The 545,250-nt window shown below is 36.2% G+C and overlaps 5 protein-coding genes and 4 long non-coding RNA genes across 41 annotated transcripts; 4 read left to right on the plus strand and 5 right to left on the minus strand.

The window, feature by feature from the left end:
* Positions 1–18,392: 18,392 nt before the first annotated feature.
* LOC122818519 (uncharacterized) lies at positions 18,393–30,786 on the minus strand. Of its 4 annotated transcripts, none has more exons than XR_007763702.1 (4): positions 19,895–19,909; positions 19,678–19,820; positions 18,664–19,012; positions 18,393–18,596 (listed from the first exon to the last, which is right to left on the minus strand). XR_007763702.1 is itself a non-coding variant. In XM_044092692.2 (4 exons), the coding sequence occupies exons 1-3, from the start codon at positions 30,769–30,771 to the stop codon at positions 18,747–18,749; spliced, it is 426 nt and encodes a 141-aa protein (XP_043948627.1). In that variant the 5' UTR covers positions 30,772–30,786; the 3' UTR covers positions 18,393–18,596; positions 18,664–18,746. The 4 variants fall into 4 exon arrangements, 1 of the variants encoding a protein (XP_043948627.1); XM_044092692.2 differs by lacking the exons at positions 19,678–19,820; positions 19,895–19,909 and adding exons at positions 22,289–22,436; positions 30,760–30,786; XR_007763703.1 differs by lacking the exons at positions 19,678–19,820; positions 19,895–19,909 and adding an exon at positions 20,036–20,050.
* Positions 18,931–262,752, plus strand: LOC108028850 (calcium/calmodulin-dependent protein kinase kinase 2). 27 transcript variants are annotated; one of them, XR_007763694.1, is made up of 10 exons: positions 49,859–50,745; positions 120,857–121,211; positions 163,604–163,791; positions 163,855–164,088; positions 164,144–164,433; positions 164,487–164,542; positions 169,326–169,412; positions 169,476–169,834; positions 169,895–170,614; positions 170,674–170,811. XR_007763694.1 is itself a non-coding variant. In XM_050886209.1 (9 exons), the coding sequence occupies exons 3-8, from the start codon at positions 49,870–49,872 to the stop codon at positions 164,530–164,532; spliced, it is 1,989 nt and encodes a 662-aa protein (XP_050742166.1). In that variant the 5' UTR covers positions 20,223–20,396; positions 20,526–20,579; positions 49,859–49,869; the 3' UTR covers positions 164,533–164,542; positions 262,575–262,752. The 27 variants fall into 27 exon arrangements, 17 of the variants coding, with proteins under 17 accessions (XP_050742163.1, XP_050742162.1, XP_050742166.1 ...); XR_007763695.1 differs by having other exon boundaries at positions 169,895–169,950; positions 170,431–170,811; XR_007763697.1 differs by having other exon boundaries at positions 169,895–169,950.
* LOC127010863 (uncharacterized) lies at positions 140,306–142,133 on the minus strand. Its single transcript, XR_007763712.1, has 2 exons — positions 141,974–142,133; positions 140,306–140,758 (listed from the first exon to the last, which is right to left on the minus strand). It is a non-coding gene; the product is annotated as an uncharacterized LOC127010863 (long non-coding RNA).
* On the plus strand, positions 218,151–237,082 carry LOC127010859 (uncharacterized). The gene is made up of 2 exons (XM_050886218.1): positions 218,151–218,208; positions 230,077–237,082. The coding sequence occupies exon 2, from the start codon at positions 232,623–232,625 to the stop codon at positions 233,823–233,825; it is 1,203 nt and encodes a 400-aa protein (XP_050742175.1). The 5' UTR covers positions 218,151–218,208; positions 230,077–232,622; the 3' UTR covers positions 233,826–237,082.
* A 3,029-nt stretch (positions 262,753–265,781) lies between the features above and the next one.
* LOC108036824 (uncharacterized) lies at positions 265,782–274,221 on the minus strand. 4 transcript variants are annotated; one of them, XR_007763707.1, is made up of 5 exons: positions 274,118–274,221; positions 273,164–273,346; positions 272,141–272,181; positions 271,178–271,365; positions 265,782–265,940 (listed from the first exon to the last, which is right to left on the minus strand). It is a non-coding gene; the product is annotated as an uncharacterized LOC108036824 (long non-coding RNA). The 4 variants fall into 4 exon arrangements; XR_007763706.1 differs by lacking the exon at positions 274,118–274,221 and adding an exon at positions 274,046–274,116; XR_007763705.1 differs by lacking the exon at positions 274,118–274,221 and adding an exon at positions 273,576–274,033.
* A 2,734-nt stretch (positions 274,222–276,955) lies between these two features.
* On the minus strand, positions 276,956–279,951 carry LOC108036823 (uncharacterized). The gene is made up of 2 exons (XR_001768860.2): positions 278,880–279,951; positions 276,956–277,133 (listed from the first exon to the last, which is right to left on the minus strand). It is a non-coding gene; the product is annotated as an uncharacterized LOC108036823 (long non-coding RNA).
* Positions 277,578–278,250, plus strand: LOC127010864 (uncharacterized). Its single transcript, XR_007763713.1, has 2 exons — positions 277,578–278,053; positions 278,111–278,250. It is a non-coding gene; the product is annotated as an uncharacterized LOC127010864 (long non-coding RNA).
* Positions 279,952–293,889: 13,938 nt separating the features above from the next.
* LOC127010904 (uncharacterized) lies at positions 293,890–297,055 on the plus strand. The gene is made up of 4 exons (XM_050886524.1): positions 293,890–294,043; positions 294,085–294,161; positions 294,207–294,658; positions 294,712–297,055. Exons 1-4 carry the CDS (start codon positions 293,890–293,892, stop codon positions 294,905–294,907), a joined length of 879 nt encoding a protein of 292 aa, XP_050742481.1. The 3' UTR covers positions 294,908–297,055.
* A 211,026-nt stretch (positions 297,056–508,081) lies between these two features.
* Positions 508,082–527,143, minus strand: LOC108025566 (ubiquitin-conjugating enzyme E2 G1). Its single transcript, XM_017096095.3, has 3 exons — positions 526,915–527,143; positions 516,247–516,349; positions 508,082–508,512 (listed from the first exon to the last, which is right to left on the minus strand). The coding sequence occupies exons 1-3, from the start codon at positions 526,958–526,960 to the stop codon at positions 508,155–508,157; spliced, it is 507 nt and encodes a 168-aa protein (XP_016951584.1). The 5' UTR covers positions 526,961–527,143; the 3' UTR covers positions 508,082–508,154.
* Positions 527,144–545,250: the final 18,107 nt, after the last annotated feature.

The raw sequence follows: 545,250 nt of genomic DNA on the forward strand, positions 1-545,250 counted from the left end.
GTTATCTGGATCGTTGTTTGCTGGAGTGAACGCGTTTGTCAAGACAAGAGGCACAGCTAAGTCGTTTGTGGGGCTGCTTATTAAGAGAGGGTTCAGCTACAGCGAAGCGCGGCCGCATTGGAGAGTGGCAGACACGCCAGAATAGCACGTCTTGCATGATCGAGGGGAAAACTAGCGGTGGAAAGGTGACCCAACGTTGGTCCAACCGGACTTTGGCTACCAGAGACTTGGTTATCTCCTTGCGTAAGCCTTCCGCCAGGCTGACATGAGGGTGTAACGCCACGTTATGTGGCGTCCCTACACGTTGAACAACTCGTTCGCTCACGAAGCTTCTGCTAACTCCGGTGTCTATAGTAGCGTTAAACTCCTGACCCTCGATTTGCACCTGCGCAATAATTCCGATCGACTGAACCTGTAAGATTTCTCCCTATTCCGGGGATTCCTGTAAGCAGTCTCCATCCGCTCCCCGAGGGGCCGAAGACTCCTCTCGTTTCCCGGCTGGGTACGACGGAAACATTCGAGAGTGCGTACTCCTCTGCGACCACAATCCCAACAAAAGAGGACTGTGGTATTGCGACATGTAGCTGACCGGTGACCCTCTGATTTTAGGTTATGTATTTTGCTCTGCTTAGAAATAAATGTATGTGTGTCTGCGTGTGTTAGAAATTTCCCGCTGTGTGTGGGTATACTTTTATATAACTTCTGCCGAATGTGCCATGTGCTCTGCTTAAATTCTAAGCTTTTCTTTTCTGAGGTTATGTTCGATGCGCTGGTATATTTTATAAATATATATATATATATATTTGCCTGTTTTCTGTCCTAGAATTTTTTTTTTTGTGTCCCTCGATATATATCCTTACGTTCCGACTTAAAAATTTCGCCTCTAAGTGACTGAACCAAAAATTTTCAAACTCCCTGTACCCAGATGGGTCTTTAGGCCATATTTAGGTCGTCTTAAAACTCCATGACCCTGTTCGGGCGCCATTCTGTAAAGAAGTCTCGTAGGCTGGGGTATACTCAGTCCCGCCAGGGTCTCTTTACCGAAAATATTTGTAAAGATCTGGGACACAAAAAAAGGTCTAAAGGAAAGCTTAGCTTAAGAAAATTCTTGGGTACTAATATAACTACAAATCTTACAATTATTGGTTAGTTAAGTGAACTGTACAAATTTTGTACAAAGTTATGCGCAAGGTTTTTGTTTTGTTGTTAGCTGCTGTTGTTGTTGCCGCTGGTGATGTTGTAGCTGCTGGCTTCTGTTGTCGTTGTCGACGCTGGCTACTGATGTTGTTGGCGACGCTGGCTGCTGTCGTTGGCGCTGGCTGGCGATGTTGTTGGCGCTGGCTGGCATTGGCTGGCTGGTATTAGTGCTTTGTTTTAACGATTACTAACTGGGCTTTAATTTTTAGTTAGTAATCATGGGGAAAAAAAGGTTCGCTACAGTGCCATTGAGTTCCCCTTAGGGAAGTGGAACGTTTGGAAGGCGCACCCTTCAGCAAGTGGCCCCACTGACTCAAACATAAGCTCCTGTCGCAGTGTTCCTGGTTGGCTTTCGCCTCGGCCAGATCGAGCGTCACTCGCCGGCTTATTTGTGGCAAGTTCGTTGCTATTGTACCGTCTTTGTACGGACTACTGGCGCTCCTGCTGCGCTACTATCTTCGTGTATGCTTCCGCCGTCTGCGGGTATCCTTGGATGCTTCTCTGCTGCTCTCGTCTTGATGTGTACTTTTCTTCGTGTATGCTTCTCCGTTGCTTCCGCCTTGATGCGGGTATCCTTGGTTTCTGTATCTCTGCTGTTGCTGTTGCTCTGCTACGGGGTTTTTTTTTTTAACGTCAGTCGATCGCTAAACCTGCTCCGCCATCTGAATGTCTTCGTTGTCGTCCAGTCGTCTGGGTACCAGATCCTGGGTTTCTGGCGCGTTAACTGCTTCCTTCAAATCTCTAAGGGATGCCGTTCTGCGTTGCCTGCTCTGGGTATGTTGCAAGCGCACTATGGTGGGAGAAAAGAACTTAATTACTTTGTACGGGCCTTCGTACTTGGGTGCTAGCTTAGCGACAAAGTTATCCGCTGCCCTGGACAAATGGTGCTGTTTTACGAAGACCAGCGATCCTATGGTCGGTCTCCACGCACGTCGCCTGAGATCGTAATGCGTCGTTTGCTTGTCCTCGATATACTGGGCGACCATTGTTTTAATGGTGCTATCGGCCCTTTCTGTCGGGTTCTGCTGCGGAGTATAAGGTGTTGTATGTTGGATCTCCATTCCCGCCTGCTTGCAGAAGCCTTTGAATGAACGACTCGTATATTGTGTCCCATTATCCCAGATAAATGTTCGGGGAATACCAAAGTGATTCAAAATCCTCTCCCGAAAGGATTTTTCGAGATGTGCCGAAGTAGTTTTTCTCAAGGAGACCAACTCAATCTATTTCCAAAAGGCGTCGAAGTATACGAGCAGCATCGTATTCCCACTCTTGGATCGCGAAAGGGGCCCAATAAAATCGGCGCAGACAGTATCGAACGGCTCGTTAATCTTTCTGGTGAACATTTTACCCGCAGGTTTGTTTTGGCTTACTTTGAACCGTTGGCAAGTGTCACACTTGTGGACATAGCTGGCAATATCGCGGAAAAGACCTGGCCAGTAATATCTGTGGGCGATCCGGGTGGTTGTCTTCCTGATTCCGAGATGTCCTGCCGTGGGCTGGTCATGGCATTCCGACAGTACTCGCTGTCGGTGTTCCTTGGCCACGCACAGTTTCCAGGTCACGGAGTCTTCGTCGTCAGGTCGGGATCCGATATGCCGATATAGCTGTTTGTTCTCGTACGCGTAGTCCGGGTAATCATCAAGCCTGACCTGAACAAGTTTCAGCATCCGCTGGTACCATGTCCATCCCGGCTTATCCTCTTGGATCATCTGAAGGACTTCCAAAGGCTGTCGAGAAAGTGCATCTGCAACAATGTTCTGGCTCCCGCGTCGATAGGTGACGTCAAACTGGTTCTGCTGCAGTTCCAACGCCCAGCGCGCTATGCGGCTATGCGGGATTATCAATCTAGTTGAGCCACTTCAAGGCGAGGTGGTCCGTTATCACGTCGAATCGGTAACCTTCCAAGTAGCATCTGAGTTTCCTGATGGCCCATATGATAGCCAGACACTCCTTTTCTGTGGCGGAGTAGTTCTCCTCGGCTGCGATGAGGCGTCTGCTGGCGAATGCGATGACTCGTTTTTCTCCCTGGATTTTATGCGTTAAAACTGCTCCTAGGCCGATGTCGCTGGCGTCTGTTTGCAACACGAACTTCTGGTTGAAGTCGGGGCAGGCGAGAACCGGCGCCTCCGTGAGTTTTCTTTTGAGTTCCTCGAACGCATCTTGCTGCTCCTGCACCCATTGCCATTTCTTTCCTTTCTTGAGTAGCAAAGACATGGGCTGCACTACGCTGGCAAAGTTGGGTACAAATCTCCTGTACCATGACGCGATCCCTAGACATCTCCTCAACTCCTTGCATGTGGTGGGCGGACTCAGTTGCCGTACTGCCTAAGTCTTGTGGGGATCCGTGTGAATTCCCTCCTCAATGATGACGTGTCCCAAGTACACCAGGCTGCGCTTACAGAAACTGCATTTCTTCGCGTTGAGACGAAGGTTCGCCTTTCGAAGCCGTCGGAAAACTTCTCGTAGATGCTGCACATTTTCCTCCAGAGTGCTGCCGATGATGATGATATAATCCAAATATGCAAACGCTTTGGGCTCCATGTCCGGTCCTATGACGCAGTCGACCGCCCGCTGGAATGTGGCTGGAGCCCAACAGAATCACTTTCCAGTGGTACAAGCCCCTCCCGGGGACTGTAAATGCTGTGCACTCGCGGCTGGACTCGGCTACAGGAATTTGCCAATATCCGCTCTTCAAATCGAGCGTCGATATGTACTTGGCATGGCACAGACGCTCCAAGATGGAATAGAATGGGCATTTAGTTGTCGAAAATCTACACAGTCGCATTTCTCCGGATTTCTTGCCCACGAGTACAATAGGGGAGCTGTGGGGGCTCCGTGAAGGCTCTATATAGTCGTTGCATAGCAGTTCGTCGATCTGCTCATCAATAATCCTCTGCATCGCGGGATTCTTAAGAAAATACCTCATCTCGCATCGTTATCGTATGCTCAACGATATTTGACACTCCCGTCAATCCTTCGAATTTGGCCCATTCCTCCTGTAGGAATTTGTTTACCCAGGGTTTTCCCGGTTTTATCCGGTGTTTGCTGTGATTACAGCTAGTGCTCCTCCAGCGTCAGGTGTGTAACCTGGTCTGGCTGGGGAAGGCGCTTCCTCCACTGGCACAGCGTTGTCGTCTCGAGGCCCTAAAATACTGCTGGTCGGGGTGGCTTGCACCTCGTTATCTGGATCGTTGTTTGCTGGAGTGAACGCGTTTGTCAAGACAAAAGGCACAGAAAAAAAAAAGGTCTAAAGGAAAGCTTAGCTTAAGATAATTCTTGGGTACTAATATAACTACAAATCTTACAATTATTGGTTAAGCTTACATATTAAGTGAACTGTCATTACTTCCAATAATTTAAATTATGTCAAAATCACCGAAACTATAATTTATTTCATATTATTTTCCCACCAACTTTCCGATCGTTTAATGACAGGTATATGATATAGTCGACCGATTTTGATAAAAATTAATTTGAAATAAAAAAAATGTTATTTTTAAGCGTTGGGAACGCCAAAGATAACATTTTCATATTATTTTTCTGTGGCAGATAACTGATATAGTCGTTCGATTTTGATATAATTTAATTCGAAATTCAGAAGTATTTTAAAAATGTTATTTCCAAGCGTAGGAGGTTATATGATAAAAAACACCAAAAATATAATTCTTTCATATTTTCCGACTAATTTTCCGTTCGTTTCTATGGCAGCTATATGATAGCTATATGATATAGTCATCCGATTTTCATAAAATTTAATTCGAAATTCAAAACCATATAAAAAATATTATTTCCAAGCAAAGATATAATTTTTTCATATTATTTTAGAACTCATTTTCCCATTGTTCCTATGGAAGCTAGATGATAAGTCGTCCGATTTTGTTTAAATTTAATGCAAAATAAAAAACCAATTAAAAAATGTTATTTCAATGCGTACGCGGTTATATTCTAAAAAACACCAAATTTATACTTTTTTGTGATTTGTTCCCCGATAGTTCCTATGGGAGCTATAGGATATAGTTGACCGATCCGGCTGGTTCCGACTTATGTACTACCTTCACTGCGTTGCAAACTTCTGACCCTCTGCAAGGGTATACAAATTATGTCATTAATTCCAATACAGGTATATGATATAGTTAAAGAATGTTATTTTCAAGCGTTGGGAACACCAAAGATATAACTTTTTCATATTACTTTCCTGTGATAGCTAATTGATATAGTTGTTCGATTTTGATATAATTTAATTCGAAATTCAGAACTATTTTAAAAATGTTATTCCCAAGCGTAGGAGGTTATATGTTAAAAAACACCAAAGATACAAAGGTAAAAAAATTTCCGACCAGGTTGGTTCCGAGTTATAGTACCTGAGAAAGAAGACTTTTGGGAAAGTTTCAGCCCGATACCTTAAAAGTAAAAATGTATTTAAACAAGTGATTACTAAAAATAAATAAGTGTAGCGCTCAGTTATAAATTAATATAATTAATTTATTATTTGTTCACGTCTTTAAAATGTGACATCAAAGTTAAAACTCCCAAAATTTTTTCAATTTCTTGATAATAAAAAATAAAAATTTTATGAAAAAATGTTATTTCTCTTTAATTCGATTTAATTGTTGTATTCTTAGCTCTAGCTGTTGGAAAAAAGCTCGCATTGGATTTTTACTCAGCAGGATCAAAATGTTATTGAAAACTAGAAATGGTTAATGGTAAATTTTGGCTGTGTACCGGTGTAATAACCCTTCAATTCCGCATGTCCGAACGCAAAAAGCTTTTTTTTTTTCTGCCTAAAACTGTATGCTGCTGTCGACCTCAGCAGAGAATTCGGAGCAGCGTAGAATACTTCCATGAAAGCAGTTCGGTAAAAATAATATAATGTGTCTTATAATCTGCCTGCCGCGGCTCTCAGAGAGAAACCTTCGGCCGGTCCCTTTTTTTGCGTCTCTCCGTTATTTTCAGAAAGAAACCAAAAGAAGAAGAAGCCCTGGTACATTCTGTTTAAGTTTAAAAAGAGAAGCCGCGGATGTTTAAATTGTGCGCTGCGACTCATTTTAATTTATTAATAAAAGTGATATTTTTGATTCTTTAAGTTGAAGATGTTGTGCGTCGATCCACGTTTAAAGAACGCCTCATATAGATTTTATAACATAATCCAGAAGGTTCTGGTTCCGTTACTCGAAAGTGGCGTGATGAAATTCCTCAACGGGTTTTACACAGTTTGAAAAGGTAAATATACAAGTATACAAGTAAAAACCATTGTTTTAAACACACATTATTTTTTTCGGGAGCGTTGGTCAGGGATTCCAAGGACCCGACAAATGTTTAATAAAAGCTTTGAAGAACATTAAAAAAAATTATCTAAAAAAAGATAGATTTATATAATACAATTAAATAAAGTATAGTGAAAAGTAATTTAATGTGTATATATTTTAAATTCAAATAGAAAGATGAAAACTTCATGAAAAAATCGAGAATTTTCGAAAAGATTTCCTTGGGACCAGTCCCTTGGAATTACCCGTCCGAGACGACATGTTCCCTTGGAATCCCGGGGCCTTTCCCTGGGAACTGAAGGGAAACGATTTTATTCAAAGCTTACTAAGCTTGCTCTTCAGGTGCCTTCTCTTCCTGCAAGTAGTAATACCAGGTTAAATTTTGTAAGGATTATTTCCAGCTTCAGTGATATTAAAAAAGAATATGTTTTATTATTTCTCTGACTGTTTCTTTGGCAGCTATATGTAAGATTTGTATAAAATTTCATTTGAAATTTCTAAAAATATAAAATATGATATTCCCAATATATAAGATGTCAAAAAACACCAAAGCTATATTTTGTTTCATATTATTTTACAATCAATTTTCCAATTGTTCCTATGACAGCTACATGATGTTGCCGTCGGATTTTGATAAAATTAAACTCCGAACTATTTAAAAAATGCTATTTCCAATGGTAGGAGGTTATACATTAAAAAACATTGAAAGATAAAATTATACCCGTTACTCGTAGAGTAAAAGGGTATACTAGATTCGTCGGAAAGTATGTAACAGGTAGAAGGGAGCGTTTCCGACCCCATAAAGTATATATATTTGGTTAGAATCACTAGCCGAGTCGATCTAGCCATGTCCGTCTGTCCGTCCGTCCGCTGAGATCACGGAAACTATAATAGCTAGAATATTCATAATTGACATGCAGATTCCTGGGCTTCCTACGCAGCGTAAGTTTGTTTCAGAGGGTGCCATGCTCACTTCCACAATCCCCGAAAATTTGTAGCGCCTACAGTTTTTATTATAGAACCAAAATTTTAACTAAAATTTATTTGGCTCATCAATACATATCGATTCACCAAAAAAAATGGTGCCACACCCACTCTAACGCCCTCAATTGACCTACTGAAATAGCAGGTAGGTGGCGCCCCAAAATAGTCAAGGCACTCGACTCTACCGTTCTTCCTTGTTTCTCATATTATTTTTCCGATTGTTCCTATGATATGGTCGTCCAATTTTGATGAGGGAATAAGGGAATAAGATAAATCGATCAGATTTCTTCTTTCTTTCTTTCTTTTCTTTTTGAACTTTAGAACTTCAATTTATGTAAAGATTGAAAGATTAAGATGAAACTGTCGCATCTCATTGTAAAACTCAAATATGCTGACCGACGCAATTTGATGAGAGCATGAAAGCAAAAGGCGCAATTGATTATACTTCGAACGGAAGCTGATGTCTACCTTAATTTTGATTTGTTTAACTAAGGTGGAAATCAAAATCGGACCTCAAAGCCAAGGGCAAAGCCAACGGCAAAGGCAGAGTTTAAAAATATTGTATATGAAAGCCATAAGTGGCTTGGCTTCCAGGGTTGGATAACTTGGATACTTCTGATCCCTTATGCTAAATTACTTGATATACAGATATAATAATATAATGCTTACATCAGTTTTCTGCTTACTCTATCGTACAGGGGGTGTCGTAACAATTTATTATACCTCATGTCGCACAGTCGGCCACGCAAGTACACTGCTCGGCAAAAGTATTTTGACGAAACGAAAGTAAAAACAAGAAAGGGAATTAACTTCGGCAAGCCGTAGTTCGTATACCCTTGCAAGTTTAAGAAATAATCAACGTTAGTAATTGATTGATATAAAAAAGAAATATTTTCCCAACAATTTTCCGATTGTTCCAAATGCAGATATATGATATAGTCGTTCGATTTTGATAATTTTTAATTCGAAATTCAAAAATGTATTATATGTTAAAAAGCACCAAAGATAGACAACAAATTTTTTTTTGTTGTTTTCTATGGTACCTATAAGATATAGTTGTCCTACTCGGCTTGTTCCGAATTATATACTACCTTAAAAGAAAGAAGACTTTTGGGAAAGTTTAAGCCCGATAGATTTAAAACTGAAGGACTAGACAGACGAACGGACGGATAGACAGGCGGACGGACATACGGACGGACAGACGGACGGACAGACGGACGGACAGACGTACGGACGGACTCGTCTAATGAGCTGATCAAGAATGTATATACTTTTTGGGTCGGAAACGTCTCCTTCACTGCGTTCAAACTTCTGACTGAAATCATTATACCCTCTGCAAGGGTGAATTACATTACAAACAATCTACCGCACTAATACAAAACAATTAGAATTGCAACTCAAATTTATAATGAAATTAAGATTTCTTAAAAATTAATATGAATTAATTGATTATTTAAAATAATAAGTGAGGGGCTAAGACTTAAATTAATATAGTTATTAAATTAATTGTTCACGTCTTTAAAATCTGAAGTCAAAGCTAAAGCGTCCAAAAACTTTACAATTTCTCTTATATAGTACCGCATTTAAAAAATAAAAATGATAGCTTCCTGCAAGTAGTGCAGCCGCCGAAAAAACATATCCTTTTCCAGGAAATTTTGTCCCTGAAAATAGAAGCAGGTTATATTTTGACATTCACATACATTTCTTTTAGTAAAGTGTAAGTAAGATGAAGTTCCTTGAGTTACATTATTTATCTATACTTAATCATTTTTATTTTACTAATCTGTGAACAACAATGTACAAGTATATAGCTTAGATTCGTCAGAAAGTAAGTAACAGGTAAGGGGAAGCGTTTCCGACCCCAAAACGTACATATATATTCTTGATTAGGATCACTAGCCGAGTCGATCTAGCCATGTCCGTCCGTCCGTATAAACGCTTAGATCTCGGAAACTATAATTCAGACTTGTCATGCAGATTCCTGGGCTTCCTGCGCAGCGCTGGTTTGATTTAGCGGGGAGCCACGCCCACTCTAACGCAAAGGTCTGTAGCGCCTACAGTTTTTGTAATAGAAAAAAATATGTTAACTGATATGTATTTGTCTCATCACAAATAAAAAAAAAAAAGTTTCGCGCCCACTCTAACGCCCACCAACCGCCCAAAAATGTGGCCACAATTGTCATGGTATAATATTTTTTTTGATAAAACGTATTTGTCTCATAAATACCTATTGATAGACCAAAAAAAATTTCCACGCCCACTCGAACGCCCACAAGCCGCAAAGAACTGTGGTGGCCATAGTTGTCATGCTAGAAATATTTTTTTTGGTGATATGTATTTGTCTCATCAATACCTATCGATAGATAGGTAACGCCCAAACGGATAAAACGCTTAAAACTGTCTGCCGCACACATAACATATACCAAAATAGCCGGCAGTTGGCGCCTTATAATATTTCTTTGCTGCTTATATATTCCATTTTTACGCACAAAGTACAAAGTAAATGAGTAAAAAAGAAAGAAAAGAAAGAAATAATGTTTATGGGATGGCCATTTCCCGCGCTCCTTTACTGAAATGGGCTGATCTGTGTGTACATGAAAGCAAGAAATAATCCATTTAAAAGTGAATTAAAAAAAAGAGGTGGACCAAATTATTAAAAAAAAAATACAAGAACACAAAATAAAAACAAACAACGTAAAAAGGCTTTAAAACAAACGAGAACCAACAACAACTAAAAAAAACAAGCAGAAACTAGCAAACCAAAGAAAGGAGGAATGGCATTCTTTAGGCCATCAATCTACGCTGAAGAATATTTTTTCGCTGACAAGGAAGATCAACCCACAACCTCTCAGAAGGAAGACCCCTTCGGGACAGTATCGTGAGGAATTAAAGTTTAATTATATAAAATTAAAAATAATAATTTAAAATCAGGGTAAAGAAAAGAAATAATACAAGATTTAAAAAATTGATAAAAAAAACAAGCAACAATCTGGAGAATTTAATAAATAGCTTTAACTATAAAATGCGATACAACACTTGAAGTGGTAAAATCTTTAAAAATTCACAGTGGAACCAACACAATATGTCGGTTGGAGGGAAGCTGCTGAAACAGTAATGAGTCTTTATAAAATTCAGAATCAACAATATTTTATCGCCCTAACAATTTTACAAAAAAAAATAATGGGAGCTGCTCATGATGCCCTTACCAATCATAGCACCGTTTCAAACTTTCAAGCAATCTTATCTAGATTGGACTTTATACATAACGATAAACGACCAATACATTTTCTAGAGTCGGAACTAAGTATCCTCAGGCAGGGACGAAGTTAATAAAAAAATTACTTTACTAATAAACAAAACATTATGACAATAATAATAGGCCACAAAGGGGAAATTTTTGGCAAAACAATAATCAAAATAATAATCAAAAATAACAAGCTGTCGGCCAATGGATGTTGATCCATCGATTCAATTCCAGAATAAACCTAATAATAATCGGCAGGCGAATAATAATCGAGGAAGATATAAATTACTATTAACAAATCAAAATAAAGACCAAACTCAAGCTCAAAAAAGGGAATCGGATGGAACAGTAAATCAGCCAGCCAATAAAGTAACCAGATTGAATAATATCAATGAAAATCATTTTTTAGATCAGACCCCTACAGGGGAATGCATTATTTAAATAGGGTAGACAGAAAATCCAAAAAGCAGTTAAAGATTTTAATAGATACAGGAGCCACTGCTTGTTATATAAAAAAGGAAATTTGTTACGAAATCGAAGGATTAGAATCTGATCTTCTAATTGGATTTAATTTATTAAGAAACATTGGAGCTAAATTAAATACAGAAAAGGGGGTCTTAAAATATAAAAGGGAAGACAAAAAAGTTAAAATATTATGATAATGAGGAAAAAAAGAAATAAGTTTAATTGAAGAAAATAATATTCTTCCGTTAAAAGAATTTATTATAATGAAATATTTTGATGATTAAAGTAGCGAAAACACAGATTCATTATTTGTGGAAAATAGTGAGAAAAGCTTGGGATTCCAAAATCCTGAGAACGCCGAAGTAGAAATATCCGTCAATAAAAATACAAATATCTTAGGAATTAAAAATCCTGAGAACGCCGACGTAGAAATATCCGTCAATAAAAATACAAATATCTTGGGAATTAAAAATCCTGAGAGTGCCGACGAAGAAAATACCATCAAAAATCGAATAAGTAAAAATCGTTTGAAATGTCATAATTTCAAGCCCGACGTTGTTGAGTCATTCGATAAACAACAGATAAATAATATAGGTACTGGTCAATTAAAAGGACTAAAGGAAAAAATATATATATATTGAAAAAGAGCATTCAAAGATAAATATGCAAATTCTACAGAACAGACATAAAAGGGGAAATAAATCTAATTCACGATAGGGAAACAATAACCGTATCCTTTATCTGTCACCGACTTTGTAAATAGCGACATCAGTAGTATGCTATCAGAAGAAATTATAACACCAAGCCGAAGCACCTACAATTCACTAGCTGTGGTAGTTCCAAAGAAAGGAGAAAATAGAGACGGAAGCCGTAAATTAAGACTCGTTATTGACTATAAAAAATTAAATGAAAGTACGATAACTGACAGGTACCCAATGCAAGACCCGTCAGTAATTTTATCTATCTTGGGAAAAGTAAGATATTTTTCAACAATAGATTTAGAATCAGGCTTTCATCAGATATTAATGAAAGAATCTGATGTCGAAAAAACATCTTTTTCTATAAATAATAGAAAATACAGATTTTTAAGAATGCCAATCGGACTAAGAACTGCACCAAGAATTTTTCAGCGAGCAATAGACGACATCCTAAGAGAACAAGTAGGAAAAACATGCCATGTTTACATGGACGACATTATAATATTCTCAAGTTCGATTGAATAACTTATGTAGACTTAATCAAAATTATAAATATATTATTAAGGGGTAACAAGAAAATCTCTTTAGAAAAATCAAAGTTTTTTAAACGCGAAACCAGTTTTCTAGGATACATCGTATCTTACAACGTCATCAAGACAGACCCAGAAAAAATTGGTACCATTATTAAATATCCACCTCCAACAAATATTCGGGAACTAAGAAGTTTCCTAGGCCTTACGGGCTATTATAGAAAATTTGTTTTAAATTACGCTTTTATAGCCAAACCTCTAACAAAATATCTAGGAGGTCATAATGGCAAAATTTCAAAAAGAATGTCAACAAAAACGTTAATTCAGCTGGATGACCCAGCTATTAAAGCTTTTAACTAGCTAAAAGAAAATCTCATTGCTCAAGTAGACCGGACTATAATAAAAAATGTACCCCAACCACCGACGCTTCTGACGTCTCAATTGGTGCAGTATTATCTCAAGAAGGTAAACCAATTACTTTTATATCAAAAAATTTGACTACTACAGAACAAGTTTATGTACCCAATAAAAAAGAACTTTTAGCCATAGTATGGGCTCTAAAACATATGAGAAATTACTTATACGGAGTGATTGGAATTGAAATTCAAACCGATCATCAACCATTATCTTTCGCAATCTCTGATAAAAATAATAATATCGAAATGAAACGCTGGTACTCCTTCATAGAAAGTTTTACTCCAAAAGTCATTTATAAGCCAGGTACAACTAATATAGTTGCGACACCTTATCAAGAATTCAGATAAATAATATTACAGCGTTATAGAACAAACAGACCAGTCAGACTCAGATCAAAACACACAGTATTTAACTGAAAGTAGTTTTGAAAATGTAATACAAGAGACCCGAAAACCGTTAAACCAGTTTAAACAACAACTGTTATTAACAACGGGGAGGTATACAATACATGAGTCCCTGGAAATCTTTGGCAGGACACGACACTTAATTGAATATGACACACCAGAAAATTTAATTTATATTAAGAGAGTATCTTCCACCTAACATTACGGTAGGAATTCATTGTACCTTAGAGGACTTATTTCATATTCAATTACCTTTAAAAAATAATTTTACTAACACCTTCTTTTTTACAAGAATTTTTCTAAGAGACGTAGAAAACGAAGAAGATAAAGCTATAATAATAAGAGAAACACACAGTCGAGCTCATAGAGGATTAGAAGAAAATTACAAACAGATCAGTAAGTTATATTATTGGCCGAAATTTTTTAAAAAATTGAAAGAATATATTAAAAATTGAACAATAGAATGCGACATATTCATTATGAGCTTTTATTTCAAACAAAAAGAAACTTCTTGAAGCTCCAGAGAAGCTTCTGGCCGATGCTCTTTGGATTAGATTTCAGATTGGATCTTCAGTCTTCTTTAGATGAAGACCGCGAACGGTTCATAATTCGAAGAAAATAAAAGTGTCTTGTATTATTTGAATTTTAAATAATGGTTTAACACTAAAGATATAAAAGAAAAAATGTTATATTTTTTTTAATCCCCATACAATCACAAAATTAACTTGAACACCGTTTAAGACTTTCATACTTCACATAAGCAAACAGCGTGTCGCCTGTCTTATTTCTCCCTCCTTTACCACTGCACTTGCCTCTATTCTTGCTTACTATTCCCGTCAAATCGTCGACACTGGACCCGCTGCTACGTCGGTCTTCACGATACACTTTAGCATTACCATGGTAGAGATTCGCAGCTCTAAGCCACGTGTGACCAGTACAGTACTCGTTTTCGGACAGATCAGCCAAAAATAAGAAAAAAAGAATAAACATTACTAAAAACAAGAAAGGAAGTTAACTTCGACAAGCTGAAGTTTGTATACCCTCGCAGTTTAAAGAAATAATCAACCTTATAACAACATATGAAATTTTTAATGATTTTTGCTGATTTCAATCATTTATAAAAAAAATTTTTAAATTTTTTTTATCACTTTTTTGACATCTAGATGTTGTTAGAGTAGTCCGATTACTAATGATTAATGAATTCGAAATCTTAAAAATACAAAAAATAATATTCCCAATATTATAAGATAATATGTCAAAAAGCTTACAAGGCTATATGTTGAAAAGCACCGAAGATATAATTTTTTTTATATTATTTTGCGACTTATTTTCCGATTAATTCTATGGCAGCAATATGCTATAGTCGTCCGATTTTGATAAATCGTTATCATTTACTTTTCAATATTTCCGATATATGTCCCATAGGTTCCCACCGAATACAAAGATCACAGACATTTTTGCAAGAAATAAACAAAATGTCAAATAATGCGCTTTTAATTGTTTGATAAACACAACTGTAAATATATTACTGATAATGACTGATGATGATTAGATCTCAGAAACTAAAAATGCTATAAATTATGTGTAGAAGGTAGGTCTTTGAGCTTCTTGTGCAGCGAAAGTTTCTTTCAGCAGGATGCCACGCCCACTTATGCCAACAAACGAACTTAAAACTACAACCACAAGCCCAAAGTCTTAAATATTTATTCCCTTGCGGAAGGTATTATGATTTCAGTCAGAAGCTTGCATCGCAGTGAGGGAGACGTTTCCGACCCCATAAAGTATATAATTTTTTGCTCAGCATCACTAGACCTGTCGATCTAGCGTTGTTTTTGCCGTTTGACATGTCACAGTAAGACTACTGCGGACTGACCCTTTCCCAAAGGGAAATCGGACTATTCATTCATGATTTATCTTAAAACCAAGATAAGTTCTGCATTTAGGTTAAATACAGAACTGGGATTCTTAGTTTTTAGTGATGCCAGATGGCGGAAATCATGATCGCCACATACATATTTAAAATTTATAACCAAATCTGATCTATATTTTGCTGTCAATTGAGTTTTCGTGTTCATGCAGAAACTCAGTTCTTCTCACTTATACACTACCAAGGCGCAAGCTTGCGCGTTTGGTAAGGCATAATATTTTGGTTTTAGTGATCATATGTGCAAGGATAGATCGATTTTGAAATGTAAGTAACATCAAATTTTAGTGGAATTTTACTATCGAAACATACGCGTTTTATTTTCTGATAAATAAAGGAATTCTGTTTCAAAATCACTGTGGATGGCAGTCCACGTAGTGACGAAGCGCACGGTAAGGGTGTGCGAAGGCGACTACTATATTTACACGAAGAAATTAAAATCTACAGTAATCGTCCGATTGTTTCGATGTATCCATCAATCACTGTGGATGGCAGTCCACGTAGTGACGAAGCGCACGGTAAGGGTGTGCGAAGGCGACTACTATATTTACACGAAGAAATTAAAATCTACAGTAATCGTCCGATTGTTTCGATGTATCCATCAATCGAAAGGTATAGCAAAAACTAAAAGGATTACATACCAAGACCTAAAATTAATTGGTTTGGGAGAAAAAGTAGTCAAAGTTGGCCGGTGGTGGTAATTACCAACGGCTATCCACCTAGTTGTATTCTTAATTAAAATAAATTACACCTGCCAAAATCGGACGCCTCGTTCAAAAATAATAAGAAAAACAATGTCAATATATATAACATTGTTTTTTATTTCCATCACTTTTCGAAAAACTTTCTAGTTTGGCGAGAAAACAGCTATAAATAGCTCAATTTTGTATATCCGTTGTAAAGTACTGAAGCTACAGGCTTGTGCTGTACGTCGTTAGAAAGGTATTTCGAAATACTATGTACGCATTTTAAACACGATTTGTCTAAATTACACCGTTTAAAAATTATGATCCAAAGTATTTTTTTATTTATATACTATTTAGACTTTTTTCTTATTTCTCAAAAACTGCTTTAACGATTTCAAATCAAATTTTAAGGTGTATAGCCCTTGAGAGTCCTCATCTTTTTGCATACGACTCATTCTTGTAAAAATAGCCGTTTCAAAGTTACAAATGATGGACGTTGATGCACTTCAAACAGTAAAAATAAGAGGCCCAACGACACCAAGCACGTGCTTGTTTCGCGAGGGACCCTATTATCAATTTGGGCAAAAAATGTGAGGTCGCGAGTTTTTAATACTGGAATAGTAGTTTAAGTGCAAATTAAATGATAAAGGTTGTTATATACAGCCTGAAAGCCGAAATTTGTGGTGCGCAACCAACTTAAAGCTATGCAGACCAGGTGGCAACACTCTTAGGCTCTTGCATTAGTGGCCAAAAAGCATTCAGTAACTTTGGAAAAATCCGGTTCTTATTTTCCGATTGTAAATGAAAAATTGTAGTTTATCCATCGCGTTGTATGGTTTGTTTACATTTTGTAAAAGTGTGACCTGACTGAAATACAAAATTTTACACGTCTGGCACCTCTACTGAAAGCAAATCACGAAATGATATGTGTCGTATAAACAGTGGTTATTTCTATATCGCGCTTTTAAAAAAACGTGATTCCTATCGTATTTAGAGGATAATAATTTTGTGTTAGTCTGACAGGAACATTGAATGTTAGGTGGTTTACAAGTTCTGCAGAATCAATATCACCTCTTATAAGATTTTGTATAAAATAAGGGCCCAGCATTGTTTTACGATTTACAAGTATAAGTAAATTAAGCAATTGTATACTGGAAGGTAGCCTTACGTTTTGATCCCAGTTCAAACTACGAAGCACAAAAAAGAAAGATAAGACATTTGTTTTGTACCCACTTACTACGGTTGATGTGCACTTGATATTGTGGACTCCAAACCGACGAGCAATATTCCGAAATAGGACGGTAAATAATAATTTGTTCGTATAAGGGTCATCAAAGTTTTTTATAAAAGTCCCGTTTTAAGATATTTTCATCAAAAGTGGCTACATGGACTGGTTCAGAATCTATAATACTGCCTGAGAGTTTATCTTTCTTTTGCGTATTAATACGGTTTATTAGGTGTTCGTTCCACATAAGAAATTTGAATACTATTTGTTTTAGGAAAGTAGATGAATTATGGATTGATTTTTAACAAAACAACTATTGATATCAAACAAAAACACGTCTGAACGAGGTAAAAATCTAGTGACGCTCTTGTCTAAAGCAAACAAAAGTTCTGATATCAACTTTTTTTATATTTTATATTATTATATTTATATTATTATTATTATTATATATATTATATTTATATTTTATATTATTATACGAACTCCTGAACAAATACATTTTCTTAATTTTTGTACTGTATTTTTGTTTAAAAAAATAAAGTTTTTATAAATTTGAAAAATAATATTCCCAATACTATAATAGTCCAAAAAAGACCGAAGCTACAATTTATTTTATATTATTTTCTCACCAACTTTCCGATCATTTCTATGACAGTCGTCTGATTTTGGTCAAATTAAATTCGAAATTCTGAATTAATTAAAAAATATTACTTCCAAGGTAGAAGGTTATATGTTGAAAAACACTGATGATATCATTTTTAAAATTTAGCTTTGGAAGCTATAAGATATAATTGACCGATCCGGCAGGATCCGACCTATATACTACCTGCAAAGGAAAGAAAACTTTCGGAAAAGTTTCAGCCAAATAGGCTTAAAGCTGAGAGACAAGCTGCGTAGACGGCCAGACGGACATGGCTAGATTGACTCCTCTAGTGATACTGATTTAAAATACATATACTCTATATGGTCTCCTTCACTGCATTGCCAACTTTTGACAGAAATCATTATACCCCCTTCAAGGGTATAATAAAACCTATGCAACTAAAGCAATAACACTTGCTTGCATAATTTAACTGTTTTCAAACATACTAAACACGCTAAACGCATTAGAAAAAATTCAAACGAACTGTTTGAAAAATATTCTTTTAAAGTCAACATTTGTTTTAAGTTTCAGTTCAACGTGAAATATATTGGTAACCGTCGGTTCGAAAGTGATTTTAATGTAGAGGAAGAGAACTATCGGTAGTGGCCGCCATCGATATTCAATTATGGTAAATTTATGAAACATCGATTGTGCCGATAGTGCTATCGATAGTCGAAAATACTATCGCCTAAAAACTGTATTGTTGAGGTGTATCAAAAATATTCGTTTACTTTATTCAAAAGTTTTGGTTTACAATAAAAGAGTATTTATATTTTTCTCTATTACCCGGGTTCGTCTCTCTGAAACAATTTGGCCCTCCTTGCCGAATGCTCATTCTGATTCAACAAACGTAGCGGGAATGCAATGTTATTTGCAAAAGAGGCTTATTATTGGCGGAGAGTCAAGTTCATTCACCTGAAATAATATATATATATATATTATATAGATTATTATTAGATTATATATCGTTTTTCAGACATACCTTAATCCTTAACAGAGGGTCGATACCTTAACAGGCAGTTGCTATCTCCAGATATCGCCTCTTAGTAAAAATTACATCAGAACCTACGTTTGTTTATTTGTTTTCCGATTGTTTATCCTCACTGCATTCGCAGCCGAAAATTGCGTGCCGCTGTCGCCGCTAGCAGATAAGCCGGCACAGCGTAGAAAAGGAGACAACAAGGAGAGGCAGATCTTCGGAGTTTCCTTCTGTGCCTTATAATCTGCCTGCCCGCGGCTGTCAGAGAGACAACCTTCGGCCGCTCTTTTTTTTCGCAAACCACACCAAAAGAAGACCTGGTGCAGGCTCTTTAAATTGTGCGCTGCGACAGCTTTTTATATTAATAAAAGTGATATTTTTAGAAAATAATAAATTCAGGTCAGTGCTACCTTAAGTGCAAGATGTGCGTTAACCTAATCTTAAAGTACGTCCCTTTTTAAGATGTTTTATAGGTTTTACAGCATAACCTTACAAATTCTGGTTCCGATACCCAAAGGTGGCGCGATAGAATGTTTTGTGACAGTAAAAATCCCGCAAATGGTTTTATAAAGATCGAAAAGGTACAAATACAAGTTTACAAGTAAAACACATTTTTTTAAACATATACCCTTATTTGCGTTGGACATGGATTCGGAGAAGCCGGGCAATGTTTAAGAAAGGCGATGACAAGTTAACAAAACAAAAAACTAGATTTACAAACAATTACTGTAAATCAACAGAAAAATTAAATAATACAATTTAAATAAAATGATTCAAAATGTTAGTAAATATGAATGTATTTTAAATTTAATATTTGAATAGGTTAAAATTCATGGGAAAAATTCCGAATTTCCCAAATTATTTCACTTGAGACGTTTCACGTGCAAGGAATTTTACAAGTGAAAACTCGTTGGAAAAATTCACAATTTCCAAAGCTATTTCACTTGGGACGCTTTTCTTGCAGGTGACAGGCCATACAACAAAGTAGTATAAGGAACAATTGAAATCCGCTGTTACTTCGTAAAAGTTTCCTTTGAATTTTTACTTGTGAAAAGCGTCACTTATTCTTCACTCGTGTAAGCTGACATATCATTCCGGATTCACATGTGAATTTTTTTTTTTTCGGAACTGAAGCACAGTCGAACATCGTTAAGCTGCGCCTATCAAAAGAATAACACAAATAAAAGACGAAATGTCATTGTATTTCGTGCCGACGTCTGTTTTACAGCTAAACCTGTTAACTATGTGACAGCATTCTTCCATTGGTTTTTGTTTAGATATGGACACAAAAAGAGTAAAAAAATTTGATTTGCCTTTATAACTCTGGTCTTTAACTTTTATATAGAGATTGATCGATTTATTAAAAAAAACAAACTTGTCCCATCTATGAATTTGCGACGCTGTGGGGTACACACAAATGTGCATATGTTTATTAGCGCTTGTTATTTTACATTCCATAAGGCTTTTCTTCTGCTTAAAGCTTTAAAAGCTAACATTGCAAACTTTGAATCCAACTTATGTATATTTAAAGCTCAGCAAATAATGAACATATGTATGTATGTTATGTGCGTTTTTGGTTTAGCTGAACTACTAGTTTTGTAATAATCGGCGAACAACAATAATATTATGTAACAAAATCAACATAGCGCATGTGTTAAAGTGAATAAGTGCTACATAGTTATATAATTGTAAGACTTTATTTACTTTTAATGCATATTGGAAAAATGTTGGATTCGGTTAGTATTGCAATTTATTCCTGCACCTATATACATATGTGCATAAGTATATGTGTATGTTTGTGTATGTCATTAAAGCGCATTGTTCGTTACTTCATCTTAAGTGCTAATAAACAGTTATTATAATAGAGCAATTTTTACGATTGTGCCATCTTACGAATTAAATTGTGCAGAAACTGCAAGGTATGTATTATATGTACAATGTACATTGTATATATCTACATAAATATGGGTACGGAAATGACTGAGCTTTTACAATATTCTAGCACTCCCAAAAAATGTATGAAGTAAATTGTTGAAATCCATTTTGTTTCGTCGAAAGCAATGGTACATATGTACATATATATGTATTATACTGGTGGAACTGAAATCCTGACAATCATATAGAGGAAACGAAATTTTAAGAGGACTGAAATATGCCGTAAAAACATATAATCTAAAGCGGCTTTTGAACCCTAACAGAGTCCGAATCTGCGGTAGTGATTCAGAACCAATACATACATACATATTTGAAGTCAAAGGATAAAGTTGTAAAAGTATGAGTATAAGGAACAAAGGAAATCCTGGGGGACTTCGAAAAAAAATTCCTATACATTTTCCCCTTGGAAAAAACGGACATCCAATATATATTCATGATCACGTATGAACAGATCTCGGAAACTACAAAAGCTAGAAAATTTAAGCAGGGTGGCACGCCCACTGTAAGGCCCACAATCCGCAAATTATGTAAGAAATTTTTTTTTTAACTAATTGTATTTTTCGCATTAATATATATATATGGAACATTTTAGAAAGTGAATTTATGTTCTCGAATTTACATATGTATGTACATTATTTATTCCAAAAGCCGAAATCAAAACTTATTTATTTTGGTGGTCCGTGTTCGCCACTACCCATTACCACGTTAAGAGGTGATTTTGTTTGATTGGCACTTATCGTAAAATAATAATATTTTTTTTAGATATAACCGTTTCTTGTTTGATTAATTTAGGATACTAAAACGATTTTATGGTACTAATTAAGAAATATATCACCTAACTTGTAGCAAAAAAGAAACGGAATCGGTTAAGTTTAACAAAACAGTTACTAAAATCACAAGTGTGCCAAGACCTTCGTTTCGAATTAAGTTTAAACAAGAAAAGAAGTTAACTTCGGCAAGCCGAAGTCAGATTTTAATAAAATTTAATTCGAAGTTCAGAACTAATTAAAAAATGTTATTTTCAAGCTTATAAGGTTATATGTTAAAAAACACAAAAGATATAATTTTTATTTCATGTTTTACTACTAATTTTCCGATCGTTCTTATGGCAGCTATATGATATAGTCGTCCGATTTTGATAAAATTTATTTTGAAATTCAGAACTAATTTAAAAATGTTATATCCAAGCTTAGAAATTATATTTTTATTTTTTTATATTTTATTTTTATATTTTTAAATGTTTTCCCCGATAGTTCCTATGGTACGTATAAGATATTGTTGTCCGATCCGGCTGGTTCCGACTTATATACTACCTGCAATAGAAAGAAGGCTTTTGGGAAAGTTTTAACTGAGAGACTAGTTTGCGTAGAAACGGACGGACAAACGGGCGGAAAGACGGACATGGCTAGATCGACTCGCTTTGTGATATACTTTATAGGGTATATATACGTAATAGCTTCATAATAACTTCTGACTGAAATAATTATACCCTCTGCAAAGGTATAAAAATGAGTAAAATTAAATGAGTAAATTAATAAAATAAAATGAATTTGATTTTAAATATATATCGCTTCATGTTTAAAATGTTAGATTTTTAAAACGTGTAGTAAAGGACGAAAAAAAGTGTAAATGCTAAGTGTGCCAACACATTAATGCATGACTGAATGTATGTATGGAGAGCCCACAATATCACCTTCAGTTCCGAGAACCACTTTTTTTACGGGAATCGTTGGTGACACGTCAGATGTCATGCATGAAACTCCATATATAAATTTATATGGGATCTCCGTTCTTGTACTCGTGACACGCATGCCTAATACGTCTTTGTCGTAAGTAATCACCTAAAAAAATAAGAACAAAAGATGTTTATTACCATTAATGTTTATTTATGTTGACCTATATTTGTTTTAATTGTGTTTTCCATTAATGTTGAATTATTTTTAGTAAGACTTGTTGATTGCTTATTTTTAAGCTTTGACATTGGCATCTTTAAACATTTTTACGGGTCCTCTGAATAATATAAAGAAATATGTAAAAAACATATTTTTTACTTTTAAAACACAAAACATTTAATTTTGCTACTTTCGGATTTAAATTGAGAGACCAGTTTGCGTAGAAACGAACAGTCGGACTTGGCTAGATCGACTCGTGGGGTAGGCTGATTTAAAATTTACATTTTATACGGCTAAGTCATCCTATATGTTAGCTTTAAAATTGAAAGACTAGTTTGAGTAGAAACGGACGGACAGGCGGATGTAGCTAGATCGACTCGTATAGTAATGCTAATCAAGAATATATATACATTATGGGGTCAGGATCACTAGCCGTGTCGATCTAGCCATGTCGTATGAACGCTGAGATTTTGGAAACTATAAAAGCTAGAACCGTCAGAATTGGCATGCAGATTCCTGGGGCTTCTGCGCAGCGCAAGTTTGTTTCAGAGAGGTGCCACGCTTACTTTATCGCCCACAATCCTTGAAAATCTGTAGAGCCTAGAGTTTTTATGGTAGAACAAAAATTTTAAATGAAATGTATTTGTCTGATCAATACATATCGATTGACCCAAAAAATGTGCCACGCCCACTCTAACGACCTCAAGCCGCCCAAAACTGTGGTGGCAAAAGTTGTCATGCTACAAATTTTTTTTGCCAAAATGTATTTGCTCATTAAAACCTTTCGATTGACCTAAAAATGGCAAAGACACTTAAAACTGTCTGCCGCCCGCATAACATATACCAAAATAGCTGGTAGGTGGCGCTATAGAATATTTCTATGCTCTTATATATCTCCATTTTTATTTTTCTCCCTCAAGCTGAGTAACGGGTATCTGATCTTGTTTTCCGACGTTTCTATGACAGCTGTTAATAAAGTCGTCCGATTTTGATAAAATTTAATTTAATTTTTAGCAAGGGTTTAATAATTGAATTTTAAATAAAAACAGGGCAGAACGCTATAGTCGAGTGCCTCGACTAGCAGATACCCGTTACTCAGCTTAAGGGAGTAAAAGGATAATGAAGATATATAAGCAGAAAAGCTATATTTTAAGGCACCACCTACCTAGGGTACCACCTAACTGTAGGAGCTACAGATTTTCTCGAATTGTGGGCGTTAGAGTGGGCGTGGCAAACAAACTGATCTGCATGCCAAGTATGATCTAGATCTTATAGTTTCCGAGATCTCAGCGCTCATGCGGACGGACGGAAAGACGGACATGGCTAGATCGATTTGGGTAGTGATCCTAATCAAGAATATATGTACTTTATGGGGTTGGAAACGCTTCCTTCTACGTGTTACTTTCCGACGAATCTAGTATACCCTTTAATTTGAATTTATGCAGTCGATTAATAATACTAAAAATAAATATATGATCTTAATATATTTCAGTTAAATATTATAAAAACTGTAAATGAAAAATGTACATATTTAAATTAATTAATCATAATTTTAATTAGAAGGATGCGTCTTTGGCCCCGTAAAGTATACGAGGTGTGTTCAAAAAGTAAGGTGACTTATAAAATTTCGCGGGCAACATATTTTCGATTATCGATTTTTTTGTTTTGTTATGTTGGTACACTCATCCCTAACATCTGTACCAAGTTTCAATTGAATCCCCTTTTTTTTTAGTTGTGAGAGGCGTAAAGGTAACAAGTTGTTTTGCGTGCTCAGCGATTTTTTGCTATCGAAAAATATGGATCAAAGGATTTGCATCAAATTTTGTGTAAAAAATAAAATTAAGTGCTCCGAAATGGATTTGGCCCCATGTGACTTTTTCTTGTTCCCAAAACTAAAGAGACCTATGAAAGGACGGATTTTTGCAACGATTGAAGAGATAAAGACTGCATCGCTGGAAGAGCTCAAGGCTATACCGAAAAGTGCTTATGGGAAGTGCTTTGAGGATTGGAAAAACCGTTGGCATAAGTGTATTGTATCTGAGGGGGATTACTTTGAAGGGGACAACATTAATATTGATAAATAAATTAATAGTTTTTCTTGAAAATACAAAGTCACCTTACTCTTTGAACACACCTCGTATATATTTTCGATCATCACTAGCCGAGTCAAGCAGACCATGTTCCTCTGTCCTTGGGAACGGTTTGATCCCAGAAACCATGCGCTCTACTTATATATAGGGAAGGTATAAGATTAGATTAAACACAAATTCATTATACTGAACTTTAAGTTTCGGAATGAGCAATATCTGGTCTAACAGACATTTTAATTAGCTTGTAACATATCCCCTTTTGCTTACTCCCCAATTTTTTCTGCGAGTGGTCTGACGTGGTCACAGAAGTATGTTTAATGCAGCGTATCAGCGAGGGAATCTGGTAGTGGTTTTAAAAAAAATCGCCTGAAAACTGTTACTTGTAATACCATGCTGAGTTTAATGTTACAAAAATACTCATGTTTTTAGATTTCTGTGATTATATATGTACATTGTTCCCAAAAAAACGACATCCATGGGTATAAAAATTTCAGCTAGCCATAGTAATCTTTCCTTTTCCTTTCTTTTTATACCCTTGCAGAGGGTCAGTCAGTTTCCGACCCCATAAAGTATATATATTCTTGATCAGCGTCACTAGACGAGTCGATCTAGTCATGTACCTTTGTCCGTCCGTCTGTCTGTCCGTTTCTACTCAAACCTGTCCCTCAGTTTTAAAGCTAACGGGCTGAAACTTTCCCAAAAGTCTTCTTTCTATTACAGGTAGTAGCCGGATCGGACAACTATATCATATAGCTCCCATGGGAAAAAATTAAAAAAATGGATATCTTTAGTGCTTTTTAACATATAACCCCCAACGCTTGGAAATAATATTTTTTAATTAGTTCTGAATTTCGAACTAATTTTTATCGATATCGGACGACTATAGCATATAGCTGCCATACGAACGATCGGCAAATTGGTGGGAAAATAATATGGAAAATTATATTTTTGGTGTATTTTTTTTCTTAATTTCGAATTTAATTTTTTTTCAAAATCGGTCGACTATTTCACCTAGCTGCCATAGGAAATATCAGAAAATGGGTGGGAAAATAATATAAATCAAATTAAAGCTTCGGTGTTTTTGACATATTATTCTACAATATTGGTAAGATACTTTTTTATATTTTTAAGAATTTCGAATTAAAATAATAAAATTCGGACGACTCTAACATTTAGCTGTCAAAGAAACGGTCAGAGAAATTATAACATAATTTTTTTTAATATCACTGATTCTTTCTTATAACTGCAACTTCGTCTTGCCGAAGCTAACTTCCTTTCTTGTTTAGCATTATTTTAAAATCTAAAAATCCATTCAGCTAAGACAAAAAAATTTAAAGGGGCGCGAACACTTGGGGGCAGCGCGGTGTGGTTTTTACCGCCTAGAGATGTTTGAATGTATTTAAATAAAAACCAGCACGCTAATGCTTCGCGTTTCGGAGCGATGCAGCGCGTAACCGTAATGCTGGACGATGCATTCCAATGCTTACTCTCGAAATCTTTATAACAAAGAACAGCTAAAAAAGACTTCGTCGTCTGATGAGCTGGATATTTTTTAATTGTAGTGTTCACACAGTAGAATGAAATTGACAGTTAGTGTTTGACGATTCTAATAAAGCAATATAAAAAATTTGTTTCAAGAATTCGCCTCGACGACTTCGCTTGAGTGTGCGTTTCTCAAGTGGCGTCGAGCCCCATGTAACGCATGGGCGCACTTTAATATGTCAGAAAAGAACCACGTTATGTATATATATACCCATTACCCGTAAAGTAAAAGACTATACTAGATTCATCAAATAGTATATAATAGGCAGAAAGAAGCGTTTTCGACCCATAATTTATATATATTCTTGATCAGAATCACAAGCCGAGTAGATCTAGCCATGTCCGTCTGTCGTAGAACGCTGAAATCTCGGAAACTATAAGAGCTAGAATATTCGGAATTGGCGTGAAGATTGATGGGCTTTCTGTGCCACACCCACTCTAACGCCCACGATCCACGAAAATCTGTAGTGCATTCTTGTTCTTGCTATAGGATATTGTTGACCAATCCGGCTTGTTCCGGCTTAAATAATACCTGTAATAGACAGAAATTTTATGTGAAGGTTTTATACCGATCACTTTAAAACTAAATGACTAAACGTATATAAAGTCCGCTCTGGTGGGCTGGTGTCAATACAAACCTTTCTCTGGACATTACGGCCTTTATCCGTACCAAAAACTCAGTGATAGGTCACACAATTTAAATTTCCATAAAAAAATTACTTTTTTTTGTAAGGGTAAGGCCTTTAGTATATAAGTATACGTCTAATAAGCATATTTGCTTACATTGTTTTGAGTCCTAACCTGTGGTATTTTTTAAATCGCTGTTGAAAAAAATAACATTAAATGTTTTATTAAGGATTTTATTGAGAGCTTATAATGAAGTTTATTTTTACACGAATTGCTAAGATGCCTTTCTACAGATTTGCATTTAAGGTTTCATCATATCTTGAGCTCGCTTGATCATGGTGCACAATGGTCCGCCTTCCCTTGTTACTTTTTCGACCTATCTCCACATGACCAATTTTATCCATGATTTTTGAAAAAACGAATTTGTTTGTTGTATTTGGCTCTTTTTTTTTAAGACACGAAATATTGCTGTTTTAGTCTCTTTAGCATACATATATTTGTCATTCGGCACCTGTGACTATGTTATAAACATCATTTGTAACTCCGCAATTGTATATTAAATTTTTTTTGCAGCGGTTTACACGATCCTTTGTTTTTTATTTTTTACGGCCAAGTGCTTAAACAATTCTATCTAGAACAATGACTGCTTTTGGCATTTTTTTTGGACATTCGCCTTTGACCGAGCGTCGGGCACGATTAAATTTATTAATACAGTTTTTCACAGTTTATTTGTCGATAAAAGTTCAAACCTTTTGATCACATTTTTTGGTAATTGTGAAGTAATGAAAGCATGCTTTATACTAAAGTGAAAGCCGCGATGATCAAAAATAACAAAGCCTTTAGCTTTTATTTTTCTTATTTTCCCATTATTTATCCGACCGTTCTAATAGCATTTTTATGATGTAACTGACCTTTATATTCAAATTTAATTCGGAATTCTTAAACTCTATCTTGTTAGTGAGTATACTTTTGTGCGCTCTGACTGGATTTGGTGGCTTGTGGTCGAGGAGGATATGGGCCTTTATTGTATAAAAACATCTGTTGCCTTTTCCAGTATATCAGGAGCCAGCGATTTATTCTCGTAAAAAAATTAAGATCCTTTGTGTTAGTCATCAGAGCTCAAATCTCTCGATACTATGAAAACCCGCTGCGAAGGATACCTGTTTTAATTTTCAGTTTATTAAACTGAACCTGTTATGAAATATCAGTATCTATCGGATTGTCAAGCACTGTTTAAATCAAACCGCTTGTAATAATTAAAACTTGTTAGCTGAGTAAATAGAATGTGTAAGTTCCCCGATATTATTTGTATCTTTTTAGGTGTTCCAGATGAAAAATAAATCAAAAAGAGACAAACTCTTAACATTTTCTTAAGCTTCGCTACGCTTTGAGTGCTGCTGGTGCTAACGGAAGAGCTTCGATCTTTGCTGGTGGCAGTTGGTGTCAGGCTGTTAGTACAAGACTTGCGAAATCTTGAATTTTTTAATTGTTAAATAAACATTGGCCGTTCTTGCAGTATTGCAATTTGAGAAGAGAAATACTTTACAAGAGAAATACAAGAGAAATACTTTACAAACTGTTTTTAAGTATGCCTCCTAAATAGTTCAAAGTTAAATATTCACAAACCCTAAGAAAATTGAATTTGTTAGGAAAAATTATTTTTTCTATTTTTGTGACCCGTGTTTATGTTCTACCTGGATAAAACTTCACAAATTATAAGCATTATTTGTCCGAAGTAAAATATTTTCTATCTTATCTTTTCGACTATCTTAAAAACGGTAGTATTCCTCCAATGTTAAAAAGGCCTCTTTGGTTTACCAATGTACTAAAAATTCTTAAAAACCCTTAAACAAACATTTAATATATAACACCTTTTTCACTTAATTGGTTTTTTCAAATTGAATTTTGCGCTCATTGTTGTAATTATAACACCCTATATCACATAATTTGTTCATTAAATAATTTGTAGTTATTTCAAAAATTATAATTACATATGATAAATGTTCCTGGCACAAAAACCACATAACTTAAACTAGGATCAATGTGGATCAAACGTCAGACTGACATCTCATTAGAAGAGTGCAGTACAAGCAATTCACTATGGGCAAAATTTCGATTTTTTGGCATCAATTCTAATTTTGAAGATAGAGTCTTGAAACTTTGCAGATATGTCTTAAATATTATGCCTGAATTTCGGTTTTTTTTTGCAGTTTGACCACGCTTTCCGTTCCGCCCCTTAAAGCTATGGGCAAATGTCTTTGATTTTTAGGCATAAAGTCTGATTCCAAGAATATTTATAATAGACGATTAAAACTTTCAACATTTAATTGTAATTGAATTTCATATATAATTTTATGTTAGTTTGACCACGCCTTTTTTAACGCCCCTTTCAAGATATTTTAAATAAATTTAAATAGTCCTCAATAGTACTTAGAACAATACTAATTTCGTACCATGTTTTAAATAGTTGTACAGTTATATTAAAAAATTTACTTTTGTCCGTTTTTTTTTTCGTCATACATGGAAAACAGTCAATTATCCGGAAAATCCCACAATTCTTTCTCCAATACAACTCCATTTAATCCAATGATTTCCATCTCGTCATCACCAGCTTCTTCTTCATTGTTGTTCTCGTCTTCGCATAGCTGAACATCAGGACATTATAAAGATCTACAACGTCTTTTGGCAGTTTTTTTTATGGTCCAAGCGTTCTCGTTCCTTTATGTTAAGAGTAGACAAAAGTAGGTCTGATGCATCTAATGACCTGTTAAAGACATCAGACATCGTTTCGTAGCAAAAGTGCACTATCGATTAGTTTGGTTTTTTTGCCGAGACTGAAGCCGCATGCAAAAATAATGGCACCGAATTTTCGTTTTCTTTGGTTAGTTCAGATGCTAATTTACGTTTCACTCTTGGTCCTGGTTTTCGACCACGTTTATCATGGGTCACGTCCTTTTCCATTACACCAATTTTTAAACTTGACGCGAGCCACTGTGAATTTTTTGATTCGAAGCGATCTATTTTTTCTGTTGCATTTCGCCAATTTCGGATTAAGAAAACCAGCTTAAGTTTTATCGTTTAAATCGATTTCGCCCATATTTTCCATTATAAAGTTATATACTGGAGCTTGTTGCCGATTATTGTCATTCCATACATCAAGCAACGTTGAATGGCAAAAGTCAAGTGCAACTGCATCATATCAAATTATTGGCTAATGGAACAAAAAGGAGCAAAAGAGCTTTATGTTATTGTTAAGTTTCAACTTCCACCTTACGTTAACCCTCGTCAACTTGTTAGTTCATTCCACGAAACACACATCTACATTTTTTAGTTGTGACATAAAAGCACAGCAACAACACATTATTATATTGGACAACACAACACATATAACAAAATTTTCGAGCTTATAACTTTTTTGACTTACCATGACCTTTTAATTCCATATTCAACTGATTTTATTTGATTCACAATTGTTAAGTTATGAAACTGCAAAGATCGACAACTTTTGCGCGCTTTTAATTTAAGGTGTGACCAGATCTCAACCTTTCGACTTCGTTAAAAAAAAGTACTAAAAAAACATTTACAAATGTTTAAAAATTATATTTGGAATCCTGATGGTTTTCTTAATCATGTGAAATACTTTTTTTAAATACAAAACAACCAAAAAATTGTAAAATGGACAAAATTTCGGACTTTTTGCCTATAGTTCAATGAGAGAAAAGCTACAATGCAACCTCACTCAACTTATTTTATGGAAGGAACTGAAATAACTGTATGAGAACGTTCAGCAAAGCACAAATTGGCACTGTGATACTTTATTTTTCTTTATGCGGGTACTTGCGGATGCCATCTTATAAATGGGATTTCCCTTTTCTAATTAGAAACATGTGTAAGCGTGTACTAGGAGACTTATACTTTAGCCTGCGTTTACTATTTTCCAATTTTGTATGAAATGTTCGATAGTAGGGTCAATCGCCTCGTTCACCCGGGAACTGGTGAAATAGTGTACTTACATAGAGATCCATGTAAGGGACGATAAAAAGAGTACTCATGCAAGGTCAGTAATTGAGAATGAGAAATTACTAATTGTATACCCTTGCAGTTACCTTGCCAAATAGATTCACTAGAAACTATATTCCGCTAGTATTAAATCATTGTATCTCCAATTATGCAATGTATGCACCTTTTAGAGTACTTTGCAAAGACTATATCACCTAATATCTCATACCGACCCACTGCCTATCCTTAAATCAATAATACTATCCTATTTAGCAACTAATTAGTTTTACTTTATGTATCTTGTCTATGCGTATTTTGACCCGTATTTTGAATTGTCTGTAGTTATATTGTCTTTTTATTTGTCCGCGTTTTTATTTACTCGCCCTAAACTGTGATTGGGCTCAGCACGTAACAAGCATTGCTTGGTGTCGAAGGGTCACTTGGGTGTACTAACCATAATACTAATATCATTATGAACGCCTCGGTATTTAAATGGCTATGTCTTCTTTTCTTTATAACTACGAATACAGAAATGCAAAAATTTTATTACATTATTTAAAATAATTATAAAGCTCGAAAAAAAGAGTGTCACTTTTCATAAGTTTTGACGAAATATCAAACCAAGAATACGTTCGCCTGTAATTGCTCATTGGTTATATTGGTAGCATACTACTATTGTTATTACCAATGTACATATCCACAAGCTCACGACTGTATACCACATCCAATTGTAAGCAAGTCAATAAGAATTTACCATCGTTAAAAAGGTAAGTTAAAGGAAAATAAGGAATAACGCTGTAGTCGGGTGCTTTAACTATACGACCTGAAGCTGAAGGGAGCAAAAAGGAAATGAAGATATATGTATAAGCAGAAATGCGATATTGTAAGCGCCACCTACCCTTTATTTTAATATATGTTATGTGGGCGGCAGACCGAATTAAGCGTTTTGGACGTTTGTTGGCAAACTTTTTTTTATTCTAGCTGTAAAACTGTAGGCACCACAGATTTTCGCGGATTGTGGGCGTAAGAATCTGAATCAAACATGCGCTGAGCAGGAAGCCTAGGAATCTGCAAGCCAAGTCCAAATCTTCTAGCTTTTATAGTTTCCGAGATCTCGGGCTAGACCAACTTGGCTAGTGATCCTGATCAAGAATATATATACTTTATGGGGTCGGAAACTCTGATTTTTACCTGTTACATCCTTTCCGTCGAATCTAGTATACCCTTTACTCTATGAGTAACAGGTATAATTACCATGAAACTAAAAACCACAGACTATAGACTACACCCGAAGTTTGATCGTAAATAAAGTACTAGTTAGAGAGGTATATCAGTTTAGGACTTGAATCGGTTAATGAATAAAATTAAACAAAGTAATTATGTCGTAAATAAAGTACTAGTTAGAGAGGTATATCAGTTTAAGACTTGAATCGGTTTATGAATAAAATTAAATAAAGTTATTACATTATTAAACTAATAGTGCAATATTGTAGTTGGCGCAGCCAGTAGGATTCCAAAGTAATTTTTTTAAATCGGTTTTAAGCGGTCATGTCAGTTAACAAAATCATTTTACATCACAAACTAAAAATCCAATATGGTCGATAAACCACGGTATGGAACATAATTTTGACGAGTAGAATATTTCTTAAAATTATACCCTACACAAGACAGTTACACTCAATTGAGCAGTTCAGACGACCATTTTCTCATTTTAAAAGAAAAGAATTTTAGAGGAAAATACGATGAACTGGATCTCCACAAAATCGACACTAATGATAGAATGTAAGGAAATTAAATCATTTATAAAGGCAGTATCATAAAGCTAGTATAAGTATTGAGGGGAAAATGTGCAAAAATTGTATTGAAACAAGAAAGGAAGTTAACTTCGGCAAGCCGAAGTTTGTATATCCTTGAAGTTATAATAAATAATCAATAATTTTATTAAATTGAATTCGAAATTCTTAAAAATATTAAAATTTATATTCCCAATATTATAGGATAATATGTCTTATTATATGATAATATGCCCCAAAGCTATAATTTGTTTCACATTACTTCCCACCAATCCGATCGTTCCTATGACAGCTATATGATATAGTCCATAACCAAATAAAAAATGTTATTTCCAAGGGAAGGATATAAGTTAAAAAACACCGAAGATATAATTTTTCAATATTATTTTACCTCTAATTTTCCGATTGTTTAATACGAAATTCAGAACTAATTTAAGAATGTTATATCCAAGTTTGGAAAGGTATAAGATATAGTTAAGGTAAGATATAGTTGTCCGATCCGGCTGGTTCCGACTTATATACTACCTGCAATAGAAAGAAGACTTTTGGGTAAGCCCCATAGCTTTAAAACTGAGAGACTAGTTTGCGTAGAAACGGACGGACAGACAGACTGACGGACAGACTGACGGACAGACGATCATGGATAAATCTCGTCTTGTGACGCTGATCAAGAATATATATACTTTATGGGGTCGGAAACGTCTCCTTCACTGCGTTCCAAACTTCTGACTGAAACGGCATTGACAGTGCCATCATCGGTATGTCTATACTCAATGGAGGCATCGACGGATTCTGAAATTGCTAATTTATTTGCTGAGTTTTTCCAAACTACTTATAGTTCGACAGCTTAGTCAAATTCTAACTACCCTAATCCCTTAAATAGGCAAATTGTATTTTTTCCCCTGCAATCACCGAAAGCTCTCTCTAAAGAGATTTAGCAACAACAACGCCAACTTATTTCCCCGGTCCAGATGGACTTCCTGGATGTGTGCTTAAGTTTTGTGCGTCAACCATTTGTAAACCGATTCTTAAACTTTTTTTTTTTGTCTATTTCATCATCAGTTTTTCTTTCTATCTGGAAGGACTCTATTATTATCTGCGAAGGCAGATGCGCAAAATTACAGAGATATTTCTAAATTGTCGGCAATTCCTATAGCATTTGAACGTATTATCACTTCTCATTTGCAACATTTATGTTCCTCGCTTATATCACCGTGTCAGCATGGATTTGTTAAGCGAAGATCGACCACCACCAACCTTCTTGAATTGTCATCTATTGTAAAAAATGGGCTTATGAAAAAATGCAAATGTATATACTGATATTAGTAAGGCCTCTGACTCCGTTAACCACTCACTTCTTTTATTTAAATTAGATCAGATTGGGTTTCCTGGTAATCTATTATCTTGGATTTCATGATACTTGAATGGTAGTAGTCAGATGGTTATAGTCAAGAATGCTTTTTCAAAATTGATCTACGTGACATCTGGAGTGCCTCAGGGTAGTCATTTGGGCCCTTTGCTGTTTACTTTTTTTTATTAACGATCTTGCCTCAATCATAACACATTCTCGTATACTTATGTATGCTGATGATGTTGAGCTTTGTTTATCATATAGTGATATAGCGTGATTGATTGTTTTCATGGATGGTGTGAGTACAACCTTTTAAATTTGAACGGCCTTAAATGCAACGTTATGACATTTTATAGGGGTACTCCTATGTTTATCAGTTACTTTCTTAAAAGTACGCCACTTGGCCGTATATATTCAGTTAACGATTTAGGTGTTCTTCTTGACCCACTGTTAACAAAGCCATGAGTGTTCTTGGGTTTATAAAGCGTTGGTCAAAAGAATTTGTTGACCCTTATACGACCAAATTATTATTTACCTCCCTTGTCCGTCCTATTTTGGAATATTGTTCGTCGGTTTGGAGTCCACAATATCGAGTGCACATCGACCGTATTGAGTCGGTACAAAAAAATTTCTCTTATTTGTCCTGCGTAGTTTGAACTGGAATCAAAACGTAAGGCTTCCTTCCTACGAGAGTAGATTACAATTGCTTAATTTACCTACACTTGTAAGTCGTAGAACAATGCTTGGTACTATTTTTATACAAAATCTTATAAGAGGTGACATTGATTCTGCAGATCTTTTAAACCGCCTAAGATTCAACGTTCCTGTTAGACTAACACAAATTTATTATCCTTCGCGTTCTATATAATAACTATAATAAACGTTGGCATTTAATTTGCATTTCAACATCTATTAAAAACTAATATTATTAAAAACTAATATTATTAAAAACTGTAACGAACTGATTTCTTTGGTTTCTGCTCGCTACGGTATTTGTGCGGCTAGCTCAGTAGATTGTGTGTGTTCGTTTCACCAAATTTATATAAACGTGACCGCCCAGTAGTTCAGTGAAAAAAGCACAGAATTCTCGGGTTCGGAGTGGGTTTATTGCGGGTATAACTACAGACGTCTTTATAACTTGCTTGTCTCGCTGTCTCCGACGGTGTGGGTTGTCTTGTCGCTCCTCGAAGATCCTTGACCGCTGATTGCTCCTGACGTGACTGCTCGGCCACGATTATGACTCGCTATGGGGTCAGCTGTGCGGGCTTAGGGAAGCGTCACCGTTCTCAGACTAGGGTGAACAGACTGACGAGCTCTCCAGGATCACTCCTCTCGATACCCGACATCCTGTCCCTTGCTCTGTCCCGGATGGTCCCACGGGCTTCCGCTCAGATCGTGCGGACAGTCAAGGCAGAACGCCAGGAAGCTGCCTCGCTTTTCACTTCGCTTCTGTGCCTCGTGTAAACGAACGTTCCACCCTAGCCTCACCCTTCCGCGTACTGTCCGTGCCGTTCCTGCGGCCTCGATCCTCCTTGCGTGGCCGTTGCGGTGTGGTGTCCTGCTTGCTGGTGGCGATATCCTGCGAACTGCTCCTGACAGGTGGCTGTAGGTCTTGACTTCTGTGCTGGGTTCGAGGGCATACGCCGATCCGGGACTTCTCTCCCTTCTGGCTCGTGACTCTCAGGGTTCTGTTGCGCCGCTCCGGGACTTCTCTCCCTTCTGGCTCGCTACTCTAGGGGTTCTGTTGCGCCGTTCCGGGACTAGAGTCCCTTCTGGCTCGCTACTCTAGGGGTTCCGTTGCGCCGCTCCGGGACTTCTCTCCCTTCTGGCTCGCTATTCTAGGGGTTCCGTTGCGCCGCTCCGGGACTTCTCTCCCTTCTGGCTCGCTACTCTAGGGGTTCTGTCACGCCGCTCCGGGACTTCTCTTCCTTCTGGCTTGCTACTCTCGATTTCAAATCTAAGTCTAGTAGACCCTCCAGGCGTAACGCCAGGACTTTGTCGGCAGGACAGAACAGAACTTAGCCGTGTGGTGCCTCCTTAGACCGACATGGCTAAATCGAGTCGTGTAGAGATACTGAATATATATACTTTATAACGTATCTGAATACGTTTCCTTCACTGCGTTGTAAACTTCTGACTGACTAACTGTCTACCTTTTCAATGCTATGGTAGACACAGGGTCATCCATTAATAAATTGCATGAACACTTTGGGAACTTTAAAGTAAGCAACGAAAATGAAAAGGTATAAACAATTAACGGATCATTAAAATTATACAGAAATGTAATATTAGAACCAAAAGTTTGTCTAATAGAACGCAAATTTTATTTGCATACATTTTTAGATAAATAAAATTATGTAGTGGGAAGTTTTTTAAATGGTTGTGAAGCTAAAATAATAAAGTGCCTTCATATAACCCAATCAATAAATTAAAAAGGATAAGACCGAAATGCTCCATCGTCTTCTAGGGTTCAATCATTTAATTCCGCTATCGACAATGGATTAAGAATATGTAATGAATTCAGACTAGAACATTTAAATGAAGAAGTAAAAGAAAGTTTGAAAAAAGTTTTTTTACAATTTAATATAGAAGGCAATAATTTGACTTTCACAAGAACAAGCTAAACATCAGGATGAATTTAAAAGAATTGGCAAAAAAAGAAATAATTAATTCGTAAATTGAAATCTCCAATTAAGGTGGTTCCAAAGAAATCTAATGCCTCAAAAAATTTACAGTAGTAATAGGCTACAGAAATTAAAACAAAATAAAATAATAGAGCGATGTTAATATTTCAATATACAATAAAATTGATTTAGCAAAAGGATTTACTTAAATTCGATGGGTTCTAAATCAATTGCTAAAACAGCACTCCCAACAAATAGTTGTCATTATGATTATACACGAATACCATTCGAACTCAAGAATATGCTCACTACTTTCCAAAAGTGTGTCACATACATCCCAATACTTAGGCGTTGTAAAGGGGAATGTGTGAGTTGCTACTGGTTTGTCAGGAATAAGGCGAATAGATAGCGCGACTTACGGTGAATAATTACACTAACTCGTGTTATTAGTTATAGTATTTTAATGATAAACAAATGGATTACAAAATATGAATAGATATATCGGCTTATGAAAATTGTACGTTGCGATGTGTCGTTCTCGCGGAGCTGACGTTGCTCGTGTCGATCTCGTTCCACAATTACTCGCCAACTGGCTTCGGAGTTTTCACACAGTTGCTGTTCAAGGCTTCCCCATCGGAACTGGATCGTGACAAGTGTATGAACAATATATAGAAAAATTAATTCATCAAAATTGTATAGTTTATTTAGATGATATAATAATTAATATAAAAATGGGTTTAAAAACTACGAGAAGAGAAGCTGAATTTCAAGATCATGTAGTTGTCACCACAACAGGTCAACAGACCATATCCGAAAAAAAAAGCGCCATTTTAAATTTTCTTATACCAAAGTCTCAAGAAAAAATAAAACCATTTTATACCCAACTTCGAAAATGTAGCCAATGACTTTAAAATAAAGAAAATGTGCTAATATAAATACTAAATAAAAATTATACATAAAATCATTTCAAAATATGAAGGTCCCAATCACTTTGGACTCTAACTCTCTGAATAAACATGAAATAAATATTGGCAGAATAGAACAAGAATTATAAGCTTTGTAGTAAGGGCTAAAAAATATTTTCGTTTATATCTGTTTACTAGACCATAAAAGAACCAAATGTGAAATTAAAACAAGTGAGGCATGCCGAAGTTTGTATACCCTTGTAGTTATAAGAACTAATCTATGTTAGTAACACCATGTTAAATGCTTATAGATTCTTGCCAGCTTCAGTGATATTAAACTACAAAGCATAATTTTTTTTTAATAATGTTATAGTCGTCCGATTTTTATTAAATTTAATTCTTAAAAAAAAATTAAAAACACAAAATATATAATTTAAAAAGCAACTTTTTTGCGAATATTCGTTTTAGAGCCGTAAGATATAGTTGTCCGATCGCGCTGGTTTCGACCTATGTACTACATGCAAAAGAAAAAAGACTTTTGGGAAAGGAAACGGACGGACAGACGGACAAGGCTACATCGACTCGTCTAGTGACGCTGATCAGAAATATATACGAGGTGTGTTCAAAAAGTAAGGTGACCTTTCAAATTTCGCGGGCAACATATTTTCGATTATCGATTTTTTTATTTTGTTATGTTGGTACACTCTTCCCTAACATCTGTACCAAGTTTCAATTGAATCCCCTTTTTTGTTTAGTTGTGGAGGCGTAAAAGTAAAAAGTTGTTTTGCGTGCTCAGCGATTTTTTGCTATCAAAAAATATGGATGAAAGGATTTGCATCAAATTTTGTGTAAAAAATAAAATTAAGTGCTCCGAAACACTTGAAATGTTGACAGTGGCATACGGTGAAACTGTTCTGAGTAAAATAAATGTTTACAAGTGGTACAAACTCTTCCAAGATGGCCGGGAAGATGCCAATGACGAGCCTCGCTCTGGACGCCCAAGCACGTCAACAACTGATGAAAACGTTCAAGCAGTGAAGAAAATTGTTTTGGAAAATCGTCGAATCACTATCAGAGAAGTTGCTGAAGATCTCGGTATATCGCTTGGCTCGTGCCATGAAATTTTTTCAAACGTTTTCGGCATGAGTCGTGTGTCAGCGAAGTTTGTTCCAAAATTGCTGAATTTTGACCAAAAGAACCGTCGCATGAGCATCGCTCAAGAGCTGTTGGATGACGTCAACGACGACCCAGATTTACTCAAAAGGGTCATAACTGCTGACGAATCATGGGTATATGATTATGATATCGAAACAAAAGCCCAATCGTCACAATGGAAGAGCCCAGGTTCGCCAAGTTCGATCAAATGTCAAAGTTTTGATCACTGTATTCTTCGATTGCCATAAAGTGGTGCATCAGGAGTTCTTACCATATGGTCGTACGGTCAATAAACAGTATTATCTGGAAGTTATGCGCCGTTTGCGAGAAGCAATACGAAAGAAACGTCCAGAATTGTGGAAAAACAATTCATGGCTTTTGCATCACGAAAATGGCCCTGCTCACTCATCTTTGCTTGTGAGAGATTTTTTGGCCAAAAACAACACCACAATAATGCCTCAGCCCTCATATTCACCGGATTTGGCCCCATGTGACGTTTTCTTGTTCCCAAAACTAAAGAGACCTATGAAAGGACGGAGTTTTGCAACGATTGAAGAGATAAAGACTGCATCGCTGGAAGAGCTCAAGGTTATACCGAAAAGTGCTTATGGGAAGTGCTTTGAGGATTGGAAAAACCGTTGGCATAAGTGTATTGTATCTGAGGGGGATTACTTTGAAGGGGACAACATTAATATTGATAAATAAATTAATAGTTTTTCTTACAAATACAAAGGCACTATACTTTTTGAACACACCTCGTATAACTTATGGGGTCGAAAACGTCACCTTCACAAAAAACTTCTGACTGAAAACCCTCGGCAAGGATATAATAACGGCAAGATCTATTTATTATTTTTTCGACAAATCCAACTAAAAAATGGAAAACAAGACATCAGGTAATACCTTACTTTCGTAAACTAAAAGAAAAAAACTTTCAAAGAAATGAAAGATGTTTTTGCAAAAGACATAATTAATAAATTTTAACAAATCATCTGACAGAAATAAGAAGACATTCACACGTATGCAAAGTATGAAGAAAGGACATTTATAAGGCTTAAACAATTATTATACCGAGGAACTGAAAAGTCAATCTATTGGCTTAAAGAAAAATTTCATTTACAGATTACTAGAAATTAACACACGAATGCATTTCTATCTTTCAAATTTACCCCAGAAATACAAAATATAAGAGAAAATTATTAATAAATTTTTGGGTGGTAGAAAATTAACAGTTTTTGTAATGCATGGACATATATTCAAAGTTTCCCACTCTTGTAGAAATAAGAGGCCATATCTAATTGTAAGCAAGCCAGTGGAAAATTATCATTCTTATATAAGCAATTCAATCTATTAGATTTTAGTTTAACCGGAATTTCGTCGCCCACAGATGAAAAACTTCACTGAAGGTTTCCTTCACATACCCTTGCCTCAAGTTAACTACATTAAAAAATTCACCTCTGTGTTTCTGTCTAAAGTAGGACCTCTCACTTAACCCGAAATTCCATATCATCATGCTTTCGAGATCTTAATCGACACTGGTCAGCGAGAACTAAGCGATTACATGATTTTGCAAGGATGACTTTTGGAGGCTTAGTTTTTTATAAACGGCTTTGGTTATATCTGTACTTATCCCAAAATTGACGATGCTATAAATATTTTCTATAGTGCAGTAAATTCGTTTTTCAATTCTTGCGTTCCTTTTACTATTCGTCAGTCTTCAACAAGCCACTTAGGTATAGTAAAAAGCTGATACCTAAAAAAAAATTTAGAAATTCAGCGGTACCGGTTCTCAATCCATTTATTCTAGATACTTAAGAGCTTGGCCTAGTTTTAGTGCTTAACTCTCTGTGTTACAAGAACTGTTTGAATCTCTCTCTCTATCTTTTGAAAATATTTTGCCAAACACTGATCAAGCGATCGCCAAGCTTTTTTAAACGACATATTTTCTTCACAGCCTTATTCTTGTACTGTATCCAAGTCGAATTTAACATTTTATCCCACCTTAAATGAAAGCTCCTTGCTTGTTAATTTTCAACATTTCAAGGCCGTATACTTGCCTGGTCCCGATGGAATCCCTTTCTGCGTGCTTAGATGGTGCCCGGAGACCTTATGCAAGCCCTTTCTCAAATTATTTACCATATCTTTACAATTTTTCAATATGTGGCTCCTACTGTGCGTAAACATATCGAAAAACTGCTGAAAAACTGAACGAAATAAAAGCTGAAAAAAAACAGTTAAATGCGGGGAAAGTAGTAATAGAAACAATTAAAGCCGAGAAAAATCTAAACAGTTAAACAAATCGACTCTCAGATTTGTGTGTTCGAGGAGTTTAAACTATTAGTTTTGGCTGACAATGAGGACGGCGATGCTGATGAGGATGGTGCGAGTGTTAGTAGTTCTTTCAACTACCAAGAAGCAGTTCGACCTGGTAGCTATTATGAACAGTGTTTCATCATTTTCAGGCTCCGAGCAAGTAGACGTCAATCACTGGCTGTTTGAATTCGAAGATGTTGCAATTACCGTGGGTTGGCAGAAGTTGCAGAAATTTATTTTTGTCAAGCAACTTATGATTGGAGCAGCCAAGCTTTATATCAAAAGCTGAAAAACGCGCTGCATGAAAAATTCGGTAAAACAAAAACACCAAAAGAGACATGAATCGAATATCAGCAAACCGATAAATTTTGATAAGGAAAGTCTAGTATCGTACTTCGTAGTTGGCATCCTAGATAGCAAGATCAACAAGGTAGGGTTGTATCGAGCGAAATCCATTAGGGAACTTAAAGACGAAGTATTCATTTACGGAAAAATGAAGTGTAAGGGAAATTCTTAAGACAATTTCAACTGGGAATAAACAAGTAGGCAGACTCTGAATTTTTAAATTTTTTTATTGTTAGAAAAACTGGAAAAGCAAGCAGCAGTTTTCGGCAATCCTTGCCGCATAGTTACTGACAAGTGCACCGCTTTTACTTTAAGAATATTTATTTAGTACTGCAACCGTGAAGGAATTCAGCTTCTACACATCACTACAGGCGTACCCAGAGGTAGAGGCCAAGTGGAAAGATTTCACAAAATTGTCAGAAGCAACGCAATCAGAAGGTACCGCCTTTCATTAAAAATTACGCCCTATATATTTAAGCAAGTCAGTTGGTGTGGACATTTTATCAGAGGAAATCGTGTCATACAGAGAGCGCGAAAATTGTGGAGTTTAAATAAAAAACCTCTGTTTCCTTAATGTACTTAACTATACCCGAAATAAACATTTTAATTATACCCTACATTATTACTTCTCACTTGCAGTACCTCTATAGGTCAATTATATCTCCGTGTTACCACGGATTTTATGATAAAGGGAATTAATAACATCTTCAAAAAAGAAATGAAGTTAACTTCGGCAAGCCGAAGTTTGTATACCCTTGCAGCTATAAAAAATAATCAATAAATTTATTAAATTGATTTCAAAATTTTTAAATATGTATATACAAATAATATGTCAAAAAGCCCCAAAGCTATAGTTTGTTTCATATTATTTCCCACCAATTATCCGATCGTTCCTATATAGTCGTCCGATTTTAATAAAATTTAATTCGAAATTCAAAACCAAATAAAAAATGTTATTTCCAAGCGTAGGAGGTTATAAGTTAAAATACACCGAAGATATAATTTTGCAATATTATTTTACCATTAATTTTCCTATTGTTCCTATGGGAGCTATATTATATAGTCCTCTGATTTTGATCAAATTTAATACGAAATTCAGAACTAATTTAAAAATGTTATATCCAAGCTTAGAAAGGTATATGTTAAAAAACACCAAAGATATATATTTTTTTTTAATTTTTGTCCCCGATAATTCCTATGGGAGCTATAAGATATAGTTGTCCGATCCGGCTGGTTCCGACTTATATACTACCTGCAATAGAAGGAAGACTTTTGAGTAAGTTTCAGCCCGATAGCTTTAAAACTGAGAGACTAGTTTGCGTAGAAACGGACGGACAGACGGACGGACAGACGGACGTGGCTAGATCGTCTTGTAACGCTGATCAAGAATATATATACTTTATGGGGTCGGAAACGTCTCCTTCACTGCGTTGCAAACTTCTGACTGAAATTATTATACCCCCTGCAAAGGTATAAAATGAAGATCTGACATTTCAAAGGACAAAGTAAAAAGTTTGTGCAATGGTCTAAAAAAAGTCTCAGCGCAATACCTTATCCCGGAGAGTAGACTGGTTTGACCTTTTGCAATGTAAAAGAAGTGAGCTTTAACATAGAAGACTGATGTGACGGACTTGATGTTGAATAGGTTGTTTGGAAAAACTGTGGAAGAAGATCGGCTATGGACTGATCAATGTTTGCGGCAGAATTTTAAAATTTAAGTGTTGATGGGTAACTTAAAGAATTACGCTTTGTGATGACAAAATTATAAAGTTGTTTTGGATCCAGTGTAAACTGTGTCTTGCAACGAGCTAAAAAGTTTTGTAACACTGAGCGTTAAGCACTGTCAAATCCTACCGAGCACTTAAGTATCGGGAAAAGGCAGCTTGTGATCCGGAAGCTCTAAACTTTTTGTAGAGTCTACACATCACATTTTGTGCACATTTTTGCAGCTTGTTATCAGGAAGCTCTAAACTTGTTGTAGAGTCTTCACTTCACATTTTTAAGTCGTGACAGTTCTTAGAAAACCACGGAGATTGGTTAGAAATTTTATGAAAATACGTAGGAACGCATGTATCAAAAGCTGCGTTTAGTACGTTATAAAATATATTAACGGCTTTAGCCATATTAGTGCATAAGTACAAATTAGACCAATCCGAGCAAGCGATAAGGCTATTAATAAGTGCAAATTTTGCTCTATGAAAGCAGGGGATGCTTTAGCTGACTTTTCAGATATTTCATTTAATTTTGTACCCGTGCCAATAGTCAGCTCCAGCGTTGGAAGATATATTCGATGTTTCAACTGTGGACCATATCGCCCTAGGTATATTAAGGTCACCGAAAACTATTAATGATCCCTATCTGATAGTTTACTTGAAATAAACTGGATAGCAGACAAATGATTTGCATATATTGACAATTCAGATGACGGCGGTATAAAAGAACATATCATGTATATAGAAATACCCAGAAGGGATAGTTTTATACACAGAAATTCAATGTCCACGTTATTTCCTCAGACGTTAATTCTGAATCAACAGCAATAAAAACTCCACCTCCACGTCGGGAGGGATGATCAAGCCTGTAAATTGTGTACTTATTTGAAAAGATTTCGTAACTAAGAATTTCCGACTCTAAGCTTTTTTTAAGCTTTAAGCTTTTCTGTAAAGACATTAACATGGGAATGAAAGGAAAAACTATCAGTATATAATCTGGTCAGTTTACTTTGTAAAGTTATTGTATTCTGATAGGAAAGCAGAACGAAAGAATCTAGTTTTTTGAAATAGATGAAGATGTAGATGTGGATGGCTCTTTAAAGGGATTTCCAACTTCTTTTCAACGAATTTTCTTTCTTTAGTTTCGTACTCTCTAACAAAAATGCCTACAGGCCAAAAATTGGCTGAGCATATAGGGAGCACAGGAAACACCGATATTAAATTTTGATACTTCCGGAGCATATATAAAATAAATTGTTTAACCAGGGATAGAAAGTCAGGACTCAGCCGACATATAAATATTTGATTCCGCTGCGGTACACAGCTGACTGTTTTAGGTAAAGTGCTTTTTATAATACGCATTTGCATGAAAAATATTCTCGCACGAATGGCACGGATTGCTGTTGTCCAGCCGACATCCACAACTTGCATTTCTTTAAATAACATATAGACATTTTCACTATATCTCGAACCATAGTGCAAAGAGAATAATGCTAAGCAAGTAAAAGAGAGGGTTAGAATGCGGGAGAGAGTAAGCGGTGGTGAATAAGATGTCATTTTGACTCTGATAATAAGCTCGAAAGGTGTTAATGTTTCTCGAAAAAGTAGAGTTTATGTATCGAGGAAACAAACCATTTTCGCTTTGTGAACAAAAAACTTCAATCGGTCTGTCGGTGTTGCGTTTGGCTTGTATGTTTGACCGCTACATCACTTTAAAGCCAGTTTTTAAAGATGAGACCAACATTTTTACATAAAAACGCTTAATCTCTTTATTATTGTAACTCTTAAAATTATGTCACTTTGCACCACAATTATAAAAAACGGATTACAATGGTACGAAGTACAACAATATGTTGTTCAACATAATGCCCCTGCTCACATCGAATGGCTAGCATTAAAATATAAAGATTGCATGAAGAAACAAAATACATAAGTTTATCATAATTAGTGTCGTAAAAGCTATGAAATGTAAGACATATCACAGTTCACAATATGTGCCACACAGAACCCGAAAGTATCGTCAAGCTTTGTTGTGAACTCTCTCAAGGAAAGTTTTTTAAACACACGGTATGAAATACAATGATAGATAACTACATAAGAAGAGTCAGTAAAAGTCACGTCGGTTCGATTATGTGCCAAAAAATCTTTTTATTAAAGAAGTGAATTCAAATAAGTTTGAAGTACTAGAGCGACATTTAGCGAAGCCATGTTGTCAAGGTGAAATCATTGACTTACAGTTATTCTGTAACTTACCGGTAACAATTTTTTCGAAAAGAAGCTGAGTTTTAAATACCAAGATAGTTTAATATATACTTCCTCTTCCCTTTTATTTTTAAATGAGACAATAGTGAATTCCATGTGTATGAACGAAAATAACATTGATTAGGAGACAGATTAAAGAACAATGTTAAGGGGCTGGCACTGAAAAGTGTATTACTAATTTAAAAATTGTATTTAAGTCATAAGAAGAAATGTTGTTATGAAAACTGTAGGAATTATACTTGATATTACCTGCCTTTTGCTGTACTATATTTGCAAAATTTTTATGTAAGCCCGATGTCTTTCACCGTTTTTAAAGTCTAATAGTCTGGCATGGCTAGAAATAGGATACTAGGACACTAATTAATGTAAACGACATATGTGGACACATTTTTAATCTTAAAGATAGTGCTTAAAATGAGAACGATTTTTTAACTTATTTAGGACTAGCTGACCCGGCGAACTTTGTTCCGATGCACCACAAAACTCGTAAACAACGTCCATTTGCCCAATGCAAACGCTAGGATGCAATCTGTAATCATTGCTGCAATCGTATCGAAACGCAGCTCGATTCAAATCAGCTAAATATCTTGTTCTGCGTCACAAATTATCTATTTGTTGACTTCTGTTGTTCGCTCGACGATTCTGCATTGCCAACCGAGCTGTTTCACGGGCTGCTTCACTTTGCTCTCGTGATTGAGAAGCACGAAGTCGAGCCATACTATTGCGGCGCTGTTCACGTGCAATTTCTTGTTCTTCTTCAGTCCTTTCATTTGCAGTATTTTGTATTCCTCTTGCATTACGGCTTTGTCGGGAAAGATTCGATCGTCTTGGTCGCGGCATTATTAATTAAACTTCACTTCACTTCAATCCACTTGTTAATTATTTATTTAATAGAAATAGTTTTAATATTGATTTCTTACAAATATCAAATTGTCATCCATACGTCATTACATAGCTGTCATTTTACGTCAATTACATAGCTGTCATTTGCGTTTTGTTATTCCAAGCCTGATTCTTTTTTGTTATACCACGTTTTATAGTGACTGGCGTTTCATGTCAAGTAACAGAGGAACGCTGTCGAACGGGATAAAAAGTATCCTATGTCCGTCTCCTGGCTCTAAGCTACCTCCCTACCAATTTTCAGCCAAATCTGTTCTGCCGTTCTTGAGTTATAAGTGGTGTAACTAACACGACTTTCTTTTATATATATAGATTTAAAATTTAAAATGATCTACACAGTATGCCGGCTGATGCTACATAGTTGAACCTGTTTTCAGTTGACAATGGCGATCGGATGGTCGCAAATTTCACACACGGATAAGGAGAAGGTTCAATATTTTACGTAAATTATTTGTCATTCCTTGACTAATATTAGCAGTCGGGATGACATAATTCTTTAAATTAAGCAGCATCTTTACTCCCTTTAAGTAACGATGTTTGAATTTTATCAGTTTTACGGATATGTAAATTATATGGATATTTCTGTACAGGTCGAATTATTGTTAATACTACAAGAGTTTCGGATTTACCGAGCTGTTTTCGCAAAAGATATTGAAGCAATGAACCTGTAAACCATGTTTTTGCCGGAGATCCTCGGCCGTCAACATCCGATATTTTCGACTAAACTAAGAGAAATATGAATGTCTTAGCGCCTAACGTTTTACAAAATTTGGGCCCTAGCATAATAACAGAATTTCTACGTGGAATATTATGCGCCCGGCGCAGACACAGCCAAATAGCAGCAAGATTAGGTTCGTAAAATGCTGGGATCTGCAAATAAAGCTTAAAAAATGGTGAGCAAGAGAACAATTGCATATTTTTACTGATGCGTTAAAAACACCATAAGGAGCAACCACAAACACAAACTTTTCCCAGACTTTAACTATGTGCTGCTCTGTTGGGTGCTCAGCTATCCAACAAAATACAAATGGAAATACAGGACTCGATACAGGACTAGCTCCATAATCTTTTTAGCGCAAATAAGCGCCGCGTCTTTGGCTTACGGAAACTATTAGCCAACAGCCGACATGGTCTTTTAAAAATCAAGGGAAAACCAGACTGCTAGATTGGACGTTTACGATCAGTGCCGTGGATTACTATCTACCACCCTGAGCTTACTATAACGTCTACCGACATTAGAAGAATTAGAAATTATCAAAGTTCACACATAACTGACATTTCTTTAGGCGGCACTACCGCCAGGACCCTGATAGGATAACCACTAACCAAACGGCGTCACTTCAAATTCAAGAAAAAAGGTACGATCAGGCCTGGTCACACGTTAGGAAGAAATTCACAAGGTCAGACAACATTTCAAAAGATACAAGTGAAAAAGAGGAGGCTTAATCATCATAAACCAAGAAATCTGGAAACGAACAAATTTAACTATTCGTCCGATATGGATTATTTCTTGATTGCGGCTTTATCTTCGGCCCTCAAGATTAAGTTTATTTTCTTACCCGTTTCACCTAGATTATATTTACCTTTTATATTTTCGTTTGAAAAATAATGTATCCAAGTATAAAGAATCCGACCGCATATTCTTGATCAGGATAACTATAGCCATGTCCGAATATTCGTATGAAGCCACACTGAAATATATTGCTCTCTCCACTACCTAAATATTTGCCAAGAAAATTTTGATATGTTTTAAAGTTAAAGTTTTGCTGCTATGTACATACATCTCACTTGCGCTCCCTTTAGTTGAAGAACGCTTATCATTTATGCAGAAGCTCTACATAGATCCAAAAAGGCGAGAGAAAATGGAACGACAGCGGCACAACAAAATACGAAACGGATTTGCTTTTGTCTCTTTTTCCCAAATGACGATAGAAGTGGTAGCGCTGTAATGAAAGGATATGGGTAGTTTAATTTTAAAATATTTGTATACCTGTTATCCCTAGCTAAATAGGAGAACTAGATTCGTCGAAAAGTATGTTTCAAGTAGAAAGAAAAGTTTCAGACCCTGTAAAGTATTTATACTCTTGATCAGGCACACCAGTTGAGTCGATCTAAGCATATCCGCCTGTCTTTTTGTTTGACTGTCTGTTTGTCCTTATAAACGCTGAGAGAAATTAAGTTATAAAGTAAACAAAAATACATACACATATGTTTTAATATGTTGTTTTGCTTTTGTTGGTCGGAAATAATCAAAAAATGTGAGTGTGTAAAATCTAAATAGGCCTGCAATCTGGTTACATAAAAATTAATAAATCGGGTAGTTAATTAATATTGTATTATAAAATATTATTGTTAAAGTGTAATAGATTAACCCTCAATACTTCAATACGAATGGAATAATAATTTTGGAGAAGTCTTTAAAAGTTATGTTTATGTTGAAAGTTTATGTTTTGTCACATGAACTGCACCATAAAAGCTACTGCTGAACGAACAGGTAGAACAAATTAGTTTTTAATTTTTATAAATGGTAAATTGAATTCGGGGAGAATATCATAACATCAACACTTGCCGGTCTAGCCAAGGCACTCAACTATAGATAAAAGTAACAAGGAAGAATGCTATAAAGGAGTACCTTGACTATTAGATACCCGTTGCTTAGCTTAAGGGAGCAAAAGGGAAATGGAGATATAAGAACAGCAAGCGATATTTTAGGGCGCCAACTACCGGCTATTTCAGTAGATGTTATGTGGGCGGCAGATAGATTTAAGAGTGCCACATTTTTATAAGCAGCAGAGCGATATTTTAGGACGCCACCTACCGGCTACCGGTTATTTCAGTAGATGTTATGTGGGCGGCAAACAGACTTAACCGTTTATGGGCATTAGAGTGGACGTGAAACAAACGTGCGATGCGCAGGAAACCCAGGAATATGCATGCCACGTTTGACTGTTCTAGCTTTTATAGTTTCCGAGATAACAGCGTTCATAACGATAGACGGAAAGTCGGGCATGGCTAGATAGACTCGGCTAGTGATCCTGCTCACGATTATATATACTTTATGGGTTCGGAAACGCTTCCTTCTACCTGTGATATATTTTCGACGAATGTAGTATACCCTTTTACCCTACGGGTAACGGGTATAAAAACCACAACAATATTAAACGAAATTTATTTTTTTTTTCGGTTTTTGATTCAAATTATAATTATTTCCGGGTTCCTTTAAGATTAAGACTTTAAGATACATTAGCATACACAATTTAAATTATAATTGTACCCGTAACTGGTTCAATAAAAGGTTGAACTAGACTCGTCGGAAAATATGTAACAGGTAAAGAAATTATTTTGAACCCCACAAAGTATATCAAAATCGCTAGCCGAGTAATGTCCATCTGTCTGTCAGTCCTTATAAATTCTGAGATCTCGAAAGCTAGGATTTATTTTGGGATATTTGAAATGTGGTTTCTTATTTTACTATCCAAAATTATTTTTACAATTTAACAAAAATTACTCAGAAACCATTGTTGCGTAAAAATCCTTACAGACGTGTTTCACAGAAGGTTCGATTCTGCTTATTAAGCATCTCACTACAAAAACAAAAAGAAGCGCTTTAGTTGAGTTTGAGACTATTAGAGACCCGTGACTCTGTTTAAATAAAAAAATATATACTTGGCACGCAAAAAATATTTAAAAAAAAGGAAATAAAAACAAATAATGACAAAATAATAATACCCGTGATGCATTTTGTATTTACAGTGAAACTAAAAATGGATCACATAGAATTGCCAATTAAATCGAATGCCGGAAATATAAGTAAGGACGTTGAAATTGAAGTCAAAACTAACAATGATAATTTCGGATTATTGACTGAGCAAACAAGAGGTTGTGATAACGAAAGACTTGAGAAAATAAAATGTGAATTCAATGATTTAAAGCCATTTGACTTTCAATGTAAAACAAAAACTTCAAAAACCATCAAAAACGGAGGGCTCAGAGATGAAAAGAGAATTTTAGACGAAGATAATTTTACTCAAAATCATAAGATTAATGATTTTAAAGTACCGCAGGCCTTATCAAAACTAGGCAATTGTTCAAAAACTTTAATTACCGACAAAAGTTTGTATAAAAACCAGGTTGTCAATCCGTATAAAACAATTATTGCAAATCCTGTGCAAATAAGTACATTGGATGAACAGGATAGGTTTATTAAATCTCAGTCCTTGGAATTCTACCATGAGCAAAGGTCTGCGACTAGTATCTACCGGATTCCAGACTATCGTTTCCCAACAAAAGTACAAAAGAAGTGTTGCACAGATGATTCAGAGTTTGCAGAAATGTTGGAATGTGTTCCAAAGACTTTGAAAGCAATTGACTATTGCTCGTGTTTGGGTACCGAAAGCCTTAAAAAGTGCCCTACCAAAACTTCTTCTGCGACCCTACAACATAATACGGCAATAAAACCTCAATCAATTGAAAGTCGTCCTATCTATCCAAATGTGCCATATAGCCCATATAGTAGTCCTTTTGGAAGTCCACATTGCAGTCGAAGACGTCCTTTCAGAGAATGTAGGAGAATATCAATAGAAAAGTCTGGAAGTTTTCTTCAACTAAACCAATATAAATTGATGGAACAAATTGGACAGGTAATATATACTTTTATTTATGGAGTGTTTCACTCTAAAATCCATCCACTCGCCCAAACTGTTAGTAAGAATAAAAATAAAGTCGAAAATAACAGAAATATGGGCAACAAAAACTTTGAAGGGGATATGGAAGATTAAACCAATTTTTTTTAATTTACTAAAAAAAAATAAAAATTATTTACCCATAGTTATAGTTAATTCAGTCGGCCATTTCCTTGGTTGTGTGCTCCTGCCCTATATTATCCTATGACACCCCTTGACTACTCTGATATCAGCTAAAGAGTTTTTGGGGGTCAGTTAGAGCCATTGCCTGAAAAATTTGCGGTCGGACAAAATGGATACATCTGGATAAAAAAAAACATCCATCTGGACTGAATCCGTAATATTACTAAAATTAAAGGAAAAACAAAGAAGAACGGCTTAGACGAATGTCTTGACTATCAAATTCCTGTTATTCAGTTTAAGGGAGCAAAAGGAAAATGAAGGCACATAAGCAGCAAAACAACATTGTCAAGCGCAACCTACCCGCTATCGCAATATACTCGTATATCATTTTTAAAGAGCCCATGGAGCTTCGGTGACAATAGGTTATAACGTTATACCTCATCAAGCGCGATCTGGGCGTACAAACACGAACCGCTTTTACCTTCTATTCAATTTAAACATCGTCTACAACTTTTCCTGCTTTAGCTGGATCGCATAATAGGGTTGGTGCTCTTAGCAGTGAGATCATTCTCCCCTAAAATTGTATTTTCATATTTTTATACCCTTGCAGAGGGTATAATAATTTCAGTCAGAAGTTTGCAACGCAGTGAAGGAGACATTTCCGACCCCATAAAGTATATATATTCATGACCAGCGTCACAAGACAAGTCGATCTAGCCATGTCCGTCTGTCCGACCGTTTCTACGCAAACTAGTCTCTCAGTTTTTAAGCTATCGGGCTGAAACGTACACAAAAGTCTTCCTTCTATTACAGGTAGTATATAGGTCGGAACCAGCCGGATCGGGCAACTATATCTTATAGCTCCCATAGGAACTATTGGGGACAAAAATTAAAAAAAAATATATATCTTTGGTGTTTTTTAACATATACCTTTCTAAGCTTGGATAAAACATTTTTAAATAAAACATAAAACATTTTTAATTTCGAATTAAATTTTATCATAATCGGACGACTATGTCATATATCCCCCATAGGATATAATCGGAAAATTAGTGGTAAAATAATATTGAAAAATTATATCTTCCGTGTTTTTTAACTTATAACCTCCTACGCTTGGAAATAACATTTTTTATTTGGTTTTGAATTTCGAATTAAATTTTTTTAAAATCGGACGACTATATCATATAGCTGTCATAGGAACGATCGGATAATTGATGGGAAATAATATGAAATGAATTATAGCTTTGGGGCTTTTTGACATATTATCTTATAATGTTGGGAATATAAATTTGTATATTTTTAAAAATTTCGAATTCAATTTAATAAAATTATTGAAGATTTTTTTAACTGCAAGGTTATACAAATTTCGGCTTGCCGAAGTTAACTTCATTTCTTTTTTATATATATTTCTGTAGTCTTTAGGTCTTTATTCAGTCAGAAGCTTGCAAATCAGAGAAGGAGACGTTTCCGAGCCAAAAGAATATATATTCTTGACCAGTATCACTAAACTAGTCGATTTAGCCATGTCCATCTGTCGGTCCGTCCGTTTCTACGCAAACTAGTCTCAAAAAATAGCATTAGGTAATGGGACATCGCCATACGAGAGATAGCCACAGACTAATAAAAAACTAAATGATATATTCTGTAAAGTTATTGCAAGTCAATACTACGGGTACGAAGTTTCGGTCCTTTAACTGCCTTTTAGTGCTTTTCAACTTTGCACTATGGGGTAAATGACCACTTTAACTGTCATTTGGGCATTTTTTAGAAATCACTAATTGTATGTATTAACAAAACAATAAACTATTATGAGTCTAACTCGAAAATGTTAAAACTTAACAGTTTTATGTTAGCGTAACAGCTATATAGTTATATGTTGTCTCCGAAAGCACGAACACGCATCAACTTCTGAATTTGGATTTGACAGTCTAGCACTGTATTTTTAATGTAATTATCTGCTTAAATTGTGTTGTGTGTTTATACTTAAATTTCTAAATTTTATAAAGGCATCGGTCCTTTGCACATACATTTTGATATTCAAATTTCACCTATGGCCTTATCGATTCTGAACCCATAGCTGTTAGTCCTATTTTTTTTCCTGGACGTTGATGCACTATGGTTAGTACAAACAAGTGGCCCTTACGACACCAAGCAATGCTTGTTAAGCGAGGAGCTTTACACCGTTTTCGGCGAATAAACGAAATCGCGGACAAAGGAGGAAAAAGACAATTTCACAATAGACAATTAAAAAATACATGCAGGTCAAAATACGAATAGTCAAGACACATAAAGTAAAACTAATTAGTTGCTAAGTAGGATAGTATTATTGATTTAAAGATAAGCAGTGAATCGGTAAAAGATATTAGGTGATATGGTCTATTATAGTACTCTAAAAGGTGCATGCATTGCATAATCAGTGATACAATGATTTAAAACTAGGGGAATATAATTTCTTGTGAATCTATTTGGCACATTAAAATGCAGGCGACCCAGTAAATCGGTATTTTCGACATCACCATGAATAGGATTCCTAGTAAACGTAATACCAAGCATAGTTCTTCGGTTAACTAATGATGGTAAGTTAATTGGAAGTAGTCTACTAGAGTAGGATGGCAGTATAAGGCTTGTATCCCAGTTAAACACCCGTAAGGCAAATATTGAACAAAAATTTTTGCACAAACTCAATCCGGTCTATATGCATCCTATATTGGGGACTCCAATCTGGAGCGCAGTACTCAAGAATTAGTCGGACTAATAAAATAAACAAGGTCTTTGTGATATAGGGATCATCCAATTACCACCTTTTGATATATGCAAGCACGCCCCTGACTTTACTTACCATGGTAGTAATGTGATCAGAAAATTTAAGTTTAGGATCCATATAGACTCCAAGGTCGTCAGCATGCGTTATTCTATCTAACACACAACCGCTCAAAGTATAAGTTGAAAAGTGAGGGCTGACTCGAAAAGTTTAAGTTTACACTTAGAACCATTTAAATTTGAGATGAGGATTGTAAAGCTAAACTTTGTGAGGGATCATTAAATTGCAGGCATCTGTACATAAGTACACGTGAGTTAGGACTAGAGGAAGGTCATTTATAAATAATGTAAGCAGGAGCGGACCAAGATGAGTTCCTTGAGGTACACCGGACGTAACTCGGATTAGGGACGATAAAGAGTTTTTAAAAATATATAGAAATACCCAGGAGGAATAGTTTTATACACAAAAATTCAATGTCCACGTCATTTCCTCAGACGTTAATTCTGAATATATTGCAATTAAAACTCCACCTTCACGTCGAGAGGGATGATAAAGCCTGTAAATTGTGTACTTATTTGAAAAGATTTTGAAACTACGAATTTCCGGTTCTAGGCAGGTTTCTTTAAAGACAATAACATGGGAAGGAAAGGAAAAACTATCATTCATGTCGCAAAATCTCACGTGCTTTACATTCGGAATCCGAATCTTGTTTAGCCTTTGACCTCAGTACCATAGTACGGAGAGAGTTATGCCAGCGACTATCGTGGGTTGTCTATCGACCGCGATCTTTTTACGCTTAGGAGAATCGGGCTCAGGCAGCTTACGGCTAGTGAGCTGCGACTCAAGCGCCAGAAGCAGATCCGTATTTCTACGACTGTTTCGAATTAATTCCGTTACAGTGCTTTTTGTGAGCCGTCTTTTAGAGATGGCCTGGGTTTCATAAGCAATACATTCTTCACAATAGCAAGCAAAAAGAACAAAAATACGGAGTTTAAGACAAAAACACGACCGTTCACTGAAAGAGCGAAAGTTTTTATGTGCACTTTTCTGCACTTTTTAGCACTATTGATGGAAATTAAATTTTTCTCAGGTAAGCTTTAACTTTCTAACATTGATTTGTTTCCTGTATGTAAAAGCAATTTGTGAATTTGATTCCAGTCAATTTTGTCATTAAAAAAAAATATATGAAAACAAATAAAAAAATAATTTTTGCTATCAACACAAAAATTGAAACTAATTTTCAATTTTCAAAATAAATAATATTCTTGGCCCATATTGGTGGCTAAATTTAACATTTCTAATTTTAAAAATGTCTGTAATATTCTACTTTTTTCGTTTAGGAGTATGGGGCCAGACACGCCCACTTCCTTATGATAGTTTCCTTAGGTCTATAGTATCATAAAACAAAAAACGGCATTAAAAAATCTCTTTTGGCTTACTGGTTTTATTAAATGACAATGCATTGGAATAATCGGAAAATTGGTGGGAAAATAATATGAACAAATGATATCTTTGGTGTTTTTTGACATATTATTCCCAATATTATTTTGATATTTTTAAGAATGTCGAATTAAATTTAATAAAAATTGGACTACTCTTACATAGCAAGGGTATACAAACTTCGGCTTGCCGAAGTTAACTTCCGTTCTTGTTTTTGCTATTTATGTGAACAAAATTTTAAAATCTACCGTTAAATGTAAGCTCCAACATTGGACAACGATTCGTTAATAAGCGAATCTAGCACATTTAGAGATTTCGTAGCCAAGAACGATTTTTCCATAATTGGCTCAATTATAAACAGGTTTTGTTATTCCTGCCGATCAGGATTTTAAATATTGTTTCAGTTATTCTATGTGCATAGTTATTTTAGCTTTTTGGTATTTTTTGAAATTTTCGTATGTACTCAGTAATAACTCGAGTCATAACTTTCCAAAAATAATGTCTTTTGACCTTGGCCAAGGATTTTGCGATGTCTTTATGACCGTTTTGTATTGGACCGGCATAAGATTTATGCAGTATAGCTTCTTTCTCATCTTATTTTTCTATAAGGGTCACTGGGCTTAGTAGCGCTACCCTTAATGTATTCAATATCTTATTGCCCATTTGTTTCAAATTATCTATTGAAACATGTTCAAAGATATTTTCCCACGGCGTCATTTTGAGTTGTCTTATTTTGTATATACCGGTTTATATTTAGATACAGATGGTTTAACAATCCTGTCGGTGATAAATTTTCCGATTTTTTCCTGTATTTCGTTCACCTGACCACCAATCATTATATACTTTGTGGGAATAAGTTTTTTTTAAGTTAAGATAATACTGATTTTTCTCTATTTTCAAATCAAACCGAATTATTTGTACTGACTACTTGATCTTTATTTGTTGTTTTGAGTAGTCTTATGAAAGCGTTTTTACATGTTGCTATGGTACTTGCTATGTAATTTCCTGATTTGGAATCAACACACTGTCTTCTTCTTAATTTAGTTGAATTGTTCTAATAACTTGGGATCTTGGAAACAGAAGTACTGAGTTGTTGCCAAAACTGTATGTCAATAAAAGCTATCTCCATAATTTCCACTCCCGCGGTTTCCGCCGCGCTGTGGATATTTTTTTAAAATAGGACAGTTGTTCGGTTCTTCTGTGCAACTATTTACAGCATCATTCATAGTTTTGAAGGTACCAGCTTGCATGATAAGTTTTATCCATTGTCTACAGTTTCGCCTTTGACATTGGTTTTTAGTCTGGAAGTGACTTCAGTTACTGCTGCTTTATTTCCGATTAGATTTCGTGTTCACCTTTTATCGCTTCTATTATTTGTATTGCAGCAATAAAACTTATTAAGTTTTCATCTTTACCATCGAAAATTGGTATAAGCTTGGATAATGTATCAATAAAATCAATATTAGATTGCGCCATTGTGATATTTTTGATAAATTTGTTTCTTTATTATTCTTGAACTATTATTAGATTTAAATAAACGTACACTTCTTTTTCAGGGTTTGTCTTGCCAGTTTTTTCTGTTGATTCCAGTTCATCACCTGTTTCAGTTGTTAGAGAAGTGTTAAGTGTGGTCGGTACCGATATATCTAAATTGAACTTTAGTTTAATTGATATTAAATAGGATCGTAGTCTGAAGAAAAATTTTGATACTTGGGACCAATGACCCCGATTTAATTTTTTCCTCTGTTCATTTATTACTATACGTGCTTTATTAAAGCATTTTACTAGTTTTCTAGTATTTTCTTTCTTTATAATTCTTATTCTTTGTGTAAGTGAATGTAGCTGAATGTAAAAATGTAGAAAGTGTAATTATTTAGTAGATCGTAACAGAACTTTTGTTTGTTGATGCTGCCATCGTCACTATATTGAGTTGAGAGGTGTTTATGTTTGATATCAGAAGTTTTAGATTTATATTTAAACATATCAAGCGTACACATTTTAAAATACCTTTCTAATGACATGTAGCCTAAGTAGTTCATAAGTTATTTGTGTGCAAAATTGAGCTATTTATAGATTTTTTCCCTCCAAACTAGCTAGTTTTTCCAAAAGTTTTAGATTCAAAGTTTCTTATATGGAGCTGTTTAACATTATCTTAAATTGTTAGGACTTTCAAATAGAGTTTGGATTCGCACAAAAAAAAGGGAAATGCTCGGGCACTGTAAGATGTTCTGAACTGGCAAATGTGGGTATTTTTGTTGATTAATAACTTTAAAACGGACCAAATACTGAGGAAGGGCTATATCCCATAAAATTTTATTTGAAATCGTTAGAGTAGTTCTTGAGATATCTGAAAAACATAGAAAAAATTTAAATATCAAAAAACTTTGGACCACATTTTTTAAACGGTGGTATTTAGACAAATCGTGTTTAAAAGTCGTACATAGTATTTCGAAATACTTTTCTAACACAAGCCTGTAATTTCAGTACTTCAGAAATGACGGGTACGCAAATTGTATCTATTTATAGCTGTTTTTTCGCTAAACTAGCTAGTTTTTCCAAAAGTGGTAGAAATATTGTTTCGTATATTGAGCTTTTCAACATCGTCTAGAATTTACAGGACTCTAAAATAAGGTTTTGGTACAAACTGACAATCCAAAAAACTGAAAAACTGACAAACAAAATAAAATTTTCAATTTGAGAGGACCACGAAAATCTTGTTTTGCGTAATACTTTTGAACGGAAAGTCCGAATTTGACAGTTAAGGTGTCGCGTAATTATTAGATACGCATAATAGAATAGAACACAACTAGGTTCATAGCGTTAGGGGTAATTATCCCACCGGCCCCAACAGATCAAATTTTCTAAATTTTAACTTTCAAACTTGCTAAGCAATTTTTTAGTTTTTGCGATACCTTTCGATGTTTGATGTATCACTCGAAACAATCGGACGATTACTGTAGATTTTTATTTCTTTGTGTATATGTAGTCGCCTTCGTCATTTCGTCACTACGTGGACTGCAGTCTACAGTAATAGTTTATACAAAAATTTGCACACATTATAACAACCTATATTATAAACAGTGTGTGTATTAATTCTAAATCATTATTATTTGACTCTTCTTTATTAATGACATTAGCAGTGAAGTTCACTGACTACGCCTACTACGAGGGTGGTCCGATAAATAAGCCTCCAAATTTTGAAAAGTGACGTTTTATTTCAACATAATCTCCTTTTAGATCGCTGCATCCAGCGATGGTCCAACTTCTTGAATCCTTCTGAGAAATACGTTTTCTCGAGGCCTCTGTGGCGGCGACGACCTCCTCATTCGACGCAAAGTTCTATCCAGTGAGTGAATTCTTCAAGTTTGTAAACAAAAATAAGTCACACGGTGCCAAACCTGGAGATAATGGTAAATAGGCAAGCAGTTTGTAGCCCTATTCGTCTAATTTGGCCTTGGCGAGGGCGGAAGTGTGAGCCGGTGCGTTGTTATGCTGGAAGAGCACTTTTTTCTTCGCCAAATGGGGCCGTATTTTCTCTATTCTATTCTATTCTATTCGCTGGCGAATCGGTCCAATAAAAAAAATATAAAAATAGATAACTCCTTTTGAATTCCAAAAAAAAAATTCCATGACCTTTCCGGCCGACGGGACAGTATTCGCCTTCTTTGGAGCAGGCTCGCCGGCACTCATCGCACAGCTTTCTCACCGACGCTGTCTTTTGAAAATACGAGATCGTGCATTTTTGTCACGTTATCCTCCGTGCTAGCCGCTTCCGGGGCACCTGGGCGTGGCTCATCAAAAACTTAGGTGCCACCACGTCGAAACTCGATAAACCAATTTTTGACGGTCGTAATCGAAAGAGAAGATTCACCGTACACAGCATCCAAGCGGACTTTAAGTTCGCTGCGCGTTTCCCTTCCAAAAAAACAAGAAACGAAACACAGACGATATCGCTCTTTTTTTCTAAAATCTACTCGCAGTCAAAGCAAAACAAGGAAGAACGCTATACTCGAATGCGAATAGTCGGTGCCTCAGATACCCGTTAATCAGCTTGAGGGAGAAAAATAAAAATAGAGATATATAAAGAGTAAAAAAATATTCTAAAGCGCCACCTACCGGCTATTTTGTTATATGTAATGGCAGCAGACAGTTTTAAGCTTTTTAAAATTTGTAGCATTACAACTGTGGCCACCACAGTTTTGGTCGGTTACATTTGGGCACATTTCTTTTGGGTCAATCGACAAGTATTGATAAGACAAATAATTCAGTTAAAATTTGTATTTATCACAAAAACTGTAGGCTCTAGCTTTAATAGTTCCCGTGATCTCAGCGTTTATACGGACAGACAGACAGACAGACTAGATCGACTCGGATCTTGATCAAGAATATACATATATACTTTATAGGGTCGGAAACGCTTTCTTCTACCTGTTACATACTTTTCGACGAATCTAGTATACCCTTTTACTCCACGAGTAACGGGTATAAATACGAGTCCGATTCGGCTGAAATTTCGACAGTAGCCGTCTACGAGAATGTACTACACGAGTACTAAACCGCCTTTGGGCGGTGAGGCTTAGTTCTTATCGGACTGCCCTCGTATTGCAAATTTGAATGTATATATATTGAAATTATAATTATAACTATTTGTTGTTTCCTCAGAAAATTAGCTTATTAAGTAATTTTGCAATACCGTTTACAGTTTCTCTATCTATTGCTTTGTATAGTTTTTCGGGCTATACTTCTAATTAAGCGGAGATGATTCCGCACAATTTTACAATTTTTATAAATTATTTGCATATTAAAATTTTTTCGGGCAGACGTCAAGTTTTTTGGCGAAGGCTTTGGAGAATGTGGTTTGTAAATAAGTCTCTCATTTATAACTTTAATATTTGCTGAGTAAATTGCGCTATTTGGCATTTGTAGCTGGAGTCTTTTTTCAGAAAATTGAGTTCAGCAGTCAATTTTACCGCTTTTGCCCATGTGGGCGGCGTATTTGTGTATACGAGTATTAGCCACTTAATGTGTGCTATTATTTTATTGATTTGGTTTTTCTGGCCTTCGCGCTTACCCATTACTGAGACTCTTTTTTTGTTTTTCCATCCTATCTGCCGGTTTCCCACGTTGAAGTAAAAGACGGATTAAATATCATAGTTTTTTAATATTTTGAGTTTTATTCCAGCGCTGGTAGAAGTAAAGACGTCCTGTCACGGTTCGTCCTGGACGAATAATATTTTATTATATTTGGAGCATAAGTGCCGCTATCAAAGTTCAGTTAATAGTTGGACAAAAGAGAGACGGTTCACTTGAGCTGGATCGCTAGCGCGTATGCGTATACTTGAGTTGGGTTAAGCGGCCTGCGCGTGCAACCGAATGCTGACACTTGCAGTTTCTGTGAGCGCACCGATCGACTCATGTTGCGGCCACTAAGATTTATGACCGGGAGTTTGTTTATGGTCACACTGCAGCAAAGTGTGTACACTACACTACTTAATTTCCATTGCCAGAATATTTTTGTGATAGGGGTCATTGTGTCAATTATGATAATATTTTGTAGGGGTGACAGTGACAGAGTTAGTTGAACTTCCATGAGTGATACCGCTTTCGATAAGTCACCAGGCGGATGAGGATGCCAGCAGATGCTGCCTTGCTGTGTGCAGATATATCTGCAAAAACTGCACTATCTCTAGGGCTGGGTTCCATCCGCTTTCTCCCTGATCGGACCCGTTCGGGTCGTGCCCTGTGTGCATAACTTTAGGCTTTTGGTGAGCTCGTAATCAGTTGCCACGTACCCTGTATGGGTGTCCTCCTGTTGTTTCATCTCGCTTCTCGGGGTTTTTTAAGATACGCAGGCAGCCAGGTTGTCTGCCACTCGTTTGTGCGATTCATAGATGCGGAGATGCTGGTCATTGTGGGCTTCCGGGGCTGGTCGGATGCGTTGTTCGCTGGCATTGGTAGGTGTTGACGTCGCATGAACTTGAGCCTTCGGAGCAGTACTCTTGCTTTTCTGATCGTCGCTGGTTGCAACTTCCTACTTTTTATGAGTGCCGAACTCAAAATTTGGTGAGTTATTTATTTTTGCGTTCTCCATTTTTTACAATTATTTTTTCCATTGCCACAAAAACATAAAAATATAAGCAAAATGATTTTTGAAAAATTCTTTGTGCAGCTGCTATTATTTTTTTTTTCAATAAGTACTAAGTACGTTTCAATAGGTACTGAATGGGTTAAGAAAAGTATTATATCATTTAAACGGAATTTAAATTGCCTCTCTATTAATGCCAAAAATTAAAAACGGTATGTTCAAACTATGACTATATTTAGCTTTTGTTTCGTTAAAATACTTATGCCGACCAGTTTATCTTTATATATATTATCGTTTTTGCTTGACGCGTGCTATTTATTTGTTTTTTCTTTGGTGTCACTTTGCGTTCCCATTTTGTTAGCCACTCCATCACATTGTCACACACAAAACAATTTGCATTTTATTAAATTTACCCGTTACTAGTAGAGTAAAAGGTTATGCTAGATTTGTTGGAAAGTATGTAACTTAATCAGGATCACAAGCCGAGTCGATCTAGCCATGTCCGTCTGTCCGTCCGTTCGTCTGTCCGTATGACTGGGCATGCAGATTCCTGAGCTTCATGCGCAAGTTTGTTTCAAGGGGTTTCCACGCCCACTTTAACTCCCACAATCCGCGAAAATCTGCAGCGCTTACAGTTGTTATAATAAAAACAACATTTTACCCGAAATGTATTTGTCTCATCAATACCTACCTGCTGACCTAAAACAATGTGCCATGCCCAGTCTAACGCCCACAAACCGCCCAAAATCTGTGGTGTCCACAGTTTTCATGCTAGAACATTTTTTTGCTAAATAGTATTAGTATCGATTGACCTAAAAAAAGTTTACCACGCCCACTTTAACTCCCACAAATCGCCAAAACGCTTAAATTTGTCTGCTACCCATATTACCATATATTGGAATATGAAGCCAAATTAGGTACCCACTGGTGCGTACACGTTTTTATTTTATATTTGTTAATATTTGTTTTCTATTTTTCACGTTATAGTTATCATATCATCAATCATTAATTTTATATTTTATTAAAACCAAAAAATAATTAATTAATAAGTTAAGGTTATATTGACTAAACTTGGACACAAGAAATCATAGACATTTTTGAAATCCATCGTTATTTAGGCAATATATAGTCTAAAATATAGTAAATAATATGAAAAACCTCTCTTGCTCAGGATTTAAACCTTTGGTATAAACCAGGGAACTGGAAAAAGCCCTTCACCCATTGCGTAAGAAGACACACATTACAAAGATTCATACTTAAGATTCAAAAATAAAATAAAATATAAAGAAAAAATGTTCACAGAAAGTTTGCAACGCAGTAAACGAGACGTTTCCGATCCCATAAAGTATATATATTCGGGATTAGTCTGTCCGTCCGTTTCTACGCAAGCTAATATCTCAGTTCTAAAGTTATCGGGCTGAAGCTTTTTAGTTTTCGGATCCCTTCGAAATAACATTTTTTAATAACTTCTGAATTTCGAACAAAATTTTTATTGAATCGGACGACTATATCATATAGCTGCCATAGGAACGATCGCAAAATTAGTGGGAAAATAATATGAAAAATAATATCTCTGGTGTTTTTTAACAAACAACCTCCTACGCTTGGAAAAAACATTTTTTAATTTGTTCTAAATTTTAAATTTAATTTATAGCTCACAATAGGTAAAGTTAATTAGTAACACTCTATAGGGAAACACCATTATTATTCATGGGACACTAACAAAATGTTATTTTGCAAGCTGGTGTAATTAAAACAAAATTGTTCAAAAATTTTTGAAAATGTGGGTGCTATGGGCCTTTGTGGGGGTTAGAGTTGGGGGACCCCCCAGAAACAAAAAAGCGCTGCGAAAGAGACTTAAGAATTTAAAAGACAAAAACCAACTTTCCGAGATCTCAGTGTTCTTACGGATGTCCAAAACAGACAAAATGACACGCTTGATCGACACGTAATAATGAAATTGTTTGTCTGAGCTTGCTATGTAATTTTAACGTACCATTATATGTATATAGCCTGCCAATGGTCGTTGCAACATAGTTTTGCCAAGTAAGTGTTTGGGTTAATTGTATGCCAAGAAAAATTCCCATTTTAATTGCTATTGTGGCGAGGTCCAAGTACAGAGTAATAGGAAGATTGTTATTGTTATTGTTATTATTATTAAATAATTAATTATTTGCTTGAGCTTTGTGTTTAATATTCGTGACAAACTCTCCTTTTTCTGTACTTACTTGATTTGATTTGGTTAAAAGGGCTGTAACGCTTGGCGCTTTAAGTCTAGAAATACCTTAGTCGTCAATCCTATCTTTTGAGCTAATAAACATTTTGCCACGCCTACTCTAACGTCCACAAACCGCCCAAAACTGTGGCGGCCACAGCTTTCATGCTAGAAATAGCCAAAACGCTTAAATCTGTCTGCCGCTCACATTACCATATATGGAAATAGTGGGCAGGTGGCGCTATACACTATCGCTTTGGTTTATATACCTCCAATTCCCTTTAACTCCCTTAAGCTGAGTAATGGGTATCTTATAGTCGAGGCACTCAACTATAGCGTTCTTTCGTGTTAATATTTTAAATTCTTATATTATCGTTATCTCCTATACCAATTACTATATATGGTCCCATATAATTTTCTTCTAATTGGTGACCTGCTTAAATTTTTAATAAAACTAGATCTTTTTTATTTTTATACCCGTTTCTCGTAGAGTTAAAAAATATCTGCCACGCCCATTCTCACGCCCCCAGATGGCTAAAACTAACTAAACTGTCTGCCGCCCACAAAACATATATCAAAATAGCCAGTAGGTGGTGCTTTACCATTCATCTCTGCTGCTTGTATATCTCCATTTCTATTTTGGTCCCTCAAGCTGAGTAACGGGTATCTGATAGTCGGGGCACACGTCTATAGCGTTCTTCCTTGTTCTCTTTTTAATTCAAAATATAGTCATTATTTGAAATAATGACAGTTTTGTTTTCTAATATTTGATTCTAGTATGAACCGGCTTCTTTTGAAAGCTGGTTCTAATCTACTCTTTGTTTGCTTTGCATAATCATTTATATTATAAATATGTTCTATTCTATCTAAGCTATTAAAATGTTGTGGTAAATTCGAAGTCCTACCTAATACTTACTGATGTGGATAAAGAAAAGGTCCTCTGACTTAGGCTCACAGTTCCGACAGTCTGATGATGGTGTGCTGTCGATGTTATATGTTTAATATATAGGTTGTTGCATAAGTGTTTTATTGTATAATTTTTGTATTCTGTTCCCAAGTCCGTAATGAACGTCTTAATTGGATAGTACTTTAAAACCAACCAACATCGAAAATAGCCTTAGCTCTTTTTTGTGCATTTTTATTTTGTACTTGTATGGCAACAAGGTATTTTGACAGATCACATTATTAAAGTGACTGCATATGCATATCTCTAGGGAAATCAGTCTATAAGTTTATCTATAAGTTTATTTTATATATATTGGAATGAAGTCAAGCATTCTTTTTATATAATCTATTTGTGTGCCGTAAATAACGTTTATAATAATTGCAAAATGCTATAAATCGTCTAGTGCTATATGAATGATGTCGGTATGGATAGTTTCTTTACATTACATTAATTTCTTGTTATCCGAAAAGACTCCTTTGTCTGTGCATTTATGAACAAGAAAAGTCACAAAGTTAACATTTTTGTAGATGTAGTTTAAAATTGTGTTTCTTGCATATTTCAAAAATATTTCTTAATTTCTAGGGATAACAACCGGAACAAACAATGGCTCTTAAGTCATCCATATAAAAGAATGCTTAAGAAGCTTCAAGTCCAGTCAAATTTAATATTTATCAGTCTCAGAAATGAATTTGGTGTTATTTTTAAACCGTAAGGTAATCATGTAAAACGATATAAACCATTGCTCGTTAAAACCGACGATATATTTCGTTAATTTTTTAGTTTAATTTGAAGGAAACCTGACATTAAATCAAGTGTTTTTAATTACATATTAATTAAAAATTGGTTCACATTATAAAGTTTGTATATTAATTAATAAATTGGTACTGGTTATTTTGAGTAATCGGACAAATGTATTCTGTTCTGAAGTAGGAGAGTGGCAACGTAATTGATTTTTCAAACTCTGAGATCTGGCTGGTAAAAGTATTGGGTTATTAAAGAAGTTATTAAACCCCTGCAGAGGGTATAACGATTTCAGTCAGAAGTTTGCAACGCAGTGAAGGAGACGTTTCCGACCCCATAAACTATATATATTCGTGATTAGTCTGTCCGTCCGTTTCAAACTAATCTCTTTGTTCTAAAGCTATCGGGCTGAATTTTTCCCAAAAGTCTTCTTTCTATTGCAGGTAGTAGTCGGATCCCTTCGAAATAACATTTGTTAATAAGTTCTGATTTTCGAACGATCGCAAAATTGGTGGGAAAACAATATGAAAAATGATATCTTTGGTGTTTTTTAACATACAACCTCCTAAGCCTACGAGGAGCAAGATCGTCACGTCGAGGCGTTCGGGATTGGGATTACTAGGAATCTCCGAACTGAGACACAGGTGGCTGAGGTCGAAGGAGGCTAAGTTCTGTTCTGTCCTGCCGACGAAGTCCGGGCGTTACGCCTGGAGGGTCTACTAGACTTAGATTTGAAATCGAGAGTAGCAAGCCAGAAGGAAGAGAAGTCCCGGAGCGGCGTGACAGAACCCCTAGAGTAGCAAGCCAGAAGGGAGAGAAGTCCCGGAGCGGCGCAACGGAACCCCTAGAGTAGCGAGCTAGAAGGGAGAGAAGTCCCGGAGCGGCGCAACAGAACCCTGAGAGTCACGAGCCAGAAGGGAGAGAAGTCCCGGATCGGCGTATGCCCTCGAACCCAGCACAGAAGTCAAGACCTACAGCCACCTGTCAAGAGCAGTTCGCAGGATATCGCCACCAGCAAGCATTACACCACACCGCAACGGCCACGCAAGGAGGATCGAGGCCGCAGGAACGGCACGGACAGTACGCGGAAGGGTGAGGCTAGGGTGGAACGTTCGTTTACACGAGGCACAGAAGCGAAGTGAAAAGCGAGACAGCTTCCTGGCGTTCTGCCTTGACTGTCCGCACGATCTGAGCGGAAGCCCGTGGGACCATCCGGGACAGAGCAAGGGACAGGAGATCGGGTATCGAGAGGAGTGATCCTGGAGAGCTCGTCAGTCTGTTCACCCTAGTCTGAGAACGGTGACGCTTCCCTAAGCCCGCACAGCTGACCCCATAGCGAGTCATAATCGTGGCCGAGCAGTCACCGAGCCAGCCACGTCAGGAGCAATCAGCGGTCAAGGATCTTCGAGGAGCGACACGACAACCCACACCGTCGGAGACAGCGAGACAAGCAAGTTATAAAGACGTCTGTAGTTATACCCGCAATAAACCCACTCCGATCCCGAGAATTCTGTGCTTTTTTCACTGAACTACTGGGCGGTAACGTTTATTTAAATTTGGTGGGACGAACACACACAATCTACTGAGCTAGCCGCACAAATACCGTAGCGAGCAGAAACCAAAGAAATCAGTTCGTTACAGTTTTTAATAATATTAGTTTTTAATAATATTAGTTTTTAATAGATGTTGAAATGCAAATTAAATGCCAACGTTTATTATAGTTATTATATAGAACGCGAAGGATAATAAATTTGTGTTAGTCTAACAGGAACGTTGAATCTTAGGCGGTTTAAAAGATCTGCAGAATCAATGTCACCTCTTATAAGATTTTGTATAAAAATAGTACCAAGCATTGTTCTACGATTTACAAGTGTAGGTAAATTAAGCAATTGTAATCAACTCTCGTAGGAAGGAAGCGACTCAATACGGTCGATGTGCACTCGATATCGTGGACTCCAAACCGACGAACAATATTCCAAAATAGGACGGACAAGGGAGGTAAATAATAATTTGGTCGTATAAGGGTCATCAAATTCTTTTGACCAACGCTTTATAAACCCAAGAACACTCATGGCTTTGTTAACAGTGGACATAATGTGGCAGTCAAATTTAAGTTTAGGGTCAAGAAGAACACCTAAATCGTTAACTGAATATATACGGCCAAGTGGCGTACTTTTAGGAAAGTAACTGATAAACATAGGAGTACCCCTATAAAATGTCATAACGTTGCATTTAAGGCCGTTCAAATTTAAAAGGTTGTACTCACACCATCCATGAAAACAATCAATATCCGACTGTAAGTTAAATCCCGACGCTATATCACTATATGATAAACAAAGCTTAACATCATCAGCATACATAAGTATAAGAGATATGTTATGATTGAGGCAAGATCGTTAATATCTGCCTTCGCAGATAATAATAGAGTCCTTCCAGATAGAAAGAAAAACTGATGATGAAATAGACAAAAAAAAAAGTTTAAGAATCGGTTTACAAATGGTTGACGCACAAAACTTAAGCAGGAAGTCCATCTGGACCGGGGAAATAAGTTGGCGTTGTAGTTGCTAAATCTCTTTAGAGAGAGATTTCGGTGATTGCAGGGGAAAAAATACAATTTGATCTATTTAAGGGATTAGGGTAGTTAGAGTTTGACTAAGCTGTCGAACTATAAGTAGTTTGGAAAAACTCAGCAAATAAATTAGCAATTTCAGAATCCGTCGATGCCTCCATTGAGTTTAGACATACCGATGATGGCAATGTCAATGCCGTTTCAGTCAGAAGTTTGGAACGCAGTGAAGGAGACGTTTCCGACCCCATAAAGTATATATATTCTTGATCAGCGTCACAAGACGAGATTTATCCATGATCGTCTGTCCGTCAGTCTGTCCGTCAGTCTGTCTGTCCGTCTGTCCGTCCGTTTCTACGCAAACTAGTCTCTCAGTTTTAAAGTCGGAACCAGCCGGATCGGACAACTATATCTTATAGCTCCCATTGGAACCATCGGGGAAAAAATTAAAAAAAAATTATATCTTTCGTGTTTTTTAACATATACCTTTCTAAACTTGGTTATAACATTCTTAAATTAGTTCTGAATTTCGTATTAAACAATCGGAAAATTAGAGGTAAAATAATATTGAAAAATTATATCTTCGGTGTTTTTTAACTTATATCCTTCCCTTGGAAATAACATTTTTTATTTGGTTATGGACTATATCATATAGCTGTCATAGGAACGATCGGATTGGTGGGAAGTAATGTGAAACAAATTATAGCTTTGGGGCATTTTGACATATTATCTTATAATATTGGGAATATAAATTTTTATTTTTTTAAGAATTTCGAATTCAATTTAATAAAATGATTGATTATTTTTTATAACTGCAACGGTATGCAAACTTCGGCTTGCCGAAGTTAACTTCCTTTCTTGTTGCTAATGTAATTGTGTCCATTAAATTCATAATATCGTAAGTCAGCAAACGAAGGCGGTAATTTCTGAGTAGAATTTCTTGACCTTGTAAGGCAGTTTTAAAGTTGTCAGATAGAGTTTTTATTTCTTTAAATATTTTGGAATGAATAAAGAATTGATCGGTATTGTTTTTATCAAATCATCAATTTTATTTTGAACTGTTATGAAAACAGCATGATCTGGTATCCATTTCCAGATTGCGCCTAATTCATTAATGCCTCTTTTTGACCTAGTGAGTAATACTTGAGAAATAAGCATTTTTATAATTTCTAAATCGTTGGTTATTTCTCATTTTGAATTCTGAACGTTATGACTGTTTAAAAATTCTGTTTCAAAAGTAATAATATCTATATAAAAACTTAAATTAGTTATATGAAATAAATCCGCGTATGATTCATAAATGAGGACTTCTTTGGTATCCTTGTAAAGAAAGAAATCGTGGTTTGTGTAATCCATAAAGCTACCAGCAATTATAAGTACATTATTGAATTCATTATCTAGAATTTTAGATAAGTAAATTTGTTTAAAATTTAATATTATCTTTATGAATCGTACGGTTTCTGTTATTAATAATAACTTTATTAGGATGATTTTCCCTAACTACCTTTTTTATATCTAGTTTATTTACTTCTCCTTCGGTATAGTCCTTTCCTTTTCTGTCTTTATTATGAAAAGGTAACATTTTATCCTGTGCTTGCTTTAACAATTGGAGAGTTTTATCGTGTTTGATTTTATTAAATAATATAGCATACGGTCGTTGATTGGTTACAGAGTGAATTGATAAGTTATATTTATGTGCTGCTCTAATTACAATTTCGGAATAATCAACTAAGTTAAGTTCATCTTTAATGCAACGTGAAATTTCTGTTAAAGTAGAGGGTATCTTTTCAATTTGTTCGTTGGAAGTTCTATGTCGAGGATCTGCATAAAATAAAGATATCCCATTTCTTTGTGCAAAAGATTTAAATTGGGATGAAGAAAAACTTGGTTCTTTATCTATCATCAAGGTTTTGGCTAATGGGAATTGTTGCAGAATATCTGAAACTTTGTTTTCTATATTTAATTTATTTGATTTCTTTTCGATTTCTTTTACGACTAACAATGTTGAATATGAATCTATACAAGTGATGAATATAAGATTTTCACTTTCACATTCTCTATCTGGAATAGGTGCCTGACTAATTTTCATCAAGCCCCCTGTATGCTCGACAATGCGTTTATGTTATTATAAGAGATCTGTCTTCAGCGTTTTCTACGTCTTAATTAATTTCTTGTTATCCGAAAAGACTCCTTTGTCTGTGCATTTATGAGCAAGAAAAGTCACAAAATTAACATTTTTGTAGATGTAGCTTAAAATTGTGTTTCTTGCATATTTCGAAAATATTTCTTAATTTCTAGGGATAACAACCGGAACAAACAATGGCTCTTAAGTCATCCATATAAAAGAATGCTTAAGAAGCTTCAAGTCCAGAAACTTTAATATTCATCAGTCTCAGAAATGAATTTGGTGTTATTTTTAAACCGTAAGGTAATCATGTAAAACGATATAAACCATTGCTCGTTAAAACCGACGATATATTTCGTTAATTTTTTAGTTTAATTTGAAGGAAACCTGACATTAAATCAAGTGTTTTTAATTACATATTAATTAAAAATTGGTTCACATTATAAAGTTTGTATACTAATTAATAAATTGGTACTGGTTATTTTGAGTAATCGGACAAATGTATTCTGTTCTGAAGTAGGAGAGTGGCAACGTAATTGATTTTTCAAACTCTGAGATCTGGCTGGTAAAAGTATTGGGTTATTAACAAAGTTATTATACCCCTGCAGAGGGTATAACGATTTCAGTCAGAAGTTTTCAACGCAGTGAAGGAGACGTTTCCGACCCCATAAACTATATATATTCGTGATTAGTCTGTCCGTCCGTTTCAAACTAATCTCTCAGTTCTAAAGCTATCGGGCTGAATTTTTGGGAAAAGTCTTCTTTCTATTGCAGGTAGTAGTCGGATCCCTTCGAAATAACATTTGTTAATAAGTTCTGAATTTCCAACAATCGCAAAATTGGTGGGAAAACAATATGAAAAATGATATCTTTGGTGTTTTTTAACATACAACCTCCTAAGCTTGGAAATAACATTTTTTAATTTGTTCTAAATTTCGAATTTAATTTTATCAAAATCGGGCGACTATTTCACCTAGCTGTCATAGGAAATATCCGAAAATGGGTGGGAAAATATTATAATTAAAATTATAGCTTCGGTGTTTTTTGCCAAAGAAACGGTTAAAGAAATAATGAAGCCAGCAACAATCCTTAAAAATTTCACATAATGTTACTAACGTTGATTATTTCTTATAATTGCAAGGGTACATAAACTTCGGCTTGCCGAAGCTAACTTCCTTTCTTGTTTTTCTGTTAAACTTTTGTGTTTAGAAGCCTCATATTGTGAATATTTTACAAGATTTTTTGCCAAGTATATATGGCAATTTATTATTTGGAATTAGTTTTGTTTTGTTGTCCTGTACTCAGCTATTGTGAGGGGGTTTGGTCCACCGTTTGGATACACCTATAGAGCCTCTTGTAGGCTCGGTGTATCTCTAGCAGTCGTCTTTAGGTCTCATTAGGTTTTTCTCGTAGGTGTAGGGGATTTGCCATGTCTCCCGCCGTTTTATTTCTGCTGCAGCTGTTCTTGGCCTGTGGGCACAGGCTTAGTGAATTTTGTATATATATAGACGTTGATGCACTTCGAACATTACAAACAAGTGGCCCAACGACACCAAGCACGTGCTTGTTACGCGCGGGGCCCTTTTATAAATTTGGGCAAAAAATGCGAGATCGCGAGGAAGATACATACATAAAACAAATAGAAACGGGACACAAATAAAAATAAAAGGCACAACTAAGAATTAAGCAAATGAGTTAAAATATTAGTTTTGTTAGGAGTTGAATAACTCCCCACAAATCCCAGCTGCAGATGGCCGGCCGCTCATCAGGTACGCGGCGAATTCGCGTAGTGGCGGCGCGGTAGATCGAGGACGGAGAACGAGAGAGTTTGGTGATCGAGGACGGAGAACGTGAGAGTTTGGAGAGGAAGAGAGTTTGGAGACAAGAGTTTGGAGAGCGAGAGAGTTTGGAGAGCAAGAGGGTTCGGAGACCAAGAGAGTTTGGAGACCAACAATGAAGAAGGAGAGAGCGGAGACTTGGCGGGCGGAGCGAGAGTGCCGTGTGCAAAAAGGAGTAGCGGGACGCCGCCGGACTTTGGACTTTGGAAAGAAGGTGCCACATCTCAGCAGCGGTGCGGCACACAAACATGTCGCATGCGTCTCCGGGATCAGCGGGACGGCAGCATCAGGCTGAACGGCGGCGGGAAGCAGTGCGTCAGGGACAAGAGAGTTTTGGCGGGCCGTGTGCTAAAAAGGAAAATAACGGTTCCCAGAGGCCCTATATAAAACCGCAGGGCGCTGGCAGCGGGATCAATCATTCAGTCGAGATCAGTCAGTCAAGAGCGAGCAGTCAGTCGAGAGCAAGGAGTCGAATGAAATCCAATCAAGCAAGCTACGAGGGAGCCACACCAGGGCGAGTCGTCGGAAGCAGCGCCGTGGGAGCCTACGAGGAGCAAGATCGTCACGTCGAGACGTTCGGGATTGGGATTACTAGGAATCTCCGAACTGAGACACAGGTGGCTGAGGTCTAAGGAGGCACCACACGGCTAAGTTCTGTTCTGTCCTGCCGACGAAAACCTGGCGTTACGCCTGGAGGGTCTACTAGACTTAGATTTGAAATCGAGAGTAGCAAGCCAGAAGGAAGAGAAGTCCCGGAGCGGCGTGACAGAACCCCTAGAGTAGCAAGCCAGAAGGGAGAGAAGTCCCGGAGCGGCGCAACGGAACCCCTAGAGTAGCGAGCTAGAAGGGAGAGAAGTCCCGGAGCGGCGCAACAGAACCCTGAGAGTCACGAGCCAGAAGGGAGAGAAGTCCCGGATCGGCGTATGCCCTCGAACCCAGCACAGAAGTCAAGACCTACAGCCACCTGTCAAGAGCAGTTCGCAGGATATCGCCACCAGCAAGCAGGACACCACACCGCAACGGGCACGCAAGGAGGATCGAGGCCGCAGGAACGGCACGGACAGTACGCGGAAGGGTGAGGCTAGTTTGGAACGTTCGTTTACACGAGGCACAGAAGCGAAGTGAAAAGCGAGACAGCTTCCTGGCGTTCTGCCTTGACTGTCCGCACGATCTGAGCGGAAGCCCGTGGGACCATCCGGGACAGAGCAAGGGACAGGAGATCGGGTATCGAGAGGAGTGATCCTGGAGAGCTCGTCAGTCTGTTCACCCTAGTCTGAGAACGGTGACGCTTCCCTAAGCCCGCACAGCTGACCCCATAGCGAGTCATAATCGTGGCCGAGCAGTCACCGAGCCAGCCACGTCAGGAGCAATCAGCGGTCAAGGATCTTCGAGGAGCGACAAGACAACCCACACCGTCGGAGACAGCGAGACAAGCAAGTTATAAAGACGTCTGTAGTTATACCCGCAATAAACCCACTCCGAACCCGAGAATTCTGTGCTTTTTTCACTGAACTACTGGGCGGTCACGTTTATATAAATTTGGTGAAACGAACACACACGATCTACTGAGCTAGCCGCACAAATACCGTAGCGAGCAGAAACCAAAGAAATCAGTTCGTTACAGTTTTTAATAATATTAGTTTTTAATAATATTAGTTTTTAATAGATGTTGAAATGCAAATTAAATGCCAACGTTTATTATAGTTATTATATAGAACGCGAAGGATAATAAATTTGTGTTAGTCTAACAGGAACGTTGAATCTTAGGCGGTTTAAAAGATCTGCAGAATCAATGTCACCTCTTATAAGATTTTGTATAAAAATAGTACCAAGCATTGTTCTACGATTTACAAGTGTAGGTAAATTAAGCAATTGTAATCTACTCTCGTAGGAAGGAAGCCTTACGTTTTGATCCCAGTTCAAACTACGCAGGGCAAATAAGAGAAATTTTTTTTGTACCGACTCAATACGGTCGATGTGCACTCGATATCGTGGACTCCAAACCGACGAACAATATTCCAAAATAGGACTGACAAGGGAGGTAAATAATAATTTGGTCGTATAAGGGTCATCAAATTCTTTTGACCAACGCTTTATAAACCCAAGAACACTCATGGCTTTGTTAACAGTGGACATAATGTGGCAGTCAAATTTAAGTTTAGGGTCAAGAAGAACACCTAAATCGTTAACTGAATATATACGGCCAAGTGGCGTACTTTTAAGAAAGTAACTGATAAACATAGGAGTACCCCTATAAAATGTCATAACGTTGCATTTAAGGCCGTTCAAATTTAAAAGGTTGTACTCACACCATCCATGAAAACAATCAATATCCGACTGTAAGTTAAATCCCGACGCTATATCACTATATGATAAACAAAGCTTAACATCATCAGCATACATAAGTATACGAGATATGTTATGATTGAGGCAAGATCGTTAATATCTGCCTTCGCAGATAATAATAGAGTCCTTCCAGATAGAAAGAAAAACTGATGATGAAATAGACAAAAAAAAAAGTTTAAGAATCGGTTTACAAATGGTTGACGCACAAAACTGAAGCACACATCCAGGAAGTCCATCTGGACCGGGGAAATAAGTTGGCGTTGTAGTTGCTAAATCTCTTTAGAGAGAGCTTTCGGTGATTGCAGGGGAAAAAATACAATTTGATCTATTTAAGGGATTAGGGTAGTTAGAATTTGACTAAGCTGTCGAACTATAAGTAGTTTGGAAAAACTCAGCAAATAAATTAGCAATTTCAGAATCCGTCGATGCCTCCATTGAGTTTAGACATACCGATGATGGCAATGTCAATGCCGTTTCAGTCAGAAGTTTGGAACGCAGTGAAGGAGACGTTTCCGACCCCATAAAGTATATATATTCTTGATCAGCGTCACAAGACGAGATTTATCCATGATCGTCTGTCCGTCAGTCTGTCCGTCAGTCTGTCTGTCCGTCTGTCCGTCCGTTTCTACGCAAACTAGTCTCTCTGTTTTAAAGTCGGAACCAACTATATCTTATAGCTCCCATTGGAACTATCGGGGAAAAAATTAAAAAAAAAATTATATCTTTCGTGTTTTTTAACATATACCTTTCTAAACTTGGATATAACATTCTTAAATTAGTTCTGAATTTCGTATTAAACAATCGGAAAATTAGAGGTAAAATAATATTGAAAAATTATATCTTCGGTGTTTTTTAACTTATATCCTTCCCTTGGAAATAACATTTTTTATTTGGTTATGGACTATATCATATAGCTGTCATAGGAACGATCGGATTGGTGGGAAGTAATGTGAAACAAATTATAGCTTTGGGGCATATTATCATATAATATGACATATTATCTTATAATATTGGGAATATATGATTATTTTTTATAACTGCAAGGGTATACAAACTTCGGCTTGCCGAAGTTAACTTCCTTTCTTGTTGCTAATGTAATTGTGTCCATTAAATTCATAATATCGTAAGTCAACAAACGAAGGCGGTAATTTCTGAGTGGAATTTCTTGACCTTTAAAGGCAGTTTTAAAGTTGTCAGATAGAGTTTTTATTTCTTTAAATATTTTGGAATGAATAAAGAATTGATCGGTATTGTTTTTTATCAAATCATCAATTTTATTTTGAACTGTTATGAAAACAGCATGATCTGGTGTTCCTGGTATCCATTTCCATATTGCGCCTAATTCATTAATGCCTCTTTTTGACCTAGTGAGTAATACTTGAGAAATAAGCATTTTTATAATTTCTAAATCGTTGGTTATTTCCCATTTTGAATTCTGAACGTTATGACTGTTTAAAAATTCTGTTTCAAAAGTAATAATATCTATATAAAAACTTAAATTAGTTATATGAAATAAATCCGCGTATGATTCATAAATGAGGACTTCTTTGATATCCTTGTAAAGAAAGAAATCGTGGTTTGTGTAATCCATAAAGCTACCAGCAATAATAAGTACATTATTGAATTCATTATCTAGAATTTAAGATAAGTAAATTTTCTGTTATTAATAATAACTTTATAAGGATGATTTTCCCTAACTACCTTTTTTATATCTAGAGTTAAGTTTATTTCTTTCCCCGTGTTTCTTTTCGTAAATTACTTCTCCTTCGTGATAGTCCTTTTCTTTTCTGTCTTTATTATGAAAAGGTAACATTTTATCCTGTGCTTGCTTTAACAATTGGGGAGTTTTATCGTGTTTGATTTTATTAAATAATATAGCATACGGTCGTTGATTGGTTACAGAGTGAATTGATAAGTTATATTTATGTGCTGCTCTAAATACAATTTCGGAATAATCAACTAAGTTAAGTTCATCTTTAATGCAACGTGAAATTTCTCTTAAAGTAGAGGGTATCTTTTCAATTTGTTCGTTGGAAGTTCTATGTCGAGGATCTGCATAAAATAAAGACATCCCATTTCTTTGTGCAAAAGATTTAAATTGGGATGAAGAAAAACTTGGTTCTTTATCTATCATCAAGGTTTTGGCTACTTTCACTTTCTCTATCCGGAATAGGTGCATGACTAATTTTCATCAAGCCCCCTGTATGCTCGACAATGCGTTTATGTTATTATAAGAGATCTGTCTTCAGCGTTTTCTACGTCTTAATTAATTTCATGTTATCCGAAAAAACTCCTTTGTCTGTGCATTTATGAGCAAGAAAAGTCACAAAATTAACATTTTTGTAGATGTAGTTTAAAATTGTGTTTCTTGCATATTTCAAAAATATTTCTTAATTTCTAGGGATAACAACCGGAACAAACAATGGCTCTTAAGTCATCCATATAAAAGAATGCTTAAGAAGCTTCAAGTCCAGAAACTTTAATATTCATCAGTCTCAGAAATGAATTTGGTGTTATTTTTAAACCGTAAGGTAATCATGTAAAACGATATAAATCATTGCTCGTTAAAACCGACGATATATTTCGTTAATTTTTTAGTTTAATTTGAAGGAAACCTGACATTAAATCAAGTGTTTTTAATTACATATTAATTAAGAATTGGTTCACATTATAAAGTTTGTATACTAATTAATAAATTGGTACTGGTTATTTTGAGTAATCGGACAAATGTATTCTGTTCTGAAATAGGAGAGTGGCAACGTAATTGATTTTTTAAACTCTGAGATCTGGCTGGTAAAAGTATTGGGTTATTAACAAAGTTATTATACCCCTGCAGAGGGTACAACGATTTCAGTCAGAAGTTTGCAACGCAGTGAAGGAGACGTTTCCGACCCCATAAACTATATATATTCGTGATTAGTCTGTCCGTCCGTTTCAAACTAATCTCTCAGTTCTAAAGCTATCGGGCTGAATTTTTGCGAAAAGTCTTCTTTCTATTGCAGGTAGTAGTCGGATCCCTTCGAAATAACATTTGTTAATAAGTTCTGATTTTCGAACGATCGCAAAATTGGTGGGAAAACAATATGAAAAATGATATCTTTGGTGTTTTTTAACATACAACCTCCTAAGCTTGGAAATAACATTTTTTAATTTGTTCTAAATTTCGAATTTAATTTTATCAAAATCGGACGACTATTTCACCTAGCTGTCATAGGAAATATCCGAAAATGGGTGGGAAAATATTATAATTAAAATTATAGCTTCGGTGTTTTTTGCCAAAGAAACGGTTAAAGAAATAATGAAGCCAGCAACAATCCTTAAAAATTTCACATAATGTTACTAACGTTGATTATTTCTTATAATTGCAAGGGTACATAAACTTCGGCTTGCCGAAGCTAACTTCCTTTCTTGTTTTTCTGTTAAACTTTTGTGTTTAGAAGCCTCATATTGTGAATATTTTACAAGATTTTTTATTTTATGCCAAGTATATATGGCGATTTATTATTTGGAATTAGTTTTGTTTTGTTGTCCTGTGAGGGGGTTTGGTCCACCGTTTGGATACACCTATAGAGCCTCTTGTAGGCTCGGTGTATCTCTAGCAGTCGTCTTTAGGTCTCATTAGGTTTTTCTCATAGGTGTAGGGGATTTGCCATGTCTCCCGCCGTTTTATTTCTGCTGCAGCTGTTCTTGGCCTGTGGGCACAGGCTTAGTGAATTTTGTATATATATAGACGTTGATGCACTTCGAACATTACAAACAAGTGGCCCAACGACACCAAGCACGTGCTTGTTACGCGCGGGGCCCTTTTATAAATTTGGGCAAAAAATGCGAGATCGCGAGGAAGATACATACATAAAACAAATAGAAACGGGACACAAATAAAAATAAAAGGCACAACTAAGAATTAAGCAAATGAGTTAAAATATTAGTTTTGTTAGGAGTTGAATAACTCCCCACAAATCCCAGCTGCAGATGGCCGGCCGCTCATCAGGTACGCGGCGAATTCGCGTAGTGGCGGCGCGGTGAAGAGCGAGGACGTAGAACGAGAGAGTTTGAAGATCGAGGACGGAGAACGAGAGAGTTTGGAGATCGAGGACGGAGAAAGAGAGAGTTTGGAGATCGAGGACGGAGAACGTGAGAGTTTGGAGAGGAAGAGAGTTTGGAGACAAGAGTTTGGAGAGCGAGAGAGTTTGGAGAGCAAGAGGGTTCGGAGACCAAGAGAGTTTGGAGACAAACAATGAAGAAGGAGAGAGCGGAGACTTGGCGGGCGGAGCGAGAGTGCCGTGTGCAAAAAGGAGTAGCGGGACGCCGCCGGACTTTGGACTTTGGAAAGAAGGTGCCACATCTCAGCAGCGGTGCGGCACACAAACATGTCGCATGCGTCTCCGGGATCAGCGGGACGGCAGCATCAGGCTGAACGGCGGCGGGAAGCAGTGCGTCAGGGACAAGAGGGTCAAACAGGAACCATGGACTTTGGAAACGATGTGGAGAGTTTTGGCGGGCCGTGTGCAAAAGGGAAATAACGGTTCCCAGAGGCCCTATATAAAACCGCAGGGCGCTGGCAGCGGGATCAATCATTCAGTCGAGATCAGTCAGTCAAGAGCGAGCAGTCAGTCGAGAGCAAGGAGTCGAATGAAATCCAATCAAGCAAGCTACGAGGGAGCCACACCAGGGCGAGTCGTCGGAAGCAGCGCCGTGGGAGCCTACGAGGAGCAAGATCGTCACGTCGAGACGTTCGGGATTGGGATTACTAGGAATCTCCGAACTGAGACACAGGTGGCTGAGGTCTAAGGAGGCACCACACGGCTAAGTTCTGTTCTGTCCTGCCGACGAAAACCTGGCGTTACGCCTGGAGGGTCTACTAGACTTAGATTTGAAATCGAGAGTAGCAAGCCAGAAGGAAGAGAAGTCCCGGAGCGGCGTGACAGAACCCCTAGAGTAGCAAGCCAGAAGGGAGAGAAGTCCCGGAGCGGCGCAACGGAACCCCTAGAGTAGCGAGCTTGAAGGGAGAGAAGTCCCGGAGCGGCGCAACAGAACCCTGAGAGTCACGAGCCAGAAGGGAGAGAAGTCCCGGATCGGCGTATGCCCTCGAACCCAGCACAGAAGTCAAGACCTACAGCCACCTGTCAAGAGCAGTTCGCAGGATATCGCCACCAGCAAGCAGGACACCACACCGCAACGGGCACGCAAGGAGGATCGAGGCCGCAGGAACGGCACGGACAGTACGCGGAAGGGTGAGGCTAGGGTGGAACGTTCGTTTACACGAGGCACAGAAGCGAAGTGAAAAGCGAGACAGCTTCCTGGCGTTCTGCCTTGACTGTCCGCACGATCTGAGCGGAAGCCCGTGGGACCATCCGGGACAGAGCAAGGGACAGGAGATCGGGTATCGAGAGGAGTGATCCTGGAGAGCTCGTCAGTCTGTTCACCCTAGTCTGAGAACGGTGACGCTTCCCTAAGCCCGCACAGCTGACCCCATAGCGAGTCATAATCGTGTCCGAGCAGTCACCGAGCCAGCCACGTCAGGAGCAATCAGCGGTCAAGGATCTTCGAGGAGCGACAAGACAACCCACACCGTCGGAGACAGCGAGACAAGCAAGTTATAAAGACGTCTGTAGTTATACCCGCAATAAACCCACTCCGAACCCGAGAATTCTGTGCTTTTTTCACTGAACTACTGGGCGGTAACGTTTATATAAATTTGGTGGGACGAACACACACAATCTACTGAGCTAGCCGCACAAATACCGTAGCGAGCAGAAACCAAAGAAATCAGTTCGTTACAGTTTTTAATAATATTAGTTTTTAATAATATTAGTTTTTAATAGATGTTGAAATGCAAATTAAATGCCAACGTTTATTATAGTTATTATATAGAACGCGAAGGATAATAAATTTGTGTTAGTCTAACAGGAACGTTGAATCTTAGGCGGTTTAAAAGATCTGCAGAATCAATGTCACCTCTTATAAGATTTTGTATAAAAATAGTACCAAGCATTGTTCTACGATTTACAAGTGTAGGTAAATTAAGCAATTGTAATCTACTCTCGTAGGAAGGAAGCCTTACGTTTTGATCCCAGTTCAAACTACGCAGGGCAAATAAGAGAAATTTTTTTTGTACCGACTCAATACGGTCGATGTGCACTCGATATCGTGGACTCCAAACCGACGAACAATATTCCAAAATAGGACGGACAAGGGAGGTAAATAATAATTTGGTCGTATAAGGGTCATCAAATTCTTTTGACCAACGCTTTATAAACCCAAGAACACTCATGGCTTTGTTAACAGTGGACATAATGTGGCAGTCAAATTTAAGTTTAGGGTCAAGAAGAACACCTAAATCGTTAACTGAATATATACGGCCAAGTGGCGTACTTTTAAGAAAGTAACTGATAAACATAGGAGTACCCCTATAAAATGTCATAACGTTGCATTTAAGGCCGTTCAAATTTAAAAGGTTGTACTCACACCATCCATGAAAACAATCAATATCCGACTGTAAGTTAAATCCCGACGCTATATCACTATATGATAAACAAAGCTTAACATCATCAGCATACATAAGTATACGAGATATGTTATGATTGAGGCAAGATCGTTAATATCTGCCTTCGCAGATAATAATAGAGTCCTTCCAGATAGAAAGAAAAACTGATGATGAAATAGACAAAAAAAAAAGTTTAAGAATCGGTTTACAAATGGTTGACGCACAAAACTGAAGCACACATCCAGGAAGTCCATCTGGACCGGGGAAATAAGTTGGCGTTGTAGTTGCTAAATCTCTTTAGAGAGAGCTTTCGGTGATTGCAGGGGAAAAAATACAATTTGATCTATTTAAGGGATTAGGGTAGTTAGAATTTGACTAAGCTGTCGAACTATAAGTAGTTTGGAAAAACTCAGCAAATAAATTAGCAATTTCAGAATCCGTCGATGCCTCCATTGAGTTTAGACATACCGATGATGGCAATGTCAATGCCGTTTCAGTCAGAAGTTTGGAACGCAGTGAAGGAGACGTTTCCGACCCCATAAAGTATATATATTCTTGATCAGCGTCACAAGACGAGATTTATCCATGATCGTCTGTCCGTCAGTCTGTCTGTCCGTCTGTCCGTCCGTTTCTGTTCTCTCTGTTTTAAAGTCGGAACCAACTATATCTTATAGCTCCCATTGGAACTATCGGGGAAAAAATTAAAAAAAAAATTATATCTTTCGTGTTTTTTAACATATACCTTTCTAAACTTGGATATAACATTCTTAAATTAGTTCTGAATTTCGTATTAAACAATCGGAAAATTAGAGGTAAAATAATATTGAAAAATTATAACTTCGGTGTTTTTTAACTTATATCCTTCCCTTGGAAATAACATTTTTTATTTGGTTATGGACTATATCATATAGCTGTCATAGGAACGATCGGATTGGTGGGAAGTAATGTGAAACAAATTATAGCTTTGGGGCATTTTGACATATTATCTTATAATATTGGGAATATAAATTTTTATTTTTTTAAGAATTTCGAATTCAATTTAATAAAATGATTGATTATTTTTTATAACTGCAACGGTATACAAACTTCGGCTTGCCGAAGTTAACTTCCTTTCTTGTTGCTAATGTAATTGTGTCCATTAAATTCATAATATCGTAAGTCAGCAAACGAAGGCGGTAATTTGTGAGTAGAATTTCTTGACCTTTAAAGGCAGTTTTAAAGTTGTCAGATAGAGTTTTTATTTCTTTAAATATTTTGGAATGAATAAAGAATTGATCGGTATTGTTTTTTATCAAATCATCAATTTTATTTTGAACTGTTATGAAAACAGCATGATCTGGTGTTCCTGGTATCCATTTCCATATTGCGCCTAATTCATTAATGCCTCTTTTTGACCTAGTGAGTAATACTTGAGAAATAAGCATTTTTATAATTTCTAAATCGTTGGTTATTTCCCATTTTGAATTCTGAACGTTATGACTGTTTAAAAATTCTGTTTCAAAAGTAATAATATCTATATAAAAACTTAAATTAGTTATATGAAATAAATCCGCGTATGATTCATAAATGAGGACTTCTTTGATATCCTTGTAAAGAAAGAAATCGTGGTTTGTGTAATCCATAAAGCTACCAGCAATAATAAGTACATTATTGAATTCATTATCTAGAATTTAAGATAAGTAAATTTTCTGTTATTAATAATAACTTTATAAGGATGATTTTCCCTAACTACCTTTTTTATATCTAGAGTTAAGTTTATTTCTTTCCCCGTGTTTCTTTTCGTAAATTACTTCTCCTTCGTGATAGTCCTTTTCTTTTCTGTCTTTATTATGAAAAGGTAACATTTTATCCTGTGCTTGCTTTAACAATTGGGGAGTTTTATCGTGTTTGATTTTATTAAATAATATAGCATACGGTCGTTGATTGGTTACAGAGTGAATTGATAAGTTATATTTATGTGCTGCTCTAAATACAATTTCGGAATAATCAACTAAGTTAAGTTCATCTTTAATGCAACGTGAAATTTCTCTTAAAGTAGAGGGTATCTTTTCAATTTGTTCGTTGGAAGTTCTATGTCGAGGATCTGCATAAAATAAAGACATCCCATTTCTTTGTGCAAAAGATTTAAATTGGGATGAAGAAAAACTTGGTTCTTTATCTATCATCAAGGTTTTGGCTACTTTCACTTTCTCTATCCGGAATAGGTGCATGACTAATTTTCATCAAGCCCCCTGTATGCTCGACAATGCGTTTATGTTATTATAAGAGATCTGTCTTCAGCGTTTTCTACGTCTTAATTAATTTCATGTTATCCGAAAAAACTCCTTTGTCTGTGCATTTATGAGCAAGAAAAGTCACAAAATTAACATTTTTGTAGATGTAGTTTAAAATTGTGTTTCTTGCATATTTCAAAAATATTTCTTAATTTCTAGGGATAACAACCGGAACAAACAATGGCTCTTAAGTCATCCATATAAAAGAATGCTTAAGAAGCTTCAAGTCCAGAAACTTTAATATTCATCAGTCTCAGAAATGAATTTGGTGTTATTTTTAAACCGTAAGGTAATCATGTAAAACGATATAAATCATTGCTCGTTAAAACCGACGATATATTTCGTTAATTTTTTAGTTTAATTTGAAGGAAACCTGACATTAAATCAAGTGTTTTTAATTACATATTAATTAAGAATTGGTTCACATTATAAAGTTTGTATACTAATTAATAAATTGGTACTGGTTATTTTGAGTAATCGGACAAATGTATTCTGTTCTGAAATAGGAGAGTGGCAACGTAATTGATTTTTTAAACTCTGAGATCTGGCTGGTAAAAGTATTGGGTTATTAACAAAGTTATTATACCCCTGCAGAGGGTACAACGATTTCAGTCAGAAGTTTGCAACGCAGTGAAGGAGACGTTTCCGACCCCATAAACTATATATATTCGTGATTAGTCTGTCCGTCCGTTTCAAACTAATCTCTCAGTTCTAAAGCTATCGGGCTGAATTTTTTTTTTGTTTGGTGGGAAAACAATATGAAAAATGATATCTTTGGTGTTTTTTAACATACAACCTCCTAAGCTTGGAAATAACATTTTTTAATTTGTTCTAAATTTCGAATTTAATTTTATCAAAATCGGACGACTATTTCACCTAGCTGTCATAGGAAATATCCGAAAATGGGTGGGAAAATATTATAATTAAAATTATAGCTTCGGTGTTTTTTGCCAAAGAAACGGTTAAAGAAATAATGAAGCCAGCAACAATCCTTAAAAATTTCACATAATGTTACTAACGTTGATTATTTCTTATAATTGCAAGGGTACATAAACTTCGGCTTGCCGAAGCTAACTTCCTTTCTTGTTTTTCTGTTAAACTTTTGTGTTTAGAAGCCTCATATTGTGAATATTTTACAAGATTTTTTATTTTATGCCAAGTATATATGGCGATTTATTATTTGGAATTAGTTTTGTTTTGTTGTCCTGTGAGGGGGTTTGGTCCACCGTTTGGATACACCTATAGAGCCTCTTGTAGGCTCGGTGTATCTCTAGCAGTCGTCTTTAGGTCTCATTAGGTTTTTCTCATAGGTGTAGGGGATTTGCCATGTCTCCCGCCGTTTTATTTCTGCTGCAGCTGTTCTTGGCCTGTGGGCACAGGCTTAGTGAATTTTGTATATATATAGACGTTGATGCACTTCGAACATTACAAACAAGTGGCCCAACGACACCAAGCACGTGCTTGTTACGCGCGGGGCCCTTTTATAAATTTGGGCAAAAAATGCGAGATCGCGAGGAAGATACATACATAAAACAAATAGAAACGGGACACAAATAAAAATAAAAGGCACAACTAAGAATTAAGCAAATGAGTTAAAATATTAGTTTTGTTAGGAGTTGAATAACTCCCCACAAATCCCAGCTGCAGATGGCCGGCCGCTCATCAGGTACGCGGCGAATTCGCGTAGTGGCGGCGCGGTGAAGAGCGAGGACGTAGAACGAGAGAGTTTGAAGATCGAGGACGGAGAACGAGAGAGTTTGGAGATCGAGGACGGAGAAAGAGAGAGTTTGGAGATCGAGGACGGAGAACGTGAGAGTTTGGAGAGGAAGAGAGTTTGGAGACAAGAGTTTGGAGAGCGAGAGAGTTTGGAGAGCAAGAGGGTTCGGAGACCAAGAGAGTTTGGAGACAAACAATGAAGAAGGAGAGAGCGGAGACTTGGCGGGCGGAGCGAGAGTGCCGTGTGCAAAAAGGAGTAGCGGGACGCCGCCGGACTTTGGACTTTGGAAAGAAGGTGCCACATCTCAGCAGCGGTGCGGCACACAAACATGTCGCATGCGTCTCCGGGATCAGCGGGACGGCAGCATCAGGCTGAACGGCGGCGGGAAGCAGTGCGTCAGGGACAAGAGGGTCAAACAGGAACCATGGACTTTGGAAACGATGTGGAGAGTTTTGGCGGGCCGTGTGCAAAAGGGAAATAACGGTTCCCAGAGGCCCTATATAAAACCGCAGGGCGCTGGCAGCGGGATCAATCATTCAGTCGAGATCAGTCAGTCAAGAGCGAGCAGTCAGTCGAGAGCAAGGAGTCGAATGAAATCCAATCAAGCAAGCTACGAGGGAGCCACACCAGGGCGAGTCGTCGGAAGCAGCGCCGTGGGAGCCTACGAGGAGCAAGATCGTCACGTCGAGACGTTCGGGATTGGGATTACTAGGAATCTCCGAACTGAGACACAGGTGGCTGAGGTCTAAGGAGGCACCACACGGCTAAGTTCTGTTCTGTCCTGCCGACGAAAACCTGGCGTTACGCCTGGAGGGTCTACTAGACTTAGATTTGAAATCGAGAGTAGCAAGCCAGAAGGAAGAGAAGTCCCGGAGCGGCGTGACAGAACCCCTAGAGTAGCAAGCCAGAAGGGAGAGAAGTCCCGGAGCGGCGCAACGGAACCCCTAGAGTAGCGAGCTTGAAGGGAGAGAAGTCCCGGAGCGGCGCAACAGAACCCTGAGAGTCACGAGCCAGAAGGGAGAGAAGTCCCGGATCGGCGTATGCCCTCGAACCCAGCACAGAAGTCAAGACCTACAGCCACCTGTCAAGAGCAGTTCGCAGGATATCGCCACCAGCAAGCAGGACACCACACCGCAACGGGCACGCAAGGAGGATCGAGGCCGCAGGAACGGCACGGACAGTACGCGGAAGGGTGAGGCTAGGGTGGAACGTTCGTTTACACGAGGCACAGAAGCGAAGTGAAAAGCGAGACAGCTTCCTGGCGTTCTGCCTTGACTGTCCGCACGATCTGAGCGGAAGCCCGTGGGACCATCCGGGACAGAGCAAGGGACAGGAGATCGGGTATCGAGAGGAGTGATCCTGGAGAGCTCGTCAGTCTGTTCACCCTAGTCTGAGAACGGTGACGCTTCCCTAAGCCCGCACAGCTGACCCCATAGCGAGTCATAATCGTGTCCGAGCAGTCACCGAGCCAGCCACGTCAGGAGCAATCAGCGGTCAAGGATCTTCGAGGAGCGACAAGACAACCCACACCGTCGGAGACAGCGAGACAAGCAAGTTATAAAGACGTCTGTAGTTATACCCGCAATAAACCCACTCCGAACCCGAGAATTCTGTGCTTTTTTCACTGAACTACTGGGCGGTAACGTTTATATAAATTTGGTGAAACGAACACACACGATCTACTGAGCTAGCCGCACAAATACCGTAGCGAGCAGAAACCAAAGAAATCAGTTCGTTACAGTTTTTAATAATATTAGTTTTTAATAATATTAGTTTTTAATAGATGTTGAAATGCAAATTAAATGCCAACGTTTATTATAGTTATTATATAGAACGCGAAGGATAATAAATTTGTGTTAGTCTAACAGGAACGTTGAATCTTAGGCGGTTTAAAAGATCTGCAGAATCAATGTCACCTCTTATAAGATTTTGTATAAAAATAGTACCAAGCATTGTTCTACGATTTACAAGTGTAGGTAAATTAAGCAATTGTAATCTACTCTCGTAGGAAGGAAGCCTTACGTTTTGATCCCAGTTCAAACTACGCAGGGCAAATAAGAGAAATTTTTTTTGTACCGACTCAATACGGTCGATGTGCACTCGATATCGTGGACTCCAAACCGACGAACAATATTCCAAAATAGGACGGACAAGGGAGGTAAATAATAATTTGGTCGTATAAGGGTCATCAAATTCTTTTGACCAACGCTTTATAAACCCAAGAACACTCATGGCTTTGTTAACAGTGGACATAATGTGGCAGTCAAATTTAAGTTTAGGGTCAAGAAGAACACCTAAATCGTTAACTGAATATATACGGCCAAGTGGCGTACTTTTAAGAAAGTAACTGATAAACATAGGAGTACCCCTATAAAATGTCATAACGTTGCATTTAAGGCCGTTCAAATTTAAAAGGTTGTACTCACACCATCCATGAAAACAATCAATATCCGACTGTAAGTTAAATCCCGACGCTATATCACTATATGATAAACAAAGCTTAACATCATCAGCATACATAAGTATACGAGATATGTTATGATTGAGGCAAGATCGTTAATATCTGCCTTCGCAGATAATAATAGAGTCCTTCCAGATAGAAAGAAAAGATGATGAAATAGACAAAAAAAAAAGTTTAAGAATCGGTTTACAAATGGTTGACGCACAAAACTGAAGCACACATCCAGGAAGTCCATCTGGACCGGGGAAATAAGTTGGCGTTGTAGTTGCTAAATCTCTTTAGAGAGAGCTTTCGGTGATGGCAGGGGAAAAAATACATTTTGCCCTATTTAAGGGATTAGGGTAGTTAGAATTTGACTAAGCTGTCGAACTATAAGTAAAATTGGAAAAACTCAGAAAATAAATTAGCAATTTCAGAATCCGTCGATGCCTCCATTGAGTTTAGACATACCGATGATGGCAATGTCAATGCCGTTTCAGTCAGAAGTTTGGAACGCAGTGAAGGAGACGTTTCCGACCCCATAAAGTATATATATTCTTGATCAGCGTCACAAGACGAGATTTATCCATGATCGTCTGTCCGTCAGTCTGTCCGTCAGTCTGTCTGTCCGTCTGTCCGTCCGTTTCTACGCAAACTAGTCTCTCAGTTTTAAAGTCGGAACCAGCCGGATCGGACAACTATATCTTATAGCTCCCATTGGAACTATCGGGGAAAAAATTAAAAAAAAAATTATATCTTTCGTGTTTTTTAACATATACCTTTCTAAACTTGGATATAACATTCTTAAATTAGTTCTGAATTTCGTATTAAACAATCGGAAAATTAGAGGTAAAATAATATTGAAAAATTATAACTTCGGTGTTTTTTAACTTATATCCTTCCCTTGGAAATAACATTTTTTATTTGGTTATGGACTATATCATATAGCTGTCATAGGAACGATCGGATTGGTGGGAAGTAATGTGAAACAAATTATAGCTTTGGGGCATTTTGACATATTATCTTATAATATTGGGAATATAAATTTTTATTTTTTTAAGAATTTCGAATTCAATTTAATAAAATGATTGATTATTTTTTATAACTGCAACGGTATACAAACTTCGGCTTGCCGAAGTTAACTTCCTTTCTTGTTGCTAATGTAATTGTGTCCATTAAATTCATAATATCGTAAGTCAGCAAACGAAGGCGGTAATTTGTGAGTAGAATTTCTTGACCTTTAAAGGCAGTTTTAAAGTTGTCAGATAGAGTTTTTATTTCTTTAAATATTTTGGAATGAATAAAGAATTGATCGGTATTGTTTTTTATCAAATCATCAATTTTATTTCGAACTGTTATGAAAACAGCATGATCTGGTGTTCCTGGTATCCATTTCCAGATTGCGCCTAATTCATTAATGCCTCTTTTTGACCTAGTGAGTAATACTTGAGAAATAAGCATTTTTATAATTTCTAAATCGTTGGTTATTTCCCATTTTGAATTCTGAACGTTATGACTGTTTAAAAATTCTGTTTCAAAAGTAATAATATCTATATAAAAACTTAAATTAGTTATATGAAATAAATCCGCGTATGATTCATAAATGAGGACTTCTTTGGTATCCTTGTAAAGAAAGAAATCGTGGTTTGTGTAATCCATAAAGCTACCAGCAATAATAAGTACATTATTGAATTCATTATCTAGAATTTAAGATAAGTAAATTTGTTTAAAATTTAATATTATCTTTATGAATCGTACGGTTTCTGTTATTAATAATAACTTTATTAGGATGATTTTCCCTAACTACCTTTTTTATATCTAGTTTATTTACTTCTCCTTCGGTATAGTCCTTTCCTTTTCTGTCTTTATTATGAAAAGGTAACATTTTATCCTGTGCTTGCTTTAACAATTGGAGAGTTTTATCGTATTTGATTTTATTAAATAATATAGCATACGGTCGTTGATTGGTTACAGAGTGAATTGATAAGTTATATTTATGTGCTGCTCTAATTACAATTTCGGAATAATCAACTAAGTTAAGTTTATCTTTAATGCAACGTGCAATTTCTGTTAAAGTAGAGTGTATCTTTTCAATTTGTTCGTTGGAAGTTCTATGTCGAGGATCTGCATAAAATAAAGATATCCCATTTCTTTGTGCAAAAGATTTAAATTTGGATGAAGAAAAACTTGGTTCTTTATCTATCATCAAGGTTTTGGCTAATGGGAATTGTTGCAGAATATCTGAAACTTTGTTTTCTATATTTAATTTATTTGATTTCTTTTCGATTTCTTTTACGACTAACAATGTTGAATATGAATCTATACAAGTGATGAATATAAGATTTTGGGCGTAATAAATGTCAATATGCGAACTTTCACTTTCTCTATCCGGAATAGGTGCCTGACTAATTTTCATCAAGCCTCCTGTATGCTCGACAATGCGTTTATGTTATTATATAAGATCTGTCTTCAGCGTTTTCTACGTCTTAACTAATTCTTGTTATCCGAAAAGACTCCTTTGTCTGTGCATTTATGAGCAAGAAAAGTCACAAAATTAACATTTTTGTAGATGTAGTTTAAAATTGTGTTTCTTGCATATTTCAAAAATATTTCTTAATTTCTAGGGATAACAACCGGAACAAACAATGGCTCTTAAGTCATCCATATAAAAGAATGCTTAAGAAGCTTCAAGTCCAGAAACTTTAATATTCATCAGTCTCAGAAATGAATTTGGTGTTATTTTTAAACCGTAAGGTAATCATGGGTATAACGAGGGTATAACGATTTCAGTCAGAAGTTTGCAACGCAGTGAAGAAGACGTTTCCGATCACATAAACTATATATATTCGTGATTAGTCTGTCCGTCCGTTTCAAACTAATCTTTCACTTCTAAAGCTATCGGGCTGAATTTTTCCGAAAAGACTTCTTTCTATTGCAGGTAGTAGTCGGATCCCTTCGAAATAATATTTGTTAATAAGTTCTGAATTTCGAACGATCGCAAAATTGGTGGGAAAACAATATGAAAAATGTTATCTTTGGTGTTTTTTAACATACAACCTCCTAAGCTAGGAAATAACATTTTTTAATTTGTTCTAAATTTCGAATTTAATTTTATCAAAATCGGACCACTATTTCACCTAGCTGTCATAGGAAATATCCGAAAATGGGTGGAAAAATATTATAATTAAAATTATAGCTTCGGTGTTTTTTGCCAAAGAAACGGTTAAAGAAATAATGAAGCCAGCAACAATCCTTAAAAATTTCACATAATGTTACTAACGTTGATTATTTCTTATAATTGCAAGGGTACATAAACTTCGGCTTGCCGAAGCTAACTTCCTTTCTTGTTTTTCTGTTAAACTTTTGTGCTTAGAAGCCTCATATTGTGAATATTTTACAAGATTTTTTATTTTATGCCAAGTATATATGGCGATTTATTATTTGGAATTAGTTTTGTTTTGTTGTCCTGTGAGGGGGTTTGGTCCACCGTTTGGATACACCTATAGAGCCTCTTGTAGGCTCGGTGTATCTCTAGCAGTCGTCTTTAGGTCTCATTAGGTTTTTCTCATAGGTGTAGGGGATTTGCCATGTCTCCCGCCGTTTTATTTCTGCTGCAGCTGTTCTTGGCCTGTGGGCACAGGCTTAGTGAATTTTGTATATATATAGACGTTGATGCACTTCGAACATTACAAACAAGTGGCCCAACGACACCAAGCACGTGCTTGTTACGCGCCCTTTTATAAATTTGGGCAAAAAATGCGAGATCGCGAGGAAGATACATACATAAAACAAATAGAAACGGGACACAAATAAAAATAAAAGGCACAACTAAGAATTAAGCAAATGAGTTAAAATATTAGTTTTGTTAGGAGTTGAATAACTCCCCACAAATCCCAGCTGCAGATGGCCGGCCGCTCATCAGGTACGCGGCGAATTCGCGTAGTGGCGGCGCGGTGAAGAGCGAGGACGTAGAACGAGAGAGTTTGAAGATCGAGGACGGAGAACGAGAGAGTTTGGAGATCGAGGACGGAGAATGAGAGAGTTTGGAGATCGAGGACGGAGAACGTGAGAGTTTGGAGAGGAAGAGAGTTTGGAGACAAGAGTTTGGAGAGCGAGAGAGTTTGGAGAGCAAGAGGGTTCGGAGACCAAGAGAGTTTGGAGACCAACAATGAAGAAGGAGAGAGCGGAGACTTGGCGGGCGGAGCGAGAGTGCCGTGTGCAAAAAGGAGTAGCGGGACGCCGCCGGACTTTGGACTTTGGAAAGAAGGTGCCACATCTCAGCAGCGGTGCGGCACACAAACATGTCGCATGCGTCTCCGGGATCAGCGGGACGGCAGCATCAGGCTGAACGGCGGCGGGAAGCAGTGCGTCAGGGACAAGAGGGTCAAACAGGAACCATGGACTTTGGACCCGATGTGGAGAGTTTTGGCGGGCCGTGTGCAAAAGGGAAATAACGGTTCCCAGAGGCCCTATATAAAACCGCAGGGCGCTGGCAGCGGGATCAATCATTCAGTCGAGATCAGTCAGTCAAGAGCGAGCAGTCAGTCGAGAGCAAGGAGTCGAATGAAATCCAATCAAGCAAGCTACGAGGGAGCCACACCAGGGCGAGTCGTCGGAAGCAGCGCCGTGGGAGCCTACGAGAAGCAAGATCGTCACGTCGAGGCGTTCGGGATTGGGATTACTAGGAATCTCCGAACTGAGACACAGGTGGCTGAGGTCGAAGGAGGCTAAGTTCTGTTCTGTCCTGCCGACGAAGTCCGGGCGTTACGCCTGGAGGGTCTACTAGACTTAGATTTGAAATCGAGAGTAGCAAGCCAGAAGGAAGAGAAGTCCCGGAGCGGCGTGACAGAACCCCTAGAGTAGCAAGCCAGAAGGGAGAGAAGTCCCGGAGCGGCGCAACGGAACCCCTAGAGTAGCGAGCTAGAAGGGAGAGAAGTCCCGGAGCGGCGCAACAGAACCCTGAGAGTCACGAGCCAGAAGGGAGAGAAGTCCCGGATCGGCGTATGCCCTCGAACCCAGCACAGAAGTCAAGACCTACAGCCACCTGTCAAGAGCAGTTCGCAGGATATCGCCACCAGCAAGCATTACACCACACCGCAACGGCCACGCAAGGAGGATCGAGGCCGCAGGAACGGCACGGACAGTACGCGGAAGGGTGAGGCTAGGGTGGAACGTTCGTTTACACGAGGCACAGAAGCGAAGTGAAAAGCGAGACAGCTTCCTGGCGTTCTGCCTTGACTGTCCGCACGATCTGAGCGGAAGCCCGTGGGACCATCCGGGACAGAGCAAGGGACAGGAGATCGGGTATCGAGAGGAGTGATCCTGGAGAGCTCGTCAGTCTGTTCACCCTAGTCTGAGAACGGTGACGCTTCCCTAAGCCCGCACAGCTGACCCCATAGCGAGTCATAATCGTGGCCGAGCAGTCACCGAGCCAGCCACGTCAGGAGCAATCAGCGGTCAAGGATCTTCGAGGAGCGACACGACAACCCACACCGTCGGAGACAGCGAGACAAGCAAGTTATAAAGACGTCTGTAGTTATACCCGCAATAAACCCACTCCGATCCCGAGAATTCTGTGCTTTTTTCACTGAACTACTGGGCGGTAACGTTTATTTAAATTTGGTGGGACGAACACACACAATCTACTGAGCTAGCCGCACAAATACCGTAGCGAGCAGAAACCAAAGAAATCAGTTCGTTACAGTTTTTAATAATATTAGTTTTTAATAATATTAGTTTTTAATAGATGTTGAAATGCAAATTAAATGCCAACGTTTATAATAGTTATTATATAGAACGCGAAGGATAATAAATTTGTGTTAGTCTAACAGGAACGTTGAATCTTAGGCGGTTTAAAAGATCTGCAGAATCAATGTCACCTCTTATAAGATTTTGTATAAAAATAGTACCAAGCATTGTTCTACGATTTACAAGTGTAGGTAAATTAAGCAATTGTAATCAACTCTCGTAGGAAGGAAGCGACTCAATACGGTCGATGTGCACTCGATATCGTGGACTCCAAACCGACGAACAATATTCCAAAATAGGACGGACAAGGGAGGTAAATAATAATTTGGTCGTATAAGGGTCATCAAATTCTTTTGACCAACGCTTTATAAACCCAAGAACACTCATGGCTTTGTTAACAGTGGACATAATGTGGCAGTCAAATTTAAGTTTAGGGTCAAGAAGAACACCTAAATCGTTAACTGAATATATACGGCCAAGTGGCGTACTTTTAGGAAAGTAACTGATAAACATAGGAGTACCCCTATAAAATGTCATAACGTTGCATTTAAGGCCGTTCAAATTTAAAAGGTTGTACTCACACCATCCATGAAAACAATCAATATCCGACTGTAAGTTAAATCCCGACGCTATATCACTATATGATAAACAAAGCTTAACATCATCAGCATACATAAGTATAAGAGATATGTTATGATTGAGGCAAGATCGTTAATATCTGCCTTCGCAGATAATAATAGAGTCCTTCCAGATAGAAAGAAAAACTGATGATGAAATAGACAAAAAAAAAAGTTTAAGAATCGGTTTACAAATGGTTGACGCACAAAACTTAAGCAGGAAGTCCATCTGGACCGGGGAAATAAGTTGGCGTTGTAGTTGCTAAATCTCTTTAGAGAGAGATTTCGGTGATTGCAGGGGAAAAAATACAATTTGATCTATTTAAGGGATTAGGGTAGTTAGAGTTTGACTAAGCTGTCGAACTATAAGTAGTTTGGAAAAACTCAGCAAATAAATTAGCAATTTCAGAATCCGTCGATGCCTCCATTGAGTTTAGACATACCGATGATGGCAATGTCAATGCCGTTTCAGTCAGAAGTTTGGAACGCAGTGAAGGAGACGTTTCCGACCCCATAAAGTATATATATTCTTGATCAGCGTCACAAGACGAGATTTATCCATGATCGTCTGTCCGTCAGTCTGTCTGTCCGTCTGTCCGTCCGTTTCTACGCAAACTAGTCTCTCAGTTTTAAAGTCGGAACCAGCCGGATCGGACAACTATATCTTATAGCTCCCATTGGAACTATCGGGGAAAAAATTAAAAAAAAAATTATATCTTTCGTGTTTTTTAACATATACCTTTCTAAACTTGGTTATAACATTCTTAAATTAGTTCTGAATTTCGTATTAAACAATCGGAAAATTAGAGGTAAAATAATATTGAAAAATTATATCTTCGGTGTTTTTTAACTTATATCCTTCCCTTGGAAATAACATTTTTTATTTGGTTATGGACTATATCATATAGCTGTCATATGAACGATCGGATTGGTGGGAAGTAATGTGAAACAAATTATAGCTTTGGGGCATTTTGACATATTATCTTATAATATTGGGAATATAAATTTTTATATTTTTAAGAATTTCGAATTCAATTTAATAAAATGATTGATTATTTTTTATAACTGCAAGGGTATACAAACTTCGGCTTGCCGAAGTTAACTTCCTTTCTTGTTGCTAATGTAATTGTGTCCATTAAATTCATAATATTGTAAGTCAGCAAACGAAGGCGGTAATTTGTGAGTAGAATTTCTTGACCTTTAAAGGCAGTTTTAAAGTTGTCAGATAGTTTTTATTTCTTTAAATATTTTGGAATGAATAAAGAATTGATCGGTATTGTTTTTTATCAAATCATCAATTTTATTTCGAACTGTTATGAAAACAGCATGATCTGGTGTTCCTGGTATCCATTTCCAGATTGCGCCTAATTCATTAATGCCTCTTTTTGACCTAGTGAGTAATACTTGAGAAATAAGCATTTTTATAATTTCTAAATCGTTATTTGCCATTTTGAATTCTGAACGTTATGACTGTTTAAAAATTCTGTTTTAAAAGTAATAATATCTATATAAAAACTTAAATTAGTTATATGAAATAAATTCATAAATGAGGACTTCTTTGGTATCCTTGTAAAGAAAGAAATCGTGGTTTGTGTAATCCATAAAGCTACCAGCAATAATAAGTACATTATTGAATTCATTATCTAGAATTTAAGATAAGTAAATTTGTTTAAAATTTAATATTATCTTTATGAATCGTACGGTTTCTGTTATTAATAATAACTTTATTAGGATGATTTTCCCTAACTACCTTTTTTATATGTAGTTTATTTACTTCTCCTTCGGTATAGTCCTTTTCTTTTCTGTCTTTATTATGAAAAGGTAACATTTTATCCTGTGCTTGCTTTAACAATTGGAGAGTTTTATCGTGTTTGATTTTATTAAATAATATAGCATACGGTCGTTGATTGGTTACAGAGTGAATTGATAAGTTATATTTATGTGCTGCTCTAATTACAATTTCGGAATAATCAACTAAGTTAAGTTTATCTTTAATGCAACGTGCAATTTCTGTTAAAGTAGAGTGTATCTTTTCAATTTGTTCGTTGGAAGTTCTATGTCGAGGATCTGCATAAAATAAAGATATCCCATTTCTTTGTGCAAAAGATTTAAATTTGGATGAAGAAAAACTTGGTTCTTTATCTATCATCAAGGTTTTGGCTAATGGGAATTGTTGCAGAATATCTGAAACTTTGTTTTCTATATTTAATTTATTTGATTTCTTTTCGATTTCTTTTACGACTAACAATGTTGAATATGAATCTATACAAGTGATGAATATAAGATTTTGGGCGTAATAAATGTCAATATGCGAACTTTCACTTTCTCTATCCGGAATAGGTGCCTGAATAATTTTCATCAAGCCCCCTGTATGCTCGACAATGCGTTTATGTTATTATAAAAGATCTGTCTTCAGCGTTTTCTACGTCTTAATTAATTCTTGTTATCCGAAAAGACTCCTTTGTCTGTGCATTTATGAGCAAGAAAAGTCACAAAATTAACATTTTTGTAGATGTAGTTTTAAATTGTGTTTCTTGCATATTTCAAAAATATTTCTTAATTTCTAGGGATAACAACCGGAACAAACAATGGCTCTTAAGTCATCCATATAAAAGAATGCTTAAGAAGCTTCAAGTCCAGAAACTTTAATATTCATCAGTCTCAGAAATGAATTTGGTGTTATTTTTAAACCGTAAGGTAATCATGTAAAACGATATAAACCATTGCTCGTTAAAACCGACGATATATTTCGTTAATTTTTTAGTTTAATTTGAAGGAAACCTGACATTAAATCAAGTGTTTTTAATTACATATTAATTAAAAATTGGTTCACATTATAAAGTTTGTATACTAATTAATAAATTGGTACTGGTTATTTTGAGTAATCGGACAAATGTATTCTGTTCTGAAGTAGGAGAGTGGCAACGTAATTGATTTTTCAAACTCTGAGATCTGGCTGGTAAAAGTATTGGGTTATTAACAAAGTTATTATACCCCTGCAGAGGGTATAACGATTTCAGTCAGAAGTTTGCAACGCAGTGAAGGAGACGTTTCCGATCACATAAACTATATATATTCGTGATTAGTCTGTCCGTCCGTTTCAAACTAATCTTTCACTTCTAAAGCTATCGGGCTGAATTTTTCCGAAAAGACTTCTTTCTATTGCAGGTAGTAGTCGGATCCCTTCGAAATAATATTTGTTAATAAGTTCTGAATTTCGAACGATCGCAAAATTGGTGGGAAAACAATATGAAAAATGTTATCTTTGGTGTTTTTTAACATACAACCTCCTAAGCTAGGAAATAACATTTTTTAATTTGTTCTAAATTTCGAATTTAATTTTATCAAAATCGGACCACTATTTCACCTAGCTGTCATAGGAAATATCCGAAAATGGGTGGAAAAATATTATAATTAAAATTATAGCTTCGGTGTTTTTTGCCAAAGAAACGGTTAAAGAAATAATGAAGCCAGCAACAATCCTTAAAAATTTCACATAATGTTACTAACGTTGATTATTTCTTATAATTGCAAGGGTACATAAACTTCGGCTTGCCGAAGCTAACTTCCTTTCTTGTTTTTCTGTTAAACTTTTGTGTTTAGAAGCCTCATATTGTGAATATTTTACAAGATTTTTTATTTTATGCCAAGTATATATGGCGATTTATTATTTGGAATTAGTTTTGTTTTGTTGTCCTGTGAGGGGGTTTGGTCCACCGTTTGGATACACCTATAGAGCCTCTTGTAGGCTCGGTGTATCTCTAGCAGTCGTCTTTAGGTCTCATTAGGTTTTTCTCATAGGTGTAGGGGATTTGCCATGTCTCCCGCCGTTTTATTTCTGCTGCAGCTGTTCTTGGCCTGTGGGCACAGGCTTAGTGAATTTTGTATATATATAGACGTTGATGCACTTCGAACATTACAAACAAGTGGCCCAACGACACCAAGCACGTGCTTGTTACGCGCGGGGCCCTTTTATAAATTTGGGCAAAAAATGCGAGATCGCGAGGAAGATACATACATAAAACAAATAGAAACGGGACACAAATAAAAATAAAAGGCACAACTAAGAATTAAGCAAATGAGTTAAAATATTAGTTTTGTTAGGAGTTGAATAACTCCCCACAAATCCCAGCTGAAGATGGCCGGCCGCTCATCAGGTACGCGGCGAATTCGCGTAGTGGCGGCGCGGTGAAGAGCGAGGACGTAGAACGAGAGAGTTTGAAGATCGAGGACGGAGAACGAGAGAGTTTGGAGATCGAGGACGGAGAATGAGAGAGTTTGGAGATCGAGGACGGACAACGTGAGAGTTTGGAGAGGAAGAGAGTTTGGAGACAAGAGTTTGGAGAGCGAGAGAGTTTGGAGAGCAAGAGGGTTCGGAGACCAAGAGAGTTTGGAGACCAACAATGAAGAAGGAGAGAGCGGAGACTTGGCGGGCGGAGCGAGAGTGCCGTGTGCAAAAAGGAGTAGCGGGACGCCGCCGGACTTTGGACTTTGGAAAGAAGGTGCCACATCTCAGCAGCGGTGCGGCACACAAACATGTCGCATGCGTCTCCGGGATCAGCGGGACGGCAGCATCAGGCTGAACGGCGGCGGGAAGCAGTGCGTCAGGGACAAGAGGGTCAAACAGGAACCATGGACTTTGGACCCGATGTGGAGAGTTTTGGCGGGCCGTGTGCAAAAGGGAAATAACGGTTCCCAGAGGCCCTATATAAAACCGCAGGGTGCTGGCAGCGGGATCAATCATTCAGTCGAGATCAGTCAGTCAAGAGCGAGCAGTCAGTCGAGAGCAAGGAGTCGAATGAAATCCAATCAAGCAAGCTACGAGTGAGCCACACCAGGGCGAGTCGTCGGAAGCAGCGCCGTGGGAGCCTACGAGGAGCAAGATCGTCACGTCGAGGCGTTCGGGATTGGGATTACTAGGAATCTCCGAACTGAGACACAGGTGGCTGAGGTCGAAGGAGGCTAAGTTCTGTTCTGTCCTGCCGACGAAGTCCGGGCGTTACGCCTGGAGGGTCTACTAGACTTAGATTTGAAATCGAGAGTAGCAAGCCAGAAGGAAGAGAAGTCCCGGAGCGGCGTGACAGAACCCCTAGAGTAGCAAGCCAGAAGGGAGAGAAGTCCCGGAGCGGCGCAACGGAACCCCTAGAGTAGCGAGCTAGAAGGGAGAGAAGTCCCGGAGCGGCGCAACAGAACCCTGAGAGTCACGAGCCAGAAGGGAGAGAAGTCCCGGATCGGCGTATGCCCTCGAACCCAGCACAGAAGTCAAGACCTACAGCCACCTGTCAAGAGCAGTTCGCAGGATATCGCCACCAGCAAGCAGGACACCACACCGCAACGGGCACGCAAGGAGGATCGAGGCCGCAGGAACGGCACGGACAGTACGCGGAAGGGTGAGGCTAGGGTGGAACGTTCGTTTACACGAGGCACAGAAGCGAAGTGAAAAGCGAGACAGCTTCCTGGCGTTCTGCCTTGACTGTCCGCACGATCTGAGCGGAAGCCCGTGGGACCATCCGGGACAGAGCAAGGGACAGGAGATCGGGTATCGAGAGGAGTGATCCTGGAGAGCTCGTCAGTCTGTTCACCCTAGTCTGAGAACGGTGACGCTTCCCTAAGCCCGCACAGCTGACCCCATAGCGAGTCATATTCGTGGCCGAGCAGTCACCGAGCCAGCCACGTCAGGAGCAATCAGCGGTCAAGGATCTTCGAGGAGCGACACGACAACCCACACCGTCGGAGACAGCGAGACAAGCAAGTTATAAAGACGTCTGTAGTTATACCCGCAATAAACCCACTCCGATCCCGAGAATTCTGTGCTTTTTTCACTGAACTACTGGGCGGTAACGTTTATTTAAATTTGGTGGGACGAACACACACAATCTACTGAGCTAGCCGCACAAATACCGTAGCGAGCAGAAACCAAAGAAATCAGTTCGTTACAGTTTTTAATAATATTAGTTTTTAATAATATTAGTTTTTAATAGATGTTGAAATGCAAATTAAATGCCAACGTTTATTATAGTTATTATATAGAACGCGAAGGATAATAAATTTGTGTTAGTCTAACAGGAACGTTGAATCTTAGGCGGTTTAAAAGATCTGCAGAATCAATGTCACCTCTTATAAGATTTTGTATAAAAATAGTACCAAGCATTGTTCTACGATTTACAAGTGTAGGTAAATTAAGCAATTGTAATCAACTCTCGTAGGAAGGAAGCGACTCAATACGGTCGATGTGCACTCGATATCGTGGACTCCAAACCGACGAACAATATTCCAAAATAGGACGGACAAGGGAGGTAAATAATAATTTGGTCGTATAAGGGTCATGAAATTCTTTTGACCAACGCTTTATAAACCCAAGAACACTCATGGCTTTGTTAACAGTGGACATAATGTGGCAGTCAAATTTAAGTTTAGGGTCAAGAAGAACACCTAAATCGTTAACTGAATATATACGGCCAAGTGGCGTACTTTTAGGAAAGTAACTGATAAACATAGGAGTACCCCTATAAAATGTCATAACGTTGCATTTAAGGCCGTTCAAATTTAAAAGGTTGTACTCACACCATCCATGAAAACAATCAATATCCGACTGTAAGTTAAATCCCGACGCTATATCACTATATGATAAACAAAGCTTAACATCATCAGCATACATAAGTATAAGAGATATGTTATGATTGAGGCAAGATCGTTAATATCTGCCTTCGCAGATAATAATAGAGTCCTTCCAGATAGAAAGAAAAACTGATGATGAAATAGACAAAAAAAAAAGTTTAAGAATCGGTTTACAAATGGTTGACGCACAAAACTTAAGCAGGAAGTCCATCTGGACCGGGGAAATAAGTTGGCGTTGTAGTTGCTAAATCTCTTTAGAGAGAGATTTCGGTGATTGCAGGGGAAAAAATACAATTTGATCTATTTAAGGGATTAGGGTAGTTAGAGTTTGACTAAGCTGTCGAACTATAAGTAGTTTGGAAAAACTCAGCAAATAAATTAGCAATTTCAGAATCCGTCGATGCCTCCATTGAGTTTAGACATACCGATGATGGCAATGTCAATGCCGTTTCAGTCAGAAGTTTGGAACGCAGTGAAGGAGACGTTTCCGACCCCATAAAGTATATATATTCTTGATCAGCGTCACAAGACGAGATTTATCCATGATCGTCTGTCCGTCAGTCTGTCCGTCAGTCTGTCTGTCCGTCTGTCCGTCCGTTTCTACGCAAACTAGTCTCTCAGTTTTAAAGTCGGAACCAGCCGGATCGGACAACTATATCTTATAGCTCCCATTGGAACTATCGGGGAAAAAATTAAAAAAAAATTATATCTTTCGTGTTTTTTAACATATACCTTTCTAAACTTGGTTATAACATTCTTAAATTAGTTCTGAATTTCGTATTAAACAATCGGAAAATTAGAGGTAAAATAATATTGAAAAATTATATCTTCGGTGTTTTTTAACTTATATCCTCCCCTTGGAAATAACATTTTTTATTTGGTTATGGACTATATCATATAGCTGTCATAGGAACGATCGGATTGGTGGGAAGTAATGTGAAACAAATTATAGCTTTGGGGCATTTTGACATATTATCTTATAATATTGGGAATATAAATTTTTATATTTTTAAGAATTTCGAATTCAATTTAATAAAATGATTGATTATTTTTTATAACTGCAAGGGTATACAAACTTCGGCTTGCCGAAGTTAACTTCCTTTCTTGTTGCTAATGTAATTGTGTCCATTAAATTCATAATATCGTAAGTCAGCAAACGAAGGCGGTAATTTGTGAGTAGAATTTCTTGACCTTTAAAGGCAGTTTTAAAGTTGTCAGATAGTTTTTATTTCTTTAAATATTTTGGAATGAATAAAGAATTGATCGGTATTGTTTTTTATCAAATCATCAATTTTATTTCGAACTGTTATGAAAACAGCATGATCTGGTGTTCCTGGTATCCATTTCCAGATTGCGCCTAATTCATTAATGCCTCTTTTTGACCTAGTGAGTAATACTTGAGAAATAAGCATTTTTATAATTTCTAAATCGTTATTTGCCATTTTGAATTCTGAACGTTATGACTGTTTAAAAATTCTGTTTTAAAAGTAATAATATCTATATAAAAACTTAAATTAGTTATATGAAATAAATCCGCGTATGATTCATAAATGAGGACTTCTTTGGTATCCTTGTAAAGAAAGAAATCGTGGTTTGTGTAATCCATAAAGCTACCAGCAATAATAAGTACATTATTGAATTCATTATCTAGAATTTAAGATAAGTAAATTTGTTTAAAATTTAATATTATCTTTATGAATCGTACGGTTTCTGTTATTAATAATAACTTTATTAGGATGATTTTCCCTAACTACCTTTTTTATATGTAGTTTATTTACTTCTCCTTCGGTATAGTCCTTTTCTTTTCTGTCTTTATTATGAAAAGGTAACATTTTATCCTGTGCTTGCTTTAACAATTGGAGAGTTTTATCGTGTTTGATTTTATTAAATAATATAGCATACGGTCGTTGATTGGTTACAGAGTGAATTGATAAGTTATATTTATGTGCTGCTCTAATTACAATTTCGGAATAATCAACTAAGTTAAGTTTATCTTTAATGCAACGTGCAATTTCTGTTAAAGTAGAGTGTATCTTTTCAATTTGTTCGTTGGAAGTTCTATGTCGAGGATCTGCATAAAATAAAGATATCCCATTTCTTTGTGCAAAAGATTTAAATTTGGATGAAGAAAAACTTGGTTCTTTATCTATCATCAAGGTTTTGGCTAATGGGAATTGTTGCAGAATATCTGAAACTTTGTTTTCTATATTTAATTTATTTGATTTCTTTTCGATTTCTTTTACGACTAACAATGTTGAATATGAATCTATACAAGTGATGAATATAAGATTTTGGGCGTAATAAATGTCAATATGCGAACTTTCACTTTCTCTATCCGGAATAGGTGCCTGAATAATTTTCATCAAGCCCCCTGTATGCTCGACAATGCGTTTATGTTATTATAAAAGATCTGTCTTCAGCGTTTTCTACGTCTTAATTAATTCTTGTTATCCGAAAAGACTCCTTTGTCTGTGCATTTATGAGCAAGAAAAGTCACAAAATTAACATTTTTGTAGATGTAGTTTAAAATTGTGTTTCTTGCATATTTCAAAAATATTTCTTAATTTCTAGGGTTAACAACCGGAACAAACAATGGCTCTTAAGTCATCCATATAAAAGAATGCTTAAGAAGCTTCAAGTCCAGAAACTTTAATATTCATCAGTCTCAGAAATGAATTTGGTGTTATTTTTAAACCGTAAGGTAATCATGTAAAACGATATAAACCATTGCTCGTTAAAACCGACGATATATTTCGTTAATTTTTTAGTTTAATTTGAAGGAAACCTGACATTAAATCAAGTGTTTTTAATTACATATTAATTAAAAATTGGTTCACATTATAAAGTTTGTATACTAATTAATAAATTGGTACTGGTTATTTTGAGTAATCGGACAAATGTATTCTGTTCTGAAGTAGGAGAGTGGCAACGTAATTGATTTTTCAAACTCTGAGATCTGGCTGGTAAAAGTATTGGGTTATTAACAAAGTTATTATACCCCTGCAGAGGGTATAACGATTTCAGTCAGAAGTTTGCAACGCAGTGAAGGAGACGTTTCCGATCACATAAACTATATATATTCGTGATTAGTCTGTCCGTCCGTTTCAAACTAATCTTTCACTTCTAAAGCTATTGGGCTGAATTTTTCCGAAAAGACTTCTTTCTATTGCAGGTAGTAGTCGGATCCCTTCGAAATAACATTTGTTAATAAGTTCTGAATTTCGAACGATCGCAAAATTGGTGGGAAAACAATATGAAAAATGATATCTTTGGTGTTTTTTAACATACAACCTCCTAAGCTAGGAAATAACATTTTTTAATTTGTTTTAAATTTCGAATTTAATTTTATCAAAATCGGACCACTATTTCACCTAGCTGTCATAGGAAATATCCGAAAATGGGTGGAAAAATATTATAATTAAAATTATAGCTTCGGTGTTTTTTGCCAAAGAAACGGTTAAAGAAATAATGAAGCCAGCAACAATCCTTAAAAATTTCACATAATGTTACTAACGTTGATTATTTCTTATAATTGCAAGGGTACATAAACTTCGGCTTGCCGAAGCTAACTTCCTTTCTTGTTTTTCTGTTAAACTTTTGTGTTTAGAAGCCTCATATTGTGAATATTTTACAAGATTTATTTATTTTAATTATTTGGAATTAGTTTTGTTTTGTTGTCCTGTGAGGGGGTTTGGTCCACCGTTTGGATACACCTATAAAGCCTCTTGTAGGCTCGGTGTATCTCTAGCAGTCGTCTTAAGGTCTCATTAGGTTTTTCTCGTAGGTGTAGGGGATTTGCCATGTCTCCCGCCGTTTTATTTCTGCTGCAGCTGTTCTTGGCCGGTGGGCACAGGCTTAGTGAATTTTGTATATATATAGACGTTGATGCACTTCGAACATTACAAACAAGTGGCCCAACGACACCAAGCACGTGCTTGTTACGCGCGGGGCCCTTTTATAAATTTGGGCAAAAAATGCGAGATCGCGAGGAAGATACATACATAAAACAAATAGAAACGGGACACAAATAAAAATAAAAGGCACAACTAAGAATTAAGCAAATGAGTTAAAATATTAGTTTTGTGAGGAGTTGAATAACTCCCCACAAATCCCAGCTGCAGATGGCCGGCCGCTCATCAGGTACGCGGCGAATTCGCGTAGTGGCGGCGCGGTAGATCGAGGACGGAGAACGAGAGAGTTTGGTGATCGAGGACGGAGAACGTGACAGTTTGGAGAGGAAGAGAGTTTGGAGACAAGAGTTTGGAGAGCGAGAGAGTTTGGAGAGCAAGAGGGTTCGGAGACCAAGAGAGTTTGGAGACCAACAATGAAGAAGGAGAGAGCGGAGACTTGGCGGGCGGAGCGAGAGTGCCGTGTGCAAAAAGGAGTAGCGGGACGCCGCCGGACTTTGGACTTTGGAAAGAAGGTGCCACATCTCAGCAGCGGTGCGGCACACAAACATGTCGCATGCGTCTCCGGGATCAGCGGGACGGCAGCATCAGGCTGAACGGCGGCGGGAAGCAGTGCGTTAGGGACAAGAGGGTCAAACAGGAACCATGGACTTTGGACCCGATGTGGAGAGTTTTGGCGGGCCGTGTGCAAAAGGGAAATAACGGTTCCCAGAGGCCCTATATAAAACCGCAGGGCGCTGGCAGCGGGATCAATCATTCAGTCGAGATCAGTCAGTCAAGAGCGAGCAGTCAGTCGAGAGCAAGGAGTCGAATGAAATCCAATCAAGCAAGCTACGAGGGAGCCACACCAGGGCGAGTCGTCGGAAGCAGCGCCGTGGGAGCCTACGAGGAGCAAGATCGTCACGTCGAGGCGTTCGGGATTGGGATTACTAGGAATCTCCGAACTGAGACACAGGTGGCTGAGGTCTAAGGAGGCACCACACGGCTAAGTTCTGTTCTGTCCTGCCGACGAAAACCTGGCGTTACGCCTGGAGGGTCTACTAGACTTAGATTTGAAATCGAGAGTAGCAAGCTAGAAGGAATAGAAGTCCCGGAGCGTCGTGACAGAACCCCTAGAGTAGCAAGCCAGAAGGGAGAGAAGTCCCGGAGCGGCGCAACGGAACCCCTAGAGTAGCGAGCCAGAAGGGAGAGAAGTCCCGGAGCGGCGCAACAGAACCCTGAGAGTCACGAGCCAGAAGGGAGAGAAGTCCCGGATCGGCGTATGCCCTCGAACCCAGCACAGAAGTCAAGACCTACAGCCACCTGTCAAGAGCAGTTCGCAGGATATCGCCACCAGCAAGCAGGACACCACACCGCAACGGCCACGCAAGGAGGATCGAGGCCGCAGGAACGGCACGGACAGTACGCGGAAGGGTGAGGCTAGGGTGGAACGTTTGTTTACACGAGGCACAGAAGCGAAGTGAAAAGCGAGACAGCTTCCTGGCGTTCTGCCTTGACTGTCCGCACGATCTGAGCGGAAGCCCGTGGGACCATCCGGGACAGAGCAAGGGACAGGAGGTCGGGTATCGAGAGGAGTGATCCTGGAGAGCTCGTCAGTCTGTTCACCCTAGTCTGAGAACGGTGACGCTTCCCTAAGCCCGCACGGCTGACCCCATAGCGAAACTGAATCGTGGCCGAGCAGTCACCGAGCCAGCCACGTCAGGAGCAATCAGCGGTCAAGGATCTTCGAGGAGCGACAAGACAACCCACACCGTCAGAGACAGCGAGACAAGAAAGTTATAAAGACGTCTGTAGTTATACCCGCAATAAACCCACTCCGAACCCGAGAATTCTGTGCTTTTTTCACTGAACTACTGGGCGGTAACGTTTATATAAATTTTGGTGGGACGAACACACACAATCTACTGAGCTAGCCGCACAAATACCGTAGCGAGCAGAAACCAAAAGATTAGTTCGTTACAGTTTTTAATAATATTAGTTTTTAATAATATTAGTTTTTAATAGATGTTGAAATGCAAATGCAACTCCTAATAAAGATATCCCATTTCTTTGTGCAAAAGATTTAAATTGGGATGAAGAAAAACTTGGTTCTTTATCTATCATCAAAGTTTTGGCTAATGGGAATTGTTGCAGAATATCTGAAACTTTGTTTTCTATATTTAATTTATTTGATTTCTTTTCGATTTCTTTTACGACTAACAATGTTGAATATGAATCTATACAAGTGATGAATATAAGATTTTGGGCGTAATAAATGTCAATATGCGAACTTTCACTTTCTCTATCCGGAATAGGTGCCTGATTAATTTTCATCAAGCCCCCTGTATGCTCGACAATGCGTTTATGTTATTATAAGAGATCTGTCTTCAGCGTTTTCTACGTCTTAATTAATTCTTGTTATCCGAAAAGACTCCTTTGTCTGTGCATTTATGAGCAAGAAAAGTCACAAAATTAACATTTTTGTAGATGTAGTTTAAAATTGTGTTTCTTGCATATTTCAAAAATATTTCTTAATTTCTAGGGATAACAACCGGAACAAACAATGGCTCTTAAGTCATCCATATAAAAGAATGCTTAAGAAGCTTCAAGTCCAGAAACTTTAATATTCATCAGTCTCAGAAATGAATTTGGTGTTATTTTTAAACCGTAAGGTAATCATGTAAAACGATATAAACCATTGCTCGTTAAAACCGACGATATATTTCGTTAATTTTTTAGTTTAATTTGAAGGAAACCTGACATTAAATCAAGTGTTTTTAATTACATATTAATTAAAAATTGGTTCACATTATAAAGTTTGTATACTAATTAATAAATTGGTACTGGTTATTTTGAGTAATCGGACAAATGTATTCTGTTCTGAAGTAGGAGAGTGGCAACGTAATTGATTTTTCAAACTCTGAGATCTGGCTGGTAAAAGTATTGGGTTATTAACAAAGTTATTATACCCCTGCAGAGGGTATAACGATTTCAGTCAGAAGTTTGCAACGCAGTGAAGAAGACGTTTCCGATCACATAAACTATATATATTCGTGATTAGTCTGTCCGTCCGTTTCAAACTAATCTTTCACTTCTAAAGCTATTGGGCTGAATTTTTCCGAAAAGACTTCTTTCTATTGCAGGTAGTAGTCGGATCCCTTCGAAATAACATTTGTTAATAAGTTCTGAATTTCGAACGATCGCAAAATTGGTGGGAAAACAATATGAAAAATGATATCTTTGGTGTTTTTTAACATACAACCTCCTAAGCTAGGAAATAACATTTTTTAATTTGTTTTAAATTTCGAATTTAATTTTATCAAAATCGGACCACTATTTCACCTAGCTGTCATAGGAAATATCCGAAAATGGGTGGAAAAATATTATAATTAAAATTATAGCTTCGGTGTTTTTTGCCAAAGAAACGGTTAAAGAAATAATGAAGCCAGCAACAATCCTTAAAAATTTCACATAATGTTACTAACGTTGACTATTTTTTATAATTGCAAGGGTACATAAACTTCGGCTTGCTGAAGCTAACTTCCATTCTTGTTTTTCTGTTAAACTTTTGTGTTTAGAAGCCTCATATTGTGAATATTTTACAAGATTTATTTATTTTAATTATTTGGAATTAGTTTTGTTTTGTTGTCCTGTGAGGGGGTTTGGTCCACCGTTTGGATACACCTATAAAGCCTCTTGTAGGCTCGGTGTATCTCTAGCAGTCGTCTTTAGGTCTCATTAGGTTTTTCTCGTAGGTGTAGGGGATTTGCCATGTCTCCCGCCGTTTTATTTCTGCTGCAGCTGTTCTTGGCCGGTGGGCACAAGCTTAGTGAATTTTGTATATATATAGACGTTGATGCACTTCGAACATTACAAACAAGTGGCCCAACGACACCAAGCACGTGCTTGTTACGCGCGGGGCCCTTTTATAAATTTGGGCAAAAAATGCGAGATCGCGAGGAAGATACATACATAAAACAAATAGAAACGGGACACAAATAAAAATAAAAGGTACAACTAAGAATTAAGCAAATGAGTTAAAATATTAGTTTTGTGAGGAGTTGAATAACTCCCCACAAATCCCAGCTGCAGATGGCCGGCCGCTCATCAGGTACGCGGCGAATTCGCGTAGTGGCGGCGCGGTAGATCGAGGACGGAGAACGAGAGAGTTTGGTGATCGAGGACGGAGAACGTGAGAGTTTGGAGAGAAAGAGAGTTTGGAGACAAGAGTTTGGAGAGCGAGAGAGTTTGGAGAGCAAGAGGGTTCGGAGACCAAGAGAGTTTGGAGACCAACAATGAAGAAGGAGAGAGCGGAGACTTGGCGGGCGGAGCGAGAGTGCCGTGTGCAAAAAGGAGTAGCGGGACGCCGCCGGACTTTGGACTTTGGAAAGAAGGTGCCACATCTCAGCAGCGGTGCGGCACACAAACATGTCGCATGCGTCTCCGGGATCAGCGGGACGGCAGCATCAGGCTGAACGGCGGCGGGAAGCAGTGCGTCAGGGACAAGAGGGTCAAACAGGAACCATGGACTTTGGACCCGATGTGGAGAGTTTTGGCGGGCCGTGTGCAAAAGGGAAATAACGGTTCCCAGAGGCCCCATATAAAACCGCAGGGCGCTGGCAGCGGGATCAATCATTCAGTCGAGATCAGTCAGTCAAGAGCGAGCAGTCAGTCGAGAGCAAGGAGTCGAATGAAATCCAATCAAGCAAGCTACGAGGGAGCCACACCAGGGCGAGTCGTCGGAAGAAGCGCCGTGGGAGCCTACGAGGAGCAAGATCGTCACGTCGAGGCGTTCGGGATTGGGATTACTAGGAATCTCCGAACTGAGACACAGGTGGCTGAGGTCGAAGGAGGCTAAGTTCTGTTCTGTCCTGCCGACGAAGTCCGGGCGTTACGCCTGGAGGGTCTACTAGACTTAGATTTGAAATCGAGAGTAGCAAGCCAGAAGGAAGAGAAGTCCCGGAGCGGCGTGACAGAACCCCTAGAGTAGCAAGCCAGAAGGGAGAGAAGTCCCGGAGCGGCGCAACGGAACCCCTAGAGTAGCGAGCTAGAAGGGAGAGAAGTCCCGGAGCGGCGCAACAGAACCCTGAGAGTCACGAGCCAGAAGGGAGAGAAGTCCCGGATCGGCGTATGCCCTCGAACCCAGCACAGAAGTCAAGACCTACAGCCACCTGTCAAGAGCAGTTCGCAGGATATCGCCACCAGCAAGCAGGACACCACACCGCAACGGCCACGCAAGGAGGATCGAGGCCGCAGGAACGGCACGGACAGTACGCGGAAGGGTGAGGCTAGGGTGGAACGTTCGTTTACACGAGGCACAGAAGCGAAGTGAAAAGCGAGGCAGCTTCCTGGCGTTCTGCCTTGACTGTCCGCACGATCTGAGCGGAAGCCCGTGGGACCATCCGGGACAGAGCAAGGGACAGGAGGTCGGGTATCGAGAGTAGTGATCCTGGAGAGCTCGTCAGTCTATTCACCCTAGTCTGAGAACGGTGACGCTTCCCTAAGCCCGCACGGCTGACCCCATAGCGAGTCTGAATCGTGGCCGAGCAGTCACCGAGCCAGCCACGTCAGGAGCAATCAGCGGTCAAGGATCTTTGAGGAGCGACAAGACAACCCACACCGTCAGAGACAGCGAGACAAGAAAGTTATAAAGACGTCTGTAGTTATACCCGCAATAAACCCACTCCGAACCCGAGAATTCTGTGCTTTTTTCACTGAACTACTGGGCGGTAACGTTTATATAAATTTTGGTGGGACGAACACACACAATCTACTGAGCTAGCCGCACAAATACCGTAGCGAGCAGAAACCAAAAGATTAGTTCGTTACAGTTTTTAATAATATTAGTTTTTAATAATATTAGTTTTTAATAGATGTTGAAATGCAAATGCAACTCCTAATAAAGATATCCCATTTCTTTGTGCAAAAGATTTAAATTGGGATGAAGAAAAACTTGGTTCTTTATCTATCATCAAGGTTTTGGCTAATGGGAATTGTTGCAGAATATCTGAAACTTTGTTTTCTATATTTAATTTATTTGATTTCTTTTCGATTTCTTTTACGACTAACAATGTTGAATATGAATCTATACAAGTGATGAATATAAGATTTTGGGCGTAATAAATGTCAATATGCGAACTTTCACTTTCTCTATCCGGAATAGGTGCCTGAATAATTTTCATCAAGCCCCCTGTATGCTCGACAATGCGTTTATGTTATTATAAGAGATCTGTTTTCAGCGTTTTCTACGTCTTAATTAATTCTTGTTATCCGAAAAGACTCCTTTGTCTGTGCATTTATGAGCAAGAAAAGTCACAAAATTAACATTTTTGTAGATGTAGTTTAAAATTGTGTTTCTTGCATATTTCAAAAATATTTCTTAATTTCTAGGGATAAGAACCGGAACAAACAATGGCTCTTAAGTCATCCATATAAAAGAATGCTTAAGAAACTTCAAGTCCAGAAACTTTAATATTCATCAGTCTCAGAAATGAATTTGGTGTTATTTTTAAACCGTTCTGTTTAAATTTTTTAGTTTAATTTGAAGGAAACCTGACATTAAATCAATTGTTTTTAATTACATATTAATTAAAAATTGGTTCACATTATAAAGTTTGTATACTAATTAATAAATTGGTACTGGTTATTTTGAGTAATCGGACAAATGTATTCTGTTCTGAAGTAGGAGAGTGGCAACGTAATTGATTTTTCAAACTCTGAGATCTGGCTGTTAAAAGTATTGGGTTATTAACAAAGTTATTATACCCCTGCAGAGGGTATAACGATTTCAGTCAGAAGTTTGCAACGCAGTGAAGGAGACGTTTCCGACGCCATAAACTATATATATTCGTGATTAGTCTGTCCGTCCGTTTCAAACTAATCTCTCAGTTTTAAAGCTATCGGGCTGAATTTTTCCGAAAAGTCTTCTTTCTATTCCCTTCGAAATAACATTTGTTAATAAGTTCTGAATTTCGAACGATCGCAAAATTGGTGGGAAAACAATATGAAAAATGATATCTTTGGTGTTTTTTAACATACAACCTCCTAAGCTAGGAAATAACATTTTTTAATTTGTTCTAAATTTCGAATTTAATTTTATCAAAATCGGACGACTATTTCACCTAGCTGTCATAGGAAATATCCGAAAATGGGTGGGAAAATATTATAATTAAAATTATAGCTTCGGTGTTTTTTGCCAAAGAAACGGTTAAAGAAATAATGAAGCCAGCAACAATCCTTAAAAATTTCATATAATGTTACTAACGTTGATTATTTCTTATAATTGCAAGGGTACATAAACTTCGGCTTGCCGAAGCTAACTTCCTTTCTTGTTTTTCTGTTAAACTTTTGTGTTTAGAAGCCTCATATTGTGAATATTTTACAAGATTTTTTATTTTATGCCAAGTATATATGGCAATTTATTATTTGGAATTGGTTTTGTTTTGTTGTCCTGTACTCAGCTGTTGTGAGGGGGTTTGGTCCACCGTTAGGATACACCTATAGAGCCTCTTGTAGGCTCGGTGTATCTCTAGCAGTCGTCTTGAGGTCTCATTAGGTTTTTCTCGTAGGTGTAGGGGATTTGCCATGTCTCCCGCCGTTTTATTTCTGCTGCAGCTGTTCTTGGCCTGTGGGCACAGGCTTAGTGAATTTTGTATATATATAGACGTTGATGCACTTCGAACATTACAAACAAGTGGCCCAACGACACCAAGCACGTGCTTGTTACGCGCGGGGCCCTTTTATAAATTTGGGCAAAAAATGCGAGATCGCGAGGAAGATACATACATAAAACAAATAGAAACGGGACACAAATAAAAATAAAAGGCACAACTAAGAATTAAGCAAATGAGTTAAAATATTAGTTTTGTTAGGAGTTGAATAACTCCCCACAAATCCCAGCTGCAGATGGCCGGCCGCTCATCAGGTACGCGGCGAATTCGCGTAGTGGCGGCGCGGTAGATCGAGGACGGAGAACGAGAGAGTTTGGTGATCGAGGACGGAGAACGTGAGAGTTTGGAGAGGAAGAGAGTTTGGAGACAAGAGTTTGGAGAGCGAGAGAGTTTGGAGAGCAAGAGGGTTCGGAGACCAAGAGAGTTTGGAGACCAACAATGAAGAAGGAGAGAGCGGAGACTTGGCGGGCGGAGCGAGAGTGCCGTGTGCAAAAAGGAGTAGCGGGACGCCGCCGGACTTTGGACTTTGGAAAGAAGGTGCCACATCTCAGTAGCGGTGCGGCACACAAACATGTCGCATGCGTCTCCGGGATCAGCGGGACGGCAGCATCAGGCTGAACGGCGGCGGGAAGCAGTGCGTCAGGGACAAGAGGGTCAAACAGGAACCATGGACTTTGGACCCGATGTGGAGAGTTTTGGCGGGCCGTGTGCAAAAGGGAAATAACGGTTCCCAGAGGCCCTATATAAAACCGCAGTGCGCTGGCAGCGGGATCAATCAAGATCGTCACGTCGAGACGTTCGGGATTGGGATTACTAGGAATCTCCGAACTGAGACACAGGTGGCTGAGGTCTAAGGAGGCACCACACGGCTAAGTTCTGTTCTGTCCTGCCGACGAAAACCTGGCGTTACGCCTGGAGGGTCTACTAGACTTAGATTTGAAATCGAGAGTAGCAAGCCAGAAGGAAGAGAAGTCCCGGAGCGGCGTGACAGAACCCCTAGAGTAGCGAGCCAGAAGGGAGAGAAGTCCCGGAGCGGCGCAACGGAACCCCTAGAGTAGCGAGCCAGAAGGGACTGAAGTCCCGGAACGGCGCAACAGAACCCCTAGACTAGCGAGCCAGAAGGGAGAGAAGTCCCGGATCGGCGTATGCCCTCGAACCCAGCACAGAAGTCAAGACCTACAGCCACCTGTCAGGACCAGTTCGCAGGATATCGCCACCAGCAAGCAGGACACCACACCGCAACGGCCACGCAAGGAGGATCGAGGCCGCAGGAACGGCACGGACAGTACGCGGAAGGGTGAGGCTAGGGTGGAACGTTCGTTTACACGAGGCACAGAAGCGAAGTGAAAAGCGAGGCAGCTTCCTGGCGTTCTGCCTTGACTGTCCGCACGATCTGAGCGGAAGCCCGTGGGACCATCCGGGACAGAGCAAGGGACAGGAGGTCGGGTATCGAGAGTAGTGATCCTGGAGAGCTCGTCAGTCTATTCACCCTAGTCTGAGAACGGTGACGCTTCCCTAAGCCCACACGGCTGACCCCATAGCGAGTCTGAATCGTGGCCGAGCAGTCACCGAGCCAGCCACGTAAGGAGCAATCAGCGGTCAAGGATCTTCGAGGAGCGACATGACAACCCACACCGTCGGAGACAGCGAGACAAGAAAGTTATAAAGACGTCTGTAGTTATACCCGCAATAAACCCTCTCCGAACCCGAGAATTCTGTGCTTTTTTCACTGAACTACTGGGCGGTAACGTTTATATAAATTTGGTGGGACGAACACACACAATCTACTGAGCTAGCCGCACAAATACCGTAGCGAGCAAAAACCAAAGAAATCAGTTCGTTACAGTTTTTAATAATATTAGTTTTTAATAATATTATTTATTTTATTTATTTATTATAGATATTATATAGAACGCGAAAGATAATAAATTTGTGTTAGTCTAACAGGAACTTTGAATCTTAGGCGATTTAAAAGATCTGCAGAGTCAATGTCACCTCTTATAAGATTTTGTATAAAAATAGTACCAAGCATTGTTCTACGATTTACAAGTGTAGGTAAATTAAGCAATTGTAATCTACTCTCGTAGGAAGGAAGCCTTACGTTTTGATCCCAGTTCAAACTACGCAAGGCAAATAAGAGAAATTTTTTTTGTACCGACTCAATACGGTCGATGTGCACTCGATATTGTGGACTCAAAACCGTGGCGTACTTTTAAGAAAGTAACTGATAAACATAGGAGTACCCCTATAAAATGTCATAACGTTGCATTTAAGGCCGTTCAAATTTAAAAGGCTGTACTCACACCATCCATGAAAACAATCAATATCCGACTGTAAGTTAAATCCCGACGCTATATCACTATTTGATTTCTTTTCGATTTCTTTTACGACTAAAAATGTTGAATATGAATCTATACAAGTGATGAATATAAGATTTTGGGCGTAATAAATGTCAATATGCGAACTTTCACATTCTCTATCCGGAATAGGTGCCTGACTAATTTTCATCAAGCCCCCTGTATGCTCGACAATGCGTTTATGTTATTATAAAAGATCTGTCTTCAGCGTTTTCTACGTCTTGGTCAAATATTCTGGTAAATAAACATTTATTTATAAAATTATCTTTTAGTGGTTTTTTATTTATATAAAGGTCTTCCAAGCTACAATGAATTCCGGTTGTTATATTAAGTGGAATGTACTCCTTTAGGAGAGTTATTAAAATTTCCGGAGTGTCAAACTCTATTATATGTCCAGTATTTCCGAACATCGACTCATGTATTGTATACCTCCCCGTTGCTATTACCAATTGTTGCTTAAACTGGTTTAAGGGTTTTCGGGTTTCTTGTATAACATTCTCAAAACTTCATAACATTCAGCAGAGGTCTGAGTGTTTTGATCTGAGACCGATTCGATACTTTCTGTTAAGTCATTACTATTATTATTTGTATCCTAGATAATGCATCTGCAACAACATTTGTTGCTCCTGGCTTATAAATAATTTTTGTATAATAACTTTCAATGAAAGAATACCATCTTTTCATTTCAATATTAGGGTTCTTTTGAGAACTGAATGAAAGGAGTTGATGATCTGTGTAGATTTCAATGTTGTTAATCCCATATAAATAATTTCGTAAATTTTTAAAAGGCCAGGTTATAGCTAAAAGTTCCTTCTTATTAGTAGCATATAATTGTTCAGTTTTTGTGAGAGTTTTTGATATAAAAGTAATTGGTTTTCCTTCTTGAGAAAGAACCGCACCATTAGCCAAATCTGACGCATCGGTGGTTAAAGTAAATTTTTATTATAATCTGGTTGAACTAACTCTACTTGTGCGATTAAATTATTTTCGAGCTCATTGAAAGCTCTTATAGCTGGCTCATCCAACTGTATAGAAGTTTTACGGGATGCCATTTTTGATACTTTGCCATGTTGGCCTTCTAAATATTTCGTTAACGGTTTATCAATTTTGGCGTAATTTTGAACAAATTTTCTGTAGTATCCTTTAAGGCCTAGGAAGCTTCTAGGCTCTCGAATATTTTTAGGGATTGGATATTTTAAGGTTGTGGAATTTTTTTCGGGATCGGTTTTGATCACATTGTGAGAAACAACGTAACCGAGAAAGTTTGTTTTCAATTTGAAGAACTTTGATTTTTCAACCGAAATTTTCATATTTGCGTTCAGCAAAATTTTAATTATTACAATTAAATCTTTATAATGCTAATCAATTGTTTTTGAGAAAATAATAAAGTCATCCATATAGACATGACACGTTTTTCCAACTTGTTCTCTCAAAATATCATCCATCGCTCTTTGCAATATTCTAGGGGCGTTTGTTAACCCAAATGGCATCGCAGGAATTCGTTTTTTCCATTATTTATTGAGAATGAGGTTTTTTGAGTGTCGTTTTCATTCATGAGATTTTGGTGTTTTGTTGGTCATTATTAAATCTTCCCTGATTCCAGGTATTGTTTCTATTTTGATTAAAATTGTTATAATTAATTCTGTTTTTATTATTTGCTTGATTAAACCTTAAGTTATTAGTATATCTTTGATTATTATTATTATTGTTTTGGTTTGTTATTTGAGTTTTGTTGCCCATATAAGTTTGACTCATTAGTCTTGCGTTGTGATGATATAAAATTGTTCGCGAATTGGGCCCTCTAATTGTTGCTATCAAGTTCTTGTACTATTACCATTGCGTTCGGTAAATCGGGTGGATTCATTGAAAATACTTCATCTGAGATATGGCCGTTAAGGCCAGTTATGATGTCTTTTTATGTTTTTCATTAAGTTCAGATGTAATAGGCTTATTCCTCCGATGTGTCATATTGGTTTTGTTAATCAAGAGAATTAATTTTTTATTTACCAAATTATAAAATTCCATATTCGAGAATTTCCCCTTAACACTTACTTAAGTCCTGTTCTAAAATATGTATAGGTCGCTTGTCACTAAAAACAAAATCTAGTCTTGACATTATGGCGTCAAAATTCAATACGGTTTCATTATGAGCTAAAGCATAATTGGCAATGCCTGTAATTTTATTTCCGAAAGGTATTTTTCACTTCCACTTTTATATTGTCCCATTGCTATTTCCGCCGATTTTCTCCAGCTAACAAACCTATCTTCTTCGCCTTTATCGAATCGACTTAATGATTTCATGAGAAGTATCGCACCTTACGTTTGGATCAACAGCTTCCACCTTGAATTCCTCAACCTTCTTTATATTGTGATTTAATTGTGTCTTTAAACTCGCGATTCCATTCCTCAAATGACTCAATTTATTATTAACTATTTGTGTTATTAAATCGCTTACATTAACCATCTGCTGCTAGAAGCCACTGCAGGTAAGGGTGGAGTCATGGTGATTAACTCTTTCACCTTGTTTGTTTTTATTTACAATTTTTTTTGAACTAAATTCTTATATATATAAAACTTTAATTAAACAGCTCACTAATTCTTCTCCTTAGTTTCCTTGGATATGGGATGTCTTCTTTTTGCCTGATGATCCTGTTTGGGGTCTTCTTATAGCGAGGGATGGCCCTCAGCTCTTCCTTCAATTTATTACCGTGTAGCGAGGGATGGCCCTTAGCTCTTCCTTCAATTTATTTCTCGACTCTTCCTTGTTTTGTTAAATTTGTAGTTGATTTTTAGTTAATTTTTTTATTTATCCGTTTGATTTTTAAATATCTGTTTTTTTCTTTATTTTTGTTTAATATTTGTTTTTGAGATTAATAGTTTTTTTGAGCAGTGTGTTTTTTGTCACGGTCACTAATTAAAAGATTGTTGTAAACAAAGGCGGTTTATTGCATTTATTGTTTTCCTTCTTTAGCTATTTTTACGATGTAAACACTTTTTAATATGCCATAGGTTAGGTTTTTGAGCAGCGCGAATTCTCTTTTTGTTTTCGAGAACTGTTTTGTTTTAAAATTTTTTTCAGGAATTTTTAGAATAGCACCGCTCCACGTTGGGCGCCAATTAAATTATTGCCTAGTGAATTTTTTAAAAAAAATATACTTTTTTATTGTTAATTCTTATTTACTAAATTACACAATTTTTATTAGTACCGAACTTAATTTTCACTGCTCGCGATATTCAAATTGTCGACCGATCAATACGGATTCAAAAACGGACTGCCTGACTTTGGTTCAATAATCCATAATTAAACCTCGGCTTAAGAGATTTATCTCAAAAATCTGATTATGAGAATCACCCAAGAGAGTCGAAAAGTAGGATGATGAAATTTGTCAATTATACTTGAAATTGAAATTTTGCAGAATTGACATTCTGCCGGAAATCGATGTTTACGTTAGCGGTCATGGGGCTCCCTTTTTGGGGCTCTGGTGTTTACAATATCGGCTTGGATGATCTGGGTGGGAATCGATTGGAGGCTTTGTTTAAAGAATGGAAAAAAGCTCTTTGCTCAAAGTTGTTTATAAATTGGGAAAGGGCCCCTAAGTAATGTGTTATATAACTTGCATGCATTGTATGTATTTGCAATGATGCTATGGGAATATGCTGACACTAGCACTTCCCATAAGTTGGGCACTGTGTTGGCCACACGGGTTTAACGGCCGGTACTTTGTTATTTGTTTAAGTACACTGCACTATGGGAAATTTTACCACTTTTTTTGGCCACAACCCATTTTTTAAAAGTGGTTTGAAATCGATTTTGACTATCAGAATAGATTAAGATAACATCAATCTCCAATGTTACTAACAGAAAAGATAAATAGATTGCTTCACTGTTAAGTTATCAGCTGTTAAATTCTGTTTTTATTTCAACGAGGTGGCAGCTCTAGTAAACCACCAAGTTAAAATGGTTAAAAAGTGTAAGACTAAGCAAAGGAATGCCGTTTTTGAAATGCCCTTTAAACAGAGAGGCTTGTAACTTGTGTATTTGAACTTAATGTTGTATACACGACAACAGAGTTAGGTAGGTATGGTTGCAGATTAGACTGCTAATCCCCCTACATAGGCCACATAGGCCATGTAATTTCTGTTCGGATCCTTTTCTATAGCTAATGGATTTCCCGATCCAGTTTCTCTATTAAGAAAACATGAGTTTGGGATTGCTTACGCCCTGATGGACGCAAGGTTTGAAAGTGTGTGTAGTATCTCCCCAAGGTTTGAATATGCAGAAGCAGAGGGTGTGTTCAATGCTCCTCAATCTGCTTACAGCTGCGGCAGTAGTCGTTTTTGCTGAGTCCCAGCCAAAGCGCGTGAGTCTATTTAAAAGAGTGGAAATGTCTCCCCTGTGGCTTTTTTGGCCACATTAGCCTGGAATTATGGCGTGTTTAGGTTGTGTTGTTGGAGAGGATATACAATCTGCGCCTGAGCAGGAGCTTACAAGGCTTAAGTAAAGTACGGCAGCAAACGCAGTTATGGTGGAGTCTGTTAATGTAATTGAATATCAGACATCTTAACGAAGGTAAATTCGTCGGTTCCGGAATCCCACTACATACCGGCAGGTTGGTTTTTTAATAGGTATAGGGTTTCCGCTGGCAAATTCGAAATCCGGCCTCTCTTCTCAAAGCCTCCTCTTTAGTGTATGGCCCTTCACACATTGATTAGTCATCTCTTCTTTTGAGTCGCTAACAAGTACTAAAATTTCGGGAATGCGGAGCTTTACAATCTCATCTTCCTTTTTATCTGATAGTCGAGGCACTCGAATATAGCGCTTTTCCTTGTAATAATAAAAAAGACATCTGCCAAGTATGAATATTCGAGCTCTTATAGATTCCGAGATCTCGGCGTTCATACGGACGGTCGGACGGTCGGACGGACAGACTGACGACTCGGCTAGTGATCCTGATCAAGAATATATTTATGTAATATACTTATATAATACTTTATGGGGTCGGAAAAGCTTCCTTTTACCTGTTAAATACTTTCTGACGAATCTAGTATACCCTTTTTTTCTACAAGTAACGGGTATAACAAGGAAGAACGCTATAGTCTCGAATATAGCTCTCTTCCTTGTTAAAAAAAAAACCGTTTTATACTAAGAACAAGGAAGAACGCTATACCTGTTACTTAGCTCAAGAGAGCCAAAGTGAATTTGAGATGTATAAGCAGAAAACCTATATTTTAGGGGGCCACCTACCGGCTAAGCGCTTTAAACCGTTTGTGGACATTAGAGTGGGCGTGGGCCATTTTTTTATATCAGTCGATAGGCTTTGATGAGACAAACACATTCCAGGTAAAATGTTTTTTCTATCATAAAAACTGTAGAATCTGAAACAAACCTGCGCTGCGCAGGAAGCTTAGGAATGTGCAAGTCAAGGCAGAATCTTCTAGCGACTATAGTTTTCAGCATCTTATGGCAAGATCGACTTGGTTAGTGATCCTGATCAAAAATATATATATTTTATGGGGTCGGAAACCCTGCCCTTTACACACTTTCCGTCGAATCTAGTATATCCTTTCCTCTACAAGCAACAGGTATAATTACCATGAAACTAAAAACTACTACACAACTAGATCAAGCCGCTGTTCTGACTATCGGTGCGTTCCCGAGGTTTCATCGTAAATGGTGTACTACTTAGAGAGGTATATCAGTTTAAGACTTGTATGGGTTTATGAATAAAATTAAACAATGATCTTTTTATGTTAAACTTATAGTGCAATATTGTAATTGGCCAAGCCAGTAGTATTCCGAAGTATTTTCTTAAATCGGTTTGGAACTGCTCATATGGGTTAATAATAACTGAATCGTTCATAATTATTTTACATCACAAACTAAAAAAAAAAATACAATTTGGTTGATAAACCGATAAACTTATTGAAAAAGAAAATAACAAAATGGCAAAACCCACTCCAACTATCTGAAATCCATACAAATAAATTAATTGGTCAGATAAAGAAACTATGGCAGTTTCTTTTTTTATGACTTGAGTCGAATATCTCGTACACTTATACCCTACACATGACAGACACACTTAATTGAGCCATTTGGACGGCCATCGTCTCATTTTAGAGGAAAAGGCGATGAACTGGATCTGGCAGTATCATAAAGCTTGTATAAGTATTGAAGAGAAGATCTGCAAAAATTGTATTGGAAAAATTTCCGATAGGTTATATAATGCAATAAGGGATATTTCCACATCAGAATTATTATTTTCAGAAAGCCAAATATCATTATTACGATTATAACAATTCTAGTTCAAATGTAAACAGCTTAGAAATTCCTTAGAGCTCAGTATATAATATTCGTATTTTCTCAGCAAATCAGGCAAATTTTTATGAATTTAAAAACTTTTTAGCTTAAGTTTTGTTTTCCTTGTGTCAGAGTAAAGATAAATAAGAAAGAAAGTTAGTTTTGGCAATCAGAAGTTTGTATACACTCGCAGTTATATGAAATAACCAACGTTAGTAACACCATGTTAAATTTTTTAAGGATTGTTGCTAACTTCAATAATATCACTATTATCTTAAACGTTTTATTTGACAGCTATAAAATATAGGGGTCCAATTTTTATTAAATTTAAGATGAAATTCAAAACCCATTAAAAAATGTTACTTCCAAGCGTAGGATAATATATGTTAAAAAGCATTCTGATCATTTTTATAGGAGTTGTAAGATATAGATGTCCAATCTAGCTGGTTCCTACTTATATACTACCTAAAAAAGAAAGAAGTCTTTTGGGAAAGTTTCAGACAAATACCTTTACAACTGGGAGACTAATTTTCTTAGAAACGGACGGCTAGATCGACTCGTCTAGTGATGCTGATCAAGAATGTAAATACTTTATTGGTTCGGAAACGTCTCCTTCACTGCCTTGCAAACTTCCGACTGAAATCGTACAAAAAATATTTTGCCTACAAAACGTATAAGATAAGTTATAAGCGGCTTTATATCTCGTTGTCCCTAAAACTCTAGTAAAATTGAAGTAAGCTTTAAAATATTTATTAAATTTCTTACTTATAGGGCTCCTACGGACTCGTCAAATTGGCATACTCCGAAGAAGACTCAACACATTATGCTATGAAAATTCTGTCCAAGAAGCGTCTTGTAAGACAAGCTGGACTTATGCGCCGGGGACCTAGAAAAACCACATCACCACTTGATCGAGTTTACAGAGAAATAGCAGTTTTAAAAAAACTTGATCATCCTAATGTAGTAAAGTTGGTAGAAGTCTTAGATGACCCACAGGAAGATTCATTATATATGGTTTTTGAGTTGGTACAGCAAGGCGAAGTTCTAAGAATTCCAACAGATAAGCCATTGTCTGAGGAAAAAGCCTGGAGTATTTTTCGGGAGGCTTTACTTGGATTAGAATATTGTAAGTAAATCGCTTAGTTTTAGTTAGAAGCTTATAACAAATGCCTGTAAATTCAATAATGCTTAAAAAAGCTAACAACAACAACTGTATTACGGCTGCGGAATTACAAATTTGCTAAGAAGGTCCGATCCTTCGGGGTGGTACACTAATCAAAAGGAAGAACTGAAGGGTTGTATACCAATACTTTAAAAAAGTCAATTGGCTTGGGAGATAACTGTGAAAGAACAGAAGTGAAAAAGTAAATTGTTGGGGCCGGTGGGGGAGCATAGGCCCATCAATGGCCATTTATTTTGTTAATACCAATCGATTGCTCGCCATCCCAGGCTGCTTCCTTGGCACTCGGGATTTGGGTCAGTTGCCGTTCTGTCCCGACAGTAGTTGCTCAACTACCAGTCGACGGGCCGGGCGCCCGCCGTGACACGCAAGGGTAGGGTACAGGCGAGGCACTCAGAGAGTCTCGGCTCTTCGTTGCTGGACTTCATGTTTGTCTATGACGGACCTGTCAGGTTACATACCAGATTCTCGTCGTGACAGGAGTAGAAACAAATCGAAACAAACATAGCCGTGTGTCAGCTACCTATGTCTCAGTTCCGAGATTCTTAATGTCCCAATCCCGATCCTTCTAAGCTCTCTACGGCGCTTCATACGAAGGCTTGCTATTGTTAATGTTCGCACCCAAGGGTTGCTCAACATTAATAGCACACAACAAATCAATATCAGGCGCTCTGCGTCACCCACTGGTTACGAGAATTTCTGTTCAGCATATAATACTTAATGTCAATGGATGACTTAACATCTCCCTAACCGGCCCGTTAAAGCGGTCAACGAAAACCTCTGACCTACTCTAGAATGTAACTCATGTCAGTTAACTTCTGTGTTCTAAGAAGTATATAACCGACACAAAATATTTAACTTGTTGTCTACTTGGTACAAGTTATCTGCTTTCTTGATATCTGCTGTTGATGAATTGAATCTTTGTTATCGATTAATCCAGTGGAAAGCGCTTGGTATAATTATATATGGCTTCTTTGAACCGCTGTTTACATTTTTTGTTACCCACCAGCTCTAACAATTTATATTTAATCTTCAAATTACATAGCTCTCGAGATTCCTCAAGATTTCAAAGGTTTAAAAGTAATTTACTCAAAATGCAATTTAATTGTTTTATTTACGTGTTTATTCGATTATTTTATACCACCTAAAATATCTATGTTTATTGTAGTCGTAAAAGACTCCTTAGATTGCAGCTTAACGCAGGATCATTCCATTTGCCGTTCAGCAGAGAAGTCTGCGTTGCGTCGAAGACTACTGACGAAAATTGTTGGAAAAGAAAAAGAAGCCGATATTCCTAGTTTGCCTTTTTTTCTTTCACTTTAAATGTTTTCTTTTTCTCTTATCTGCGCTCGCAGAGTCGGAACTCTATTATTTCCGTTACTCTCTCTTTTTGCTTATACGACATAAAATAGCAAAATAAAACAAAAAATGTGCAAACGGAATATGTTGACGGGAAAAAAATAACAATGTTTTAAAAAGTTGTCGGCAATTTTAAGTTTTCAAGTGGGTTTATAAGTTTAGTATTGAAAAGTGAAAGTAAAATAATAAATAATTATTTACATTTAATAAAATTATGCTCATCAAATGATTCCGAGAATAGCAGTTCGGTGACCACTCGGACCTGTGTGTTCTGACTCGGGTGACCTTCTTGGGTATGACCAAGGATTTATTTTGAAGGAGACAAGCTGGGCTCCTTAAGCATAGCAAAAGTGCCAACTTTCAGATTGATGGTCCCCTTATGCCACTTATCGCGTGACTGTAAGAAAGTCGCGTGTTCGTTGTGTCCTTCTTTCCGAAATTCCACCGCTCTAGTAGATTGATGTGCAGGTCCAGGAACAAAGGCTCAGGCACCGCTGTGTACGGCTGCTTAACCAATAAGTGAGTGGGCGTTAGTGGATTGATGGTGTGGTTACTAAGGTGGGTTAGTGGTAGGGATAGCTTTGATAACATAAACGGTATAACATAAATGGTATAAAAACACCTAGCCAGAGGAGATACTTTTCAAACGATTATCTGTACGTCCACCGATGCGTAACAATCCGGATTCAGTACAGTGTCTCTGCCATAGAGTATACAGCAATGTTGAGAAACTTCCGAATGGAAGTTACCCGAGTTTTGGCTGGGATTAAGGTGACAATTGTTTCCGTCAATAAGTCTGTCAAAAAATCGAGAGATTTCGGCATTGCGAAATGGAGTAAAAACTCGTTTGCTAAGGCACTACACCGCCTGGCTTTGCTTTTTTTCAAGAGTTTATTCCAGCGTAGGGATCATAACTTATATTCTTAGAATAGAATTTTAATCAGAACGGTAGATGGCGATTATATACGCAAGGGAACATAAATGTTTGAGAGTTCTGAGAGTATGGCCCGCTTGGTGGGCATTTGATAAATCTTGGAAATGTAAAAACATGATCAGAATCGGGATCGAAGCTACCGATGAGCTGCGATCGTTACGATCGTACCTGACTTGACTGAATGGTATCCATTTCCATTAATGCCTTATCGCCTTGTCCAAATCAACCTATGAATGATGCGCTTGTTTTGGTTTCCCAGCTGCTTGAAGAATGTGCTAAATTACACAACCAAAGAACGTGTTAAAAGCAAAGGCATTACGTTTACTAACCTTTTTTCGTTCGCCCGTAAAGAAACTATAACTATTTCGATTTATTAATTACATTAAAGGTTTGGCTATTGGGGGATCGGCTTTACTCAATCCTTATAGATCTCCAAAAGTTTGTTTGTGTAACCTCTCCAATGGTATAAAAACATGAACTCATCAGAACCTTTATTTCATAGCCGTTTTTCGAAACTCGTTTGCAGTTGAATTTTGGCACACCTTAGAGTTGTACCGACGGCATGAAAAAATAGATCAATTACTGAAAACCTCGCATGTGTACAAAGATCTGTGGATCTCGCGTAGTACTTGGATTCGTTTCCATGAAACGGTGAAGATGGTGTTCTAAAGTGACGAACGCTGTTACTGTTTACAAAAATGTTGAGGCATGACCTTGTGCTTATGTGATTTGCACCATTGCAGAACATAAGGTGCTGATTTATTGTTTCCAGCGACATGTATGTATGAGAAAAAGACACTAAGGTGTTAAGTTTACGGACGAGAATTTTTCACGAATACAATCCGGCACAAAGGATAGACATGTTAGTGCATTGTAACGAACTGATTTGTTTGCTTTCTGCTCGCTACAAGATTCGTGCGGCTGGCTTAGTAGATTGTGTGTGTTCGTCCCACCAAATTTGTATAAACGTGACCGCCCGAATTCACGGGTGCGTAGTGGGTTTATTGCGGGTATAACTGCAGTCGGCTTTATAAATTGCTATTCTCGCTGTCTCCGACGGTTCGGGTTGTCTTGATATTCGCCTCGTTGACACGGTGTTCCAGTTTTGTAGCTCTCTGAAGATTCTTGTCCGCTGCTTGTTCCTGACGCGTTGGCTCGGTGACTGCCCGGCCACGATTCTGACTCTCTATGGGGTCAGCCGTGCGGGTTCTGGGAAGCGTCATCCTTCCCAGACTTCACTTTGCTTCTCCGCCTTGCGTAAACGAACGTTCCACCCTAGCCTCACCCTTTCGCTTACTGTCCTTGCCGTTCCTACGGTCTCGATTCACCTTGCGTGGCTATTGCGGTGTGGTGTCCTGCTTATTGATGGCGGTGTCCTGCGAACTGCTCCTGATTGGGTGGCTGTACGTAGCGTGACCTCTGTGTTGGGTTCGTGGGCATACGCCGATCCGGGACTCCTCTTCCTTCTGGCTCGTTACTCTCGGGGTTCTGTCGCGCCGCTCCGGGACTTCTCTCCCTTCTGGTTCGTTACTCTCGGGGTTCGGTCGCGCCGCTCTGCGACTTCTCTCCCTTCTGGCTGATCGCGCCAGGACCTGCTCAACTCCACTTGGCGCACGGGGCTCACGCCGGGACACGCCAAAGTAATGCTTGGGGCGAGGTACACTGGGGTTCGACAGGCTTACCCCCGAGCTCACGATTTCTAGTCGCCGGCCTTTACTGCTCCAAGTCTGCTAGACCCTCCCGGCGTAACGACAGGACTTCGTTGACAGAAATAAGCAGACCGCCTTGACTTAGCCGTGTCTCAGTTCGGAGATTCCTCGCAATCCCAATCCCGAACGTCTCGACGTAACAACGCCGACGTCCGGCCGGATGCTGACGTCCCGCTGATTTCAGTGATGCTTATGGCATGCTTGTGTGCCGCTCTGCTGCCGGCGGAGTCCCGTTACTTCATTTTGCACACGGCACTCTCGCACTCTTTAAACTCTCTTACTCTCCAAACTTCCACGTTCTCCAAACTCTCACGATGTTCATCATCCCCGATATTTCCAAGTAAAGATGTGGACGGTGTTTAATTTTTTGATAAGGCCAATAAAATACTCCAAAGTTTCAGCCTTTAACCTCACTTGTAATTATTCTATGTGTGTTGTAAGGATCAGCAATAGGGATACATTGGTAACTTCGCGATAGAGTCTAGTTAGCTATCGATATATTTAATATAGAAAATACATATAAAAAACATTCTATGCTATATAAATTAGAATACAGAATGGTTACACCACCATAAAGGATGGATTTTTTGATGGACTCGGCATTGATAGGATGTAATACCTCGGAAACGTCTTGCATCCGAAACGGAATATAAACTTCAATATCAGATAAACTACTTACAAGAGGAGCTTTTTGTACTTGGTATAGAGCGGATAACTTGGAAGGCTCATGTGCTCTAAAACTTGCTGTAAAGCGAACGTTTTTATCTGCGGAACTATGGTTCATAATGGCCTTAAAAGGTCGACTGGAATCGGCATAATTGTATAACGTTTCAATGCAGTTGATGCCGCTCATGACGAGTGAAACCACTAGAGATTGAAATTAACTGAGATAATTTTTCAACGGGCTTTAGACTCGGTATAGAAGTTGGTATAAGTGGAATGTATAAGAAGTACTATATTTATTTAAATACGTACACGTAGCTGGAACAAATTTACTTGGAGTTAAAGCAATGGAAAACGCTATAGTCAATGCTAAAAACAATGGAAAACGCTATAGTCGACAGCATCGCCTATTAGCTGCACGGTAATCAGCCAAAAAAAAAAAGGGGGAAGAAAAATATATGCTTACATCTCCCACCAAGCCAAGCAGCAGCTACATGCATGTGTTCTACAATCTCCATTAACATTGCAAAACATTGACCATATTTGGCTGTAACTTTTTGCATGCAACTGGAATTGTTTGAAACTCGCAATGGTGGGAAATATAAGTTGAAATATTTACTCGCACATACAAATTAATTGAAATATATTTATTAAGTGGCGTTTCATCGGATTAATCACTTTTGGATTTAGACAATATATGAAACAGAAAGTAAGTGGAAATGCAACGAAAAACTGGCTATTAAGCTGGCAAATATAATAATAAGGGGAATTTATCTGATGCGGTTCGAGCAACCGTTTCTGAAGTACAAAAATTATGAAATCCGGTTTGGGAGACCAACAATAGTGGTGTGGGTGTGTCTTGATCGCTGAAACACCAGAAAAATAGGGATACGCAAAACACGATAGTATTTTAAGGTTTTGGCTTTTTATTTGGACACCTAAAATAGAAACTGCATAAGACTAGCTTAACTAAAGCGCCCTAGAGCTGAACAGAGAGTTAGGGGAGAGTTGAAAAGGGAATGGAAGAGCAGAGTTCGAGCGAGCAAGAGCATGTCTACATTGTAGACGTAAGGAGGAAATAAACGCCATTTTTGCGTGCACAAAATGTCTACAATTAAAAAGTGCACAGTTTAACAACTCTGATTCGTGATGCATTCTATTTATTGAATTGTAAAACATTAAATTAAATTTTCTAGGTTATGTTGTAAAACTTATAAAACATCTTAAAAAGGGACGTACTTTAAATATTGATATATCAACGCACAGCAACTAGGTTATGCTGTAAAACTTATAAATCATCTTAAAAAGGGATGTACTTTAAATATTGATATATCAACGCACAGCAACTTAAAATATCACATATATTAATATATCAATCAAAATGTTTCGCAGCGCACAATTTAAACAGTATGCTTCTGCCGTCTGCTTCGTCCACGACGAAGGCGTGGTTGGTTGCTCATCCTTGTTAGACCTCTTGCCAGGTGGTTAGGGTGCAACAGTTGCTTTTTTTTGCGTATATTTTCGTTGCGAATGTACCACGGGGGCACGGTGATTGTTCTCAATATCTTCGTCTGACCTCGCTGGACAGTATCAATATTGCTGTTGTTGGCGTTCCCCCATAACAAGTAGCCGTACATCCATAAAGGTTTTAAAACCGAGTTATACAGCAGGACTTTATATTCAAGGCTAACGGGAGACCGAACACTGACAAGCCAATATGGCGGCTGGCTCTTAACTTTAGGAATGTTATTTTGGTTTCAACGTGCCAGCGTAGTGTACTCTGGAGATTAGAGTGTTATTTAACGTAAGTGGCGGGCAGTTTTGCCTGCTCAGGGTGAACGTACGTACTTGCATTTTTGTTCGTGCACATTAATTCGTCAATCTGATAGCCATTTTAAACATCGACCAGATGAAGAGCTAGCTGCGCAGTTGCTTGCATCGAGCATTTTGAGCGGCTAGGAACGGGTGTATCATCAGCAAAAATAGATGTAAAGCTAAGACTCTAAAAGCATTGTCTTGATATTGTACTTTAAAAATATGGAATTACAGTATTCTCATTTTTTGAACGCGTTTCGAAAATCTGATGTTATCGGGTGACCTGCTCAATTGTTCCGTAATTTTCACGAAACCCTTCTGGAGAGTTTAGATAAGCATGAAAGTAGGCTTATAAGTCTATCCAACGTGGGGTTAGTGTGGTCCTTTCCCGGGTTTGCTATCACTATTATTATAAACTTTTTCCATCTCACTGAATAGTGGCCAAGTTTTGCGATGGCATTGAAAAGCTGAATGATAGTGCAAACGGCGCAAAATGGGAGCTTAGCGATCATTTTGGGAGTTATGTGGTCGCAGCCCGGCGATTTTTTCGAATTCAGTTGATTTTTTATGATGTTAACGATTTCGTTTGGGCGAAATCTAATTGGCTCATGTTGAAGTTGAGGCTCATATGGTAAACGCACTAGTGGCACTTGGTTGAAAGACATTTTTAAAGTGGTTTGCAAACTTGCTGTCTTCGTCTGCATCGCTGCGCGAGCTATGGTATCTGCCAGGTCGGTGGTGATTCCAAATATTAAGAATGTCTTCGTCGATTGAAGTGAATTTCTAGACTGAATTTTGTCCAATAAGGTAGCTCTAAGAGATTTGGCCGAAGGCTTGTTGCCTACCTACTGGTTGGTAACTCGCGCTCAGCCGCCTGTGGGATTTCTAATAGGTATTACGGTTTCTTTCGGAGTGCTCAGAGCTGAGTGAGCTCTCCATAGTGAGTGTTTTGTATTAGAGGTTGACATGTGGCCTATGTAGTGGTGGTGGACATATGCTTCTTCTTGCTGTCGACCTTTAGTGAGTTGACGTGAAGCATGTCTTAAGCTTTGCTTAGCAGATGGCGATTGGTGGTAATGCCACTCTCGACGTGAACGTCGCTTTCTCGAAGACGAGATGATTGATTTGTAGATTTGTCTTCTTTTGATTACATTGTGTATTAATAATTTCAGGTGTTAAAGCTCGAGCTGCAGAGTCGAGTACAGACTCCAGTGAATTAACAAGGATGTCTAGTTCGGATGTATCGTTGTAATGAGGACTTAGCTCAATGTGTGAGCTTATATACTTTCTATACTTAAGCCAATTGGTTTTCTAAGACGTCAATTTTAATAATTGTTTTAATGTTTCTGGATGTCGGACTAGAACAAACAGGTCAGGCAAGTGATCAGATGATAGATCGGTAATGCATTATCAGATTTTAGGAATGTTTTTGGTTATCGCCACTATTAAACCGGGTAGGTTCTTTTAGTCTGCTGGCTAGTATGTTGATGTGCCAAAGGAAATATAGTCGAGCCTTTTCTTGGCTTTGATAACTGCATTATAGATCTACTTTCTATTGGAGTCACGAGTTGGGATCCCCAGTGTGTGGGATTGGCATTGTAGTCTCCTGCTGCTATAAAGTGGTCTCCTAGTGAGTTGAAAAACTGCATAAACTCATCTGCAGCTATAGTGAAGCGAGGGGGACAGTGTACGGCGGCTGGTAACATCTGTGACGACAAAGAGACGCCACTGAAGAGATGGGCCATTATGTAAACATAACGACTAAGCTGTCGCGCATGCCAGTCATGCCGACTCAGCACTATCCAAATCCCAAAAAGTTTCTCAATATGACCACAGTTGAGAGAAATGTGCCTTGGGACTTGCATTTGTATTTAAACCTTATTGAAGTACGCATACGATGTGTGAACATACTTTATTTCCCTCCTTTAGAAAATTAACTTAATTATATTATATTATAAAATATATTATATGATGTATACATCCTCATTAAATATATTTACTCTTTTAAAATCTGTTATTTTATAGTATTTAGTATATAACGCATCTAGTATTTTGTAGTGTTTTTATTGTGATTTAGTATGATTTAATATATTCCTGAGTTTATTTTATGCAATATAATTTGCAATTTTTATGCAATATAATGACGGGACCAGTTTCCGATCTTGGGGGCAAAACAGGAGGCGTTGGGCCTATCTGAAAGTGAGCTGCGGAGTGAAGTCCCAAAAACTGCTGAAACAGAGAATAATCAAGGAGGATGTGGGGTTCTTGAACAGTTTTAAGTGAATAGATTTAGTGGCTTATAATAAAACAGTGCGTGCGTTGAACAACCAAATTGTCTGCTTAAGCAATCCGAATAACGGGCGTGGTTCTGAGTCCAAATTTGCGTAGTAAAGATGCTCAATGTATAATTGAACAAAACAATTTCCTTTGGACATTAATATCGGAAATTTGGCACTGGGTCTTAAATCCGAGTGAGGTAGTTGACTGACCACTCACACCAAGAGTACTGTACGATTTTCGAAATCTTTATTGCTGATAAGTTTGTTGAAACAGTCTACTAACGATTATAGAACCTCGAGTTCTGCAGCTGATAAATCGTGATCGTTCCATAGTTTCTAGGTCCTGAAGTATACGAAAAGAAATATGAGTGTTGTTATTCTCACGACTTATTTTGAGATTTTGCACTGTACCATACATAACGTTGCTTAGACGAATATTTGTAAGGAGTCTTGCGAGGCCTTACAACGGATAAACAACTGAACCTTTTTTTGCGCAGTACTTAATAATACATGCGTGGTTTTGTTGAAGTTTATTAGGATATTTAATTTTAGTTTAAAAGAATTTTTTTGAGGCTCTGAAATATATGTCTAGAGTTTTATTGATTCGCAAACGTCGTTGCCCTCGTTTGTTGCTTTGTCTTCGGCTTTCTTTATAAAAATCTGTGACTTTTCCATTGCCAATGGATATCGATGCCTTGACAATTTTTTGCAATTTGGTTTTAGTTTCAGAAAAGTACCGAATTGCGTTCGTTTAATGAATATGTTCGTCTTGGCTTTGTCCTGATTTAATGGCAAAAGTGACGTTGTTTTTCTTTATTGTCATGACTGGTTGACGACTTAGACGATGAAAAACTGTGCAGATTTACTTGCAAGTGCCATTACGTGGCGACTGATTATTTCATTAAAGTTCTTCTTTTGCTTGTTTTGTCCACAGTCTGAAAAAATTTTAAAGAATTTTCCCGAATGATAATCCGAAATTTAAAGACACCTTTTACATCTTCCGGAGATTTCTGTATCAGAACTGTGCGAGTCTGTCCTGAGAAGCTTATGTATGAGCTTTTGTCTCTTAATATTGATTATAAATATTTAGAACTGGACTCTCAATCAACTTTTTTTTTTAAGGAATCAATCGCCACATGTACTTCTATTCTGTTCTATTAATAAATGTATAAGTGGAATAAGGCAGGAAAACACTGAATGCAAGTAAACTAAAACTTATAAAAATTCCCAAATTAATTATATTGAACGCAATATTTTATTGACATAGAAAAAACAAAAAAACTTATAAAAATATAAAAATAAATATACAATTTCAAAAACGTGTGATTTGACTTTTTCCAAAGGAATATGGAAAATAATCAAAATATTATTTGCGTCTGTTTTAAGCCAAGTGGAAGTTTTGATTTTCAACATTTTCCTAGGGTTTATATTTTTGAAGTTAACGTGCTTTAATAATAAATAACCATCTTGTCGTTTGCATTCCTAACTCCATATTCCGTAAAGATTGGTAAAATAAATATTAAAACGCAGAATTGTTGTTTTTTTTCTCCTTTTTCTTTTAATTTGTTTATTATTTTAATTTCACTATTTATAATTATATTTAAATTAGTGGTTTTGAACACTATATCTACCAAGTTAATGATTTTCTGTTCCATTTCATCTTTATCATCATGATCATAAGTTCCGAATAGATATTTCTTTTTAACTGGTTATACGACATTGTATAGACCTCTTTAACTACGTTTTGCTATTGTAATTCCATTGATTTAGCCCTTAAAGTTGTTCTACTTAATATCGGTAAATTCTATATTATTTTCAAACGTTTATATACGGGATATCCATTTTTAGCCTAAATGGGAGAAAATTATTGTTTTCACTGACTTCTTCCTGAGTCGGTTAATTTTCATCATATTTACTTTTATAAATTTTCTTCTTCTATTTGAACTTCGATTTCTTTTCATTAAAATGTTTTTAATCTATTTTATTCTTTTTTAATGGATCTGTGATCTTGGATTTTACTAAAGATACTTGTTTGTATTTTGAATCTACTGGTGTTTGATTTGAAGCCTTCTGTTTTGCTTTGTTATTGTAAATGTGAAGAAATAACTTATGCTTAGTATATCTCTTTTCATGGCCTAATTCGCTTTCTATAATTCTTAATTGTTCACTGTTATATGTAACCTTTCTCATTGAATACTTTTATAATAGCTCTTTTGGTTTTAACCAAACTGTACCTGTGACTTCAACGAGAGTAGCAAATATACGACGATACATAATAAATTCGATTCTGGAGTAAATTCAAATGTCAGTTTAATTTATTTTGAATTAAATTTTGACAATCGAGGAAACAATATTTTCCGTAAACCATTTAGTATGTAGTTTGTCCTTTCAAAATGTTTTCTTTGAAGGTCTGTATATGTCAATATATGTCCGTCCGTTTCTACGTAAACTAGTCTCTTAGCTTTAAGGATATCGGTCTGAAACTTTCCCAATGGTCTTCTTTCTATAAGAGGTAGTAGTAAGTCGGAACCAGTCGGATCGGAGGAAATAAACGCCATTTTTGCGTGCACAAAATGTCTACAATTAAAAAGTGCACAGTTTAACAACTCTGATTCGTGATGCATTCTATTTATTGAATTGTAAAACATTAAATTAAATTTTCTAGGTTATGTTGTAAAACTTATAAAACATCTTAAAAAGGGACGTACTTTAAATATTGATATATCAACGCACAGCAACTAGGTTATGCTGTAAAACTTATAAATCATCTTAAAAAGGGACGTACTTTAAATATTGATATATCAACGCACAGCAACTTAAAATATCACATATATTAATATATCAATCAAAATGTTTTGCAGCGCACAATTTAAACAGTATGCTTCTGCCGTCTGCTTCGTCCACGACGAAGGCGTGGTTGGTTGCTCATCCTTGTTAGACCTCTTGCCAGGTGGTTAGGGTGCAACAGTTGCTTTTTTTTGCGTATATTTTCGTTGCGAATGTACCACGGGGGCACGGTGATTGTTCTCAATATCTTCGTCTGACCTCGCTGGACAGTATCAATATTGCTGTTGTTGGCGTTCCCCCATAACAAGTTGCCGTACATCCATAAAGGTTTTATAACCGAGTTATACAGCAGGACTTTATATTCAAGGCTAACGGGAGACCGAACACTGACAAGCCAATATGGCGGCTGGCTCTTAACTTTAGGAATGTTATTTTGGTTTCAACGTGCCAGCGTAGTGTACTCTGGAGATTAGAGTGTTATTTAACGTAAGTGGCGGGCAGTTTTGCCTGCTCAGGGTGAACGTAACGTACTTGCATTTTTGTTCGTGCACATTAATTCGTCAATCTGATAGCCATTTTAAACATCGACCAGATGAAGAGCTAGCTGCGCAGTTGCTTGCATCGAGCATTTTGAGCGGCTAGGAACGGGTGTATCATCAGCAAAAATAGATGTAAAGCTAAGACTCTAAAAGCATTGTCTTGATATTGTACTTTAAAAATATGGAATTACAGTATTCTCATTTTTTGAACGCGTTTCGAAAATCTGATGTTATCGGGTGACCTGCTCAATTGTTCCGTAATTTTCACGAAACCCTTCTGGAGAGTTTAGATAAGCATGAAAGTAGGCTTATAAGTCTATCCAACGTGGGGTTAGTGTGGTCCTTTCCCGGGTTTGCTATCACTATTATTATAAACTTTTTCCATCTCACTGAATAGTGGCCAAGTTTTGCGATGGCATTGAAAAGCTGAATGATAGTGCAAACGGCGCAAAATGGGAGCTTAGCGATCATTTTGGGAGTTATGTGGTCGCAGCCCGGCGATTTTTTCGAATTCAGTTGATTTTTTATGATGTTAACGATTTCGTTTGGGCGAAATCTAATTGGCTCATGTTGAAGTTGAGGCTCATATGGTAAACGCACTAGTGGCACTTGGTTGAAAGACATTTTTAAAGTGGTTTGCAAACTTGCTGTCTTCGTCTGCATCGCTGCGCGAGCTATGGTATCTGCCAGGTCGGTGGTGATTCCAAATATTAAGAATGTCTTCGTCGATTGAAGTGAATTTCTAGACTGAATTTTGTCCAATAAGGTAGCTCTAAGAGATTTGGCCGAAGGCTTGTTGCCTACCTACTGGTTGGTAACTCGCGCTCAGCCGCCTGTGGGATTTCTAATAGGTATTACGGTTTCTTTCGGAGTGCTCAGAGCTGAGTGAGCTCTCCATAGTGAGTGTTTTGTATTAGAGGTTGACATGTGGCCTATGTAGTGGTGGTGGACATATGCTTCTTCTTGCTGTCGACCTTTAGTGAGTTGACGTGAAGCATGTCTTAAGCTTTGCTTAGCAGATGGCGATTGGTGGTAATGCCACTCTCGACGTGAACGTCGCTTTCTCGAAGACGAGATGATTGATTTGTAGATTTGTCTTCTTTTGATTACATTGTGTATTAATAATTTCAGGTGTTAAAGCTCGAGCTGCAGAGTCGAGTACAGACTCCAGTGAATTAACAAGGATGTCTAGTTCGGATGTATCGTTGTAATGAGGACTTAGCTCAATGTGTGAGCTTATATACTTTCTATACTTAAGCCAATTGGTTTTCTAAGACGTCAATTTTAATAATTGTTTTAATGTTTCTGGATGTCGGACTAGAACAAACAGGTCAGGCAAGTGATCAGATGATGGATCGGTAATGCATTATCAGATTTTAGGAATGTTTTTGGTTATCGCCACTATTAAACCGGGTAGGTTCTTTTAGTCTGCTGGCTAGTATGTTGATGTGCCAAAGGAAATATAGTCGAGCCTTTTCTTGGCTTTGATAACTGCATTATAGATCTACTTTCTATTGGAGTCACGAGTTGGGATCCCCAGTGTGTGGGATTGGCATTGTAGTCTCCTGCTGCTATAAAGTGGTCTCCTAGTGAGTTGAAAAACTGCATAAACTCATCTGCAGCTATAGTGAAGCGAGGGGGACAGTGTACGGCGGCTGGTAACATCTGTGACGACAAAGAGACGCCACTGAAGAGATGGGCCATTATGTAAACATAACGACTAAGCTGTCGCGCATGCCAGTCATGCCGACTCAGCACTATCCAAATCCCAAAAAGTTTCTCAATATGACCACAGTTGAGAGAAATGTGCCTTGGGACTTGCATTTGTATTTAAACCTTATTGAAGTACGCATACGATGTGTGAACATACTTTATTTCCCTCCTTTAGAAAATTAACTTAATTATATTATATTATAAAATATATTATATGATGTATACATCCTCATTAAATATATTTACTCTTTTAAAATCTGTTATTTTATAGTATTTAGTATATAACGCATCTAGTATTTTGTAGTGTTTTTATTGTGATTTAGTATGATTTAATATATTCCTGAGTTTATTTTATGCAATATAATTTGCAATTTTTATGCAATATAATGACGGGACCAGTTTCCGATCTTGGGGGCAAAACAGGAGGCGTTGGGCCTATCTGAAAGTGAGCTGCGGAGTGAAGTCCCAAAAACTGCTGAAACAGAGAATAATCAAGGAGGATGTGGGGTTCTTGAACAGTTTTAAGTGAATAGATTTAGTGGCTTATAATAAAACAGTGCGTGCGTTGAACAACCAAATTGTCTGCTTAAGCAATCCGAATAACGGGCGTGGTTCTGAGTCCAAATTTGCGTAGTAAAGATGCTCAATGTATAATTGAACAAAACAATTTCCTTTGGACATTAATATCGGAAATTTGGCACTGGGTCTTAAATCCGAGTGAGGTAGTTGACTGACCACTCACACCAAGAGTACTGTACGATTTTCGAAATCTTTATTGCTGATAAGTTTGTTGAAACAGTCTACTAACGATTATAGAACCTCGAGTTCTGCAGCTGATAAATCGTGATCGTTCCATAGTTTCTAGGTCCTGAAGTATACGAAAAGAAATATGAGTGTTGTTATTCTCACGACTTATTTTGAGATTTTGCACTGTACCATACATAACGTTGCTTAGACGAATATTTGTAAGGAGTCTTGCGAGGCCTTACAACGGATAAACAACTGAACCTTTTTTTGCGCAGTACTTAATAATACATGCGTGGTTTTGTTGAAGTTTATTAGGATATTTAATTTTAGTTTAAAAGAATTTTTTTGAGGCTCTGAAATATATGTCTAGAGTTTTATTGATTCGCAAACGTCGTTGCCCTCGTTTGTTGCTTTGTCTTCGGCTTTCTTTATAAAAATCTGTGACTTTTCCATTGCCAATGGATATCGATGCCTTGACAATTTTTTGCAATTTGGTTTTAGTTTCAGAAAAGTACCGAATTGCGTTCGTTTAATGAATATGTTCGTCTTGGCTTTGTCCTGATTTAATGGCAAAAGTGACGTTGTTTTTCTTTATTGTCATGACTGGTTGACGACTTAGACGATGAAAAACTGTGCAGATTTACTTGCAAGTGCCATTACGTGGCGACTGATTATTTCATTAAAGTTCTTCTTTTGCTTGTTTTGTCCACAGTCTGAAAAAATTTTAAAGAATTTTCCCGAATGATAATCCGAAATTTAAAGACACCTTTTACATCTTCCGGAGATTTCTGTATCAGAACTGTGCGAGTCTGTCCTGAGAAGCTTATGTATGAGCTTTTGTCTCTTAATATTGATTATAAATATTTAGAACTGGACTCTCAATCAACTTTTTTTTTTAAGGAATCAATCGCCACATGTACTTCTATTCTGTTCTATTAATAAATGTATAAGTGGAATAAGACAGGAAAACACTGAATGCAAGTAAACTAAAACTTATAAAAATTCCCAAATTAATTATATTGAACGCAATATTTTATTGACATAGAAAAAACAAAAAAACTTATAAAAATATAAAAATAAATATACAATTTCAAAAACGGGTGATTTGACTTTTTCCAAAGGAATATGGAAAATAATCAAAATATTATTTGCGTCTGTTTTAAGCCAAGTGGAAGTTTTGATTTTCAACATTTTCCTAGGGTTTATATTTTTGAAGTTAACGTGCTTTAATAATAAATAACCATCTTGTCGTTTGCATTCCTAACTCCATATTCCGTAAAGATTGGTAAAATAAATATTAAAACGCAGAATTGTTGTTTTTTTTCTCCTTTTTCTTTTAATTTGTTTATTATTTTAATTTCACTATTTATAATTATATTTAAATTAGTGGTTTTGAACACTATATCTACCAAGTTAATGATTTTCTGTTCCATTTCATCTTTATCATCATGATCATAAGTTCCGAATAGATATTTCTTTTTAACTGGTTATACGACATTGTATAGACCTCTTTAACTACGTTTTGCTATTGTAATTCCATTGATTTAGCCCTTAAAGTTGTTCTACTTAATATCGGTAAATTCTATATTATTTTCAAACGTTTATATACGGGATATCCATTTTTAGCCTAAATGGGAGAAAATTATTGTTTTCACTGACTTCTTCCTGAGTCGGTTAATTTATATCATATTTACTTTTATAAATTTTCTTCTTCTATTTGAACTTCGATTTCTTTTCATTAAAATGTTTTTAATCTATTTTATTCTTTTTTAATGGATCTGTGATCTTGGATTTTACTAAAGATACTTGTTTGTATTTTGAATCTACTGGTGTTTGATTTGAAGCCTTCTGTTTTGCTTTGTTATTGTAAATGTGAAGAAATAACTTATGCTTAGTATATCTCTTTTCATGGCCTAATTCGCTTTCTATAATTCTTAATTGTTCACTGTTATATGTAACCTTTCTCATTGAATACTTTTATAATAGCTCTTTTGGTTTTAACCAATCTGTACCTGTGACTTCAACGAGAGTAGCAAATATACGACGATACATAATAAATTCGATTCTGGAGTAAATTCAAATTTCAGTTTAATTTATTTAATTTATTTTGAATTAAATTTTGACAATCGAGGAAACATTATTTTCCGTAAACCATTTAGTATGTAGTTTGTCCATTCAAAATGTTTTCTTTGAAGGTCTGTATATGTCAATATATGTCCGTCCGTTTCTACGTAAACTAGTCTCTTAGCTTTAAGGATATCGGTCTGAAACTTTCCCAATGGTCTTCTTTCTATAACAGGTAGTAGTAAGTCGGAACCAGTCGGATCGGACTATATGTTAGAGCTCCCATAGAAATTATCGGAAAAAAATTTAACAAAAATGTATCTTTGGTGTTTTTTAACATATAACCTCCAAGGCTTGGTAAAAACAATTTTTAATTAGTTGTGCATTTCGAATTAATTTTTATCAAAATCGGACGACTGTATCATATAGCTGCCATACGATCGGAAAATCGGTGGGAAAATATTATGAATAAATTATATCTTTGGTGTTTTTTAACATATAGCCTTTTAAGCTTGAAAACAACATTTTTTCAATTAGTTCTGAATTTCGAATTAAATTTTATCGAAATCGGACGACTATATCTTATAGCTGTTATACGAACGATCGAAAAGTTGGTGGGAAAATAATATGAAACAAATTATAGCTTTTGGTGCTTTTTGATATATATATTTTTTTTTTGAATTAAATTTTATTAACATTGGACGACTATATCATAAAGCTGATATAGGAACGATCGGAAAATTGGTGGGAAAAGAAATATGAAACAAATTATAGCCCCATAAACTATATTCTTGAGAGTCACTAGACGAGTCGATCTAGTCATGTCCGTCTGTCTTACTTCCCTTTATCAAACTCGGACGACTATATCATATAAAATAGCTAACAATCGGAAAATTAGTCGGAAAATATGAAAAAATTATATCTTTGGTGTTTTTCACATATAACCTTCTAAGCTTGGAAATACCATTTTTTATATTTTTTAGAATTTTGAGTTCAATTTAATAAAAATCGGACGACTCTAACATATAGATGTCAAAAAATGGTCTAAAAAAAAAGAATGACATTTTTTTATTATCACTGATGATCCTTAAAAATTTTACATTGTGTTACTAAAGTTGATTATTTCTGATAACTGCAAGGCTTGCCGAAGTTAATTTCCTTTCATGTTGAGCTTGAGTTAGCTCTCTTTTTGATTTTGATTTGGGCGATAGAAATTTGAACGACTATTATTTAATAATAATTATTATTATATCTTTCTCGGTTAATATTTTCCTGCCAATTATTATTTGGAGTTGAATAAATGGATTGTTATTTTGATGATTGTTTTTGCCAAAAATTTCCATTTTGTGTTCATTTTATTAGTATTATTATTCTGTTGTATTTGATCAAATCGTAAGTTGTTTCCCTGATAATCCATTAAACCTTCTTGAAAATTGAGCACGGAAATTGTTTAATTCTAATTCTTGGACGAGAATAGAGTTTGTAAGATAGATCCATTTAGATATAATATTCGTAGAGCATTGCTCCTTATTGTTATGTTTGTTTCCTTGTTAATTACGTGTCCTTTCCGTATGTCAAAATGGTTTTGCGGCCCCCATACTTTTATTTCGTAAAGGCGATAAAATGTTTTTCACTCTGAATAATATAAAGACTCATTAAAGTTTCTGCAGCACCCCTTCAACCTACATATTGTGTTGGTTCCCCGGTGAATTTTTGTAAAGATTTTACCACTTCAAGTGTTGCATCGCATTTTATAGTTGGGTCGATTGTTTGTATTTTATTATCCTCATAACTTTTCTTCGAACCTTCCATTTTCCTGCTCACTTCATTCAATTGAACTTATATCAATCTATTTATAAATTCCACTACTAAGCCGCCGGTTATGGCTATACTACCTGCAGTAAAATTTTTTGCGCAACCTCCATTGTTAAATTTAAATCTCAAAAGCTATTTATCAACTCTTCCAGGTTGTTTCTTGAGATTATTTATAAAGTCGCGAATCAATCTTACTTTTTATCAATGTTCTTATATTATTTTTCTCAAATTCCCTGATCTTAAATTATAATCTTTAATTAGTTTATTGTAAATTAATTCCTCACGAGCCTGTCCCGATGGGGTCTTCTTTCAGTGAGGTTTTGGGTTGATCTTCCTTCCCGGATTCAGCGAAGATTAATGATGAGAGAAGGTGTTGTTTTTTTTTTTGTTATTCACTTTTATTAGTTTTTGTTAGTGTAATGCGTTTAAATGGGCTCAATGGCTTAAAATAATTTACTTCGTTTTTTTTTAATTTTATTTATTTATTTTGTGCGACGTTTCAGTTAATTTGTCTTCCACTAAGAAGGTTGAGTTGTTCATTAAAGAATTTTTTGATGTTTTTTTTTTGACGCGGCCCCCACGTTGAGCGCCATTTAAATACGTTGGTTGAAGATGATTAAAAAATATGTATTTTAAAAGTCGTAAACATTTATTCTAAATACACAATTAATACAAGGTAGTTTTTATAATTGCGAACCGAAAGCAGTGTCGGACAAAATACGACTGAAGCCTCATTTTCTAATCTGATCCAATGAACCAGGCGCTTTTCTTTTTTAACTTTAGAACTTTAAAACATGTTTAGATTAAAAGCTTAAGATGAAACTGTCGGATCTCATTGTGAAATTCAATTTTGCTGACCGATGCAGTTTGGTGGAAATTTGAAACGCAAAAGGCGCAATTGATTGTGCTTCGTTTAACTTTGCTGGCAACTAAGATCGGACCTTAAAGCCAAAGAGCTTGAGTTTGAAATATAAAAGCCATAAGCGGCCTAATTTCACTGGTTGGAAAACGTTCACTGTTGCATCTGCATTACTAGCTGTTTCTTCTTGCATGCGTCTTTCAAAATTATCTGTAGAGAGATAGAAAGATTTCTTTTATTTTGGTTCTGGATAATGCGTCGAGGCAAATATTTAATCTAATAATCATATTCGTTTAGTTTTATTTTCCATTTTTGTAGTTTGATATTTGGTTCTTTAATGTTGATTAGCTAAAATAAAGGTTTGTGATCGCTTTTTTTTCAAAAGATCTGCCGAACAAATATGATCTAAAATATTTATTTAATATTTATTAAGGGTTCCGCTGACAAAATACTGCTGTGTGCTTTATACCTGTAGTAGTTATTATGTGGACTAGGAACTCTGTTTCTCTTTTCATAAACTAACACTTATCTAATTGTAGCTTTAAATTCGCATTTCGTGATATTTGGAAAACTTTTTTCAATGATAAAATATGTACTTCCAATAAGGTGCAAAAATTAGAATATCATTAAGATTTGCCAAACAATCTTTATAAGAAAAGTAGCGGGCGCATTTTTAAGAACGAATGGCATTCGGGTATATTCTTAATGACCATGTTTTGTAGAGAATGCTGTTTTAGCTAATGATTCTGGTTCCATTTGCATTTGATGGAATACTTTTACTAAATCAATACACATAAAAAATTGATATAAAATGATGGTCAATTTGATAGAATCCAGTATCAAATCGGCCCTGATACGTCACATATCAATTTGATATGATCAAAAATGTTAAAAACGATATTTCGGAAATAAAATTTTTAGGTTATAGCCGTATCACTTTTTTCTAGAAAAAAACTTTTGTCAACGCTTTTTTGTCACTATTAAGCATTGGCTCAGAGGGCTAGCGCTTCGTTTTTGATGCACAGGCCTGAGGGTTAGTGGTTCGAGTCTTCCCCGTGACAAATTTATTTGTATTTTTTTTTATTGAAATCTGAAATTATTTAAATGCAGCTTTGTTGTAACACTTATTATGACATTTTAGATATTATTCTTAAATACTTAAAGCATACTCTGCCTTGGGGCGGACTTGAACCTGGGACCTTTAGTGTCAGAAAAAAAAGCCATGAAAACCATGCAAGTGCAAGGGAGACAACATGTTTGAAGTAAGTCAAGTCAAATTTCGAATAGGTCTATTTTGCTTTTACTCACGTAATTGACTTCGCCATATTGCTCTATCCTCTCTTTTTCGATATCAAGAAATATTCGAAAAGAGAGAAAATTGAATTTTTGGTAAAAATGATAATTGTCGAAAAAACACAAACTTACCATGCTCATATCAAATTGATCTTCACTCGTTTTTTTTTGTGTAGTATGTGTATGTAATATTCACATCTTTCCATTTTATATTCGGGGTATCGTCAATTTTGTCCAGTTGACAGTAATATCGTTTAAATTTCAGCAGTCTACTATTAGTCTAAATTTCGGTTTCCTTATGCAGCGTTTTTTTTTTTTTGGTAAGCAATAGCGAGATTTTTATTTACGAATTATTTCCTATTCAACCATTTCATTTATTGGCTTGTTAATTTATTCTTTCGAAAGTTTGAGGGTATTTTTATGGTTTCCAGATCCAGTATATAGGATCTTCATGTTTGGTTTGTATTGAATGTTTAATAGTACATGTAAAAGTAAAAATTTCACCTTCTTTGTACTGAATATAATCAATTCAAATAAAACCTTCTTTAATTTTTCTTTTTGTTCCTCATTCAAATTCTAACCTGTATTAATAATATTTTTTTAATTCATTATTTATGGCAAAATTATATGATTGGTCCTTTGACAAGGGCGGATGAAGGCATTCTAATGCAGTCTTATGCTCTTCAATCTTTTTCTCAAATGATTGTGGACTAAGGCATTTTACTGCGGTCTTATCCTTTCCTATATAATTTCCTCCATACTTTATATAAATTAACGTGTCTCCTAACATCACTGTTCCCACTTCGTAATTTATTTTTGCCTTACTTTTTTTTAAATAATCTCTGCCCATTAAAATATCATAATCGTCAGCAAATTTATGTAAATAGAATTTTTGTTTAGTTGGATAAATTTTACATAATTCTAATGTTATACTTTTATTTAATTCTATTGATCCATTTGTTGTTTACACTTTTATCTTATCTTCCTATTCTTTATTTTTTTCAAAATTAAATTCATAGATGACTCTGCATCTATCTCTGTCTTTCAACAGGTGCATAAGGAGAATTATTTGAAGTTGATTTGAAGGGTTTTGTGTCCTACATTGGTCTAGATTTTTTTAAACTTATGATAATAACCTTGATTTCTAGTAGGAATTTGTTTTCTGTTTGCTGAACCATGAGGATTTGTTAAATTGTTTGGATTATTATTATCTCTTGAATTGTTATTATACCCGTTATTCGTAGAGTAAAAGGGTATACTAGATTTGTCGGAAAGTATGTAACAGGTAGAATGAAGAGTTTTCGACCCCATAAAGTATATATACTCTTGATCAGGATCACTAGCCGAGTCGATCTAGCCATGTCTGTCTGTCCGTCAGTATGAACACTGAGATCTCGGAAACTATAAGAGCTAAAATATTTATTCCTGGGCTTCCTACGCAGCGCAAGTTTGTTTCAGCGGGGTGCCACGCCCACTCTAACGCCCACTATCCGCGAAAATCTATAGGGCCTACAGTTTTTATGATAGAACCAAAATTTTAACTGAAATATATTTGTCTCTTTAATACCTATCGACTCACCAAAATGTGCCACGTCCACTCTAACGCTCACAAATGGCCAAAACGCTTACATCTGTCTGCCGGCCACATAACATCTACTGAAATAGCTGGTAGGTGGCGCCCTAAAATATCGCTTTGCTGCTTATAAAAATGCGCAACTCCCACTCTAACGCCCACAAACGGCTTAAACGCTTAAATCTGTCTGCCGCCCACATAACATCTACCGAAATAGCCGGTAGGTGCTTATATATCTTCATTATCCTTATGCTCCGCTATGCTTCTTTTAAATTGGTAAGTGTTGTGATATCTTTTTTGGATAAAAAGTTATACAATCTATCAGGAAGTTTTCTTTCGATACAATTCCTTATTTTGATATATTAACTTTGTTTTAAGGTTTTTCCTCGTACAATGGTAGTCTTATTTAGCTTCTTGAAGGCATCCATGCTATGCCGGCAGAGCTGCGGTCGACGCTTATGCGTAAATGCTTAAGGTTGGCGGAGGGTCGCCGCGGAAGAGAGAGGTAGTATGTTCACTTGGTAATAGAGCGTGCGCGCATAGCAATTATGCTGACTCTGCAATGTCCAGTGTCAATGCACTCAAGAGTAGTCATATAACCGTGCATTTGGGTCATAGTTTTGTATGTAATTATTGTGCTACAATGTGTTTGTACTTATGTTAATGCATAACACTGAGTACAGTATGCATTGGATATGTTAACATGCTACATCTCCCTCCTTTTGAAAAATAAAGTTATCTAAGGAGTTTTTTTCTTAGTATATGTATATGCATTTATATAAATGAACATTTTATTTTATTTTTCTATTTTTTTTGTTTTATATAATTTTTTTTTTTTTTGGTCGAATTAGAAAGTATAATTTTGTATCGAAAATTAATACTAAATTACTATGTTATCCGTTCCTTCTTCACTTTCAACCTTATAGGGTCCAGTATATTTAAAGTCTAGCTTATGTCCTGTTTAATTTTCAATAAAACCTGATGTCCTATTTTTAAATCAAAATATATATAATATATAGTTATTTTGTTGTTTCCGCTTATAAGATTCTGGATAGCTCATTGGCTACATAATTATCTTTTCCTTTTATGTACTCCAGCGTAAAATTATATTCTTCCAATTCAAGTCGCACTCGTGTTAGTTTAGAACTGAGGCTTACCATTGAAAATAAGTAGGTAAGTGCTCTGTGATCTGTTTTGACAGTGATATGTCTACCATGAATTTATGGTCTGAAATGTGTTATTGCCCAATGAAAAGCTGATAGTTCTTGTTCTTGTTGTGCCCTTGTCGTTTTCGCCTTTTGTAAAAGATCTTAAAGCATAAGCGACTGTATTCCACTTTTGTTCTGAGTTAGGACTGCTCCACAGGCGTGTTTGCTAGCATTTGTAATTATGTAAAATTCTTTGCTAAAATTTGGATATTGTAAAAGAGTTGGGTTTATTAACGCCCATTTCAGATGTTCGAAGGCGTTTTCGCATTTATTTGTCCATTCTTATTCAATATTTTTCTTACATAATCTTGTTATGTGACGAGAACAGTTTTTTATAAACCGTCTGTAATAATTACAAGTGAATCTTCTAGCGCTGTCCGCATCATGTGGAACTGGATTATTTTAAATGTCGTCGTATTTTTGTCGTCGGGCATGATTCCTTTATGTGTGCATTTTTGTCCTAGAAACGTGTCTTTATGTGTGCATTTTTTTCCTAGAAACGTGTCTTCATGCATAAAAAATAAACATTTTTCGGAATGTAACTTTAGGTTATGTTGCCTACATTTCTCAAAATACATCAGTTAAGATCTTGAGCATATATTTTTCGGAACAACTAATGACTATTAGATCATCCATATAAAGAAATGCTTGCGAAAGTTATAATCCAGAGAAAGCTATAGTCATCATTCTCTGAAAAGAATTTGGACCTATTTTTAAGCCGATTGGTAATTTCGTGAAGCGATATGAGCCATTGCTTAATATATCTCGTGAACTTTTTTTTCGAGAAAGTTTTTAGAAAGTTGGGTTAATACAGCTTCGTAAACTACACAGTAGTTTGAATGTGATTAATGTTGTATGTGATTTATCAATATCATAGGATCTGCATTTGTTATATTTAGTAGTCTTATGAATGCATTTAGAACTCTTGGTTTGGTATTTCTGAATTTCTTGATTCGAAATAAATAAACTGTCTTCTGTAGAATTTATTTACATTTTTCGGACAACTTCGGAACTTGCCGGCATTATTATGGAGTTTAAAACTTTATGCTATTGGAACATAAATTGGATATTTGAGGTTTTTTGGTCTAATTATAGGCCAGTCTTCAGATGGCTTGAAATCTAATTGGCAGTTGTATTTTTTAATAAAATCGATTTCCCATATTCCATTACAAGGAATAGCGAATTGTAAATTTACTATATAAAAATCATGTTTAGAAGTTTATATTTCAATAGAAGTTAGCCGTTTTGATACGGTAGCTTCTTGACTTATTCCCTGTATATTTATTATATTTTTATTTTGGATACATTTAAATAATGAACATTAGTAAAATCATGTGATATTTTTAAGGATTGCTGCTGACTTCAGTGATATTAAAAAAAATAGGTTCATTATTTTTTAAGACCATTTTTTTGACATCTATATGTTAGAGTAGTTTGATTTTTATTAAATTGAATTCGAAATTCTTAAAAACATAAAAAACTATATTCCCAATATTATAGAATAATACTTGTATATCATAAAGCCAGGGCCGTAGCTAGAGCCTCGGGGGCCCTGGGGCAACAAGTAAGTTTGGGGCTGGTACGCTTAGGGTTGTCTATGTGTGGAACGTTTGAATTTCCCGCGCGTATAGTGGTCGCGAATACTGTTCGATACCTCGATTGACGCGAATCAGCTGCTCAATTGAGGTGCTATTGACAAACAATAGTATCAGACAATTGTATAATTATTCTGCGTACAATTATATAATTGTTAACTTGCGCGATGAAACGTATCTATCGCAGTGGAGCGAAAAAAAGAGAGGCAAAACGAAAGAAAGAGAATGAAGCAAAAAAGATTTCCAGGAAATTCGTTAATTGGTTATCATCCACGCCTGCATCGTCTCTTGAATTCCCGAATTGTTCAAGGTATGTGAAGGCGTGCAAACATTTTTTTTCAAATACTTTCAACAATTTGATGAACCCTTCGCATAATAAAAAAGACTCATCAAATATAGGTTACATAAGTGTGAGGTAGAAAAAAAAGAGAACATTTTATTGATATATAAATAAAAAAAATTGAGACAGTGAAATAATCAATAAAATTTTTGAAACTGTTACATCTTTCACTGAAGTAAGAGATCAATCTGCTGACAAGGCTACGACGGCGCAGCCGTTATGAGTGGACGTTTAGGAGGCGTTCAAAAAAAAATCACTAAAGTAGCACCTCATGCTTTGTTCGTTCATTGCGCCGCTCACAATTTGAATCTTATGTTAAAAGATGCTGTTCGCGAAAATTCAGAAATCGCTCGTTTCTATGATATTGTACAAGATATTTACAATTTTTTCGGTAACAGTATTGTACGATGGCAAGATTGGCAAACACCTAGAGTAGAAAAATATGTCTCCAAAACAACCATAAAAACATTGAATCCAACACGTTTTTCAGGAACTCATGACTCGATTTACGCGGTGAAGAAAAGATTGCCTGATATTAGGAACAATTTGTCACGTATTGTTTTGACTAGTAAAAAGTCTAGCGAAAGAAACGAAGCGTTTGGACTTCAAAAACGTGTTGAATCACTGGATTTTGTTTGTTGCTTGGTTATTTTGTGCAAAGTTTTGGAAATAAATAATATTGTGTCAAAAGCTCTTCAAACAGAAACGACAGATTTGATGAAAGCACACGAGTTATTGGAAAATGCACACATTGAAGTTTGTAAAGGAAGCATGCGATTTATGTTCAAAACTTGGCATCCCTTTACAGTTTTCAGAGAAAAAAGTGCACAGAAAACGGAAAAAACATTTTGATGAACTATGTGTAGACTTTCAAATTCTAAGGAAAACTTTGCAGTGACTGTTTTTTATCCTTTGGTTGATATAAATTTGTTTCCAATTGAAGTACCCATTTGAAGGTATGAAATCTGTTCTGGATGTCTACAAAATTGTTCAACCAAAATTCATAATCAATGCCACTGACGAGAAAATTTCGTTAGAAGCCGAAAAATTCATGAAAAATTTCCGTGATCACATTTCTTCCACATTTCCATCGCAATTACTCTCGTTGCGTTCAGCGTTCAGAAAAAAAATCGGTCTGATTGATAGTGTGAAACAACTTGCCGAAATGATCATAATTGAAAACAGTTCCTTAACGTCAAGTTACTCTGATGTATTCACTGCTTGTATCGTGTTTCTGGCACTTCCTGTCACAGTTGCAACGGCGGAAAAATCTTTTTCGAAATTGAAATTGATTAAAAACTATTTGAGAAGCTCTATTGGGAAAGAGCGATTGTGTGGATTGGCATTATTATCGATTGAAAATGAGCGAGCAAGAATGATCGATTTCAGCCAAGCGATCGACGAATTTGCGGCTTGCAAAGCGAGAAAGCGGCGTTTTTAATGGTATTTACGAAATGAGATACTGAGATATGTTGAAATAAAGCGAAAACATGTTGTTTTGTACATTATCTAATAAAACTGTAAAAAATGCAGAATTTTTTTATTTTGTTAGACTATTGTGATCCATTTAAAGCACATTCAGAAAGTCCCAAAGCCATGGTAAAACTTTTTCAGAACTAAAAAAGTGGTCCATAAGAAGGGGCCCCGGCGGGGCCCCTTCCCTTCGGGGGCCCTAGGGCACCGCCCCACCTGCCCCATGCTAGCTATTTGTTTCATATTATTTTCCCACCAATTTACCGATCGTTCCTATGACAGCTATATGATATAGTCCTCCGATTTTGATAATATTTGATTCGAAATTCAGAACTAATTCAAAATGGTTATTTCCAAGCTTAGAAGGTTATATATTAAAAAACACCGAAGATATAGTTTTTTCATATTATTTTACCACTTAATCTCCGAACGTCCCTTTGGCAGCTATATGATAAAGTCCTCCGATTTAAAAAAATGTAACTTGAAATTTAGAACTAATGAAAAATTTTTATTTCCAAGCTTAGAAGATTATATGTTAGAAACAACGGAAAATATAATTTTTTTTACATTTTTACCCGATAGTTCCTATGGGAGCTATAAGATATAGTTGTCCGATCCGGCTGGTTAGGTTACATACTACCTGCCATAGAATGAAAGTTTTTGTGAAAATTTCAAACCGATAGCTTTAAAACTGAGGGACAAGTTTGCGTAGAAACGGAAGGACAGACGACTAGACGGACAGACGGACGGACAGACGGACGTGGCTAGATCGACTCGTCTAGTGACTCTGACCATGAATATATATACTTTCTGGGGTCGGATACGTGTTCTTTATTGTGTTGCAAACTTCTGACTGAAATCATTATACCCTCTGCAGGGGTATAACAACTAATTTCCCGTTGCTACATGTATAAAAGTGACGAAAGTGCTTTGGTTGAGATTGATGGTGTTAATTTTAGAGGGGACTTTGGGTTTGGGAGTTTCTCGAAGCGTTTTGGGCTACTCTAACATGGTTGTTGTTATTATTATTATAGCCTCCATTTTGGTGATTAATTCCTCCCCGCGATCATTTCCTTTACCGCTATAATTATTTTACCGCGATAGTTGCTTCCTCTCTGTGAGTAAAATATTAAGTTGGCGTTACCTGTTACATAGGTATTACATTGTATGTACTAAGTCACGGCTAGCCATTGTGGTGATAGCTTCCTTTATGCTGAATTTGTCAGTATGTTTGGCTGGTAGGCCTTCATCAATGTACGAAGCTTCTAGGAGTTTTCGTAAATTGTCTATTTCTGTTTTAAATTTCTCGGCTGTTTTCCTTTCTGGCTTGTTTTCGCCATTTTAGCTTTGACTACGACGGATGTTTCACCGACTATAGTGTCTTAAAATTTTTTAATTATATATTTTATTGTTGGCTCATTCTGCAACTTGGATTATGTAGATGCTATAATTTTTGATTTTATGACTTCTACAGCCACACCTTCGAATATACCTTTAGTCAAGTTAACCAACTTCAAAGCTGTTACAAATCTTTGAAAGTGTATCTTTTGTCCGTTAAATTCCGGAATGGCGTCCGAGATATCTTTTATATATGCTCTTGGATCTGCCAATATGTTTTCTTTTATATCTATACTGTACTGTTATAAATGCAGGAATTGTTAAATTGTGTTGATCTTTATCTTATATTTAAATTCCTTCGCTCGAATCGGATTTTGATTTTCAGTTAAATTTATTTCTTGATCTATTGTCAAATCGCTATGTTTAAATTATAACTATCTTTAAAAGTTATTAAAATTTTTTGTAACTTGATAAATAATACAGATAATTTTGATGTATTCGCATTATTTAATGCTGTCCTATTTTCGTGTACTAATTTTTTTGCCTTATTGAAAGAAGAGAGTTTACTACTCCCATTCCATATTAGAATTTTATTCATTTTTGTTATACCCTTGTAGAGGGTATAATGATTTCAGTCAGAAGTTTGCAACGCAGTGAAGGAGGCATTTCCGACCCCATAAAGTATATTCTTGATCAGAGTCACTAGATGAATCGATCTAGCCATGTCCGTCTGTCTTACTTCCTTTTATCGAACTCGGACGACTATATCATATAAAATAGCTAACAATCGGAAAATTAGTCAGAAAATATGAAAAAATTATATCTTTGGTGTTTTTCACATATAACCTTTTAAGCTTGGAAATAACATTTTTTATATTTTTTAGAATTTTGAGTTCAATTTAATAAAAATCGGACTACTCTAAGATAAAGATGTCAAAAAATTGGGCCAAACAAAATACTAATAAATAATTTTTTTCATATCACTAAAGTCAGGAACAATCCTTAAAAATTTCATACGGTGTTACTAAAGTTGACTATTTCTTTTAACTGCAAGGGTATACAAACTTCGGCTTGCCATAACTTCATTTTATTTTTTGTATTAAGTATACATATCTGTTGGCACATATATGTGCCCTAACACTTTACAGTTTCTTACGGTAGACAGTACTCTTGCTTTTTGCGTGCCACTGCAATGAATGAGCGGGCAAAATGCTCAGTCATACCTATTCATATACTTATTTCCAAATTCTAAAATTGATAGAGGCTCTGCTCTGTTTCTAAGTATACCTAAACCCTATTCTTAAAATTTGGCAATTGTAATTCTAATGCAATCTTTGTATTAATTTTTTTAAAATAATTTGTATTCTTTTTTTTTTAATTAAAATTTTTTTTTAAATTAAAATTAGTATATTGCTACATATATGTATAAATATTGTATTTTCCTTTTTTTGAAATATATTTTTATAATAATTGTTTTCATTTTATTAATTTAGATTTTATCCAAGTCATTAGCCTGGCTTCTATTTCTATCTATTCTATTTCTATACACACTTATTGTGGTACACATAGGCCTTATACAAAGGGTATGCACTCATAGTCTTCAATAGTACTTGGAATTTTACTAATTTCGTACCCCTGTAAAACTAAAATAAACCTTAATTACACCTTAAAATCCTTTTTTTAACGTCATACCTGGAAAACCGGTCAATTATCCGGAAAATCCCGCATTTCTTCCTCCAATACTACTCCATTTAATCCAATGGTTTCCATCTCGTCATCACCAGCTTCTTCTTCATTGTTGTTTTCGTCTTCGCATAGCTGAACATCAGGACACTCTAAAAGATCTACAACGTCTTTTGGCAGTTTTTTTATGGGACAAGCGTTGTCGTTCCTTTATGTTAAGAGTAGACAAAAGTGGGTCTGATGAATCTAATGACCTGTTAAAGACATCAGACATTGAATCCAAACGGCTGCATTTCCTTGCATGGGATAGCCTATCTCGCTTGTACAATTTATTTCGCGCTTCTGACACATTTTCACCAAGAACTCTTAGAGGAAGTACGGAACATTCGACTATTTTGTGTCCATGTACCAAAACCTTGTGGACAGTAGGAGACATTGGATACCACTCATATTTTTCAATGTATAAATTGAATGTGCCTGCACACAAGTTTATACATTTTTTTGGGCATACTCTGAATTTGGAGGATATGGCAATTAAAAATGTAGAAAAGTTTTTCAATATGTTGACTTCAATATTTAAAACTTTGGATAATGTTTCAACATTTGCGAAAGCTCTTCTCTTGTTTGGGATTGTCTACGTTAAGACCCATTTCGTCCCATAATCTCTGTTTAATGAACTGCTTATTTCCACGCATGCAAAGGGCTCACTCCATTTTTCAGATTTTCTGAAACAACTTCAAAGTTCTTTGAGTTGAAATCTCTTGTTTTCAAAAGGCCGGCGGACTGCCACTTACACAGGTATTCTTTTCTTCTGTGCTGGCTGCACAGGGTATTTTAATTTCCCACGTATATGCACTCACACATTACTTCTTTTTCTCCTTCTTTTTCTTCTGCTCTGGCCGCACAGGGTATTTTTAATTTCCCTCGTAGATGCAAGGGGTGGACTGCCACGTGCACATGTCTTATTTTTTTATTTTGTTTTTACCTTTGGTCATTTATTTTTTCCACTTTTGCTTTCAGGCACTTTTGGTTTTTTTTTCCCACTTTTGATTGCAGGTGCTTTTTGGTCATCTATTTAGTCTACTTTTGACGGCAAGTTCTAATCATTCAAGCCATTTAGTAGCTTCATGCACGGTCTCTTTTTGTTGCCATTTGAATTCATCCACTTTTGTTTTGTTCATTGAAAAAACACTTTTAGTTTGGTTGCTTTGTGTTGGAGGCGAAGCGACTTGATCGCCCCCTCCCAACTTTTTTATTTAATCTATTTTCTTTGTCTTAGGGTATTTTCTCATACAATGAGAAAATTCTCTTATTTAGCTACTTGAAGGAGGCCATCGCAGCTCAGGGTTTAGACTTGAATATTCTTTGATGTGTGTAAATGTTTAAGGCTGACGGAGGGTCGCCGCGGAAGAGAGAGGTAACAGAGCGGCGCGCATGGTATTTATGCTCACTCTGCAATATCCAGTCCCAGTGCACTCAAGAGTGGTCATATAACCATGCACTTGGAGAACTACATGGGTCGTAGTTTTGTATGTAAGTATTGTGGCCGAGTGCTACAATGTGTATGTACTTATATTATTGAATAACACTGAGTGCAGTGTGCATTTGATTTGTGAATATTCTTTAGTATGTGGTCTTCGAATGGCCTGTGGTTTTGAAAGCTTTGATAAAGGCTTTTTTGGTTACCCATGCATTAGACTTCATTTTCTTCGATGTCTGTTTGGGCTTAGTCGTCGATGATGATTATCGTTATGCATAAACCAAGAGTTGTTGGCCCATAATTCGTCTTTTTCGACGAATTGGTTCTTCCATCGAGGCATAACGCTATTAACAGTTTGGCCAGGTGAAAGGAATTGATAGTGCACCACACCACAAAAATCGAAAAAAACTGTCACATAACCTTTGCTTGATTGGTCTGTTGTTTCAGGGTCGTAAGCATAAATCCAAGTCTAGTCGCCCGCTTGTCCTGAAAGTCAGAAAGCGTTGTTTCACACACATAAACACGATGACTTTTTTGCATGAAATTGAGTGCTTTCGGTACCAAACGAGATTTGACTTTTCTTAGGCCCAAATGGTCTTTAAAAATGGTTTTTACAGATCCTTCTAACGTTCCGATCATATCAGTGAGGTCTCTAAGAATCAACAAACGATTTTTGAGCACTAATTCCTTCACTTTATTGACGTGTTGGTCATCTGTTGACGTCCATGGTCGTCCGGAGCGCTCCGAGTCATCAACACCTCCCCGACATTTTTTAAAGTCTTTCTACCACTTATAAGCATTTTTCTGGGACATGGTAGAATCACCAAAGACCTTCCGCAACATCCTCAACGTTTCCGCAGTCGAAATTTTATTCGGCAAACAAAATTTAATGGCACTTCTCTGACATTGACGTGAAATTACCGCCAGATGTCATCAAGAGTCCTGCCAACTCAAAAAAAAGAACTAGTCCGCCATCTTTTTCCCACAGTAGTATTGAGCTGTTTAGCACCATCTACAATTTAAAGGACCTTGAAAGAAAGCTTTGATTCGCACAAAAAGTGTTCAATGCATAGGGAATGTTTTTGAGGAATCCAAGAAATTATTCGCCTTTTGGTGTAATTCGCAATCGTTAAATTTTCTTTTGAGCAATAAAAAAAGTGAAAAAAACGAAAAAAATAAATAAAATATTAAGAAAAAAAATTTTAAAAGTTAAAAATATTTTTCCAACAACATAGAACACACCCATGTAGCTTTGGTTGCTTACAAGTTATGAGCTTAAGCTATTTATAGGTTACAGGCATATATTTAAAGTTTCTTATATTAAGATGAATAACATCGTCTAGAATTTGCAAGACCCTAAAACAACGTTTTGGAACAATCGGACAAACAAAATATGATTTTCAATTTGAGAAGCCCCCAAAATCTGATTTTTCTGACTACTTTTCAACGAAGAAACCGATTTTAACAAATGGGGTTTTTGGGGTTTTTTAAGGTCATAGTATAAATTCCCTACACATGAGACTTTAATTTCTTTATGTATATATAGCAGTCTCCTTCGCGTGCGCTTTTCTTGCGTCCCTCAAATCAATATATTCAAAAATAGCTTTTACTTAGTATATAAATGGTAACTAAGTCCTATTTTGGTGGTGGACAGTTATAAATCGCTAACATCATATCTTGCATCACTAAAAACTTATTTTTGTTTAATGTAAAAAAATCTCATTTTGTACATGGGCTACTACTTTTCGTACTTTGTCATTGTTAAAGACTTCATAAGCGTTAGGATTCGACGTATTTTTAAAGGTTTCCCAGACAATTCTATTTAATTTTCATCATCGTAGGACTTTTATTTTGATTAAACAAAATTAACATTTTTATTTCCTATATTTCTTCAAAACATCAGTTATCTTTTATACCCTTGCAGAGGGTATAATGATTTCAGTCAGATGTTTCCAATGCAGTGAAGGAGACGTTTTCCCGTAAAATATATATTCCGGATCAGCATCATTTGACGAGTCGATCTAGCAATGTCCGTCTGTCCTTCTGTCGGTCCATTTCTACGGAAACTAGTCTATCAGTTTTAAAACTATCGGGCTTCCAAAAAGTTTTCTTTCTTTTGTAGATAGTATATAAGTCGTCACTAGCCAAATCGGAGAACTATCCGGAAAAATTTTATAAAATTATATCTTTGGGGTTTTTTAACATACGAGTATAACACCTCTCTACTACGAGGAGGTGATTTGCTAGCTGTGTTGTGGCTCGGCTTGGACACCTAGAGCGACTTAATATTGCCGTGTCGTCAGCGAACGTACATGTTTTTAGCTGCTCGTTCCGCTGTGTATAGCATGAACAGAGTAGGACCTTGTACCTTACTGCGACGGTTCTGTTGTAGAGATATGACTCAAGTAGCTTGTGAGTGTAATCGGGAAAATGTGTTTTGATTTTGTGCAAGAGGCCATCTAGCCATACTCAAACAAATGCTTGAGATACGTCGAGGAATATTGCTCTGCAGCTCAAAGGCTGTGCACGTTTCTGATGTTATTCTGTTAACTTATTCGATTCTTCAATGGTTTTAACGAAAGCCAAGTTAATGAGCATGGATAACATTGTGTGCTTTTAGATGTGGTATTATGCGAGTTGAAAGGCATTTTTCGAACTACTTAGACAGACACGACAATAAACTAATTGGTCTGTAGAATAACGGAATTGTGGGGTCATAATGATAAAAGGTTTTTCCCATTGAAGAGCTTACACATAAAATGGAAGTTCAATTAAAATTGTTGGTGTTATTTGGTCAAATGGAAGTTCAATTAAAATTGTTAGTGTTATTTGGTCACCGCTAGGGGCAATTTTAGGTTTCAGTTCCCAAATGTTGTTCGTAATCTGCTTTGGCTGAAACAATGTTGCAAAAAGTTTCGTCTCTGTCTTCGTAGTTGCGGACCCAGCTGCCTGATGACTTTCTTATCGGAGACACTGTTTCAGAATTGGGTAACCCCTCCACAGAGGATATTTTGTACTGGCTGGCAAATATTTTTAATATAACGCAGCTGTACATTTTTTTCTAGGACTACCCTTTTAATTACGGATTAGTTTTAATGTGGCTGGCTTGCACGTTTGTGCCTTGTGGTATTGAGATAGTGGCTGCCCCACCGAATACTTTTATAACACCAACGGTAGAGTAGTCGATGTTAAACTGAGGTTTAATTTGATGTTTGCGCTGATATTCTTTTTATGTTTTAACAAGTTAATTCTGTGCGTCGTCAGCCTGTGGGGGTGATCTGTAGTTTGTGGGCTTTGAAGAAGGGTTATTAGCACTGGCGAATGGTTTTATGACAGGTTGGAAAACGGTTTGGCGCTTATTATATTTCGTAGAAAGTTTTTTGTCACCGCAATGTCTATTAGGTCTGAAACTTTCCTAAGGTCTGTTGGTCAGTATGTGGGGCTGCCGGGGAACACATAGTCCTATTTGTTGTTCAGTTTTATGATTGCATTGCATAATTGTCTTCCTTTGAGAGTCGCAAGGCGTGATGCCCAGTGTGTGTGTTTGGCACTATAGTTCCCTGCAGCTATAAATCGATCTTCAAGTTATTTGTAAAAGTCCTAGAATTGTTCTTTAGAAAATGTAAAGCGAGGTGCGCAGTAGACAGCGGCCTTGGATGGGTTTCCGTTACCTGACTGCATTTCGATGCCCCGTCTACTATTGCAAATAATTAGTTGCAAACCTCTAGTAAAAGAGGTGATTTATGATTTCCCTGATTAAGCTGAAGGTTCTTATATTTGTTCATTAAGAAAATGTGTTACTTAAAGTTTGTGCCGTGAAACGCCATTAGCGTTCCACATTGTAATTCGTAGATTTGCCATCTGTTATTTGGACTGCTTAGCTGCAAGCAGCAGTAAGACATGTTCTGGTTCTGGTTTTATTACATTATCAAATCTGTGGGGAAACTTGTGTTTAAGCTCTTAAATTATATGCTTTAGCTGATAAAATACACTTTTTGGAAAAGATAATGTTATTAATCTAAATAGTAGGGTACAAATGATATTAAAATAATTCCACTTATTATTCTTTAAGTATTGACTGAATCAAGAGTGATTTGTTCTTTCGGTGTAATAAAGTTCTATAGAAAATGAAAGTTGATTTCCAATTGAACAAGGTCGATGAGATCTGACGATCATGCGACTACGAGGGTTGCTATATAAATTTGTGAATATGTATAATCAAATATGGGTCAATTTTTTAAAAATAAAAATGAGCAACCAATTATTTTGCAAGGTTTTTCGGTGCCAAGTTGATGGTATGCCTAGATCTGATTATATGTTACTTGACGATATTGTATTTTTAGTTCACGCACGCTTGTTTATAAACGAACTTCGTCTTAATTGACCCAATGCTGTCGAGTTAAGTTTTTGATTTGGCATGAATAGACATTTAGAATTTAAGTATCAGGTCTCGTACTTTTTAATTTGGTTGCTATAAACTTGAATTACATGATCCTCATCGAAGCTCTTTATTTTATTTAATTATAATTATGTCATTTTATATTTTTTGGTTCGTAGAATAATTTCTCTCAGGAAGGCAGTTTGAAGATTGAGAATTTGGAGAGGAAAATTAGAGAACGAGAAAAGAAAAAAGAAAAGAGTTTGAAAGAAAATAAATAGGGACTTGGGAACAGGGCGAGGTTGCCGTGGAAAAAGGAATTATTGAACCGGCATCCGAATATGAACTCTGTCGAGAATTTTGGAGCAGGAATATAGCCGCCAGATATCACGCCGCACACAACAAAGTCAATCCATCAAGATAAGTCATTTTATCAAAGTAAAAGATTCGGTCAGCGAAAATATCAAAGTCTGTAATGGGGGGCGTGGGTGTTGAGTTCTAGCAGGTTTTTTCTTAAAGGTAGTAATGCAGGCAACAGGCAGCTTTTCTTCTTGATCTCAGATCTATTAGAATTCGATCTATATCAAAATTTAAAAGCTTTCGGTATTTGTCTTAGGGCTAGCAGTCAGTATCACACTAATGTATTACAGAGCCCCCCTTCAATAAGCTTTTACATTTGATTGTAACTTTTTTCAACTAAATAAATATGTTACTAAGGTGTGGTGTGTGTCTACATTTTTTAAAAGCACTCTCTGCTCTTATTAAGGGGCTGGCTTTTTACCCTCTTTATTTTACTTTCAGCCGAGTTGCACGTTTCCCCTGAAGACAAACGTTACCGAATTGTCATAACCAATGTTTCCCGCTGTGTGTAAAACTAAATAGTTCAATGTTCACTAAAAAGTTTATAGTCTAACATACTTTTCAGAATTTTTGAAAAAAGGCAAGCAATAAAATCTATTTTCTTAACTGAATACATAACCTCCATAACCTGTAAGCCTAGAATTATATATCTAGTTTCCGTGTCATGAAATCGGTCAAATAGTTTTAAACCTTTGGATATAAGAAATTGAGATTCCACGACTTTTGCGAGCCAAGACCTTTTATATGATTGGTTCTTTAACAAAAAATATTCAAATACGAGTATAAAGAAAATGATCGCACCTTAATAACAAATTTAGTGCTTAAATATGCTTATAAATTCGACAACACAAATACCCCCGCCATAAATATAACTGTAGACCCAAAGCTCGATTTGCTTTTAAGACGATAGCGATTCAAGTAGCCATCTAAAAAATCCATCGATGAGCACAAATCAGAAGGTACTGAAAATAATATAACGGTATCAAACCTCGTCTCATAAAAACATTTTCTTAATAATTTATTTATTTCATTGAAGTGAGCAAATAACTGCCAACATAAACAAAGTTCCCATCTCACATCAAGTGAGGTGGCTAAGATTTTAGCTACATTCAGATTTACAGATCATTCATTGAAAATTAAAAAGTAAAATTCATTACATTGGGAACATATTACGCGAAATTGATCATGTAATTCAAAATTCGTTTTACAAATAGTAAAAGTACTGGTTCGATAAGGTCCAGACTTATTGAGGTGACCAACCCCACTACACCTGTTCCAGGATTGAACGAACGAACGAACCAAGGATGTATAAATGTTTTGTGGTAAAGGGGTATTAAATTCCTTTGATAAAAAAAAAAACCCTTTTGCTTTACTAATTATGAGCCAATGTGATCCGTGAAGTAGCGGAATTTATGAGTTCAAGATCAGTAGACCCACTAAAATATCTTGTGAGAAAGAGATTCTTCCAATAAAAGGACATAAAGTTACATTTAGAGTGGTTTAAGAACAGCAAATTCTGGATGCACCACGAATCAAAATTGTTCAAATCGGCTTGCAGAAGGGCTTGGGAATCAGTATTCGTTAACGGCATACGACGTTTTACATCTTCAGTGTACGTCAGAATTTGAGAGGAGAGAACTACTTGAGGCAGTCATTGCCGAACAGCAGAGGTCAGGTGGACAAGGTTAGAGATTGAGCTTTTAAAGGCTACTTTCTGAGTCCGGTTCGATAAATATGTTGAGATCCACTTAATCAATGTGATTGTGAATCCTATTAGATAAGTTTAAGTTTTTTTTAATAATAACTGATGATACATGGAATCGAAAGCCTTACTGAAGTCTGTAAAAATTACACCAGTTTCATAATTGTCTTTAAAAGCGTTTCTGATGATTTAAGTGAATTCTAGAATGTTCGTGCCATGATAAGACGGGGACAAAACTGAACTGCACTAGTGCTGTAGCTAAGTGGTAATTAGCTGTTAAAAAAACATTGGAATCGCACTCAGCTTTGCAATACCACAGTAGTTTTTATATCCGATTTACTCCCTTTTTTATGAAATGGAATGATAAAAGATTCATTCCAAATTTTAGGGATGTAAGAATGTAGAAGGGAAAAGTTAAAATAATGGTTTGACCAACGCATCAGCAGATTTTTTTATAACACAGTTCGGTACAAGATAAGGCCCGAAGAGAAATACAGCTTGTCCGGGCTGTTGACGTGTGCTGTTGAGGGAATGAGAACATTTGGATCAGTTGAGGGCATCCAAGAAATGGCAGAAAGGTTAAAATCGCCCAAAACGATAAGATGATCGTTATTGCCTGTCAACATTTTCTAATCTTCGAAACATGGCAATGGTCCCTTTTTAGTATAGCCATCAGAGCCCTCTACGATTTAATATATAAATTAACAGTTATGATTATGCTTTACTACTTGATAATTAGTTGAATATATTATGACTCTAAAAATACAAAAGGAATTATAAAAATTGTAACTGTCAAATGAATACTCGGTATTTGAGCCAAATGATGAAGGTAGAGACTAGAATCAGACCGATGGATAATATACGAGCAGGATATAAAAACAGAATAATCGTGAACCTGAATCCGAACAGCAACAAACTCTAATGTACTGTCCGTACCAAGAAGCATCAGGATTATGGCGGTAGACGAAAATTACCTTTTTTTGTGCAATGCCCGATAAGGACATAGGTTTTCTTTGAGAAACTCTAGATAAGGTTGACGGCGATGATCCCTTGTTGGCGTTTAATGGCTATTCGCAACAGAACGCGACGTACAAGCCTGCTTCTTGCTGACGGGCTGCAGATCAAGGGGTAGGACAGGACCAGGTAGTCTAAAATAGGCAGCGGCTGGTAAAGGTCCAAAGGAAATGACTGCTTTGGAGCCGTCTACTTCAACCGAAGAGGGCTTACTGGTAGTAAAACGATGTGTCCCAAGGGTTGAGTCATAAGCAGAGCCAAGAGCAGCAGCGCACAGTCCGATAAGGACTGGTATTTCAGTGCAATTTGCCTTATGAAAGCCATAATACTGACCTTGATATGATGGCAACTGGGGCACGTCCAATCCAGCTCCATATTTGATCGGTCTGCAATAAGGCCAGTGCTGTGTCCAAGGTCGGCACATTTGGGGTGCGCAAGGTTGTCACATAGCCAGCAACAAATTGTGAGTGTCGAGTGGTGATTTTGACATTTAAAAGGCAAGGTTGGATGCAGCAGGCATATGTATATAGTATGTTGTTTCTATAAGCGTCAGTTATCAATTGATCAATTGCGACCAACAACAACACACTGTAGAGGCTTGCGGTAAACTCAAGAATAAAGTAGGGCGACAAAGCAAAAACACAATCACATTTGATGATAATCTTGTAATTATGCTAATTACGTATGAAGCCACTGCCTTTCGCTATATAACTTTTCGGTATAATAGAATCACCAAAAACTCCTTCAGGGTCGTTCTTTTTATTTTCTCAGACTTGTTTCGAGATAGACGAATCGTTTTTGGGAGCGATTAAAAATCTCTTAAAGCATCTTCAACATACATATGCTCTTATATCAAATTTGATGTCTTTAAAAGGTTTATGCTTAAGCATTTAGATGCCCCCTATTTTCTTGTCATCCGTAACACTGACCTGGTGTAAATTTCAGGACGAAAATTCTAAAAAATGTAATAATACACCTTTAAATTCTTGGATATTGATTCGCAACACTGACCTGGGGCATATCAGGCAAGTATCCATGGAAACCCATCACTGCGGACATAAATAAACGTGCTATTTGTTGGAAATTTATGAACAGCGTAAAACGGAGCGGACTAACAACTTGATCTCCTTCACTCTGAAAATTGTAATATAAATTCTTAATTATAAATCAGTGTTGGAATGTTGCAAATGGAATGTAATATTATTTTCAAAGAGGTTCAGTATATCTGATATCGTAGAAATGCCTCTCTCTTATATGCTTCCCATTTTAAGAAGTTCAATAACTAGAAAAAAGTAGCTTTAACTTATACGTGAAAAAAAGGTTTGATTTAAAGAAATCATATGAATGAGTCAGATCTTGAAGACTAGGAAAATGTATTGTAGTGCATTGCTACTAGCGGTTAACAAGCCTGTTCAAATTTCACAGGTTTAATTAACTTAATTGTTACAAAAGTGAGTTGGTATCACTACAAGGGTTCTTTGACTATGTTGATTTTTATGTCTGTCGTGTGTAAAACACCTAAAAAAAAAAAGAGAAACATTCGTAATAATAACCAACCGCTTGCTTTAGTTTTAAAGCTTCCAATTTTATGAAGTTTAATAGCAAACGACTCCTTTTAATTAGAAGAAGTGGTCTTTAACTTATAAGCGAATAATATATGTGTAAGTCATGGGTAACATATGGGTAAGTCAGATCTTGTGGACTATATAAAAAAGAGGTTTAAAAAAACGGCTCAAAAAGATGGGCTATTGCCTAATCTGTATCGCAGACCAATTTAAATAATTGAGATTTTAAAACTGTTATAATCACCATATTTCGTAGAACAAAAAGTCATCTAAAAATGGCTTTTAAAAATAGAAAATCGCACTTCAAATTTTAAAAATGTTGGCCTAGCGGTCTAATGCGTTGATCTTTCAAGCTCATCTAAAAGACATAAGTTCAATCTTACAAAAAGTAAACTTTTTTTAAGTTTTTAGACTTTGATTTTAAAAAATTGTGTGTTAAAACATAAAAAAAAATTATTAAGAACACGTTAAAATAATAATCAAAACAAATATTGTTAGTACATTAAAATATCAGTTTTCAATGTTTTTAGTCTGTTTTGGTAAAATAAAATATAATTTGTTTCCATTCGTGAGAATATTCGGGTCCTTCGGGGCTCTAAAAAACTGCTTCCGTCAAACTCAGGATACCTTCGAGCTTTAAAACCGTCTTGTAAACTTCCTCTTCATTCGGACAAAGAAGCCTCCGCTCTCAGACCAGGGAAATTTCCCCCGGAACAGTGCTGCTCCCGGCTCACGCTCGTCCCCAGAACACCGGAAAATTGAATTTTAATCCGTCCGTGTGTCATCCCCCACCCACAGTTAAAGCTTAAATCTTTTTTTTACCTGGCACCACGAACAAACTCAGCCAAAGCATAACCGAATGTCATTTTACAATGCCAGTTTATGTTCCGAAACGAACTGGTCGCGCAGCGAAAATGGTAAAATTCCATTTAGTGAATGCGGACGTGCTTAGACAACAAAACACGATCAGGTAAATTTTTACCTCAGCGAATGCCTTTGTATATTTGTTAACGAGGCAGATGCTCCTGCACAACTTGCGCGATAGAGTTGCGAAAAGTGTAGAGCAATTGGTATTCAATTGCGAAAGATTTGTTTGGAGCCAAAACTAGATAAATGCCCTTGTGCCACCACCACACGTGACGATTTTCAGCAACTAAGCGCAACTACCCGGATGAAAAAGAGAAGTACGACTATAAGTGGGTGCTGCCTTAGCTCTTCCGTATAATATGGTATTGCTGTTAGCGGTTGACAAACTTTCCCATGCCTTAACATACTGATTCTGGGACCTATTCAAATATCACAGTTTTAATTTACTTAGTTGTTAGAAAAGTAAGTATTAGGAAATAGCTGATTTGCTTCATTTGGTGTGCAACCTCAATTAACTTTGTAAAATATAGATTATGTTTCGCTCTAACTTTAAAATGAATCGTCCTATTTCAATAATTTTTGGCATATATGAGGGTATGGATAGTAAGAACACAATCTCAGTTACATTTTTTTTAAATACTCTTAAATGTGGGAGATAGTGTTATTGTTTTTAAGGGCTTTGGAGTGAGCGTGGCACCCTGCTGAAACAAACTTTTGCTGCGCAAAAAGCTCAAGATAATTTACAAGATTTTAGCGTTCATACGGACGGACAGACAGTCGGACATGGCTAGATTGACTCGGCTAGTGATCTTGATCAAGAATATACTATATATACTGTATGGGTTCGGAAATTCTGCCTTTTAGCTGTTACCTAATTTCCGAAGATTCTAGTAAAACTCTTTTTCTACGAGTTTTTTTAAAAATATAGTTATATTAAAAGTACATTGTAACAGGGTTATTATTTATTATTATAATATTCAAAACGTAAATCTTTGTAAAAATAGCATAAATGCAATAAAACAGCTTAAAGTCCCCATAGTGCAGTATCTGTTGGTATGCAATGCGTTGCAAATTGCAAAAACAAATTATAATACCAGCTGCAGATTTAACTTTTATACTGTTAAAGATAACCGTCTATTTATACATAGAAACAATAAATTTACATAAATATTTTTTATCCATACAGTACACCATCAAAAAATTATTCATGCCGACATAAAGCCTGGGAATTTATTATTAACTGAAAGTGGGCATGTAAAGATAGCAGATTTTGGTGTGTGCAATGAATTTCTCGGAGAAGATGCGAAAATAAGCAATGGATCGTCGGCTGGAACTCCTGCCTTCAGAGCACCTGAAACTCTAATTCTAGGACAGGTATACCGCATTTATAACAGTTTTTTAAATGAAATACATTTTAATAAAATGTTTCCCATTTAGAACGAGTATTGTGGAAAAGCAGCAGATGTCTGGGCCCTAGGTGCAACTCTGTATTCATTAATATTTGGAAATGTGCCGTTCCTAGCAGATTCTGTCCCCGTACTGTACGAAAAAATAAAACAAGATTGTGTAAGTTTTCCAGAAAATCATTTCATTACTGAAAATTTGAAAAGCTGCATAGTTCAAATGTTGGAAAAAGACGTAAAGCACAGAATAACAGTTCCGCTGCTAAAGGTACTAAACATATATATTCTTTTAATATTATAAACATTTAGGTTTTCGTTTTTAGGTAAATAAATGGGTTACCTCTGGTGGAGAGTTTCCCTTGCCCACTGAGGAAGAAAATTGTAATTTGGTACAAGTTGATGATAAAGACATAAACTCCGTCGTTCGTAGCATTCCAAAACTAAAAACACTGATACTTATTAAAACCATGCTAAAAAAACATTCTTTTGCTAATCCATTTGTAAAAGAATCTTTTGGAAAAATATCGGAACCAAGTTGCTCGCGGATAGACAAGTTTGTCTGCGCAGGTCGATCTAACTCAGCACCTGGCTCATATCACATATCAACAGATAGGTAGCAAATCTTTAATTTAAATAAAATGTTTAATTTAAATGACTTTTTTTTAGGCAGTCTTCTACAGATACTCTTCTTCCATCCGTAAAGGAACAGTGACCACGTCAATGTAAAGAAGATATGTATAACACTTTTTTAGATAGTAAGGGTTACATTTTGGGAAAGCTTTCGGAAGTAGTTTGCGTGCGTATGTAGAGAATGTTATGCCATGTATATGTTTTATCAAAAATGTTTAATGAAAGAAATAATTTTAAAATTTTATAAATGTTTCCCTCAAGTTCAAAATGTTATTATATTCATAACCCACAACAACTTCCTTTAAAACTGTCTGACTTTAAACTCTGTCAATGTATAACTATCAACATTTTTCGGTTACGGAACGTACGAGAAAGCATTGCAAGGTCCATTTCAAATAAGATTTTAATTGACAAAATATAAGGCTTTAAATTATCATTTGATAAAAAAAAATAAATAAAAGGAACCAGACAATCTAGATATGCCCGGATCTCCTTCTGTCCGTGTGAACGTTACGATCTTGGAAACTTTAAGAGCTAGAGGATTAATATATCTGAATTAGATTCCATTTTTTCGTACGCGGCTCAAGGTTGTGAAGCGACCACTCTGCCACGACCACTCTGACGCCCAAAAACTGCATAAAACTATGGCTTCTACAGTTTAAAATCTATATTAATATTGTACTGAAATGTATTGCTTTCGTCAATACCTATCGATTGACCACTCTATGGCCCTCCCCCATAACCCAATATATGGTCGGAAGTAGGTGGCTTTTTTAAATCGCATTTTGCTGCTTGTATATCTCCATCACCCCTTTGCTCCTTTTAGCTGATTAGCTGGTATCTGATAATCTTTATTCATTGTTATCTTAAATCTAAAGCGATGCAATGCTCTTTCAACTAACCAATGAAATACAATATACTCACAACAGAAACCTTAATAAAATCAGAACTAATGTAACCTTGAGCATTTAATTACTCTTAGTTAAGGAGGTAAGCATCGCTTCGTTTTTGGATCGAATTTGATCTCGAAATTAAAAGCACTCCTATTACGCACTATATATTGCAAAAATTCGCAGAGCAACATAATATTCGTTGCAATCTACATTTAAGTATTAAATTCTGTGAAAAATTCAAATTAAGGCATTAAGGATTAAAAAAATAATATACGTTTTGTGATTAAGCAAGCTCGCATAAGTAGCGGAGCGTTTTTTCACCGCATTTTTACGCTCTTCATCCCGCTGAATATGCTTATATTCCATTCCATTGCCGTTTAACTCCCTTACCCGTTATCTGATAGTCGAGGCACTTGACTATAAAATTCTTCCTTATTGCTGATGCAAACACATAGCTATATTTTAAAGCGCAAGGCGACTGCACTATTAAATAGAGTAGATCATCTAGAAGAGACTTTCAGAAACAGTTAACGAGCTCAAGTAATTAGATTTCCAGGAAACTTAAAGTGAAGAGCAACAGAGTTTAGTTCTTAATTAACCGTTTCGACCGGAATTCCTAAAGATCACTAAACATTTGCTGATGATATTTCTCTCGGTGCTTTTAGCTTGGAGGCTAAGGGAAGTGGTCAGAGTCTTATTCTATGTTTACTACGATCATAGACAGACCTCCTAACCTTACCAACCACGAAAAGCTGCAACATCTACGATCATGTCCAAGGGACTTTGCGCTGGAAAGCATTTGCTCACTGGAAATTGTGGATTGCAACTAAGCTTTTGCTTAAAGTTGATGCAAAACAGGTTTGATATTTGTCGTTTAGTTTTTCAGGCACGCAATCTTGAGATCCTTAAGTAAAGGCGATGCAGAGTAGTTCCGCTTTGATGCACTGAGAGATGTTGGATAAACTCCTTCACATGCTTGCTACAAAGGGACTAGACACAACGGAACAAATTGCAGTATACATGATCGTTTAAGTAATGCCTTAAAAGCTCCAGCTGGCAGGTCAGGCAAAATGGAAAGAGCGTTTAGAGGTTCGTGCTTCGTTTTCAATTTGATTTTCTCGTCCCTTGTATAAATTTATTTAAGACTGGTCATCAATTGAAAGTGAGGCAATGAAACTTGCCATACATGCGAAACTAGGTAAAAAGAAGAAGGAAGCCGAACTTTGTACACCCTTGCAGTTATAAGAAATAATCAATGTTAGTAACACCAAGTGACATTTTACAGGATTGTTGTTGGCTCCAGTGATATTAAAAAAAAAAGCAAGAAAGAACGCTATAGTCGAGTGCTTAGGCTTAAGGGAGAAAATGGGGATATATAACCAGCAAAGCTATATTTTAGGGCGCCACCTACCGGCTTTTTCAGTAGATCCTATGTGGGAGGCAGGCAGACTTAAGCGTTTTAGTCGTTTGTGGGTGTTAGAGTGGGCGTGGCACATTTTTTTAGGTCAGTCGATAGGTATTGATGAGACAAACACAATTTAGTTTAAATTTTGATCCTATCATAATAACTGTAGGCGCTACAGAGATTCGCGTATTGTTGGCGTAAGAGTGGGCGTGACACCCCGCTGAAACAAACTTGCGTTGAGCAGGAAGCCCAGGAACCTGCATGCCAAGTCTGCATGTCCTAGCTCTTATAGTTTCCGAGATATCAGCGTTCATAGGGACAGACAGACAGACGGACATGGCTATATCGACTCGGCTAGTGGTCCTTATCGAGAATATATATACTGGTACATACTTTCCGACGAATCTAGTATACCGTTTTACTCTACGAGTAACGGGTATAAAAACCCTACTTCACCTAAAAACATCGCAGTCTCCAGAAGTGCTTGCCTCTGCCCCACTAAACAGAGGCATAGAACCCTCCGTAATGCATTGCACCTCTACTGATTTGTTGCCCCCTGTGCTTTTAGCAACAGCAATCGGATAAGTAAAATCAGTTATGGGGTTTCGAGCTATTGTCGAAATCAGGCTCTGATCTACACCTAATAACATCCCAAATAACAATCCAGCTTTGAATAAGGACTTCAGTATCTGCAACAGGAATAGAAGATTCTAAATTCAGTCCCGAGCGTCCGAATACTCAATTAAGTTATCACACCGAACATAAACCACTCGAACATTTCTTAAACTATACAGTTAGCCACTGTGCCTTTTAGATGAAAACAAAGGGACATAACAATTTCCCCCGGACCAGTGCTGCTCCCGGATCACGGATCACGCTCGTCCCCAGAGCGGGAAACCCAAGCATTGAAATTCTCTCGCTGGCAGTGCCACCTACAGTTAAGGTTTAAAACATTTATTTACCGAACTGCACTTATTCATAATACTACCTGACCACATAAAAATATTAGAACGGACCGCTGGCAGCGCAAACTAACTCCGCCAAAGCATAACCCAATAACATTTCACAGTCCCAGGTAATTAGGTAACTGAGCGTTATGATTGACACCTGGTTGTCGTTCAGAGGATGTTACTAACCAGCGGGTCGAACTGGTCACGTATCGAAAATAGTAAAATTCCATTTAGTGGAATTCGGATTTGGTTAAGCAACAAAACGTTCAACGTTAACTCAGCGAATGCCTTCGTATATTTGGTAACGAGGCAGATACTCCTGCGCAATGGAGTCGAAAAGTGTAGAGCAATTGGTACTCGATTTGTTTGGAGCCAAAACTGGATAAATGTCCTTGTGCCACCACCACACGTGACGCTTTTCAACAACTAAGCGCAACTACCCGGATAAAAAAGAGAAGTACGACTATAAGTGGGTGCTGCCCTCTCTCTTCCGTATATTACGGTATTGCTGTTAGCGGTTGACAAACATTCCCATGCCTTAACATACTGATTCTGGGACCTATTTAAATATCACAGGTTTAATTAACTTAGTTGTTAGAAAAGTGAGTTGGTATCACTACAAGGTCCTCTTTTACTCAGTTGATTTTTATGTCTGTTACACCCACAACACCTATTAGAGAAAGAGAAACATACTTAATACCATAAAACCAACCGCTTGCTTTAATTTGTGTTAAAGCTAAGCCTGTAAATATACATCAAACAAAAGCCTTTAACGATACGTCGATATGTATTTGCCTTGTCGCTCCATGTTGGCAAATACATATAAACTTTTTTATTAGAGATATAATAACATCAGTCATTCATTTTTTAACATTAAGCTTTCTTTTTTAACATTCTAATTAAGCTGTGTTTTTACTCGTTTCGATTCGCATAATTTAATTTATTAAATTAATAATTTAATCGATTTCATCGACAATTAGATACCCGATACACAGGTAAAATGAGTGCCAGAGGGATGGAAAAAAAGAAATGTGTTTCTTTTACTAGCACACCTATGGCACCACCTAGTGCATTCTTGCGTGCCCTAGCATATTATGGAAAACAGCTGATTTGATGCATGCGGTGCGCAAACTTAATTAACTTTGCAAAATATAGATTATGTTTCGCTCTAATTTTATAATGAATCGTCTTATTTCAATAATTTTTGGCATATGGGAGGGTATTGATAATAAGAACACAACTCAGTTACATTTTTCTAAAATACTCATAAATGTGGAAGAAAGTGTTATGGTTTTTAAGGGCGTTGGAGTGAGCGTGGCACCCTGCTGAAAGAAACTTTCGCTGGGCAAAAAGTTTATTGATGCGAAATTCCAACTTTCTAGCTTTTTTAGTTTAGAAGAGTTTAGCGTTCATACGGACGAAAAGACAGTCGGACATGGCTAGTAATCTTGATCAAAGATAAATATACTTTATAGGTTCGTAAATTGTTCCTCTTATATTTTACCTAATTTCCGAAGATTCCAGTATATCCTTTTTCTCAACGAGTTTTTTGAAAATATAAGTTATATTAAAAATACAATGCAACAGTGTTATTATATTATAATTATTATAATATTCAAATTTTAAGACAGCAGATCTTGGTGGGTGCAATGAATTTTTCGGAGAAGATGCGAAAATAAGCAATGGATCGTCGGCTGGAACTCTAATTCTACAAGTACACCATATTTATAAATGTTTTTTAAATGTTATCTTTTTAAATTAAACGTTTCCCATTTAGATCGAGTATTGTGGAAAAGCAGCAGATGTCTGGGCCCTAGGTGCAACTCTGTATTCATTAGTATTTGAAATTGTGCAGTTCCCAGCAATTTCTATGGGAGGCTCTGGTGGAGACTTTCCCTTTCCGACTGAGGAAGAAAATTTTTGTTTGGTACAAGTTGATAAACTCCGTCGTTCACAGCATTCCAAAACTAGACACACCTATACTAATTAAAACCATGCTAAAAAAAACATTCTTTCGCTAACGATTTGTAAAAAAAAAACTTTTGGAAAATTACCGTAACCAAGTTTCTTTCGGATAGACAAGTTTGTCTGCACAGGTCGATGATCCCCTGGCCCATATCACATATCAACAGATAGGTATTAAAACTTTAATTTAAATAAAATAATAAAATAATTTAAATTTCTTTATTTTTTTAGGCAGGCTTCTACAGATACTCTTCTTACATTCGTAAAGGAACATTGACCACGTCAATGTAAAGAAAATATATATAAAAATTTCTTAGATAGTAAGGGTTACATATTAGGAAAGCTTTTGTTATTTCGAAGTAGTTTGCGTGCGTATGTAGAGAATGTTATGCCTTGTATGAATTTTAGCAAAAATGTTTAATTTATGAAATTATTTAAGAATTGATTTTCGAATTTTAATGTAAAGAAAATATGTAAAATAATTTATATTGTTACATTTTGGGAAAGCTTTCGGAATAGCAATTATTTCGAAGAGGCTTGCGTGCGTATGGTGATAATGTTATTGTTAATTTTGTGATTTCATTCTCGATTAAGTAACGTTAGCAAGTTTTTATTTGAGAATATAAAAGGACTTAATTTATTATTAACAGGAACTAGAAAATATAGACATCACCGAGCCTCCTTCTGTTCGTGTGAACGCTGTGATCTCGGAAAATTTAAAAGCTAGATGATTCATACAAGTATATCTGATTTATTTTTGTACGCAGCGCATGGTTGTTACGCGAATATGCCACGACCACTCTGACGCCCACAAACAGCACAAACTACAGTTTAAGACCTAAAAAAATGTTGTGCTAAAATGTATGACTCAATTCCTCCTATCGATAGTCCATCTCCTCCTATCTAAGTCCACTCTAAGGCCGTCCCCCACAACCCAATATATGGTTGCAGGTAGGTAGCGTTTTAAATAACATTTTTATAGTTCCCCTTTCTCCCTTTGTTCCTTTCAGCTGATAATTAGAGCACTCGACTTTAGCGTTCACCCTTGTTAAAATCTCTCAATGCAATAAACTTTTATCCAGCCAATGGAATACATTTAATTCAGTATGCTCAAAACAAATACCCAAATAAATAAGAACTAAAGTAAACCATGCGCATTTAATTACTCTGAGTTAAGCAGGTAGGCATCGCTTCGTTTTTGGCTCTTATACATGTAGTGGATTAACATACGCTTTTATATAACAGGTCTAAAAAAAACATCCGAAGCAACTAACGAGTCGGCTACAGAAGTTAATTAACGTCTCTTTATCGAAGATTTTATGTCCGCTGCATTACAATAAGCATCTCTTTCAATCTCGCTCTCTTATTTGGCATTCGTATGGCTCGGGGGTCTAGCTCTTGTAAATTAGTACGAATTTGTTCTCGAAATTGAACGCACATCTATTACGCAAATAAATTGTTAGCCGTTTTGCATTTGCATTGCATCACAACAGCTAACAGAAAAGCTTATTAATTCAACCTTGGTGACCTATACGGGATTTATGCATAAACAGTAATTAGTGCAAAACATACGTATGCGGTTTCGGAGCGTTTGCAGAGCGATAAAATAGTTGTCGCAAGAATACATCTAACTGTTAAATTCGTTGAACAGTTCAAATCAATTGCATTTAGTATTCAAAAAATATTATATGTAAGCCCGTTTTTTAGTCGCCATTTTACGCTCTTAATCCCACTAAAGTCGATATTCGATCATTTTTATACCCGTTACTCATAAAGTAACTCTAGTATAGATTCGACGGAAAGTTATAACAGGTATTTTTATTCATGTTTGTTCGTCTGTCCGTCTACCTGTTCGTCCGTCCCTCTGTCCGTATGAACGCTGATATCTTAAAAACAAAAAAGTGATAGGAGTGGGACTTGGCCTGCAGATTCCAGGTTTGTTTCAGAAACACGTAACACATAAAATGACCATGACTCATAACCATGAGTAGTTGACTGAGTTGTAGAGCAGGGAGCCAAAAACTCTTTAACAGGGGGTTTTTGGTCCCTACCATATAAATGAAGGGGGTCAAGAAAAAGGTCTTATTTTAACCCAGCACTGGAAGAGTTACCCGAGAAGCAACGAGCGGAGAAAATCACCAACCCCGGAGTACGAGCGAGCCAAGGCTAGGTAATTCACCCAAAAGAGAGCAAGTGTTTCGTGAATTCCATCTTCTGCTGACGGGTGCGGTCTACTACTACTCATTGACCCAGGAAATGAAAAGGCCGTTTTCCACTACCGGAAGCGACCTCATAAAAGTCAAGGAAGTAATTGAACGCAAACAAGGGCCGCACTTGAATTTCAAGGTCAAGCACAAAAACGCTGAAGATGAATTTGTCTAGCATTTGAAGCACAACATGAACTTCCAGATGAAGGGATTGCTATTAACATGCCCAATAACTTTATTAGCGGAGCTCAAAAGAGAGGGTCTCCGAGTACACCGCTTATTAAATAATACTGCGTAAAACATGCCCAGCGCTACCAACCCTTAATAATAGTGTTTGCTCAGGGAGCAGGAGTGAATATGCAACTTCGCGAACTCACTGGTTATACCAGTTACTCGTAGAGTAAAAAGGTTTACTAGAAAGCATATATGCTCAGCGCAAGCTTGTTTCACCGGGGTGCCACGCCCACAATGAAGCGCCCAATGATTGCACACAAACAACTTAAACGCTTAAATCTGTCTACTGTCCACATTACATCTACTGAAATAGCCGCTAGGTGGCGCCCTAAAATAGCTAAGCTGAGCACTCGTCTATCGTTTTTGTAAATTTCGCGTTTATTTCAAGATTTTTTCTATTCAAGAATGTTACCAACTCTCTCTTCAGATCTTCTTCCATATTACATTGGTATTAGAGTTACTATTTTATAGTAATCTAGTTCAGTATGATCGATGCTTGCCGACCTGTTGGGGGTAATTTATTTCCGATGATCAGCTGTGCTAAGCCCCTACGAGATCGACTCCGCTTATTTAAAGGACCGACTGACTCTGACACGGTCAAGGGGCAGATTTCCCATTATTTGCGACATTTACAGCGAAAACAGTGTGGCGCACAATACCACTGTACTCGCTTTGTGCTTTGATTATCCAAATTGTCTGCCGAAGCAGGCCGTGGACCTGCTTGGTAATTGTAGTAGTGTACGTGATTGATGTACAATTTGACAAAACGGTTCCCTTTAGGCAGTAATATTGGGAATTTTTGACTGGGTTCTAGATCCGCTAAAACGAATCGAAGGATAAATGTTGTAATTCTCAGAAGAAGATGAATTTTCCACTACTTGTAGCAGCGGTTGATTTGGAACAACAGCAACCGTATGGGCATTACTGGCGGTTTAATTTCGAGTTGGCTTTCGAGGGTCGTTTCAGCAAAGTGCTGATTAACCCAGCTATTAGTCGTGTCCATGGACAAAAATGAAGGGCCCTTAAACCAAAGCGTCGTATCGAGATCTTTCACCGTAGTTCCTCGAGAGGGTAGGTCCCCCGGATTGAATTTAGCTGGGACGTCACGCCAGACTGCAGTTGGAGCCAGTTCGTGAATACCCGAAACCCTATTTGAGAAGAATGTTGTAAGTTTTGATAAGTGAGTGCGCAACCAAAAGAGAACAACTTCAGAATCTGACCACATGGTAACCTGCTCGGCGCGTTAAAGATTAAGTGTCTGCACATTACTCCATAACTTCGCTAAGAAGTGAGCCGTACTGAGTTCTAGTCCTGGAATGCTAAGTCTATTGATCGGTGTTACCCTGGATTTGGGTGTTAGCAACCTAACTTTAATCCCCTCTGAAGTCACTAACCTTAAGCACAGAAAAGAACTGAAAGCATCTTCTGATGCGTCCGCAAAACTGTGGATTTGATAAGTGCCACCTAACTGAGTTCCGACATGTCGAGGGATCTTTAACGTTTCTAAATCTGTAAAGCATTATGACATGCGCGTCGTCGTGTATTTCGTCGTCCCATCCCATTTGTAGCGACCAGCGTTTTTGAATTAATTTGCAAGGGAAACGATAGGGCAAATTAGACGTAATGGATCAAAGAGCCGCACTGCAAAAAAAAGCATGGATCGGTTAGTGGGCGTTAAATTTAAACGTATCCCGTTTTGGACTCCAAGTGAGACCCAAAGATTTCGTATCGGCGTCGTTACAATTCGACGCTCATCTAGCCATGACGAATCTAAAATCTCTTTCCCGGATGAAATCGGCCTGTTAACAAGTCATCAACGTACAAATCCTTTGCTAGAACTTATGTAGCTAAGGGAAAAGAATCAGAGTAGATCTCGCTTCAAACACCGTATTTCAAGGAAAGGAGCACTTGCCGATAAATTTGTACAGGATCTTGCGGGTTCTCACGCCGTATAATTAACTGGAACTTTCTATGGGTCTCATCAAATATCGCTTGTCTGTACATTTTAGTAATGTCTGCCGACATAGCAAATTTATGAAACCGTAATACGTGGCATACAGGAACCTAGCACCAGGACCTAGAGCTAAATATTCCTTTATAAACTAGGTATAGAGCTGATTTCGTTAAATCGGATATTCCTTCAATTTCCCAGAACTTCCTTAGCGTGTGATCCAAATTGTTGTCCTCAGTAGCTACTAGAGTGTAGTATGAGATAGATCGTGCGGGCGGATTTTCTTTATAGGTCTCTGACGCTACCGAGCCATAGAAAGTATTTTGCAAAGTTGGACCTGACGGAGTGTCGCCGCGGAAGAGAGAGGTAGTATGTTCACTTGGTGACAGAGCGGCCGCGCATGGCAATTATGCTGACTCTGCAATGTTCAGTCCCAGTGCACTCAAGTGTGGTCATATAGCCGTGCTCTTTGGGAACTGCTTGGTTTGAAGTTTGGCTGTATGTATTGTGGCCAAGTGCTGCATTATATTTGTACTCATATTAATGCATAATACTGAGTACAGTGTGCATTCGATATGTAAACGTGCTACATCTCCCTCCTTTTAAAAATAACATAATTCTATAGAGTTATTTTCTAAGGTTATGTATATAAATATAAATGAACATTTTTTTTATATTCTACTTTTTTTATATTATTATTATTTTTTTGTTTCGGTTTGAATCAGAAGGTCTTGTTATGAATCAAAAAGTAATATTTATTTTTAATATTTTTTTCATCATAATTATGTTTTTTATTTCATGTGTGGCCAAATGTGATATATTTAAGAGAATAAAAGTGATTATGAAATACAAATTTTTAGCCTATCCTTATGTATTGCTTGTTTTTTACTTTTATTACTTAAAATTACTATTCCTCTTATTTACCTCTATCATAATTCTAGCTCTTTTATGTGCTACGTCTAATATCATCTCTCTCTAGCATAATCATATATGTTATACAAGAGCTGTATGTATTTTAATACAATTAAGTATTAACCAGACAACCACCAATGAATAAATAGTAACGCCCAATTAGATTTTAGGTGTACCACACGCTCTCAATGCCAGAAAGGAAGTGAACGAGAATATCGATAGGTCAAGAGATCAACGAACAGGCGTGATAGATGTCAAGACAACAACGAACACATTTTGGTGTGCATAATTAATAATGTGACTTTTGCATATTTGAAGATGCAAATTTCAACACGCCGCCTCAAAAGTTACATTGATTATCACTTCGATTCTTGACATGAGTTTGTGCTTTAATTTTTAATTATACCTTCATTTTTTTTTTTATATTCTTATTCTGGGGGTTCAATTCTTTTTAGATCTAGCATTTGCTACTGGAGTTGGGAAAAACCCAGTAAAATCCAACTAGATCAAAAATCAAATTAACATTACTTGGGTTTTTACATAAATGAAATTAAACAATTCATAAACTTAATTCAATTAATTAAGATAAAATTAATGACAAGTACTTCATGAGATCCATTTAGGAAAAATAATCAAGTATATGAATTCGATTCAATTACTTAAGGCTTAGTAGGTATGAGAAATTGAAATTAATAACATAAAAAAAAGAGATCCATTTCACATATGGCTTCTAAAGGCGATGAATTTTCAGCAATCATTCCCATAGTTCGTAGTTTATTTATTCTGAAAGTCCCAGCTGGCTTCTCAAGGAAATAAAACGCGCAGTTGGTAATGGCTTCGTCGGTATATCAGCTAGTTGCAAATCTGTGGGAATATACTTTACACAAATTAGTTTCTTTTCAATTTGCTCTCTTTTAAAATGATATTTAATGTCTATGTGCTTAGTTCTCTTATGGCAAGTAGGGTTATTTGCAATACTTGTACAACCTTGATTATCTTCAAAAATCTCTATAGGACCATTAAATTTTAGGTTAATCTCATTTATTAGTGATTTAAGCTTCTCTTACACCTTCAAATAAGGCCATGTATTCAGCTTCAGTAGATGAAGCAGCAACTGACTTTACTGAAAGTTGTTTAATTTCCTGGAGTACCATGAAACCATGGTACTCCAGGAAATTAAACAACTTTCAAACATTTTAAATAAATACCCTGTGGTATTTCTTCTATCAGTTTCATTCCCAGCCCAATCTGAATCTACATATCCTGTAAGAATATTATTAAAATTAGTTTCTTTCTTGAATCTAAGCTTGAGATTAACAGTTCCCTTCAGATATCTAAGAACTCTTTTAAGGTTTTGGCATAGTTCCTAATTGTTGTTGTTTGTATATCTGCTTAGAATACTTATTGAAGTACTTAAGTCAGGCCGTGTACATAACATTATGTACATCAAACAACCAATTAAATTTCTACAAGGTGCATCACATAGTTCTTCCGATTGCAGAGCCGTATAGTTCAACTTGTTTGGGAGGGGAGTACTAACTGAATTACAATCTTCCATATTAAATTTTCTCAATACATTCTGAATATATGACGACTGACTAAGACAAATCTCTCCATCGGTTTTGTCAATTTTTATGCCAATAAAGTGTCTAATTTCCCGTAAATCGGTAATTTGAAACTTATCATGAAGGTAAGATTTAAATTCTGACATTGTATCTGATTTGTTTGTTGCAATTACTATATCATCCACATATAACAGGATATATATATTTCTCGAAATATCTCCCTTATCAAGAATATAAATACACCGATCAACTCCTATGTTTTGAAATCCAACATCCTTCAACATACTTTCAAAAACTTCGAACCAACATCTAGCAGCTTGCTTAAGGCCATATATAGCTTTATTAAGCTTACATACTTTATTCTCATAAGACTGATTCAGGCCTTTTGGAACATTCATGATGAACAATTAAATCATGTTGATTTGAAAGGGCCAACAAAAATCTAAAACTGAATATTCGTGCAACTGGTGCAAATGTCTCATCGTAATCAGTCATATATTCTTGAGTGAAACCCCGCGCTACAAGTCTTGCTTTGTACTTTACTAAGTTCCCAAATTCATCTTGTTTAATACTAAATACCCATTTGCAATCAACTATGTTCTTATTATCTGGCTTATGCACTAAAGTCCAGGTATTATTTTGAAAATGAGACTTGTATAGCATTCTCCCAGAAAGATCTGTCCTCACGAAACCTAATCTCATCAAAGGTATTAGGAATATCATTAAAGCATATTTAAGTATTCATTAGACATCTTTCTAAAAATCGAAATGATAATTTGGGTTTACTTTTAATTCTTTCACTACGTCTGATTCCTTCTTCCTCTTCATTTTCTTTTAATTTATCACCAGTTTCAACGACTGGATCGGCATTCTCAAGATATGTGGAATTTTCATTGAGTTGTTCATTTAATTCAGAATAAACGGATTCATTATTTTCCACTAAAGGAAAATCCATTCATTTTCTTTAGTTAAAGAATCATTATTTTGTTCAACAGTATTACTTTGAACATCCGAATCTTTTCCATGTAAAACTCTTGGTCTTAGCATGTTTATTTCATCCACCACAACATCTCTTGCTGTCATAAATGGCCTCGATTCCTCATTCCATAGTTTATAACCATTTGGTTCATATCCAACAAGTATAGCTTTAATTGACTTTTCGTCAAACTTTCTTTTTTGTACTTTATTCAATGCATATACCGTCGAACCAAAAATCTTCAGATATTTTAACGTTGGCTTTTTGTTATGCCACATCTCAAATGGTGTTTTATTGATTTTTTGCAAGGCTCTACTTGGGGACCTGTTAATTAAATAAGTTGCTGTTGAAATAGCCTCACCCCAAAAATGTTTATTGAGTTTAGCACCATTGATCATAGATCGAGCCTTTTCGGTGATTGTTCGGATCATCCGTTCTGATACACCATTCAACTCTGGAGTATGAGGAACCGTTAAATGATAGCTGATGCCTTTTTCGATACAGAAATCACGCATTTCATTAGACAGATATTCCCTTCCATTATCGATATATACACTCACAATTTTTAAATTAAAGTGAGCCTCGCTCTTCGCTACAAAGTCCTTAAAACAGAAATACACATCCGACTTATAAGTTATTAAATAGGTTACACAGTAATGTGTATACTGATCAATAAAAACTACATAGTAGTTTTTATTATCAATGGTGGATGGTGTTATTGGGCCACAAAAATCGGAATGGACAACAAACAAAGGTCGTGTAATACATTCCTTATTTTTAAATTTTTGAAATTTTAATCTAGATTGCTTGCCATTTATACAAGCCTCACATAATTCATGGTTTAAATCAATATTGCTTAAAATATTAGTATCTTCAAAAAGACTATTTCGCTTTATTTCCAAAAATTTTCCTACGCTTATGTGACCTAATCTTTCATGCCATAATCGATACTCAGTACTATTTGAAATTTTAGTCGAAACTACTTTACTGTTCAATTGAAATTTTATAATAGGTACATTGTACTCACAGATTCCATTAAAGGCCAATTTACCATCCTTTGTTACTTTTACACCTCCAGGATTAAATTCAATGGTCATGCCTGCATCCTGCATTTTCTTTACTGATAGTAGGTTGTGTGGAATATCCTTGCAATACAAAACGTTTTGCAAGGTGATTTGGCTTCCGCAGCTGGTAATATTCACAACTCCTTTGGCTGTAGCGTGGATAAACTCTCCGCGTTTGGCAATTTCGATGGGCACATTTGATTCCAAATGATCATATTCGGAGAACAATGCTGTGTCATTTATTAGGTGGTCTGATGCTCCTGAGTCAAGTATAAACTCAGCCTCGTTTGTCTTTGAGTTGGAAGTTTCACTTCTCAATATAAAGGCAAAACTATGCTCTGGTTGGGTTGTTGCTGCTGTTGCCATCTGAGCCTGCCCTTCCTTTCTTTTATTTTCATTCAGATTCTGATTTGGCTGCCTTTTCAAAAAGAAACAATCCTTCTTTAAATGACCTAGCTTACCGCAATGCAAACATTTTGGTTTCGTTTTGAAACTTGGCTTGAACACTTTTTTCTTCAACTTATTATTTTTAAATTTAATATCTTTGAACTCCTTTTTACCTACTGCTTGCAAAACTTTAATACTAGTATCCTTACTAATATTCTTAAGCTTTATTTCTTGGTCAAGAAGTCGTGTTTTAACAAAGGCTAATGTCAAATTATCTTCCGATAGAGTCTCTATTGCCGTTATAACTCCATCATAACTAGGTGGAAGAGTTAGAAGTAAATGGGATATTTTATCCATGTCATCTAATTTTGCTCCTGATGCGATAAGTTCAGTAATGAGATCGTCGAAGGAATTAAAATGATTGAGGAGTGAAGTGTCACCTTTTAATTTCATGGCTAAAAGTTTCTTTCGCAGAAATAGTTGTGATGCCAAGCTTCTTCTCTCGTAAATTGCATCTAAGTTTGCAAAAATCTGTTTAGCAGTGCTCCCAATTTTAGTGAAAGATAGAAACGCATGACTTAAGTATTCCATTATTAAACCTTTTGCATTTCGTTCAGCCTTTTTATCTCTTCAGTCATTTCTTCATGCGTTTCATCTATAACCTTCAGAAGATCATGCTCTTCTAACAACGCTCTTATTCTAAACTTCCAAATTGAATATTTATCACCATCAAACGGTTTGATATTACTTTTCCCTTTATCCATTGTGATTCTAAAACCCAACAGCAAATCATAAAAAAACTAGCAACACTCCTCAGAAACAGTCTCCAGCAATCTTTTACGGCAACAATTTCTAGCAACTTTTCACAGCAACAACATACAGCAACTTTTCAGAGCCACAATTTTTCTTAACAGAAGCACTGTCTGGTAACTCCGTCTTGCCGCCACGCGGATATTTGCGGCAAATTCGTCGAAGCGTCTGTAGAACGATCTCGGCGAATTGGTTAAATGTATGTGTGCTTTTTTGCTGTGGAAATATATAATAAAATAAAAAAAAATTATTTAATTCTTTTAAAGATTCCCTTTATTATTTAGTGATCACTCCTTGTTGTTCATGTACATTCCGTATGTACATTTGCAGAATTGCATATTCGTATGCACACACACTTTTAAACTTTTTTCACTTTTATACACTTTTATATTGTAACAATCAAAGCGTTACCATTCATTCATTGTAACTGTGTCTGGGCCCATAACCTATTGTAATTTAATAATAAAGGAGTAATGCAATTAAGTATTAACCAGACAACCACCAATGAATAAATAATAACGCCCAATTAGATTTTAGGTGTACCACACGCTCTCAATGGCAGAAAGGAAGTGAACGAGAATATCGATAGGTCAAGAGGTCAACGAACAGGCGTGATAGATGTCAAGAAAACAACGAACACATTTTGGTGTGCATAATTAATAATGTGCCTTTTGGCAAATTCGATGTTTTCCAAAAAACGAACTCATATGGACAGTAATCATGTGCCATTGAGGGGTAGCATTGAAGCAGTATACGAAATGTTTTAACCATACGTCCCAATCATTTTTATCAATCGATATGTTTTAGCGTACGTATTCATTAAATGTTCTGTGAAGATGCAAATTTCAACATTAAAGTATTAAATTGTTTGGCAAATTCGATGTTTTCCAAAAAACGAACTCATATGGACAGTAATCATGTGCCATTGAGGGGTAGCATTGAAGCAGTATACGAAATGTTTTAACCATACGTCCCAATCATTTTTATCAATCGATATGTTTTAGCGTACGTATTCATTAAATGTTCTGTGACTTCTTTCTACTGTTCCAACTGTCTGGTGGGGTGTTCTTAAGATGTTATATATTTAATTGCGACAGTGTTTGCACGGAATGGCAAGTAAATATTTTATTAAATCACATATAAGTTTGACTGCATATTCGTTACCATTATCTGATTTTGGTAGTGGACCAATTGTGCCTATTATCACTATTATCACTCTGTCGAAAGCATTTATTGAAGTGTCTTTAATCGAATTGGAAAAACAAACAAAAACTAGTTTTTTGATAAAGTGGATTACTAATTTTTCATCACAGGAAATAGCGACTTGTAAATTTACAATATGATTATAAAATATGTGGGATTATATATTTAGTAGTCCGTATCTCTGTGGATATTTGTCCTATGGATTTTGTATTTTAGTATTTATTAGCATGTTCGGCTGGTAGGCCTTCATCAATGTACGCAGCTTCAAGGAGTTTTCATAAATTGTTTATTTCTGTTGTAAATTTCTCGGCTGTTTTGGCTTTCTGGCTTGTTTGACAGTGCTTTTTGCGTGCCGCTGCAATGAATGAGCGGGGAAAAAGCTCAGTCATACTTATTCATATACTCGTTTCCAAATTCTGAAATAGATACAGGCTCTGCTCTGTTTCTAAGTGTGGCTAAACCGTATTCTCCAAAATTGGTTGATTGGCTATTGTAGTAATCTGTAATATTAGTTTTAATTTTGTTTATTAATTTTTTTGTTGTTGTATTTTTATTATTTTTTTTAGTATGTCTCTGCATACATACACTTTTTTTGAAATATATTTTTACAATAATTGTTTTCTTTTTATTCTTACGGTGAATAATTACACGAACTCGTTATTAGTTATAGTATTTTAATGATAAACAAATGGATTACAAAATATGAATAGATATATCGGCTTATGAAATTTGTACGTTGCGATGTGTTGTTCTCGCGGAGCTCACGTTGCTCGTGTCGATCTCGTTCCACAATTACTCGCCAACTTGCTTCGGAGTTGCCACACAGTTGCTGTTCAATGCTTCCCCATCCTGCATTCAGATCGTCCGCGATTCGATCATCGTCATCGTCGGGAGCATCCAGCTCAGGGATGTTGGAACACCACGGCTTGATTTTGTCAGAGGAATATTCAGAACAGTATTTACGTCCTGTAATCTGAATACCTGGGATGTCTTCGATTAAATAACGATCATTTCCAAGGACCTTGTCGACGATATAGGGTCCTCGGTAACGTGGTTCGAGCTTTCGCAACTCGCCTTTAGCAGCTGGTTCGTTTTCAACGACTACAAGATTACCTGTGGAGTAGATAGAAGGGTTAGCGTGCTTTGTGTCAAACCGTTGTTTCCATTTAGCTCGCTCGCTTGCAATATTGTCGAACGCTTGGTTTCTGTTGTCGATGACAGATTCCTTCTCATCTTTTCCCGAATCTGCGTGTATAGCTGCCGTGAGATGGTTCTAGATGACGTCAATAGGATTAAAGTTAAACACCAAATCAATCCTGATGTTTCGTTCTTTTGAGAGTGTACACTCCACTGAAGATTGTGTAAAGTCAGATCCCAATTCTTCGCGTTGTCCTTCATGACACGTACTTAGTTGAGAATAGTTTGGTTTGCTCGCTCGACTTGTCCATTTGCACGAGGTGTTCGCACAGCGTTTTTAATGTGTTGAATTTGGTTGTGCTTGCAGTACTCTTCAAATTGTTTCGACGTAAACGCTGTTCCACGATCGGATATTATTATTGTTGGCAGACCGAAGTAGCTAGAAACTTAATTTAAAATGTTCAGCACTGCCAGGGTTTTTGTGTTTTTAACTGCCTTTACAATCAGATATTTATTTAAGGGATCGGATATGGCTAGTATATGGGTATTTCCGCGTTTGCTTCGAACAACCGGTTCCAAATGATCAATGTGTAGACTGCGAAATGGTACTGGATCGGTGTCATTATAATGCATGCAACCTACGGGCTTGTCTCCTTTGGATTTGTAGTAGCAGCATTGAATGAATGTTGATATATATTCTTTCACGTATTTCCGCATTCTTGGGAACCAGAATTTTTGTTCAATTCGTCCGATTGATTTGTCAAGACCGAAATGTCCAAAATCATTATGACACATCTTAACAATGCGCCACCTCACGCTCTTTGGTACAACGAAGTCTATTCCTTTTTCGACCTTGCGATATAGACGGTGATTTTTGATTACGTAATCAGCTTGAAGTTGCTTTAGCTGATTTCCGGTACGATGTCCTTTCAATACAGCAAATATTTGAACAAGTGCCTCATTCTGAAGCTACATAGTTAACAACCAGTCATCGACGTCCGTAATTATGGTGCGCACAACAGGTCACCAATTCGTTTTGTCTTCAGATTGCAATAGGACTCCTCCTAGTCCGATCGCATAAGCATCTGTTTTTACCTCATGATGTGATGCAAAGTCATACAGAACCAGAACAGGAACACAGCACAATTTGTCGATTAGCTCGTTAAAAGCCCGTTGCTGGTCATTTCCCCAATCAAAACTGGTAATGCCTGATTTACGCAACTATCGTGTAAGGCGGCTTGTTATTAAGGAGTAGTTAGAATCCGGTTAGACCCAAAGATCGTATGACATCCTTTACGTTATTGGGGACCTTGTAGTTTTTGATAGCGGTCACCTTGTTTTCTTCAGGAGTGATACCATCTTTGTTGACAATATGGAATTTTTCGGATCGTTGGATACCCTCATCAAACTTTTTGCTGGGAACTATGACGTCATCTTAATTTGCAAGTACTTCACCTGACTCCATGCGTTTAACTACTTTGTTCATGACGGCTTGAAAAACTGCTGGAGCATTGACGAGACCGAACAGCATCCTGTTATATTCGTAGTGGCCGTCTGAAGTTACAAATGCTTTGAATTGTTTGGATGAATCGCAAACCTCGACTTGATGATATCTCATACGCAAGTCTAGCTGAGAAAAATAGGTATTTCCGGCTAATTGGGCAAATTGTTCCTCCAGATTTGGCATTGAAAACGGTATTTTGACGGTTATACTGTTGAGACGTCGGTAGTCGACGCAAAGACAATGCTCATCACTCTATTTTTTAACGACGACAATTCCAGATGCATAAGGAGAGTCCGAAGGACGAATCATGTCACTATCGAGTAACTCGGAGATAATATTACCGACGGCACTTCTAAGTGCAAAAGGCGTTCGGTAGGGCTTAGTGTAGCACGCTACGTTCGATGTTAAAGTTATTTCCATTTTGGTTAGAGAACATTGCCGAGCTCGTTAGCTTTCTCCGCAAAGCAAGAAGCGTTTTCCAATATCAATCCGTTTATGAGTTCATTCTCAACTGAGGAACGCTCTTGGCTCGTTTGAATTTTTCGATTGTTCTCTACGTAACACTCATGATCAATTTGTTTCCATCGCGACAAAGGATATCCTTACCCAAAAGTACATTTTCGGTTATTAGTTTATCTTCTACGACCAAAACATCAACTTCGTAATTGGAATCGTCAATCACAATTTTCACGAAAAGTTTCTGTGAGCAAAGGAATTTCTCACCACCAAATCCGATCACAGTAACAGCACATCATTCGCGTACTGCCTGGATCTACGAATGCGACGGGTTCATTGCCGTTTGATGAGATCAATTTGGAGATTTCCGAATCAGAATCAGAGTCAATTTTATTATTTTGGACCTGTTTTTGTGTTATCGAGGCAGCTGGCAGGACGAGGCTTGCGCTGGGGCTCAGGACATTTCGACGAATAATGTCCAACCTTCTAACAATTGTAGCATTTAACCGATACTTCGACTTTATCGTTAAAAGGACGTTTTGTAACCAAGGCTGAATTTGGCTTGTGAAGGCTGACGTTAAGATATTACAACTGGCGTTGTGCTTTATGATATTATGCGCTGAGTACCCAAGAATGTCGCTTAGAAGTTCGTTACACGAAACATAACTGTTACCTTTCTCTTTAAATAGTAGTCGTTAATCCCGTTGATAATGTGTGTGCAAATTGCTGAATCTGGTAGCTCACCCTTTTTACCTAAGGCCAGCATTTTGTAGAAATAATCTGACGTTGACTCGGTGGAATTTCTATGCGTTTTTGACATCTTAAGGTGAACCTCTGCGGGATTGCTAAAACATGGAAAGTTATTTAAAAATATTGCAGTAAACTGGGGCCATGTTTGAAATATTTTATCCGTAGAGTCTACCCAACAACGAGCAGCATCCAGCATCTTTTGTTGGACTGCAAATATTACCTTACGATCATCCTAACGATAAGCGTTACGAAGGGAGTTAACACGCTTTACAAATTGATGTGAGTTTAAGGATTTAACAGACGATGGATTGAATTCCGGAAGCAGCGCTTCCATAGAAGGGATTAAGGATTTCATTGCCAGTAGGGATCCTGCTATCCAAGTAGCCAGCACGAGCATACGGATACTCGTTATACATCGGTTGATGTATTGGAAAAGTACTGCATTGATTAAAATCGTTTCCTGAAGTTACAAAATTTCCAAAGTTTGAGTAAGTGACCGGGATGTTTACGTTTGGCTGTGATATAGCACAGTCTGCAAATTTCTGTGACGTCAGGTGGATAATATTTCGATGAGACCTAGAAAAGTGCATGTTGTGCGGTTGAGTTGGGTAGATATCGTTCTGCTGTGACGTAGCAAAGTGCGTGTTGTGCGGTTGAGTTGGGTAGTTATCGTTCTGCTGTGATTGAACCGTTGCCAAATTGCTGCTGGATCGTAGGTCGATTTCTTGTTGTTGCCGTTTTTCATCATGCCTCTGACTCGTTGTATAGCTACCGTTGGCTGGCTGAACTTGGTTTACTGTTGCAAATTTTTCGATTGGTGATGATATTACGGAGGGGTGAAAAGATCTCTTCTGAAGCTCTCGGACCGTTATCTCTAGCTCCACAACCTTCTTTTGAAGTGATTGGTTTTCTGCACTTATGTATTCATCGTCGGTGTTTTGGGAGTTTAATCTTTTTAGCATGTCTTCGCGGTTTCCCGATGGCGTGAGTCCCGCTTCTCTGCACTTATGTTGTAGGGCTTTCTTAGTCAAATAGTTTATTCCTGGCGTAGTGTATTAATTTCGCTTTACGTTGTGTCCATTAAATTTTGCTCGTTTTCACTTATTGCGCACTATCCCACTTCTGAGAATGTCACATACATCCCAATACTTAGGCGTTTTATAGGGGAATGTGTGAGTTGCTGTTGGTTTGTCAGGAATACGGCGAACAGATAGCGCGACTTACGGTGAATAATTACACTAACTCGTGTTATTAGTTATAGTATTTTAATGATAAACAAATGGATTACAAAATATGAATAGATATATCGGCTTATGAAATTTGTACGTTGCGATGTGTCGTTCTCGCGGAGCTGACGTTGCTCGTGTCGATCTCGTTCCACAATTACTCGCCAACTGGCTTAGGAGTTGCTGTTCAATGCTTTCCCATCGGAACTGGAACGTGTCAATATTTTTTGATTCGATTTTATTAATGTAGAGCCCACTGTTTTGTTGTCAAATAAAGCCATTTTGGGTTATTTGTATACTGTTTGTTGATATTGCATTACTTTTCATTTAATTGAAATAAAAACGTTGCCTATTTAATTCCTTTATTTTAAGATTCAGGAAGTTTTTTTGGCCACCTATCTTTTTTTTGACTTTTTCCTGCATTTGTAGAGAATTATTTTTGTTTCTTATCTATTTTGTCTTGTCATTTTTTTTTAAATTTGTTGCCTATATAATTCTTTTATTTTAAGGTTCATCAAGATTTTTTGGCCTCCTCTCATTTTTTTTTTTTGACTTTTTCCTGCATTAGGCATTTGTAGAGAATTATTTTTGTCTGTTATCTATTTTGTTGTGTTATTTTTTTTAATTTGTTGACTATCTTTCTGATTAGTTATCATAAATATATTTGAAATAATTTCTAAGAGGTACGGACTTTTTCAAGAATCTCTACCTATGATTACCTACCTGATTAGGGATTTATGTAAAAATCAAAGTAAAAAAAATTTAGACCCGCAGCTAGAAACTGCCTTATCTGTACAATTTAAATTAAGAATAATTTTTGGTATCCCAGATGCTTATAGATAAATTAAAAAATTTTAAGATGTACGCTCTTGGAAGCGCTTGGAAGGCCGGCTTGGTGCGCCGGACGGGACCATTGCTGGCTGCACAGGCTATTTGCTCTTTAGGTGGTGGACGGGGCGGACTTCCACTCGCACAAGTCTTCTTTTCCTTCTGTGCTGGTTGCACAGGGTATTTTAGTTTCCAACGGAGGTTCAAGGGGTACTGCCACTCGCACAAGTCTTCTTTTCCTTCTGTGGTGGCTGCAGACGGTATTTTAGTGTCTCACACAGAGTAATTTAATTTACCACGGGGGTGCAAGGGGCGCACTGCCACTGACACATCTCTTCTTTTCTTCTTCCTTTTTCTTCTGTCGTGGCCGCTTACGGTATTTTAATTTCCCACGTAGGTGCAAGGGGCGGACTGCCACTTGCACACGTTTTCTTTTGGTGTTTTTTTTTTTGGTCGTCTAGAAAAGTTAAACTTGGCATGCAGATTTCTCGGCTTCCTGCTTAAGTTTGGTCCAGCGCCCCCTCTGGCGACCAAAATATGCGAAAATCTGTAGCGCCTACAGTTTTTATGATAGAAACAAAATTGAAACTGATATGTATTTGTCTCATCAATAGCTATCGACTGAAAATGGGCCACGCCCACTCTAACGCCCACAAACGGTAACAACGATTACTGACATAGCCAGTAGGTGGCGCCTTATATTATCGCTCTGCTTCTTATATATACCCATTTCTCTTTTGCTCCCTTAAGTTGAGCAACGGGTACCTAATAGTCTCTTTTTCGCACTTACAGCTTCGAGCTTTACGGTCGCCATGTAATAGATTTTTTTCCATTTTTATATATTTACTTTCATTTTAAATTTGATCCACTTTCGTTTAGTAATTGAAAAAACATTTTTGATTCGGTTGGTTTTACGTTGGAGTTAAAGCGACTTTATCGACCGCTCTTAAATTGTTTATTTTTTAAAATATTACATACAATGGTAATCTTTTTATTGCTTCTCGAACGCAGCTGAGGCCTTACTCTTGAATATCTCTTTTATTCTGCTGCCTTCGTTCATATCGCTAATGATCGCTAAGCTATGCCGGCAGAACTGCGGTCGACGCTTATGTGTAAATGCTTAAGGCTGACGGAGGGTCGCCGCGGAAGAGAGAGGTAGTAACGGGTGTTTTTTTTTAGAAGTATAAAACTTTAAGTTGCAATAAAAGAACGAGGATTATTAGATTGACATGACAGTTGACAGTTATTTTCTTAAAAGTACGCCACTTGACCATATATTCAGTTAACGATTTAGGTGGTTTTCTGGACCCTAAACTTAAATTTGACTGCCACATTATGTCCACTGTAAATAAAGCCATGAGTGTTCTTGGGTTTATGTAGCGTAAGTCAAAAGAATTTGATGACCAAATAATTATTTACCTCCCTTGTCCGTCCTATTTTGGAATATTGTTCGTCGGTTTGGAGTCCACAATATCAAGTGCACATCGACCGCATTGAGTCGGTACAAAAAAAAATTCTCTTAATTTAGCTGCGTACTTTGAACTGGGATCAAAATGTAAGGTTATTTTCCTAAGAGAGTAGATTTCAATTGCTTAATTTACCTACACTTGTAAATCGTAGAACAATGCTTGGTACTATTTTTATACTAAATCTTATAAGAGGTGACATTATTTCTGCAGATCTTTAAAACCGCCTAACATTCAATGTTCCTGTTAGACTAACACGAAATTATTATCCTCTAAATTTTCCACGGTCTACATCAAATTTTTGTCTGAACGAGCCCTTTTGCGTTCTATGTAATAATTATAATAACCTTTATCATTTAATTTGCATTTCAACTTCTATCCCGGTATTAAAAACTAATATTTTAACTTATTTGCTTCACGTTAGTGCCTTTTATTTTCATTTGTGTCCCGTCTCTATTTGATTTATGTATCTTCCTCGCGAACCCATATTTTTTGTCCAAATTGATAAAATGGGCCCGCGCGTAATAAGCACGTGCTTGGTGTCGTTGGGCCATTTGATTGTACTGTTCGAACTGCATCAACGTCCAAATATATTTATATTTATATAAAGAACTATGATATGGATTCTGCCGAACAAGGCCACCGAGACGGTTATTATTCTAGTAAGCTAAACCAATTGAGCGATCTCTGGCAGGAGTTCTGTGACGTAGATGAATAAGTCCAGCAAGCAGCATTACCCACTGGAGATGAGTATGCCTCAAGACTCACAGCATTTATGGAGCTGGTAGCGAAATATCAGAAAGTATTCAAAGACAATATTGCGTCAACAAGCGGACCTCAAAAGGTACATCGGCGGATTCAGAACAAAACAAGGGAACCGTAAGTCGAGTAAATAAAGAATGACTTATTGATTGACGCGGTTATTCGACAGCTACAGAGACGATTCAACGATTTAGAAACATCTTTCATACTTGCATCCAGTTCGCCAACCATCACCCCATGCACCAAGAGAAATTCCAACGCTAGGGAGTGTACTGTCGTTTATTGAGCAACGCTCTTGCATGCTGGAAACGATAAGTGCACAACCTACAAAAACAACATTACTTTGTGGATCCCACACGCGACGCCAGGCTATTATTCAAGTAGGAGCATGCACAAGTTTTTTATCATAAGGTTGAAAGCTGTGGGTCACTGTCGACTTGTCTAGACTGCCATCAACGGCATCACTTAATCTTGTGGCCAGTGGCCGGCGCAGAAACCATCGCAGGCTGCGACAACCCCAGAGGACAGGTGCTGCTCGCGACCGTCAAGGTGTTATAAGAAAGACTTACCGGTCGCGCTGTGGCGCCAAAAGCTTTCAGAAAGTAAAACATTAGAAACATCCTACGATTGTATGAAAATCGAAATAGTTCAACTGCAATATTTTCGGATGGGAATTTTTCACGTATAAATTCCAAAACATCCTCAGATGTGGTATCTGGGGTGAATCTAAAAACAAATAATTACTTATGTGGTATTAACGGCGGTTAAGCTGCCTTTTTTGCGTTTAGGCAACTCGGTTAATAATTTTTATTATTAAACTGGGCACAGACGGTAAGAAACCCCTCACTGAGTTGCCCAAAAGCACCTGAGATATTCAATAGGCTGTCTCGAGTCTGCTTCATAAAGCCGTTCATCTCAACCACCATTTCCTCGCAGGACCAGAGTTAAGATCTATAAAATCTTATACTCTGCCGGTAAATGGCAAATGGTTATTATAATTAGAATAAAAATAATTCTTGGAACCAGGGTAGATTTAATAATAAAAAGATGTAAAAATAAAAACATCAGTGTAACACTTATAGGCAGCCACAAAAGCCAGAACCAATAGAGGTAGACCAGTATATCCAGGCTTAGAACAGGGCTAACAACGGCTATAATCAAAGCAATGATAAATATCAAAATATCAATTACAGCCAGAACAAGTGGGATCAAACAATAAAGATCCAGAATACTCAGCAAGGACAAGCCCAAAATAAAAGGGTACCAACTGGAACTGTTAACCAACCGTCTAACATTGAGGACAACCATTTTTTAGACAAAAGTCAGGAGTAGGCTTACCCTACTTAATCAGAAAGGACCTGAAAATAAATAAAAATATTAATAATATTAATTGAAACAGGGGCCACCTCGTGATATACTAGAACAGGACTTAATAAAAATAAGGCCGAACTTTTAATATACAAAAGAGTATCCACAGTGAATGGATAATCAATATTTAAATATTGTCATACGAATTATACGCAATATACTTTTTATGAAATAGAAGGTGAAAACTCAGACCTCCTGGTCGGCTATAACTCATTGAAAACAAGAAAGGAAATTAGCTTCGGCAAGCCGAAGTTTGTATACCCTTGCAGTTACAAGAAATAATTAATTTTAGTAACACTATGTGACATTGGATTGTGGCTGACTTCAGTGATATTAAAAACAAATCATTTCATTCTTTTTTTTAGACCATTTTTTTGACATCTATATGTTAGAGTAGTCCGATTTTGTTAAATTGAATTCGAAATTCTTAAAAATATAAATAATTATATTCCCAATATTATAAGACAATATGTCAAAAAGCCCCAAAGCTGTAATTTGTTTAATATTATTTTCCCACCTATTTTCCGATTGTTCCTATGACAGCTATATAATATAATTGTCCCATTTTGATACAATTTAATTCGAAGTTCAGAACTAATTAAAAACAGTTATTTTCAAGCTTAGAAGGTTATATGTTAAAGAAAACCAAAGATTTTTTTTTCATGTTTTACGACTAATTTTACGATCATTTCTATGACTGCTATATGATATAGTATACCGGTTTTGATAAAATTTAATTCAAAATTCATAACTAATTAAAAATATTATTTCCAAGCTGAAAAGGTTATATGTTAAAGAACACCGAAGATACAATTTTTTCATAATTTCCGACTAATTTTCCGATTGTTTCTATGGCAGCTATATGATTTAGACATCCGATTTTGATAAAATTTAATTCGAAATTCAAAACTAATTTAAAATTGTTATATCCAAGCTTAGAAAGGTATATGTTAAAAAACACCAAAGATATAATATTTGTTTAATTTTTTCCCCGATAGTTCCTACGGGAGCTATAGAATATAGTGGTCCGATCCGGCTGTTTCCGACTTATATACTACCTGCAATAGAAAGAAGACTAGTTTGCGTAGAAACGGACGGACAGACGGACATGGCTAGCTCGACTCGTCTTGTGACGCTGATCAAGAATATATATACTTTATGGGGTCGGAAACGTCTCCTTCACTGCGTTGCAAACTTCTGACTGAAATTATTATACCCTCTGCAAGGGTATAATAACACTAGAAAATAAGCATTTTTAAACAAAATATGAATTCAGAAACAGTACGACCCCCACCTTTACAGAAACTGAGAAAATTATTAAAAAAAAATAAATTGTCCCCAAAATAACGCGAATCGTTAGCAGTTTGAACATACTGTATAAAACAGTCGGTCTTTTAGCTGTGCGACTGATTAGCATTTGATCAAAATTTAAATTCCAAACAACAACTTACAAATAATGCGAAAGTTTTTCAAAAAATAAATTGTCCCCAAAGTGACGCAGGTCATTAGCATTTTTAGCACTCTGTTTAAAACAGTCGGTGTTTTAGCTGTGCTACTTAATTTAACTGAACTACAAGTGAAAAACCAGAACAAAGTTAGCATTTTTGATCAAAATCTAAATTCGAAAAAGGACTTATAACAAATACGAAAATCGTTAAAAAAATAAATTGTCCCCAAAGTGACTCGGATCGTTAGCATTTCAAAACAGTCGGGCTTTTGGCTGTGCATCTTGATTTGAATGAACTACAAGATAAAAACCACTAGAAGATTTGAATTTTTTATTAAAATCTGAATTTATAAACATTTATCTGAAATTTATCTGAACATATAAACATAACGACAACCGCGATTACAAAATATAAGAAAAATGTTCAAAAAATAACTTGTACCCAAAGTGAAGCAGATCGTTAGCATTTTTAGCACACTGTTCAAAACAGTCGGTCTTTTATTTGTACGTCTCGATTTGACTGAAGTACAAGTGAAAGATCACTAAAAAACAGCATATTTTATTAAAAGATGAATTCAAAAAAATGACGACACTTATTATTAAAATATATGAGAAAATTTGTTTAAAAAAAATTGTCCCTAAGGTAAAGCGTTTCGTTATCATTTTCAGCACATTATTCAAAACAGTCAGTCTTTTAGCTGTGCGACTTAATTTTAATGAAGAACAAGTGAAAAACCAGCAAGAATTTAGCACTTGTGATCAAAATCTGAATTAAAAAAATTACTCACAAAAAATGATAAAATTGTTCAAAATAATACAGTGTCCCCAAAATGACGCGGGTCGTTAGCATTTTAAGAATACTGTTCAAAACTGTTCTTGATCAAAATCTAAATTTAAAAAGGACTTATAACAAATACGAAAATCGTTAAAAAAAATAATTGTCTCCAAAATGACGCGGATCGTTAGCATTTTTAGTACACTGTTCAAAACAGTCGGTCTTTTAGCTGTGCGACTTGATGTTACTAAACTACAAGTAAAAAACCAAAAAACAGGGGACCTAATAGTCGAGGCACGGGAATATAGCGTTCTTTCTTGTTTTTTTGTCATCTCTTTTTCGCACTTGCAGCTTCGAACTTTACGGTCGCCATGTAATAGATTTTTTGCCATTTTTATATATTTACTTTAATTTTAAATTTGATCCACTTTCGTTTAGTGATTGAAAAAACATTTTTGATTCGGTTGGTTTTACGTTGCAGATAAAGCGACTTTATCGACCGCTCTTAAATTGTTTATTTTTTAAAATATTACATACAATGGTAATCTTTTTATTGCTTCTCGAACGCAGCTGAGGCCTTACTCTTGAATATCTCTTTTATTCTGCTGCCTTCGTTCATATCGCTAATGATCGCTAAGCTATGCCGGCAGAACTGCGGTCGACGCTTATGTGTAAATGCTTAAGGCTGACGGAGGGTCGCCGCGGAAGAGAGAGGTAGTAACGGGTGTTTTTTTTTAGAGGTATAAAACTTTAAGTTGCAATAAAAGAACGAGGATTATTAGATTGACATGACAGTTGACAGTTATTTTCTTAAAAGTACGCCACTTGACCATATATTCAGTTAACGATTTAGGTGGTTTTCTGGACCCTAAACTTAAATTTGACTGCCACATTATGTCCACTGTAAACAAAGCCATGAGTGTTCTTGGGTTTATGTAGCGTAAGTCAAAAGAATTTGATGACCAAATAATTATTTACCTCCCTTGTCCGTCCTATTTTGGAATATTGTTCGTCGGTTTGGAGTCCACAATATCAAGTGCACATCGACCGCATTGAGTCGGTACAAAAAAAAATTCTCTTAATTTAGCTGCGTACTTTGAACTGGGATCAAAATGTAAGGTTATTTTCCTAAGAGAGTAGATTTCAATTGCTTAATTTACCTACACTTGTAAATCGTAGAACAATGCTTGGTACTATTTTTATACTAAATCTTATAAGAGGTGACATTATTTCTGCAGATCTTTAAAACCGCCTAACATTCAATGTTCCTGTTAGACTAACACGAAATTATTATCCTCTACATTTTCCACGGTCTACATCAAATTTTTGTCTGAACGAGCCCTTTTGCGTTCTATGTAATAATTATAATAACCTTTATCATTTAATTTGCATTTCAACTTCTATCCCGGTATTAAAAACTAATATTTTAACTTATTTGCTTCACGTTAGTGCCTTTTATTTTCATTTGTGTCCCGTCTCTATTTGATTTATGTATCTTCCTCGCGAACCCATATTTTTTGTCCAAATTGATAAAATGGCCCCGCGCGTAATAAGCACGTGCTTGGTGTCGTTGGGCCATTTGATTGTACTGTTCGAACTGCATCAACGTCCAAATATATTTATATTTATATAAAGAACTATGATATGGATTCTGCCGAACAAGGCCACCGAGACGGTTATTATTCTAGTAAGCTAAACCAATTGAGCGATCTCTGGCAGGAGTTCTGTGACGTAGATGAATAAGTCCAGCAAGCAGCATTACCCACTGGAGATGAGTATGCCTCAAGACTCACAGCATTTATGGAGCTGGTAGCGAAATATCAGAAAGTATTCAAAGACAATATTGCGTCAACAAGCGGACCTCAAAAGGTACATCGGCGGATTCAGAACAAAACAAGGGAACCGTAAGTCGAGTAAATAAAGAATGACTTATTGATTGACGCGGTTATTCGACAGCTACAGAGACGATTCAACGATTTAGAAACATCTTTCATACTTGCATCCAGTTCGCCAACCATCACCCCATGCACCAAGAGAAATTCCAACGCTAGGGAGTGTACTGTCGTTTATTGAGCAACGCTCTTGCATGCTGGAAACGATAAGTGCACAACCTACAAAAACAACATAACTTTGTGGATCCCACACGCGACGCCAGGCTATTATTCAAGTAGGAGCATGCACAAGTTTTTTATCATAAGGTTGAAAGCTGTGGGTCACTGTAGACTTGTCTAGACTGCCATCAACGGCATCACTTAATCTTGTGGCCAGTGGCCGGCGCAGAAACCATCGCAGGCTGCGACAACCCCAGAGGACAGGTGCTGCTCGCGACCGCCAAGGTGTTATAAGAAAGACTTACCGGTCGCGCTGTGGCGCGATCGGTCCTATAAGTAATACAGATATAAGACAGAATTTCAGAGTCGGATATCTCTGGTTTCAGCCAAGTTTCCGTAAAAGCTAAAATATCTTCAGTAAATGCAAAGGAGTCAGGATAAAGTTTGGGTAGCTTCATATTTAGTCCCCTAACATTTTGATACGCCAAAATTAAACTTTTTAGTTTTTTGGCACAGTGGAACCCTTGTTATTTGTTCTTTGTTTATTCGGAAAAAATTCTTTTATTACTAAATCATCATTAAGCCAAAAGCTTTCAGAAAGTAAAACATTAGAAACATCCTACGATTGTATGAAAATCGAAATAGTTCAACTGCAATATTTTCGGATGGGAATTTTTCACGTATAAATTCCAAAACATCCTCAGATGTGGTATCTGGGGTGAATCTAAAAACAAATAATTACTTATGTGGTATTAACGGCGGTTAAGCTGCCTTTTTTGCGTTTACGCAACTCGGTTAATAATTTTTATTATTAAACTGGGCACAGACGGTAAGGAACCCCTCACTGAGTTGCCCAAAAGCACCTGAGATATTCAATAGGCTGTCTTGAGTCTGCTTCATAAAGCCGTTCATCTTAACCACCATTTCCTCGCAGGACCAGAGTTAAGATCTATAAAATCTTATACTCTGCCGGTAAATGGCAAATGGTTATTATAATTAGAATAAAAATAATTCTTGGAACCAGGGTAGATTTAATAATAAAAAGATGTAAAAATAAAAACATCAGTGTAACACTTATAGGCAGCCACAAAAGCCAGAACCAATAGAGGTAGACCAGTATATCCAGGCTTAGAACAGGGCTAACAACGGCTATAATCAAAGCAATAATAAATATCAAAATATCAATTACAGCCAGAACAAGTGGGATCAAACAATAAAGATCCAGAATACTCAGCAAGGACAAGCCCAAAATAAAAGGGTACCAACCATTTTTTAGACAAAAGTCAGGAGTAGGCTTACCCTACTTAATCAGAAAGGACCTGAAAATAAATAAAAATATTAATAATATTAATTGAAACAGGGGCCACCTCGTGATATACTAGAACAGGACTTAATAAAAATAAGGCCGAACTTTTAATATACAAAAGAGTATCCACAGTGAATGGATAATCAATATTTAAATATTGTCATACGAATTATACGCAATATACTTTTTATGAAATAGAAGGTCTAAACTCCTCCTGGTCGGCTATAACTTATTGAAAACAAGAAAGGAAATTAGCTTCGGCAAGCCGAAGTTTGTATACCCTTGCAGTTACAAGAAATAATTAACTTTAGTAACACTATGTGACATTGGATTGTGGCTGACTCCAGTGATATTAAAAACAAATTATTTCATTCTTTTTTTAGACCATTTTTTTGACATCTATATGTTAGAGTAGTCCGATTTTGTTAAATTGAATTCGAAATTCTTAAAAATATAAATAATTATATTCCCAATATTATAAGACAATATGTCAAAAAGCCCCAAAGCTGTAATTTGTTTAATATTATTTTCCCACCTATTTTCCGATTGTTCCTATGACAGCTATATAATATAATTGTCCCATTTTGATACAATTTAATTCGAAGTTCAGAACTAATTAAAAACAGTTATTTTCAAGCTTAGAAGGTTATATGTTAAAGAAAACCAAAGATTTTTTTTTCATGTTTTACGACTAATTTTACGATCATTTCTATGACTGCTATATGATATAGTATACCGGTTTTGATAAAATTTAATTCAAAATTCATAACTAATTAAAAATATTATTTCCAAGCTGAAAAGGTTATATGTTAAAGAACACCGAAGATACAATTTTTTCATAATTTCCGACTAATTTTCCGATTGTTTCTATGGCAGCTATATGATTTAGACATCCGATTTTGATAAAATTTAATTCGAAATTCAAAATCAAATAAAAAATGTTATTTCCAAGCGTAGGAGGTTATAAGTTAAAAACACCGAAGATATAATTTTTTCATATTATTCATATTTTTCATATTTTCCGATCGTTCATATGGCAGCTATATGATATAGTCGTCCGATTTTGATAAAATTTAATTCGAAATTCAAAACTAATTTAAAATTGTTATATCCAAGCTTAGAAAGGTATATGTTAAAAAACACCAAAGATATAATATTTGTTTAATTTTTTCCCCGATAGTTCCTACGGGAGCTATAGAATATAGTGGTCCGATCCGGCTGTTTCCGACTTATATACTACCTGCAATAGAAAGAAGACTAGTTTGCGTAGAAACGGACGGACAGACGGACATGGCTAGCTCGACTCGTCTTGTGACGCTGATCAAGAATATATATACTTTATGGGGTCGGAAACGTCTCCTTCACTGCGTTGCAAACTTCTGACTGAAATTATTATACCCTCTGCAAGGGTATAATAACACTAGAAAATAAGCATTTTTAAACAAAATATGAATTCAGAAACAGTACGACCCCCACCTTTACAGAAACTGAGAAAATTATTAAAAAAAAATAAATTGTCCCCAAAATAACGCGAATCGTTAGCAGTTTGAACATACTGTATAAAACAGTCGGTCTTTTAGCTGTGCGACTGATTAGCATTTGATCAAAATTTAAATTCCAAACAACAACTTACAAATAATGCGAAAGTTTTTCAAAAAATAAATTGTCCCCAAAGTGACGCAGGTCATTAGCATTTTTAGCACTCTGTTTAAAACAGTCGGTGTTTTAGCTGTGCTACTTAATTTAACTGAACTACAAGTGAAAAACCAGAACAAAGTTAGCATTTTTGATCAAAATCTAAATTCGAAAAAGGACTTATAACAAATACGAAAATCGTTAAAAAAATAAATTGTCCCCAAAGTGACTCGGATCGTTAGCATTTCAAAACAGTCGGGCTTTTGGCTGTGCATCTTGATTTGAATGAACTACAAGATAAAAACCACTAGAAGATTTGAATTTTTTATTAAAATCTGAATTTATAAACATTTATCTGAAATTTATCTGAACATATAAACATAACGACAACCGCGATTACAAAATATAAGAAAAATGTTCAAAAAATAACTTGTACCCAAAGTGAAGCAGATCGTTAGCATTTTTAGCACACTGTTCAAAACAGTCGGTCTTTTATTTGTACGTCTCGATTTGACTGAAGTACAAGTGAAAGATCACTAAAAAACAGCATATTTTATTAAAAGATGAATTCAAAAAAATGACGACACTTATTATTAAAATATATGAGAAAATTTGTTTAAAAAAAATTGTCCCTAAGGTAAAGCGTTTCGTTATCATTTTCAGCACATTATTCAAAACAGTCAGTCTTTTAGCTGTGCGACTTAATTTTAATGAAGAACAAGTGAAAAACCAGCAAGAATTTAGCACTTGTGATCAAAATCTGAATTAAAAAAATTACTCACAAAAAATGATAAAATTGTTCAAAATAATACAGTGTCCCCAAAATGACGCGGGTCGTTAGCATTTTAAGAATACTGTTCAAAACTGTTCTTGATCAAAATCTAAATTTAAAAAGGACTTATAACAAATACGAAAATCGTTAAAAAAAATAATTGTCTCCAAAATGACGCGGATCGTTAGCATTTTTAGTACACTGTTCAAAACAGTCGGTCTTTTAGCTGTGCGACTTGATGTTACTAAACTACAAGTAAAAAACCAAAAAACAGGGGACCTAATAGTCGAGGCACGGGAATATAGCGTTCTTTCTTGTTTTTTTGTCATCTCTTTTTTTGCACTTGCAGCTTCGAACTTTACGGTCGCCATGTAATAGATTTTTTGCCATTTTTATATATTTACTTTAATTTTAAATTTGATCCACTTTCGTTTAGTAATTGAAAAAACATTTTTGATTCGGTTGGTTTTACGTTGCAGATAAAGCGACTTTATCGACCGCTCTTAAATTGTTTATTTTTTAAAATATTACATACAATGGTAATCTTTTTATTGCTTCTCGAACGCAGCTGAGGCCTTACTCTTGAATATCTCTTTTATTCTGCTGCCTTCGTTCATATCGCTAATGATCGCTAAGCTATGCCGGCAGAACTGCGGTCGACGCTTATGTGTAAATGCTTAAGGCTGACGGAGGGTCGCCGCGGAAGAGAGAGGTAGTAACGGGTGTTTTTTTTTAGAGGTATAAAACTTTAAGTTGCAATAAAAGAACGAGGATTATTAGATTGACATGACAGTTGACAGTTATTTTCTTAAAAGTACGCCACTTGACCATATATTCAGTTAACGATTTAGGTGGTTTTCTGGACCCTAAACTTAAATTTGACTGCCACATTATGTCCACTGTAAACAAAGCCATGAGTGTTCTTGGGTTTATGTAGCGTAAGTCAAAAGAATTTGATGACCAAATAATTATTTACCTCCCTTGTCCGTCCTATTTTGGAATATTGTTCGTCGGTTTGGAGTCCACAATATCAAGTGCACATCGACCGCATTGAGTCGGTACAAAAAAAAATTCTCTTAATTTAGCTGCGTACTTTGAACTGGGATCAAAATGTAAGGTTATTTTCCTAAGAGAGTAGATTTCAATTGCTTAATTTACCTACACTTGTAAATCGTAGAACAATGCTTGGTACTATTTTTATACTAAATCTTATAAGAGGTGACATTATTTCTGCAGATCTTTAAAACCGCCTAACATTCAATGTTCCTGTTAGACTAACACGAAATTATTATCCTCTAAATTTTCCACGGTCTACATCAAATTTTTGTCTGAACGAGCCCTTTTGCGTTCTATGTAATAATTATAATAACCTTTATCATTTAATTTGCATTTCAACTTCTATCCTGGTATTAAAAACTAATATTTTAACTTATTTGCTTCACGTTAGTGCCTTTTATTTTCATTTGTGTCCCGTCTCTATTTGATTTATGTATCTTCCTCGCGAACCCATATTTTTTGTCCAAATTGATAAAATGGCCCCGCGCGTAATAAGCACGTGCTTGGTGTCGTTGGGCCATTTGATTGTACTGTTCGAACTGCATCAACGTCCAAATATATTTATATTTATATAAAGAACTATGATATGGATTCTGCCGAACAAGGCCACCGAGACGGTTATTATTCTAGTAAGCTAAACCAATTGAGCGATCTCTGGCAGGAGTCCTGTGACGTAGATGAATAAGTCCAGCAAGCAGCATTACCCACTGGAGATGAGTATGCCTCAAGACTCACAGCATTTATGGAGCTGGTAGCGAAATATCAGAAAGTATTCAAAGACAATATTGCGTCAACAAGCGGACCTCAAAAGGTACATCGGCGGATTCAGAACAAAACAAGGGAACCGTAAGTCGAGTAAATAAAGAATGACTTATTGATTGACGCGGTTATTCGACAGCTACAGAGACGATTCAACGATTTAGAAACATCTTTCATACTTGCATCCAGTTCGCCAACCATCACCCCATGCACCAAGAGAAATTCCAACGCTAGGGAGTGTACTGTCGTTTATTGAGCAACGCTCTTGCATGCTGGAAACGATAAGTGCACAACCTACAAAAACAACATTACTTTGTGGATCCCACACGCGACGCCAGGCTATTATTCAAGTAGGAGCATGCACAAGTTTTTTATCATAAGGTTGAAAGCTGTGGGTCACTGTAGACTTGTCTAGACTGCCATCAACGGCATCACTTAATCTTGTGGCCAGTGGCCGGCGCAGAAACCATCGCAGGCTGCGACAACCCCAGAGGACAGGTGCTGCTCGCGACCGCCAAGGTGTTATAAGAAAGACTTACGATCGGTCCTATAAGTAATACAGATATAAGACAGAATTTCAGAGTCGGATATCTCTGGTTTCAGCCAAGTTTCCGTAAAAGCTAAAATATCTTCAGTAAATGCAAAGGAGTCAGGATAAAGTTTGGGTAGCTTCATATTTAGTCCCCTAACATTTTGATACGCCAAAATTAAACTTTTTAGTTTTTTGGCACAGTGGAACCCTTGTTATTTGTTCTTTGTTTATTCGGAAAAAATTCTTTTATTACTAAATCATCATTAAGCCAAAAGCTTTCAGAAAGTAAAACATTAGAAACATCCTACGATTGTATGAAAATCGAAATAGTTCAACTGCAATATTTTCGGATGGGAATTTTTCACGTATAAATTCCAAAACATCCTCAGATGTGGTATCTGGGGTGAATCTAAAAACAAATAATTACTTATGTGGTATTAACGGCGGTTAAGCTGCCTTTTTTGCGTTTACGCAACTCGGTTAATAATTTTTATTATTAAACTGGGCACAGACGGTAAGGAACCCCTCACTGAGTTGCCCAAAAGCACCTGAGATATTCAATAGGCTGTCTTGAGTCTGCTTCATAAAGCCGTTCATCTTAACCACCATTTCCTCGCAGGACCAGAGTTAAGATCTATAAAATCTTATACTCTGCCGGTAAATGGCAAATGGTTATTATAATTAGAATAAAAATAATTCTTGGAACCAGGGTAGATTTAATAATAAAAAGATGTAAAAATAAAAACATCAGTGTAACACTTATAGGCAGCCACAAAAGCCAGAACCAATAGAGGTAGACCAGTATATCCAGGCTTAGAACAGGGCTAACAACGGCTATAATCAAAGGAAAAATAAATATCAAAATATCAATTACAGCCAGAACAAGTGGGATCAAACAATAAAGATCCAGAATACTCAGCAAGGACAAGCCCAAAATAAAAGGGTACCAACCATTTTTTAGACAAAAGTCAGGAGTAGGCTTACCCTACTTAATCAGAAAGGACCTGAAAATAAATAAAAATATTAATAATATTAATTGAAACAGGGGCCACCTCGTGATATACTAGAACAGGACTTAATAAAAATAAGGCCGAACTTTTAATATACAAAAGAGTATCCACAGTGAATGGATAATCAATATTTAAATATTGTCATACGAATTATACGCAATATACTTTTTATGAAATAGAAGGTCTAAACTCCTCCTGGTCGGCTATAACTTATTGAAAACAAGAAAGGAAATTAGCTTCGGCAAGCCGAAGTTTGTATACCCTTGCAGTTACAAGAAATAATTAACTTTAGTAACACTATGTGACATTGGATTGTGGCTGACTCCAGTGATATTAAAAACAAATTATTTCATTCTTTTTTTAGACCATTTTTTTGACATCTATATGTTAGAGTAGTCCGATTTTGTTAAATTGAATTCGAAATTCTTAAAAATATAAATAATTATATTCCCAATATTATAAGACAATATGTCAAAAAGCCCCAAAGCTGTAATTTGTTTAATATTATTTTCCCACCTATTTTCCGATTGTTCCTATGACAGCTATATAATATAATTGTCCCATTTTGATACAATTTAATTCGAAGTTCAGAACTAATTAAAAACAGTTATTTTCAAGCTTAGAAGGTTATATGTTAAAGAAAACCAAAGATTTTTTTTTCATGTTTTACGACTAATTTTACGATCATTTCTATGACTGCTATATGATATAGTATACCGGTTTTGATAAAATTTAATTCAAAATTCATAACTAATTAAAAATATTATTTCCAAGCTGAAAAGGTTATATGTTAAAGAACACCGAAGATACAATTTTTTCATAATTTCCGACTAATTTTCCGATTGTTTCTATGGCAGCTATATGATTTAGACATCCGATTTTGATAAAATTTAATTCGAAATTCAAAATCAAATAAAAAATGTTATTTCCAAGCGTAGGAGGTTATAAGTTAAAAACACCGAAGATATAATTTTTTCATATTATTCATATTTTTCATATTTTCCGATCGTTCATATGGCAGCTATATGATATAGTCGTCCGATTTTGATAAAATTTAATTCGAAATTCAAAACTAATTTAAAATTGTTATATCCAAGCTTAGAAAGGTATATGTTAAAAAACACCAAAGATATAATATTTGTTTAATTTTTTCCCCGATAGTTCCTACGGGAGCTATAGAATATAGTGGTCCGATCCGGCTGTTTCCGACTTATATACTACCTGCAATAGAAAGAAGACTAGTTTGCGTAGAAACGGACGGACAGACGGACATGGCTAGCTCGACTCGTCTTGTGACGCTGATCAAGAATATATATACTTTATGGGGTCGGAAACGTCTCCTTCACTGCGTTGCAAACTTCTGACTGAAATTATTATACCCTCTGCAAGGGTATAATAACACTAGAAAATAAGCATTTTTAAACAAAATATGAATTCAGAAACAGTACGACCCCCACCTTTACAGAAACTGAGAAAATTATTAAAAAAAAATAAATTGTCCCCAAAATAACGCGAATCGTTAGCAGTTTGAACATACTGTATAAAACAGTCGGTCTTTTAGCTGTGCGACTGATTAGCATTTGATCAAAATTTAAATTCCAAACAACAACTTACAAATAATGCGAAAGTTTTTCAAAAAATAAATTGTCCCCAAAGTGACGCAGGTCATTAGCATTTTTAGCACTCTGTTTAAAACAGTCGGTGTTTTAGCTGTGCTACTTAATTTAACTGAACTACAAGTGAAAAACCAGAACAAAATTAGCATTTTTGATCAAAATCTAAATTCGAAAAAGGACTTATAACAAATACGAAAATCGTTAAAAAAATAAATTGTCCCCAAAGTGACTCGGATCGTTAGCATTTCAAAACAGTCGGGCTTTTGGCTGTGCATCTTGATTTGAATGAACTACAAGATAAAAACCACTAGAAGATTTGAATTTTTTATTAAAATCTGAATTTATAAACATTTATCTGAAATTTATCTGAACATATAAACATAACGACAACCGCGATTACAAAATATAAGAAAAATGTTCAAAAAATAACTTGTACCCAAAGTGAAGCAGATCGTTAGCATTTTTAGCACACTGTTCAAAACAGTCGGTCTTTTATTTGTACGTCTCGATTTGACTGAAGTACAAGTGAAAGATCACTAAAAAACAGCATATTTTATTAAAAGATGAATTCAAAAAAATGACGACACTTATTATTAAAATATATGAGAAAATTTGTTTAAAAAAAATTGTCCCTAAGGTAAAGCGTTTCGTTATCATTTTCAGCACATTATTCAAAACAGTCAGTCTTTTAGCTGTGCGACTTAATTTTAATGAAGAACAAGTGAAAAACCAGCAAGAATTTAGCACTTGTGATCAAAATCTGAATTAAAAAAATTACTCACAAAAAATGATAAAATTGTTCAAAATAATACAGTGTCCCCAAAATGACGCGGGTCGTTAGCATTTTAAGAATACTGTTCAAAACTGTTCTTGATCAAAATCTAAATTTAAAAAGGACTTATAACAAATACGAAAATCGTTAAAAAAAATAATTGTCTCCAAAGTGACGCGGATCGTTAGCATTTTTAGTACACTGTTCAAAACAGTCGGTCTTTTAGCTGTGCGACTTGATGTTACTAAACTACAAGTAAAAAACCAAAAAACAGGGGACCTAATAGTCGAGGCACGGGAATATAGCGTTCTTTCTTGTTTTTTTGTCATCTCTTTTTCGCACTTGCAGCTTCGAACTTTACGGTCGCCATGTAATAGATTTTTTGCCATTTTTATATATTTACTTTAATTTTAAATTTGATCCACTTTCGTTTAGTGATTGAAAAAACATTTTTGATTCGGTTGGTTTTACGTTGCAGATAAAGCGACTTTATCGACCGCTCTTAAATTGTTTATTTTTTAAAATATTACATACAATGGTAATCTTTTTATTGCTTCTCGAACGCAGCTGAGGCCTTACTCTTGAATATCTCTTTTATTCTGCTGCCTTCGTTCATATCGCTAATGATCGCTAAGCTATGCCGGCAGAACTGCGGTCGACGCTTATGTGTAAATGCTTAAGGCTGACGGAGGGTCGCCGCGGAAGAGAGAGGTAGTAACGGGTGTTTTTTTTTAGAGGTATAAAACTTTAAGTTGCAATAAAAGAACGAGGATTATTAGATTGACATGACAGTTGACAGTTATTTTCTTAAAAGTACGCCACTTGACCATATATTCAGTTAACGATTTAGGTGGTTTTCTGGACCCTAAACTTAAATTTGACTGCCACATTATGTCCACTGTAAACAAAGCCATGAGTGTTCTTGGGTTTATGTAGCGTAAGTCAAAAGAATTTGATGACCAAATAATTATTTACCTCCCTTGTCCGTCCTATTTTGGAATATTGTTCGTCGGTTTGGAGTCCACAATATCAAGTGCACATCGACCGCATTGAGTCGGTACAAAAAAAAATTCTCTTAATTTAGCTGCGTACTTTGAACTGGGATCAAAATGTAAGGTTATTTTCCTAAGAGAGTAGATTTCAATTGCTTAATTTACCTACACTTGTAAATCGTAGAACAATGCTTGGTACTATTTTTATACTAAATCTTATAAGAGGTGACATTATTTCTGCAGATCTTTAAAACCGCCTAACATTCAATGTTCCTGTTAGACTAACACGAAATTATTATCCTCTAAATTTTCCACGGTCTACATCAAATTTTTGTCTGAACGAGCCCTTTTGCGTTCTATGTAATAATTATAATAACCTTTATCATTTAATTTGCATTTCAACTTCTATCCCGGTATTAAAAACTAATATTTTAACTTATTTGCTTCATGTTAGTGCCTTTTATTTTCATTTGTGTCCCGTCTCTATTTGATTTATGTATCTTCCTCGCGAACCCACATTTTTTGTCCAAATTGATAAAATGGCCCCGCGCGTAATAAGCACGTGCTTGGTGTCGTTGGGCCATTTGATTGTACTGTTCGAACTGCATCAACGTCCAAATATATTTATATTTATATAAAGAACTATGATATGGATTCTGCCGAACAAGGCCACCGAGACGGTTATTATTCTAGTAAGCTAAACCAATTGAGCGATCTATGGCAGGAGTTCTGTGACGTAGATGAATAAGTCCAGCAAGCAGCATTACCCACTGGAGATGAGTATGCCTCAAGACTCACAGCATTTATGGAGCTGGTAGCGAAATATCAGAAAGTATTCAAAGACAATATTGCGTCAACAAGCGGACCTCAAAAGGTACATCGGCGGATTCAGAACAAAACAAGGGAACCGTAAGTCGAGTAAATAAAGAATGACTTATTGATTGACGCGGTTATTCGACAGCTACAGAGACGATTCAACGATTTAGAAACATCTTTCATACTTGCATCCAGTTCGCCAACCATCACCCCATGCACCAAGAGAAATTCCAACGCTAGGGAGTGTACTGTCGTTTATTGAGCAACGCTCTTGCATGCTGGAAACGATAAGTGCACAACCTACAAAAACAACATTACTTTGTGGATCCCACACGCGACGCCAGGCTATTATTCAAGTAGGAGCATGCACAAGTTTTTTATCATAAGGTTGAAAGCTGTGGGTCACTGTCGACTTGTCTAGACTGCCATCAACGGCATCACTTAATCTTGTGGCCAGTGGCCGGCGCAGAAACCATCGCAGGCTGCGACAACCCCAGAGGACAGGTGCTGCTCGCGACCGTCAAGGTGTTATAAGAAAGACTTACCGGTCGCGCTGTGGCGCCAAAAGCTTTCAGAAAGTAAAACATTAGAAACATCCTACGATTGTATGAAAATCGAAATAGTTCAACTGCAATATTTTCGGATGGGAATTTTTCACGTATAAATTCCAAAACATCCTCAGATGTGGTATCTGGGGTGAATCTAAAAACAAATAATTACTTATGTGGTATTAACGGCGGTTAAGCTGCCTTTTTTGCGTTTACGCAACTCGGTTAATAATTTTTATTATTAAACTGGGCACAGACGGTAAGAAACCCCTCACTGAGTTGCCCAAAAGCACCTGAGATATTCAATAGGCTGTCTCGAGTCTGCTTCATAAAGCCGTTCATCTCAACCACCATTTCCTCGCAGGACCAGAGTTAAGATCTATAAAATCTTATACTCTGCCGGTAAATGGCAAATGGTTATTATAATTAGAATAAAAATAATTCTTGGAACCAGGGTAGATTTAATAATAAAAAGATGTAAAAATAAAAACATCAGTGTAACACTTATAGGCAGCCACAAAAGCTAGAACCAATAGAGGTAGACCAGTATATCCAGGCTTAGAACAGGGCTAACAACGGCTATAATCAAAGCAATAATAAATATCAAAATATCAATTACAGCCAGAACAAGTGGGATCAAACAATAAAGATCCAGAATACTCAGCAAGGACAAGCCCAAAATAAAAGGGTACCAACTGGAACTGTTAACCAACCGTCTAACATTGAGGACAACCATTTTTTAGACAAAAGTCAGGAGTAGGCTTACCCTACTTAATCAGAAAGGACCTGAAAATAAATAAAAATATTAATAATATTAATTGAAACAGGGGCCACCTCGTGATATACTAGAACAGGACTTAATAAAAATAAGGCCGAACTTTTAATATACAAAAGAGTATCCACAGTGAATGGATAATCAATATTTAAATATTGTCATACGAATTATACGCAATATACTTTTTATGAAATAGAAGGTGAAAACTCAGACCTCCTGGTCGGCTATAACTTATTGAAAACAAGAAAGGAAATTAGCTTCGGCAAGCCGAAGTTTGTATACCCTTGCAGTTACAAGAAATAATTAATTTTAGTAACACTATGTGACATTGGATTGTGGCTGACTTCAGTGATATTAAAAACAAATCATTTCATTCTTTTTTTTAGACCATTTTTTTGACATCTATATGTTAGAGTAGTCCGATTTTGTTAAATTGAATTCGAAATTCTTAAAAATATAAATAATTATATTCCCAATATTATAAGACAATATGTCAAAAAGCCCCAAAGCTGTAATTTGTTTAATATTATTTTCCCACCTATTTTCCGATTGTTCCTATGACAGCTATATAATATAATTGTCCCATTTTGATACAATTTAATTCGAAGTTCAGAACTAATTAAAAACAGTTATTTTCAAGCTTAGAAGGTTATATGTTAAAGAAAACCAAAGATTTTTTTTCATGTTTTACGACTAATTTTACGATCATTTCTATGACTGCTATATGATATAGTATACCGGTTTTGATAAAATTTAATTCAAAATTCATAACTAATTAAAAATATTATTTCCAAGCTGAAAAGGTTATATGTTAAAGAACACCGAAGATACAATTTTTTCATAATTTCCGACTAATTTTCCGATTGTTTCTATGGCAGCTATATGATTTAGACATCCGATTTTGATAAAATTTAATTCGAAATTCAAAATCAAATAAAAAATGTTATTTCCAAGCGTAGGAGGTTATAAGTTAAAAACACCGAAGATATAATTTTTTCATATTATTCATATTTTTCATATTTTCCGATCGTTCATATGGCAGCTATATGATATAGTCGTCCGATTTTGATAAAATTTAATTCGAAATTCAAAACTAATTTAAAATTGTTATATCCAAGCTTAGAAAGGTATATGTTAAAAAACACCAAAGATATAATATTTGTTTAATTTTTTCCCCGATAGTTCCTACGGGAGCTATAGAATATAGTGGTCCGATCCGGCTGTTTCCGACTTATATACTACCTGCAATAGAAAGAAGACTAGTTTGCGTAGAAACGGACGGACAGACGGACATGGCTAGCTCGACTCGTCTTGTGACGCTGATCAAGAATATATATACTTTATGGGGTCGGAAACGTCTCCTTCACTGCGTTGCAAACTTCTGACTGAAATTATTATACCCTCTGCAAGGGTATAATAACACTAGAAAATAAGCATTTTTAAACAAAATATGAATTCAGAAACAGTACGACCCCCACCTTTACAGAAACTGAGAAAATTATTAAAAAAAAATAAATTGTCCCCAAAATAACGCGAATCGTTAGCAGTTTGAACATACTGTATAAAACAGTCGGTCTTTTAGCTGTGCGACTGATTAGCATTTGATCAAAATTTAAATTCCAAACAACAACTTACAAATAATGCGAAAGTTTTTCAAAAAATAAATTGTCCCCAAAGTGACGCAGGTCATTAGCATTTTTAGCACTCTGTTTAAAACAGTCGGTGTTTTAGCTGTGCTACTTAATTTAACTGAACTACAAGTGAAAAACCAGAACAAAATTAGCATTTTTGATCAAAATCTAAATTCGAAAAAGGACTTATAACAAATACGAAAATCGTTAAAAAAATAAATTGTCCCCAAAGTGACTCGGATCGTTAGCATTTTTAGCACACTGTTCAAAACAGTCGGGCTTTTGGCTGTGCATCTTGATTTGAATGAACTACAAGATAAAAACCACTAGAAGATTTGAATTTTTTATTAAAATCTGAATTTATAAACATAACGACACCCACGATTACAAAATATAAGAAAAATGTTCAAAAAATAACTTGTCCCCAAAGTGAAGCGGATCGTTAGCATTTTTAGCACACTGTTCAAAACAGTCGGTCTTTTATTTGTACGTCTCGATTATTTAATAATTTTTAGTACACTGTTCAAAACAGTCGGTCTTTTAGCTGTGCGACTTTATGTTACTAAACTACAAGTAAAAAGCCAAAAAACGTACATATAAAAATGTTGAAAATGTTCAAAAAATAAATTGTCCACAAAATGACTCCCCTCATTAGCATTTTTAGCACACTTTTAAAAACAGTCGGCCTTTAGGTGTACGACTTGATTTGAATAAACTACAAGTGAAAAACCCCTAGAAGAATAGCATTTTTAATAAAATTGAAAAAATAAGAAAATTGTTCAAAAAATAAATTGTTTACATTTTTAAAAATCTGTTCAAAACAGTCGGTCTTTCGGCTGTGCATCTTGATTTGAATGAACTATTAGTTAAAAACCACTAGAAGATTTGAATTTTTATTAAAATCTGAATTCATAAATAGGACGACACCCATTATTAAAAAATATGAGAAAATGGTTCAAAAAACAAATTGTCGCCAAAGTGATGCGAATCGTTAGCATATTTAGCACACTGTTAAAAACAGTCAGTCTTTAGCTGTACGTCTCGATTTGACTGAAGTACTAGTGAAAGACCACTAAAAAACAGCATATTTTATTAAAAGCTGAATTCAAAAAATTTTTAGCACTTATTAAAAACAGTCGGTCTTTTAGCTGTGCGACTTAATTTTAATGAAGTACAAGTGAAAAACCAGCAAGAAATGAGCACTTTTGATCAAAATCTGAATTAAAAAAATGACTGACAGCTGTACGACTGGTTGACTGGCCTACAAATCAAACAAGAATGGAAGTTAACTTCGGCAAGCCGAAGTTTGTATACCCTTGCAGCTACAAAAAATAATCAATAATTTTATTAAATTGAATTCGAAATTTTAAAAAATATAAAAATGTATATTCCCAATATTATAAGATAATATGTCAAAGAGCCCCAAAGCTATAATTTGTTTCACATTACTTCCCACCAATTATCCGATTGTTCCTATGACAGCTATATGATATAGTCGTCCGATTTTGATAAAATTTAATTCAAAATTCAAAACCAAATAAAAAATGTTATTCCCAAGAGTAGGAGGATATAAGTTAAAAAACACCGAAGATATATTTTTTCAATATTATTTTACCATTAATTTTTCGACTGTTCCAATGGGGGCTATTTGATATAGTCGTCCGATTTTGAAAAAATTCAATTCGAAATTCAGAACTAATTAAAAATTGTTATTTCCATGCTAAGAAGGTTGTAAGTTAAAAAACACCAAAGATATAATTTATTTTAAATTTTTTTCCATTAAAAGAATTTACATTAAAAAATACTTTTTTTTATTTTGAGTTTAGTTTGGGATGTACAAATCCTGAACACAACGTCGTTGAAAAATCCGACAAAAATAAAGGTATGGGATTTAAAATTTCTGAACACGACGTTGTCGATTTATCCGACAATAAAAAAATAAACAACATCAAAATATCTTCTACAGATCAAAGAAAAGATCTGGAGAACCAAATATTAAATATTATCATTGAAGATCATTTAAAAATTAATATGCAGATTCCATTTAGGATAGATATACGCAGTGAAATAAACACCATAAATTATAGGGCTATTTACAGCAAACAATACCCTTTTGCTCTATTAGCTTCAGATTTTGAAAGTTCTGAAATAAATCGAGTGCTAAAAGAATAAATTATAGGACCAAGTTGAAGTCTTTATAATTTCCCTGTACTAGTGGTACCAAAAAAGGGTTTCAATGAAGATGGAACTGCAAAGCTTAGACTCGTAATAGATTATAAAAAACTTAATACAAATACTATACCTAATAGGTATCCAATGTAGGACCCTTCAGTGAATTTATCAAACCTCGGAAAAGCCAATTACTTTTCAACAATTGACTTGGAATCTGAATTTCATCAGATTCACATGAACGGTGTAGACATCCTGAAAACTTCATTTTCATTAAACAATTGAAAATACGAAATCCTAAAAATGTCTTTCGGTTTGACAAACGCTCCAAGAATATTCCTACGATCGATGGATCATATATTAAGGAAACTAATGTGTAAAACATATCATGTTTATATAGATGACATAATTATATTTTCAAAAGCAATTGAGCAACATTACAAAGATTTAATGGTTATTATTGAAATTTTGCTGAACGCAAACATACAAATTTCGAGAGCGTAGAAGCTTTCTAGGTCTTACAGGATATGACAGAAAATCCAAAATTATGCAAACTTTCGCAAAGATAGCTAAACCTTTAACAAAATATTAAGAAGGCCACAAGCATCACGTAAAACTTTAATATAGTTTGATGATTCAGATGTAAGAGCTTTTAACGAGCTCAAAGAAAATTGAATTGCACTAAAAGAACTAGTACAACCGGAATATAATAAAAAATTTACCCTAACAACTGACGTGTCTGACTTAGCAATTGGTGCGGTTCTTTCTTAGGAAGAACAACCAATTACATTCATTCGGTCTCAGATCAAAATACTAAGCATGCATCAGAGAGTAGTTTTGAGAATGTTATACAAGAAACCCAAACACCCTTAAACCAGTTTAAGCAAAAATTGCTAATAGCAACGGGGAGGTATACAATATATGAGTCGATTATTGAATTCGGAAATACTAAACATATGTCTAATACAGTATGACACTCCAGAAAATTTAATATCAATCTTAAGAGAATATATTCCACCCAATATAACAATAGGAGTTCACTGTACTTAATAAGATTTTTACAGAACTAAAAAACCACTTAAAGACAATTTTATGAATACATTTTTATACAGTAAGACATTTGTCCAGGATGTCGATAACGCTGAGGACAGATATCTTATAATTACAGAAATTCATTGTACGGCTCATAGAGGGCTTGATGAAAATTATAAGCAAATAACTAGATTTTATTATTGGCTTCATTTATACAAAAAGGTTAAGGATTTTATAAAGAATTTAAGAATCTGCAATCAAAACAAATACAACAGACACCCAGTAGAGATTCCTATCGGTCAAGTACCTATTCCACAAAGATAAGGTGAAAATTTGCATCTTGACATTTATTACGCCCAAATTCTTATATTCATTATTTGTATAGATTCCTATTCGAAATACTTGGTCGTAAAATAAATCCCTAATAAACTAAATATAGAAAATAAAGTTTCAGAAATTTTACAACAATTTCCATTAGCCAAATCTTTGCTGATAGATAACGAACCAAGTTTCTCTTCATCCCAATTCAAATCTTTTACTCAAAGAAATGGGATAAATCTATTCTTTGCAGATCCTCGACACAGTACGTCCAACGGACAAATAGAAAGGGGTCACTATATCTTAACAGAAATTACACGCTGCATTAAAGATGAGCTTAATTTAATTGATTATCCCGAAATTATAATTAGAGCAGCACAAAAATACAATTTAACAATTCATTCAATAACCAATCATCGACCTATTGATATATTATTTGATAAAATCAAACACGATGATATTCCAAAATTATTGTAGCAAGCCCAAGAGAAAATGTTACATTTTCACAATAAGGATAGACAAAATAAGAATTAGGAGAGGTAATTTACGAAAAGAAATACGGGGAAAGGAACAAGCTTAATTCTAGATATAAAAAACATGTAGTTAAGGAAAGTCCCCCAAATAAAGTTATTAAAAATAACAGAAACCGTACGATTCATAAAGATAATATTAAATAACTGGTTTCAAATTACAGATAATGATTTCAATAATGTACTTATTACTGCTGGTAGCAACAACCAAATCCGAAATTATGGATTACACGAACCATGATTTCCTTCCTTACAAGGATACCAAAGATGTTCTTATTTATGAATCACACGCAGATTTATTTCATATAACTAATATAAGTCTTTATAGAGAAATAATTAATCTTGAAACAGAATTTCTAAAGGGTCACGACAACAAGAATTTTCTTTGGGAAATATCCCACGATTCAAAAATTTTCAAAATACTTATCTCTCAAGTTATACCCAGTAGATCAAAAAGAGGCATTCATGAAATAGGCACCATTTGAAAATGGATAGCGGGAACACCAGATCATGATGATTTCATAACAGTCCAAAATAAAATCAATGATTTAATACAAAATAATAACGATCAATTCGTTATTAATTCTAAAATATTTAAAGAGATAAAAAATATGTCTGAACAATTCAAAACAGCCTTTAAAAATCAAGAAATTCCACTTAGAAAATATCTTCTGCGTTTGCTTACTTACGATCTTATGAATTTAATGGACATAATTACACTTGCCAAAATTGATGTATTTAATAAGAATACTAAAATTCTAAACAATGATGATATACTAGAAATTTATAAGCACGAAGATAGTCTTGTAGTTATAACAGACCTTTTAAATATATCTGAATTTAATCGCTTTGCATCAAGATCTTATTATAATTTACATAAAATACCCTATTATTACCGATCGTTGTGACGTTTACAATTCAAGATCCATTTCACATAATGATGGAAAATTATTAATTGATAATCACGTCGCAAAATGTAGAAGTAAGTACTATGTAATGTCCAATTTTAAAACAGAAATATTTAATAATTATTGCTCACTTAACCCAGAAGGCTCTTGTTTCACTAGATTACTAAATGGAGAAAAATCCTTTTGTATCAAAATCCGAGAAAAAAATAAAAATGTAGATGTAATCCAAGATGGAGCCAATTTTGTAAATGGAGAAAATACAGTTAATGACACTAATTTTTTAGTATCCGAATATGTTATATCTAATGATTCGGAACTCACATTCGATAATATTAACATACTAAATCCATTTATTCAAATTAAACAAACTTAAATACCAGTTACGTTAATATTAATCATATTCACATTTATATATTTATTATGATTATTATCAAATTCAGAAAATTTTTAATATTCAAACCATGGCAATCATATAGAAATTGAACCAGAAAATAATATTTCCGATAATGAAATAAATAATATACCCGACAATGAAAATACCCTAGAAGAAAATATCATTGTCGAATTAACCCAACAATTACATTCAACATACCCATCAGTTCCAATCAATCGGGACGATTAAATTTAGAATGGGAGGAGTTATATGACACATAATTTAGGCGCTCTTACACAATTTATAAACAACTTTGAGCCGAGAGCCAATTTCCAAATAACTCTGACAGACCCGAGATAAACCCGTGGTCAGCTATTTCTTTCAACCAGGCCTCCGAATCATTCCCACCCAGATCAATTTCACGCAGCCCAAATCAAACGGATGCTGTAAACATCCAGTCCGCTAACGTAAACAAAAGATCCCCAAAGCGAGCCCCAGGTCCGTTAACGTAAACAAAAAGATCCCCAAAGCGGTCCCTAAAACTCCGCTAATGTAAACACCAATTTCCGGCCAAGATTGGACTTCAAATTTAATTGGCAAATTGCATCATCCTATTTTCCGACTCTCTTGAGCCATTCTCTTTATCAATTTTTGGGGATAAAATCTCTTAAGCCGAGGTTTGATTATTGATCATTGAACTAGAGATCTGGCAGTCCGTTTTGGAGATCCAAATCGAGCAGTAGTACAAATCGAGTAAAAGTAAACGAACAGTGAATTAACTAATTCGACCTATTAAAAAATTGTAGTAGTGATTAAGTGATTAATAAATAAAAATAAATTTTTTTAATTAAATCACTAGTGAGAAACTTAATTTGCACACATCAGCGAAAAAAAATGCTGACCATTTACGACTGCATCGTCGCTCAAAGGGCTCTTGCAATTGGGCATATAACTACAAGGCTGATACTCGCCGCCAAATGGCTAATAACAGTCTATAAAATAACTGTTTGGACTGCACGAATATTTATATAGTGATATATCTACATATTCAGTTATGTACCAAAAAATAAGAATATGCAGCCTAGGCGATCCCACGCTGAATCAATGTGAACAATCCACGTCCGGAGCAGGCGACGCCGCTCTTCAATAACATACAAAATTCTTGCACTCTTACTCTCAAATTATTGTATACAATCAATATCCCAAACGGGCGACTTCGCTCCCAAACTTATGTACAATCCATATCCCAATCTTCCCAATCTCCCAAACTTTTGTAAACAAAGGGCAGCCCAAGAAAGATTTTTGTCACAAGAAATTTAATGCACGCATGATTATATATATATATCTATCTATATATATATATAATCATGCGTGCATTAAAAGACTGCTGCTCTTAAGAATACCAATTCACTTAAACATAAAATGTATATATGCCTGAGGCATCGTGAGACTCGCCTTCGCTAGTTGTTTATCGGGATCAGCTCTATCGATCCACTTGATTAAAATGTATTTCAATGCATTTTTGAATGCTTCCAATGTTTTTGATTTTCACTTGAGTTCTGGTTGTGGCATATCAGGCTATTGGCCTTTGATTATGCATAATTTCAATTTATCTTAGATTGACTCGTTGAATACATTTACATTGCACCATTACTTTTTCGAAGTATGCCGTTAGTCACTAAGGCCTTGATCAGAAGGCTTCTACAGCTGAACAATCTTAAGGAGCATGAGGATTTCGAGTACTGCGGCCACAAGCATGCGAGTACGTCGAATGTCGTCCTTGTGGTTAATCTTCCCTCCCACATGTCAATCTTTTGAGCTATTGGTGTCCTCCTCAAGGGATTTTGGGACACCAGAATGGACTATCTGTTAGGGAATATAAAGGTGAAGAGGATAAATATGTAAGCTGGAGAGAATCGGCAGAAGTAGCCATGGGGCAGTATGCCAGAGGGAGTGAAAGATTTTATTCTGCCTTATCTATATTACGAAACAAAATAACAGGAATGGCAAACGACGCCTTAACCCATAACGGTACGGTATTAAATTTCGATGCCATAATGGCCAGACTTGACTTCGTCTTTAGCGACAAAAGACCAATTCACATTATTGAACAGGAATTAAGTGTATTGAGTCAGGGAAAATTATCCATAATGGATTATTATGGTACAGTTAATAGAAAATTAACTCTGCTAATTAATAAAACTATTATGACCTACGGTAGAAACAAACCTATAACAGCGGAAATGAATGAGAAACATAGGAAAACAGCTCTTAGAGTTTTCATTACCGGCCTCAACGGCCAAATTTCAGATACTATTTTCTCAATGAATCCACCTGACCTACCAAATGCAATGGTCATAGTTCAGGAACTGGAAAGCAACAACATGAGGGCTCATTTCGCAAATAGCTTCTCTACTACTCAGAGAAAACATAGTGAGCCAAACTCTAGTGGAAATGGACAAACACATTTCAACCACAAGACTAGACAGCAAAACAATAGTTATAGTAACCAGCGAAACAATAATAATTTAAGGTTTAATCATGACACCTACCAGAACAAAAATACTTACGGTTATTATAATCAGAATAAAAATAATTCTTGGAACCAGGGTAGATTTAATAATAACCAACAAAAACAGTGGAACAACTATAGGCAGCCACAAAATAACCCGGAACCAATGGAGGTAGACGAGTCTATCCAGGTTCAGAATAAGGCTTACAACGGCTATAATCAAGGCTACAATAAATATCAAAATAATAATTATAGTCAGAACAAGTGGGATCAAACAAAAAAATTTGAGACCCAGAACACTCAGCAAGGACAAGCCCAAAATAAAAGGGTACCAACTGGAACTGTTAACCAACCGGCTAACAAAACGATGAGATTAAATAACATTGAGGAGAACCATTTTTTAGACAAAAGTCAGGAGTAGGCTTACCCTACTTAATTAGAAATGACCCAAAAATAAATAAATAATTAAAAATATTAATTGACACTGGGGCAACCTCGTGTTATATAAGAACAGGAATTTATAAAAATAATAACGAGCTTCTAATTTACAAAAGAGTATCTACAGTGAATGGATATTCAATAATTAAATATTATCATATGATAACTATTTTTGATACGCGATATACTTTTTATGAAATAGATGGGCTAGACTCAGATTTACTGGTCGGCTATAACCTATTGAAAAAAATAGGAGCGGTAATTGATACAGCTAAGGGAGTAAATAAATATAATGGAATAGAAGAAAAATTAAATTATGATAACGGAAACATATTAAACCAACATTCTTTAACAGAAGAAAAACCATTCTTCCATTAAAAGAATTTATATTAAAAAAATACTTTGATGAAAAAGCTCAAATCAGATCCGAATCTGAAATGGGTAATCAAAGCGAATCTAGTTTGGGATATACAAATCCTGAACACGCCGTCGTTGAAAAATCCGACAGAAATAAAAGTTTGGAATTCAAACATTCCGAACACGCCGTCGTTGAAATATCCGACAAAAATAAAAGTTTGGGAATTTAAAATCCTGAACGCGCCGTCGTTGAGAAATCCGACAAAAATAAAAGTTTGGAATATAAAAATTCTGAACACGCCGTCGTTGAACTATCCGACAATCAAAAAATAAACAACATAAAAATATCATCTGCAGATCAAAGAAAAGATATGGAGAACGGAATATTAAATATTATCAATGAAGAGCATTCAAAAATAAATATGCAGATTCCATTTAGGACAGATATCCGTGGTGAAATAAACACCGTAAATGATAGGGCCATTTACAGCAAAGAATACCCTTATGCTCAATCAGCTTCAGATTTTGTAAATTCTGAATTAAATCGAATGTTAATTGAAGAAATGATAAGGCCAAGTAGGTCACCAGTACTAGTAGTACCAAAAAAGGGTTTCAATGAAGACGGAACTTCAAAACTCAGACTCGTAATTGATTATAAAAAACTTAATGAAGATACAATACCAGATAGATATCCAATGCAGGACCCTTCAGTGATTTTGTCAAATCTTGGGAAAGCCAAATACTTTTCAACAATTGACTTGTAATCTGGATTTCATCAGATTCTCATGAATAAACCAAACATTCAGAAAACCTCATTTTCAATAAACAACGGGAAATACGAATTCCTAAGAATGCCTTTCGGTTTGACCAACGCTCCAAGAATATTCCAACGAGCGATGGATGATATTTTAAGAGAACAAGTGGGTAAAACATGTCACGTTTATATGGATGACATAATTATATTTTCAAAAACAATTGAACAACATTACAAAGATTTAATTCTCATTATTAAAATTTTGATGAACGCAAACATGAAAATTTCAATTGAAAAATCAAAGTTCTTTAAATTAGAAACCAATTTTCTCGGTTACGTTGTATCCCACAATGTAATAAAAACCGATCCCGAAAAAGTTTCTACTATCGTAAAATATCCGATACCTAAAAATATTTGAGAGCTTAGAAGCTTCCTAGGCCTTACAGGATATTACAGAAAATTTGTGCAAAATTACGCAAAGATAGCTAAACCTTTAACAAAATATTTAGAAGGCCAAAACGGCAAAGTATCAATAAAGGCATCACGTAAAACTTTAGTACAGTTTGATGATTCAGCTGTAAGAGCTTTTAACGAGCTCAAAGAAAAATTAATTGCACAAGTAGAACTAGAACAACCAGACTATAATAAAAAATGTACTCTAACAACGGACGCTTCAGACTTAGCAATTGGTGCTGTTCTTTCTCATGGAGGAAAACCAATTACATTTATTTCAAAAACTCTGACAAAAACCGAACAATTATACGCAAACAATAAAAAGGAACTTTTAGCCATTGTATGGGCTTTTAAAAATCTTCGAAATTACTTATATGGGGTTAACAACATCGATATCTATACTGATCATCAACCTCTTTCATTTTCTATTTCTCAAAAAAAACCAAATATTGAGATGAAAAGGTGGTATTCCTTTATTGAAAGCTATTCATCCAAAATTATTTACAAGCCAGGAGCAACAAATGTTGTTGCAGACGCTTTATCTAGGATTCAAATAAATAATTTAACGGAAAGTAATGAATCGGTCTCAGATCAAAATACTCAGCATTCTGCAGAGAGTAGTTTTGAAAATATAATACAAGAAACCCGAAAACCCTTAAACCAGTTTAAGCAACAATTGCTAATAGCAACGGGGAGGTATACAATACATGAGTCGATTAATGTATTCGGAAATACTACCCATATAATAGAGTAATAGAGTATAATAGAGTATGACACTCCAGAAAATTTAGTATCAATCTTAAGGAAATATATTCCACCCAATATAACAATAGGAGTTCACTGTACTCTAGAAGATTTTTACAGAATTCAAAAACCACTTAAGGACAATTTTATAAATAAATTTTTATACACAAGGACATTTGTCCAGGATGTCGAGAACGCTGAAGATAGTTCTCTTATTATTACAGAAACTCATTGTAGAGCTCATAGAGGGCTAGATGAAAATTATAAACAAATAACTAGACTCTATTTTTGGCCAAATTTATACAAAAAGCTTAAGGAGTTTATAATGAATTGCACTATCTCCAGTTCAACTTCGACAGTCAATACGAACGGTTGTGCTTCTCTTGTGATCGATCAAGGAAAAACCTTCAAGTACCCGAAGTGAATCAACTCGGGAATCTATTTATAGATCTCTTATCTTATCGAAAGACAATTTGACGCGCGACGGCTCATTATATGCATCAATTGCCAAATCTACCCAAATCCAAGTAAATCAAGGACATAAGGAACAACAAAGCTTAATCGAACCCTCACCATCAACAACTCTGGAACAACCTACAACAAGCAACCAACGGAAAATTATCACATACGAAGACGACGATGAGATGTCCACCAGCTCTATTAGTTCGGAAAAAAATACCAACGATAAGTCGAACCCTAATTGCATAATTTACCCTAAAAACTTAACCAAAGGGAAAAAGATTATTAAAAAATGATGGCTCAAAAAGCCCAATACAGACCAGGTCTAAAGTTAAGAAAATTGAAATTAAAAATACAACTAAACTAGCGCCTTAAATTCTATCTAACTTTTTACAATGTCCTTCAATATACTACAATGGAATATGAACGGATACACTAACAACTATAACGAACTCTTAATCTTAATAAAACAATACAACCCAAAAATTATTTCTATACAAGAAACCCATTTAACATTCCCAAAACATCCCTATCCCAGTAAACTTTGAAATTTACCACACATTATCCATCGTAGCCAAAGGCGGAGTAGCCATACTAATACACAAATCATTGCAACACACACAAATCTCTACAAGGTCTATTTTTGATGCCATTGCTCTTGAAGTTCATTCAGCTAAAAAATTTATTATATTCGCCGCATACATTCCCCCAAATCAAAAGTTCTCTCAAAGTGACTTGGAAACAATGTTTCCAACCTTTCAGAATACACCATCCTTAATCACAGGCGACTTCAACAGTTGGAATCGCTTGTGGGGATCACCCAAAAATACTAGAAAAGGAAACACGCTAGGAAAATTCATACACAACAACAACTACATAATCCTAAACAATGGCAAACCCACACATTTCTGCACACATGGGACATATACGCACGTTGACTTAACTCTCTGCTCCCCAGATCTTAAAATTTTCTGCACCTTCAAAATTAGTGACACACTGCAAGGAAGTGATCACTTCCCCATTGTCGTACAAATGTTCCCCTTACAGAATAAAAAAGCAAATAGGTACCTACCCAGATTTATCATGAACCTAGCGGATTGGGATAAATACGAAACACTCACGAATAACCTAAGCACCAGTTTACCAATAGCACCCAACACCAACCAAGAAGCTAGTAACATAAATAAAATAATTTTACAGAGTGCTTACAAAAGCATCCCCCAAACCAAGGCCCCTAAACAGCACTACAACGTACCATGGTGGAATAGAAAACTAGAGTCCCTAAAAAACGAAAAAAACGTAGCTTGGAGAACATTCAACAGAAACATGAGCACCCAAAATCTTGTAAACTTTAAACGAATTAACGCACTGTACAGAAGGGAAATTAGAACCTCAAAAAAGGAAAGTATACAAATTTTAACATCCAGCATCAGCCCAGACACTAAATGCGAAACTATCTGGAATAAAATACGCACTTTTTGTGGCTTACATAAGGCAACTTCCATTCATTGTATCAAGGACTACAGTTCAAATCACACCCTTACTGATCAGGGGGATATAGCCAATGCATTCTCAAAGCATTGGTCTCTCTGCTCAGATGATAGGAATTTCTCGACACTTTTTCTACAAGCTAAAAACGATATAGTAAACAACAGACCCCATGACTTACCACACAGAACTGCAGAATTCATGGAGCAAGATATAAACTTCATCGAATTTTCTGCAGCGTTAAATAGCCTCAAGGGAAACACACCAGGGTACGACAAAATCAATTACTCAATGATCAAGCACTCTTCAAAATCTTTGAAAAAAAAGAATAATTATTCTATTCAACAGCATTCTAAGATCGCACATAGCACAAACATACAAAGTCAGCACAATAAACCCAATCCACAAGCCCGGCAAAGACAAAACTTTAATCGAATCCTACCGCCCTATATCGCTTAATCCATGCATATCTAACGTATTAGATAAAATAATCTCCAAAAGACTATGGTGGTTTGTTACAACTAACAAATTGCTTAATAGTCACCAACTTGGCTTCAGGAAAGGGAAATCGGTTACAGACTGTCTACTGTTTGTAGACGCTTTGGTCAGCCGAGCCCTCACCGAAAAACGACATGTTTCCATAGTTTCTTTAGATTTTGAAAAGGCATTCGAAAAAGTAGGACTACACACAATAATAGGCCAACTGAGGCCTTGGGGTTGCGGCCAAAAAACCATAAGCTATGTAAGCAATTTTATGACGAACAGAAAAATTCGAGTACGCACGAACCAGCCACACTCAAGTATTCAAAATCTGCACAACGGCATTCCACAAGGATCCCCACTATCGGTAATTTTATTCCTAATAGCTTTCAACAGCCTGGCAGACATAATAGAAAAACATAGACACATGAAATTCACTGCCTATGCAGATGACCTAATTGACCTAAAAAGAAGCAAATCCCTAATATCCAACTTAGACTCTCTGTTCTCTGAAATAAGCAACTGGTGCTCAATCTCTGGAGCAACAATATCCCTAGATAAATGCAACCACTTACATATATGTAGGAAAACAAACTGCCATTGTAAAGTAGAAACAAGCATATGTCCGAAAAAACATCTAAAGAAATAACCATTTTAGGACTAACGTTAAACTCAAAGTATAGATGGAACTCTCACATTAACAGATTAAAAAAATCACTGTCCAAGCCACTAAACATTATAAAATGTCTTTCAAGCTATAAATACAATAGTCATCCTCATACACTAGTCCAAATAGCAAGCAGCATATTAATATCAAAAATCGAATTCGCCTTACCAATCTACGGAAACGCCCCAAAGTCTACGTTAAGGCCAATTAAAACATACATGAACTCAGCTCTCCGCTCAGCGTTAGGAGCATTCCCGTCCACTCCAACCCACAATCTCTACCTTGAAGCGAATGTATGCCCCCTAGAAACAAAAATCCAGTTTATGAAAGCCAAACTTTGGAACACAATAGTACACTGCCAGGACACCCCCCTTTATCCCATAGTAAACAAAATTATAAACAAACAGAATAAAAAATATAAAAACTCAGTACTCCAAGACTGCATCAACATATGCTCCAATCTAGATCTAACAATTACCCCGGTAAAAAAACGAAGTAAGTCCAACCCCCCATGGCAGATAAGACCTGAAGCATTGGACACACACACACAAACAAAAAAAGAAAAGCAACTAACCCAAAAGAAATATTTTTAAAAGAATTTTTAGAAACTAAACACAAATTAAAAAACTATAACCTTATATACACGAACGAATCTCTATCAAATGAAATAATTGGCTATGCAATAACAACAGAAAGTTCAACCATAAAACTAGGTGTGCTACCTGAATACTCTTCAGTGTATACAGCAGAAGCTACAGCAATCCTTGACGCGATCGAGATAGGACTAAAAAGTAGAGGGAATTTGCATTTGCACTGATTCCCTGTCAGTAGTGGAAAGCATAAAAAATACAAAAAACTCAACATATCTTATCTCCAAAATTCGAAATCTTATAATAAACAACTTCCCTAAAATAAAACTTCTTTGGGTACCAAGCCATGTAGGGATAGCTGGAAACGAATTTGCCGATGAAGCTGCTAAAGCAGCTACAATCTCCCCCCTAATAGCTTCAACAAACATAAATAAATTAGATAGGAATAGATATTATAAATGAACACTGCTTAATTTTGCTCCACAACTGATTAATAAAACATCCACATGGTATCAAACAACGAATGTCAGTCATCTTAACATTGCCCACTACACAAAAAACCCCCTCTTTAATAATATATCAAAAATTTAATAAACCAAGCTTATACGGTTACGTCTTGGGCACACTAGACTGACCCATACAAAAAGATTTGTACAACCGCCATCAAACCAATGTAAATTTTGCAATTGTACGGACATATCAATAAAGCAAATATTGAATGAACCTTCCGCAATATCAGACCCAAAGCACCAAACTCCGATCTCATCCCTCTCCTAACTAATCCTAGCCCTGAAAACTTACTTATCCTTCTTACATTTCTAAAAAAGGCCAACATTATAAATAAATTATAAGGCTACAAAAAACAAAATGTAAAAATACTTTGTACTTTCAAGTTTAAGATTAAGAATTTTATGTTTTCTAATTAAGTATTATTTGTTAATTGTAATCTAATCGTTAAGTGTTGAACCCTATATAAGTACTAAGAAATATCTGAATAGATAACCAGCCGAAAGCCCCAGCAGCTATGGCTGTCATCACTACTGTAGCTTAGTTTTTATAAGTAAGCCTACAGTGTACAAATAAATAAATAAATAAATTGCACTATCTGCAATCAAAACAAATACAACAGGCACCCAGTTCAGATTCCTATCGGTCAAGCGCCAATTCCAGACAGAGAAGGTGAGAATTTGCATCTTGACATATTTTACGCCCAAAATCTTATATTCATTACTTGTATAGATTCGTATTCGAAATACTTAGTGGTAAAAGAAATCCCTAATAAACTGAATATAGAAAATAAAGTTTCAGAAATTTTACAACAATTTCCATTAGCCAAATCTTTGATGATAGATAACGAACCAAGTTTCTCTTCATCCCAATTTAAATCTTTTGCACAAAGAAATGGGATATCTTTATTCTTTGCAGATCCTCGACATAGTACGTCTAACGGACAAATAGAAAGAGCACACTCTACCTTAACAGAAATTGCTCGCTGCGTTAAAGATGAGCTTAATTTAATCGATTATTCCGAAATTATAATTAGAGCAGCACAAAAATATAATTTAACAATTCATTCAAGAACCAATCATCGACCTTTTGATATATTATTTGATAAAATCAAACACGATGATATTCCTAAATTATTGCACGAAGCCCAAGAGAAAATGTTACATTTTCACAATAAAGATAGACAAAATAAGAATTATCACGTAGGAGAGGTAATTTACGAAAAGAAACATGGGGAAAGGAACAAGCTTAATTCTAGATATAAAAAACAAGTAGTTAAGGAAAATCTCCCCAATAAAGTTATTATAAATAACAGAAACCGTACGATTCATAAAGATAATATTAAATAACTTGTTTCAAATTACAGATAATGATTTCAATAATGTACTTATTACTGCTGGTAGCAACAACCAAATCCGAAATTATGGATTACACGAACCATGATTTCCTTCTTTACAAGGATACCAAAGATGTTCTTATTTATGAATCACACGCAGATTTATTTCATATAACTAATATAAGTTTTTATAGAGAACTATTTAATCTTGAAACAGAATTTCTAAAGGGTCACGACAACAAGAATTTTCTTTGGGAAATATCCCACGATTTAAAAATTTTCAAAATTAATGAAATAGGCACCAATTGGAAATGGATAGCGGGAACACCAGATCATGATGATTTCATAACAGTCCAAAATAAAATCGATGATTTAATACAAAATAAAAACGATCAATTCGTTATTAATTCTAAAATATTTAAAGAGATAAAATTTTTGTCTAAACAATTCAAAACAGCCTTTAAAAATCAAGAAATTCCACTTAGAAAATATCGTCTGCGTTTGCTTACTTACGATCTTATGAATTTAATGGACACAATTACACTTGGCAAAATTGATGTATTTAATACTAAAATTCTAAACAATGGTAATATACTAGAAATTTATAAGCACGAAGATAGACCTGTAGTTATAACAGACCTTTTAGATATATCTGAATTTAAAATCGCTTTGCATCAAGATCTTATTATAATTTACATAAAATACCCTTTTATTACCGATCGTTGTGACGTTTACAATTCAAGATCCATTTCACATAATGATGGAAAATTATTAATTGATAATCACGTCGCAAAATGTAGAAGTAAGTACTATGTAATGTCTAATTTTAAAACAGAAATATTTAATTATTATTGCTCACTTAACCCAGAAGGCTCTTGTTTCACTAGATTACTAATTGGAGAAAAATACTTTTGTATCAAAATCCGAGAAGAAAATAAAAATGTAGATGTAATCCAAGATGGAGCAATTTTTGTAAATGGAGAAAATACAGTTAATGACACTCATTTTTTAGTATCCGAATATATTATATCTAATGATTCGGAACTCACATTCGATAATATTAAAATACTAAATCCATTTATTTAAATTAAACAAACTTAAATACCAGTTACGTTAATATTAATCATATTCACATTTATATATTTATTATGATTATTATCAAATTCAGAAAATTTTTAATATTCAAACCATGGCAATCATATAGAAATTGAACCAGAAAATAATATTTCCGATAATGAAATAAATAATATACCCGACAATGAAAATACCCTAGAAGAAAATATCATTGTCGAATTAACCCAACAATTACATTCAACATACCCATCAGTTCCAATGAATCGGGACGATTCAATTTAGAATGGGGGGAGTTATATGACACATTATTTAGGGGCTCTTACCCAATTTATAAACAACTTTGAGCCGAGAGCCAATTTCCAAATAACTCTGACAGACCCGAGATAAACCCGTGGTCAGCTATTTCTTTCAACCAGGCCTCCGAATCATTCCCACCCAGATCAATTTCACGCAGCCCAAATCAAACGGATGCTGTAAACATCCAGTCCGCTAACGTAAACAAAAGATCCCCAAAGCGAGCCCCAGGTCCGTTAACGTAAACAAAAAGATCCCCAAAGCGGTCCCTAAAACTCCGCTAATGTAAACATCAATTTCCGGCCAAGATTGGACTTCAAATTTAATTGGCAAATTGCATCATCCTATTTTCCGACTCTCTTGAACCATTCTCTTTATCAATTTTTGGGGATAAAATCTCTTAAGCCGAGGTTTGATTATTGATCATTGAACTAGAGATCAGGCAGTCCATTTTTGAGATCCGAATCGAGCAGTAGTACAAATCGAGTAAAAGTAAACGAGCAGTAAATTAACTAAGTTCGACCTATTAAAAAATTGTAGTAGTGATTAAGTGATTAATAAATAAATTTTTTTATTTAAATCACTAGTGAGAAACTTAATTTGCACACATCAGCGAAAAAAAATGCTGACCATTTACGACTGCATCGTCGCTCAAAGGGCTCTTGCAATTGGGCATATAACTACAAGGCTGATACTCGCCGCCAAATGGCTAATAACAGTCTATAAAATAACTGTTTGGACTGCACGAATATTTATATAGTGATATATCTACATATTCAGTTATGTACCAAAAAATAAGAATATGCAGCCTAGGCGATCCCACGCTGAATCAATGTGAACAATCCACGTCCGGAGCAGGCGACGCCGCTCTTCAATAACATACAAAATTCTTGCACTCTTACTCTCAAATTATTGTATACAATCAATATCCCAAACGGGCGACTTCGCTCCCAAACTTATGTACAATCCATATCCCAATCTTCCCAATCTCCCAAACTTTTGTAAACAAAGGGCAGCCCAAGAAAGATTTTTGTCACAAGAAATTTAATGCACGCATGATTATATATATATATCTATCTATATATATATATAATCATGCGTGCATTAAAAGACTGCTGCTCTTAAGAATACCAATTCACTTAAACATAAAATGTATATATGCCTGAGGCATCGTGAGACTCGCCTTCGCTAGTTGTTTATCGGGATCAGCTCTATCGATCCACTTGATTAAAATGTATTTCAATGCATTTTTGAATGCTTCCAATGTTTTTGATTTTCACTTGAGTTCTGGTTGTGGCATATCAGGCTATTGGCCTTTGATTATGCATAATTTCAATTTATCTTAGATTGACTCGTTGAATACATTTACATTGCACCATTACTTTTTCGAAGTATGCCGTTAGTCACTAAGGCCTTGATCAGAAGGCTTCTACAGCTGAACAATCTTAAGGAGCATGAGGATTTCGAGTACTGCGGCCACAAGCATGCGAGTACGTTGAATGTCGTCCTTGTGGTTAATCTTCCCTCCCACATGTCAGTCTTTTGAGCTATTGGTGTCCTCCTCAAGGGATTTTGGGACACCAGAATGGACTATCTGTTAGGGAATATAAAGGTGAAGAGGATAAATATGTAAGCTGGAGAGAATCGGCAGAAGTAGCCATGGGGCAGTATGCCAGAGGGAGTGAAAGATTTTATTCTGCCTTATCTATATTACGAAACAAAATAACAGGAATGGCAAACGACGCCTTAACCCATAACGGTACGGTATTAAATTTCGATGCCATAATGGCCAGACTTGACTTCGTCTTTAGCGACAAAAGACCAATTCACATTATTGAACAGGAATTAAGTGTATTGAGTCAGGGAAAATTATCCATAATGGATTATTATGGTACAGTTAATAGAAAATTAACTCTGCTAATTAATAAAACTATTATGACCTACGGTAGAAACAAACCTATAACAGCGGAAATGAATGAGAAACATAGGAAAACAGCTCTTAGAGTTTTCATTACCGGCCTCAACGGCCAAATTTCAGATACTATTTTCTCAATGAATCCACCTGACCTACCAAATGCAATGGTCATAGTTCAGGAACTGGAAAGCAACAACATGAGGGCTCATTTCGCAAATAGCTTCTCTACTACTCAGAGAAAACATAGTGAGCCAAACTCTAGTGGAAATGGACAAACACATTTCAACCACAAGACTAGACAGCAAAACAATAGTTATAGTAACCAGCGAAACAATAATAATTTAAGGTTTAATCATGACACCTACCAGAACAAAAATACTTACGGTTATTATAATCAGAATAAAAATAATTCTTGGAACCAGGGTAGATTTAATAATAACCAACAAAAACAGTGGAACAACTATAGGCAGCCACAAAATAACCCGGAACCAATGGAGGTAGACGAGTCTATCCAGGTTCAGAATAAGGCTTACAACGGCTATAATCAAGGCTACAATAAATATCAAAATAATAATTATAGTCAGAACAAGTGGGATCAAACAAAAAAATTTGAGACCCAGAACACTCAGCAAGGACAAGCCCAAAATAAAAGGGTACCAACTGGAACTGTTAACCAACCGGCTAACAAAACGATGAGATTAAATAACATTGAGGAGAACCATTTTTTAGACAAAAGTCAGGAGTAGGCTTACCCTACTTAATTAGAAATGACCCAAAAATAAATAAATAATTAAAAATATTAATTGACACTGGGGCAACCTCGTGTTATATAAGAACAGGAATTTATAAAAATAATAACGAGCTTCTAATTTACAAAAGAGTATCTACAGTGAATGGATATTCAATAATTAAATATTATCATATGATAACTATTTTTGATACGCGATATACTTTTTATGAAATAGATGGGCTAGACTCAGATTTACTGGTCGGCTATAACCTATTGAAAAAAATAGGAGCGGTAATTGATACAGCTAAGGGAGTAAATAAATATAATGGAATAGAAGAAAAATTAAATTATGATAACGGAAACATATTAAACCAACATTCTTTAACAGAAGAAAAACCATTCTTCCATTAAAAGAATTTATATTAAAAAAATACTTTGATGAAAAAGCTCAAATCAGATCCGAATCTGAAATGGGTAATCAAAGCGAATCTAGTTTGGGATATACAAATCCTGAACACGCCGTCGTTGAAAAATCCGACAGAAATAAAAGTTTGGAATTCAAACATTCCGAACACGCCGTCGTTGAAATATCCGACAAAAATAAAAGTTTGGGAATTTAAAATCCTGAACGCGCCGTCGTTGAGAAATCCGACAAAAATAAAAGTTTGGAATATAAAAATTCTGAACACGCCGTCGTTGAACTATCCGACAATCAAAAAATAAACAACATAAAAATATCATCTGCAGATCAAAGAAAAGATATGGAGAACGGAATATTAAATATTATCAATGAAGAGCATTCAAAAATAAATATGCAGATTCCATTTAGGACAGATATCCGTGGTGAAATAAACACCGTAAATGATAGGATAGAATACCCTTATGCTCAATCAGCTTCAGATTTTGTAAATTCTGAATTAAATCGAATGTTAATTGAAGAAATGATAAGGCCAAGTAGGTCACCAGTACTAGTAGTACCAAAAAAGGGTTTCAATGAAGACGGAACTTCAAAACTCAGACTCGTAATTGATTATAAAAAACTTAATGAAGATACAATACCAGATAGATATCCAATGCAGGACCCTTCAGTGATTTTGTCAAATCTTGGGAAAGCCAAATACTTTTCAACAATTGACTTGTAATCTGGATTTCATCAGATTCTCATGAATAAACCAAACATTCAGAAAACCTCATTTTCAATAAACAACGGGAAATACGAATTCCTAAGAATGCCTTTCGGTTTGACCAACGCTCCAAGAATATTCCAACGAGCGATGGATGATATTTTAAGAGAACAAGTGGGTAAAACATGTCACGTTTATATGGATGACATAATTATATTTTCAAAAACAATTGAACAACATTACAAAGATTTAATTCTCATTATTAAAATTTTGATGAACGCAAACATGAAAATTTCAATTGAAAAATCAAAGTTCTTTAAATTAGAAACCAATTTTCTCGGTTACGTTGTATCCCACAATGTAATAAAAACCGATCCCGAAAAAGTTTCTACTATCGTAAAATATCCGATACCTAAAAATATTTGAGAGCTTAGAAGCTTCCTAGGCCTTACAGGATATTACAGAAAATTTGTGCAAAATTACGCAAAGATAGCTAAACCTTTAACAAAATATTTAGAAGGCCAAAACGGCAAAGTATCAATAAAGGCATCACGTAAAACTTTAGTACAGTTTGATGATTCAGCTGTAAGAGCTTTTAACGAGCTCAAAGAAAAATTAATTGCACAAGTAGAACTAGAACAACCAGACTATAATAAAAAATGTACTCTAACAACGGACGCTTCAGACTTAGCAATTGGTGCTGTTCTTTCTCATGGAGGAAAACCAATTACATTTATTTCAAAAACTCTGACAAAAACCGAACAATTATACGCAAACAATAAAAAGGAACTTTTAGCCATTGTATGGGCTTTTAAAAATCTTCGAAATTACTTATATGGGGTTAACAACATCGATATCTATACTGATCATCAACCTCTTTCATTTTCTATTTCTCAAAAAAAACCAAATATTGAGATGAAAAGGTGGTATTCCTTTATTGAAAGCTATTCATCCAAAATTATTTACAAGCCAGGAGCAACAAATGTTGTTGCAGACGCTTTATCTAGGATTCAAATAAATAATTTAACGGAAAGTAATGAATCGGTCTCAGATCAAAATACTCAGCATTCTGCAGAGAGTAGTTTTGAAAATATAATACAAGAAACCCGAAAACCCTTAAACCAGTTTAAGCAACAATTGCTAATAGCAACGGGGAGGTATACAATACATGAGTCGATTAATGTATTCGGAAATACTACCCATATAATAGAGTAATAGAGTATAATAGAGTATGACACTCCAGAAAATTTAGTATCAATCTTAAGGAAATATATTCCACCCAATATAACAATAGGAGTTCACTGTACTCTAGAAGATTTTTACAGAATTCAAAAACCACTTAAGGACAATTTTATAAATAAATTTTTATACACAAGGACATTTGTCCAGGATGTCGAGAACGCTGAAGATAGTTCTCTTATTATTACAGAAACTCATTGTAGAGCTCATAGAGGGCTAGATGAAAATTATAAACAAATAACTAGACTCTATTTTTGGCCAAATTTATACAAAAAGCTTAAGGAGTTTATAATGAATTGCACTATCTCCAGTTCAACTTCGACAGTCAATACGAACGGTTGTGCTTCTCTTGTGATCGATCAAGGAAAAACCTTCAAGTACCCGAAGTGAATCAACTCGGGAATCTATTTATAGATCTCTTATCTTATCGAAAGACAATTTGACGCGCGACGGCTCATTATATGCATCAATTGCCAAATCTACCCAAATCCAAGTAAATCAAGGACATAAGGAACAACAAAGCTTAATCGAACCCTCACCATCAACAACTCTGGAACAACCTACAACAAGCAACCAACGGAAAATTATCACATACGAAGACGACGATGAGATGTCCACCAGCTCTATTAGTTCGGAAAAAAATACCAACGATAAGTCGAACCCTAATTGCATAATTTACCCTAAAAACTTAACCAAAGGGAAAAAGATTATTAAAAAATGATGGCTCAAAAAGCCCAATACAGACCAGGTCTAAAGTTAAGAAAATTGAAATTAAAAATACAACTAAACTAGCGCCTTAAATTCTATCTAACTTTTTACAATGTCCTTCAATATACTACAATGGAATATGAACGGATACACTAACAACTATAACGAACTCTTAATCTTAATAAAACAATACAACCCAAAAATTATTTCTATACAAGAAACCCATTTAACATTCCCAAAACATCCCTATCCCAGTAAACTTTGAAATTTACCACACATTATCCATCGTAGCCAAAGGCGGAGTAGCCATACTAATACACAAATCATTGCAACACACACAAATCTCTACAAGGTCTATTTTTGATGCCATTGCTCTTGAAGTTCATTCAGCTAAAAAATTTATTATATTCGCCGCATACATTCCCCCAAATCAAAAGTTCTCTCAAAGTGACTTGGAAACAATGTTTCCAACCTTTCAGAATACACCATCCTTAATCACAGGCGACTTCAACAGTTGGAATCGCTTGTGGGGATCACCCAAAAATACTAGAAAAGGAAACACGCTAGGAAAATTCATACACAACAACAACTACATAATCCTAAACAATGGCAAACCCACACATTTCTGCACACATGGGACATATACGCACGTTGACTTAACTCTCTGCTCCCCAGATCTTAAAATTTTCTGCACCTTCAAAATTAGTGACACACTGCAAGGAAGTGATCACTTCCCCATTGTCGTACAAATGTTCCCCTTACAGAATAAAAAAGCAAATAGGTACCTACCCAGATTTATCATGAACCTAGCGGATTGGGATAAATACGAAACACTCACGAATAACCTAAGCACCAGTTTACCAATAGCACCCAACACCAACCAAGAAGCTAGTAACATAAATAAAATAATTTTACAGAGTGCTTACAAAAGCATCCCCCAAACCAAGGCCCCTAAACAGCACTACAACGTACCATGGTGGAATAGAAAACTAGAGTCCCTAAAAAACGAAAAAAACGTAGCTTGGAGAACATTCAACAGAAACATGAGCACCCAAAATCTTGTAAACTTTAAACGAATTAACGCACTGTACAGAAGGGAAATTAGAACCTCAAAAAAGGAAAGTATACAAATTTTAACATCCAGCATCAGCCCAGACACTAAATGCGAAACTATCTGGAATAAAATACGCACTTTTTGTGGCTTACATAAGGCAACTTCCATTCATTGTATCAAGGACTACAGTTCAAATCACACCCTTACTGATCAGGGGGATATAGCCAATGCATTCTCAAAGCATTGGTCTCTCTGCTCAGATGATAGGAATTTCTCGACACTTTTTCTACAAGCTAAAAACGATATAGTAAACAACAGACCCCATGACTTACCACACAGAACTGCAGAATTCATGGAGCAAGATATAAACTTCATCGAATTTTCTGCAGCGTTAAATAGCCTCAAGGGAAACACACCAGGGTACGACAAAATCAATTACTCAATGATCAAGCACTCTTCAAAATCTTTGAAAAAAAAGAATAATTATTCTATTCAACAGCATTCTAAGATCGCACATAGCACAAACATACAAAGTCAGCACAATAAACCCAATCCACAAGCCCGGCAAAGACAAAACTTTAATCGAATCCTACCGCCCTATATCGCTTAATCCATGCATATCTAACGTATTAGATAAAATAATCTCCAAAAGACTATGGTGGTTTGTTACAACTAACAAATTGCTTAATAGTCACCAACTTGGCTTCAGGAAAGGGAAATCGGTTACAGACTGTCTACTGTTTGTAGACGCTTTGGTCAGCCGAGCCCTCACCGAAAAACGACATGTTTCCATAGTTTCTTTAGATTTTGAAAAGGCATTCGAAAAAGTAGGACTACACACAATAATAGGCCAACTGAGGCCTTGGGGTTGCGGCCAAAAAACCATAAGCTATGTAAGCAATTTTATGACGAACAGAAAAATTCGAGTACGCACGAACCAGCCACACTCAAGTATTCAAAATCTGCACAACGGCATTCCACAAGGATCCCCACTATCGGTAATTTTATTCCTAATAGCTTTCAACAGCCTGGCAGACATAATAGAAAAACATAGACACATGAAATTCACTGCCTATGCAGATGACCTAATTGACCTAAAAAGAAGCAAATCCCTAATATCCAACTTAGACTCTCTGTTCTCTGAAATAAGCAACTGGTGCTCAATCTCTGGAGCAACAATATCCCTAGATAAATGCAACCACTTACATATATGTAGGAAAACAAACTGCCATTGTAAAGTAGAAACAAGCATATGTCCGAAAAAACATCTAAAGAAATAACCATTTTAGGACTAACGTTAAACTCAAAGTATAGATGGAACTCTCACATTAACAGATTAAAAAAATCACTGTCCAAGCCACTAAACATTATAAAATGTCTTTCAAGCTATAAATACAATAGTCATCCTCATACACTAGTCCAAATAGCAAGCAGCATATTAATATCAAAAATCGAATTCGCCTTACCAATCTACGGAAACGCCCCAAAGTCTACGTTAAGGCCAATTAAAACATACATGAACTCAGCTCTCCGCTCAGCGTTAGGAGCATTCCCGTCCACTCCAACCCACAATCTCTACCTTGAAGCGAATGTATGCCCCCTAGAAACAAAAATCCAGTTTATGAAAGCCAAACTTTGGAACACAATAGTACACTGCCAGGACACCCCCCTTTATCCCATAGTAAACAAAATTATAAACAAACAGAATAAAAAATATAAAAACTCAGTACTCCAAGACTGCATCAACATATGCTCCAATCTAGATCTAACAATTACCCCGGTAAAAAAACGAAGTAAGTCCAACCCCCCATGGCAGATAAGACCTGAAGCATTGGACACACACACACAAACAAAAAAAGAAAAGCAACTAACCCAAAAGAAATATTTTTAAAAGAATTTTTAGAAACTAAACACAAATTAAAAAACTATAACCTTATATACACGAACGAATCTCTATCAAATGAAATAATTGGCTATGCAATAACAACAGAAAGTTCAACCATAAAACTAGGTGTGCTACCTGAATACTCTTCAGTGTATACAGCAGAAGCTACAGCAATCCTTGACGCGATCGAGATAGGACTAAAAAGTAGAGGGAATTTGCATTTGCACTGATTCCCTGTCAGTAGTGGAAAGCATAAAAAATACAAAAAACTCAACATATCTTATCTCCAAAATTCGAAATCTTATAATAAACAACTTCCCTAAAATAAAACTTCTTTGGGTACCAAGCCATGTAGGGATAGCTGGAAACGAATTTGCCGATGAAGCTGCTAAAGCAGCTACAATCTCCCCCCTAATAGCTTCAACAAACATAAATAAATTAGATAGGAATAGATATTATAAATGAACACTGCTTAATTTTGCTCCACAACTGATTAATAAAACATCCACATGGTATCAAACAACGAATGTCAGTCATCTTAACATTGCCCACTACACAAAAAACCCCCTCTTTAATAATATATCAAAAATTTAATAAACCAAGCTTATACGGTTACGTCTTGGGCACACTAGACTGACCCATACAAAAAGATTTGTACAACCGCCATCAAACCAATGTAAATTTTGCAATTGTACGGACATATCAATAAAGCAAATATTGAATGAACCTTCCGCAATATCAGACCCAAAGCACCAAACTCCGATCTCATCCCTCTCCTAACTAATCCTAGCCCTGAAAACTTACTTATCCTTCTTACATTTCTAAAAAAGGCCAACATTATAAATAAATTATAAGGCTACAAAAAACAAAATGTAAAAATACTTTGTACTTTCAAGTTTAAGATTAAGAATTTTATGTTTTCTAATTAAGTATTATTTGTTAATTGTAATCTAATCGTTAAGTGTTGAACCCTATATAAGTACTAAGAAATATCTGAATAGATAACCAGCCGAAAGCCCCAGCAGCTATGGCTGTCATCACTACTGTAGCTTAGTTTTTATAAGTAAGCCTACAGTGTACAAATAAATAAATAAATAAATTGCACTATCTGCAATCAAAACAAATACAACAGGCACCCAGTTCAGATTCCTATCGGTCAAGCGCCAATTCCAGACAGAGAAGGTGAGAATTTGCATCTTGACATATTTTACGCCCAAAATCTTATATTCATTACTTGTATAGATTCGTATTCGAAATACTTAGTGGTAAAAGAAATCCCTAATAAACTGAATATAGAAAATAAAGTTTCAGAAATTTTACAACAATTTCCATTAGCCAAATCTTTGATGATAGATAACGAACCAAGTTTCTCTTCATCCCAATTTAAATCTTTTGCACAAAGAAATGGGATATCTTTATTCTTTGCAGATCCTCGACATAGTACGTCTAACGGACAAATAGAAAGAGCACACTCTACCTTAACAGAAATTGCTCGCTGCGTTAAAGATGAGCTTAATTTAATCGATTATTCCGAAATTATAATTAGAGCAGCACAAAAATATAATTTAACAATTCATTCAAGAACCAATCATCGACCTTTTGATATATTATTTGATAAAATCAAACACGATGATATTCCTAAATTATTGCACGAAGCCCAAGAGAAAATGTTACATTTTCACAATAAAGATAGACAAAATAAGAATTATCACGTAGGAGAGGTAATTTACGAAAAGAAACATGGGGAAAGGAACAAGCTTAATTCTAGATATAAAAAACAAGTAGTTAAGGAAAATCTCCCCAATAAAGTTATTATAAATAACAGAAACCGTACGATTCATAAAGATAATATTAAATAACTTGTTTCAAATTACAGATAATGATTTCAATAATGTACTTATTACTGCTGGTAGCAACAACCAAATCCGAAATTATGGATTACACGAACCATGATTTCCTTCTTTACAAGGATACCAAAGATGTTCTTATTTATGAATCACACGCAGATTTATTTCATACAACTAATATAAGTTTTTATAGAGAACTATTTAATCTTGAAACAGAATTTCTAAAGGGTCACGACAACAAGAATTTTCTTTGGGAAATATCCCACGATTTAAAAATTTTCAAAATTAATGAAATAGGCACCAATTGGAAATGGATAGCGGGAACACCAGATCATGATGATTTCATAACAGTCCAAAATAAAATCGATGATTTAATACAAAATAAAAACGATCAATTCGTTATTAATTCTAAAATATTTAAAGAGATAAAATTTTTGTCTAAACAATTCAAAACAGCCTTTAAAAATCAAGAAATTCCACTTAGAAAATATCGTCTGCGTTTGCTTACTTACGATCTTATGAATTTAATGGACACAATTACACTTGGCAAAATTGATGTATTTAATACTAAAATTCTAAACAATGGTAATATACTAGAAATTTATAAGAACGAAGATAGACCTGTAGTTATAACAGACCTTTTAGATATATCTGAATTTAAAATCGCTTTGCATCAAGATCTTATTATAATTTACATAAAATACCCTTTTATTACCGATCGTTGTGACGTTTACAATTCAAGATCCATTTCACATAATGATGGAAAATTATTAATTGATAATCACGTCGCAAAATGTAGAAGTAAGTACTATGTAATGTCTAATTTTAAAACAGAAATATTGCTCACTTAACCCAGAAGGCTCTTGTTTCACTAGATTACTAATTGGAGAAAAATACTTTTGTATCAAAATCCGAGAAGAAAATAAAAATGTAGATGTAATCCAAGATGGAGCAATTTTTGTAAATGGAGAAAATACAGTTAATGACACTCATTTTTTAGTATCCGAATATATTATATCTAATGATTCGGAACTCACATTCGATAATATTAAAATACTAAATCCATTTATTCAAATTAAACAAACTTAAATACCAGTTACGTTAATATTAATCATATTCACATTTATATATTTATTATGATTATTATCAAATTCAGAAAATTTTTAATATTCAAACCATGGCAATCATATAGAAATTGAACCAGAAAATAATATTTCCGATAATGAAATAAATAATATACCCGACAATGAAAATACCCTAGAAGAAAATATCATTGTCGAATTAACCCAACAATTACATTCAACATACCCATCAGTTCCAATGAATCGGGACGATTCAATTTAGAATGGGGGGAGTTATATGACACATTATTTAGGGGCTCTTACCCAATTTATAAACAACTTTGAGCCGAGAGCCAATTTCCAAATAACTCTGACAGACCCGAGTTTATCTCGTGGTCAGCTATTTCTTTCAACCAGGCCTCCGAATCATTCCCACCCAGATCAATTTCACGCAGCCCAAATCAAACGGATGCTGTAAACATCCAGTCCGCTAACGTAAACAAAAGATCCCCAAAGCGAGCCCCAGGTCCGTTAACGTAAACAAAAAGATCCCCAAAGCGGTCCCTAAAACTCCGCTAATGTAAACATCAATTTCCGGCCAAGATTGGACTTCAAATTTAATTGGCAAATTGCATCATCCTATTTTCCGACTCTCTTGAACCATTCTCTTTATCAATTTTTGGGGATAAAATCTCTTAAGCCGAGGTTTGATTATTGATCATTGAACTAGAGATCAGGCAGTCCATTTTTGAGATCCGAATCGAGCAGTAGTACAAATCGAGTAAAAGTAAACGAGCAGTAAATTAACTAAGTTCGACCTATTAAAAAATTGTAGTAGTGATTAAGTGATTAATAAATAAATTTTTTTATTTAAATCACTAGTGAGAAACTTAATTTGCACACATCAGCGAAAAAAAATGCTGACCATTTACGACTGCATCGTCGCTCAAAGGGCTCTTGCAATTGGGCATATAACTACAAGGCTGATACTCGCCGCCAAATGGCTAATAACAGTCTATAAAATAACTGTTTGGACTGCACGAATATTTATATAGTGATATATCTACATATTCAGTTATGTACCAAAAAATAAGAATATGCAGCCTAGGCGATCCCACGCTGAATCAATGTGAACAATCCACGTCCGGAGCAGGCGACGCCGCTCTTCAATAACATACAAAATTCTTGCACTCTTACTCTCAAATTATTGTATACAATCAATATCCCAAACGGGCGACTTCGCTCCCAAACTTATGTACAATCCATATCCCAATCTTCCCAATCTCCCAAACTTTTGTAAACAAAGGGCAGCCCAAGAAAGATTTTTGTCACAAGAAATTTAATGCACGCATGATTATATATATATATCTATCTATATATATATATAATCATGCGTGCATTAAAAGACTGCTGCTCTTAAGAATACCAATTCACTTAAACATAAAATGTATATATGCCTGAGGCATCGTGAGACTCGCCTTCGCTAGTTGTTTATCGGGATCAGCTCTATCGATCCACTTGATTAAAATGTATTTCAATGCATTTTTGAATGCTTCCAATGTTTTTGATTTTCACTTGAGTTCTGGTTGTGGCATATCAGGCTATTGGCCTTTGATTATGCATAATTTCAATTTATCTTAGATTGACTCGTTGAATACATTTACATTGCACCATTACTTTTTCGAAGTATGCCGTTAGTCACTAAGGCCTTGATCAGAAGGCTTCTACAGCTGAACAATCTTAAGGAGCATGAGGATTTCGAGTACTGCGGCCACAAGCATGCGAGTACGTCGAATGTCGTCCTTGTGGTTAATCTTCCCTCCCACATGTCAATCTTTTGAGCTATTGGTGTCCTCCTCAAGGGATTTTGGGACACCAGAATGGACTATCTGTTAAGGAATATAAAGGTGAAGACGATAAATATGTAAGCTGGAGAGAATCGGCAGAAGTAGCCATGGGGCAGTATGCCAGAGGGAGTGAAAGATTTTATTCTGCCTTATCTATATTACGAAACAAAATAACAGGAATGGCAAACGACGCCTTAACCCATAACGGTACGGTATTAAATTTCGATGCCATAATGGCCAGACTTGACTTCGTCTTTAGCGACAAAAGACCAATTCACATTATTGAACAGGAATTAAGTGTATTGAGTCAGGGAAAATTATCCATAATGGATTATTATGGTACAGTTAATAGAAAATTAACTCTGCTAATTAATAAAACTATTATGACCTACGGTAGAAACAAACCTATAACAGCGGAAATGAATGAGAAACATAGGAAAACAGCTCTTAGAGTTTTCATTACCGGCCTCAACGGCCAAATTTCAGATACTATTTTCTCAATGAATCCACCTGACCTACCAAATGCAATGGTCATAGTTCAGGAACTGGAAAGCAACAACATGAGGGCTCATTTCGCAAATAGCTTCTCTACTACTCAGAGAAAACATAGTGAGCCAAACTCTAGTGGAAATGGACAAACACATTTCAACCACAAGACTAGACAGCAAAACAATAGTTATAGTAACCAGCGAAACAATAATAATTTAAGGTTTAATCATGACACCTACCAGAACAAAAATACTTACGGTTATTATAATCAGAATAAAAATAATTCTTGGAACCAGGGTAGATTTAATAATAACCAACAAAAACAGTGGAACAACTATAGGCAGCCACAAAATAACCCGGAACCAATGGAGGTAGACGAGTCTATCCAGGTTCAGAATAAGGCTTACAACGGCTATAATCAAGGCTACAATAAATATCAAAATAATAATTATAGTCAGAACAAGTGGGATCAAACAAAAAAATTTGAGACCCAGAACACTCAGCAAGGACAAGCCCAAAATAAAAGGGTACCAACTGGAACTGTTAACCAACCGGCTAACAAAACGATGAGATTAAAACATTGAGGAGAACCATTTTTTAGACAAAAGTCAGGAGTAGGCTTACCCTACTTAATTAGAAATGACCCAAAAATAAATAAATAATTAAAAATATTAATTGACACTGGGGCAACCTCGTGTTATATAAGAACAGGAATTTATAAAAATAATAACGAGCTTCCAATTTACAAAAGAGTATCTACAGTGAATGGATATTCAATAATTAAATATTATCATATGATAACTATTTTTGATACGCGATATACTTTTTATGAAATAGATGGGCTAGACTCAGATTTACTGGTCGGCTATAACCTATTGAAAAAAATAGGAGCGGTAATTGATACAGCTAAGGGAGTAAATAAATATAATGGAATAGAAGAAAAATTAAATTATGATAACGGAAACATATTAAACCAACATTCTTTAACAGAAGAAAAACCATTCTTCCATTAAAAGAATTTATATTAAAAAAATACTTTGATGAAAAAGCTCAAATCAGATCCGAATCTGAAATGGGTAATCAAAGCGAATCTAGTTTGGGATATACAAATCCTGAACACGCCGTCGTTGAAATATCCGACAAAAATAAAAGTTTGGGAATTTAAAATCCTGAACGCGCCGTCGTTGAGAAATCCGACAAAAATAAAAGTTTGGAATATAAAAATTCTGAACACGCCGTCGTTGAACTATCCGACAATCAAAAAATAAACAACATAAAAATATCATCTGCAGATCAAAGAAAAGATATGGAGAACGGAATATTAAATATTATCAATGAAGAGCATTCAAAAATAAATATGCAGATTCCATTTAGGACAGATATCCGTGGTGAAATAAACACCGTAAATGATAGGATAGAATACCCTTATGCTCAATCAGCTTCAGATTTTGTAAATTCTGAATTAAATCGAATGTTAATTGAAGAAATGATAAGGCCAAGTAGGTCACCAGTACTAGTAGTACCAAAAAAGGGTTTCAATGAAGACGGAACTTCAAAACTCAGACTCGTAATTGATTATAAAAAACTTAATGAAGATACAATACCAGATAGATATCCAATGCAGGACCCTTCAGTGATTTTGTCAAATCTTGGGAAAGCCAAATACTTTTCAACAATTGACTTGTAATCTGGATTTCATCAGATTCTCATGAATAAACCAAACATTCAGAAAACCTCATTTTCAATAAACAACGGGAAATACGAATTCCTAAGAATGCCTTTCGGTTTGACCAACGCTCCAAGAATATTCCAACGAGCGATGGATGATATTTTAAGAGAACAAGTGGGTAAAACATGTCACGTTTATATGGATGACATAATTATATTTTCAAAAACAATTGAACAACATTACAAAGATTTAATTCTCATTATTAAAATTTTGATGAACGCAAACATGAAAATTTCAATTGAAAAATCAAAGTTCTTTAAATTAGAAACCAATTTTCTCGGTTACGTTGTATCCCACAATGTAATAAAAACCGATCCCGAAAAAGTTTCTACTATCGTAAAATATCCGATACCTAAAAATATTTGAGAGCTTAGAAGCTTCCTAGGCCTTACAGGATATTACAGAAAATTTGTGCAAAATTACGCAAAGATAGCTAAACCTTTAACAAAATATTTAGAAGGCCAAAACGGCAAAGTATCAATAAAGGCATCACGTAAAACTTTAGTACAGTTTGATGATTCAGCTGTAAGAGCTTTTAACGAGCTCAAAGAAAAATTAATTGCACAAGTAGAACTAGTACAACCAGACTATAATACAAAATTTACTCTAACAGCGGACGCATCTGACTTAGCAATTGGTGCTGTTCTTTCTCAGGAAGGAAAACCAATTACATTTATTTCAAAAACTCTGACAAAAACCGAACAATTATACGCAACCAATAAAAAGGAACTTTTAGCCATTGTATGGGCTTTTAAAAATCTTCGAAATTACATATATGGGGTTAACAATATCGATCAGTATAGATGATCATCAACCTCTTTTATTTTCCATTTCTCAAAAAAATCCAAATATTGAGATGAAAAGGTGGTAATCCTATTCACCCAAAATTATTTACAAGTCAGGAGCAACAAATGTTGTTGCGGACGCTTTATCTAGGATTTAAATAAATAACTTAACGGAAAGTAATGAATTGGTCTCAGATCAAAATACTCAGCATTCAGCAGAGAGTAGTTTTGAGAAAGTAATAAAAGAAACCCGAAAACCCTTAAACCAGTTTAAGCGACAATTGCTAATAGCAACGGGGAGGTATACAATACATGAGTCGATTAATGTTTTCGGAAATAATAGACATATAATAGAGTATGACACTGCAGAAAATTTAGTATCAATCTTAAGGAAGTATATTCCACCCAATATAACAATAGGAGTTCACTGTACTTAATAAGATTTTTACAGAACTAAAAAAACACTTAAAGACAATTTTATGAATACATTTTTATACAGTAAGACATTTGTCCAGGATGTCGATAACACTGAGGACAGATATCTTATAATTACAGAAACTCATTGTACGGCTCATAGAGGGCTTGATGAAAATTATAAGCAAATAACTAGATTTTATTATTGGCTTCATTTATACAAAAAAGTTAAGGACATTTATTACGCCCAAATTCTTATATTCATTATTTGTATAGATTCCTATTCGAAATACTTGGTCGTAAAATACATCCCTAATAAACTAAATATAGAAAATAAAGTTTCAGAAATTTTACAACAATTTCCATTAGCCAAATCTTTGCTGATAGATAACAAACCAAGTTTTTCTTCATCCCAATTCAAATCTTTTACTCAAAGAAATGGGATAAATCTATTCTTTGCAGATCCTCGACACAGTACGTCCAACGGACAAATAGAAAGGGGTCACTATATCCTAACAGAAATTACACGCTGCATTAAAGATGAGCTTAATTTAATTGATTATCCCGAAATTATAATTAGAGCAGCACAAAAATACAATTTAACAATTCATTCAATAACCAATCATCGACCTATTGATATATTATTTGATAAAATCAAACACGATGATATTCCAAAATTATTGCACGAAGCCCAAGAGAAAATGTTACATTTTCACAATAAAGATAGACAAAATAAGAATTAAGAGAGGTAATTTACGAAAAGAAATACGGGGAAAGGAACAAGCTTAATTCTAGATATAAAAAACAAGTAGTCAAGGAAAATGTCCCTAATAAAGTTACTATAAATAACAGAAACCGTACGATTCATAAAGATAATATTAAATAACTGATTTCAAATTACAGATAATGATTATAATAATGTACCTTTTATTGCTGGTAGCTAAAACCAAATCCGGAATTATGGATTACACGAACCATGATTTCCTTCTTTACCCTTTAGATATATCTGAATTTAAAATCGCTTTGCATCAAGATCTTATTATAATTTACATAAAATACCCTATTATTACCGATTGTTGTGACGTTTACAATTCAAGATCCATTTCACATAATGATGGAAAATTATTAATTGATAATCACGTCGCAAAATGTAGAAATAAGTACTATGTAATGTCTAATTTTAAGACAGAAATATTTAATAATTATTGCACACTTAACCCAGAAGGCTCTTGTTTCACTAGATTACTAAATGAAGAAAAATCCTTTTATATCAAAATCCGAGAAAAAAATAAAAATGTAGATGTAATCCAAAATGGAGCCGTTTTTGTAAATGGAGAAAATACAGTTAATGACACTCATTTAAATGAGTCATATTTAATAACTTTTAATGGCACCACTAAAATTAATACTATTTCCTACACCAATGTAGACAATATGATATTGGAATACATCACAGCTCGAAAATATACAGATTTTTTAGTATCCGAATATACTCGTATTATATCTAATGATTCGGAACTCACATTCGATAATATTAACATACTAAATCCATTTATTCAAATTAAACAAACTTAAATACCAGTTACGTTAATATTAATCATATTCACATTTATATATTTAACTATTATGATTGTAATCAAATTTAGAAAATTTTTAATATTCAAACCATGGCAAATTCATATAGAAATTGAAACAGAAAATAATATTTCCGATAATGAAATAAATAATATACCCGACAATGAAAATACCCTAGAAGAAAATATCATTGTCGAATTAACCCAACAATTTCATTCAATATACCCATCAGTTCCAATCAATCGGGACGATTAAATTTAGAATGGGAGGAGTTATATGACACATAATTTAGGCGCTCTTACACAATTTATAAACAACTTTGAGCCGAGAGCCAATTTCCAAATAACTCTGACAGACCCGAGATAAACCCGTGGTCAGCTATTTCTTTCAACCAGGCCTCCGATTCATTCCCACCCAGATCAATTTCACGCAGCCCAAATCAAACGGATGCTGTAAACATCCAGTCCGCTAACGTAAACAAAAGATCCCCAAAGCGAGCCCCAGGTCCGTTAACGTAAACAAAAAGATCCCCAAAGCGGTCCCTAAAACTCCGCTAATGTAAACATCAATTTCCGGCCAAGATTGGACTTCAAATTTAATTGGCAAATTGCATCATCCTATTTTCCGACTCTCTTGAACCATTCTCTTTATCAATTTTTGGGGATAAAATCTCTTAAGCCGAGGTTTGATTATTGATCATTGAACTAGAGATCAGGCAGTCCATTTTTGAGATCCGAATCGAGCAGTAGTACATATCAAGAAAAAGTAAACGAACAGTGAATTAACTAAGTTCGACCTATTAAAAGATTGTAGTAGTGATTTAGTGATTAATAAATGAAAATAAATTTTTTTAATTAATTCACTAGTGAGAAACTTAATTTGCACGTTAAACAAAAATATTAATTTTTACTCTTAAATCACGTCTAATTGTCGTTTAATAAAATGAATTTTAAAAATAAAGGTATAAACCTAAAACTGAGTAATTGTTATGTCATTTTGTGTTGTGTTAATGTTTTAAAGTTAGTGTTTCTTCAGTGAACATTTTAAGTGGTGTATTATTGTACATAGATAGATTTTAGATAAAGAAAAAGTGGCCAATTTCGTCTCACTCTTTGATGAAACTCCAACTTTTTGCCACTTTCTGCTTTGTACGCTCTTTTGTGTTTTGTTGTTTTCGTCCGATGTTTTAAAAGGCAAACATCGACGTTAAAACGAAAAATGTTCAATTGTGAATTTTAAAATTGATTTTTTAAATAAAATATAGTTTGAGATTTTACTTAAGCTAAAAGTATGCAATTGAATTTAAGTGTTAAAAAGTCATTTTCTAGTATATTGCTTCCTTAACGTATGGTTTTTTTCTTGTTTTTATTATTTCGTTTATCTTATTGTGTTCATAATAGCAGTACAACAATTTTTTACTGAATATCTTCCATCTGGAAGTATTTTTGGGCGCCTCTGCTATACTAGATCAACCAGTGTGTGATATGGCGTTCACCATAATGCCCTAATTGGTATTTTAAGGACAAATACTAACCGATAGCACTTAATTTTAAGTTTTTGCAAATGTCGCTTCACAAGGCTTAAATTGTGTCACGCTTTGTTTTCTATAATCCAAATCAATAAAGATAGCTTATAATTCCGAAAAATAATTTTCGTAAGTTTTTGCTTTAACAGTATTCTCCAGAAATAAAAATATACATGTGCAATGTGTGTATGCCTTATCTACTATAAGATATAATTTTCACAAAAACGTATATTAAATTCTAGAAATCCAAAGTTGTTTAGCAAAGCCATCAAATTTTTACGTTCCCTGCGTTTTGTCTTTAACATGATATACATATGTATATGTATATAAACATAACTTAGTAGTCTAATTTAAGACACTTAAATGAGTATTATTTAATTTAATTTTTATCACGGGATTCTGGATGATGGTCAATAATGAATACAATTTTTATTTTCAACGTCCAGACGGATGGAAAAAATATTTTCAAATCGATCCGTTCATAAAAAAAATTATTAGCAATTAATTTGTAACTAAGAAAAAATGTATAATAATAACAAGTGTAGTGCTAACTATCGAGATGCAACCTTTACAAAAGTCTGAAATCTACTATTAAGTGACAACGAGTAGAATCGGACAACTATATCGTATAGGAGGGATCAAAAAAAACCTTCACGTTTTCTAACATATTAAATGATAAAAAATGCCTTTGAATTTTTTTTTATGAATCCGAATCCTGATAGCCAGCGGATTATTTTTTTTTTTTACAACCCTTACTTTATTGTGCTCTAACTTCTAGTGTTTATTTTGTTTTACTCAAAATTAATGAACTAATGTACATAAACATTACCTAAATATATGGAATTTCAAATTGTATCTTTTAACCGTTAGTTGAAAAAAATGTTTTAAATACATTTAGACAAACGGTTTTAACACGGGATGACCACCTTAAGTGCAAATAGAACTTGGCGATTAGCCATGGTCTCTTGTAATTGAATTTTAGAGTTGCCAGTTTTGCTAAACTAATTACATATTAATGAGTTCCTATAAAATTTTTAAATTAATAAATTTGTAATATAGGTACAAATTAAAAAATAAATAAACAACTGAAAAACATGACGCGTTTTTTGAAACGAGCCACAAATAAAATTTGGCATGAATTAAAAAAAATTGCGGCAATTTTTATCGTTTTTTTTTTTTTGTTTTTATTATTTTCATGTTAAATTTTACTTTCTTCACCAAGTTACATTTTCCCGATGAATCTAGTATTCCTTCATCGGTTTAAATGTTTAAATCTTGTAAACCTACCATATCTTGGACGATGATGTACTATTGTCAGTACAAACAAATGGTCTTTACGACACCAAGCAATGCTTTTTAATTAACTTTAGTAACACCATGTGAAATTTTAAGTATTGTTGCTGACTTCAGATTTATTAAAAAAATGACATTATTTTTTTTTTACAATTTTTTTTTACTTCTATATGTTAGAGTAGTCCAATTTTTATTAAATTGAATTCGAAATTCTTAAAACTTCAAAAAATGTTATTTCCAAGCTTAAAAGGTTATATGTGAAAAAACACAAATGATATAATTTTTTCATATTTTGCGACTAATTTTGAGATTATTTCTGACAGACGTCAGATTTTTATCAAATTAAATTCGAAATTCAAAACTAATTAAAAAATGTTATTTCCAAGCGTAGGAGGTTATATGTTAAAAAACACCAAATATATAATTTTTTATATTTGACGACTAATTTTGAGAACGTTTCTATGGTAGCTATATGATATATTCGTCCGATTTTGATAAAATTTAATTCGAAATTTAAAACCAATTAAAAAATGTTATTTCCAAGCGTAGGACGTTATATGCTGAAAAGCACCGAAGATATAATTTTTTTGTATAATATTTTACCACTAACTTTCGATTGTTCCTATGGCAGCTATATGATATTTCACATGCTGGAAAATTATTAATGTTGTGAGGAGTTTAATAACTCCCCACAAATCCCAGCAGCAGATGGCCGGCCGCTCACCAGGTACGCGGTGAATTCGCGTAGTGGCGACGCGGCGAAGAGCGAGGACGTAGAACGAGAGAGTTTGGAGATCGAGGACGGAGAACGAGAGAGTTTGAAGATCGAGGACGGAGAACGAGAGAGTTTGGAGATCGAGGACGGAGAACGTGAGAGTTTGGAGAGGAAGAGAGTTTGGAGACAAGAGTTTGGAGAGCGAGAGAGTTTGGACAGGAAGAGAGTTTGGAGACAAGAGTTTGGAGGTCGAGAGAGTTTGGAGAGCAAGAGGGTTCGGAGACCAAGAGAGTTTGGAGACCAACAATGGAGAAGGAGAGAGCGGAGGCTTGGCGGGCGGAGCGAGAGTGCCGTGTGCAAAAAGGAGTAACGGGACGCCACCGGACTTTGGACCTTGGAAAGAAGGTGCCACATCTCAGCAGCGGTGCGGCACACAAACATGCCGCATGCGTCTCCGGGATCAGCGGGACGGCAGCATCAGGCTGAACGGCGGCGGGAAGCAGTGCGTCAGGGACAAGAGGGTCAAACAGGAACCATGGACTTTGGACCCGATGTGGAGAGTTTTGGCGGGCCGTGTGCAAAAGGGAAATAACGGTTCCCAGAGGCCCTATATAAACTCGCAGGGCGCTGGCAGCAAGATCAGTCAGTCAAGATCAGTCATTCGGCAGGAGTCATTCAGTCGAGAGCATTCAGATCAGTCATCCAGTGGAGAGCATTCAGTCGAGAGCATTCAGTCGAGATCAGTCAGTCAAGAGCGAGCAGTCAGTCGAGAGCAAGGAGTCGTCGGAAGCAGCGCCGTGGGAGCCTACGAGGAGCAAGATCGTCACGTCGAGACGTTCGGGATTAGGATTACTAGGAATCTCCGAACTGAGACACAGGTGGCTGAGGTCTAAGGAGGCGCCACACGGCTAAGTTCTGTTCTGTCCTGCCGACGAAGTCCTGGCGGTACGCCTGGAGGGTCTACTAGATTGAGATTTGAAATCTAGAGTAGCAAGCCAGAAGGGAGAGAAGTCCCGGAGCGGCGTAACAGAACCCCTAGAGTAGCGAGCCAGAAGGGAGAGAAGTCCCGGAGCGGCGCAACAGGCTGAGAGTCACAAGCTAGAAGGGAGAGAAGTCCCGGATCGTATACCCTCGAACCCAGCACAGAAGTCAAGACCTACAGCCACCTGTCAGGAGTAGTTCGCAGGATATCGCCACCAGCAAACAGAACACCACACCGCAACGGCCACGCAAGGAGGATCGAGGCCGCAGGAACGGCACGGACAGTACGCGGAAGGGTGAGGCTAGGGTGGAACGTTCGTTTACACGAGGCACAGAAGCGAAGTGAAAAGCGAGGCAGCTTCCTGGCGTTCTGCCTTGACTGTTCGCACGATCTGAGCGGAAGCCCGTGGGACCATCCGGGACAGAGCAAGGGGCAGGCGGTCGGGTATTGAGAGGAGTGATCCTGGAGAGCTGGTCAGTCTGTTCACCCTAGTCTGAGAACGGTGACGCTTCCCTAAGCCCGCACGGCTGACCCCATAGCGAGTCTGAATCGTGGCCGAGCAGTCATCGAGCCAGCCACGTCAGGAGCAATCAGCGGTCAAGGATCTTCGAGGAGCGACAAGACAACCAGCCACGTCAGGAGCAATCAGCGGTCAAGGATCTTCGAGGAGCGACAAGACGACCCACACCGTCGGAGACAGCGAGACGAGCAAGCCGACTGCAGTTATACCCGCAACATACCCACTCCGAACCCGAGAATTCTGTGCTTTTTCACTGAACTACTGGGCGGTCATGTTTATATAAATTTGGTGGGACGAACGCACACAATCTACTGAGCTATCCGCACAAATACCGTAGCGAGCAGAAACCAAAGAAATCAGTTCGTTACAATGTATTGTCTAATTTTACGAACTATTTAATAATTATTGCACACTTAACCCAGAAGGTTCCTGTTTGACCAAATTAATAAATGGAAAAAAAAACTTTTTGTAACAAAATCGTACAAAAAAATTAAAACTGTAAATGTAATCCTAGATTGAGCCATTTTTGTAAATGGAGAAAGTAGTTAGCGACACTCATTAAATAGGTTATAATTATTAACTTTAATAAGCACCTCTAAAATTAATAGTATATCTTATACCAATGTATACAATACGATATTGAAATACATCACCGCTCGAATATATACCGATTGTTTAGTATCCGAATATATTATATATAATGACCCGGAAGTCTCATTCGATAACATTAACATACTAAAGTCATAAATTGAAATTAATCAATAGTTACAATAATATTAATTATATTCATATTTATATATTTAATTATTATGATTATAATCAAAAAGAGATCATTTTTAATATTCAAACCATGGCAAATTCATGTAGAAAATGAACCAGAAAGCAATATTTCCGATAGTGAAATAAATAATATCCCCGACAATGGGAATGCCCTAGGAGAAAATATCATTGTCGATATCTGAGCCGAGAGCTAAATTTCAAATAACTCTGATAGACCCACCACCCAATTTCCGGTTAAGATTGGACTTTAAATTTAATTGGCAAATTGCATTATCCTATTTTCCGACTCTCTTGAGTCATTCTCTTTATCGATTTTTAGGGATAAATCTTTTGCAGAGTATGCGACGTAGCTTATGCCGGCAAAAATGGTGCCGAACATCGGACGCGTTTTCAGGTTTCGGGCATTAATATGACCACGTAACAATTCGCAAATAAATTGTTAGCATGAAACCAAACCTGAATTTCGTTCTGCGATTTCACAACAGCTAACAGAAAAGCTTATTAACTCAACCTTTTTGATGCAAATCATAAGTATCTATTGATGTGTCTCGATCTTTGATATTCGTCGCAAAACTACAGTTAAGTATTAAATTCTGTGAAGAGTTCAAATTTAAAGTAATAAGTATTAAAAAAAATACGTTTTTTGATTAAGCAAGCTCGCATATGAGGGCCAAATAAAGGACCGCTTTATCCTTGACCTTTCACGCTTTTCCTCTTTATAACCGTTAGTCATAGAATAAATGTAGTATAGATTCGGAGGAAAGTATATAACAGGTATTGGGACCCCATAAAATATCTCAAAATCTACTTCCTGCGCAGCGCAGCAGGAAGGTGCCACTGCCACTCTAACACCCACAATACGCTACCCACAAAACTGTAATCTTCTACAGTTTTTATGGTAGAAAAAAATTTTAACTGAAATCTACTTCTCTTATCAACACCCATCCATTGATTTGCCGCGCTCACTCCAACACTCGTGCTACAAAAAAATGTAACTGAATATATCTGTCACATCAACACATTTATTAAATAAAAAAAAGTTTGCCAAGCCCTCTTTAACACCCACAAACGGCTGAAACGCTTAGATCAGTCTGCCGCCCAATTCAAATAGCTAGTAGATGGCGCTTTACAATATCGCTTTTCTGCTCTCCACGGCCGTTTTGCTCCCTTACCCGTTATCTGATAGTTAAGGCACTTGACTATAACATTCTTCCTTATTGCATACGCAAACACAGATTTTACATCGCAATTGCACTATAAAATAGAGTAGATCGTCTAGTAGAGCCTTTAAGAAACATTTAAAAAGGTTCTCAACGAGCTCAAGTAATTAGATTTCGAGAAAATTAAAAGTGAATTAAGCGACAAACTTTAGTACTTAAATAACCGTTTCGACCTCAATTCTTAAAGAGCGCTAAACATTTGCTGGCTTTTGGCTTAAGCTTTCGAAATGGCTTGGTGGCGAAGGGAAGTGGTCAGAGTCTTATTCTATGATTACTACGATCATAGACAGACCTCTTAACCTTACCAACCACGAAATGCTGCAACATCTACGATCATGTCTAAAGGACTCTGCACTGGAAACTAAGCTATTGCTTAGATTTGATGCAAAACAGGTTTGATATTTGTTGTTTAGTTTTTCAGGCAAACAATATTGAGATCCTTGGCTAAAGGCGATGCAGAGTAGTTCCACTTTGAAGCACTGTGAAATGTCGGATAAGGAAGAAATCGCAGTATGCATCATCGTTTAACTACTACTTTAAAAGCTCGATCTGGCAAGTCAGGCAAAATGGAAAGAGCGTTTAGAGAAACTTCCTTCGTTTTTAATTTGATTCCGACGTGGGATCGTATGGCATCTTTTCTGTAGCAGCGATGTTGGACGAGACTATGGATGTTGCATGTCAAACTTTGTGCCGGGCAATCGGGCAAAAAGTAACCGATTTTTCAATACCCGTAGACTTGCATTTCTTGCCACAAATCCTAACCCTCTCTTTATCATTGTCAAAATTTTAAAAGCTGAGGCAAAAAGTCTAGTCCCTTGTATAAATTAACTTAAGACTGGTCATCAAGTAAAAGTCAGGCAATGAAAATCCAGTAATTGCCATACATGTAAATCTAAGTTCAAAACCCTACATCTTTTGAGAAATTTAGCCCCACTAAATCGTGACATAGAGTGACATCCGTAATGCCTTGCACCTCTACTGTATTTTTTGCCACATTGTGCTATGGGAATAGCCAGCGTTTTAGTTAAATAAATTATGTGGTTTTTTATTCCCTGTGGACTCTGAGCTGCACCTAACAACATCTCGATTAACAATCCAGCTTTAAGCATCTGCAACAGGGATAGGAGATTCTAAATGACAGAAGGTCACTAGGTTTATATCATAATGCAGTCCCGAGCGCCCAAATACTCAGGTAACATTACCGCAGTTATCGCACCGAGCACAACCGACCGATAGCTTCAATTACGACATCGGCAACTGGAGCACTACTCAAAATATACATTTAGCCACTCCGCATCGTGTTCTAGGAACGGTTATGCTCGACCGAGCTATCTTATTTTTTTTTCTTCTTTTATACACTTTTCTTTGGTTTCATCCAGTAGCTATAACAGGAGACATCTGCAAAATGTACTGTTGTGTTGGGCTTGGAAGGAGGACATCTATTTGGAATGCGTTCTGTGGAGGAATTATCCCCAGGACCAATGGCGGGTGTTCAAACTGTTATTTATGGATTGGAACCTGCATCATTTCTGGCTGCATGACCTGTGCCCATATTGTTAGCTGACCTGTGCCCATATTGTTAGCTGACGAGCACACACTGTCTCCCTTATGTTTATAAACTGATATCGGCGGCAAGTCTTAGGAAGAGGCTGTCATTTTGGTCGACATTCAAAATTCTAGCCAACTGAAATTTTAAACATAAAAAGTGATGCTACAGTTTCTCACCGGTGCTTTTCTTTTCGGTCTTCGGTTAAGCATTAACTATTTGTAGGCAAACGGTCTTGCCTGCAATTTTGCGGTTGTACGATATTTTCAGATTGGTTGGCCTGTGATCACAAAACGAACATCGAAACTCTGCAAGAAGAAGTTCTGTTATGATTTTCTGATTATGTTTTTCTTGATTTGGCAAAAGATTTGGGCATTTTGCTCTCGACACTTCTATAGTAACACGCACTACCTAATGGGACTCCGCCAAAGGGACTCTTTCCGACGGGAGTCACTTCCGCGATCCGAATGCAGTATCGCGGACGATAGTTTTCATCTTCTAGAAGTCACTTACATACTTGTAGTGACAAAACAGATGCTAGAAGGGCCAAATAAATTTGAAGGAATTACCTTTTATAATTAGGTGGAGAATCTTTGAATGCTTATTTCACTGCAATCACTCCAGGTAATGTGAAAATATCTTAAAATAATCGTAGGGCTTCACGTAAATTCGCAATCTTCGTTCAGTTACAATTAAAAAAATTCCGAAAAACAAAGCAACACACAAATTTGATACAAAACTGGACTGACAAGCAAATTGCGAAATAAACTGACGCTCGGACGAAAAACAATAGAGCAGGTAAAAAGGGAGACGAATTTTTAGAAATAAAGGGTAACGGCAATTATCGTGTTACTGGCTATCGCCTTTCTATCATCCAGAAGTGTCTCAGACAGAAGTTACTTCTTCGCGATCGGAATGTGTGCTATCGCCTTTCTATCGCTCAAAAGCGACTTAGAAGTGACTTTTACGCGATTCATGTATATTTTGTTTTTTGTTAAAATGTTTACTAACGTCCTTCTATCTTTCCGAAGTGACTTAGAAGTGACTTCTGGACTATAGGCGATCAAAATTTGTAGATGTGTACGTATTTTGGAGACACATAGCGAAGCGTTTACGGTGTCGGTTAAAGCACGTCTTGGTATAAGTAAAGACGCTAGCATAAATGCTTTCATTTTTTAAAGCTTGATTAAGCATTTTTTTAATAAAAGCTGCGGTGTCCGGTGTTTTGACAAATTGTCTTTTGCTTTTTTTTATGCAAATAATTACTAGTTTTAATAAAAACAATTCGAATATATAATCAGTTTGATGTTTACTATTATTATTATTGTTTTATTTTCAGTTTTTAGTTTTTATTTTATTTATTTTACTTTTTAATTTCAACTTTAAATTTGAATTTTGAATATCCATTTTAATTACTTCTCACTTTTTCTCTAAATTTATATTAATAAGATTAATTTTGTAGTTTAATAGTCAGCCTGTGCCCTTAAATAGTCTTCCAGTGCGTTTTTAAATTGAGTTTCGTTACTGATTGCCTTGATAGAGTGAGGCAGTTGGTTCCAAGTACGAACAGCATATACAAGAAATTGCCTCCTTGTGCATAGGTACTTACACTTAAATCTTATTATATTTCTGGTTCTTCTTGACGAACTAAAAGTAAGTTTTTCATACAGTTTTTTCAATTTTTCATTTCTTGTCTGCTTTTAATTTTATGGAGTATTAATAGGGCCCTAAGGTTTGTCCAGGAGTTTAGTGGCATGTTAAAGATTTTAATTGAAAGGAAAAATTTTATAGTCAGCTCTTTGTGTATTATAATTATATCTTGCCACATTATTGAACGGAGCTGCAGTCACTGATTACCCCTATTCCGTAGAAATGTCTCTTTTATTTTGGTCAGTAAGAAGTCTTTGATCAATGTTTGATTAAACTTAAATCCTATATTAATTGCAGTTTTTACATACTCTTCACAGTTTGACATATTACTAGGTAAATCATTAACAAACACTGAGAATAGTAATGGACCTAGGACCTTGAGGCACGCCACGTTTCAGACATAAAAAAATACAAATTCACATAATTTACAAAAACCGACTGCCCTTCATTGCACATATAAGAAGATATTAGTTGCACTGATGCACGCGGGAAATCACATAGACGTTTTAACTTAATACAAAGAATTTCGTGATTTACCGTGTCAAATGCTTAGCGCTTATCTAAAAAACTCAAAAAGTTTCGTTGTCAGTATGCATTTTTACCCTGATGTGTTCAACTATTTAACAGGTAGAAAGAAGCGTTCCCGACCCCATAAATATATTCTTGATCAGGATCACTAGCCGAGTCGATTTAGCCATGTCCGTCTGTCCGTCCGTCCGTATGAACGCTGAGATCTGAGATCAAAAGGAAATTTGGTAAACATAGCATTACGACCGGAGCCGATAAGAAAAATCTTTGAGTGTCAATTTGATAAGTGTGGTTGAAAATGACAATATACATAGGATACATTTTTTGGGATCAATTTGATCCAAATGAGTGTCAAAAGTATACTACGTCGTATGAAAAATCGTATTTGATCCTAACAAGTGTCATTTTGACCAAATCCAAGGTCTCTTCGATACCAATAATTGTGTTTTTATTTTCGAAATTCGAACTGCGCCTATGGTGTAAGCAATACATAGTTATCGATAAATCATTGTGAGCTGGACGCTCTGAAAAGAAGACGAATGTAAATATCAAAAGTTTCAGTATAAGTGTTCTTTAAATCAGGTAAGTAGTTTTCACATAATTATACTAATCTTATATAAATTAATATATTAATAATTTAATGCTATTCTCAGACATATCTTCTGTGTATACATATTTATGTATATTAAGAACGTTGGTGATTACATACATACATATTTACGCAGGAATGTGTATCTTACGTTACAGCGTTTTTTAGCAAAACAAATATTATTAACTTTAATTTAAGAAACATCGTTGTATAAAAAAAAAATTGCAAAAGAATTTATTTGTTTTTATTTTTGGTCTTGACATCAAAAAGTTATTCAGTTTCAAATTACTTCAAAATTGTGTCTATGTGACTACATATTCTTTCTACAAAATGCCAATGCGTATTGTCTTTTAGACACCAAATTGATACTTTCAAAAAAATATCAAAATGACACAAGAATAGTGAGAATTTCATGTCTTTCGTATCAGAGATTTTTTGACACTCAACAGTATTGACACCTAAATAATGGCATTAATACTCATTTTTTTGGTGTAGATTAAATAAGGGAAAATTGGGGGAGACTGTTTTAGCCCTTAAACACTTGCTCGCTTGACGAGACTAGACTTTTGCATAATACTTTTTCTATTACAGTCGGATTTAAATAATTTACTTTAACTTTTAAAAGGTATTTATATTTTAATTAATTCACTGGTATAACAATTTTAATTTAATTAGGCACATAAATATAGTTGATAAAATAGGAAAATAGGAAAGGAAATATATGAGACTCGTCGGAAATTATGTATGGAAGGAAGTATCACTGGCCGAGTCGATCTATGCCGTATGAGCGCTGAGATCTTTGAAACTATAAAAGCTAAAAAATTGGTTATTCTGTGCAGCTCAAGTTTGTTTCAGCGGGGTGCCAAGCCCACTCTAACGGCTACAACACTCTTACTCTAACGCTCACAAATGGCCAAAACGATTAAATCAGTCTGCCGCCCACAAACCATATATTCAAATAGGGGGTAGGGGACGCTTAACAATATAAATTTGCTGCTTGTATATACACATTTTTCTGTTGCTACCTTAAATTAAATCAGTCACTCGACTATAGCGTTCTTCTTTGTTTTTGTGTCGTTTTTTTTATATCGCAGATCAAAGCGAGTTTTGCAGGTTTGGGCATATCCATTTGGGTACTTTCAGAAACGGGTACACTATGTTGTAAAACTGCAAAGTGGTGCTGTTTGCATGTATGAACTGACTGAAATTTTCACTGATGAACATGCACTTGAATAAATTTGTAGTAGATTTCTTCATGAATGCATCCAAAACGGAAATGAATCTCTTATTATTATTATTGTTAGCTTTAAGTTAGTTCCCTTTTGGCGTTTATTAAATAAAGTATAAAAGTTCTATTCTAAACAACTCCGGCAACTGCCGTTAAATTCATATTCATTTGATCTTGACTGAGTCTATAGCAAGAAAAAAAGGACAGTTTTCCTTGCAGCATAAACTTCTAGTTCTACAACTGATGAACGACGGCCAACCTGCCCGTCTGGGAAGAAGTTACAGCGAGGTACACCTCCGCGCCCACCAACGTATTAATGTAGCACAACAGCTCTGCATTGAATCACAAACGGCCAGCCGGCCTTTCAGCTAATGTAATGATTGCTGCAAGGGACTGTTCCGACCAACCTGACCAACGCATGATGTTCATGAAGCAGACACTGCAAGTCTTGAAGAATTGCTCGCTTCATTCCTGCATTGATCCCTAGGCGTCGATCAAGTTGTTCTTCCATGTTGCCCATGAAATATATTTGTAAAAATTTATTCTGTGTATCTACGAAAGGTAGTAATGATCCAATTCGATGGTGAATCTGTCCTTGTATCTACAAAATAAAAAACAGACAGTATTAACTGGGTTATAAACACTCTTTCTGTAGGAGAGTAGTATAATACATACCAATAGATAAACTAAGTTATTCTTTAACTACATTCTATGTAAGTACAAAAATAAATACCTTAAATGTCGGATTAAAACCTCCTTCTTCGATAATGTCTGCCCCAAATGACGTCATTTGGAAACAACTTTTGTATTTTCCAGTATTTGCAAGAAAGTGGCGTGATTCTTGTGTTTCGCCGCAAAGCAATGAATACAATGGCTCATGTGGCGGAGTCAACACTGGCAATTTCACTTTACCATTAACACAGCATAATCCAGGCGTTTCTCCGGAAAACTTTAATGCATCACAATACTCGCAAACAATTTCTATTTGCCCAATGCAAACGCTAGGATGCAAGCTGTAATCATTGCTGCAATCGTATCGAAACGCATCTCGATTCAAATCAGCTAAATATCTTGTTCTGCGTCGCAAATTATCTATTTGTTGACTTCTGTTGTTCGCTCGACGATTCTGCATTGCCAACCGAGCTGTTTCACGGGCTGCTTCACTTTGCTCTCGTGATTGAGAAGCACGAAGTCGAGCCATACTATTGCGGAGCTGTTCACGTGCAATTTCTTGTTCTTCTTCAGTCCTTTCATTTGCAGTATTTTGTATTCTTCTTGCATTACGGCTTTGTCAGGAAAGATTCGATCGTCTTGGACGCGGCATTATTAATTAAACTTCACTTCACTTCAATCCACTTGTTAATTATTTATTTAATAGAAATAGTTTTAATATTGATTTCTTACAAATATCAAATTGTCATCCATACGTCATTACATAGCTGTCATTTTACGTCAATTACATAGCTGTCATTTGCGTTTTGTTATTCCAAGTCTGATTCTTTTTTGTTATACCACGTTTTATAGTGACTGGCGTTTCATGTCAAGTAACAGAGGAACGCTGTCGAACGGGATAAAAAGTATCCTATGTCCGTCTCCTGGCTCTAAGCTACCTCCCTACCAATTTTCAGCCAAATCTGTTCTGCCGTTCTTGAGTTATAAGTGGTGTAACTAACACGACTTTCTTTTATATATATAGATTTAAAATTTAAAATGATCTACACAGTATGCCGGCTGATGCTACATAGTTGAACCTGTTTTCAGTTGACAATGGCGATCGGATGGTCGCAGGTATCAAGTGCGTCAGATGCGAACGAATATCTAAAATTTCACACACGGATAAGGAGAAGGTTCAATATTTTACGTAAATTATTTGTCATTCGTTGACTAATATTAGCAGTCGGGATGACATAATTCTTTAAATTAAGCAGCATCTTTACTAGCGTTACTCCCTTTAAGTAACGATGTTTGAATTTTATCAGTTGTACGGATATGTAAATTATATGGATATTTCTGTACAGGTCGAATTATTGTTAATACTGCAAGAGTTTCGGATTTACCGAGCTGTTTTCGCAAAAGATATTGAAGCAATGAACCTGTAAACCATGTTTTTGCCGGAGATCCTCGGCCGTCAACATCCGATATTTTCGACTAAACTAAGAGAAATATGAATGTCTTAGCGCCTAACGTTTTACAAAATTTGGGCCCTAGCATAATAACAGAATTTCTACGTGGAATATTATGCGCCCGGCGCAGACACAGCCAAATAGCAGCAAGATTAGGTTCGTAAAATGCTGGGATCTGCAAATAAAGCTTAAAAAATGGTGAGCAAGAGAACAATTGCATATTTTTACTGATGCGTTAAAAACACCATAAGGAGCAACCACAAACACAAACTTTTCCCAGACTTTAACTATGTGCTGCTCTGTTGGGTGCTCAGCTATCCAACAAAATACAAATGGAAATACAGGACTCGATACAGGACTAGCTCCATAATCTTTTTAGCGCAAATAAGCGCCGCGTCTTTGGCTTACGGAAACTATTAGCCAACAGCCGACATGGTCTTTTAAAAATCAAGGGAAAACCAGACTGCTAGATTGGACGTTTACGATCAGTGCCGTGGATTACTATCTACCACCCTGAGCTTACTATAACGTCTACCGACATTAGAAGAATTAGAAATTATCAAAGTTCACACATAACTGACATTTCTTTAGGCGGCACTACCGCCAGGACCCTGATAGGATAACCACTAACCTAACGGCGTCACTTCAAATTCAAGAAAAAAGGTACGATCAGGCCTGGTCACACGTTAGGAAGAAATTCACAAGGTCAGACAACATTTCAAAAGATACAAGTGAAAAAGAGGAGGCTTAATCATCATAAACCAAGAAATCTGGAAACGAACAAATTTAACTATTCGTCCGATATGGATTATTTCTTGATTGCGGCTTTATCTTCGGCCCTCAAGATTAAGTTTATTTTCTTACCCGTTTCACCTAGATTATATTTACCTGTTATATTTTCGTTTGAAAAATAATGTATCCAAGTAAAGAATCCAACCGCATATTCTTGATCAGGATAACTATAGCCATGTCCAAATATTCGTATGAAGCCACACTGAAATATATTGCTCTCTCCACTACCTAAATATTTGCCAAGAAAATTTTGACATGCTCTAAAGTTTTGCTGCTATCTACATACATCTCACTTGCGCTCCCTTTAGTTGAAGAACGCTTATCATTTATGCAGAAGCTCTACATAGATCCAAAAAGGCGAGAGAAAATGGAACGACAGCGGCACAACAAAATACGAAACGGATTTGCTTTTGTCTCTTTTTCCCAAATGACGATAGAAGTGGTAGCGCTGTAATGAAAGGATATGGGTAGTTTAATTTTAAAATATTTGTATACCTGTTATCCCTAGCTAAATAGGAGAACTAGATTCGTCGAAAAGTATGTTTCAAGTAGAAAGAAAAGTTTCAGACCCTGTAAAGTATTTATACTCTTGATCAGGCACACCAGTTGAGTCGATCTAAGCATATCCGCCTGTCTTTTTGTTTGACTGTCTGTTTGTCCTTATAAACGCTGAGAGAAATTAAGTTATAAAGTAAACAAAAATACATACACATATGTTTTAATATGTTGTTTTGCTTTTGTTGGTCGGAAATAATCAAAAAATGTGAGTGTGTAAAATCTAAATAGGCCTGCAATCTGGTTACTTAAAAATTAATAAATCGGGTAGTTAATTAATATTGTATTATAAAATATTATTGTTAAAGTGTAATAGATTAACCCTCAATACTTCAATACGAATGGAATAATAATTTTGGAGAAGTCTTTAAAAGTTATGTTTATGTTGAAAGTTTATGTTTTGTCACATGAACTGCACCATAAAAGCTACTGCTGAACGAACAGGTAGAACAAATTAGTTTTTAATTTTTATAAATGGTAAATTGAATTCGGGGAGAATATCATAACATCACCACTTGCCGGTCTAGCCAAGGCACTCAACTATAGATAAAAGTAACAAGGAAGAATGCTATAAAGGAGTACCTTGACTATTAGATACCCGTTGCTTAGCTTAAGGGAGCAAAAGGGAAATGGAGATATAAGAACAGCAATCGATATTTTAGGGCGCCAACTACCGGCTATTTCAGTAGATGTTATGTGGGCGGCAGATAGATTTAAGAGTGCCACATTTTTATAAGCAGCAGAGCGCTATTTTAGGACGCCACCTACCGGCTACCGGTTATTTCAGTAGATGTTATGTGGGCGGCAAACAGACTTAACCGTTTATGGGCATTAGAGTGGACGTGAAACAAACTTGCGATGCGCAGGAAACCCAGGAATATGCATGCCACGTTTGACTGTTCTAGCTTTTATAGTTTCCGAGATAACAGCGTTCATAACGATAGACGGAAAGTCGGGCATGGCTAGATAGACTCGGCTAGTGATCCTGCTCACGATTATATATACTTTATGGGTTCGGAAACGCTTCCTTCTACCTGTGATATATTTTCGACGAATGTAGTATACCCTTTTACCCTACGGGTAACGGGTATAAAAACCACAACAATATTAAACGAAATTTATTTTTTTTTTCGGTTTTTGATTCAAATTATAATTATTTCCGGGTTCCTTTAAGATTAAGACTTTAAGATACATTAGCATACACAATTTAAATTATAATTGTACCCGTAACTGGTTCAATAAAAGGTTGAACTAGACTCGTCGGAAAATATGTAACAGGTAAAGAAATTATTTTGAACCCCACAAAGTATATCAAAATCGCTAGCCGAGTAATGTCCATCTGTCTGTCAGTCCTTATAAATTCTGAGATCTCGAAAGCTAGGATTTATTTTGGGATATTTGAAATGTGGTTTCTTATTTTACTATCCAAAATTATTTTTACAATTTAACAAAAATTACTCAGAAACCATTGTTGCGTAAAAATCCTTACAGACGTGTTTCACAGAAGGTTCGATTCTGCTTATTAAGCATCTCACTACAAAAACAAAAAGAAGCGCTTTAGTTGAGTTTGAGTTTAAATAAAAAAAATATATACTTGGCACGCAAAAAATATTTAAAAAAAAGGAAATAAAAACAAATAATGACAAAATAATAATACCCGTGATGCATTTTGTATTTACAGTGAAACTAAAAATGGATCACATAGAATTGCCAATTAAATCGAATGCCGGAAATATAAGTAAGGACGTTGAAATTGAAGTCAAAACTAACAATGATAATTTCGGATTATTGACTGAGCAAACAAGAGGTTGTGATAACGAAAGACTTGAGAAAATAAAATGTGAATTCAATGATTTAAAGCCATTTGACTTTCAATGTAAAACAAAAACTTCAAAAACCATCAAAAACGGAGGGCTCAGAGATGAAAAGAGAATTTTAGACGAAGATAATTTTACTCAAAATCATAAGATTAATGATTTTAAAGTACCGCAGGCCTTATCAAAACTAGGCAATTGTTCAAAAACTTTAATTACCGACAAAAGTTTGTATAAAACCCAGGTTGTCAATCCGTATAAAACAATTATTGCAAATCCTGTGCAAATAAGTACATTGGGTGAACAGGATAGGTTTATTAAATCTCAGTCCTTGGAATTCTACCATGAGCAAAGGTCTGCGACGAGTAACTACCGGATTCCAGACTATCGTTTCCCAACAAAAGTACAAAAGAAGTGTTGCACAGATGTTTCAGAGTTTGCAGAAATGTTGGAATGTGTTCCAAAGACTTTGCTCGTGTTTGGGTACCGAAAGCCTTAAAAAGTGCCCACCAAAACTTCTTCTGCGACCCTACAACATAATACGGCAATAAAACCTCAATCAATTGAAAGTCGTCCTATCTATCCAAATGTGCCATATAGCCCATATAGTAGTCCTTTTGGAAGTCCACATTGCAGTCGAAGACGTCCTTTCAGAGAATGTAGGAGAATATCAATAGAAAAGTCTGGAAGTTTTCTTCAATTAAACCAATATAAATTGATGGAACAAATTGGACAGGTAATATATACTTTTATTTATGGAGTGTTTCACTCTAAAATCCATCCACTCGCCCAAACTGTTAGTAAGAATAAAAATAAAGTCGAAAACTAACAGAAATATGGGCAACAAAAACTTTGAAGGGGATATGGAAGATTAAACCAATTTTTTTTAATTTACTAAAAAAAAATAAAAATTATTTACCCACAGTTATAGTTAATTCAGTCGGCCATTTCCTTGGTTGTGTGCTCCTGCCCTATATTATCCTATGACACCCCTTGACTACTCTGATATCAGCTAAAGAGTTTTTGGGGGTCAGTTAGAGCCATTGCCTGAAAAATTTGCGGTCGGACAAAATGGATACATCTGGATAAAAGAAAAACATCCATCTGGACTGAATCTGTAATATTACTAAAATTAAAGGAAAAACAAAGAAGAACGGCTTAGACGAATGTCTTGACTATCAAATTCCTGTTATTCAGTTTAAGGGAGCAAAAGGAAAATGAAGGCACATAAGCAGCAAAACAACATTGTGAAGCGCAACCTTCCCGCTATCGCAATATACTCGTATATCATTTTTAAAGAGCCCATGGAGCTTCGGTGACAATAAGTTATAACGTTATACCTCATCAAGCGCGATCTGGGCGTACAAACACGAACCGCTTTTACCTTCTATTCAATTTAAACATCGTCTACAACTTTTCCTGCTTTAGCTGGATCGCATAATAGGGTTGGTGCTCTTAGCAGTGAGATCATTCTCCCCTAAAATTGTATTTTCATATTTTTATACCCTTGCAGAGGGTATAATAATTTCAGTCAGAAGTTTGCAACGCAGTGAAGGAGACATTTCCGACCCCATAAAGTATATATATTCATGACCAGCGTCACAAGACAAGTCGATCTAGCCATGTCCGTCTGTCCGACCGTTTCTACGCAAACTAGTCTCTCAGTTTTTAAGCTATCGGGCTGAAACGTACACAAAAGTCTTCCTTCTATTACAGGTAGTATATAGGTCGGAACCAGCCGGATCGGGAAACTATATCTTATAGCTCCCATAGGAACTATTGGGGACAAAAATTTAAAAAAATATATATCTTTGGTGTTTTTTAACATATACCTTTCTAAGCTTGGATAAAACATTTTTAAATAAAACATAAAACATTTTTAATTTCGAATTAAATTTTATCATAATCGGACGACTATGTCATATATCCCCCATAGGAACAATCGGAAAATTAGTGGTAAAATAATATTGAAAAATTATATCTTCCGTGTTTTTTAACTTATAACCTTCTACGCTTGGAAATAACATTTTTTATTTGGTTATCTTACGGATAATATATTTCTAATATGATCAGTATAAAGGTAGAAGGTAAAAGCGGTTCGTGTTTGTACGCCCAGATCGCGCTTGATGAGGTATAACGTTATAACTTATTGTCACCGAAGCTCCATGGGCTCTTTAAAAATGATATACGAGTATATTGCGATAGCGGGAAGGTTGCGCTTCACAATGTTGTTTTGCTGCTTATGTGCCTTCATTTTCCTTTTGCTCCCTTAAACTGAATAACAGGAATTTGATAGTCAAGACATTCGTCTAAGCCGTTCTTCTTTGTTTTTCCTTTAATTTTAGTAATATTACAGATTCAGTCCAGATGGATGTTTTTCTTTTATCCAGATGTATCCATTTTGTCCGACCGCAAATTTTTCAGGCAATGGCTCTAACTGACCCCCAAAAACTCTTTAGCTGATATCAGAGTAGTCAAGGGGTGTCATAGGATAATATAGGGCAGGAGCACACAACCAAGGAAATGGCCGACTGAATTAACTATAACTGTGGGTAAATAATTTTTATTTTTTTTTAGTAAATTAAAAAAAATTGGTTTAATCTTCCATATCCCCTTCAAAGTTTTTGTTGCCCATATTTCTGTTAGTTTTCGACTTTATTTTTATTCTTACTAACAGTTTGGGCGAGTGGATGGATTTTAGAGTGAAACACTCCATAAATAAAAGTATATATTACCTGTCCAATTTGTTCCATCAATTTATATTGGTTTAATTGAAGAAAACTTCCAGACTTTTCTATTGATATTCTCCTACATTCTCTGAAAGGACGTCTTCGACTGCAATGTGGACTTCCAAAAGGACTACTATATGGGCTATATGGCACATTTGGATAGATAGGACGACTTTCAATTGATTGAGGTTTTATTGCCGTATTATGTTGTAGGGTCGCAGAAGAAGTTTTGGTGGGCACTTTTTAAGGCTTTCGGTACCCAAACACGAGCAAAGTCTTTGGAACACATTCCAACATTTCTGCAAACTCTGAAACATCTGTGCAATTAATTAAAAAAGCAGTCGGTCAATAATAAATGGTTTATTTAAATTTTCATGGGATTCAAATCTTTTTCACATGTCCTATATGCGACGCCGATGCCAAATCCAGCTCCAACCCATGCGGGCCATGCTCGTCTTTTAAAAAATAACAGCTACCCGGCAAATCCAAGAAAAAGGCCACCACCTGAAATATAACATAATATCTTTAATTTATGTTTATTGTTTGTCTAACTTATAGACTATAAGGAAATAATTTTCGAATTAAAAACGGCGCTGAGAAAATTATAATATATACCTTGTACTCAAATCTAATGATTATTAATGATCCAGTTCAACCCAAAGCTCGTATACAACGGTTTTAGTTGGTTACCATTAACTCGTATTCGCTGTGAAAGATGCTATAGCATCTCTCGTTGTAGCCAGTAAGCACTAACCAAAGACCAGACTCTCATGCTATCATGCTCACGACACTCTCAATTGACGATTCTTTAACTATGTTTACGAAAAGGAATCTACAGAAAAGACGCATTGCTGACGTGGCTTATAAGCGGGCTATGGCGCTCTGCGGTTGTTGGTGGCTCGTGGATAATGGATTTGATTAACAGGCATGAAAGCTGGATTTCTAATCCTTTTTTTTAAATAATATTTTTGTTGGGTTTTTAAATATATTTTATTTTATTTTATTATTTTTTATTTTATTTTATTTTTCCTATTTTTAATTTTGTTTTCATACCCGAACCATTTTTTTTATATATATTTTGTTTAATTTATTATTGTTTAAATTATGTGTCAAAGATTAAAAAAAAAATATCTAAGCTTACTGACACTTTACATTTCATCAACAATCGACCAAAACATCGATTTAGTATTAAATAAACATCGATGATGTATTACATCAACCTTTTTAACAGTCAATTGAAACATGGGCTTAACACCATAGAGATTGTTAAAAACAAAATGAACACCATGTTCATTTTATCAATTTGTTAAAAAAAAGTCCGATTGCATAAAAAAAGTTTTTCCCCGTCGGTGTTGAAATCCATTGACACCGGCCGTTAGTCAAATGCGAGATTGTGCCCTTATATCAGCAGACCACACGAATTATACACCAACCCAACGAAAGAGCTTTACACGGACAACGCACACTAGCAAGATCGAAAATCCGCACAGAAAATTTTGCCGTACATTCCGTTGTACGGCCGTTACTCATCTCGTAGCTTATATTATCTTTGCACTGACCAATGCCAACATTACGTTAATCTTAATTAACAAAATAAAATACGTTCAACCAAACGCGCTTTAAAGGCCGTAATATAAGAAATATAAGAAAAATATAAGCATATTCCCATGGCTTAGCAACCTCTACCGAGCTCTGGCTGTCACCAGCCTTATCTGTGAGCATACACATTCCTATGTATATGGCCGCTGCTGGCAGCCTATTCTTGAGGCAGCGCAGCCAAAAGCTTCTAACATAAAAAACACTCTCAAATATAACATTAATGAAAAGATTTTATATTGATCCTTAGGCCTTAAGATAAAATACCAAAGAATTTCAAATTTGAAATGGGCAAAGAAAGGACATCCCTGCACACTTACACCACACCTCTCTCTCTCTCTCCTTTTCTTTGTACCACTTTCTATCTTTTCTTACCGCATTCTATCTATCTCTCTTTCCAAAACTTTATCTCTATTTCTCTCTATGTTTCTATAATTCTCTAAATCTCCCACTCTGAATCTCCCCTTCTATCTGTAGGAACTAATCCTTGGAGGTGATGCTAACACTTAGCACACTCATTTAAAACTCCAGCCCGGAACGTAGAATCGCACATCTACATAACCGCAAAACTATAAAGAACCAAATGGAGGTACTACACGAGACTTCTTACGAAAAAACTAACAGTGTCCCTCCGACACACTTATCTAACAGACAAGACTTGTACCGCCCACATTACCATATATTGAAAAAGCGGCTGCATCGCGCTGCTTATATATCTCCATTTCCTTTTTGCTCTCTTATGCTGAGTAACGGGTATCCGATAGTCAAGGCACTCGATTAAAGCATTCTTCGTTGTTACTATTCTATCTAGCATTGTCCGTCTGTCCGTATTATTTATACAGTTATTGTTTACAGTTATTATTCATGCTCCTATAGTTGGAGTTAAAAAGTTTTCCCACGCTCACGCCATAGTTTTCAAGGTAGAACAAAGTCTTAACTGAAATGAATTTGTTTCATCGATACGTATCGATTGATCAAAAAACCTTTGCCACGCCCACAAACGGCCAATACGCTTAAATGTTTCTGCCACCCACATTACCATATTAAAGTGTATCTAAACCTAAATACTCCCTTAAGCCGAGTGACGGGTATCTAATAGTCGTATCTTTTAAAATCTCCAGAAATTTTCATAGGTCCATTCTAGTTCTGTGTTATGTGAGCAACTTTAAATATCTCGATGGTATATTCCCTAACATTAAAAGGCCGCTTCCACTGAGTATCTTTAAAAATCATTACAGAAAATAAACTTTTTACTAAATTCACTAAGGGCAGCTGCACGAAAATCGGGTAGCAAATCGGGTTTTTCGTCTCCTTTAATTTATCTGAACGAGAAACAATGAAAGAGTGCTGTCAGTCACAAAATGTAGCTGTAAAGTGCTAGAACATGGCTTGCTTTTGTATATTGTATTAGCTGTTGAGGCTTTTTTATGGATCTTAGTATGTTTATTAAAAATAGCTGTCACTTTATCGAGTCGAGCCTTGTCAGGGCTAGCTCTCACATTGAGGCCCCAAAAGCCGAATCGCTTAGCATGGACTTTTTCTGTTCGATAAATGTTAGCCGGCACTCGAGAAACCGGCCCTAAACAGACAAGTAGATCTGGTATTGTTTTAGATCCGTCTGAAGTCACGGTATCTAGCATTGACCTACTATTTGTCCCTGAAGACCGATATCATTCCACGTTGTAACTAACAGTTTGTTTCCCCTGCCTCGATACGGTTAATTACTCTAACTAAAACTAGATGCTTTCGTAAATGTAACTATAGTTAACTTAACAACTTGATTTCCCAATACATATGCTTAGATGCTGAAAAAGCTGCGCAACTCGATACGGTTAATTACTCTAACTAAAACTAGATGCTTTCGTAAATGTAACTATAGTTAACTTAACAACTTGATTTCCCAATACATATGCTTAGATGCTGAAAAAGCTGCGCAACTCGATACGGTTAATTACTCTAACTAAAACTAGATGCTTTCGTAAATGTAACTATAGTTAACTTAACAACTTGATTTTCCAATACATATGCTTAGATGTTGAAAAAGCTGCGCAACTATTTTATAGCGTCCCAAACACTTTTTTGAATAAATGCGTTCCTGATAGTCTTCCTTCTTCAAAGTTAGACAGGCCTCATTCGTTTACCAATGAGTTGTAGACTTTAAGCCTTTAAACAAATTTATATAAAAAGTACAAAAACTCGGATGGGCTATCCGATCTGTCACGATATGTGGTTGCTCTTACTTATTTAAACAGCGTAAATTTTAATTTTCAAAGGATCCCATGTAGTTTTTTAATAATATTAATACTAAGCGAAAGTCTACAGCATAGCCATCACCGGTATGAAAATTGTATTAAGGCATCTACGGATCCCAAGTCGCAGACTTATTTACTAACTTATAGCTCTGTTCATTGTTCTAGTCCTAACAACCCCAATAACTTAAATAGGGCAAATTGTATTTTTTCCTTTGTAATTACCGAAAGTTGTTTCCTAAGTGATTTAGAAACTATAACGCCAAACTTTTTTTTTGGGCCTGATGGACTTCCTGGGTGTCTGCTGAAGTTTTGTTTTTTGCTACTATTTGGAAATATTCTCTTATTATTTTACTCTACAAAAAGGGTGCAAAAGTCCAGAACTACAGGGGAATCTCCAAATTGTCCAAAACATTTGAACGCGTTATTACCTCTAATTTGCCACAATTGTGCTCTGACATCTAAGTGTCAACATGGTTTTGTTAAGTGAAGATCGACCAACACTATCCTACTCGAATTGACGTCTTTTGTAATAGATGGACGTTATATACAGCTTTTAGTAAGTCGTTTGCTTCTGTAAACTACCATCTTCTTTTATTCAAACTACAAGATCAGTTTGTGTGTTCAAATAATCTTTTAACTTGGAATTCAAATTCTTTGAATGGTGGATCCCAGGATTATATTCAAAAACGCTGCTTCCAAGTTGGTCTATTTGACATCTTAGTTTACTATGTTTATATTTGATCTTCCCTTTATCGTAACTCACTCTCCTGTATTAATGTATGCTGACGATATTAAGCTTTGTTTATCATTTAATAGTAATGAGTCTGTTTTCTGCTTGCAGTCCAATATTAATATATTCTAGGAAAGGTGTCAGTACAAACAATATTGAATTTAAACTTTCTCAAAAGCAACGTTATGACTTTATAGGGATAGGTCAAAGTTCATGAGCTACTCTTTTCAAAACATTTCTCTGGAGCGAATATACTCCGGTAACGAATAGGGTTTTCTCCTGCACTCTAACTTAAATTTTATTCCCACATAACCTCTACTGTAAATAAAGCTATAAGTGTTTTTGGGTTTAGGAAGCGTTGCTCTACAGAATTTAATGATCCACGCTCTATCAAATAATTATTTCCCTCCCTTGTCCGTCCTTATTAGGTATACTGTTCTTCGCTTAGGAGTCCACAATATCAAGTGCACGTTGACCGTATACCGGCCGTACAGAAATAATTTCTTTTTTTTTTGCCCTACATGGTTTGAATTTGGATAAAAACGTCAGGTTGCCTTCTTACTCAAGTAGTTTGCTAATTATTAATATGCGAACTTTAATAAGTCGTAGTAATATAAATTATTCCGTCCTTTTTTATATAATTTTAATATAAATACACATAGTAAAATCGAAGTCCTTTTGCGCGTTTTCTGTGATTTTTTATTTAAATTAGGCCCATTTCCCAAAAAACATGTAAAACCAGCAGTTACCTATATACGGGTCATTAATCTCACCAAAACCATTTTAAACTTATCAGGTCTTGTTACGCTTGAAGTAATCCTATACAAAGGGGTCATATTCTGATTTATTTTTAGTTTAATATATTTATGCACATATTGAAATTAAAGTCCTTTTGACCGTTTTGTATGCCTTTTATGTATAAAAAAAGCAAATTTCTTGAAAACTTAGCAAAGTTACCAGCAGTTACTTAAAAACGGATCATATTTTCATTCTTTTTAAATATTATATAGTCAACATCTGCAAAGCACGCCATCCTATCCGGCAACTTATTTTTTTTTTATATCAAATGTTTTTGGAATCAAACTTATTTTTAAATGGTTTAGCTGATGAAGAACACTGAAAACTTATTCAAATTATCCAACCCAAGATTCCAGGCCCCTTACCTAATTTGTAAACAACTTCTAGCTGATAACTTCTTAGTCAGCTTTCTCACCAAAATCAGAGTTCTTAATAGTCTTCTCCACTCCAATGAATTCATTCTAATGTTCCAGTTGCGCCGCGCTCTTTGAACTGTAAAGAATTGCTGCTCCACGGTCTTTCTACTGTAAGCAATATCGCCGTGGTCCTTCTACTGTAAGTATTGAGAGCAGTGAATAAGTACAATGCTAAGAAAGTGTTGTGAACTTGTAAATAAGAAAAGTAAGAAAAAAAATAAAAAATAAATTATTTTAACGAATTTGCTAAGAGAATTTTAATTTGCACATATTGAAATCAAAATGCTTATGCTCTTATTATGGGCTTCTTACGTTTAAAGAAAGTTCAAACCAACTTAGAAAACGAAAATTAGGTATTATGTTTAAATGTGTTACGATGTAAGCATTGTAAACTCGTTACTGTTGGTTTATCCCAATTAACATTTTACTAATTAATTCGTGGGCCCAATGAGACATTTGGCGGAATAAAAGTCCAAATAAAATTGTTTAATAATTGCTTAAATTTTGTTTCATTTTAATGGTAACACTCTATGAAGCTCACAAAAGCTTGTTAAACGCTTTCAAATGGCTGTTGTGATCAATTGTGAGCTTTCGAAGTAATCTCATGTTTTTCACGTGTGTATGCATATTTTTGAGGTTAATTGTGAGTCGCGTTTAATAATTTGAAAAATACTCAAATTGACAATTTTTTTAGTGAAGTAACCATTGTTTTCGTTAAACTAAGGTATGTACTAAATGTAAATAATGTGTTCGTGATTAGTCTATGTATGTGTAGCCTAAAAATATATTGTTATTAATATGCTTTTGATTCATAGTCTATTACACTTTATAGGGCGAATGTCAGTCCCTAGGAGATGTCTTTTTGCCTTGTGGCTTAGCGAAAGTGTAGCAGAAAAAAATGTTGGTGCTTACCGAATATGTGTTCGGGCAAATTTCAAAAAGCAGCTGTTTATCTGAAGTTGAACAACAAGAAATTAAAAAGAAATTGTCAAATTTTGGTAGCCGGCATACAACAAAATGGAAAACATTCCATTACAACAAAGCATTTTTTGAAAAAAAAAAATCAGAAATGGTTTGATATGCCACTGATATTACATAATGTAACGTCAACTATTGATATTGGCAGACCAAGGAAGAATTTTGGTGATCTGTGATATGGGCTGTCAACCCTTCATGCCTGGATACGATTTTCCGAATGTATTTTACACATTTTTTATCGACTTTCAATTAGAGAGGAAATGGGAAATGAAATTTCGCTCATATGCTATGGAAACGGCCGAATTATACCCATGGTATTACATGCCCGCGTCCATTCACAAAATATTTATTCATGGTGCAGACGTCATAAACCATGTAAGTCTGCCTATTGGATTAATGTCTGAAGAGGCACTCAAAGCCAGGAATAAAGATTTCAGGAGAATACGACTGAACCACTCTAGGAAAGACAAAAGAGTTAATACGATGCAAGATGTTATAAATGGGTTATTTATTTTTAATAACATCCTTATCTAAGCCATCACAGTTATCCAAAAGCCCGTTAATGTAGATAAGGATGTTATCAAGCTGCTTGCTTTTCCTAACAATTTATTGGTCGACTCGGACACATCGGATTCTGAATAGCCCTAATATATATGTTTATAATTTTTTAAAGTTATTCGTATTATTTTCATATAACGGTTTATGGAATTTAAAATGTTTAAAAATATATTTTTTGAAAGACTATAAAGTTACAAAATTCACTATATTTTTTATATGAAATGTATGAGATTTACTTAAGGTAACACATTAATATAGGATATGTCAAGATTAAGTTAAATTTTCAATAAAATATAAATTTATTACCCGAGTTGTTATTAAAATTCCACTAGCAGAGATACTTGGCCCACTGTGTAACGCTCCGAATATATAAATTTCCTTTTTAAATTGATTTCTCACCTGAGTAATTATAAAAGCAGTCAGTCAATAATAAGTGGTTTATTTAAATTTTCATGGGATTCAAATCTTTTTGACATGTCCTATATGCGACGCCGATGCCAAATCCTGCTCCAACCCATGCGGGCCATGCTCGTCTTTTAAAAAATAACAGCTACCCGGCAAATCCAAGAAAAAGGCCACCACCTGAAATATAACATAATATCTTTAATTTATGTTTATTGTTTGTCTAGCTTATAGACTATAAGGAAATAATTTTCGAATTAAAAACGGCGCTGAGAAAATTATAATATATACCTTGTACTCAAATCTAATGATTATTAATGATATTATAAGCGGGCTATGGCGCTCTGCGGTTGTTGGTGGCTCGTGGATAATGGATTTGATTAACAGGCATGAAAGCTGGATTTCTAACCTTTTTTTTAAATAATATTTTTGTTGGGTTTTTATATATATATATATTTTAGGTTTTTTTTTATTTTTCCTATTTTTAATTTTGTTTTCATACCCGAACCATTTTTTAGATATATTTTGTTTAAGTTATTATTGTTTAAATTATGTGTCAAAGATTTAAAAAAATATCTAAGCTTACTGACACTTTACATTTCAATAACAATCGACCAAAACATCGATTTAGTATTAAATAAACATCGATGATGTATTACATCAACCTTTTTAAACAGTCAATTGAAACATGGGCTTAACACCATAGAGATTGTTAAAAACAAAATGAACACCATGTTCATTTTATCAATTTGTTAAAAAAAAGTCCGATTGCATAAAAAAAGTTTTTCCCCGTCGGTGTTGAAATCCATTGACACCGGCCGTTAGTCAAATGCGAGATTGTGCCCTTATATCAGCAGACCACACGAATTATACACCAACCCAACGAAAGACCTTTACACGGACAACGCACACTAGCAAGATCGAAAATCCGCACAGAAAATTTTGCCGTACATTCCGTTGTACGGCCGTTACTCATCTCGTAGCTTATATTATCTTTGCACTGACCAATGCCAACATTACGTTAATCTTAATTAACAAAATAAAATACGTTCAACCAATCGCGCTTTAAAGGCCGAAATGTAAGAAATATAAGAGAAAGGACATCCCTGCACACTTACACCACACCTCTCTCTCTCTCTCCTTTTCTTTGTACCACTTTCTATCTTTTCTTACCGCATTCTATCTATCTCTCTTTCCAAGACTTTATTTCTATTTCTCTCTATGTCTCTATAATTCTCTAAATCTCCCACTCTCAATCTCCCCTTCTATCTCTAGGAACTAATCCTTGGAGGTGATGCTAACACTTAGCACACTCACTTAAAACTCCAGCCTGGAACGTAGAATCGCACATCTACATCACCGCGGTTATGTAGAACTTAAAATATCTCAAGATTGCCCTCCCGCCGAAGACATCGCAAAACTATAACAGACAAGTCTTGTGCCGCCCACATTACCATATATTGAAAAAGCGTCTGGATGGCGCTGATTATATACATATATCCATTTCCTTTTTGCTCTCTTATGCTGAGTAACGGGTATCCGATAGTCAAGGCACTCGATTAAAGCATTCTTCGTTGTTACTATTTTAAATCTTCAAAAATTTCCATAAGTCTATTCATGTTCTTTGCTACGGTGGGAAACTTAACATAGCGCTATGGTTAGTGTCTTGTATATGTTGTACTAGATTTGTTCATATTAAAATTTGTCAAGTGGAATTCAGAATATTAGGACCAAACTTTTTCCAAACTATCTATTGTATCCCCGTTACTCGTAGAAGGGTTTCAGACAAAAAGTACATTCCTGATTAGGTTCGCCAGCCGATTCTATCTAGCATTGTCCGTCTGTCCGTATCAACGCAGAGATCTCTCCTATAGTTGGAGTTAAAAAGTTTTCCCACAAAGTTTTAACTGAAATGAATTTGTTTCATCGATACGTATCGATTGGAAAAACCTTTGCCACGCCCACAAACGGCCAATACGCTTAAATGTTTCTGCCACCCACATTACCATATATTAAAATGTATCTAAACCTAAATACTCCCTTAAGCCGAGTGACGGGTCGTATCTTTTAAAATCTCCAGAAATTTTCATAGGTCCATTCTAGTTCTGTGTTATAGTGGGCAACTTTAAATATCTCGAAGGTATATTCCCTAACAATTAAAGGCCGCTTCCACTGAGTATTTTTGAAAAACATTACAGAAAATAAACTTTTTACTAAATTCACTAAAGGCAGCTGGACGAAAATCGGTTAGCAAATCGGGTTTTTCGTCTCCTTTAATTTATCTGAACGAGAAACAATGAAAGATTGCTGTCAGTCACAAAATGTAGCTGTAAAGTGCCAGAACATGGCTTGCTTTTGTATATTGTATTAGCTGTTTAGGCTTTATTATGGATCTTAGATTTAATAAAACTTTATTTTCAAACATTTAAAAAAGTTTATTTTTTTAATGCCATAATAATTATTGGTCAATTAGTAAAAACATCATAGAAAACATCAATTAGTAAAAGCATCATACAAATATTTTTAAACATTCCAAAAGTATAGATTATGGACTAAGTGCATCTTTTAAAAAAAATGTAAGAAATTACATATTTTGACCCATATAACTCCGATAAATCGCACAATTTCGCAAAACCTTTTAAATGGAGATTGAAATTTAGACCTTGCGAATAGTCCTCAAAGAATGCTTTAAAATTACGCATACGACATATGTTCCAACCAGAACTTTTTTCGAAAAAATCTATATCCCACCCCTCAGTTTGTCAGCATTCAAAGATTTCCAAGATGTTTTTGGTTGGATAACTAAAGTCCGAATTTGACACAACGGGTTTACCATCTGAGAGATATGTGTTATCTAGATTTTCCTGAAAAGCGTCGTTACAAACCGCCAAAGACGTAACTCAAATGCTAGATACCATATGGAATCAAGGGGTATTCCAGACCAACCTCAACTTCATATTATTAAATTTTAGCCTAAAAAAAATTTAATAAAAACGGAGTGCTTTACAGTGGGAAATAACGGGCCCCCTCTACAGCGAAACAGTTCAGTTTTCCGATTAGTCCCAAAAGGATGTAATGCATTTTCTTTGGTCACGGGTAGTCGCGAAATATAAATTTGGAGCAGCGTTAACGAAGCGAGAAAAGTTTCCTACAATACTTATGCTTATGCTAATTATTTTTTAAACAATAAATCAAAATATATAATTGAACATTGCCTTACGTCCTTCCTTATTTGGGTATACAACTCTTTACAAAGGGTCCATAATGAAATTTTTTTTCAAAAATAAGTATGATTATTTACGAACTGTATTTAATGACTTATTATGCAACTTGAGGATTACAATACCTTATTGTCAATATTTTCAAAAACTAAATACAATTTGATCTTGAACGACCACGTAAATTTTGGTTCTAGCAACTTGAACAGTTTTTCAATTTTCAAAGCTTTTAAAGTAGTACTGAAAGGGGACAAACAAATTTTAGAAATGAAACCAAGTCAGGGCCACCCTTTTGAAAATGAGATGTTTGATCAAGGGCAACAGTGCGCATGAAATATAAACTTTAAAAACAATTCGCGTTTTATTTTTAAAATTCATTTGATATACATTAAATACCTCAACGAGGTAACGAAATTTAGATATTATGTTTAAATCTGTTTCGATGTAAACATTGTACGCTCGTTTCTGTTGGTCTATCCCAATTAACATTTTACCGTGTCACGAACGCTCCGAATATATAAATTTCCTTTTAAAATTGATTTCTCATCTGAGCAATTATAAAAGCAGTCAGTCAATAATAAATGGTTTATTTAAATTTTCATGGGATCATTATCACTTAAAAGCATTCAAATCTTTTTCACATGTCTTATATGCGACGCCGATGCCAAATCCAGCTCCAACCCATGCGGGCCATGCTCGTCTTTTAAAAAATAACAGCGACCCGGCAAATCCAAGAAAAAGGCCACCACCTGAAATATAATAATAATATCTTAATGTAATGTTTATAGTTTATTATCTAACTCTTAAGATTTTGTATTTTTCTTTAAATTTATTTTTCCGGCTAGGCTATAAGGAAATAATGTAAGAAATAAATAAATATTACTAAAGCTACCAATAATGCTTACAAATTGCACACCGTGTTACTAACGTTTATTATTTCTTATAACTGCAAGGGTATACAAACTTCGGCTTGCCGAACTTAACTTCATTTCTTGTTTTATATCACTCCTATCCTATCCTATCCCAAGAATTTTAAAGTGACAAATTGAAGTTATTTTTTCTCAGTGATTATGACCATTATTCGAGACAGTAGCAAGAAATATATATTCTTATTATATACACATATGTACTTTATAGGATCCCTTCAGTTCTGCAGGAGTTCCCGTCGCCGGTGCATGTCCGAGCGCAAAAAGCTGTTTTGTTTTTTTTTTCGGCATAAAACTGTACGCTGCTGTCGACGTCAGCCGAGAATTCGGAGCAGCGTAGAAGACTTCCGACGAAAGCATTTTGGCAAAAAAGAGAGGCAGATCTTCAGATATTACCCTCTCTTTCTGTGTCTTATAATCTGACAGCCATCGGCTCTCAGAGAGCAACATTCGGCCGGTGATATCTTTTGCGTCTCTCCGTTATGTTTAGAAAAAAAACCAAAAGAAGAAGAAGACCTGGTGCATTCTGTTTGAGTTATGAAAAGTGAAGCAGCGGCTGTTTAAATTGTGCGCTGAGACACATTCAAATTTATTATAAGTGATATTTAAAAAAAAAAAATCAAGTCAGGAAAGTGCTTCCTTAAGTTGAAGATGTGCGTTGATCCTTTATAGGTTTTATAACATGACCCAAAAAATTCCGGTTCCGTTACCCAAAAGTGGCGTGATGAAAGCAGTTTGAAAAGGTAAATATACAAGTATACAAGTAAAACATATTTTTTAAGCACATGCCCTTTTTTCAGGAGCGTTGGACCGGGATTCGAAGGACTCGAAAAGAAAAGCAATTTTAAATTTTAAAAGCAAATTATCCAAAAAAAAAAAATAGACTTCTCAATAATAATTGTACTTCTACAGAAAATGTAAATGATATAAATGAAGTTAATTAATATGTATTTAATAATTACCGACGGGATTTCCCTGGGACGTGTCCCGTGCACAGGAAAGTCCCTTGCACGAGAAAATGCATGGGGATTTTCCTAGCGCGTTTCCTGTGCATGGAAAAATCACGAATTTCCGATGGGATTTCGCCGGGACGTGTCCCTTGCACGGGAAAGCCCCTGGAAAAATGAGTATAAAGAACAGGGGAAATCCTGGGGGACTTCGATAAAAAAATGTCCTGTATATTTTCCCCTAGGAAAAACGGACATCCCATACAATTTTCCGATGGGAAAACTCCACCGTGCGCCAGAACTTTTATTTTGGAACTGAAGGGGTGGGAAACGCAAGGGTATACAAATCAAAAAGCATTTTAATCTGTGAGTCTGTGGCTATGGCTCTACAGATATCTGATAGCCAGGTGAAATAAAAAAGTGCGCCGGAGTCGGAACACATTCCATCTCACCATTATACTTTGTAACGGCATCGAATATCAAAAAAATACTTTCTACATTGTAAGTTTTGGTATGACTTTTGTAAATAAAAATTCAATTTTTTTCCTAAAATGGTTTCATGGAATATCTATAGCATAAACACATACTTGTAAGCATATGTTACATAAAGGCCATTACTCACATCCTTTAACTAATGTGTCGGAGACACAACGATCCATTTGTTTTCCAATTCCTTCTTCAGAAAACGCATTAGACATATTTAAACTTTCTTAAATTTTTATTGTTTAAAATGTATTGTCTTTTTTTGTGTAATCAGTACGGCTTGCTGTGTTAATCACCTTTTGTACATATTTATCAGATTTAGGCGCGGTTTTCACTATTCGCTATTTTAGTATTTTAGGACTGCCTTGGATAATACCCTATTTCCACGAATGCGCCACACGTTTAACGCACTCTCCTTAAGACTTATCTTGTGCGATATTTTTCCATTCTGGCAGCATTTTCAATATGACTGACTCTGCGCTGAATTTTGAGCAGCTGCAAAATACAATTTTGAAACATTTTTGAAGTTGGGTACTCTTTTAAATAACATTATCTTTAGCAAATAATGTACTTTGTGTTGCAACAGTTGCCAGGTCTTGGCAAGGACATAATTTCCTTCAAATAAACATATGAACATTTCCTTCACGATCAGATAATTTGCTGAGTTTTGAGACGTTGAAAAAATCCTTGGTGCTGCACCGACAACAATTTCCCCATAACTCAGCTTTTGGAGTGCAAACTTCAAGTGCAGAAATCAACCAAATTCATAAAACCATAAAAACTCCACTCGTAAAATATTAATTAGCCGGTTTATTTCGATGAGGCGATTTGTATCGACTTTTTATCATTTCTTAAAGCACGTGTATTTCTAGTCAATAAACCTTCATTGTAGTGTGACTATAGTACACCCTCATCGCTTGTAGCAAGGTCATACTGTCAAGCAGCGAAAAATTGTACCAATTTAAAAAAGACGAATCGGCTGGTACATTAAGAAATGCAAACAAATGGGATGTTATTGATATCTCGGACCAACTCCATCAAGGTCCATGTTGGTGTTTAAAAAATATGAACTTCATTGCAGATGGCACCAAAACTTGTTGGTTGTTATGTGCTAAACGACAAAAATCTGTACAAATTGTGAATTTAGCAAAGCTGTGTACATTAAGACTGATAACGATAGGCGAAACATCGATACACGACTATCGACGACACGTAAGCTCAAGGAATCGTGCAGCTTAATCAAGTCATGGAACTGTATCCTCAAACCGGATAACTTCCAAATGAACCAAGGTTTAAATTCGGAAAGTTTGAGTGGTTTTTGGCGGAGAGAGGCTTGGAAAACTAAAACTAGCAAGAGTGATTAAAGGGTTCTGTTGGGAAAAAAAAATATTTGCAGAAGTTAAATTCCTACCCAGTGAGTGATAAAAAATACCTGTTGATGTGAGTGCAGTTAAAATATAAATATTTGTATTATATTCCGTGAGGGATAAGCCTGGGTCAGGAAAAGAGACTTACGTAAATAGAGACGAAGACCAGCCACCAGGAGGAGATCTACATTTTCGACCAGAAAATTGGACACTCATCCCCGGGTGGTCACAGGTTTTTATTCACCCCTTAGAATTATATTTATCACAGAAAAATAAAACTTATTCCCGAAAACTGCAAAGGGCAAACCAAGTCAGCAAGCCGAATATAAAATATAAAAATTGAGATATCTCAGATTATGTAACCCGCCTAAACTAATTTTTTTATACTTACATATATCTATTTAAATTATTTATTTATGTAACCTATTTATTCATACAAACCCAAAACTATTGGAACATTGTTTATTGTTATTTATTTATTGATTCATATATACATGTACTCCCTGTAACAGTTCGGTACCGTAGGTAGGATTATTAAATGTTAAAATTTAAGTTGTAATTCTGAATTATAATGTGAAAACAAAATGAAGTGTTGTGAATAGAAATTCGGGTTGGGGGGTGAGATGAGTTAGGCGAGGTAGCACGACCCACAAAACAGAATTGGGAGATGTGTCCAAAAAAAGGTCGCAGGATACACACATGGTTGGGAGGGACTCCAGGACCACGATAAGATCTGTGTTGTCCAGTCCAGATGTTCAAGGAAAAGCTGTCGTGAAGATTGCCGTTGTCCGAGTTTTGAATTTCCGTTTCGGTTTTGTTGTGTCTGATGCGTAGACAACATTGTTGGTTGTTCCCCTCCCTGGGACGGTCGATGGCTAGCCGGCATCTACACTGCGCAAAAAGCAGGCTACGACAAATGGCGCCCAATTAAATAGAAGATTCATCAGTATGTGAAAGGAAAAGAAAACAACTGCCTTTTCTTATATGTTGTCTGTGGTAAAGTAAATTTGTAATAACTTATCTAAATTTGTTGTCTATGTTTGGAGTTGGTGTGTTCCATGTACACTGTGAATAAAGTGTGACATCGTTGCCCAGCAAATTTCAATACGAGGCTGAAAGATAAGGATTACGTAAATTAGTGAAATCGTTTAAATAAGTATGAAAAATTGACACGAACGGATTGGAAACTGAAGGAAAGAAGAGAAAAGTTAGTAAAGTGAGTAATGTAAGTAGCTAGCTAGCCCCAGATTAGAAAATTTTGAAGAAAGAGATAAGAAAAACAAATATACATAAGAAAGGAATTAGGATATGCCAAATAGTGATAGGAATAGAGTTCAAATCGGAAGAAAATTGAGGAGAAGTTTCGAGTTCATCCGGAATAGGGGACCAGCAGGATTGACTCCGCCAGTAACTCGCTCACAAGCAAATCAAGAGGAGAAATTGGAGAACATATCGGCACTCGAAGGCATGGAGTCGCTAAGGGAGCAGAATCCTGAAGGAATGGGAAACGGAAGTCCAGGAGAAACTAGTGGTCTTCAGTCGGTAGGCGGAACTGGGGCCATACCAAAGTCTTTGCCATCTGAAATAAAGTCAGGGGTTAACGCAGCACTGGTTCAAGCACAACATACGTACCAAGTGGGAATGTCGACGGAATAGGAAATGTTCAAACAGCAGATGCAGCAGGATATGATGCAGTTCATGAAGGACATTAATGACGCAGGATGGCAGGCATCTACCTAGGTTCGCCAGGCCCAAGAACAACAAGTTGGACAGGCCCAAATACCCTCTTCGGGGACGCCGATGCCGGCAAACCGCTCGAATGGGTCTCACACGACGCCGCCAGAACATCCTCCTGCTAACGGTTGGACACAGTACAACTTCAATCCAAGACCAGATTAGCGTCGGTCAAGCGGTGTAGGAGGCGATTCTGCGTTTAAAGTCGGCCAACTGCGGAAGTGGGGGCTCAACTTCGATGGAAGTCCCAGAAGCATGCCCGTGTCAGAATTTATATTCCGCCTCGAACATCTGCAAAGGTCGTACCAAGTGCCATGGAAGGAGGTCCTAAGAGAATTTCACGTATTAGTGGAAGGACAAGCCAAGAAATGGTACTAGATGTACGTGAGGTCGACGAAGAAGCAAGAGTGGACTTACCTGAAATACGCGCTGCAGCAACAGTTTCAGAGTCACCAATCCAACTTCGAGCGAGAGTATGAGCTGCGAGAACGGAAGCAGAAGCCAGGAGAAATCATCGAGGTATACATCCAGACCACGCTAGCGCTCAGATCTCGACTAGAGATGACGTTTTCCGCCTTCGTCATGATAAAAGTGATAAAAATGAACATTAGGGATCAGATTTCGAGAATTATATACCCGATATACATCAACTCCGAGATGAATGCCACGATGCGGAGAGAATATTGGCGACTCGATGAACCCGACATTCAAGCAACCTCGAAACTCACCGGGGGTGTTAAGATCGTCCGAGTAGTGATGAGCTTTGTCCAGAATCAGTCGGAGTAGAGAGTTATCTGGAGAACAAAAGGAACTGGAGGCATTAGCTAGACACTGGGAGAACAACAGGGAACGACAGCCACTTATATGCTGGAATTGTGGAACCGTGGGACTCGTGTGAATCGGAGGTGTTAAAGGCGTTCTGTTTCAAATGGGGACTACCCGGAGTGAGGACTCCAAGATGTACTCGATGCCAAACGGGAAACGGTGTGAGGAGCTTGGGCAAGAACGAGGAACCACGCTTCAATCCGTTTGCCACGAACAAGTGGAAGCCTCGTCAAATTGCATGCCTAAGGATAAGGATAGCTGTAAAGAGAATGAAATTAGTAAGATACTGATAAATATAAATATACCAGTACATAACATTAAATGGTCAAAACGTGAACCTATAGCAGTCCGGGAAGCACATTACCAAGAGGTCAGGAACCAAATATTTGGGAACGGAGGAGAAATCAGCAGCGAAAGGCAGAAAGAAGAATGATTTGTTCGGCCATCAGAGCTGCGGTGGAAGACGCCAATAGACCATTCGCTCAGGTATCTATCGAAGATCTGGAGGTCGTGGGTGTCTTGAATTCCGGGGCATCAGTAAGCTTGCTTGGGGAAGGTTGCATAGAAACAGTGGAAAGGTTAAGACTGATATTAGAGAGAGATCACAATCGATAATGAAATAAGCAGGAGGTACGCAGCATCGAGTAGTAGGGAAGATTAAACCCAACATCTCGTATAATGGGTTAACACATCGATTGACGATACTCCTTTGTCCTTTCTTGAAACAAAAATTATACCTGGGTATAGATTTCTGGAGAAAATTCGAATTGGCACCAGAGGTGGTGGGTGTAGAATCCTTACACCAGGTGGAATCCGAATTTGTGGTCAAAGGAGAACCGATAGAGGCACATATCCCATCTCCCGAACAGACTGAGCAACTGGAAGAAGCAAAAGGATGTTTTCTGACCTACGAAAGTCAAGGATTAGGACTTAAGGGAGTCGTACCCGTCAAGGAGAGATTCTTTCCAGTGTCTCCGACGAAACAACAACTGCTGTTAGCAGAAGTCGATGAGATGCTACGGTTAGGAGTCATCGAGTTAAGTGAAACCAGAAACCTGAAAATAATAGGCTGTGATTAGACGCGAGAAAAATGAACACACTTACAGTGAAGGATGCTTACCCACTACAGAACTTTGAGTCGATTTTAAGCCGGATGGATGAGACGATTTTCATCAGCAGTATCGATTTGAAACAAAAGTTCTTGACCGCTTTCACAATACCTGGAAAGCCACTTTACCAGTTTTGACGAATGCCATTCGTATTATGTAATTCGGCTCATAGGTTGTGTAGAGTAATTGACAAGGTAATTCCACAGCGTCTTTGCAGCCGCGTCTTTGTGTACTTGGATGTCTTGCTCATGATATCCAAGACTTTCGAAGAACACTGCATGTTGCTGAAAGAAGTGGCAGAGTGTTTAAATAAAGTAAATTTGACGATCGGCCTACACAAGTCAAAATTTTGCTTAAAATGCTTGCGATATTTGGGATTCATAATCGGTAATGGGGGCTTGCGGACGGATCCGAAGAAATTTAAGCCGAATGTGAAGATAGCGGTGCCCAGAAGTACGCGACAACTACGCAGCTTCTTAGGAACCGCAGGATGGTAACGCAGATTCATCCAAAATTTCTCCGGTGTAAGTGCGCCGCTCACGGACTGCCTTAATAATAAAAAAAAATTTATGTTGACGGACGAAGCAACTAAGGCATTCGAAACGCTGAAAAAAGCACTTACCTGTGCGCCTGTATAAGCTAATCCAGACTTTGGAAAGCACTTCTGGATACAGTGCGACGCCAGCCATGTAGGAATTGGGGCAGTACTATACCACCAAGACGTAGAAGGATCGGACCGGCTAATAGCATTCTTTTCCGCGAAGCTGAGAGGAGCACAACTCAATTACAGCGTAACGGCAAAAAGAGTGTCTCGCAGCAGTAAAAGCCGTTGATGCCGTTCACGATCGTAACCGACCTGCAAAAAAAGCCAGAGAGACAGCGTTCAAGAGCTAGCCGCTCTTATGCACGCATACAGCGACAGAACACGATTGGATGTGTGCACATGTCTTCTCGCGCATTGTTATTGTTCATATTTAGCTGCAGCCCGCTTATTGAGCATTGTTATTATTTTTGTTTTTATTTTATTTCATATTTTGATTATCGAATAAGTAAAATTATAATAATAACATTTATGTATGTATTTCTATATTAACTATTAAAATTATTGATGCAAAAGGAGAATCATAATGGAGTAACAAAAGTCATTATTAAATCAAAATTAAATGGCATAACATCATTTAACGAAATGTTATTTTAATTTGAAATACTGAAAATGTAAATTGTAAAATTTTTCAACTTTGCTAAATAATTTAAATAGTTAATATATTAATATGCTTTTTAATATCTAAAACAGTTATAATATTAACTATACTAGTAAATACTTTAAATATTTAAAAATGGTAATATATTATTGTAAATACGCTATTAATAAATATGCTATTAAATATATTAAATAACTAAAATATACTAGCTAAATATAAAAAAATTTTAATGGCACAGAATCATTCAACCAAATTTTATTTTCAAAGAAAAACAAAAATGGGTTATTTCCATAAACTGTACATATGTTCATAATTTGTAAATATGTATGTATATTACCCATTTTTGGAATTTCGTTAAAAATAAAATTTGGGTAAATGATTTTGTGCCATCTAAATTTGATTTGAAAATAGCGCGCTTTTGGGCGGAAAGAAAAGCGCGCCAATTTTTCTTGAGCTTTTTACATAGAGCTCCCCGATTTCTACGATATTCAAAGATTTGGACCATTTAAACGTTATCCCGTCAATTTAAAGTTGATTTGCTGCAACAGTGCCATTTAAAAATAAAAGTGCTTAATGAAATGGGCGGAAATGTGCCAATTTTCTGAAGTCTTTGTGGCGACCATTTCACTGTTTTTATGCCAAGATCATTTCTCCTCAGATGATATAGGGGTAAAATATCTAAGGAAAGGATCAGTTCCCGATCGCAACCTAATTAATGATTGCAGTTCCGATAATGATGATTGATTGATTTTAATGTTCTTAGATCGCCCACACGAAAAGGACCTCGCTCATAGACCCGGCTGAAGTTTGTCGTCAGTGCCATAAAGCACAAAAACATTAAAAGAGTTTCAAAAAAAATATTTAACAAAAAAAATTATTTGATGAAAGACAAGCACGGATTAAGACGTTAAGAAAAGAAAATTTGAATTTAAAACGAAAGGTGATCAGGTTGAAATCCAAGTCTGAAAAAAAACATACTTTTGGAAATTGTTTAAAAAAAAAATTAACGGGCAATGAAAAAATACTATCAAAAATGGTTCTTAAGGGAAAAAAGGGAACAAAGGAAAGGGAATGATTCTGAAAAATTGTTCGTCCAGAGCATTTATTACAGGTCGACATCGACATATATGTTTTAAAGAGACTCGTTACAATTAAATCTTCCCAGTCCATCGTCGTTGCAAAAGTGGAACAGTATAAAAAATTACAGCCGGGAGACAACGAATGTCTATACTCAGCCCTTAAAGATACTATTAAGTTATTTGTTATACGGGGCATTTTAAAAAAATGGAAATTTATATTAAATTATTTCGTACCCGAAACAAACATAAAAGGGAAATGCTTAAAAAGCCCTATTTGTAAATATTGGGTTTAAAGTAAGGGGTGATAATCTTAGTTTATCTTAGTTTAATAATTAAGCAATAAATAATTATTAAATAAATAATAATATATTTTTTATATAGTTTAATAATAAATTTAAAAGGAAATATTTTTTAATTATGTATTTGACTCAACATGTGCCGTTCCTGTGCCTGTTCTATTATTCTTATCCTCCCCCACCCCCTTTTTATTGCTTTGAATAAATTCGTTTCATAGTTCAGAATTGATTTCGGGCCGAAAATCGTTTCGTCAATTAAGTACGCAAACATACACACTTGTTTACGAGCTGTGTTTATTCACACAAGCATGCGCACTCTCTTTTTTGATTTTTACGCTCTCAACTTTGTGCGAGCGGAGAGAGCGAGATTTTCGTCGCCACCAAAAAATGAGCTGCATATAGCAAAACGAACGTATGGTCGGTACTCATCTTAGACATTATATTGGTCTTTGGTTGAAGAGCAAGGAAGAGATAAATTTCCGGTCTTACGTGTGGAAGAAGGACTTCTATTCAAGAAGACACACTTTAACAGGGAGGAAAGTGACGAATTTGAATGGAAACTGTGGATTCCGGAAGCTTTGACGACCATGGCGGCAGCGGCATAGCAATGCAATGGGTATGGCGAAGACCTTAGCGAGACTTCAGCAGATGTATTACTGGCCCAAAATGGTAGTTCAAGTCCGAGACTTTGTAGCAGCATGCGAAAACTGCAAAGAGAACAAGCTCATAACGCAGATAAAGCGACCAGTGGTGGGGAAGAAAGTACGGACAGATCGACCCATTCAAAAGTTGTTCCTGGATTTCTTAGGAAAGTATCCGCGGTCTCGCCAAGGAAATACGATGCTATTTATCGCGTTGGATCACTTGACTATGTTTGTGTGGCTAAAAGCGATGCCGAAGGCCACATCGACAGCTGTAATCCGATTCCTACAAGAAGGAATATTCACACAATTCGGAGTTCCGGAAACGATCCACACGTACAATGGAACACAGTTCATCTCCAAGGAATTCGAGAACATGCTACAAGCATATGGGACTACACAATATAATGCTTCGGAGAGAGTAAACAAATCCGTGTTAGCAGCAATTCGAGTAAATATCCAGGACGACCACACGCGATGGGATGAACACTTAGCGGACATATGTACAAGCGTCGCTGAGGTCATCCATTCATAGCAGCACCGGAAAAAAATAAAAGAAAGGATACATCAGGCCTAGAAGAAAGCAGCGAAGATTTGCAACTTAAGGGACCGAGAGATTTGATACTCACCGGGACAAGAAATATATAAGAGAAACTTTATCCTAAGTGACTTCGGCAAGAATAAGAATTCTAAATTTTGCAGAAAGTATACTAAATGTCGAGTCACTTGCACGGCAATCCTTTGGGAGTTTTTCATGCAAAGGATCTGAAACAATAGTGCCCGGCTAGCAAATCACACCCACCAGGCATTAATATCAGGGTTGTGGGCGGTGGCCTACGTTGGGCAGTACAACCAGCAGCACACGCACATCCTTCACTCCTGTTCCGAGACGAGCATCAAAACCGTAGTTTGCTTGTTATGTGCTAAATGACGAAAATCTGTACAAATTTTGAATTTGGCAAAGCTGTGTACATTAAGACTGATAACGATAGGCAAAAAATCGATTCAAGACTATCGACGACTCGTGGGCTCAAGGAGTCGTGCAGCTTAATCAAGTCATGGAACTGGATCCTCAAACCGGATAACTTCCAAATGAACCAAGGTTTAAATTCGAAAAGTTTGAGTGTTTTTTGGCGGAGAGAGGCTTGGAAAAGTAAAACTAGCAAGGGTGATTAAAGGGCAAAAGTAATTGGTCGCAGACGGTTCTGTTGGAAAAAATATAATATTAGCAGAAGTTAAGTTTCTACCCAGTGAGTGATAAAAAATATCTGTTGATGTGAGTCGAGTTAAAATATAAATATTTGTAGTATATTCCGTGAGGGATAAGCCTGGGTCAGGAAAAGAGAATTAGAATTATATTTATCACAGAAAAATAAAACTGTTCCCGAAAAGTGCAAACGGCAAACCAAGTCAGCAAGCCAAAAATTAAAATATAAAATTTAGACTGCTATCTCAGATTATGTAACTCGCCTAAACTAATTTATTCATAGTTATATCTATTTAAATTATTTATTTATGTAACCTATTTATTCATACAACCCCAAAACTATTGGAACATTGTTTATTGTTATTTATTTATTGATTTATTGATACTCCCTGTAAATGTTCAATACCGTAGGTAGGATTATAAAAAGGTTAAAATTTAAGTTGTAATACTCAGATGAGTTGGGCGAGGTGTCTGCTGCGTAGACAACATTGTTGGTTGTTCTCCTCCCTGAAACGATCGATGGCTAACCGGCATCTACACTGCGCGAAAGTTAGATTTCGGGCTTCGTCGACGGGAATACTAAGCTTATAGAAAAAATAATCGTTAAAGCGGAATCAGGTCGTAGAGGCGGAAACCACATCTCTGTAAAAAGGCTTTTATGTCCTAGTGAGGCTATTGTTTTTTTTTACACACAAATTCTTCTGTCTGAGGCCTCCCTGCAGTACCATTTCGCACTATATGAGCACCGAATCACTTAAAGTGCTCACCACTAAGCGCTCATTCAGTGCTCAATTTTTTGAAAATGACAGCTTAAATTAAATTAACATTTTTAAGCAGAAGAAAAACCACAGATTCGGCAGAGGTTCAGCTCCTAATTAAGCAGAAGAGAAAACACCAATTCAGCACAGGTTGTACGCTTGGCAGATACATTAAAATAAAATATAATAATTGTTTTCTTTTATTTATTTTAATTTTCTTTTCGATCTACAATGTGGACTTGGACTTTCTAAAATTAGAAAAAAATTAGTTTTAAAAATAGAACGAGACACGAAAAAGTTTTTAAGTTTTTTAATACAAGAAATGCAATTTTTGGCATTTAGAGTAAAAACGAGGAAGAACACTATAGTTGAGTGCCTCGACTATCAAAAACCCGTTACCCAGTTATATAAGCAGAAAAGCGATATTTTAGGGCGCCACCTACCGGCTATTTCAGTAGATGTTATGTGGGCGGCAGACAGATTTAAGCTTAGTGGACGTTAGAGTGCCCAGGAATCTGCATGCCAAGTTCGACTGTGTTACCCCTTATGTTTTCTCAGCGTTCATACGGACGGACAGACGGACATGGCTAATACGACTCGACTAGTGATCCTGGTCAAGAATATATATGCTTTATGGTGTCGGAAACGCATCTTTTTTCCTGTCACATACTTTCCGACGAATACAGTATACCTCTTTACTCAACGAGTAACGGGTATAAGCACTTGTTTGGTAAACTTTAGTTTAACTGCTTCATCTAGGTAAACGCAAGTGAAAATATATATTCTCAATATAAAAGCATAAAATGTTAAAAACACAGAAGCTATAATTTGTTTCATATAATTTGCACACCAATTTTCCGATCCTTTCTATGACAACTATATGATATAGTCGTCCGATTTTGATAAAATTTAATTCAAAATTCAAAACTAATTAAAAAATGTTATTTCCAAGCGTAGGAGGTTATATGTTACAAAACACCCAAGATATACATTTTTCACATTATTTTCCCACCAACTTTCCGATTGTGCGTATGGCAGCTGTATGATATAGTCGTCCGATTGTGAAAAAATTTAATTCGAAATTCAGAACTAAAGAAAAAATCGTATTTCTAAGATTAGGAGGGTATATGTAAAAAAACACCGAAGCTATAATTTGTTTCACATTATTTTCCTACAAATTTCCTATCGTTCCTATGGCAGCTATATGATATAGTCATCCGATTTTAATAAAATTTAATTCGAAATACAAAACCAATTAAAAAATGTTATTTCAATGCGTACGCGGTCATATGTTTAAAAACACCAAAGATATAATATTATTTTCTCACCAATTTTCCGATTGTTCGTATAGCAACTATATAATATAGTCGTCGGATTTTGATAAAATTTATTTCGAAATTCTTAAGTAATTTAAAATTGTCATATCCAATCGTAGGAGGTTAAATGTTCAAAAACACCAAAGATATAATTTTTTCATATTATTATCCTACCAATTTTCCGATCGTTCGTACGGCAGGCATATGATATAGTCGTCCGATTTTGAAAAAAAAAATTTAAAATTTATTTCGAAATTTACAACTAATTCAAAAATGTTATTTTCAAGCGTAGGAGGATATATGTTTAAAAACACCAAAGATATAATTAAAAAAAAAATTTTTTCCTATAATTCCTTTAGGAGCTATAAGATATAGTGGTCCGCTCCGGCTGATTCCGACTTATTATCAGCAGTAGATAGAAGACTCTTGGGAAATTTTAAGTCCGATAGCTTTAAAACTGAGAGATTAGTTTGCGTAGAAAGGGACGGACAGATGGACGGACTTACGAACATGGCTAGATCGACTCGTCTAGTGATGCTGTTTAAGAGTATATATACGTTATGGGGTCGGAAACGTTTCTTTCACTGCGGTACAAACTTCTGACTGTATATATTATATATATAGATATATGCAGATATATATATATATTTCTATATATATATATATCTATATATATATATATATATATATCTATATATATATATATATATCTATATATATATATATATATCTATATATATATATCTATATATATAATCTATATATATAATATCTATTTATGGACATTTTCAACTATGCAAATCGGTAAAATATAGTTTTGAAAATTTACAAATTAATAAATTATTAATGATAAACTTATTAACTAAAAAAAACATTATATCATACTCCCCACACAAATTAATAATATTTTGTTGTATTTACATTTACTAAATATTTTGCATTATTTAAAATGCCAGGGCTTACAAAAGTAGTTTCCTTTTTCAAGGAAGGCATGTCGTGAGACGGTCAAATTCCTTTTTGTTCGTTTTCCCCCGCCGAAGAACGCGGCTTCATTTGGCTTTGCCTGAGTCGCTGGCTGCTCTGCCGACGTTGCAGTCGGCGTAACAAAAACGAAACGAAAATACTATTTTTGACCATTATTTCGTGTTGGTTTTGAATTATTGTGGTAATATAACAATTGGTACCATCGATGTTTTCTGATGTTTTCGGGTCGACCAACGATACTATAACGAAAACAACAATTTTATATATAAAAATATAATACAATTATAATAAATAATTTTCCTCTAAATTTGACACGATGTATTACTTCAAATTTTTGCCTCCATTAGGTCTTTTGCTTTCTATGTAATAATTATAAGAACCTTCATTATTTAGTTTGCATTATTTTAACTCAGTTGCGTAATTCATATATATGTATTTACCCCGCGAACTCTCACATTTTGGCCGAATTGATAAAAAGTGCCCGCGCGTAACAAGCACGTGCCACTTGTTTGTTCTGGTCAAAGTGCATCAACGTCCATAATTATCAGTTTTCTCTGCTTAATGAAGCTGGGTTCGGTAAAATAAAACTTTTGAAATTTGAAAACGGTAATCGTTTGTCCACGTTTGTCCACCTTTTAGTTTTTTTTGTCTTCGTCCGGTTTCAAAAATATCAAATTTAGAAACTATCGGACATTACTAAGAACAGAACGTTAACAAAGGTAAATATTAACAAACATTGAAAGAAATGTGGGTTTTATTTGGTGGCTTTTGATGTTTCAGCCAAGCGCTCCCTCCCTACCATAGGTACCCTCTATATGGTGCTGGGCACCACCCAAACTCGGACGGACGGCGCCCCTCCTCGCGACTACGGCGGTTCCATGTCCAGGCCAAAAGCTAACACTCGCGACCTTTCTTATTCTAGGCAAACGTCGAGGACAAATACGGCTCAGCTTTGGAAATAGTATGGGACTAAAACCGTCACTGATACCATCTTGCAGTTCGATCGGCACTTAACGCGGGGCCCACTCATGACGGGAAGTATAGCAGGTGTGATGGCGATGATCGTATACTTGGTTTTTCCATTTTTTTCAGATCACAGATGTCCGGATGTCCTTGGCGTGATACACTCCCAGAATGCGGCCTTCCAGCAAATATGCTCTGGCGACGACGGATTTGACCACCCTAGCCTTCAAGAACTTGCAAGCAAACTTGGCGAGCAGCCCGTACGCCGCTTATCATAGCGCTGACGGCTCACCTCGTTTGCCCCCTCCAGTTGCTTCTGTACCTTGGTGTGGATTACTCGCAGCTTGTCCTTGGTCTGCATTCCGGCCATTTCATGGTCGACCAGCTAACTTGTAGCTGGAACCGTTGAGAAACATGTGATGGCCGAATACGGCGAAGAACGGCGCTTCTCCTATAGTTGCATCCCATTCCCTCGATCCTCGTCCAAGAAGCTGCGAAATGCGGCCAAGACATTCCGGTTCACCCTCTCAGTGGAATTGCTCTGTGTTGAGTATATTGGAGTCTTCAGGTGCTGTATACCGAAGCTGTCCATCATCTCCTCAAACGTCTTGGATACGAACTGCTTACAGTGATGTGTCGTAAAATACCTCGTTTACCAAGAAGTTTACTACGTTCGTTGCCGATGCTTTCTTCATCGCCTTTAAGTAGGTGTACTTGGGAAAGTGGTTCACCACGATGAATAACCAGGCGTGCCCACTCTTGGACCTCGTATATTTGCCCAAAAAGTCAATGTAGAATTTCTGGAATGGCCTTTCCGTCTCTACCCTTCTTCCAATTCGGACCTGCATCCTGAAGTTTGGCGCTTTGGACTCATTGAGACTGGATAGTCATCCCTGGCCAATAGAACTGGCGCCGCGGGATCTGTAAGGTCTTCGTCATCCCAACATGACCAGCCTTGGGGTCCGAATGGGCACGCTCTATCAGGCAGTGTGTCCTTACGGGATCCACAGCTTTCATTCGGATCCTTCCAATTCCTCGTCCATTTTCGGATTGCTCATGCGCTTGAAGATTAGTCCACCATCCATCTTGAGGTTCGGCAAGTGCTCCCTGTTGGACCCCACGCCTTGCACTAATTCCGTGTAATCCTGCGCAGTAAATTCGGTCGTATCGAATTCCAGTAACTCGGTCGGATATATCCGGATCTCCGCAATGATGTGGGATTGAGTGTCGGCGACAAAGTTTTCGCTGCCTTTGCGATGTTCAATGCTGAAATAGTCCTGCAGCTGGAGGGACCAACTTGCGAGTCGTCCGGACAGATCCTTCATCGACATCAACCACTTAAGGATGGCGTGATCAGTGATACAATTGAACAGCATCCCATCCACGTACGGTCTGAACTTCCGAATGGCTAGAATGGCCGCCAGACACTCCTTTTCCGTGACCGAGTAATTCACTTAGTGCTTGTTCATCTTGGCCGAGAATCTTCTGAATCGCGGAAACACGTCTATGATCCATCCGCAGTAGTCCACCTCGGACTATAAACCATAGGTAAGTGAGCGATTTAAAAAAAACTTTGACTTCTTTAATCCTATGGTCCATCCGGCTGATTTCAGACTGTGGGCTACTCGACGCAAGGGTTTCAGGTGCGTCTGAAAATCTGGAGCGAGGATGAGCAAATCGTCCAGGTATACGAAAACGTTGGATCTGAGTTTCGCTGGTATCACCCGATCCGTAAGCCGCACCAAGCGTTATGCCGCGTTGCACAGGCCGAATGGCATCTTTCAAAACTGGTACAACGGTCTGCCTGAAACCGTGAATGCAGGTTACTCCTTGCTTATGTCACCCAGTTCGATCTGCCAAAAGACAAACTTGAGGTCTACGCTGGAGATGTAGTGCGTCTGATCTATCCTGTAGAGGATCCCTTCAATGCTGGGCAGAGGGTATGCATCCTTAATGGTCAATGCGTTTAACTTCCGGGCATCCAGACAGAACCTGTCTTTTCCCGGCTTGGACACCACTGTTGTACGATTGGTCCATGTGCTTTTGCTCTGCTTGATGACACCCAGCTCCAGCATCTTATCGATTTCCTCTTCGACCACCTTTTGCTTCGCCGGCGACATCGGATACAACCGATCTTTGAAGACCCGAGCTCCTTCCATCAGCTCAATGGAGTGCCTCTCCACGCTGGTGACTCCGAGGACATCCCCTTTAAAAGTAAGGAACTCCTCTTTGACCTTATCTCATGCCAGCTTTTCCTCCGCAGAAAGGCTCCAGGATTCCGGTTCCTCCTCGTCCTCATCTTCCTGATCAGCGTAGTGCTCCATCTGACTGGCATGGATTTCTTCAGCTTTCTTGACGCCACTGGCTTCCCTACAACGGTTGGAGCTAGTCCGAACGCCTGCCAGAAGTCGACTTCGAAGTACGAACTTTGCTCCAAGTATGGGCAATGGTAGAACGTGACCGGCTTTCTTAAACCTTTGTACTTTATAGGCAGTCCGATAATGGATCGGTCCTCGCCAGAAGCCGTCCGGACTACGGAAAAGAACGGGTGGACCGTAAAGCCCAGCGTTTCCACCAGCTCTCGACAACCGTTGGCCAGCACACTTACACTGTCCCCCGCGTCCAACAAGCCAGTGAACTGCTTGCCGAAGTCCTCCACTTGGGCGAAGGGTCTAGAATCGGCTGAATCTATGCGCTTCACAGCCGCCACCACCTCTCGTCGCTCCCTTGCTCCCTTGCTTTCTGAACTCTCCGTGACACTATCCGCATGCCGCTCAGCTGATGTTCCGCAAAGATCCGGTTCCGTGCCTCCATATAGCGATGAAGCCTTTTCTCTTCCGGTAGTTATCTTAACAAATATTTATATCTATTAGATTGTTCTTCTTCCTTTGGACCTACTTGGAGGAATTTCATCCTGGGCGAGTCCATCCCACTTTCGGACTGCCCAGTCGACCGTTTTCCGCGCAATCGGGACATTTTGGCATAATTACACCAAGTCTGCCGCACCGGAAACAAAATCTCCTCCACTCACTAGCCTTGCAATCCTGGAATCCGTGCTTCGCAGCACCGCAATTCCAAAAACTTGGCCTGAATGGGTTTTGACCACGCTCACGGAGCTCGTCCACTTCGATGTTTCGCTTCTTGTCGACCTCGTCCGGAATGAAAGCCTCTCTGACCCGCAATTTGCTCTGCTGCAGATAAGCAGCGCGCCCTCATCGCCAGCGATATTGGCGGCCACTCCGCAGCACTCTCTACGTCTATAGACCAGATCCGTCCTTTTCCTCGCCAAGAGGACCCATTGACCGTAGCTGGTAGCCGAGCCTATTCTTTCCGTCCTTACCCTTGGACATGTTTTATTATAATTTTCAAATACTTACCTAACTAACTTAAATAATTAAGATAACCAATAAATAAGAAAATAAATAACAAAATAAATAAATTAATACGACAATCAATAATAGCAAAAATAAATAACACTAAAACAAATATTCCTCACTACTAAATTCAATTCTTTTTTCTCCTTTTACAGCTCTGGACCTGGGGAGATGGAACTGACCCTCGACGGTGGGCTTCCGACCTAACTTGTTCTGCGCTTATACCAAAACCCCCATTCAACTGAACTAGCTATCACTCGTGGTGATAGCCGCCAGTTAAGGACATCTGTTGGCTTGGGCTCCTGTTTGCTTTTCTTTCCCATCCTCAATTTCTATCTTAAGTCAAGGTCATCGTGCAGCGCTTGGGGTTTCCACGGGTCACGATTATGCAATTAAGTACATACACATACCCATATAAAATTAGAAGTCCAGAACGGGGAGGAAAACCCATGAAAACTCACTAATTTTCTTCAGTGATGCAAATCTTGGTTTTGGCCAAGATGCCATCACCATCCACTGGTAAACCTGGTGACCAGGAGCAATACCTCGGCGATGTTCACCGAACAGCCTCCAGCTCTGTTTCCAATTTCCCTACTCAGCTGACTTTCCGTCACCACTCCCTGGCATTTGCAATCTATGTTGCAAGCCACAGTTCAGTGTGACGGGAGCGCTAGGGTCATAAAGACGTCGTAGCATCGAAAATGTATTTAGTTTTAATTTGGGCGCCACTATGTTACGAACTGCTTAGTTTCGGTGGCAGTGCCACTAGCTCAGTCTGCCTCAGGGCAGAGTACGCCTAATGCCACAGCTCCCAACACAAAAAAAAAAAATGTTGATGTTTTAGCCAAGCGCTCCCTACCACGGGTAACCTTTTATATGCTGCTGGGCACCACCTAAACTCCTCGCGACTACGGCGGTTCCATCTCCCCCACTGGGACGAGTTACTCACACATTGTGGGTTTTAAAAACATTTAATGAACTTAATGGTAAAGACGTCGTCGCATCGAAAATGTATTTAGTTTTAATTTGGGCGCCACTATGTTACGAACTGCTTAGTTTCGGTGGCAGTGCCACTAGCTCAGTCTGCCTCAGGGCAACACAAAAAAAAAACATGTTGATTTTTTAGCCAAGCGCTTTCTCCCTACCACGGTTAACCTTTTATATGCTGCTGGGCACCACCCAAACTCGGCCGGTCGGCGCCCCTCCTCGCGACTACGGCGGTTCCACCTCCCCCACTGGGACGAGTTACTCACACATTGTCGGTTTTAAAAACATTTAATGAACTTAATGGTAAGTACAATAATTCATATTCATTTTCCTCCTAACCGATCTATCCTTCTTAGCCTTCAAGACCAAGACTTGGCCACCGTCTGCAAGATTTACGCGGTCAAAGCAGAGAATATGTTTTCATATTTCATATTTATTTTCATATACTGTTTTGAAAAGTGTGCTAAATATGCTAACGATCCGCGTCACTTTAAGATTTTGAACAATTTTCTCATTTTTTGTAAGGGTGGGGGTCGTATTTTTTCTGAATTCACATTTTGTTCAAAAATTTTTATTTTCTAGTGTTTTTTAATTTGTAGTTCACTCAAATCAAGTCGTACAGCTAAAGACCGACTGTTTTGAACAGTATTCTCAAAATGCTAACGATCCGCGTCACTTTGGGGACACTGTATTATTTTGAACAATTTTAGAAAGTTTTTTTTTTTTAAATTCAGATTTTGATCAAAAATGCTTATTTTTTGCTGGTTTTTCACTTGTAGTTCATGAAAATGAAGTCGCACAAAAAGATCGACTGTTTTGAACAGAGTGATAAAAATGCTAACGATCCGCGTCAACTTGGGGACAATTTATTTTTTGAATCTTTTTCTTATATTTTGTAATCGTGGGTGTCGTAATATTTATGAATTCAGATTTTAATAAACAATTCGAATATTCTAGTGGTTTTTCCCTTGTAGTTCAGTCAAATCAAGACGCACAGCTAAAATACCGACTGTTTTCAACAGTGTGCAAAAAATGCTAACGAAACGCGTTACCTTGGGGACAATTTTTTTAAACAATTTTCTCATGTTTTTAAATTTAGATTTTAATAAAATATGGTATTTTTTAGTGGTTTTTCACTTGTACTTGAATGAAAGCCTCTCTGACCCGCAATTTGCTCTGCTGCAGATAAGCAGCGCGCCCTCATCGCCAGCGATATTGGCGGCCACTCCGCAGCACTCTCTACGTCTATAGACCAGATCCGTCCTTTTCCTCGCCAAGAGGACCCATTGACCGTAGCTGGTAGCCGAGCCTATTCTTTCCGTCCTTACCCTTGGACATGTTTTATTATAATTTTCAAATACTTACCTAACTAACTTAAATAATTAAGATAACCAATAAATAAGAAAATAAATAACAAAATAAATAAATTAATACGACAATCAATAATAGCAAAAATAAATAACACTAAAACAAATATTCCTCACTACTAAATTCAATTCTTTTTTCTCCTTTTACAGCTCTGGACCTGGGGAGATGGAACTGACCCTCGACGGTGGGCTTCCGACCTAACTTGTTCTGCGCTTATACCAAAACCCCCATTCAACTGAACTAGCTATCACTCGTGGTGATAGCCGCCAGTTAAGGACATCTGTTGGCTTGGGCTCCTGTTTGCTTTTCTTTCCCATCCTCAATTTCTATCTTAAGTCAAGGTCATCGTGCAGCGCTTGGGGTTTCCACGGGTCACGATTATGCAATTAAGTACATACACATACCCATATAAAATTAGAAGTCCAGAACGGGGAGGAAAACCCATGAAAACTCACTAATTTTCTTCAGTGATGCAAATCTTGGTTTTGGCCAAGATGCCATCACCATCCACTGGTAAACCTGGTGACCAGGAGCAATACCTCGGCGATGTTCACCGAACAGCCTCCAGCTCTGTTTCCAATTTCCCTACTCAGCTGACTTTCCGTCACCACTCCCTGGCATTTGCAATCTATGTTGCAAGCCACAGTTCAGTGTGACGGGAGCGCTAGGGTCATAAAGACGTCGTAGCATCGAAAATGTATTTAGTTTTAATTTGGGCGCCACTATGTTACGAACTGCTTAGTTTCGGTGGCAGTGCCACTAGCTCAGTCTGCCTCAGGGCAGAGTACGCCTAATGCCACAGCTCCCAACACAAAAAAAAAAAATGTTGATGTTTTAGCCAAGCGCTCCCTACCACGGGTAACCTTTTATATGCTGCTGGGCACCACCTAAACTCCTCGCGACTACGGCGGTTCCATCTCCCCCACTGGGACGAGTTACTCACACATTGTGGGTTTTAAAAACATTTAATGAACTTAATGGTAAAGACGTCGTCGCATCGAAAATGTATTTAGTTTTAATTTGGGCGCCACTATGTTACGAACTGCTTAGTTTCGGTGGCAGTGCCACTAGCTCAGTCTGCCTCAGGGCAACACAAAAAAAAAACATGTTGATTTTTTAGCCAAGCGCTTTCTCCCTACCACGGTTAACCTTTTATATGCTGCTGGGCACCACCCAAACTCGGCCGGTCGGCGCCCCTCCTCGCGACTACGGCGGTTCCACCTCCCCCACTGGGACGAGTTACTCACACATTGTCGGTTTTAAAAACATTTAATGAACTTAATGGTAAGTACAATAATTCATATTCATTTTCCTCCTAACCGATCTATCCTTCTTAGCCTTCAAGACCAAGACTTGGCCACCGTCTGCAAGATTTACGCGGTCAAAGCAGAGAATATGTTTTCATATTTCATATTTATTTTCATATACTGTTTTGAAAAGTGTGCTAAATATGCTAACGATCCGCGTCACTTTAAGATTTTGAACAATTTTCTCATTTTTTGTAAGGGTGGGGGTCGTATTTTTTCTGAATTCACATTTTGTTCAAAAATTTTTATTTTCTAGTGTTTTTTAATTTGTAGTTCACTCAAATCAAGTCGTACAGCTAAAGACCGACTGTTTTGAACAGTATTCTCAAAATGCTAACGATCCGCGTCACTTTGGGGACACTGTATTATTTTGAACAATTTTAGAAAGTTTTTTTTTTTTAAATTCAGATTTTGATCAAAAATGCTTATTTTTTGCTGGTTTTTCACTTGTAGTTCATGAAAATGAAGTCGCACAAAAAGATCGACTGTTTTGAACAGAGTGATAAAAATGCTAACGATCCACGTCAACTTGGGGACAATTTATTTTTTGAATCTTTTTCTTATATTTTGTAATCGTGGGTGTCGTAATATTTATGAATTCAGATTTTAATAAACAATTCGAATATTCTAGTGGTTTTTCCCTTGTAGTTCAGTCAAATCAAGACGCACAGCTAAAATACCGACTGTTTTCAACAGTGTGCAAAAAATGCTAACGAAACGCGTTACCTTGGGGACAATTTTTTTAAACAATTTTCTCATGTTTTTAAATTTAGATTTTAATAAAATATGGTATTTTTTAGTGGTTTTTCACTTGTACTTGAATGAAAGCCTCTCTGACCCGCAATTTGCTCTGCTGCAGATAAGCAGCGCGCCCTCATCGCCAGCGATATTGGCGGCCACTCCGCAGCACTCTCTACGTCTATAGACCAGATCCGTCCTTTTCCTCGCCAAGAGGACCCATTGACCGTAGCTGGTAGCCGAGCCTATTCTTTCCGTCCTTACCCTTGGACATGTTTTATTATAATTTTCAAATACTTACCTAACTAACTTAAATAATTAAGATAACCAATAAATAAGAAAATAAATAACAAAATAAATAAATTAATACGACAATCAATAATAGCAAAAATAAATAACACTAAAACAAATATTCCTCACTACTAAATTCAATTCTTTTTTCTCCTTTTACAGCTCTGGACCTGGGGAGATGGAACTGACACTCGACGGTGGGCTTCCGACCTAACTTGTTCTGCGCTTATACCAAAACCCCCATTCAACTGAACTAGCTATCACTCGTGGTGATAGCCGCCAGTTAAGGACATCTGTTGGCTTGGGCTCCTGTTTGCTTTTCTTTCCCATCCTCAATTTCTATCTTAAGTCAAGGTCATCGTGCAGCGCTTGGGGTTTCCACGGGTCACGATTATGCAATTAAGTACATACACATACCCATATAAAATTAGAAGTCCAGAACGGGGAGGAAAACCCATGAAAACTCACTAATTTTCTTCAGTGATGCAAATCTTGGTTTTGGCCAAGATGCCATCACCATCCACTGGTAAACCTGGTGACCAGGAGCAATACCTCGGCGATGTTCACCGAACAGCCTCCAGCTCTGTTTCCAATTTCCCTACTCAGCTGACTTTCCGTCACCACTCCCTGGCATTTGCAATCTATGTTGCAAGCCACAGTTCAGTGTGACGGGAGCGCTAGGGTCATAAAGACGTCGTAGCATCGAAAATGTATTTAGTTTTAATTTGGGCGCCACTATGTTACGAACTGCTTAGTTTCGGTGGCAGTGCCACTAGCTCAGTCTGCCTCAGGGCAGAGTACGCCTAATGCCACAGCTCCCAACACAAAAAAAAAAAATGTTGATGTTTTAGCCAAGCGCTCCCTACCACGGGTAACCTTTTATATGCTGCTGGGCACCACCTAAACTCCTCGCGACTACGGCGGTTCCATCTCCCCCACTGGGACGAGTTACTCACACATTGTGGGTTTTAAAAACATTTAATGAACTTAATGGTAAAGACGTCGTCGCATCGAAAATGTATTTAGTTTTAATTTGGGCGCCACTATGTTACGAACTGCTTAGTTTCGGTGGCAGTGCCACTAGCTCAGTCTGCCTCAGGGCAACACAAAAAAAAAACATGTTGATTTTTTAGCCAAGCGCTTTCTCCCTACCACGGTTAACCTTTTATATGCTGCTGGGCACCACCCAAACTCGGCCGGTCGGCGCCCCTCCTCGCGACTAAGGCGGTTCCACCTCCCCCACTGGGACGAGTTACTCACACATTGTCGGTTTTAAAAACATTTAATGAACTTAATGGTAAGTACAATAATTCATATTCATTTTCCTCCTAACCGATCTATCCTTCTTAGCCTTCAAGACCAAGACTTGGCCACCGTCTGCAAGATTTACGCGGTCAAAGCAGAGAATATGTTTTCATATTTCATATTTATTTTCATATACTGTTTTGAAAAGTGTGCTAAATATGCTAACGATCCGCGTCACTTTAAGATTTTGAACAATTTTCTCATTTTTTGTAAGGGTGGGGGTCGTATTTTTTCTGAATTCACATTTTGTTCAAAAATTTTTATTTTCTAGTGTTTTTTAATTTGTAGTTCACTCAAATTAAGTCGTACAGCTAAAGACCGACTGTTTTGAACAGTATTCTCAAAATGCTAACGATCCGCGTCACTTTGGGGACACTGTATTATTTTGAACAATTTTAGAAAGTTTTTTTTTTTTTAATTCAGATTTTGATCAAAAATGCTTATTTTTTGCTGGTTTTTCACTTGTAGTTCATGAAAATGAAGTCGCACAAAAAGATCGACTGTTTTGAACAGAGTGATAAAAATGCTAACGATCCGCGTCAACTTGGGGACAATTTATTTTTTGAATCTTTTTCTTATATTTTGTAATCGTGGGTGTCGTAATATTTATGAATTCAGATTTTAATAAACAATTCGAATATTCTAGTGGTTTTTCCCTTGTAGTTCAGTCAAATCAAGACGCACAGCTAAAATACCGACTGTTTTCAACAGTGTGCAAAAAATGCTAACGAAACGCGTTACCTTGGGGACAATTTTTTTAAACAATTTTCTCATGTTTTTAAATTTAGATTTTAATAAAATATGGTATTTTTTAGTGGTTTTTCACTTGTACTTCAGTCAAATCGAGGCAGATGAGGACTCGCGATCGGCGGACACGAACCGCAGCGACGACCGCCGACTACCCAATTCCCCACTACTACCCAAAAACAGGTGAAAAATGCCGACGACCGTCGATGACCCAAATATATTTCAACAGTCACTAAAAAAAAAAAAAAATTGGTGTCATTGGAAAGGATTTTTCAAGCCCTTTCCAATGGAAAAAAAAATTACAAATTTTAATTTACACCTTGCACAAGCAAGCACGTGCACTCATGGACATTCTCAAAAGATAGCGAGACAGGATTCCCTTGGATAGCATACACACTGATTATGATTTTAAACAAAACCGTCGAAAAAACCTCTAATCCCCCTTATTATAGCTACTCTCAGCTTAAGGCTTGAGAAAATTCTAATGGATGCACTGCAACATCTTGCGCAAATGTTGGCCCGAACCAAAGTGTTAATAATTTTGTATCTTGCTTACACAGAGACTACCTTTCGTAAGCCTATTCCATAGCCGATACACCATCGATATTTACCTACATACTGAGCCCTCCTACATCACGTTCACCCCCCGGTAATTTGTTAGCAATCCTTGTATTCCTTTTCCCTCCAATAACCATTCGACTGCGGTCTTGTTCTGCTTCCTATTTTCGAGAACCAATCGGAATGGTTTTAAGAGTACAACATGCCTCTATGCACTCCCTGTAGATGACAACCTGTTAAGTGAACATTCTAGACTATAAAAATGACACCCCTCAAATTGCTCAAATTCAGTTCTTCAAATGCCTCAGTACTGCATTCTATATAAATTATTGATCCATTTCGGTGCTGGTTATTGCGCGTAACAATTCAAGTTCTGTTTAAACGTTTACTTTTATCTCTGTTAAATTTACTAACATTTATTCCACATATTTTATATTTATATAATATACACCAACTCACTTAAAAAAAATACTAAATCTAAAACCGAAAAATGGAGTCATCAATTGTTTGTGATCTATGCACTAAAAATGTGGAGATAAGTGAGTTTGAAGCTCATGCCAAGTGCTCAAAGCCTCGAAATGCTTTCGAGGTTTTAATGGCTAAATCAAAAATAAGATGTGACTTGTGCTCTACTGAGATCAACAATTATGACTTTGATGAGCATTATTAAAATTGTGAAGGACCCAAAAATGCATTCATTTTATTAATAAATGGTGGAAAACAACAACATCCGCTAATGCTCTAAAACGAATAAGATTGGAGGAGGGTAAGGAAATCCTTAATCAACCCAAAAAACTTAAATTACCGAGAGCAAAAAGGATTTAAGAATGGAACTTTTATGTCCTACTTGCGGTGAAAAATATCTGGCCTCAAGAGAACGTCAGCATATATTGACCGATAAGCATGAAAGTGCATCGGTCAGAGAGGTCAAGAATAATCAAAATATTATTCACCTTAGCTCCGAAACTAAGTTTCTAGTAAAATCATATAGAATTAATAGTTCTGTCCAAAATACTATTGATTTAAAAGATTATTACCAGCTTTGCCAAAAAAATATGATATAAGTTTTAAAGCATTGCATGATTGAATATAGGGCCATTAAATTCAGCCTGAGAGTTTATGGTACCTATATAAAACAAACAGAAGAAGGAGATACAATTGAAACAACAAAACATTTTACGACTGCATACAAATCGGTATACCAATCTGAAAACATTGACAATGAGTTAAACACGGCAATAGAAAGTTTATTAATATAGGTGTGTGTGTGTGAAGGGTGTCTTTCCATACGACTATTTAGAAAGGTTGAAAAACTTGATGACACCCAGCTTCCTGACATTGATAAGTTTTATAACTCTCTCAGTGAAGAAAATTTTAGTAACGAGGATCAATACGAGGAGGGTTAACTCAATGTACCCAAAGAATTTCTGTAGCAAATAATAAATACCTAAATTACTTTGATCATAGTAAACCAAATAACTTCCTTAGTTATATTGACGCAAAAAATTTATATGGATGGGCTATGAGTCAACCATTACCCCTTTTCGGGTTTAAATTTTTAAATAGGGATCAAATAGAGTCATTCGATTATAAAAATATTTCTATTAATGAAAATGCGGGATACATATTAGGAGTAGATTTAGAATATCCTTCTGATCGGCATGATTCACATACCTACTTGCCTTTCTGTCCGGAAAATAAAGTTCCTCCTGGCGGTAAACAGGAAAAATTGATTGCGGATTTAACAAATAAAAGCGTTGGTTTAAGCCTTATATTGACTTAAATACTAATCTGTGAAAATTAGCGGGAAATGATTTAGAAAAAAATTTTTTTAGGTTAATGAATAATGCAGTATATGGAAAAACGATGGAAAATGTAACCAAGCGTAGAAATGTAGTTTTAGTAAAACACTATAGGTCAAGACAGAATTCTCCAGGTTTTAGACAACGCATAGCTAGACATGATTTCCATAGCGTTGAAATATTCGAGTCTGATCTAGCGGCAATTGAGTCAACACCATGTATGATAAACCAATATGCTGTTGCTTTTTTAATTATCAAAATGGTTAATGTATGAATTTTATTATAATTTTTAATTGCTTAAAAGTCCTTCTTGGAAAATTATATATATATATATATAGATACAGATTCATTTATTTTATCTTCAAAAGAAGATTTTTACCTAACAATTAAAAACAATCCAAAACGGTTCGATACCTCAAATTATAGGCTAGAAAACCAATTTAATATTGTTCAGGCTAATAACAGAGAGCAAGGAAAAAGGAAGGATGAATATGCCGGGTTATGAAATCCTTTACGGGACTTACTCTTGTAATCTTGTTTAGTTGATAAGGGCGGAAATGAAAACGATGGTATAAAAAAAATAAAAGGAGTTAAGAAATCAGTTATTAAGAAACTGAATAATGAAGATTATATCGAATGTATAAAATATAAAAAAACATTTTATTGAGCTCAGCGAGTAATTCGTAGTAGATCCCACATTCTTTATATAGAAATTATGAATAAAATTAGTCTTAATTATAAGGACGATAAGAGATATATTTTACCTGATAATTGTAATGCATTAGCTCATGGTCATTATAATGTTGAAAATATATTAAGCAGTAACTAACATAGTAATAAGAAATATTTGTATAATAACATTAAAAGAATAAAGTAAAAAAATGTAAATAAAGAAACATTTTTTTTTAGTTTTGCGTTTTATTACTTCAACAGGTCATTTACAGAAATCCATGAGTTATAGGTGGAATCAAAACCGCTCCATTTTACAAGCACTTGGTTATTTTGAAGCTCCTCTTGATAAAATGACCCATTAATAGGGTTATTCATATAATCTTCAATTTAATAAGTTACCGGATAGGTTGAATTAACTTTTAAAATCTTAAAAACTTCTGTGGTCCAATTTGGTTTATATCCCTTCATGAACACTCCCTTGTATTTACTTATTCGAACGAAATCACCTACTGAAAATTTATGTTTGGGAAATATTTTTGGTATATTATATACTGATTTTAAAAAGAATTATTTTTAGAGAGGACTTTTATAGGTTTCATTTTCATTGTTCGGTGATATGAATTATTGTATTAACCTACGATATAATTAATATTATTAATCCACCTATATTTTCCCTGCATACTAAACATTTTCCACATGTGATTTTTTAATGTTCGATTAAAGCGTTCACATATAGAAGCCTTAAGATGCGTATAGGTATGATAAAGATTAATATGAAATTTGGTCATTGATTTCTTAAAAGTGGAATTAAAAAATCCTTTTCCTTGATCTGACTGAATATTCTTGGGTTTACTTTTACTCTTTCTAAAAACAGCTTTCATTGCTTCTGTCACATCCAGTGCAGACTTGGTCTTAACTGCTTCAGCGTAGGCATACTTTGATAACGTATCAATAACGTTCAATAGATATCTAAAACCCTTATTTTGTTTCCTAAAAAGTATCATTTCGACTAAATCAATTTGCCATGTGTCATTTATCCCTTTCTGAACGAACTTTCGGCGAATAAAGTTTTTTCGAGCTGGTTTGTGAATTTCATCAACAACTTGTTGTTTACTCATTTTGGGGTGATGAATAATTAGTCTTACTTTTTATTTGATGACGATGATTGCTTAGGTAGTAGTGTTTGCATATATACATGTACATCTCTTTTTATTTCTGTACGCATCTTATTTGAAATTTCAAAACATAATCGTGTTTAATCTATTTGCACATCTTTATCATATGAACCCTCTAGATCAGATAATTGAATATCAAATCGTTGTAAAGATGCACACGTAGGAATAATATGATTATTGTAGAGGTATATGACTTGCTGTCGCAATATAGAATTCCAACATAAAAACGTAGTGAAAAAATGGCCAATCGTAGTAATGATCTCCAGAACTCAGAATCGAACTTAATTTTGTTACCATACTGATTAATTACAAAAACGTATTGCTTATCTGATTTCCTAAATCTAAAGTTACATTTTATGGAAGGCATACAATAATTGTATCAGTCATCAAGAAGTCATACTGATCCAGCTTCAACTGAATAAATTCCTTATATATAAAATTATTTTTACTTCGCTGCATCCAGATCATGGGTGAAAATTTTCGAGTAGTTGACAGACCGCATTTCAACTTTAAATTATGGACTACATAATATTCAAATCCAAAAATGACTGCATGGTCTTGTTTCTTTCGGGAATTTTTTTTTTTAGTTACACACATGTCTATTAGGTAGGAGTACTTTATTTAAACTCTAAGTATATTCTAGTCCTACCGGTATATAAAGGGGAAAGCCCTCGCAAGCATATGCTCAGTTGACTTAAAAATCTTGATCGTAATTCAAGCATTATAGTAGATTTTCAATATGTATTTGAATAATCAAATTTTTGTTAAGGAGCTAGCATTCATGCCTGCTGGAACGGTTATACCAAATTTGTTTTAATTTAAAACGCCATTTAACATAAAAGAATTGAATAATGAGGCTCTTAGGCAGCAACACCTAAATCAGCAGAATATAAACGGATTGGATTGGTCAGCTGGAGATATTCCGTATACAAGTCTTGAAGAAATACCAACACCACTTAATAAGTACAGTTTTTGTGCGTGGTGAAATTAAAAAAAACATTTTTTAACTGAGTATTTATCAACAAACGTTATCGATATTGATATCGGAAAAAGTTTATAACAACTACCCAATTTTTTCACACAAGAAAAAACATAAACTTCGGTGTTCATTAAATAATTTGTTTAAGTTGTTTGTATTCCTAGAAAACACAAATTATGAAATATACAGTAATGGTAACACATATGTTTAAAATTCAGACAAAATAATTAGTGAATGAATCAGGTTTCCTACTATGGATTCCTTAAAGAGTTTTTTGGAAATGATAGCAGCAAAAAAGGATACAAGAAACTTATATATTGTAATTTTTGCGGATCTGATACTCATTTCGAGAAGATATGTGCTAAGATACGCAACTAGGAAAAAAAAAAAAAAAAAATTATCCTGAAAAAATAGAAAAATTTTAAAAATATATAAAAAAAGTTTACGCAATTTATACACCCTTTTACAATGCTAATTTCCGGACCATCACGATTGGGAAAAACAACCTTTTTAGAAAATCTAGTTACTAAGAAGAGTGATCTTTTTAATATTTCAATAGATCGAATTATTTTGGTGTTATCGAGAGGAGCGCAAAGCCAAATTTTAAAAGGGTTAAATACTTTAAAGGAGTTCATGAAACAATTGAAAATGAAACCTGTTCTTTTAATATTGGATTTGATGATGGGAGCGTTTAACAAAAATGTGTGTGAGCTTTTTACACACCATAGGAACTTATCAGTAGTAGTGGTGACTCAAAACATATTTCATAAATCTTCGCACACCAGAGATTTTTCATTAAATACCAAATATATTGTTGCTTTTAAAAATACTCGTGATAAGCTTCAATTTCAATTTTTAGCAAGATAAATTTATCCTGAAAACCCAACGGAGTTATTAAGAATATATAAAGAAGTAACGGAGCAACCACACAAATATTTACTTAATGATCTCACTCAGGGAATTAACGATCTATTAAGATTTAGAACAGACATTTTTAATTCGGAATATACAGTGTGCTATTCAGATGAAAATGGTTTTCAAAAAGAGTCTAAATCGCTTGAAAGCGAACAAACATTTATTGTATGTGCTCAAAAAAGCCGATAATAGGCTACGTAAGGCAATTATAAATTATAAAAAAGTATAAAAATGTTTTGCTATATCTTTCGATTCCAAAACGTACATTAAACTCTAAGAGAAAAGTCCTTCTTCAAAAAAGGGGATTTTTACCTATTTTGTTAAGTTCATTGCTTTCTGGAATTTTTGGAAAACTTTTAAAAAATTATTAAAAATAAACACAATTGAACAAAAGTTATTTTAATGCATCCAACTCCTATCAGCAATTGTTAAACAATGATAGGGGAAATGAACTAATAAATATAAAATTTTTACCAATTTTAAATAATAACCAAATAAGTGATTTTGACAAGTAGATCCAAAGTCAAGAATTGAGTCACTATCAAAATAAAAAACGTAGCAAGCCATGGAATGTTCATAATAAATATTCTTATTTAAACCAGAACAAATGAAACTCAAACCACAGATTGGATAGATACAAAACCCAGCACATCAAAATCAATATCAAAGTATGAACATTCACTTCCCGAAAAATTAGAGCTCCCCCCATTACCACCTGAAAGTGATGACGAGAATTTAAATTCAAAGGAAAATATTTTACCAGAAAAACGAAAGTTAAGAGATACTTCTTTTCTGAATAGATATAAAAAAAACTGGGATTGGAAAAGACAGTGTCAAATGTGAAGCTTACTGAACGACAACGTAAACTAAAAGCAAAAATAGAAAAATTAAAAACGAAAACAATGCCATATCGAGATCTTAGATATGTAACAGGATGTGAGAAGTTAACACGATCGGTTTGAACAAAAAAATCCAGTACAAACTGGTAAAAACAAAATTAATTAGATTTCGTATCAATAACTAAAATTACGACACCGACTATGGGTTATTCAAAAGAGATTTTTATCACATTGCTTAGTAATGATTCTATAAATGTTTTCCCAGATAACTTAAACTATGCATTTACAAACATTGTAAATATCCCTGAAGACATTACGACGATTGGGATATCGGTATTACAGATATGAATTTGAATAATTACATTAAATATACACGTAATCAGATAAAAGTGTTGAAGAAACCGAATTTGTTAGTTTAGTAAATGCTGAAACACTTAGGTATAAACATTTATTTACACGGACATAATAAAACCAAGGTCAGTAGGTAGTAAAAGACCAAGATGCCTTCGTGTAATGCATTATAACGGAAAAGAGAAAATTATTCAATTTAAAAATATTGAATATTATCCTTTGGATATATGATCCCCAAATGAAATCCCAATACTATTTACGGATTCAAATGGATACAAGATCCCATTTGAAGCTTCAGCTGTTCCTATTTTCGTTACTCTTCACTTTAGAAGAAGGTTACCTTTATATGCAAAGCATACCTAAAAACCCTATAAATAAAACATACACAAAAATATTTACTTAGAACATAAACAGTCGTCAGTATTATTATGTAAATCAGGGTGACGGGGGATTAAGCAACATCGGAAGCCTTTATGTATCACCCCGAATAGAGCAACAAGGACGAGGAATCGGAAACTTTTTTAGTGGTCTTTTTAATTACATTGAACCACTTTTTCCTTCGGGCATAACTGCCATAAAAAATCAGGCCGCTGAGACTGGTAAGGCTGTAATAAATGAATTTGGAATAAAGCCGCTAAGAAATATAATTTAAGAACAAAGTAAAATTGCTTTACAAAATGTATCAAACAAAGCTATTGATAAAATTACACAATTTCAAAATGGAAGTGGGAAAGAAATAAAAAGAGAAGTACCAGAAAAAAACCACTTCATTTAACATCTAAACGACAACGTAAACATACCAACACGCATCATAATTTAGCGTCGCTTGTGAACAGCTGTGTTTACTTTTGTGCTCCGAGTTTTTGTCTTTTCCAGTGATTTTGTGCGACTGTTCTGTGTGTATTTATTTACAAAGCTTACCCTAACAATTGCGCTAGTAATTTTAAATAGATCTCCCAGTAAACGGGTACGTGTTTATTGCTATGTTAACAGTTCTATTAGATTTGTTTAATCTCATAGCTTTGTTTGTGTAACTTACGCTTCTAAACTTGCTAAAACTCTTTTACTCCCTCTCAATCTCCCTCGCTCTATTTTATAACTGTTACCTGCTCTCTATGCACCCGCTGAATTTCTGGTAGACTTTTTCGGTGCTATAACTGCAACTCTCTCTCGCTCTCTCTCTCTTGCTTGATTTACATTGTATTTGTTCGTGCTGAAAGTTGTTAGTGAAGCACCAGCCACGCTCAGTCGATAGAATATTTTTTTCTCTCGTGCTCTCTTACGTTTTGATTAATTTTCGCGAACTCGCGCTCTTATTTTTTGTGTATTTTGCCTTTGTGATTTTTGAATTTGATCCCAGTGCCAAATTTACTTTAGGGTATTTTTGATATTTTATTTCATTTTATTTTTCATTTGTTTGTCTTATAATGGCCCTTGTCTGTTCCAAGAAAAACTGCATACTTGCGTCTTCAACGAAAGACCCCTTTATTTTTAGCTGGCTCTGGATTCGATGATGTACGTAAAATGTGCAGGATTCACCGGCAGAGTAAAAGATTTTATTGATCTTAACTCTGGTCTTATGTAGGTGGAAATGGTGTTTGAGATGAGCGGCATTATGAAGCAGACTCGATACAGCCTATTGAATATCTCGGGTGCTTTAAGACAGCTCAATGAGGGGTTCAACACCGTCTGTGCCCAGTTTAATAATAAAAAATTATTAACCGAGTCGCCTAAACGCAAAAAAGCCAGCTAAACCGCCGTTAATACCACCATGGAATCCAACCCAAATCCGAACTGGGTAGCAGCAGTTCCTGTCGACACAAGAGTAAGCGAACACACTGTGCGTATGGATACAACTAGCTCGACTGAAGTCCATGTTTCTGGACTAAAAGCTTCTGTACTGGCTATGTCAAAGAAATCGGTGCCGACCGTTCCTATAGGTACATAGGGGCGTAAGAAACTTTCAGTTGTTCCACAAAGGAAGCAATTATTTGTATCTAGATTCACCCCAGCTACCATATCTGAGGATGTTTTGGAATTTATACGTGAAAAATTCGCATCCGAAGACATTGCAGTTGAACAATTTCGATTTTCATCCGATCGTAGGATATCGTCTTTTAAAATATTTGCTCCGCCTGATGTTTTTAATGTTTTACTTTCTGAAAGCTTTTGGCTTAATGATGGTTTAGTAATTAAAGAATTTGTTCCAAATAAACCGAAAACAAATAACAGGCCCTCCACTGTGTCAAAAAACTAAAAGGTTTAATTTTGGCGTATAAAAATGTTAGGGGACTAAATATGAAGCTACCCAAGCTTTATCCTGACTCCTCTGCATTTACAGAAGATATTTTAGCTTTTACGGAAACTTGGCTGAAACCAGAGATATCCGACTTTGATGTTCTGGCTAATTACTTTAATACGTATAGGACCTATCGCCACTCACGTAGGGGGGCGGTGTCCCGATTGCCGTTACCTCTAGCTTAACATCTGAAAGAATTCTCATTCATATACCCAATGAAATTGAATTTCTAAGTGTAAAAGTTTCCTTGCAATCTTTATCTGTTTTTGTTACATGTTCTTATTCTTCCACCTGGCCCTGACCTAGTAATTTATGAGCACCATCTGTCTGCAATAAAATCTGTTTTATCCCTTCTTTCTAACAGAGACCTTTTAATTGTTTAAGGTGACTTTAATCTATCTGATATTTCTTGGTCTCTTCCTACTGACTCATTTGTGACTATGCCTTTATCCGCCGAGGATTTTGTGGATGGCCTTTTAGAATTATCGTTACATCAAGTAAGCTTTATAAAAAATTTCTTAAGTAGACAATTACATATTGTGTTTGTTTCAGACCCGTCTGAAATCACAGTACGTAGAATTGACGCTCTTGTTGTACCTGAAGACCCATATCATCCAACTATGGAATTGACATTTGCATCCCCTGCTCTGTTACCCTCTCTCCTTTAGTTTCTCCAACTAAAATGAGATGTTTTCGTAAATGTGATTATAATAAACTTAACGATATGATTTCTCATTATAATTGGACAGACTTGTACAATTGTACAGACATTGAAAGTGCCACTGAACTATTCTATACAGTCTTAAATACGTTTTTTAATGAATGCGTACCTGATGGGTTTCTTTCAAACCAAAACAGACCTCCTTGGTTTACCAATGCGCTTCAAAGACCTAAAAACCTTAAATCTAACACTTATAAAAAGTATACAAAATCGGATAGACCAGCAGATTTTTCAAAATATGTTGTGGCTCTAACAGATTTTAATGTTCTCAACAGTCATTGCTACTCTATGTATCTAAAACCATGTAAATTTGAATTTTCAAACGATCCGAAACTGTTTTACATCTTTGTTAATGCCAAGCGTAATTCGTCGGCGTTGCTTTTATCGGTACGTCTGAACTCAATGGAGGCATCGACGGATTCTGAAATTGCTGATTTATTTGCTGAGTTTTTCCAAACTACTTATAGTTCGACAGTTCGGTCAAATTCTAACTACCCTAAACCCTTAAATAGGGCAAATTGTATTTTTCCCCTGTAACCACCGAAAGCTCTCTCTTAATAGATTTAGCAACTTCAGCGCCAACTTATTCTTCCGGTCCATATGGACTATTTGCATGTGTGCTTAAGTTTTGTGCGTCAACCATTTGTAAATCGATTCTTAAACATTTGAATTTGTCTATTCCATCATCAGTTTTTTCTTCTATCTGGAACGACTCTTTTATTATTCCACCCCATAAAAAGGTGCGAAGGCAAATGCCCATAATTATAGAGGTATTTCTAAATTGTCGGCAATTCCTAAAGCATTTGAACGTATTATCACTTCTCACCATGTCAATATGGTTTTGTTAAGCGAAGATCGACCACCATCTACCTACTTCAATTGACATCTATTATAATAAATGGATTTAAGAAAAAATGCAGACTGACATTGTATATACAGATTTAAGTAAAGACTTTGACTCCGTTGACCACTATCTGCTTTTATTTAAATTATATCAGCTTGGGTTTCCTGGTAATCTATTATATTGGATTTCATGTTACTTGAATGGTAGGACTCAGAGGGTTATATTCAAGAATGCTGTTTCAAAATTGATCTACTTGACATCTGGAGTGCCCCATGCTAGTCTTTGTTTATTAACGATCTTGCCTCAATCATAACACATTCTCGTGTACTAATTTATGCTGATGATGTTAAGCTTTGTTTATCATATAGTGATATAGCGTCGGGATTTAACTTTCAGTCGGATATTGATTGTTTTCATGGATGGTGTGAGTACAACCTTTAAAATTTGAACGGCCTTAAATGCAACGTTATGACTTTTAAAAGGGGTACTCCTATGTTAATCAGTTACTTTCTTAAAAGTACGCCACTTGGCCCTATATGTTCAGTTAACAATTTAGGTGTTCTTCTTGACCCTAAATCTAAATTTGACTGCCGCATGTCCACTGTTAACAAAGCCATGAGTGTTTTTGGGTTTATAAAGCGTTGGTCAAAAGAATTTGATGACCCTTATACGACCAAATTATTATTTGCTTCCCTTGTCCGTCCTATTTGGAATATTGTTCGTCGGTTTGGAGTCCACAATATAAAGTGCACATCGACCGTATTGAGTCGGTACAAAAAAAATGTCTCTTATTTGCCCTGCGTAGTTTGGGATCAAAACGTAAGGCTTCCTTCTTACGAGAGTAGATTACAATTGCTTAATTTACCTACACTTGTAAATCTTAGAACAATGCTTGGTACTATTTTTATACAAAATCTTATAAGAGTTGACATTGATTCTGCAGATCTTTTAAACCGCCTAACATTCAACGTTCCTGTTAGACTAACACGAAATTATTATAATAACTAACTATAATAACTATAATAAACGTTGTCATTTAATTTGAATTTCAACATCTATTAAAAACTAATATTATTAAAAACTAATATTTTAACTTATTTGCTTAATTCTTAGTTGTGCCTTTTTTTTTATTTGTGTCCCGTCTCTATTTGTTTTATGTATGTATCTTCCTCGCGATCTCGCATTTTTTGACCAAAAAAGAAGTCAACAAGAAAATTAAATTTTAGCGATATTTTCTGTAAAGCAAAATGAGTAACCATATCGAATGTATGAAAAGTGAATTGGATTTGTTTGCACCACACCCCACACAAAGTTCTATTCTAAGAACTGAAGAAGTCTCATATAATCCAATTGCTTCCTTGGACAGCGCCTCCTCAATCGAATTTGTTTGCTTAGGAAATGGTGAAACGTACCGAGATTTATCAAGTGTTTACCTACGACTTGTAGTGTATCTTAGAAAAAATAATAACAACGTTATCGAAGGAAATGCTGTCGGTGTAGAAAACAATATTTTACATTCAATATTTAGAAGTTTATTTAAATAATATTCTGGTATCGCAGAGTGATAATAATTATCATTATAGAGCGTATTTGCAAACAATTTTAAACTATGGGAGTGATGCCTCTGAAAGTCAATTGGCCTCCCATGGTTATTTCCCAAATTTTGGAAGAATATCAGCTGGGAAATATGTTTATCCCAACACGAATGAAACTCTTAAAAATGTATTCCAAAATAGTAATAAGGTCTAATTATTCGGAAAATTCATGGAGATATATTCAATCAAAACAAACTGCTTGTTAATAATGTTGATTTAAGAATTAATTTAAATATTGAAAAAACAGTATTTTATTTAATGGAAACCGACACTGAATCAAATTTAAAGATACTAGAAGCACAACTTTATATGAATCACATAACAATTAACCCCAGCATTTTATTGGCTCATCATCATGTTTTACAAACAAAAAATGCTCTATACGCATTCAGCAAAGTCGAAGTCAAATCTTTTACAATTTATTCGGGCAACTACACTGTCAATAGATAACGCAGTTATTGGTCAGCTACCAAATTGTCTGGCTTTTTGTATGGTTAAAAACCGTTCAAACTCAGGAAACCGGACCTTAGACCCTGTTAGCTTTGAACATTTTAAAATCCAACGCTTTAATTTATTGGTTAATGGAGTTCAAGTTCCTTCCTAGGCTTTAGAATTTGATTTCTCTAACCCGGAAAAGGTTCAAAGCTCCAGAGGTAATAATATGCTATTTAGATCATGTGGAATAAAACAATACGATCGTGGATTGCAAATTACAAAGGAAATGTTTGATACGAACAGTTTTATATTAGCCTTTGACTTAACTGCTGATCAATTAAATTCAACTGTATGTTCAAATTTGATCTCGCAAGGTACTATAAGAATCGAAGGAAGATTTTCCCAACCACTTACTGAAGCAGTCACTTGTTTAGTAAACTGTGAATACGATTCCATGCTTGATATTGATAAACATAGAAATATTCGAACGCTTTTTTGAAATAAATACTTTACAAATTCAACATTTGCTTTCTAAGCATTCAAAAACACGATCAGTTTTTAATGGAGTCTTTCCTTCGGACCAGTTACCGAAATCTATTTTAAAGTATCCCGCTTTAATAATTGCGAACACCGATGCTTCACAGGTCAGCAGTATTTTTCGATTCTTATGGACAATATCCCCAGAAAAAGGAATTTATAAAATTTTTAAAATCTAACGCCTATAAATATTTTTATAATAAACAACAACTACAAGGATATTTTTCTAATACTTGCGGTCATTATTGCCTGCTGTATGGTATTTTTAAAAGTAAAAAAAAAACACTAAACTGCTTTTTAAAAAATTTCAAGAAAAATGACTTTTTATACAATGATAAATTAATACAACAAATGTTTAACGTTTAAGTAAATTTTATTTATTTTATTTATGGTTTTGGGGCAATTTGTTTGTTCAACTTGTAATATTTAATCATAAGACTAAGGGCTTCTTCTTTCAGTGCCGGCAGCATATGATACTGGCATGTGTCGGGTCCAGATGAGGCGTCATCGTCGCTCCAGGGGCAAAGTTTGTAGTGGAATCCGAACTTTGAATACATCAACTCTTTTTCCTCTAAATCCTCCAGAGTAGCTTTAAAAATTCCATCCGTCGCAGGTGTTGCGTAAAAAGCATGCCTTCAAATACATTCAAGAATAATTCGATTTGTAGAGCGTACATTTTTATTTTAAACTGTTTCTTTTTCTGACTGATTTGAGACTGTTGTCAGATCTTAAAACTCTTCCCTTTATATTGGATAATTTCATTTACTTTAGTTATTTACTGATAAAAATTCAATTTGGGCACTGCTATATCTGTTTAGATCTTTTCCTTTATATACCATATGAGTAATTCCATGCTCAATTAGTTTCCTAAAAGGGGTCTTTGTAGAAAATTTGTTTACATAACTCTTAGGTAGAAATATGCAAACATCTTTCTCGTCCTTATCAGTTAGATACAGATTAGATTTTCGATCGATACGGTGTCTTTTTCAGCTTACATCCAGTGATCTTATACTCAAATCCAGTACATAGATTTTCAATTTTTGTGTAGCCAATAACATGCCTAAATTCATTAAGGGTCGCTAAGAAGTCCTATAAAATTCAGTCGAATTAGTTGAAAATGTTTTTTTTTTGTATATATACTCATACCAATCTTAAGAAACGTGAGATTGGATTTATTATGTGGTAGTACCTAACCGTCGTATATTAATTCATTTACTCAAAATGACATGGTCTATATACTTATTGAAGACTAAAAATATTACTACCAATGCATGAACAGTGAAAGAGATAGCTACACAAATTAATTATATATAATTATATATATGTATATATATAAATATATTGTATATATACCATAAAGTAATAAAAGGATAAGAAAGGGATACCAGTATATCTATCTCATCGTATATCTATGAAAATATGTCAATAGCGTTAAAATAAAGTTAGTGTACATAATGTAAAAACAAGGTAGTTATGACGCTATATAAGACAATCATTTTATAGAAAATGCAGTTTATTTTTTTCAACATCAGAATGGCGAAGTTTCATTGCGAGTTGTGTTCAGAACCAAAATCCTTTACTACTCGAAACGGCCTAAAAGTGCATACCTTAAATACACACAACTTTAACTATCAAAAATCTAGATCTTCCTATTATTGTTGTTATTTCTGTCCTGAAGTACGAAAAATTTGGTTGCGTAACAACTATAATATGCATATTCTATTGATGCACAATGAGGATATAAAAAGTACTGGTAAAGCAGAAGAAAATAATCGAAAAAGTAAAAAACAATTATAAGAACTCCATTTCAAAATAGTTTTTATTTTATATAATCTTTTTAATTTAACTATAATATAAAATGGGACAAATTTAAAATTAATAATCCATCATCCAACAAATTTAAATATGGATTTGCTGGTTGTGGTGGGGGCTCCAAAACATTTGCGTGGGGATAGATTCGTCCAATTCAATTTCCTGTCCACACTGAAATTGATCCTGGCTTTCATCGTTTAGGATCAGGGACTCCAAGCAGCCTGCGTAGCAGTCCCCATTGGGAACTGGCTCCACGCAAGGGAGGACAATTCCGGGTCCCTCTCTTTGGTAGAAGCTGCAGCAGGTTGAAATACTCTTCGTAGGAGACGATCAACCGAATCTTCCGTATCAGAAGCATCCACAACCTCCTGATCCGAGTTTTCAATAATCTCGACATCAGAATTCTGCGTCTCTGGTATTTCGAGTGATCAATCTCATTAATGGTAGCAACAAACTTAATAGTAAGATCCATTGGTATGCGGTACTGAGGCATTTGAAGAACTGATCCTGAGCAATTTGAGGGGTGTCATTTTTATAGTCTAGAATGTTCACTTAACAGGTTGTCATCTACAGGGAGTGCATACAGGCATGTTGTACTCTTAGAACCAATCCGATTGGTTCTCGAAAATAGGAAGCAGAACAGAAGCAGGAAGCAGGAAGCAGACCCACACACACACAAGGACACGTGGGTATGTACGTGCTCTTTCTCATGGACATTCGCAGAAGATAGCGAGGGGTCTCAATATTTTGAAATGCAATAAAACGACAGGATTCCCTTGGATAGCAAACACACTGATTATTATTTTAAACAAAACCGTCGAAAAAACCTCTGATCCCCCTTAATAAAGCTACTTAAACAATTTTCTCATATTTTTAATAATGGGTGTCGTCATTTTTTTGAATTCGGATTTTAATAAAATATGCTGTTTTTTAGTGGTCTTTCACTAGTACTTAAGTCAAATCAAGACATACAGCTAAAAGACCGACTGTTTTGAACAGTGTGGTAAAAATGGTAACGATTCGCATCACTTTGGGGACAATGTTTTTTGAACCATTTTCTCATATTTTTTAATAATGGATGTCGTCCTATTTCTGAATTCAGCTTTTAATAAAAAATGCTAATCTTATGGTGGGTTTTAACATATAGTTCAGTTAAATAAAGTCGCACAGCTAAAAGACCGACTGTTTTGAAAAGTGTGCTAAAAATTCTAACGATCCGCTTCACTTTGGGGACAAGTTATTTTTTGAACATTTTTTTTATACTTTGTAATCGTGGGTGTCGTAATATTTATAAATTCAGATTTTAATAAAAAATTCAAATCATCTAGTGGTTTTTATCGTGTAGTTAATTCAAATCAAGATGCACAGCCAAAAGACCGACTGTTTTAAACAGTGTGCTAAAAATGCTCACGATCCGAGTCACTTTCGGGACAATTTTTTTAACGGTATTGTATTTGGTATAAGTCCTTTTTCAAATTTAGATTTTGATCAAAAATGCTAATTTTGTTCTGGTTTCTCACTTGTAGTTCAGTTAAATCAAGTCGCACAGCTAAAAGACCTACTGTTTTGAACAGTGTGCTAAAAATGCTAACGATACGCGTCACTTTGGGGACAATTTGTTTTTTGATCCATTTCCTCATATTTTTTAATAATGGTTGTCGTCCTATTTATGAATTCAGATTTTAACAAAAAATGCTAATCTTCTAGTGGTTTTTAACTTATAGTTCAGTTTAATCAAGTCAGTTAAATCAAGTTTTGAACAGTGTGCTAAAAATGTTAATGATCCGCGTCACTTTCGGGACTAGTATTTTTTTTAACGATTTTCGTATTTGTTATAAGTCCTCTTTTGAATTTAGATTTTGATCAAAAATGCTAATTTGGTTCTGGTTTTTCACTTGTAGTTCAGTAAAATCAAGTCGCACAGCTAAAACACCGACTGTTCTAAACAGAGTGCTAAAAATGCTAATGACCTGCGTCACTTTGGGGACAATTTATTTTTTGAAAAACTTTCGCATTATTTGTAAGTTATTGTTTGGAATTTATATTTTGATCAAATGCTCATCAGTCGCATAGCTAAAAGACCGACTGTTTTATACAGTATGTTCAAACTGCTAATGTCGCTTTATTTTTTTCTGAATTCACATTTTGTTTAAAAATGCTTATTTTCTAGTGTTTTTATACCATTGCAGAGGGTATAATGATTTCAGTCAGAAGTTTGCAACGCAGTGAAGGACACGTTTCCGACCCCATAAAGTATATGTATTCTTGATCAGCGTCACAAGACGAGTCGATCTAGCCATGTCCGTCTGTCCGTTCGTTGTCCGTCCGTCTGTCCGTCCGTTTCTACGCAAACTAGTCTCTCAGTTTTGAAGCTATCGAGCTGAAACTTTCCCAAAAGTCTTCGTACGGGATTTTATTTGTAGTTCAGTTAAGTCAAGTCGCACAGTTAAAATATCGATTGCTTTGAACAGTGTGCTAAAAATGCTAATGACCCGCGTCTATTTAGGGACAATTTATTTTTTGAAAAATTTTCGCATTATTTGTAAGTCATTTTCTTGAAATCAGATTTTGATCAAAAATGCTCTTTTCTTCCGGTTTTTCACTTGTAGTTCAGTCAATCAAGTCGCACAGCTAAAAGTGTAATGATTAACCCACTCCGCCAATTGAAGAAGATAAGTTCATCGTTTTAATTGTTCTCTCTTTATTTAATTTTTGTTCATTCAAATGTATTTATGTTCGAGCTCGAAGGAGGTTCTTGTTGATCCCCTAAGTCTCGTAGCGGCGCTGCCAACAGTGGCAGCGGAGAGACGGCCTATGTATTCTTAAGTATATAGCTATGCTCACTTAGTCTGGAGCGCGGAGGTATAGGCACATACATGAGGTCCGCTCGTGTTGCAATTATGCTGACACTTGCACTTTCAGCCTGTGGGCCAAGGCACAGCGAGCGGTTCGTATTTCGGGCACTTAGCTTGATGACCGAGACTCTGAATTGTATAAACACTGCGACAAAGTGTTAAAGTGCGTGCCCCTTTTAGTACTCTTGGTACAGTGAGTGGGCGATACATTTATTTTTTATATGTATGATGTAGTATATCCCTTTTTTAATTTGTTTTTTTTATTTGGTTTTTTTTTATTTGGTTTTTTTGTGTGTTTAATTTGTTTTTCTTTTTTTTGTGTATTTTTATTTTAGATATGGTTATCCTATGTGCTCTTATATTATGTATGGCCATACTTGTTTTTATGTTATCTCTATCTACTATTTGTTCTACCTTATAAGGACCTGTATATTTAAAATCTAACTTATGTCCTGTTTCATTTTTCAATAAAACCTGATCTCCTATTTTTAAATATAAATCTAAACTAGTTTTGTCGTAACTGATTTTCTGTTTAAGCTTATGAGATCCTAGCATTAGTCTAGCTCTCTTAAATGCCTGTTGTAATCTAAATTTGGATTTCTTAGCATAGTCTTCTATATTATAAAAGGGTTTTAATTTATCTTTGCTATTAAAATGTTTTGGTAGATTGAAAATTTTACAAAAAACTAGCTCATAGATGGGGTTGTATTAAACCAATATACGAAGTATCGTAGCCATACATCCCAATATGTTTTGTATGAACGAATGAACTCAGTGAGTGTTCTGTGCCTTCGCTACACGGTACCTACTGTCTGGTGGTGGTGTGCAGTTGAAGTTATGTTTTTAATATGTAAATATTTACATAGATCTTCAATAATTGAATTTTTATATTCTGTTCCCATGTCCGTAATGAACGTCTTCATTGGACCGTACTTTAGAATAAAATCTTTAAATATAGCTTTTGCTAATGTATTTGCACTTTTATTTGGTATAGGTATAGCTACTAGGTATTTAGTTAAATCGCAAATGAGTGTTAAAGTGGAGTGGACCAATAGTATCTACAATTACTATATCGAAAGCTCTTTGTGGAGTTTCAGTTATAGTTCGTGGGGTCTTAGTATGTTTAGTCGTTTTCGACTTTTGGCATTTAGGACATTTCTTTATGTACTCTTTTATAGCTTTGGAGATATTTTTCCAGTAATAGTGTCTATGCACCTTGGCCACTGTTTTTGTAATGCCTGTATGACCACCTTGTATTAGATCATCATGGAATGTACACAATATTGCTTATTTTTCTTTATTATTTTTTATTACGGTCACCGGGTTGAGTAGTGCTACTCTCAATGATTTCAATACATTATTGCCCATTATTTTAAAATTATCAATTGAAACATGTTTAAAGATATTTTCCCACGGTGCCACTTTGGGTTGGCTGACTTTGTGAATACCGGCCTGCTTTTCAAGCCTTTGAAAGAATGGACCTAAGTCAATGGTTCCATTAGTATACAAATCGCTAACATCATATCTTGCAGTAATTTTATTTCCGTGCTTCAATAAAAACATTTTATTATTTATATGCAAGGTCACTACATTACGTACTTCATCATTATTAATGACTTCATATACGTTGGGCTTTGAAGCTTTTTCTATAGGTTGCTTATGCAATTCTATTTGTTCTCTTCCTGCGCAGGATTTTTGTCTACTTTGGTTTCTGGTAGTAACTTTTAGAATTGTATTGTTTGCTTGTATATTTTTTATGTCTGTGATGGTTATTCTAGAGAGCGCATCGGCTAAATTATATTCCTCCAATTCAAGTCTCATTCGTGTTAGTTTGGAACTGGGATTTAAAAATGGGATTTGAAAATAAGTATGTAAGTGCTCTGTGGTCTGCTTTGACAGTGAAGTGTCTACCATAAATAAATGGTCTGAAGTGTGTTATTGCCCAATGAATAGCTGCTAATTCTTTTTCTGTAGTGCTCTTGTTGCTTTCACCTTTCGTAAAGGATCTTGATGCGTATGCAACTGGAAGCTGTAGTCCATTTTTGTTTTGAGTTAGGACTGCTCCACAAGCGTATTTGCTAGCATCTGTTATTATGCAAAATTCTTTGCTAAAATCTGGGTATTGCAACAGAGTAGGATTTATTAATGCTGATTTAAGGTGTTCAAAGGCGTTTTGACATTCTGTTGTCCATTCGAATTTTACATCTTTCTTACATAATCTTATTATGTGACGGGAGTATTCAGCAAAATTCTTTATAAAGCGTCTGTAATAATTGCAAAATGCAATGAATCTTTTAGTGCTGTCCGCATCATGTAGGACTGGAGCGTTTTGCGTTTTAAAATATGTGTTTTCTTTTTACTTTCGTGCACTTGTGTTTATCGGCGTGGGGGTCCGGTTTTGTCCATTTTGGCGTTATTGCCACTATTAAGGTAGGGATGCCACACAATCCACTGGGCAGCTTTTTTTGTAAGGCATTCCAATCGCGTTAGCCTTTCTAGCAGATTGCCACACACACAATCTTTTATTATTAACTTTGGCCAGTTGACGTTTTGACTCCGCGGAGATTAGATGTACGTTTGCCATAGCAGAGCAAGTGATGCTAAACTCAAGTTCTGTTTTCAAAAAAACCAAAACAAAATCCAAAAAGTCCAAAAACAATTTCTGCACAGAATCCGTTACTTCAACATCAGACCACGGAGGGCCGCAGGCAGTCCAAAGTAGCTGCAATGAATCGACGGCCGGACTTAAGAAACCGCGCACAGTGCAACGAGACACCTTTCTATGAGTCGAAGTTTATTGTTATTACTAGATCCGATGAAAACAGTTTCGAAAAAGTTTCACCGTTTGTTATAAAAAAAGTGATAGATTTCACATGCGGAAGCGAGGTAATTTCTTGCCAAAAAACTCGAGCTGGAACACTGGTAGTTAAAACAAAGGGATTATACCAAGCACAGCGGTTATTGCACTTAAAAGCATTCCATGATTTTCCGGTAACTGTAACCGAACACAGCAGTCTCAACTCCACCCAAGGAGTAGTTTACTCAAATGACTTGAGAGGCATTCAAGAAGAGGAAATTCTACGAGAGCTTTTAACACAAAAAGTCACAAAAGTTGAAAAAATCCTGAAGTTCATCGATAATATACTTACTGAAACTGGTCTAATAAAATTCACTTTCTCAACAACAAACCTTCCACCCACTTTAAAAATTGGCTACGAGAGTGTTAGGGTGCGACCCTACATCCCCTTGCCCCTTAAATGCCGCAACTGTCACAGACTGGGACATATAAAAAAAGCATGCAAAAGCCCAAAATTATGCTCCGATTTTTCGTCTGTTGAACATACTACTGACAAAGAGGAATGCTCCAACAACAAATTCTGCATCAACTGTAGAAACGATGTTAATGATGAACACAACCACAGCCCATTAGATAAATCCTGCCCAGCCTTTCTTAAACAGAAAGGAATTACGGCAATCAAAGTAACTGAGAACGTCGATTTCAAGGAAGCCATAAAAATATACCATTCCAGGCATATCCACAAGCCGACATCATATGCTAAGATTGTTGGTAGTCAAAAAACTCAAGAACAAAATAATAAAAACTCAAACCAAAAATCCCAACACCAACAACGACCTATACTGAACTACGATGACATCTTAAGCGACGAATTGGAACCCTTTACATCCACTAAAGCGACACACCGCCAGCCCGTAACCGAATTCGAAAGTGGCGACGAGGACATGGAAATTGACCGAATTGATGCCTACATCCAAAAGATCACCAAGAAAGACGTCCCAGACTCAGACCGTAAGCTAAAAAGCCATAATAAGGAAAAATCAGAAGTTTTTAAACCCCTCAAGGCCAAAGACAAAAACGAAAAATCCAGCATTAACACAAAGAACCTTAAACACTAGTTCTAGTTCTTAAGTTAAAAGATCGCTTACTCCTAGATATGACCCTGCTTATAATTCAATGGAACTGCAACGGCTACATGAACAAATATATACATTTACAACTTATTCTAAAATCCTACATGCCTAAAGTAATTTGCCTCCAAGAAACCCACATCCACTCCCTCCACAACATCCCTATACCTCCAAACTTTACAATAATTGAAAAAAACACAGCCAACAACTCACATGGGGAGTAGCAATGCTAGTCCACAATTCCATACAATACGACCGTCTAACAATGAACCACGATTTCGACGCAATAGGCATAGTCCTACATTCCAAAATGAAAATACGCCTGATCACAACCTATATCCCTCCTAATAAAAGTTTTCAGCCTTATAACCTGATTAATATGTTTGGAAACCCTAACGGGAACACTATAATAACGGGTGACTTCAAGAGTTGGCACCAAAGTTGGGGGTCGACCACAAACAATAGAAAAGGAAATATTATATTTAAATATATAACAGAATCAAACCTCCTTACCCTTAACGACGGATCGCCTACCCACTTTTCAACCCACAATTCACTGACGCACGTTGATCTCACAATTAGTACACCAAATCTTGTCCCCCACTCAAAGTGGAAAACCGACGAAGACCTCTTTGGAAGCGACCATTTTCCCATACACATATCTCTGTTTGAGAATGTTATGGAAAATGAAAGTTATGGACAGCCAAGATTTAAACTAGACGCGGCGAAGTGGCCAGTCTTTACGGCCCTCACGGAAAAATACCACAGTCTAATAACAAGGAGCAATGGTGTAAACCAAGAAGCAGCTAATATAATCAAAATTATAAGACAAAGCGCAAACATTTCCATTCCACAATCAAACCCCAACTTTTACAGTAAGAAAACAGTCCACTGGTGGAGTAGAAGCCTCCAAGAACTTAAAACTAACAAAAACAGGGCTTGGAATCAGCTAAAACGATGCATTACTACTGAGAATATAATACACTTCAAGAAAACCAAGGCCCTTTTTAGAATACAATTAAAAGAATCAAAAAAGATAGCACTACAAAATTTTACATCAGTAATTAATCCAAACTCTACGACTGCTAGAATGTGGTCGAACATTAATACTTTTTGTGGCAGGAAACTGAAACACGACATTCATTGCATTTCCTCCCCTAATGACCCATCCCGAAACATAACTGGCAAATCGGAAATCGCTCAAACGTTTGCAAACTACTGGTCAGAACAAGCAGCCGACGAGAATTTTAGCACAGTTTTTCAACAAAAAAAAAATCACAAATAGAAATGTCAACTACTTCCTTAGTACCGTGCGCAGAAGCATTGATGATAGACGAAAACATCAATTATACAGAATTCCCTAGAGCGTTAAACTCCCTCAAAGGTAAAACTCCTGGCCGCGACAGAATATCATACCTAATGTTAAAGAACCTAGCACTTCCTGTAACTAAAAGACTCATAAATCTGTACAACAATATCCTTAATAGCCACATACCTCAGCATTTTAAAAATAGCACATCAGTAAGTTCATACCGCCCCATATCCTTGAACCCATGCTTGGCAAATGTCATGGATAAAATCGTCGCAAACAGGCTGTGGTGGTTTGCTACCAACTGCAAACTCCTCGATAGCCGTCAACTTGGCTTTCGAAAAGGTATGTCGATATCTGAGTGCCTAGCACTGCTAGACCATCAGACTAACGCTCCCCTATCGACACGAAGACACCTATCAATAATAAGCTTGGACTTCGAAAAAGCATACGACAAAATCGGAATCCATACGATAGTATATGAACTGATCAGATGGCGAATAGGTTATAGAATTCTTAGATATGTTATTAACTTTCTCAGCAACAGAAGAATAAACATAAAAATAAATAAAATTTATTCGGAAAGCAAGCCTTTTCACAATGGCATACCACAAGGATCGCCGCTATCAGTGATACTGTTCCTTATTGCGTACAATAAATTGTGCCACACGATTGCTATTCACAAGGAGTTTAACTTCTTTTCCTACGCCGACGATTTCACAATTGTAAGACAGATCAACAAGAGGACCACCCACGCAAACATTAACCCACTTTTCACGGACATTCTCAATTGGTGTAGTTATTCTGGCACGAAGCTGTCTATCTCGAAATGCAAACACTTACACATATGTAGAAAAACCAACCGCAATTTCAGGATCAACTCTACCACCTACCCTCTTAACTCAAGCGACCACATAAAGGTTCTTGGTTTAATAATAACAAGAAGATACTGATGGAAGAAACACATCGATGCACTGACGATCCAAATCTCCAAACGGCTGAACATCTTAAAATGGTTGGTGAACCAGAGATATAATTGCGACACAAGGACTCTTATATACCTTATAAATGCCCTTATAATGTCAAAAATTGACTATTGCCTTCCATTCTACGAAAACTGCCCAGCTTCATATATCAAAAAACTTAAGGCAAACTGTCATTCAGCATTAAGGTTGGCGTTTGGGGCATTTCGCACCACTCCCATCAACAATTTTCTTTTTGAAGCCCAATTGATGCCGATAGAGCTAAGATTTGAAATGAATGTAGCAAAGATGTGCACGGCATTACTGTTCGCAGCAAATACCCCAATCCAAACCATCCTTCAAAAGATTAAAAAATAAAAACGAACACACCACGGACGGTTCTAAATCCACCCGAGGAGTATCCTACAGCATAACGTCAGAAACAACAATAATTAAAACAGCTATTCTACCGACACTCAGCTCGATCTACACAGCAGAGGTGGCAGCCATCCATGCTACGTGTAGTTATGCAGTGCAGAAAAAAGAGTGGTTATTTGCTCTGACTCCCTGTCTGCTGTAACCTCAGTTACCAACACCAACAACCAATCCTTTTATACCAATCGCATCCGAGACATCCTCAACCGCCACCAACCAAAAATAATATTAATGTGGATTCCAGGCCACAACAATATTCCTGGTAACGACACAGCAGACCTAGCAGCAAAAGAAGCTCACAACTTCCCACAGGTTATGGAATGCAACTATAACTTCAGAGACACACAGGCATTCATAAAAATCACCTTAAAAAAACAAATGGACTCGAACTGGCAAAATACATCGGAACACTACAAATATTTTAACCCAATGAAATTATCTATCAACGATTACACCATCTCACCCGAAGACAACATCAACCGCAAAGACCTAACGAATTTTTTAAGACTACGTTTTGGACACACTAGATACACCCATGAGCATCTGCTCAATAAACAACCGCCACCCCAGTGTGAACACTGCGGCACGCGAAAAAACGTTCGGCAAGCCCAAGAAGCAACACGCTATCCGGAGAGTCACCCGACGCCCCCCAAAATCCACCAATATATCCCGCGCCAATGATTTCACGAAGGCCATTCACCTATACAATAAAATCTAAACCACCATTTCAAATATTAATGAATACCTTTTTCCCGAAAATGTGTAAATAATATTGTAAATAATAAATAATAGCTTAAGGGCCAGTAGCTATAGCTAGTATAAGTGGTTAGAGGCAATTTGCAATTGTCTCAAAACCAGAATATAAATATAAATAAATTATTAACTTTGGGATTTTCCAAAACAAAAATTATTTTTCGCTTGTAAATTAATCGCTTTGCTGCTTATATATCTTCATTTCCCTTGTACTCCCTTAAGCTAAGTAACGGGTATATGATAGTCGAGGCACTGGACTGGTTAAAATGGGCGTGTCAGTAGATAGGTATCGATGAGACAAATACATTTTAGTTACAATTTTGTTTCTATCATAAAAACGGTAGACGCTACAGTGTTTCGCGAATTGTTGGCCTTAAAGTGGGCGTGGCACCCCGCTGAAACAAACTTGCGCTGCGCAGGAAGCCCAGGAATCTGCATGCCAAATCTTACTGTTCTATCTCCTTTAAATTCCAAAATCTCATCGTTCATAATGAGAGACAGACAGACGGACATGGCTAGATAGACTCGGCTAGTGATCCTGATCAAGAATATATATACTTTATGGAAACGCTTCCTTCTACCTGTTACATACTTTCCGACTATATAGTATACTCTTTTGTTCTACAAGTAACGGATATAATAAAGAACATTAAAAATGGTAAATCCTTCAGCCCTACCACAGTTGTCTGAGATTCAACTGAATCAATTAATTGGACAAACCCATCGGAATTAAAGGGGTAAATTGCCAAAGTAGAGTTTCAACTCCATTTATACCCTACTCAAGATGCTCGCCAAACCCACATCATCTAATGGGTCATAGAGAGGACCATCGGCGACGCAGCCCAAGCAGTAATCGAAGAAGAGAAGTCTAATGCATGGGTAACCACAAAAACGGCCTTAATCAATGCTTTCAAAGACCACAGGCCACCCGAGAACATCATACAACACTTTCGTGACACCCCATACCAGGGAAACAACAAACTAAAAACATGATTATCAAAAGTACACAATAAGTTTGAACTAGAATCAGATCCAACAGACAGATAAAATAATAAAACCTCCTTGAAGAAAACAATTAAGGATTGTATCCAAAGAAAACTTCCTGATAGGTTGTATAACTCCTTGTCCAAAAATGATATCACAACACTTGTTAATTTCAAAGAAGCAGCAATGGTTTTAGGTCATTGGGATGTAGATCCTTATATAAGTATAGGCCTAGACGACAAGATAATCGAAAGGAATTCGGGAAGTACTCATCAAAATAATTATTATAAAACATATCATTTTTATTCGCACGGTTATCGAATATATAACAACAATAACAAAATAAAGAAAAAATAATAATTCAAATAATTCAACAAACCTTTAATGCTTATAATAATAATAATTTAATAATTATAATTACCTCTAAAAACCAAGATAATTATCATAAGTTCAGGAGAAATCTTGAGCAGGGTAGGGCCGAAAACCTTTTAAATTTCCAGGCATCAACTTCAAATAATTCCCCGAACGCTCTGAGGAGTTGCATAATTCCATACAAATCCCAGCTTCAGATGGCCGCCCGATCACCAGGTAGGCGGCGAATTCGAGTAGTGACGGCGCGGCGAAGAGCGCTGGGATAACGTGAGATAGTTTTGAGACCAAGGATGAAGAAAGAGAGAGTGGATTCCGGATTGGGATTACAAGGAATCTCCGAACTGAGACACAGGTAGCTGAGGTCCAGGGAGCATCACACGGCTAAGTCAATATGATCTGCTTATTCCTGTCAACAAAGTACTGGCGTTACGCCTCTATGAGGTCTATGAGAATTTGAGCAGTGAAGGCCGGCGACAAGAAATTTTGAGCTCGGGTGTAAGCATGTCTAAGCCTAGTGGCGTGTGCCGGCGTGAACCCCGTGCGTCCTGGCGCGATCAGCCAGAAGGGAGAAGGTCGATCAGTACGGTCTCAAGTGGAATTTTCCAGGAGATCCTACGGTTCAAATTTGTAATGTCCCGGAGCGGGATGACCGAACCCCGAAAGTAACGAGCCAGAAGGGAGAGAAGTCCCGGATCGGCGTATGCCCTAGAACCCGAGTACCAGAAGTAACGCCACATACCACCCAGTCAGGAGCAGCTCGCAGGACACCACCATCAGCAAGCAAGACACCACACCGCAACAGCCACGCAAAGAAGATAGAGTCCACAGGAAGGGCATGGACAGTAAGAGAAAGGGTAAGGCTAGGGTGGAACGTTCGTTTACACTGGGCGTTTGAGCGAAGTGAAGTGTGAGACAGCCTCCTGGCGTTTCGCCTTGGCTGTCCGAACGATCTGAGCGGAAACCCATTGGGACCATCCGGGACAAAGCAATGGAGAAGCTGTCGTGTTTCAAGAGGAGTGATCCTGGCGAGCACGTCAGTCCGTCTGTAGGTGGTAACCTTGTAATATCCTTGGGGATTCCTTGGAGTACCTTGTAGGTTCCTTATTAAATAGTATCTTTTGATGATCATCGGAATCTTCCTTGGAGCTTCATTATTCGTAGTACCCTGTGAGAACTCTTTGAGTTGTCCTTGGACCCTTTCCGTGGCACCCCTTGAGAATTCTTGGAGTTATCCCTAAGCACTTTTCTTAGTATCTTTTGAGCATCCATGGAGTTATCCTTGGCTATTGTAGCTGTTCGCTCGTGTTTTGTGTGTGTTGCTGTTTCAGCTCGCTTACGTGAATTGTTCTCTCTTTCTTTGTGTTCAAGTGTCAGACCATTTTTCGTCCCAGTTTCTTTGATCCAGCCCTAGAACTGCGCTATCATTATCGTCCAATTTGCTCTCTCTTTCGGGTTTTCCTGCGTGGTGTATGGAGTTGCTTGGCTCCCATCTTTGCCTGGTCTTGAAGTCTTGAAGTTGCTGTTGAGTTGTACACAGTTGTCCCATATGACTACCTTCGGGACCCTTTTCCTTGCGACGATGTGTTCTCTGAACGTTTTTTTTTTAGGGACGCGGCTGTTTTGCTTCGCAGTGGCACCAACTCAGTCCACTGAGAGAACTAGTCTATCAGCACCAGCAGCATTTGGTCTACAAATACCATAGTTCCTCTGGCAGCTGCGTCAGCATTTTACGTAGAATTCACGGTTTCGTATTGGGGTTATTGGGTGGTATGTCGCCACTTGTTGCCCTTAGTGTCTCCGACGGTTCTGGTTACCTCGAAGTCGTCTGCCCTCGTTGACTTGGTGCTCCTGTCCTGTCCTGTAGCTCCCGGAAGATCCTTGTTCGTTGCTTGTCCCTGACTCGTTGACTCGGCAGCTGATTGACCGCCTCTCCGTTGCTCTGTGCCGGATGGTCCTTCTGGGGTTTCTGCTTAGATCGCGCGGACAGTCATGGCAAAAGCCAAGAAGCTGCCTCGCGCTTCATTTCGCTTCTGCGCCTAGTAAAACTAAAGTTCCATCCAAGCCTTACCATTTTGCATACTGTCCGTGATATTCCTGCGGGGCTAAATCTGTCTTGCGTGGATGGCGCGATTTGGTTTCTTGCTTATTGATGGCGGAGTCCTCCGAACTGCTCCTGGCTGCGTGGCTGGACGTAGTGTGGCTTCTGGTACTCGAGGTCTCGGGCATATGCCGAAACTCCACTCCAGACCGTAATGATCGACCGCTTTCTTGAAAAACTCCACCCAAGACCGTTATGATCGACCGCTCTCCCTTCTGGCTGATCGCGCCAGAACCTACTCAATTCCATTTGACGCCAAGGTAGTGCTTGGGGCGAGGTGCACTGGGTTTGGACAGGCTTACCCCCGAGCTAACGATTTTTCTTCGCCGGCCTTCACTGCTCAAATCTCAAAATCTCCAGGCGTAACGTCAGGACTCCGTTGACAGGAATAATTACCTAGCCGTGTGATGCCCTCTGGACCTGATCTACCTGTGTCTCAATTTAAAGATTCCTGGTATCCCCCTCCCGAACGTCTCGACGTAGCGATCTTGCTCCATGTCTTCTCCACATTGGTCTCCTAACTCTAACGTTCTGCAAAACTCTCACCTTCTCCAAACACTTACGTTCTCCATCCTTGGTCTCAAAACTTTCTTGCTCTCCAACTTGATTTTCAAACTCTCTTCCTCTCCAACTGCTCTCCGCCGCGTATCAGGTAAGCGGTCGGCCATCTTCTGTTACTGCTGGTGGCATTTGTGTGGAGTCATTTAACTCCTCACATAATGCAGATGAAACAGTGTACAGTGCTCAAGAGGACAGCCAAAATTATACTTCAATAACTGATAGACCATTTAACTATTTTTCCCGACAATTAATTAATTGAAGGAAATGAATATACAATTAAAGTAACTCTTTATTTTCACAAATTAAAAATTAAAATTACTTATAAGGAAATGACAGACTCAACAAAAGAATTAAAGAATAATTATGCACTCAAAAGAGCTCGATTTAATTTTATAATGACTCAGACTTTCAACAACAAAACCCAATAAAACATTTACAAATCTTTATAAAGAAGAAAATAAATTTCATGACTGTTTCCATTTTCGTTATTTAGTAGAAAAATGTAAAAGAGAAATCAATAAAATTACAATAGCACAACGTATTTTGAGGCGTTTATTTGATTTTACAGGATTAGTTCACAAATATATGTTCGGAACTTCAGATCAAGACGATAGAGATGAGATGAAAAATTCACTCGCATTTTCTTCAATTAAGGACCCTTACCTCCAGCCTATCATCCGAAAGAACTCACTCTCATATCCCAAATCAAAATAATTTTTTTTAGTGTGAAAGTTGCAATCCGTATCACTTTTTCCGAACAGAGACTTTTTGATTGTTTTGGGTGACTTTATCCTACCCGATATATCTTGGTCTCCTCCTACTGACTCATTTGTCGCTATGCCTTTATCGGCACATGATTTTATGGATGGCTTTTTACCCTTGTCGTTACAGCAAGTAAGCTTTATACGAAATTCCTTCAATAGACAATTAGATCTTATGTTTGTTTCAGATCCGTCTGAAGTCACGGTATGTAGAATTTACGATGTTGTTCTACCTGAAGACTGATTACATCAAACAATGGAGTTGATCATCGGAATTGCCATCATCGGTTCTTCTAAACTCAATAGAGCCATCAAAGGAATGGGGAAATTGCTGATTTATTTTCAGAGTTTTTCCAAATTACTCATAGTTCGGCTGCTTGGTCATTGTCCCATAAAAATGAAAGTTTTATTTTTACCCATGTAATAACCACAAGTTTATCTTAAGTTATTTAGCAACAACAACGTTAGCTTATTCTCCCAGTTCAGATGGACTTCCTGGGTGTGTGCTTAAGTTTTGTGCGTCAACCTTTTGTTAACCGATTTTAAACTTTTTAATTTGTCTATTTCAGCATCAGTTTTTTCTTCTATTTGGATGGACTATTTTATTATTCCACTTATAGAGGGTGCCCAGAATCCTCGGCAGTTCCCAAAGTATTTGAACGTACGTTTTGTGCTACATTTATGTTCCTCGCTGATATCACCGTGTCATCATTGTTTTGTTAAGTAAAGATTAACCACCACCAACCTTATTGAATTGTCATCTATTGTAATAAATGGATTTAAAAAAAAGGTAGACTGACGTTATATATACAGATTTTAGAAAGGTTTCAAGTTATTTGAATGGAAGGGGTTAAATCCAGAAATGCTGTTTTGAAATTTTTTACGTGACATCTGAAATGCCTCAGGGTAATCATTTGGGCCTTTGAATTTTATTTTGTTTATTAACGACTTTTTCCCTATCATAAGACATTCTTGTTTACTAATGTAAGCTGATGATGTTAAGCTTTCTGTATCATATAATGATATAGCGTTGGGTTTTATCCCTCACTCAGAAATGTATTGTTTTTATGGATGGTGTGAGTACAATCTTTTAAATTTGAATTGCCTTAAATGCAACGTAATGGCTTTTTAAAGGGGTACTCCTACGTTCATTCATTACATTCTTCAAAATACGCCACTCGACCGTATGTGTTCATCTAAAGATTTCTTCTGGATCAAAAACTTAAATTTGACTGACTCAACAAGGCCATGAGTGTTCTTGGGTTTATAAAGCGTTGGTCGAAAGAATTTGATGACCCAAACCAATCTCCTCCTCCTTTGGCCGTCCTATTTTGGAATATTGTTCTTTGGTATGGAGTCCACAATATCAAGTGCATAATGACCGAATTCAGTCGGTACAAATAAATTTTATTGTTTTTGCCCTTAGTAATTTAAAGATTGATTAAAACGGAAGGCTTCTTTTCTACCGGGTAGATAACTATTAATTAATTTACCTACACTTGTAAATCGTAGAACAATGCTTTGTCCTTTTTTTATGAAAAATCTCATAAGAGGTGATATTGATTCTCTAGAACTTGTTCCTGTGAGACTAACGCGAAATTATTATCCTCTTAATTTGCCTCGATGTATAGTACGTCAAATTTTTTTATGAAATAATGTAATACTTTCAATATTTTGATCTTCGTTTATTTTCTGGTTTTTTATTATATAAGGCTATTGTCTTTTGGTTGTGCATCAGTTACCTTAGCTTAGATTGATTCGATGAACACATTCATATTGCACCACTACTGGCATAGTATGCTATTGGTCATTACGCCTCTGATCGGATGGCTCCTTCAGCTGAAAAATCTTCAGGAGCATGAGGATCACGAGTACTGCGGCCACAAACATACCAATCTGTCGGATGTCCTAATGGCCGCCCGGGCCAACAACATCGGCAGCCAGCGACAATAACAACAGCAGCCAGCGGCAATAGCAATAGCAACAGCTACCACCGGCAATAGCAACATCAGCCGGCGCCAACAACAACAGCAGCTAACAACAAAACAAAACCCTCACGAACAAGTGCAGCGCCGCACAGGAGCAAGCGAGAAAGGACATGCGATCGAGGAGGATAACAACGCCCGAAAATTGCCACATACCAAGGGAAGAGCGAGAGAAAAGGAGTTCCGAAACTTCGACAAGTGGAAAAAACCCAGAGCAGCCGAAAACTTTAACAAAACGCGGCGGCAAAGCTTGAACAGGGCTCTTTGTAAAAACGCAGCGCACCGGACCAGAAGTACGAGCAGGTCTCTTTTGGAAAACGCGGAGCACCGGACCAGAAGTGTGAGGAGGTCTCTTTTGGAAAACGCGGCGCACCGTGCGAGCAGGTCACTCTTAGACACGCGGTGCACGGGATCACCAGAAGCGGGACTCTTGCGAAGGCCGCGCCCGGGATCAGAAGTGCGAGCAGAGAAAATTCATGTGGACAACAGGAGTCTTTTGCCTTCGGGGTGCGGAAAGTGGTGCAGTCGAGGAGAGTATGCCACGACCAGCGGCACCCGGAGTCACGCGTGTGTGTGTTCGTGACAGCGAGACGGGTGAGTGAGTGGAGTGAACCGCATTTTGGCCAGCGAGAGTCCCGTGCAATGAGAAAGGCCTCGATGCGGCTTCGCCCAGAGTAGGCTAGAATTTATAAACCCTGACCTAACCTAACCACTTAACCTTATCTCAAAAATCTGATTAAGAGAATCATCCAAGAGAGTCGAAAAATAGGATGATGAAATTTGGCAAGTAAACTTGAAATTGAAATTTTGCAGAATTGAAATTCTGCCGGAAATCGATCTGGTTTGAAATCAATTGGAGGCTTTGGTTTAAGAATGGAAAAAAGCTCTTGGCTTAAAGTTGTTTATAAATTGGGCAAGGGCCCCTAAGTAATGTGTCGTATAACTCCCCCCATTCTCTATTGAATCGTCCCAATTCATTGGAACTGATGAATATATTGAATGTGGGCGTTAGAAAGGGTGTGGAAAATTTTTTTAAGATAAAATGTTAGGTATTGATAAAAAAAAATACATTTTAGCAAAAAAAATAATAAATGCGCAGGAAGCCCAGGAATTTGAATGCCTAGTCTGAATCTTTTAGCTCTTATAGTTTCAGAAATCTCAGAGTTCATACGGACGGTCAGACAGGCGGACATGGCTTGATCGACTCACGAATATATATATTTTCTTGGCCTGAAACGCTTCCTTCTTGTTACATACTTTCCAACGAATCTAGTGTTCGAAGCCGACTACTATATATACACGAAAAAATTAAAATCTATAGTAATCGTCCGATGTTTACGAGTGTTATATAAATAGAAATGTATTGGAAAAACAAAGAGTATTGCATATCAAGGCTTTAATAAAATCAATTAGTTTGGGAAAAAGAGTAGTGAAATTGTAAAAGAAAAAATTTGGAATATCTGTTGGGGCCGATGGCCCCATACGTACAACCTAGTTGTATTCTCATTTCAAATATTCGTCGAATGAATGAAATCAGATGCTCCAAAAGTAATACGCAAAACAATCTTTTTGGGGTCCTCACAAATGAAAATTGTATTTTGTTTGTCAGTTTGTAGATAAACGTTATTTTAGAGTTCTAAAAATTCTAGGCGATGTTAAACAGCTCAATATAAGAATCATTAGTGATACCAATTTTAGAAAAACTACCTGGTTACCCGTCACTTGTGTAGTTCTGGAGCTATAGGATTGTGCTTAATGTTGTTAAAAAGGTACTTCGAAATATAGTACTATCTAATTTAAGTTACTCACTTGTGATTTAATAAAAAAAATTTATTTTTTTTATTAATCACTTAATCTCTACTAAATTTTTTTAATAGGTGGAACTTAGATAATGCTCGTTTACTTTTCCTCAATTTGCACTACTGCTCGATTCGGATCTCCAAAACTGACTGCCTGATCTCTAGTTCAATGATCAATAATCAAACCTCGGCTTAAGAGAATTTATCCCCAAAAATTGATAAAGACAATGGCTCAAGAGTGTCGGAATATAGGATGATGCAATTTGCCAATTAAATTTGAAGTCCAATCTTTGCCGGAAATTGGTGTTTACATTAGCGGTGTTTTAGGGACCGCTTTGGGGATCTTTTTGTTTACGTTAACGGACTCGGGGCTCGCTTTGGGGATCTTTTGTTTACGTAAGCGGACTGGATGTTTACATGTTTACAGCATCCGTTTGATTTGGGCTGCGTGAAATTGATCTGGGTGGGAATGATTCGAAGGCCTGGTTGACTGAAATAGCTGACCACGGATTTATCTCGGGTCTGTCAGAGTTATTTAGAAATTGGCTCGCGGCTCAAAGTTGTTTATAAATTGGGTAAGAGCCCCTAAATAATGTGCCATTTAACTCCCCCCATTCTAAATTGAATCGTCCCGATTCATTGGAACTGATGGGTATATTGAATGTAATTGTTGGGTTAATTCGACAATGATATTTTTCTCTACAGTATTTTCATTGTTCTGGATATTAGTTTCTGGTTGTACTTCAATGTGAATTTGCCGTGGTTTGAATATTACGAATTTTCTGTATTCAATTAAAAGCATTACTAATGTAATTGGTATTTGAGTTTGTTCAATTTGAATAAAAGGATTTAATACGGTAATATTATCGAATGAGAGTTCCGAATCATTTGAAATAATATATTCGGAAATTAAAAAGTCAGTACATTTTCGTGCATTGATGTATTTCAATATCTTATTGTTTACATTAGTGTAGTATTTATTATTAAGTTATTTAGTTATTTAGTTTTTGATAAAAGTTAGGCCAATAATATAGCCGGTTAATTTGTTTATAATTTTCATCAAGCCCTCTGTGTGCTCGACAATGCGCTTCTATTGTTATAAGCGATCTGTCTTCAGCGTTTTTTACGTCTTGGTTTAGTGGTTTTGAATTTTATAAAGGTACAATGAATTCCGATTGTTATATTAGGTGGAATGTATTCCTTTAAGAGAGTTATTAAATTTTCCGGAATGTCATACTCTATTATGTGTTTGGTATTTTCGAACACGTTAACCGACTCGTGTGTTGTATTCCTCCCCGTTGCTATTAACAATTGTTGCTTAAACTGGTTTAAGGATTTTCAGGTTTCTTGTATAAAAAATCAAAACTACTCTCTACTGAATGCTGAGTGTTTTGATCTGAGACATTATACTTTCTGTTAAGCTATTAATTTGTATCCTAAATAATGCATCTGCAACAACATTTGTTGCTCCTGGCTTATAAATAATTTTTGGAGAATAACATTCAATGAAAGAATACCATCTTTTCATTTCGATATTAGGTTTCTTTTGAGAAATTGAAAATGAAAGAGGTTGATGATCTGTGTAGATTTAAATGTTGTTAACTCCATATAAATAATTTCGTAAATTTTTAAAAGCCCAAACTAAAGCAAAAAGTTTTTTCTTATTAGTAGCTTTAGAGTTTTTAATATAAAAGTAATTGGTTTTCCTTCTTGAGAAAAAACCGCACCAATAGCCAAATCTGACGCATCGGTGCTTAAAGTAAAATTCTTTATTATAATCGGGTTTTACTAACTCTACTTGTGCGATTAAATTATTTTTAAGCTCGTTGATAGCTCTTACAGCTGGCTCATCCAATTGTAAAGAAGTTTTGCGGGATGCCATTTTTTATACTTTTCCATTTTGGCCTTCTAAATATTTCGTTAACGGTTTAGCAATTTCGGCGTAATTTTGAAAAAATTTTTCTGTAGTATCCTGTAAGGCCTAGGAAGTTTCTAAGCTCTCAAATATTTTTGGGGATTGGACTTTTTACGATTGTGGAAATTTTTGTTTTGAGATTTCGGTTTTGATCACATTGTGAGAAACAACGTAACCGAGAAAGTTTGTTTCCAATTTGAAGACCCTTCATTTTTCAATTATATTATTATAACAATTAAATCTTTATAATGCTGTTTTTGAGAAAATAATAATGTCATCCATATAGACAACACGTTTTTCCAACTTGTTCTCATAAAATATCATCCATCGCTCTTTGGAATATTCTAGGGGCGTTTGTTAACCCAAGTGGCATTCCCAGGATGTCGTATTTTCCATTATTTATTGAGACTGAGGTTTTTTAAATCTCTGTTTCCTTCGTGAGAATTTGGTGGAAGCCTGATTCCAAATGAATTGTGGAAAAGTATTTAGCCTTCCCGAGGTTTGACAAAATTACGGAAGGATGCTGCATTGGATATCTATCCGGTATGGTGTTTTCGTTAAGTTTCTAATAATCTATTACTAGTATACAATTTGGATTTCCATCTTCGTTAAAACCCTTTTTTGGTACGACTAATTCTGGGGAATTATAAGAGCTACTTCTTGGCCTTATAATTTCTTCTTTAAGCATTCTGGCGATTTCAAAATTTACAAAATCTGAGGCTGATAGAGCATAAGAGTATTGCTTACTATAAATAGCCCTGTCATTTTCGGTATTTATTTCACCGCGTATGTCAGTCCCAAAAGCAATCTGCATATTTATTTTGGAATGTTCTTTATTAATAATATTTAATATTGTCCTCCAAATCTTTTCTTTGATATGAGGATGAATTCTGTATATTGTTAATTTTTTGGTTGTCGGATACTTCTACGACGGCGCGTTCAGGATTTTTGTATCCCAAACTTTTATTTTTGTTGGATATTCTGACGACGGCGCGTTCAGGATTTATGTTTCCCAAACCCAAATTCACTTTGATTTCCCTCTTCAGATTCGGATCTCATTTGAGGCTTTTGATCAAATTATTTTTTATTATGAATTCTTTTTACGGAAGAATAGTATTTTCTTCTGTAAAAGAATGTTTGTTTAAAATATTTATTTAATTTAATTTTTCCTTCTTTTCATTATACTTTATTACCACTTTTGCTGTATCAATTACAGCTCCGATTTTTTTCAATAGGTTATAACCAACAAGTAAATTTGAGTCTAGCCCAGCTCTTTCATAAAAAGTATACCGAGTATCGAAAATAGTTATCATATGATAAAACTTAATTATTGAATATCAATTCACTGTGGATACTCTTTTGTTTATTTTTGTTCTTAAAAATTCCTGTTTTAATATAACAAGAAGTTGCCCCTGTATCAATTAATATATTTAATTTCTTATTTATTTTATTATCCTGTCTTATTATGTAGGGTAGGCCTACTCCTGAGTTTGCCCTAAAAGATTACTTCCTTTCTGTACTCTTTTATTTTGAGATTGTTCCTGTTGTGTGTTTTGTGTTTCGATTCTTTTAGTTTGATTCCATTTATTTTGATAATTTTTATATCCTTGATTATTACTGTTATGGGGTCTATTTTGCATCTGTATTGATTTATCAACATCCATTGGGTGTGACTTACTTTGTTGTGGTCTAAAAGAGTTCCACTGATTTTCTTGGTCAATATTAAATATTCTCTGATTGCAGGTATTGTTTAAATTTTGATTAAAATTGTTATAATTATTTCTGTTTTGATAACTTGCTTGAATAAATTTAATCATCCTACTTTTCGACTCTCTTGGATGATTCTCTTAATCAGATTTTTGAGATAAGTCTCTTAAGCCGAGGTTTGCTTATGGATTATTGAACCAAATGCCTGACTTTGGATCCGAATTGATCGGTCGACAACTTGAATATTGCGAGCAGTGAAAATTAAGTTCGGTATTAATAACAATTTTGAAAGTTAGTGAATAAGAATTACAAATAAAAAATATATATTTTTTTTAAAATTCATTAAACAATAATTTAATTGGCGGCCAACGTGAGGCCGGGCTTTTTAAAAAATTCGTGAAATACGTTTTAAAACAAAAAAGTTTTCGAAAACAAAACGGGAATTTGCTCAGCTTAAAAACCTAACCGATGGCATATTAAATCGTGAAAATAGCTAAAGAAGGAAAACAATAAATGCAATAATCCCCCTTTGCTTACAACAATCCTTTAATTAGTGACCGTAACAAAAAACACACTGCTCAAAAAAACTATTAATCTCAAAAACAAATATTAGACAAAAATAAAGAAAAAAAACAGATAAAAATTAAATACAAATTCAACAAAACATGGAAGAGTCGAGAAATATATTGAAGGAAGAGCTGAGGGCCATCCCTCGCTACACGGTAATAAATGGAAGATAGAGCTGAGGGCCATCCCTCGCTATAAGAAGACCCCAAACAGGATCATCACGCAAAAAGAAGACATCCCATATCCAAGGAAACTAAGAAGAACAATTAGTGAGCTGTTTAATTATAGTTTTATATACATAAGAATTTAGTTCAAAAAAAATTTTAAATAAAAACAAACAAGGTGAAAGAGTTAATCACCATGACTCCACTCTTACCTGCAGTGGCTTCTAGCAGCCAGATGGTTAATGTAAGCGATTTAATAACACAAATAGTTAATAATGAGATAAGTCCCTTGAGGAATGGAATCGCGAGTTTAAAGACACAATTAAATCACAATATAAAGAAGGTTGAGGAATTCAAGGTGGAAGCTGTTGATTCAAACGTAAGGGGCGATACTTCTCATGAAATCATTAAGTCGATTCGATAAAGGCGAAGAAGATAGTTATGTTAGCTGGAGAGAATCGGCAGAAATAGCAATGGGACAATACAAAAGGGGAAGTGAAAAATACTTTTCGAAAATAAAATTACAGGCATTGCCAATTATGCTTTAACTCATAATGAAACCGTATTGAATTTTGACGCCATAATGGCAAGACTAGATTTTGTTTTTAATGACAAGCGTATTAAGTCAGGGGAAATTATCGATTATGGAATTTTATAATTTGGTAAATAAAAAATTAATTCTCTTGATTAACAAAACCTTTATGACACATCGGAGGAATAAGCCAATTACATCTGAACTTAATGAAAAACATAGAAAGACAGCACTACGAGTGTTCATAACTGGCCTTAACGGCCATATCTCAGATGTAGTATTTTCATGAATCCACCCGATTTACCGAACGCAATGGTAAAAGTACAAGAACTTGATAGCAACAATTAGAGGGCCCAATTCGCGAACAATTTTTTATCATCACAACGCAAGACTAATGAGTCAAACTTATATGGGCAACAAAACTCAAAAAACAAACCAAGACAATATATCAATAATAATAATAATAAAAGATATACTAATAACTTAAGGTTTAATCAAGCAAATAATAAAAACAGAAATAATTATAACAATTTGAATCAAAATAGAAACAATACCTGAAATTAGGGAAGATTTAATAATGACCAACAAATCACCAAATTTTCATGAATAAAAACGACACTCAAAAAACCTCAATATCAATAAATAATGGAAAAAACGAATGCCATTTGGGATAGAAAATTGCAAAGAGCGATGGATGATATTTTGAGAGAACAAGTTGGAAAAACGTGTCATGTCTATATGGATGACTTTATTATTTTCTCAAAAACAATTAATTAGCATTATAAAGATTTAATTGAAATAATTAAAATTTTGCTGAACACAAATATGAAAATTTCGATTGAAAAATCAAAGTTCTTCAAATTGGAAACAAACTTTCTCGGTTACGTTGTTTCTCACAATGTGATCAAAACCGATCCCGAAAAAATTTCCACAATCGTAAAATATCCAATCCCTAAAAATATTCAGACTGACGGACAGACGAACATGGATAGATCGACTCGTCTTGTGACGCTGATCAAGAATATATATACTTTATGGGGTCCTTCACTGCGTTGCAAACTTCTGACTGAAACGTCATTGACATTGCCATCATCGGTATGTTTAAACGTCAAACTAAGACGGAATCTGAAATTGCTTATTTATTTGCTGAGTTTTTCCAAACTACTTATAGTTCGACAGCTTGGTCAAATTCTAACTACCCTAATCCCTTAGATAGGGCAAATTGTATTTTTCCCCTTGCAATCACCGAAAGCTCTCTCTTAATAGATTTAGCAACTTCAGCGCCAACTTAATCATCTGGTCCATATGGACTATTTGCATGTGTGCTTAAGTTTTATGCGTCAACCATTTGTAAACCGATTCTTAAACATTTGAATTTGTCTATTCCATCATCAGTTTTTTCTTTTATCTGGAAAGACTCTTTTATTATTATTTAAGTAAGGACTTTGACTCCGTTGACCACTATCTTCTTTTATTTAAATTATATCAGCTTGGGTTCCCTGGTAATCTATTATCTTGGATTTCATGTTACTTGAATGGTAGGACTCAGAGGGTTATATTCAAGAATGCTGTTTCAAAATTGATCTACTTGACATCTGGAGTGCCCCAGGGTAGTCATTTGGGCCCTTTGCTGTTTACTTTGTTTATTAACGATCTTGCCTCAATCATAACACTTCTCGTGTACTTATTTATGCTAATGATGTTAAGCTTTGTTTATCATATAGTGATATAGCGTCGGGATTTAACTTTCAGTCGGATATTGATTGTTTTCATGGATGGTGTGAGTACAACCTTTAAAATTTGAACGGCCTTAAATGCAACGTTATGACTTTTAATAGGGGTACTCCTATGTTTATCAGTTACTTTCTTAAAAGTACGCCACTTGGCCGTATATATTCTGTTAAAAATTTAGGTGTTCTTCTAAATTTAAATTTGACTGCCACATTATGTCCACTGTTAACAAAGCCATGAGTGTTTTTGGGTTTATTAAGCGTTGGTCAAAAGAATTTGATGACCCTTATACGACCAAATTATTATTTACTTCCCTTGTGCACATCGACCGTATTGAGTCGGTACAAAAAAAATGTCTCTTATTTGCCCTGCGTAGTTTGAACTGGGATCAAAACGTAAGGCTCCTTCCTACGAGAGTAGATTACAATTGCTTAATTTACCTACACTTGTAAATCTTAGAACAATGCTTGGTACTATTTTTATACAAAATCTTATAAGAGTTGACATTGATTCTGCAGATCTTTTAAACCGCCTAACATTCAACGTTCCTGTTAGACTAACACGAAATTATTATCCTTCGCGTTCTATGTAATAACTATAATAAACATTGTCATTTAATTTGCATTTCAACATCTATTAAAAACTAATATTTTAACTCATTTGCTTAATTCTTAGTTGTGCCTTTTATTTTTATTTGTGTCCCGTCTCTATTTGTTTTATGTATGTATCTTCCTCTCGATCTCGCATTTTTTGCCCAAATTTATAAAAGGGCTCCGCGCGTAACATGCACGTGCTTGGTGTCTTTGGGCCACTTGTTTGTAATGTTCGAAGTGCATCAACGTCTATATATATATATAAAATTCACTAAGCCTGTGCCCACAGGCCAAGAACAGCTGCAGCAGAAATAAAACGGCGGGAGACATGGCAAATCCCCTACACCTACGAGAAAAACCTAATGAGACCTAAAGACGACTGCTAGAGATACACCGAGCCTACAAGAGGCTCTATAGGTGTATCCAAACGGTGGACCAAACCCCCTCACAGGACAACAAAACAAAACTAATTCCAAATAATAAATCGCCATATATACTTGGCATAAAATAAAAAATCTTGTAAAATATTCACAATATGAGGCTTCTAAGCACAAAAGTTTAACAGAAAAACAAGAAAGGAAGTTAGCTTCGGCAAGCCGAAGTTTATGTACCCTTGCAATTATAAGAAATAATAAACGTTAGTAACATTATGTGAAATTTTTAAGTATTGTTGCTGGCTTCATTATTTCTTCAACCGTTTCTTTGACAGCTATATGTTAGAGCCGTCCAATATTTATTAATTTTAATTCGGAATTTTTAAAAATATAATAAGTTATATTCCCAGTTTTATAGAATATTATGGCAAAAAAGACCAAAGCTATAATTTTATTTATAATATTTTTCCACCCATTTTCGGATATTTCCTAAGACAGCTAGGTGAAATAGTCGTCCGATTTTGATAAAATTAAATTCGAAATTTAGAACAAATTAAAAATTGTTATTTCCAAGCGTAGGAGGTTGTATGTTAAACCAAAGATATTATTTTTCATATTATTTTCCCACCAATTTTGCGATTCGAAATTCAGAACTTATTAACAAATGTTATTTCGAACGGATCCGACTACTACCTGCAATAGAAAGAAGACTTTTCGGAAAAATTCAGCCCGATAGCTTTAGAACTGAGAGATTAGTTTGAAACGGACGGACAGACTAATCACGAATATATATAGTTTATGGGGTCGGAAACGTCTCCTTCACTGCGTTGCAAACTTCTGACTGAAATCGTTATACCCTCTGCAGGGGTATAATATCTTTGTTAATAACCCAATACTTTTACCAGCCAGATCTCAGAGTTTGAAAAATCAATTACGTTGCCACTCTCCTACTTCAGAACAGAATACATTTGTCCGATTACTCAAAATAACCAGTACCAATTTATTAATTAGTATACAAACTTTATAATGTGAACCAATTTTTAATTAATATGTAATTAAAAACACTTGATTTAATGTCAGGTTTCCTTCAAATTAAACCATTACCCAGCAAAGCCGTTGTTCCTGAGCTTGTAGCCATAAATGGTGACGATGAGGACTGGTGGACTCCGAGTTCGTCAAACAGCAAACGCCGTCTTGACTCTAGATCTCCGAATTCTGTTACAAAAATTCAAAGAAACTCCAATAGCCCGAAAAAGAACGTTTCTTCTAACCGTTTTTCAGAACTTTCGAACATGAACATATGTAGACTGGAAGCCTCTCAGGCAGTTAACCTCAACGTGTTGGAGAAAGCTTCTACCAGCAACAACAACGTTGTCAACACCAAAACTGTCCACAACGCCGCTTGCAATAGCAAGAACACCAGCCATCCGTCGGGCAGTCTAGGACAATCACCCTCCCAATTGTGGTTGATCACTGCGAGAATCTGAACGGACCTTTTAGATCCATAGACAAAATCGTTGACCCGTCGAAATACTCCCTGAAATGCCACCCCAACAACTCTGTTTCCATTTTGGCCGCAGATCCTGATGCATACAGAGCGATTACAAAATCGCTTACTCTTAAAAAAGTGTCATTCCATTCGTGGCAGCTCAAAGAAGAGAGATCTTATCGCGTTGTCATCCGTGGTGTCCATCATTCTATCCCGGATGAAAATATAAAGGAAAGTTTTACCTTGACTGGCCACAAAGTTCGCTTTGTTAATAGACCTAGAAGTCGGTTCGACAAAACCAAATCTGTCAATCTAGTTTTCGTTTAACTAGAACCGGCGGCAAATAACAAGGAAATCCATGATATCAAGACACTATGAAATGGCAACGGGTTCAAGTTGAACTCCCATACAAAAAGGATGATGTCGTTCAATGCCACCGCTGTCAAGCATTTGGACACTCTAAAAACCACTGCCAAAAACTCTTCAACTGTGTCAGGTGTGGCCTACAACACGGTTTGGAGGCTTGCCTTAAGGATGTAAACCCAGTCAAGTGCGTTAACTGTGGCGGAAATCACACAGCTAGCTATAAAGGCTGAGTTGTTTATCAGCAGATTGCTAATCGACGAAAAAGTGTCATATCCCATCGCAGCACCGTCCCTCAAAAGTCAACTAGCCCAAATGTTCGTTCAAACTTTGCGGCACCAAACTGCTACGCAAATGCCATCCGTGGTCAAGTTAGTCGTACTCAGCATCATCAAGCTCCTATATCTTATCCGCAGAGCCAACAGTTTCCTCCACTGGGAAGCAACAGGTAGTGCCGCCTCGACAGCAGCCATCGCAGCAACAACAAAGTCCTCAGGCGCAACAGCCAAATCTTCAGCAGCAGTCTTCCCTGCAACAACAACGACGCAGCCCGCAGCAATTTATCAATGATCAGCAATGGCAGCGGCAAGAGCAAATGTTTATGCAATCGAACCAAAATCTGTCAGTCCTCGTTGCTCAGATCGACAAGCTATTTCAAATGATGGTGTCTATGATGGGCATTGTTACAAAACTCTTGCCACAAAATTCTAGGAACTAGTCAAGCATTTGCTGAGTACCTCCCAGTCAATACTCCACAGCCATGAGTCAAATAGGCCTTAACATTGGTGTGTGGAATGCTGACTAACTTGACCAACAAAGCACTTGAGCTGGAGCTCTTTGTGAAAAATCATAACATTGACATAATGTTGGTTAGCGAAACACACTTCTGTTCAAGGTCGTACTATAAGTTTCACGGGTTCGATATCCATCAAGCAACTCAGCCTGCTGATCGGAAACGCTGTGGCTCTGCAATTTTAATTAAATCTTGTCTTCAATGTCACCTGTTTTATAGTTTACAAAGCCAAAACGTTCAATGTGTTGCCGTCAAAGTAAAAACAGACCTTGGTGAAATAGCTATCGCGTCTGTCTACTGCCCACCAAATTTTCAATGTTCTACTGATGACTTTGAAAAACTCTTTGACGACCTGCTCACCACCGTCTCTGGGGGTCTCGTAACTCAACCACCCGTGGAAGAGCTCTAGCGGACTTTGTTCAACGATCAAATGTCCAGGTCCTTGCAACCGGAGGTCCTACGCATTATCCTTACAACCAAAGAACGCCAACATCAATTGACTTTGCTGCCTACAGAGGAATTCGTCCGGAGTGTCTCTCTATCTCAGAAAGTTTTGAGCTAAGCTCAGATCACATCCCACTTCTCGTCGAATTCAGAGTCGTTGCGCAAAGAATTGTTCGTAGGCCTTGCATCCACGCTTTCAAGAAACAATTAACCGGCTTATCAACCTTAATTTGGTCTTAGGCTCTCCTGACGCCATTAACGACGCCGTCGAGCTATTTGTCCGGAACATTCATATAGCTGCCGAGTCCTCAACATCAGAACAAGTCTCAAGCCCTTCCAGCCCACCTCAGGCTCATTTAAAACCTGAGGTTATGGATCTGAAAAGGTTGAAACGCTCACTTCGGCGCAGATATATGAGATCTCAAAATCCAGTCGACAAAAGGGCATATCGTAGAGCCGAAGACGATCTTAAGAAGCTTGTTTATGAAACGAAGCGAGAATATTTCGATACGATGCTTCTCAATGCTGACCCCACCAGGCCTTACGGATTTAACCTTTGGAAATGTACACGGAATATGAAACGACAGCCACTTCGAAAGATCCCCATTAAAAAATCTGACGATACATGGTGCAGGTCCGACACGGAAATTTCTTCTGCTTTTGCGGACGAACTCGAGAGACGCTTCCAGCCATATGACCTAGCGAGTCGCGAGGACGTCGATGAAACGCTTGCATTTCTTAACGCTCCTTCCCCGGCTGCGTCTCCAATAAAACATGTTAGCCCAGAAAAAGTTTGCCTACATATTCAGGAGCTGCATGCAAGAAAAGCGCCGGGCTTCGATGGCATTGATAGCAGAATCGCCAAAGCACTGCCTAAAAAGGGAATCCTGTTCCTTGTTCTCCTGTTTAACTCAATGCTTCGTATCCACCACTTTCCCTCCCAATGGAAGTGTGCTGTGATTACGATGATACCAAAGCCAGGAAAACCGGAGAACCTTGTCGAGTCTTACCGACCAATAAGTTTGCTGCCTACCTTTTCTAAAATATTCGAAAGAATATTCCTTAGCAGAAAGATGGCAGTTACAAGATTGCAGGAAGCCATCCCAAACTATCAGTTTGGTTTTAGACACCAGCACGGGACTCCTGAGCAAGCACATCGGGTTGTTGAGCATATCCTTAATGCTTTTGAAAATAAGCAATACAGCTCTGCTATTTTTCTCGACGTCAAGGAAGCTTTCGACCGCGTGTGGCATGATGGCTTACTCTACAAGTTGAAGTCCTTTCTCCCGACTGGCCAATTCCTCTTGGTCAAATCATACCTGCTTGATCGAAGGTTTATGGTCGAAGTGAGAGGTGAAAGGTCAAGCATTAGAATGGTTCGAGCCGGCGTTCCTCAGGGGAGTGTTCTAGGTCCCGTCCTGTATTCCCTATTTACATATGATCTGTCATGCCCCAATGAGCCGGGCACGCTTCTGGCTACTTTCGCTGATGACACTGCCTTCCTCGCAAATTCCTCATGTCAAACCGAAGCGTCAAGAATCACTCAGGAGTTTCTTGACACGTACGGCAAATGGACCAATAGGTGGAATATCTGCATAAACGGGAGAAAGTCGCAATACTGCAATTTTTCACTGAGACCACAGGTCCTTCCTACAGTTCAACTTCACGGGCCTAATCTTGGACAAGAGGCTCACCTGGAAGCAGCACACAACCAAAATAGCTGCTACATGTCGAGCTAAGCTTAGGAAGCTTAACTGGTTGCTTAAACCAACGAGCAACAAAGTGTTGCTGTTTAAATCGATTGTGGTGCCCTCGATGACCTACTGCATCCAATTATGGGGCATGGCTTCTGACTCGAACGTCATGAAAGTACAAAGAACTCAGAACCAGGCGCTGCGTAGGATTGCAGATGCGCCGTGGTACGTTAGAAATTAAGCCCTAGCCCCTGACCTCCTCGTTCCCTCTGTCCGGGAGCAAATAAACCGACACTCCAGTCGGTACAACGAACGCCTCACAGCGCACGCTAATCACCTAGCTGCTGCCTTAGCCAACCCAAGGACCAGAAGAAGACTAAAGCGCAGGCACCCCGGCGATCTCTGGACAAGAGGACGTCATGTCACTCGAGTCCTTAAGTTATGAAATTATTGCTTGACTAATTGTTATAAATTGTTAATCACCAATCTGTTATGTATTCATGTTAATTGTTTCCTTGTTTATTTACTGTTAAACTCAACCTTTTATAACCATTAAGTTGGTTGATCAACGGATTAAAAATTTATATGTTGTACTAAATAAAAAAAAAAAAAATTCAAATTAAACTAAAAAATTCACGAAATATATCGTCGGTTTTAACGAGCAATGGCTTATATCGTTTACATGATTACCTTACGGTTTAAAAATAACACCAAATTGATTTCTGAGACTGATGAATATTAAATTTTCTGGACTTGAAGCTTCTTAAGCATTCTTTTATATGGATGACTTAAGAGCCATTGTTTGTTCCGGTTGTTATCCCTAGAAATTAAGAAATATTTTTGAAATATGCAAGAAACACAATTTTAAACTACATCTACAAAAATGTTGATTTTATGACTTTTCTTGCTCATAAATGCACAAACAAAGGAGTCTTTTCGGATAACAAGAAATTAATGTAATGTAAAGAAAGTATCCATACCGACATCATTCATATAGCACTAGACGATTTATAGCATTTTGCAATTATTATAGACGTTATTTACGGCACACAAATAGATTATATAAAAAGAATGTTTGACTTCATTCCAATATATATAAAATAAACTTATAGATAAACTTATAGACTTTATAAAAATATCCTGATTTCCCTAGAGATATGCATATGCAGTCACTTTAATAATGTGATCTGTCAAAATACCTTGTTGCCATACAAGTACAAAATAAAAATGCACAAAAAAGAGCTAAGGCTATTTTCGAGGTTGGTTGTTTTTAAAGTACTATCCAATGAAGACGTTCATTACGGACATGGGAACAGAATACAAAAATTGTACAATAAATCACTTATGCAACAACCTATATATTAAACATATAACATCGACAGCACACCATCATCAGACTATCGGAACTGTGAGCCTAAATCAGAGGATCTTTTTTTTATTGTTTCAATAATCATGGCACATGATTATTGTCCACATCAGTAAGTATTAGGTAGGACTTCGAATTTACCACAACATTTTAATAGCTTAGACAGAATAGAACCTATTTATAATATAAATGATTATGCAAAGCAAACAAGCGCAGGCACCCCGGCGATCTCTGGACAAGAGGACGTCATGTCACTCGAGTCCTTAAGTTATGAAATTATTGCTTGACTAATTGTTATAAATTGTTAATCACCAATCTGTTATGTATTCATGTTAATTGTTTCCTTGTTTATTTACTGTTAAACTCAACCTTTTATAACCATTAAGTTGGTTGATCAACGGATTAAAAATTTATATGTTGTACTAAATAAAAAAAAAAAAATTCAAATTAAACTAAAAAATTCACGAAATATATCGTCGGTTTTAACGAGCAATGGCTTATATCGTTTTACATGATTACCTTACGGTTTAAAAATAACACCAAATTGATTTCTGAGACTGATGAATATTAAATTTTCTGGACTTGAAGCTTCTTAAGCATTCTTTTATATGGATGACTTAATAGCCATTGTTTGTTCCGGTTGTTATCCCTAGAAATTAAGAAATATTTTTGAAATATGCAAGAAACACAATTTTAAACTACATCTACAAAAATGTTGATTTTATGACTTTTCTTGCTCATAAATGCACAAACAAAGGAGTCTTTTCGGATAACAAGAAATTAATGTAATGTAAAGAAAGTATCCATACCGACATCATTCATATAGCACTAGACGATTTATAGCATTTTGCAATTATTATAGACGTTATTTACGGCACACAAATAGATTATATAAAAAGAATGTTTGACTTCATTCCAATATATATAAAATAAACTTATAGATAAACTTATAGACTTTATAAAAATATCCTGATTTCCCTAGAGATATGCATATGCAGTCACTTTAATAATGTGATCTGTCAAAATACCTTGTTGCCATACAAGTACAAAATAAAAATGCACAAAAAAGAGCTAAGGCTATTTTCGAGGTTGGTTGTTTTTAAAGTACTATCCAATGAAGACGTTCATTACGGACATGGGAACAGAATACAAAAATTGTACAATAAATCACTTATGCAACAACCTATATATTAAACATATAACATCGACAGCACACCATCATCAGACTATCGGAACTGTGAGCCTAACTCAGAGGATCTTTTTTTTATTGTTTCAATAATCATGGCACATGTTTATTGTCCACATCAGTAAGTATTAGGTAGGACTTCGAATTTACCACAACATTTTAATAGCTTAGACAGAATAGAACCTATTTATAATATAAATGATTATGCAAAGCAAACAAAGAGTAGATTAGAACCAGCTTTCAAAAGAAGCCGATTCATACTAGAATCAAATATAAGAAAACAAAACTGTCATTATTTCAAATAATGACTATATTTTGCCTCGACTATCAGAAAAAACTATCACTCTCAAAAACAAATATTAAACAAAAATAAAGAAAAAAAAACTGATATTAAAAAATCTAACAGATAAATAAAAATATTAATTAAAAATCAAATACAAATTCAACAAAACAAGGAAGAGCCAAGAAATAAATTTAAGAAAGAGCTGAGGACCATCTCTCAAAATTTTGAAATTGAAATTTTGCAGAATTGAAATTCTGCCGGAAATCGATGTTTATGTTAGCGGTCTTGGGGCTCCCTTTTTGGGGCTCTGGTGTCTACAATATCGGCTTGGATGCTTACAGAATCCGTTTGAAGCTAAGGGTGTGAAACTGATCTGGGCGGGAATCGATTGGAGGCTTGCTTAAAAAATGGAAAGTTGTTTATAAATTGGGCAAGGGCCCCTAAGTAATGTGCCATATAACGTGCACACAGGGGACTTGACGAAAATTACAAACAAATCAATAGATTGTATTTTTGGCGAAGTTTACTCACAAAATTAAAAGAATATATAAAATTACAATTGCAATGAAAACAAATATAACAGACATCCAATTAAAATTCCAATTGAAGAAGCCCCAATTCCAAGTAAAGAAGGCAAAAATTTACACATTGACTGATATTACGGGCAAAGTTTCACTTTCATAACTTGCATTGACGCTTATTCAAAATTTCTAGTAGTAAAAGAAATCTAAAATAAATTTAATATCGAAAACAAAGTAATGGAGTTACTTCAACAATTTCCTCAAGCCAAAGTAATAATGACCGTTAATGATAACAGAAAAGAAAATAAATATCATGTAGGACAAGTAGATTATGAAAAAAATACAAGGAGCGAAATAAACTTAAAACTAGATATAAATAACAAGTAGTTAAAGAAAATTTACCTAACTAAATAATAATCAACAGTAGAAATAGAAATATTCACAAAGAAATGTAAAATTCTAAATATTTATCACGCGGAGCGTGATGATTTTATTACAGTTCAGAATAAAATCAATGTTTTAATTGAAAATAATAATAAGCAATTTATTTTCAATTCCAAATTGTTCAGAGAAATAGAATCTCTTTCTGATGATTTTAAAAATGTTTTTAGTGATCAAAACTTACCCCTTCAAAAACATTTGATCTGCAAAATTTCATTGACACAATCACACTTGTAAAAATTTATGTTTTTAATACCAAAATTTTAAAAAAAGATCACATCATGGAAATATTAAAACACGAACAACAACCAGTAATTATCGCTGACTTAAAGGACATCTCAGTTTTAAAAAACGCACTCATAGAGAACTTTTAATAATTTATATAAAATACCCAATAATTAAATACAGATGCGAAATATATCATGCCAGAGCGATTTCTCAAATCGATGGGAAACTAGTACTAAGCAATAAAGTCGCAAAATGCGCAAATATGTTTTATGAAATGTCAAACGTTAAGAACGAACTTATTAATAATTATTGCACTTTAAATAGGAAAAAACTTGTTTTGGAAACAATATTGTTAACAACTCCCATTTAAACGGGTCATATTTAATAATTATATTAACATCTAATGGTACAACCAAAATTAATAATATCTCATATACCAATATACCAATCAAAATATATCAAATTATATTAAATTTAAAATATGGTAGAAAGCCATATATTTTGTTTACAAAAAATAACATTTATTTACGTTTAGTGAATTAACTTCGGTCGCGTGTAGATGTGTTTTCTTAACGCTCAGGAAAAACAATTATTCACTCAGTCGAAAACGTTCGAAAAAATTATGAACGCGAGGTTTTGCGTTTCTCCATGCTAATTGCAAATCGTAAACTAAAGTTTTAATTAATTAATTAATGGGGTACTCAACGCCAAAAACAACAAGGCGAAGCCCGCTAAAAAATTCAGAGAGAGCAAGACAACGTCGACTCTTTGGCCGTTAATAATGCTTCTTCTTCTGTCAAGAGTAATACTCTAGAACCGAAAGTGCAAGTTTACTGACCGCCGAAAACCAGAGAGTTCAACGCTCAAACGCTTAAACGCCATGGAGGGAGCAATGCAGAATCCCAACCGAGCTTCTGCCACCTAGTGCAACAATAACAGCAACTACTACGTCAACTACAATGGTCTCTGTCGGCAACAATGCAATAGCGACTCCACTCTCTTCTTCTGCAGCACAACCAAGTACAAAAATCGGGTCAAAAACAAAGCTACGGTAGAAGAAATGCAAATTCCGTAAGCGGGTTCGGCCATGCAGACAGGCATGGATCGCAACATTAATATTTCCAAGCGCAATATAACACCCCAAAAAAAAAATATGACTGCAACAAACCCAAAATAAACCGTACCAACAAAAACCCTGAAAATCTCGGGCCATTAAATGAAAATAAATTTTCCATTCTGGCGGAGCGCGAAACAGAGTCTGAATTAGCCCCAAGGGAACTTAGGTCGCCACCTATCTTTATTCGGGAGAAGATCTCGAATGCCCTAGTCAATAAAATAGTTGAGCTAGTCGGAAAAGATAACTTTCATGTTATTCCGCTTATGAAAGGGAATATAAGCGAAACTAAACTGCAAAACAAAACTGAAGATGATTTCCGAGCAATGTCAAATAACTTAGCTGCCAAAAAAAAATTACTACACGTACCAGCTAAAAAGTTGCAAAGGCTTGCATGTTGTGCTTAAGAAAATAGAACCCGATGTGACCCCATCTGAAATTACACATTTCTAAAAAAAAACGATTTTGCTGCAAAAAATGTTATAAACATTATTAACAAAAACAAGAAGGCGCAACCACTATTCAAGGTCGATCTGGAGCCAAACAGCAGAACTTTGAAAAAAAAACTCTGACCCTCAGGTCAGTATGTGTAGCTTATAAAAAAACCAGAGAGCTAGTTCTTGTTCTCCCGCCCTATTGTTTTTAAGCGCAAGCTAACACCCCCAAAAAAAATCGGACGATAATAAGCCCAAAGTAAACCTTACCAACAAAGGCCCTAAAAATATCGGGCCATTAAATGAAAATAGATTTTCCATTCTGGCGCAGCCCGAAACAAAGTCTGAATTAGCCACAAGGAAACTTAAGCCGCCACCTATCTTTATTCGGTAGAACATCTCGAATGCCTTAGTCAACAAAATAGTTGAGCTAGTCGGAAAAGATAACTTTCAAAGAATTACTACACGTACCAGCTAAAAAGCTGCAAAGGCTTGCAAGTTGTGCTTAAGGGAATAGAACCCGATGTGACCTCCTCTGAAATTACAGAGGCTTTATAACAAAACGGTTTTTGTGCAAAAAATGTTATAAGCATTTTGAACAAAAACAAGAAGTCGCAACTAAGGTCGAGCTGGAGCCAGAAAAAAAAAAAAAACATAGTGCTCCCGATCTACAAGTTGCAGTAGGATCACAGTAGAAGAGCCCCACAAACGGAACGGGCCCGAGCAATGCACAAATGGCCAGGTATACGGACACACCAAAGCTTGCTGTACTCTCAGGTCAGTATGTGTAGCTTATAAAAACTGCCACGGCCCCGAACCCTGCCCTGCCAACAAGGAAGACTCTTTCACTAAAAAGTGTGTAAACTGCCAAGAAAACCACCCAGCAAACTACAGAGGTTGTCCAGTCTACAAGGAGATGAAAAGTCGGATGCAACGAGCGACAACGGCACGCTCCCAGATCACACAGAACATACATATCAGATCCCAAACGACACCGGAAGTCTTCTACGCAAAAGCAGCCAGGTCATCTTTTGGCCCTTCAATTACCACCAACGCCATTTCTTAGGCCAGTGCTCTAATATCAGGCACAGCTCACATAGAGCCGAAAATTGGTAACATCCAGCAGGCCATGGGACAGCCACAAAGTAAAGTGGAAACTATGATGAACATTTTGCAACAAAATATGATGGAATTTATGTCCTTCATGAAAACCACCATGCAAACCCTTATGCAATACCAAAACATCTTGTTACAAATGCTTGCCGCTCAGGAGTCCAAATAAACTTTGCCTAGTCTTCGAATAACTCTGTGGAACCCCAACGGTGTTTCACGGCATAAACCTGATATAATTCAATTTCTTAAAGAAAACCTCATCGACGTTATGTTGCTGGCAGAAACGCATCTCACCAGGAAATATAGCTTTCAAATACGGGGATACACGTTCTACAGCACCGATCATCAAGATGGTAAAGCACATGGCGGGACCGGGATCTTAAGAGACCGCATAAAACACAATTTTTACGAAAGATTTGCAAAAAATGATTTGCAAGCTACATCAATAAAATTACAGTTGGGCAACTGCCTTGCCATTTCCACTGTTTACTGCCCACCCCGTTTTATAGTCTCCGAAGACCAATTCATGGAATCCTACAATTCATCACATGCACTCATCAAAACATGCAACAAACTGGACTATGTTTCACCAGGCAGCCCTACATACTGGCCTACCGATCCTAGAAAACTACCTGATTTAATTGATTTTGCTGTGACAAAAAATATTTCTCGCAATCTAATATCTGCAAAATCGCCATAGGATCTATCATCGGAGTCTTTACTCTATGCAGCAGCCAAAGCCACTCACACCAACGCAAAAGTAACCTTGAAATCGAACAGCTTGCTTTGGTAAAAAGACGTTTTAGGCGTGCTTGGCAAAACCAGCAGATCGCCATCGTCAAAACAAAGTTCTAAGGAAGCTGGTCGCAGACTTACCAGGGCCCTAAGGCACAAAACAGTAAAAGCACATCGCCAGTACATTGAGAAACTTTCACCCACCAGCACCAAGCATCCCTTATCGGGGCCTACCCAAATCTAAGTTCGCCGGCCGAAACAGTAATTACCATAACACACTCTTCAGGCAGCTGGTCCAGAAGCGACAAAGACAGAGCTTGTACATTTGCTTTACACCTTTGAAATGTCCTTTAGCCGTCAATTCGAATTGAAACTGAGACGGAGCCAATTCTGTTTCAACCAACCGAAGTTGAAAAAGTCATCAGGGAGCAATTGAATCCAAAAAAGGCCTCAGGCGGTGATCTAATAACTTCCGAAATGCTAATTGAACTCCGAATTGTGCAGTTGAGGTAATTTGTAAACTTTTTAACGGGATTACACGACTTGGCTACTTCCCAAAACAAAGTGAAAAAATCGGTAATCATAATGATCCCAAAGCCAGGAAAAGATCACACAATACCAGCTTCATACAGACCGATAAGTTTACTCAAAACTGCTCGAAAAATTCCTTCTGACGCGCATAATCCCATAGCTGAAAGAGCACAACGTTATTCATCTGTTATTAATAGAGCAAGTCAACAGATTAACAACAGAAAAACGATCTGCATTCGAATATCGGGAATACTGCACTGCGCTATTTCTTGACGTTGCACAGGCTTTCGATCGAGTCTGGCTTGATGGCCTTATGCATAAAATCAGAACTATTCTGCCGGAAAACACTCACAGAATACTTGAATCGTACCTTTACAACAGAGAATTCGCCGAGAGATGCAACACTACAACATCCGACAATTACACTTTATTGGCTAGAGTTCCCCAAGCTAGCGCCCTTGGTCCAACTCTATTTCTCCTTTACACCGCAGATATTCCAACGAACAACCGGCTAACTACTTCTACATTCGCAGATGATACCGCGATCATAAGTCGGTCCAAATGCCCAATTCAGGCAAGCTGATCATCTCGTGGTAGTAGGGAGGTGGTTAATATAAATGGCGTATAAGAAAAATGCGCAAAAGTGAGTTTATGTACATTTCAATCAAATGAATCAATAGTGCGAATAATTAGCGATGACGAGTCTCTTGCTTATATATATTTTGTGTTTAAATGAATTGGTAAACTTGAGATCTGCAGTCTTTTTGTTGCACATATACTTATATATATAAATACAATATAATATTTTGAAATTCCCAGGATTCGAAGCTTCGAAAGTGTTCGATCTGATATTTATTAATTTGTAGTCAATGGCAAATAAAATTCTTGTAGCATTTTCAATACGTTCGCCTACTGAAATAGTAATTCCCATAAGAGACTCTTCAGGCAGCTGGGCCAGAAGCGACAAAGACAGAGCATGTTCATTTGCTTTACACCTTTGATATGTCTTTTAGCCAAACCCTGCAACAAATTCATCCGCACTACCTTCGCCGTCAATCCGAATTGAAACTGAGACAGAGCCAATTCTGTTTCGGCCAACCGAAGTTGAAAAAGTCATCACCGTTGCACAGGTTTTCGATCGAGTCTGGCTGATGGCCTTATGCATAAAATTCAGAACTATTCTGCCGGAAAACACTCACAGGATACTTTAATCGTACCTTTGCAACAGAGAATTCGCCGTGAGATGCAACACTACAACATTCGACGATTACACTATAGTGGCTGGAGTTCCCCAAGGTAGCGCCCTTTGTCCAACTCTATTTCTCCTTTACACCGCAGATATTCCCACGAACGACCGGCTAACTAACTCTACATTCGCAGACGATACCGCGATCATAAGTCGGTCTTAATGCCCAATTCAGGCAACAGCACTACTAGCTGATCATCTCGTGGTAGTGGAGAGGTGGTTATCAGACTGGCGTATAATGCGTATATGCGCAAAAGTGTAAACACAACGATTACTATTAACAGACAAACGTGTCCCCCGCTAACTCTGAATAACACGCCACTTCCACAAGCTGACGATGTAGCGTACCTTGACGTTAACCTAGACAGGAGATGGTATGATCGGAACGACAGCGTCCACAGAGATATACTAGAATTCTCCCCGTAATAGACAAAATATTAACACAAAAAGCGTCCTACCACAACAAGCTATCTTCTCATCCAAACCAGCTCTCCAAGGGCCTAGCCAGGGTTTCATACCGAAGTTTATTCATATGAGAGTATTTCGAAGAAATAGTTTCATTTTTATTCATCGTATAATCAAACATCAACACCAAACGATGAAATTCGAATTACTATCCAAAATCAAGACTTGCGTATGCGTCTTCACGAAAGTTACGTTGATTTCCAAGGTATTATTAGAAAAGATTCACCGAATGGATCTACAACTGATACTGTTACCACTTTTTTTTAAAATAATTGTACAGCTTACTTTTTGGATGAAATTAAGTACGAAATAAATGAATGTGAGATTGACAGACAACGATTTGTTGGCATGACTACCTGCCTTAAAAATCATATATCTCTGGATAATCTTCAAATTCAATATCTTTTAAATTCTGGATGGAGTAGTGGAGACGGGAACCCCACTTCAACTTTTCTGTACCAAAAACTTGGTTGGGATTTGCTGAGGATTATAAAAAAGTTTTGTTAAATTGTAAACACTAACTAGTGTTGATGCTAACTAAGAATCTTGGCGATGTGTTTGAACAAACCAGAAATAAACAAACTTTTAAACTGGAAATGACGAATATAACGAGGAAAATCCCCGATGTAACTCAGAGTGTTTTTGCAAAAATTAAGATGTACGATATTATTAAAAGTGTGGTAAACATACCAATCGCATTCCGGAGTTGGGATTCATATGTTAACGAAATTTCGGCATTGCAACCAACACAGCTGGAATGTAAAATCGTCAGCTGACGTCGAAAAACCACGATTTGCCATAACTCGATGTACACAAGATGGAGAACATATCACAAATAATTTATCAAACTTGAAAATTTACTTGAATTCTGAATCATATCCATATGATAATCTGAATGTCGATTTCAGTAAGATTCAGCATGCCCACTTTTATGAAAAATATACACGATTTCAATCTAGTTACTATAATAGAGAGTTACAGCCATTTTTTACCCCAAATGAATTTAAATTGAAGGCCCCCGTTATTGTGGTTTATCTTTCATATCAAAACGAATCAGTAAAAACTGAAGTACCTATTGATCTGAGAATTTTAATAGAACTCAGAACACCAAGTCATGAAAATACCCAAGCTTATTGTCTCCTTATACATGATCGTTTAGTTGAATATAACCCATTAATCGGACTAGTACAACCAGTTGTTTAAGGCTAATAAAATTAAGAAAGAAACTGTTTCGAAAAATGTTTAAGGTTTCTTTGATAACATAAAATAATAATAAATGTATTCTAAAGGAAATTGGAATTGTAATCGAAAAAGATCCTAGCTTGAATTTATTTATTTATTATTATTTTAATAGAACCACCATTTTAATTTCATTTGCTAAATACAAAATCTAGATAGACTGCTTTTTGATTAACAAATTAACCTAACAGCGTAGTTTTCCACAAACTCAAATATTTTTTAGGACAATTACAAACGGAAAACTGATTATTTGTAAGGGTGCTCAAAATAAACGATTTCTAAAGAATTTTTTTGGAAGTCGTCAGCCTATCAACATCGAGGAAATGTATTGTTATGCTATAAAATAAACTTGTAACTTTTTACTTCAAGTTTAAATTACAGGTATACTTGTGCGTTGAACCCTTTTGGGACTTGTGTGCTGCATAAGGTTATTGGCGCGTTTCCTTTTATTGCGACCCAGTGATCTTCTCAATGAGCGTGCCCCTCGGACTTGTGCGTGTGTCCCTTTTATTGCGGTCAGGTAATAGACAAGGGCCCATTTTCGGGTCTCTGGCTCTGGCTGATATCTTTATGACCCTTATGTGGAAAGGAGAGGATCTTTGACTATTTATCTGTAAACGGTATGGGGCCATTAATATGCAAATTGTCCCAGAACCCGCCTTTCTATCTAATTCGTTGTTTACTGAGCCTTTGCCTTCTTTGGGGTTAAGCATAAGCTTGTATTCGTTCGTTCCTAGTCCATGAACCTCTCCTTCTACTACCAAAGGCTACTGTACTAGAACCAAGTTGGCTCCGCCCTCGGTCAGGTGAAGTAGTAGTAGTAGTAGTGCAGCCGACGCTGCTTTATTGTGGTGTAGGTTGATTTGCAGAAGTCTCATAGAGTCTACAGCTACAATCTCCACCACGATAACGTTGGCCTCTTCCGTATCGCTCAACTCTACATCTTCGGTTGCCGATCCAAGCGCTCGCGTCGCTTTGCTCAGCGACGAGTCGATCGAGTAGCCGTCCTCCAGCCCACCAGGTGCCTTCAATTCCTCAGCAAGTATATGCTCGGCTGAATTGCCAGCAGAGCTTCCATCTTGTACATCTTGGCATGAAAGGCACTGAAATTGAAGTGTAGCAACCGACTCCTTGTTCAGCTATGATTGCCTGGCTTACATCCCCTTCCAGACTTTCGTAGAGTTGCATTCCTGCAGCATGCTTTCCGCCTGCCTACCTACATAGCTTTTCCCTTATCATGAGCAAGCACATAAGGGAGAGCTGGTACTCCACGGCCTTCCTTTTTATTTCTGGATTGCCCCTATCAATAAGACCGAGTAGGACTCAAACAAAAAATGCGTGCTCGCTATGGGGTCAGCCGGTCGGGCTTAGGGAATCCGTTCTTAGACTAGGGTGAACAGACTCCTCTCACTCCTCTCGACACACGACCGCCTGTCCCTTGCTCTGTCCTGGATGGTCCCACTAGGGTTTTCGCTCAGATCGTGCGGACAGTCAAGGCGAAACGCCAGGAGGCTGCCTCGCTCCTTCGCCTTGTGTAAACGAACGTTTCACCCTAGCCTCACCCTTTTGCTTACTGTCCGTGCCGTTCCTGCGGGCTCGATTCTCCTTGAGTGGCTGTTGCGGTGTGGTGTCCTGCTTGCTGGTGGCGGTGTCCTGCGAACTGCTCCTGGCTGGGTGGCTGTACTTATCGTGACTTCTGTGTTGTGTTCGTGGGCATACGCCGATTCGGGGTTTTTCTCCCTTCTGGCTCGTACTCTCTGGGTTCTGTCGCGCTGCTCCGGGACTTCTCATCCTTCTGTCTCGTTACTCTCGGCGCTCGCTCGCGAGCACTGATACCAAACGGCTTCATTGCTGCAGGGCGATGATCCTGGCTTTCTTCCTTTTAAAGCGCAGACAAATGATGGAAAGCTGGGTTTCCATGGCCTTCAACTTATTTCTGGGGATCCTGCCCTAGGGATTGCCCCTATCGGTAAGACCGAGACTCGATCTGATGATCTCGGCGAAAGAGACCGATGGCTGGACCTTAGATCTCTTCGCCAATGGTCAGGTAGCTTTGAGTGCAGCTGCCGTTTCGCCTGAGCGGGCTAAGCACCATCCTTGCCCATTCTACCTGAAGAGCCATTCAGGCGAAAGTGTGGCAATGTTACTTCTTGCATGCAAGCGCAGAGTCTGGGCGGCAGTCCACCTCTTCGCGTATGTATATTTGTTTGCTCCAGGGGGTGGCCCGAGCACCTTGACTGTGCCTGTCGCTGCTTTAGGTGCAGGTGCGCACGTGGTGGAGGCATCGGCGGCCGGCTTTCTGCCACCCGACATGTTCCTAAGCTCACCATTTAAGGCTGGGGTAGCTTTTTGTACGGTCCGAATTATGTCGTAGTCCGGCCCGGAGTGAGATGTTGTTTTGGGAGGACAGGTGCGGAGGTGATGCGGCTCAACAATTCGCATCGTCGGTATTGCTTCGTTGCAGGATGGCCGGGACTTCTATTTACTAGGGCATCCGACCACGATTCCGTGTTTGACTTCTCCCACTAGCTTATTCACAGTGGGCCTCGAGAGAGGTCGTCCGCTATCCGCAACCTGCGACCCGCAGATTTGGAGTCATCTCATCAGTTTCTCAGTCCAAGTATATTACATTATTGGGAATAAAATTTTTTGCATTTTTAAGAATTTCGAATCACTGTACCAAAAGGATGCACTAAGGCGACTACTATCGCTTGTCGCTTGTGAACAGCTGTATTTACTTGTGCTCTGAGTTTTTGTCTATTGTCTAGAAATTGTAAATCTCAGTAAACGGGTATGTATTTTTAGTTATTTTAATATTTCTATTAGAATTGTTAAATGTCTTACCTTTGTTACCGTAATTTACTCTCTCTAAACTTGCTAGAACTCTTTTACTCCCTCTCAATCTCTCTCGCTCTATTTTATACCTGTAATTTACCCCTTCTATGAACCTTCTAATTTGTTACCTTATTGCTGTTACCTCTAGCCTAACATCTGAAAAAATTATCATTCATATCCAGAATGAAATTGAATTTCAAAGTGTGAAAGTTTCCTTGTAATCTGTTTTTTTTATGTGCTCTTTTACTCCACCTAGCTCTGATCTAGTAATTCATCAACATTCATCTGTCCTTTTGATTATTTTGGGTGACTTTAATCTACCTCCTACTGACTCATTTGTCGTTATACCTTTATCCGCCCATGATTTTGTGGATGGCCCTTTGGAATTATTGTTACAGCAAATAAGCTTTATGCAAAATTCCTTAAATAGACAATTAGATCTTGAGTTTGTTTCAGACCCGTCTGAAGTCACAGTATGCATATGATATCTCATTATAATTCTCAATTTAAAGTGTTAAATACATTTTTTAATGAACGCTTTCCTAATAGGTTTCCTTTAAGCCTAAAGAGGCCTCCTGGGTTCACCAATGCGCTTCAAAGACTTAAAAACCCTAAATCAAACACTTAAAAAAATATAAAAAATCGGGTAGTAAAGGCCAAGCGTAAGTCATCGGCATTGCCTTCATCGGTACGTCTAAACTCAATGGATCGACGGAATCTGAAATTGCTGATTTATTTTCTGAGTTTTTCCAAACTACTTATAGTTCGGCAGCTTGGTCAAATTCTAACTACCCTAATCTCTTTGCCCTAAATAGGGCAAATTGTATTATTTCCTTTGTATTCACCGAAAGCTCTCTCTTAAAAGATTTAGTAACAACAACTCCAACTTATTCTCCCGGCCCAGATGGACTATCTGGATGTGTTCTTAAGTTTTGTGCGTCAACCATTTGTAAACCGCTTCTTAAACTTTTTTAATTTATCTATTTCATTGTCAGTATTTTCTTCTATTTGGAAAACCTCTTTTCCACTCTTTCCACTCTTTAAAAAGGATGCGAAGGTGGATGCTGACAATTATAGAGGTATTTCCTAATTATCGGCAATTCCTAAAGCATTTGAGCGTATTATCACTTCTCATTTGCAACACTTATGTTCCTTGCTTATATCACCGTGACAGCATGGTTTTTTGTTTAAGCGAAACTCGATTGTATATACAGATTTAAGTAATGCCTTTGACTCCGTTAACCACTCACTTCTTTTATTTAAGTTAGATCAGCTTGGGTGTTATGTTATTACTTATGTTATATTCAAGAATGCTGTTTCAAAATTAATCTACGTGACATCTGAAGTGCTTGTGCGTTGAACCCTTTTGGGACTTGTGTGCTGCATAAGGTTATTGGCGCGTTTCCTTTTATTGCGACCCAGTGATCTTCTCAATGAGCGTGCCCCTCGGACTTGTGCGTGTGTCCCTTTTATTGCGGTCAGGTAATAGACAAGGGCCCATTTTCGGGTCTCTGGCTCTGGCTGATATCTTTATGACCCTTATGTGGAAAGGAGAGGATCTTTGACTATTTATCTGTAAACGGTATGGGGCCATTAATATGCAAATTGTCCCAGAACCCGCCTTTCTATCTAATTCGTTGTTTACTGAGCCTTTGCCTTCTTTGGGGTTAAGCATAAGCTTGTATTCGTTCGTTCCTAGTCCATGAACCTCTCCTTCTACTACCAAAGGCTACTGTACTAGAACCAAGTTGGCTCCGCCCTCGGTCAGGTGAAGTAGTAGTAGTAGTAGTGCAGCCGACGCTGCTTTATTGTGGTGTAGGTTGATTTGCAGAAGTCTCATAGAGTCTACAGCTACAATCTCCACCACGATAACGTTGGCCTCTTCCGTATCGCTCAACTCTACATCTTCGGTTGCCGATCCAAGCGCTCGCGTCGCTTTGCTCAGCGACGAGTCGATCGAGTAGCCGTCCTCCAGCCCACCAGGTGCCTTCAATTCCTCAGCAAGTATATGCTCGGCTGAATTGCCAGCAGAGCTTCCATCTTGTACATCTTGGCATGAAAGGCACTGAAATTGAAGTGTAGCAACCGACTCCTTGTTCAGCTATGATTGCCTGGCTTACATCCCCTTCCAGACTTTCGTAGAGTTGCATTCCTGCAGCATGCTTTCCGCCTGCCTACCTACATAGCTTTTCCCTTATCATGAGCAAGCACATAAGGGAGAGCTGGTACTCCACGGCCTTCCTTTTTATTTCTGGATTGCCCCTATCAATAAGACCGAGTAGGACTCAAACAAAAAATGCGTGCTCGCTATGGGGTCAGCCGGTCGGGCTTAGGGAATCCGTTCTTAGACTAGGGTGAACAGACTCCTCTCACTCCTCTCGACACACGACCGCCTGTCCCTTGCTCTGTCCTGGATGGTCCCACTAGGGTTTTCGCTCAGATCGTGCGGACAGTCAAGGCGAAACGCCAGGAGGCTGCCTCGCTCCTTCGCCTTGTGTAAACGAACGTTTCACCCTAGCCTCACCCTTTTGCTTACTGTCCGTGCCGTTCCTGCGGGCTCGATTCTCCTTGAGTGGCTGTTGCGGTGTGGTGTCCTGCTTGCTGGTGGCGGTGTCCTGCGAACTGCTCCTGGCTGGGTGGCTGTACTTATCGTGACTTCTGTGTTGTGTTCGTGGGCATACGCCGATTCGGGGTTTTTCTCCCTTCTGGCTCGTACTCTCTGGGTTCTGTCGCGCTGCTCCGGGACTTCTCATCCTTCTGTCTCGTTACTCTCGGCGCTCGCTCGCGAGCACTGATACCAAACGGCTTCATTGCTGCAGGGCGATGATCCTGGCTTTCTTCCTTTTAAAGCGCAGACAAATGATGGAAAGCTGGGTTTCCATGGCCTTCAACTTATTTCTGGGGATCCTGCCCTAGGGATTGCCCCTATCGGTAAGACCGAGACTCGATCTGATGATCTCGGCGAAAGAGACCGATGGCTGGACCTTAGATCTCTTCGCCAATGGTCAGGTAGCTTTGAGTGCAGCTGCCGTTTCGCCTGAGCGGGCTAAGCACCATCCTTGCCCATTCTACCTGAAGAGCCATTCAGGCGAAAGTGTGGCAATGTTACTTCTTGCATGCAAGCGCAGAGTCTGGGCGGCAGTCCACCTCTTCGCGTATGTATATTTGTTTGCTCCAGGGGGTGGCCCGAGCACCTTGACTGTGCCTGTCGCTGCTTTAGGTGCAGGTGCGCACGTGGTGGAGGCATCGGCGGCCGGCTTTCTGCCACCCGACATGTTCCTAAGCTCACCATTTAAGGCTGGGGTAGCTTTTTGTACGGTCCGAATTATGTCGTAGTCCGGCCCGGAGTGAGATGTTGTTTTGGGAGGACAGGTGCGGAGGTGATGCGGCTCAACAATTCGCATCGTCGGTATTGCTTCGTTGCAGGATGGCCGGGACTTCTATTTACTAGGGCATCCGACCACGATTCCGTGTTTGACTTCTCCCACTAGCTTATTCACAGTGGGCCTCGAGAGAGGTCGTCCGCTATCCGCAACCTGCGACCCGCAGATTTGGAGTCATCTCATCAGTTTCTCAGTCCAAGTATATTACATTATTGGGAATAAAATTTTTTGCATTTTTAAGAATTTCGAATCACTGTACCAAAAGGATGCACTAAGGCGACTACTATCGCTTGTCGCTTGTGAACAGCTGTATTTACTTGTGCTCTGAGTTTTTGTCTATTGTCTAGAAATTGTAAATCTCAGTAAACGGGTATGTATTTTTAGTTATTTTAATATTTCTATTAGAATTGTTAAATGTCTTACCTTTGTTACAGTAATTTACTCTCTCTAAACTTGCTAGAACTCTTTTACTCCCTCTCAATCTCTCTCGCTCTATTTTATACCTGTAATTTACCCCTTCTATGAACCTTCTAATTTGTTACCTTATTGCTGTTACCTCTAGCCTAACATCTGAAAAAATTATCATTCATATCCAGAATGAAATTGAATTTCAAAGTGTGAAAGTTTCCTTGTAATCTGTTTTTTTTATGTGCTCTTTTACTCCACCTAGCTCTGATCTAGTAATTCATCAACATTCATCTGTCCTTTTGATTATTTTGGGTGACTTTAATCTACCTCCTACTGACTCATTTGTCGTTATACCTTTATCCGCCCATGATTTTGTGGATGGCCCTTTGGAATTATTGTTACAGCAAATAAGCTTTATGCAAAATTCCTTAAATAGACAATTAGATCTTGAGTTTGTTTCAGACCCGTCTGAAGTCACAGTATGCATATGATATCTCATTATAATTCTCAATTTAAAGTGTTAAATACATTTTTTAATGAACGCTTTCCTAATAGGTTTCCTTTAAGCCTAAAGAGGCCTCCTGGGTTCACCAATGCGCTTCAAAGACTTAAAAACCCTAAATCAAACACTTAAAAAAATATAAAAAATCGGGTAGTAAAGGCCAAGCGTAAGTCATCGGCATTGCCTTCATCGGTACGTCTAAACTCAATGGATCGACGGAATCTGAAATTGCTGATTTATTTTCTGAGTTTTTCCAAACTACTTATAGTTCGGCAGCTTGGTCAAATTCTAACTACCCTAATCTCTTTGCCCTAAATAGGGCAAATTGTATTATTTCCTTTGTATTCACCGAAAGCTCTCTCTTAAAAGATTTAGTAACAACAACTCCAACTTATTCTCCCGGCCCAGATGGACTATCTGGATGTGTTCTTAAGTTTTGTGCGTCAACCATTTGTAAACCGCTTCTTAAACTTTTTTAATTTATCTATTTCATTGTCAGTATTTTCTTCTATTTGGAAAACCTCTTTTCCACTCTTTCCACTCTTTAAAAAGGATGCGAAGGTGGATGCTGACAATTATAGAGGTATTTCCTAATTATCGGCAATTCCTAAAGCATTTGAGCGTATTATCACTTCTCATTTGCAACACTTATGTTCCTTGCTTATATCACCGTGACAGCATGGTTTTTTGTTTAAGCGAAACTCGATTGTATATACAGATTTAAGTAATGCCTTTGACTCCGTTAACCACTCACTTCTTTTATTTAAGTTAGATCAGCTTGGGTGTTATGTTATTACTTATGTTATATTCAAGAATGCTGTTTCAAAATTAATCTACGTGACATCTGAAGTGCTTCAGGGTAGTCATTTGGGCCCTTTGCTGATTACTTTGTTTTTTAACGATGTTCCCTCAATCATAGCATGGTATGGTGTGAGTACAACCTGGGACTGCCTTAGATGTAAAGTATGACTTTTTATACGTTTATCAATTACTATCTTAAAAATACGTCCCTCGACCGCATATATTAAGTTAACGATTAAGGTGTTCTTCTGGACCCTAAACTTAAATTTGACTGCCAATTTATGTCCACTGTTAACAAAGCCATGAGTGTTCTTGGGTTTATAAAGCGTTGGTCAAAAGAATTTGATGACCCTTTTACGACGAAATTACTATTTACCTCCCATTTCCGTCCTATTTTCGAATATTGTTTGACGGTTTGGAGTCTACAGTACCAAGTGCACATCGACCATATTGAGTCGGTACAAAAAAAATTTCTCTTATATGCCCTTCGTAGTTTGAACTGGGATCAAAACGTAAGGCTGCCTTCCTACCAGAGTAGATTACAATTGTTTAATTTACCTACACTTGTAAATCGTAGAACAATGCTTGGTACTACTTTTATACAAAATCTTTTAAGAGGTGATATTGATTCTGCAGAACTTGTAAATCGCCTAACATTCATTGTTCCTGTTAGACTAAGACGAAATTAGTATTCTCTAAACTAGCCACGATGTACATCAAATTTTTGTCTGCACGAGCCCTTTCGCGTTCTTTGTAATAACTATAACCACCTTTATCATTTAATTTGCATTTCAACTTCTATCCCGGACCTGAAATCTAATATTTGAACTCATTTGCTTCATTCTTAGTCGTGTCATTTATTTTCATTTGTGTCTCGTCTCTATTTGTTTTATGTATCTTCCTCGAGAACTCGTATTTATGCCCAATTAACAAGCACGTGCATAACAAGCACTTGGTGCTCGTTGTCGTTGGACCACTTGTGTGTACTGTTCAAAGTGCATCAACGTCCATAATGTATTGCAAAAATTAAAAGAAATTCGAATTGGGGATATTTACCACCGGCTAATAACCTCTCAATTAAAATCAACTGTCAACTCTCAATTAAAATCCACTGTAAAAATCGGATGCCCTGTTCAAAAGTAAAACACAAAACAAGATTTTCCGGGTCCTCTCAAATTTTAGAGTTCTAAAAATTCTACACGGAGTTAAACAGATCAATATTAGAACTATTAGTGCTAACACTTTTCGAAAAACTAGCTATTTTGTAGAGAAAATAACTATAAATAGCGAAATTATCTGTACACTTAACTTGTGAAGTTCGAAAAACTATGTACGTCTTTACAACACGATTTCTCTTAGTACCAACGTTTCAAAATTATAGTCCAAAGTTTTTTTTATTTATATTTGTTTTAGCCTTTTTTATGATTTCTCAATAACGGGACTAACGATTCAAAATAAAATGGTGTATAGCAGACACACAGACAGTATATAGACGCATTCTTGTACAAAAAAACCCGTTTCAATATTATTAATCAACAAAAATGGCCACATTTATCAGTTCCTAGGATCCTACTCTACCTGAGCATTGACCCAATTTTGTGCGAGTCCAAACTCTATTTGAAGGTCCTGGCAATGATGTTAGTTAAGATGATGTTAGACAGCTCAATATAAGAAATATAAGTTTTACCACTTTTGAAAAAATAGCTAGTTTGGAGAGAAAACATTTAGAAATAGCTAAATGTTGTATACCCGTAACTCGTGGAACTGTCAAGTTAGTAAATAGGAAACGCGGATTCTGGCACAATTAGCATATTAATGGCCCCGCCTGCCTCTCATTTGCATATTCGGGCTCTGGCACGATTACCATAATTAATTAATAAAAATGTCACGATCATGTCCATAAAGAGTATACTGATCCCCCCTTCGCCACAACATCGCCACGTGACAATATTGATTATACTCGAAGCTTCAATCCTAACGACTTTAAAAATAATTTATTTTTCAAAGTGAGGTAGCTACTTTTTACTGATGATCCTTTTTCTAAAGCTTTACAATTAGTATTGCTTGGCTGAGTACTAAGGAAACTCCTTTTTATAAATAATCATTCTATCAGCCGAATGTTCATCCGAACCGAAACGTTTTCACCACGTAAATTAACCAAATCACAGTTTTGGTCAACAATGCAATGTCACTGTCCTTTTATACCCAGGTGGAACATTAATGCCAAACTTACGTATAACGTATGATAACGTATGATTCGGTATATTATCAACATATGAACCGCTGATTATATTACATTCCAAACGAATTTTATTAATTTTTAATATGTTCACAGTCTGATCTAATCGATAGATTTTTGTAAAATGCGGTTCTAGTACTCTTTGATGTAAGCCAAACAGTTGTCCAACCGACCGTTCCTTATTAAAGTAAACTGACTCTCCTAAGGTAGTTATTTCAACTTGAAGTGTATTATTAATTCTTTAGATTTTAAATGTTTTTCAAGGTTATAGTCTTTTCGTTATTGTAAATGAAATCGGTGATGTCATTTAATTCGTATAATCCAGTAGGAATCATAATAACATGGTCACCGATGTGAAATAAATTAGTTTTTTCGTCAATATTTGGAATCGAATTATACATAATAAAGTCAATAAAAGCGCATTCATATTGGCCATTCAATTCGATAGTTGGAAAAAAGTTGGCGTTTATTATGGAACTATTTCGGTTCACAGATAATGTAAGCGATCTAGACCAGCTTTTATTGATATAACTCCTTAAATCATAATAAATTTATCAAATCCTTTTCCGTACCTTCCATTATCCATTTCATCATCTATGCTATCAAGAGGAATCCGTGCTTGTCCACCCAAAACTTTTGACAAATTTTTACAAATGTTTCATAATTCATATCAGTACTAATATGTTCCCAATATATATGCCGCATTTTAAATCATCTTGTTTAAGCATTGTAAAAAAGTTGGCATTGTCACGAAACAAATGTTTCGGCATATGTCTATATGTTTGACAAAAATAATAAGAGTCGATATTTTTATGTCCACCCATACAAAAATATGATTTGTTGCTGTCTTGTTTTTCACAAGCTACGTCACCGAATATCATAATGGAATTATTTTTGGTTTCACTGAGGTCTAGTACACCGTCATTATGGGAAAATGTATGGTATCCCATTTCTTTTATCGGTTTGATTAATGTGGGAGAGACAAGAACTGGAGAGACAAGAACCACTAGAAGCGGTCTCACCTACTGATCTAATATCTTTCCCTTTCTGTACTCGATATTCCTAAGTTGTATTCGATACCCTGTGAAAAGTGGCAACGCACCGCCCTACTCACTCGGGGCTCAACCGGGATATAGCCTACCATTCGACAGAACTTTCATCTTGGCAAAAACACGTGGAGCGCGTAAGCAGAGAGCTGGTGAAATTGAGCAAATCGGCTAGATATCTTCAAATTGTCATAAGCAATTTGGCTGGAATGTGACAAAGAAGCTGACGCAGGAAGCAGACACAGTTAGTGGCTTTTGCAAAGGCAAGAACTTGGAGAATCGTGGCTGGAGACATACGAGAAGCAGCAGACACGGGCTGGAAGCAGTGGAGACAAGCGATCAAGACATTGGATCTGGTGTGGTTATCGGAGCGTGCGTGCAGGATTGTGCAAGCGGAAGGCTGGTGCACAGATCTTGGCAAGCATCGAGAAAGTTCCAGTTGAGTTTGGACGTCTTCATTGTATGTGTGACGCTGCAAAAGCGGGAAGCGTGGGAAGGAAAGACGACGATGAACAAAAGCGACATCATTGAGCGAGTGGACATTGTAAAGCAGAGAGAGCAACCAATGTCGTCCAGGACGATAAAGTCGTTTCACACTCATCGCGTGAGTCCTTTTCTTCGAGCTTGGAATTGAAATCTGTGATTTGCAGGAATTCAAAGGACTTGTGGACACAGGTGCTGAACTGTGTTTGATGCGTAGGCGTGTGTTCTTGAAGCTAGGCGTTGGAGTAGGCAGTCTGATGGGTCGTCAGAGAGTTTTGACAGGTATCGGTGAAATTCAGGTGCTAACATTCGGAAGCTTCATTGCAAACGTCGTGATCGATGGAATCGACATGTCGGTCGAGTTTCATGTCATACCAGATGACGATATGAAGTTTGACGCAATCTTAGGCACAACAATTTTAAACAGCGTTGACATGATGGTAACCAGGACTGGCACTATATTTTCGCCAACAGTTCGAAATGTTCAGCAAAGACCAACGATAGGATCAGACGATAACCAGGCAGGGCAAAGCACTTGTATGCAGCTAATTAGTGAATTCGAAAGTCTGTGCATGTTCAGCATGAAAGACTCTAAGACAGTCTCGGCAGTAGATTTGGAGCATTTGAGTCAGGAAGTAGCTTCGAAGTGGAGTCATTGATCGATAATTACAAGCCAGAAAGAAATCTCACTTCCCCAGTCGAGATGAAGATCTTGTTGACAGACGAGTTGCCTGTTTTCCAACATCCGAGACGATTAGCTTATTGCGATCAGAAAATTGTCGATGACCAGGTTCAAGAATGGCTAGAAGAAGGGATAATCCAGCCTAGTACATCCGAGTTTGCTTCGCCAGTGGTGCTTGTAAATAAGAAGAACGGGAAGAAGCGCTTGTGTTGCGATTATAGAAAATTAAATGAAAAGATTATCCGAGATAACTTCCCAACAGCTCAAATGGACTGTGTGATTGAAAAGCTACAGGGTGGGCAAGTTTTTACAACTCTAGATTTGGCTAATGGCTTCTTTCACGTGCCTGTTTCGCCAGAATCCCAAAAGTACACATCGTTCGTAACTCGGAATGGTCAGTATGAGTTCCTGTTTGTACCCTTCGGTATAACAAACTCTCCAGCAGTGTTTACCAGGTTTATCATGGCAGCTATGCGGGATTCGATTAAGAACGAGGATGCGGTTGTATACATGGACGATGTGATAATTTCGAGCAAGAGTATCGATGAGGGCGTGCAGAAGTTGAAGTGAGTTTTGGAAGTGGCACAAAGAAATGGCTTGCGCATAAATTGGAGTAAATGTCAGGTGTTGAAGCGCAAAGTTAACTTCTTAGGCTATGTCGTTGAGAACGGTACCATCAAGCCAGGTAATGAGAAAACTCAAGCAGTTGCTGATGCATCCAAGTTCGGACTTGGAGCCGTTTTGCTTCAACGAGATCCCTGTGATAACTTGTGGCATCCAGTTTTCTACATGAGACGTAAAACCAAGCCATGTGAGGAAAAGTATCATTCCTATGAACTTGAAGTACTTGCGGTTATTGGAGCCTTGGTAAGGTGGCGGGTTTGTGGAGGGATACGCCGTAATTGCCAAGCCGTTGTCCGACATGTTGCGCAAGGAGGTGAGGTTCGAGTTTCAAGACCAGCAATTAGCAGCATTTAAAAAGCTAAAAGAAGCGTTAATCAGTGGACCAGTTCTGAAGCTCTATAATCATTCGCTTGACACAGAAATTTATACCGATGCATCCAAGTTCGGATTTGGAGCCGTTTTGCTTCAACGAGATCCCTGTGATAACTTGTGGCATCCAGTTTTCTACATGAGACGTAAAACCAAGCCATGTGAGGAAAAGTATCATTCCTATGAACTTGAAGTACTTGCGGTTATTGGAGCCTTGGTAAGGTGGCGGGTTTGTGGAGGGATACGCCGTAATTGCCAAGCCGTTGTCCGACATGTTGCGCAAGGAGGTGAGGTTCGAGTTTCAAGACCAGCAATTAGCAGCATTTAAAAAGCTAAAAGAAGCGTTAATCAGTGGACCAGTTCTGAAGCTCTATAATCATTCGCTTGACACAGAAATTTATACCGATGCATCCAAGTTCGGATTTAGAGCCGTTTTGCTTCAACGAGATCCCTGTGATAACTTGTGGCATCCAGTTTTCTACATGAGCCGTAAAACAAAGCCATGTGAGGAAAAGTATCATTCCTATGAACTTGAAGTACTTGCGGTTATTGGAGCCTTGGTAAAGTGGCGGGTGTACGTTTTAGGGAAGAAGTTTAAAATTATTACTGACTGTAATGCTTTTGCATGACCATGAAGAAGAAGGACATTCCGCTCAGAGTGTCTAGATGGGCGATGTACCTACAAGATTTCGACCACGAAATAGAACACAGGTCAGGTGCTAAGATGAGACATGTCGATGCGTTGAGTAGGGTGTCATGTTATACGTTGACTGACAGTTTGTTTCATCGTTTGCGGGAAGCACAGTTTTTAGATGATTGGACGAAGGTGCTCAAAATTGTCGTTGAGGGCAAAGGCTATGAAGACTTTTACGTAGTGAACGAAGTTCTGTTCAAGTATCCTAACAAAGAGTTGCTAGTAGTTCCTTCACTCATGGAAACTGAAATCATCCAGAACAGTCACAAGCAAGGACATTTCTCATCCAAGAAAACTCAAGATTTGATTGAGAAGTCGTATTATATTCCGAAGATTAAAGATAAAGTAGCGCGAGTGGTCGATAGCTGCGTAGAGTGCATCCTTGTGAATGCGAAGGCTGGTAGGCAAGAAGGGTTTCTTACACCAAAGGAGACAAGCCGCTTTTCACATACCATGTAGATCATGTTGGTCCGATAGAGTTAACCAAAAAACGATATAATCACATTTTCGTGATTGTAGACGCCTTTTCCAAGTACGTATGGTTGTATCCTACACGAAGTACGGGGGTTGAAGAAGTAGTGACTTGCTTGGAGCGCCAGGCTGTTTGCTTTGGAAATCCGTATAGGATCGTATTTCAGATCACATCCCACCTGTTCAAGGAGTACTGCGATAGGGAGAAGATCCAACATTTGCTGATAGCAACAGGCGTACCAAGGGGAAACGGATAAGTAGAACGCATGCATAAAATAGTTGTTCCGATGCCCTCAAAACTAAGCCTTGAAAGCCCAGGGTGCTGGTATAAGCATGTAGGCAAGGTACAACAGATCATAAACAACACTGAGCCAAGGAGTACGAAAGTTTCACCATTCAAACTGCTAACAGGATTATTGATTGATACAGGATTGTTTGATTGCAGAATTAGATGAGGAACGCGACAAACTGGGGATGGAAGCAAGGGAGAACATTCAGAGTATCCAAGCGGAAAACAAGAAAGCTTTTGATGCAAAAAGAAAGGTAGAAAAGAAGTTCCAGTTAAACGATTTGGTGGCTATTAAACGCACCCAATATGGTACTGGTTTGAAATTGAAAGGAAAGTACCTAGGGCCGTATAAAGTGGTCAAAGTAGGAAACCATGGAAGATACAAAGTTGAAAGGGTAGGAGAAGGTGATGGGCCGTATAAGACATCAACCGTCGCAGAGTACATGAAGGCATTCGGGACGAATCCTGCGTCAGGAGGGCCGATTGTGGGATGCGGTATTGCAGAGACAAGGACCACTAGAAGCGATCTCACCTACTGATCTAATATATTTCCCTTTCTTTACTCGATATTCCTAAGTTGCCACGTGAGTGAAAAGTGGCAACGCACCGCCGTACTCACTCGCTGCCAGAATCTCGCAAAGGACTGTTCTATAGCACACGTGTATTTTGTAAAACCTAAGTTAACAAGTCGAATGTGAATAAAGCATATCATACTATTTAAGTCAGCGTTATCTTTTCTAAAAAGAGGACCCTGCATTAATTTCTCCAAGTAATTTGCCAAGTAAAAACTGGCAACGCACCGCCGTACTCAATCGCTGCCAGAATCTCGCAAAGGACAGTTCTATAGCACACGTGTATTTTGTAAAACCTAAGTTAACAAGTCGAATGTGAATAAAGCATATCATACTATTTAAGTCAGCGTTATCTTTTCTAAAAAGAGGACCCTGCATTAATTTCTCCAAGTACTCATATTTTGGTTGATATAAACTTTTTGAAAATATATAAACATTTTAGAATTTAAGTCCATTCGGGCTTTCTATTAAACTTAGCATAATATTAGTTTTTCCAAAATTGGAAGGCCCGACAATTAGAGCACTTATTGTATTCGGTAAGAGGACACTATGTCGTGGCGGTAGATTTTTCTCGTTTTCATAGTTAATATTTCTATCTATAATTTTTTGTTTCTGGCATCTTTCAATCTAATGTACTTCATTCAATGAGAAATCTTTGATGACTAAACATCAATATAATGGGGAAACGTTTTTTAATCGCTTCAGTCGTATTTTTAATTGTAAACACGGTTGTGGTCTTGTCGATAACCTAATCAATACATTACCATTTGCAGCCCATATTCTGGGATATAATTTTTGTGGACCGGATAAAAATTTACGGAAACGTTTGGAACGTGGTGATCAAGGAATAAACCCATTGGATGACGCCTGCACTCTTGGTGAAAAGGCAGCAGTATACTTTGTTACAAATATAATAAAAGCGAAGAAAAAAATTGGGATCGGATTTAATAAGACGGAAAAGAAGGGGAGGAAAATGATAAAGAAGAATACAATGAAGAAAACAAACCATTCGACTGTTATTAATGCTGCTACAAAGACATTAAATAACAAAAACCATTAGACATTATGAGTGCAATTAAACTAGCTCGTAAATCAATTAATCAATTAATAGGTTCCAAAAAAAAATGTTTAATTACCTCGTGTAATTAATGTACCTAAAATTGGAGGTTTTCTACCAATCTTACCCATCTTGACGGCACTCAACGCTCTTGGTAGCTTAGCAAGCGGTAGTGCCGCAATTGCAAAGACAATTAACAATGTAAGAATGGCTAAAGAAGATATGGAGGAAAAGAAACGTCACAACAGGAAATTTGAAGGTGTTATCTTAAACCCTATAGAAAGGGTTATGGTTTCTTTCTCAAGCCCTATAGTAAGGAGAAAGGAGTTATGAAGCGAAAAAACTAATTTTTCTGCTACCCAATAGACCACTATCAAATATCGACATTACATGTTTTGCTAAGAAACATATGCCTCATTTTAGAGGTGTATTTATGAGAGATCTACTCCCACAACCACCAAGAATTCGGGAGTGTGGTATGGTAAACCTAGATAAATCACAATCAAGTGGTACACATTGGGTTTTGTAATAATAAAAAATAAAAAGAATATACATTATTTCGATAGCTGTGGAGTCATAACAAGTATTTTTGGTTGGTTAATTTACATTTGGGGGGTTGAAAATCAATGTGTGGGTACGTGTACGTGTACGTGTCTGAGCTCTGTGTTGTATAAAAAGTGGATCCGCACGCGTTGAAATTCACAGTTATGTCTTTACTTCACATCGATTATTCTTAACAATAGACTAGAAAAGCTGGTAAAGGTTGAGAAATAAACAGATACAGTATATTTAAAGTACAGATACAATACAGCTACAGTACAGCTATAGTACAGCTGTAGTACAGCTATAGTACAGCTACAGTACACCCCTGTTCAAGTAATTACCATCCAAGACCAAGTCTAAACCATCAAGGTAACAACGGGTAACAACCGTAGCACGTCCAAAAAGCTCAATCACCATCATGAACCATGAAAACCAGATGAATATTGTAACCAAAGAGTTCAATAAACTTAATAAAAGGACGCTGATATTGACGACAAGGATGCCTAAAAATGTAAGATCTCCGATCCTCAAGGTGGAGCTCAAAACAAAGGTTGTTGAATCTATTGCTCCTCTACATGCCGGAAAGGTACACCTCTCTTCAGGATAATATCATCAATCAGATGGTTGATGAAAAGAGTAATATTCATAAAAGTAATGACAACTTATATTTACAAATAAGCCAATGAACAAAAAAATTTGAGATTTTTAAGAATAAATCAATAAATGCACTTTTTTTTAAATATAATGAACAAAATATACCGAATCTTTTTTATTGGGAAATGGTATATAAATATTACAGATAATGGCATTTCCTAAACAGTATTTGTTTAGTAACTGAGTATAAAAGAAAAACATGAATTGAAAAAATATTCAAAATACGATGATGATGAGAAAGAGTTGGACGATTTATACTTTACAACTAATGAGAAAGACCTCCAATCTAATCGAAATATAATTTCACGAAGGTCCTCCGATGAAAGTAATTCCTAAAACGAATTCTTTTCACAGACGAATAAAGAGGAAGATGTTGAAAAAGGAGACGGAAAAGATTGAAGAAGCAGGGGCAACACAAATGTATACAGAAGATGTCGATATGGGTCTGGACGCAGATCTAAAAGATAAAAACACTAGTTATAATTACGATTTTAATATCAGTAATTTGACCAGAGAAAATGTGTTGGATAAAGGTTATGAACCTAAAAAAACTACAAACAATTCATTAACATTGGGGAATAAACACGAGCTGACCTCATCTCTCCGCTGCCGCTGTTGGCAGCGCCGCTACGAGACTTAGACGTTTTAGATCCTAAGCAAATTGGGGATCAAAAAGAACCTTTTTCGAGATCGGAGCGGCAAAAACATTTGAATGAATAAAAATTAAATAAAAAATGAGAACAATTAAAACGAAGAACATATCTTCTTCATTGGTGGAGCGGGATTATTATTACATGGCGACCGTGACAGGACTCAGGATGTAAACTTGAAGAACATCGAAGGACCGCAAAAGAAAAAAACCAGAAGAAGGACGGAAACACAAATTATATTAGAAACGAATATACATACAGTAGGTTTTAATCCTAATAACCGAACAAGGGTTAAGCATACAAATATAGGCATATTCTATCCAAACTATGTATACTGGAATGATGTTAATGAGTTAGTTGAACGATTGGAAATTTTGGTGGCATCGAAAGCAGCGGGTAACACAAGTCACAAAATTGAAATTTTTTCCATTTTAATGGGTATAAAAAGCAAGTGCACAAATGTTTTACAATTATAAATAACATGTCTGTCGACAAGTTTGTTCATTTTTCTGTTGATAAGGAAAGATGAGGACGGTAACCTAAATGCTCAAAATAAACGTTTCAAGAATGGAACAAAACTCTTAGATAACGATGGTCTCGCCACAAAACAATATACTGATGAGAATATCGAAAAGTTGGGAGAATATTTAAGAAAAAATATTATTAGTATTAAAATATTAATCGTCGACTCACAAAAATTTCAAGCTTAGAAAATAAAATTGAATTGCACGAGAATAATAAGAAGGCAGAAAGCGCTGACCAAATTTTTGACAAAATTCTAGAAAAGATTAAAAGCATTGAGGATTACAATTTTAAATATGTAACAAACTTAATATCATTGCCGAAAAAAACACAATTTAGATAGAATGTGTCGCTTTTCAGCCTATTAGAAAAATATGATTAAGCGAGAAATTGTAAATGAGTTGCATAGACCATCTCGAAAAAACTTTCGAGTGATTACAAGGGGTAGGAATGATCTGTGGCAAGCAGATTTGGTTGAAATGGGAGCCTTTTCAAAATCAAACGATGTGTACAGATACTTGTTGACTGTTATAGACACAATTTTAAAATTTTGGTTGGAGTGAGGCATTAAGATCAGAGAGTGCTAATGATGTTTCTCAAGCCATGCCAAGAATATTTAATATTAATTTTAATTTAATATTAAAAAAAGTTTTGGTTAAGTGGCTGGGGTTTTCAAAGCCTAGCTGGATAAATAGTGAAGACATTTTGTAGTATAACAAGTAATTTATTTAATTTCATTTTTTTATGTATTCATCTTATGTTATACTTAGATTAATACTATTTTTGTACAATCTTTACATAAACAAATTTTTAAAAAATAAATTAACTTATTACAAACTCAATTTTTTTTATTTATATTTTTTAAAGTCTTGATCATATAAAACATCTTCAATTCAATTAATTTATAAAATAGTTCCTTTTTAAAAAATGATTTCTATGTTATTAGTAAATAACATTCTCACATTAATTATTTTGAAAATAAAAATCCTAATGAAATAACAATAAATAGATAATAAAACTCACTTTTATTGGAAATGTTTTGAATCGAGAATAGGAAATAAGAACATGATTAAATAAAAATAGATCTTTGTTTTTATTTTTTGTTTATTTATTTATATATTTCTTTAGATAATTTTTATTATAATTAAAGAATAAGAATATTATTAAATAAAAAAAGATGAGTTGTTTACTTTTTATTTCTTTATGTTTTCATGTTATTTCTTCTTTAAATCTACTTAAAAAGAAAAACGACGAATAGCGCGCTCTCCCGTGAATAGGGGCTCCTCTGCCTCTCTGTCGGACGCCTGTTGTCTCCGCTCCTCTGTCGAAAATAATGCCATACCAGGTCGTATATTTCTCCGCCTGGTGACGGGAAAAGCCGGAAACATAGGGTTCCGAAAGAGCCCCTGGTACACGGTGGCATACCTCTCCGCCTCTTTCCTCATATTCTGGTGGGTCGCCATCCATGCTTCGTTATTTAGCAAAGGCTAGCTCCTGGCGTTCCACCAGCTCGAGGAGCCCATCTACATTCAATATGTGTGTCTCAATGCATCTTCCAAGGGGACTTCCTCCCAATAAATGTTCTTTGCACCATTACAATATATTTCTGCCTATTGGCGTGCCCATTCCTCATTTGGGCAAGGTTCTCTTTGCTCCCTCCACTCGCGCCTTTGCTCGCTGAGACGAAAACCCATTTCGATGATGTCGCTGGTAAAATTTTGAGAGCTCGTCTTTCGTTTGTGGTGTCTCTTGGTCTTGTGACTTGGTTATTCAGCAGGGAACAGTCTTAAAATCATTTTGGTGATGACGATAAATTTATGATTAACCCTTTGTATTAATTTTGAATCTTTTATTCTATTTGCATTTTCTATGACTTTTTATTTTCGGATCATTACCTTTCTATTTGAATTGGTGGTAACTTTTAAGATATTTGGTCTTTTGGTTCGCAAGTAAAAAATACTTTGCCAATTCTATTATTTATGACCTTTTCATGGAGGGGTAATGTTTCGAAAGGAAAATTTTCTTCACATTGATCTTTGCCCCCCTATGTCGACGGTTTTTTGAACAAAGAATATATTTGTCATTTAGGATACAGCGTTTTTTTTATTACTGGTAACTGTCAAGATATTTGGTCTCATGACTTTTATGACCTTTTTTCATATAGGGATAATATTTCAAAAGGAAAATGTTCTTTACATTGATCTTTGTCCCCTGTGTCGAGGGATTTAAGCAATTATTTACACCTCCACGTTTGTATAGCAGGTAACCACTTTAACTCAGGGTTAGCACTGGGTGGTTAGCTTAATGGGATTTAAATTAGTCGTGACAAATGTACAAGTGAAAGTAAAAGACATTTTGAACAAAAGCCTTACTTTTTGGCAAAAAATGGTATATCTCTGGATAATCTTCAAAGTCAAACCTATTAAATTCTGGATGGAGCAGTGGAGACGAAAGTTCTACGGGACCCCACCTCAACTTTTCTCAACCATTAAAAAATTTGTTGGGATTTGCTGAGGAATTTAAAAAAAGTTTTGTGAAATTGTAAACACGAGCTAGTGTTGATGCTAACTAAGAATCTTGGCGATGTTTTTGAACAAACCAGAAATGAACAAACGAACAAACGAACAGAAACGAACAAACGAGAAAAATCCCACATGTAACTCCGAGTGATTTTGCAAAAATTAAGATGTACGATATTATTAAAAGTGGTGTAAACATACCAATAGCATTCCGGAGTTGGGATTCATATGTTAACCAGAAATTGGGGCATGGCAATCTAGTTACTATAATAGAGAGTCACATCCATTTTTGACCCCAAATGAATTTAAATTGAAGGCCCCCATTTTTGTGGTTGATCTTTCATATCAAAACGAAAACTGGTCCTATTGATGTGCGAATTTCAATAAAACACAGGACACCAAGTCATGAAAATTCCCAAGCTTATTGTCTCATTATAAGACAATAAGCTTGAATACAACCCATTAAACGGACTAGTACAAGAGTTGTTTAAAGTTAAAGTAAAGATGTTCAAGGTTTCTTTGATAATAATATTAAATTTATTCTAAAGGAAATTGGAATTGTATTCGAAAAGGATCCTAGCTTGAATAATAGTTTTTTATTAGAACCACTATATGATTTTACTTTGCTAAACACAAAATCTAGAAAAACTGCAATCTGGCTATCCAATAAACATCACAATATTTTTCGGAATGATGGAGAAAATAGTTTTCCACAAGCTCGAAGATTTTTGAGGACAATTACAAACGGAAAACTGCTTATTTGTAAGGGTACTCAAAAGAAGCGATTTCTAGAGAATTTTTTTTGGGAATCGTCAGCTTGTCAATATCGAGGAAGTGAGCTGTCCCTCATTAAACAGGTTTAAAGGAAACCGGTTTCCATATTGCCAAACACATCTTAAGGGCGGGGTTTGTGCTCTAAACAATGCATACAATATTTTGACATTTTTAAAGAGTAATATCAAAACAAGAAAATAATTTTATATACATAAATTTAAAATTGAGGCTAGATGTGTAAAGAGCTACAAGAAAACAAGATTGATAAAATGAAATTTAATGAGGAAATTGACCAATTCATCGAGCAATTTAAAGGAAAGATAATCGGTCAGCATATTCAATACCTTCTAAAAACAAAAACTATGTTAATGAATCAAGGTGGACATGATCTGAAAACTACAAACTATTGTGAACACTTTACATTTTGTAATCCTCGTTTAACATCAGCACATCATGAGTCTTCTATACAACTCGCCAGAACGGAGCCGGAAAATTGTTATCAATGTATAACAAACAATGTTCGCAATACCAAAATAATTGAAAAAATGTATTATGCTAGAAAATAAATTTGTGACTTTCTATTTCGAGTTTAAAATACAGGTATACTTGTGCGCTGTACCCTTTTGGGAACGTGTCAGAGATACATAGGTAGTCAGTAAGCGTGCCCCTCGCACTTGTGTGCGGCATACGGTCATTGGCGCGTGTCCTTTTTCTTGCGGCCCAGTGATCTTCTCAATGAGCGTGCCCCTCGAACACGTGCGTGTGTCCCTTTTATTGCGGTCAGGTAATAGACAAGGGGCTATGTTCGATCCTATCTGACTCTGGCTGATATCTTTATGACCCTTTGTGGATAGGAGAGAATCTTTGACAATCTACCAGTAAAACGTTCTGGGGCGGAAACAAAATATTTCCCACATCTGAGAATCATTAACTTGTGAGATTTATTTTATTGGGGTTCTTTTGATTTCTAAACCACACCAGGGCGAGTGGTCGGAAGCAGCGCCGTGGGAGCCTACAAGGAGCAAGATTGTCACGTCGAGACGTTCGGTAAAAGTAAAAGACATTTTGAACAAAAGCCTTACTTTTTGGCAAAAAATGGTATATCTCTGGATAATCTTCAAAGTCAAACCTATTAAATTCTGGATGGAGCAGTGGAGACGAAAGTTCTACGGGACCCCACCTCAACTTTTCTCAACCATTAAAAAATTTGTTGGGATTTGCTGAGGAATTTAAAAAAAGTTTTGTGAAATTGTAAACACGAGCTAGTGTTGATGCTAACTAAGAATCTTGGCGATGTTTTTGAACAAACCAGAAATGAACAAACGAACAAACGAACAGAAACGAACAAACGAGAAAAATCCCACATGTAACTCCGAGTGATTTTGCAAAAATTAAGATGTACGATATTATTAAAAGTGGTGTAAACATACCAATCGCATTCCGGAGTTGGGATTCATATGTTAACCAGAAATTGGGGCATGGCAATCTAGTTACTATAATAGAGAGTCACATCCATTTTTGACCCCAAATGAATTTAAATTGAAGGCCCCCATTTTTGTGGTTGATCTTTCATATCAAAACGAAAACTGGTCCTATTGATGTGCGAATTTCAATAAAACACAGGACACCAAGTCATGAAAATTCCCAAGCTTATTGTCTCATTATAAGACAATAAGCTTGAATACAACCCATTAAACGGACTAGTACAAGAGTTGTTTAAAGTTAAAGTAAAGATGTTCAAGGTTTCTTTGATAATAATATTAAATTTATTCTAAAGGAAATTGGAATTGTATTCGAAAAGGATCCTAGCTTGAATAATAGTTTTTTATTAGAACCACTATATGATTTTACTTTGCTAAACACAAAATCTAGAAAAACTGCAATCTGGCTATCCAATAAACATCACAATATTTTTCGGAATGATGGAGAAAATAGTTTTCCACAAGCTCGAAGATTTTTGAGGACAATTACAAACGGAAAACTGCTTATTTGTAAGGGTACTCAAAAGAAGCGATTTCTAGAGAATTTTTTTTGGGAATCGTCAGCTTGTCAATATCGAGGAAGTGAGCTGTCCCTCATTAAACAGGTTTAAAGGAAACCGGTTTCCATATTGCCAAACACATCTTAAGGGCGGGGTTTGTGCTCTAAACAATGCATACAATATTTTGACATTTTTAAAGAGTAATATCAAAACAAGAAAATAATTTTATATACATAAATTTAAAATTGAGGCTAGATGTGTAAAGAGCTACAAGAAAACAAGATTGATAAAATGAAATTTAATGAGGAAATTGACCAATTCATCGAGCAATTTAAAGGAAAGATAATCGGTCAGCATATTCAATACCTTCTAAAAACAAAAACTATGTTAATGAATCAAGGTGGACATGATCTGAAAACTACAAACTATTGTGAACACTTTACATTTTGTAATCCTCGTTTAACATCAGCACATCATGAGTCTTCTATACAACTCGCCAGAACGGAGCCGGAAAATTGTTATCAATGTATAACAAACAATGTTCGCAATACCAAAATAATTGAAAAAATGTATTATGCTAGAAAATAAATTTGTGACTTTCTATTTCGAGTTTAAAATACAGGTATACTTGTGCGCTGTACCCTTTTGGGAACGTGTCAGAGATACATAGGTAGTCAGTAAGCGTGCCCCTCGCACTTGTGTGCGGCATACGGTCATTGGCGCGTGTCCTTTTTCTTGCGGCCCAGTGATCTTCTCAATGAGCGTGCCCCTCGAACACGTGCGTGTGTCCCTTTTATTGCGGTCAGGTAATAGACAAGGGGCTATGTTCGATCCTATCTGACTCTGGCTGATATCTTTATGACCCTTTGTGGATAGGAGAGAATCTTTGACAATCTACCAGTAAAACGTTCTGGGGCGGAAACAAAATATTTCCCACATCTGAGAATCATTAACTTGTGAGATTTATTTTATTGGGGTTCTTTTGATTTCTAAACCACACCAGGGCGAGTGGTCGGAAGCAGCGCCGTGGGAGCCTACAAGGAGCAAGATTGTCACGTCGAGACGTTCGGGATTGAGATTACTAGGAATCTCCGAACTGAAACAAAGGTGGCTGAGGTCTAAGGAGGCACCACACGGCTAAGTCAAGGCATCTGTTTTTCTGCCAACGAAGTCCTGGGGTTACGCCTGGAGGGTCTACTAGACTTAGAGCAGGGTAAGCCTGTCGAGCATACGTGTGGATTAGTTGGATCCGAACGCCATGAACATGTTTGTTTTGTAAAAAAGGATTCAAAGTATATCTAAATCGAATGATTTTTTTTAAAACTGGGTTCAAAAACAGAAATGATGAGATAAATGTCTAGAGATTCGGGGACGCCGCCGGACTTTGGACGCGGACGTGAACTTTGGACCGAGAAAGAAGGTGCCACATCTCGGCAGCGGTGCGGCACACAAACATGCCACATGCATCTCCGGGATCAGTGGGACGGCAGCATCGGGCTGAACGGCGGTGGAAAGCAGTGCGTCAAGGACAAGAGGGTCAAACAGGAGCCATGGACTTTGGACCCCGTGTGGAGAGTTTCGGCGGGCCGTGTGCAAAATATAATAACGGTTCCCAGAGGCCCTATATAAACCCGCAGGGCGCAGGCAGCGGGATCATTCAGTCGAGATCGGTCAGTGAAGAGCGAGCAGTCAGTCGAGAGCATCAGTCGAGTACGATCATCAAGAGTTAAGACAAGCAGTCAAACGAACACCAACCGAGCAAACTACGAGGGAGCCACACCAGGGCGAGTCGTCGGAAGCAGCGCCGTGGGAGCCTACAAGGAGCGAAATTGTCACGTCGAGACGCTCAGGATTGGGATTACTAGGAATCTCCAAACTGAGACACAGGTAGCTGGGGTCTAAGAAGGCACCACACGGCAAGGCATCTGTTCTTTCCTGCCAACGAAATCCTGGCGTTACGCCTGGAGGGTCTACTAGACTTAGAACAGTGAAAGCCGGCGACTTGAAATCGTGAGCTCGGGGGTAAGCCTTTCGAGCCCCAGTATACCTCGCCCAAGCACGACGCGGACGTATCCCGGCGTGAGCCCAGTGCGCCAAGTGGAGTTGAGCAGGTCCTGGCGCGATCAGCCAGAAGAGAGAGAAGTCCCGGAGCGGCGCAACAGAATCCCGAGAGTAGCGAGCCAGAAGGGAGAGAAGTCCCGGAGCGGAGCAACAGAGCCCCGAGAGTCACGAGCCAGAAGGGAGAGAAGTCCCAGAGCGGTCCAACAGAACCCCGAGAGTAGCGAGCCAGAAGGGAGAGAAGTCCCGAAGCGGCGCGACAGAGCCCCGAGAGTCACGAGCCAGAAGGGAGAGAATTCCCGGATCAGCGTATGCTCACGAACCCAGCACAGAAGTCAAGAAGTACAGCCACCCTGTGAGACACCCTGTCAGGAGCAGTTCGCAGGACACCGCCACCAGCAAGCAGGACACCACACCGCATCGATCCCGCAAGAATGGCACGGACAGTACGCGAATGGGTGAGGCTAGGGTGGAGCGATCGTTTACACGAGGCGCAGAAGCGAAGTGAAGAGCGAGGCAGCTTCCTGGCGTTCCGCCTTAACTGTCCGCACGATCTGAGCGGAAGCCCCGTGGGACCATCCGGGACAGATCAAGGGACAGGCGGTCGGGTATCGAGAGGAGTGATCCTGGAGTGCTCGTCAGTCTGTTCACCCTAGTCTGAGAACGGTGACGCTTCCCTTAGCCCGCACGGCTGACCACATAGCGAGTCTGAATCATGGCCGAGCAGTCACCGAGCCAATCGCGTCAGGAGCAATCAGCGGTCAAGGATCTTCAAAGAGCGACAAAACGGGAACACCGTGTCAACGAGGCGAGCGAACATCGAGACAACCCACACCGTCGGAGACAGCAAGACAAGCAAATTATAAAGCCGACTGCAGTTATACCCGCAATAAACCCACTCCGAACTCGTGAGTTCTGTGCTTTTTAACTGAAGGGCGGTCACGTTTATATAAATTTGGTGGGACGAACACACTCAATCTACTGAGCTAGTCGCACAAATACCGTAGCGAGCAGAAAGCAAATAAATCAGTTTGTTACAGTATAGTGCCTTGACTGTCAGATATCCGTTACTCAGATTAAGGGAGCAAAAGGCCCTTAGTCTCGGCCAAGGAAAATTGCTTAAAAAATACAATTCACCCAAATCGTTTCCAATGATAAATTATTCAAATGGCTGTCGCTTCGGTTTTTACAATTATTTTAGCGCTGCAGCTATATGATTTCTCACACATCGTAGTAGGAAAAAAGTGTACAAAAAGGGAGAACACTGTCAGCGGAAGGCAGACCCTAGTGCGATAGTTTTTTAAATAACTCAAATTTCTAAATTGTGCTTTTCCAGAACATCTTTTCCGAGTCAAATCAATAAATGCACTTTTTTTTAAATATAATGAACAAAATATACCGAATCTTTTTTATTGGGAAATGGTATATAAATATTACAGATAATGGCATTTCCTAAACAGTATTTGTTTAGTAACTGAGTATAAAAGAAAAACATGAATTGAAAAAATATTCAAAATACGATGATGATGAGAAAGAGTTGGACGATTTATACTTTACAACTAATGAGAAAGACCTCCAATCTAATCGAAATATAATTTCACGAAGGTCCTCCGATGAAAGTAATTCCTAAAACGAATTCTTTTCACAGACGAATAAAGAGGAAGATGTGGAAAAAGGAGACGGAAAAGATTGAAGAAGCAGGGGCAACACAAATGTATACAGAAGAGGTCGATATGGGTCTGGACGCAGATCTAAAAGATAAAAACACTAGTTATAATTACGATTTTAATATCAGTAATTTGACCAGAGAAAATGTGTTGGATAAAGGTTATGAACCTAAAAAAACTACAAACAATTCATTAACATTGGGGAATAAACACGAGCTGACCTCATCTCTCCGCTGCCGCTGTTGGCAGCGCCGCTACGAGACTTAGACGTTTTAGATCCTAAGCAAATTGGGGATCAAAAAGAACCTTTTTCGAGATCGGAGCGGCAAAAACATTTGAATGAATAAAAATTAAATAAAAAATGAGAACAATTAAAACGAAGAACATATCTTCTTCATTGGTGGAGCGGGATTATTATTACATGGCGACCGTGACAGGACTCAGGATGTAAACTTGAAGAACATCGAAGGACCGCAAAAGAAAAAAACCAGAAGAAGGACGGAAACACAAATTATATTAGAAACGAATATACATACAGTAGGTTTTAATCCTAATAACCGAACAAGGGTTAAGCATACAAATATAGGCATATTCTATCCAAACTATGTATACTGGAATGATGTTAATGAGTTAGTTGAACGATTGGAAATTTTGGTGGCATCGAAAGCAGCGGGTAACACAAGTCACAAAATTGAAATTTTTTCCATTTTAATGGGTATAAAAAGCAAGTGCACAAATGTTTTACAATTATAAATAACATGTCTGTCGACAAGTTTGTTCATTTTTCTGTTGATAAGGAAAGATGAGGACGGTAACCTAAATGCTCAAAATAAACGTTTCAAGAATGGAACAAAACTCTTAGATAACGATGGTCTCGCCATAAAACAATATACTGATGAGAATATCGAAAAGTTGGGAGAATATTTAAGAAAAAATATTATTAGTATTAAAATATTAATCATCGACTCACAAAAATTTCAAGCTTAGAAAATAAAATTGAATTGCACGAGAATAATAAGAAGGCAGAAAGCGCTGACCAAATTTTTGACAAAATTCTAGAAAAGATTAAAAGCATTGAGGATTACAATTTTAAATATGTAACAAACTTAATATCATTGCCGAAAAAAACACAATTTAGATAGAATGTGTCGCTTTTCAGCCTATTAGAAAAATATGATTAAGCGAGAAATTGTAAATGAGTTGCATAGACCATCTCGAAAAAACTTTCGAGTGATTACAAGGGGTAGGAATGATCTGTGGCAAGCAGATTTGGTTGAAATGGGAGCCTTTTCAAAATCAAACGATGGGTACAGATACTTGTTGAGTGTTATAGACACAATTTTAAAATTTTGGTTGGAGTGAGGCATTAAGATCAGAGAGTGCTAATGATGTTTCTCAAGCCATGCCAAGAATATTTAATATTAATTTTAATTTAATATTAAAAAAAGTTTTGGTTAAGTGGCTGGGGTTTTCAAAGCCTAGCTGGATAAATAGTGAAGACATTTTGTAGTATAACAAGTAATTTATTTAATTTCATTTTTTTATGTATTCATCTTATGTTATACTTAGATTAATACTATTTTTGTACAATCTTTACATAAACAAATTTTTAAAAAATAAATTAACTTATTACAAACTCAATTTTTTTTATTTATATTTTTTAAAGTCTTGATCATATAAAACATCTTCAATTCAATTAATTTATAAAATAGTTCCTTTTTAAAAAATGATTTCTATGTTATTAGTAAATAACATTCTCACATTAATTATTTTGAAAATAAAAATCCTAATGAAATAACAATAAATAGATAATAAAACTCACTTTTATTGGAAATGTTTTGAATCGAGAATAGGAAATAAGAACATGATTAAATAAAAATAGATCTTTGTTTTTATTTTTTGTTTATTTATTTATATATTTCTTTAGATAATTTTTATTATAATTAAAGAATAAGAATATTATTAAATAAAAAAAGATGAGTTGTTTACTTTTTATTTCTTTATGTTTTCATGTTATTTCTTCTTTAAATCTACTTAAAAAGAAAAACGACGAATAGCGCGCTCTCCCGGGAATAGGGGCTCCTCTGCTTCTCTGTCGGACGCCTGTTGTCTCCGCTCCTCTGTCGAAAATAATGCCATACCAGGTCGTATATTTCTCCGCCTGGTGACGGGAAAAGCCGGAAACATAGGGTTCCGAAAGAGCCCCTGGTACACGGTGGCATACCTCTCCGCCTCTTCCCTCATATTCTGGTGGGTCGCCATCCATGCTTCGTTATTTAGCAAAGGCTAGCTCCTGGCGTTCCACCAGCTCGAGGAGCCCATCTACATTCAATATGTGTGTCTCAATGCATCTTCCAAGGGGAGTTCCTCCCAATAAATGTTCTTTGCACCATTACAATATATTTCTGCCTATTGGCGTGCCCATTCCTCATTTGGGCAAGGTTCTCTTTGCTCCCTCCACTCGCGCCTTTGCTCGCTGAGACGAAAACCCATTTCGATGATGTCGCTGGTAAAATTTTGAGAGCTCGTCTTTCGTTTGTGGTGTCTCTTGGTCTTGTGACTTGGTTATTCAGCAGGGAACAGTCTTAAAATCATTTTGGTGATGACGATAAATTTATGATTAACCCTTTGTATTAATTTTGAATCTTTTATTCTATTTGCATTTTCTATGACTTTTTATTTTCGGATCATTACCTTTCTATTTGAATTGGTGGTAACTTTTAAGATATTTGGTCTTTTGGTTCGCAAGTAAAAAATACTTTGCCAATTCTATTATTTATGACCTTTTCATGGAGGGGTAATGTTTCGAAAGGAAAATTTTCTTCACATTGATCTTTGCCCCCCTATGTCGACGGTTTTTTGAACAAAGAATATATTTGTCATTTAGGATACAGCGTTTTTTTTATTACTGGTAACTGTCAAGATATTTGGTCTCATGACTTTTATGACCTTTTTTCATATAGGGATAATATTTCAAAAGGAAAATGTTCTTTACATTGATCTTTGTCCCCTGTGTCGAGGGATTTAAGCAATTATTTACACCTCCACGTTTGTATAGCAGGTAACCACTTTAACTCAGGGTTAGCACTGGGTGGTTAGCTTAATGGGATTTAAATTAGTCGTGACAAATGTACAAGTGAAAGTAAAAGACATTTTGAACAAAAGCCTTACTTTTTGGCAAAAAATGGTATATCTCTGGATAATCTTCAAAGTCAAACCTATTAAATTCTGGATGGAGCAGTGGAGACGAAAGTTCTACGGGACCCCACCCCAACTTTTCTCAACCATTAAAAAATTTGTTGGGATTTGCTGAGGAATTTAAAAAAAGTTTTGTGAAATTGTAAACACGAGCTAGTGTTGATGCTAACTAAGAATCTTGGCGATGTTTTTGAACAAACCAGAAATGAACAAACGAACAAACGAACAGAAACGAACAAACGAGAAAAATCCCACATGTAACTCCGAGTGATTTTGCAAAAATTAAGATGTACGATATTATTAAAAGTGGTGTAAACATACCAATCGCATTCCGGAGTTGGGATTCATATGTTAACCAGAAATTGGGGCATGGCAATCTAGTTACTATAATAGAGAGTCACATCCATTTTTGACCCCAAATGAATTTAAATTGAAGGCCCCCATTTTTGTGGTTGATCTTTCATATCAAAACGAAAACTGGTCCTATTGATGTGCGAATTTCAATAAAACACAGGACACCAAGTCATGAAAATTCCCAAGCTTATTGTCTCATTATAAGACAATAAGCTTGAATACAACCCATTAAACGGACTAGTACAAGAGTTGTTTAAAGTTAAAGTAAAGATGTTCAAGGTTTCTTTGATAATAATATTAAATTTATTCTAAAGGAAATTGGAATTGTATTCGAAAAGGATCCTAGCTTGAATAATAGTTTTTTATTAGAACCACTATATGATTTTACTTTGCTAAACACAAAATCTAGAAAAACTGCAATCTGGCTATCCAATAAACATCACAATATTTTTCGGAATGATGGAGAAAATAGTTTTCCACAAGCTCGAAGATTTTTGAGGACAATTACAAACGGAAAACTGCTTATTTGTAAGGGTACTCAAAAGAAGCGATTTCTAGAGAATTTTTTTTGGGAATCGTCAGCTTGTCAATATCGAGGAAGTGAGCTGTCCCTCATTAAACAGGTTTAAAGGAAACCGGTTTCCATATTGCCAAACACATCTTAAGGGCGGGGTTTGTGCTCTAAACAATGCATACAATATTTTGACATTTTTAAAGAGTAATATCAAAACAAGAAAATAATTTTATATACATAAATTTAAAATTGAGGCTAGATGTGTAAAGAGCTACAAGAAAACAAGATTGATAAAATGAAATTTAATGAGGAAATTGACCAATTCATCGAGCAATTTAAAGGAAAGATAATCGGTCAGCATATTCAATACCTTCTAAAAACAAAAACTATGTTAATGAATCAAGGTGGACATGATCTGAAAACTACAAACTATTGTGAACACTTTACATTTTGTAATCCTCATTTAACATCAGCACATCATGAGTCTTCTATACAACTCGCCAGAACGGAGCCGGAAAATTGTTATCAATGTATAACAAACCATGTTCGCAATACCAAAATAATTGAAAAAATGTATTATGCTAGAAAATAAATTTGTGACTTTCTATTTCGAGTTTAAAATACAGGTATACTTGTGCGCTGTACCCTTTTGGGAACGTGTCAGAGATACATAGGTAGTCAGTAAGCGTGCCCCTCGCACTTGTGTGCGGCATACGGTCATTGGCGCGTGTCCTTTTTCTTGCGGCCCAGTGATCTTCTCAATGAGCGTGCCCCTCGAACACGTGCGTGTGTCCCTTTTATTGCGGTCAGGTAATAGACAAGGGGCTATGTTCGATCCTATCTGACTCTGGCTGATATCTTTATGACCCTTTGTGGATAGGAGAGAATCTTTGACAATCTACCAGTAAAACGTTCTGGGGCGGAAACAAAATATTTCCCACATCTGAGAATCATTAACTTGTGAGATTTATTTTATTGGGGTTCTTTTGATTTCTAAACCACACCAGGGCGAGTGGTCGGAAGCAGCGCCGTGGGAGCCTACAAGGAGCAAGATTGTCACGTCGAGACGTTCGGGATTGAGATTACTAGGAATCTCCGAACTGAAACAAAGGTGGCTGAGGTCTAAGGAGGCACCACACGGCTAAGTCAAGGCATCTGTTTTTCTGCCAACGAAGTCCTGGGGTTACGCCTGGAGGGTCTACTAGACTTAGAGCAGGGTAAGCCTGTCGAGCATACGTGTGGATTAGTTGGATCCGAACGCCATGAACATGTTTGTTTTGTAAAAAAGGATTCAAAGTATATCTAAATCGAATGATTTTTTTTAAAACTGGGTTCAAAAACAGAAATGATGAGATAAATGTCTAGAGATTCGGGGACGCCGCCGGACTTTGGACGCGGACGTGAACTTTGGACCGAGAAAGAAGGTGCCACATCTCGGCAGCGGTGCGGCACACAAACATGCCACATGCATCTCCGGGATCAGTGGGACGGCAGCATCGGGCTGAACGGCGGTGGAAAGCAGTGCGTCAAGGACAAGAGGGTCAAACAGGAGCCATGGACTTTGGACCCCGTGTGGAGAGTTTCGGCGGGCCGTGTGCAAAATATAATAACGGTTCCCAGAGGCCCTATATAAACCCGCAGGGCGCAGGCAGCGGGATCATTCAGTCGAGATCGGTCAGTGAAGAGCGAGCAGTCAGTCGAGAGCATCAGTCGAGTACGATCATCAAGAGTTAAGACAAGCAGTCAAACGAACACCAACCGAGCAAACTACGAGGGAGCCACACCAGGGCGAGTCGTCGGAAGCAGCGCCGTGGGAGCCTACAAGGAGCGAAATTGTCACGTCGAGACGCTCGGGATTGGGATTACTAGGAATCTCCAAACTGAGACACAGGTAGCTGGGGTCTAAGGAGGCACCACACGGCAAGGCATCTGTTCTCTCCTGCCAACGAAATCCTGGCGTTACGCCTGGAGGGTCTACTAGACTTAGAACAGTGAAAGCCGGCGACTTGAAATCGTGAGCTCGGGGGTAAGCCTTTCGAGCCCCAGTATACCTCGCCCAAGCACTACGCGGACGTATCCCGGCGTGAGCCCAGTGCGCCAAGTGGAGTTGAGCAGGTCCTGGCGCGATCAGCCAGAAGAGAGAGAAGTCCCGGAGCGGCGCAACAGAATCCCGAGAGTAGCGAGCCAGAAGGGAGAGAAGTCCCGGAGCGGAGCAACAGAGCCCCGAGAGTAGCGAGCCAGAAGGGAGAGAAGTCCCAGAGCGGTCCAACAGGACCCCGAGAGTAGCGAGCCAGAAGGGAGAGAAGTCCCGAAGCGGCGCGACAGAGCCCCGAGAGTCACGAGCCAGAAGGGAGAGAATTCCCGGATCAGCGTATGCTCACGAACCCAGCACAGAAGTCAAGAAGTACAGCCACCCTGTGAGACACCCTGTCAGGAGCAGTTCGCAGGACACCGCCACCAGCAAGCAGGACACCACACCGCATCGATCCCGCAAGAATGGCACGGACAGTACGCGAATGGGTGAGGCTAGGGTGGAGCGATCGTTTACACGAGGCGCAGAAGCGAAGTGAAGAGCGAGGCAGCTTCCTGGCGTTCCGCCTTAACTGTCCGCACGATCTGAGCGGAAGCCCCGTGGGACCATCCGGGACAGATCAAGGGACAGGCGGTCGGGTATCGAGAGAAGTGATCCTGGAGTGCTCGTCAGTCTGTTCACCCTAGTCTGAGAACGGTGACGCTTCCCTTAGCCCGCACGGCTGACCACATAGCGAGTCTGAATCATGGCCGAGCAGTCACCGAGCCAATCGCGTCAGGAGCAATCAGCGGTCAAGGATCTTCAAAGAGCGACAAAACGGGAACACCGTGTCAACGAGGCGAGCGAACATCGAGACAACCCACACCGTCGGAGACAGCAAGACAAGCAAATTATAAAGCCGACTGCAGTTATACCCGCAATAAACCCACTCCGAACTCGTGAGTTCTGTGCTTTTTAACTGAAGGGCGGTCACGTTTATATAAATTTGGTGGGACGAACACACACAATCTACTGAGCTAGTCGCACAAATACCGTAGCGAGCAGAAAGCAAATAAATCAGTTTGTTACAGTATAGTGCCTTGACTGTCAGATATCCGTTACTCAGATTAAGGGAGCAAAAGGCCCTTAGTCTCGGCCAAGGAAAATTGCTTAAAAAATACAATTCACCCAAATCGTTTCCAATGATAAATTATTCAAATGGCTGTCGCTTCGGTTTTTACAATTATTTAAGCGCTGCAGCTATATGATTTCTCACACATCGTAGTAGGAAAAAAGTGTACAAAAAGGGAGAACACTGTCAGCGGAAGGCAGACCCTAGTGCGATAGTTTTTTAAATAACTCAAATTTCTAAATTGTGCTTTTCCAGAACATCTTTTCCGAGTCGAAAGATGCAACTTTCAAATAACAAATCTGATGTTGTAGGAAGGGGGCCAATTTATGAATTTGATGGCGATAAGCAACGCGAACTCGACAAGAGCTCACTACGGGGCGGAGTGTTGTCTATATGAACGATCAAGCTTTCCCTACTGGATTGGGAAGCCCTTTGTCCACATTCCGCGCCCCTGAAGAGTGTTTATGTAGTCGACGTTCATTAGTCCAAAGCATCTTGGCAGACTTGATGCAGCCTCCCACAAGCCGCCAAAATGACTTTACCAATTGTGTAATCGCAAGTCAATCTGATTTCGTCTCTGCTAACCGGCTGGAAATTTTGATCATTTTTTGGCAGAAATTAGACGCAATTACGCAATGGATGTATTGCCAACTAACAAGTGACTTTTTATTTCGAGTTTAAATTACAGGTTTACTTGTGCGTTGTACCCTTTTGGGCACGTGTCAGGGATACATAGGTAGTCAGTGAGCGTGCCCCTCGCACTTGTGTGCGTCATACGGTCATTGGCGCGTCCCTTTTATTGCGGCCCAGTGATCTTCTCAATGAGCGTGCCCCTCGAACTTGTGGTCATTAATATGCGAATTTTTTCCTATCTACTCGAGTGCATCGACTATCAGATACAAGTTATTCAGCTTTAGAGAGCAAAAGGGAAATGGAGATATATTAGCAGTAAAGCTGTATTGCAAAGCACCACCTTTCCGGTATTTCAGTATAAGTTATGTGGGCGGCAGACAAATTAAGGCTTTTAAAACGTTTGTGGGCGTTAGAAAGGGTGTGGAAAATTTTTTAAGGTAAAATGTTAGGTATTGATAAAAAAAATACATTTTAGCAAAAAAAATAATAAATGCGCAGGAAGCCCAGGAATTTGAATGCCTAGTCTGAATCTTTTAGCTCTTATAGTTTCAGAAATCTCAGAGTTCATACGGACGGTCAGACAGGCGGACATGGCTTGATCGACTCGGCAAGTGTTCCTCATCACGAATATATATTTTTTCTTGGTCTGAAACGCTTCCTTCTTGTTACATACTTTCCGACGAATCTAGTGTTCGAAGCCGACTACTATATATACACGAAAAAATTAAAATCTATAGTAATCGTCCGATGTTTACGAGTGTTATATAAATAGAAATGTATTGGAAAAACAAAGAGGATTGCATATCAAGGCTTTAATAAAATCAATTAGTTTGGGAAAAAGAGTAGTGAAATTGTAAAAGAAAAAATTTGGAAAATTTTATCTGTTGGGCCCAAGGCCCCATACGTACAACCTAGTTGTATTCTCTTTTCAAATATGCGTCGAATGAATGAAATCAGATGCTCAAAAAGTAATACGCAAAACAATCTTTTCGGGGTCCTCTCAAATGAAAATTTTATTTTGTTTGTCAGTTTGTAGATAAACGTTATTTTAGAGTTCTAAAAATTCTAGGCGATGTTAAACAGCTCAATATAAGAATCATTAGTGATACCAATTTTAGAAAAACTACCTGGTTACCCGTCACTTGTGTAGTTCTGGAGCTATAGGATTGTGCTTAATGTTGTTAAAAAGGTACTTCGAAATATAGTACTATGTAATTTAAGTTACTCACTTGTGATTTAATTAAAAAAATGTATTTTTTTTATTAATCACTTAATCTCTACTACATTTTTTTAATAGGTCGAACTTAGTTAATTCACTGCTCGTTTACTTTTCCTCAATTTGCACTACTGCTCGATTCGGATCTCCAAAACTGACTGCCTGATCTCTAGTTCAATGATCAATAATCAAACCCCGGCTTAAGAGAATTTATCCCCAAAAATTGATAAAGAGAATGGCTCAAGAGTGTCGGAAAATAGGATGATGCAATTTGCCAATTAAATTTGAAGTCCAATCTTTGCCGGAAATTGGTGTTTACATTAGCGGTGTTTTAGGGACCGCTTTGGGGATCTTTTTGTTTACGTTAACGGACTCGGGGCTCGCTTTGTGGATCTTTTGTTTACGTAAGCGGACTGGATGTTTACATGTTTAAAGCATCCCTTTTATTTTGGGCTGCGTGAAATTGATCTGGGTGGGAATGATTCGAAGGCCTGGTTGAAAGAAATAGCTGACCACGGATTTATCTCGGGTCTGTCAGAGTTATTTAGAAATTGGCTCGCGGCTCGAAGTTGTTTATAAATTGGGTAAGAGCCCCTAAATAATGTGCCATATAACTCCCCCCATTCTAAATTGAATCGTCCCGATTCATTGGAACTGATGGGTATATTGAATGTAATTGTTGGGTTAATTCGACAATGATATTTTCTTCTAGGGTATTTTCATTGTCGGGTATATTATTTATTTCATTATCGGAAATATTATTTTCTAGTGCAATTTCTATATGAATTTGACATGGGTTGAATATTAAAAATTTTCTGAATTTGATTACAATCATAATAGTTAAATATATAAATGTGAATATGATTAATATTAACGTAACTGGTATTTAAGTTTGTTTAATTTGAATAAATGGATTTAGTATGTTAATATTATCGAATGTGAGTTCCGAATCATTAGATATAATCTGTATATTTTCGAGCTGTGATGTATTCCAATATCATATTGTCTACATTGGTGTAGGACATATTATTAATTTTAGTGGTGCCATTAAAAGTTATTAAATATGACCCATTTAAATAAGTGTCATTAACTGTATTTTCTCCATTTACAAAAATGGCTCCATTTTGGATTACATCTACATTTTTATTTTATTCTCGTATTTTGATACAAAAGGATTTTTCTCCATTTAGTAATCTAGTGAAACAAGAGCCTTCTGGGTTAACTGTGCAATAATTATTAAATATTTCTGTCTCAAAATTAGACATTACATAATATTTATTTCTACATTTTGCCACGTGATTATCGATTAATAATTTTCCATGATTATGTGAAATGGATCTTAAATTGTAAACGTCACAAAGATCGGTAATAATAGGATATTTTATGTAAATTATAATAAGATCTGGATGCAAAGCGATTTTAAATTCAGATATATCTAAAAGGTAAAGAAGGAAATCATGGTTCATGTAATCCATAATTTCGGATTTGGTTGTAGCTACCAGCAATAATAAGTACATTATTGAAATCATTATCTGTAATTTGAGACAAGTTATTTAATATTATCTTTATGAATCGTACGGTTTCTGTTATTTATAATAACTTTATTCGGGAGGTTTTCCTTAACTACTTGTTTTTTATATCTAGAATTAAGCTTGTTCCTTTCCCCATGTTTCTTTTCATAAATTACCTCTCCTACGTGATAATTCTTATTTTGTCTATCATTATTTTGAAAATGTAACATTTTCTCTTGGGCTTGCTGCAATAATTTAGGAATATCATCGTGTTTGATTTTATCAAATAATATATCAAAAGGTCGATGATTGGTTATTGAATGAATTGTTAAATTGTATTTTTGTGCTGCTCTAATTATAATTTCGGGATAATAAATTAAATTAAGCTCATCTTTAATGCAGCGAGCAATTTCTGTTAAGGTAGAGTGTGCCCTTTCTATTTGTCCGTTAGACGTACTATGTCGAGGATCTGCAAAGAATAAAGATATCCCATTTCTTTGTGCAAAAGATTTAAATTGGGATGAAGAAAAACTTGGTTCGTTATCTATCATCAAAGATTTGGCTAATGGAAATTGTTGTAAAATTTCTAAAACTTCTTTTACCACTAAATATTTCGAATACGAATCTATACAAGTAATGAGTATAAGATTTTGGGCGTAAAATATGTCAAGATGCAAATTCTCACCTTCTCTTTCTGGAAGGATTTTTAATTCCTAAACTTTTATTTTTGTCGGATATTTCAACGACGGCGTGTTCGGAATTTTTGAATTCCAAACTTTTATTTTTGTCGGATTTTTCAACGACGGCGTGTTCAGGATTTGTATATCCCAAACTAGATTCGCTTTGATTACTCATTTCAGATTCGGATCTGATTTGAGCTTTTTCATCAAAGTATTTTTTAATATAAATTCTTTTAATAGAAGAATGGATTTCTCTTCTGTTAAAGAATGTTGGTTTAATGTGTTTCCGTTATCATAATTTAATTTTTCTTCTATTCCATTATATTTAATTACTCCCTTAGCTGTATCAATTACCGCTCCTATTTTTTTAAGAGGTTATAGCCGACCAGCAAATCTGAGTCTAGCCCATCTATTTCATAAAAAGTATCACGAAACGACCTTATTTTTTTTCTTCTCGTTGTTATTTTTCCTTTTGGGGTCGTCCTTATCCTGAATGATGATCCTGATTAGGGTCGTCCTTCTTTTTTGTTTTTAGATTTTGTCTCGGGGTCTTCCTTCTTAATTTCTGTTTTTAAATTAGGTATTCCTTCTTTTCCAATATTTGGCGAGGGATTGCCCTTCAGCTTGTTTTCTTAGAATGTCTTTGTTGTTGATTTTGAAGATTTTTTTTAAATTGTTTTTCACAATGTTAAATTTTTTGATGAAAAATTTTTTGTCGCTTTTTATTTGTATATTGTCCGAGCATTGAATTTATGTTACGATCACTATTTTGTAATTTGAGATTTCAAGGGGATTATTTCATTAATTATTTTCCACCTTAGTTTTTTGATCAACACAAACTTTTTATTTATTGTATCGGGTTTTTTTTTGGACGCGCTAATTCCTTTTTTCTTTTTAAAACTTTTTTGTTTTTATTTTAAAGCTTTGCTTTTTTAAAATTTTTAATCGCACGGCCCCACGTTGGGCGCCAACTAAGTTACTCACTTATTTATTAATCACTTAATCTCTACTACAATTTTTTAATAGGTCGAACTTAGTTAATTCACTGCTCGTTTACTTTTCCTCAATTTGCACTACTGCTCGATTCGGATCTCCAAAACTGACTGCCTGATCTCTAGTTCAATGATCAATAATCAAACCTCGGCTTAAGAGAATTTATCCCCAAAAATTAATAAAGAGAATGGCTCAAGAGTGTCGGAAAATATGATGATGCAATTTGCCAATTAAATTTGAAGTCCAATCTTGGCCGGAAATTGGTGTTTACATTAGCGGTGTTTTAGGGACCGCTTTGGGGATCTTTTTGTTTACGTTAACGGACTCGGGGCTCGCTTTGTGGATCTTTTGTTTACGTAAGCGGACTGGATGTTTACATGTTTAAAGCATCCCTTTTATTTTGGGCTGCGTGAAATTGATCTGGGTGGGAATGATTCGAAGGCCTGGTTGAAAGAAATAGCTGACCACGGATTTATCTCGGGTCTGTCAGAGTTATTTAGAAATTGGCTCGCGGCTCGAAGTTGTTTATAAATTGGGTAAGAGCCCCTAAATAATGTGCCATATAACTCCCCCCATTCTAAATTGAATCGTCCCGATTCATTGGAACTGATGGGTATATTGAATGTAATTGTTGGGTTAATTCGACAATGATATTTTCTTCTAGGGTATTTTCATTGTCGGGTATATTATTTATTTCATTATCGGAAATATTATTTTCTAGTGCAATTTCTATATGAATTTGACATGGGTTGAATATTAAAAATTTTCTGAATTTGATTACAATCATAATAGTTAAATATATAAATGTGAATATGATTAATATTAACGTAACTGGTATTTAAGTTTGTTTAATTTGAATAAATGGATTTAGTATGTTAATATTATCGAATGTGAGTTCCGAATCATTAGATATAATCTGTATATTTTCGAGCTGTGATGTATTCCAATATCATATTGTCTACATTGGTGTAGGACATATTATTAATTTTAGTGGTGCCATTAAAAGTTATTAAATATGACCCATTTAAATAAGTGTCATTAACTGTATTTTCTCCATTTACAAAAATGGCTCCATTTTGGATTACATCTACATTTTTATTTTATTCTCGTATTTTGATACAAAAGGATTTTTCTCCATTTAGTAATCTAGTGAAACAAGAGCCTTCTGGGTTAACTGTGCAATAATTATTAAATATTTCTGTCTCAAAATTAGACATTACATAATATTTATTTCTACATTTTGCCACGTGATTATCGATTAATAATTTTCCATGATTATGTGAAATGGATCTTAAATTGTAAACGTCACAACGATCGGTAATAATAGGATATTTTATGTAAATTATAATAAGATCTGGATGCAAAGCGATTTTAAATTCAGATATATCTAAAAGGTAAAGAAGGAAATCATGGTTCATGTAATCCATAATTTCGGATTTGGTTGTAGCTACCAGCAATAATAAGTACATTATTGAAATCATTATCTGTAATTTGAGACAAGTTATTTAATATTATCTTTATGAATCGTACGGTTTCTGTTATTTATAATAACTTTATTCGGGAGGTTTTCCTTAACTACTTGTTTTTTATATCTAGAATTAAGCTTGTTCCTTTCCCCATGTTTCTTTTCGTAAATTACCTCTCCTACGTGATAATTCTTATTTTGTCTATCATTATTTTGAAAATGTAACATTTTCTCTTGGGCTTGCTGCAATAATTTAGGAATATCATCGTGTTTGATTTTATCAAATAATATATCAAAAGGTCGATGATTGGTTATTGAATGAATTGTTAAATTGTATTTTTGTGCTGCTCTAATTATAATTTCGGGATAATAAATTAAATTAAGCTCATCTTTAATGCAGCGAGCAATTTCTGTTAAGGTAGAGTGTGCCCTTTCTATTTGTCCGTTAGACGTACTATGTCGAGGATCTGCAAAGAATAAAGATATCCCATTTCTTTGTGCAAAAGATTTAAATTGGGATGAAGAAAAACTTGGTTCGTTATCTATCATCAAAGATTTGGCTAATGGAAATTGTTGTAAAATTTCTAAAACTTCTTTTACCACTAAATATTTCGAATACGAATCTATACAAGTAATGAGTATAAGATTTTGGGCGTAAAATATGTCAAGATGCAAATTCTCACCTTCTCTTTCTGGAAGGATTTTTAATTCCTAAACTTTTATTTTTGTCGGATATTTCAACGACGGCGTGTTCGGAATTTTTGAATTCCAAACTTTTATTTTTGTCGGATTTTTCAACGACGGCGTGTTCAGGATTTGTATATCCCAAACTAGATTCGCTTTGATTACTCATTTCAGATTCGGATCTGATTTGAGCTTTTTCATCAAAGTATTTTTTAATATAAATTCTTTTAATAGAAGAATGGATTTCTCTTCTGTTAAAGAATGTTGGTTTAATGTGTTTCCGTTATCATAATTTAATTTTTCTTCTATTCCATTATATTTAATTACTCCCTTAGCTGTATCAATTACCGCTCCTATTTTTTTAAGAGGTTATAGCCGACCAGCAAATCTGAGTCTAGCCCATCTATTTCATAAAAAGTATCACGAAACGACCTTATTTTTTTTCTTCTCGTTGTTATTTTTCCTTTTGGGGTCGTCCTTATCCTGAATGATGATCCTGATTAGGGTCGTCCTTCTTTTTTGTTTTTAGATTTTGTCTCGGGGTCTTCCTTCTTAATTTCTGTTTTTAAATTAGGTATTCCTTCTTTTCCAATATTTGGCGAGGGATTGCCCTTCAGCTTGTTTTCTTAGAATGTCTTTGTTGTTGATTTTGAAGATTTTTTTTAAATTGTTTTTCACAATGTTAAATTTTTTGATGAAAAATTTTTTGTCGCTTTTTATTTGTATATTGTCCGAGCATTGAATTTATGTTACGATCACTATTTTGTAATTTGAGATTTCAAGGGAATTATTTCATTAATTATTTTCCACCTTAGTTTTTTGATCAACACAAACTTTTTATTTATTGTATCGGGTTTTTTTTTGGACGCGCTAATTCCTTTTTTCTTTTTAAAACTTTTTTGTTTTTATTTTAAAGCTTTGCTTTTTTAAAATTTTTAATCGCACGGCCCCACGTTGGGCGCCAACTAAGTTACTCACTTATTTATTAATCACTTAATCTCTACTACAATTTTTTAATAGGTCGAACTTAGTTAATTCACTGCTCGTTTACTTTTCCTCAATTTGCACTACTGCTCGATTCGGATCTCCAAAACTGACTGCCTGATCTCTAGTTCAATGATCAATAATCAAACCTCGGCTTAAGAGAATTTATCCCCAAAAATTAATAAAGAGAATGGCTCAAGAGTGTCGGAAAATATGATGATGCAATTTGCCAATTAAATTTGAAGTCCAATCTTGGCCGGAAATTGGTGTTTACATTAGCGGAGTTTTAGGGACCGCTTTGGGGATTTTTTTGTTTACGTTAACGAACTCGGGGCTCGCTTTGGGGATCTTTTGTTTACGTAAGCGGACTGGATGTTTACATGTTTACAGCATCCGTTTGATTTGGGCTGCGTGAAATTGATCTGGGTGGGAATGATTCGAAGGCCTGGTTGAAAGAAATAGCTGACCACGGATTTATCTCGGGTCTGTCACAGTTGTATTGTATTGTATTTTTGTGCTGCTCTAATTATAATTTCGGGATAATCAATTAAATTAAGCTCATCTTTAATGCAGCGAGCAATTTCTGTTAAGGTAGAGTGTGCCCTTTCTATTTGTCCGTTAGACGTACTATGTCGAGGATCTGCAAAGAATAAAGATATCCCTTTTCTTTGTGCTAAAGATTTAAATTGGGATGAAGAAAAACTTGGTTCGTTATCTATCATCAAAGATTTGGCTAATGGAAATTGTTGTAAAATTTCTGAAACTTTATATTTTATATTTAGTTTATTAGGGATTTCTTTTACCACTAAGTATTTCGAATACGAATCTGTACAAGTAATGAATATAAGATTTTGGGCGTAAAATATGCCAAGATGCAAATTCTCAACTTCTCCTTCTGGAATTGGTGCCGATTGACCGATAGGAATCTGTACTGGGTGTTGTATTTGTTTTGATTGCAGGTAGTGCAATTTTTTATAAACTCCTTAAGCTTTTTGTATAAATTTGGCCAATAATAGAGTCTAGTTATTTGTTTATAATTTTCATCAAGCCCTCTATGAGCTCTACAATGATAATAAGAGATCTGTCTTCAGCGTTCTCGACATCCTGGACAAATGTCTTAGTGTATAAAAATGTATTTATAAAATTGTCCTTGAGTGGTTTTTGAATTCTGTAAAAATCTTCTATTACATTCTCAAAACTACTCTTTGCAGAATGCTGAGTATTTTGATCTGAGACCGATTCATTACTTTCCGTTAAGTTATTTATTTGAATCCTAAATAAAGCGTCCGCAACAACATTTGTTGCTCCTGGCTTGTAAATAATTTTGGGTGAATAGCTTTCAATAAAGGAATACCACCTTTTCATCTCAATATTTGAATTTTTTTGAGAACTGGAAAATGAAAGAGGTTGATGATCAGTATAGATCTCGATGTTGTTAACCCCATATAAATAATTTCGAAGATTTTTAAAAGCCCATACAATGGCTAAAAGTTTCTTTTTATTTATTGCGTATAATTGTTCGGTTTTGTCAGAGTTTTTGAAATAAATGTAATTGGTTTTCCTTCCCGAGAAAGAAAAGCATCAATTGCTAAGTCAGATGCGTCCGTTGTTAGAGTAAATTTTTTATTATAGTCTGGTTGTACTAGTTCTACTTAAGCAATTAATTTTTCTTTCAGCTCGTTAAAAGCTCTTATAGCTGAATCATCAAACTGTATTAAAGTTTTACGTGATGCCTTTTTTTATACCTCGCCGTTTTGCCCTTCTAAATATTTTGTTAAAGGCTTAGCTATCTTTGCGTAATTTTGCACAAATTTTCTGTAATATCCTGTAAGGCCTAGGAAGCTTCTAAGCTCCTGAATATTTGTAGGTATCGGATATTTTACGATAGTATACATTTTTTCGGGATCGGTTTTTATTACATTGTGGGAAACAACGTAACCGAGAAAATTGGTTTCTAATTTAAAGAACTTTGATTTTTCAATTGGAATTTTCATGTTTGCGTTCAGCAAAATTTTAATAATGAGAATTAAATCTTTGTAATGTTGTTCAATTGTTTTTGAAAATATAATTATGTCATCCATATAAACGTGACATGTTTTGCACCCTTGTTCTCTTAAAATATCATCCATCGCTCGTTGGAATATTCAAACCGAAAGGCATTCTTAGGAATTCGTATTTCCCGTTGTTTATTGAAAATGAGTTTTTCTTAATGTCTGGTTCATTCATGAGAATCTTATGAAATCCAGATTCCATTCCATTAACATTCGATTTAATTCAGAATTTACAAAATCTGAAGCTGATTGAGCATAAGGGTATTGTTTGCTGTAAATGGCCCTATCATTTACGGTGTTTTTTTCATCGCGGATATCTGTCCTAAATGGAATCTGTATGTTGTTTATTTTTTGATTGTCGGGTAGTTCAACGACGGCGTGTTCAGAATTTTTAAATTCCAAACTTTTATTTTTGTCGGATTTCTCAACAACAACGCATTCAGGATTTTTAATTCCCCAACTTTTATTTTTGTCGGATATTTCAACGCCGGCGTGTTCGGAATTTTTGAATTCCAAACTTTTATTTTTGTCGGATTTTTCAACGACGGCGTGTTCAGGATTTGTACATCCCAAACTAGATTCGCTTTGATTACTCATTTCAGATTCGGATCTGATTTGAGCTTTTTCATCAAAGTATTTTGTAATATAAATTCTTTTAATGGAGGAAAGGTTTTTTCTTCTGTTGAAGAATGTTGGTTTAATGTGTTTCCGTTATCATAATTTAATTTTTCTTCTATTCCATCATATTTAATTACTCCCTTAGCTGTATCAATTACCGCTCCTATTTTTTTAAGAGGTTATAGCCGACCAGCAAATCTGAGTCTAGCCCATCTATTTCATAAAAAGTATCACGAATCGACCTTATTTTTTTTCTTCTCGTTGTTATTTTGGGGTCGTCCTTATCCTGAATGATGATCCTGATTGGGGTCGTCCTTCTTTTTGTTTTTAGATTTTGTTTCGGGGTCTTCCCTCTTAATTTCTGTTTTTAAATTAGGTCTTCCTTCTTTTCCAATATTTGGCGAGGGATTGCCCTTCAGCTTGTTTTCTTAGAATGTCTTTGTTGTTGATTTTGAAGATTTTTTTAAATTGTTTTTCACAATGTTAACTTTTTTGATGAAAAATTTTTGTTGCTTTTTATTTGTATATTGTCCGAGCATTGAATTTATGTTACGATCACTATTTTGTAATTTGAGATTTCAAGGGGATTATTTCATTAATTATTTTCCACCTTAGTTTTTTGATCAACACAAACTTTATATTTATTGTATCGGGTTTTTTTTGGACGCGCTAATTCCTTTTTTCACTTTAAAACTTTTTTGTTTTTATTTTAAAGCTTTGCTTTTTTAGAATGTTTAATCACACGGCCCCACGTTGGGCGCCAACTAAGTTACTAACTTATTTATTAATCACTTAATCTCTTCTACAATTTTTTAATAGGTCGAACTTAGTTAATTCACTGCTCGTTTACTTTTCCTCAATTTGCACTACTGCTCGATTCGGATCTCCAAAACTGACTGCCTGATCTCTAGTTCAATGATCAATAATCAAACCTCGGCTTAAGAGAATTTATCCCCAAAAATTGATAAAGAGAATGGCTCAAGAGTGTCGGAAAATAGGATGATGCAATTTGCCAATTAAATTTGAAGTCCAATCTTTGCCGGAAATTGGTGTTTACATTAGCGGAGTTTTAGGGACCGCTTTGGGGATCTTTTTGTTTAAGCGGACTGGATGTTTACATGTTTACAGCATCCGTTTGATTTGGGCTGCGTGAAATTGATCTGGGTGGGAATGATTCGAAGGCCTGGTTGAAAGAAATAGCTGACCACGGATTTATCTCGGGTCTGTCAGAGTTATTTAGAAATTGGCTCGCGGCTCGAAGTTGTTTATAAATTGGGTAAGAGCCCCTAAATAATGTGCCATATAACTCCCCCCATTCTAAATTGAATCGTCCCGATTCATTGGAACTGATGGGTATATTGAATGTAATTGTTGGGTTAATTCGACAATGATATTTTCTTCTAGGGTATTTTCATTGTCGGGTATATTATTTATTTCATTATCGGAAATATTATTTTCTGGTTCAATTTCTATATGAATTTGACATGGGTTGAATATTAAAAATTTTATGAATTTTATTACAATCATAATAGTTAAATATATAAATGTGAATATGATTAATATTAACGTAACTGGTATTTGAGTTTGTTTAATTTGAATAAATGGATTTAGTATGTTAATATTATCGAATGTGAGTTCCGAATCATTAGATATAATCTGTATATTTTCGAGCTATGATGTATTCCAATACACATTGGTGTAGGAAATATTATTAATTTTAGTGGTGCCATTAAAAGTTATTAAGTATGACCCATTTAAATAAGTGTCATTAACTGTATTTTCTCCATTTACAAAAATGGCTCCATTTTGGATTACATCTACATTTGTATTTTATTCTCGGATTTTGATACAAAAGGATTTTTCTCCATTTAGTAATCTAGTGAAACAAGAGCCTTCTGGGTTGACTGTGCAATAATTATTAAATATTTCTGTCTCAAAATTAGACATTACATAATATTTATTTCTACATTTTGCCACGTGATTATCGATTAATAATTTTCCATGATTATGTGAAATGGATCTTGAATTTTAAACGTAAATTATAATAAGATCTTGATGCAAAGCGATTTTAAATTCAGATATATCTAAAAGGTAAAGAAGGAAATCATGGTTCATGTAATCCATAATTTCGGATTTGGTTGTAGCTACCAGCAATAATAAGTACATTATTGAAATCATTATCTGTAATTTGAAACAATTTATTTAGTATTATCTTTATGAATCGTACGGTTTCTGTTATTTATAATAACTTTATTCGGGAGGTTTTCCTTAACTACTTGTTTTTTATATCTAGAATTAAGCTTGTTCCTTTCCCCATGTTTCTTTTCGTAAATTACCTCTCCTACGTGATAATTCTTATTTTGTCTATCATTATTTTGAAAATGTAACATTTTCTCTTGGGCTTGCTGCAATAATTTAGGAATATCATCGTGTTTGATTTTATCAAATAATATATCAAAAGGTCGATGATTGGTTATTAAATGAATTGTTAAATTGTATTTTTGTGCTGCTCTAGTTATAATTTCGGGATAATCAATTAAAATAAGCTCATCTTTAATGCAGCGAGCAATTTCTGTTAAGGTAGAGTGGGCCCTTTCTATTTGTCCGTTAGACGTACTATGTCGAGGATCTGCAAAGAATAAAGATATCCCATTTCTTTGTGCAAAAGATTTAAATTGGGATGAAGAAAAACTTGGTTCGTTATCTATCATCAAAGATTTGGCTAATGGAAATTGTTGTAAAATTTCTGAAACTTTATATTTTATATTTAGTTTATTAGGGATTTCTTTTACCACTAAGTATTTCGAATACGAATCTATACAAGTAATGAATATAAGATTTTGGGCGTAAAATATGTCAAGATGCAAATTCTCACCTTCTCTTTCTGGAATTGGTGCCGATTGATCGATAGGAATCTGTACTGGGTGTCTGTTGTATTTGTTTTGATTGCAGATAGTGCAATTTTTTATAAACTCCTTAAGCTTTTTGTATAAATTTGGCCAATAATAGAGTCTAGTTATTTGTAATTTATAATTTTCATCAAGCCCTCTATGAGCTCTACAATGATAATAAGAGATCTGTCTTCAGCGTTCTCGACATCCTGGACAAATGTCTTAGTGTATAAAAATTTATTTATAAAATTGGCCTTGAGTGGTTTTTGAATTCTGTAAAAATCTTCTAGAGTACAGTGAACTCCTATTGTTATATTGGGTGGAATATATTTCCTTAAGATTGATACTAAATTTTCTGGAGTGTCATACTCTATTATATGTCTATTATTTCCGAATACAATAATCGACTCATGTATTGTATACCTCCCCGTTGCTATTAGCAATTGTTGTTTAAACTAGTTTAAGGGTTTTCGGGTATCTTGTATTACATTCTCAAAACTACTCTCTGCTGAATGCTGAGTATTTTGACTGATTCATTACTTTCCGTTAAGTTATTTATTTGAATCCTAGATAAAGCGTCCGCAACAACATTTGTTGCTCCTGGCTTGTAAATAATTTTGGGTGAATAGCTTTCAATAAAGGAATACCACCTTTTCATCTCAATATTTGAATTTTTTTGAGAACTGGAAAATGAAAGAGGTTGATGATCAGTATAGATCTCGATGTTGTTAACCCCATATAAATAATTTCGAAGATTTTTAAAAGCCCATACAATGGCTAAAAGTTTCTTTTTATTTATTGCGTATAATTGTTCGGTTTTGTCAGAGTTTTTGAAATAAATGTAATTGGTTTTCCTTCCTGAGAAAGAAAAGCATCAATTGCTAAGTCAGATGCGTCCGTTGTTAGAGTAAATTTTTTATTATAGTCTGGTTGTACTAGTTCTACTTGTGCAATTAATTTTTCTTTGAGCTCGTTAAAAGCTCTTATAGCTGAATCATCAAACTGTATTAAAGTTTTACGTGATGCCTTTTTTTATACTTCGCCGTTTTGCCCTTCTAAATATTTTGTTAAAGGTTAAGTAATGCGTAATTTTGCACAAATTTTCTGTAATATCCTGTAAGGCCTAGGAAGCTTCTAAGCGCTCGAATATTTGTAGGTATCGGATATTTTACGATAGTATAATTTTTTTCGGGATCGGTTTTTTTTACATTGTGGGAAACAACGTAACCGAGAAAATTTATTTCTAATTTAAAGTACTTTGATTTTTCAATTGAAATTTTCATGTTTGCGTTCATCAAAATTTTAATAATGAGAATTAAATCTTTGTAATGTTGTTCAATTGTTTTTGAAAATATAATTATGTCATTCATATAAACGTGACATGTTTTACTTGTTCTCTTAAAATATCATCCATCGCTCGTTGGAATATTCAAACCGAAAGGCATTCTTAGGAATTCGTATTTCCCGTTGTTTATTGAAAATAAGTTTTTCTGAATGTCTGATTCATTCATGAGAATCTGATGAAATCCAGATTCCATTCCATTAACATTCGATTTAATTCAGAATTTTCAAAATCTGAAGCTGATTGAGCATAAGGGTATTGTTTGCTGTAAATGGCCCTATCATTTACGGTGTTTTTTTCATCGCGGATATCTGTCCTAAATGGAATCTGTATGTTGTTTATTTTTTGATTGTCGGGTAGTTCAACGACGGCGTGTTCAGAATTTTTAAATTCCAAACTTTTATTTTTGTCGGATTTCTCAACAACAACGCATTCAGGATTTTTAATTCCCCAACTTTTATTTTTGTCGGATATTTCAACGCCGGCGTGTTCGGAATTTTTGAATTCCAAACTTTTATTTTTGTCGGATTTTTCAACGACGGCGTGTTCAGGATTTGTACATCCCAAACTAGATTCGCTTTGATTACTCATTTCAGATTCGGATCTGATTTGAGCTTTTTCATCAAAGTATTTTGTAATATAAATTCTTTTAATGGAGGAAAGGTTTTTTCTTCTGTTGAAGAATGTTGGTTTAATGTGTTTCCGTTATCATAATTTAATTTTTCTTCTATTCCATCATATTTAATTACTCCCTTAGCTGTATCAATTACCGCTCCTATTTTTTTAAGAGGTTATAGCCGACCAGCAAATCTGAGTCTAGCCCATCTATTTCATAAAAAGTATAACGAATCGACTTTATTTTTTTTCTTCTCGTTGTTATTTTTCCTTTTGGGGTCGTCCTTATCCTGAATGATGATCCTGATTGGGGTCGTCCTTCTTTTTTGTTTTTAGATTTTGTCTCGGGGTCTTCCTTCTTAATTTCTGTTTTTAAATTAGGTATTCCTTCTTTTCCAATATTTGGCGAGGGATTGCCCTTCAGCTTGTTTTCTTAGAATGTCTTTGTTGTTGATTTTGAAGATTTTTTTTAAATTGTTTTTCACAATGTTAACTTTTTTGATGAAAAATTTTTTGTCGCTTTTTATTTGTATATTGTCCGAGCATTGAATTTATGTTACGATCACTATTTTGTAATTTGAGATTTCAAGGGGATTATTTCATTAATTATTTTCCACCTTAGTTTTTTGATCAACACAAACTTTTTATTTATTGTATCGGGTTTTTTTTTGGACGCGCTAATTCCTTTTTTCACTTTAAAACTTTTTTGTTTTTATTTTAAAGCTTTGCTTTTTTAGAATTTTTAATCGCACGGCCCCACGTTGGGCGCCAACTAAGTTACTCACTTATTTATTAATCACCTAATCTCTACTACAATTTTTTAATAGGTCGAACTTAGTTAATTCACTGCTCGTTTACTTTTCCTCAATTTGCACTACTGCTCGATTCGGATCTCCAAAACTGACTGCCTGATCTCTAGTTCAATGATCAATAATCCAACCTCGGCTTAAGAGAATTTATCCCCAAAAATTGATAAAGAGAATGGCTCAAGAGAGTCGGAAAATAGGATGATGCAATTTGCCAATTAAATTTGAAGTCCAATCTTGGCCGGAAATTGGTGTTTACATTAGCGGAGTTTTAGGGACCGCTTTGGGGATCTTTTTGTTTATGTTAACGAACTCGGGGCTCGCTTTGGGGATCTTTTGTTTACGTAAGCGGACTGGATGTTTACATGTTTACAGCATCCGTTTGATTTGGGCTGCGTGAAATTGAACTGTGTGGGAATGATTCGAAGGCCTGGTTGAAAGAAATAGCTGACCACGGATTTATCTCGGGTCTGTCAGAGTTATTTAGAAATTGGCTCGCGGCTCGAAGTTGTTTATAAATTGGGTAAGAGCCCCTAAATAATGTGCCATATAACTCCCCCCATTCTAAATTGAATCGTCCCGATTCATTGGAACTGATGGGTATATTGAATGTAATTGTTGGGTTAATTCGACAATGATATTTTCTTCTAGGGTATTTTCATTGTCGGGTATATTATTTATTTCATTATCGGAAATATTATTTTCTGGTTCAATTTCTATATGAACTTGACATGGTTTGAATATTAAAAATTTTCTGAATTTGATTACAATCATAATAGTTAAATATATGAATGTGAATATGATTAACTGGTATTTGAGTTTGTTTAATTTGAATAAATGGATTTAGTATGTTAATATTATCGAATGTGAGTTCCGAATCATTAGATATAATATATTCGGATACTAAAAAATCTGTATATTTTCGAGCTGTGATGTATTCCAATATCATATTGTCTACATTGGTGTAGGAAATATTATTAATTTTAGTGGTGCCATTAAAAGTTATTAAATATGACCCATTTAAATAAGTGTCATTTCTGTATTTTCTCCATTTACAAAAATGGCTCCATTTTGGATTACATCTACATTTTTATTTTTTCTCGGATTTTGATACAAAAGGATTTTTTTTCCATTTAGTAATCTAGTGAAACAAGAGCCTGGGTTGACTGTGCAATAATTATTAAATATTTCTGTCTCAAAATTAGACATTACATAATATTTATTTCTACATTTTGCCACGTGATTATCGATTAATAATTTTCCATGATTATGTGAAATGGATCTTGAATTGTAAACGTCACAACGATCGGTAATAATAGGATATTTTATGTAAATTATAATAAGATCTTGATGCAAAGCGATTTTAAATTCAGATATATCTAAAAGGTAAAGAAGGAAATCATGGTTCGTGTAATCCATAATTTCGGATTTGGTTGTAGCTACCAGCAATAATAAGTACATTATTGAAATCATTATCTGTAATTTGAAACAAGTTATTTAATATTATCTTTATGAATCGTACGGTTTCTGTTATTTATAATAACTTTATTCCAGAATTAAGCTTGTTCCTTTCCCCATGTTTCTTTTCGTAAATTACCTCTCCTACGTGATAATTCTTATTTTGTCTATCATTATTTTGAAAATGTAACATTTTCTCTTGGGCTTGCTGCAATAATTTAGGAATATCATCGTGTTTGATTTTATCAAATAATATATCAAAAGGTCGATGATTGGTTATTGAATGAATTGTTAAATTGTATTTTTGTGCTGCTCTAATTATAATTTCGGGATAATCAATTAAATTAAGCTCATCTTTAATGCAGCGAGCAATTTCTGTTAAGGTAGAGTGTGCCCTTTCTATTTGTCCGTTAGACGTACTATGTCGAGGATCTGCAAAGAATAAAGATATCCCATTTCTTTGTGCGAAAGATTTAAATTGGGATGAAGAAAAACTTGGTTCGTTATCTATCATCAAAGATTTGGCTAATGGAAATTGTTGTAAAATTTCTGAAACTTCTTTTACCACTAAATATTTCGAATACGAATCTATACAAGTAATGAATATAAGATTTTGGGCGTAAAATATGTCAAGATGCATATTCTCACCTTCTCTTTCTGGAAGGATTTTTAATTCCTAAACTTTTATTTTTGTCGGATATTTCAACGACGGCGTGTTCGGAATTTTTGAATTCCAAACTTTTATTTTTGTCGGATTTTTCAACGACGGCGTGTTCAGGATTTGTATATCCCAAACTAGATTCGCTTTGATTACTCATTTCAGATTCGGATCTGATTTAAGCTTTTTCATCAAAGTATTTTTTAATATAAATTCTTTTAATGGAAGAATGGATTTCTCTTCTGTTAAAGAATGTTGGTTTAATGTGTTTCCGTTATCATAATTTAATTTTTCTTCTATTCCATTATATTTAATTACTCCCTTAGCTGTATCAATTACCGCTCCTATTTTTTTAAGAGGTTATAGCCGACCAGCAAATCTGAGTCTAGCCCATCTATTTCATAAAAAGTATCACGAATCGACCTTATTTTTTTTCTTCTCGTTGTTATTCATCCGTTTGATTTGGGCTGCGTGAAATTGATCTGTGTGGGAATGATTCGAAGGCCTGGTTGAAAGAAATAGCTGACCACGGATTTATCTCGGGTCTGTCAGAGTTATTTGGAAATTGGATCTCGGCTCAAAGTTGTTTATAAATTGGGTAAGAGCCCCTAAATAATGTGTCATATAACTTGTACGCCTTTATAAAGTTCAAAGTTTTTTATTCCACATTTTTTTTTGTTTTTTTTTTTAGAAACGGCTCTAACGATTTAAAATAAAATGTTAATGTGTTTAGCTCTTGAGTTTGGCGTACGACAAATTCTTGTAAAAAAAAAACCGTTTCAAAGTTTTTAATCAACAAAAATGCCCATATTTAACAGGTTAAAGCATCCTACTCTGCCTGAGCATTGACCTTTTTTTGTGGGAATCCTAACTCTATTAAAAGGTCCTGGAAATTTAAGATGATGTTAAAAAGCTCAATATAAGAAAAATTACTTCTACAACTTTTGGGAAAAAAAACTAGTTGGTGTTTTTTTTTATATACCCGTAACGTCTGGAGTTCTTAAGCTATAGGCTTGGGCTACACGTCGTTAGAGAGGTATTTTGAAACAATATGTAATATGTAAACACGCCGTCGTTGAAATATCCGACAAAAATAAAAGTTTAGGAATTAAAAATCCTTCCAGAAAGAGAAGGTGAGAATATGCATCTTGACATATTTTACGCCCAAAATCTTATATTCATTACTTGTATAGATTCGTATTCGAAATATTTAGTGGTAAAAGAAGTTTCAGAAATTTTACAACAATTTCCATTAGCCAAATCTTTGATGATAGATAACGAACCAAGTTTTTCTTCATCCCAATTTAAATCTTTCGCACAAAGAAATGGGATATCTTTATTCTTTGCAGATCCTCGACATAGTACGTCTAACGGACAAATAGAAAGGGCACACTCTACCTTAACAGAAATTGCTCGCTGCATTAAAGATGAGCTTAATTTAATTGATTATCCCGAAATTATAATTAGAGCAGCACAAAAATACAATTTAACAATTCATTCAATAACCAATCATCGACCTTTTGATATATTATTTGATAAAATCAAACACGATGATATTCCTAAATTATTGCAGCAAGCCCAAAAGAAAATGTTACATTTTCAAAATAATGATAGACAAAATAAGAATTATCACGTAGGAGAGGTAATTTACGAAAAGAAACATGGGGAAAGGAACAAGCTTAATTCTGGATATAAAAACAAGTAGTTAAGGAAAACCTCCCGAATAAAGTTATTATAAATAACAGAAACCGTACGATTCATAAAGATAATATTAAATAACTTGTTTCAAATTACAGATAATGATTTCAATAATGTACTTATTATTGCTGGTAGCTACAACCAAATCCGAAATTATGGATTACACGAACCATGATTTCCTTCTTTACCTTTTAGATATATCTGAATTTAAAATCGCTTTGCATCAAGATCTTATTATAATTTACATAAAATATCCTATTATTACCGATCGTTGTGACGTTTACAATTCAAGATCCATTTCACATAATCATGGAAAATTATTAATCGATAATCACGTGGCAAAATGTAGAAATAAATATTATGTAATGTCTAATTTTGAGACAGAAATATTTAATAATTATTGCACAGTCAACCCAGGCTCTTGTTTCACTAGATTACTAAATGGAAAAAAAATCCTTTTGTATCAAAATCCGAGAAAAAATAAAAATGTAGATGTAATCCAAAATGGAGCCATTTTTGTAAATGGAGAAAATACAGAAATGACACTTATTTAAATGGGTCATATTTAATAACTTTTAATGGCACCACTAAAATTAATAATATTTCCTACACCAATGTAGACAATATGATATTGGAATACATCACAGCTCGAAAATATACAGATTTTTTAGTATCCGAATATATTATATCTAATGATTCGGAACTCACATTCGATAATATTAACATACTAAATCCATTTATTCAAATTAAACAAACTCAAATACCAGTTAATCATATTCACATTCATATATTTAACTATTATGATTGTAATCAAATTCAGAAAATTTTTAATATTCAAACCATGTCAAGTTCATATAGAAATTGAACCAGAAAATAATATTTCCGATAATGAAATAAATAATATACCCGACAATGAAAATACCCTAGAAGAAAATATCATTGTCGAATTAACCCAACAATTACATTCAATATACCCATCAGTTCCAATGAATCGGGACGATTCAATTTAGAATGGGGGGAGTTATATGGCACATTATTTAGGGGCTCTTACCCAATTTATAAACAACTTCGAGCCGCGAGCCAATTTCTAAATAACTCTGACAGACCCGAGATAAATCCGTGGTCAGCTATTTCTTTCAACCAGGCCTTCGAATCATTCCCACACAGATCAATTTCACGCAGCCCAAATCAAACGGATGCTGTAAACATGTAAACATCCAGTCCGCTTACGTAAACAAAAGATCCCCAAAGCGAGCCCCGAGTTCGTTAACATAAACAAAAAGATCCCCAAAGCGGTCCCTAAAACTCCGCTAATGTAAACACCAATTTCCGGCCAAGATTGGACTTCAAATTTAATTGGCAAATTGCATCATCCTATTTTCCGACTCTCTTGAGCCATTCTCTTTATCAATTTTTGGGGATAAATTCTCTTAAGCCGAGGTTGGATTATTGATCATTGAACTAGAGATCAGGCAGTCAGTTTTGGAGATCCGAATCGAGCAGTAGTGCAAATTGAGGAAAAGTAAACGAGCAGTGAATTAACTAAGTTCGACCTATTAAAAAATTGTAGTAGAGATTAGGTGATTAATAAATAAGTGAGTAACTTAGTTGGCGCCCAACGTGGGGCCGTGCGATTAAAAATTCTAAAAAAGCAAAGCTTTAAAATAAAAACAAAAAAGTTTTAAAGTGAAAAAAGGAATTAGCGCGTCCAAAAAAAAACCCGATACAATAAATAAAAAGTTTGTGTTGATCAAAAAACTAAGGTGGAAAATAATTAATGAAATAATCCCCTTGAAATCTCAAATTACAAAATAGTGATCGTAACATAAATTCAATGCTCGGACAATATACAAATAAAAAGCGACAAAAAATTTTTCATCAAAAAAGTTAACATTGTGAAAAACAATTTAAAAAAAATCTTCAAAATCAACAACAAAGACATTCTAAGAAAACAAGCTGAAGGGCAATCCCTCGCCAAATATTGGAAAAGAAGGAATACCTAATTTAAAAACAGAAATTAAGAAGGAAGACCCCGAGACAAAATCTAAAAACAAAAAAGAAGGACGACCCCAATCAGGATCATCATTCAGGATAAGGACGACCCCAAAAGGAAAAATAACAACGAGAAGAAAAAAAATAAAGTCGATTCGTTATACTTTTTATGAAATAGATGGGCTAGACTCAGATTTGCTGGTCGGCTATAACCTCTTAAAAAAATAGGAGCGGTAATTGATACAGCTAAGGGAGTAATTAAATATGATGGAATAGAAGAAAAATTAAATTATGATAACGGAAACACATTAAACCAACATTCTTCAACAGAAGAAAAAACCTTTCCTCCATTAAAAGAATTTATATTACAAAATACTTTGATGAAAAAGCTCAAATCAGATCCGAATCTGAAATGAGTAATCAAAGCGAATCTAGTTTGGGATGTACAAATCCTGAACACGCCGTCGTTGAAAAATCCGACAAAAATAAAAGTTTGGAATTCAAAAATTCCGAACACGCCGGCGTTGAAATATCCGACAAAAATAAAAGTTGGGGAATTAAAAATCCTGAATGCGTTGTTGTTGAGAAATCCGACAAAAATAAAAGTTTGGAATTTAAAAATTCTGAACACGCCGTCGTTGAACTACCCGACAATCAAAAAATAAACAACATACAGATTCCATTTAGGACAGATATCCGCGATGAAAAAAACACCGTAAAATACCACCGTGTACAAATTTGTTGCACGCTGCTATTTAATTAAAGTTTCCATATTTTTTTCTTTTTGCGCATCCGCGCATCCTTAGAAACCAGAAAGCCAAGTCGTTTTGGTTTCAAATTTAATCCTTCAATATTGGGTAATCCCCATGAAATTTTGAAGCAAGAAAAACTATTTTTTTTTTCATATATATAAATATATAAATATATTTATAATAAATAAATATATTTATATTTATATATATAAATATTTATATATATATATATATATAAATATTTATATATATATAATATATATATAAAAATATATATAAATTAAATGCCTTCCGGAATATTTAAATAAAAAAATTAATTTTTTATTTTAAAATATTATTTTGGTGCAAAACCTTTATTGATTAATTTATTAACACAATTTTTAGATAACGTTTTTCGTTACTCTCCATTACCGATCGCGGTCTTCGTCAAAACTGGACTGACTTTTCCAATCTCGAATCTAATGATCGAATCAATGATCCTCGGCCAGGAGCTTTTCTTTAAGAACTTTTGAACTTTAATTTATGTTTAGATTAAAAGCTTAAGATGAAACTGTCGCATCTTATTGTGAAATTCAATTATGTTGAATGATGCAATTTGTCGGGTACTTGAAGCGCAAAAGGCGCAATTGATTGGGCTTCGACCGGAAGCTGATGTTTACTTTAATTTTGATTTGTTTAACTTAGCTGCCAAGGGCAAAGACAAAGGCAAATGCAGAGATTGAAATTATTGTTTATAAAAGCCAAAGGTGGCCTGGTTTCACGGGTTGGATAACTCTCCTCTTCCAAAATGGATCGTCCCGATTCAATATGAAATTCATTTAATTGATCTCTTAATTCTGTTGAAAAATTTTCATGGTTAATAGATATTTCTGGTTCTGGCCGTTGTTTTTTGGTTACAAATAATATAGCATTTTTGTATTTTATAATAAGTAAAAATATCAAATATATAATGATTAAAATTAATAATATAAAGGTAAGTGATATTTTAGTATTATTAATTTTAATGAAAGGATTTAAGGTATTTATATTATCTAAAGAGAGTTCCGAGTTATTTGATAAAATAAAATCGGATATTTCATAATTTTTGAAGTGGTTCGTAGTTATGTAGTCAAGAATTTTGTTTTCTAAATTGGTATATGAGATATTATTAATTTCGGTTGTACCATTAAATGTTATTAAATATGACCCGTTTAAATGGGAGTTGTTAACAATATTGTTACCATTTATAAGAATGGCACCATCTTGTATGATGTCCATTTTTTTCTCTTATTTTTTTACAAGTTTATTTCTCACCATTTAATAATCGGGTAAAACAAGTTTTTTTCTTAAGTAAAGTGCAATAATTATTAAAAAGTTCGTTCTTAAAGTTATACATTTCATAAAACATATTTGCGCATTTTGCGACTTGATTGCTTAATACTAGTTTCCCATCGATTTGAGAAATCGCACTGGCGTGATATATTTCGCATCTGTTTTTTATTATTGGGTATTTTATATAAATTATTAAAAGTTCTTTATGAAGTGCGATTTTAAAAACAGAAATGTCCATTAAGTCAGCGATAATTACAGGTTTTTGTTCGTGTTTTAATATTTCCATGATATCATCATTGTTTAAAATTTTGGTATTAAAAACGTCAATTTTTGTGTGATTGTGTCAATTAAATTTTGCAAATCAAATGTTAATAATAGTAAGCGATGTTTTCGCAGTGGTAAATCTTGATCAATAAAAACATTTTTAAAGTCATTGCTTATTATTATTTTCAATTAATTCATTGAATTAGTTCATTTATTCTGAACTTTAACAAAATCATCATGATCCGGAGTTCCAGCTAACCATTTCCACACAGTGCCTAACTCATTTATTCCCCTTATTGATCTAGTTTAAATTAATTGTGATAAAATTAATTCGATTACTTCTAAGTCATATTTAATTTCCCATTGTGATCTTTTATTAGTATCCCTTTTTATATTATCTGTTTCCAATTTTATTATTTCTTTATAAAAACTTATGTTAGTTACGTGAAATAAGTCTGCGTATGAATCATACGTCAATACGTCTTTATTGTCCTTGAATAAAAGGTACTCGTGACTTGTATAGTCAAATATTTCTGATTTTGAAAATAAAATAAGGTGTAGTATGAGCACCTGATAAAACATTTTCTGGAAAAAGTAAAAAAAAAAAGAAAAATATAAATATTTGAATTTTATATTATCTTTGTGAATAATTCTATTTCTACTGTTAATAATTATGTTGTTAGGTAAATTTTCCTTAACTACTTGTTTTTTATATCTAGTTTTAAGTTTATTTCTTTCCCCGTGTTTCTTTTCATAAACTATCTGTCCTACATGATATTGTCTTTCTTTTCTGTTATCATTATGTGTTTCTAACATTTTCTCTTGTGTATTTTTTAAAATTTGAGGAATATTATCGTGCTCTATTTTATTGTATAGTACGTCAAATGGTTTTTGGTTCGTTGATGAATGAATGCTCTGATTATATTCTTGAGCGGCTCTAATTACTATTTCGGAATAGTCAGTTAAATTAAATTCTTCTTTAATGCATCGAGCTAATTCTGTTAATGTAGATTGTGCCCTTTCAACTTTTCCGTTTGAGGTACTGTCAAAACCGCACCTTTGTGCAAAAGATTTAAATTTGGGCGAGGTAAAGCTCGGTTCATTATCGGTCATTATTACTTTGGCTTGTGGAAATTGTTGAAGTAATTCCATAACTTTGTTTTCGATATTTAATTTATTTTGGATTTCTTTTACTACTAAAAATTTTGATAAAGCGTCAATACAAGTTATGAAAGTGAGACTTTGCGCATATATATGTCAATGTGTAAATTTTCTCTTTCTTTACTTGGGATTGGGGCTTCTCCAATTGGAATTTTAATTGGATGCCTGTTATATTTGTTTTCATTGCAAATTTTACAATTTTTTATATATTCTTTTAATTTTGTGAGTAAGTTTGGCCAATAATACAATCTATTGATTTGTTTATAATTTTCGTCAAGTCCCCTGTGTGCCCTACAATGTGTTTCTTCGATTATAAGTGCTCTGTCTTCAGAATTTTCGACATCTTGGACAAATATTCTAGTATACAAAAATTTATTCATAAAATTTTCTTTAAGTGGTATTTGAATTCTATAAAAGTTCTCTAAAGTGCAATGAATACCTACTGTTATATTAGGAGGAATGTATTCTCTTAAGATTGATATCAAATTTTCGGGAGTATCAAATTCTACTATATGTCTGGTATTTTCGAATATATTAATCGACTCATGTATTGTATACGTTCCCGTTGCTATTAGCAATTGTTGCTTAAACTGGTTTAAGGGTTTTCGGGTTTCTTGTATAACATTCTCAAAACTACTCTCTGCTGAATTCTGAGTGTTTTGATCTGAGACCGATTCGTTACTTTCAGTTAAATTGTTAATCTGAATCCTTGATAAGGCGTCTGCAACTACATTGGTGGTACCTGGTTTATAAATGACTTTTGGAGTGAAACTTTCTATGAAGGAATACCAGCGTTTTATTTCTATATTAGGATTCTTATCAGAGATTGCGAAAGATAATGGTTGATGATCGGTTTGAATTTCAATTCCAATCACTCTGTATAAGTAATTTCTTAGATTTTTAAGAGCCCATACTATAGCTAAAAGTTATTTTTTATTAGTTGCATAAACTTGTTCTGTTTTGGATAAGGTTTTTGAAATAAAAGTAATCGGTTTACCTTCTTGAGATAAAACTGCACCAATTGCGACGTCCGAAGCGTCGGTGGTCGGGGTAAATTTTTTATTATAGTCCGGTTGAACTAATTCTACTTGCGCAATGAGATTTTCTTTCAGCTCGTTAAAAGCTTTAATAGCTGGGTCTTCCAACTGAATTAACATTTTTGTTGACATTCTTTTTGAAATTTTGCCATTATGACCGCCAAGATATTTTGTTAGAGGTTTGGCTATAAATGCGTAGTTTAAAACCAATTTTCTATAATAGCCCGAAAGGCCTAGGAAACTTCTTACTTCCCGAATATTTTTTGGAAGCGGATATTTAGTAATGGTGCCAATTTTTTCTGGGTCTGTCTTAATGACGTTATAAGATACGATGTATCCTAGGAAACTCGTTTCGCGTTTAAAAAACTTTGATTTTTCTAAAGAGATTTTCATGTTTGCATTTAATAATATATTTACAATTTTGTTTAAGTCTTTATAATGTTGTTCAATCGAATTTGAGAATATTATAATGTCGTCCATGTAGACATGACTTGTTTTCCCTATTTGTTCTCTCAAGATGTCATCCATTGCTCGCTAAAAAATTCTCGGTGCATTTGTAAATCCGAATGGCATTCTTAAAAATTCGTATTTTCTATTATTTATTGAAAAATATGTTTTTTCGACATCAGATTCTTTCATTAGTATCTGATGAAAACCTGATTCTAAATCTTTTGTTGAAAAATATCTTGCTTTCCCCAAATTAAATAAAATTACTGATGGGTCTTGCGTTGACAGGCACCCGTCAGTTATGGTGCTTTCATTTAATTTTGTATAATCAATAACGATTCTTAACTTACGGCTCCCCTCTTGATTCTCTCCCTTCTTTAAGACAGAACTGGTGAATTGTAAGGACTTCGGCTAGGCCTTATAATTTCATCTGATAACATTCTACTGATTTCGCTATTCAGAAAGTCGGATACAGATAAAGCATAAGGATATTGTTTCCCGTATATTGGCCTGTCGTGAATAAGATTTATTTCCCCCTTTATGTCTGTTCTAAAAGGATTTGCATATTTATCTTTGAATGCTCTTTTTCAATATAGTGAATTATTTTTTTTTTTAGTCCTTCTAATTGATCTGTACCTAAATTACTTATCTGTTGTTTGTCGGATTCCTCAACGACGGCGGGCTTGAAATTTTTACATTTCAAACGATTTTTATTTATTCGATTTTTGACGGTATTATCTTCGTCGGCACTCTCAGGATTTTTAATTCCCAAGACATTTTTATTTTGATTAACGGATATTTCTACGTCGGCGTTCTCAGGATTTTTTAATCCCAAGATATTGGTATTTTGATTTACGGATATTTCTACGTCGGCGTTCTCAGGATTTTTTAATCCCAAGATATTGGTATTTTTATTGACGGATATTTCAACGTCGGCGTTCTCAGGATTTTCGAATCCCAAGCTTTTCTCACTATTTTCCATAAATAATGAATCTGTGTCTACTCTACTTTTATCATCAAAATATTTTTTATAATAAATTCTTTTAACGGAAGATTATTATTTTTTTCTTCAATTAAACTTATTTCATTTTTTTCCTCATTATCGAAATATTTTAACTTTTCAGTTTTCCCTGTATATTCCAATACTCCCTTTGCTATATTTATTATAGCTCCAATTTTTCTTAGTAAATTGAATCCAATTAGAAGATCAGATTCCAATCCTTCTATTTCATAAAATAAACGTCGTGTTCCAAATATAGTTATAATATGGTAATACTTAATAATTGAATACCCATGAACTGTAGTTACCTTTTTATATATAGATAACTCATTTTTATTTTCAAAAAATCCCTTTTTTATATAACAAGCAGTGGATCCTGTATCTATTAAAATTTTTAACTGCTTCTTGATTTTTCTGTCCGTCCTAATTAAACAAGGCATTCCCCTGTAGGGGTCTTGTCTAAAAAATGATCTTCATTAATATTATTTAATCTAGTTACTTTATTCGCTGGCTGATTTAAAGTTCCCTCTGGTTCCCTTTTTTGAGCTTGAGTTTGCTCTTTATTTTGGTTCGGGAGATAGTAATTTGATCATTTATTATTATTTTGATAATAATTATTATTATATCTTCCTCTATTATTATTTGACTGCCAATTATTATTCGGCTGCCGATTGTTATTGGGTATATTTTGGAGTTGAATCGATGGATCAACATCCATTGGCTCGACAGCTTGTTGCTGTTGAGCGTTGTTTTGGTTATTGTTTTGCCAAAAATTTCCCTTTTGAGGCCAGTTATAATTTTGGTTATTACCCCAATGTTTGCCCGTTTTATTATTATTTTGTCGTACTTGATCAAATCGTAAGTTGTTTCCCTGATATTTATTTTCATTTTTAAACCCATTAAACCTGTTCGCAAATTGAGCACGGAAATTGTTTGATTCTAATTCCTAGACCTTTGCCAAACCATTGGGTAAATCTGGTGGATTTAATGAGAAAAGAGTTTCTGAGATAGATCCATTTAATCCGGGTATAAATATTCGTAGATCGTTGCCCCTTATTGTTATGTTTGTTTCTTTGGTGATTACACTGTCCTTTCCGTGTGTCATAATGGTTTTGTTTATTAGTAAAGTCATTTTTTATTAACTTCGTTATAGTCTTCGGTAACTGTCTGCCTGAGAATCTTTAGTTCAGATTCTAGGATATGTATTGGTCGTTTATCGTTATATATAAAATCCAATCTAGATAAGATTGCTTGAAAATTTAAAACGGTGCCATGATTGGTAAGAGCATCTTGGGTAGCTCCCACAATTTTATTTCGTAAAATTGTTAAAGCAATAAAGTATTGTTCGCTTTGAATTTTATAAAGACTCATAGCAGTCTCCGCAGCTTCCCTCCAACCTACATATTGTGTTGGTTCCCCGGTGAACTTTGGTAAAGATTTTACCACTTCAAGTGTTGTATCGCACTTTATAGTTGGGTCGATTGTTTGAATTTTATAATCCTCTACAGTGTTTGCATCTGTGGCTAATCTACTTTCTAATTTTCCTGCTTACTTCATTCAACTGAACATTTATTAATCTATTAATTAACTCCACTGTAAGGCCGCCAGCTGTGGCTATACTTCCTGTAGAGAAATTTGGCTGAACCTCCGGTTGCCATTTTTAAATTTAATTTACCAAAGCTATTTATTAAATCTTCCAGATTGTTTTTGATGATATTATTTAATTCGCAAATCTAACTTATTGTTTTTATTAATTTTATTTTTTTTCTTAATTCCCTGAACTTAAATTAAAATTTTTTTTATTATTTTAAATTAATTCCTCACGAAACTGTCCTGATGGGGTCTTCCTTCTTTGAGGTTGTGGGTTGATCTTCCTTCCTTAGGTGGTTTGAGTGTTGTCGTGCTGATTTTGGCGAGGGATTGCCCTTCAGCCCTTCCTTCCTTCTTAATTTAATTTATTTGTTAGTATGGCGAGGGATTGCCCTACAGCCCTCCTTTTGTTTTTTTAATTTATTCGAAGATTTTCTTCTTAATTTTTTGCCTTTATTATTTTTGTCACTGTTTATTTTTGGTTTTGATTCTCTTCGAGTTTTTTTTTGTTTTGTTTTTGAGTTAATAATTTATCTTTCGGACCACCTTTTTATTTTTCCGCGTTTAAATGGATTATTACATTAAGTGATTTCCATTTAAATTTTGCGATCACTGTCACAATGTTATGTATCGTCGATTGGTGATGGAATTTTTTTAAATTTATTCCATTAAAAACTATTTGAGTTTTTGGCGGCGCGAGTTGCGTTTGGTTTTGATTAATTTGTTATCATTAATTTTTTAAAACGAACTTTTTTAGACGCCGCCCCACGTTGGGCGCCAATTAAATGCCTTCCGGAATACTTAAATAAAAAAATTAATTTTTTATTTATTATAAATAAATATTATTTAATAAATATTATTTTGGTGAAAAACCTTTATTGATTAATTTATTAACACAATTTTTAGATAACACTTTTCGTTACTATCTATTACCGATCGCGGTCTTCTTCAAAACTGGACTGACTTTTCCAATCTCGAATCTAATCCAATGAACCTCGGCCAGGAGCTTTTCTTTAAAAACTTTTGAACTTTAATTTATGTTTAGATTAAAAGCTTAGGATGAAACTGTCGCATCTTATTGTGAAATTTAATTATGCTGAATGATGCAATTTGTCGGACACTTGAAGCGGAAAAGGCGCAATTGATTGGGCTTAGAACGGAAGCTGATGTTTACTTTAATTTTGATTTGTTTAACTTAGATGGGGAACCAAGATCGGACCTTAAAGCCAAGGGCAAAGACAAAGGCAAATGCAGAGATTGAAATTATTGTTTATAAAAGCCATAAGTGGCCTGGTTTCACGGGTTGGATAACTCTCCTCTTCCAAAATGGATCGTCCCGATTCAATATGAAATTCATTTAATTGATCTCTTAATTCTGTTAAAAAATTTTCATGGTTAATAGATATTTCTGGTTCTGGCCGTTGTTTTTTGGTTACAAATAATATAGCATTTTTGTATTTTATAATAAGTAAAAATATCATATATATAATGATTAAAATTAATAATATAAAGGTAAGTGATATTTTAGTATTATTAATTTTAATGAAAGGATTTAAGGTATTATATTATTTGATAAAATGTAATCGGATATTTCATAATTTTTGAAGTGGTTCGTAGTTATGTAGTCAAGAATTTTGTTTTCTAAATTGGTATATGAGATATTATTAATTTCGGTTGTACCATTAAATGTTATTAAATATGACCCGTTTAAATGGGAGTTGTTAACAATATTGTTACCATTTATAAGAATGGCACCATCTTGTATGATGTCCATTTTTTTCTCTTATTTTTTTACAAGTTTATTTCTCACCATTTAATAATCGGGTAAAACTAGTTTTTTTCTTAAGTAAAGTGCAATAATTATTAAAAAGTTCGTTCTTAAAGTTATACATTTCATAAAACATATTTGCGCATTTTGCGACTTGATTGCTTAATACTAGTTTCCCATCGATTTGAGAAATCGCACTGGCGTGATATATTTCGCATCTGTTTTTTATTATTGGGTATTTTATATAAATTATTAAAAGTTCTTTATGAAGTGCGATTTTAAAAACAGAAATGTCCATTAAGTCAGCGATAATTACAGGTTTTTGTTCGTGTTTTAATATTTCCATGATATCATCATTGTTTAAAATTTTGGTATTAAAAACGTCAATTTTTGTGTGATTGTGTCAATTAAATTTTGCAAATCAAATGTTAATAATAGTAAGCGATGTTTTCGCAGTGGTAAATCTTGATCAATAAAAACATTTTTGAAATCATCAGAAAGTGATTCTATTTCTTTAAACAATTTGGAATTGATAATAGATTGCTTATTATTATTTTCAATTAATTCATTGATTTTATTCTGAACTTTAACAAAATCATCATGATCCGGAGTTCCAGCTAACCATTTCCACACAGTGCCTAACTCCTTTATTCCCCTTATTGATCTAGTTTAAATTAATTGTGATAAAATTAATTCGATTACTTCTAAGTCATATTTAATTTCCCATTGTGATCTTTTATTAGTATCCCTTTTTATATTATCTGTTTCCAATTTTATTATTTCTTTATAAAAACTTAAGTTAGTTACGTGAAATAAGTCTGCGTATGAATCATACGTCAATACGTCTTTATTGTCCTTGAATAAAAGGTACTCGTGACTTGTATAGTCAAATATTTCTGATTTTGAAAATAAAATAAGGTGTAGTATGAGCACCTGATAAAACATTTTCTGGAAAAAGTAAAAAAAAAGAAAAATATAAATATTTAGAATTTTATATTATCTTTGTGAATAATTCTATTTATACTGTTGATAATTATGTTGTTAGGTAAATTTTCCTAACTACTTGTTTTTTATATCTAGTTTTAAGTTTATTTCTTTCCCCGTGTATCTTTTCATAAACTATCTGTCCTACATGATATTGTCTTTTTTTTCTGTTATCATTATGTGTTTCTAACATTTTATTATTATCGTGCTCTATTTTATTGTATAGTACGTCAAATGGTTTTTGGTTCGTTGATGAATGAATGCTCTGATTATATTCTTGAGCGGCTCTAATTACTATTTCGGAATAGTCAGTTAAATTAAATTCTTCTTTAATGCATCGAGCTAATTCTGTTAATGTAGATTGTGCCCTTTCAACTTTTCCGTTTGAGGTACTGTCAAAACCGCACCTTTGTGCAAAAGATTTAAATTTGGGCGAGGTAAAGCTCGGTTCATTATCGGTCATTATTACTTTGGCTTGTGGAAATTGTTGAAGTAATTCCATAACTTTGTTTTCGATATTTAATTTATTTTGGATTTCTTTTACTACTAAAAATTTTGATAAAGCGTCAATACAAGTTATGAAAGTGAGACTTTGCGCATATATATGTCAATGTGTAAATTTTCTCTTTCTTTACTTGGGATTGGGGCTTCTCCAATTGGAATTTTAATTGGATGCCTGTTATATTTGTTTTCATTGCAAATTTTACAATTTTTTATATATTCTTTTAATTTTGTGAGTAAGTTTGGCCAATAATACAATCTATTGATTTGTTTATAATTTTCGTCAAGTCCCCTGTGTGCCCTACAATGTGTTTCTTCGATTATAAGTGCTCTGTCTTCAGAATTTTCGACATCTTGGACAAATATTCTAGTATACAAAAATTTATTCATAAAATTTTCTTTAAGTGGTATTTGAATTCTATAAAAGTTCTCTAAAGTGCAATGAATACCTACTGTTATATTAGGAGGAATGTATTCTCTTAAGATTGATATCAAATTTTCGGGAGTATCAAATTCTACTATATGTCTGGTATTTTCGAATATATTAATCGACTCATGTATTGTATACGTTCCCGTTGCTATTAGCAATTGTTGCTTAAACTGGTTTAAGGGTTTTCGGGTTTCTTGTATAACATTCTCAAAACTACTCTCTGCTGAATTCTGAGTGTTTTGATCTGAGACCGATTCGTTACTTTCAGTTAAATTGTTAATCTGAATCCTTGATAAGGCGTCTGCAACTACATTGGTGGTACCTGGTTTATAAATGACTTTTGGAGTGAAACTTTCTATGAAGGAATACCAGCGTTTTATTTCTATATTAGGATTCTTATCAGAGATTGCGAAAGATAATGGTTGATGATCGGTTTGAATTTCAATTCCAATCACTCTGTATAAGTAATTTCTTAGATTTTTAAGAGCCCATACTATAGCTAAAAGTTATTTTTTATTAGTTGCATAAACTTGTTCTGTTTTGGATAAGGTTTTTGAAATAAAAGTAATCGGTTTACCTTCTTGAGATAAAACTGCACCAATTGCGACGTCCGAAGCGTCGGTGGTCGGGGTAAATTTTTTATTATAGTCCGGTTGAACTAATTCTACTTGCGCAATGAGATTTTCTTTCAGCTCGTTAAAAGCTTTAATAGCTGGGTCTTCCAACTGAATTAACATTTTTGTTGACATTCTTTTTGAAATTTTGCCATTATGACCGCCAAGATATTTTGTTAGAGGTTTGGCTATAAATGCGTAGTTTAAAACCAATTTTCTATAATAGCCCGTAAGGCCTAGGAAACTTCTTACTTCCCTAATATTTTTTGGAAGCGGATATTTAGTAATGGTGCCAATTTTTTCTGGGTCTGTCTTAATGACGTTATAAGATACGATGTATCCTAGGAAACTCGTTTCGCGTTTAAAAAACTTTGATTTTTCTAAAGAGATTTTCATGTTTGCATTTAATAATATATTTACAATTTTGTTTAAGTCTTTATAATGTTGTTCAATCGAATTTGAGAATATTATAATGTCGTCCATGTAGACATGACTTGTTTTCCCTATTTGTTCTCTCAAGATGTCATCCATTGCTCGCTAAAAAATTCTCGGTGCATTTGTAAATCCGAATGGCATTCTTAAAAATTCGTATTTTCTATTATTTATTGAAAAATATGTTTTTTCGACATCAGATTCTTTCATTAGTATCTGATGAAAACCTGATTCTAAATCTTTTGTTGAAAAATATCTTGCTTTCCCCAAATTAAATAAAATTACTGATGGGTCTTGCGTTGACAGGCACCCGTCAGTTATGGTGCTTTCATTTAATTTTGTATAATCAATAACGATTCTTAACTTACGGCTCCCCTCTTGATTCTCTCCCTTCTTTAAGACAGAACTGGTGAATTGTAAGGACTTCGGCTAGGCCTTATAATTTCATCTGATAACATTCTACTGATTTCGCTATTCAGAAAGTCGGATACAGATAAAGCATAAGGATATTGTTTCCCGTATATTGGCCTGTCGTGAATAAGATTTATTTCCCCCTTTATGTCTGTTCTAAAAGGATTTGCATATTTATCTTTGAATGCTCTTTTTCAATATAGTGAATTATTTTTTTTTTTAGTCCTTCTAATTGATCTGTACCTAAATTACTTATCTGTTGTTTGTCGGATTCCTCAACGACGGCGGGCTTGAAATTTTTACATTTCAAACGATTTTTATTTATTCGATTTTTGACGGTATTATCTTCGTCGGCACTCTCAGGATTTTTAATTCCCAAGACATTTTTATTTTGATTAACGGATATTTCTACGTCGGCGTTCTCAGGATTTTTTAATCCCAAGATATTGGTATTTTGATTTACGGATATTTCTACGTCGGCGTTCTCAGGATTTTTTAATCCCAAGATATTGGTATTTTTATTGACGGATATTTCAACGTCGGCGTTCTCAGGATTTTCGAATCCCAAGCTTTTCTCACTATTTTCCATAAATAATGAATCTGTGTCTACTCTACTTTTATCATCAAAATATTTTTTATAATAAATTCTTTTAACGGAAGAATATTATTTTTTTCTTCAATTAAACTTATTTCATTTTTTTCCTCATTATCGAAATATTTTAACTTTTCAGTTTTCCCTGTATATTCCAATACTCCCTTTGCTATATTTATTATAGCTCCAATTTTTCTTAGTAAATTGAATCCAATTAGAAGATCAGATTCCAATCCTTCTATTTCATAAAATAAACGTCGTGTTCCAAATATAGTTATAATATGGTAATACTTAATAATTGAATACCCATGAACTGTAGTTACCTTTTTATATATAGATAACTCATTTTTATTTTCAAAAAATCCCTTTTTTATATAACAAGCAGTGGATCCTGTATCTATTAAAATTTTTAACTGCTTCTTGGTTTTTCTGTCCGTCCTAATTAAACAAGGCATTCCCCTGTAGGGGTCTTGTCTAAAAAATGATCTTCATTAATATTATTTAATCTAGTTACTTTATTCGCTGGCTGATTTAAAGTTCCCTCTGGTTCCCTTTTTTGAGCTTGAGTTTGCTCTTTATTTTGGTTCGGGAGATAGTAATTTGATCGTTTATTATTTTGATAATAATTATTATTATATCTTCCTCTATTATTATTTGACTGCCAATTATTATTCGGCTGCCGATTGTTATTGGGTATATTTTGGAGTTGAATCGATGGATCAACATCCATTGGCTCGACAGCTTGTTGCTGTTGAGCGTTGTTTTGGTTATTGTTTTGCCAAAAATTTCCCTTTTGAGGCCAGTTATAATTTTGGTTATTACCCCAATGTTTGCCCGTTTTATTATTATTTTGTCGTACTTGATCAAATCGTAAGTTGTTTCCCTGATATTTATTTTCATTTTTAAACCCATTAAACCTGTTCGCAAATTGAGCACGGAAATTGTTTGATTCTAATTCCTAGACCTTTGCCAAACCATTGGGTAAATCTGGTGGATTTAATGAGAAAAGAGTTTCTGAGATAGATCCATTTAATCCGGGTATAAATATTCGTAGATCGTTGCCCCTTATTGTTATGTTTGTTTCTTTGGTGATTACACTGTCCTTTCCGTGTGTCATAATGGTTTTGTTTATTAGTAAAGTCATTTTTTATTAACTTCGTTATAGTCTTCGGTAACTGTCTGCCTGAGAATCTTTAGTTCAGATTCTAGGATATGTATTGGTCGTTTATCGTTATATATAAAATCCAATCTAGATAAGATTGCTTGAAAATTTAAAACGGTGCCATGATTGGTAAGAGCATCTTGGGTAGCTCCCACAATTTTATTTCGTAAAATTGTTAAAGCAATAAAGTATTGTTCGCTTTGAATTTTATAAAGACTCATAGCAGTCTCCGCAGCTTCCCTCCAACCTACATATTGTGTTGGTTCCCCGGTGAACTTTGGTAAAGATTTTACCACTTCAAGTGTTGTATCGCACTTTATAGTTGGGTCGATTGTTTGAATTTTATAATCCTCTACAGTGTTTGCATCTGTGGCTAATCTACTTTCTAATTTTCCTGCTTACTTCATTCAACTGAACATTTATTAATCTATTAATTAACTCCACTGTAAGGCCGCCAGCTGTGGCTATACTTCCTGTAGAGAAATTTGGCTGAACCTCCGGTTGCCATTTTTAAATTTAATTTACCAAAGCTATTTATTAAATCTTCCAGATTGTTTTTGATGATATTATTTAATTCGCAAATCTAACTTATTGTTTTTATTAATTTTATTTTTTTTTTTAATTCCCTGAACTTAAATTAAAATTTTTTTTATTATTTTAAATTAATTCCTCACGAAACTGTCCTGATGGGGTCTTCCTTCTTTGAGGTTGTGGGTTGATCTTCCTTCCTTAGGTGGTTTGAGTGTTGTCGTGCTGATTTTGGCGAGGGATTGCCCTTCAGCCCTTCCTTCCTTCTTAATTTAATTTATTTGTTAGTATGGCGAGGGATTGCCCTACAGCCCTCCTTTTGTTTTTTTAATTTATTCGAAGATTTTCTTCTTAATTTTTTGCCTTTATTTTTTTTGTCACTGTTTATTTTTGGTTTTGATTCTCTTCGAGTTTTTTTTTTGTTTTGTTTTTGAGTTAATAATTTATCTTTCGGTCCACCTTTTTATTTTTCCGCGTTTAAATGGATTATTACATTAAGTGATTTCCATTTAAGTTTTGCGATCACTGTCACAATGTTATGTATCGTCGATTGGTGATGGAATTTTTTTAAATTTATTCCATTAAAAACTATTTTAGTTTTTGGCGGCGCGGGTTGCGTTTGGTTTTGATTAATTTGTTATCATTAATTTTTTAAAACGAACTTTTTTAGACGCCGCCCCACGTTGGGCGCCAATTAAATGCCTTCCGGAATACTTAAATAAAAAAATTAATTTTTTATTTATTATAAATAAATATTATTTAATAAATATTATTTTGGTGAAAAACCTTTATTGATTAATTTATTAACACAATTTTTAGATAACACTTTTCGTTACTATCTATTACCGATCGCGGTCTTCTTCAAAACTGGACTGACTTTTCCAATCTCGAATCTAATCCAATGAACCTCGGCCAGGAGCTTTTCTTTAAAAACTTTTGAACTTTAATTTATGTTTAGATTAAAAGCTTAGGATGAAACTGTCGCATCTTATTGTGAAATTTAATTATGCTGAATGATGCAATTTGTCGGACACTTGAAGCGGAAAAGGCGCAATTGATTGGGCTTAGAACGGAAGCTGATGTTTACTTTAATTTTGATTTGTTTAACTTAGATGGGGAACCAAGATCGGACCTTAAAGCCAAGGGCAAAGACAAAGGCAAATGCAGAGATTGAAATTATTGTTTATAAAAGCCATAAGTGGCCTGGTTTCACGGGTTGGATAACTCTCCTCTTCCAAAATGGATCGTCCCGATTCAATATGAAATTCATTTAATTGATCTCTTAATTCTGTTAAAAAATTTTCATGGTTAATAGATATTTCTGGTTCTGGCCGTTGTTTTTTGGTTACAAATAATATAGCATTTTTGTATTTTATAATAAGTAAAAATATCATATATATAATGATTAAAATTAATAATATAAAGGTAAGTGATATTTTAGTATTATTAATTTTAATGAAAGGATTTAAGGTATTATATTATTTGATAAAATGTAATCGGATATTTCATAATTTTTGAAGTGGTTCGTAGTTATGTAGTCAAGAATTTTGTTTTCTAAATTGGTATATGAGATATTATTAATTTCGGTTGTACCATTAAATGTTATTAAATATGACCCGTTTAAATGGGAGTTGTTAACAATATTGTTACCATTTATAAGAATGGCACCATCTTGTATGATGTCCATTTTTTTCTCTTATTTTTTTACAAGTTTATTTCTCACCATTTAATAATCGGGTAAAACAAGTTTTTTTCTTAAGTAAAGTGCAATAATTATTAAAAAGTTCGTTCTTAAAGTTATACATTTCATAAAACATATTTGCGCATTTTGCGACTTGATTGCTTAATACTAGTTTCCCATCGATTTGAGAAATCGCACTGGCGTGATATATTTCGCATCTGTTTTTTATTATTGGGTATTTTATATAAATTATTAAAAGTTCTTTATGAAGTGCGATTTTAAAAACAGAAATGTCCATCAAGTCAGCGATAATTACAGGTTTTTGTTCGTGTTTTAATATTTCCATGATATCATCATTGTTTAAAATTTTGGTATTAAAAACGTCAATTTTTGTGTGATTGTGTCAATTAAATTTTGCAAATCAAATGTTAATAATAGTAAGCGATGTTTTCGCAGTGGTAAATCTTGATCAATAAAAACATTTTTGAAATCATCAGAAAGTGATTCTATTTCTTTAAACAATTTGGAATTGATAATAGATTGCTTATTATTATTTTCAATTAATTCATTGATTTTATTCTGAACTTTAACAAAATCATCATGATCCGGAGTTCCAGCTAACCATTTCCACACAGTGCCTAACTCCTTTATTCCCCTTATTGATCTAGTTTAAATTAATTGTGATAAAATTAATTCGATTACTTCTAAGTCATATTTAATTTCCCATTGTGATCTTTTATTAGTATCCCTTTTTATATTATCTGTTTCCAATTTTATTATTTCTTTATAAAAACTTAAGTTAGTTACGTGGAATAAGTCTGCGTATGAATCATACGTCTTTATTGTCCTTGAATAAAAGGTACTCGTGACTTGTATAGTCAATTATTTCTGATTCTGAAAATAAAATAAGGTGTAGTATGAGCACCTGATAAAACATTTTCTGGAAAAAGTAAAAAAAAAGAAAAATATAAATATTTAGAATTTTATATTATCTTTGTGAATAATTCTTTTTATACTGTTGATAATTATGTTGTTAGGTAAATTTTCCTTAACTACTTGTTTTTTATATCTAGTTTTAAGTTTATTTCTTTCCCCGTGTTTCTTTTCATAAACTATCTGTCCTACATGATATTGTCTTTCTTTTCTGTTATCATTATGTGTTTCTAACATTTTCTCTTGTGTATTTTTTAAAATTTGAGGAATATTATCGTGCTCTATTTTATTGTATAGTACGTCAAATGGTTTTTGGTTCGTTGATGAATGAATGCTCTGATTATATTCTTGAGCGGCTCTAATTACTATTTCGGAATAGTCAGTTAAATTAAATTCTTCTTTAATGCATCGAGCTAATTCTGTTAATGTAGATTGTGCCCTTTCAACTTTTCCGTTTGAGGTACTGTCAAAACCGCACCTTTGTGCAAAAGATTTAAATTTGGGCGAGGTAAAGCTCGGTTCATTATCGGTCATTATTACTTTGGCTTGTGGAAATTGTTGAAGTAATTCCATAACTTTGTTTTCGATATTTAATTTATTTTGGATTTACTACTAAAAATTTTGATAAAGCGTCAATATGTCAATGTGTAAATTTTCTCTTCCTTTACTTGGGATTGGGGCTTCTCCAATTGGAATTTTAATTGGATGCCTGTTAATTTGTTTTCATTGCAAATTTTACAATTTTTTATATATTCTTTTAATTTTGTGAGTAAGTTTGGCCAATAATACAATCTATTGATTTGTTTATAATTTTCGTCAAGTCCCCTGTGTGCCCTACAATGTGTTTCTTCGATTATAAGTGCTCTGTCTTCAGAATTTTCCACATCTTGGACAAATATTCTAGTATACAAAAATTTATTCATAAAATTTTCTTTAACTGGTTTTTGAATTCTATAAAAGTTCTCTAAAGTGCAATGAATACCTACTGTTATATTAGGAGGAATGTATTCTCTTAAGATTGATATCAAATTTTCGGGAGTATCAAATTCTACTATATGTCTGGTATTTTCGAATATATTAATCGACTCATGTATTGTATACCTTCCCGTTGCTATTAGCAATTGTTGTATAACATTCTCAAAACTACTCTCTGCTGAATTCTGAGTGTTTTGATCTGAGACCGATTCGTTACTTTCAGTTAAATTGTTAATCTGAATCCTTGATAAGGCGTCTGCAACTACATTGGTGGTACCTGGTTTATAAATGACTTTTGGAGTGAAACTTTCTATGAAGGAATACCAGCGTTTTATTTCTATATTAGGATTCTTATCAGAGATTGCGAAAGATAATGGTTGATGATCGGTTTGAATTTCAATTCCAATCACTCTGTATAAGTAATTTCTTAGATTTTTAAGAGCCCATACTATAGCTAAAAGTTCTTTTTTATTAGTTGCATAAACTTGTTCTGTTTTGGATAAGGTTTTTGAAATAAAAGTAATCGGTTTACCTTCTTGAGATAAAACTGCACCAATTGCGACGTCCGAAGCGTCGGTGGTCGGGGTAAATTTTTTATTATAGTCCGGTTGAACTAATTCTACTTGCGCAATGAGATTTTCTTTCAGCTCGTTAAAAGCTTTAATAGCTGGGTCATCCAACTGAATTAACATTTTTGTTGACATTCTTTTTGAAATTTTGCCATTATGACCGCCAAGATATTTTGTTAGAGGTTTGGCTATAAATGCGTAGTTTAAAACCAATTTTCTATAATAGCCCGTAAGGCCTAGGAAACTTCTTACTTCCCGAATATTTTTTGGAAGCGGATATTTAGTAATGGTGCCAATTTTTTCTGGGTCTGTCTTAATGACGTTATAAGATACGATGTATCCTAGGAAACTCGTTTCGCGTTTAAAAAACTTTGATTTCTCTAAAGAGATTTTCATGTTTGCATTTAATAATATATTTACAATTTTGTTTAAGTCTTTATAATGTTGTTCAATCGAATTTGAGAATATTATAATGTCGTCCATGTAGACATGACTTGTTTTCCCTATTTGTTCTCTCAAGATGTCATCCATTGCTCGCTAAAAAATTCTCGGTGCATTTGTAAATCCGAATGGCATTCTTAAAAATTCGTATTTTCTATTATTTATTGAAAAATATGTTTTTTCGACATCAGATTCTTTCATTAGTATCTGATGAAAACCTGATTCTAAATCTTTTGTTGAAAAATATCTTGCTTTCCCCAAATTAGATAAAATTACTGATGGGTCTTGCGTTGACAGGCGCCCGTCAGTTATGGTGCTTTCATTTAATTTTGTATAATCAATAACGATTCTTAACTTACGGCTCCCCTCTTGATTCTCTCCCTTCTTTAAGACAGAACTGGTGAATTGTAAGGACTTCGGCTAGGCCTTATAATTTCATCTGATAACATTCTACTGATTTCGCTATTCAGAAAGTCGGATACAGATAAAGCATAAGGATATTGTTTCCCGTATATTGGCCTGTCGTGAATAAGATTTATTTCCCCCTTTATGTCTGTTTTAAAAGGATTTGCATATTTATCTTTGAATGCTCTTTTTCAATATAGTGAACTATTTTTTTTGTTAGTCCTTCTAATTGATCTGTACCTATATTATTTATCTGTTGTTTGTCGGATTCCTCAACGACGGCGGGCTTGAAATTTTTACATTTCAAACGATTTTTATTTATTCGATTTTTGACGGTATCATCTTCGTCGGCACTCTCAGGATTTTTAATTCCCAAGACATTTTTATTTTGATTAACGGATATTTCTACGTCGGCGTTCTCAGAATTTTTTAATCCCAAGATATTGGTATTTTGATTGACGGATATTTCTACGTCGGTGTTCTCAGGATTTTTTAATCCCAAGATATTGGTATTTTTATTGACGGATATTTCAACGTCGGCGTTCTCAGGATTTTCGAATCCCAAGCTTTTCTCACTATTTTCCATAAATAATGAATCTGTGTCTACTCTACTTTTATCATCAAAATATTTTTTATAATAAATTCTTTTAACGGAAGAATATTATTTTTTTCTTCAATTAAACTTATTTCATTTTTTTCCTCATTATCGAAATATTTTAACTTTTCAGTTTTCCCTGTATATTCCAATACTCCCTTTGCTATATTTATTATAGCTCCAATTATTCTTAGTAAATTGAATGCAATTAGAAGATCAGATTCCAATCCTTCTATTTCATAAAATAAACGTCGTGTTCCAAATATAGTTATAATATGGTAATACTTAATAATTGAATACCCATGAACTGTAGTTACCTTTTTATATATAGATAACTCATTTTTATTTTCAAAAATTACCATTTTTATATAACAAACAGTGGCTCCTGTATCTATTAAAATTTTTAACTGCTTCTTGGTTTTTCTGTCCGTCCTAATTAAACAAGGCATTCCCCTGTAGGGGTCTAGTCTAAAAAATGATCTTCATTAATATTATTTAATCTAGTTACTTTATTCGCTGGCTGATTTAAAGTTCCCTCTGGTTCATTTTTTTGAGCTTGAGTTTGCTCTTTATTTTGGTTCGGGAGATAGTAATTTGATCGTTTATTATTTTGAAAATAATTATTATTATATCTTCCTCTATTATTATTTGACTGCCAATTATTATTCGGCTACCGATTGTTATTGGGTATATTTTGGAGTTGAATCGATGGATCAACATCCATTGGCTCGACAGCTTGTTGCTGTTGAGCGTTGTTTTGGTTATTGTTTTGCCAAAAATTTCCCTTTTGAGGCCAGTTATAATTTTGGTTATTACCCCAATGTTTGCCCGTTTTATTATTATTTTGTCGTACTTGATCAAATCGTAAGTTGTTTCCCTGATATTTATTTTCATTTTTAAACCCATTAAACCTGTTCGCAAATTGAGCACGGAAATTGTTTGATTCTAATTCCTAGACCTTTGCCAAACCATTGGGTAAATCTGGTGGATTTAATGAGAAAAGAGTTTCTGAGATAGATCCATTTAATCCGGATATAAATATTCGTAGAGCGTTGCCCCTTATTGTTTTGTTTGTTTCTTTGGTGATTACACTGTCCTTTCCGTGTGTCATAATGGTTTTGTTTATTAGTAAAGTCATTTTTTATTAACTTCGTTATAGTCTTCGGTAACTGTCTGCCTGAGAATCCTTAGTTCAGATTCTAGGATATGTATTGGTCGTTTATCGTTATATATAAAATCCAATCTAGATAAGATTGCTTGAAAATTTAAAACGGTGCCATGATTGTTAAGAGCATCGTCTCCGCAGCTTCCCTCCAACCTACATATTGTGTTGGTTCCCCGGTGAACTTTGGTAAAGATTTTACCACTTCAAGTGTTGTATCGCACTTTATAGTTGGGTCGATTGTTTGAATTTTATAATCCTCTACAGTGTTTGCATCTGTGGCTAATCTACTTTCTAATTTTCCTGCTAACTTCATTCAACTGAACATTTATTAATCTATTAATTAACTCCACTGTAAGGCCGCCAGCTGTGGCTATACTTCCTGTAGAGAAATTTGGCTGAACCTCCGGTTGCCATTTTTAAATTTAATTCACCAAAGCTATTTATTAAATCTTCCAGATTGTTTTTGATGATATTATTTAATTCGCAAATCTAACTTATTGTTTTTATTAATTTTATTTTTTTTTTTAATTCCCTGAACTTAAATTAAAATTTTTTTTATTATTTTAAATTAATTCCTCACGAAACTGTCCTGATGGGGTCTTCCTTCTGTGAGGTTGTGGGTTGATCTTCCTTCCTTAGTTGGTTTGAGTGCTGTCGTGCTGATTTTGGCGAGGGATTGCCCTTCAGCCCTTCCTTCCTTCTTATTTTAATTTATTTGTTAGTACGGCGAGGGATTGCCCTACAGCCCTCCTTTTGTTTTTTTAATTTATTCGAAGATTTTCTTCTTAATTTTTTGCCTTTATTTTTTTTGTAACTGTTTATTTTTGGTTTTGATTCTCTTCGAGTTTTTTTTTGTTTTGTTTTTGAGTTAATAATTTATCTTTCGGTCCACCTTTTTATTTTTCCGCGTTTAAATGGATTATTACATTAATTGATTTCCATTTAAATTTTGCGATCACTGTCACAATGTTATGTATCGTCGATTGGTGATGGAATTTTTTTAAATTTATTCCATTAAAAATTATTTGAGTTTTTGGCGGCGCGAGTTGCGTTTGGTTTTGATTAATTTGTTATCATTAATTTTTTAAAACGAACTTTTTAGACGCCGCCCCACGTTGGGCGCCAATTAAATGCCTTCTGGAATATTTAAATAAAAAAATTAATTTTTTATTTTAAAATATTATTTTAGTGAAAACATTTATTGATTAATTTATTAACACAATTTTTAGATAACACTTTTCGTTACTATCTATTACCGATCGCGGTCTTCGTCAAAACTGGACTGACTTTTCCAATCTCGAATCTAATCCAATGAACCTCGGCCAGGAGCTTTTCTTTAAAAACTTTTGAACTTTAATTTATGTTTAGATTAAAAGCTTAGGATGAAACTGTCGCATCTTATTGTGAAATTTAATTATGCTGAATGATGCAATTTGTCGGACACTTGAAGCGGAAAAGGCGCAATTGATTGGGCTTAGAACGGAAGCTGATGTTTACTTTAATTTTGATTTGTTTAACTTAGATGGGGAACCAAGATCGGACCTTAAAGCCAAGGGCAAAGACAAAGGCAAATGCAGAGATTGAAATTATTGTTTATAAAAGCCATAAGTGGCCTGGTTTCACGGGTTGGATAACTCTCCTCTTCCAAAATGGATCGTCCCGATTCAATATGAAATTCATTTAATTGATCTCTTAATTCTGTTGAAAAATTTTCATGGTTAATAGATATTTTTTGGTTCTGGCCGTTGTTTTTTGGTTACAAATAATATAGCATTTTTATATTTTATAATAAGTAAAAGTATCATATATATAATGATTAAAATTAATAATATAAAGGTAAGTGATATTTTAGTATTATTAATTTTAATGAAAGGATTTAAGGTATTTATATTATCTAAAGAGAGTTCCGAGTTATTTGATAAAATGTAATCGGATATTTCATAATTTTTGAAGTGGTTCTTAGTTATGTAGTCAAGAATTTTGTTTTCTAAATTGGTATATGAGATATTATTAATTTCGGTTGTACCATTAAATGTTATTAAATATGACCCGTTCAAATGGGAGTTGTTAACAATATTGTTACCATTTATAAGAATGGCACCATCTTGTATGATGTCTATTTTTTTCTCTTATTTTTTTACAAGTTTATTTCTCACCATTTAATAATCGGGTAAAATAAGTTTTTTTTCTTAAGTAAAGTGCAATAATTATTAAAAAGTTCGTTCTTAAAGTTATACATTTCATAAAACATATTTGCGCATTTTGCGACTTGATTGCTTAATACTAGTTTCCAATCGATTTGAGAAATCGCACTAGCGTGATATATTTCGCATCTGTTTTTTATTATTGGGTATTTTATATAAATTATTAAAAGGTTTTTATGAAGTTCGATTTTAAATACAGAAATGTCCATTAAGTCAGCGATAATTACAGGTTTTTGTTCGTGTTTTAATATTTCCATGATATCATCATTGTTTAAAATTTTGGTATTAAAAACGTCAATTTTTGTGTGATTGTGTCAATTAAATTTTGCAAATCAAATGTTAATAATAGTAAGCGATGTTTTCGCAGTGGTAAATCTTGATCAATAAAAACATTTTTAAAGTCATTGCTTATTATTATTTTCAATTAATTCATTGATTTTATTCTGAACTTTAACAAAATCATCATGATCCGGAGTTCCAGCTAACCATTTCCACACAGTGCCTAACTCCTTTATTCCCCTTATTGATCTAGTTTAAATTAATTGTGATAAAATTAATTCGATTACTTCTAAGTCATATTTAATTTCCCATTGTGATCTTTTATTAGTATCCCTTTTTATATTATCTGTTTCCAATTTTATTATTTCTTTATAAAAACTTAAGTTAGTTACGTGAAATAAGTCTGCGTATGAATCATACGTCTTTATTGTCCTTGAATAAAAGTTACTCGTGACTTGTATAGTCAATTATTTCTGATTCTGAAAATAAAATAAGGTGTAGTATGAGCACCTGATAAAACATTTTCTGGAAAAAGTAAAAAAAAAGAAAAATATAAATATTTAGAATTTTATATTATCTTTGTGAATAATTCTTTTTATACTGTTGATAATTATGTTGTTAGGTAAATTTTCCTTAACTACTTGTTTTTTATATCTAGTTTTAAGTTTATTTCTTTCCCCGTGTTTCTTTTCATAAACTATCTGTCCTACATGATATTGTCTTTCTTTTCTGTTATCATTATGTGTTTCTAACATTTTCTCTTGTGTATTTTTTAAAATTTGAGGAATATTATCGTGCTCTATTTTATTGTATAGTACGTCAAATGGTTTTTGGTTCGTTGATGAATGAATGCTCTGATTATATTCTTGAGCGGCTCTAATTACTATTTCGGAATAGTCAGTTAAATTAAATTCTTCTTTAATGCATCGAGCTAATTCTGTTAATGTAGATTGTGCCCTTTCAACTTTTCCATTTGAGGTAGTGTCAAAACCGCACCTTAAAAGCACCGTAAAGCTCGGTTCATTATCGGTCAATATTACTTTGGCTTGTGGAAATTGTTGAAGTAATTCCATAACTTTGTTTTCGATATTTAATTTATTTTGGATTTACTACTAAAAATTTTGATAAAGCGTCAATATGTCAATAAGTAAATTTTCTCTTCCTTTACTTGGGATTGGGGCTTCTCCAATTGGAATTTTAATTGGATGCCTGTTAATTTGTTTTCATTGCAAATTTTACAATTTTTTATATATTCTTTTAATTTTGTGAGTAAGATTGGCCAATAATACAATCTATTGATTTGTTTATAATTTTCGTCAAGTCCCCTGTGTGCCCTACAATGTGTTTCTTCGATTATAAGTGCTCTGTCTTCAGAATTTTCCACATCTTGGACAAATATTCTAGTATACAAAAATTTATTCATAAAATTTTCTTTAACTGGTTTTTGAATTCTATAAAAGTTCTCTAAAGTGCAATGAATACCTACTGTTATATTAGGAGGAATGTATTCTCTTAAGATTGATATCAAATTTTCGGGAGTATCAAATTCTACTATATGTCTGGTATTTTCGAATATATTAATCGACTCATGTATTGTATACCTTCCCGTTGCTATTAGCAATTGTTGCTTAAACTGATTTAAGGGTTTTCGGGTTTCTTGTATAACATTCTCAAAACTACTCTCTGCTGAATTCTGAGTGTTTTGATCTGAGACCGATTCGTTACTTTCAGTTAAATTGTTAATCTGAATCCTTGATAAGGCGTCTGCAACTACATTGGTGGTACCTGGTTTATAAATGACTTTTGGAGTGAAACTTTCTATGAAGGAATACCAGCGTTTTATTTCTATATTAGGATTCTTATCAGAGATTGCGAAAGATAATGGTTGATGATCGGTTTGAATTTCAATTCCAATCACTCTGTATAAGTAATTTCTTAGATTTTTAAGAGCCCATACTATAGCTAAAAGTTCTTTTTTATTAGTTGCATAAACTTGTTCTGTTTTGGATAAGGTTTTTGAAATAAAAGTAATCGGTTTACCTTCTTGAGATAAAACTGCACCAATTGCGACGTCCGAAGCGTCGGTGGTCGGGGTAAATTTTTTATTATAGTCCGGTTGAACTAATTCTACTTGCGCAATGAGATTTTCTTTCAGCTCGTTAAAAGCTTTAATAGCTGGGTCATCCAACTGAATTAACATTTTTGTTGACATTCTTTTTGAAATTTTGCCATTATGACCGCCAAGATATTTTGTTAAAGGTTTGGCTATAAATGCGTAGTTTAAAACCAATTTTCTATAATAGCCCGTAAGGCCTAGGAAACTTCTTACTTCCCGAATATTTTTTGGAAGCGGATATTTAGTAATGGTGCCAATTTTTTCTGGGTCTGTCTTAATGACGTTATAAGATACGATGTATCCTAGGAAACTCGTTTCGCGTTTAAAAAACTTTGATTTCTCTAAAGAGATTTTCATGTTTGCATTTAATAATATATTTACAATTTTGTTTAAGTCTTTATAATGTTGTTCAATCGAATTTGAGAATATTATAATGTCGTCCATGTAGACATGACTTGTTTTCCCTATTTGTTCTCTCAAGATGTCATCCATTGCTCGCTAAAAAATTCTCGGTGCATTTGTAAATCCGAATGGCATTCTTAAAAATTCGTATTTTCTATTATTTATTGAAAAATATGTTTTTTCGACATCAGATTCTTTCATTAGTATCTGATGAAAACCTGATTCTAAATCTTTTGTTGAAAAATATCTTGCTTTCCCCAAATTAAATAAAATTACTGATGGGTCTTGCGTTGACAGGCACCCGTCAGTTATGGTGCTTTCATTTAATTTTGTATAATCAATAACGATTCTTAACTTACGGCTCCCCTCTTGATTCTCTCCCTTCTTTAAGACAGAACTGGTGAATTGTAAGGACTTCGGCTAGGCCTTATAATTTCATCTGATAACATTCTACTGATTTCGCTATTCAGAAAGTCGGATACAGATAAAGCATAAGGATATTGTTTCCCGTATATTGGCCTGTCGTGAATAAGATTTATTTCCCCCTTTATGTCTGTTTTAAAAGGATTTGCATATTTATCTTTGAATGCTCTTTTTCAATATAGTGAACTATTTTTTTTTTTAGTCCTTCTAATTGATCTGTACCTATATTATTTATCTGTTGTTTGTCGGATTCCTCAACGACGGCGGGCTTGAAATTTTTACATTTCAAACGATTTTTATTTATTCGATTTTTGACGGTATCATCTTCGTCGGCACTCTCAGGATTTTTAATTCCCAAGACATTTTTATTTTGATTAACGGATATTTCTACGTCGGCGTTCTCAGGATTTTTTAATCCCAAGATATTGGTATTTTGATTGACGGATATTTCTACGTCGGTGTTCTCAGGATTTTTTAATCCCAAGATATTGGTATTTTTATTGACGGATATTTCAACGTCGGCGTTCTCAGGATTTTCGAATCCCAAGCTTTTCTCACTATTTTCCATAAATAATGAATCTGTGTCTACTCTACTTTTATCATCAAAATATTTTTTATAATAAATTCTTTTAACGGAAGAATATTATTTTTTTCTTCAATTAAACTTATTTCATTTTTTTCCTCATTATCGAAATATTTTAACTTTTCAGTTTTCCCTGTATATTCCAATACTCCCTTTGCTATATTTATTATAGCTCCAATTATTCTTAGTAAATTGAATGCAATTAGAAGATCAGATTCCAATCCTTCTATTTCATAAAATAAACGTCGTGTTCCAAATATAGTTATAATATGGTAATACTTAATAATTGAATACCCATGAACTGTAGTTACCTTTTTATATATAGATAACTCATTTTTATTTTCAAAAATTCCCTTTTTTATATAACAAGCAGTGGATCCTGTATCTATTAAAATTTTTAACTGCTTCTTGGTTTTTCTGTCCGTCCTAATTAAACAAGGCATTCCCCTGTAGGGGTCTAGTCTAAAAAATGATCTTCATTAATATTATTTAATCTAGTTACTTTATTCGCTGGCTGATTTAAAGTTCCCTCTGGTTCCTTTTTTTGAGCTTGAGTTTGCTCTTTATTTTGGTTCGGGAGATAGTAATTTGATCGTTTATTATTTTGAAAATAATTATTATTATATCTTCCTCTATTATTATTTGACTGCCAATTATTATTCGGCTACCGATTGTTATTGGGTATATTTTGGAGTTGAATCGATGGATCAACATCCATTGGCTCGACAGCTTGTTGCTGTTGAGCGTTGTTTTGGTTATTGTTTTGCCAAAAATTTCCCTTTTGAGGCCAGTTATAATTTTGGTTATTACCCCAATGTTTGCCCGTTTTATTATTATTTTGTCGTACTTGATCAAATCGTAAGTTGTTTCCCTGATATTTATTTTCATTTTTAAACCCATTAAACCTGTTCGCAAATTGAGCACGGAAATTGTTTGATTCTAATTCCTAGACCTTTGCCAAACCATTGGGTAAATCTGGTGGATTTAATGAGAAAAGAGTTTCTGAGATAGATCCATTTAATCCGGATATAAATATTCGTAGAGCGTTGCCCCTTATTGTTTTGTTTGTTTCTTTGGTGATTACACTGTCCTTTCCGTGTGTCATAATGGTTTTGTTTATTAGTAAAGTCATTTTTTATTAACTTCGTTATAGTCTTCGGTAACTGTCTGCCTGAGAATCCTTAGTTCAGATTCTAGGATATGTATTGGTCGTTTATCGTTATATATAAAATCCAATCTAGATAAGATTGCTTGAAAATTTAAAACGGTGCCATGATTGGTAAGAGCATCTTGGGTAGCTCCCACAATTTTATTTCGTAAAATTGTTAAAGCAATAAAGTATTGTTCGCTTTGAATTTTATAAAGACTCATAGCAGTCTCCGCAGCTTCCCTCCAACCTACATATTGTGTTGGTTCCCCGGTGAACTTTGGTAAAGATTTTACCACTTCAAGTGTTGTATCGCACTTTATAGTTGGGTCGATTGTTTGAATTTTATAATCCTCTACAGTGTTTGCATCTGTGGCTAATCTACTTTCTAATTTTCCTGCTTACTTCATTCAACTGAACATTTATTAATCTATTAATTAACTCCACTGTAAGGCCGCCAGCTGTGGCTATACTTCCTGTAGAGAAATTTGGCTGAACCTCCGGTTGCCATTTTTAAATTTAATTTACCAAAGCTATTTATTAAATCTTCCAGATTGTTTTTGATGATATTATTTAATTCGCAAATCTAACTTATTGTTTTTATTAATTTTATTTTTTTTTTTAATTCCCTGAACTTAAATTAAAATTTTTTTTATTATTTTAAATTAATTCCTCACGAAACTGTCCTGATGGGGTCTTCCTTCTTTGAGGTTGTGGGTTGATCTTCCTTCCTTAGGTGGTTTGAGTGTTGTCGTGCTGATTTTGGCGAGGGATTGCCCTTCAGCCCTTCCTTCCTTCTTAATTTAATTTATTTGTTAGTATGGCGAGGGATTGCCCTACAGCCCTCCTTTGGTTTTTTTAATTTATTCGAAGATTTTCTTCTTAATTTTTTGCCTTTATTTTTTTTGTCACTGTTTATTTTTGGTTTTGATTCTCTTCGAGTTTTTTTTTTGTTTTGTTTTTGAGTTAATAATTTATCTTTCGGTCCACCTTTTTATTTTTCCGCGTTTAAATGGATTATTACATTAAGTGATTTCCATTTAAGTTTTGCGATCACTGTCACAATGTTATGTATCGTCGATTGGTGATGGAATTTTTTAAATTTATTCCATTAAAAACTATTTTAGTTTTTGGCGGCGCGGGTTGCGTTTGGTTTTGATTAATTTGTTATCATTAATTTTTTAAAACGAACTTTTTTAGACGCCGCCCCACGTTGGGCGCCAATTAAATGCCTTCCGGAATACTTAAATAAAAAAATTAATTTTTTATTTTAAAATATTATTTTGGTGAAAAACCTTTATTGATTAATTTATTAACACAATTTTTAGATAACACTTTTCGTTACTATCTATTACCGATCGCGGTCTTCGTCAAAACTGGACTGACTTTTCCAATCTCGAATCTAATCCAATGAACCTCGGCCAAGAGCTTTTCTTTAAAAACTTTTGAACTTTAATTTATGTTTAGATTAAAAGCTTAAGATGAAACTGTCGCATCTTATTGTGAAATTTAATTATGCTGAATGATGCAATTTGTCGGACACTTGAAGCGCAAAAGGCGCAATTGATTGGGCTTCGAACGGAAGCTGATGTTTACTTTAATTTTGATTTGTTTAACTTAGCTGGGGAACCAAGATCGGACCTTAAAGCCAAGGGCAAAGACAAAGGCAAATGCAGAGATTGAAATTATTGTTTATAAAAGCCATAAGTGGCCTGGTTTCACGGGTTGGATAACTCTCCTCTTCCAAAATGGATCGTCCCGATTTAATATGAAATTCATTTAATTGATCTCTTAATTCTGTTAAAAAATTTTCATGGTTAATAGATATTTCTGGTTCTGGCCGTTGTTTTTTGGTTACAAATAATATAGCATTTTTGTATTTTATAATAAGTAAAAATATCATATATATAATGATTAAAATTAATAATATAAAGGTAAGTGATATTTTAGTATTATTAATTTTAATGAAAGGATTTAAGGTATTATATTATTTGATAAAATGTAATCGGATATTTCATAATTTTTGAAGTGGTTCGTAGTTATGTAGTCAAGAATTTTGTTTTCTAAATTGGTATATGAGATATTATTAATTTCGGTTGTACCATTAAATGTTATTAAATATGACCCGTTTAAATGGGAGTTGTTAACAATATTGTTACCATTTATAAGAATGGCACCATCTTGTATGATGTCCATTTTTTTCTCTTATTTTTTTACAAGTTTATTTCTCACCATTTAATAATCGGGTAAAACAAGTTTTTTTCTTAAGTAAAGTGCAATAATTATTAAAAAGTTCGTTCTTAAAGTTATACATTTCATAAAACATATTTGCGCATTTTGCGACTTGATTGCTTAATACTAGTTTCCCATCGATTTGAGAAATCGCACTGGCGTGATATATTTCGCATCTGTTTTTTATTATTGGGTATTTTATATAAATTATTAAAAGTTCTTTATGAAGTGCGATTTTAAAAACAGAAATGTCCATTAAGTCAGCGATAATTACAGGTTTTTGTTCGTGTTTTAATATTTCCATGATATCATCATTGTTTAAAATTTTGGTATTAAAAACGTCAATTTTTGTGTGATTGTGTCAATTAAATTTTGCAAATCAAATGTTAATAATAGTAAGCGATGTTTTCGCAGTGGTAAATCTTGATCAATAAAAACATTTTTGAAATCATCAGAAAGTGATTCTATTTCTTTAAACAATTTGGAATTGATAATAGATTGCTTATTATTATTTTCAATTAATTCATTGATTTTATTCTGAACTTTAACAAAATCATCATGATCCGGAGTTCCAGCTAACCATTTCCACACAGTGCCTAACTCCTTTATTCCCCTTATTGATCTAGTTTAAATTAATTGTGATAAAATTAATTCGATTACTTCTAAGTCATATTTAATTTCCCATTGTGATCTTTTATTAGTATTCCTTTTTATATTATCTGTTTCCAATTTTATTATTTCTTTATAAAAACTTAAGTTAGTTACGTGAAATAAGTCTGCGTATGAATCATACGTCTTTATTGTCCTTGAATAAAAGGTACTCGTGACTTGTATAGTCAATTATTTCTGATTCTGAAAATAAAATAAGGTGTAGTATGAGCACCTGATAAAACATTTTCTGGAAAAAGTAAAAAAAAAGAAAAATATAAATATTTAGAATTTTATATTATCTTTGTGAATAATTCTTTTTATACTGTTGATAATTATGTTGTTAGGTAAATTTTCCTTAACTACTTGTTTTTTATATCTAGTTTTAAGTTTATTTCTTTCCCCGTGTTTCTTTTCATAAACTATCTGTCCTACATGATATTGTCTTTCTTTTCTGTTATCATTATGTGTTTCTAACATTTTCTCTTGTGTATTTTTTAAAATTTGAGGAATATTATCGTGCTCTATTTTATTGTATAGTACGTCAAATGGTTTTTGGTTCGTTGATGAATGAATGCTCTGATTATATTCTTGAGCGGCTCTAATTACTATTTCGGAATAGTCAGTTAAATTAAATTCTTCTTTAATGCATCGAGCTAATTCTGTTAATGTAGATTGTGCCCTTTCAACTTTTCCGTTTGAGGTACTGTCAAAACCGCACCTTTGTGCAAAAGATTTAAATTTGGGCGAGGTAAAGCTCGGTTCATTATCGGTCATTATTACTTTGGATTTCTTTTACTACTAAAAATTTTGATAAAGCGTCAATACAAGTTATGAAAGTGAGACTTTGCGCATATATATGTCAATGTGTAAATTTTCTCTTTCTTTACTTGGGATTGGGGCTTCTCCAATTGGAATTTTAATTGGATGCCTGTTATATTTGTTTTCATTGCAAATTTTACAATTTTTTATATATTCTTTTAATTTTGTGAGTAAGTTTGGCCAATAATACAATCTATTGATTTGTTTATAATTTTCGTCAAGTCCCCTGTGTGCCCTACAATGTGTTTCTTCGATTATAAGTGCTCTGTCTTCAGAATTTTCGACATCTTGGACAAATATTCTAGTATACAAAAATTTATTCATAAAATTTTCTTTAAGTGGTATTTGAATTCTATAAAAGTTCTCTAAAGTGCAATGAATACCTACTGTTATATTAGGAGGAATGTATTCTCTTAAGATTGATATCAAATTTTCGGGAGTATCAAATTCTACTATATGTCTGGTATTTTCGAATATATTAATCGACTCATGTATTGTATACGTTCCCGTTGCTATTAGCAATTGTTGCTTAAACTGGTTTAAGGGTTTTCGGGTTTCTTGTATAACATTCTCAAAACTACTCTCTGCTGAATTCTGAGTGTTTTGATCTGAGACCGATTCGTTACTTTCAGTTAAATTGTTAATCTGAATCCTTGATAAGGCGTCTGCAACTACATTGGTGGTACCTGGTTTATAAATGACTTTTGGAGTGAAACTTTCTATGAAGGAATACCAGCGTTTTATTTCTATATTAGGATTCTTATCAGAGATTGCGAAAGATAATGGTTGATGATCGGTTTGAATTTCAATTCCAATCACTCTGTATAAGTAATTTCTTAGATTTTTAAGAGCCCATACTATAGCTAAAAGTTCTTTTTTATTAGTTGCATAAACTTGTTCTGTTTTGGATAAGGTTTTTGAAATAAAAGTAATCGGTTTACCTTCTTGAGATAAAACTGCACCAATTGCGACGTCCGAAGCGTCGGTGGTCGGGGTAAATTTTTTATTATAGTCCGGTTGAACTAATTCTACTTGCGCAATGAGATTTTCTTTCAGCTCGTTAAGAGCTTTAATAGCTGGGTCATCCAACTGAATTAACATTTTTGTTGACATTCTTTTTGAAATTTGGCCATTATGACCGCCAAGATATTTTGTTAGAGGTTTGGCTATAAATGCGTAGTTTAAAACCAATTTTCTATAATAGCCCGTAAGGCCTAGGAAACTTCTTACTTCCCGAATATTTTTTGGAAGCGGATATTTAGTAATGGTGCCAATTTTTTCTGGGTCTGTCTTAATGACGTTATAAGATACGATGTATCCTAGGAAACTCGTTTCGCGTTTAAAAAACTTTGATTTCTCTAAAGAGATTTTCATGTTTGCATTTAATAATATATTTACAATTTTGTTTAAGTCTTTATAATGTTGTTCAATCGAATTTGAGAATATTATAATGTCGTCCATGTAGACATGACTTGTTTTCCCTATTTGTTCTCTCAAGATGTCATCCATTGCTCGCTAAAAAATTCTCGGTGCATTTGTAAATCCGAATGGCATTCTTAAAAATTCGTATTTTCTATTATTTATTGAAAAATATGTTTTTTCGACATCAGATTCTTTCATTAGTATCTGATGAAAACCTGATTCTAAATCTTTTGTTGAAAAATATCTTGCTTTCCCCAAATTAGATAAAATTACTGATGGGTCTTGCGTTGACAGGCACCCGTCAGTTATGGTGCTTTCATTTAATTTTGTATAATCAATAACGATTCTTAACTTACGGCTCCCCTCTTGATTCTCTCCCTTCTTTAAGACAGAACTGGTGAATTGTAAGGACTTCGGCTAGGCCTTATAATTTCATCTGATAACATTCTACTGATTTCGCTATTCAGAAAGTCGGATACAGATAAAGCATAAGGATATTGTTTCCCGTATATTGGCCTGTCGTGAATAAGATTTATTTCCCCCCTTATTTCTGTTCTAAAAGGAATTTGCATATATATCTTTGAATGCTCTTTTTCAATATAGTGAACTATTTTTTTTTTAGTCCTTTTAATTGATCTGTACCTATATTATTTATCTGTTGTTTGTCGAACGAAACGATTTTTATTTATTCGATTTTTGACGGTATTATCTTCGTCGGCACTCTCAGGATTTTTAATTCCCAAGACATTTTTATTTTGATTAACGGATATTTCTACGTCGGCGTTCTCAGGATTTTTTAATCCCAAGATATTGGTATTTTGATTGACGGATATTTCTACGTCGGCGTTCTCAGGATTTTTTAATCCCAAGATATTGGTATTTTTATTGACGGATATTTCTTCTATTTATATTTACATATATATTTATATTTTGATGAGAACAAATATATTTGATCAAAAAAATGGTGTAGGATGGCAATTGTGAACACCAAAGTATTGGGCGGTATGTGGGCGTTACAGTGGGTGTGGCACATTTTTTTTAAGGTGAAATGATAGGTATTAATAAGACAAATACATTTTGTTTAGCGCCGTTCAGACAGACGGACGGACATGGCTAGATCGTCTCGTCTAGTCATATTTATTAAGAATATATATACTATATGGGTTCGAAAACGCTTCGTTTTATCTGTTACATATTTTCTGACGAATCTACCAATTTAACCAAATTAAATTCGAAACTCAGAACTAAATAATAAAAGGTTTATCCCAAGAGTAGGAAATTATATGTGAAACACACAATTTTTATACAGAGGGTATAATGATTTCAGTCAGAAGTTTGAAACCCAGTGAAGGAGACGTTTCCGACCCCCTAAAGTACATATATTCTTGATCAGCGTCACTAGCGTCTAGCCATGTCCGTATGTCCGTATAAGTCGGAACCAGCCGGAACGGAAAACTATACCTTAAAGGAACTATAGGGGAAACAATTAAAAAAATTATATCTTCGGTGTTGTTTTACATATAACCTTCTAAGCTTAAAAGTAAAATGTTTTAATTAGTTTTGAATTTTGAATTAAATTTTATCAAAATCGGACGACTATATCACATAGCTGCCATAGGAACAATCGAAAGTTAGTGGTAAAATATTATACAAAAAAATTATATCTTCGGTGCTTTTCAGCATATAACCTCCTACGCTTGGAAATAACATTTTTTAATTGGTTTTAAATTTCGAATTAAATTTTATCAAAATCGGACGAACATATCATATACTGCCATAAAAACGTTCTCAAAATTAGTTGTCAAATATAAAAAATTATATATTTGGTGTTTTTTAACATATAACCTCCTACGCTTGGAAATAACATTTTTTAATTGGTTTTAAATTTCTAATTAAATTTTATCAAAATCGGACGACCATATCATATAGCTGCCATAGAAACGTTCTCAAAATTAGTCGTCAAATATAGAAAAAATTATATATTTGGTGTTTTTTAACATATATCCTCCTACGCTTGGAAATAACATTTTTTAATTAGTTTTGAATTTCGAATTTAATTTGATAAAAATCTGACGTCTGTCAAAAATAATCTCAAAATTAGTCGCAAAATATGAAAAAATTATATCATTTGTGTTTTTTCACATATAACCTTCTAAGCTTGGAAATAACATTTTTTGAAGTTTTAAGAATTTCGAATTCAATTTAATAAAAATTTGACTACTCTAACATATAGAAGTAAAAAAAAATGGTATAAAAAAAAATAATGTCATTTTTTTTAATATATCTGAAGTCAGCAACAATCCTTAAAATTTTCACATGGTGTTACTAAAGTTAATTAAAATGCATTGCTTGGTGTCGTAAAGACCATTTGTTTGTACTGACCATAGTATATCATCGTCCAAGATATGGTAGGTTTACAAGATTTGAACATTCAAACCGATAAAGGAATACTAGATTCATCGGGAAAATGTAACTTGCTGAAGAAAGTAAAATTTAACATGAAAATAATTTAAAAAAGAAAAACGATAAAAATGTCCGCAATTTTTTTTAATTAATGCCAAATTTTATTTGTGGCTCGTTGCAAAAAACGCGTCATGTTTTTCAGTTGTTTATTTATTTTTTAATTTGTACCTATATTACAAATTTATTAATTTAAAAATTTTATAGGAAAAAAAATCCGCTGGCTATCAGGATTCGGACTGAACGGGTGATTTCATAAAAACAAATTCAAAGGCATTTTAATCATTTAATATGTTAGAAAACATGAAGGTTTCTTTTGATCCCTCCTATACGATATAGTTGTCCGATTCTACTCGTTGTCACTTAATAATAGATTTCAGACTTTTGTAAAGGTTGCATCTCGATAGTTAGCACTACACTTGTTATTATTATACATTTTTTTCAGTTACAAATTAATTGCTAACAATTTTTTTGATGAACGGATCGATTTAAAAATATTAAAATTGTATTCATTATTGACCATCATCCAGAATCCCGTCATAAAAATTAAATTAAATAATACTCATTGTCTTAAATTAGACTACTAAGTTATGTTTATTGAGCATGCATATGTATATCATGTTAAAGACAAAACGCAGGGCACGTAAAAATTTGATGGCTTTGCTAAACAACTTTGGATTTCTAGAAATTAATGTACGTTTTTGTGAAAATTGTATCTTATAGTAGATAAGGCATACACACATTGCACATGTATATTTTTATTTCTGGAGAATTCTGTAAAAGCAAAAACTTACGAAAATTATTTTTCGGAATTATAAGCTATCTTTATTGATTTGGATTATAGAAAACAAAGCGTGACACAATTTAAGCCTTGTGAAGCGACATTTGCAAAAACTTAAAATTAAGTGCTATCAGTTAGCATTTGTCCTTAAAATACCAATTAGGGCATTATGGTGAACGCCATATCACACACTGGTTGATCTAGTATAGCAGAGGCGCCCAAAAATACTTCCAGATGGAAGATATTCAGTAAAAAATTGTTGTACTGCTATTATGGACCCAATAAGATAAATGAAATAATAAAAACAAGAAAAAAACCATACGTCAAGGAAGCAATATACTAGAAAATGACTTTTTAACACTTAAATTCAATAGCATACTTTTAGCTTAAGTAAAATCTCAGAATATATTTTATTTAAAAAATCAATTTTAAAATTCACAATTGAACATTTTTCGGTTTAACGTCGATGTTTGCCTTTTAAAACATCGGATTTCTGACCAACTGAGATTTCAAAGCACAATCGAATATGACGAAAACAACAAAACACAAAAGAGCGTACAAGGCAGAAAATGGCAAAAAGTTGGAGCTCAAACTTTAAAACGTAGAATAAAAAAACATTATCTAGTACTAACAAATAACTTACATCAAAGGGTGAGACGAAATTGGCAACTTTTTATTTATCTAAAATCTATCTATGTACAAAAATACACCACTTAAAAGGTTCACTGAAGAAAAACAAACATTAAAACAATAACACAACACAAAATGACATAACAATTACTCAGTTTTAGGTTTATACCTTTATTTTTAATATTCATTTTATTAAACGACAATTAGACGCGATTTAAGTGTAAAAATTAATATTTTTGTGGAACGTGCACAGGTTTTTTTGTCATTTCTCTCGGTAACCGTAGCGCGCACGAATTAAAGACACCAAAAATGAAATTACCGTTAGTTTTATTGTTTGATAAAAAATATTTTTAGGACAAAAAATCGCCAATATCAGACTTATGTTTTTTTATTTGTAACTTACGAAATCAACCAATGTGCATATACAACATTAATGTATTCTATTTGTGTAAGAGAACAGTTTTTCCTAAAGAGCCTAGTACTCACAGCGACGGAAACCGCGAACACTTATAGGAGTGAGCGAGGTAAGTATGCGGCTAACGCCTTTCGTTAAGAAAATACGTTGGCCGTGGCTGAAGGACAAAAAAAAGTAAATCATTGGCTGTGTCCGTTCAGAAGGCCGCGTCGAAACCAAAGTTTAAAAATGGAAGGCTGGATTGGATTCCAGCACTGCCTGTGGATTTGCAGTGTTGCAGTATTTCTATATGTGACCTCCTGATGGTGTCTTTGGCGTGACTTTTGTGTTTTCTCTTTCTTTTCTATATTTTGGTTTCTACACCGCTTCTAAAAGTACACAGCCAAATATTTAATTTGTTAAACTATCACCCGCCAAATCTTGTATTTTCTTATCTCATCTGAGTGAGGCGTTAAAAATCAAACCAGACAAAAGCGTTATCGATTTTACTAGTACTATTCTTCAGCCTAAGATCGGCTAAAAGTTCCGCTAGTCGAAAAATCTTCACCCTGAATCCATGTATCATCACCTTAGTTCCGAAAAAGTTTCACTTGTTAATCACTTTGTGAATGCGAAGTGAATGGCACCTTGCACGAGTGAAATTGTCCGCTTTTTCACAAGTTAAAATTCAAATAAAACTTTTTGAAGTCACTTTGGATTTCACTTGTTTCTTAAACTCATTTTTGTATAAACTGTCACCTGACAAGTTCCAAGTGAAATCAGTTTAGAAATATTGAATTTTTCCAACGATTTAAATAAAAACTTATTTGTTTACATTTTACTTACAGAAGTTTGCAGGAGACGTTTCCGACCCCATACGGTATATATATTCTTGATCAGCGTCACTAGACGAGTCGATCTAGCCATGTCCGTCTGTCCGTCCGTTTTTACGCAAACTAGTCTCTCAATTTTAAAGCTACCGGGCTGAAACTTTTCCAAAAGTATTCTTTTTATTGCAGGTAGTATATAAGTCGAAAAAAATTATATCTTTGGTGTTTTTAACATACAACCTTCTAAGCTTGGAAATAACATTTCGAAATCAGTTCTGAATTTCGAATTAAATTTTATCAAAATCGGACGACTATATCATATAGCTGCCATAGGAACAATCGAAAGTTAGTGGTAAAATATTATACAAAAAAATTATATCTTCGGTGCTTTTCAGCATATAACCTCCTACGCTTGGAAATAGCATTTTTTAATTGGTTTTAAATTTCGAATTAAATTTTATCAAAATCGGACGAATATATCATATAGCTGCCATAGAAACGTTCTCAAAATTAGTCGTCAAATATAAAAAAATTATATATTTGGTGTTTTTTAACATATAACCTCCTACGCTTGGAAATAACATTTTTTAATTAGTTTTGAATTTCGAATTTAATTTGATAAAAATCTGACGTCTGTCAGAAATAATCTCAAAATTAGTCGGAAAATATGAAAAAATTATATCTTTTGTGTTTTTTCACATATAACCTTCTAAGCTTGGAAATAACATTTTTTGAAGTTTTAAGAATTTCGAATTCAATTTAATAAAAATTGGACTACTCTAACATATAGAAGTAACAAAAATTGTAAAAAAAAAAATAATGTCATTTTTTTTAATTTATCTGAAGTCAGCAACAATCCTTAAAATTTCACATGGTGTTACTTAAGTTAATTAAAAAGCATTGCTTGGTGTCGTAAAGACCATTTGTTTGTACTGACAATAGTACATCATCGTCCAAGATATGGTAGGTTTACAAGATTTGAACATTCAAACCGATGAAGGAATACTAGATTCATCGGGAAAATGTAACTTGGTGAAGAAAGTAAAATTTAACATGAAATTAATGAAAACAAAAAAAAAACGATAAAAATTGCCGCAATTTTTTTTAATTCATGCCAAATTTTATTTGTGGCTCGTTTCAAAAAACGCGTCATGTTTTTCAGTTGTTTATTTATTTTTTAATTTGTACCTATATTACAAATTTATTAATTTAAAAATTTTATAGGAACTCATTAATATGTAATTAGTTTAGCAAAACTGGCAACTCTAAAATTCAATTACAAGAGACCATGGCTAATCGCCAAGTTCTATTTGCACTTAAGGTGGTCATCCCGTGTTAAAACCGTTTGTCTAAATGTATTTAAAACATTTTTTTCAACTAACGGTTAAAAGATACAATTTGAAATTCCATATATTTAGGTAATGTTTATGTACATTCGTTCATTAATTTTGAGTAAAACAAAATAAACACTAGAAGTTAGAGCACAATAAAGTAAGGGTTGTAAAAAAAAAAATAATCCGCTGGCTATCAGGATTCGGATTCATAAAAAAAAATTCAAAGGCATTTTTTATCATTTAATATGTTAGAAAACGTGAAGGTTTTTTTTGATCCCTCCTATACGATATAGTTGTCCGATTCTACTCGTTGTCACTTAATAGTAGATTTCAGACTTTTGTAAAGGTTGCATCTCGATAGTTAGCACTACACTTGTTATTATTATACATTTTTTCTTAGTTACAAATTAATTGCTAATAATTTTTTTTATGAACGGATCGATTTGAAAATATTTTTTCCATCCGTCTGGACGTTGAAAATAAAAATTGTATTCATTATTGACCATCATCCAGAATCCCGTGATAAAAATTAAATTAAATAATACTCATTTAAGTGTCTTAAATTAGACTACTAAGTTATGTTTATATACATATACATATGTATATCATGTTAAAGACAAAACGCAGGGAACGTAAAAATTTGATGGCTTTGCTAAACAACTTTGGATTTCTAGAATTTAATATACGTTTTTGTGAAAATTATATCTTATAGTAGATAAGGCATACACACATTGCACATGTATATTTTTATTTCTGGAGAATACTGTTAAAGCAAAAACTTACGAAAATTATTTTTCGGAATTATAAGCTATCTTTATTGATTTGGATTATAGAAAACAAAGCGTGACACAATTTAAGCCTTGTGAAGCGACATTTGCAAAAACTTAAAATTAAGTGCTATCGGTTAGCATTTGTCCTTAAAATACCAATTAGGGCATTATGGTGAACGCCATATCACACACTGGTTGATCTAGTATAGCAGAGGCGCCCAAAAATACTTCCAGATGGAAGATATTCAGTAAAAAATTGTTGTACTGCTATTATGAACACAATAAGATAAACGAAATAATAAAAACAAGAAAAAAACCATACGTTAAGGAAGCAATATACTAGAAAATGACTTTTTAACACTTAAATTCAATTGCATACTTTTAGCTTAAGTAAAATCTCAAACTATATTTTATTTAAAAAATCAATTTTAAAATTCACAATTGAACATTTTTCGTTTTAACGTCGATGTTTGCCTTTTAAAACATCGGACGAAAACAACAAAACACAAAAGAGCGTACAAAGCAGAAAGTGGCAAAAAGTTGGAGTTTCATCAAAGAGTGAGACGAAATTGGCCACTTTTTCTTTATCTAAAATCTATCTATGTACAATAATACACCACTTAAAATGTTCACTGAAGAAACACTAACTTTAAAACATTAACACAACACAAAATGACATAACAATTACTGAGTTTTAGGTTTATACCTTTATTTTTAAAATTCATTTTATTAAACGACAATTAGACGTGATTTAAGAGTAAAAATTAATATTTTTGTTTAACGTGCAAATTAAGTTTCTCACTAGTGAATTAATTAAAAAAATTTATTTTCATTTATTAATCACTAAATCACTACTACAATCTTTTAATAGGTCGAACTTAGTTAATTCACTGTTCGTTTACTTTTTCTTGATATGTACTACTGCTCGATTCGGATCTCAAAAATGGACTGCCTGATCTCTAGTTCAATGATCAATAATCAAACCTCGGCTTAAGAGATTTTATCCCCAAAAATTGATAAAGAGAATGGTTCAAGAGAGTCGGAAAATAGGATGATGCAATTTGCCAATTAAATTTGAAGTCCAATCTTGGCCGGAAATTGATGTTTACATTAGCGGAGTTTTAGGGACCGCTTTGGGGATCTTTTTGTTTACGTTAACGGACCTGGGGCTCGCTTTGGGGATCTTTTGTTTACGTTAGCGGACTGGATGTTTACAGCATCCGTTTGATTTGGGTTGCGTGAAATTGATCTGGGTGGGAATGAATCGGAGGCCTGGTTGAAAGAAATAGCTGACCACGGGTTTATCTCGGGTCTGTCAGAGTTATTTGGAAATTGGCTCTCGGCTCAAAGTTGTTTATAAATTGTGTAAGAGCGCCTAAATTATGTGTCATATAACTCCTCCCATTCTAAATTTAATCGTCCCGATTGATTGGAACTGATGGGTATATTGAATGAAATTGTTGGGTTAATTCGACAAAGATATTTTCTTCTAGGTTATTTTCATTGTCGGGTATTTTATTTATTTCATTATCGGAAATATTATTTTCTGGTTCAATTTCTATATGAATTTGCCATGGTTTGAATATTAAAAATTTTCTGAATTTGATTACAATCATAATAGTTAAATATATAAATGTGAATATGATTAATATTAACGTAACTGGTATTTAAGTTTGTTTAATTTGAATAAATGGATTTAGTATGTTAATATTATCGAATGTGAGTTCCGAATCATTAGATATAATACGAGTATATTCGGATACTAAAAAATCTGTATATTTTCGAGCTGTGATGTATTCCAATATCATATTGTCTACATTGGTGTAGGAAATAGTATTAATTTTAATGGTGCCATTAAAAGTTATTAAATATGACTCATTTAAATGAGTGTCATTAACTGTATTTTCTCCATTTACAAAAATGGCTCCATTTTGGATTACATCTACATTTTTATTTTTTTCTCGGATTTTGATATAAAAGGATTTTTCTTCATTTAGTAATCTAGTGAAACAAGAGCCTTCTGGGTTAAGTGTGCAATAATTATTAAATATTTCTGTCTTAAAATTAGACATTACATAGTACTTATTTCTACATTTTGCGACGTGATTATCAATTAATAATTTTCCATCATTATGTGAAATGGATCTTGAATTGTAAACGTCACAACAATCGGTAATAATAGGGTATTTTATGTAAATTATAATAAGATCTTGATGCAAAGCGATTTTAAATTCAGATATATCTAAAGGGTAAAGAAGGAAATCATGGTTCGTGTAATCCATAATTTCGGATTTGGTTGTAGCTACCAGCAATAATAAGTACATTATTGAAATCATTATCTGTAATTTGAAACAAGTTATTTAATATTATCTTTATGAATCGTACGGTTTCTGTTAATTATAATAACTTTATTTGGGAGGTTTTCCTTAACTACTTGTTTTTTATATCTAGAATTAAGCTTGTTCCTTTCCCCATGTTTCTTTTCGTAAATTACCTCTCCTACGTGATAATTTTTATTTTGTCTATCTTTATTTTGAAAATGTAACATTTTCTCTTGGGCTTGCTGCAATAATTTAGGAATATCATCGTGTTTGATTTTATCAAATAATATATCAAAAGGTCGATGATTGGTTATTGAATGAATTGTTAAATTGTATTTTTGTGCTGCTCTAATTATAATTTCGGGATAATCAATTAAATTAAGCTCATCTTTAATGCAGCGAGCAATTTCTGTTAAGGTAGAGTGTGCCCTTTCTATTTGTCCGTTAGACGTACTATGTCGAGGATCTGCAAAGATAAAAGATATCCCATTTCTTTCTGCAAAAGATTTAAATTGGGATGAAGAAAAACTTGGTTCGTTATCTATCATCAAAGATTTGGCTAATGGAAATTATTGTAAAATTTCTGAAACTTTATTTTCTATATTTAGTTTATTAGAGATTTCTTTTACCACTAAGTATTTCGAATACGAATCTGTACAAGTAATGAATATAAGATTTTGGGCGTAAAATATGTCAAGATGCAAATTCTCACCTTCTCTTTCTGGAATTGGTGCTTGACCGATAGGAATCTGTGTTATATTGGGTGGAATATATTCCCTTAAGATTGATACTAAATTTTCTGGAGTGTCATACTCTATTATATGTCTAATATTTCCGAATACATTAATCGACTCATGTATTGTATACCTCCCCGTTGCTATTAGCAATTGTTGCTTAAACTGGTTACAGGGTTTTCGGGGTTTCTTGTATTACATTCTCAAAACTACACTCTGCTGAATGCTGAGTATTTTGATCTGAGACCGATTCATTACTTTCCGTTAAGTTATTTATTTGAATCCTAGATAAAGCGTCCGCACAACATTTGTTGCTCCTGGCTTGTAAATAATTTTGGGTGAATAGCTTTCAATAAAGGAATACCACCTTTTCATCTCAATATTTGAATTTTTTTGAGAAATGGAAAATGAAAGAGGTTGATGATCAGTATAGATCTCGATGTTGTTAACCCCATATAAATAATTTCGAAGATTTTTAAAAGCCCATACAATGGCTAAAAGTTCCTTTTTATTGGTTGCATATAATTGTTCGGTTTTTGTCAGAGTTTTTGAAATAAATGTAATTGGTTTTCCTTCCTGAGAAAGAAAAGCATAAATTGCTAAGTCAGATGCGTCCGTTGTTAAAGTAAATTTTTTATTATAGTCTGGTTGTACTAGTTCTACTTGTGCAATTAAATTTTCTTTGAGCTCGTTAAAAGCTCTTACAGCTGAATCATCAAACTGTATTAAAGTTTTACGTGATGCCTTTTTTGATACTTTGCCGTTTTGGACTTCTAAATATTTTGTTAAAGGTTTAGCTATCTTTGCGTAATTTTGCACAAATTTTCTGTAATATCCTGTAAGGCCTACGAAGCTTCTAAGCTCTCGAATATTTTTAGGTATCGGATATTTAACGATAGTATAAATTTTTTCGGGATCGGTTTTTTTTACATTGTGGGAAACAACGTAACCGAGAAAATTGGTTTCTAATTTAAAGAACTTTGATTTTTCAATTGAAATTTTCATGTTTGCGTTCATCAAAATTTTAATAATGAGAATTAAATCTTTGTTATGTTGTTCAATTGTTTTTGAAAATATAATTATGTAATCCATATAAACGTGACATGTTTTACCCACTTGTTCTCTTAAAATATCATCCATCGCTCGTTGGAATATTCTTGGAGCGTTGGTCAAACCGAAAGGCATTCTTCTAATTCGTATTTCCCGTTGTTTATTGAAAATGAGGTTTTCTGACTGTCTGGTTCATTCATGAGAATCTGATGAAATCCAGATTCCAAGTCAATTGTTGAAAAGTATTTGGTATTCGCAAGATTTGACAAAATCACTGAAGGGTCCTGCATTGGATATCTATCTGGTATTGTATTTTCATTAAGTTTTTTATAATCAATTTCGAGTCTGAGTTTTGGAGTTCCTTATCTTTACGGTGTTTATTTCACCGCGGATATCTGTCCTAAATGGAATCTGCATATTTATTTTTGAATGCTCTTCATTGATAATATTTAATATTTCGTTCTCCAGATCTTTTCTTTGATCTGCAGACGATATTTTTATGTTGTTTATTTTTTGACTGTCGGATAGTTCAACGACGGCGTGTTCAGAATTTTTAAATTCCAAACTTTTATTTTTGTCGGGTTTCTCAACGACAGCGCGTTCAGGATTTTTAATTCCCAAACTTTTATTTTTGTCGGATATTTCAACGACGGCGTGTTCTGAATTTTTGAATTCCAAACTTTTATTTTTGTCGGATTTTTCAACGACGGCGTGTTCAGGATTTGTATATCCCAAACTAGATTCGCTTTGATTACCCATTTCAGATTCGGATCTGATTTGAGCTTTTTCATCAAAGTATTTTTTTAATATAAATTCTTTTAATGGAAGAATGGTGTTTTCTTCTGTTAAAGAATGTTAGTTTAATATGTTTCCGTTATCATAATTTAATTTTTCTTCTATTCCATTATATTTAATTACTCCCTTAGCTGTATCAATTACCGCTCCTATTTTTTTTAATAGGTTATAGCCGACCAGTAAGTCTGAGTCTAGCCCATCTATTTCATAAAAAGTATATCGCGTATCAAAAATAGTTATTATATGATAATATTTAATTATTGAATATCCCTTCACTGTAGATACCCTTTTGTAAATTGGAAGCTCGTTCTTATTTTTATAAATTCTTGTTCTTATATAACACTAGGTTGCCCCAGTGTCAATTAATATTTTTAATTTTTTATTTATTTTTGGGTCTTTTCTAATTAAGGAGGGTAAGCCTACTCCTGACTTTTGTCTAAAAATATTTAATCTCATCGTCTTGTTAGCCGGTTGGTTAACATTTCCAGTTGGTACCCTTTTATTTTGGGCTTGGCCTTGCTGATTGTTCTGGGTCTCAAATTTTTTTGTTTGATCCCACTTGTTCTGACTATAATTATTATTTTGATATTTATTGTAGCCTTGATTATAGCCGTTGTAAGCCTTATTCTGAACCTGGATAGACTCGTCTACCTCCATTGGTTCCGGGTTATTTTGTGGCTGCCTATAGTTGTTCCACTGTTTTTGTTGGTTATTATTAAATCTACCCTGGTTCCAAGAATTATTTTTATTCTGATTATAATAACCGTAAGTATTTTTGTTCTGGTAGTTCTCATGATTAAACCTTAAATTATTATTGTTTCGCTGGTTACTGTAACTATTGTTTTGCTGTCTTGTCTTGTGGTTGAAATGTGTTTGTCCATTTCCACTAGAGTTTGGCTCGCTATGTTTTCTCTGAGTAGTACAGTAAACTATTTGCGAAATGAGCCCTCATGTTGTTGCTTTCCAATTCCTGAACTATGACCATTGCATTTGGTAAGTCAGGTGGATTCATTGAGAAAATAGTATCTGAAATTTGGCCGTTGAGGCCGGTAATGAAAACACTAAGAGCTGTCTTCCTATGTTTCTCAGTCATAATAGTTTTATTAATTAGCAGAGTTAATTTTCTATTAACTGTACCATAATAATCCATTATGGATAATTTTCCCTGACTCAATACACTTAATTCCTGTTCAATAATGTGAATTAGTCGTTTGTCGCTCAAGACGAAGTCAAGTCTGGCCATTATGGCATCGAAATTTAATACAGTACCGTTATGGGTTAAGGCGTCGTTTGCCATTCCTGTTATTTTGTTTCGTAATATAGATAAGGCAGAATTAAATCTTTCACTCCCTCTGGCATATTGCCCCATGGCTACTTCTGCCGATTCTCTCCAGCTTACATATTTATCCTCTTCACCTTTATATTCTCTAACAGATTGGATGATCTCATAAGATGTGTCGCATTTTATATTCGGATCTACAATCTCTGTCTGATAATCCTCAACCGTTTTAATTTTGTGAGAAAGCTGCGATCTTAAGTTAACGATCTCCTCCTTTAATGGATTTAATTCAAGATTTACAATTTGCTTAATTAAATCTCCTACATTTACCATTGTGTTGTTTGTTATTGCCTGATGGCTTGTATTTTCTTGTGGATTCATGTGGAGTCTTTTATTTGCTCCAGTCTGGCATGTTGAAGGTTCTGGCATTTTGAGAAATCTTTCAAAATTTGAAATTAACTCTTCCACTTTGTATATTTATATTTCCTTTCTTACAAATTTTTTATAAAATAATAATAATAAAAATAGTAGGTCTTCCTTCTTTTCCAATATTTGGCGAGGGATTGCCCTTCAGCCTTCCTTAGAATTTTGAAGATTTTTTAAATTGTTTTTCACAATGTTTATTTTTTTGATTAAAATTTTTTGACGCTTTTTGTTTTTTATATTGTCCGAGCAGTGAATTTATGTTACGATCACTATTTTGTAATTTGAGATTTCAAGGGGATTATTTCATTAATTATTTTCCACCTTAGTTTTTTTGATCAACACAAATGTTTTATTTATTCGTCGGTTGTATCGGGTTTTTTGGCCGCGCTAAAGTCCTTTTTTCACTTTAAAGCTTTTTTGTTTTTATTTTAAATTTTTGCTTTTAAAATTTTTTTTATCGCACGGCCCCACGTTGGGCGCCAATTAAGTTTCTCACTTGTGATTTAATTTAAAAAAATTATTTTTATTTATTAATCCCTTAATCTCTACTACAATTTTTCAATAGGTCGAACTTAGTTTATTCACTGCTCGTTTACTTTTTCTCGATTAGCACTACTGCTCGATTCGGATCTCAATAACGGACTGCCTGATCTCTAGTTCAATGATCAAGTTAATGATCAATAATCTCGGCCTAAGAGATTTTATCCCCAAAAATTGATAAAGAGAATGACTCAAGAGAGTCGGAAAATAGGATGATGCAATATGCCAATTAAATTTGAAGTCCAATCTTGGCCGGAAATTGATGTTTACATTAGCGGAGTTTTAGGGACCGCTTTGGGGATCTTTTTGTTTACGTTAACGGACCTGGGGCTCGCTTTGGGGATCTTTTGTTTACGTTAGCGGACTGGATGTTTACAGCATCCGTTTGATTTGGGCTGCGTGAAATTGATCTGGGTGGGAATGAATCGGAGGTCTGGTTGAAAGAAATAGCTGACCAGCTCTCGGGTCTGTCAGAGTTATTTAGAAATTGGCTCTCGGCTCAAAGTTTATAAATTGGGTAAGAGCCCCTAAATTATGTGTCATATAACTTGCACAGGTTTTTTTGTCATTTCTCTCGGTAGCGCGCACGCAATTAGAGAGACCAAAAATGAAATTACCGTTAGTTTTATTGTCTGATAAAAAATATTTTTAGGACAAAAAATCGCCAATATGAGACTTATGTTTTTTTATTTGTAACTTACGAAATCAACCAATGTGCATATACAACATTAATGTATACTATTTGTGTAAGAGAACAGTTTTTTCTAAAGAGACTAGTACTCACAGCGACGGACACTTATAGGAGTGAGCGAGGTAAGTATGCGGCTAACGCCTTTCGTTAAGAAAATACTAGAAAAAATACCTGTCTTATCGAAGGAATTTCAGTAAGCACCATTGGCCGAGGCTGAAGGAAAAAAAAAGTAAATCATTGGCTGTGTCCGTTCAGAAGTCCGCGTCGAAACCAAAGTTTAAAAATGGAAGGCTGGATTGGATTCCAGCACTGCCTGTGGATTTGCAGTGTTGCAGTATTGCTATATGTGACCTCCTGATGGCGTCTTTGGCGTGACTTTTGTGTTTTCTCTTTCTTTTCTATATTTTGGTTTCTACACCGCTTCTAAAATTACACAGCCAAAAATTTAATTTGTTAAACTATCACTCGCTAAATCGTGAATTATTTTATCTCATCTGAGTGAGGCGTTGAAATTCAAACCAGACAAAAGTGTTATCGATTTTACTAGTACTATTCTTCAGCCTAAGATCGGCTAAAAGTTCCGCTAGTCGAAAAATCTTCACCCTGAATCCATGTATCATCACCTTAGTTCCGAAAAAAGTTTCACTTGTGAATCACTTTGTGAATGCGAAGTGAATGGCACCTTGCACGAGTGAAAATGTCCGCTTTTTCACATATTAAAATTCAAATGAAACTTTTTGAAGTCACTTTGGATTACACTTGTTTCTTAAACTCATTTTTGTATAAACTGTCACCTGACAAGTTCCAAGTGAAATCAGTTTGAAAATATTGAATTTTTCCAACGAGTTTTCACTTTTGAATATATTAAATTTAAATAAAAACTTATTTGTTTACATTTTACTTACAGATGTTTGCAACGCAGTGAAGGAGACGTTTCCAAGCTCATAAAGTGTATATACTCTTGATCAGCATCACTATACACGTCGATCTAGCCATGTCTGTCGGTCCGTCCAACCGTTTCTAAGCAAACTAGTCTATCACTATCTCACTATCCCGCTTTCGCTCTTCCGCTCTTGTCCCATCACCCCTCCGTATAGTCACCATTGCGCGGGACTTCTTAGGTTTAAGTTAATTTGATTTTGTAACTGATTTGGAATAAACTGTAAGCCGTAACAGCCGAACAGCCCAACGCAGCAGCTGACAACGATGCCGCAAATTTCCGCCGTCGCAGGTTCCCGACGGTTCCCGGCTTAAATTAAGGGAATCAAGAAATTAAGTTAGCATCGGCAAACCGAAGTTTGTATATAAGGGTTATAAAAAATAATCTACGTTAGTCACACTATGTTAAATTTGAAAGGATTGAAAGGATTTCCGTCGAAAGTTATGTCATTGTTCTTGTTCAATTTCTAGCCCACCATGGCTTGTAATTCTTTTTCACATTATGAATTTATTCAGAACTATGTATGTCGGCTTATGCCGTGGATAAGCAATTTAGTGTAGGCTACAGCATATGTAATAACTATACTTGACAATTATTTTATTAGCGGACTGCAAGCGTCGCTGAGTGTGCTGTTGCAATTGTACATATAACTACAAGGCTACTATATAACTTAAATATACCTGCAAGAAAGAAACTGCTGCTCTTAAGTATACCAATTCACTGAAACACAAAATATACATATGCTCTTTAACGGCTAGTGGAGAGACTCGTCTTCCCTTGATTTGAATGTATTTCAAAAAATTTTTGAATGTCGTGATCCGACACATGAGATTCTTTCGAGCTATTTGTGTCTTTACCAAGGGCTGTTGGATATTTGGCTGATCCTAATGGTAGAGGACTCCGTGGACGACTGCCCCTGGGAAAATCGACTTTCCTCGGAGCTGGCGGCTTCCGTCCGTTCGTTAACCGTTTTATAACCTAGAAGAGCTTTTACTTACCCTCCCTTCGACACAAAATTCGTCGTTGTTTTTCAATGCGAGTATTTCTATATGGAGGGCGTACGTAAGAAAAGCCTACAACGTATTGTGTGTTTGGTTTAACGAGTTACGTTTCAAAGCCGCTTACTCTGCTCAAAAAGGATCACTTTTGGTCACTTTATCTCTCGGGTGCTTGTGGGTTTTCTATGCGTTAACTCGTGTCGTTTAACGCTTCAGAGCTACTCCACCGCCTGACTGACACCGTAGAAGTGCGGAAAAGGACCAAAGCCATTTACTAGATGGCCATTTACGTGGCTTCCGCCAATGCCAGTCTACGCCGAAAGCATCCTACGATGTTGCAAGCCCACCGAAACCACAAGAACAGCCGCGCACACACTCAACGAGACACCCACAGCAGTGCTTACCACGACGAGGAAACAGCTGAATTGCATCGCTCGCCACGCTTACTAGTGACACCGGATCATCTACCTCCAGGAGAGCCACTTTCTCCGTAGCCGCATCTTTTACTGGGAAGCCCGCGCGGTGCTGGCTGAAAGATGTAAACAGAATTGAAAAAGAGAGCGTCAGTGATTACAGAAAAGAAGCTCCGGTGCCAGTTCCGTGACCCAAACCATGGGGGTCAGGTCGATTGCGTACCGGTAAAATGATGAGCTGTAAGCTCTGCTAAAGGAGTTTGGCTTAAATACAAACGGTCATTGTTGCATTGAAAAGAATATATCCGGAGACCCCTAACTCAAACGTGACTAATTGGATCACCTCATCGATGCCAGGTTCAGAACGCAAGTACCCAACCCTGCACACCACTCTCCGCTCCACCACATGTCCGAAACCATGATCATTGAAAATCGGGGATGGGGTGTGCTTTCTGACAAACAAACAGACCCCGTGCAATTTAATGCTACAGGTCGAGGAGTGTGCTACGGAGCAGAAAAATACCAAGGGTTATCGAAGGAGTGCTATCGGAACTTTCCCCAAGGTACTACCATCGTCCTAGCCGACATCAGCAAGCCGCCGAGCCCTCTGCGCTGAAACTGCGCCTATACTACTTGAACTGAGGAAAACATGGCACCCGTATAAATGACTGCAATGGGGGAATTCCACCGGGGTCCTCCCACACAGAAGGCGGCGACTCACCTACCGCTCCGCTCGGTTGGCGGAAGGAAGTCGCCACACTTACCATCGAGAACAACTCTTCTTGGCTTTAATCGACAAGGAAGCTCCAGTAGTTTTGTCAGAAAAGCGGTCGGAAACTGACCGGACTCGGGGGGAAAAATAAAATAAGTTTGCACTCGAACCGACCAACAGCGATTACCCTAACCCATTCCAAGGCATAACACCCCACCGAATTCTGAACGTATGCGAATCTAGGTTCGCCAAGTTTTCTTGCCAAAGCCAAATCGAAATATTCTGGTGAACTTGGGTCACTTGATCAGCGGAGGAAGAAACAGACAAAGTAGAGGGTAGTTAAATGGAACTGTGTGGAATTCAACAGCGACTATTCGATTAACTTAATTAGGTTTAAGAACAATTTCCACCTTCATAAGGACGCTTGGAACAGGGACGTGGAGCTTTTAACACACATAAAATCGAGGGAGAAGAACGCGTTATTGAACAAACGTCTCGAGCGAGTCGAATAAACCTACTCGGCTACTGAGAAGAAATGGTTTGCAATAGTGTGGACTCGGAAGTTACGCAGCTACCTGGAGGGCTGTAAAATTGCATTGGTAACGGATTAATTGCCCTTAAGTAGCTAAACTAAATCAACATCCTCACGGGACGTTCAGCACGGTGGGCACTGGAACTTGAACCACGCACAGATGGATAGGCATTTCGGAAAGCCCACATACTTAAGAGAAGTCAGCCCTTGAGTTCTGGTCCACTGTCCGGCGAATCTGGACCCCGGCACTGCTGTCTCTTATAGTTAAAGTTTGGGTTAATTTCTTTCGCTCGCGGGAGCTTTTAGCGAATCGAGTGTTCCTTCCATTCAGCTCAGCAGCCATCCGCCGCAACCCGCATAAGCCCGACGCAGCAGCCGACAGACGACTCAATGTATAAAATCGTGAAAAAAAATTCTAAACTTAAAGAGCAAAAATATCGTGCAATATAGGCCAAGCATACAGTGAGAACTGCCAATTCAGGCTACAAAACATTCCAAGATTTTTCTCACGGTATAACCGCTAAAATAATTGCAAATATTTTTTTTTCAATTGTCCAAATAAAGTCCACATACAAAAAACTAAAACGTCCAACACAACACATACCCACCGGCATGTGTGCCGATACAGGCATCAATATCCATACCTCCATTCATATTATAAATATGCATACATACCAACATCAACATCCATACATCCATACATATTATGAATACAAGCATACCTACATCAACATCCATACTTATTATATATTTTCATACATACACACATATACATATCATACATGTTACACATATCGACGTATATACACATATCTTTGAATTCCAATCATGTTAAAGTTTTTCGTTGTCCATCCTCTGAACTGTATAAAAAAAATTACACCAACCGATGTGATAAACTTTTTTTGATCAGTATGGCTCCACCAAACAAATAGCATCCTCCCTACCACAGCTGATAACATTTCGTGTTTTTTCCTTTACTTGGATTTTAAATAAAAACAAAAGAATACCAGTACGCCATTGATACTAAGTAACCAATAAATAGCATCCTCTGTATTGGTATATACTCGTATATGGTACTTATTTGCCCTTCACTGAAATTTAAATAAAGCATTCTTTCCTTAACCTGAATTTAAATAAAATCAAAAGCATCCCAGAACTCCACTGATACTAAATAAAAATAAATAACATTCTCCGTTCCACAGCTCATTGGTATCTTTGTGGTATTTTTTTTTCTCACTAATTGGCTTAAATTAAGGCAAAATATACTACTAGTCCATTGAGCACTATAATACCTAAAATTACATATTTGGTATTCTTCCCCCTCAAATTCCTTTCCAGGTAAAGCAAAAGCAGCAGTAAAATAATACAATTCCAAACTCGATCCAAATTATATCAAACTACAATCAATATTTCTAAAAGAATAAACACCATAGTCTTTTTCACGCAGTGTTCACCGGATATTATCTTTAGGGTTCTGTTTCCGGCCATTTATATAAATAATCCAAGGTTGACGCCAGTCGAAAAACTGTTTCACCAGAATGCAAAAACAAGTGATGCACACAACTTATTTTCGAACTCCCCCTTACCAAAAATGGATTTTGATCAGCCTGGGCTTACCTAACTGAGCGCTTCGAAATCAAGCGATTGTTAGTAAATAGCCAATTAAAAATACTTTTTAATGTGCAATCTGGGTCAGATATCCGTGCAACGCAACATCCAGGGTAGCCTCATGGCGTTAAAAATGTCCGCAATTGATACCGAAAATTGGGATTGCCTCTTGGTTTACAAGTGCTCCTTCAAACTTCGAGTTGCAGACGATAACTTTTGGAGTCGATTGCACGCCATTCCTGGCGATTTGAGTTTTGCAACAGCTGACAACAGCTGTCAACTGATGCAACCTTCTTTCCCAAATTGCCAAGCTCTTCGATCCGGCAGGCTGGCTCGCTCAATTTGTTGTGTGTGCCAAAATCTTTATGCAGTAGTTTTGGCTTCAAGATCTAGGTTGGGGAGATAATCTTTTAACTCAGCTATGCTAAAGTTGGAAAAGCTTCCTCCAGAGCTATTCGGTCCTAGACCAAGTCAAAATACCAAGAAGGGTTTCCTTTCGTCCAGAGTTCCGCAAAAAGAATACTAAGCTACGATTAATGTGCGCGTAGAGATGGGCCATAAGTCGATAGTGCAGTTGCTCGCGGCCAAGACGTGTGTGGCGCCAGTCAATAGAGTGTCCCTTCCGAGGCTGGAGTTATGTGGCGCTCTTCTTTTTTCCGAAATGGCCGAATCCTTCCTTATATGCTGAGGTTGACCTCAAAACCATTTTTGGAACGATTCCATGATCCTGTTAGCATAGTTAGCACGGTGGCGAAGATCACCGAGCCCACAGAGGCAGCCAATTGATCACACGTTCAATCCAAACACAATCCAGCTGATTTGGCTAGTCGAGGAGTTCCCCTTCAGGAGCTAGTGGATACCCCGCTTTGGTTGCATGAACCCACTTGGCTGCAACGGCAACGCAATCATTGGCGTCTATGCCGCCAGAAGATTTCCTAGATCGCTTTTCCAATTTAGATAGGGAATTGCGGATCTTCGCGTAGGTCCATTGATTTATCCATCGATGTCGTAAGCGATCACCGATGTCCGTGCGAAGCAGCTCATGACAATGTGTACCCAGCGCAGGTATATTCCTGAATACCGCAGCTTGAGTCATAAGCGTCGTGTGCCCGCGGCCAATTCAATTCCCTCCTTTAACCCCGTTCCATATTAGAAATGGCTAATCAAGGCTTGCGGCCGCGCAACGGCCTCCGACAGTTTGCGGTATGATGAACCACATCCGCAACTTCTGGTAAAATGTACGCTTATTATTTCATTACATGGCGGTAATGAGCTAGTGATGCGTCTCACACGGTCGAGGCACTGGGTTCTGAGAATAAAGAGCTTGGTGAAGACATTTGTTAACTCCTGCAAGGTCTGCGTTATCCACAAAAGAAGATTGCAAGTCCAGAAGATGGGAAGTTTTTAGAAAGAGCGAGTGCTACCTTCGACTTAACGACTGAAAAATTGTTTATTATCATCAGCAGCTCACTTGGCAATTTATTCCTTCTGGGGCACCCCATATGTACGGCCTATGGAAAGCTGGTGTCAAATTCTTCAAAGCCTTTTTTCACAAGTCCACGGCTACACGGATATGCACCTTTGAGGAGCTTTTCACCCTCCTAGCAAAAATGAAAGCTTGTCTAAATTCCAGAGGGCCATATGGGAGTTGACACCAGAGCACTTTCATGTTGGCGGACCTCTTCTGTCCATAGTGGAACCTGAGGTAAAGGGCGAATCTAAGTCCATTCTAAAGCGGTGGAAGCACTTAAGTCTCTCCATCAACAATCCCGAACTCGTTGGTTTCTCCATCAACAATCCCGCTTTCGTAGGATGGATGACTAACTTAAGGAAACTCTGCGCGTCGTCGACATGGCGGGTTTAGGAATGACAATTTGCCCTCAAATAACTAGCGACTCGGAAGAACAGGGAACCGATGGCAATGTCCGTGTAGTCGGCACGCGGCGTTGTCAAACGTGCAGTGACTAGAGGAGAACCGTCCAAAACAACTTTGTAACGAGCCGCGTGTCCCATAGACCTTTGTCCGTAAACGTTATCCGCGTTAGTCAGCCCTGTTTATTTTTTCCTTATCTACACTTTGACCAGGAAAAAGGCTCCCCGTCCACGTAGCGGCCAGGCATTGGATAGCAGTCGTACGAGAAGTATTCAATCCTAATGATGCCGAGCCTGCCGCGTAATTCATTCTCTTCGGAAGTGTCGGAGGTTTCTAAAGGAAAGCTCTGAGAAGCGGCTGCAGGCAGTGCTGATAAACAAGTACTGCGCAAACTGCCTCGCACACGAGCACTCTACTGGAGTGCTGCTCTACATGCACGAGCCCGCTTCCAGGAACAAGTCCAGCTCCCAGCCACAGCCCGCGTCTGTGCAGCGTTCGCGCTGGCAAGACCCGCCAATTCGCAAAACGCTTGCCCCTCCACTGCGCTCAGCATCCTCGACGCCACCTCCGTCGCTAGCGGCTCTTCTCCAACTTCAACGTCCTGTCAACTGCACTGAAGATCGTAAAGACTGGGGAGAAGACGTTTGACACCCTGACAAGTTCAATAGATGCATGCATGGCAGCCGCGTTTCATTTGCCGATGACAAACGTGGAAGAGGAGAAGATCTGCACGGCGACAATTCGGTCGAAGGTCGACGAGGTGATCAAGCTTGAAGTGGTCCTCAAGAGCGAGACGAGCTTGCGCATCACCACTTCCATCCGTGCGTTTAGTAAGAACGTAGTGAAGAAGTTCATGGAGCTACTGCTCGCGGATGGGCGATTCCAACGGCCAGCCACCATCTCCCTGATCCTGGTCGACGTGGGACTGCCGGTAGCCCACAAGACGGTGCTAGAGTAGATTCTCTCCGGCGCCTGTACGTAGGCGACTTGTTGCAACGCTAGTGATTGCAAGGGGGCGGAATGTTCAGGCCCACTGTCCGGCGAATCTTCCGGCACCACTCTCCTCGTGCACCGCTTTTCTGCTCTGTTATGTTAAGTTTTATATCAGAAATGTTAGCTTAACAGTCCACTCTTAAAGTAACAGCTCTTAAAGTCAGCAGTTGCAAGTTAACACCACGTGTTTATGTTGAGCACAATTTGTTTGTTAAAACTTGTTACGTACGCCCTCCATATAGAAAGATTCAACGACGAATCTTAAGTCGGACGGAGGGATGCATTTGACTAACCACACTTAGGCTAATAAGGACACTTAGGCTGGACTAGAAGCTATAGCTATGTACATAGCAACCACCCCAGTAGCAATTTAAGTACTTGCTTGCCGGGCAAGCACTCCCCCTTGCATAGGGGCGAGGTCTATCTAAAAGCTCTACTGTTCTTTGGGTCGCAGCACCCGAGTTGTATTAACGCAACATTCACGTCGAGCCCGGGGGCTCTGCCCGCGATATAGGTGTCAACCACAGCCACCACGAAACTCCCACTAGGGGGCCGACCTCAATGAGTTGCCTTGGAGAACCACTCAACCCGTGGCACCGAAATTTCAGGCTTCCATCCGACAAGCTCGGATGGGGCAACCATGTCATATTAGTCGCCTCCTACGACAAGCAATGACAGGCTGTGGCAGTATTCTTCGCCGTTACCACACGGCAAGGGGGGGTTTTCGGGACTACTGTCCCGGCGCCTGCGGTTCATCCCTCGTCGCTTCCATCCTACGCCTCGAGAAGGCAGCATCAGCAAAAGCTCCTAGGAGACGCATCCGTTCTGGGGTCTCGACTACTCCTGCGACGTTCTATCGTTCTTGGACTCGAACAACTCCAAGGGCACCCAAGTCACGCAAATCGCTGTAGAGGCGGCACTCACATAGAACGTGAAGCCAGTCCTCACTCTCCTCTCCACATGAGCATGCGGTTGTGGTGCTGAGGGTTCTACCATGGAGGAAAGCGTTGAACGACCCGTGTCCTGTCAGCAAGAATCCGGCTCTGTAGGCGAATGCTGCCTCTGGGAAGAACTGGAGAGTCACGAAACCGTGAGCCGCTTGATCCCATCTGTGTTGCCACTTATTTAGCAGATATTCGTCTAACAGAGCCTTCTTGGATTTCCACTCCAACACAGACAAGTCCTGTCCATGGAGCCAGTCGCTCTCGTCTAGGGGAACGTGCTTCCTGAGCTTAAACTTCACTGCCATCCTGTGAGCATCTAAATCCATTGGAGGAGCACCAGCAAGCACCTGCAGTGCCACCGTGGACACTGTACGGCATACCGGTAGGCATCCTAATAGGATGGTCCTCTGGCACGAGGTGAGGAGTCTTAAGGACTTGTTTCCTTTCAGCAACATGATTGCCGTCTTGCTGGTTGACACACTCACTCCAACCTCAGCTCCCTAGGCTCCCTCGATGTCCATCAACTGCTCGCCCTTGCGCTCCAGATCGGCACGGGAATTCCCATCGACGAAAAGTAGCAAGTCATCTGCAAATGCGTTCAGAGCACAATGTCGCTCCAGGCGCTGAAGCAGCACATCCATCAGTAGGTTCCAAATGAATGGACCACTGACGGATCCTTGCGGGCAGCCCCGTGTAACCGACACTGTGGCCGCTTCATAGCTACTGATGATACCGTCACTTCGACCGGAGAAATAACTTTTTCACAAGTCTATCTCTCGACAGCCGACGTCGACAAGCCGATGCAGCACCGCGTTCTACTCAACATTGTCAAAGACAAAGACACCCTTGAAAGATTCCCAGCACCCTCCTCTCGCGGCTGTTGGAAACGGCGTTTTTGGCGTGCATCCACGCATCCTCCACGCAGCGTCCAGGCCGAAATCCAAATTGCCATCTGCAGCCATCTGGTAGCACATCCTTCAGTCGATTCACCATGATCCCTTCCAGCACCTTTCCGAACACTGTCCTTATCTGGCCCTTTTACCAGCGGTATCACTCTCGCGTGTTTCCACTCGGCAGGAAAATGTCCTTCCGAGAGGCATCGAGAGTACAACTTCGTCAGGTGCTGAGGGATAGCACGCCATACCTCCTTGACGATCCCACCCGTGATGCCGTCCATTCCCGGCGATCGCCGGCTTCTCAGCTTCGCGACGCTGGTTGCCACCTCGAAGGCTTCGAGGGTCGGTGGAGCAGCAGGAGTTATACCCTCACGCACTGTCGATTCTACAACAGGGAAGAAGTTGCGGAGAAGTATATTTGCGCAGTCGTGCCATGTCATAAATAGCGCGCTGTTCGACCTAAGACATCCAAGATCGGTTGTCTTTTTCCGGCCTCGGCATATTCGGTAGGCGTGCCCCCATGGATCATCCTTGTGCCGTCCCACGAAGTCAGTTTTGTTCCTTTGTCATCAGGTTAAGCTTCTTATACTGGCCTTAATCCAGCGGCAAGTCGCTCAACATCGTCGGTGCCACTCCGACGAGCTGCCTGCAGCCTGCGCGTCAGTCTCCTGACCTCTTGGCGCTTGGTTCTCAGTTCAGGATTCCACCATATTACGTTTCCCCTTGCTGCAGGTATCCTGCGCCCTATTACCCTGCCGCACACTTCGTGTACGATGGAGCGAAGGGCTGACACATGATCATCCAACGGCGATTCCTCCAATTCCTCGAGACATTCAGCTGCATCCCTTAGTTCTACTCTGAATCTTCGCCAACTTGCATTGGAGAACCTCCATTGCGGTACCGGAGCTAGGCTCTCAACGGTACTGCTTGGATCTGGAGTAACCTCAACAGTGATGATGTTGTGGTCACTCAGCTCCCAGAAGTCAACTCTCCATTCGTATGTTGCCCACACACGCGCTGCTTCGTTGGTGAAGGTCACGTCGATATCACTATTGGAGCGGTGATTATCGAACGTGAAAACCTGGCTGGCCGTATTAAGCACACAGGCACCGCTTGCGATGATCCACTCGTCCATGTGCTGTCCCCGTTCGCGACTCAGAAGGCCTCCAGAGTTAGCTGGAGTTTTGCTGAACCACATCGGGGAAACCGCATTCGCATCAAGTCCGAGGATTGTCGATGTTCTGCTGGCTAGCAGCAGAACCGTATCCAGGTAGTTAGTGTAGGGCTGCAGGGCAGCTAAGTACTGGCAGTATACGGAGGACACTCACACACACTCCATAATCCGTCGTCAATGTCTCGATGGGCATGCATGCATGGCAGATAAGTCGTCCACGATGATGGCAGCTTTCTTCCTCTTGTCAGCGAAGATCCTCATGCCTCCAGGGAGTCCAGTGAGACGCTTGCCTGCGTCCACATAGGGCTCCTGAATGAGTGCGCACAGGTGGCCAGCATCTCTCATCCGTTTTGCAAGCTCGATGACAGCGCAACGGCCTCGACCACAATTTGCTTGGATGAAGCTGAACATGTTAATGTCTAGCTTGCACCCTGGCTAGCACAGCGCTATATATCGGGCATCCACCCGACAGCATATAGTGCCCCGAGGGTAGCCCTTTATGGCGGCAGTTACGGCAGTCCACCACATTTTTGCACTTCGCCGCGACCGACAGCATATCATTGAATCAATCTAAGCTAAAGTGAACTTATGCATAACCAAAGGCAAATAGCCGCATATAATACAACCAAAACACAAGTGAAAATCAAAAACATGGGAAGCATTTAAAAATGCATTGAAATACATTTAAATCAAATGAATCGGTAGTGCTGATCCTGATAAACAATTAGCGAAAACGAGTCTCAGCGTTACTGATGACGCGTGTCTCAGGCACATATATTTTTTGTGTTTAAGTGAATTGGTATTCTTAAGAGCAGCAGTCTTTTAATGCACGTATATTTATATATATATCCAATATAATATTTATATAATATAATCCCAGGATCCGGAGCGTCGAGATCTCATCGCATATGATTTAAAAGGGGGTAAGTTTGTCGGAACCCGGTTCCTTTCTTGAAGCATACATATATAAATATTCGTGCAGTCCAAAAAGTTGTTATTAATATTTCAGCGGCGAGTATCAGCTTTGTAGTTATATGTACAATTTCAAAAGCCCTCTGAGCGACATTTTGCAGTCGTGAATGGTCAGCGTTTTGCTGATGTGCGCACCTTACGGGTGGTAAATTCGATACTCTCCGCTAATAAAAATAATTGTCAAGTAGAGTTATTTCTTATGCATTAGCCAACTTTATATTGCTTATCCACGGCATATGCCGACATACATATATTAACCAATAAACTTATAATGTGAAAACGAAGTTGAAACCATGGTGAACTAGAATTTTAACATGGGGGGTATGCTGATGTAAGAAGAGGAGTAGGTCAAGAACAATGACATAACTCTCGAAGGACAACCTGGACAATAGGGGATCGTATTGCGCGGCCCCCGACGATCCATTGGCACACAAATGTGTAAAGGGGAGGGAATATGGCCAAAACACAGCCCGATCGTATTGTGATCAAGCATATATGCTTCATTTCGTCTGTATTTTTCGAACAATTCATAAATTCAGCAAGGGATGTTTGTGTGCAACTTTTTAAAAGAAATTTTCACTTTCAATAGAGTTTACAAAAAATGTTGAGATTTGTTGAACTAGTGTCTTATACGATCTATCTGTGTGATTTATTCCTAATTTAAGGAATCCTGTCTCAATTTGCGCTTCTAGCAAGTTTTTGCAAATATTAAATTTTTTTGTAGCAACTTCTCGATAGGCAATGCGGCCCTGTTAGAAGTTTTGCACGACCAAAAGTGTGGTCAAGACAAACTGAGTGCCGTAATCCCTTTTATTTGGGAGCATATCGACAGTAGTATTGTTAAATGGACAGAACTCGTTTAGCGTACCCCCTCACCAAACGGCGTACGGGAAAATAATATGAAATAATTTATATATTTGGTGTTTTACGTGTAAAATAACATTTTTTAAATAGTTCTAAATTTAGAATTTAACTTTATAAAAAAAAGACAAATGATAGCTTCAACGGTACTGCTTGGATCTGGAGTAACCTCAAGAGTGATGATGTTGTGGTCACTCAGCTCCCAGAAGTCAACTCTCCATTCGTATGTTGCCCACACACGCGCTGCTTCGTTGGTGAAGGTCACGTCGATATCACTATTGGAGCGGTGATTATCGAACGTGAAAACCTGGCTGGCCGTATTAAGCACACAGGCACCGCTTGCGATGATCCACTCGTCCATGTGCTGTCCCCGTTCGCGACTCAGAAGGTCTCCAGAGTTAGCTGGAGTTTTGCTGAACCACATCGGGGAAACCGCATTCGCATCAAGTCCGAGGATTGTCGATGTTCTGCTGGCTAGCAGCAGAACCGTATCCAGGTAGTCAGTGTAGGGCTGCAGGGCAGCTAAGTACTGGCAGTATACGGAGGACACTCACACACACTCCATAATCCGTCGTCAATGTCTCGATGGGCATGCATGCATGGCAGATAAGTCGTCCACGATGATGGCAGCTTTCTTCCTCTTGTCAGCGAAGATCCTCATGCCTCCAGGGAGTCCAGTGAGACGCTTGCCTGCGTCCACATAGGGCTCCTGAATGAGTGCGAACAGGTGGCCAGCATCTCTCATCCGTTTTGCAAGCTCGATAACAGCGCAACGGCCTCGACCACAATTTGCTTGGATGAAGCTGAACATGTTAATGTCTAGCTTGCACCCTGGCTAGCACAGCGCTATATATCGGGCATCCACCCGACAGCATATAGTGCCCCGAGGGTAGCCCTTTATGGCGGCAGTTACGGCAGTCCACCGCATTTTTGCACTTCGCCGCGACGTGGTCGTTCTGTCCGCACTGACGGCAGACCTGGTTTTCTCTTGCGTACGTTGCGTTGACTTTGTGGTCAAAGCCAAGACATCGGTGGCACGCATAGGTGAGCACTTGAGAGCGGCAGCGGTAAGAGAACCACTTGATGTATACCCTCCCGCTTTTGAGAAAGGCCAACTCCTGATCATCTACTTCCAGCGTCACGTTTATAGTGGGGCTTGGTCGCCAGGACTACCGCCTTCTGGAACTCCTTCAGCGACATCTCCTCCAAGTTTTTCTCTTTTAACTCCATCATGAACTCATCCGGCGTCACAGTGGTGTCCACATCCTGTACCGTCACCCTGGGTTTCGCGGCAATGTTTTTGGACACCTTAAGGCCCACCTCAGCGAATTTTGCAAAGGCAACGATTTTCGCTTCAACTCTCGCATCTCATGCACTCTGACGCCCAAAGCGGGCGCTACCTCTTTGCGGACATTATCCGCAATTTGCCTCCCAGATAAGGCCGGATCGTCGCATGCAACGACTCCCGGATTTTCCGGGGGCGACAGGGGCAGCAGTTTAGACGTTACGGTGTGCGCCTCTAGCAGCGGCGGCTGCGTATGAGACGGCCGAGGCGACCGGTGTCTGCCTCTTAAGGCGGTCCTCAAGCACTTCAATGCATATAAGGAGGGCTGCAACAACCTCCTCGTAGCGGTATGCTACGGACTGCACCTTCACGTTTGTGGCCGAGTTGGCATAAGAGACCATGAACATCCTACCGATCTCCGATCGGATGTCCCCCATCTCGGCAGCGACGGCACCATTACCTGGCTGCAGGGGCTGTCGCAGCGTCAGCGGCGGTTGCATCCAGTGCCATCAATTTGCCTCTAGAGGCGTTCCTCAGCGGCGCTTTATTGCGCTTACCTCTGGGTCGTCCTCTGCCCCCACTGCTTCCTACTACTAGCACTCTCACTGCCAGAATCTCCAACATCCATTTTGGGTGGCGCCATCCGCCGGTTATCGTCAGTTCCAACCCAAAAGCTTTTTCACCAAGGACTTACCCCTTTATTATCAGCTAGTTGGCAAGCTCTATCAGCTGATCAGCTGATATAAAGTTTATCGGTGACACAAACCGTACAGCTGTTTTAGGCAAAATGTGCCTAAATAAGCCTAACGCCTCTCATTCGAGAGCGCCTTTCTCGCGGCACACGTGGCGCAATGGAAAATTTCCAATGGAAAAAACCCAATTTCATCCGGTTTCACCACTTTTACACAGAAAAAACACGCGCACTGGGTTCGCAGGCACAAAACACGAATTTTCGTGCTGTTTTTAGCTTCGTAGCTGGTCTCTGGCAGTCAATATTGGTTACACTCGCGGAGCGTACGGAAAAACATGTCTGTTCGCACGAGCAATCTAACACCGACTGTGGCACCTAAAATAAAAAAAATAACCAACAGACCACAATGGTCGTACGCAGATTTATTTTTGGCAAGTCATTCCATGCGATACGCATCGATCACTTCGAGTCTGTTACGTACGCCCTCCATATAGAAAGATTCAACGACGAATCTTAAGTCGAAGGGAGGGGTGCATTTGACTAACCACACTTAGGCTAATAAGGCCAAAAGAAAATTGCAATTCGGCAAAGTACTGGTGTCGCGTGGCCAGAACAACGGCCATGATCGACCTACTGGTAACCATACCCCGGTAGTTGGCAAAGTGCAACAGCCGGCCGTTGACTCCAAAGATATTGGATACCGAGATATAGTAACCCTAGGTGGGAACACCTAGTTTAGCCGCTTCAAACTGGCAGCTAAGTAAAAGCTCTAATCGGGTATAAAAGACCTTAACAATTAGAAAATGGGGGAGAATCCATTCTGGTGTCTTGCTGACGGAAGCCGCCGGCTCCAAGGAAAGGCGACCTTCAAGGGCAGTCGTCCCCGGAGTCGTCTCCTCCAGGATCAGCCACCAGGGTCCAGCAGCCCTTGAGGAGCACACCTATAGCTCAAAAGATTTTCATTATAATCAAAGAAGGAGGGAACAGCAACCGCAAGGACGACATTAGACATACTGGGATGCATGTAGCCGCAGTACTCGAAATCCTCATACGATATGAAGCTTAGTGACCGACAGCATATCATTGAATCAATCTAAGCTAAAGTGAACTTATGCATAACCAAAGGCAAATAGCCGCATATAATACAACCAAAACACAAGTGAAAATCAAAAACATGGGAAGCATTTAAAAATGCATTGAAATACATTTAAATCAAATGAATCGGTAGTGCTGATCCTGATAAACAATTAGCGAAAACGAGTCTCACTACCAGCGTTACTGATGACGCGTGTCTCAGGCACATATATTTTTTGTGTTTAAGTGAATTAGTATTCTTAAGAGCAGCAGTCTTTTAATGCACGTATATTTATATATATATCCAATATAATATTTATATAATATAATCCCAGGATCCGGAGCGTCGAGATCTCATCGCATATGATTTAAAAGGAGGTAAGTTTATCGGAACCCGGTTCCTTTCTTGAAGCATACATATATAAATATTCGTGCAGTCCAAAAAGTTGTTATTAATATTTCAGCGGCGAGTATCAGCTTTGTAGTTATATGTACAATTTCAAAAGCCCTCTGAGCGACATTTTGCAGTCGTGAATGGTCAGCGTTTTGCTGATGTGCGCACCTTACGGGTGGTAAATTCGATACTCTCCGCTAATAAAAATAATTGTCAAGTAGAGTTATTTCTTATGCATTAGCCAACTTTATATTGCTTATCCACGGCATAAGCCGACATACATATATTAACCAATAAACTTATAATGTGAAAACGAAGTTGAAACCATGGTGAACTAGAATTTTAACATGGGGGGTATGCTGATGTAAGAAGAGGAGTAGGTCAAGAACAATGACATAACTCTCGACGGACAACCTGGACAATAGGGGATCGTATTGCGCGGCCCCCGACGATCCATTGGCACACAAATGTGTAAAGGGGAGGGAATATGGCCAAAACACAGCCCGATCGTATTGTGATCAAGCAACAGCTAAGCTTGTGGTGCAGTGTGGACTGACGACTGACGAACTTTACGCTCTAATATTATTTTTTTCCAGGCACTTTAAATATTTATTCTCGTTATGTTGGAGAGGAAAAAGGCTTACCAAGATCCCACGACCCGAATACGACGTAGCTTACGCTGGCAAAATGGTGCCTGAACATCGAACGCCTCTCCCTCGGACCAAGTCCTTTTCAGGACCCAGGCAATATGCCTATGTAACAAACTTAAATCAATGTCTCTTGAATAACAAGACGTAAATCCTTCAAGTATGAAACGGAAATTCATTCTGCTACAGTCTACTATATGCTATAACTATGAATTGTTCGAAAAATACAGACGAAATGAAGCATATATCTTCATTTCGTCTGTATTTTTCGAACAATTCATAAATTCAGCAAGGGATGTTTGTGTGCAACTTTTTAAAAGAAATTTTCACTTTCAATAGAGTTTACAAAAAATGTTGAGATTTGTTGAACTAGTGTCTTATACGATCTATCTGTGTGATTTATTCCTAATTTAAGGAATCCTGTCTCAATTTGCGCTTCTAGCAAGTTTTTGCAAATATTAAATTTTTGTGTAGCAACTTCTCGATAGGCAATGCGGCCCTGTTAGAAGTTTTGCACGACCAAAAGTGTGGTCAAGACAAACTGAGTGCCGTAATCCCTTTTATTTGGGAGCATATCGACAGTAGTATTGTTAAATGGACAGAACTCGTTTAGCGTACCCCCTCACCAAACGGCGTACGGGAAAATAATATGAAATAAATTATATATTTGGTGTTTCACGTGTAAAATAACATTTTTTAAATAGTTCTAAATTTAGAATTTAACTTTATAAAAAAAAGACAAATGATAGCTTCGGTTTTTTTTGACATATGATAATATAATATATTATTGGGAATATCGTTTTTATAGTCTCTATCACCACATCCATTTCGGTTGAACCTCTTGTTTCGTTGGACCTCCATCTCGAACCTGTTACTAGCCAGGTTGGCTCTATTGGTCTGCAACGAACCTTGGTACAAACACGCTGCGCCACTCGTTGTAGCTAGGCTCCTTCTATACCACTCTCCTCTGCTCATTCCTTCTAGCCTTACAATTTTCCTTTTTTCAACTTCTTCCGACATATATGTTCTTATACTTTTTATTTTACTATTACCAGCACGTTTCTATTTACTCAGCGTGTTTCTATTTACCCAATTAAAATCAACAATCCAAAAAATGTTTCCATGGTCCTCCTCAGTTCTCTGTGTAATCAGCAATCCTTGTTGACTTTTTATTCTTTTTAGCTGAGGTGATCGGCTGTACCAGTTTACTAAGTGTCAATTGTCATTTAATGTATTTAATAGTACATGTAGTAGTTTTTCTGTGCACTGCTCGAGCGAGTGTTGTCGCACATCTTGTCTATTGCTGACGGTGCAATTCTAGAAGAATGTTATTTATGGCGATGAATGGCTAGCTGCTGGTCATCATCCCTAAACGAGGTAGGATGGGGATGTTAAGGCGGCGGTACCGATACGGTTAATCGTTCGCTAGTCGACCGCCTATTCGCACCAATGTTAAGGTTCGGGTTCCAAAAGTTGAGCAAAGACTAAAGACTGAGCATTTGCTAAGAACTGGGTACCTGGCTGCAGGGGCTGTCGCAGCGTCAGCGGCGGTTGCATCCAGTGCCATCAATTTGCCTCTAGAGGCGTTCCTCAGCGGCGCTTTATTGCGCTTACCTCTGGGTCGTCCTCTGCCCCCACTGCTTCCTACTACTAGCACTCTCACTGCCAGAATCTCCAACATCCATTTTGGGTGGCGCCATCCGCCGGTTATCGTCAGTTCCAACCCAAAAGCTTTTTCACCAAGGACTTACCCCTTTATTATCAGCTAGTTGGCAAGCTCTATCAGCTGATCAGCTGATATAAAGTTTATCGGTGACACAAACCGTACAGCTGTTTTAGGCAAAATGTGCCTAAATAAGCCTAACGCCTCTCATTCGAGAGCGCCTTTCTCGCGGCACACGTGGCGCAATGGAAAATTTCCAATGGAAAAAACCCAATTTCATCCGGTTTCACCGCTTTTACACAGAAAAAACACGCGCACTGGGTTCGCAGGCACAAAACACGAATTTTCGTGCTGTTTTTAGCTTCGTAGCTGGTCTCTGGCAGTCAATATTGGTTACACTCGCGGAGCGTACGGAAAAACATGTCTGTTCGCACGAGCAATCTAACACCGACTGTGGCACCTAAAATAAAAAAAATAACCAACAGACCACAATGGTCGTACGCAGATTTATTTTTGGCAAGTCATTCCATGCGATACGCATCGATCACTTCGAGTCTGTTACGTACGCCCTCCATATAGAAAGATTCAACGACGAATCTTAAGTCGAAGGGAGGGGTGCATTTGACTAACCACACTTAGGCTAATAAGGCCAAAAGAAAATTGCAATTCGGCAAAGTACTGGTGTCGCGTGGCCAGAACAACGGCCATGATCGACCTACTGGTAACCATACCCCGGTAGTTGGCAAAGTGCAACAGCCGGCCGTTGACTCCAAAGATATTGGATACCGAGATATAGTAACCCTAGGTGGGAACACCTAGTTTAGCCGCTTCAAACTGGCAGCTAAGTAAAAGCTCTAATCGGGTATAAAAGATCTTAACAATTAGAAAATGGGGGAGAATCCATTCTGGTGTCTTGCTGACGGAAGCCGCCGGCTCCAAGGAAAGGCGACCTTCAAGGGCATCCTCATACGATATGAAGCTTAGTGACCGACAGCATATCATTGAATCAATCTAAGCTAAAGTGAACTTATGCATAACCAAAGGCAAATAGCCGCATATAATACAACCAAAACACAAGTGAAAATCAAAAACATGGGAAGCATTTAAAAATGCATTGAAATACATTTAAATCAAATGAATCGGTAGTGCTGATCCTGATAAACAATTAGCGAAAACGAGTCTCACTACCAGCGTTACTGATGACGCGTGTCTCAGGCACATATATTTTTTGTGTTTAAGTGAATTAGTATTCTTAAGAGCAGCAGTCTTTTAATGCACGTATATTTATATATATATCCAATATAATATTTATATAATATAATCCCAGGATCCGGAGCGTCGAGATCTCATCGCATATGATTTAAAAGGGGGTAAGTTTATCGGAACCCGGTTCCTTTCTTGAAGCATACATATATAAATATTCGTGCAGTCCAAAAAGTTGTTATTAATATTTCAGCGGCGAGTATCAGCTTTGTAGTTATATGTACAATTTCAAAAGCCCTCTGAGCGACATTTTGCAGTCGTGAATGGTCAGCGTTTTGCTGATGTGCGCACCTTACGGGTGGTAAATTCGATACTCTCCGCTAATAAAAATAATTGTCAAGTAGAGTTATTTCTTATGCATTAGCCAACTTTATATTGCTTATCCACGGCATATGCCGACATACATATATTAACCAATAAACTTATAATGTGAAAACGAAGTTGAAACCATGGTGAACTAGAATTTTAACATGGGGGGTATGCTGATGTAAGAAGAGGAGTAGGTCAAGAACAATGACATAACTCTCGACGGACAACCTGGACAATAGGGGATCGTATTGCGCGGCCCCCGACGATCCATTGGCACACAAATGTGTAAAGGGGAGGGAATATGGCCAAAACACAGCCCGATCGTATTGTGATCAAGCAACAGCTAAGCTTGTGGTGCAGTGTGGACTGACGACTGACGAACTTTACGCTCTAATATTATTTTTTTCCAGGCACTTTAAATATTTATTCTCGTTATGTTGGAGAGGAAAGAGGCTTACCAAGATCCCACGACCCGAATACGACGTAGCTTACGCTGGCAAAATGGTGCCTGAACATCGAACGCCTCTCCCTCGGACCAAGTCCTTTTCAGGACCCAGGCAATATGCCTATGTAACAAACTTAAATCAATGTCTCTTGAATAACAAGACGTAAATCCTTCAAGTATGAAACGGTAATTCATTCTGCTACAGTCTACTATATGCTATAACTATGAATTGTTCGAAAAATACAGACGAAATGAAGCATATATCTTCATTTCGTCTGTATTTTTCGAACAATTCATAAATTCAGCAAGGGATGTTTGTGTGCAACTTTTTAAAAGAAATTTTCACTTTCAATAGAGTTTACAAAAAATGTTGAGATTTGTTGAACTAGTGTCTTATACGATCTATCTGTGTGATTTATTCCTAATTTAAGGAATCCTGTCTCAATTTGCGCTTCTAGCAAGTTTTTGCAAATATTAAATTTTTGTGTAGCAACTTCTCGATAGGCAATGCGGCCCTGTTAGAAGTTTTGCACGACCAAAAGTGTGGTCAAGACAAACTGAGTGCCGTAATCCCTTTTATTTGGGAGCATATCGACAGTAGTATTGTTAAATGGACAGAACTCGTTTAGCGTACCCCCTCACCAAACGGCGTACGGGAAAATAATATGAAATAAATTATATATTTGGTGTTTCACGTGTAAAATAACATTTTTTAAATAGTTCTAAATTTAGAATTTAACTTTATAAAAAAAAGACAAATGATAGCTTCGGTTTTTTTTGACATATGATAATATAATATATTATTGGGAATATCGTTTTTATAGTCTCTATCACCACATCCATTTCGGTTGAACCTCTTGTTGCGTTGGACCTCCATCTCGAACCTGTTACTAGCCAGGTTGGCTCTATTGGTCTGCAACGAACCTTGGTACAAACACGCTGCGCCACTCGTTGTAGCTAGGCTCCTTCTATACCACTCTCCTCTGCTCATTCCTTCTAGCCTTACAATTTTCCTTTTTTCAACTTCTTCCGACATATACGTTCTTATACTTTTTATTTTACTATTACCAGCACGTTTCTATTTACTCAGCGTGTTTCTATTTACCCAATTAAAATCAACAATCCAAAAAATGTTTCCATGGTCCTCCTCAGTTCTCTGTGTAATCAGCAATCCTTGTTGACTTTTTATTCTTTTTAGCTGAGGTGATCGGCTGTACCAGTTTACTAAGTGTCAATTGTCATTTAATGTATTTAATAGTACATGTCCGTACTCTAACAAGTAGTTTTTCTGTGCACTGCTCGAGCGAGTGTTGTCGCACATCTTGTCTATTGCTGACGGTGCAATTCTAGAAGAATGTTATTTATGGCGATGAATGGCTAGCTGCTGGTCATCATCCCTAAACGAGGTAGGATGGGGATGTTAAGGCGGCGGTACCGATACGGTTAATCGTTCGCTAGTCGACCGCCTATTCGCACCAATGTTAAAGTTCGGGTTCCAAAAGTTGAGCAAAGACTAAAGACTGAGCATTTGCTAAGAACTGGGTAATAACAAGATTCTGGTCTTGAAATTCTAAGTCCTTCGATCGGTGCAACCCATGATTTGGCTGTGAGCAACCTAACTTGTATCTCCTCTGAGGTCTCCGACCTTACGTACAGATCATAAGCACCCTCTGACACGTCCGCAAGCCCGTGGATTTAATAAACGCTTAAATCTGTCCGCCGCACACATAACATTTACCGAATTAGCCGGTAGGTGGCGCCCTAAAATATCGCTTTGCTGCTTATATATCACCATTTCACTTTTGCTTCCTTAAGCTGAGTAACGGGTATCTGATAGTCGAGGCACTCGACTGTAGCGTTATTCCTTGTTTTTTTTACTGTATTTTTTTCACAAATCACACTGCGTGATGAAGTTATTTTAGCCAAGAGCGGACAGTGTTTGTTCACGCACTTTTGTATTATGAGACGCATCGTAAAATTCAGGGTATTCACTCGGCCCCAGTCTTTCTTTTCTCTGACTTTTTCCAACATGTTTAAGCTTTTACTTTTTTAAAATTTATCTAGCTTACTTCCATCATGTTTCTATTTACTCACTGTCCAATTTGGATCAGCAATCCAAAAAATGTTTCTATGTTTCTAAATTTTGCATTTAACTGCCGCTTTAAAGAAGTTTAATCGCGACTCAATTGTCGTCTAGACTGCGAATCTAGCTAAACACGCGGAATTCCCAATGTCAGATACCTGACTGCCAACGACGGCCATTGATTGCCAGATGGTTCTTGAGAAGGCTGCCTACTCTCTTCCTCCTATACACAGAGGATAGCTAAGTGCTAGCAAACTACCTCCTTGTTGTAGAGAGGTAGCTATCTGATTGGCGGATTAAAATAAACAAAAATGTAAACACATAACGTTTACTCTTAATAGGCAAAATGACGGCTTTCACCTTAACAGACGACTAACCTGGAGAAGACATATCGAACGCAAGAAAGTACATCTAAAACTAGAAGGCAGCAGCTTCCACTGCAGCAACCAAAACATTCAAGGGTACCTAGGAATTCTTACCGTGAAAGATAAAATAGACAAATAAAAAGAGTCCTTCACTGAAAAATTCTCTGTGCACCCCAATAGCCTCGGAAGAGGCTTGACCTGGGTTTCTGACCGATCCCGTCTACAAGGCAAAGACCTGCCAAGCCAGCAATAACCTTAGCCCAATATCAGTCATATAACTGTTATTTGCATTAATTCGTTTAAGATTTTATACTCTTATTGTAAGTATTCAAAGGGAGAACACTCAATAAAAAAATTGAAAGCTTAAAAAAAAATTAAAACTAGCAGATAAAATTAGTTTAAAAAATACATAAAAATTCATAAATGGTAATAAAACATAGAATGTAATTAAAAACTATTCAACACCAACAGATATTGATAGTGCACGACGTTTTTGTAACTATTATAAAAGATTTATTCGTTGCTTCGCACAATACTCACGTCATTTAACAAGACTGCAATTAAAAGTAAAATTTAAATGGACTAAAGAATGTGAAGAATCATTTAATCATCTTAAAAAAGCATACGTGAAGCCAACACTTTGAAATTATTTCGAAAAACATTATGATGATTCTCCAATCCCAGAAATTGAGATTTGCGATCTACTATGATTCAAATTTATTTGGCTAGCTAAGCGACAGTTTATGAAATTAAGCTGGGAGGCCAAATTGCTTAGCAGGGCTTTAATGCTTTAATTCTTTTTCGAACGTAGATAATAGCAGTTGGAAGAAATTCGTAGTCATAGTTTGCAAACTGTCGTTGCTGCAAACTATGCCCCCTGCGCAAACAGTTGAGGCAAAGGTGCAACTTTTTTGCTTCTCTATATCGAAGATTCGGACTCAAATTCAAAAATGATTCCGTGCATCGCAAAATAAAACATATCAAATGTTTTATGTTAGTAAAAGAAGCAATGAGTATATTTAAGTTATATTGCAAGTTTTTTCTCACCTGCTGGCCTGATATTTGAGTTACAAGGGCTTGATCGAAGTTCCATCATGCGGCACCCCTTTTCCAAAAACGACTCCATAGCATCCCAGGTAGACAGCTCAGTGATTGACAAACACTCTTCCCATATTTCCGAGTGACGATGTGAATTAAAAGTCCATCCAAAATTTGTTACGTAGTGACCAATTCGATTAACCAGCAAACTCATAAGCTTTTTATAATTAGCATTCGACCGGATTTCAGAGCCACGCCGCCCAAACTCGCACGCAATTATTGTAGTTATTTGGTAACCGAAGCTTTCTAAGCCTCGGCTTAGTTTCGCCTTCACATTCATGAAAACCTTGGGAAATTGAAACCGATGGTCGCTCGAGATCTCTGCAAAACCCAGTCTTTCCAACGATGTCTGCGAAGAATCAAATGCTTGGTTTAAGGAATTGGTCCATTCCATTCGCGCCAGCTTTAAAATAAATCCTAATATTGGCAGATTTAGTTCAGAAAAAAGTCTACAATTAAATTGTGCAGATGACAAACAAGCGCACCGCCAAACAAACATAAGCGAAGTCTTCACAATTCCTGCTTTGTTATTCCGCTGTTAGCATCCCACATAAGACAAACACAGGCACATCTTCATTTTTCCAGCGCGCAGTGAGTCAAGGGCTCTTAATAAATGTTCGTAACAAACCAGAATAATTAAAGGGCGTAATTTTTTACAAAAGTCCTATCATCCGATTTATGTACAAGTAATAATCATTGAATTTGCCTGTTTGAGTGCAATTGTGACCGTATACTTTTACGGATTTCAATTGGTTACACATTTCAATTTGTTTTTTATACGATTTCGTTTCCTTACTTTAACAGGCTAACGGTCTGATCAATTTTGAGGCCCCTGTGAAAGCACCAGGCCTTTTCCGCGTGTAAAATCCGTCGCGATCATTTCAAATCCATCTGGCAAGTGGTAAATGCAGCATTTTCCAGGGCTCGGCCCAATTATCACAAGCTCCAGTAACTCCGTCCCAAAATTCCACCTTCTTTCGCTGTCGGCTCCCTCCCATCGACACATAATTGGACGATTATCTTCGCAGGCCGACTTTCCAGGACCTTTTCAAGGCGATATACCTAGGCAATCCGAGTGTAACATCTGCTATAAAATTATTCCACTTTAATTTAAAAACAAGTAAGCACATTTCATTGTTTTGAGATCCCAACTCACCAATAATGGCATTCGCTCAGCATGGAAAATTTTTAATTTATTTGTATTTTTTTATATATATCAAACTATTTTTTTTACTATGCCTGTTATAATATTATTTCTATATTTTATTTTTTTTTTATTTTCTAGGGTCCTTAGTAATGATATCTAGCTTTTTACCTGAGTCATTTTAACACCCTTGCAGAGGGTATAATGATTTCAGTCAGAAGTTTCAAACGTGTATACACTCTGACGCCCAAAGCGGGCGCTACCTCTTTGCGGACATTATCCGCAATTTGCCTCCCAGATAAGGCCGGATCGTCGCATGCAACGACTCCCGGATTTTCCGGGGGCGACAGGGGCAGCAGTTTAGACGTTACGGTGTGCGCCTCTAGCAGCGGCGGCTGCGTATGAGACGGCCGAGGCGACCGGTGTCTGCCTCTTAAGGCACTTCTAGAAGAGTCGCCGAAGTGACTTCCCGAAGTGTCGCCGAAGTGACGAAGTGGCACATTTCTTCCCGACGGGAGTGACTTCCGCGATCCGAATGCGATATCGCGGACAATAGTTTTCATCTTCTAGAAGTCACTTCGAAGTGTCTTCCGCGATAGAAAATTTTTGCAGGGCAGGAACTTCGCTGTGTCGTCATACACTGTTTCCTGTTGTAGGACTGCTACCGATAGCCTCTCCTCAAGCCACCCATTGTGTCGGTTCCTGGCAATGAATCCACTACCCCTGGTAGTATAAGCAGGCTCTTGGTTAGTCGCTTGTTCCCGAATGCGATCTCCACCTCCAGCTGTTCATCGATCCCGCCGCACCTTCCGTCTGCCAACCTAACTTGCCGCCGTGTCCTCGTAATCCTCCCAAGGGCAGCCAGGTTGTCCGCCAGTTCCTTGCTTATAAAGTTCGCTGTTGCTCCGGTGTCGATCGTGGCCTTGTACGTGCCTCCCCCAATCGTCACCGCTGCGGACAACTGCTGCTCCTCCTCGATTAGCTTGCCCGTTAGCTTGGAGAGGTAGCGTCTTGCGACCCCCGCTCGCCTCTCTGCGGCTGAGGTCGCTGGGCATTTCCCGCCTGCTGGCAGCACTCGACGCTCCTCACACCTACTCTCCCGCACACCCAGCAGAACAACAGGCGTTGGAGTCGATATCCTCGTGCCCAGTGTCCGTGGCCGCCGCACTTTCGGCAGGCCTCATGGGGATCTGCAATGTGTGTCGTTCCCCGCGGCCTCTGTGTTGTGTTTGGCGATCTCCACACCGTGTTCGCTGGATGCAACTGTTGCTGCTGTGGTGGCGTCCATTGGCCTCCTCGTGGTGCTCCTGGTGCCTGCTGTCGTGGGACTCGTTGCGGCGGTGAAAATTAGTCATTTCTTAATTTCAGCAACTCCGGCATCGCTCGGGGTATCATGTCTAGGTCTAAGTCGTAGGTGTTGGCGGACCATTCTACTTGTTCCAGGAACTCGAACGGTTTATCCGCCCTGTCGAACCTGAATGACCACTCGCGGACTTGTTTAACGACCCTTGCATAATCCGACTGGCTGGGTTTAGAGGTCAGCACCGTTGTTTTCCTGTCCTGGCTTGACTCCCTCCTGTGAGCCTCCCTTTGCAAGTTGTCGACGCTCAAGCTTGCTACTAGGCGTTAATTAGCGTGATACTCGGGCCGGTTCTGTCGTAATACATGGCTTCCAACTCAGCCCAGATTTCGGCAAGTTGTGGGTCGTTCTCTGTCTCGAAATAATACTCCGACAATGTCCTCCTCGTGTCCTCTAATCTGCCGTCCAGGGCGACATTAAGTCTCTGTGCGACCTGGGCGAAGTCCTTCTTAAAGCGGTAAATCCACTTCTTTCCCATTCTGTATATTTTGCCTTCACCGCTGGGACAATCACGTTTTGGGCGCCAGATGTAACGAGCTGCTTTCTTTGCTTTCTGCTCGCTACGGTGTTTGTGCGGCTAGCTCAGTAGATTGTGTGTGTTCGACCCACCCAATTTATATAAACGTGACCGCCCAGTAGTTCAATGAAAAAGCACAGAATTCACGGGTTCGGAGTGGGTTTATTGCGGGTATAACTGCAGTCGGATTTATAATTTGCTTGTCTCGCTGTCTCCGACGGTATGGGTTGTCTCGATGTTCGCTCGCCTCGTTGGCACGGTGTTCCAGTTTTGTCGCTCCCTGAAGATCCTTGACCGCTGCTTGCTCCTGACGCGTTTGGCTCGGTGACTTCTCGGCCACGATTCAGACTCGCTATGGGGTCAGCCGTGCGGGCTTACGGAAACGTCACCGTTCTCAGACTAATGTGAACAGACTAACGAGCTCTCCAGGATCACTCCTCTCGATACCCGACCGCCTGTCCCTTCACTTCGCTTCTGCGCCTCGTGCAAACGAACGTTCCACCCTAGCCTCACCCTTTCGCGTACTGTCCGTGCCGTTCCTGCGGGCACGATTCTCCTTACGTGGCTGTTGCGGTGTGGTGTCCTGCTTGCTGGTGGCGGTGTCCTGCGAACTGCTCCTGACAGGGTGGCTGTACGTCGTGACTTCTGTGCTGGGTTCGTGGGCATACGCCGATACTGCTCTCCTTTCCGGCTCGCTACTCTTGGAGTTCTGTTGCGCCGCTCCGGGACTTCTCTCCCTTCTGGCTCGCTACTCTCGGGTTTCTGTCGCGCCGCTCCGGGACTTCTCTCCCTACTGGCTCTCTACTCTCGGCGTTCTGTCGCGCCGCTCCGGGAATTCTCTCCCTTCTGGCTCGTTACACTCGGGGTTCGGTCGCGCCGCTCCGGGACTTCTCTCCCTTCTGGCTGATCGCGCCAGGACCTGCTCAACTCCACTTGGCGCACTGGGCTCACGCCGGGATACGCCAAAGTAGTGCTGGGGCGAGGTACACTGGGGCTCGACAGGCTTACCCCCGAGTTCACGATTTCAAGTCGCCGGCTTTCACTGCTCTAAGTCTGATAGACCCTCCAGGCGTAACGCCAGGACTTGATGACTCCTTATACCTCAGCCCCCCTCTCACGGCGCTGCTTTCGACGACTCAACTTGTTGTGGCTACCTCATAGTTTGCTTGGTTGCTATTTGCTCAAATGCTTCCCTTCATCTCTTGCTCTCCAAACTCTCTTGCTCTCCGAACTCCCTTGTCTCCAAACTTTCTTGTTTTCCAAACTCCCACGTTCTCCAAACTCTGACTTTCTCCAAACTCTCCCGTTCTTCAACTCTCATGTTCTGCGTCCTCGATCTCCAAACTCTCTCGTTCTCCAACCGCTCTTCGCCGCGCCGCCACTACGCGAATTCGCCGCGTACCTGGTGAGCGGCCGGCCATCTGCTGCTGGGATTTGTGTGGAGTTATTCAACTCCTCACAGTCTATTACACTTGTACCTATATCAAGTTTTTCTTCTCTTTATATTACCGCAGAAATTTTTAGTTCGTGTGGATTTCTTTCTTTTACATAAAATCTTTTACTTGATATTTCTACCTCACTAGCATGTATTTTTAAAGGGGTATTTAAGATTGTCGGTATCGATTTATCTAATTTACACCTCTCTTTGGTAGTTATTAGATTTAAACGTACTTAATTTGAACTTGATCAACAATTTTGATATTTTAACCATTTCGTTTTTTTTATTATTTCCCTATTTTTATGCACTTATATTATTGCTTCATTTAAAGGATCGACAAGAAGTTTAGCATTATTGTGAATTGTTTCTATTTGTATTACCCTATTTTGTAAGACTTTTCGAAAGATTCTTCGGAAATGTCTTTTCTCAAAGTCATTCTCAAAATTTGGTTCCCTATCTAACGTAATTCTTATACACTCTTGAGTGTTCATGATTATAAGTTTAATTTAATAAATTTTTTTGTAACCTTAAATTTTTCATTTGAAGAATCAATGATGTTTATTACTATTTTTTTTAAATTTTAATTTTTGATAGTCAATTCAATTTTCTCATTTATTTATTCTTGTTGTACGTATATAAATATATATATTTTTTATTTTATTTTATTTGGATTATGATTTTTTTACAATTGCATGTGAGTTTATTAAATTACATATTGTCTACATCGTTAGCTTGGCTTAAGGCCCTTTTTGTAAAGATATAGGCTTTGTAAGGAATATACGCACATAAAAAAACAACAATTATTAATAACAATATATTCGTCAAATGGTTCTTTCATGTATATAAAAATCTTAGTTTTTTAATATATTTAGAATTTGGTATTGATTTAAATTTCGGGTTTAGTATTTTATTTTTTTATATCATCCTATCTGTTTTTCATAAAGCTTTACGGGTTCTTCTGCTATCGGGCAGAAAAGGGTTCCGCTGGTTAATTGTCTTAATTACTGAATGAGTGGAAGTTTTATTTTTAGAAGACTTAAATGTAAAAAATCAAACTCCATAACTCCATCTCTACTCACTCAGATTTATTTTCTCATTTGCATTAATTCGGTAGCTCATTATGAGTTTTAGTTTAGTTAGATTCTATCCATGTGCCCTTGTGACACCAAGCCATGGTCGCCATTTACTTCTTCTTGTCGCCATCGCAATGTATATATTATTATTGCCAATGCTGCTCGTCACACTTGTAGTAATCACTCGTTCGATTTACTTTAGACCAACAGGTCTTTATTTATTATATTTGCCAATTCAGAATGTTTCGCTTGAGCTTAAGTCACGTTGATAGGAATTTGGCAGCAGCGGGAAAAAATGCTGACAATTCAATTGTACATATATTCACCACTCTGGCAACCAATTAAATCAAAGCACAACCCCTTAAGGCGGCTTGTGTTGAATGAATGAATGAATACTTCTCGCCCTTTAAATCGTGTTCAAGTAAGACGACATGTGTGTAAAACATGCCAACACAGCGACAGTTGTCTGCTGGGTGATCATATTACCAATGCACTTGAAAGTTTGCTGGCCGTTGGACTTTTATGTACTTATAATTTAATTTTGTTAGTGTTCAGTGTGTACACGATATGTGCGCATAATACATCTTTCTATTTTTATAAAATAACGTAATATAATAGAGTTATTTTCTAGAGATTATTTATGTTAAGAATAATGTTTTTTGTATATATATAAAATGTTTTATGATTGAAAACTAAAAGATATTGAAAAAAATGTGCTTATATAAATATATATTTATATATATTTTTTTTTAATATTGTATTGTATATAGGTAATAAATTAAAAGGGATTCTTAAAGAAAAATTTGTATAAATGAGATTTTAATTAATAAAGTTTAATTAATTATAATTAATGAAATTGTAAGGTTTTTATTTAAAAAATACAAAAAAATATAAAATGAAGATATAAATTATATGTTTTACGTATTAAACCTTTTTAATCTTTCTTTATGTACTACCTGCTGTTTGTTCTTAATGTCTTTTATCTTAATATTAACTTATGACCTATTTCATTTTTTTAATACTATTTATATTTTAAAATCTTAAGCGTTTTTGTCAGAAATTTCTTTTGTGCCGTTTTTATTTCGTTCAATCATGGTTCGTGCTCCATTATATGCATTTTCAAATCTGAACTTTGATTCTTTGGCATAATAATCTATATTATAAAAGGTGTTATATTATCATATACATACTGTTAATTAAAATGTTTAATGTGGGAGGTTTACTGAAAACAAGCTCGTATGGACAGACATCGGGTACCATCGAGGGTGTAGTGTTAAACAATATGTAAAGTATAAAAGCCAAACCTCATAATCCGTTTTGTCTGATAAGATGTACGAATATATCTTACATATTCGTTAAACGTTCTGTGGCTTTTTTGTCTTGTACCTAAGGTCTGGTGGTCGGAAAAATTGGAAAAATTGATCTAAATCGAATATTCTTTTGGTATATAGATTATCAACACTTTTTCTTGTATATACCTTTTTTTCTTTTTAAGGGAACAATTTAAAGCTTTTAATTGCAAGGGACTACCTTTTCAACATCCTCATTGCAAATGACGTTAAATATTTTGGGCTGTCGGCTGCTTTGCAAATCCAAACCTGATTTTAAAACTGCTCTGTTTGTATTATTCTGTCTATTTTGTAATCTCGTAGTGAAATTTGCTATATAACGTATGTAATAATTGCAGAAAGCGACACATCTTCTCGATTCATCTGCATCAGAAGGAACAGGGTTTAGTTATTACGTCATAAATGTGACTCCGTGTATAAAGAATGAACATTTTTCTGGATGCAGCTTAAGATTGTGTTTTCGACATAGGTTAAATACGTTAGTTAAGTTTATATTCTTACGATTTTGTCCATGTAAAGGAAAGCTTGGTGCGTCCCCAGCTAGTCCCAAGAAGGCTCCTATCATCATTCTTTGAAACCGTAGGGTAATCGTTTACCGTAAGGTAATCGTTTAAAAAGGTTTGAGCCAGTGCTCGTTGAAAATGACGCTATGTCTCTGGATTCTTTTTCTAAAGTAATTTGGTGGAAGCCAGACATTATCCAAACAGGAAAAGAATTTTGCTCTGCCAAGTTCATAGAGTATATGCAAATAATTTTTTATTTCATTAATTGTCAGTAGTCAATAACTAATCTCCACCGTTCCAGGAAGTGATTTCTTTGGCACGAGACGTAATGGCCCATTATAATCTGAAATAGAGGGTTCTACCATGCCATCTTTGATTAATTTTTCGACTTGTTGTTGTTGGGTTGTTCACTTCTTCACTCCTAATTTTTGTTTATAAATTGATATTTATTATTTATATTATTTAATAATATATATTCGCCTCTGCCTCTGCACAGTCGTTATTTGTTTGTTGTAAGTATATTGTTATAGCGTCATTCTTATTATTAAATGAGCTAGCTTCCAAAATTGTTTTTTTTTTCGCTTTCGCAATTCTTTGGCAAAGTGGATATACTTCTTTTGTGCTGAATTCGTCAGCATGTACAGCATTTAATCCTTCGTCGTTACATATGCTCCTAGCAATTTACGCAAGTTGTCAAGTTCGTTTGTGAACTGAGTTGGAAAACCTCTTTGGTATATATTAGCCATTTTCGCTTTAATTACCTGCCAGGTTTGGCCTAGAATTGTGCTTTTTAGTTTATTAATGGCATCAATTGTGCGTTCATTTTGTACCTTATAGAGGGTTGAACCAATTATTTTTGATTTAATTACCTCTATGGATATTTCTTCATATGGCCTATTTGTCATATTGACCAGTTTTATTGCCGTCATGAATTGTTCGAGACGAATTTTTTTACCATCGAATTCTGGCACTGCATTCAAAATATATTTATGTGCGCTCCTTGGGCGGCTACCTCGTCTGGCATTATGTTGTCTTTTGTGTCTATTACACTTGTACCTTCATAAAGTTTTTCTTCTCTTTGTATTACCGCAGAAATGGTTAGATCGTGCAGATTTCTTTCTTTTATATGAATTCGTTTACTTGATTTTTCTACCTCACTAGTATCTATTTTTTAAGGGTATTTAAGATTGTCGGTATCGATATATCTAATTTACACCTCTCTTTGATAGTTATTAGATTTGAACGTACTTAATTTGATCTTGATCAACAACTTTGATATTGCCCAGGGGGGTGGCGGTTGTTCTTTAAATAATAGCCACATTATATGAGCTACTCTTTTGTTAATTTTATTTTTAAAGTCCAAACGTTCCATCTCAACTCACTCAGATTTATTTTTTCCAGTTTCCAATTACCATTTATCGGTTGCCCATTATTAGTTCCTCAGCCTCTCCTATTCCATTTGTAGTTTTCATATTTTTTCCGGGTTTTCTCACACTTGTTGCAGCGTCGTTTTAGTCCGGCTACCTCTTTTAGTTAGATTCCATCCATGTGACCTTGACATCAAGTCACGGTCACGGTAACAATTTTTTATCAGTCACGTGCAATAATACTTTACTTTGTCCCTCGTTCGTTTTATTTAGTTGTCAACTCAGAATGTTTCGGCAGCATTGGGGAAAATGCTGACAATGCAATTGTGCATATATTCACCACGCTGGCAACCAATTAAATCAAACCACATCCCCTTAAGTCGGCTGAGCTGAATGGGCAGTAGATATTCCAATACTCTTATAGACTACTTCTTGCCCATTAGTTTTATGAGAATATATTAATATTCGCTCTTTAAGCAAAAGTTAGGTATGCAGTGCGCGCGACACTTAAATCGTATTCAAATATGTCGGCCTGTGTGTGAAGCATGCCAGCATGTCTGCTGGGTAATTATATTACAAATGCACTTAAAAATGTCTGCTTGATGTTATTAATGTTCAGTGTGTAACCGATAAGTGAGCATACTACAAACGGCTTAGAGGCGCAACACGGTAACTTGGCCGATTCGATTTAACGCACTGCAATCCCACAAGCACTCAAAAAAGAGAGATAGGGTAAACGAAAGTGATCCATTCTCAGCGCTTCTCGAATAAGAATCTGGGCGAGAACCACTCCAAGTCCTTTGTTGCTACCGTCCGTCTGGAGGAATGTTAAAATGGGTGCAGCTATAAGCCGTTATTAAATGAATAGAATGTTTGCTGTCGAAATTCTTGCGATTCCGGATAGCTGCTATTTGTCGAGATTAGTCCTGATACTGTCCTTAAGTGGCTCAAGTATATCAGTCTCTATTGGTATCCCAATTTAACCTTTTCGAATGCGTCCAAAGTCTGCCCTCAGATTCCGCGAATGAACTTCTGACTTCGTCCAGTGGAAGTAAAAGCCGATGATCACCTCTTCTAATATTCTTGGCAGGACGAGGAGAGTCATGCAGACATGTTGACTTTCCAGGCGCACCTGCGTTCATGCAGATCCCGAAAGAAGTCACTATCTTTCGGGAACTCGTCCGCCAGATATATTCAAGTGCGAACTTCCTTTATTTTTCGGCCCGAGTCCAGTCACTTTGCGAGCGCAACGCTGACAGAACATCTGGATGCTCCCTTGTAGAGTGTCGCTCAAAAGAGTTGTTTTTCGTAGTAACTTTGGTGACAATCCTTCCGCCAGCCAAACAGAGTGGTGAATATAGTAGTGGGGCGCTGGGTGGGTCGCCGCTTGCTCCCTGCATGTGCGAGCCGCTTCCAGGCTGGCCGCAGTCCTTAGTAAGGCATACACTTCTCACTGATTTCTGGCATATGACCGCCACGGCTGGCTCGGATGTAGTCCAATCTGGACGTCCAATTTTCGATGACTTTTCCCAACATTTGCGGCCGTATATCGGCAATAACACGCCACCAATGATTTTACATATGCCCACAGAAAGTAGTCAATCGGTGTTAAATCACAAGACCTTGGAGGCCAATTTACAGGCACAAAACATGAAATTAGGCGGTCACCAAACGTGCCTTTTAATAAATCGGACTACATCCGAGCCAGCCGTGGCGGTCATATGCCATAAATCTTATATAAAATGTAATGCTACAAGATTATCTTTCGTTGTTTTATCCATCGTTGTTTTATTGCAGCTTAAAGTTCTATACCCCTTAAAAAACACCCAGTACCCTTACAGAGGGTATATTGATTTCAGTCAGAAGTTTGCAACGCGGTGAAGGAGACGTTTCCGACCCCCTAAGTATATATATTCTTGATCAGCGTAACTAGACAAGTCGATCTAGCCATGTCCGTCCGTCCGTTTCTTCGCAAACTAGTCTCTCAGTTTTAAAGCTATCGGGCTGAAACTTTCCTAAAATTCTTCTTTTTATTTCCTCGATCGATTTAGCGTCGCTTGTGAACAGCTGTGTTTACTTTTGTGCTCCGAGTTTTTGTCTTTTCCAGTGATTTTTGTGTGAGTGTTCTGTGTGTATTTATTTACAAAGATTAGCTTAACAATTGTGCTAGTAATTCTAAATAGATCTTCCAGTAACAGGTACGTGGTAATAGTTATTTTAACATTTCTATTAGATTTGATTAATCCCATAGCTTTGTTTTTGTAACATACGCTCCTAAACTTGCTAAAACTCTTTTACTCTCTCTCAATCTCCCTCGCTCTATTTTATAACTGTAACCTGCTCTCTATGCACCCGCTGAATTTCTAGTAGACTTTTTCGGTGCTATTTTCTGCAACTCTCTCTCTCTCTCTCTCTTGCTTGATTTACTTTGCATTTGTTCGTACTGAAAGTTGTTAGTGTCGCACAAGCCACGCTCAGTCGATAGAATATTTTTTTCTCTCTCTCGTGCTTTTATTTCTCGCGCTCTTATTTTTTTTTTTTTTTTTGTGTTTTTTGAATTTGATCCCAGTGCAAAATTTAAATCGAGGTATTTTTGATATTTTATTTCATTTGCGTCTTCTACGAAAGACCCCTTTATTTTTTGCTGGCTCTGCGATTCGATGATGCACGTCAAATGTGCAGGATTCACCGGCAGAATTAAAGATTTTATTGATCTTAACTCTGGTCTTATGTGGTCATGTGGTTCCTGCAAGGAAATGGTGGTTGAGATGAGCGGCTTTATGAAGCAGACTCGACACAGCCTGTTGAATATCTCGGGTGCTTTTAGGCAACTCAATGAGGGGTTCAATACCGTCTGTGCCCAGTTTAATAATAAAAAATTATTAACAGAGTCGCCTAAACGCAAAAAGCCAGCTTAACCGCCGTTAATACCACCATGGAATCCAACCCAAATCCGAACTTGGTAGCAGCAGTTCCTGTCGACACAGGGTTAAGCATATGGATACAGCTAGCTCGAGTGTAGTACATGTTTCCGGACTAAAAGCTTCTGTACTGGCTAAGTCAAAGAAATCAGTGCCGACCGTTTCTATAGGTACTGTAGGCACCGATCCTGGATCTCAGCCTAGTGAGGTTCAGACTGCGGCTGGGGAGCGTAAGAAACTTTCAGTTCACAAAGGAAGCAATTATTTGTTTCTAGATTCACCCCAGATACCACATCTGAGGATGTTCTGGAATTTATACGTGAAAAATTCCCATCCGAAGATATTGCAGTTGAACAATTTCGATTTTCACATGGTCGTATGATATCTTCTTTTAAAATATTTGCTCCGCCTGACATCTTTAATGTTTTACTTTCTGAAAGCTTTTGGCTTAATGATGGTTTAGTAATTAAAGAATTTGTCCCAAATAAACCGAGAACAAATAACAGGCCCTCCACTGTGTCAAAAAACTAAAAAGTTTAATGTTGGCGTATCAAAATGTTAAGGGATTAAATATGAAGCTACCCAAGCTTTATGCTGACTCCTCTGCATTTACAGAAGATATTTTAGCTTTTACGGAAACCTGGCTGAAACCAGGGATATCCGACTCTGAAGTTCTGGGTAATAACTTTAATACTTATAGGGCCGATCGCCACTCACGTAGGGGGGGCGGTGTCCTGATTGCCGTTACCTCTAGCCTAACATCTGAAATTATCATTCATATACCCAATGAAATTGATTTTCTAAGTGTAAAAGTTTCTTTGCAATCGTTATCTGTTTTTGTTACATGTTCTTATATTCCACCTGGCACTGACCTAGTAATTTATGAGCACCATCTGTCTGCAATAAAATGTGTTTATCCCTTCTTTCTAACAGAGACCTTTTGATTGTTTTAGGTGACTTTAACCTACCTGATATTTCTTGGTCTCCTCCTACTGACTCATTTGTCGCTATGCCATTATCCGCCCATGATTTTGTGGATGGTTTTTTAGAATTATCGTTACAGCAAGTAAGCTTTATAAAAAATTCCTTAAGAAGACAATTAGATCTTTTGTTTGTTTCAGACCCGTCTGAAATCACAGTATGTAGAATTGACGCTCTTGTTGTACTTGAAGACCCATATTATCCTACTATGGAACTGACAATTTGCCTCCCCTGCTGGTTTCTTTCAAACCTAAATAGACCTCCTTGGTTTACCAATGCGCTTCAAAGACTTAAAAACCTTAAATCTAACACTTATAAAAAGTATAAAAAATCGGGTAGACCAGCAGATTTTTCGAAATATGTTGTGGCTCGAACAGATTTTAATGTTCTCAACAGTCATTGCTACTCTATGTATCTAAGTCGATGTAAATTTGAATTTTCAAACGATCCGAAAAAGTTTTACAATTCTGTTAATGCCAAGCGTAAGGCATCGGCATTGCCTTCAGCGGTACGTCTAAACTCAATGGAGGCATCGACGGATTCTGAAATTGCTGAGTTTTTCCAAACTACTTATAGTTCGACAGCTTAGTCAAATTCTAACTACGCTAATCCCTTAATTAGGGCAAATTGTATTTTCTCCCCTGTAATCACCAATTTAGCAACAACAACGCCAACATATTCTCCTGGTCCAGATGGACTTCCTGGATGTGTGCTTAAGTTTTGTGCGTCAACTAATTGTAAACCGATTCTTAAACTTTTTAATTTGTCTATTTCATTATCAGTTTTTCCTTCTATCTGGAAGGACTCTTTTTATTATTCCACATCATAAAAAAAGGGGGAAGGCGGATGTCCAAAATTATAGAGTTATTTCTAAATTGTCGGCATTCCTAAAGCATTTGAACGTATTATCACTTCTCATTTGCAACATATATGTTTCTCGCTTATATCACCGTGTCAGCATAGTTTTGTTAAGCGAAGATCGGCCACCACCAACCTTCTTGAATTGACATCTATTGCAATAAATGGGTTTAAGAAAAAAATGCAGACTGACATTGTATACACAGATTTTAGTAAGGCCTTTGACTCCGTTAACCACTCACTTCTTTTATTTAATTTAGATCAGCTTGGGTTTCCTGGTAATCTATTATCTTGGATTTCATGTTACTTGAATGGTAGGACTCAGAGGGTTATATTCAAGAATGCTGTTTCAAAATTGACATACGTGACATCTGCAGTGCCCCAGGGTAGTCATTTGGGCCCTTTGCTGTTTACTTTGTTTATTAACGATCTTCCCTCAATCATAACACATTCTCGTGAACTAATTTATGCTGATGATGTTAAGCTTTGTTTATCGGGATTTAACTTACAGTCAGATTTTGATTGTTTTTATGCATGGCGTGAGTACAACCTTTTGAATTTGAACTGCCTTTAATGCAACGTTTTTACTTTTAAGAGGCGTACTCCTACGTTCATCAGTTACTTTCTTAAAAATACGCCAATTGACCGTATATATTCAGTTAACGATTTAGGTGTTCTTCTTGACCCTAAACTTAAATTTGACTGCCACATTATGTCCACTGTTAACAAAGCCATGAGTGTTCTTGGGTTTATTAAGCGTTGGTCAAAAGAATTTGATGACCCTTATACGACCAAATTATTATTTACTTCCCTTGTCCGTCCTATTTTGGAATATTGTTCGTCGGTTTGGAGTCCACAATACCAAGTGCACATCGACCGTATTGAGTCGGTTCCTATGGCAACTATATGATATAGTCATCCGATTTTGATAAAATTTTATTCGAAATTCAAAACCCAATAAAAAATGTTATTTCCAAGCGTAGGAGGTTATATGTTCAAAATCACCGAAGATAAAATTTTTTCATATTATTTTACCATTAATTTTCCGATCGTTCATATGACAGTTATATGATATAGTCGTCCGATTTTGATAAAAGTTAATTCGAAATTCAGAACTAATTAAAAAATTTTACTTTTAAGCTTAGAAGGTTATCTGTAAAACAACACCGAAGATATAATTTTTTTAAAATTGTTTCTCCTATAAGATATAAGATATAACTTAAAAAAGGTATCATTTTGATTTTTCAAAAGATGTTCTTCATTTCCATCAGTTTTGTGTGCTAATTCTATTTTAATTTTTTTGGCGTCTGGTAATTCTTCAGATTTAATAGCACTGTCAATAAAGATTTAATTTAAAAAATAAAATTAATGAAAAGTATATACTTTAATGACCGACTTTTTTACACGTTTACGCACTAACTTCTAATGCAATATCTATTTTTGTATCTTTCTACCATTATTATTATTTTCTTTCTTCCTTAATTCACTTATTGAACGTATGAACACTAGGTTGTTAGATAACAAGAAAGGAAGTTAACAAGCCGAAGTTTGCATACCCTTGCATTTATAAAATATAACCAACGCTAGTAACACCATGTGAAATTTTTAAGGATTCTTGCTGGCTTCAGTGATATTAAAAAAAAAAACAAGAAAGAAACTTAACTTCGGCAACCCGAAGTTTGTAAACCCTTACACTTATAAGAAATAATCAAATTTAGTAACACCATGTGAAATTTTTAAGGATTCTTGCTGACTTCAGTGGTATTAAAAAATATTTCATTTTTTATACCACTTTTTTGCAATCTATATGTTAGAGTTGTCCGATTTTTATTAAATCGAATTCGAAATTATTAAAAATGTAAAAATTTATATTCCCAATATTATAAGACAATATGTCAACAAAAAAGGAAGTTAGCTTTGGCAAGCTGAAGTTTGTATACCCTTGCAGTTATAAGAAATAATCAAATTTAGTAACACCATGTGAAATTTAAAACTGAGAGACTAGTTTGCGTAGAAACGGATGTACAGACGGACATGGCTAGATCGACTTGTCTAGTACGCTGATCAAGAATATGTATACTTTATACGGTCGGAAACGTCTCTTTCACTGCGTTGAAAACTTCTGACTGAAATCATTATACCCTTTGCAAGGGTATAAACAGCCCCAAAGCTATTATTTGTTTCATATTATTTTCCAACCAATTTTTCGATCGTTCCTTGACAGCCGATTTTGATAAAATGTAATTCGAAATTTAGAACTTATTTTTATTTCCAAGCTTAGAAGGTTATATGTCAAAAAGCACCGAAGATATAATTTGTTTAATATTAATTTCCCACCAATTTTTCGATCGTTCCTTTGACAGCTAAGCTATAATGATATAGTCGTCCGAATTTGATAAAATTTAATTCGAAATTCAAAACTAATTAAAAAATGCTATTTTGAAGCGTAGGAGGTTATGTGTTAAAAACCACCGAAGATATAATTTTTCAATATTATTTTACCACTAATTTTCCGATTGTTCCTATGGGAGCTATATGAAATAGTCGTCCGATTTTGATAAAATTTAATTCGAAATTCAGAATTAATTTAAAAATGTTATATCCAAGCTTAGAAAGGAATATGTTAAAAAACACGAAAGATATAATTTTATTTTTAATTTTTTCCGCGATAGTTCCTATGGGAGCTAAAAGATATAGTTGCCTGCAATAGTAAGAAGACTTTTGGGAAAGTTTGAGCCCGATAGATTCAAAACTGAGAGATTAGTTTGCGTAGAAACGGACGGACGGACATGGCTAGATCGACTCGTCTTCTGGCGCTGATCAAGAATATATATACTTTATGAGGTCGGAAATGTCTCCTTCACTGCGTTGCAAACTTCTGACTGAAATTATTATACCCTCTGCAAGGGTATAAAAACAAGTTAAATAGGGAGAACGATATGGTCGAGTGTTTCGACTATACGTTACTCAACTGTTAAATAAAAAATGTATAAATAATAAGTTAAGATGACCGCATTAAATTTGGAGTACTCTCAAAAAAATAGCATAAAACACACGGGCCTCGCCACACGAGAGCAAGACTAATGGGAAAATGAATTATATACAGCGCTGTAAAGCTAAGCCCGTTAATATAACGGGTAAGAAATTTCAGTCCTTTCACTACCTTCTAGTGATTTTCTACACTGGATAAACGATCTGCCTTCTCTGGAGAGAGGGGTAATGCTAAGAGCGAGTGCCACCCCTCTGAAACATCTTTCCCATGTGAATGGACTACAGGCCCTTAATGTTAATGAACAGAGAGCGAGCCCCTGTCCTGCGCACCTATCAATGTTTTTCAGCAATTTACAGCTTATCGAAATTAGATTATTAAAATTGGTATTAAGAAGATTTGGAGCGGTAGAAGGGGTTACAAAATAGAGAAATTTCTTAAATTGTTGCCCTCTCTTAGCGCCAGCAGCGCTTTTCGCTTGCCCGCAGCTCGGCCTGAAAATGTTTACACACCCCGCTGAAACAATCTTGCGCTGCGTATGAAACCTAGCTCTCATAGTTTCCGATATCTCAGCGTTCATACGGACATGGCTAGATCGACTCGGCTAGTGATCTTGATCAAGAATATATATACTTCGAAAACTCTTCCTTCTGCCTGACCCGTACTTTCTGCCGAATCTATCCTTTGACTCTACGAGTAACGGGTATAAAAAATAGAAACAAGTCTAGGTTCTTAGCTTTTTGATAACAGAATTTTAAAAATTGTTTTTTAGTCATACGACTATAACTGCCATAGGAATGATGGAAAAATTAGTAAGAAAATAATATAACAATTTTACCCTTTTCTATTACTCCACGACCAACGGTTTTTTTTTAATCAAAAGAAACACTTCCTTAAATTTTACAAAGTTATAAAGTGTTATTTGTTAAGACCCTAAATCTCTTGGTGGTTTGATGCGCACTTCATTACCCATGGGTAGAAATGCTGAGAGACAGCCGTATCAAAACCAGTTTAAGATGTTTAAATAATTCAGTTTATCCTTTTAATGTATAAAATGTTTAATATAAATATACAAATATAGGGCGGGATGCTTCACGAGCACTCCTCTTGACTTTTTCGGACGCAACGAGCAACTTTGCGTTTAAAGTCGGTATAAGATTCTCGCCATTCCTTAGCGGCATCTACGTTTGCTGGAGACTCATCATTGGGATCAGCTAGCATTGATATTACGGATATCAAAATAGTCTCCACTGTGTGCACTGGTAACCAGCGCTCCGATGCTTTTTCATAGCCCCATTTATCGTCTCCGGGCTCGTGTAAAATAGAAATACAGACATCTCCATTTTTTTCGATATTTGGGTGCCAAATTTCTGTTACAAACTTCATTCGAGGAGGTCGCAAAGGGTATTCTTTGGGGAAGTAAAGATGTGCCTTGAAAAAACCTCCTTCGCTGCGGGTAAAATAAAATATAGTATTATTAAATAACAGGTTATCTAAACAGTCAAATATTTAAAATTTATTTTATTATAAGAATAACACAATCGATGATGCGGCCTAACCTAAGTTGCCTTAATACATGCATACTACGCGATCTTCGCGCGCTTTTTGATTGTGTCGGACTTTTTGCCTACGCATATCGAATAACCCGGCAAATTTATTCTGTACGGTGGGACATTGCATACATTCGACAGGTCCTAGCAGCACTTTATTGGCAATTACTTGTTAAAAGTAATTTAAACAAGAAAGGAAGTTAACTTCGGCACGCCGAAGTTTGTATACCCATGCAATTATAAGAAATAATCAACTTTAGTAAGACTGGTTAGAAATATATAAGATTTTGTTGTGTGGACTGTATTAATTTTTATTCTTGCCAGTTTCGAAGCCTATTTGATACTAAGTTGAATCTCACCAAGAGACGCCATAGCAGCATTGCCAGAGGCGTAAAAAAATATATGTATATAGATATATGGCGGTTTTCTTTTAAATAGATTGAATATATAGGATAGTGATGGCATTATGCGCCTAAAGATGAGAAGTTATTAGAGACTGCAACCGTTCACGAACATCCCAGCCCGCCCTGAAACACAGTTTCTGAATTGGGCAAAACTGCGACCTTCGTGATGGGTCTGGTCATCTCTCCTGTTGGTGTCTTCAATTTGACTGCTCGAACGAGGTTGTCCTTTCCTGGATAGGTTTCTATAACCCGTGCGATGTGCCAAAATGCTGGTGGCGTATTGGACTCCTTAACGAGAACTAAATCATCGATCGAGAGGTAGGGTGTAGAAGCGGTCCATTTCGGACGTTGTTGCAGAGTGGTCAGATACTCGTGATGCCATTTCTTCCAGAATCCTTGGAGCATAGCCTGGATGCTCTGCCAATAACCTAATCGGCCCACGGGGATGTGGCTTACGTCGGGATCTGGAACGGAGATAAACGGTCGCCCAATTAAGAAGTGGGCGGGTGACAAATAGTTGGTTTCGAAATCCGGTGCATGGCATAAGGGGCGTGAATTTATCACAGCGCTGATTTGAGCAAGCAGGGTGCGCATCTGTTCCAAGGTGAGCGTTGAATTGCCGGTGATCCTGCGGAGATGCAGTTTTACACAACGAACTGCCGACTCCCATTTCCCTCCCCAATGAGGAGCTCGTGGAGGTATGAGTACCCATTGAATTCCATCATCTGCCAGGGTGGATGTTACGATGTCCTGGTGTTCTTGTGATGAAAGCAATTCTTGCATTTCGTCGAGAGATCGTTTGGCTCCAATGAAGATGGTTCCGTTGTCGCTGTATATTTTACTACATTTGCCACGCAGAGATATGAAGCGACGCAAGGCAGCCAAGAATGTTTCGGATTTTCAGGTCTGTGGCAAGTTCCAGGTGTACGGCGGAGGTGACCATACAAACAAACACGCAAATGTAGCCCTTGCTTATACGGGGCTTCCGAACTTTGGCATCCTTTAGAAGAATTGGGCCTGCATAATCGCAACCAATGTTTACGAATGGAAGCGCTTGAGTGACACGAATGCTTGGTAAATCAGCCATCTGCTGAGGACAATCAGTCGTGTGTTATTTTGCGAATGAGATTACGTGCTGCAATTATCCAGTTGCCGAACAATTACAAACAGGGAGGAAACGTCAGAGTGAAGGTTTACTCGGTGCTCGTATTCCAGGATCAGCTTCGCGATTCGATGCGTTTTTGGTAGCAAAACTGGGTGTTTTGCCTTCGTGTCAGTTGCGACTGTTGCAGTCGTCCGCCTATTCTCAGCAAATCGTTTTCGTCGATCATTGGCGCTAGCTTTACCAGCTGCGATCGTTTCTTGAGAGATTTCTTGGCCAGGAGGAGCTGATAGTCCTGTCTGAAAGAGATAAACCAAATCGTGAGTCGTTCAACTTTACCAGGTACTGCTCCTTGTCCCGTAGCCATAAAGGTCCATTCCACCACAGTTGGAAGTCGACCAACTCTGTACCCATCAGACCCCTGGAAGCGCAGTCAGCTGGGTTTGTTTTGGAGTCTACGTAACGCCAGGACTTTCTGGGAATAGTGTCAAGGATTTCCGAGGTTCTGTTTCCAACAAATGTTTTTAGTTGGGCTGGTGCGTACGATAACCAGGATAGCACGATTAATGAGTCTAACCAGGCAAAAACTGTTATGTTCTTGTGGCGTAGTCCAGACGAAATCGAACGAATAAGCTGGCTGAGAAGAAGTGCTGCGCAAAGTTCGAGGCGTGGCAATGATTGCTGTTTCAATGGAGCCACCCTTGTTTTCGCAGCCCCCAGGGACACCGAGATGGAGCCATCGTCGTTAGTTACTCTGCTGTAGACCACAGCAGCATACGCCTTGGTTGAAGCATCCGAAAATCCGTGGAGCTCGATGTTGTCTGCGTCGTTAGCAACGAAGCGTTGTAGTTCGAACTTTTGTACAGTGTGTAGATCTTTCCTCCATTTCAGCCAGATGTCCGCTAGTTTAGTTGGGAGTGGATCATCCCAATCCAAGTTCAAGAGCCAAAGTTTTTGGAAAATAATCTTGAATTGGATGACAACGGGTGCTAAGAGTCCGAGAGGATCAAATATCCTTGAGACGTCGGACAAGACTTGCCTCTTGTTGCAATCAGGAATTGCCACTAGGCCTTTTGTGCTGGTTTGAACATTCTCCAGTTCCCAAAAGTTTTGAAGAGTGCAGTCAATCTCCATTGTTGTAGTTAGTGCGACAGCGTTCCTTGCGTTCGATGTGATGAGTGAGGTGATAACCCATCCGAATACCGAAGAAATGGCGATAAGATTACCCTTGTTGTCGTACATCTTTCATCCTGTGAACACTGACCATACGTGCTCGCTTCCCAATAGTATATCAACTGGTGTGTTTGTGTTGAATTGTGTATCTGCCAACTGCAGATCCTTAAACACCTCGAGTTTTGATGCGTCGATGTTTTGCCGTTCCAGAGAAGAGGTGATTCTGCCTCGGATATGCAAGACTTGACAGCGTGGTGCATCCCCTTGTTGTGTCTGCTTTTACGGAAGAGATTCCCGTAACCAAGATGCGTGATGCCGATCGTGTCAGTCCGTGAGCTTGGATGCAACGCTCGGATACGTAAGACCGCTCCGATCCTTTGTCCAATAGAAGACGGCATGTTACGAGGTCACCTTTTGCGTTTTTGACATAAACCATTGCAGTTGGTAATATGCTCCGTTTTAATTCAGTTAAATGTGTTGATTTTGCAGTGCCTTGCGCACTTACAATCTTTTGTGTGTCCTCTCCTTGGGCAAGATGACTGAGTGTCGCTGTGTTGCTGTTAGACGCGCTTATGTTCTGCTCGTCCTGCTCTGCTATTTGGGCAAGATTCCCAATAGCCTGTGGATTTGGTTGGAGATGAAGAAGAGTATGATGATTACCTTTGCATTGCCTGCACTTGAATGTTGACTTGCACCTGTTGACCCCATGACCAAGCAATTGTAGCACAGTGATTTCTCCTTCACAAATGATCGTCTCTGCACCCCAGACATATCCAGAAACAGCTGACATCCATACAGAGTGTGTTCTGTAGAACTACTTTTGGTGCAACCACTGCTTTCAACCGCAACCATCGATTGTGTGACCCTTTTTTGCTTTTCAGGATGTGTACTTGTCTTGCTTCTAGTCGCAAGCTCCCTCTTGCTCAGCTCCAGTTCTTCGCAGCGAGAATCCAGAAATTTGAAGAACTCCTCCAGGGTGGGTGAATCTTACTCCATGCTACGCTCAATCCACCTGCGCCGTGTGTCAGCGTCTTCTCTAGGGCTAGGTAGATGATTTAACAGTCGCGTCCCGTTTGATTGACTGCATCCAACCCACGAACAATTTCGTTTGCTCCGTCTGAGACCTTCCGTAGGACTGTTGCATCGATCTTTGTAGTTGTTGGCAGGCTCATAAACTGCTCCAAAAATGAGTTTACAATGTGCCGAGGACGATTGTACCTTTCCTTAAGACGTTTCCATGCAGTATTGTACGCCGTGTCAGTGATGGCCAAGTGTCGCACTAAGTTGGCAGCCTCATCAACGAGAAGTGTTTTCAAGTGATGGAATTTCTGAATTTCATATATTTCTTGAAAGGAAGTCCACTCTGTGTAGTTTCCAGAGAACCGCTTGATTTGAATTTTCGGCAATTCCTTCAGAGTTGAATTCGCCGTGAGTACCGAGTTAGAATTCGGCGATGTGACGTCACCACCAACATGATCAGGCGTGTTCGGTGTGGTCTGACTTACTGCAAGTCGCTCAAATAGTTGTTGGTTTTGCTGCAGCAAGTTCAGGATTGCGTCATTGTTTGAATGAATCCCATTGCTGTCATTCCCACTGCCTTGAGATGTCCCCGGTTGTAGATCATTGCATCGTTCCTTGAGTATAGCGTTCGCTCTTAGGTATTTTGTCTCGTAGACCGCGTTGTCAATCTCCGGATCTACATAACCCTCCACTCCCTCGTGAAGAGAAATGCAATCGCTGAACTGGTTAAACTCCTTCCAAACCTCGTTTAGAAGCTCCATATGTGTGACGATCTCTGTGCGTGTTGCACTTTCCGTTTGTTCAGCCCATGCCCATGATATTGGCCTTGAGTCTGGCACGGCTTTTCACTCATGATTTTAATTGTTCCATAGCAAACAATTACCCTGAGAATTAAAGCACTTCAAAAACTGTCCAAGAATCCGGAACGATGGACCATATGGTTAGAAATATATAAGATTTTGTTGTGTGGACTGTATTAATTTTTTATTCTTGCAAGTTTCGAAGCCTATTTGATACTAAGTTGAATTTCACTAAGAGACGCCATAGCAGCATTGCCAGTGGCGAAAAAATATATATGTATATAGATATATGGCGGTTTTCTTTTACATAGATTGAATATATAGGATAGTGATGGCATTATACGCCTAAAGATAAGAAGTTATTAGAGACTGCAACCGTTCACGAACAGGAGGTTATATGTTAAAAAACACCGAAGATATACTTTTTTTTAAAATTTTTTACCCGATAGTTCCTATGGGAGTTATAAGATAAGGTGTCCGATCCGGCTGGTTCCGACTCATATACTACCTGCAATAGAAATAAGACTTTTGGGAAAGTTTCAGCCCGATGCCCTCTGCAAGGGTATGAAAAGGGAAGTTGTAGGGTGAAAGTCAAAAACGTATTGATAGCACTTCTTAGCGACAGCACAAATTGATGGAACAGCTTGAGCGGAATAAGAATCATATAATTAGAATTGAGGTCACAGTTGTACAGGTTTGTTCAACGGCTTGGTTCACAACGAAAAATCGCTATCCAATGATTATTCATTTGTTATCCTGTTTAGAGAAGGAAGCCGTAATTTATATAGTCATGGTTAGAGTAGACCTCAAACCGCGGTCGGAATGGGAAGAACAATAAAAGTATACCTTTTAAAGGATAATTTGGCTTGCAATCATATAAAGGCTACAGATAGTAAGATACGCGACGATAATCGAATAAGGAAGGAAATCATGTTCGCTTGGTAAGGCTAACTTTAAAGTCTAGCCTGTACAGCATGTTGTCAAAATTAAGACTCCATGAACTCGCAGACTTCACCAAAATGTTTATACATAAAGTATTAAATAGGGCACATAGAATGTTTCTGTTGATCAAATAGCGTGAAACCCTTTAAGACCCTCTAAACGTAACGTAACGTTTTTGGCGAGACTATATCGCAGTGCTGCACTAAGAGGCTCAAGTGAAAATAAAGGAATCAGACAACCTTTAATAAAGAACTATTGTCATGGTCAGTTCGGTTACAAAAGTTCAGTACATCATCTTGCACCTCTACCCATTAATTGAAGGCGATGTTTGGTCTGAAGATTGATAGTTGGCAATATTGTTGAATTGAATAGCTAATGGAATAACGCAATGTTTTTATTAATACAGTGGGTTGTTGCATTTTCACTCCTGCTCTGTCAGCAATCAATTTTTATAAATATTCTAATATTAATATTATGTATCTATTATTATTTTTCAACTAATACAAATAAGAATCAATATTAAAAATGTATTGTTTTTTTGTCTGCGTTTATACAATTGAAAATAATTTAATATATTATAATTTTTCGGATACTGTTGATATGAACATCAACAAAATGAAAGTTATAGAAAAAATTTAAAAATCCTGCCAAGGTACAATTTGCTAATCCTTATCCACCTTACAACTTTTACATCCCTTTCTATACAAGACACTTGTAAATTTAAAGAGTATATTGTATTTGTTGAAGATCGAGTGACACCATATCTGAAGATCTTTAAAGAAAAAGTAGAAAAATAAGAGTAACAAGTTTTAGGAAGCTTTCCATCATGTGGTGGCCAAATTATAAATTTAATATTTAATTTAAACCCGTTGTATACCCTTGCAATTTTAAGAAATAATCAATGTTACTAACACCATGTTCAATTTTAAAAATTGTTTTTAGTGATTATGTAGTGACATTAAAAATTTTTTTTTTATAATTTGTTATAAAATTTAACTCAAAATTCGTAAAAATACAAGAAATGATATTACCAGAAGTATAATATGTCCAAAAACACCGAAGCTAAAATGTTTCATTTTATTTATCCATCCATTTTTCGATCGTTCCTATGGCAGCTATCTGATATTCATCCGATATTAATAAAATTAAATTCGAAATTCCGAAGTAATTTAAAGATCTTATTTCCAATATTATTATTTTCCCATACATTTTCGGACCGTTCCTTTGACAGCTATATTATATAGTCGTCCAATTTTGTTTTGTTAAAAAACACCAAAAATATAACTAAAAAATTGTTGTTTCCTTGTTTATTCCTATGGGGCCTATAACACACTGAAGTCCGATCCGGATGGTTCCGACTTATATAGTACCTTCAAAAGAATGAAGACTTTTGTGTACCTTTCAGCCCGTTAGCTTTTAAACTGAGAGACTAGTTTGCGTATAAACGGACAGACAGACGGACATGTCTTAATCGACTCGTCTAGTGATGCTAATTAAGAAAAAATATAGTTTATATATGGGGTCGGAAAGGTCTTCTTGACTACTTTGCAAACTTCTGATTGAAATCATTAGTCTTTCTGCAAGGGTATAAAAAGGGAAGCAACATTATCGCATGAAACTATATTATTACACCCCATTTGCAACAAAGATGTAGGTCTCTTATATGTTCATGCCAAAAGGGATTTATAATACGTGGGTCAACGACAACAAACCTTTTGGAGTTTACTTTATTTAGGAAAAAAGGTTCAAGGAAAGATTTCAGACTGGTTTTAGTAAAGCTTTTGTTTCAATTAATCAAATAATAAAATTATACCTATTAGGGTTTCTATGTGATCTTAAGTGGATCTAAGGTTATTTAATAAGATAAAAAGACGCATTTTGAAAAAATAATTTCCAATCCTTATCCGGGTTACTTCAGGTAACCACACGGAACCCCGCTCCTTTTTACATTAATCACCATTCCTCTAGGCCTAAAGAAGTCACTTGTACTTATGTAGATGATGTTAATTTGTGCCAGCAATGAGCGCGCGAATGAGAGTCACGATTTACTCTGTTTCCTGATTTTTAATGTCCCAAAAAGATTCCCTAGAAACCATTTCTACTAGTTTTAAATCATTGTAATGTTAAAGGAAACCTATATTTACTAAGGTTTTAGTCCTAGCTTATGTAAGTAACTTATTGGTAATAACATACTATAGCGTATCTGGTGGTCCAATTATTAAGACTTCCCAACGAAATATATCATTTTCATCAATTAATCCAGCTGAAAATCCTTCCACTGGATTCTTGTTCAGTTCTGAAACGAATACAAACACATTTGTTATAATTAAATATTTTCTGTTGAACGCGCAATAAGATTTAAATTTAGTTGAACAACAAGAGAAAGCAGAATTACTTTACTCAGCTAACCAATTTATCTAATTATCCGACTAAATTAACTTTTGACACGCCGATAGATCTAAGGAAAATGCCATAAAACAATATGTACACTAAAACAATCTTAAAAAGAAAGGAAGCTAACTTTGGAAAGCCCAAATCCAATTTGAAAGTTTTTGAAAAACGAATCATAACGGCCTTTTGATTATTTTGACTTTAAATACCACATCGCTGGTCATAAGTTATACGCACCAAATTTTATTTTAAATAAAATGGTATATTTATAATAATGCTTATTTTAATTTTCCAAAAAGTTTTTCTTATCAGAGTTCGAATCTTGTTCGAAAAATATGTTATCACAGTTCATTATTCGAAGATTCAGAAATTTCTACGGCAATCACGGGTGTTTTTGGTTGGTCATTGAAATAGACGCACTTTACATTTATTTGTCTTACATAAGCAAGTGAGGTTTTTTGTATAGAGAAAATATTAAAAATAAACTAATAAATTGTTTTAGAGCAATATTTAAAGTAAAATGGGAAAAGCTGGTTTTATGAGCTTATTAGAACGTATTAGATATTTAAATGATCCAGAGGCATATGGAAAAACTTCAAAGGAAAACAAGAAAGGAAGTTAACTTCGGCTTGCAGTTATAAGAAATAGACAACTTTAGTAACACCATGTGAAATTAAGGATTGTTGCTGACTTCCGTGGTATTAATAGAAATGTATTTCATTCTTTTTTCAGATAATTTTTTTGACATCTGTATGATAGAGTAGTCCGAATTTTATTAAATTGAATTCGAAATTCCCAATATTATAAGATAATATGTCCAAGAGCCCCAAAGCAATAATTTGTTTCCTATTATTTTCCCACCAACCTTTTACGCTTGGAAAAACATTTTTTAATTGAACAATCGGAAAATTAGTGAAAAAATAGTATGAAAAAATTAGATCGTGCTTTTAACATATAACCTTCTAAGCTTGTAAATAACATTTTTTAATTGGTTCTGAATTTCGAATTCAATTTTATCAAAATTAGACGACTGTATCGCATAGCTGTCATAGGAACAATCGAAAAATTGGTGGCAAAATAACACGAAAGAAATTATAACTTTGGTGCTTTTTGACATATGTATAACCTTCTCAGCTTGGAAATAAAATTTTTTAATTAGTTCTGAAATTTGAATTAAATTTTTTCATACGAACGATCGGAAAATTAATGGTACGCTTGGAAATAACATGTTTTATTGGGTTTTGAATTTCGAATTAAATTTTATCAAAATCGGACGACTATATCATAAAGCTGTCATAAAAACGATCGGAAAATTGGCAGGACAATAACATGAGACAAATTAAGCTTTAGTGCTTTTTGACACATAATCTTCATAGCTTGGAAATAAAATTTTTTAATTAGTTCTGAGTTTCTAAATAAAATTTTATCAAAATCGGACGACTATATAAATAGAAATAGAAACGATCGGAAAATTAACCGGAAAATATGAAAAAATTATATCTTTTGTGTTTTTTAATATATTACTTTCTAAGCTTTCAAATTAACTTTTATTAAAATCGGACGACTATATCATATAGCTGTCATAGGAACAATCGGGAAATTAGTGGGAAAATAATATGAAAAAATTATTTACTTAAGTTGGCTATTTCTTAGAACTGCAAGGGTATACCAACTTCGGCTTGCCGAAGTTAATTTCCTTTCTTGTTAAATAACATTTTTAATTGGTTTTGAATTTAGAATTAAATTTGATCAAAATCGGACCACTATATCATCATCATCAGCTGCCATTGAAACGATCGAAAAATTAGTCGGAAAACATGAAATGAAAATTATATCTTTGGTGTTTTTAATATATAACTTTATTAGCCTAAAAATAACATTTTATAATAAGTTCTGAATTTCGAATTAAATTTTATCAAAATCGGACGACTATATCATATAGCTGTCATAGGAACGATCGGATAATTGGTGGAAAAATAATATGAAACAAATTATTTTAGACATATTATGTTATGATATTGGGAATATCATTTTTATATTATATATTATATTATATACTCTAACATATAGCTCTCAAAAAAAAAGGAGAAAAAAGATTGAAATAATATTTTTTGTAAGATCACTAAAGTAAGCAACAATACTTAAAAATTTTACATGATTACTAAAGATGATTATTTGTTATAACTGCAAGGGTATACAAACTTCGGCTTGTTACTAAGGAAAAACGTTTTAATTCAGATGGCCCCGATGGATTTCAATATTATTATCACTATTTGCTAAAAGATGAGCTATATTTAAGTCGCCATTACAGTCGAGAAGGTGAAGAAATGGTGTGGGTGTGCCATCACGTTTTATGGAACAATCAATTGACTTCACTTTAATCGATCAGAAGATGAACGGCGATCGCTTTAAAACATTGCTGGAGTCCGTACTCTCAAAATTAAATGATCTTTTTGGACCAATTCCTTGGACTTTTCAACATAACTATGCTCTTATTCATAACGCTCGAGTACAAAAGTCGTTTATTTCGAGTGAATACGTTAATATCATGACCTGGCCACCACATTCTCCAGATCTCAACGTAATTGAAAAGGTTTGGGGAGAAAGGACAAAAGCATACGAAGATAAGGAAACATTAACTGCAGCTATTAAACGTACTTGGAGAGACCTTTCGTTGAAATACATAGATCCCATATTCTATGAAGGACCGGATATATGCATATATAAAGGATTTACTAACAAAGGAGGCAGTACTCATACTGAGAAGTTTAGAAATTAAAAATAAATTACTTTTTTTTTTAATTGTATGTCTAAGTGCGTCTATTCTATCGATTAGGAAACATGTGCCTTATTTTGAAATGAAAATGTTTGAAAACACAACTTGTTATATTTTTTTAATATTTTGAATATTATAATTGAAGTATTATTAAATAACCAAGGTTTTTGAATTTTTTTTTTTTTGAATAAAAATAAAACAAATTTGTGTGGAAAACTGAGTGCGTCTAACACAAGAGCAGTAGTGTACGATAAAGTTGTCCCTTTTACAATTTTTTTTTAATTCGGACATTCTTTAAGAATGATGTTTTAAAGAGTTGAAGTTAATTTGTCATAAATTTCGAAAATCATATATATATATATATATATATATATATATATATTTAATATATTAAAGTTGTCAGATCCGGCTCATTTATTCATATACCTGCAATAGAAATAAGACATTTGGGGAGATTTTTAAAAGACAAGTTGGGGTAGAAACGGATAGAGACGTAGCTAGAACGATTCGACAAGTGGTGCTGATCAAGAATATGGGAACATCTCTATCACTGCAAACTTCTGACTGAAGTCAACATACCCCCTTCAAGGGTAATAAATGTGATTCAGGTCACTCGATACGTATTTTAGGTGTGTCACAGACGTCGTTCTTGACGGTTTCTAAAACCACCGTATTTTAACAGTCGTAAACGGGGATGTCACAGAAATACCTTCCAACCAAATTTCCCTCGAAAAGCAAATCTATGTGTCACAGACGTCATTTTTGACAGTTTTTAAATCACCCGAATTTTTACAGCTGTTTTTATAGAATAAACCAACTTACAAATGCTTTTCAAGAATAAAACTTTACTGAAGATAACACATATGCTTCAATTTGTATATTTACTTAGGGCTTTTTAAAAATTAAAAAATTAGTTTTAATTAACCGTCATAAAAAACGTGTGCAAACCGTCCAGTCTACAGATTTGCTCGAACTTTAAAATGCCAAATCTCGGGGTAGGGCCAAATCTCGAAATGTCGTGTTAACTAATTTGTTATAGTACGGCTCTTAGTATTGTAGTAAAAAACAAGGAAGATCGCTAAAGTCGAATGCCTCGACTATCAGATACCCGTTACCCAGCTTAAGGAAGCAAAAGGATAATGAAGATATATTAGCAGAAAGGCTATATTGTAGTAAAAAAAAAAAAAGGAAGATCGCTATAGTCGAGTGCCTCGACTATCAGATACCCGTTACCCAGCTTAAGGAAGCAAAAGGATAATGAAGATATATTAGCAGAAAAGCTATATTTTAGGGCGTCACCTACCGGTTATTTCAGTAGATGTTATGTCGGCGGCAGACAGATTTAAGCGTTTTGGCCATTTGTGGGCGTTGCACATTTTTTTTGGTGAGTCGATAAATATTGATGAGACAAATACATTTCAGTTAAAATTTTGGTTCTATCATAAAAACTGTAGGCGCTACAGATTGTGGGCGTTAGAGTGGGCGTGGGACCCTGCGCTGCTTAGGAAGCCCAGGAATCTGCATGCCAAGTTTAAATATTCTATTTGAGATCTCAGCGTTCATACGGACGGACGGATAGACGGACTTGGCTAGATCGACTCGGCTAGTGATCCTGATCAAGAATACATATACTTTATGACGTCGGAATCGCGTTCTTCTACCTGTTACATATTTTTCGACATACTTTTAATCTAATCTTTTTACTGTACGAGTAACGAGTACAATAAAACATTTTTTAATTTGAATGTTTGTTTATCAAAACGAAAATTGTATGGTTGCTTCTATGAATTCTCCTCTGCATCCTAGCCTCTCTAAGATGTTGTCTACTCAAGTATTCTAGACCGAGAATTCGAGCAGATGGCATTTTGGTTTGCTATTCAAATTTTTGACATTTTACAAATGTAAATAAACCAATTCAGCACCTGCAAACAGTTGTTCAGGGCTGCATTATTTAGCCTGACGGCAATTCCAATTTTGAATTTTTTTTGTTTTATTTTGTACAGTGTTATGGGAAATCGGTCGAATTTCTGTGACACCCTTGGTTATGATGGGTTTGTTTCCAAACCAAACGCTCAAAATCCGTCGCCGGTTTCTGTGACATATCTCACAGTTTCTTAGATCACGGCGTTCACACCGACAGATGGCTATGATTAGATTGACTCTCTTAGTGAAGTGTTCAAGAATACGAGGTACATTTTTTGGAAAACCGACCATCCGAAAGTAAATTTAAATGCCGAGGTGTTCTTAGTTTTGTATGCGATTGTAGAGCTAGTGGGTTGGCTTGGAGCGCGCCGAGCTGAAGGCTACCGAACGGGTCGCAGGTTGCAGATAGCGAGCGCCCTGATTTTCTAGGGTAACTACGAATAAGCGTTCAAGTCGCACACGGCCCGGCTACTGTTAAGCCCCCTACATTACGCGTAAATAAGAAGCCCCAGACAGTCAGCGGGTATCTGCGCTGTACCAACGGCGCGGTTGTGCTGCCGCCTCTGACAAATAGCTCACACTCACCCCCTCCGCACACCTAATACCTACCTCTTCCCTATCCACACAAAACCCGATTCACCCCGGGCTGGACTAAGTGTCACTCGATCTCAGTCTCTGACAGTCAGCTCATGCAAGTGGCGACCGCCTGATCTAAGTCAGCTCTACCCGGGTCCAACAGCAAAGAACTCTTAAAAAGTCGGAAGGTGCCACCAGCGACGATAAGAGCAAGAATACTTCTCCAAAAGCACATGCCTGCCAGGGCCAGCGGACAACACAGCCTTACAAGCCTAAAACACCACAATAACCAGCCCAAACCTCCCACCAGCGTATGAACGGCTAACCAGCTAGTGCAACCTAAGAGGAGTGCTGATATTGTGGTAAGCACCAGAGCCAAGGAGTTCAAGAGGACACCACCTAATCAGGCAGGACCAAGAAGGGGTTCAGAATCCTCAAACGGCTGGCCACCAACCCCATATGTGGTCGCTATGTGCAACAAGTGAGAGTAGGCGAGTAAGAAGGCCAAGACGGTAACTCAAATCAGTTAGCTAGGTTACTTTATGACTATCTCCTTCAATCCCATCTATTCATCTGCAACAAAGGGACTGTTTCCCGCCGAGAACATCACTAAACACAGATCAACAGATACCGCCCTTCACTCTCTAGTACCTTATATAGAGAGAGGTTTCCGCTCTCTTAGGCAGGCGCCTTTAACAAAAAAAAATATAGTGGGACTCATACACACCATCTTTCCCAGCAGAGTAGTGTACTCCACTATGGGATCTGCTCACTTGACCAGGAATGTCAGCAAAGGAACCCCGCAAGGGGAAGTACTCTAAGCTGGCACAAAAGTGGTAGCCCAAGCGGATGACACATCCCTATCCCTATCCACACTCTCTAGGTGGGCAGAGGACTGTGGACTGGAAGACCGAACTAGTTCTATTCACAAAGAAGATAAGAAAGGATGTCTAACTCTCCGAAATCTAAACCAAACCGCTTAACCCTTAATAACCAAGCATAGTACTTAGGTGTCTTCCTTGACAAAAAGCTTCACTGGACAGACAACTCTATTCGCGTGTAAAAAAGCTATAGGGGGAAGTGGTGCTTTTCCCATTCAACAACAAATCATTTTTTATCAAAACGAATGGAATCACAAAAATTCATCGGTTGTTAAAAAAAATGCTTAAAAGTAGAATAAAAAAAAAAGGTTGGTCATATGTCAATTCGTTTCACATGACTAGTTTTGTAATGAACTGTTAAATGAAAAATGAAGGAAAGTGGTATTTGAATAATATAATTATAAATAAAAAGAAGAAAGGAAGTTAAAAATAAACGAAACGAAAAAAATTTTTTAACATCCTTTATAAATGCAAATCTACTACCAGATATAACTGTTTCAGTTTATCTCATATATCGGATAGATTCCCCTTTGGCTGCATGAAATATTCTGTAAGCCATTGTATATATAAAGTATTTTTATATTTTGTGCATGAACACAAAGAAACGGCTAAAAAAATATAATGAATTTATAATTACAAAAAATGTTTTGTGTGTCTGTGAAGCTAGCAACAATCCATAATAATTTAACATGGTGTTACTAACATTGATTATTTCTGATAACTGCAAGGATATACAAACTTCGCCTTGCTTCATGTTATATATTATATATATATGTTATGTTATATATGTTATGCTTCATGTTATATATTTTTTGACGCACTACATTAAATATTTTTATTGGAAAAAGGATGCCCTCAAGGAGGGTACAAAATGTCCTGGAATCCTTCGCTAAGAAAAAACAAGAAAAGAAGTTAGCTGTGGCAAGCCGAAGTTCGTATGTCCTGGGAGTTATAAGAAGTAATCAACTTTAGTGACACCATGTGAAATTTTTAAGGATTGTTGCTGGCTTCAGCGATATTAAAAACAAAATTATTTTATTTTTTTTGACAATTTTTTCGACATCTATATGGTATAGTTATCCGATTTCTATAAAATTGATTTCGAAATTCTTCAAAATATAAAAAATTATATTCCCAATATTATAATATATGTCAAAAAAAAATTTTATTTCCAAGCGCAGGAGTTTATATGTTAAAAAACATCAAAGATATAATTTTTGTTTATTATTTTACCACTAAATTTCCGATTGTTTTTATGGCAGCTATATGATATAGTCGTCCGATTTTGATAAAATTTAATTCAAAATTCAAATTAATTAAAAAATTTTATTTCCAAGCTTTGAAGGTTATATGTTAAAAAAACACAGAATATATAATTCTTTTAATTTTTTCCCTGATAGCTCCTATGGGAGCTATAAGATATAGTTGTCCGATCCGGCTTGTTCCGACCTATATACTATCTGCAATACAAAGAAGACTTTTGGAAAAGTTTCAGCCCGATAGCTTTAAAACTGAGAGACTAGTTTGCGTAGAAACGGACGGAAAGACAGACGGACGGACAGACGGGCATGACTAGATCGACTCGTCTAGTGACACTGATCAAGAATATATATACTTTATGGGGTCGGAAACGTCTCCTTCATTCATTAAATCATTATACCCTCTGCAAGGGTATACAAAAGGGTTTTGTTAAAATGATATCTGAACTGTCTTTATTTTGTTCGTTGGACATTGGTAGGAGAGATAATTAATCCGATATATCTTAAAAATTCTTACTGATTTCAATGTTCTAATTTTGAAACAGTTTTCGGCATAGATATTGGTTTAGAACTTCGGAAACCCTTCTTCTTCTTCAGAATTTCGCAGCTTTAGAATGAAAACTATACAACACTGCCATAAACACATGTCTTAATTTTACAAATAAATAGCAATTTGTGCATTTTGCCAAGTATTTAATGTTTATTGGATTTCAAGCATTAAAAATAGTCTAATGCTTTATTTGAAAGCGAAATGTAGTTTCTCTAACAAAATTAGCCAAATTAAGAAGCAAGATCAATTGTATAACGTTAAAGGGAAATGTGATAATTTTAAAGAAAGGATCTTATCAACTTAGGACAGATTCATTTTTAGAATCGAAAGAAATGCCTGAAAGGTCTTAAAAGTTCAAAGAACCCCTTTTTGGGAGCTAGAAAATAAATCTTTCCAGTGCAAGGGATATTTAAATCACATAAGAAAGTCATGACCTTTTATTGGCTTTTCTAGCTGGAAAATACTTTTACGTAGCATTTCGGCTATTGGCCTTCCCATCTTTAAATTGGATATGTGATCTGAAGGTTGTCATTATCCTTTCATGTGATCTTTTCGCCTCCCTGGCCACTCAAAGCTTCGTATTGATTTAGGGGCCTTGCATTTTTAATTGGTTGGAGTCCCTTGTATGTCAATGCTCCCAACGCCCCTGATTCCCCTGATGCCCCTGGTCATAGAAATTAATTATGTTTTGCAGAGATAAGGGATAAGGCTATCGAATCGAGAGCTTAGCAAGAAAGGAAGTTAGCTTCGGCAAGCTGAAATTTGTATACACTTGCAGTTATAAGGAATAATCAACGTTAATAACACCATGTGCAATTTTTAAAAAATGTTGCTGGCTAAATAATATTACAAAAAAATTATTTCAATATTTCTCTGATCGTTTCTTTGACAGCTATATGTTAAAGACGTCCGATTTTAATTAATTTCAATTCGAAATTCCTAAAAATATAAAGAATTATATTCCCAATATTAAAGAATAATATGTCAAAAACACCGAAGCTAAAATGTGTTTCATATTATTTTTCAACCCATTTTCGGATCTTGCCTATAACAGCTAGATGATAAAGTCCTCCGATTTTGTCAAAATTAAATTCGAAATTTTAAACTAATTAAAAAATATTATTTCCAAGCGTATGAAGTTGTATGTTTAAAAACACCAAAGATATAATATTTTCATATTCCCACCAATTTTCCGATCGTTCTTACGGCAGGTATATGATATAGTCGTCCGATTTTGATCAATTTTAGTTCAATATTCAACTAATTAAAACATTACATTTCGACTTATACTACCTGCAATAGCAGTCCGATAGCTTTAAAATTGAGAGACTAGTATTCGTAGCAACGGACGGAAAGACAGACATGGCTAGATCGACTTGTCTAGTGCAACTGCTTTGCAAACTTATTATGTACTTTATTATACCCTCTGCAAGGATTTTAAGCAATATTGCAGAACAGATATATTAATAAATTGTTTTTTTAAGGGTCACTTTGTTTTTTTTTTTATTAATTTCTTTCCAAAGGGGTAATCTCCCTTCTGTTTTCTCCCGAAATTTTTCAGTGTCCCGACCGGAAACACAAGTTAACAGCAGCATGAATCCTTCATTTCCGTGAATGTGGCACTGTACTTTTGGACCTTCACGTCGTATAACATATGACTGCTAAACGATGGTAAACCATGATTTGGCTCGAAAATGTTGCTTAAAATCCTTTAAAAGTTTCCCGCCTTTAAGGGATTTCCCCTATACAACTTGACACTTTTTTAGGCTCCCTTCAAATTGACCCTCCTTATAGGAGTATTTAATTTTTAAGTTTTTAACTACATATAACCATTTTTGGTTTGAAAAGCGAAATAATAAACAAAAACTCTAGTATACCAAGCAATTTTTCCGATAAAATCAAGTTACTTGGTTTTTAGTTTAAAAATATTTATTTTCAGAGATATGTCATAAACCTAAATTAATTTGATTTCTAATAATTTCCTTTATCCAAAGAAGTTGCAAAAGTAGAATTGATTTTCAAGATTTAAGTGTGACAAAAGTAAAGTTCGGCACTTTAAGAAGTGTGCAAGCAAATACACACCTCACTTATTTGCCCTTTCCGTATGTGCCCCAAAAGAGTAAATGGATAACGCAAAACTTACGCACATATGCATATATATACACAAAAATAACAAATATGTTGGTAATTGCATATTATATATATATTAATATGTAAGCATATATATATATATATTTTATAACTTTGAAAAGGTTTATACGTAAGTGATGAAGTTCTTTTATCTTTTATCTGACTAAAAAAGTCCATAATGCAATTATGTTGTTCAACTGTAAACCTGTCGTGCCTTAAGTTTAAACTTTTTACAAAATATATTGTTAGTGTAGTATTAGTATTTAAAACATGTGACAATACTAAAAAAACAAAGTATCACACATATTCCATATACGTATGTATATATATACTTTTAACCACAGATACTTATGTGTGTCAAGTTGAGAAACGAACCTGCCAATTGTTTTTTTAACAATAAAGATGACTGAAGTTCAGACATTGCAAGTAATAAAATAAATATGTTTCTAGCTTTTATAAAACTCGCCACGAATTTACACAAATAACAATTTTATTACTTAAAAACCTTAGCATTCAAATGTAAATACAACTATCGACCAAATAAATTTGAACAATTTGACAAAGAGTTGTAAAAGTTGGAAGTAGAACTAGTTTGCGAACCGACAAATTAGAACATTAACAACTACAATAATTACTCACAAGAAATATACTTCATTCCCACAGAGGCACATTCTTTACCATCAACCTTTCGACCTTATAACCGGTTCCAACTGAGATATACACAATTTTGTCATGACGAATGGTTCCAAACGTTTCAGTTTATACAATAAAATATTTAAAACGGCAAATGGTTTGAAGGGTTTTGGTTTGTATTTTAACATATTTGAAAAGACGTAAAAAATCAAAAAAAAAAACAACTACATACATTTGAATTACAAATATTTAACTAGTGGAAAAACAAATAAAACTCCTTTTTATGAGAGTGTTCCTTTCGACTTTGCTTAATTTGATTGTTTTAAATTGAAAATCTCTCAGGCAAAGAAAACAGTCAGGAACAAACATTTTTCGAATTGAAAGATGGCGTTCCGAAAATTTAACAGATGGAGCAATCCGAAAAATTCTCAGTTTGTTCGCCATCCAAATTTTGCGGACTCTATTGCGGTGCAACTGTGAGTACTTCCTATTGACGGTGAAAATTAAAACATGTACTTCGAAAACATAAACAATAATGAGGGAAACTTTTGAAAGTAGAAGACGAAGAAGCTATAGGTATGAAAATCAAATATTATTTAGGTGTACTATTTAAAGTAAATAATTGTTTTTATTTTTATTGATTTTAGTCATTGATTTTACGTTTCCGACGCCATAAAGTATATATATTCTTGTTCAGCATCACTTGTTGATCTAGCCACGTTCGTTTTTCCGTTCGTTTCTACGCAAACTAGTCTCTCGGTTTTAATGCTATCGGGCTGAAACTTTCCCAAAATTCTTCTTTATATTGCAGCTAGTATATAAGTCGAAAAAACCCGGAACGGACAACTATATCTTAAAGCTCCCATATAAATTATTGTAAAAAAATATCTATATTATTATATTTTTATAAAGTTGTATCATTTGTGTTTTTTAACATATAACCTCATACGATTGGAAATGTAATTTTTTAATTAGTTTTAATTATAGTTCAACAATAATATCAAAATCGGTTGTATACCAATATCAAAAGCTGCCGACTATATCATATAGCTGCCATACGAACGATCGGATAATTGGTGGGAACATAATATGAAAATATTATATCTTTGGTGTTTTTTTAACATATAACCTTCTACGCTTGGAATTTCGATGATAGCTGCCGTAGGAACGATCGGTAAATTGGTGGGAAAATAATATGAAAACATTATATTTTTGGTGTTTTTTAACATAAAACATCATACGCTTGGATATAACATTTTTTAATTAGTTATGTAATTTTAAATTTAACGATATCAAAATCGGACGACTATATCATCAGCTGTCATAGGAAAAATCAGAAAATGAGTGGAAAAATAATATGAAACAAATTATAGCTTCGTGTTTTTTGACTTATTATAATGTAAAATTAGGAATATATTTCTTTATATATTTAGCAAATTCGAAAAAAAAAATCTATACAAATTGGACTACTCAAATATATAGGTTTTAAAGTATCGGTCAAAGAAATAAAAAAAATATACTTTTTAACATTACTGAAGCTAGATCCTTAAATATTTCACACGGTGTTACAGCAAGGGTAAACAAACTTCTTTTCTTATTAATTTTTCAGGCGATAATAAGCAAACCGCCATTGGCAAGCTAAGGTGGTCTAAGCAAATAGAATCAAAGAATTCATAAAAAGAGTTATTCTCTTAAAGTTAATTAAAAAATTTAATGAAATATGATAATTTAATGAACAAAAAACAAACATAATTTTAATCAATGGACTTTTCTGTCTATCCAAAGCGTTTCGAACGGATTGACTCTATGGGAATTGGGCACAAAATTCTTAATTCATCTTCTTCTAAGTGCATATTAAAATTATTAACATATACACAATCGAGGCACCGAAGCATTAAATATTTATTGTTAAAGTACAACTGCTTTTATCAGCTGTTATCGAATGGATAAAGTTAGCGTTTGAGTTCTGTGGGATTCGTAGTTTCATGTGAGATAAATCATAGTTGTATTTCCTTGCGTTGTGATAAGGAATTGCTGTTATTGCTTGGTGAATGTAGTTCGAGTTTTGCAGTGGCCTACAATCTTACTTCGTTGTTGGGGATGTACTTTGGGAAAAAAGTGTAAGCTTCGAGATTTTCATTTTAATAAGATTCTCTGCACAAGGCCAATTCTTGTCTTGGTCGTGAAACAAAAACAGCTTATACATCCCTCCCGTACTGTCCCTCTATTTAATTTTATCTTCAAATGGTTTTTTAAGTCAATAATTTTGCCAACTGAATCAATTCAGCAAGTTGTAGCGACTTGCTTCATTTAATTCCAACACGTTTATTTCTTGTGGAAGAAAGAATAGATGAACCGTTGGTGGCTTTGTGTCAACGGAAAATGAAAGGAGGATATAAACCTTTTTACAAAATGAAATGAAATATTTCGTCCGAAACCAAAAACTTCATATAAAAGCAATGACACAACATTTTTGGCGTCAAAATTTAAGTTAAAAAATTTTTTTTTATTAGGAAAATTTATATTCATACTTGTTTTTTCTTTTTAATATTGATTGAACTAATATTATTAAAATTGTTTTGGGTATGGCCGTACCGTATGATGGATTAGTAAAAAAGTAAGAGATTAAAAAAATTTTAGTTAAATGAGATTATATTTAATAAAGTTCAATTAATTGTTTTACGTATTAAAAATTTTAAACTGTTTTTATGTACTACCTGCAGTTTGTTTAATTTAGGAGATTTACTAAAAACATGGTTGAATGTATCGTGTACCATCGAGGGTGTAATGTTAAAACAATATGTAAGGTATAAAAGCCAACCCTCCCAATCTGTTTTGTCTGATGAGATGTACGGTCTAACATATTCGTTAAACGTTCTGTGGCTTCTTTCTCTTGTACCAAAAGTATGGTGGTCGTGTGCAGTAGATGTTATGCTTTCAATATTTAGATATTTACATAAATCTTTGATTACTTTATTCTTGGAAGTTGGCTAATCTTATTTATACCGGCCGTTCTTTCCAGCCTTTGGAAAAATTGATCTAAATCGAATATTCCATTGGTATATAGATCATTAACACTTATTCTTGTATATACCTTTTTTCTTTTTTAAGCGAACAATTTGAAGCTTTTAATTGCAAGGTCACTACTTTTTTAACATCCTCATTGCGTTAAGGTCAATTGAGATCATTGCGTCAAATATTTTGGGCTTAGAAGCTGTCGGTTGCTTTCGCAAATCCGAACCTGATTTTAAAACTGCTCAGTTTGTATTATTCAGTCTATTTTGTAATCTCGTAGTGAAATTTGCTATAAAACGTCTGTAATAATTGCAGAAAGCGACAAATCTTCTCGATTCATGTGCATCAGAAGGAACAGGGTATTTAGTTGTTACGTCATAAAATGTGACTCCGTGTATAAAGAATGAACATTTTTCTGGATGCAGCTTAAGATTGTGTTTTCGACTTAATACGTTAGTTAAGTTTATATTCTTATGGTTTTCGAAACAGCCTATTACTATTAGATCGTCCGTGTAAAGGAAAGCTTGGCGCGTCCCAAGCTAGTCCCAAGAAGGCTACTATCATCATTCTTTGAAACCTACCTTACGGTTTCGTTTATCGTAAGGTAATCGTTTAAAAAGGTTTGAGCCAGTGCTCGTTGAAAATGACGCAATGTCTCTGGATTCTTTTTCTAAAGTAATTTGGTGGAAGCCAGACATTATCCAAACAGGAAAAGAATTTTGCTCTGCCAAGTTCATAGAGTATATGCAAATAATTTTTTATTTAATTGTCGGTAGTCAATAACTAATCTCCACCGTTTTTCTTTGGTTCCAGGAAGTGATTTCTTTGGCACGAGAAGTAATGGGCTATTATACTCTGATATAGAGGGTTCTACTATGCCATCTTTAATTAGTTTTTCGACTTGTTTATCTATTTTTTCTTTTTGACTATGGGTTCTATAGTACTTAATATAAACTGAACGTCATTCTGCACTCCTAATTATTGTTTATACAAATTATTGGAGGATATTGGTTCTGTTCCTAATCCGAATATATCAGTAAATTCTGTTCATAGTTTAGTAAGAGTACTTTTAAGAATTTCAGGAAAATTTGTTGTTATTTTGGACAGGACCTCATTGTGTCTGATATTACAATCATTACTTTGTGGTTTTTTATAGTTGTTTTTTTATAATGGTTCATAGTCAATGTTGGAAATGTTGGTATCGGTTGTGTTTAAAATGCGGACAAAAGTATTATTAGAATTACATATAGTGCTTGCTATAATTACGCTATCAGATATACATTGATTTTTAATAAGTAGTTCTTTGTAAGACGTGTTTACATAAATTCGTCTTACAACTTGGCACCTAGCGGAAATTATTAGGTTGTTATCTATTAAATGTATATTCGTAATATTGATCTCTTGATCGATGTTTTCGGGTCTAGCTATTAACCAATCGTAATGTGCCTGAAAATTAAAAGTTTTTTGCGAAGTCCATTCCTACTATACCATCCACCGGAAAGTTATATTTAACTATATGAAAGTTGAAAGTGATTATACATTTTCCTTTTTTTAATTTGATTTAAGAGTACCTTCTTCTATTCCAGACATTGTTATTATTTTTGACTTGTCTATGTTATCATAGTTATCAGAACTTATATAGTATTAGTATTTTTAAATACTTAAATCGGCGCCTGTATCAATTAAGGGAGTTTTTATTTGATAAGCTTTATTTTATATATAGTTGTTTTGTGTGGCTTTTTTGTCTAAGGGGAATTTCGTAGTTTACCTGTTAAGTTCCAATAGCTTTGAATTGAGCATTCGAGTTTTATTGTATTGTATTGTATTGATTTCTGGCATAACTTGTATTTTGGTTTCTGTAATAAATTTGGTTTTGGCCTGGGCCATAGTTTCCTTGATAATTATTATGTTGGTAATATTGGCCTCTGCCTCTGCATTGTGGTTATTTGTTTGTTGTAAGTATATTCTTATAGCGTCATTCTTATTATTAAATGAGCTAGCTTCCAAAATTGTTTTTTTTTTCGCTTTCGCAATTCTTTGGCAAAGTGGATATACTTCTTTTGTGCTGAATTCGTCAGCATGTCCAGCATTTAATCCTTCGTCGTTACATATGCTCCTAGCAATTTACGCAAGTTGTCAAGTTCGTTTGTGAACTAAGTTGGAAAACCTCTTTGGTATATATTAGCCATTTTCTCTTTAATTACCTTCCAGGTTCCGCGTACAATTGTGCTTTTTAGTTTATTAATGGCATCAATTGTGCGTTCATTTTGTACCTTATAGAGGGTTGAACCAATTATTTTTGATTTAATTACCTCTATGGCTATTTCTTCATATGGCCCATTTGTTATATTGACCAATTTTATTGCCGTCATGAATCGTTCAAGACGAATTTTCTTACCATCGAATTCTGGCACTGCATTCAAAATATATTTATGTACGCTCTTTGGGCGGCTACCTCGTCTGGCATTATGTTGTCTTTTGTGTCTATTACACTTGTACCTATATAAAGTTTTTTTCTCTTTGTGTTACCGCAGAAATGGTTAGATCGTGTGGATTTCTTTCTTTTATATGAATTCGTTTAGTTGATATTTCTACCTCACTAGCATCTATTTTTAAAGGGGTATTTAAGATTGTCGGTATCGATATATCTAATTTACACCTCTCTTTGATAGTTATTAGATTTGAAAGTGCTTAATTTGAACTTGATCAACAATTTTGATATATTGACCAGTATGTTTTATTTATTATATCCCTATTTTCATGCACTTACGAGGTGTGTTCAAAAAGTAAGGTGATTTTGTTATTCTAATGGTGTTTAAATCTAACAAAGTTTTAAAATTAATAGTTTATTATCATTATGTGATTTGCAAGCTCTTTTGATTGCGAATAGTTGTTTTCTAAATTGTAAAAAAGAATGAGTGGTTGTATACGCTTCCTTTTACCTGCTACATACTTTCTGATAAACCTATTGTTATTGTTACAACACAGGTCCACTGGCCTTATCAATGTGACCATGTACGCCTGTCAGTGAATCCTGAAGTCGAACATAAGTTTCTTTTATTAGATAAGATTTGAGACAAAAAAGTTTGCCTTTTTATCTCTGTGGACGGCAGTCCACGTAGTGCAAAGCGCACCAAAAGAGTGAGCGAAGGCGACTACTATATATACGCAAAGAAATGAAAATCTACTAAATACATATACTTTCTATATTATTACATTCGGCAAGCTGCAATTTACTATGTCATTGCTTAGTATTGTTTGATATTAATAAAGCGTGCCGAATGTGAAAAATAAAGAAAGTGTATTTATTTAGTAGATCATATACGAGGTGAGTTCAAAAAGTAAGGTGATTTTGTATTTTCAAGAAAAACTATTAATTTATTTATCAATATTAATGTTGTCCCCTTCAAAGTAATACCCCTCAGATACAATACACTTATGCCAACGGTTTTTCCAATCCTCAAAGCACTTCTCATAAGGACTTTTCGGTATAGCCTTGAGCTCTTCCAGCGATGCAGTCTTTATCTCTACAATCGTTGCAAATCTCCGTCCTTTCATAGGTCTCTTTAGTTTTGGAACCAAGAAAAAGTCACATGGGGCCAAATCCGGTAACTATTGTGGCTGTGGCATTAATGTGGTGTTGTTTTTGGCCAAAAAATCTCTCACAAGCAAAGATGAGTGAGCAGGGGCATTATCGTGATGCAAAAGCCATGAATTGTTTTTTCACAATTCTGGACGTTTCTTTCGTATTGCTTCTCGCAAACGGCGCATAACTTCCATATAATACTGTTTATTGACCGTACGACCATATGGTAAGAACTCCTGATGCACCACGCCATGGTAATCGAAGAACTTGGCGTGCTTTTTTCGGTCTTGGCTCACCTGGGCTCTTCCATTGTGACGATTGGGCTTTGGTTTCGATATCATAACCATATACCCATGATTCGTCACCAGTTATGACCCTTTTGAGTAATTCTGGGTCGTCGTTGACGTCATCCAACAGCTCTTGAGCGATGCTCATGCGACGGTTCTTTTGGTCAAAATTCAGCAATTTTGGAACAAACTTCGCTGACACACGACTCATGCCCAAAATATTCGAAAAAATTTCATGGCACGAGCCAAGCGATATACCGACATCTTCAGCAACTTCTCTGATAGTGATTCGACGATTTTCCAAAACAGTTTTCTTCACTGCTTGAACGTTTTCATCAGTTGTTGACGTGCTTGGGCGTCCAGAGCGAGGCTCGTCATTGGCATCTTCCCGGCCATCTTGGAAACATTTTTTTTACTCAGAACAGTTCCACCGTATGCCACTGTCAACATTTCAAGTATTTCGGAGCACTTAATTTTATTTTTTACACAAAATTTGATGCAAATCCTTTGATCCATATTTTTTGATAGCAAAAAATCGCTGAGCACGCAAAACAACTTGCTACCTTTACGCCTCTCACAACTAAACAAAAAAGGGGATTCAATTGAAACTTGGTACAGATGTTAGGAAATAGTGTACCAACATAACAAAACAAAAAAATCGATAGTCGAAAATATGTTGCCCGCGAAATTTGAAAAGTCACCTTACTTTTTGAACACACCTCGTATATTATTGCTTAATTAAAGAATCGACAAGAATTTTCGCATGTTTGTTAATTGTTTCTTTTTGTATTACCCTATTCTGACTAATACTTTTTCAAGACTTCGAAAGATTCTTTAATTACAGAAATGGAGAGTTAGTAGCTCCCATTCCGTACTAAGTATTTATTATTATTATAATTATTTGATTTTATTTCTTTGTAATCACTAATACAATTATTTGTCCAAACCTTGGGTTAACGTTTATTTCCGAAAATATTTTTCAATTTCTCACAGTAGACAGTACTATTGCCTTCTGAGTGCTATAGCAATGGATAAGATGGGAAAAAGTTAAGTTGTACTTATACATATACTCATATTCGAATTCGCAAATTGAAAAAGGCTTTTCTTTATTTCTGACTATCGATAATACCCTATTCTCAAAATTTGGTTCCCTATCTAACGTAATTCTTATACACTCTTGAACGTTCATGATTATAAGTTTAATTTAATAAATTTTTTGTAACCTTAAAATTTTTCATTTGAAGAATCAATGATGTTTATGTTTTGTTTTTTCTTAATTTTAATTTTTGATAGTCAATTTATATTTCTCATCTATTTATTCTTGTTGTACTTATATAAATATATATTTTTTTTATTATTTTATTTTGTTTGGAACATGTTTTTATTACAATTGTTTTTGAGTTTATTAAATGAGATATTGTCTAGATCGTTAGCTTGGCTTAAGACCCTTTTTGTTATACTATGTGTAAGATATAGGCTTGGTAATGAATATACGCACATAAAATAACAACAATTATTAATAACAATATATTCGTCAAATGGTTCTTTCATGTACAGATTTATTTTTTCAGCTTTTAATTTGCATTAATTCGGTTGTCTATTATGAGTTTTAGTTTAGTTAGATTCTATCCATGTGCCCTTGTGACACCAAGTCACGGTCGCCAGTTCTTAATTCTTCTTGTCGCCATCGCAATGTATATATTATTATTTCCAATGCTGCTCCTCACACTTATAGTAATCACGTTCGTTTTACTTTAGACCAACAGGTCTTTATTTATTATACATATTCGCCAATTCAGAATGTTTCGCTTGAGCTTAAGTCACGTTGATGGGAATTTGGCAGCAGCGGGGAAAATGCTGTCAATTCAATTGTACATTCATCACTCTGGCAATTAATTAAATCAAAGCACAGCCCCTTAAGGAGGCTTGGGCTGAATGAATGAATGAATATTTCTTGCCCATTTGCCCCTTAAAGAGGCTTGTGCTGAATGAATGAATGAATATTTCTTGCCCATTAGTTTTATGCGAATATATTAATATTCGCTTTTTAAGCAAAATGCAGTGCGGAAAAACTGACGATAAAATAGACAAATTAAAAAGTTTAAGAATCGGTTTACAAATGGTTGACGCACAAAACTTAATTACTCATCCAGGAATTCCATCTGGACCGGAAGAATATGTTAACGTTGTTGTTGCTAAATCTCTTAAGAGAGAGCTTTCGGTTATAGCAGGAGAAAAAATTAAATTACGCTAGTTAGAATTTGAACAAGCTGTCGAACTATAAGTAGTTTGGAAAACTCAGAAAATAAATCAGCAATTTCAGAATCCGTCGATGCCTCCATTAAGTTTAGACGTACCGGTGAAGGCAAAGCCGATGACTGACGCTTGGCATAAACAAAGTTGTAAAACTGTTTCGAATGGTTTGAAAATCAATTTTACATCGATTTAGATACATATAATAGTAATGACTGTTGAGAACATTAAAATCCGTTCAAGCCATCACATATTTCGAAAAATCTGCTGGTCTACCCGATTTTTTATACTTTTGCAAGTGTTAGATTTAAAGTTTTTAGGGCTTTGAAGCGCATTGGTAAACTAAGGAGGCCTGTTTAGGTTTCAAGATTAAATTCATTAAAAAACGTATTTAACACTATATAAACTAGTTCAGTGGCACTGTCATTGTCTGTACAATTGTTCAAGTCTGTCCAAATATAATCAGAAATCATATCGTTAAGTTTATTATAGTCACATTTACGAAAACATGTCATTTTAGTTGGAAAAGCTAAAGCAGAGAGGGTATCAGAGCAGGGGAGGCAAATTGTCAGTTCCATAGTTGGATGGTATCGGTCTTCAGGTACAACAAGAGAGTCAATTCTACATACTGTGAATTCAGACGGGTCTGAAACAAACATAAAATCTAGTTCTGTTTACTTTGTTAAAAAATAATTAAGAAATTTTTTTTAAAGCTTACTAGCTGTAACGATAATTCTAGAAGCCCATTCTCGAAATCATAGAAGGATAAAGGAATAGCGACAAATGAGTCAGTAGGAGGAGAATAAGAAATATAAGGTCACCCAAAACAGTCTAAAGGTCTCTGTTAAAAAGAAAGGATAGAACAGATTTCTTGGATGGTGTTCATAAATTACTAGATCAGAGCCCAGTGGAATATAAGAACATGTAACAAAATTAGATAAAGAATGCATGGAAACATTCACACTAAGAAATTCAATTTCATTCGGCATATGAATGAGAATTCTTTCGGATGTTAGGCTAGAGATAACGGCACACCGCCCCCCCTACGTGGTTGACGATCGGTCCTATAGGTATTAAAGTTATTAGACAGAACTTCAGTCGGAGATCTTTATAGTTTTAGCGAAGTAAAAATTAAAATATCTTCACTAAATGCAGAGGAGTCAGCATAAAGCTTGGGTAGCTTCATATTTAGTCCCATAATACGCCAAAAATAAACTTTTTAGTTTTTTGGCGCAGTGGGAAACCTGTTATTTGTTCTTGGTTTATTTGGAACAAATTCTTTAACTACTAAATAATCATTAAGCCAAAAGCTTTCAGAGAGTAAAACATTTAAAACATCAGGTGGAGCAAATATTTTAAAAGACGATATCCTACGAGCGTATGAAAATCGAAATTGTTCAACTCCAATATCTTCGGATGGACATTTTTCAAGTATAAATTCCAAAACATCCTAAGATGTGGTATCTGGGGTGATTCTAGAAAAAAATAATAGCTTCCTTTGTGGAACAACTGAAGGTTTCTTACGCCCTCCAGCAGCAGTCTGAACCTCACTAGCCTGAGATCCAGGAACGGTGCCTACTCCTCCTATAGGTAAGGTCGGCACCGAATTCTTTGACTAAGCCAGTACAGAAGATTTTATTCCGGATTATTCACTCGAGCTATCTGTGACCATAGGCACAGTTGTGCCAACAGGAACTAATGCTGCAAAGTTCAGATTTGGGGTGGATTCCATAATCGTATTAGCGGCGGTTAAGCTGGCTATTTTGCGTTTAGGTGACTCGGTTAATACTTTTTTATTATTAAACTGGGCACAGACGGTATTGAACCTCTTATTGAGTTGTTAATAGCTCATGTGATATTCAATAGGCTGTCTCAAGTTTTCTTCATAAAGTCGCGCATCTCAACCACCATTTCCTTGCAGGACCCACATGACCACATAAAAGTTAAGATCAATAAAATAAAGAATACAATTTTTCTTAGAACAGACAAGAGTAATTTTATTTAAAGACAATGAAATTAAATAATATATGAAAAATACTTCATAGAGAGGATAAATTAAAGTTAAATAATATATGAAAAATACTTCATAGAGAGGGTAAATTAAAGTTATAAAATAAAGCAAGGGAGATTGAGAGTGAGTAAAAGAGTTCTTACAAGTTTAGAGAGCGTAAATTTTACTAACAAAGCTAAGAGCTTAAACAAATCTAAAATAAATGTTTAAAAAAAAACTATAAACACATACATGTTTACTGGGAGATCTATTTAAATTTCTAAACAATTGTTAGGCTAAGCTTTTTAAATAAATGCACACAAAACACTTGCATCAAATCACTGAAAAAGACAAAACTCAGAGCACAAAAGTAAACACAGCTGTTCACAAGCGACGCTAAATCGAACCGGATTAATGTTATTAATGTAAAGTGTGTACCCGATATGTTCGCATCCAACAATATTAGGATTTGAGATTTTAAAAACAACACAAAAATACACACTTTTTGAATATAATAAAAACAAGAAAGGCAGTTAACGTCGGCAAGCCGAAGTTGGTAAACCTTTGCAGCTATAAGAAATAATCAATATTAGTAACACTATATTAAATTTTTAAGGACTAGCAACAATCCTTCAGTGATTTAAAAAAATTCACGTACTCAGCCCCCACACCCCCACACCCTCTTAGATTCAGCTGCAGAGAGGGTTATGAAGAATGTACAAGGTGAGTTCCAAAGTAAACAGGACTTTTTTAATATAGCGCCCTCTAGTGGTGCCATCTATATGTCAACTGGTGCGTTAGAATCAGCTATCGTTTATCGACTTCCAGTATAAATTTCATGACATTTCATCTATTGGAAGTGAGGTTATTGCGTTTTAAGTGCGAAAATGAGCTTCAAACAAAGAGCCAATTTTAAATGCGCCGTCTCATCGATCGACTATTTGACCAAAAATCACATTTTAACCACCAATCACTCCCCGTACTCACCTGATACGGCATCGTGCGACTTATACCTTTTCGGAAAAATGCATTTGCCGATGAAAGAAAAATGTTATGCAGACGTAGAGGCCATTCAAAAGGCTTGTACCGGCATACTGGCTGCCATACCGGTCAACGAGATAAAACACTCGTTCGACATGCATTTTGACCGTGCAAAACGATGTATTAAAGCAGAAGGAGACTATTTTGTATAAAATAAATTGATTTTGCCGAAAAAACTATTTGTTCTCTTTTTTTAAAGTCCTGTTTACTTTGGAACTCACCTTGTAGGTAACCCAAATTGTCTAACCATAGCTATAACCTTTTTTTCTGCCTCCCAGTGGGCTGGAGCTGAACGGAGGCCTTTTAAATTATGAAATGTATCGTCATGTTGTACGAGATTGTCAACAAATGAATTATCCCTCACATTTGCAGCAGTTACAGCACCTGATTTTTTCGTTGCATTTCATAAAATTTGTACATATAAAGGACTTTAAGAACTATTCCGCAACGACGATTGTAAAAGCGAATTTGCGATCTTGCTTTTTTTTGCATAGGTCGAATTATCTTTAAATATTTCGCGGCAAGAAATAGTTGGGAAGAAAAGTTCTTCTGTGTCGTTGTCAAGGGTCAAATTTGTTGGAATGCAACCTTCTCCGGGGGCCATAGCAATACGCTAAAGACCAATATCTTCGTTTTGTAATAGGGTTTCGTGACCTCCAGGATTTAAATCACCTTTAGCTGGTCAGTTGATTGAGAATCAGATTAAAGAAGAAGCTCTTTTACAACTTATCGGTCAAATTCATCTGCGATCTCTTCTTCGGCTTCCATTTTATTGAGCCAATCACCGTCAAAGAAAATGTGGTGCTTTCTGTATAGCTCAGTATCGCACATCTTGAATGACCCGAGCGAGTCCAATAGTTTCCGTCAAAAAATTATGGGAATATTCTAACTTTTTTTTTAAGTAAACCTAAATTACATGGGTCGAATAAAAGGTGGGCGGTAGCACGCTTACAGTATCAGGTACTGAAACTGGAACATTGACTACAGCGCCTCTTATTCCGCATTGCCTTTTAAAGCCTAGGGATATAATGCGCATAAAGGGAATTCGAGGAGAGATAAGGCGCTCCTCAAGACATGTCAAGTTTTCGAGACATACAGGTACCTCTGGAAAGTCGAAGCCATTACAGAGACACAGGGTTGGTATCTTACCTTTGAAAACGCCTTGACGACATGTGCTGCAAAATTGATATTTGCCGGACGGACTCGGAAAGTTTATACTTAAATAAAACGCATTATCTACACTAAGGTTGGGGTATTAAGAAGAAATAGTATGTAAATGTATTCAAACCACTTACCTGAGATGGAAACCACGTTCCCACGACTGGCTGCTCTCGACAGATCTGTAGCTAGCATGATCAGCAGTATTTAGCGACTGCTCGGGTCCTCGATTTTTCTCGATCGCTCTCCAGCTAGCGCGATTGGCAGAGTTCCTCAGTCGTTCGCTGGCTCGAATTCTTTCACTTCTTGTTCTCTGGGATCGTGCAGTGGAATTTCGCGAGCGAGCTTCTTCTGCTACCTCCAGATTAAACTTTTTTTGTTGTGTGATGGCATCAAATCTGTTTTGGTATAGTTCTGGTAAGTATCTGATAAGTTTATATCTGAATTTCACAAGAAGAGACTCACGAAAGAGTTTTGCGTAATTATGAATCCTGTTTTGGAAATACTTACCAAAGGAAAAAGTATAATATTACTTCATTATTTTGTACCACACTTTTTCACTTATTACCTTGGTGTTACCTCTTGGTGGATTTGCATTCACTTTTCACCTTACTATTGGTAACTGAGTAAAATACCCTGTAGCCTACCTTAAAGTTTGAACCCCTGTTTCATGTTATTCGAGTCCTGATACCACCCCATTCAACTAAATATTATAGTCGTCAGATTTTGTTTTTAAATTATTATTTAAATTTTTCTTTGAACGTTTCCTTGACAGTTCCGGTTTCTATTAAATTGAATTCAAAATTCTTTAAAAAAAATTTTATTTCCAATAGCATAAGATAACATGTGAAAAAAAAACACTGAAGCTTTAATTTGTTTCATATTAATTTTCCACAAATTTTCCGATTGTTCCTATTGCAGCTGTATAATATAGTAGTCCGATTTTGATAAAATTAAAACCCGAAATTAACTTATTAAAAAATGTTATTTCTAAGAGTAGAAGGTTATATCTTAAAAACACCGAAGCTATTCTTTGTTGCGCATTATTTCCTATTGCAGCTATATGATATAGTCGCCCGATTTGGTTAAATTTAATTCGAAATTAAGAACTAATTCAAAAATGCTATTTCCAAGCATAGGATGTTATATGCTAAGGAACACCAAAGATATAATTTTTAAGAATTGTTTTTTTCGATTATTCTTATGAGAGCTATAAGACATAGTTGTCCGTTCCGTCTGGTTCCGACTTATATACTACCTGAAATAGAAAAAAGACTTTTGGGAAAGCTGCAGCCCGATAGTTTGAAAACTGAGAGACTAGTTTGCGTAAAAACGGACGGACAGACGGACATGCCTAGATGGATTCGTCTAGTGATGCTGATCAAGAATATATATACTTTATGGGGTCGGAAACGTCTCCTTCATTGCGTTGCAAACTTCTCACTGAAATCATTATACCCTCTGTAAGGGTATAAAATGTATTTTATCTTTTTTGTTCGAAAATAGTGTTTAAATACTACAGACTGACTAAAAAGTGACTATATGAATTTCGTAAATTTTAAGTCCTTTCCCTATAAAGTTTGTAAAATATACTACTCTGAATATTTTGTCTCAGTTACCCGAAGCTACGAGATTCGCAAATTCGTATATAAGCGAAAATTCAATGGTCTTAGACAAGTCAAAAATCAGACAAATTTACAATTGGAGGAATCTTTATAAACCAATAAAAACCCTTACATGAACTTGTTAAGGAAAATAAAAAACAAAATATATATAAATATCTGAAAAAGATATAATAAAAGTAAAGGCCTTGTACTCAACCCCTCAAAGTGGTCCAGACCCAAAAACTTTATAATTTACCAGTTGTTGTTTACAATGCACAGTGGTTGCGTCCATAGGCCAAAAATCAAAAATATGTACATCTAAAAATATAAAGTCAAAATGTAAGCAAATAAGCTCTAAATGGTCCAAATTTTGCATTGGTAATCCGGTTTTTCCCGAAATTCTAACGGGACTTTCTTAAAATAGAATATAATGCGTTAACACGTATTTGTTTTGTCAAATAGGTGGCAGTGAGTCAGTTTAGCGTGTCCAATTCGGAGTCTCATAAATTTAATGGTGTCTAATCGGGAAGTAGTTGGGTTTAAGAGATCTATATTGTTCTGTTTTTTTGTGTTGATTAGTTTGTAGTGAACAGATGTGTTGTTCCAGATTAGGTCGTTTTGTGCTTTCATGTGGTTACTAATGTTTTTAAGAGTATCGTGTATCTTGTAATTTTGTTCTGATATTAGTGGCAGTGAGGTTGCTTGCTTAGCAGCTTTGTCTACAAGCTCGTTGCCTATTATGCCGCAGTGTCCTGGGACCCATATCAGTGTGTATTTGTATTTTGACATTATTTTTCTAATTTCTAATATGTAGTACGTTGAGGTTATGACCTGTTGTGAGGAGGTTACGCTGTAGGCAACTCCCTTGTCAGATTTGGAACCGTCTGTGTATAAGAATGTGTGCTTTTTGAGAGTATATTTTATTTCTAGGAAGTTTTTATTGTAGACTATTGGTGGTGTATTTGGCTTCAATAAGGTGTGTAAGGATTTGTTTATTTTCGAAAAGTTGAAGGACCAAGTTGGCGCGGTTTCTTTTTTATTAGTTATAGGGACAGGGTGAAGTTGTAGTGCTTTGCAGTGGTCAATAGTGTCTTTTATTGCTGATGTCAGTTTTGGGATTCGTTTTGTTTTCGAAATTTTTTTAATAATTTGTTCTAGGGGTGTTTTTTTTGCGGTGGATATCATTTTAAAGTTTTTTAATGTAGCATGTTTAATTCTTTGTTCTATTGGTCTTATGTTAGATTCGTATATTAGGTTGTTTATTGGTGAGGGACGAAAGGCCCCGAAGGCTATTCTAATAGCTGAATGGTATATTGTTTTTATTTTGTTAAGTTTTGATTTGGGTGCTTTTCCGTATAGTAATAACCCATAATCCACTTTTGACATGATAATTGAATGTATTATATAGATAATAGTTTTAATGTGGCAGTTAACACTAGTGCTAGATAGACATTTTATAATATTTAGTCTTTTAGAAATTTGTGTTGTTAGTCGATCTATGTGCGCATCCCATTTATAATTATTGGTTATGGTAGCACCCAGTATTTTTAGAGACTTTACGTTTTTTTAAGTTAAAGGTACTAAGCAATTTAAAGTTGCATTTTTGTTTGCGACAAATGTGTAGAAATTTAGATTTGGGTATAGAAAGACTGGCTCCAGAGTAATCACACCATTCTTGAATGTCAGTAAGCAGTGGGTTTACGTTTATTGTTGTGTCTGTTCTTTTGTGCCTATTTATAATTGTATAGTCATCAGCGTATGCTGTGAATTCAAATGATTTGTGAAGACCTATGATTCTATTAACAGAATAACTGATAATGGTGATCCTTGGGGGATTCCATTTTCAAGTGGCAAGGGTTGAGATTGTATGTCTTGAATTTGAACGCAAATTTTTCGATTGGAAAGTTTATTATGTATTTCATAATTTTTGGTCCTAATTTCCAATATACGAGTTCGTCTAGGATTGTGTGAATATCTATTTTGTCAAATGCTTTTGAAAAGTCTAGTGAAATTATTAAAATATGGCTTTTTCTAGAGAGGGTGGTGGTAGTCAGATAGTCTAGCGTTGCTAAAGAGTCAGATACCGATTTACTTTTTCTGAAACCCATTTGACGAGTATGGAGTAGCTGGCTGTTGTTGACTAGCAACCATAGTCGTTTAGATATTATTTTACCCATGAATTTAGATAGACAGCTATTTAGGGATATGGGTTTATAGGAAGATATTTCGGTTTTGTTTGAGTCTGGTTTTAATATTGGTATTGTGTTGCTTACTTTAAATTGCTGTGGAATATGTGTGTCAAGGATATTGTTATATAGTTTAAGGAGCCTTTGCATTACTAAATCTGGTGTCTTGCCTTTTAATTGGTTTAAAGCACTTTTTAATTTTATAATTGAAATATCGCATTCTAAGGATTGGGTTAGTGGAGATGTACTGTGGGAGAAATTGTAGCTAATTTTTTCTTTGTGTGATATAAAAGTAGGATGGAAATTATTGTTAAGTGATGCATTTAACCAGAATTCGCAAGGGGCTTTGGAGATGTCATATTTGCTTGTATGGATGTCAGATGGGTTGTTAGGGTTAATGAGACAATGTATCTGTGTGCTAGTTTTAAGGCCACAGAATCTGTTGATTTTTTTCCAAATTGTTGGAGTTGGGGTTTGTGGGTTTACGTCTGAGGTAAATTCGTACAGGGCTTTGCGTTTTTTCTATTGTATTGCTCGTTTTAGAATGGCGTTGGCTTTTTTGTAGGCTATTATGTTGGCTGTGTTTATATTACGACACATGTTTTTCCAGGCAATTTTTTTGTTGGTTTTCAGAATTTGTAGATCGGAGTCCCACCAGGGGACTTGTTTAGATAAGTTAGGGTGATATTGCGGTATGGACAAATGGGCGCTATGCTTCATGATGGTACAAAGGCGTGCTGTTTCTTGGTTTATTTTTTGGCTGAGTGGTCTGTCATCGGAGAACTGTTTGCTAAGTTTTTGATAGAGAGGCCAGTTAGCTTTATCAATATTGAACTTTGGTTTGCTAATGGAGGAGTCAGTTGATTCATTTTCAAAAAGTTTGGATTGAGATCGGGAAGTGGTCACTACCTGAGAGTTGATTGTCAATTGTCCATTTAGCGTGTAGGAATAGATCAGG

Source organism: Drosophila biarmipes, chromosome 3L, assembly GCF_025231255.1.
Source record: "Drosophila biarmipes strain raj3 chromosome 3L, RU_DBia_V1.1, whole genome shotgun sequence".
Classification (NCBI taxonomy): Eukaryota; Metazoa; Arthropoda; class Insecta; order Diptera; family Drosophilidae; genus Drosophila; species Drosophila biarmipes.

Coding starts and splice junctions, on each gene's coding strand:
- LOC108028850 (XM_044092682.2), top strand. CDS start 21,029: ATGATCACGTATGAACAGATCTCGGAAACTACAAAAGCTAGAAAATTT. Junction 50,746..120,856: donor TGATGGAACAAATTGGACAG/GTAATATATACT, acceptor TCTTACTTATAG/GGCTCCTACGGACTCGTCAA. Junction 163,792..163,854: donor AAACTCTAATTCTAGGACAG/GTATACCGCATT, acceptor TTTCCCATTTAG/AACGAGTATTGTGGAAAAGC.
- LOC122818519 (XM_044092692.2), bottom strand. Junction 19,013..22,288: donor AGTGGTTCTCGGAACTGAAG/GTGATATTGTGG, acceptor TAATATAAAAAG/CTGTCGCAGCGCACAATTTA.
- LOC127010859 (XM_050886218.1), top strand. CDS start 232,623: ATGTTTCCAACCTTTCAGAATACACCATCCTTAATCACAGGCGACTTC.
- LOC127010904 (XM_050886524.1), top strand. CDS start 293,890: ATGAGCAAATCGTCCAGGTATACGAAAACGTTGGATCTGAGTTTCGCT. Junction 294,162..294,206: donor CCTTCAATGCTGGGCAGAGG/GTATGCATCCTT, acceptor CCGGGCATCCAG/ACAGAACCTGTCTTTTCCCG. Junction 294,659..294,711: donor AAGTACGAACTTTGCTCCAA/GTATGGGCAATG, acceptor TGTACTTTATAG/GCAGTCCGATAATGGATCGG.
- LOC108025566 (XM_017096095.3), bottom strand. CDS start 526,960: ATGTCTGAACTTCAGTCATCTTTATTGTTAAAAAAACAATTGGCAG. Junction 516,350..526,914: donor GTTAAAAAAACAATTGGCAG/GTTCGTTTCTCA, acceptor TATTCGTTTCAG/AACTGAACAAGAATCCAGTG. Junction 508,513..516,246: donor GGACCACCAGATACGCTATA/GTATGTTATTAC, acceptor TTTTACCCGCAG/CGAAGGAGGTTTTTTCAAGG.